The sequence below is a fragment of the Gopherus evgoodei genome, chromosome 13 (assembly GCF_007399415.2).
Source record: "Gopherus evgoodei ecotype Sinaloan lineage chromosome 13, rGopEvg1_v1.p, whole genome shotgun sequence".
Classification (NCBI taxonomy): domain Eukaryota; kingdom Metazoa; phylum Chordata; order Testudines; family Testudinidae; genus Gopherus; species Gopherus evgoodei.
The window spans coordinates 3,782,345-4,356,413 of NC_044334.1; the positions used below are offsets into that span (position 1 = coordinate 3,782,345).

At 44.8% G+C, this 574,069-nt stretch overlaps 16 protein-coding genes and 1 long non-coding RNA gene across 52 annotated transcripts; 9 read left to right on the forward strand and 8 right to left on the reverse strand.

Annotated features, from left to right (window-relative positions):
• Positions 1-1,310: 1,310 nt before the first annotated feature.
• Positions 1,311-23,524, reverse strand: MVK (mevalonate kinase). Its single transcript, XM_030582482.1, has 11 exons — positions 23,426-23,524; positions 22,664-22,755; positions 22,383-22,530; positions 21,360-21,507; positions 20,700-20,855; positions 15,572-15,675; positions 14,024-14,069; positions 12,427-12,517; positions 11,020-11,136; positions 5,186-5,339; positions 1,311-4,004 (listed from the first exon to the last, which is right to left on the reverse strand). Exons 2-11 carry the CDS (start codon positions 22,739-22,741, stop codon positions 3,853-3,855), a joined length of 1,194 nt encoding a protein of 397 aa, XP_030438342.1. The 5' UTR covers positions 22,742-22,755; positions 23,426-23,524; the 3' UTR covers positions 1,311-3,852.
• Positions 23,525-23,610: 86 nt separating this feature from the next.
• MMAB (metabolism of cobalamin associated B) lies at positions 23,611-32,270 on the forward strand. Of its 2 annotated transcripts, XM_030582484.1 has the most exons (9): positions 23,720-23,838; positions 27,109-27,170; positions 27,902-27,995; positions 28,789-28,846; positions 29,563-29,635; positions 29,900-29,997; positions 30,390-30,454; positions 31,297-31,356; positions 31,714-32,270. In XM_030582484.1, the coding sequence occupies exons 1-9, from the start codon at positions 23,735-23,737 to the stop codon at positions 31,799-31,801; spliced, it is 702 nt and encodes a 233-aa protein (XP_030438344.1). In that variant the 5' UTR covers positions 23,720-23,734; the 3' UTR covers positions 31,802-32,270. The 2 variants fall into 2 exon arrangements, with proteins under 2 accessions (XP_030438343.1, XP_030438344.1); XM_030582483.1 differs by lacking the exon at positions 27,902-27,995 and having other exon boundaries at positions 23,611-23,838.
• Positions 32,271-39,130: 6,860 nt separating this feature from the next.
• UBE3B (ubiquitin protein ligase E3B) lies at positions 39,131-73,835 on the reverse strand. 6 transcript variants are annotated; one of them, XM_030582532.1, is made up of 29 exons: positions 73,735-73,835; positions 72,527-72,636; positions 72,335-72,430; positions 71,183-71,352; positions 70,953-71,073; positions 69,789-69,848; positions 69,320-69,424; positions 69,124-69,220; positions 68,795-68,880; positions 66,933-67,015; positions 65,731-65,836; positions 64,108-64,228; positions 62,428-62,605; positions 62,014-62,192; positions 61,040-61,207; positions 59,198-59,369; positions 58,232-58,350; positions 57,466-57,580; positions 56,961-57,060; positions 55,347-55,466; positions 51,182-51,358; positions 50,951-51,061; positions 49,045-49,182; positions 48,166-48,231; positions 45,934-45,992; positions 43,971-44,153; positions 43,404-43,515; positions 42,587-42,679; positions 39,131-41,987 (listed from the first exon to the last, which is right to left on the reverse strand). In XM_030582532.1, the coding sequence occupies exons 3-29, from the start codon at positions 72,371-72,373 to the stop codon at positions 41,796-41,798; spliced, it is 3,270 nt and encodes a 1,089-aa protein (XP_030438392.1). In that variant the 5' UTR covers positions 72,374-72,430; positions 72,527-72,636; positions 73,735-73,835; the 3' UTR covers positions 39,131-41,795. The 6 variants fall into 6 exon arrangements, with proteins under 6 accessions (XP_030438392.1, XP_030438394.1, XP_030438393.1 ...); XM_030582534.1 differs by having other exon boundaries at positions 72,527-72,639; positions 73,735-73,824; XM_030582533.1 differs by lacking the exon at positions 73,735-73,835 and adding an exon at positions 73,009-73,287.
• A 262-nt stretch (positions 73,836-74,097) lies between these two features.
• On the forward strand, positions 74,098-128,074 carry KCTD10 (potassium channel tetramerization domain containing 10). 4 transcript variants are annotated; one of them, XR_004002962.1, is made up of 8 exons: positions 74,098-74,185; positions 77,902-78,115; positions 83,976-84,145; positions 85,325-85,414; positions 87,038-87,090; positions 87,832-88,027; positions 97,782-97,875; positions 128,011-128,074. XR_004002962.1 is itself a non-coding variant. In XM_030582625.1 (7 exons), exons 1-7 carry the CDS (start codon positions 74,183-74,185, stop codon positions 97,791-97,793), a joined length of 738 nt encoding a protein of 245 aa, XP_030438485.1. In that variant the 5' UTR covers positions 74,098-74,182; the 3' UTR covers positions 97,794-98,393. The 4 variants fall into 4 exon arrangements, 3 of the variants coding, with proteins under 3 accessions (XP_030438485.1, XP_030438483.1, XP_030438484.1); XM_030582625.1 differs by lacking the exon at positions 128,011-128,074 and having other exon boundaries at positions 97,782-98,393; XM_030582623.1 differs by lacking the exons at positions 97,782-97,875; positions 128,011-128,074 and adding an exon at positions 88,695-92,885.
• Positions 94,116-152,917, reverse strand: MYO1H (myosin IH). The gene is made up of 32 exons (XM_030582622.1): positions 152,830-152,917; positions 131,585-131,746; positions 129,472-129,587; positions 128,005-128,203; positions 126,861-126,941; positions 126,139-126,318; positions 124,763-124,861; positions 123,346-123,459; positions 121,728-121,799; positions 120,523-120,642; positions 119,183-119,250; positions 118,066-118,171; positions 116,809-116,889; positions 114,963-115,054; positions 113,286-113,380; positions 110,870-110,916; positions 110,550-110,630; positions 109,763-109,868; positions 106,871-106,988; positions 106,288-106,401; positions 106,094-106,170; positions 104,641-104,709; positions 103,768-103,852; positions 102,892-103,051; positions 101,456-101,539; positions 100,799-100,892; positions 100,079-100,134; positions 99,058-99,193; positions 97,762-97,829; positions 97,312-97,409; positions 96,053-96,152; positions 94,116-95,009 (listed from the first exon to the last, which is right to left on the reverse strand). Exons 1-32 carry the CDS (start codon positions 152,839-152,841, stop codon positions 94,986-94,988), a joined length of 3,114 nt encoding a protein of 1,037 aa, XP_030438482.1. The 5' UTR covers positions 152,842-152,917; the 3' UTR covers positions 94,116-94,985.
• Positions 152,918-182,286: 29,369 nt separating this feature from the next.
• On the forward strand, positions 182,287-205,726 carry FOXN4 (forkhead box N4). 3 transcript variants are annotated; one of them, XM_030583475.1, is made up of 10 exons: positions 182,287-183,239; positions 184,095-184,183; positions 196,196-196,356; positions 197,151-197,266; positions 197,365-197,478; positions 198,980-199,107; positions 199,610-199,706; positions 200,629-200,836; positions 202,402-202,782; positions 204,341-205,726. In XM_030583475.1, exons 2-10 carry the CDS (start codon positions 184,098-184,100, stop codon positions 204,418-204,420), a joined length of 1,371 nt encoding a protein of 456 aa, XP_030439335.1. In that variant the 5' UTR covers positions 182,287-183,239; positions 184,095-184,097; the 3' UTR covers positions 204,421-205,726. The 3 variants fall into 3 exon arrangements, with proteins under 3 accessions (XP_030439335.1, XP_030439334.1, XP_030439337.1); XM_030583474.1 differs by having other exon boundaries at positions 203,594-204,424; XM_030583477.1 differs by lacking the exons at positions 182,287-183,239; positions 184,095-184,183 and adding an exon at positions 185,040-185,085 and having other exon boundaries at positions 203,594-204,424.
• Positions 205,727-207,941: 2,215 nt separating this feature from the next.
• On the reverse strand, positions 207,942-289,021 carry ACACB (acetyl-CoA carboxylase beta). 4 transcript variants are annotated; one of them, XM_030582804.1, is made up of 56 exons: positions 288,649-289,021; positions 282,019-282,215; positions 275,213-275,862; positions 263,840-263,890; positions 263,423-263,555; positions 261,590-261,728; positions 260,989-261,098; positions 260,066-260,147; positions 259,586-259,684; positions 258,328-258,434; positions 256,231-256,341; positions 255,503-255,712; positions 254,011-254,181; positions 253,268-253,429; positions 252,796-252,959; positions 251,807-251,957; positions 251,596-251,699; positions 250,070-250,151; positions 249,172-249,317; positions 248,881-249,031; positions 248,510-248,644; positions 247,811-247,957; positions 246,863-247,051; positions 244,726-244,826; positions 244,219-244,307; positions 244,000-244,124; positions 242,876-242,989; positions 242,649-242,762; positions 242,042-242,131; positions 241,748-241,866; positions 240,989-241,012; positions 231,233-231,370; positions 230,466-230,565; positions 230,278-230,385; positions 229,974-230,030; positions 229,370-229,411; positions 229,041-229,256; positions 227,900-228,055; positions 225,868-226,071; positions 225,012-225,167; positions 224,459-224,581; positions 223,396-223,665; positions 221,569-221,666; positions 221,106-221,226; positions 220,460-220,570; positions 219,581-219,724; positions 219,089-219,209; positions 218,791-218,887; positions 218,299-218,395; positions 217,892-218,027; positions 217,115-217,292; positions 214,970-215,082; positions 214,095-214,249; positions 213,293-213,463; positions 209,955-210,091; positions 207,942-209,679 (listed from the first exon to the last, which is right to left on the reverse strand). In XM_030582804.1, the coding sequence occupies exons 3-56, from the start codon at positions 275,851-275,853 to the stop codon at positions 209,475-209,477; spliced, it is 7,515 nt and encodes a 2,504-aa protein (XP_030438664.1). In that variant the 5' UTR covers positions 275,854-275,862; positions 282,019-282,215; positions 288,649-289,021; the 3' UTR covers positions 207,942-209,474. The 4 variants fall into 4 exon arrangements, with proteins under 4 accessions (XP_030438664.1, XP_030438666.1, XP_030438667.1 ...); XM_030582806.1 differs by lacking the exon at positions 240,989-241,012; XM_030582807.1 differs by lacking the exons at positions 240,989-241,012; positions 263,840-263,890.
• A 2,557-nt stretch (positions 289,022-291,578) lies between these two features.
• Positions 291,579-298,707, reverse strand: UNG (uracil DNA glycosylase). Of its 3 annotated transcripts, XM_030583225.1 has the most exons (7): positions 298,618-298,707; positions 297,690-297,902; positions 297,469-297,564; positions 296,895-296,992; positions 295,720-295,808; positions 294,075-294,253; positions 291,579-293,538 (listed from the first exon to the last, which is right to left on the reverse strand). In XM_030583225.1, the coding sequence occupies exons 1-7, from the start codon at positions 298,705-298,707 to the stop codon at positions 293,398-293,400; spliced, it is 906 nt and encodes a 301-aa protein (XP_030439085.1). In that variant the 3' UTR covers positions 291,579-293,397. The 3 variants fall into 3 exon arrangements, with proteins under 3 accessions (XP_030439085.1, XP_030439084.1, XP_030439086.1); XM_030583224.1 differs by lacking the exon at positions 298,618-298,707 and having other exon boundaries at positions 297,690-298,022; XM_030583226.1 differs by lacking the exons at positions 297,469-297,564; positions 298,618-298,707 and having other exon boundaries at positions 297,690-298,022.
• Positions 298,708-300,871: 2,164 nt separating this feature from the next.
• ALKBH2 (alkB homolog 2, alpha-ketoglutarate dependent dioxygenase) lies at positions 300,872-305,104 on the forward strand. The gene is made up of 3 exons (XM_030583471.1): positions 300,872-302,098; positions 302,886-303,084; positions 303,899-305,104. Exons 1-3 carry the CDS (start codon positions 301,828-301,830, stop codon positions 304,206-304,208), a joined length of 780 nt encoding a protein of 259 aa, XP_030439331.1. The 5' UTR covers positions 300,872-301,827; the 3' UTR covers positions 304,209-305,104.
• Positions 305,105-308,003: 2,899 nt separating this feature from the next.
• USP30 (ubiquitin specific peptidase 30) lies at positions 308,004-326,484 on the reverse strand. 2 transcript variants are annotated; one of them, XM_030582665.1, is made up of 13 exons: positions 326,388-326,484; positions 325,351-325,460; positions 323,942-324,124; positions 322,817-322,920; positions 320,512-320,610; positions 319,687-319,729; positions 319,282-319,376; positions 318,211-318,270; positions 316,368-316,454; positions 315,687-315,767; positions 314,329-314,548; positions 313,119-313,227; positions 308,004-311,319 (listed from the first exon to the last, which is right to left on the reverse strand). In XM_030582665.1, exons 1-13 carry the CDS (start codon positions 326,447-326,449, stop codon positions 311,025-311,027), a joined length of 1,548 nt encoding a protein of 515 aa, XP_030438525.1. In that variant the 5' UTR covers positions 326,450-326,484; the 3' UTR covers positions 308,004-311,024. The 2 variants fall into 2 exon arrangements, with proteins under 2 accessions (XP_030438525.1, XP_030438524.1); XM_030582664.1 differs by lacking the exon at positions 326,388-326,484 and adding an exon at positions 326,041-326,233.
• Positions 326,485-335,072: 8,588 nt separating this feature from the next.
• On the forward strand, positions 335,073-367,337 carry SVOP (SV2 related protein). The gene is made up of 16 exons (XM_030582663.1): positions 335,073-335,268; positions 342,286-342,446; positions 345,078-345,163; positions 346,341-346,439; positions 348,364-348,435; positions 349,020-349,144; positions 352,070-352,133; positions 353,829-353,954; positions 355,071-355,199; positions 356,012-356,085; positions 356,400-356,476; positions 357,598-357,705; positions 358,436-358,547; positions 360,008-360,089; positions 360,329-360,418; positions 364,870-367,337. Exons 1-16 carry the CDS (start codon positions 335,234-335,236, stop codon positions 365,074-365,076), a joined length of 1,647 nt encoding a protein of 548 aa, XP_030438523.1. The 5' UTR covers positions 335,073-335,233; the 3' UTR covers positions 365,077-367,337.
• A 3,070-nt stretch (positions 367,338-370,407) lies between these two features.
• DAO (D-amino acid oxidase) lies at positions 370,408-392,206 on the reverse strand. 9 transcript variants are annotated; one of them, XM_030582670.1, is made up of 13 exons: positions 391,902-392,206; positions 389,065-389,227; positions 388,135-388,313; positions 383,399-383,608; positions 381,891-382,005; positions 381,398-381,474; positions 380,644-380,709; positions 377,524-377,578; positions 376,835-376,939; positions 376,122-376,204; positions 374,223-374,340; positions 372,964-373,062; positions 370,408-370,888 (listed from the first exon to the last, which is right to left on the reverse strand). In XM_030582670.1, the coding sequence occupies exons 4-13, from the start codon at positions 383,590-383,592 to the stop codon at positions 370,757-370,759; spliced, it is 1,044 nt and encodes a 347-aa protein (XP_030438530.1). In that variant the 5' UTR covers positions 383,593-383,608; positions 388,135-388,313; positions 389,065-389,227; positions 391,902-392,206; the 3' UTR covers positions 370,408-370,756. The 9 variants fall into 9 exon arrangements, 8 of the variants coding, with proteins under 8 accessions (XP_030438530.1, XP_030438531.1, XP_030438528.1 ...); XM_030582671.1 differs by lacking the exon at positions 388,135-388,313; XM_030582668.1 differs by lacking the exons at positions 388,135-388,313; positions 389,065-389,227.
• A 1,458-nt stretch (positions 392,207-393,664) lies between these two features.
• SSH1 (slingshot protein phosphatase 1) lies at positions 393,665-453,338 on the forward strand. 6 transcript variants are annotated; one of them, XM_030582737.1, is made up of 15 exons: positions 393,665-393,746; positions 400,014-400,054; positions 424,812-424,915; positions 428,787-428,854; positions 429,539-429,660; positions 432,178-432,246; positions 432,811-432,876; positions 434,236-434,430; positions 434,695-434,788; positions 435,776-435,904; positions 440,575-440,621; positions 441,972-442,118; positions 444,004-444,204; positions 445,169-445,790; positions 446,329-453,338. In XM_030582737.1, the coding sequence occupies exons 1-15, from the start codon at positions 393,681-393,683 to the stop codon at positions 447,604-447,606; spliced, it is 3,249 nt and encodes a 1,082-aa protein (XP_030438597.1). In that variant the 5' UTR covers positions 393,665-393,680; the 3' UTR covers positions 447,607-453,338. The 6 variants fall into 6 exon arrangements, with proteins under 6 accessions (XP_030438597.1, XP_030438598.1, XP_030438600.1 ...); XM_030582738.1 differs by having other exon boundaries at positions 428,790-428,854; XM_030582740.1 differs by lacking the exons at positions 393,665-393,746; positions 400,014-400,054 and adding an exon at positions 421,371-421,497.
• Positions 453,339-464,725: 11,387 nt separating this feature from the next.
• On the forward strand, positions 464,726-541,178 carry CORO1C (coronin 1C). 6 transcript variants are annotated; one of them, XM_030583334.1, is made up of 12 exons: positions 472,518-472,610; positions 482,021-482,162; positions 494,995-495,194; positions 513,923-514,045; positions 525,600-525,729; positions 532,813-532,994; positions 533,580-533,699; positions 534,457-534,561; positions 535,466-535,611; positions 536,835-536,892; positions 536,974-537,219; positions 538,181-541,178. In XM_030583334.1, the coding sequence occupies exons 3-12, from the start codon at positions 495,000-495,002 to the stop codon at positions 538,298-538,300; spliced, it is 1,425 nt and encodes a 474-aa protein (XP_030439194.1). In that variant the 5' UTR covers positions 472,518-472,610; positions 482,021-482,162; positions 494,995-494,999; the 3' UTR covers positions 538,301-541,178. The 6 variants fall into 6 exon arrangements, with proteins under 6 accessions (XP_030439188.1, XP_030439189.1, XP_030439194.1 ...); XM_030583333.1 differs by lacking the exon at positions 482,021-482,162 and adding an exon at positions 491,491-491,543; XM_030583330.1 differs by lacking the exons at positions 472,518-472,610; positions 482,021-482,162 and adding exons at positions 481,800-481,805; positions 484,922-484,926.
• On the forward strand, positions 497,019-500,168 carry LOC115661131. Its single transcript, XR_004003019.1, has 3 exons — positions 497,019-497,065; positions 497,995-498,217; positions 498,729-500,168. It is a non-coding gene; the product is annotated as an uncharacterized LOC115661131 (long non-coding RNA).
• LOC115661130 (zinc finger BED domain-containing protein 2-like) lies at positions 525,738-532,803 on the reverse strand. Its single transcript, XM_030583336.1, has one exon. It carries the CDS (start codon positions 529,308-529,310, stop codon positions 528,678-528,680), a length of 633 nt encoding a protein of 210 aa, XP_030439196.1. The 5' UTR covers positions 529,311-532,803; the 3' UTR covers positions 525,738-528,677.
• Positions 541,179-550,119: 8,941 nt separating the features above from the next.
• Positions 550,120-558,800, forward strand: SELPLG (selectin P ligand). Its single transcript, XM_030583263.1, is given in 4 exon segments — positions 550,120-550,406; positions 557,044-557,751; positions 557,784-557,899; positions 557,901-558,800. Coding segments are annotated over 4 exon segments (1,128 nt in total). The 5' UTR covers positions 550,120-550,363; the 3' UTR covers positions 558,162-558,800.
• The last annotated feature ends 15,269 nt before the right edge of the window (positions 558,801-574,069 follow it).

Genomic DNA, 574,069 nt, shown 5'->3' on the forward strand with positions numbered 1-574,069 from the left:
TTGTGAAGGCTGGGGCACAGCAGCCATTGTCAGAATTGATAATGCTGTAGTAAGCAATCAGCCCCTAGCCTTTGTGGTACTATAAATAACTCTAGAAATTCTTCCATCATTCCTGGGACCATTTTCCTTTCCCTAAAGAGAAGGGACCAAAGAACCGGATACTGGATCAAAGTCAGTCCATTTAGAAGACAGTTCCCTATCTGGCCACCTCAGGTGATGGTTTCCATCGCTACCTCACACAAACAGGCAGCAGCTGCTCTCAGGGAGGAGAATGTGGCTCCTGGGTGAGGTATTTGCCCTTGCAAATGCTAATACTGTAGCACAAACCTGCACTCTGCTAATATACAAGCACAGTTCAAGTCACTTACCCCTCATGTCTGTAGCCAATCAGGTCCTTTGTCACTTGAACATCTTAATCTCACCAACCAACAATCACATGCAACACAAGCCCAGTTAAAGACAGGCTGAAAACTGACTGAAATGCCAAAGGTCAGATGGATTCCTCCCAAGCAGGAGGGCTCTGTTTGGTCCAGAACCAAGTCCACAGCTCGAGTTGTTGTGCTAGGGTAACAAAGAGCTAGAGGATGAAATGGAGGTGTCACACTCACTGCTCACATTTATTTAGTGAGGGAAAGGAGAGGGGAACTGAATGGTTGAGAAGAATAGTAACAGGAATTAGAGGCTTCCCATCTAGGCTGCTGCTTTGAATATCTAGCCCGGGTTACCAGTGATTGAAGGTTACCATCTGATGGCTTTTTGGTGGCTAATATGGAGTCATGAGTTTCATGGTCTCAGCTAAGATAATTGCATCAAAAAGACAGACCCCTCAACTGGCATTCAGGGAAAGTAAAGATGGGCTCATGCCACGAGGCGAGCCTCTCCAGGCGTAGTGTGGACCGCTAGCGCTGTGACTGCTCAGTGGCTGGAGAGATGACCATCGGCTCCAGCACTAAAGTCACATAAAAGAAAAGAAAAATCGGAACACACACATGGGAGCTGGGTGAGGGCAGAGGGAAGACTCACAGAAGAGTAAGAATTAGTAGGAGGAAGCAGACAGCTGCCCTCTGCCTCTCAAGCCCTGGATTAGCTGCCAAAGGCCCGTGATATGCCAGCGAGACAAGTTTTAACGCAGAGACAGTTATGGGGGTGTGCACCGGCGCAAGGAGATGGTGGAAAAGAACTGAATTCAAGGTTTTTGGTTGTTTTTTTTTTTTAAAAACACTTAAAAAGAAAAATTGTATGATCAAATCATTTCTGCCTAGATTCAAGATGGCTCTATACCTCCATGAGCACACAAAAGGCAACAGAGGTACACTTGGAAAGATTAGATTTTATTGGTAAAAGTCAATAAATGTCAGGTTAAATAAATGTCAGTTTCACTGTATACACAAATTGACAAAAAATTTCTATTGATAATTACCAAAATTTACAGATGGCAAAGAAAGAAAGGTGCTACTTGAGAACTTATGAGTTTAATTTAAAGGATATTTACTTTGTATATTTTGACACATGATGTTGAGAATTTGTTTTAACAGTTACACAGCTTTAACTTTTTGAATCTCACCGTCTATTATAACCAATTACCTGACCCCCTGCATAAATTTCCTACAAACTGTGAAAATAAAATAAAATAAAGATAAGTCTAAAAAATGCTTAACCCCTGCCCCACCCCAAAAAAACACCCATCAATGTTAGGTGTCAAAATTATCAAAAAGTGAAAAATGTAATTCTGCCAAGCCTAACAATAGGACAGGTCACATACCCTGGTTCTAGGAGAACAGAGATTTTCTTGGGGTGGAGATACATTGTTTGATTACATATTAGGACATTCAGCAATGCTGTTACACACAAAAAGATGTCCCAGAAGTCTAAGGGATTGTCTACATGTGTCTGATGAAGTGGGTATTCACCCACGAAAGCTTATGCTCCAATACATGTTAGTCTATAAGATGCCACAGGACTCTGTTGCTTTTTACAGATCCAGACCAATACGGCTACCCCTCTGATACTGTCTACATAGGGACGTTTATTAGTCTCTATCTCTATAATTATGCCACTGTAGTTATACCATTATGGATCCCCATGTGGAGGTGTATCTGGAATATTTTGCTAGTACGTTTTCCCATGTAGACGGGCCCTAAAACAAGTTAGTGGGTCCATCCAGCTCATACTGCATTGAAGAAACAGTCTGTCTTGTGAAACAGCATCTGTAACCCTTGAAAAAAGCAAGAAAACCCACAATAGAAGATGCTAAAGGCAGCACCGTTTGCACTGCAGATCAATTTGTGAAGTTCCACCCCTCCCTCCACCCAGGCATTGGCAGCTCTTTAACCCACTATGCTAAAACAGTTGTTACTTGTCCTACCCACACAGCTGGGCTGCTGGGAATGCTTAGCCAGGGCACTAAGGGAAAGGAGCTTTTTCAAGGGTGCCAATTCTCAGTGCTGAATTACAATTGTGATTAGTATCCACAGGGCCCTTATCTAGCCAGGGCTCAATACAGAAGCAGTGGGAGGAGGGAAAGCATGGTACTAATTCTAGTATGCAGGCTGCAATCTACATTTAACACATTCAGCTGTCAATTTGTTGATTAAGACACGATTTACATGAGAGGTGTCTGGTTTGGAAGTTGAGGGGTGAAGGACAACAGCCCATTCCAAAACTGGAGGCTAACAAAACAAGTAATGGAAGAGATACTGACTCTGCACTGGAGAAGCAGCTCGCCTGACTAGAGGGAGCATCAGTTAAGAAACTGCAAAAATATTTTGGAAATTGATTTACTTTATGGGTCAAGCTCCTCTGGCAACCCACTCTGCTGAGCGGCATTAAGGAACGATGACTAGTAACAGATATCATCCATTGACATAACCTTTGCCTGGGAATGTAGAAGGAATGTGTCCTTAACATTCACATTTGTGACCAAAGATTAGACTGTTAAAAAACAAAAACTCAGGGATTCTAACAAATCTACTATGAACAGAAATACTAACATGAAATTAAAATAAAGGAAGAGTGCCTTTGGCTTTAAACATCTTCCTGCAGATTTTGTGGCGTTACTAGCATTAGAACCAAACCATGAGACTACAAACAGCAAGCCTGCTCAGACGCAACAGCCTAGACAGAGAAGGGATATGCTAAAGGAAACTAAGAAATGGGGCAAAATGTATTAGAATTTTGTTTCCTTCCGCTTTAATTATCTGAGATTCAATTAGTGATACAGGTAAGTGTCGTTTATTTATTTATATTTTAATCTCAGCAGTGCCTCTAACACCATTAGTAGAAATACAGGAGCAGTCTCATGCTTTGCATTCTGTGGTGCCTTTCACCAGAAACTCTCATGGTACTCTCTGCACATGGTACTCTCTGCACACGAACTACTCCAGCCTCACATTGGTCTCGAGAGGCAGGTGAAGGTGAAGTGAAGAAGATGCCTCCCTTCGATGCATAGTGGGGTAAAACATAATTAATTACTCAGGCCAGAATTTGGCCAGGACAGCAGGGTTAACACACCCCTCCCTCCTGTGTCCACTGTTAACACTGTAGTGTTTACTAAAGACAGCTTCAAGGTTGAGAAACAGAGCCATACTCACAGCTGGGTAGGTGAGAGCAATAATTCCACTGTCTTCAGTGGAGCTGCCCTGTTAGATACGCCAGGTCTGAATTCGGTTCAGTCTCTCAGTTCATGACGACACTTTCACAGCCACGGAAAAGGGGGCAAAATATTTCAGACTGGCAAAGTAAGCTGAACTCTGAAGTGTGTTTGGCACCATGGGTGGCCACTCCTGTGAAGAATTAAGAAGCTCTGAACTTCCAGGGGCAGAAAGGTAGGGTACAGTCAGAGTCCATGTCATCTTAAACCGAATTAAAGATACGCAGAACTTCTGCTTTCAAAGAAGACAGCGAATGAAGACATATTCCAGGCGCCCCAATACTGGTCTCCCAACATTCAAATCCACAGGCATTGAGATCTTGTCTGGCTGCTTCCACCATCAATGGGTCTATGTCTGCCAAGAAGGAGGTTACACCAGCCAGTTAAGTTCAGCATGGTCACTGCTGGGAGATGGAAGTGCTTTGCTGCATGTTTAATATGGGCTAAATGGTATCACCATGAAAAGGAAATGAACGTGCTAAGTTTGGGGTGAGGGCATAAAGGGGTACATTTTATCTGTTCCTTCTTACATTAATGAGCAGCCAATTTACCATTAGGTTTGACTTAAGTTTTCATTGGCAGGAGACATTAATGGACTCTTTAGAACCCAGTAGCTTCTAGCATGCCAAGCATCTCAGGGTCCCACTACAATGGAGTGGTATTCTAGAGGTGCAGAGACGTGTCATTTTCAGTTTATACATACATCCTTTTTGCTCTTTAAATAGGACATTCCTATGTAAAATTAATAAGCAAACCAGTGCAAGAGTATCCACCTACATATTCTACCACAGTGTTTTTCAACCTTCTTTCATTTGCAGACCCCAAAATATATTGAAAGAAGATGTAGATCCCTTTGGGAGTCTTGGTGTCTGTGGATCCGCGGACCATAGATTGAAAACCATTATTCTACCATGTTCATGACCATGATGGATTTTACACAGTTATTACTATACATCACACAGATCTTTCTGCTCTAAGAAATGAACCCCACCAAGTCTTACAAATACAGGGTCTATGTAACAGTTGAGCAGTTCTCGTACCAGCCTGTAGAGGGCAGAAGTACACACATGGTTCATGGACAATCACCCGTATATTGCACCGCTAGCCTATCCCTCACCCAACGCACACAGGCAAAAGAGCCCAACAAACCTATTTCCCACACATTTAACATGCGGTGACATGTTTTTAGGCTATGGCACCCAAGTATTAATACGGGCACTTCAGCAGCACAGACACTGCACAGTGATAGTAAAGGCCCCGCTCTGTCAGCCATCTAAGCGGAGCTCCCACCAGCCTCAGTAAAGTGAAAATGACTCAACCAGTTGCAGAAGCTCAGCTGGAGAAATGTAAAACAGTTCTATGAACAGCAAAGAACAAAATTAGGTTTTAATTTTTTTTTAATCGGTTTTAACAATTTAGGTGCTGACGAGGCTTTTTTTTTTTTTTTTTAATTACAACAGTGCCCCTTTATGTCTCTATGGCAACATACAAGGAAGACAGAGTTAACTGATTAGTAGTAAATTAAGGATTTCTGACCTGGTCTTAGCAAAGTGATTGCACAGCCACCTCCTCCAGCACCAGTCAGCTTACTGTGCAGCCCGTGTGTGGCGGTCACTCGGCACACATTGTCCAGTGAGGAATGGCCAGCTCCAATCACATTTAAGTGATGCTGGTTTACATCAAAGAGCTCCTTAAAACAAAGCAAAGACAACAAGACCACATGGATCGCAGGTCCGGCCTGGGGTGGGGGGCATGGCACCCAGGGTGGAAGTGACAAATTCGTCATTTCCGGTATCAGCCACACCGGGGGGCAGGTAGGGGAGGCGGTGCCTCCCCAAACAGCCAGGCATGGCCCCGCCCACACTTCACCCACCCTTCCAGGGCCCTGCTTCAGCAGCACCGCTGGTCTCCAGGGTGCTGGGGCCATGCGACCCGCCTTCCTGGGGTGGAGGAGGCTGCAGTTGCGGTGCCATGCACTCTCCCTCCCGGCACACTCTCCCTTGGATGGAAGGGGTGGGGCTGGGGGTGCCCCCCAAAGGGCAGTCGCCCTGATTCGCCGGCCTCCCAAGGACAGCTCTGGATCTCAATCCACCAGAACAGGTCTCTTCTCCAGTGATAGAGGGTGCTATTCCAAGGCGCCGTCAAGCAGAGCTGTACTGTGGCTCAGCTACCCATTAGGATGTCACCGACAGGCTGCCACATCTTACTGCAACAGGAAGCTGGGCAGCATAATGCTGCTCAGGAACAGGCAAATGCTGAACAACGAGAGCGAGCCCACTAGCAACCTCAGGCTTCTACTCTAGCCCGCGACTACTGCACAGACACAGATATCAGTTCATTTTATAATGTCTTAAAAAAAAAAAGAGAGGGGGGAGAGAGAGAGAGAGAGACAGAGAGAGAGGTCACAGGAAGCAGAGGGCCAAGAGAGCTGCCATTCACTGCAGGCACTGAACTCCAGCCCTCGGTAGTCTTGGCCTGCTTCCTCTCTCTCCTGCTACGCATGCACCGAACAGGACACCATAGAAATCCTTCCCTAGCTGTGGAATAGGAATCGTGCTAGGATTGCTCCCATTCCTGGCCAATTCTGCAATCCATCCAGCTCCAGTGATAGAAAGTGGAACCGCCAAGGCAGTGATAATCAACATTCAAATCTCCCTTGTGTGTATCACACAGCACTTCTCTCCCCACTGCAAGGCAGAGATTCCGGACACAGACCCAGGGGCCTTCCTTCATCATGAGTTAGGTGCTCTAGGTATTTGTTGGCCAACCCAAGTCAGGATCTTAAACGTTTCCTGCAGTCCTCCATTCTGGGACCATCTATGGCTATGGAAGTACAAAGCAAGCCTTTTTCCAAAGCGGAGATGATTTCTACAGCATTCACAAGCCCAGCTAATGCAAGCAGCCAGAACCCTGAGGCTCCTCTCTCATGCAGGTCTGCAGCAGGCCAGGATATTGCAATCGCTGCAAGACTACTCACGACCAAATCCTGCTGTTACTACAGTTAGTTGCTTGTGGCAAGGAGGCATGAATGGCCCAGGAGATCGATAACAGGATACAGACCCTTTCACCTCTGGTGAGCAGTTCAAATACAGCCCCTGGCAATCTGGATCCAGAGTCATCACAATCAAATAACTGTTCAGCGTCCTTTAATACACGAGTTGGACAGATTAAGTCCAGTCCCAGCATGCAGGTATCCAATACCACAAAACCAAGCATGAATGGCAGCTTCAGAGAGGCCAAGGACTGAATGGGCCATGGTGACTGAACGATTGCATTTCCCCTGGAGAAGAGCAGTCCCACAGATTAGCTAAGCACACTGGCTGGAGAGCGTTGATGGGGGAAGCCTGCACTGCCCACAATGTGCTTGCCTTGTAGACACAGAACATTACAGAACAGGGCTGAGCTGGCAGCTAGCACAGACCTAAACATGCACACAGAAATTTAAAGAATAAAGTGAGAGGGTTTTTTGTTTAAGAAAATGGAAGCTCAGAATTAAAGGAGTTAATTGGAAAAGAGCAGCTGGCTGAAATGCTGCCGTATGCAAGGCACAGATCATTACCAGCAGAGCACTGAAAAAACAGGGTAATGAGACACGAGTGGATGAGAGAAGAAATTTCTTAAAGCAGCACCAGAAGCCCACACACAGGACATTAATTAAGTGCACATGAATGGGCTCAATTATAATTAACAGGTCAGGTCAACAGGCAGCAACTGAGCAGCCTGAGCCAGATCAACATTCCCAGCCCCAATTAAGCTCAACCCACCATCACCTCCCATTGCTGATTCTCGCCAGTCACACTAGCCATTCTGGCTCTGAGCTGGATCCATCTGCCACTTGAGACCACCACAAATGGAATGATTTGTATTACATCTGTATGCAGATGCCCCACCAAGATCAGGCCCCACTGTACTAGATGCTGTATGAAACACACATATAGGAAGAGACGGACCTTGCCGGAAGACCTACAGTCTGAACAGACAGACAAATGCGGGGGGGAAGAAGGAGGATTGATCATCATTCCCACATTACAGATGGGGAACGAAGGAACAGAGAGGTTCAGTGACCTGTCCATGGTCACACGATGGGTCTGTGGCAGAGTCAGGAACTAAACCCACAATTCCCTTAACCACATGATTCTCCTTCCTCTCAAACACATCAGAACAGATAGTGTTGGAAGTAAGAGTTTGCTAGCCACAAAATCCTGAGGCCTTAAGGTTTTACACAGAACAGGGCCATGATACAGTGACAGAACGTAGCAGAGGGAGTAGCTGGCAGCCACTGGCAATGTTAAATAGGCAGCCAATTGAATACCCAGCAGGCCAAGCACACTATATTATTTCAGATATTTGCTCTTTTCCATACCCAGGGCCATGATGAGCTCTGCAGTGCCACCACCTGACTTCTGAGGAGCACATGCTGTAGGCAGTGGTGTGCCTTTGGATGATGCTTTGACTGCACAGAGCTACAGGACAGCATGGAAGGTGTCAATCACCATGGCTACCTATCCAGTCCCCATGGGTCTCCTGTAAACACCATGCGGGTATTGCATGATACAAAAAATACCACCCCCACCCCCCCTACACACACACCAATTTGCAACATACTTTAGATAAATGAGGGAAGATGGATTTAGCCAGCAGTGTTTAGCATGTACACATTGCAGGCTCCGTACACTGGACTGGACAGACCTCCATCCAGGGGCCTCTTTATATGCCTGAGTGCAGGGCACAATGCGGTCTGTGATGATCCAAGACACCCGTCATATTCCAATCCAAGATCTGCCAGGAGTCAGATGACAGCTTCTGACACAGTAGAGTAGTTCAATGGCTCAGGTACAAGGACTTCCAGAACTGCACATTTCAGCCACAGCAGCGGTCAAAAATATAGGTATGTATGTATGCAGCATATAAACAACCATGCCTCTGTGGGCTCTTCAGACACAAGACAAACAGAAACCAACCTACTGCAGCATTCCTCCTCCTTGTAATTTAAACAGGACCTCTCCAGCATCTTTCATCTGGGAATCTCAAAGCACTCTTCACGCTAAACCTCACAACCCTTCTTTCATGAAGGACTGAGATGAAGTGAATTGTCTCAGGTCACACTGCAACTCAGTGAAAAGCCCAGGAACAGAAGAGTTCAGACTCAGTCTCCTTATCTAACCATTAGGTAGCACTCCACTACATTACACAGAATACAGCTTTCACAGAAATCATTCTACCATCTTGGTGCAGTGGTAAAAGCAAAATCCTAATTTTGCTACAGGCGCTTGGGAATTGGACTGAGATCTACCAAACTCATCTCACACAGGATACCCTAGACACAGGGGTTGACTGCACACAGCCCTCCCAGAAGATCTTTTTCCTAAGGAATGTACTCTACGAGACTATACAGTGCTGTAAGCAGCTCTGAATGGAGAGTGGCAATGTAGCACAGGAGAGCCTTGGCATGAAAATACGAGGGAGAAAATTCCAACCACTATGCTCTGAATAAGCACTGTGCAAACCCTGCCATTTTGACTGCAGAACAGTGTGGCATAACTTTGCATCAAGATAGGTATATCTCCTAAAACTGGAAGGGACCTTGAAAGGTCATCAAGTCCAGCCCCCTCCCTTCACTAGCAGGACCAAGTACTGATTTTTGCCCCAGATCCCTAAGTGGCCCCTTCAAGGATTGAACTCACAACCCTGGGTTTAGCAGGCCAATGCTCAAACCACTGAGCTATCCCTCCCCCCTTGGACCTCACAGCGTTTATAGCCACTGACAATGGAAGTCTCAAAGCATCCCTGCAGGAGAGGGTGTCTTAGCCCCATTTTATAGATAGAGAACTGATGTTGAGACAGAAAGCTTAAGTGACCTGCTCAAGTTCAAACAGGATTCATGTGGCAGAGAACCCAGGAGTCCTGAATGCCAGTCCTGTGCTTTAGCACAAAGCTTCCACTCGTTCTCCATGGCCCTCAGCGCTCTTTCTGGCCCAGACTTTGAGCTTATCACAACTGTCACTGCCTTTGTTGTTCCTCAGTCATCTGCCAGGCTCACTTTCTGACACCATCTCTATCTGGCCTTGCGATATCCCATATCCTTCTCTCTATCTTCCCCAGACACTCATCTCCACTTGTTCACAACTGTTCCATCCACGGCAGCAAGAGACACAGATTGCTTCTTGTTCCGCCGGAGCCTCCAGCCTTCACAACTGGATACAGCAAGAGACAACACAAACAAGGGGGAGGGAAACAAAAGCTGCCCTTTCAAACCTCTCCTGGTGAAAACGGATTGTGAACTCACCTTGGGTAGAGCATCTGCATTCCCGCCAGTGAAGGCGACTCCATATTGTAACCAAGGGGGAAAGAATGGTTACTTGTGGATGTGTTTGCGCGCGCGGGGAGGGGGGGGGGGGCCGAGAGAGCAAGAAGGACAGGACACCTTGCTATCTATCAACACCTCGAGCAATGGAAGAAGCAGCAGCCAGCTGTTCTTAAAGCAGGTCACTGCATTTATGGCCTTGTTGCTTGAATTCTGTCCTATCAACACCTCTGTTTCTGAGCACCCTAAGCGTTCAGCATTTAGCACATGCGACTGCCCCTCCCTCACTCCCACACCAGATGTGGGTTCATCCACCTGGTCATAATGAAACATGTCCCAACAGATGCAGTTGGTGAATTAAGTTTTACCAACACTAACTAATAATTACTTTATTATAATCAGGACATTGAGGACAGTGCCCCATACATTTGCGCGTGCGGGGGGGGGGGGGGGGGAGGGAAAGAGAGAAAAGTGTCTTTAATTTGAAAGAATCATTTCCACAACAGCCTCCCCGTGCTTTGAATGGAGCCAAAATGAACACAGATCTTATTCACTTCATGCATCAATGTCAAAATTGTTCTGGGCACAACAATTGCTATCTGCTCTCCTGAGCCTGGAGACAGGACAAGCACAAAGCGGGGGCTGGTTTCTAACTAGTCTATCACAAACAGCAGCTGCTGAGTTTTGTGCTTCTGTATTGGCTTTGTCAGTAATGAGAATGGTGGTTTTATGAAGAGCTACTTTCAATTCAAAGGGCTACTGGCCATCAAATCACAAACCATTCTAAGGGAGGGGACATTCTGATCCTTCAACTAAGGGAAATGAAATTTATGGCTCTGAAAGAATAATAAAAGCAAATAAGTGTTATATGCAGGAGGTAGCAACAGTACCTTAACTACTTCAGACATAGGGAGTGCATTAATGATAGCAGATACAAGTTGTGGTTCACTCTGAACTGAACATTGCCTGCTATCGAAATCTCTCCCAACTCTAATGACCTTTAAATGACGTTTTGATGTGCGACTATAACAGTGTCTAAAAATACAGGCGAGAGAGCGTCCCTTACCTCTAGCACAGGGTAATACTCCTGTGATGGACTCTCAGCCATTGCTTCTAGAACACTTTCACACTCATGAGAAATTGCATCTATCGAGGCAAGCACTGGGTTCATTATAGCAGGAAACTGTGACAAGAAGAAAATGGGAGACATGAAGACAGCTCTGTGGTGTTCGGTGGCTTCACTGCGATTGTGCTGCAGTTGGGCCAAGCCCTCTGAGGCTGGACAATTCATGTGCAATAAAGGACGTAAAGCAGAAGCTGGTCACATTTGGGGTGTCAGAGGAAATGGAGAGAAACAGGGTTAGGTTTGGCATTTCAGGGTTGCAAACTCTTGTAATTTTGTTGAGAGACTGATGATGTTTAGCATTTTTCTTAAAGTCCCAAGCTCCTGGAGTTAGAGATTTTTTTTAAATGAAAACAGATTCTCACCAAAAAGAAGTTTCTAGCCCTCTGGTTGCAGAGACAAGCCTGGAAACAAAACTCTAAGGTTCCAAAATTCAGAAAGCAAAATTACAAAAGAAAAAAATAGATTTTTTTTAAAAATCTCATGATGTTTAACGAGACTCTCTTGATTCTTTGGCGCCGAGCATGGTATTTGAATGCCTGGGATTCACCATGCTGCTTGTCACTGCAACAACAGGAAGAGTCACGGCCAGATCCTTATTCTAGTTAAAAAAGGGAAGTCCTGACACAGAGTTTGGAGTAATACTTGCTCACCATGGGGAATGATGAGAAATAAATCCTTTATAGCAGAACTGCATAATAGCTGAGAGTCCACTGAGCATAGAAAGCCAGATATAGGGACAATTCCTGGAGGAGTCCTGTTGAGAGGACTTGGCTGGAGTGACATAGAAACTCCACAGTTAGTGTCCGATCCAACGCATCACCTTAGTGCGGATATTTTGACCTACTCCTTCTCTTGGGGGGAAACCTTTCTCCTCCCGAGTTACATTCCCTCCCCCTGCTCATGCAGCAGCAATGCCAGAAGGAACATAGTAATACCACTAAACAGCTTCCAAGAAATCCATGTGAATGCAGCAATGCACACCTGCTACCCCCCTGGAAGGGATCCTGGGATTACTCCTAAGTGCAGGTCAATTCTCCCCACCCTCAACAATCAATGTACTGCCTTGCTACCACTGGTTTAGCACAGTGGTTCTCAAACTTTTGTACTGGTGACCCCTTTCAAATAGCAAGCCTCTGAGTGTGACCCCCCCTTGTCAATTAAAAACACTTTTATACATAAATTTAACACCATTATAAATACTGGATGCAAAGCGTGGTTTGGGGTGGAGGCTGACAGCTCGCGACCCCTAGGTAATAACCTCACAACCCCCAGTTTGAGAACCCTTGGGTTAGCCCAATTAATAGATGTGCTTCCATGTCACTGTCATCTACCAAAAAGATGCTAGACCTTAAGAATCTTGTCTTTGACGCTTGCCACAAGGATCTTGGTGCTCCGAGAGACTTTTGTGTTGGTCAATAAGATCCTGAGAGTCGGCACTCTGAAAACAAAACAAAGATTCTGAAATTCATTCTCCTCTTGATAACTGGGCAAGATCCAAGGTTTATTCCACATCCATCAAAAAATTTACTCCCCTTTTCATGCCATGGTCCAACAACCTTAATGCACGTAACAACTGCATCTACAGGCAGGGCCCCCATGTATTCTGCTATTCCACAGCCACAAACTTTGTTACATAATTAGGCTCTAGAATCTCCACTTTTTAAAAAATGAAGTGCCTACCTCTTGTGATCATGAAAATAAACTTGAAAATGTGAAGCTAGCATAAACTGATGCAGTGGCATCTTCCTGTGTTTGCCACAGACTGAAACAACAGCTCTGAGAGCTGTGAACAGCCATTTTGATTTGTCTGCTCTGAAGCCTAATGGTGTCTGTTTTGTTGTCAACATGGTTAACTATTTCACTGCTGATCATTTTAGCAGAATGAAAGTTAATTTGCTTCTCGCCATTTGTCCCTTTCCCCCCCAAAAATACAAAGGCTACTGTACAGATTTAAAATATTTTTTAAAATGTACAATCAGTAAAACCCTCCATTTTTAAAATGGATCTGAAGCTGATGCCAGGTTTTCACCACAGTGCTCTAGATTCCTGTTTACATCCATCTCACTTACAGACTGCTCTACCTAGTCCAGAATGAAGGCGAGCAGAGAATCAAGGAGCCATAACACGAGAACTTCCCCTCTCTACTGCATCAAGAACATCTCAGTCACAGGAGACAGTCTGGCTGTTGGACTATCACCCCTTTGGAACAGGCTGGTTATTTTAAGACCATAATCTAACAACATACTAAAGCATGAGAAGTCTTGTTAACTTCAGTAAGGGTGCGTTCAAATGCTTTGCTGGGTTGGGGCTCAGTGCTCTCAGCTACACATACATTGATACAACTGTGCTGGTTCTACAAATATGACAAACCTGCCTACTGAGATCCATGTTTTCCAGCTAAAATCTCTTTCCTTTGAAACACCATTTGTGAGACCAGCCAGCCGGAGACATTAACTGCTAACAGAGCAATTTCATGCACTGTGAAAGATTTTAATGGCATTGGATTATAGCTCATTGGTTGGAGATATAGAGAGCATTCAGAACCAGGGTTTCTCCTCTCTTTTCAGGGCTTTGCAGCTTGGTTTTTGTATGGTGCTAAAATTCAATAAGCAAGAAATTGTGGTTCTGTTTTATTTTTTTAAATGTCATTTGCTGCCAGGAGCTGACCTGATCCTGCTGCCTATAAGGCCATGAAATTAATATTGATCTTTTGCCTTGTAATCTAACTTCAGACAATGACCAAATATTTCATTAGCTTCATTCTTTCCCAACCCAAGACAACAAAACTGGTTTTCAAGATATTACAGCTATCTGAGAGGTCCACCAGAGGGTTCTGGCTGCAAGATTCCTACTCACACCATTCAGCATTATTTTGTTACTCTCATACCTTCAGATCATGAACTTGACAGATATGTTCTGTGTGTGTATATAATTTTAATATTACCTCTTTAATGATGTGAATTTTCCTGATTGAAATCGGAGCACTCCACCTAAAGTGAAATACATACATAGTCAAAGTACGCAACACATCTGAAAATAATGTGTTTAATAATGTATATAGGGTCTTTCATCTGTAGAAACTAAACTACAGCATGAGAAGTTAATTGTAAGAAGCATAGGCAAAACAATGGGCCAGATCCTCAGACGGTGTGAACAGGCAGAACTCCATTAACTTCAGTGGGAGATCTGGCCCAAATATGAGTAACTTGGTGCCTTCACCCTTTGCTTTCCTGTACTGGAGGGCCACAGAAAATAAAGAGATTTTCAAATGGAGAGAGAGAGGTTAGAATCAAGTCTTCATTGGTCTAAAACAACAAAGTAAGAATCAAATGAAGACTTCTGGGGTAGATGTAAACACATCAAACACCAGATTTAGCGCAGAGTGTGAATATTTGTGAAGAATAACTGTTAGTAACCCAACAGAACCCCATCAGTCAGCAAGCTTGCTACTTCAGTCTCCACTTCCCAATGTTTTGATAGAGTAGCTGTGATAAAGTCTTATTAAAAAGATTAATTAAAAAAAACACTCCCACACAGAGCATCACAGCACACTTGCACATAATTAAGACTAAGGTACAGGCGACCAAGTACGTACATTTTCCAAAGCATTATCCTGCAGCGAGATTTTTTTTTTTTAATTTATGTTTATTTGCTTCATAATTTGTAAATTCCACTTATTTCCATGAGGGCTCCTCTTCCAAGGCATTAATGTGAATGAGGGAGATTCATATAGTGAGTCAGACGTTAATGAATTAAGCCTCTCAACACCCCGGGAGGCATTACTTCCATTTTACAGATAGGGAAACTGAGTCACACAAAAAATGATGTCAAGGTCAAAGCCAGAATCAGAACTTGGGGAGTTTCTGGTTCATTCCTCCCTCCATCTCCAATCAGTCCAACAGACCATTCTCTCTTCCTCTTGAGGAGGCAAAAGTATTACTAATATTGCTACTGTATGAGGGGTTTATTCTGGAGTAACATTACCTTCATTCTTTGCCATCAATAACCAGTGAGTCTCTACTACAGCAGGCTGGCAACAACACAGAGGAAAACTACAGAACAGGATTTGGTACCAAGATAGTGTAGGGAAGAGGCTTTATTCGTGCTCTTCCATTTCTATTCCAGTGTCTGCCACAAGGACAGAGATTGCGATTACACAGTCAGTCAGTCTGCAGGGTGGATTTTGGACACATTTTTATATATTCAAAACTCCCTGCATAAAGGGCTGTGAGCTATTTGAGATGCACACTGAAAGACCACTTAGTTTCACTGCAGTATGCAAGGCTCCTTGGATTCTTTGCTGAATTGCTATTTAGGAATTGCATCCAGAGCAAATCCCACCCAATCTCCCTGCACCAGCTATGCAGCAGTGCACAAACGGGACTGGAAGAGCCATCATTCCCAAAGCCTGAGTACTGGTCTCTTCTACTCAGAGTGAAAGCACCAGTATTCAGAGCCAAAGAGGAATGGATTGAGACTGAAAAATACATACCCCAAGTCGCTACAGAGTTATCCACACCAGAAGGCTTGCCATGGATGACCTGCTCTCCCCGAAAGGCCCATCTGTTAATTAAATCCATCTCCTCCTCAGGCCACCTGAAAGGCAAAAAAATAGTTTAAAATGACTACAATCGGGCAACATGCCACAGGAACCAAGGAGTCCACTAGCCATAAAGAGCAGCAGGAATCACGTGAGCAGACTAAAGTGCAGCATATTACTTCAAGGGGACACCTTGTGGGGCAGAGTAAATGAATCCTAGTCCCATATTAACTAACAGGATGAATTAGTGCTCAGCCCAGTAAAAGCAGCACTGCTGTCCCAGGCACCTGTCACCTTCGTATCTAAGCCACACACTTATGTGCATCTGCTTCTAACAATCACAAGATGGAATCAGTATGAACACAGCAACCTCTACCGAGTGTTGGCACCATGAAGGCTGCATGTGAGGAAATATTCTGGAAGGTTCCATGCAGGGCAGTGTGTGTCACAGCTGGGTCTGGCTAAATCTCCATCTGAAAGAGTCTAGTACTGCAAGCAAAGGGCTAGATGCCTGGAACACCTGGATCTGACAGACTCCTTCAGTGGTCAGAAGCCAAGAGTCTAATGTGTCTCCATCAGTAAGAATCGGAATAATACTTCCCTTCCTCACTGATATTGTAATTAGATGTCTGATATGCTTCACTGGCAGTAGGCATACACCTCGGTGCCACTTCTCTTCTTCGCTCTTCCTCCGAGGGGGAGAACCCAGCTGAGAGAGAAGAGCCATCAATGGTTATGAAAATCATCCTATCCGAGGAACAATCACAGCCCCCTAGCAGTTAAGACTTGGGAAATGAGAAGTAAGAAGCACTATACCTTGTGCTTTCCTGTCTGCCTGCTGCATCCACCTGTTGTGTCATCTTAAACTTAAAATTATAAACTCCACTTGGCAGAGACCATCTCATAGTTATCGGTTTGTACAGTGCCAGGAACAATGGGGCGATGGCCTAAACACACTACTGTAATCCATACAGTGTTACTATTTGTACATGGTGAGAGACACAGGCTGGAGAGGAGAGGAAAATGGCAGTCGTGCACTGGCGAAGACTAGAGTTAACTAGAATGTGCAGAGAAAAAGGCCTGCCCTTCAGCAAGGGAGTATTAAAAGCAGGTCAGTATTACAGCAAACTACAATTTCTTTTGAGCAGTGTTGGTTGTATGATCCATATCCCAAAATGCTTCACAGGATTAAATAGGAGTGAAAAAAATCAAGAGACTTTAGGCATAAGAGGGATAATGAGATGTTTGCCAATGAGATCTCAAGAGGTGGGAAGACACAGGAACACACTACCAGGAGCAGGTGGGATCCCAGTATTGGTCCCTTGCTTCAGTATGGTTCATCAACTATTCTCGTTGTTACACTAAAGACTGTATGATGCCTACAAAAAATTGATGTTCATGCTTCTGCCCTATCATGTAATTCCTATTTCAGGCCTTGTACGTTAAAAACCTGTCAAATTCATACTCACTGCACCAAAAGCTAACTTTGAACTGTGCAGACTACAATTGATGCTGAGACATCTGATATTAATCTCAGTGTCAATGTGCGCTAGCCTGTTGGAGCAGTCGTTTTGAGTGCACAGGGCGGGTTTGTGGAATTTGCAGAGCATGCAGTACATGTGGCACTATGTATGGATTGTGTATGTGTGCTAAGTATTTATACAGCAGAGTGGGGTGAGGAGGGCTGGAGGGCTCATAATGAGACACAGAACCTCCACCTATAGATTGCTAGTACTGATCCAGATCAGTTGTGTCAGATCAGCGTTTGGTGTATATGAAATGAGTTGATGGATCCTGACAGACAGGGCCCTACATCACACAAGCAATTGTCACAGTTGTCAGCATTGTTGACAGTTACTAGAAAAGAGGCCAAGAACTCAGAAAGGTGGGAGGGGGACTGACATACCTTCTCTCCCATAGCATTATGGTAGAGGTACAGTAATGGAGCTAGAGGGAGAAGGTTTTTGTGAATGGCCATTCTCTACTATTTACTGCAGTAGTGTCTACTGCTCTGTGGCTAAACTGATACCCTTGGTCCCAGTACTCTGACCCAACACCAAATTCTCTTAATACTTTTAATTTAAAAACACAATTCTCAAGGCACATGCAATTTAAACCTTTTTCTGCTCAACCACCACTTTATAAAGAGCCATGTTACTAGCATACTGTGTCTCATTAATAAACACACCCTGTATTGGCTCCCATTGTGTTCCAAATACGAGAGACCAACGCACTTTGGAACGTTAGATATTAAGGCCTAAAAATCAAACATCTATAATGGAAATATTAAAATAAATTCCAACTACTGTGGCATCAAGTGTTGTACCATAATGTAAATGGATGCAGCTCTCCAAAAGAACATGTGTCTGCCCTTCATGCAGAGATCTTCATCTCACTGGGAGGTGTCTGAGCCTGAAAAGTTGAATTTCACACACAGCTCCTTAGTTCACTTGCAACTGTTAATATTTGCCCTTACATTACGCATCTGTGAACAGACTGTGCTGTTTGGCAGTGGTGATTAGAATCACAGACCTTTACAAGGGGAGAGAGAGAAAGAAGAGTAGAAATTATATTTCTGTGGAAGGTGAAACCAAGATGTGCTAAAGCACAAACTACCCTAGTCCTGACTCATCACGGCTCCATCACAGGGCATTCTTTGGGAGTGATGTTTTCCTCTCCTTCTCCAGAATACTGCACTTCAAGGATACTTTTCATTTGTCACTGTAGCTGACAAGGACACTGCCAAACATCTGGTCTCAAAACACTTCTGGCTGGTGTCCCTTAACTGCTAGGGGGCTGTGACTATTCCTCAAAACAAGATTATTTTCTTAACCATTGATGGCTCTTCTGTCTAATTCTAAACTGGATTCCCCCCCCTCTGATGAAGAGGGAAGAAGAAAAGTGTTACCAAGGTGTATGACTACTGGCATGAAGCATAATTTACTGGGCAATACAACGACAGGCCCTGCTGGCAAATGCCTCTTGTTACTCATACAACTTGTAAAGAATAAACTGATCCTGATTTCTTTGGGAAGTTGTAAGGTTCACTATTGCTCCTCCAGCACCATATGTACACTGAACTCTATGGAAAAATAACCACCTTATCCCTCTGTCTGCAACTCAGGGGATGGGCACGGGCACACACCTGTGCCCATGTAGTGGCTTCAGTGGAGGCTTGTGCACTGGCAATTGCAGGATTGAGTCCTAAGTAGACACAAGGACAGATGGTGGGACCCTACAGGAGGACTGATGGGTTGGGAAGGCAAGGACTATGGAAGGGAGATCATGCAGTTGCTGAAGTTAACTGCTACACGGTTTTATTCTTTACCTGCTCAATCAGGTTCAGGGGAAGATCCAAGTTTACAGACCTCACAGCAGAAGTGTGTTTTGATGAGAGGATGGAAGATGGTGAATAGGGCCATAAAGGGGCTTCCATACAAATAGGACCATATATAGAAGTGTGTGTTAAGTTTATATGAGTTCACATATCTTACTATATTTTTTCCTTGCAATGTTAAGTGAAGACCCTATGAAAGATGACACAGATTCATAGACTCTAGGATTGGAAGGGACCTCGAGAGGTCATCAAGTCCGGTCCCCTGCCCTCATGGCAGGACCAAATACTGTCTAGACCATCCCTGATAGACATTTATCTAACCTACTCAAATATCTCCAGAGATGGAGATTCCACAACCTCCCTAGGCAATTTATTCCAGTGTTTAACCACCCTGACAGTTAGGAACTTTTTCCTAATGTCCAACCTAAACCTCCTTTGCTGCAGTTTAAGCCTACTGCTTCTTGTTCTATCCTTAGAGGCTAAGGTGAACAAGTTTTCTCCCTCCTCTTGATGACACCCTTTTAGATACCTGAAAACTGCTATCATGTCCCCTCTCAGTCTTCTCTTTTCCAAACTAAAAAAACCCAATTCGTTCAGCCTTCCTTCATAGGTCATGTTCTCTAGACCTTTAATCATTCTTGCTGCTCTTCTCTGGACCCTCTCCAATTTCTCCACATCTTTCTTGAAATGCGGTGCCCAGAACTGGACACAATACTTTATATGTGGCCTGACCAGCACAGAGTAAAGCGGAAGAATGACTTCTCGTGTCCTGCTCACAATACACCTGTTAATGCATCCCAAAATCACGTTTGCTTTTTTTTTGCAACCACATCACACTGTTGACTCATATTTAGCTTGCAGTTCACTATAACCCCTAGATCCCTTTCTACCATACTCCTTCCTAGACAGTCTCTTCCCATTCTATATGTGTGAAACTGATTGTTCCTTCCTAAGTGGAGCACTTTGCATTTGTCTTTATTAAACTTCATCCTGTTTACCTCAGACCATTTCTCCAATTTGTCCAGATCATTTTGAATTATGACCCTACCCTCCAAAGCAGTTGCAATCCCTCCCAGTTTGGTATCATCTGCAAACTTCATAAGCATACTTTCTATGCCAATATCTAAATCGTTGATGAAGATATTGAACAGAGCCAGTCCCAAAAGAGACCCCTGTGGAACCACACTTGTTATACCTTTCCGGCAGGATTAGGAACCATTAATAACTATTCTTTGAGTACGGTTATCCAGCCAGTTACGCACCCACCTTATAATAGCCTCTTACAGAAGCTTCACTTACAGTTTGAATGCCAAAAAGTAAGTGAAAATTACACTGCATCCAAATTACAAATTACAATAAAGAGGTGCAGATATTTATGCACGTCCAATATAGTTTGGAAGATGCATTTTTGCTAGCATACTATGTTGAATGAACAGATAGAAGTTTGCTGAACAATATACTAGGGGACTGAGAGATCACATTGCTCGGCTCTGTGTACCAGAATAATCTTGTAAATCATTGCTTTGGACACTAAAGCAGAACGTTTTTAACAAGTAATGTCTTGGAATCACATTTTGTATCCTGACACAATGTCACTAACTTCAAGCCATCCGCTCAGAGAGACAGGAATATGAAGTTAAGAAACAAGTAACATTCATTTGCTTCTCACTGGAGGTTTAGGGAACATTATGCTGCCCCAATTCCACACACCCAAGACACACAGCCTTTTCGCAGATGCTTTACCTGACTACAGACTTCTCCGCCTCCACTGGGCAGCCAATGGCTCCACATGCAGTCAACAGGGCAGCTGCCAAACAAACACAATAGGCAGCACTTGAGCCTAGCCCAGTTCCTGTGGGCAGCTCAGACCACGCCACTATCTCCACGCTTGGTATCTGTCTGAAACACATTAAAATGCATTGCATAACATGCCAGTATCATTCTGGAGATCAAAGCCAACAGATGCAAACGAAAATTGCTGTGCTGGTGGTGTGATCACAAGTATGACAGACATGGGCCTTCTGAACTTTCAGTTAGCACAGCTGAGCAGCTTTGCAAATCCATTGTGCTGATTACATTGCTATAGCTCTTTTTAGTAGTTTGTAGCATTGTCAACTGCTGTGTTAGCCACATTTAGAATATTAGCACTATTTCTCAGTTATGACTAATCATGTTTTGGGTATATCCTTGCTGATTTCCACCCATTCAGCACAATTTTGCTATTTCACCTCAGAGTTACTAACAAGATAAGAGCCTAAAAACACAAAGGAAAGTTTCCCCCCTTTAGTTTCTTATTTTACTTTTAGAGATCTAATTTCTTGTTAAATTTCTGTTCTGTAATTTCACAGGAACCATGCACACCTAGCATACTGCATTCATTTCTGAGGAGGACTATGTTCTTACCCATATTTAGCTGAAATAGACAGGTACAGATAGAGAAATGCAAGGGTACCAAGGCTCTCAGTGGCTGAAAGTTCAGTAGTGATTCCTGCAAACTCTTTCAGTGCATCCATTTGTTCTGGGCTGGGGGATTTAGATTCATCCAAGCCATCTACGAAACCAATCAGTGGTGGAATTATACATTTACAAAGAAAGCTTAAAAACCATTGTTTCAAATTAGAATGATATTTACAAAAATGGCATGTCCAGTAACATTAAATAGAATAAAACCGCCGCTATGCTTCAGTGCACAAACTGATTACTGGTGGGGGAGAAAGGGGAGAGTCAAGAAGAAACCACCAGCTATACTGAAGAACTGCATCTTTCATGACGCCCACAGCAACATCATAAATGAAACATCAGGGAAGGGTTCTATCTCTGACTCATCTGGAGCCAAGAACATTAATTTGTGCTAGGTGTGGTACAAGACATACAAGTCTTACAGTATAGGTGGGTGTGGAGGCAGGTGATTACAGATTTATACAACAAGTGACTGGTACTAGATGCTTTGGAAGACAGGACACTGAACTAGAGGGACCTTTGGGGTTTGCTGATAAAGCACCTACATGCTAACACTAGAGAGATTTTATTCTGTCCCCTTTTAAAGGGTGCATGCTAAAATCATAGTAGTTAGAGGGAGCAAGCTACTACTGACTCAGATCTCTTGTGGCTCACCCAGCATGTCTGCTGCCTGCGGACCAGGAGGATCAGTTAAAGCACGGGCTCTGGCAGTGTAAATGCACATAGTAAATCCAGCTGACTGATTTGGGGGGAGAGAGAAGCCTAACCAGATAAATCCACTGTAGCTTCTAGCCACCAGTTGACCAACAACACCCATCAACACACGAGATAGTTGCCAAGCAAAAGCAAAGTGTAATAATTGTTTGGGGTGAGATAATGTCACATATCTGAGGGGAGGATGAAGCCAGGCATTTCAGGATTTTAAAATATATTGGCATGCACTTCCACTGTTCTAACAGCACTTGCCTGAAAATAGTGTTAGCAGTGTTCGGAGCCGGAAGGTTTCCCAGGTTGCACTGGTTCCAATATTAGGCAAGCATATTAAGACCTTTCCATTATTACTGGGTTTAATTTGAAGGAACGTTCTCAGGTTCAGAGCCACGGCCAAAGCTGCCTGTACACACAAAAAGTCAGACATGAGTGAGGTGGCAGAGCAACTGTGCAGAACAACGAGCAAAAGGTTCACGGTCGCCCCTAAACGAAGCATCTGCCGTTGTGCAACTGACCACGGCAGCCCAGTACGTTACCTTGCCGTACACGACAGCATGCTCCCCATGGAGAATGGCCTTGCCTGGGGCCGACAGCGTCAGGGGCTCGGCCAACATCTCCACGGCGTCGCCTGCAGAGCGGAGAAAGGGAACAGGACTTGAAGCCACAGCAGGGCTCATACGGGGGGGAGGGGGGGGCGGCTCGTACTGCCCGGGGTCCTGATCCCCATTGGTACCAGGGAGCCAGCAACCCCCCCCGCCCCGCCCCCCAGCAGGGCTCGTACTGGGGGGGGGGGCTCGTACTGCCCGGGGCTCCTGATCCCCATTGGTACCAGGGAGCCAGCAACCCCCCCCGTCCCGCCCCCCAGCAGGGCTCAGCCTAACCTGCCCGGCCCCCCCCGCCCCCCGGCAGGGCTCGTACTGGGGGGAGGGGGGCGGCTCGTACTGCCCGGGGTCCTGATCCCCATTGGTACCAGGGAGCCAGCAACCCCCCCCGCCCCCCCCCCCAGCCGGGCTCGTACGGGGGGGGGGGGGGGCGGCTCGTACTGCCCGGGGTCCTGATCCCCATTGGTACCAGGGAGCCAGCAACCCCCCCCCGCCCCGCCCCCCAGCAGGCTCAGCCTAACCTGCCCGGCCCCCTCCCCCCACAGCAGGGCTCGTACTGGGGGGGGGGGGCGGCTCGTACTGCCCGGGGCTCCTGATCCCCATTGGTACCAGGGAGCCAGCAACCCCCCCCAGCAGGGCTCAGCCTAACCTGCCCGGTCCCCTCCCCCCACCTCGGGGGCGGGGCCCCCAACCCACCAGGGACCGAGGTCCCGGCCGCACCAGCCCCGCACTCCTGCCCCACACCCAACGCTAGTAACCACCACGCAGGCGGTATTGCAGCCCCAGGAGCTCCCCGATAGGTCCCTCGGCGCCCAATGGGGAACCAGCACGTCTCACGTGACACGACCGACCCAATCACTAGGCCTCCTTGGGGAGCGGGGAGATCTGTCGGACCAATGGGGAGCCAGCCGGGCCGAGTGGTGCGCGAGTCGGGTGACAGCGCCTGGCGCGGCCACGGGGGCCGAGAGGGGTCAGAGGTCAGGGCCCGGAGGCCGTGGCAGCCCCATGTCGGCGGGGCTGGGCCGGGGCTGCCGCCGGCTGGCGCTGTGCTGGCCGCTCCGGGCCGGGCTGCGGACCCGGGCACACAGTCAGCAGGGAGAGCCGGGCAGGTGAGCGGGGGCTGCGCCGAGCTCCTCCCCACTCCAGACCCTGGGCCCCCCGGGGCTGCGCCGAGCTCCTCGCCCCTCCCCGAGCCTGGGACCCCCCTGAGGCTGCGCCGAGCTCCTCGCCCCCCACTCCAGACCCTGGGCCCCCCAGGGCTGCGCTGAGCTCCTCGCCCCTCCCCGAGCCTGGGCCCCCCCGGGGCTGCGCCGAGCTCCTCGCCCCTCCCCGAGCCTGGGCCCCCCCGGGGCTGCGCCGAGCTCCTCCCCACTCCAGACCCTGGGCCCCCCCGGGGCTGCGCCGAGCTCCTCGCCCCCCCCCCGAGCCTGGGCCCCCCCGGGGCTGCGCCGAGCTCCTCGCCCCCCCCCCGAGCCTGGGCCCCCCCGGGGCTGCGCCGAGCTCGCTCCCCACTCCAGACCCTGGGCCCCCCCGGGGCTGCGCCGAGCTCCTCCCCACTCCAGACCCTGGGCCCCCCCGGGGCTGCGCCGAGCTCCTCGCCCCCCCCCCGAGCCTGGGCCGCCCCCTGGGGCTGCGCCGAGCTCCTCCCCCCCCCGAGCCTGGGCCCCCCCCGGGGCTGCGCCGCGCTCCTCGCCCCCCCCCCCGAGCCTGGGCCGCCCCCTGAGGCTGCGCCGAGCTCCTCGGGCCCCCCCCCCGAGCCTGGCCCCCCCGGGGCTGCGCCGAGCTCCTCGCCCCCCCCCCGAGCCTGGGCCGCCCCCTGAGGCTGCGCTGAGCTCCTCGGGCCCCCCCCCGAGCCTGGGCCCCCCCGGGGCTGCGCCGAGCTCCTCGCCCCCCCCCCCGAGCCTGGGCCCCCCCTTGGGGCTGCGCCGAGCTCCTCCCCCCCCCGAGCCTGGGCCCCCCCTTGGGGCTGCGCCGAGCTCCTCCCCCCCCCCGAGCCTGGGCCCCCCCCTTGGGGCTGCGCCGAGCTCCTCCCCCCCCCCGAGCCTGGGCCCCCCCTTGGGGCTGCGCCGTGCTCCTCCCCCCCCCCCGAGCCTGGGCCCCCCCTTGGGGCTGCGCCGAGCTCCTCCCCCCCCCCGAGCCTGGGCCCCCCCTTGGGGCTGCGCCGAGCTCCTCCCCCCCCCCGAGCCTGGGCCCCCCCTTGGGGCTGCGCCGAGCTCCTCCCCCCCCCGAGCCTGGGCCCCCCCTTGGGGCTGCGCCGAGCTCCTCCCCCCCCCGAGCCTGGGACCCCCCCTTGGGGCTGCGCCGAGCTCCTCCCCCCCCCCCCCGAGCCTGGGCCGCCCCCTGAGGCTGCGCGGAGCTCCTCGCCCCCCCCCAGCCTGGGCTGTCCCCTGAGGCTGCGCTGAGCTTCCCCCCCCGAGCCTGGACCCCCCCTTGGGCCTGCGCTGAGCTTCCCCCCCCGAGCCTGGACCCCCCCTTGGGCCTGCGCTGAGCTCCCCCCCCCCGAGCCTGGGCCCCCCCAGGGCTGCGCCGAGCTCCTCGCCGCCCCCCCCCGAGCCTGGGCCGCCCCCTGAGGCTGTGCTGAGCTCCTCCCCCCCCCCGAGCCTGGGCCCCCCCTAGGGCTGCGCCGAGCTCCTCCCCCCCCGAGCCTGGGCCGCCCCCTGAGGCTGTGCTGAGCTCATCCCCCCCCCCGAGCCTGGGCCCCCCCAGGGCTGCGCCAAGCTCCCCCTGAGCCTGGGCCCCCCCGGGGCTGCACCGAGCTCCTCCCCACTCCAGACCCTGGGCCCCCCCGGGGCTGCGCCGAGCTCCTCGCCCCCCCCCCCCCGAGCCTGGGCCGCCCCCTGGGGCTGCGCCGAGCTCCTCCCCCCCCCGAGCCTGGGCCCCCCCGGGGCTGCGCCGAGCTCCTCGCCCCCCCCCGAGCCTGGGCCGCCCCCTGAGGCTGCGCTGAGCTCCTCGGGCCCCCCCCCGAGCCTGGCCCCCCCGGGGCTGCGCCGAGCTCCTCGCCCCCCCCCGAGCCTGGGCCCCCCCTTGGGGCTGCGCCGAGCTCCTCCCCCCCCCGAGCCTGGGCCCCCCCTTGGGGCTGCGCCGAGCTCCTCCCCCCCCCGAGCCTGGGCCCCCCCTTGGGGCTGCGCCGAGCTCCTCCCCCCCCCGAGCCTGGGCCCCCCCTTGGGGCTGCGCCGAGCTCCTCCCCCCCCCCCGAGCCTGGGCTCCCCCTTGGGGCTTGCGCCGAGCTCCTCCCCCCCCCCCCGAGCCTGGGCCCCCCCTTGGGGCTGCGCCGAGCTCCTCCCCCCCCCCCGAGCCTGGGCCCCCCCTTGGGGCTGCGCCGAGCTCCTCCCCCCCCCGAGCCTGGGACCCCCCTTGGGGCTGCGCCGAGCTCCTCCCCCCCCCCCCCCCCGAGCCTGGGCCGCCCCCTGCGGCTGCGCGGAGCTCCTCGCCCCCCCCCAGCCTGGGCTGTCCCCTGAGGCTGCGCTGAGCTTCCCCCCCCGAGCCTGGACCCCCCCTTGGGCCTGCGCTGAGCTTCCCCCCCCGAGCCTGGACCCCCCCTTGGGCCTGCGCTGAGCTCCCCCCCCCCCGAGCCTGGGCCCCCCCAGGGCTGCGCCGAGCTCCTCGCCGCCCCCCCCCCGAGCCTGGGCCGCCCCCTGAGGCTGTGCTGAGCTCCTCCCCCCCCCCGAGCCTGGGCCCCCCCTAGGGCTGCGCCGAGCTCCTCCCCCCCCGAGCCTGGGCCGCCCCCTGAGGCTGTGCTGAGCTCATCCCCCCCCCGAGCCTGGGCCCCCCCAGGGCTGCGCCAAGCTCCCCCTGAGCCTGGGCCCCCCCGGGGCTGCACCGAGCTCTCCCCCCACTCCAGACCCTGGGCTCCCCCTGGGGCTGCGCCGAGCTCCCTGCTCCCTCCACGCCGCCTCCTGGGACGGTGCCGAGCGCCCCCCGAGCTGCCCCCCGGGGTGGCGCCGAGCTCCCTTGGTCCCCCAAGCCGGGGCCGCCCCCTGAGGCTGTGCTGAGTTCCCCCCCCCCGCCAAGCCTGGACTGCTTCCCCCCAATCCAGATATAAGGTCGCTCCCATGTCTGACAAAATATTTCATCTGAAAGGAAAATGCGACACTTCTTAGGATACTCCCCGGCCCGTGACAGCATGAACCGAGCTGTCCCCATGAGCCAGCCAAAGCAAAATTCGCCCTTTGGCCCCAGTTGACTTCCTGTGGTCTTTGCTAAGAGGAAAGGGGGCGATGGAGGAAGTAATCAGGGCACTGCTTGGAGAGTCTGGTGTTAACAGCAGTGACCAGGGGTGTCCGGTTGTCTTTATAAATCAGGGACACATCAGCTTGCCAACAACTGCATGTTAAAGTGTCATTTCTGCTGAACTCATAACACTTTCATTTTGTGTCTAGCCTGGAAATCAAACCCAAGACAACCCACGTTCCAAAGATTTACACAAAAACAGGAGACAAAGGTAGTGTCTGGGCTGCACTTAAAACCTAGAGGCTACAATATCCTTAGAGCTGGGTAAAAACATAAACAAAGGCCCTTACATAGCATTTTATATTCCCAAAACATAGTTCTGAATTAATTTTAATGTACTAGCCAATTTAATTCATGTCAGGTTCTAATGAATGCTTGTCTAATACAGCAGATGAGCCAAGGGCTGCTCTGACATGCTATTTATTTAAAATTGTTAGGTGACTTCCTAGCAATCACCAAGAGGAAAGCTGCTTGGACTGAAATTAAATGGTTGTTTTCCTGTTCCATGTGCCCTCTTAGTGCCTAACACTATTTGTGTTTAAGAAATCTCAACTCTACAGCTTCAGTGAATCTTTGTCCTGTCCTGTGCACGCTGGGCTGTTCCTACTTGCAAGGGGAGGAGGGGAGGTTACTGTGTCTGTCTTCAAGTAACATAGAGGCCCATGGGTTAGTTGGAGAAAGTTGCTTTGTTGGTCTGTGACACCATCACCAGAGGAAGAAACTGATGTTGGGTGGGAGTCCATCACTGGTTGTGTCACAGAAGCAATCAGCTGACACCTGTTCAGTGGTGGAGGCCCTTGAGATTTAGGGTTTTATAAATCTAAGGCTGCTGCTACCCAGGTGTCAAACTAGCATAGATTGCAGTGAGTTTTCATAGTTTAAAATTTTCAGCTTTGTCTGTTTCAATCCTTTTCCTCTTGTTGCTATTGATTGTTTTTAAAGGGTTTTCCAGCACATACACTGGGGAGAGGCGATCTAAAGATGATCAGGTCTTTGAAGCTTTGGGAACAACAGATGAATTGAGTTCTGCTGTTGGGTAACAAAACTGTGAATTCTATCATCTTTGATTTTTGTTTACTGTGGTATTGCTAAAGTTCCCCCTTATATGAAGAGACAGTGCCAAAAAGCCTGTCATCTTTACTTACCTTGATAAGATGATACCTGACAGTCATGAACACTGCAGACATAGAGTAAGGCCTACAAGCCCATCCATTGATGAAAAGATGCAGCAGAGCTTGAGAAGTGTGTTCTGATGGGAGTATGCACGCTGTTTATTCTTGGTGTTTTTTGGGGTGGTGGTTTTCCTTTTAAAGAAAGGGCAAAGGTGGAAATATTGTCAGCCTGTGGGGAAAGTTGTAAATACATCCTGAGCCACATTCAGTGGAGAGCTACTTTGGCAACTGAACTAGCCAGGAGCATTTAATGTCCATTTAATTGTTTTGTAAGAAAAAAGTGTGCCCAACCATAGTATTCAGTCTGATCTCTCTCTTTGAAGAAGAGAATTTGTTTCTTGATCAATAAAAACTTGCTCGTGCATCAGCTGTGTCCGTACTCTGCAGTTCTTGAGTACAGGAAGAAACGTACTGCATTTGTACCTCTGATTTATATGGACACAATTCAGAAAGCAGTAGATGGTCGTGCAGATATGCTTTTGAATTGGTGTTTTCTTTGTAGGTGTTGGGAGTCCTACTTTGTTCCATGTTGCAAGGCAATGCTCCTTGTGAACCTGTGCATGTAATGCTAAGTGTACAATGAGCCATAAATAGAAGATATGTACCAAACAAGTTTCCTGTGTCCTAGAGCTAACTTTCTGCTTCATCTTCATCTAGGGTTGCTAGTGAATTAAGCCAGGAAAGTGGCCACACGTTTGTCCAACAACTTCACAAAGTGAGTAGTAACTACATGCTCTGTCTAACAAGACCATTACATCTGTATTATTAGAATGCTGAGTTCTTAAACTCTTGTTTTAAAATTTTATAAGCCACCTAGGAGATTTAGGCGTGTAGGTCCCATTGCAGTCAGTGGGAATTCTGCATAAATCTTTTAGGCAGACTTGAAAAAATCTCTTGGTTGCCTGAAGAAACAAGATGCTTCTTTCTATCTATAGTGAAAGGGAAAGTGAGTAAGTGTGTGCGCATGCACGCTTGTGATGGTCCATATTCATTATTGTGCATAATCTTAGGCACAGATTAAGCCTTGTTGTTATGCATTCTCAGATTGAAACCAAGAGAACATAAATACTAAGCCAAGCTGCCTGATGGAAAAAAGGACTGTGTATCACAGTAGAAAACAGCTCACACTGAGGGTACATTTACTAATTAGCTTCACAGAAGTGGTCAATGTCACCTGATTACTCTCAAAATAGGGTGGCCAGCTGTCCTGATTTTAAAGGGACAGTCCTGATTTTTGGGATCTTTTTCTTATATAGGCTCCTATTACCCTCCCAACCCCGTCCCAACTTTTCACACTTGCTGTCTGGTCATCCTATCTGAGAATCCCTACCACACTGCCTCTAGAATGTCTTATTGGAGTGTCAAATGTCATCTCTGCACGTGTAATTTCATTGTCTGTGCTTTGACTGTAATGCATACTTTCCTCCCTAGATCCAGTGTATGCTACAAGATGTTGGCTCCAACATTGCAACTCCTCTCTCCTCAGCCAGGGAGGCTCACTTAAGTAATCCTCAAATCATTTTACTTAAGATAACAGCTCTGTATTTTTAAAAAATGCCCTCACTGTAGGTCAGGTTGTTTATTTAGCGATACCACTTGTGCACTTCTGTTAGCGTTTGCTGTAGAAGATGGTAGCTGTGAGAGACAAGTGTACATTTTTTACACTTCTCTAAGGAGTTCTTAGTATGACAAATGTAAAATGCAAGATCCATCGGGTGGATTGATTTATTTTTGTATTATTTTAGTTGTTTCCTCTTTCCCTCTGTAGAACGAACATCCTTTAGTGAAAAGCCAGTGCTGGAGCTGGAGCAGTGGATTGATAAATACTCAGACCAACTTCCACCTCTCACTGCTTTCATTTTGCCTGTAGGTATCAGCTCATTCTTTTTACTGAACTGAAACTCTTTGCTAGGTATTTGACTGAAGACTTAATCAGAAACCCACTCTCAGTTAATTGATATTAGGCATTGGGTAGTTCTTGAGGTCAGTCCACCACATGCTGTTCTCTTCTAGTGTTTGTGCAAATACAGGAAGGCTGTAGGGGTGGAAGAGATTGAGCTAACCCTCCTCTGTCTCCATCTGCAACTGTATTTAAACATCCAGCAGAAATGTCCCATTCAGATGGATATTATAGCTTCTGTAAGTGTCTAATAGGCCTTTATTTTGTGTAAAATGTCATACATTTAAGTTCTATTCAGCTGGGTGGCTGTATGCGGCTTCTGGTACAAGATACTTAAATGTTTTTAATCTTGTTTCAGTCTGGAGGTAAAAGTAGTGCTGCTCTTCATTTCTCCAGAGCAGTCTGCCGAAGAGCAGAGAGGCGGTAAGTATAAGAATAAGGCTGAGGGAAAAGACCATCTGAGCCCAGGTAGTTTGTGGCAGCTTCCGAGCCATTTAAAACAGTATCGGATGCAATTGATCTTAAGGCAAATGCTGTTAGAATAGCAGCAAAACTTGGGCTATTTGTTTAATTAAAGAGCTCTCCTGTAGCTTTGTTGATGCAATCACAGCAAAAAAAGCTGACTTCAGCCTTCGGAATCAGCTGTACTGGATCCTGTGGGAACAACAGGCAGGGTCGTGCCAAGGAGTAAAAGTGCATCCTCGTAGTTGCTTAGCCTTAGAATTTGTTTTGTTCAGTTATAAAAGTTTGTATATGCTAGTTTACAACATTATCTCAGCAGCAAAAAAACAAGTAGCTTATGGCCTCTTGTTCAAAAGCAATTAGTGTAAAACATGCATATCAACATAAGAGTTGTACCAAGCCAGAAGAGTGAGTCCAGTACTGTAGGGGATAATGAGCTTAGCAGTGTAGTCACTGGTAATAATTATTCTTATAAGCTGCTGCCATCAATACTGATGCTTTTTCACATAACAGGTTCTCTCTCTCTCCTACATTCCACACAGAAGCAGAATCTGTGCTTAAGCACTGTTTTTCATTGATTGGTTAAAGCATGTAACAATCCCTGGATTTTATGGTCAGTTAATTTTTAGACTATAATTCCAGTACAGAAGGGATTGAACTGGAAATGAATGCTGAGGCTGTACTGTGACCACTCTCAAGGTTTTGAGCATCTGCAAACCTCAAAGACACATCTATTATTACGCTGTGTATTCAGAGTAATAGATTAAACATAACATGAAATTGTTTTTCATTCTCCTTTTTAGTGTTGTTCCTTTAGTACAAGCAGGAGAGGCAGATGCAAACGTGGCCAAATACTTGAACAGGTAAAACAGATTCTGTCATTCTTAGTTGCCATAAAGGCTTCAGAGACTGTACACTGTGGTTTCCTTTAGTATTCCAGGGGAGAACAACAGGGGTACCCCTAGAGAAGCTCTCACTTCAGGATAAGATTTTAGCTTGTCTACATTTTAACTGCGCTCCTGCAGGAACAATCATTTGATTCTCTTCTTGAATGCCATTTTCGGGAGCATTTCTGTTTTCTCTCTCTCCTGTTGCTTTGTTTTACTTGCAGCTCCCAGAGCTGTAATTCAGTACACAGTTTTTTATAGATATGTAGCACTCAATACAAGCATACCTGATGACAAATGTACATTTAACTACTTTCTCTCCTTGCTTTCCAGACTTAGTGATTTTCTCTTCGTTTTGGCACGTTATGCTGCAATGAAGGAAGGGAAGGAAGAGAAAATATATACAAAAAGTGAACCATAAATTGGAGATGAGACTGTACTTTCTAGATCATGAAAAGCTAAATCCGGCCAAGTTTTTCCTTCTGCAGGCAAGGTGGAGAGGAGAGAATGAGCATGAATTGAAAGTGTGAATTGCCACCAATTCCCCACAATAAAATCATTCAGGAACTTGTTTATAACACTGTAGAAATCATGCAGCCCTTCTGTAAAACTAACCACCTCTGAGCTAGCGTCCAGATCAAAGTGTCAGATTCTGAATTGTTTTCGAAACTGCTTCACATTGTGTTTGACTCAGGCTGGGGTGTGAGCTAGGAGGCTTCAAAAGCTTCAGAAAAACAATACCATCTTTACAAATACAGTTTAATGCTCAGAGCAGTGGCAGCTGTGATTGAAAGATCTCTGATGAAAGGAAGAAAGCATTTAGCTGCTGCACAGATTCAGGAGCCCAGTCCAAAAGCTCTGAAAAATAAATGTGATTTACTTACGCCAAAGGGCTTTAAACTGTCTCATTTTACTACTAAATCCTGCCTGCTTTTCCCTTTTAAGTTACCTTCAATCCATCAGTACTGGCTGAAGCTGGAGGAAGCACTTTGTAGATTTACAGGAAAATGCTAAGAACTGTTTGGGTACTCTTTGTCTGACCTAATACAGCTGTGACAAAGCACTTGCTGCTGTGACAAAGCACTTGCTTCTGACAACTCCAGTACATCCACAATCATGAATGGGTTTAGGCAAGGAAAAGGGCTTAAACAGAAATAAGGGCCAAGTCCTGCAGTTCAAATGTAGGCAAGACTAGCTTTGTAGTCAGTCCGAGTCTTACCTTACCAGAGATGGCAGGATGCCATCTAACAACAGACAGCTTATTCCCAACTAAGGCCCCACTCCCGCCAACATATACGTGTGCATAGTTCACGCACTACCATGAGCAGCCCCACTGATTCCAGTAGTAAAGTTAAGCACATGCTAAGTATATTCAGGGTAGAGGCCTAGAAGCTTTGGCAGTGTGAATTAAAGGGCACACGACGCTTACGCATCAAGGCAGAAGTTCCCTGGAAAAGGAGCCTGCTCGGGGTGTTTAAATAGATGTATTTTACCTCTCATCTGAAAGACACCCTAGTCTGCTGTGGCATTTTTAACTGACCATTCCTTTACCTGGAAACATTCTCAAAGACTGTCACATCATTTCCCTTTTACCTGTGTGTGTGAGATGTTTAAAAATGAAATGAGAAAAGGAATCACCTAAGCCCCTGATAAAAAAGCCTGAAGCATCTTCAGGTGAACTATAGAAGCCAGCTAACTGAACTGCCACGTTCTCAGAATAGCTGTGTCAGAAATCTTTTCCAGCTAGGATGGTGCCTTGAAGACTAGGAAAACAGCCTGTTAACTGAACACAGCACAATACAGCTAATTAATGGGTAAACACCTTGATAAACATGTTTTATGAAACTGGGTGTCCAGGGTTTTACATGCAGTTCCAACCCTCCTACTGCACGGATGTGATTTGGAAGAGCATTTCTTGAAGGGTACAAACATTCAAGGTTGATACTAAGTTACAAACGACTTCAAAAATCTTCATCTGTAAAGAAAACATCTACTCTCTGTAGGATGATTGTGCTATACAAAAGCTCAAGGAATTGAATAGTTATTATTGCCCCAGCTCTGTGGGAGTGGATTTATCCTTAAGTCAGGCCACTTTTACAGTTCAGTATTTAATTGGAAACAACCTTAAACTGTAAAAAAAAAAAAAAAAAGTCATGCATGTGTGTTAACTTTTTAATCAGAGCAGGGTCAAGATGAAGAATACCCATCAACCAATGTAGTGCTGGGTCATTATTCAACTTTTTCTTCTTTAACTGATATTTCATAGCTATTGTTAATGCACGTTTTTCACAGAGTAATTTTCTAAACCTTAGCCTGCAGCACATCCTGGTGACAAACACTCGTCCCTTAGACCGTACGTTCAGCTGCAATGTCACATCAGGCGTTTTCTCAATGCCTACTTCAGGCAGGCCATTGAGTTTTAGGATAGCTCTGGCTCAGTGATCACTGGGGAACCTTTAAGAATTCAAATTTAATTGAATAAAATTCTTTGAATAATAATTTCTTCATGAATGCTACATAAATCAACTCCAGGATGGATCTATGGCATTTCCCCCAGCTGGGGAAAGAGTCTATCTCTAGACCAAAGCTAGCATTTTGATTGCAGAGAGAAATGACTATAGCTTTTACAATTTAACAAGAGGTGCAGATTACATGTATTAGTGCCAAGTCAAAGAACTTCTCTGTTTTCACCTCTTAACATATTCCACATAAACTGTTTTTATACAGGTGGAGCAGAGGGAGCCTGCTGTCTGCGCCAAGCCCTGTTTAAATATAAGTGCCCCTGATTAGCCTATACCTGAATTTAGTGTATGCACAAGTCAGACTCCTTGGGGAAGGACTGGCTGAGAGCCACGCTAGCTTCCAAAGCTTTGTTTAGGGGACAGCAGCTGGGTGAAGGCCACAGTCAGTCCCTTGTAGCATACCTGGCAAGGTGTATTATTCCCCCAACCCCCAAAGGTATTTGGGTGATTAAGGGCTCTGGTCAGTGCCCCATGGTTGAAGTAGGTAGTTACAATTGCTGGAAGCCACTGCTATTTATCTAAAAGATCCAACAGTCCGAGGACCTGATCCAGTGCCCACTGAAAGCAGTGGAAGGATTGATGGGCTTTTGATCAAGCCCTCTGAATGGCTTTATCCATGCATGATGCGCCCCCTGCCTGCCTCCCTCCCCCCCACACACACACTACAGGGCTGGACCCACTCAGCCATGCATGTTATCAGTAGATGTGAGCCAAGAGCATCAACTCCCAGCAGGGTGAGTTGATAGGAGGGTCTTTGCACTTATCTCAAGCAGGGACAACCTCCAGCTTAGGTGAGTTGGCATCTGCTAAGCAGTCATGGAGGAGCTGACACTAAAAGAATGGAGGCTAAACAAGGGCCAGTTTTGTGCGGAATGGATTTAGCACATTGAAAAGGAAATGGAAGGGTTTCAAAGCCACTACCCCGTGACTTAGGTTAAGATTATTTTCAAAGCCCTCTGTCCCCACCCAGTCCATACCCAGATGAGAGGCAGGCTCATTTCCTACACCTCATTAGTGTGATAGGAGTAAGGCAGAGGAGAGCAGATGCTTGGCCCACACTGTGTCTGCAGAGCCCAGAAACACTTTTGCCTAGCAGGGTTTCTTTATTTATGATTACCTTGGAACTGTCAGCGTAGACAGGTGTTGCTAAGAATCGTTTTTCTTGTTTGTCAAATTTATGGCTTCTTTGCACGGCCATACTGACAAAACTGGAAGGCCTGCCCCCAAAATCTCTTGCTCCATGACTGGATCAGATGCTTGTACATCTGTTAACACTGTAGGAGCTGTAAATTTAAATAAGTTTAACTATAACTCAACTGCTTCTATTACCTCCACAAGGTGTAAGCAGCAAAGCTGACTGCTGCTCTTGCAGAAATAACACGAAACATTCATTTTGCCAAGTCATATGTAAGTTTATCCAAGTCACTGTTCTCTCTGAGACGTGCAGAGCAGGAAGAGAAGTGTGCTACCACAGATCTGAGCCTCACCTGCATCCAAAACAACCCTCAAGTCTCACCGTAACAGGGTGTGCTCTGGACAAGCAAAGTGAGTTACTTATCTGGAATCATCCTTTGCTGCTGGGATCCTGTGTACGTCCCTGTTCCTGGGGCATAAGTCTTGTGGTGCCTGGTACCAAGAGTGCTCCAAAGACAGGGTAGTCTTGCCATTGGGAGCAACACCCCACTCAGCCAAATGAAAGTAAAACTAAATGCACCTTCATCCCAACATGCTTCCAAAGAAGGAACACACCCACACTACCAGCAGCAACCTGGTGAGAAGAGATCCACCTACATGCATAGCACCTCACACGGCCTGGCTTAGCATAGGCTCCCAGAGCAGCAGCTAGAATTGCAAGACTAGCACTGAGGCCAGTGAGCAAGGGCTCAGGCCACCCACCTACGCAATGTTTTATTGTCCAGGCAAAGAAAAGCCACAACCTAGCATGGAAGGACACACAACCCTGCGTGGAGTCTTTGCTCCTCTACCCTGGGAGTCGGAAGCCATGAAATCCCTAGACAGAGCAATAGCAGTTGGGGATTTTAGCTTAGGCATGTCACAGCTGTTGTAAAGGTTCTCTGCTGGACGGAATAATTGTCATGATGACCAGAAGGAAGAGCTAACATCCTTTGTTGTTTGGCTTCTCCTGCACTAGCACAGTCAACCAGGAAGGAAACAAGTGTTCTGACCTCTCTTCCTGGACCTCATTTGAGGTGATTGCTCGGACCAAAGCGTTCATGCAAAACTAGCTCAAAGTGTCTGTCCATAACAGGCATCTGGCAGCTGCTGCAGGCAATAGCTGAATATGTGCAGACATTCAATGGTTGCTGAGCTAATCTAAGTACAAAGAGGCTCACAGCTTTATAAATCCCCTGCAGTAAAAACTTGACCTTAGAAATAAGATTTTTTACAGCCAATTTGAGGTGCCACTTACCCAAGCAGGGCCATATATCATTATGAACCAAGCACCTTATAAATCTGACTAATTAATTACTCCGTACAAGCTGCTAATGTAATTCAAAAGTCATAATTACATTCCTGGACCAAGTGAGCAAAGCTAAAATTAAGTTGCAGGGGATTACATGGCTAGGCTTCAACTCTTCAATGCAGCAAGCAGCTGGCCACGAAGAGCAATGGGGAAGCCGACAGACACATGACGGGGCCACATAGGATGGAATAACCAAGCTCTAGGCTGGACACTACAGAGTCACCTTAACTTTAAATGCCTCCTAACCAACTTCATATTTTGAGTGCACATTCGGTTGTCATTCAGTGCCACAGGCTGAGCACTATAGGCAGCAAGGAAAATACATTGCAGGTGAAATGCAGCAGAGTAATAAGTCTATCCCATGAGACCCACCAATATACAGAAAAGTTAGACTAAGCAAAATAGCCTGGTGACTACTGACCTATGGGCTAAGCAGGAGCATCAGACCAGTCCACAGGAGGTTCAGGACAGAAGAGACAAACAGTGTATGGGGAAGGAAAAGCTGCATCACCCTGGATCCATTTTCACTCCCCACTGCACAGGTGCTAATCTGGATAGCTCTTTGCAATCTACCTTCCCTCCCTGCCCCCTGGCAGGAACGCCCTAATGAGGCAACTGGAACAACAGCTGGTTGAAAATATTCCAACTGAACAGTATGCTGATTCCATAAAATGGAAATATTTCATGGCAATATATAGCTTGTCCCTTTTGTCAACAAAATACCATTGAGACATTTCCTTTAGACTAGGTCCAAGCACTGTGTTTTGATTTGAGAAGGCAGATAATATACAGATAAAAGTCAAAACATTAGAACACAGCACTCCGAGGTCCTTTCGATATTTCCAAAACTCAACTTCTGTTGAAATTTAGTTTTGTGGGAATTTTCGAAGTTCTGATTTTTTGTCCCCTGTGTGCGACGAAATTACATTACAAAGTGTTGGAATTTCACAGCCTGGAAATTGTGCTTTTTGACCCACGCTAGCTGGAATACAGTCATGGCAGCAACTCACGCACCTAGGGCTATCAGCTCAGGGAGCAGCTCACTAGGCCAAGCCTCGGGTATCTGCCTCCCCGGCAAAGCTCAGCTCTGAGAGCACATTCCTGAACCAACAATTGGTGCCCCAATGTCGAGCAGCATGGAGCCTGTCAAGGAGTGGGGCAAGCAACAGGAAGGGAAGAGAGGAAGGATGGTTGTACACAGCGGCTGTGGAATTGGAGTCAGGGCACTGGGGTCAGTTCAGCTCCTGGCACTGCCAGAGACTCACTGTGTAACCATAGGCAAGTCATTTCACCGCCACGCCTCAGTTTCCCTGTTACATGGGGATCGATTGTGAAGTGCCCAGCTTTTGGAGTGACGAGGGCCAGAGCAGAGTCAAAGGTAAGTGAGTTGAATAAGGGACACTATCAACACGCGGTATTGTGGCCGACGAGATATGAAACGCTGCATGGGTTGGTGCTGGTGCTCGCAGGCCTGCAGATCTCCTGCCTGCGTGGCAATGACAGGCAAGCAATAGTTTTGCTCAAGGCATGGCTGTTTCTTGCCAGCTCTCTGCCTTTGAAGCTACTGGAGCATCTGCTGTGCGCGTCTTTTTTGCAATTTCTTACTGTGCCATATGCCATAATGTCAAAACAATACCATTTGCACACACACTCAGGCCTCTTTCCAATTTCTGCCCTGCCTCGCTCCCCAAACGGAGCAAGTGTTCCCGGGCGCCAGGTTAGCTCAGGGCTTAGGACTGACTGCAGCGCAGTTAGCAATAGCCAAGGGGGTTGTATGGCAGTGAAGAGCAAAGGAAAAGGAGCCTTAGAACAGCTCTTGAAGACTCTTGGTAAGGCCCATAAATGAAAAGCTATGTAGCTTTCATACGCTGCCACCTAGTGGGCCAAAAATTATACATCAAACTACCAGTATACCTCTACCCTGATATAACACAAATTCGGACAGAACGCGGTAAAGCAGCACTCCGGGTGGGGTGGGGGCTGGGAGGGGGTGTGTGCTGCACGCTCCAGCGGATCAAATCAAGTTTGATATAACACAGTAAGATATTTTTGGCTCCCGAGAGCAGCGTTATATCAGAGTACAGGTGTATATTTAAATATATGGTATGAAACGCGCAGCAGCTGTTCTCTCTCTTGGACCAAGGCTGTTCAGAGCCAGGCAAGAGGAATGAGGCAGTGTAAACTAGGGTGACCAGACAAGTGTGAAAAATCGGGACGGGACGGGGGGGTAATAGGGGCCTATATAAGAAAAAGCCTCCAAAATCAGGACTGTCCCTATAAAATCAGGACATCTGGTCACCCTAGCGTAAAAGCAATTGGTACCTTTCAATCATTCCCTGTTGTCCACTGCATCGTGAAGCCTCTTGAAGGCTGTAGGCAACTGCCCATGACACTAGTCTGTTGGGGGAACAATTATATACTTTGAAGCCCTTTGAACACACTCTGGTTCCATTCGTTTCTAACGGCACATGATCTGAATGGGTCACCTGCCCCAGCAACCACAGACTTCCTGTGTGACCATGGGCATTCACCTGCCTCTGACCCAGTCTTAACAATGGAATCAGTGCCTTGATTCTGCTTTCTCCCTCTTGCCCCCACAACCTCCACCAGCATCAGATCTCATGGCAAGTGTGCTCACGACTATAAAACGTCTGCCTTTGCCCCAGGCAGAGAAGGATATTTGCTGGAGCACTGCTCTGACACAAGAGAGGTCCGTCCCCAAAGAAAGAAAAGTCCCCAATGGTCCTATTCAACACATCAGGTTTATTTAATATCTTTCTGCATTTTTGACATGAGATGTGCCAGGATCTCAGGACCATTAAGTCTTATCTATAGAAAAAATAAACTCATTAATCTCCTATAGCAAAAAACTTTCTCCTCCCCACACAGAACATACATGCAAACTACAGACATCCAGGGCAGGACCTGTCACATATTCATAGCCTTCTACTCAATACAAATGTAACAGAGCCTCTCAAAGTCATACAAAAATCAGTTACTTATGAGAAATGCTGTTATCCATATAGCCAACAGGGTGTGTGTAGTTTATTACACAATCACAATTGATACAATAGCTACAAATTATAGTTTTAGTGTCTTGTATAGTGCAATATTTCCAAACTTTTCAAGGAAACTTAAAGGGGAGCAGAGATTTGTTGTTTAACAAACAATTTCAGGCCTGTGATCTAACAGGACATTGCGTTTATCTAAGAAAAACAATACTGTGTCATATCTTAAGCTACAATAATCTGTTACAGGTCAGTGTCATGGCCTTTCAGTCTATACGATGGTTAACAAGTGATCACTTTCACAAAATCAAAAACGGTGTTTACTGCTCTCTATAAATTCTCCATATTCACTCAACTTAGCAGATGCTTCTTCTTTCATTAATAGATCAGTTCATTCCTACAGAATAGAGTTCACACAGAAAAAGTCCCTAACACAGGAGCATTTGAGATGCATTTTCCAGCAATAGTTCTCAAGTAGAGAAGGCTTATTCCCTTGAAATTCACTGTCGATTAAAATGAAAGAAGAGAAAACATGACGGGCATTCGGATGCTCTTGTTTGAGGAGTTCCAGCTGGGAGCATTTTCTGGTCTGCTTTCTATTTCCTGTCTCTCACCAAGGATTCAGAGGGCCTGCCCAACACCCTGGGGACCATTCCGGTGCTGAGACTTGTGCTATGCAAAACATGCCTGGGTTGGATCCCCTGCCATTCATACCTATTGAAAAGATCCTGAAGATGAGGTAGCCTTGCATTGTAGCATCTGCTGCTGGGCAACTTGCACAGCGATGCTTTTGTTGGATCCGCCTAGGTATTGCAGAGAGTAGGATTTGTTAAAACCACAAACACACCCACCCCTCATATGCTAAGAGGAAGAAAGGAAGGCGAGGGGAAAGCTGTCAACCTCGGCACGAGATCCTTTTAGCTGGGCTGCAATAGGCAGAGTGAAGAGTTAAATACAATAATTATGTTCCTGAACATTAGAGCATACTGTGCTTTCCAGAAATCCACACAGCACAAGGGAACACCTGAGAGAAAGCAGCGTCCTTTCTCCATGAAACATGGAGAACTGCTAGGCTGAGACAGGATCCGCTCTGGCTGTAAAATGTCAGAGGTGCAAAGCAGCAGGCCTAACGAGGTTTGACAGGACAGTCTCTATATTTCATCATTAAAAAAGAAGTGGAAATGGCCAGCAGGTGGGAATCTCACATATACACACAAACACACTCCCTCCCTACTGAAAAAGACTCTTCATAACCACCAGCTAAAAAGCTGAATGCAGCAGGTGAGCAGAAGCTAATAAAATAAGGCCAAAAATATTACAAATAAATAGTTTGGCAAGCAAACATCACTGGGCTTTGGAGAGGCCAAGTCGGGGTTGCAAATGGGCTAAAGCAGACACCTCCATAAGGGAGAGAGAAGGTAAACTGAACTATGAAATTTACATCTCTGAGCAAGAGGTGAACTTCCCAGCGGAGGCGTTTTAAAATAGGTTATTGGCAGCTTGATGCATTCCAAGCATTAAAGATGACTAGGGAAGATGCATTTAATGACACTGACAGAGTCGAACGCTATACAAGTGCCACTGTGCTTCCTGGTCACTTGTAAGATGAAAATAAAATAAAGTTAAACCTTGCTCTGATTTGCTTAAAAGCAGAAAGTGTTCCCTCTCCTCCAACACACAGAACTGGCAAGGAGCCAGCAGCACTGCGACTGCCTCTGCATTCCAGCCTCTGCGTCGGTTCTTTGAGCTCCTACTCTACAGCATTTTGAAACGGTCTTGGAGAGCGGAAGGTTGATTTTTCTGCCATTAGGGCTGTTGCTCCTACACACGGGCAAGCTGTTTGTTTTCACAGGAGATGAGCACGCCGGCCTTGCCTGTGCATGGGACCTCAGGACGTCATCACTGCAAAGCTTTGCCAGAGCGAAGGGACTAAAGGAAGGCGCACAGTCAATGCAGCTGACTGCCGGCTAGCCTCCTAGTACTTCAGCAACGCTTCCACCGTCGCCTTACTTCGAATGGCGCCACCCAAAGGAACAGCTGGGCCATCTCCTAGGAAAGGAAAAAACCCTCCTGCACGACAGCAGCTAACTTGGACTCCACATCACGGCCCAGGCCCACTGGCTGCTGGGTCCAGACTGGGGTTTTCAGTGCTACTTTAATGCTCTCTCCGGGTTTGATTTTAAATAATAGTTTACATGACGACAAGCGTATTGGATCCGACCCAGCACTGCCCTAGTGCTGCAGGACTGCTTAGACAGATCCCGCAGCTGCCTAGCCCAGGAGCTCTCCCTGTGAACCTCTAATACCATTTGCATATATTTGTCTTGGAGCTGACCAAGCCGCTTCACACGAAGGGCCGTGTCCCGCGTCAGCTGGGGCCGACCCCAGGGGCCAAAGCAGCTACGAGAGCTCAAAGCCTGTGTTCATGCTGATGGCGTAACGCAGCTTCTCGCGCAAGACGCTCTTCTTGCTGTAGTTGGGAAGCTTGAGCAGGTTAAAACAGGTAGAAGAGGTGGGGAGCCGGCCGCCTGGCTCTTTCTTGCGTATGGTGAAGAAGCCCCTTAGCACGCTGCCCAGCGTGTCGCCAGTGTCCTGGGAACAGAGGGGGAGGCAGGTTACCCCGCACTGCTCCAGCACCTCTGGCAGAGCACTCTGCAGCCAGGCACAGCATTAAGGAGGGAGGCATTATCCTGACACCAAGGCAGGGAGACTAATACACAGTAAGCCTGTGGAGGAAGCAGGGGAATCGGAACCCAGTAGTCCTGTCTCTCAAGGCCCCATCTAGCACTAAGGGGTAACTTCTCCTTGGTGAAACTCAGCCGTGATTGACCCTGCAGACAACACAAAACCCAACAGCAGCAAAGACTCAGGAGGGGAGCACCAAAGTCAAGTGACCCAGAGCGGCTGCAGACCACAAGGGGAGGTACTAACCTGCAGGCAGGCCACAGGGGCATGGGCATGAAAGGGTGTGGGGGGAGCTGAGTGCACCACATTAAAGGGCGTATGTTTTCATCTTGTCTCCTGAACGCTGTCTGACGGACACTTTCTATGCGCTGGTGCTTTCTAGTTGCTGCAGGGAAGGGGTGGAAGCAGGGCAGGGATGGGAGGAGCTCTGTAAAAGGCCTCGGGCGGGGGGATCTCCAATGCATAAAGGTTGGAGAAGCGTTGTTCAGATTATTCTGGCCACGTACCTGATCGTCTGAGACTTCTACACAGCGGATGGAGAAAGGAGGCTTGAGGTAGGCAAAGCCCAGAAGCGGAGGCCGGGAGCAGCTGGTAACAAACTAAAACAGACATGGTTAAAGAGTGGCTATTGTTGATCATTAGAGCAACACGGCTTGGAAACTAAAACCAGGCGTGTCTTCTCAAGGAACTGTTCGCTCATTGCCCTGCACCATTCGACTGACTGTTCTAATGATAAATCACATTTAAGCTACTCTGGGAGTTGATGTCTGCAGCATCCAACCCCCACTGCAGGTTACTGTGGCTCCTCATCAGTCGTTCTTCCCCTGAGACAAGTGGCGATACCTAAGCAGGGATATTCCCCGCGATACAAAATCATTTAAAGGATCCCTCCTTCCACTGTGGAGGGAAGAGGGGAGTGTCAGAACTCCAGGGCTCAGGCCTTTCATTGTTCTCTCTGCCACTCAAGCCACGTCAACACTTACTGGTAGATGGCCTGCAACCAATGCAGCGGATGTCGATATAGCAGGCCTAATGAAGATCTGCTCTATCGACAGCAGAGCGCTCTCCAGCTGACTCTGGTACTCCACCCGTACGAGAAGAGTACGGGAAGTCGACGGGAGAGCATCTCTATTCCCGTAACTGGAGTAGCGTAACTTAAGTCAACTTACCGCGGTTGTGTAGACAAGGCCCCAGGAGAAGGGGTTTATGAGCACAAAGAGCAGTTTTGCTTGTCTAGACGATAATGGAAAGATGACCAGCGCCCCCACTACAAGGCGACAGGTTGGGTGCACTCTACCAGGAGGGGAGCTAGGAGACACTTACCTTTAGAAACATCGCTCTCTCCTCGGGGCTGAAGTCATTGGCTAGGATGTCCCAGAGCCAGATAATGACCCTGTGACTCCCATGGAAGCCACCATAGTACACAGTGTGTTTCCTGAGGAAGGAGAGAATGCAATATGCTTACGTTTCACTGCACCAAACAAATCACAGCTTCCTGATTAATGAATGGCTGCATCTCACTCTAGACAGAGCTTAAATCCACAGCTTAATCACAAAGGGAGCTTGAATTGCTAGCGTTCCCTGAAGCCTACATCCATTTACTGCAAACTGCTTCAAAAGCATTGGAGAGGGAAGAATGAAAGTCTCTCTAATCCTACGGTCCTGCACTGGCTCCTGGGAAAGACTCTTTCCTTGCTCTATTTGCTAATACTTTCTCCAGTCGTCTTTGAAATGACATCCAGTTTGTCCCTCGCCTTTTAATTTGAAGAAGTTAATAAAAGGCTGGAATGGAGCTAATTTCCATGCACCAAACCTCAGAATAACATTGCTCTCTAACAGCATAACTGGCCTGTTGGATAGCAGAACCAGATGACTGAATCGCTCACTTACTTTAAGTCCTCTAGGTCAATTTCAGCATTGTCACCAGATATGAGCCGCTGTAACTCAGGTGCAGAAAACATCCGAATCCATTCGGGCTTAATTATCGACCTGAAGCCGCTAATGAGCGCAGCCGTCTGACTTTTTATCTGCGTGTGCATCCGAAAATGAGCCATGAGATGGATGTAGCTGATTCTGTCCAAGATAAGGAGGAAGGAAATCAGAGGCACCAAGCAGCTGAGAACACCCAGCACACGAGCACTGGCCTGGCACTCTTCTAGTTTACAATGCACTGCTTAAAAGGAACGCGGGACCTGATCCAGGGCTCACTGAAGTCGATGGAAAGACTCATGACCATTGACTTCAATGGGTGGTCGGTCAGGTTCCTGGAGCACATTTCACTCCTGTGGGTGAGCAGGCATGCAAAGACGGAGACTTCTTCCAACTCAGCTTCTGTGCAGAACTCTCCACAATTTTTTCAGCCAAATTACTGACACCCAAAATCATTTAATCCGTGTGTCTGGGCAAACCCTGCACAAGCAGCGTATTTGTAAGGTCTTACAGCAGCTGTTTTCTCCATCCTGTCGGGGTCTGACAGCCCCTCTCAACACTGACACAGGGCTTTCAATAATGCTGAGCACTTACAATATGCACATTGTCAAAGCACTGGCCATATATTATCTAGCTGCTGTTGAACAGCTCCTTAGAACGACTGGGTTTATTTTTCATAAAAACAATTTTCCTCCAAGCATTGTAGATGCCACAAGAGACTCATAAGACAAATACAGCCTGCTTTGGAGAGCCCTCATCTGGAGTCCAAGGGATTCAGACTTTGCAATATCTTGAAACAGAAGTTTTCCGAGATGCAGTAGTTAGTGAAAGGGGGGAGGGCGGTCTATCAGAACCCACCAGAACCACAATCTCTGCAGATATCCATACAGCCAGCTATTTTACTTCCATTCCCTCCCCTGCCCACATTAGACACCAACCCTCCTAACCTGGCTACCTTTCTAACCCAAGCTAACTCAAAGCCCATGACAAGAACAGTTCTGGATTGCCTCCATTATTCCTTTATTTATTTATTTATTTTTTTTCCCCAGTTTTCTTTCCCCAGCTGTGTCTGTGTGTTTGTTCAAAATTATGTGTGTAGTGAGCACAGTGACACACAGGACTTTCGACTTTCTTCCTGACCAGCCTTCTGACAAGCAAAAAGATATTCCTTTCAGCTGGGAACTTGCTGATCTGATCTCGGAGGAAGATAAAGATTGGGAACACTCAGTTGTAAAGTGCAGCTGAGGCAGATGAGTCTTCAGGTTAAACATAGCCCTGACTTGCTGTTAAAGAGCATGCTGCAGATTAAGATTTTAGACACACATCTGCATAATAGAGATTTAATTGGTGAAGGGGGATGGGGATTGAGGAACAAAAGAGGTGGCAGGGCTTGGTTTTTAGTTTCACAGCTGACGTTTATGATAACTATCTAAAGCTGGTTATCTGTGAAAATAGCTCCAGGGTCTGGTCTCTGATTTCCTGTGTCTAAGCACCACTGTCTACTGCATTTGAATTCATCACTGTGTTTTCTGAAGAACAGCGTTTTATACAACTGCCACACGCTATCATTCTGAGAGAATCTGCCTGCTCCAACGTCTTTGAGCATCTGTGCCCTCTGTGTTCAAGACCGTGTGCCTGAATTGCTTTGAATCCATCTGTCTGTATCTTAAATCCCTACAAATATCACAGACTGTGTGCCTTTGACTAAAGAAGTGCTGTTTCAAAAAGTAAATTGTCAATTCTTATTTTGCAAATCGAATTGAATACAATTTCTGCCGATGAAGTGTAACCAGTAAATTCTATTAAGATATTTATGGGCTCTTTCTACTCCAAATCCATCTCAATCTATTCCAGATGCAAGCCCAAGAAACCAGAATGAAGTATTTTACAGTGATGACCTTACAAATCTAATTGCCATACTTACTTATTTTCATTGGTAACAGGAATGGTCTTCCCTCCAGGAATAAGTTCATGGCAAACAAGCTGAGGGAAGAAATCATTATATTGCTAATTACTGCCTGAAAACTTCACTGGATGGAGAAGCCTTTCAGAAGGTGGGACTTACCATAAAATAATTACTTACTTTTACAATAAAACATTAGGATTTAAATGTTAAACAATAATCCCATTTCTACTCCCAATCAGCGTTTCATTTCAACACGAGCACAGCAACTGAACAGTAGGGAATTTGCCAATAGAGCCAGCTTGTCACCTTTCCTCCATTACCATCTACCATGAGCATTCCACACAAAACACATTCAAAGAACCATAAGGTGAAAAGTGAAGCCATCAAAAGCCAGGAAATGGGCCAGCTTAATTCTGTCTCCTTCCAGTGCAGTCCAGTCTGTAATCATGATCACAAATTCTTCTGCAGGTCCCTCCTCTCATTCAGGCCCTGATCCAAAGCCCAGGGAAGTTAACAAGAAGACTCCTATTGAGTTTGATGGGCTTTGGATTGGGCCCTCAAGGCACAGGATGGAGAGGGTTCCATGAACAATGCTGCCAGTCGGCATTTTTTACCTTCCATAGTCACTGCATGGTCCAATGCCTGGTTTACCACACACCGGGCAGAGGACAAAAGAGGGACATTCCTCTCTCTTTAGGCCCATCACCGTAGAACCTGGGAGCTTCACATACCCTAAAGAATTTATCTTGGCCACACCCCTGGGAGGTAGGGAAGTACTATTCCTATAGCACAGATGGGGAATGCAGGCAGAGAGTGAATAAGGGACTTGCCCAAGGTCACACCGGGAGCGTGGCAAAAGGAAAGAACCAGATCCTCCTGGCTCCCAGCCCAGGGCTTTAACTTCAAGAACATCGTCCCTCTTCCAGCAGACATCAGTCTCATTCACAACACATCACACAATGGCAGAGAACGAGGCAAAGATGCTCAGGACCCCAGATGGATTCCTGAAACACACTGCCTTGTTCTCTGTCCAACGTGCAAAATGAATGAGGCCTGGGTCCTCCTTCCGCATGCACCCATCTACCTTCTCTCACACCAAAGGAGCAAGACTGCTTTGCAGTCCTGCTTCCTCCCATTCCCCTTCACTAATCTTAGGCCAAGGTAAAGTATTGTCAATGAATGTTACTAAGCTAAACACGGCGGGCAGCATCACTGCAGCACTGGCAGTCCAGTAGGAAGCCGCATTACATAATCCAGTGCACAGGTTCAAAGTCATTAAAAAAAACCGAAAACTTGTAATAACTGATCTAACCAGTTTTCAACAAACCACCAAAAGGCAGTGCAACCTAGTGACCACCATATCCCTGCCAAATTTCAACTTTCCACCAAAAACTTGCTAAATAAAAAAGTATACAAAGGAAAAAGTCTCTCTTTTTCCACTCGCTGTTTCTTCAAATGGGGGGAATCCTTCTGGATCACACTTTCCAAATAATTCACTTTCAGAACAGGAACAAGCCTGCCATATTTCAGCCACAAAAGTACCAGGCTAACAAATTTAGAAGCAACTGAAAGTGACTCCTTTGGAGTATCTGCATCACAGATCTGAAACGGCCTGTAAGAATCCAAAGGAGAAGTATAACAGAATAAAGTGCACCTCATGTCATCAAGCTGCTATGCAAACAAAACTTGGAAAAAGTGGTTGCTTCTAAACAACCACAAACACCTCTTGGGAAAACACTGAGACTATTCCATGTAGAGTGCATTCTGCCAGCAGGTCAGCTTGCACATGGGTTTCCTTCCTCTGTCCTGCACAAGACACTATCAGTAAAATAAGAACATAATTTTTCAGGAGCCAGTTTAACCCACAGTGAGGAATGCCTGAATTCATAATTCTCTATTTGGGGCACCAGAGGATTTCCCACAGTAATGGACAGTGATGTGTTTGGAGCACCAGAACTGGTTCCAATTGAAACCTCTCTCTGAAAACATCAGACAGGCAGGATGAACACACCAGGTGAGCTGGAGTCACTCACTCAGGACAGCTGCTAGAAATTTACAACCAAAGGCTTGGAATCTCCTATCCCAGTCACCAAGAAAACAGGCTGCCTGGGCACAGAAGCCTGCTTGTAACTCTGAGCAGGTCTGAGGAAATTAATAGAAAGAAAGAAAGAAAGCAAGAAAGCAAGAGAGAGAAACAGAAAGAAGGCTAAATATGAAGGGGAAACTAGCACAAAGATGTGTATGGCCTACCTGACCCATCACATCTTCGTCATAGGAGAGCGTTAAGCCCAAGTCGCTGATATCTCCATCGTAGCGCTAATGGAATGACAGAGGAGATGAACGGGGGTCAATGCACAACGACTGAGAACAACAGCTTAGCACTTACAGACCGCCCACCCTGGAAGGGATCCTCGCAAATGCTCTACACTGAGGCAGAGAGGATATGTGACTGTCTCAAGGTAACAGAGGCCGTCAGCGTATGAGCTGGGACTAGAAGGCAGAAATTCCTGGCTCCCAGTCCTGTGTTTAGATCACTAGAGCACCTTCCCCTCCCTGCTTTACATGGAGCAAGAAATCCCACACCCTCCACTGCCACCTACTTTTAGACTCAACATTCACTCCTACAAGCGCAAGTATTTTCATAGCTAACATGAGCATTGGCTCACAGGAAGGGGGCATTTATTAGACGCAGCAAGCCTAATATTTCTAACAGCAGCCAGACAGAGAAATACCTCTCCTGAACACAAGAGGAACCAAGTATTTTAGTGTCTGTGGACATTATTAATACGCAGCTCCTATATAGTGCTGCTCATTCACAGATCTCAATATGCTTTACAAAGGAAGTCACTCATCATCCCCCGTTTACTGATGGGGAAACTGAGGCACAGAGCAGGGCTGTGACTTGCCCACGGTCACCCAGCAGGCTGTGGCAGAACTGGGAACAGAATGCAGCTCTCCCAAGTCCCAGTCCAGGGCTCTACCCATTAGGACACACTACTTCATTTAAAAGGGCTTTTGGAATTAACCTGGCAGGCAAAAAGTTTACATCCACCCCGCTGGCATCACCATTTAGACCTCTGAGCAGTACATTACAGTCAAGTGGGGATATGGGGAACATATTGCTCAAACCTTAATCGAGGTGAGGTTTTTGTAGAACTCGGAGTCGAGAGAGGGAAGTTCATCCACAGAGCTGTAAAAGCTACTGTGACGGTGCCCAAGCAGCTGACTCAAGAAGAAGGACGCAAAGGGAACATCCACAACTATTCCCTGCAATTAACAGGAGAGAGAACATGTGAGCACCCCACTTGCACTAGCTATGTGCATCGTCTCTAGTCGCCAGTCCTACAGGACAAACAGCAAGCTTCTGGCTTGTACACAGACACAAAGTACAGCTTGGCCACCCAAACAGCTCACGTCCTCTTAAGAGACTCATCACTTTGCAGCCCCTTCCCTAAGGGGTATCTCTGGGATTTGGAAGCATCATCTCATGGGGGGAAGGTCATGTTCTGCCTCTCTATAAGCTCCTGGCATGGGAAGTTCTCAAAACACTTTACAAATATTAACGAACCTTCAACAACAGCCCCTCGTGATAAGCAGCAGATACTGCCCTACTTTCAAGATCAGGAAGTGAGTGGGGAAGCAACATGCTGATAGTGACCCAGTGAGACTCTGGTGTAGAAGGGAAGAGAACCCAGGAATCCTGACTGCCACTGCCTTGCTCTGAACACTGGCCTGGATACACTACTCCAAGTATGGATACAGATTCAGAGAAGCTCTGCTCACACCAAAGCTGCTTCTGAAGCAGGTTGTGGGGACCTCTCTATGAGTAGAGTGGCTACAGACTACCAGCCCCATGGGATGTACCTATTCCTATTCCTCCCCAAACCAATGAGCTCCTGGAGAAGGTGAATCCATCCCGTTCAAAGAGATGGCACTGTGAGTATGGAGATAACGGATGTGCTGGCATTAATGCAGCGGCTTGAGCCGCTGCCACCTCACCATGCACAGAGATGAAGAGCGTCAGAGCAGTGGGTGTGCAGGGGGGCAAAGACCAGGACATAGCCAAGTGCTCTTCTAGAGCTGCAGATATTAGAAGTGGCTTGCACCAGTCTAACCCTTCCCTCAGTGCCCAACAATCACCTCTCATCTAGTCCCACGTCATTTAGGTGCTTCCACCACTTCGTTTGGGAGATGATTCATTCTCCTTATATTTAGCTCAAGTTGTCCCTTTAATTCCACCTCTTGGTTTTCACTTTGACTTTCAAACACACTCGCTTTTGGAAGTTAGAAAACAAAATTTGTTTCCCTCATGGCTCCATCCTTTTCCAGCTGGCAAACACCATGGTCTGGCCTGTCTTTGGAAAGCAGTGCCACATTACTACTCCTCGACAGTAGATCCACGAGCAGCAGCAACTGTGGCAGCAAAGGGAGCCCACGTACTCTGACTCTAGCCATTTCTTTTATGCTTTGTAGCTACAGAGTGAATTTTTCAGTTGGATATTTAGGCATATTTCACCTACTCACCCCCTTGCCATCGCAGGGGCCTCGGGCACTGGTGGCACCTGTCTCCCCTGATCTCTGCCTGGGGCATACAACAGTTCAGAGTCCCTTGAAGACTAAAATGCCTTGGTTTAACTAAAGTCATTGGCTCAATCTAGGGGCACGTGGGTGAAATCCAATGACCTGAGACATATGGGAGGTCGGATCTCCTGGTCTCCTCTGGCTCTAAACTGCACGAAGCAAGGCCACCAAAGCTGGCATTTTCAAAGGAGACCAAGGGAGCTGAATGTCAGTAGGATTTGGGCACCTAATTCCCTTTGAGAGTCCCAGCCCAACAGGTCTATTGCAAGACAGCATTACTCTTACAGGTCATTCCTCTAGGCCATTCTGCCCTCCTCACCCTGCCAGGGCACACCAACAGAATGCAATGCCCTCCTACAGTTTGCCTGCACATCCCCAGGGCTGTGACAAGGTGTGTGGGAGCAACGCTACCCCAAAGTGGGAGACATCCACGTGCTGGCCTCCTTCGGCTTACCTCATACACAGCCTTCCCGAGCATTTTTCCCACAAACTCAAAGAGCTGGAGATAGTTCTCGTGGATGTAGGATGTCGGGGATGGATACAGCCTCTCGTCGCCGCTGGTTGTCTACACAAACAAAATGATGAGACAAGACATCAGTATTGTGAACAACCAGAGCCAGTTTTCACTCGTCATTTCAGATTGGGGAGTGGTCAGAGCCTATTTTCTACAATTCAGCATCAGTACCTTAAAGAGGTTGAGTGCAGGGTCAAACACCTTCTTTATGATCTCCTCCAAGAACTCTTTGAAAACACCATCTTGATCAATACCAGCCTCATCGACACCCAGGTCATTCACAAACTTCACTCGGATAACTCCCTTCATGAGGTTCTGGGTCAGCGGCCTTAGTTGTTCGTATCCATCCTGCCCAGGTGAGAATTGCCACACATTAGCCATGCAGAAGGACACACATGTCTTCACAAACATGCAACACTGACAGGTGGTTGCACTGGGACATAAATGGTACACCGGCACATTACATGGGAGTTTACATTCACGAAGACAGTGACAAACTCTTGTGTTAATGCCACAGATTTGGGGTCAGAGCAGCAACGTGCTAAGTTTCCTGAACATACTGTTTCATACAAAGACTGGATGTCACCACATCCAGGATTCCTGGAAAGAAATCTGCCTTCCCTTTGAAGCAGCATTTCAGGCCTGGTCTACACTACGACTTTAAGTCGAATTTAGCAGCGTTACCTCAATTTAACCCTGGATCCGTCCACACGACGAAGCCCTCTTTTTCAGCTTAAAGGGTTCTTTAAAATCAATTTCTTTACTCGACCTCTGACGAGGGGATTAGTGCTCAAATCGGCCTTGCCAGGTCAAATTTGGGGTAGTGGGACGCAATTCGACGGGATTGGCCTCCAAGAGCTATCCCAGAGTGCTCCATTGTGACTGCTCTGGACAGCGCTCTCAACTCAGATGCACTGGCCAGGTAGACAGGAAAAAGCCTGCAAACTTTTGAATTTCATTTCCTCTTTGGCCAGCGTGGAGAGCTGATCAGTACAGGCGACCATGCAGAGCTCATCAGCACGATGTGCACATTGCTTGGCCCGTACTTTGTGAGAAGTCTATGACCATGTCTATGTCCTCATCACTCTTGTCACTGCGCTGCCATCGCCTCCTCACCTGGTTTTGCGCAAAAGAATTGTCTGCCGTTGCTCTGCCGGAGGGAGGGGCAACTGACGACATGGCTTACAGGGAATTAAAAACAACAGAAGGGGTGGCTTTGCATCAAGGAGAAACAGACAACTGTCACACAAAATGTCCCCCTCAATGACTGAACTAAAAACTCTGGGTTTAGCAAGCCATTGATTTCACAAAACAAATCAGGTCAATTTCTTGTTTTGATCCACTCCATCTATCTTCTACATTTTAGGCTGGCAGCTGACGGTGCAGTATGACTGCTAGCCATCGTCATCTCCGGGGTGCTCGCCAGAAGACGGTGTAGTACGATTGCTAGCCACCATCATCTCCTGGCTGCTCGCCAGAACGTCGTGCAGTATGATTGCTGGCCACCGTCTTCTCCTGGGTGTTTAGCAGAAGATGGGAATGACCTGGCTGAGTCACTCCCATGTCTGCCCAGGCGCCCCTAACCGACCTTGACCGAGGTCAGCTAAAAGAGCACCCAGGAATATGACGACGATGGCTATCAATTGTAATGCACCGTCTGCTGCCAAAAGGCAATGAGCAGCTGCTGTGTAGCAATTCAGGCCCACATCTGCCAGCACACAGGAGATGTACGGTGACGCTGAGCTCAGCGGGCTCCATGCTTGCCATGGTATGGCGTCTGCTCAGATAACCCAGGAAAAAAGGCACGAAATGATTGTCTGCCGTTGCTTTCACAGAGGAAAGGAGGGAGAGGTGGGCATGACGACATGTACCCAGAACCACCCACGACACTGCTTTTCCCCCATCAGGCTTTGAGATCTCAGCCCAGAATTCCAATGGGCAGTGGAGACTGTGGGATAGCTACCCACAGTGCAATGCTCCGGAAGTCAATGCTAGCCTCAGTACTGTGGACGCAGTCTGCCAACTTAAGGCACTTAGAGCATTTTGTGAGGACACACACAAATCAACTGTATAAAAACGACTTCTGAAAAACCAATTTCTATAAATTCAACCTAATTTCGTAGTGTAGCCATACCCTCAGAGATGGGACAACTCATTGTGTGGAAAGGGAAACCACCACAGCTAGTGTATTATGGTGTATATATACAATTACAGCTGTACACACCACACACTACAGTTACCTATAGAGGCAACAAGAGGGTAAAGGGACAAAGGAATAAAGCAGGAGACAAGAGAACTGACATGATTATTCAGCAGCTATGCTAAAACTCTTGTTTGACAAATGCGGAGAGTTTTTTTTAGTGTAGCACAGCATCAATTACACATTATCTTATTGTCCATGTGCTCACTAACAGACAAATAAGAGACTTGTGCCTTAGAGAAGACAGCAAATCCTACAATTAGTGAGATTCTAGCACAAATGTGAATTCAAGGGAGCATGAAGTAAAGAACCAAAGCAACTGAGTGGGACCAACTGGTCTTGTATGCACCCCCTAGACCCCTCCCTCCGGGCCTCTGCTCCAGCACATGAGAACATGGCACATTTGAACAGACCCTGACTCAGGAGAGATAAAAGTGGGGACACAGCTAAGTCAGTAATAAATATGTGAGAAAATTGGTAAAAAAAAATAAAATAAATAAATCTGTTGGATGAGGCGATCCCGAGCGGAGTGCTCCGTCTGTTGCTGCAGGTGAAGGCAAGAGATACCACCCACCCCAGAATCTAGCAGGTTTCTGCTGACCCCCATGCTCCAAAGGGGGTATATGCTGCTGCCTGACAATGCAGGCATGTTTTCTCTCTGACAGCGATCAGAGTTTGACATCGAGCTGCAAACCCGTCACTATTCCCTGGATCACTCAGCAAGCAGCAGCGCGTGTATAGAACACAGATGGATGTCAAGTCTCAGGGTCTGATCAAGGCAGAAAAGAGAAACTTTCACAGTTTGTTACAGTTTACTGGAAAAACGGGCAGCACTGCCAGAGTCTCCACTAGGGAAGGAAGAGTTTTTGGTGCCTAAAAGAGCTTTCTACATATGATGCATCCATGACAGCAAAAAGAATGAGCCCTGATCTATTTAAAATGGAGATGAGCATAAACAATGCTGATTCCACCTTTCAATCCTTTCAGCTTCTGTGAGTTGTACAAAGCATGTGTCTGGGACGCAGTACAGCCTTGGCCTGAGCTCACCATTTCACCCATGGTTGGATATTCTGAGGCACTTATTAGTTAACCTTCAACCCGGTAAGGAACAGGATCCCCCACGCCAGATTCCATCCTATCAAACACTAAGGTGACCAGATGAGAGGGAGAAAATATCGGGACACGTGGCCGGGGGGGAGGGAGAAGTGCTGCCGGCAGAGTGAAATATCATTGGGGGGGGCAAGTGTTGCCTGCGGAGCGAAATATCAGGACAAATTGCGTCCCAACCAAAGATCGGCTGGAACGCAGGACAAACACCTAAATATCGAGATGGTCCTGATTTTATCGGGAAGTCTGGTCACCCTATCAAACACACACAGCGCCAGCCAGCCCAGAGCCTAGCCTCGTCAGCACCTAGATGAAGAGCAGCAGGCTAAGCAAACCCATGCAAGTCTGAGGTACTGCTGAGAGGACAAAGGAAGCACTTTGAAGAACTTGTCTCCTCCCCTCAGCATCTGTTCTCAGATTGCTACGTTAGCCCGCGCGGCATTGGGACTCCCCACTACTACTGGATGCCTGAACACCCAGGGTGGCAAAATATGTCCACTCCCATTGGCAACTGGCCAGAAAGTGGTGCTCTACCAGGCCCAGACCCAGGCAAGGTGATCCACGCATTCAGGAATCTCCCCACGCAGTTACTGCAGCTCTTCATACCTAGAATGATCTCCACGCTCACGCCCTTCCCCAACCGTTACAGTAAGAGGCTCATGAGCGCACAAAACAGAAATTCCCAGGAGCACGGACTAGGCAGTGGAACTCACACCCACAAGAATGATCAGGAACCTGACTATGTTCAGAACTGGATACCAACTCATTCCTTGGCCTTAGCTGTTCCTTCAGAAACAAGCAGACACAATACAAACACACACTCAAAATGCTCCTGCAGGCAGGCAAAGAACAGAAAACAGACACTGTTGCTATTTCTACTGTTAAACATGTCCAGATGCTATGGCAAGGCCCCATAGAGGTACCTAGATCAAGACCCGGGCAAGCACTGAACCACACATTCACAGTACAGTCACCAACAAAACCAGGTTTCTGGCTGGTAGATTTGCTTCTGAGGGCCAAGCCACTCACCTCCAGCATGCGTGAGCGGCGGATAGTTATGTGTGTGACGTGAGGTGATGCAGAGCTTGTTTCAACCAGCCCAAGCTTCTCCTTCTCCTTTGTCACCATGTTTCGGAAAAGAAGAACCCTCTAAAAATAAATAAATAAATCCAAGAGAGACCAACAGCATCAGGGTAATAAATCTCCGCACTGCACCTCGTGAAAGGTACACATGCTGCTCACCCACCTGGATAGATATTCAGTACTAGACAGAGACAAATGGAGCAGATAAATACTGTTGCTTTCACAACATCTGCAGTGTAAAGGGGGGAAAATTAGCTAAAGAAAATTATACCCAGGCCTAAATCCTACTTGCCCTACTCATGTGAGCCGACCCACTGAAGTCAGAAACACCTACCCATATATGGCGAGTGGGATCTAGCCCATGCTATCTTTTTTGACATTACACCCCACATAATTAAGCGACAACCTTCTGAGTTTTACTCAGGAAGGTTCCCACTTAGTGTCCATAATGGCTGTGCAGAGAAAAGCCCTCCCTTGAATGCCAGATCCAGCGTGATGCAGTCTACAAAGGGATAGCTTGGTAGGCCTGCATATACCCTGCCCATTGGGCTGACTCCTGCAGCCAAATGGGGCATTGCTGCCAGCTTGAATCAGCAGGGATGAAGGACTTTCCTTCACAAACAAGACCCTCTCTAATGGTAAAGAAGAGATGTTTAACACAATGGAGCTACAGTGGATGCTGGTTATTAGCGATCCTGATATTGACAAATTTTGGTTATTAACAACATTTTGCTGAGAACTGATCCCATTCCACTGACTTTAACGTTAATGGGATTTGGATATTAGCAACTGTCATTCCTCTTACTGACACCTTTTTTCTTGCCGTGAAGCCTCGAGGGCCCCCAGCTCCCGCAGTCGCGGTGAAAAGCCCCAGCTGCAGGCATGTTTGCAGAGCTGCAACTAGAGAAAGCAGCACCTGGATATGCAGAGCTTGGCCCCTGAGCTGCATCTGGGGCTTTGCTGGGGGCTCACACAGCACCTCTCCCTGTGGTCTCCGGGCTGCACCCTACCCTGGCACATCTCAGAGCCCCCAATCCCATGGAGAGCCCCGTCCATGGACAGGCTTGTGTGCGTGCAGCCAGGGAAGGAAGCACTGGGATATGCCAAGCCTGGGCTCCCGGAGCCAGGGCAGGGAGCAGCATAGAGAGCGCAGGGAGAAATACCATACAGCCCTGTGGTCCCCCCAGCACCTTCACTCCCCAGGCAAAGCCTCAGCATCCAGACTGCAGCCCTGCCCTCCCTTCCCACTCTGCAGCATAGGGACTCCTGCATTATCTCCTGTTGGGCAGCCAGTCCCTGGCCATGGGCTGCCCCACACTGCTGTCTCAGGCATGGGCCTTTCACCTATGGCCAACTTTTGGTTACTAGCAAGTTTTTGCTGATAAATGAGAGATTGCTAATAAGCTGCATCCCCTGTATTTTTAAATGGGCTTTTGGGGCATGAATTCAGCACTGGAAAACCTTGGAGACAAGTCCCTTTCATTCACCCACAGGATGGGCAGTAGCAACCACTCTCCTGCCATACAGCACTCAAAGCCTTCCTGCCCAGGTCTCACTCACGTTCTTATGGGGAATGACATGCGGGATGTACTGCAAGAGCAGCTGAGCTCGCTTCTTGTCTTTGTCCAGCTCTTGGAAGAGCACACTGGGTTTGAGGTCCCTGAAAAAGCAAGACACGTATTCGGAGCTCCCTGAGAAACACACAGAGAAAACAGGGCTTCGCAAAATCAGTGGGGATAACATTTTTAAAAGCACCTAAGAGATTTAGGAGCTTAAATCTCTTCTGAAAATAGGACGCAGGTGCTTTTGAAATTTGTACCCTATACAAGTGATACTGAGAATAATCGGTCTACAGAAAAGAGGAAAGCGCCATCACCAGGGACTTTAAATTAAACAAAGTAAACGGAGCATAGGAAACAACCCTGGCAGGGGGCTGCCAGAGTGGAACAATAAGGAAGTTCCACGTCTAACAAAGTGACAGTGTCCAAAATGGTCAAGACAAGAGCCGCTGTGCTGAGAAAGCCATACAATCGTACACGACCCAGCACAAGGATCCAGCACTCACTTCCGCAACCAGTGGTCCTCAGGAGCAAAGCGTCGGCGGCAGTCTCTTTCATACAAGATCATCAGCCAGCCATGAACAGAATGGAACAACTCCAGCGTCTCTCCTTTGGCATTCTCTACAAGACAAACATGAAAGCAGCGTTCAGGGCCTCCTATATACTAGTGGCCAACACGAAGCAGAGAGCCGCTCCTTTCCCCAGCACAAACAAAGGGGGCTAAGCGTTCTCCACTTCCACTGGCTTTAGGGGAATTAAAGGGTCTCAGCCTCTCTCACAAGAAGTGCCCAACATCTGCCAGGATCCAGGCTTGAATCCCTCGGCCCTGTTACTAGCTACTGCAATCAGCACCAGCAAAAGGTAAACACATTTAGATCAACAGGATCCAGGTATGGGTATCCAACACTCTTCTTCTGATTCGGTAGATTAACCTCAAAATTGGAGTATATTCTTCTCTGAAACCTCGCAGAGCTGAAGTAGCAGGTTTTTTAAGATATGCAGGTTTTGAAAATGATGCCCCATAAATTCATACTTAATAAAACACTGACTGTCTCTTTTTTATATGGTGTCCCGACATGGCACAGGTATCTGAACACTGAAATGGGGGATAGTTTCATTTCAAACAAACAGCCTAAGAATTTGTAACACTTTCTGTGCACAGCATTCAAGTCATACTAGCGAATTGGCTGAAGCCTCTGGATGAATCGATTCACCACTACTTTTTTAAATAAATTATCATGGTCCCCTCAATCAAGCTGCTGATGCGCTTACCCACAATTCCATCCCAGATCATCTTAAACACAAAGGAATTCAGGAAAGAGGAGATGGTAACTAGCTCTTCCAGTTTGAATGAGATCTGTTCTTCATAGACTTCAATTTCGTCGAGAATTCTGGAGGAGGAAAACAAATGTTGGTTTATTTCCCTTTTGAGAGGGCTTGCAGAGCGTGCATTTTGCCTGGCACATTTAGTGGGAGTTCTCATTTCCTGTGATGACTAAAGCAGGAGCTAAACCCCTAAACCAACAGTATGTATTTACTGATTCTGATCAATATCTGAGTTTAACATAAGACAGCACAAAAAGTCTGAGAAATAAGCTACACTCAATACAGTATCACATTTAGAACATAAGAATGGCCACACTGGGTAAGAACAAAGGTCCATCCAGACCAGTATCCCATTTACTGACAGTGATCAATGCCAGGTGTCCCAGAGGGAGTGAACCTCTCCCTGCCATTCATCTCCAGGCTCTGACAATTTAGAGGGCTTTTTACTCGTAGATTGCAAAGCACTTGAACAAGGTGAGTAAGTAGAATTATCTTCATTTTACAGACGGGAAGACTTTCTACATAGGCAAGGAGGTGGCACAGGGAGTGGGCAGTGGAGTTGGGAATAGTCCCAGGTAGACAGGCTCCCGGTGGAGTGTCCTGCCAGCCAGACAATGCCCCTTCTTATAGCATGATATGTTTCTTTGAAGAATTTGCCCTGTGTTAAGACACAGCTGTTGCACACAAGCATTGAGAAAAAGCATTTCTAGAGCAGCCATTGCTGTAGTACCTAGTTAGCTCTCCTGCCACACGTCCATCCCTTACACAACACACACCTTGCAAGTTTTGCTCTTGCATTTTAGTTATTTATATGTAATTACAGCAGCATTTTGGCTCTCCACCCTGGCACTCAAAGAACATTCGATCTGTATATTCAAATTCTGTAGAAAGAGCCATCTGCTAGTAACCTACGTGATAAGGTGTCGAGAACAGTCACAAAACAGCATCAGCATAGCCAGCAGTCTCTTGGATTCCTCTGTGTCATTGTTCAGGCATTCCAAGAAGAGTTTTAATCCACCCTGGGGTCCCAGTTCACAGATAAATGCCCACAATTTGGGCAACAGGTCATCAAGATAAGTGAGGCCTACAGGAGGGAAAACAAAAGAAAGCAAGCCTTAATGCAGCTCCTTTCCCTGTATGCAGGGGAAGATGAATATGACCTGTTGCAGATAAGTTTATTTTGCAAAACTATCTGCTGGTGAAGAGGAAAGTCACATAGTGGTCATGGGTGCAATTCATGTGAACAAGTATCTACAATCACAATGAGACCAGAAGGAAGCCTCTTAACTAGCTAATACTACTTTGCACACCTACAGCACTGCACAAGCATCAGTTAATGAAGCCTCTTGTGATGCAGTCATTATGATCCTCATTGTACAGACCAGGAAGCAAGGCACAAAGGGCAAGGTCACGCAAGTTGCTCAAGGTTGCACAGAGTCAACGGCAAGCCAGGAACAGAACCCAGGAGCCTGGACTCCCAGCTTCCTATTCTAGCCACTAGACCAGTGATGGCTTACCTCCTCCTCCGTCCTTTCTTGTATGAGAAATAATTTGTTCTTAATACAACCTAAGTTCTCTGTAAAGTACGTGGCTGGGTGGCAGCCCAGCAGGCTATCAAGTGCCACGCAGTTCAGGTGTCCCTCCTCTCACTGCTGTGTGCTGCCCTTGCCCTCTGCCTTAGAGCTGCTCCCAGGAGCCTCCTGCTTACTGTGCAGAGTGTGTGTGCACGCTCTGACATCAAGATGTCCCCTCCCTCTATCCCATACCCCATCTCCACAGAGCAGGGGAGAAGACACATAACAGGTCTTAGGACGGAGGGAGCTTGCTTGCAGCTGCTGCTGTGTCTGAACTTGCTGATCTACTTAAAAGGGCAGCGTACTGAAAGGGACAACGCATGTCTCCCTCTGTCTCACACACACACACACACACACAGTCTTTCACAATTGCCTCCCAACACATACTTGTATTGTTGTTACTTCTTGATACTTTTTTCAAAGAGTGTTATTTTAGTTTTTTGACTGGTCTATGCATTTCATAATTTTTATTTCTCTCTTGCACTTAAATTTAATTCTTTGAGTAGTGAGTTCTAAAATGCCTAACCTGTCCTGCCTGGAATAGTATCAGAGGGGTAGCCGTGTTAGTCTGGATCTGTAAAAGCAGCAAAGAGTCCTGTGGCACCTTATAGACTAACAGGCATTTTGGAGCATGAGCTTTCGTGGGTGAATACCCACTTCGTCGGATGCCTGGAATAATTATCCCTATGGTAACTTTTAAAAAATATACATTATAACTAGGTTTTTGGTATCTGCTGGTGGTGCACATCCGCACATTACCTCGATATGATGCCCATAACAAAATTCATTCCACACATAGATGGAAAAAATGAGAGGGAACACGGAATAGAACGGAAGCATTCAATGGGATCACCACATAAAGACTGGTATTACTGGGTATTCTTCAAAGACACTGGGCTGGATTCAGTCAATAAGAAGTGAGCAGGTTTCAATGGAGCAGAATTTAGCTCTGTAGAATACAAATGGAAGCAACATTTGCTAAAGCAGCAATGAATGTTATTGATCAGACGTATGATCCAGGATAGAACAAGCTTTGCATCCAGCTGGTCAGTAAACAGCCCTGTGTAGTACAACTACCAGCAGAGTCAAAGGAATCAGTGAGAGGCACAAGTTTAGATCTTTAGAAGATTCCTCCCCAATTTTAAAAGGTGTTTTGAAGAAAAGACAAAAACCCACTGACCTGTGAGTATCTGCAGCCGGATCTGCGTCAGAGTCGTCAGCGTGGTTTGATATAGCACACAGATGCTGCAAACCTTCTGCACCTCTGCTGAATCCACCCGCTTGCCTCCAACTGGCTTGAGGATGTTGCGAACAGAGGCGGATTTCTGGAAGGCTCGCTTGAAAAGATCTAGTGGGAGATAAAGGGAGACACATGCAGATGGGTCTTGGAGACTGAGACATTAATCACCAGGTGAAGTCTTATCCTGGGTCACTGTGCAGCCCCATAACAATGGGGGTTTTAGTAAGGACAGTAACTGATTGAGTGGGTCATGCCACAGAACTGCAGATTTCAGTGAATTCCTCATGGCAGAATGCTTCATAGGAACATTCTCCATTCCATAAACACCAAGACGTTCTCTGACGACACAGAGATCACTCACAAGTCAGTCTCTAGTTTCAAACATTATCCAAATGTAATAGGAATCACTAGTTGTGCTACAATATCTAGCACATATCTACAGTGGACTAAGTCAGCACGGTTATAGGGGGCTAGAGCAAGAGACTAGGACGTAGAAATTCCAGAGCTATAATCCAGGTTCTGCCAATGATTCCTTGTGAGACTATGGGAAAGTCACGTAACCTTGCTGTGCTACAGTTTCCACCTGTGAAGCTGGGATACTATTCAACCACTGTAAGGTACAGAGACCCCCAGTAACAGACAGTGTGGTAAGGATTACATCGTGCTTTTCATCTTCAAACCACCTGAGAAACAATTCAAACCCTGCTTGGAAACAGGCAAGTGTCCCCAAGATATGTGACTTGCCAACGTCACAGAGTAATCAGAACAGGAATCAGACCCCAGGAAGAACTTGCCTCTAGCTAGGTAATAGCAGGTGCTGCAAAAAACTACTCAAAGCCTTTGACTAAAGGGAAGAAAGTCAAACTTCTGCCAGTAAGAGAGAGAAGACACAGAGCCCATGCCCTGGTCCTTACTGAACTGACTTTTCATAGGAAGGCTGTTCTGTGGGGAAGCAGTTTGCCCCGATGGATAAGTCGGATCCTGATTCTCCATCAGCTTCTTGCTGAGAACATCACTGAAGAGGATGCGAATTAGGTGGACTCCCCAGAGATGCTGCAACTGCTTTGTGAGCAGAGGCATGGACTCATTTAACCTAGAAGAAAAGTCAGGGGCGAGGGAGAGAAAGAGATAAACAGGTTGTAACAATGGCTTTATTGCATCTAACAAGTTGCATATGAATGCAGTGTTAAGGGTGCCCAATTAAAATACAACTCAGGCATTATGGTGGCCACACTGTCCATCCTAACAGTGACAGAAGTACTGCATGTATAACCTGGCCAAGTTATAAATCTCGAGAGTTACTTGTCTCAGAGATCATGCTCACTTACCCATAATCCACCGTCTGGGAGAACCAGCCAAGGACAGGGTGCCAGTGCGTGAGGTTGGATTTCTTTTGCGACACATACTTCTGGCAGTAAGAGAGCATGTGGATGAGCACACTCACAAAGTGAGCAGTCTCGTCCTCTAGCACTTTGTCAGTCAAGGAGCCCAGATAAATGAGGTTACCTGAAAAAGAACCAGCAGCAGCCCTCTGAAGAGGAGTGACATTTGTATGAGAATTACTATGACACCTTTACTGGAGACAGAAGGGGGCTGCGATCAGTCTCTCTCCACCACCTCTCCACTCTTCACCAATGCAGGGACGTACCCCACCCATCTGCTCCCCAGTGCCCCAGCCAGTCACTTCAGAATCCCTCCTCGTTTATTTGTTAACGCTACACTGACTCAGCGCCTTCAGCTGGAAAGGGTCATTGTAAAAACCATCAGTGTGGGCTGCAGCCTGCTCCCACTGAATTCCCCATTGACTTTGATGTTAACTCTGGAGAATCACTGAGGTCCTATGTCTTAAAACGAATTGGGGGACTGAATGGGTTAGAAAAACCAGGCCAAATTCAGGTCTGGCATAAGCAGGTTCAAGTAACAGTGAGAGTAATTAACCATTGGAACAATTTTCCAAGGTTGTGATGGAGTCTCCATAACTGACCCTTTTTAAATCAAGACTGGATGGATTTCTAGAAGTTCTGCTCTAGGAATCCTTTTGGGGGAGCTCTATGGCTGTACATAAGAGATCCAGCTAGATAACCACAATGGACCCTTCTGGCCTTGGAATTCATAACAATTTTCAAAGTCAATGATGCTCAGGGAATACAGTGTTTTCACTGACGCTGCCCTCACTCAGACTGGGTTTGGATTAAGCCTCAAGAACAATTCCTTATAGAGATTCAGATCCAATTCAGTTGTCCAGTGACCAAAATTTGTCTCTTGTTCTCTGATGGTTGTTCACCGACTCTTTTCACAGCAGTCCCTGGTTTCAGCCCAGTTTCCAGCACACACTTCCCACACCAAGGTGATGCTCTGTGCTAGCACAGGATCTCCTCCCATAGCCATCTCATTTGCTTCCCACCAACACTTCACGCGCAGCATTATATGAAATAGAGAGCTCCTAACAGTAGCCAGGAGACCGGTAATGAATTACAACAGCTCCTCTGACTATTTCCACAGAGCTGATGTGAACTCAGCAAGTTTCAGCAGCTTATCAACGTAGGCAGGTAATTTCGCGTTTGCTGTATCAGTGTCTAACTAGAAAGCAAGCTGAGGTTATGATTTCCTGTTAGATCAAAACAACACATCTGTAGGAAGGGGTCTCTTTTTGAACCGCCCTCCTCTGTTTCCTAGATCTCTTAGCATGACCCTCTACATTCACTTAGTCCTGCCTCAGCGCAGGGGACTGAACTGGTTGACCTCTTGATGTCCCTCCCAGCCCTACATTTCTATACCTTACATTAAACCTGAAGTTAAGTGTCCTTCCAAACACACATGACGCAAGCTATTTTAGAAACCACCCAAATGGTTGTTTCAGAAAAGCTTAGACTTTAAAATCCAGAGTCCTTAACCCCAAGAGAGGAATTCAGATTTCACTTCCACGGAGCCCTCTCCTCAAAACAAAGGAGGACTCTTAAATTTCTCCTCTGATGTGGAACATGCTCAGACTCCGGACACATGCTTACCCAGTAAACAAAGAGTATGGCTTCCTTCTAAACACACGCAGACATCTCGGCACTGAGCCTCACGACTTAAAAATAAGATGAATTTGCGGAAAAGGTCATGGGATTCTAGCACTGAGAGACGCTGAAAAACAGAATTGTTTTTAAATGATTGTGAAGTTGCAAATTAAACTAACAGAGCATCACACAAAAGCCGCCAGACCTGACACCACATCAGCGATTCAGGGTGTCTGTTCATTCCTGGGAGCAATCACTGCGTTCAGGGGCTGCGCAGGCTTCATGCCAAAGAATTACTCTAAAGAAGAGATCTCACAAGAAGATCACAGGCATGTGGGGGGCCTGCCACAAGGGAGATCTGCAGGTGAACTGGGCATATTCTAACCAGTCACAAGGATAACCTTCACCTGTCCTGAATCTATGGCAGTTAAAAACGCCTGCATTCCCTGGAATTCACCGGCAAACAGCCCATGCTGTGCAAGGGAGCAGACAAACCCATGGTATTAGTGGGCAGTATATCACGGCTCAGTGAAGATCCTGCTCTATGTGATAGATGATTTTGCATCTCTTTGTTCATCCGCTCTCCTGTCAGAAATCACCATGGGGATGGAAGGACAAGGACACAAAAAATAAAATGTCCAGCCTAAAAACAAAGAGAAGCAGAGCAGCCTCAGATCACACACACAGCTGAATACGTTAAGTAATAATTTACACCCAAAACTGTGCCACTTGCAGTTTCTCTAAACCATAGAGATGTCCCGAGTTGAGCGGATAAATCTCCATAACAATGTCCTATTCATCTGCATGCCCAGCTGAGTGGGGAGGAGGCTCTGCATTTATCAGCTGTTGCCACAGTATCTTACCTGGTAAGAAATGTGCACAGCACTCTAAATACCAATACAAAGCAAACCACTCTAGCGGCTACTAAAACAAAGACTCAAACCAGTTTTGAAAAACCAGCACAAATAACATTCTGGCTTGCTGTTATTTAATATTTCTATGATGGGAGGACCTAGAAGTACCATGAGGTGTGGTGGCTAAGTGGCTAAGGTGCACAACTACAATCAGGAAGGTCGTGGGGTCAAGTCTTGTTCGATCTCACACCAAAAGGCCAGCTCCAGTTTACCCAGCTGCAGAATGGGTATCTGATCCATCCGTTTAGGGCTGTCAAGGTGGTTGGATGTGATGCTGGCCATGTCACACCCTTGTGCACCACAGGCTATGAAACTGATGTGCCTTAAGAACATCAGCCCAATTAGCCATTGGCATGGTGGGAAGATTGACAAGAGGCTCCAAAAGAAATCATGGCTTGGGTGTGCTATGCACTCTGTAAGAGTTTCTGTCCCGAAGAGTACATGGTATACACACAAAAAGATATTTTACAAATGGGGAAACTGAGGCATGAAACAATTAAGTCAGCTTCCACAGCATTAGAAACCCATGCTATGAAGGATGGGGGAGGAACACGTGTTTCCATTAGAAAAGGATTACATTTTACTGTCAACTTTTAAGAGGCTGATCCAACTTTTTACTTGCCATTATTTGTAACTGTAGAGTCGCTGATGACTAATTACAGCATATTTGATATGCCAAAGGGCTCAGGATTCTGTGATGGAGTAGCCCACGTACCTCAGGTGTTAGTGTAGCAAGGTGAGTCACAATAGCAGGCACTGACATGATATGGATCAGGAATGATCTCAAGAGATTGTCAGAAAACTGAGCAGCAATCACAGGGCTGAAGAGAGAGAAAAAAAATACGTCAAATCTCACACTTTGTGTTTCCTAAGAAATGCAGCCTTTCTATCGGAGAGTTTCAGAACTGGCTGCTGCTTCTGTTCTCATTACAGAGGTCAGTTTAAAAAGAATCAGCCCCCTATGCCTTCTGCTATCATGGCGATTTAACAACATCCATCATGACCCCAGGGAATCAAAGAAAGCCAGAGGCAGGAGGCAACATGGAGTCTTATTCCATAATACACAGCACCTCCCATGTCTCTAAAGAGCTCCATAAACGCTAACTAGATTAAACCTCACAACACTCCTGTGAAGTAGATAAATAAGTAGTTCCCATTTACCCAGGCAAAGCTTAAGTGACTGATTCAAAACCAGTTTGAGTCTGGGGCAGGGTGAGAAATCACTCTACTCTTGCTGGAATGATCATCAGAAAATCAGATCTGAGCCTGTCCCATGATCCCAAAAGTGACACTTACGGAAGGAAACCAGTTAAGAGTTCGCTCATGAAAGTCTTTAGGGATGCTACTTGGGCACTGTGGTCTGACACCAAGTGAATTTCCTGTGAAGAGATCTGGGCTTTGCAGATCTGAGTTTGGATTGTGCCTGGACTTTATTTTGAAACATAGGGGGGTGTTTCTAGCTAGTCCCTCTTTGGAGACACAATTTACACATGCAAATTGAACTGCGAGCACAGATCTGATCATCTGCACCTCTACCTGACATGCATCCATAACTATGTCCTTAAAGGCACACTGGCAGTTCATTGTGAGATGCGAATCACACTTGCAGAAAGAAGGCCCGTTCCTTCAGACTATTTACCCAACACACAGACATACAGCATTCCAAGGTTAACCACACAACTGATCTTCACAGCTGATTTATAAACACTTGATTTTAGGGGTACAGAGTAGAAAAAAAATCAAGCTCTCCACCTAAATTAGCATCATGCACTAATACTAATACACGCACTAATACAAACTCACAGACAGATACAAAGAGAGAAACACAATGAGAAACTGGCAGGGCAAGAGGTCTTCAGACAGACACTGAAAGCAGCTTTGGCTACATATCACCTCAAGCGGCTTTTGCTGCCTTACCGCAATGCAAGAGAAAAGACTGCAGTTAAAGTGCCTTTGGACAGGGATGGTCTGGATCTTGCCAAGCCATTTGTTAACAAAATCTGAAAAGAAAATGGCAACTCTTGTTAGAGAAAGAATCCAGCTGTGTTCTTGAAGGACACAGTCACTTTCAAGAGATATAAAAAGAAATTAGAGAGAGTGTTGCTTTAATGTGGTTGTTACAAGCCACTGGCCTGGATCACAGCGTTTCTGTTCCATGTACTGGCAGCACAGAGAAACTGCATTCAAAGAGGTATACTGTGATCACACTTGCTATTTTTATAAGACTTTTCTTCAGAGGGTCTCAAAGCCCTTTATAATCCATAAACAAGCCTTGCAACAACCCTGTGAAAGATGGACACCCCCATTTTACAGATGGAAAAAAGTGAGGCAGGAACGGTGAAGAAACCTGCCTAAAATCACACACAAATTCAATGGCAGGGCTGGGAACAGAATTCAAGACTCCTGACTCCTAGTTATATATTTTAACCAACTGCACTGCACTGCTGCCTTCCATCTCCTAATGAGATGATGAAATGGTAGTTAGATTAAATATTGCTCATGGAAAGGAGAGGAGGGTGAGTTTTTTGGGTTTACCAACTGTGATGCTCTGTACCTTGGCGGAACACCCAGAACCCCCATGTTCATCCTTGTAAAATGACTGTGTGGCATCCAATGCAAAGTTTGTCGTGTCAGCCGTCTTCAGAAGGCTCATGATGCATTGAGCATTGTTGTTACAGTAAGGCTATAGGTTATAATTTCATGTATGTAGCTATGAGGCTGAAAATGTATCCTCACAGCTTAAAATAAGGCCAGGCAAAAACTCTCCAAGAGCAGAGAGGCAGTTCACACCTAATCAGGGCAGGTATGGGACAAACCCAGCCCAGTCTCACAGGAACAAAGGACGCTGGCCTAGGCAGCAACAAAAGATTCTGTTAGACTCTCGGGGGAGTTACCCCCCTTCCTTTGGTCAGTTTGGAACGGCGATGAGGTAATGCTCACCTGACTCTGAGGGCGGGGGAAGGCAAAGCCAAGAGGGAAGAAAGGACATGATAAAAGGGAGAGACATTTGCCATGCTCTTCCTCTCTCTTCCACCTCCATCTACAGATACACACCAAGCAACCTAAGCGCTGATCAAAGAGGAGAGCCTGGCTGAAGAGCAACCAGGCAGCCTGTGGTGAGAAGCATCTAAGTTTGTAAGGGCACTGAAAGTGTTAAGATCAGCTTAGAATGCATCTTCTTCTATTTCGTTTGACCAAATCTGACTTGTTATGTTTTGATTTATAATCACTTAAAATCTCTCTTAATAGTTAATAAATCTGTTTGTTTATTCTGCCTGAAGCAGTGTGTTTGGTTTGAAGCATGTCAGAGGCTCCCCTGCGATAACAAGCCTGGTACATATCAATTTCTTTCTTAAATTGACTAATACAAGCATGCAGCATCCAGCGGGCATAACTGGACACTACAAGACGGAGGTTCCTAGGGCTGTGTCTGGGACCAGAGATATTGGCTAGTGTAATTTGGTTGCAAGAAGCTGGGAGCAGCTTACATGCCAGAGGCTGTTCATGAACAGCCCAGGAGTGGGGGTTCTCACAGCAGAGCAGGGTAAGGCTGGCTCCCAGAGTCAAGTATTGGAGTGACCTAGCAGATCACCGGTCCAAATAACACCAGATGGGAACGTCACACCGACCATAAGCAAAGTATTCTCAGAGAGAATCGCTGCCAATACATATCCAACCCAAACATGAAACAACATGTCCAGAGAATCTTAGACCTTAGTTAAGGCAGAAAACACTGCAGGGTTTGCAAAGCATATCAACTATTATAATCACGAACAAACCTGCAGCACAGAATAAAATCCCTTCTGATTGAGATGTCCCATGATATTTGCACAGATGTGGTTCATGGCAGGTCGCAGGGTTTCTCCTGAGGACAAAATAATGACATTTCTGAGAATTATTTGTGTGTCAAATAATCTATATGAACTGTAGTCAGACACTGTAAATTATGACAAACTTCTGTTGTCATAATCATACAGCTTGGCAGTGCATACAAGAGAAGAAAAATATTCTCTTTCTGCAGCCCAAGCCGGAAGACTTTAAAACAAAGAGAGAGAAGAAAGGTCTGGATGGGTGGCTACAACAGGGTTTTGGAAAGAGCCACACAGACCTTTTCCCCGAAGTATTTTCCACGTGGAAGTGTCTGTGAAGGTAACAAGCATCGTGAGGTGCAAATTGACCAGTTTAGAGTCTTGTAGGATGTCAGGCTGGAATAACAAGAACATCAACATTAATAAACCAAGGCTACAACACTAAAGTGTGAAACCACAAGACACACAGAGCTAAAACCAAGGAAAGATTTTTACCTTAAGCTGTTTGAGAAACTCACAGCAAAACCACAAGATGTCCTTGATCTGTTTGATCCACAAGAGTGTAAGATCCTTAGAAAGTGCTAATGACACATACCACACCTACAGGCAAAGAACAGAAGAAATTTGTGGTACCTTTTTCTGCTCTGTTGCTTATCCAGCAAACAAGCCAAGAGGTGGTGTAATAAAACTGCTTCCACAGGCCACGCAGATCCCAGCACTGGACCAGAATTGCCCCACCCGTGTAATAACTAGGTGAATTGTAAAACGTACCATGCAGGAAATGCCCTTTGATCTTATGAGCCCATGTAGCTTTCCTGTGTTTTTCTATAGGGTTTATCAACATATAAAACAATCCACCATGGAATGTAAGTGACACCTGAGTGTGTCTCATTCTTGATATTTCAGATTAGTGAACTTTTAAAAAAATAAACCTAAATCCCCCTAACAAAGTTGACCTGCTGACCTTGGGCTCATTCTCAACATCCATACTACTCAGGATACAGCGACACAACCTTTCAAAGCTCTGTAAAGAAAGAGAGAGACATGTTACTGCACTTCCCCACAAGTACAGTCAGTTACTTGGGAAAAACTGTTAAAAATGGCAGATTACAGGAAGCAAAGGCCTTCCCCACTGAGACCAGCATCTTGTCTCTGGCAGTGGCTAATACCGGTGTCCTAAGAGGAAAGAAAAACCCATTGATATATATAATTGCTCCCTTTTACATTACAGATTGAGTTTGACAACATTTGCCTTGCTTGCAAGTTACACAGTGAAACTTCAAACCACTCTAGGCTCTATGACATCACTCCCAAGATTCTCAGGAAGCAGAATGGAAAAGAATCCAGATTACTCCTTGGCCTGAGAAAGAATCAGTTTACTCCTGGGGTGACACTTCAGTGAGGTAATTAGTTACAGTAACACAGAGGCCAACCAACACTGTGGCACCAAGGGTTGATGGGGGAGGAGAGAGAACATGGCCAGAGTTCGGGGAACTGTATGTCACACTAAGTATACATTTAAAATCAGATAAATGTAGAACAACAACAACATTTGATGCACTTGTATTTCTCCTACAGAACAGAAATTGCTTGGGAAAGAGGCAACTGGGAACAACATGCAGCCAAACAGATTTAATACAACTTAATATGGCCACTCATCCTTAGAGTGCTTTCTCCCTGACCAGTCTTCACAACTCCCCTGGGAGGCAAGTATTAATATTATCTCAATTTTACAGATGGAAAAACGGAGGCTGGGCTATTAGGGCTTTGTCTTCACTGCAAAGTTAACTCGGGTTCTTATTTGAGTGTTGCCCCTAACCAGAGACCTAGGAACACACAAAACCCTCTGGCTTGAGTGTGGTGGTGCTTTACACCGGAGCTTAGCTGGCCCATTGGGTGTCACAGCCAGGATTAGAACTCAGGAGTTCTCGGCTCTCAGTCCTGCTGCCTCCCCACTGTCCTCACCATGGCATTACAAGACAAAAGGAGCCGCAGGACACTCTCTGAACCCTCTATGTTGTAACAACCCATTTGACAAGCCAAGTAACAACTCATACATATCAAACATATAGAATACATTATACATTTTTAATCTGAGGGGGGAAATGTGTCAGAGCAGCAGCATTACCTCTTTGTCCTCTTTAATTGTGAAAACAAACAGCAGTTTCCTGGAAATTTTGAAGATGGAAAGTGCACTTCTTTTACTGGAAGCAGATTCATTTATTTCAAAGAAATCCTCCACTTCTCTCCTGGGAAGGAGGAGGAATCAAATGTTGAGCATTTTAAAAAGCCAGTAGTCTACAGAAAGAGCTCAGTTCACAACAAGCAACAAAGCCCCGGGGGTGGAATTTCACACACCTGATCTCCCTCTGCAGCCAGCATCGACAAAGAAACCTCCTGATAAGGGCTTGGATCTGAATGGCAGCTCTCTCTCTCTCTTTCAGCTCTCTCCGCTCCTCACGGGCCTGACGCGCTTTATCGAGGAACTGAGCTTTGGATGACTGTGCTGTACCGAACATTTTTGTAACCTTCCACAAAGATGAGATTGGGGAAGGGAAAGGAAGGAGTTACGTGGATGTTAGAATACATGCAGCAAGTGTGTTTAGGGAGCTGGGAGTGATATGGACACAACCTATAGCCCCAGGGCAGGTGTGCATGGAAGGACAATTCCCTGCATCGCTCCAAGAGACCTGCTTTGGTTGGTTTGGACAGGCTGTGTCCACCTTCAGACAGAGGAAATGAGATGTCCACAGAACACACAGCATGAGATGGGGAGCCAAAGTACAACATACACAAGGGCGCCAAAAGCACAATGTGTCAGCAGCACAGTTAAGCAGAAAATAAGAACAGGTCTGGTACCAGAACCCCCATCAGCCAGCACATTTGCCTCTTCTACTTTCAAACCTCCACCTCATCCCCATCAGCTCGTCATGTTCTCACATCAACTTTAATTAGTGTCTATAGAAAATTCTGAAGGGCAGGGGAACAAGGGTGGATAACAACAGAACTGTCTGAAATAAAGGAGGTGATGAAGGGCCCAGTTTATCCAAGTGGAATCACCCCAGTTTAGACCATGAAACAGCTGTCAAGCATGTTGGGAAACTCCCAATGTCCCCTTTGGTAAATAGGGACTATACAGCATCTGTCTTTGTAGGAAACTTCTGACCTGTCCCTCTAGTGAGGGAAGGCTGGAGGCTAGTCCTTCCAGAAAGCCACTTCTGGTGGGGATGAGGTCACTATGCTCCCAGCCATGGAAGAAAGAGGCTGAAACTGGTCTTGAACTCAGCTTCCTCAATGTGATAGCACGCTGCTCTGCCCCTAAGTCATCTAGACTGGCCCACTCTATTGCACCTCTAACAGGTGAATTGTTTGGTAAATATTTAGAGACAGTTTCAATATTTATGAAGCAACAATCACAGCCCCAGAGCCTTCAAAGCTCAGATGAATACATTTCTACAGTGTGAATATTAAAGGCAAATAATTTTTATAAAAACTTCACACAAAACTCACCTGAGGATTTGCTTCTGCAGATGAAATACTGATACTCATCCATATACAAACATGATCCACATCTGCTCTGACTTCAGATAGAGTCTCCCTTTGTTTCTGTAGAGATAAACCAATCAATTCTAGATCTGGGGGTGGGATGGGGATCGTCTATTAATTTCATTTGTTGTTCTATATGTCTTTGGCTGTACTCACCTACCCAAATCACCCAGCAGCCACACAGAGACAAATGTTGGACAAACCTCAAAACACAGAAAGGTGCATCAGGGTTTTGGTCCACCTGCTGCAAGTGATATGCCTCAAACCTGCTTCGAGAAAGTAAAAAAAAAAAAAAAAAAGGTTTATATATCTCATGTAAAACTCTTCTACCAGAATTTCCTCATCATTACATTTCATAGCAAAGCTTGACAAATACCATAACAAGAACAAAACACCAGGATTAAGATTATTATGAATATTAACTAATTTCTTTCACTAAATCTCCCTGTATACATCTAATCCACCTATCACCATATCTGGCTACCCAGCGACCTCAGTTTAACAATCCTTTTAACAGAGTTTCCAGCTAAGAGAATACGTCACACAGAATCAAGCACCCCTCCTCCCAAACACCAGCTTTTGACCCCTCATGTTCTGCTCACCCCTTAGCATCAAGTACCCCCAGATTCTCTACTCACATATGCTCCAACACACAAGGTACCTCCCTGCCTCCAAACATAGCTTCCACCCAAATGTTACAACTCTACCCCCAGGTCACCTCTTTCGCCCAGCACCAGGTCACCCTGCTCACCGGATCCCCCAGCACCAGATCACCCAACAGAACTGCCCAGACCAGGTCAACCCTCCCTCCTCCGCCATCCCCCAGCACACTCCTTTCCCTCCCAGGATCCTGCAGAACATACCAGTCCCAGAACACCACTTTCCCCAACACCCCCCGGGATCCCCCAACACACCACTCCCAGAAACCCCCAGCACATCGCCTTCCCCCCCCCCCGCCCCCGGGATCCCCCAGAGCACCGCCTTCCCCACCGGGATCCCCCAGCGCACCCCCCGTGCCCCCGGGGTCCCCCAGCGCACCCCTTCCCCCCCACCCCCGGGGTCCCCAGCACACACTGCCTCTCCCTTCCCCCCACCCCGGGATCCCCCAGCGCACCACCTCTCCCCCCGCCCCCGGGATCCCCCAGCACACCCCTTCCCCACCGGGATCCCCCAGCTCACCACCTGCCCCCCACCCCGGGACCCCCCAGCGCACCACCTGCCCCCCACCCCGGGACCCCCCAGAGCACCGCCTCCCCCCGGCCCCCGGCATCCCGCGGGACTCCCCCCCGCACTGTCCGACAGCCGCTGCACCCTAGGCCAGGGCCCCCCAGACCCCTCCCCAGCCCGGCGAGCAGCCGCCTCACATGCCCGCCCCCAGCGCAGCCGGGGCCGCCTCCGCGAACGCCGGGGGGGGGGGGAGCAGCACCACCCCCGCCGAGTCCCAGGCCGGGACAGCAGCCGAGCGCCGTGTGTGCGCCGCGCTTAGCCCCCCGCCCGGGAACGCAGGCCCGGCTCAGCCAGGGGCCCCGCTAGCCGCTCCCGGGGGCGCCGGGAGTCCGCCAGCCGTTTGCACACGGGCACGCCGCCTCCCGAGCCCCAGCAGGCAGGCCGAGGGGGACGGGCGGGCCCGCGGGCCCGGCGCTTTGCGAGCACTGAGGGGACATCGGACGGGTTTGGGTGGAACGCTCTGCGGGGCGGAAGTGAGGTGATCCTGGGACGGAAAATAGGCCGCAGTGAGGGGCGGAAGTTCCCCCGCCCCGGGTGCTTCCGGTTTCTCCGCGGAGCTGCCTCGGGGACTCGCTTGGGCTTTTCATGGTGAGCGCCGGGGCCGGGTCTCCGCGCGGGGTCGGACACTAGTCGGCGCAGTCCCTGCCCCCGGGGGGCCGGGCTGCGGTGGGGGGGGGCGCGAGGCCCGGGGGGGCGCGTGGGCCGGGCTGCGGTGGGGGGGGGCGAGGCCCAGGGGGGCGGGGGACGGGCTGCGGTGGGGGGGGCGCGAGGCCCGGGGGGACGGGCTGCGGGGGCACGAGGCCCGGGGGGACGGGCTGCGGGGGGGGGCGCGAGGCCCAGGGGGGCGGGGGACGCGAGGCCCGGGGGGGGCGGGGGACGGGCTGCGGGGGGGGGGGCGAGGCCCGGGGGGACGGGCTGCGGTGGGGGGGGGCGCGAGGCCCGGGGGGACGGGCTGCGGGGGCGCGAGGCCCGGGGGGACGGGCTGCGGTGGGGGGGGCGCGAGAGGCCCGGGGGGACGGGCTGCGGTGGGGGGGGCGCGAGAGGCCCGGGGGGACGGGCTGCGGTGAGGGGGGGGCGCGAGGGACGGGGGACGGGCTGCGGTGGGGGGGGCGCCAGGCCCGGGGGGACGGGCTGTGGTGGGGGGGACAGGGACGGGGGGCGGGCTGCGGTGGGGGGTCGGGGATGGGGGACGGGCTGCGGGGGGGAGGACGAGGCCCAGGGGGAGGTCGGGGGTGGGGGGCAAGGACTAGGGAAATTGGAGAGGGTCCAGAGAAGAGCAGCAAGAATGATTAAAGGTCTAGAGAACATGACCGATGAAGGAAGGCTGAAGGAATTGGGTTTGTTTAGTTTGGAAAAGAGAAGACTGAGAGGGGACATGATAGCAGTTTTCAGGTATCTAAAAGGGTGTCATCAGGAGGAGGGAGAAAACTTGTTCACCTTAGCCTCCAATGATAGAACAAGAAGCAATGGGCTTAAACTCCAGCAAGGGAGATTTAGGTTGGACATTAGGAAAAAGTTCCTAACTGTCAGGGTAGTTAAACACTGGAATAGATTGCCTAGGGAAGTTGTGGAATCTCCATCTCTGGAGATATTTGAGTAGGTTAGATAAATGTCTATTAGGGATGGTCTAGACAGTATTTGGTCCTGCCATGAGGGCAGGGGACTGGACTCGATTACCTCTCGAGATCCCTTCCAGTGCTGGAGTCTATGGCCATGTCTACATCTAAAATTTTGCAGCGCTGGTTGTTACAGCTGTATTAGTACAGCTGTATAGGGCCAGCGCTGCAGAGTGGCCACACTTACAGCAACCAGCGCTGCAAGTGGTGTTAGATGTGGCCACACTGCAGCGCTGTTGGGCGGCTTCAAGGGGGGTTCCGGGACGAGAGAGCAAACCGGGAAAGGAAACCAGCTTCGCCGCGGTTTGCTCTCTCGGTCCCGGAGCCACCCAGCAAACCGCAGGGAAGGAGACCTGCTTGCTCGGGGTTCCGGGACCGAGAGAGCAAACCGGGAACGCCGCGGTTTGCTCTCTCGGTCCCGGAGCCACCCAGCAAACCGCAGGGAAGGAGACCTGCTTGCTCGGGGTTCCGGGACCGAGAGAGCAAACCGGGAACGCCGCGGTTTGCTCTCTCGGTCCCGGAGCCAGCCAGCAAACCGCAGGGAAGGAGACCTGCTTGCTCGGGGTTCCGGGACCGAGAGAGCAAACCGGGAAAGGAAACCAGCTTCGCCGCGGTTTGCTCTCTCGGTCCCGGAACCCCGAGCAAGCAGGTCTCCTTCCCTGCGGTTTGCTGGGTGGCTCCGGGACCGAGAGAGCAAACCGCGGCGTTCCCGGTTTGCTCTCTCGGTCCCGGAACCCCGAGCAAGCAGGTCTCCTTCCCTGCGGTTTGCTGGGTGGCTCCGGGAATGCGAGAGCAAACCGCGGCGAAGCTGGTCTCCTTTCCCGGTTTGCTCTCTCGGTCCCGGAACCCCGAGCAAGCAGGTCTCCTTCCCTGCGGTTTGCTGGGTGGCTCCGGGACCGAGAGAGCAAACCGGGAAAGGAAACCAGCTTGATTACCAGAGGCTTCCTCCTTCCACGGAGGTCAAGAAAGGCGCTGGTAAGTGTCTACATTGGATTACCAGCGCTGGATCACCAGCGCTGGATCCTCTACACCCGAGACAAAACGGGAGTACGGCCAGCGCTGCAAACAGGGAGTTGCAGCGCTGGTGGTGCCCTGCAGATGTGTACACCTTCAAAGTTGCAGCGCTGTAACTCCCTCACCAGCGCTGCAACTTTCTGATGTAGACAAGCCCTATGAGTCTGTAAGGGGGGGAGGTCACCTCTGCAAGCTGGGGCGGAGGTGGGCAGTGCAGTACAGGGACTGGGTCTATTGTTACTGTCACTCTAGCTGGGGGGGCGGGGTGTGTCTCTGCCGGCCCCGCCTCTCTCCTCTGCTAACAGTAGCAAGGACACACCTTGCTATGCATAATGGTCCCCTAGTGCCCTGCTGAGCTGCCGGATAGCCTCTGTCCAGGTTCAATGGAACAGTGTGTGGAAAATCTCAAGGCAAGAATAGTAAGAGATTACACTCTGTCCTAACTGCATTGAAAGCACTGTGAGTGTAGGGAGATGGGAAGGCTGCAGTCACAAAGGCACACACACTCTCCATTTCAGGAGCACTAAATTCACTTACTAAAGATTTTTTTCTTTCTGAAACCACAGCTAGTGAGATTTGTAATAGTTTTATGGATCATCCAGTCTGACTCCCTATATGGCTGTGAATGTACTCAAATGCCAGATGATGCCAGAACTAAGCCACTTCTCAGAAGAACTTAAATCGTGTGAGTTTTGAGGTGGAGAGATGAATGCACTTTTTCATCCTTCTACTCAGTTTAGCCACAGTAGATAACTTACGGTTGTAAAATGCTGCCCAGAGTTCACAAAACTCTGCACTGGTTTAGTGTATTTACATTCTTTAGTTGGCTTGTCTAACCCTCAGGAGATTGTATGCAGGGTTTCTTTGTGACTTTAAGTAAAATATTTAAAGGTAGCAAAGAGGAGGAGTTGAGACTGAAATAACACCCACTATGGAAAGTGGAACCCATGTATAGTGAATTCAGATCAGCTGAAATTGTTTATAGTGAAATAGCATGAAAGTCCAGAATCTTCCATGCACAAGATTGTCTGTGGTGCTATGAATTGAGAGGAGCTGTTTAGTGTGAAAAAAATGTTGGCTTTAAATGCTTCCATTGGGTACAAAGCCATTGTAAACTTGAAGTTAGTTCAGAAAGGGGAAGTAACCTGCTGAGTTTAAAAAAAAAAAAAAAAAGTTAAGCATTGGACAGTCAGAGTGAATGCTAATAGGCAATGCTCTGGATTTCAGTTTAGCTTAACTTTGCTCTGTTTGCCATAGCTGCAGGAAACTGGTCAACATGGCATTAAACTACTTACAGGGCAGGTCTCTAGTAAAAAGTCCTGAAACCGTTCCTTAGAGTTTTTCATATTTTATTACAGAGACAGGCCTAGGAGAAGCAGTTTTCATTCAATGGGAGGGTGTAGGGCAGGGGAGTGGGAGCCAAACCTCCTGGCTTTATTTCCAGCTCTGCCCCTCTCATGTTGTGAGTTTGGGCAAAACATTTCACCTAGGTTCCACCAGCTGCAAAATGGAGATAAGCCTGACAGGCTATCGGGAGGCACTGTGAGTTTCCCCGCTGGGGCGATAGAACAGCAGGGGATTAGTATTACCTACATAAAATGTTACAAGGGAGCAGTCCATTGTGTGGTACGCAGTGCAGAAGCAGGCCTAATTGGCAACCTCCTTTGTTTTCAGGAAGAGATGTCAGGAGAAAGCGTGGTGAGCTCAGCAGTGCCGGCAGCTGCGACTCGCACCACCTCCTTCAAAGGGACCAGCCCGAGCTCCAAGTATGTCAAACTGAATATTGGTGGAGCCCTCTACTACACCACAATGCAGACCCTGACCAAGCAGGACACCATGCTTAAGGCCATGTTCAGCGGCCGCATGGAGGTTCTCACCGACAGTGAAGGTAAAGAGACACTGTTCACATCACTTAGAGACTCATGGCAGGGAAAAAATAACCCTTCAGTCAAGATTGATCAACATATTAGAAAACTGACCGTTGTAGTGAACAAGCTTATCCTAGCCCCAGGCTTCTCTAAGGCATTTGTTGTTGTTTTGTTACTATAGCTAGCAAACTATACAGCTGAGAGAAGCCATGAAACTGGAAATATTTGAATCTTATGTCTCTGAAGTCATGACCCTCCTCTCGTTAGATTACGGTAAAGTCAAAGGCTCCGGTCAGACCTAGTTGAATAAACTTTGCTTCCTTCTGAAACACTGAGATGAAAAGTACTCTGTTAGAGGAACTGAGTGGCATAGCTAACACAAGGCTTAGGAGTCAGAACCTGCTTTTTGACCTTGAGGCTGAAAGGTTAATTGACTTGTTTGATTTCTCGGTCTGTAATATAGAACTAAAACTTACCTTATGAGGGTTTTGAGCCTTAGTGTATTAAGTGCCTTGGGGATCCTTGGATGAAAGGGGCTGTAACTTCATTTTTCATGTGAGGTTACATATTGTTAAATTCTAGAAAACAAACCAGTTATGAAATGTAAAGAAGCCGCCTGTACTGAGGTTACTGACACCTATTTATGAATTTCTTGCATCTGAATAATTGTGATGTTAGTCATTTACTAGGACATATATGAGACAAGCAAAAAGCTACAAACCTGTAAAAGCAGCTAGCAAATGGATCTCTTTAGTCAAGTCCATCTGCAAAGGGATAATTCAGAATGTAATGGGAGAAAACTTGATCTTTTTACATGTACTAATCGTGTGAAGATGCAAGAGAAGTTTCATCATCTGAGGGCTGTTCAAAACTTTTAGCCCAGTTAAATATCAACATTCCCACCGTGTGGGAGTACCACTGACTTTAATTCCAGGCACAGCTTTCTATTTGTGTTTTGGCATTTTGCCCATTATCTGACAGCTGCCATATTTGCAGATTTATACACACATTGTCTTTAACAATAGTTCATTAGTAGACTGATCTTAGAGGTTAAAAACTCTCTTTTCTGTTGATTAGCTTGTTAGCGTATTGAATGTTTGAACTTGTCTTGAGGATGGGTTATATACTGCTCCTCAACTGGAGCAACTGAACTTAGTTTTCAGTGCCATAATTCATCTATTATGTGTCTAGCGCTGGGGAGAAATAAGTTATGGTTTAAATAAGGCCCTCCTGACAGTTTTCTTGTGAGCAGGAAGTGGATTCGCAGCCAGCCTGTTAGAAATACAGCACAATTCAATATTTCAGTATTACCATTTTAGCTAGAATCCCGTCTCTAAACAATTGGCGAAATAGTCGAGTTTGGTTCAGTTTTTGTAGTGGCTTTTGCAAGTATCCAAGTACTATACAGAATTCTAAATTCTTAAAGGATCAGTCTCCTCATCACAAAAAAGTCAGGGATCTCTGCAGCTGGACATTAACAGCTATGTAACAGCGCACAACTACTCTACCTAACAGTTTAGGGTAGGAAGCAGAGAGAGTCTCTCTTGTATGGAAAATGCAGGGGGAATTATAGGTAGGTAAGCAAGAATATAATTATCCAAGTTGGCCATGATTACTTTTGAAAAAGTCTCATGGGATCATTACTAACCATAGGCTGTTACATTTAATCTAACACTCTGTACATCCAGCGTCACAGCGCATAATGCCAGGGGAACATTGGTTCAGTGCTGATCGAGAGGGAAACGTGCCAGCTACTCAGTCATCATTTACTTCCCGTTTAATGACAGCACTAGAATGCAACCTACTGAACATAATTCATCACCCTAGTTCTTTTGCAGAGGTTTCAGAATTTCAGCCGTGGCACTGAATCAGAAGAATGCTTATAGTGTTAGACAAACATTAATCCTCCCACTATCCTTAGGAGTAGGGAGAGCCCCTTAACTTCTCTGTGTTTCCTCATCTGTAACATGGATAAATAACTCACCTAAGGCCACACAGCAAGTGAGTTAGAACTGTGATTAAAACTATGCCTTTGCACTGTTCACTCACTACTAAACAAACGCTGCCCAATGCATGGTCTCAGAGCTTCACCCAGAATGCTCTGGGTCGATACAGTACAAGTGCTATTACAATGTGTCCTTAAAATAGGAAATCCACTTTTCTATGTGTGGACAGATTCTGTGCCCTTCCAGGAGGGAAAAGTTGAAGGTACTACTGCCAAGGGTATAAGGCCATCTGGATCTGACCCCGTTAAACACCATGTTTGCTTTGCTGTGACTGTCACAGTTCGTAGGTAGGAATGCTTCACTTGCCCGTTTGTGCTGGTGTTTCAGGGGGATTTTAGCACTTCTTGCACGTTGAAATGAGAGCTACTGCAGCAGGAGGATAATGTTTTATCTTCCACTGCCTGGTTTTACTTGGAAGTATTAATGGAAACCAGGACAATAGCATCATGGTGTTTAAAGGAAACTACCCTTATCTCAAAGCCTTCAAATACTGTGTTCTTCAGTCACACCCAAAATCTGGCACAAAATAGGAAGTGTTTTTCAGGAAAAGCAACTAGATTCTTTGAGAAAATCACAGAGTAAAGTTTTTAAACTTGTGGAGCATTTCACACTGAGAATCCTGTTCTAAGTAAATGATCATATGGCTTGTGTCACCATAGTATGACACCCCCTCCCCCAATTGACAATAGAAATAATATACATCTTCTCATCCTGGAGGAGAAATAGCTACAATGTAGATTCTTTTCAGTGTACAGATTTAATCTGAAAGCTAAAGCAACCTGTATATTTCAAAATCTACATCTTACTGGAGTAGTAGGATAGAGGTTGGGGAAAGACACTAGTCTCCCACAAAGGCCCCCGGAATTCTCTGTGCAACATGAATTCCTAGTCTCCCCAGCTGTTCTAAAATGTGTTTTTAGATTTTAACGAGAGACCAGATTTCATTAGTCTGCTTTAAACAAGAGCTGCATGAAGACCCCCAAGTAATCTAATGCCAAGATATGATGTTATTTGTTAAGACTTGGCTAGAAGGAGCTGCTTGCTTTAGTATTGGTGTTTGGGAGCCATCACTTCAATTCTTTGTGTAACAAAAGTTCAACTCCCATGTTTCCCATTGTGTCTATTTATGGTTCTTGAGGATATTTATTCCTGCCTGATTAGTGGATCCCAAAACATTTTGTAAAACAACAATTATTAAAATAAAGCTTTATAAGACTGCAGACTACAGATGAAACGTGCTTTCTTAGCTCTGCAGCAGCCAGGCTGCGGGGGTGGCAGTGGGGCTCACTTTCCTGGTAAATCTCTCCTTTTTGCAGCACATTTCGGCTGACTAGTAAGAACAAAAGCACCTATAAGTCACAGTGATGGAGTTGTTAAATGTGGTGTTTAGCAATCCAGCACTATTTTGCACTTTAAAGCATTTTCTCATCCTTGCTACAGCTGCCTGGGCCATTAGGAAGGTAGCATTCCTACAGGTTTACAGCTAGGGAAACCAAAGCTGAAGTTAACTTTTCCAAGTCCAGAGAGGGTGTCACAGCTGGGATGAGAACCGAGGAGTTATTGACTGCCAGTCCTGTGCCCAGAATGCATCTGTTCTCCCTATACCATCCCCCCTATGCAATTCCAATAAATCAAGTCACTGGCTCCATTTGGTCTGTGATAGCTCTCGGGTTTTGGGAGGATGGCGTTTGCTGTGCCCTCTCCCCCTTACAGCGGAGTGGCCAGTGGTCCTCATTTCTGCCATGGCCCCTGTATATGTTGTACTATGCCCAGTAATTTGGGACAATCGTAGTTTGATTCCTTTGTCAGTTTGCAACAAGCATCTGTAAATCAGGTCTGTGTAATCACCCTAACTTCCTAGTACATTCCTCCCACGCCCTCTGAAGCTGCAGTCCTAACCATGCAGCACCCCCGTGTAAGGGGGGAAACTGAGAAAAGTGCAGAGTAGAATGCTAGTGAATCTCTTGCTAATTAGGCCATCAGGAGGAAAGGCCTACATTCAACTCAGGGGCTGGAGAATTAACCAAGTAATCAGAGTTTTAGTAGTAATTTCATTAATTCAAGCCATGTGGTACATGCTTTACCGTACTTTTCCCTTATTTGTCTAAAATATGAGTCCTTCCCCACAAGCGTTTCCTGTGAACATTCTTGAGTCAAAGCCCATAAAAATGGCCGCCTGTTTATGGAAACTGGAGCTGGACATTGCATAATGCCTTTCTGGGCCCTTTGGTCTGCGTCAGGAGATGGACTGCTGCTGCATGGGGATGAAATATGAACAATTTATTCAGATTACGGGTGCCGTATAGTCTATTCTAAATTCTGCTGAAGCTCTGTGTCCCTTTCTCTCTGGTATCCCTGTCCAGGACTGGTGAGTAATGGGCCTTTTAGCAGGTGGTGTCGTAAAGGAAAGGCTACGACGTGTAGAACGATCTCACTCGTACTGCTCACATACTTGCATTACATCTTCAAAGCACTTTAAAAACATTCATCTACTAATCAATTTGCTGTTCCCATTTAGTGCCAGTTGGGAATAAGGAAGATGAAATGGGACTTGCAAAGATTCTGCTGAACTCCCTAGTATCTGTGTCTTACTCACCTCTTAGCTTCCTTCTCATCCTTCTTGCATGAATGCTGCTTGGGGGCAGCAGGATTATTTTCAATGCAAATCTGCCATTGTTTTTAAAAGATAAAGCATCTGGAGTGGCGAGCACTCCCAAGCCCCCCTTCCGTACCAGTGTGTGGGATGCGGAGGGGAATGCATTTCATCAGGGTCCTGCAGGGGATGGGAGAAAATAAATGTTCTTTAAAACAACAGCAGTCTTTCCTGCATGCTGGGGAGGAGTGGTCTGTCCCAGAACAACCATTAAATACCAGTGTGATGGGGATTTTGCTTAGGTTCACCATTCTCTTGTTTGTGCACAGTAAGGGGTCTGAGGCATGAGAGAGCCAATTGTAACAGGTAGGACTCCTGGGTTCTGGCCCTGGCTCTGCCCTTGACTGGCTGTAGGTCCCTCAGGGTAAAACACCCAGGGCTGGCCTGGGTCAGCTGACTTAGGCCGGGACTGTGGGGCTATAAAATTGCTTCCTTAGATGTTTGGGCTAAGGGACCCTCCCCGCAGGATCTCAGAGCCTGGGCCCCAGCCGAAACCCAAACATCTCCACTGCAATGTTACAGCCTCACAATCTGAGCCCCATCAGGCTGAGCTGCTGCCCTGGGCCAGCCGCCAGTGGCTTAGTGCAGTGTAGACATACTGCTAGACTCCAGTTAGCTACCTGGCAATCCTTGGTTTTGCCCTATTTGGCTGTCTCTTAGCTGTAGTTATAGAAAATCTGCCCTGGTGGGGGTGGGTGTTTGAGGGCAGCAGGGGCAGTCAAGGGTTGAAGTATGCTAGCACGTCCAACAGAGCAGACAGGATTCCAGGAAAAGAAGTTGCAGGGGCGTAAGGGGGGTGGGAGAAAAACTCAGCTTAATTTGATCGTGGGAATTTTGTTTTGCTACCACTTCAGCTAACTGATGGTCAGTGGCTTGGGAGTTGAAAGATACAGCGAGCTTCCTCCCTTCGCCTCCCACCACACGCGCTTGAAGAAATGTTGGAGATACAGACGCACAGAGAATTCCCTGTAGAAGTACAGCCTGCTGCTGTTCCAGCTGCCAACTCAAGCAGAGAGATGGGGTATTCTGGAGCCTCTCAGCAGGATGTGCTTGGTGCACCAGCATGAGGCAATGTTCTGGGGAGAGGCTCCTCTGCACAGAGTTGCAGCGTGTTGCACCATGTTCTGGCCAGCTGGAGTTGGAAAGAGGGAGGGTGGTGGACTCTTTGCCTAAGTCTTTCCCTTCCCACTGTTCAGCTGTACCCTGCTTTATCCCTCCCAGGCTGGATTCTGATCGACCGCTGTGGCAAACACTTTGGGACAATATTAAATTACCTGCGTGATGGGGCCGTGCCTCTTCCCGAGAGCCGGAGAGAGATTGAAGAACTGCTGGCTGAGGCAAAGTATTACCTGGTTCAGGGTCTGGTGGATGAGTGCCAGGCAGCTCTACAGGTAGGTGTGCAGTCTTTAGCATGGAGCTAGTGAGACGCCTGGTCACCAGCTTGTTCCATCAGCCAGCCTTTCCTTACGCCCTCCGAATATTTCCTCTGATTAATCCCACTTCCTGCCTGTCCGCAGGAAGCAGTGAAAAATGAGTCCCTGCTCCTTTGTTTGATGTGGATTGTTAAGGCTGTAAGGCCTTAGGAAAGATCAAGTATTTTTCTGGACAAATAATTCTTTTCTCTGTGTCTAGTGAACTTTAAACATGGCATCATGGGGTTCCAGGTGTATGTACTTGTCAGAGATCAGATCCGATTAGCGTACAAATAAAGATAGTTAAAACTGCCAGCACCACGAACACCCTGGGATCCCACTGTCAAGCTGGACTCTTTCCTGCTTGCTCATCACCAGTATAAGATTCTACAGGCCTGTTCTGTGACCCTAACACCCTCGTGGAGTGCTGATGGCAGAGAGATGTAGTCAAAGGCATAAGGTGCTTTGCTCCCCCAGGAGCAGCAGCAGCTGGGGAGGACCCCAGCAGCCATTGCATGGTTGCTTAGGGTCTTCTGCACTCATCTCTTCCTGCCCAAAGTCTTTGGCAGGGGTGGAGTAGGCCTGTCAAAGCAGTGGGTCTTGGAGTTAACAACCTGTTGAGATGCATTAGAGAGTTAACTCTTCTGAGCCATTGTTTGTTTCAGGCTCTCTGCAGACTCAGGCAGGCGGCATTACATCAGTTATGCTCAGGTCACATTTTTCCATAAATGAGTTAGGAACCTTTTTAAATGAAAAAGTTGGGCATCTAGAGTCACATGACCCCAGAAGGCAGGGCCTTAGGCACAGGCCTATGGTGCATTAATGCGGTCCTGGGGATGGAGCCCAGGCTCCCCAGAGCACCTCAGCAACTGTTCATGTACCTCTTCCCCTCACGGGGGAGCAAGATGGGGAAGTATGTAATGCCCCTGTTCCCAGCATGCCTGCACAAAGGAACATGGCTATCTCGTCGGGTCAGCTCACTGCTCCATCAAGTCCTCTTGGCTCAGACAATGGTGAGTCACCACTACATCTGCATCACTGTAGCTAATCCCAGGCTTCAGTATGAGAGAAAGCTTGATGGTCCCCTGCATTTTGTTCAAAGGCCCTACCCGTAGATTTCCATTCACCTGCTGCATGTGACAGACTGTCTTGTTTCAGCAGAACAAAGATGCATACGAGCCATTCTGCAAAGTGCCAGTCATCACTTCTTCTAAGGAAGAGCAGAAACTTATAGCAACATCCAATAAGGTAAGGAGGAGCAGGCTGATCTTGGTCCCTGGGGGAAGTTTGCACACACCCCGGTTACAGCTAGGCAGAGCTCACCAGCCAGAGTGACAGAGATCTTGGAGTCATTGTGGATAGTTCTCTGAAGACGACCATGCAGTGTGCAGAGTCAGTCAAAAAGCAAACAGGATGTTAGGAATCATTAAAAAAGGGATCAAAAATAAGACTGAGAATATCTTATTGCCCTTCTATAAATCCATGGTATGCCCACAGCTTGAATACTGTGTACAGATATGGTCTCCTCATCTCAAAAAAGATACTGGCATTAGAAAAGGTTCAGAGAAGGGCAACTAAAATGATTAGGGGGTTGGAACGGGTCCCATATGAGGAGAGATTAAAGAGGCTAGGACTTTTCAGCTTGGAAAAGAGGAGACTAAGGGGGGATATGGTAGAGGTATATAAAATCATGAGTGGTGTGGAGAAAGTGAATACGGAAAAGTTACTTATTTGTTCCCATAATATAAGGGCTAGGGCCCACCAAATGAAATTAATGGGCAGCAGGTTTAAAACAAATAAAAGGAAGAAGTTCTTCACACAGTGCACTGTCAACTTGTGGAACTCCTTGCCTGAGGAGGTTGTGAAGGGTAGGACTATAACAGGGTTTAAAGGAGAACTAGATAAATTCATGGGGGTTAAGTCCATTAATGGCTATTAGCCAGGCTGGGTAAGGAATGGTGTCCCTAGCCTCTGTTTGTCAGAGGGTGGAGATGGATGGCAGGAGAGAGATCACTTGATCATTACCTGTTAGGTTCACTCCCTCTGGGGCACCTGGCATTGGCCACTGTCAGTAGACAGGGTACTGGGCTGGATGGAACTTTGTTGTGACCCAGTGTGGCAGTTCTTATGTCAGCTGACTCTCTGAAATGTGACCCCCTAGTTTGCAGAATTGTGCATGCTTAGGAACCTATATGTTAACTTGTGAGTCTGAAAACTGGTACTTGGTCTCTGCAGCCTCGTTATTCCATCTGAATTAGAAGTTAAACAGCTTTTCAGCTAGGTCTTTAAAGGGGTCTATATTTTTTTAAAAAATGCATCTTACAGTGTGGGCCTTCCCTGCCTTATGTATTCAGATAAAGTCAGTAGGGAGGACAGGTTGACTTAGGGCATCAGTAGTGGGCTACAGAGCCTTTAACCTGTCTTACCAGCCTGGTAGTCACTGATATTTGCCTGCCATGAAATGTTAGTGGCTCCTGTTCCCATTAGACACGTATGCACTCTCCTTCCTGCTATTCCTCACCACCTCCCCTCACCCCACCCCCCCCCCCAAAAAAAACCAACCCACCACAGCAGGCATTAATTGGGGGTCTCAGCAGAGGCATAAAGGACTGATCTGGTCACCGCAGCCCAGGGACATCGGGGTTAAGGCACGCTGTGGGGGAAGCTTGTGCTGTACCTGTCCGGGGGACACAGGACTGCCACGGTAGCACCAGGCAGCAGCCTCAGCGGCACTTGCACAAATGGTGGGTGTACGCACAGTACTATCACTTTATATGACCCCTTCTCTGCTACCAGGGCGTGCCTGGAACTAAGGTTGCAGCTGTACTACAGCCAGTAAATTGTGCTTCCTGTATGTTTGTTTTCTTCCAGCCAGCAGTAAAGTTGCTGTATAACAGAAGTAATAACAAATATTCCTACACCAGGTAAAACAACTTTCATTATCAGTTATTAAATGTACCGTTTCAACTGGAAATTAAGTCTGAAAGCAGATTCCAGGAGAAGGGGCTTTTCCCTTTACTGAGTGTTTTGTTGCCATATGCAGTAAGCGCTTTTCCTGCACAGTCTGGGGAGTCCCTGCTAACAGAGGTTAGCTTCCAGGGGAGAAGTTTCCATTTCTAAGTGCACACTTGCAGCAGTAAAGAGCTTTCTGTTTAATACCTGGCTGTGACCTGCAGGGGTTCCATGGCAAAATGATGCCCTGTCTTCTGCATGGCCTGCAGCGGTCTTACCTACAGCGCTGGCAGTTGGCCAGGAGACAGAGGGCTGTGCCTATGTGGCTCGGCTCTCATCCTCATATGTAATGGTATCTAACTCATCACAACACTGGCCCAATCCAGCTAATGCTAAAGTTTAGTAGATGGATAGGTTGGTTGAGGGATGGATCCTGAAGCGGTTACTCCCACCACTGATGCTGTATTACACTCTGCACCTTCTTCGCGGAAGGCCAGTCACCCTTCAGCTGCAGGCTCTCTCCCCTAATGTGGTGAGTGATTCTAAGTGAGATGAAGCAGCCCCAGAGCTCAAGTCTAAACACAACCTTGATGGTTGGTACAGTAAATAAAGGGAGGCAGGACATCTAGACCTCCAGCTGCCTGAATCTCCTTAGTTGTTATTTCCTCTGCATGGCATTAACTCTGTTTGACTGATGCCCTGTTCTCTTGCAGTAATTCTGATGACAACATGCTGAAGAACATCGAGCTGTTTGATAAGCTGTCACTGCGGTTTAATGGGAGAGTCCTCTTTATTAAGGATGTGATAGGAGATGAGATTTGCTGCTGGTCTTTCTATGGACAGGGGCGTAAGATTGCTGAGGTCTGCTGCACCTCCATTGTCTATGCTACTGAGAAGAAACAGACAAAGGTAGGGATAAAACTCATTCATGCAACCTAGTAGCTGCTGTAAGAGTAATGTCCTGACTTCTGTTTTGAAGCCTCCCTTTAATAGCTCTCCCCTCCCTAGAGCATCCACTATACCTTCTAAAGAGGAGAGGGCAGAGAACAAATCAAACTAATAAATTCTGTGGGACAGGGATAATCTTTTGCTTGTGCATAGCACAATAGGGTACTAACTTCCAGATGCTATCACAATACAAATAAATGCAAGCTCTGATCTTTAAACCCACTCATGCACTCACCCAGCTTCACTTATTTAACATATAAAGATACTTCATGAAAACCAGTAGTATTCTTTCACATACAATCTTACCTTGTGCAGAAAAATCTGCCTTTGCATCTGCCTTTTTGTGGTAATGCTCATGTCTGAGAACACTGGATGTTGGACATCTGAGGCTGAAAGCCAGTAGGTGGAGCACAGAAACATAGATCATAAAGAGTTCCTCTTAATAACTTGTAACTTTTTTGCAAGATTTCACACTTCCTGCAGAGTACCACCATCCAAGAATAATGGAGAGGATTTCTTAACTACCAAAGGGTACATAAAAACTGGAGGGCTAGGCTGATATTTAAGCCAGCCTGGAATGAGTAAGGTTGATTTTGCTTCTCCTAAACTAGCTGTTTTGGGCACTCAGGTGGAGTTCCCAGAAGCCCGCATTTATGAAGAGACACTGAACATTTTGCTTTACGAGGCTCAGGATGGACGAGGACCTGACAACGCGCTTCTGGAGGCTACAGGAGGGGCAGCGGGCCGCTCTCATCACCTGGATGAGGATGAGGAGCGGGAGCGCATTGAACGTGTGCGAAGGATTCATATTAAGCGTCCAGATGACAGGGCACATCTTCATCAGTGAGGAGTGACAGCTGCAGACGGCACAGCCCTCTTGGGAAAGCTGTGGCCTGGCCTGCTCCATTATTTACAGTTGATGAGCAGTCAACTTATTTATGTTCAGTGAAGTCTATAAAATTTCATTTTATACCAGACTAGATTTGGGGTATTTAACGTGAAGTAGAGCTACTGGAGGAATAAAGAAGGTATCAAGGGTCAGATCAGTGCATTTGGTGTAATGTCTCTGAATTTTCAGCACTCCTTTTGCTGCTGTTTTGTGGTTAGAGAGGAGGAGTGTTCTCTTCCTTCTGCCTTTTAGTATTTATTCTGCACTTTCTTTAGGATTTTCAAAGAGCTGTCCACCTTCCCTACAGACCCACGTTTACTCCATCCCATTTGAACCTCCTGTACATGAGAAATGCTATTCTGTGCCACAGTGACGCTACAGAAACTAACCCCATCTGCTTCAGCACTTTCTCCACTCTCCTCCCCACTGGACCTTTAAGGGGGAAGGCACCTTAGATAGAAGTGCTTTAGCCTTGCTTTCAGAAGATAAGGTTCTGTGGACGCTGGCTTCCCTCCAGAATAGAGTTGCTTTGCGTGGTTTTAAATAGCAGTGATACTGTTTCAGAACCAGACCTGCTCTGGGGCTAGGTCTTGCTGGTTGGCAGAGACTGTTTTTTGTTGTTGAGTCTGAGTAGCTGCCAGCACTAAATTTCAAAATTCAGGCAGTATGTTAAAGTGAGCTGGTTATGGCATCCCCTGCTTGAGCTTTGTGGTAATGGTTCAATGAAAGTGGTATGCTAGGGCCTAGTGGAGAACCCTCAGCCTTTTTATGGTGGAGTTCAAGGGTGGGAGATATTTATGCTTTATGTAAATGGCGGGATAGGAATTAGACTTGCATAACACTTTACCTAAGGTATCCAGGATTTCTACTGTAGTCAGTCACCATTTAACATTTACTCTTAAACGCAAAATGTAACTTGAAGGTCATGCTAGATGACTTTTTCCACTTTCTCCTGAATCAATAGGGATGTTTTTCTTTACAGCTGCCCTAGATAACTCCCTCATGGGCTACTACTAACACCATGTAATCCTAGTCTAAATATGGAGCTAATTACACATTTGCTCATAGTTGGAGTTCCATAAGGGATATCAGGAGCTTTACCTCTAGTGCTGTTATACTGGTGCCTACTGGGGAGAAATGGGTGGCCATCCCTTCAAGTGTTAATATCTCCAGCTATTCTTCACTGTCTCTATCACAGCATATTCTAGGCCATCTGGAAGAAAATGGCCACAATAATCTCTAGAATACTATATAGACCTTTACATTTTCTAAGATTGCTCTTCTCTTGCAAATGTGTTTTTTCTACCTCCTAGTCTCTTGTTGCATAGTAGAGGGTCAAGTAGAAGTGATGGTGGAAGTTCATATATTATTCAGAGGGAGTGGATGTTGTTAAAAATAGCCAGAGTCAGTTCATTCTAAGTTTTGGAAGGAATATAAAGCCTCATGCTTCAGGGATTTTGAATGAGACCTTCACACAGGGCAGATTGTCCCTCATCTTCTGTTGTTGTTTCTTGCAGCTTCTGCTGATGCAGAATGGTATTGGCCTCTCTTGGAGTTTGGATGATGGACTAGCTAGACCACCTGTCTTGTGATTCCTGTTTTCCAGTAATGTGGCTAGCGGGAAGTCTGACAAAAGTAATGGTTATACCGTAAAATTAGTATAGATCTGATATCACTTAGCATTTGTCAGAGGAATATTAGTTTTAAAGGCATTACTATCTTGGTTAGTGTCACTAGCTGTTGCCCTCCAAAGTAATGGTTGGTAGGAATGGTATAAAGCCATACATACACCTGCTTGTAGGGATTACTGGACAATCAATATTTTGACTTGTTTATTCAAGGGTACATCATGCCTAGGAAAGTGAGTGTGGAGACTGCTTTTCAGAGGCAACTGTCTATCAGCCAAAGATGACTTTCATGGTACAGCTCTGTTTCTAGTGCCTGTCTTCTAGACCCTCAAACGTTAACTTTCTAGTAGTAAAGTTATGTAAAGAGGTCACTGTGGTAAAGCTAGTTTCAAACCAAACAGTCAGTGTAGCATCTTGAACTGTGTATAACTGACGGATGTGGGCTTAAAGTGCAATCATATCAGTGTTTTGTATGTAGATACTGTAATACTCACCCCCATGTGTCTAAGATTAGAGAAGCCCTGCTAGAGTCCAGTATTTAAGCTCGCCTATTCATTTTAATCTCAAGTCTGTACTGACAAAGGAAATGGTTTGTCTGCCACAGCTACATGTTCTTTGATTTCTAAAACTCTTGTTGCACTGAAGGAAGCTGTTTTGTCCCTCCCCTTCCCTGTCATTGTTCAGTTGGGGGGATTATTATCTACAAGCAGAGCTGGGGGCTGTGGGTGGTGGTGAAGGAAAAAGCCTCTGCTCTAGTGAACTGCACACTTCTGTATTTCCAATACTCTGTACTTTGAGATTTTACATGTTTAAGAATTTAGCTCTTGTTTACTAAAGCACAACCCACCACTGTTACAGGGCTGACTGGTCAGTTGTGTAGACAACTGAGTGACATGAAATCTTCATTTTCTGTCAAGAGGTCCAATCTCCCCTGCTGTCTTTGCTAGTGCTGTTGTACCAAGCCAGCTGTGTTTGCAGCATACAGATAGCCTTATACATTCCTGAATGAGAAGGAAGCTAACAGCATTTCTATTTCTACTGTGATGAGCGCCGAGAAGAAGGAAAATATACAAGATGGTCTGTTACATTTTGAGCTTAGTATAAATACAGTGGCTTAGATTTCTACCCCGGGTGGTACAATTTAACAAACAAAGCTTTCTAAAAACACCACCTTTCCCCTCCCTTTTTAATCAGACTAAAAGGTGGCATTTTCCCCTCCTAAATAGCTTTAAGTTATATTAATACAGCTCAAGCAAAGGAGAAGGGTTTTTTAAAAGCTATGTTAGTCAGAAGCAAGGATTGAGTTACTGTGGCAGCAGTTCAGTACATTCTTGGTTTAGCTCACTAATTGCCTTAGTTATGCAATACAAATGTACTATTGTCTTTTCTGTTAGAAAATAATGTGCTGTGTGTGATCTGATCTGACTGTAGTTATGGATGGGACCACAACCTCAGAGGGCCTCCCTCATGCCGCAGCACGGAACAATGCATCCTCTATAGCACAAAGCTTATTAAATAGAGTAGAAGTTTCAACAAAGCCTTAATTATGCTGCAGAATATTAAAACCACCAGCCAGGGCCTGAAGACCAGCAGAAAGGTGGCCTTTAGATTGTATTGGAAGACTTGAATACAACCCTTTAGTTGTTAGCACATAGCTTTCATCTTCTGCAAGCCTCACTGTGCTTTAAAATAGATCTCCTGACAACACAGCTGGCTTGGGATAGTTTCACTAACTTACAGGCTTTCAATACCATCTTAAGAGTACACTTTTCAAGAGTGAGCTGTTCTTTGAGCAGCCTCATTAAGGTCAAGGGATCATATAGAAAGCCTTTGCCTCTACAGCTTTCCTGAGATGAAGAGAGATGCAGTTTTTATGTAACTAAGGTCACCCCCAGTTGGTAACAAGCAGTATCTCAACCAGCAGCTGCAAGAGAGCAAGGCAAAGTGCATAACTGTTTCAGGCTCATGCTTATGCCATGGTTTCCAGCATGTAATACTGGCAATACAGAGTGCAGCTGAACCAGTTATATATGGAAATGGCTTGTCCTTTAAGGTAAAACAGCAAAGCTCAAAGCTGCACCTTGTTTTTAATCTTAAGGCTGGTTCACGGAGTGTTCTCAGTGGCCTGGGTTACGCTGAACATAGGGCACTTGTAAGCTCGTCTGCTTTGTACAATCACCAACTTTGTCTAGCTATGCACAAAAAGCTTAAGCTGGATTCCTATGTATGGTTGTGTATGCAGTATGTACTAGAGTTTGGCTTGATTATATGCAAAATAAATTAGAAATGTTTCATATTTACATCCCTATTGATTGTTGTTTCTCTTTAAAACTGTCCCTCATCTTATCTGGCTGGCTCCGATGGCAAGTGCTTGTTTTAGGGGAAGCTAAATCATGTTATAGTCTCCCCCTAGATTGATTGTAGTTGAATAGCTGGTTAATCCAGACTCTTCCCTCTTCATCAGTACAGCAGCAGGATTTAGAGGCAGCAAGTCAAGGATATGCAGTCTGTGGCTTCAGCCCATCCCAAGCAGATCTTGGTATTTTCTCTGCTTTGATGGAGCAAGAGGAGGAGTACTTGCCTCATACTTCTCAGCATAGAGAGCACTGAGCTAGCAAGAACCATCTTTAATACATCTGCAGAGCCTGAGGAAGAGGGAAAGGAGAAATACCCACTGACCCCCGCATAGCTGCTGCCACCACCACACCTCTGAGCTAGAAGAGTGGCCAATCAGGAGCTGCATTCATTCCCTATAGAACAGTGTTCAACTTGTTTTCATTTGTGGACCCCTAAATTTTTTTCAAATTGAGGCATAGACCCCTTTGGAAATCTTAGTCTGCTGTGTCCCTTGCCTCCCACCCCCCCAGGAATCTGCAGATGATCGGCTGAAAACCACTGCTCTACCAGATTCACTTTCCAAGCAGCTAGAGAAAGTAGTTTTGTCTCAGTGAGAGGAGACAGTTGAAGACTCTGCAAGTCAAGGGATTGTGCTTTGTTCAGAAACAGATTAGAATTAGAAAAGGTTCAGAAAAGGGCAACAAAATTGATTAGGGGCATGGAACAGCTTCTGTATGAGGAGAGAATAAGAAGACTGGGACTTTTCAGCTTAGAAAAGAGATGACTAAAGGGGGGGATCTGATAGAGGTCTATAAAATCACCACTGGTGTGGAGAAAGTAAACCAAGTGTTATTTACTCTCTCATAACAAGAGCTACGGCTCACAAAATTAAGAGGCAGCAGGTTTAACACAAACAAAAAGGAAGTCTTTTCCACACACCACAGTCAACCTGTGGAATTCCTTGCCCGAGGAGGTTGTGAAGACCAAGACTATAACAGCGTTAACCAAAAGAACTAGATAAGTTCATGGAGGATAGATCCATCAATTGCTATTAGCCAGGATGGGCAGGGATAGTGTCCCTAGCCTCTGTTTGCCAGAAGTTGAGAATGGGCAACAGGATGGATCACTGATTCCCTGTTCTGTTCATTCCCTCTGGAGCACCTGGCATTGGCCACTGTGGAAAGACAGGACACTGGGCTAGATGGACCTTTGGCCATTCTTACATTCTGTTGTTTCAGCTCAATTAAATTTAAAGTCAAAGAATGTTGTTCGCCCCCATCTTTTATTTTCATTTCATTACTATTCAGGGCCTTGTACTCATACAGGGCGCTGTGTATAGCCATTAATATACCAGACATGAAGAATGACTCGAATTCTGTCTACTATAGACACTAACTGGCCAGAAAGAAAGCTGGGTGAATGTGCTTTCCAGCTAAGCAACCTCATCTAGTACTATGTTGAGTCAAGTAAAGAGAATGTGTTGCTAGCCTTATTCTTGCTGTGTTCAGAGCACACACTCGTTCTGTCCACTTAGTCTCTGGTGCATCAGGGTGAAGTCAAACTGCTGCCCCATGGGGGCAGAGCTGGTTCCAGACCATACTGCCACATTTGCCAGTCTGCAGTTTGTGCATTACTCCTGGTTAGTGCCATGAATTGCTCATTGATCCCTACTCAACCGCTTTTCTTTTTCCTCAAAGTCTTTCCTGGATGATTAAGATCTTAAACTTGACTTACCTAGTAAGTTAAGACAAAGCTATTTTGCATGTTAGAGAATTTCATCGTTTGGGTTAACCAGATTTGACATTTAGTATTAGTAACTAGAATCTACATCAATTGAAATGTTACAGCAACATAACAGAATCTAGAGTTAGCTACAGTTGAATATTAAACTTTAGTTTAAAAAAACCCTGAAGTGCTGAAATGATGCAGGTGAACTCTAATCACAATAGTCTTATGGCAGCAGAAAGCTTTCAGCTGGAAGATGTCACTGCTGATCTCATCCAGTGGGTTCCTTCCTGGTATGAACAAAGAAAGCGATGAGCAAAAGAGGAATTCCTGTTCACCATTAGGACTTTGTTCTAGTTGACACCTGTGATAAAAGGAAGGCGTTATTAGCTCTTTTATTCCAGTGCAGACATTCCAGCCTTGGTGAGAACGGTGTGGAAGAACTCTTCCAGTGCAGCCACTTCAGACTATCAGAAGTGATGTGGCACTTCAGTGCCACGAAGCACATTATGCTGCATGCACCTCTGGGGATCAGCAAGGCAAGCAAAGTGATGCACCCAGGTGCTTGAGTTATGGCTGAAAACCCACTGGCACCCAGAGACAGTTACTTCTCATGAAGAAAAGACAGACATATCTACTGCCATCTTTCAGCTTTAAATTAAGTTGAAGTGTTGTTTCACAGACAATGATGCCAGCATGTTAAGCAGCGTCTAAGAGAGACTCCTGCCTTTCCCTATCTGGGGTTAATTTGCTACCTGGTGCCCATGAGACATTTGGGCTGGTGGAGGAAAAGTTCCCTTCACTCTGGCTTGTCAGTCTTCCTGCTCTTCTCTACCCAAATGCTAGCAAGAGGGTGGAAGAAACTCCCTAGTGTGAGGCAGGATTTATCCACCAGTCTCTAGAGACTTGACAGTGCCTTAAAGACATGGTTATGCCAATGGAACCATGAGTGTCTTGCTTTCTCAGGGAAAGTTTGCTTATTTCTTCCTAACCAAAGTCACAAACTCTGCCTGGGACCTAAAAGTCCAGCTCACACATTGCCACCATAGAGGAAGATTCTGCAGTCGAGTCTGATGAACAATTCTGTTGCTGCAGAAGCCAGAAGAAAATCTAGCTCTCCCTCCATTGCCAGGCTGGCTCTGCAGGGCTAACCGGAGGAAACAAGAGTAAGAATGTGTAACTAAGGTGAATAGGCAGGGCTCAGAATACACAGAGTGGAGATCTATTGAGTAAGATGAAGCATAGTCGTTTATCCGACCCCAACACTGTAATGCACAGACAACGAGAGGAAGCGATTGGTCCCGTTTTCCAAATGAACAGAGCCGTCTCTGCTCACTTACATCATCCATGTGAAAAGCATTAGTGTCAGATGTAACTTAGAATTCTAGTTCTTAAATCAGGTCTTACCACTGTTAGGTGTCCATTTTTGGCTTTATAGATCTGAGGCGCCTGCCCAGTTGTGAAAGCTATCATCCCTGCTTTCCCAGAACTGATGTGAAACTGGAGGCTGCAAGTACACAAATGTATATTACTTGTTACGTGCTTTCCTTGTAATAGCTTTACTCTAAGATCCTTTTTGGTTCTGTTCCCCAGGCAGATCTCATTAAGTTAAAGTTCAAAACCCCTCAGACAGATAAATTCTCTGAACAATTGCACATGTGCAACCAAGCCAGACAGCAGTTTGATTACTAGAACACCCTAACTAATGAAAGAAAAAAAAATAAGCATGCTAAATTAGGGAGCCTGGCTGGACTGAACAAACCTAAATGCTGTATTACAGTAACCGAACCAGAAGGCAGATAAAGAGCAGGAAAATCTTTTGTAGTCCATTGGTTTCAGTCTAGGATCGATACACATCACCTCCCTGTCTCGTGAAAGCCCACAAGGCCTAAATACATACTGAGCTGGTAGCATTAGTCAGATGTTATCTGGAAGAAACTGCCTTTGCTCAGTGTTGAGCGTCTCCAGAACCTGCTCCTGTCTAGTTGAGAGCAGCATTTTTCTGGAGTGATCTGGCTGGCATACTGTCTAGCCATTGGGTCAGCACAGCTCAGTTTAAAGAAAACCCAACCATTAAGCTGCTGGCAGTTTAAGGCTCCTCCATGATCTTGTCTTTGCAGTATGTCTGATCAAAATGAACAGGGTATCACCCAGATGACTACACAACAGTCAAACAACTCAGACTTGTTCCCATGGCAGGAAGCAATTTGAAAAATATTGCATTTTAAAACTTATGAAATTAAAAAACTCTTATAAGTAAAACTGACACAGCTGATTATCCAGCTACACAGACATGCTGGAACCCATATTTGCTATGGAGACATCTCATTCACACTAGCACTAATACGCTATAGTCCACTTGTAAATAGTGCTGCATCTCTTCAGCCTGCTTCACCTACATTAACTAAGCCTGCCAAGAAGTCACTACCACAGCTACTGCTGGGGAAATGTTCTGTGAAACAATTACCTGAAAAACTAGCTCCAAGCTCCGGATTACTCTCCTAATGAGCTTAAGGGCCAAATCCTGCCCTTTGACAATGTAAGCACATTGCATTGTCAGGAAGGTGTGGGCTGCTAGGTCAAAAGATTTTTGGCTGACTAAATAGAGTTCAGTGCCACATAATCCCTTCATAAGATGTAGCATGAATGGCAGCATAGGTGCTTACCTTCCCTGGACAACTTGGACAGCGTTCTGCTTATTGGCCAGCATGCAGAGCTTTGTGACGGTCTCGAAGATGTGCTCACACTGAAGGATCACGTCTCCCTGAAAGCAGAAATGGGGACAAAATAATTCAATATTCTTAGGCAGAAGGGCAAAGAGCTTTTCATCTCAGACCAGCAGTGAAGCTAGACAACATTTTGTAAAGGTAGGGAAATACTTTCACAATGGCCTAGCAGTGGCATCAGAGAAATGCCTGACACTTTCTAACGATAGGTAAATTAACAGTTTATGGTATTCCCCCTCCCTCCCCCCCCGCTCAAACCAGTGATCCTGTATAAGGAGGTTTGTGAAATGCTGCCCCCCCCAGTGCATTTGGTATTTATAGCAAGTTGGTTGTTTCATGTGAAGACGTTCCACATTTGCCTGGCTCACTAGGAGCTTTCTGATAATTTACCTTCTGTTTGTTGCCCTCAGGAACGTGGATGACCAAGAGCCCATCATTCAGATTGCTGGTAGAAACACCTTAAAAAAGAACCCAAGAAAAACACAATCCTCATCCTGGGTGAAGGTTGGTAGTTTTGTTTACAATATCAGGGCCCCAGGCTGTGGCTTGTGTGTAGAAAAGGATAGTACACTGAATTTGTACCTTTTCAAGTATGAGGAAAACCTTCTCTCCCACTTACCAGATCCCAGAAACCTTTGCTCCAACAGCAGCTGAGAAATAAGCATCAATGCCAATTCCTGGACATTATTCTTAACATTGCTTCCTATTTGTTTTTCCTATTTTAATTCCTAACATCCTGAAACAGCTAATTTTGAAAATATTCTGTATTATCTAGCCAAAATCAAGGATTTTTTTTTTGTGTAACCCCATCCCCTCCAACAAATTCCACGATCTTGCCAGGATGGGGTATTAAAAAAAGCACACACTTTGAATGTGCAGCCATGCCTTTCCAAATTATGCCAGTTTCATGGACATGTGCATAAGCAGCACTTTAGTGATATCTGGAAACTTATTTCCTCTGAAGAATCTAGTACGCTAATCCCTTTTGCCTCATGTACTGTTTGCTTTAATTACAGATATAGTTCCCTAACCTCGAATAAAAGTTTGCATGCAGCACATATACGGATACAGACTGCTACGCTACTACAGAGTTCAGTGGTTTTATAACTAGAAAGGATTTGTGCAATTAGTGGAGCCACCTGACATTTGTTCCTCAGATGAGGTCCAGTTTTGAGGTCATTTAATAAGATTCCTCTCCGAGAGATGCTTGTTAGTTACAGTAATGGAGAATCAAAGGTGTTCTCTCAAACAAGAGTACAGATATAGTTACTACCCCCACAAGTAATTCAGCCCAGAACTGAATGAACCCTTTAGACAATAGTAAGACTTAAAGGAAAAATCCCTGTAGAGTACGGTTGTTTAGAAAAGTGTCTAGTTTCTGATACTCAGGCACATGGTCACAGGAGGTCATGCTGCATTAGCTGATGAATTGTCGTCATCCTTCAGCGAGTCAGCAGGAAACAAGTGAAGCAATAACCCTCTGTGCTTGAGAGCTTCTTTTTACAAACCACCAAGAAGTGTAAAGGATTTAATCACTAAGTTAAATAGCAGGTGAGGGAGTTGGAAACCTAGAGGGGAGGAGGAATTAGCAAGGGGGTAAGACCTCTCTCTTCACATTCTGTCCCTTTGCCAAGACCTTGATGACCTCTGCAAGAGAAGAAGAACTAGCACTGACTTACATGTTACCTTTCAGAGTTGCGTAGTCTATTTTCTGTTTGATCTTGGCCATTTCCACCACATAAGCTGCTGACTGGGTCAGAACAAGTTGCCGTTCTCGTGCTTTAAACCCATTCCTGTTGTATTTTACAACTCGCGTCCCATACTGAAACGACATGTGAATGTTAGCAGCTCCCAGCGAGGTTAGGCTCTAATTGGAGACAACTCAGGAAGTAGGCAACATTAGCCTGAAATTCTGGGAACTATAGCATAAGACAAGATTTAGGGTGTTATTGCCTTCTCCTGCTTAGAATACTCTGGAAATAGATAGTACTGGTTTCATTAAGCTATGAAATTGGGAGTGGGAGGTTTTGCTGTGAGTGGGGGCAGATCATGAGATTTGGGAAACAGTTTATTCTGTACCTTTTGTATGGCCCTCCAGCTTTATGGGATAACATAATGGGCACTATATGCATCTGCAGTTTAACTATCAGTTATGTGCTGGCAGAGGCATAACAATAATGGGGCATTAAGTTGTTGGGCTTCCATCATTCAGCCATCCTAGAAAAGGAAAGCAGCACTGAATTCCCTGTCAACCACTCCATCTACAGGATTCTCAAAACAGAATCAATTGAGCCTGAAGATGCTGTTAATGTGTTAGGTCAATAAACCCCATAAGAACTCCCCACACACGATCAGATCAATAAACCATTCCTCGCCCATGAAGGCTTAAAAAGAACCTCTATACTGTAAATAATTTTGTGTTTCTTCAGCTTCCTAGGTACACACTTACTCAAAAGCAGCGCAAGGATAGTCTTTAAAGTTAAACTCACATAACCCAGAGATGGGACTGGCCAGTGTGAAAATATTTGGCTACACTGGTTATTTGATTGCATGTACCATCCTTTAGAATTGGCTGTGACACTGTTTTGAAGTCACAAGGTTAACGTTGACACGTTTACAAGTCTTGGCAGTGACCTAGTTGAGAGAGAGTGGGATGACAGTGAGATGTTGCTGATAAGATGTTCAATCACAGATGTCTCCTCCTTACCTTGACCTTCTCACCACGAATTAGTTGCAGTACTTTGGGGTTTACGTCTTTCTCACCTAAGAAGCAAACCAGAAACACATACCACACGGTATGTAAGTGTATGCAGTGCCACCATGTCCATCAGAATTGATCCAGCCTCTGCATTCACTGTTTTAATCTCAATAAGCTTCATCCACTTTCTAACTCTGAACGTGCCATGATTTTATGGCCTCACTTAGAGGGACTCCTGAAACTGTTGCTGCGAATATTTGTCCCAAAATGTTAAGATTCATTTACTGAGTAAGGACATTTTATACTGACCTGTCTCTTGCCTCATTGATCTCATAGGGGTACATCCTCAGCTTGGATGTGACTAGCTCCCATTGATACTTCTCCAGTCCAGCTCTCCTTTCTTTAGAGAGAGCTAGGTGAAACTCCTTCTCAGAAAGCATCCCATTAATAATCAAAACCTTCATCTCCCAACGCAACTGAAACACACTAAAATCTGTGTGTATTTGAAAGGTCTCCTCTAACAGATTGTCTTTAGGTGTCAGTTCATAATAAGCCACAGGGCACTGGAATCCAGAGCTCAGTCAGCAGAAAACACTTCCTACAGGACTTAACTGGATAGTCCTCACTCAGGCAAAACTTCCACAGACCTCAGGATCTGTTCCCCAGTATATTAAATGGGACTACACTGAGTAAGGTGCACAGGAGTGAAGTTGTTTGTTGTATACTCACTTAGCCTGGTGTCTGCAAAGGGCTGGCTTATGCTCTGCGGGTAGCCATCCTTCTTCCCTCTGAAAATGGCACTCGCTACTACTTTTTGCTGCAACTATTAAAAAGAAAAAAAACAAACAAACAATCTTTTTATATTCCCAGGAGAGTTTCCCCACTAGCCAGATTAGAGCCTGAGTGAAGAGTGTCACTCTTCGAGCAGGGTTCCTGCGATTTGTGCATTAGCTGTAAAGCTGCATTTCTCCCACCATGTTTAGTTTATTCCTGTGCTGCTACTGCAAGGATTTAGTAAACAACCAGCCTGACAGGTGTTTTTTTTTGTTTTGTTTTTATATATAAACACTGTTCATCTGAAAAGCGATGGGAAACAGTCCCATTCATATTACACAGGTCTCCGCTCAGGCAATGGGGAAGAATAGTACTGTGTATTTAAAATACTCCACAACAGAAGGTCAGGGCCATCACCCTCAAAGAAAAGCATGACTATTTGTTTTCCTATGGTAAAGGGGAGAAGGAATCATTGGTTGGGCTAGCATAAAATGTAAAGTTAATTACCTTTTATAGCTTTTGCTTTGTACCACTCACTAAAGAAAAGGACACTTATCTGATGGAATGTCTTACCACATCCCTTCATGAACACACACAGACTCCATATATTACCTGGGCCTTCTTCTCAGCTGTAATCCCTTGACAATATTGTCGCACTAGGTTCCTCATGCAGATTTTCTTCAGCATCTCAGAGGTCTGGAGAAAATAATAGAATGTATTTCCAATGTAAACATGCACCAGGTGTCCAGATGTAACTGGTGTGGAACTGAACTGGCAGCATGGACTGAATTTGTGAAATTTAGTCTCAGCTTGGACACCAATTCCATGTCTGACTTTGGTACAAGTCAACCTGTCCCTCGGGTTCCCTCCCTCTTCCCCACCCAGTAAAATGGTTTACTCTAGGGAGAGAGGGTTCCTGTTTGTGCAGTGCTTTGGAAATGCTGTACGTTAGGTGAATGCAGAGTAGTATTTCTGAAGCTGAAGTGATCCAAGATGTTTATCGAGGAAATGGGAGTTTCATATAAGAACAGATGCTGTTTCTATACAAATGACAGTTCAGAATCTCAGACACATGGTTCAAGAATCTGATGTGTTCTGACAAGCCTGTACCAAGGATTAGAAGGCCAATAAAAATGTGAACAACTGTTTTAAATTTAGTGTTCTCTTGGAGATGATCTCAACTTTTCATCCAATTCTTACACCAAGAAAGGCCATACCTCTCATACTGCCAAGCCCCAGCTGTGAGATATAATGTGTGACGGAGATCCAAGAGGACACAAATTATTCATGCTCCAAGTTTAAAATGCTGTGGGGTTCGTTCTTCTACTACAACATGGGGTTGCCAACAGCCCCTTATTACAAGGGGGGGATGTCCCTTATTTTTTCCCCCTCTCTCTACAACAAGCAGGGGCAGCTCTAGCTTTTTTGCCACCCCATGCACAGCAGTCAGGCAGCCTTCAGCAGCTTGCCTATGGGAAGTCCGCCGGTCGCGCAGCTTCGGCGTACCCACCGCCAAATTGCCACGGGACTAGGGACCTCCCACAGGCAAACCGCTGAACGCAGCCTGACTGCCGCCCTCACAAGGATCCGCAGGGCAACCCCCGTGGCTTGGCACCCCAGGCACATGCTTGGCGCGCTGGTGCCTGGAGCCGCTGCTGACAACAAGATCAGAGTTGCTGAGTGCTGCAAAAAAGAAACACCCCTGGCAAATGTAGTGTGTAATGCTTAGTATTAATAATATCAGGAGGAGGTAGATGCAGGTCCTAAGAAGAGTCCCTTATTTTTGTAATACATCGTTGGCAACCCTAAGTAACTGATCTAAGTGTAATGAGCGTGCATTTCTGATGTTAACTTTCAACAATAAAATTAGTGGGGAGAGGGGCAACATTGGAAGCGAAGTGAGCAGCTTCTCTCGGGACACCTGAGTGCAGTTCGCTGCAGGCTGAGCGCGGAGCTGGAGGGAGTCACTTCACTGTGTGAGAAGGAAAGTTTATACAAACAAGCAGTGCCTTGAAACTGTATCACTATATCATAAACCTCGTCCTCACCTCTTCCAAGATAGCAGGAGGCTTGAGCCAGTTCCTGTCCAAGACGTTATTGGGAACGTGGTCTCGGAGCTTCCTGAGATAGGTGTACTGCACAAAGTTTATAAACTCATTGTTTTCTGGACAAAGAGGATTTTTTCGATTTATGAAGCCTTTTATAAACCTACAGGAAAGATCCTAATAAGAACTCTTGCTTACAAATGGAATTCAGAAAGTAATGGGAGCAGAAGGCAAGTAAGGTTAGAAAATTCATACCAACAACTGCTTAGTACAATTCAGAGAAAGCACTGCAACCAATCTCCTTAACAGAGAACCTCAGATTTACAATATGCTAAACACTAAAAGGCTAGTCCACTCAACACCAAAACTCCATTTTATGGAAGCCATTAATTTCTAATGCACCAATAAATTGTGCTTGCAAGTTTGAGAGAAGATCAGATCTATGACCTTCTACTCTTAGATTCCAAAGCACTATTTTAAGAAGTCAGGCAAGAGAGTCAGTTTTAAAGACATGGAGAGTGGGTAACTTCTAGAGATTTGGTTTGAGGATCACCCATGAAGTCTGGACACTCATTCAAAAACACAAGAATCTACTTGGCCTTGGAAAGTGGACCATAAAGTTCATGAGAAGGGGCTTGAGATTTCTGGTCAAGCCAGAAATAACCATTTGAAGATGGTCGAGGTCAGAGCAACATTTGCAAAGGGATAACAAATGGCAGATGAAAAACAGGCATGAAGTAGGTATTTGCCATAGGGACCTACAGGCTGGACAAGGGTAGACTTATACTTGCTAGGTACCACTCTGGGATCACCCCACCTGTGCCCCAGTACCCATTCTCTCCCCCCACACACCTTTCACCTTCCTATGGTGGAACCTACCTTCTGATGGTCTCAACAGCCCACATTCTTCTCTTGGCCTCTTTGCGTGCCAGCGCCCCTCTCCAGCAGGCCTCAAGCTTAATAGCTGCAAGAGTCAGCCACACTGATAGGTTACACTTAGAAATATTTATAGTCCCTTTGCTGTCAAATCTTGCTAATCCCCTGCTGATTGGGAAGTCAGGAAGAGTTTCCTTAGTAAAGGGCATGAATGCTTCAGACCTCTTCATACATCTCCCTGGATCCAGCACTGTGTGTTACAGTGGCTCTGTTGATGGGAATGTGGGGATATTGGGGTCCTAAACTTTAGAGCAACACCAGGCCCAATGTCCTCAATGACAATAAGGCCAGCATGGTGCTTGATGTATGTAGTTAAACTAATGTTTGGACCTGCTCTTAATGTTAGTGTCCTTTGGAGAGTACAGCTGTCCTTGTAACACACTTCGATAGAAACAGGACAAGCCAGCGAGCTAGTTGGAACAGAGCTGCTTGGTTTGATTAGCAAACCAAGCAAAAAACTTCTCTCCTGGAGCATTCAGACATTCCCAGTGCTGTAGCATCCAGGTATGTTCCATGCACAGAGCAGAGGGTACTATGCTTACGCAGCATTGATCCCCTCTAGGGTACTGGGATGGGATGCACACATGCGCAGTAGGAAACAGGGTCACACAAGCTAGTGGAGTAATGAAGAAACTGGCTGACTATCTTGAATGCTGCTGTCAGCCACGGTTATTTGGCAGCTAAAGACAAGTCACACATCCCTAGATAGGGTGAGTATAGTGCAGCTGCAGTTGCTTGCAGGGAAGTGGTATCCTGAACCTCCAGACGTACAAACTCATGTTGGAAAACTCAGTACTAAGGAATGATCAAACTTACCTGCTTCCTTCTGTTTCTTGTATTCTCTCTTCCCTAAGCAGCCTTTGTATCTGGCCTGTATTCTCGTAACTGAAAATAAAACACATTTCTTGGTACTATGGAGTCGCAGCAGTTTGAGATGGCCTTCCAATTTCACAAGGAAAAGGCATCCAATTCAATCAGCCTTAAAATATCCTGTGACAGGGTCAGCTCTAGGAAGGAATGGGTGGGGAGTTTACGTGAGAACAATTAAAGCATGCAGGTTCTGCATGGGGCACAATGTCATTGGCAAAAAGAGAAACGCAAGAATAGGCATATCAGAAGAAGTGGGGTCCACCTACTCCATTAACATATCTCCAACAGCAGCTAGTACCAGATGTCTCACAGGCAGGTGCAAGAAACCCTGTAGCTGGCAATTAAGAGATTACCTACCTAGAAGGGAAGTTGTTTCTTGCCCTCAGGCAGATAGTGCTTGGCACAGAAGGATGTCTCCCCCAGCATCCCCATGGGGTGCAACTCCTGCAGGAGAGGGGGTGAAGCATCCACAGGTGCTCTGAGTGAATTCCACAGGGCTGACGTAACAGAACACGTGTATGGTGAATTTTGTTCTGACCCTGCAGCCTGCTTATTTCTATTCCTCTTCAGCAATCTCTTCAACCCCTACAGGGCCCTGCAGACTACAATTCTCACCTCACATCTTGGACTATAGCTTCAGGTAACAGATACACCAATAACTGGCTATTCCTAACTACGCAGGCTTGGTCTGCTCTTTGTTCGGTCCATCTCCGAATGGTTTGTTATATGGCACTGCATTTCTACGCCATTGCCGTGCGTGGTAAGCTTCCTTTACATGACTGGTTGTTGTAGGTGTTAGTGTGTGCTCGTGACCAATTGCATTTCAGTGCCAGCAAAGCAATTCCCATTATGCATTTAAGATCTTTGTAGATGAAGATTCCATGTACAGGACATTAGACTGGGGTCTTTTTATACGCATATTAGAGCACTGCACTAATCATGACAAATCTTCATTTTGTGGCACTCTCCAGAAGCTGGAAGCAGTAAGCCATGTTTAAGCAGCAGAGGTTTCCCAGCACATGCATTTTAGTATCTACATTTACACAGCTAGTTATCCCAGCTGTTATTCTCAGCTGTGGAGCTGCATCCACAGAAACTAAAGAGGTGCCCAAGTAGCTATTTGTGTGTGCAGACTCAGTGTGCAGTCATGGTACCTGCACACACAAATACCAAAGACCTCAAGCCTCCCTAGAATCAGTCAGACCTGAAATCCTTACCCCGTTCCTGTAACTTCCATCTCCTGAAAGCCCGATAATTGCCTCCAGTGATGTGTTTCTGGCATCTATTATTTTTCTCACAAACAAATGAAGAATGCTCATAAAGGACAGACTTTCTTTTAATTATTCAGACGAAAAAGGTTATTAGGCTCTGCATGATAAAAAGGCAATTGGAACTGTACCTAGCAGGTGTTTGCTGAATTCAAATGCATCTTCTGTGGCAAACAGAGTCCTTGGGAAACGAATGAATATTTTCGTTCTAAGAAAGAACACAGCCTATTAGTAAAGATCCTCCATTGCAACAGTTTTAAAAGGAGCAGTATCCTGACCTGGTTATCTGGTGTAACACACTGTGGCAAGAGAAAAGAGCATTTACCTTCCTAGTTTGTATTCTTCAGGTCTGTACCCAATGTGCTTTATGAGCCTCTCCACACCATCAGCTGCTGTTCCGTGCCAATGAGGCCAAGTAGCCGGGCACAGGGACTTGTATCTAGAAAGATCAGTGATGGGGCACATCAACGAGACTGGACTTAGTTTGAAAGAAAGAGCAAAGAGGCCAACAAGTAGATTAAAGTGGGTGCAGATGATTACAGCAGACGAAGATAAGATATGTTCAACACAACAGCAGTGCCTAAGACAGCTTCTTTCTTTCACTGATTCCGCCTTAAATTCTGTAAATCCAAGACATTGACCTAAAGTTTTTAGGCTTAGTCACATAAATCCATACTGAGGGTCCCCAGAACAGTAGCCTAATTCCGAGGTGCTGAGCACAGCAGCATCTGAAAGCCCTTACACACACAAAATGACCAGCAATCTGCTGACACTTGGGCATCCCTGCACACAGGAGCCCTGAGCTTTGATGTAACATTGGACTCCAAGGCAGAGGGATCCTTTTGTATCTTAAGAAACCTGACCTCACATTGTTAGGAGTAGCAACCTTTCGAGGGAACTCTGTTTACCTCTGCAAGAAGAGTTCATACTTTCGCCGGTATGCAAAGCCAGCTCGCCTCACCTGCAAGTGCTCCATCAACCCCAAGTACTTCACCTGGTGTCTTATCAGGACGTCATCGAACTTTCCTGTAGTGAATGGATTACAGAGTGAACAGGAATCACTTGTAAGTTCTCTCAGTGGCATCACTCACTCACTATTCCATATACCAGGATAGGCAGCACCTCAGCAGGGCATACCACGGTAGGCAGGTGAAGTGTGATCACAGCCTGGTAAGCTCCACTGAATGTCTGCTGAACAAGTCAGTCTGTGTTTTACAGCCCTCATTACTATTTACTCTGAGCAGCTCGCAATCTTCACTGTAGTTCTGCTCACAACCCCCGTGTGAGAGGCTGTGACTCGCCCACTTCGCAAATTGTGAGCTGAAGCAGAGGAGCCAAGGGTAAAATTTTCATCGGTGCTTAAGTCACACTTTCAAAGGTGATTTTGAGTAACATTTTTAAATGCACCTAAGTGAGCTGTCCAAGATCACAGAGGAAGTCTGTGGAGAATGAAGGAAATGAACCCTACCACTGGCTACCACCATAACCACTGAACAATCCTCTCCCTGATCCTTGCACGCTGGCACCAGCCTGGCCCTCCTCAGCAGCAAGCCTTTGTTCTGGGCCCCACTACCATTGCTACTCACCTTTCATTCAGCTGTGTGCACTTGGCAGCCTATACTCCATGGTAGGCTAGTGACACACTTCTCAGGGTATCCAGGACTGGGAATCATCTTGTTACCCCCCACCCCACCTCCAGCAATAAGGAGACTTGCTTGGGCTTACCTGGGTGTCAGCTCCCTGATACTACCACCCAAACCATCTCCTCAGGCCCCCTTAAACTCTGCAGATTAATAGGTGCACCCCACTCCTTGAGCCCCTTTGAAGCATTCCCCAGTAATATTCAGCTCCTTGTCCACTGACCACTCACAGATCTACCAGGTTTGCTATCCCCAAGGGAACAGTGCACAGACCAACCCATAGGATCAAATTCAGGATCAGCTCCTGGTAGAATACCACAGCACTGAGTTATATTAATAGTGAAAACAGCTGTAAATTTGTCAACACCAAATTAAGATTTAAGAGACAATGAATAAGGAGAACAGAAACAGCAAGGTGACGTACAAAACAAAATCAGTTGATGCTCTAGAAAGCATGTTAAGACAGGAGGTTGGTCTCCGAGGAAGCCTATCTATCTCAGACGTCCCTTACAGTGCCTCCAGCCACAGTAGGTAGGGATCCTGTTTTCATGAATGGAAATCGCGCTGCCTGATTACTTCCTCAGGTGCAGAAGAACCTACTCCTTATATTCCCCAGAGTTCACTGTCTGCCCCCAGAGACAGGGTAACCCGCTGTAGTTCATTCTCCAGTGCGCGCCTTTCTGGCTGACTCAGCATGTAAGTAGGGCTTCCATTATGTTGCCTTACAACGCTTTACATTTTGACAGATGCCCATCTTACCTTCTGCCTTCTTTGATTGGAACTGACCTTAAAATGTATTTTTGGTACATATACACAAAAACTTAAATATTGTTTGTACACACATTTCAGATTGATATTAATAACCAGCATGACCCTGGCTTTCATTTAAGCCCTCACAGGACATTCTTTATGCATAAAGACCATGAAAGCAGTGTGCTAGGTGTAAGGAGTTTGCCAGGAACTGCTGTTACAGAGAAGTTGACCCTTTGGCAGCTGGCACCAATGGGCCTCTGTGTCAACTAGTCATTAGACCAGGGCTTGAAACAAGGACACACAGGTGAACATAGAGGTGATGGATGGGCCCTGGCTGGTACAGGCAAGATCTTACTGTGGTAAACTGGTACAGCTGCCCGAAGAGTTTGGGAAGCCCCAGATGTGCGATTACTTCAAGTGAAGGTGTTTCAGCAGGGGAGTGCTGGCTTTTTGAAACATTACGTGGGTAATGAACGGTCTTCCCCTCACACAACTTCAAGAATTTGCTTTCTCTTGCCATGTAAGAGTTTCACACTGTAGCTCTTTGCACTTTGATAGTGCTTTTCCAAAGTACCTAAATGTTAATTAAGCCTCACTATACTAGTGTGAGATAAGCATGTCCATTTTGTAGGTCAGGAAGCAGGCACACAAAGTGACTTAGCTCAAACCTTCATCATGGAGAGTGGGACCAAGAAAAGAAGCAGAAATCATGACTCCCATTTCCCCCATCACCACACCACCTCCCCTCCAAAAGCTAGAACCTGACTCCAGATCTCCCGCTCTAACCAGTGGTGCCTCTCTCCTGCTCGCTTCTGGTTAGAAATTAGGCAGATTGATAAATGTACCATATCAAGGCATTAAGCAGACCAGGAAGTAGCTATGGCCTGAAAACCTTGAGGAGAATGGGTCTATTCTGAGAGGTGCAGTATATGGGTGATGGGGTTTTCTGCTAGTAAGAAGCAGAAAATGTTCTCCTGCATTCCCTGTCACCAAGAAAGAGGATTCTTGCAGTATGCTGGGGGTACTTTAGCCATGTTTGAAGATTAGCCTACCAATTGCCGGCTGCATAGGGGTGACTGCTCAGCAGCCCGCGTGGCAAGCCTTGATGAATTATAAGGGCTGTCTAGCAGAAGAAAAAAGCACAGACTAAGTAGCAGCTGTATGCGATATAGGAAGTATGCGTAGCTGGGTAGTGTATAAGCAGCACTAAAGTTCAGCAGCCAGAACCAGGGGGACCCACTTTCATTGAAGTTTGGCCTTTCATTGTGAAGTGTTCCAGGTCTGCTCCATTACTGCGTCTGGCAGCACCCAGGTGTTGGACTCTGTGGGTTTTTTAAGGAGTTACACCATAGCTGAGGGTCTGCCTCTTCACCCCACCAATACCACGATAACAAGGACATCCCTTACCAGGTTCTTTGCCCTCGTTGGGTTTAATACACCGGATGTAAGACGGCTCCTTGGACATCAGGATTTCTATTAGGCTAGCCAGGCTGTTTTTGAACTGGGTTGCAACCTGTACAGACAATGAAGCTCTCTGTTAATGATATAGCGAAGATAGCGCAGTTACTGAAGTCAACAGTAGAGCCCTACCCCAGTCCTTGAGTTGTAGATTGAATTAAAACACGATTTCCAAAACCCTTCAGTGAGGTGGGAACACACTTGAATACACTTCTACCCTGATATAACACAAATTTGGCTATAACGCGGTAAAGCAGCGCTCCGGGGGGGGGGGAATGCTTCAGTGGATCAAAGCAACTTCGATATAACATGGTTTCTCCTATAACGCGATAAGATTGTTTGGCTCCCAAGGACAGCGTTATATTGGGGTAGAGGTGTATGAGAATTCTGGAGCTTTTTCCTTAAATCAACCACCCTCGGAATCTGCCAAACAGAGAGATGTGTCAGGCAAACCTCAGGAACTGAACAATCTTTATTTACCATGGAAAGCACCCAGCAGAGTTTCGGGTGCTGAATAAACCACTGAAGAGATGCATCACACTCCTTACTGAGATCTAAGCAGCAATATTGCATTTTTTTCCCTCCCCTTCAAGACTGCCTCAGTATTGCTCTATTGAGGAATTCCACTGAAGTCAAGAATTAGCTCAGGAAGAGGGATTAGGCCTCCGGAAGCCAAGCTATTTCGGAAGTTAGTTTGCTCTTCCTTATAGGTTTGTATGTAAGGGATGAAACTCACAGTCTCAGGCCGTCTCCTGTTGTCTAGCTCAGATGGAAGAAAACATTCTTTAATTATGCCATTTTTAGACTTGCACAGTACCTGAAACAGAGGAGTGCAAGGGTAAAGTAAATGGGCACACTACTCCCACAGGCTGCTGCTGAAGAAGCGAACAAATGAGGCTGCATAGACAAGAGCTTTCCAGAACACCGCATGACCTGTAATGGCCATTGAAATGCTTGAAACTGTGTAAAAGCAACTCAGATACTTAACCAAACTAAAAATCAAATCACAAAAAATCCTTCTGAAAAGCCAATTCCGGTGATTCAATAGCATCTTACCTCTTTTAGGTTTCTGTACAGGAGATCGTTATTCTTCTCTAGGAATCCTGAAAAGAAAGTTTTAAGAAACAAATGTTTTGAAGAGAATTAGGAGGTTCTTGATGAATTTGCTGCTTTTGCCCCTCACACATTACATCTTGAGAGCTGGTCAGAACATTTTCAGCAAAATTTCATTTCAAAGTCAAAGATGGAGGCATGCTCTATAGCCTGCTGGTTGGGGTACCTACCTGTGATGTAGAAGACCCAAAATTCAAGTCCCAGCTCTGCCTGATCCAGAGTGATCTGGGATGAAAAACTCTGCTCTGAATCAATCAGAGCAAGGCCTTAGACCTACATGTCCCACCTCCTAGACCACTGCCCTACCCAGCAGGTTGTAGAGTGCAAATCTCTCACCCACCACACCCCCAAGCTCATTTTAGTGGACATTTTAGCACATGTTGGTTCAAACAGTTTTGTTTTAGTGAAGAACGAAAAAATGTTGACACTTGAGAAGTTGCCACAAAATAGAACTGTCATCCTCCAGACGCTCTAAATCCAAATGGCCACTACCCAAATCAGCCATGAGCAGGGAAGTCTCCATCTTGCAAGGAGAGTTCTTCTATTAGGCATTACCAAGGCAGACCAGCCAAGCTAAGTGGCTATTTGACCAGATATAATCTTTGCCTGCAACTGTTACGCAGCTCTGTGCCAAATGTAAATCTGAAATAAAATATTAATTCTTTGAGTTGATCCTTCTACGTGAAAGTCTCACTGCAACCAGGAGCAGAAAAAGACCACCACCTTTAAGAACTGGTCTTTAGAACAGACATTTGATCCATAGATTGCAACACTCACGGCACATAGAAACCAACATATGGAAGTGCCACTGCAACCATCAGTGATGCTAGATTCTACACGAGGAACAAGCATTGTGCTCAGGTTAAAACCAATCCAGAGTGCACACAGAGGCCAGTGAAAGCTATTTGTATTGTTTAGACGATGCAATTCTCTGAAGCAGCTTAGTGACTGAAGCTCTAGAACGATAATTGCGCTGTACTCAGACCTTGCAGCTGAACCAGAAGATAGGACAGATTCTCAGCTGTTATGACTGGGGTAGCTTCATTGATTTCAAGAGCTGTGTGTCATTTACATCAGCTAAGAATCTGGCCCAGAGTATTCACCCAACAATTTCCTATTAGCAACTAGCAATCAAGGCGCTGATCTTATGAATACCTATGCAGACAGCTTTGTTAGCATGAGTAGTCCTATTGGCTTATGTGTGAGGGAAGTTACTCATGTGTGAAAGTGAAATTACTCACACAGTTTGACCCCAAGTGTTCAATTTAGCCTCTCCCTGGATATGCTTTCATGTCAGCAAAGCCATCCTTGGGGTGGGGCGAATCAGGGTGACTGTTCTGGGCCCTGCGCTTTGGGGGGCCCCCACGCTTTGACATCACAGGGTCAGATGCAATACTTCGCATGCACCCATCACAGCATGCGTCTGTTGCTCGGGAGGGTTCAGGGATCCCGGGAGCTGATCGGGGCTGGGGGATCTTGGTGGTGATCTGTGGGAGGATCCTGGCAGCAATTCTCAGGTTTGCCCTGCTGTACTGGAGGCAGCGGCGATTATCCCTGCGCAGGTCCCATGCAGGCATTCCATGGGCCAGGACCTCCCAGCCTCATCTAGCAGGGGTCAGTGCTGCCCTCCTCGAGTCCCCAGACCAGCCTGCTAGCAGCAGGGTCACAGGAAGGCCCTGGGAGCCTGTGAGAGGCCCCTTCGCGGCTGGTTATTTCTGTGCGCGGCAAGTCCAGCTTGCCAGGCCCTGGCCCATGAGCTCCCCATGGTGGATGCAGAGCGGCTCAGAGACTGGCCCCCAGCTAGAGGGTCCATGCACAGATCAGTTCTGGGGTGGGACTGCCTCACGGTGAGTTTTAATTATGTGAACTTCATTATAGTTATACACAAGAACGACAATATAACAACTACCTTTTAATTATACAGCTGGGTGCTATCAATATTTAACCTGCAGCTGCCCTTGAAGTTCACTGTAACCAGATTTCACCTGTATAAAAAAAAATGTTAAGGGGGTGCCCATACAGGCTGATTTGTCCCCAGCCCCGCATGTCAGTTTCAACCACATCTATATAGATTTTCCCATATTTCTGAAAAGTGAGTTGCATGAATTAAAGCTTCAAACAACTGAATTTTTCCATCAAAAATTTAGACTTGGGGATTTGAGATAGTCCAAATAAGACCAAAAAAGGAAAGGCAGAGTGCCCGTTAAGGGCAAGTATATTTCAGAATCATTTTCTAATCAGGTGCTTGAGGTGGAAGATTTGCCACCACCCACTTAAGTGCTGCAAGTTAAAGCACATGTCACAGGGAGAACAGTTAGAATGTTCTTCAAGAATGCAGGCTTGTCTAGTCCACACTCACCTATTACACAGTAAGTGACCTCCCCTGCATAGTGAAGGAGACGGAAATCCACCCAGTCAATTGATTTTCGTGTCTTTTGATCTGCAAGCTTGCGGCTACAGAAAGAAAAGCAAGAAGCCAAATAGTTTCTTCAGCTCATGAGAATGGTGGAATCAACCATACTAAGAAAGTATGTTGCAAAAACAGAAACTGACATCAAGTTAGGCTCTTATTAGCATGAATCTGATTGCAGGGTTGCGGCCTATATAGACATTTCACAAATTGGTCAGAAGCCATCTAACAATGAAGAGCCTATTTAAAGAGAAATGGTTCACGTACTGTCACGGTAGTTCCCATAATCTTATGTGGCCTGCTATATGCTCGTTAGAAAAGGCCATTCATTCAGGATACACTTTACACCTTGCAGAAGACATTTAAATGTTCAGGTATTTTTATTAGCTTTGTCTATGTGGCCGGGATAAGAATGGCAGCTGGCTTCTGCCTTATTTCAGTTTGAAAAGACACCCCAAAATTTTACACTAAACAGGCAAAAAAAAACAACACACAGTTAATGGTGTTTCATGAATAGCAGATACCTAATGCAAAGAGGACACCCCTGAAACTTTGAAACAGTGAATGTTTAGTATTTCTGGGAACTACTATAATAAATATTTAATAATGGCAAGATTCCATTTGTGACTGAAGTGTATTCACACTGATGTTGCCCTCCAACATGCATTGCCTTTTTTAAAAATGGAGTAGTTCTAGCAATTCTCTCTGAAGATCTTAGTCTCAAAGAGAGTAGGATATTAAGGAACAGATAAGTAGCAGGCAGATTAGTTACTGACTCTCCACAAGGAATTGTCCTGAGTGTCACACAGCCAGAAGTAACATTTCAGAACCTTGATTCTGTGAACTGCTGGCTACTCACTGGTTTTTAGTTAGCCTTCTCTTATGGACACACCTAGTCCGGACCCTGTCTTCACCTGCATTTGTACAGCACTTACCACAACAGAGCCCTAGCACTAGGCACTGGAGCAAAAGAAATATTTACTAAAGTGATGCTTGTTGGGAAGAATCTAGCAAGGGCACACACATCTCATGGAGATGGGCTCTTTGGAGAAGTTTGTATCTGGATCCAAATCCAAGCTCTGCAAGCTGGACTCATCTCCAGGGCTCAGTTCTGCCTAGTGCTAAGTACCTTCAGCTCTCACTGACTTTGATGCAAGTTGAAGCTATTTGTCATCTCACAGGATTGGTCCCTGATTTGGATATAAAATACACAAAGAAGGATGGATAAACTGGGCTTAAATATTGGCAAGCTACTGATACAGGGAAGACAGGAATTCCCTCCTCTCACATACCGCAGATTATATTCAAACAATCAGAGGGGTAGCTGTGTTTGCTGCTTTTACAGATCCAGACTAAAAGTTCAGTGGCACCTTATAGACTAACAAACGTATTGGAACATGAGGGCATTCACCCACAAAAACTCATGCTCCAATACGTTTGTTAGTCTATAAGGTGCCACTGAACTCTTTGCCGCTATTCTAATAATGTCATTTATCATAGTGGTAGGTTGTGGGCAGCCTGCTAGACTGGAACTTTTCTTTGGTATAAAACAAGACCTCAGAACAGAACACTGGAAACCCTCGGGAAAGTTTCGTCTACAGTAGGTTACAGAGCATAAGTACATACGTCAAGAAGTGGGCATGATCTCCTACTTTCTCTTCCAACTTTTCCAGGAAGCTTAAATCAGTTGCTTCACCAGGCCGTAAACATTCTTCATCCTTAAAGAAGAAACATTGCAGCATCTTAATCTGACCTTACTCCCTCCTGATGGCAGATCTGAACATGATTTACTGACCCAGGATTTGCCAAAATCATTTTCTGTAATCTGTATAAAGTGTATAAATCCCCTCAGAGATCCCCACATTGTTTAGAGAGGGTGGTCATTTGTACATTTGGGATTTGTGGTTATCTACTGATTTTAGGGTTTTCTAATAGCATCCATCACTGTAGTTATCCTAGTGCTGATGTATAGAGAAGCTGGCCTAGTTTTCAGAAGGTTTATAAACCCACAATCCCATTACATGCCAACGAAAGCGGCAGATTCTCAGCATATAATATCAAAGTATAGAGAAAATTTGCAATAAAATGCCTTGTTTCAGCAAGATAAGTCTAGGGAGGTGGGGTGTATTAAAAATGTATTTATCTCTATCATGATTTAATTAAACGTACCATATTAATGCACATTTAACTTTGAATGCCACTAACTGTGAATGCCACATCTGGGCAGTGGTTACACCTACCCTCATTCAAATAAGAGTGCAGCTGTTAAAGAAATGCCAAGTAGCTTTTTTCAGAACACAAACTGTCATCTAATGACTGTTTAACTTAGTACAGTCTGGTTACAAGATAACAGGTCATGGTAATTACTTGTAACTTAACTACAGCCATTACCATGAGAAACTAGAATTAAGGTTTTCAGTTTATAAACTATTCAGTTTCATACAAAACATTTATATGCTTCCTTGTAAAATTCATAACTCAGTTTTACAAGACTATTGTTATGCAGAGAATTTTACATTTTCTGCAAGCGTGTGCCTCTCTCCTTGTCTGTCTCACAGTCAGTTTCACATGAAGGTGGCAGGGTGGAAGAAATGGATATCATTAGGCACTGAGACCCAGGAATACATAAAGGCTAGATATTCTTGGTCAACATTAATTACAACTTCTAAGAGTCCAAAAGCCTCCAAACCTACTGGATTCTTATATTTTCTACCTGAGAACCACCCCCCACCCACACAATTATGATATGTATAGAAGAGTTCTGCTTGCACATGTTCTTAATTAAAATGGGAATACTAGCATTAAGCTTCAAGAATCATGATACTCCTGCCCTTCATTACAGTACATTAATCACTCAGCTTCTGTATCTATGTGATAAACTCTCCACTCCTCTGTCTACAAGTCAGCAAGCCATGGGGGTCAAAGCACAATGCATCACTGTTGAATTACATGCATCTTTACAGAAAGAATCTCTATAAATCATACCTTTCTTGGTTTTTGTATTACCAAGTTTAAAGCAACTTGATTTTCTCATAGGGCCCCCACCCCATTTATCCCAAAGAGGAGAGGAAGGCTGCTCTGAACTCTAGGAGTTCTCTGCAAACAGTGCCCTTAGTGATGTTGACAGGCTAGAAAGCTTCATTCGAGCAGCCCCTGCATCCAATGCAGGATGGTGGCGGCTGTAACTTGGGGTTTCTGAGAACAGAGATAAGTAAACGGGGAGGAACAAGGAGAAAAATCTCAGAGCACAGCTCAGAAAAAAGTATAAGTTGCTCAAACTTTACTTTGGTGTTCTGTGGTGTTTTCAGACTCTAACCTAGTATTCTATCCAACCTTTTTAATAGCAAAGGCCTGACGACAGAACTTGGGCATCCATATATTTACATCCTGGGTCCTGTAGAGTTCTTAACGTATTGAGAAAGCAATAATAATATGGGATCACTGCACAATTAGGCATAAATTTGGTTCTTACCAGTATGGAGATTATTCCTTTGTGTTTCTCTTCAACTAAGTCACAGATTATCTTGTTGTTGAAATATGGAATTGGCTCCCACTGGGATTAGAAAGGGAAAAGTGATTTTAAAGAATTAGGAGAATTTTACCTACTCCAACCTGAAATAATTCCAAGTTAGGATTTAAGGTTTTGTTGAAGAGGTGCTTGCCCCAGCCACTCCTCAATATCTTCCCTGTTTAAGCAGCATGGGCAGAATTATCTTAATCTCTACATTACTACACTGCAACCCTTCAGTCTCTTCTGTTGAAACACACTCAGCTGCATCTTTTGTTGTTAGTATGTCTTTATCCAATGCACCGTTAACCTGTGGAACTTGTTGCCAGGGGATGTTGTGAAGGCCAAAAGTATAACTGGGCTCAAAAAAAGTAGTTTATAGAGGATAGGTCCTTCAATGGCTATTAGCCAACATGGTCAGGGATGCAACCCATGCCCCACATGTCCCTAAACCTCTGACTTCTAGAAGCTGGAACTGGATAACAGGGAACAGATCACTTGATAATTGTTCTGTTCATTCCCTCTGAAGCATCTGGTGCTTGACACTGTTGGAATACAGTACACCAGACTAGATGGACCAATGGTCTGACCCTGCATGGCCATTCTTACGTTACAAGGATCTTCATTTCTACAAAGGCATTTCATTGCAGAGTCTGTTTCTGGCCAAGAGTCCTAGTTCTGCCACATTCTTCTTCAAAGCATACAAATTAACTCAGCCAAAATGATTGAACGCGCTAGAAAGGGTACAACTAGGAGTAATGGGATCAAAGTAAGGAAAGGGAAAAGTGAGGCCAAGTATAGCAAGAGCTTCCAGTGAATTCTATTACATAGCACAGGGGTTCTCAAATGGAAGGCGGGGGTTAAACAGGCATTCAGGGGTCATGACTATCCTACACATCCCATGTTACCAAATGGGAGGAGGGTCTGTGGGAAAGGGCCCCCAGGACAGAAGAGGTTGGAGGCTGCGCTCTCTGTAGCTCTCAAAGGGAAGCATTCTTTAAAACATGTGACAATATGAAAACATACCTTCAATGATAATCCTGCACTAACTGAAGGGAACGGAATGGGTGGGACCACTATGCCTTTTCCATCTCAAATGTCAATGGTATTTCAACTATAATGGCAAGTTTTAAACAGCACTATTAATGCCGTGGTGAGTAAGGGTAAGTTTGCTGTGCCGTGATGTTCAAGAGAACAAGACAGGGAAAAGCAGTGAGTTACCTCTATGCCTTCCATCTCATATTCCTCCTGCTCTGCCTTCAGAGTCATTTCGATTAGCAGCTGCTGGAGCTTTTCATTGCAGTAATTAATGCAGAACTGTTCAAAACTTTTGAAAAATAAAATAAGCAGGAATAAGGATGTGCATTAAAGGAAAGCTTTCTAGCTGCCTTCTTGGTTTGTAGGGAAAGAAGTGTAAAAAGAGAATTCCTATTATAACCCTTCTCCCCATTACAGAAGATGAGCCCATGAAATAACTGAGGCAGCTATAGTTTTGTTTTCCCATTAGGACTATATTTTAATAGAAAAAGCCCATATCCCATTTCAAAAGTGGCTACTTACCAGTGTAGATGTTTAATAAGAACTGGAGGATCAGTCTGGATAAAATACACCACTCCTCCCTCTCCACTCACCGCCCCTAAAACTTCTGCTTTAAGCTCAAACCAAATTAGAGAGCTTTGATAAAGTTCAGCTAACTCTGCCCTCTACCTTCCCCAAACATACGCACACTGTCATCTGAGCTGCAATTCCAGAGGGAAGTACCAACATTCTTCCCAGAAGGGCTGTTTTTGAGAGACTCCCAGCCCATTTTTGCTGACACAGCAAGCTCAGGGCAGCAGACTAATGGTTGAATGTTTCTGAACTCAACTGCCACATTGTCACCCATCACTAACTTCCTTCCCAACAGCCTTATAATTGAACATATGACGACAGAATAAGCATTACAGGGCAATGAGTTTTGTTTGGCTAGAAGAAGGTAGTTGTTGCATCCTTCTGTCTCTCTAGAGGCTTTGAAAGCTGCCCCACACAAGAAGATGGCCCACTCCAATATTACATGCACAAGTTCTTCCATATGATTCTGGACTTTTAACACACTCATCCAACTAGAGCAAAGAAATGAGTCAAGACCTTCACTGTGCTTCACTTAGCCAGTTACGCCTACATACTGCAACACGTGTCACAGATTAGGTACAGCTCAGAGCTGATGAAGGTTGCTGGGACTCGACTTCCTTGCCTTTCTGGGGTAAGCCAAAGCCTGAGCCCTAATGGCCATGCATTGCTTTGGAAGCAGACCCACATTAGTGCACGCATAGTTTGAGCCAGCTTCAGTGGCACTTACCTGTTTGTATCAAACACTTCAAACCCATAGATGTCAAGCAGCCCAATCACCGTTTTCCTCGTGAGGTCCTGCCAAAGATACCATTAAATGCTCCATGAGGAAAAGATGATTTCTGTAACTGGTGCAATTGCTCTGCATCATTCATGTGGTTCCCTTCACCTCATCTCTCATTTGGTCCCACTCTGCCACTGACCAGGGAGATTCATTACAGGAACAGTGTCATTACCACATGCGTCCCTCTAGCAGGCAATTCTGCAGCTGAACTGACCAGATATTTTGGTGAGCAAGCCAAGACAGATCTAAATATTCTTCGTGGAGGTTGGGCATAGAGGTAGGAGAGAACATGGAATAAATCCCCTTTATCTTCCAATGGCGTCACCCTCTTATAGACAGTGGCAGGATGGCCATCACATATATTTGTTCCAGACAACCATTGCCTTCTATATTCGGGTAGGATATGGGATTCCATGCTGGGGATTCCTGGTTGTTCCTCACTCTGTGAACATTTGTAGTCACTCCAACTCAAAGCCTAATGTTAACTCTCAGACCTGGGTTTCTTAAGCTGATAGTACAACATGCATCCTGGTGCACAGCTACTGTAGATGCAGAGAGGAATCCAAAGGTTAAATCATTAATGGGGGAATCTAGCCAACCCACATTTTCCACCATTCAAAATTACGTATCTGGGATAATAAAAACGGCTCCATGCATGGCTGCTTGGTGGCTTACCAAACCAAAAGCAAAGACCTCCTTCAACTAGTCTTGAAGGACACTTCTCTCTCTTAAGCAAAGATATCAAGGCTACTTTCCATACAAGTTTTGTCACCATTTGGAAAACATTTTTCTTGACTCTAGAAAGCTTAGTTTTATGCTAAACTCCCCTTGTTTTTGCGCCAGCATTACAGACCAGCAAATAGCATGTTAGTTTGCTGCCACATATTCTGTGGGACAAGCACATATCATAGTTTGGATAGATCCTACAAAAGCAGTGATTTTTTTTCTTATCAGCTATAAAGTGATCATGTATAGATTTGTATTTATTTCCAGTCAGGATGGACCATTTTAAAGTAGGTCATGCATTGGCCAAAGTACATGACAATGTTTTGGGTTTTTTTGGTTTTGTTTTGTTTTTTTTAAAATCGAATACTAAAAACACCCCAGCAACCAAGCAGAACATGAATCTCCAGCTCACTGTGGTTTGAATCCCTGAACTCAACTACCAGACTTGAAATATCTGGTGGAAAACACCACATTACTGTCTCATTCTGGAAGCACTGTCCATTCACTGAATGAGACAGTACTCATCTGTAGAGCACAGTGTTAGCTAGAAGGGAACCAACCTTGTTGGCTAAAGATCCATTAATTTTGTTGACTAGCCAAGTAAAAGTCCGTCCATAAATCGCCTTAGCTGCTGCATCCCGAGCACAGAATGCCAAGTCTATGTTCAGGGGACTTAGGACCTAAAAAAAAGCAGGTAAAAGATAACTCAAAGTCGGTAATTTCTAACTCATTTCATGCTCATGGATTAGAGAGCAGGCTACCATCTGACAGTCTCCATTTCACACTGAAGCATGAGCAAGAATTCTGCCTTCAGATCAAAACTGAAGCCAACCATAGCTCCAGGTACCGTTCCATAGGTCGCACCTCCGGCTGGTGTGACTACTGCTCTAGTGCCCCAGCTATGAGACCGTTTGTTGGGTCCTAGTGCCCAACTTCTACACATCTCCCACCCAGCTGCACACATCCTAACCTGTAGCAGAGTTTAGACTGGTCCAGTCTCACAATGATGAGATGGATTTGAAGACAAAGAGGTTTTGAAATAAAATGAGATATTCCATATATCATCTTTTTGGTCAGAAGGTGCAAGACAATAGCTACAAATTTCCTAGCATTAACATTCAGGCTACAGGAGAGGATGAATAGTGGATGAATAAAAATAAGGATTGAGCCCCATTTTACCCTCTAATTTGGGGGCAAACATTCGTCTATATATGAGCTAAATGATGTACACCAGATATAAGGGGGAAATGGGCATACACTATCAGGATTGATTAGGAGGCTGCATTTTGGGACTCTGCCAAATTTCAAGGGAACACTCTGGTGTCTTTCAAACACAAAATGTTATAAGTGGACATTTTATACAAATACTCCCATCTGCATATGAAGCCAAATTTTTCAAGAAGCACTTTACAGACTACACAAATGAAGATAATTTGGCTTAGACATGTGACTGTGTGTAAACCTTCCTCTTTCCTGACTTTTTTCAATCACTTATGTCATGTCACTCAGCAGGAAGGCAGCCTCACACCAACACTTCTCAACTTAATATCTCAAATTTACAAAGGAAGGTAACTATTCTTATCACAATTATTTTACAGATAGGAAAAGAGAGACATTCAGTAAACTTGGTGAAGTTTCCTTAGAGAATCTGAGAGTGTGTGAAGAACAAAACAGGGTATCCTGGCTCCTTAGCCCAGGGTTTTACCACTAGTCTATTAGAAGTCAACACAGTCTATGAGGAATCTGACACTGGCTTAATTTATACCTCTTCTGATCTGGCTTCTATCTTTCTGTGTGTAAGAGCTTCCTGTAGAATGGATAAGTGGACGCCCAATAACTGCCAAAAAGAGAGAGCCACAGTTAGAGTACAAAGGGTAATTTCATGCATACAGTCAATTTGGAGCAAAATGTCAAGGCTGCTGCCTTTTACTGTTAATTACTCTTGAAAACCCAAAACGTAACAGGCCAATCAACATTTGCATTTCTCTGCACCCACAGATAAGTAGTGGAATCCATCATATTAAGATTTAAAGAAAAGGAATGAGACACCTTTGCTATCTCAGTTATCTCTGGTCATATTGAGATTTTAAACTACAGCATTTTTCTTACTTGCACTGGTTTAACGTGATTGCCATGATTAGAGTCCATCAAGAATTTTCTCCCCCAGTGTATTAGCAGACTCCACAGGCGCCTTGTAGGGGTTTGCTCCTTTGTGGAGTATTGAGCTGCTGCTTCTCTATTAGGGTGTAGCCCACACAACCCGTTTCTGGTTGTTAGGGGGAGGCAGTATGGGCAGATTAAGTTGCTCTGATCTCCTTTATGATATTAAAACAATGTTAAGCAGTTGATTTCTACTGACAACAGGAAATTTCAAATGGATGCTGCTGCCACTCCAGTCTGAATATGCAGCTTGTCCCTTTTGTGCATGGGACTGAAGGAGCCACATAAGCTAAAACATTACGTGCCAGCATAGCGACAACTGTGCACATCTGTCAGCAGCCACCCTGCAAGCAATGCAAAGTCACTTACATAGGTCTGGGAAGTGACAGTGTGTGTCTTTATGCCAACTAGGGACAAAAACACTATTAAAAACCAATGAGACAGAGGATATTCTGGTAATGCCTTAGTACACCACACCCATAATGAAAAGCATGGATCAGTTACACAAGAAGTGTAATGTAATATAAATACCCTTGATGGCTAAAGTTGAATCAAAATGCTAAGGAGCCTGTTGCATATTATACATTACAGATTTCAACTTTTCCATCTTTATGCTGATGGCAAGAGTTAAAATATTTAAACTTCAGGATTCTGCATCTGGCAGCTCAGTACAGAGTTCATAGGGGTGCTATAAAGAGGACAGTGGAGAATAATTGATCAAGTCCACTGAATGCAGGACAAGAAGTAATGGGCTTAATCTGCAGCAAGGGAAATTTAGGTTAGATATTAGGAAAAACTTTCTAACTCTAAGGGTAGTTAAGCTCTGTAATAGGCTCCTGAGGGAGGTTGTGGAGTCTATCACTGGAGGTTTTTAAAAACAGGTTGGACAAACCTCTAGAAGGGATGGGCTAGATTTCTTGGTCCTGCCTCAGTGCAGGGAGCTTGACTAGTTGACTTCTCAAAGTCCCTTCCACTCCTACATTTCTAGGATCCCCTGATTAGCACAGGGACTGTTCAAGCCGGACTTGACACACACAGCCCAGGTGAGCCCCTCAGAGCAGAGGCTGTCCTTCTAGAGAATCTGGACGCTTCCTAGTACAGTACATGCTACCATCCACAAATAAAAAACATAGCAAGGAAGGGAAGCAAGCCCTCAAACCTAGTGTCTTGGGCCCCTGCCTCCAAATATGTATGGAAGCTTCCTGTCTCCCCATAGATGGTACCTTTGAGATCCATTTGATCTGGCTGCCGTTGGTGATGATGGCATGACCGTTACTATCTTCTTCATACTGAATATTTCCCAGGTGCAGGACACTGGCAATGACCCCAAAGAGATGCTGAGGCCAAAGTGACAAAGACTGTTAAAAGCCAAGTTCATATGGTTACATGGTCATTACTCGTAAGCAGAATATGCTCTTGTTTGGCTCCATGGCAGTGCAATCTGTTGATCTGAAAATCAGCTAATTCTCTAGACCTGGTACAGGAGGACACTCCAACCTGGCCACCTCCTTCCAGTCTGACTCCCTAGGATATGCACATCAGCTGACACTTCAAAATTAAGCCAGCCGCTCAACCTAAGAAGTAGATGGATGGTGGGAATCACCAAAGTCCATGGGAGAGGCAAAGACGAGGTCACCAGGCATGATTACAACAGGACCTGTATCTCAGGCCATCTTGGTGCTGGGACTATCACTTTTATAGACCCTTCTTCCCTTACTCCTGAGAAGTTCACAACACACAGGTAGCAGAAAAAGAGCACTTATGATGCACATAGGATGCAGTGAAGCCAAAAGCAATTCTTGCACTTGCCAAATGCAGTTATAGAGCCATTTCAGAGAGGCACAGATGATACTCCAATGAACTCTGGACCCAACTTACTTAAGTGATATAAAAAAAAATCAGTTAGAAACTGCAGAGAGGGAGAATGTTTTAATTTGTACCACGCATCTGAAAAAGAATTGGTCATTTGACAAAGCCACAACCATATCCCCACAAACTCCTAATTCTGTGTCCTGTATTATGCAGGAGATCAAATTAATTCCCTTCCTGGTCTTTTTTTTTTTTTTAGTTAAATCTATCAAACAAATGTTTAATGATATGAAGAGTAATAACAGCCCCTGGTTTTTATAGGGTTTTATAGGTGACATGAAGTTCTGATATCAATCTCTACCTCCATACACATGACATTTTTCACTAGAGTGGTAGCAATATAGACTTCCTTTAGCAACACGCTTCTGACACCAGAAAAACACAGGGTGGGGACGGGATCTGAAAGTTTGCCACTGGCCCAGTAATACGGTTTGTAAAGCATTTTCCCCCTGGTGGGTACAGGCATTGGTTATTGCATCCCATTTTTCTATCCATTATGGACTATCAGAAGCCAGTAAGATATTCAGACAATTCCTGCTCTCAGGTTATCTTGTCCACGTCTTAGTCAGTGCAAGATTGTTCCCCACAACACGTACTTCAGCACTGTATCCAGTCCAGTTTTAGGTGTCACAAGGGAAGAGACTTCCACCACTTCCTTAGAAAGAGCTACAGCCCTTATTTGGAAATGTCCCCAGATATCCAGCCTGAACCAGGACAGAATCAGCAGTTACCCCCTTTCATAAATGGGCATCCCTTCTCATGCCTCTATACCTCAATATCTGTTTCAGTGAAGTCAATGACCGAGAAGGCTTTGCGGACTGTTTTCCAGTCACTCTTGTCATTAATGGAAGACACTTTGGCACATCGACCCTATTGAGGAGAAGAAAGATCATGAAAACTTTGCATCCATCACTACAGTTTTATTGATCAGGTGATCTGTGTACCATTAGCCAATCACACCTTGGCTTGGCATTTTTGATTCCCAGTTCTCTCAGCTCTTTATCACCTTGTTCGTAGATATACACACAGAAGGTTATTCCAGTTTTGCCCATTTTGCCCATGGCTCTACTGGTCAGTCCTTTCTGTAACCATTACTTAAGAGCATGGTGTGTGTTGAGTCTGGGTACTAGGTACTTAGCACATTTATGGTGACGTTTGGGCTCTAGCCATCTATTATGTTTATAGCAACGTAGCCTTTGTTACTCAGTGTGTCTATACCAGGAGAAGGGCAAGTTGTCTGCACATTATACTCCATCAAAAACTGAAGGAAATAGGAGGTCATAAAACAGCAGTTTGCGAACATGATTCTGCAATTTATAAACAAGCATAGGGAACACTTTTCTTCATATTATAAATAGCAGCTGCTTAAGTCCTCAGACTTACTTATTTTACACCAAATTAATAAAGAAAGCCTTAAAAAGAGAGACCTTTACACCAAGTGTAACTTGCAAATAGTAGTTTAGGCCATGCTTTCCAATGAACCAAAGGGGTGTTTTTATACAACACCAGCCAGCTCTTCCGCCTAGTGACATCTGCCATTAAGTCACAATGCTGCCTCTAGGATAGCGCACTCATTTGCCTGGCAACAGTTTGGAACAAAATTTCAGTTTGCTTCATTGTGAAATCCCTCTCTAAATGAATGGAGGAGAGGCAAGGATAGGTTGGATTCATAACTAGAGGGTAGAAACTAATTCAGGACCAAGTTTTAGTCTGGTACTCTCATGCAGCTTTTAGTGATTTCACAGCCTAAGGGCAGAATTTGGGCAACCCATAGTGTTGTCTCATTCTAATGTGCTTTATCCATTAGTTAGAAATCCATCCAAAAGTTACAAATAAAGGAAGTTGAGGCACTAATATTGCTGCAGCTCTAGACCCATGGCAAATCAGTGTCAAAAGGTGAAACAAGGGTAGAAAACCATACACGGACAGCTGTTCTACAGTATTAACCACTTAGAAAATCATTAGCTATAGTCATGGCTTCTACCATAATGAAGTACATGAACGGTGAAGAAAACCCATCGAGTCATAGGTGATCATAATACAGGACCTTTACAGAACAAGGTAACAGGTACTGCAGATCTATGCTGCCAAATGCAGCCTCTAGAACCCCACAGGTAGTTCCATGCCAGGGGCCTAGTTATCACAACCTGTATAAGATACATGTACTTCTGCGGGTTGCGCTCCAGTCCTAGCCAGCGAAGCAGGTCATCTTCCCCACCCTCCAGCAACTGGTAGAAGATATGGAAATTCCGTTCCCCATTGTTTTGATGAACGACTCGGGATTTCTCAATCAGGTAACTGAGGATATGCCCTCCCACTGGAGCTCCCTGGGGGGGAGAGGAGAGAGGGAGGGGAACAAAGCAAAAAAAAAACAAAAAACAGCCAAGTGAGCTTAGACTGCTAAGCTTTCAATACTCAACAGTCCAAGTGACAGGAAGCCAGTAGAAGTCTTGTGACTGCTGTATTCTTATTAACATACACATCCTGTGACAAGTAGCGATGACACCAGAAGCCTATCTGCTCTTCTTACACTTCATTAGTTTCTCTATTAAAATATCCCTCAGAAGTAGACACACACTGTCTGAGGAGTAACTGTCCTTTCAACTAGCTCCTGCTCTGTAGTGAAATATTACCTTTTCCACTGAGCAGTTGGCTGTGTTGCCAATAATGCTGGAAACTTCCAAGATACAAGACTTCAGACCCTCAGTCAAAAAAAGCAAGAGCTGTAAAAATGAGGTCAGAAGGTAGCCTGGATGGTAAATAATTTTGCAGAGCAGTATAAGGTTTACTGACTAAATATTCCATGCTGGTGCCAGACAGGTAAATAGTTATGTTTGTTTCGAGAATGGTCCAAGACATTTGTTGTTACCTTAAAATCAAATTGGATATCCATGTATTTTCCAAATCTACTTGAGTTGTCATTACGCAGAGTTTTTGCGTTTCCAAAAGCCTGCAGAGAAACAAACAAAACAAAGTCACTCCTCTTGCTGCTGAGACCTCTGCATCTAGAATTGGGGTCATGAGGAACTGAGGGAGAACCATCAGCATGTACAGCTTTAGATAACCTAGGCACTTTCCCCTCTCTTTTCACGCTTGGTCAGTCAATGGGCAGCTAAATCCCATGAAACTCTGAAAAATTAGGTTTGTATTTACCTGAGACTGGACATACTTGCCTACCTCTTTCCCCACCCACTGCTGACACAGAGCATTCCATAAGAGTAGAATCTATGTGCCCAGACTCACAATTAGTTACATTCAGTTCTCAGATTCTCTTCAGTTGGTTCTTCATGTAGGGTTAAGTATCAATGGCTCACATTTACTTACTGCCATTGTTTAGTCATGAAGACTTAGACAAGCTTTCCCTAAAATTTCTGATAATATGAGCACGTGTCATCTAAAGTTCACTGAATGTGTGCACCCACCACACGAATCTATATCCAGTTCTCAGCTCATCTCATTTTCAGGAGAGCTCTGAAAACCTGCCCTGAATAGTAGTATCCAGAGTTACCTTCCTGCACATTAGGCAACTAGAGGGATAGGTGACAGATGCTCTGAGAGGCTTGTTCATTCATTGATATGGGTCAGCATTTATTAAATAGTCTCAAAATATTTTCTCTTTTCTTTATGGAGCACTACTGACAAAAATCTCTTCTTTGCACAGCATTTATATTGAGTGGGAGACTAGATGTTTTTATTATAGATGAAGAAATGTAGTTTTCAGCCTACAAACGGACAAAATTTAAATCCCTGGACAACAAACTGGCCTACATCAATTCCTTCACATTTTCCAAGTCAGAAAGGATGTGCTTGCAAAGGGGCTGAAATTACTTTCATTGTAATGCAATCAGAGATCAAGTATCCCCACAAACTGGAGGCCATTCTTCTGATGAGATCTCCTCTTCCTTCCATACATTCAAAACATTTCAGTCTTATAAACAGAGAAAACTTGCAGCCAGCCAATCTCCTCTTCATAGTACACCTTTAGAGGTCTTTTTTTTTAATTTTTCTTTTACCTCCAGAACTGGATTGGAGAGCAGCAAGCGATCACGGACTATTTGCAGCTGTTCCGTAGTTGGGCAGGTCACGGCAAAGTACTGCAAGATCTTCTTGGAGGCTTCTGTTTTCCCAGCACCACTCTCCCCAGAGATGAGGATGAAGTGGTTATTGTATTCAGCACACATTACCCGGTAAGCATTGTCAGCTATGGCATATCTGAATAAGAGCCACAAAAAAAAATCAGCTTTAAAGAATTACTCAGTATGAAACAGCCATACAAAATGACAGAAAGCTCTGTCAGGTTTCTTAACACTGGAGACAGCTAAAATTTACAGACCTTGAATTGGACAGGCAAGCAATGTTCCCAGCAGAAAATTTGCAGATTCACAACTTGGAAGTAGAAACATTAATTCAAATGGAGGTGTAGGCACATGATGGAGGAAAAGAGCTTTATCAACAGAACCCATGTGGACTGTGCACACTGCTGTGGACACAGGTTAGCACACTGCAAGTCCGTGACCCAAAGGCAGAGACTGATCCACCTCAAATTTTCATTTTTTTTTAAAGCAGCCTGCTGGTGAGCCCCAACTTCTGCCCGTGAAGATATTTTTAAAAGTTAACAATTAGTGCAGCCACTTTCCCTTCCCACTTCCCCTCCACCCCATACTTGGGAAGAAAATGCAAAAGTCAACGTCCAGCTTTGAAATTTGACCTCAACTCACTTCCTGCTCCCAGAACCAGCTGGAAGCAGAATTATGAGCACTGAGAATAGGTGGAGCTCAGGGAGCCAGGAGGAAGGGCAGAGACTGTGAAAAGGAACATTTCAGAAACTGATGAAAGGATATACTCAGTACTGGAATTATGCCAGGGCACATCATGGCTGAGCCCTGATGGTCTGACATCCTATCATCAGGTAAGTGAGGAAGGCATGTGCTGAGCTCTGACTTGCTAGTAAAATTCCTTAATTCTAGCCCTGTCTGACACAGATTCTTCCCTGTGGTTTTTGACAAACTGGCTCTTCAATTTTGCCCTCTGTAAAATGGAGTTAAATACTTACATGCCCTCACAGGGAAGTTGTGAAGAGTGATTAACATTCACAAAACATTTGTATTTTCAAAGCTGTGTCAATACTAAAGTTGAAATTACCCTCCGTCCAAGTTCTGACATCCAAATGCCAACTCTGCAGAGACATATACTAGACTAGATAATGCTTAGTCCTGCCATGAAGCAGGGGACTAGACTAGATGACCTCTCAAGGTCCCTTCCAGTCCTATGATATTGTCTAACTGAAGTTATTTGATAAATAACCCCACAAGTTAGCAAGTTACCTGCTAAGATTGCTATTATGAAAAGTCCCCCCCCAATTATGTTTGAAAGTGTTTGTAATATAAAAAAAACACAACAGAAACAGTGCTAGACCTGACCTTATGAAAGTCAAAAAGTGCTTACGTGAACTGAAAGCAGTGGAATTTAGTGCTACTTACATATGTGGTGGCAGTTCAAAAAAGTTGACACCTTGATAAATCTCCATCTGTTTAACTGAGTAGAAATCCAACTCTTTGTAGGGATTCACAGATACTAGAAGTGTACCAATATATGTCTACAGGGAAGAACAGAATAAACAAACAGAATGACTTCTCCTGAAGGGCAACCTCAAGCGTACCATGTGAAAACTGACAAAATAAAAAATGTGGAACTTTTCTGTAACAAAGATTTTAAAGACTTCAATATTTCTGTGCTCCATTTCTAACTCCCCATACACTTAAACCCTTATTTAAAGGTTGGCTGGTAACGTCGTTACATTGGTTTAGTCCAGGGGTAGGCAACCTATGGCATGTGTGCCAAAGGCGGCATACGAGCTGATTTTCAGTGGCACTCACACTGCCTGGGTCCTGGCCACCAGTCCGGGGGGCTCTGCATTTTAATTTTAAATGAAGCTTCTTAAACATTTTAAAAACCTTATTTACTTTACATACAACAATAGTTTAGTTATATATTATAGACTTACAAAAAGAGACCTTCTAAAAACATTAAAATGTATTACTGGCATTGAAATTAGAGTGAATAAATGAAGACTCGGCACACCACTTCTGAAAGGTTGCTGACCCCTTGTTTAGTCCTTTAATTCTCTTAATAACTGAGACTTTTGATATCTCTGTCCCTTGATGCTTCTGGGATTTGGTTCATATTTACATCCCAGTTAACATAGGAACATATTTGCCTACAACTAACATTGTTTTGTTAAATCATTGAAAGTCTCCTGTGGCACCTTATAGACTAACAGACATTTTGGAGCATGAGCTTTCGTGGGTGAATACCCACTTCTTCAGATGCATCTGAAGAAGTGGGTATTCACCCACGAAAGCTCATGCTCCAAAACGTCTGTTAGTCTATAAGGTGCCACAGGATTCTTTGCTGTTTTTACAGATCCAGACTAACACGGCTACCCCTCTGATACTTGACATTGAAAGTCTGTTATTCTCCAGATGTGATGCTGATGCTTCATAGGAAAGCTAAACACATAAGCCACCTGGTGGTTACTTAAAACCGTGCATGTCTGCAGTGTAGTAGCTGTGTTGGTCCCAGGATATGAAAGAATCAAGGTGGATGAGGTAATATCTTTTGTGGACCAACTTCTGTTGGTGGAACGTATAAGCTTGCAGGCTACACAGTGCTCTTCTTTCTACTCTGCTTCCTTCCCCAGACCTAAAGAAGAGCTCTGTGTAGCTCAAAAGCTTGTACCTTTCCCCAACCAAAGTTGGTCCAACTCTTTCATAAGACTGTATATGGAAAGAAATAATTCCTTCCTGAGCCCTGCAGATAAACAAGTCTCAGGTTTCAAGGTGCAAGTCTAACTGCCTTAATTTGAGAATATTTCAGGGTGCCAAAGTTACACAACACTTTAGAACCCACGAAACTGACACTCCACCAAGTCCTTTCATTTCCGCCCCGCCCCCCCCCTCCACACTTGCCTCAGAATATTGAGTTTCATCTAACAGAAGAGAGATTTGGAATATTCTCTACCATTTAAGATCTGCACAGCAAAAACATTGCATTGTGGGTGCTCAGCACCTTTGAAAGAACAAGGCCATTAAGAACTAGCAAATTTTGATCCTGAGGTTCAGAGCACTCTTTGTGCTGGCTTGGCTTTTCATGTTCCTTTGTTATTTATTACAACCACTCATATACCCTGAACATAAGCCATACCATCCAAAGAAGATATGTACTTGTTTTTTTTTATCTAAAGGGCAAACAGGGCAGTCAGCTTGCCAGATACCGCAAACATCTTTCAACTCCTCCTTGTATATCAGACATAAGCATTAGAAAGCCATATTCTTGGGGAGATAATTCACTCTGTACCAGCAAGTCAACACTGCAGTGACGAGAGAAATTAAGTCCACCTGGAACTCTGATCATCCCAATACAATGGTTCCACAGAGATGCCCCGTTTTCCCTTATTCTTAGATCTGACTTGTAAGCAGGTTGTAGTCTGAGACATGACACCTTCCCAAAATTACATGTTAGTTCACACTATCTTCTAGACACAAGTACCTGCATTGCCATGAAAGATGAAGTCATAAAAGCATGCATATTTACATAGATGAGGTTCTCTCTGTATCGCTTGCGAAGGTTGTCCAAGAAAGCAGCCTCACTGGTGTGGGAATCCAAAAGAACGAAGTCCTGTACCCCAACTCTGTCCCGGGCAACCAGAGCCCCTTCCATGTTCAGCTGGCTGTGGTTATCACCCACCTCTTCTTTCTGCAATGCAAGGAAAGGAGCTCAGTTATACGTGTGTGATCCTTTCCTTTTTCTGAAGGGGGGAGCTTTCACACTGGAACAAACATAAAAAAACCCACCTCTATTGAAAGCTCTGGACCCTTTTGTTATTTCAGCAATTAATGGCTTAATAACGACTTCCTTCCTTCCCAGCCTAATAGCCTGCTTGGTGCTGTGGTGGTATCAGAATCCTGTGTTTTGACATCCCACTCTGTAGTCATGGTCCAGTGGCTAAGGCATTAGAGATCTGAGTTCAAGTCTCCTGATGTGACCTTGGGCAAATCTCCCACTACATGTGCTGCAGTTCTCCATCTGCACAATGGAGATAACAGCACTGTCCTGTCTCAGCATTATTGTGAAGAGAAATTCAATAAAGACTGTGAGGTGCTCAGGTAGGATAGTGTAATGGGAGTCGTAAGTACCCAAGACAGATACAGATGGCAGCAATGCTGCCAATTCAGCATTAAAATTTGCTAACCGATCCTACAGTGAAGCAGAAGGAAGCAGCCTTAATTTCAGCACAAACCCAGCTTTGGTAAGTAGCAAGAGAAGAATGATGACAATCATGTAAAAGGTAAAGGATGCATACTGATATCTGATCTGACAGACAGTCCCCAGGTATGACAGACAGTCCCCAGGTATGAAATATTCTCCTAGGTTGTTTGTACCTAAATAGGCTGCAGTAAGGCAAGCTGCCCTACAGAATGAGAGCTCAGTTGGAACAATCATCAAAATATAATAGTAGGAAGATCCTCAAACTGGAATTTAGAAAAGTGCAGTGTGGTTTTTTTTTTAAACCAGTGGGAAATTCAAAACTGACGTGGGCTTATCGGCCCAGCGACAATTAGCTTCCCATTACAGTGAACTCAGAGCCTACTCAAGATTTGAGTTAGAATGAAGATGTGAGCTTCAGTAGTGGATTAATTTTTCCGGACAACAAAGATCAGATAGGAAGGGAAAAAAAACCTCCGTTTTCCACATAGGATTCTCTAGAACTTAACACAATTGCCTAGAAGCTAGACAAACCTGGTTCCTAAACCCAGATGAGCCACTAAAGGTTAATTTAACAAGCCACTATCACTGTGCCTGAGTCAGCTTAACTGTTTCCAGTTGAGTTGGTTTTGTTTAGATACAAGGAGGTCAGGTGAGCTGCTCAAGCTACTTTAAAATATAAAAAAGGAGGCTCTTCCTAGAAACAGGTGCTGCATCTGACCTAATTTTTATTTCCTTGGAAAAACTAAACTTGCATCTGCTGCATTGAGTAAGTTGATGACATTTTTTAAATCTCGTACAAGCAAATGAGGAACAACCTTTTTAAATCTGGACAGCAGATGTCTCCACACACCAAGGAAAGCGTTCTGGACATAATGATGCAAAGATTATTAGATACAACTGAGTTGTCTTGCTGGAGACACTGCACTTTTGGAATGATATGGAGATGATAATGCTGTCTTGGCTAGCACTCTCCTCTCAAAACAGATGAAGAACGTGCCAGGGCTATTGCTGTGCCAAAGGCCTCTCCATTTCTCTGCACTATTCATTTTTGACTTATTACCTTGGAAAATAGTTTTAGAATAAAAGGTATTTCCCATGACTGGGATACAGATATTCTGTTCTGATTTACAGATTGCATTAGGTTTCTTACCCTTCAGTTTTTAATGATGTGTCCAGTGAACACTAGCAAGTCGACAAGTAGGATTCTTTATAATTTCTATAGCACTTACATTTCAAATAGTCCTGAACAAACATTACACATTTCCAAGAACTCATTTCTCACTCTGTGCATGATTTATTTTCTTTATATTGGGCCAAAATATTTTCAAAAATAAAAGATAAGATGAGATCAAAATGTTTTAAGCAGTTCTGGAACTCGGTGAATTAGACTAGAGAAATAAGTTTGGCTGAAGATCATTAAACTTATGTAAAGGTTTATTAGATATGGGAATTGTAATGCAAGTCTCATGTTTGGTATTATTGTGTTGGCCTTTATGACAGGGGTTCTTGATATTTTTCTACTCTGTCTCAAAAAAATGATGCACAAAAGATTTGGAACTGGCATTGAAAGGATGTTGGGAGAGGCTATTTATATAGCTGTTGTGATGCTATTTTAGTTTTTACCAGAAACTGTGCAGGAAAAGTCAGAATAAAATGCTATTTCTGCTTTTGTTTCCAGTTTCTACTGATTTTTGGCAAACCTTGATTCTGAACTTATGCTATCCAGACCTTCTCCAAAGCTCAAGTGGAAGAAAGCAAGTCTTGCTGTCAGAAGTGCAGTTACCATGAAAGAAGAATTTCACCAAAGGCATATCAAAGCACTGAACTCAAGTTCACAATCTGTTATCTGACCGGGATAAGGAGATTTAGCTGAGCTCAGGGAATAGCCATCTTTCACAAGACATGCAGTATATTAGCCCTGTCTACAAACACATTAAGTGCATTTACTTGTTTCATAAAAATCAACTCTCCCCCTCATTTCAGAGATAATCTTGCCACACGTTTCAGATATGCAAAGAGGTTTTGACCAGTTATACCTATAAAAAGTACAATGAGATTTTTTTTTAATGAGTAGGGGCGTCTGGACCAATATTTTAACTCGAGTAATTACATTATATAATTCTCTTTATCTTAAAGTCATTTTAATTTTAAGTGGAAGAAAGAAATGCTACATCCTCTGAATTGTGTCATACTATTGCTGGGCCCTTGTTAAGCAACTTGTGTTCCACCCCAGATGTAGAAGTGGTGGCTGTATTTTAAGGCATGTGTGAAGAACGTGATCCTTGTGCATGAAACCTACCCTTACTCAAACATTGTATCAGGAGGATCACCTTCAAAATTTTCATGTTTTAACACAATAGATATCTCCAGGAAAATACCCAACTCTCTACAGTAGATAGAAGACCAGGGTGTACAGGAAGAGAGAAAAATTACCATGAATTCCAGCATGCTTTTAATACACTGTGAATATTGAATTTGACTCTTTACAAAACTCAAAGAAGTATTAGTGCCTGAAACCCTCTCTCAGCTTTTGATCTGCATGTCATCACGACTTTCATTCCACACTTCTGCTTCAGTAAACTGATTCACAAGTTTTATACTTTTAGTGCTGACATTTTCTAAGCTGCTAGTGACAGGAACAGTTAGGACACATTTCTACTTTCTCTCAAGGGGTTATGAATTCACAAAAATTAGTTCATTCTAATCTCTTTCAATACCATATTAAGAATGACCATTCTGACTAGAACAAAGCAGCAACTTGATTCAGTCTGTTTGGAACATCTACAAAAACACAGGAGAGCATTCATACCCAGTTTTGTATCACTTGGTTATAGATGTCACAGTAACATTCAAATTCAGTAAAAGCTTGTTCTGCAGGAATTTTCTTATCTGGCAAGATATGAACTACAAGCTTCAGTATGCCAGAAATAAAATAAACAAAAACAAGACAAATATGTATCTATGATCTAGTCACAAGAACTGTCCTCTTGATGTTCCCCTTCCTTTCAAATGCTATTCAACATTATCTGGGAATACAGTTGCCATGGAGTCACTGGGAGTGCTCTGGAACTACTCCGTATGAAGCCAGTCAGGACTCTGGGGTAGCATGCCTCCTCTCTCTGAGCATACTGTCACCAAGGCAAGCAGCTTACACAGTTTCAACTTTCCTGGATCTGACCTGGGAGCATTCAGCATCCCCTTCCGCACCACGTGCTTCCCACAGCAAGTCTGCCCATGCAGGGTTCCCAGGGAAGCCAGAGGAATCTGCACCCCAACTCTGCAGCCAGTAGTGACTCTCAACCAGCGTAAAACAGAAAGTTTATTAGTTGACAGGAACACAGCATAGAACAGAGCTTGTTAGCACAGAAATCAGTGACTTTCAGCCAAGTCCATCTTGGGGGAATCCTGGGCTAGATGCCCAGTCAGATTGCCCAGCTTCAAGAAACCCAACCTCAGACATTCCTCGTTGCTCCTCCTCCTGGTCTTTGTCTTGCCTCCCAGGCAAAGTGTCACCTGGTCGCATCCCCCTCCTGGGTCTCAGGTTATGAAGGGCACCGGCCATAGCCTACGTGAAGGCAGCTGGAGCAACCTCACCTGCCTCCGAAGGTCTCAGCTAAAGTCCCACACCCTTATTCCCACCGCCTAGACATTGATGCAGCACACAGAGAAACTGAGGTTATACATAGTATTCATGAAAAACAGTAAAACTCACATAGGCTCACATACAACATAAGGGAAAATCCCCATTTTGTCACAACAGAATAATAATAAGTGACATCTTTCCACCATGAAACAAAGACTAGTGTCTTTTTGGAAATACCATCCTACATTGTTTAACTGTATGAGTCAGCCTCTAAAGAGGTGATTAATATTTACATTCTTAAATAAAACATTTTATATTCATGCCACAGAACATATGGGATAAAGATTTACCTGGTAGGTCTTGTTTTTCCCACCCAGCTACTTTCCTCACCAATCAACAAAGGAATGCTTTCTAATTTTAATCATCTGGACTTTCTTAAAATCTTGCTGCAATTTCAATTCTGATTGGAACATGGTTCCACCAACAGGAATTCACAAATACAGCCGTGAAGGAGAACAACTTTTGTAAGACGTGACCAAATTATGCAAGAGTTTCAGAGTTAACAGAGTCGCTGTTAGTAGCACAGGTCATGAACTGATCAGAATTTACTTGTTCCAGGATGATGACAATGAGAGGAAATGAATGCATCAGATCAAAAACATTCAGATTGTAGGATCTCATGAAAAAAAGATTTTGATGGGGGAGAGGGTGAGTGAACCTGAAGTTTAGGGTTTGCATCTAGCCACAAAGCTTAAACCCAAACTCTTCAGGTTGTATTTCCAGCTGAGAAAGACTCTGCAAGCCCATCCGTGGAACACTGAATGGAGGAATGGCCTAGTCCCTCTAGCCACGGGCTAGAAAAAGTCTCTTAAGAGACAGGCTTTAGGGGACAATCCTAATTGATCAGAGCAGTTTCTCTGCCAGGGCGAGAAGGTAAATGGAAACCAGTGAGCAGGCTACAGTGTGGAAGTTACAGATGCCTAGTCCTGGATTTCTCCAATCAGAAGCATTCAGCACCTTCTCAATACGCACTTTAATACTGACCTTAACTGGAAGACAATGGCATTGCATTACTCTTTTCCCTACACACATTCAGCCATGGCTGTTCTGGGATAGGCTGCACTGGTATCTCCCAATAAGTAACAAACCACAATATTTTCCACTGAACTATTCCTAAATATCCTAATTCAGCTGTCACTAATTTTGAATTATCTTCAACTCACTTGAGTTGTTCAGGTCTGGGATGCTAGAGATCTGTCTGGGGCTCCGCATGTATCTCATGTGTCACTGATATCTGAGCACCAGTCTTTCAAGTCTCATACATGTGACTATATGTATTACATTGCGATAATTCTTTTTTGGATCCTCCTCTCTCAGCAAGGTACAGCCTGTTCTCTTCCCAGAGCCCCACATCCCTTTCATCTTACTGTTTATTGTATGTGTGCCAACTCCCACCCCTAGCTTCCCTTTCACTGACCTCTTCTTGTTACCTGCATAAGACTTTCTATTTAAGCCCTTCCATTTCTGCTACTTACGATAAGGAATTCTCTTGTCTAACATTTCTGCCAGGGTAAAATGATTCTTTAACGGGGGGTTAAGATGCAAATCATATTTTCGGAGTTTTGCTGCTTGATAAACATTGCATGTGTTCAGCTAACTAAAGAAGTGTCTTACAAGTCTGCTACTGACACCACTCTGCCAAACCAAACAGAACCGAAAAAACAGATACTGACGTCCTTAACCCATGGCTGACCTAAGGAAGTTCAGAACCCAAACCATATCACAATACAAGCCATTTCCCCTTATTTTTTGCCCCTGAACTGCTGGTGACATTAATTTTTCATGCTATTTTTGTCAGGCAGCTACTGTACTGTAACCAGGTTAAGAGAGTTTATCACTTAATGAGATAATGTTTAAACTAACAAACAGCCTGTCTGCACTTCCAAGAGGAATTCTGATAGTATTCTAGAACATCCGCTCAGTATGGAGTGCGAAGAGCCAGTCTTCGCTCCAAGCCCAGGAACACAAACACGACTAATCTTCAAATCACAGTAGCTGCCTAGCTCATCAAGTTGTCTTAACTTATTTTGTTTACCAGTTAACATATTGGCAATTGACTCTCTGTTCCCCTTTGGGTCCTGCACTAATTTCTGGGCTAGCCTGTGCTCAGATTTATGCAGCACTGGCTCACCACTGTGTTTGGCTCAAATGATGGCAAACTCATTTCTTAATGTTAGTTAAGGTGGGATTTTTCCAAATCCAATGCTAATTATTCAGATGAAGTCCCACCCTCCCCTAGTAAATGAGGGATACTCACTGATCTGTCATCCTGAACTCTCTCCTCACAGCCTAGCTATAAGAATGAAGGATTCTTCCGATTTACTGAAATGTGAGCTCTCTCGGGGAATCTATTCTTACTCATTTAACGGGCTAGTTTAGCCACAAAGCAATTTGTTTTATCCCCCACTGGAATTTATTTTTCAACATTTGAAGATAATGAGAAGCAAAGACAGTTCCAAAAAGAACCAAACTCTGGAGAGGCTTAGATTCTTCATCCACCTCCAAGAAGAATGGTTTGATTTTGGTATAAAACGGAAAAGTCCACAAGAAGTTTTGCTAAAACATTTCCTTTTTTGTTAAAAGTTTGTGTATTTTTAATTTCCCAATCACTCCAAAGCTAAGTGCTGTGCTTTTTATGGCTGTTTTTTCTCTGTGGCAGTACAGTGTAGAGGGATGGTCACATCTATTTTAGGGGAACACTGTTATCTCTGTTATTTTGAAAGCACTGGAAAGTGTGCTGGACATCATTCAGAACCTATGTGAAGATAAGTTCTCTGCCCTAAACAGTGGGCTACAAGAAAACCCCACACTCACACCAAATATCACTAACTTTAACAGGATGCCTTACGGCACTGGAGCCCAGGTGCTATATATGACAGAGTGAGAGTAACAACAAGGATGGTGTGGTTGAAGGAGAACAAGGGTTACTATAAGATCAGCTGGTTACTCACTTCAAGTCTGTATTCAGACCAGTATTAAGATTTATTGTTAATATATGCAGGAATTAACCTTGTTGATAAATGTACAGCCATCACAAAAGACTGTTCTACAGAGTCACAAATAATTTTAATGCCCATGAAAGTGAGGACCTGAGAGCACAGGCTTGAGGCAGGAATAGCAGCACCAAACAACATGCTAGTTCCCATTACACAATGCTCCTAACTCACCTCTGTCTTGCTTTATTTGCTTCAGTTTGAGGTTGCTAACAGACCACTTTACCTTGTGGTCTCTTAGAATGTGTGAACTACTTACGCTAAACAATTTGTTCCACTTCCTATTTAGCTGTGACACAGTATCTTTCCCAGACCTGAAGAAGAGCTGTGTGTAGCTTGAAAGCTGCTCTTTCACTAACAGAAGTTGGGCCAATAAAAGGTATTACCGCACCCACCTTGTCTCTAATCTTGGGACCAACATGGCTACTATTTGACTGACTGTTCAGTTAATTTGTAACACTGATCACCCAGCTGATTTCACTACAACATCACAGTCTACATGGATAGCAGAGTCAGATTTCTTAGATTACAGATCAATCCTATGAGACTTGATTTTAGGGAGTTTGATCTATGCAGTACAGCTCATACTTCCTGACATTCCTTGGTGAAGTTTTATCTGATGTCCCCTCCCCTACCAAGTTTACCAAGATATAGTAGGCTAAAGCCACTGCAGGGGTCCCATTGACAGGCTGTACAAGTTTCTGGCTTGCCAACCAGACCAGATTTAGTAAAGCTTGTCACAATGCCACCTGTGCTGCTGTTGCTAATTATGTCCCTTGAGAACAAGCTATTACAATACCTTCTGAGTAAAAGCCAAATGTCAATGGTAGGTGCTAGAGGTGGGAAAAATATTCTCCGTAGTACCAAAACAAGCCAGGGAAAGAGGAAGAAGAGCACCTTCACAATAGGGCTGCCACCATAACAGGAGTGGATAAAATGTACTTTGCTGCAGGCAGGACTGAGTAGGCAAAAACAAAAAAACCACTCAGGTAATTTGTGGGAAAACACTAAACCTCTTGTCAGTTTGTCAAATAGAATTTCAACAATGTAAAGCAAGGTTGTTTGTTTTTTTTAAATAAAAGGTTTTAATACTTAAATTTAAGCAAGGGATAGAAAAATTTGAAACAGGAGTTCAATTTCCCCCCCTCTCCCTTAACACAAGGTTAAAGCAAAATTTGTTTTATTCTTTCAGTGGTAAGAATTGTGTCTGAATTCCTTTTATATAAAATATATTAACTGACCAGGTTTGTTCCAGCAGCAGGGTGGAATCTGTCTCTCGAGGGATTTGTGGGATCTAAGGTTTTTGTTTCTTGCCGCTTTATCCCACTCTCACTCACAATGTGGGAGTGGGTATTGCGGGGCAGGATAAAATAAGTAGTCCCATGCAGGGCTATACTTCACAAGCAACACAGCCCTAAGCACACATACCCTGAATTTTTCTACCTTCTCCACTCAAAGATTTTTGGTGGCTAAAAACTAGCTGTGTGTCTCAGCAAAAGGCTCTTCTACTTTTGCCTGCTTAAAATAAAATTCACTCACTGACAAACACTTTGACAGAGAGAAGCAAAGTCTCCTGATCTTATAGAAATAGTGGGATTCCCTAGGTCAATAAGAAGTCTTAATATCTGAGTAACAAGCTTTACACTGAGCTAGAATGTCCTATTTCAGGTTTGACACAAAAATTTGGCAGAGCCCAATTACTGATGGTTTTGCACATCTCCATGACTGGCTGCCATCCTGAAAAACTGGTCATAATACCAAACATTTAAGACCCCTTTACAGCTCTTTTCACCATTCTACCCTTGAGATGTAAACAAATAGAAAGGCTAGTGGCACCATGATTTAGTACAGTTAGCCTTCTGGGGCTTCTGGTTTAAATCAGAAGTGAAAATAAGGTCAAGCTTCTTCGTTATGCTCAGGACAGATGATCTCACAGCTCCTCTCATTAGCAGTGCTGCTTCCCGACACCTTAAGGGCTTGGCTACATGGGAGAGCTGCAGCGCTGGTGGTAGGTTTACAGCGCTGCAACTTACCGTCCACACTTGCAAGGCACATACAGCACTGCATCTCCCTGGCTGCAGCGCTGGCTGTACTCTTGCTCTGCCTGGGATATAACCATTGCAGCGCTGGTGATGCAGCGCTGCTCCGCCAGTGTGGCCACCAAAAGTGCTGTAATTGGCCTCCAGATGTATTCGGAGTATCCCAGAATGCCTGTTCAGCCACTCCCAACAGCACTGCAAATCTGGCCACACTGCAGCGCTGGTAGCTGTCAGTGTGGCCACACTGCAGCGCTTTCCCTACACAGCTGTACGAAGACAGCTGTAACTCCCAGCGCTGTGCAGCTGGGAGCGTAGCCATACCCTGAGTCTGCTTAGTCCTGCACATGAGAAGTAGGCATCTTCATTGCAACAGGTGGTGTTGCCATAGATAGCGCTCCTGCGCCATTGAGCTCAGTGGGCGTTTCCCCATTGATTTTAATGAGAACAGCCTCAGATCACTCTTGTGTTCGAGATGCACCAGGAAGGTTTCCCAGATTATATACCTGCCTCCTTCGCTTAAGCCTCAGGAAAGAGGCTGACTAGGGAGGCAGTGACAGAGCTTAACCAGGGAGTGGAACACTTTATTATTAAAGGTGACAGGAAGAAAATAAGTCTTGCGAGCACACTAGCTAGTCTCCCTGGCTGGCGGGGCCTGCAGACTCACTACAGACTGAATAGGCTTTGGCAAGTGTACTCTTTCCTTCACCCCCCTAGCAGTTGCCTCAAGGTCAGGGCTGAGGCACACTGAAGGGTTAGCCTAGAGAAGCTCACAGTGCAACTGCCTGTGTAGTCCCCGTTCTGGAGATAAATGGGGCCCTGTCCCCTTCCCTCTCCCCAGGGCTGTAAATCTATCCTCTTCTATGAGCATATCCATTCTCCTGTGCTTGAAGGGAGCTCTTAGAGCCACAGGTTAAAACTCGAATGCTGAACTGATGGCAAGTTTGGAGGGGGTGGGGAGTTCTCCTCTGGTAGAGACACACCCTGTCTGGATACTCTGGACACATCCTTGTGGCTCAAAACATAGCTGCAGGCTACTTTCCTTTTTAAACAGGTGGAGGGGATCACACTGCACCAAACCGCAGAATTATAACAATGTTCCTCCTTAAAGACTAAGCCCTAAGCTCTTAAATGAGGTCTTCACTATATTGCAAGTGACACACAATGAATAAACGTGCTATAATATTACCCACACCCTCACCCTTCCTCTGCCAGCACATGCATCTCTGGTTCACAAGATTTATCAGAAGCTAAGGCCTGGTCCACACTACACTGTTAAACCGATTTTAACAGCGTTAAATCGATTTAATGCTGCACCTGTCCACACTACACTGCTCTTTATATCGATTTAAAAGGCTCTTTAAATCGATTTCTGTACTCCAACAAAACGAGAGGAGTAATGCTAAAATCGATATTACTATATCAATTTAGGATTAGTGTGGACGCAAATCGACGTTATTGGCCTCATTATTTTACAGTAGCTACCCACAGTGCACCGCTCCAGAAATCGACGCTAGACTCGGACCACAGACGCACACCACCGAACTAATGTGCCTAGTGTGGACGCGCACAATCAACTTTATAATATCTGTTTTATAAAATCGGTTTAAGCTAATTCGAATTTATCCTGTAGTGTAGACGAACCCTAAGAAACAGACAGAACTTGGAAGCCCTTTGTTAAATATTGGCAGCACTCTACTGGTCAATAAAAAAACTGCAACAAAAGAGCCCCAAAATCTTGAGATCCCTCTCTCCACAATAAGCACTGAAGGCCTTGTACCCTCCTTCTCAAGACAGTTTCTATGACAAAATTCTTCTAATGATTTAGAAACCCTTATATACCCACAGCATTATCAGAAGTGTTAAAGACTTCTAAAATTTACCCAGCAAATCAAAAACCTCAACTCTTGCGTCTGTTTGAGACAAGTTAGAATCTTCACTAGAAATTATGACTACACAGAAAATCCTGGGAAAGGGAAATAATTATTGATGCTTTATGTAGCTTTCCTAATGAACTTCTGATTGTAACATGAACAATGTAGACTTTACAAATACAAGCAAAAACTGTGCATTTTCAACTTCAGTGAGACTGTGACCCCTACAAGATATCCCCATAACATTTCACATTTAAAACTACATTTCAGTTTTCTTCTACAACTGCTGAGCAGTTCAACAACACTGCAAGAAGCTTACATCTTAGCCCTGGAACAAGCAACTAGAATATCTGAACTACAGTACACAGTTTTCAAGGAACAGAATTCATAAATACAATTATATTGTGGAAAACATGTACACATTGTAAACTAATTTCTTTTCAAAAGAATACAGAATAAGAAGGTTTTCAGGTTAATCAGCAGCCCAGAGAAATGCCAACAATTCTTAAGGCCTGTTGTCTGTATCTAGGGAATAGTCTACTATAGACTTGTTAAAGGGTGACTGTCTGTCCTTCTGAATAGAAGAGAGGTCAAGGTGAACTACTTCACTTTCAAAAATCAAAAGAAAGAAAAAAAGTGAGAAAATCTCCAGAGTTCAAACATTGCTTTAAAACCCAAACTTTAAATACTAAATGGCCTTCATGGCTGCCATTTTGAAAAACATTCGTTTGTCAAAGGACCCTTTTGATTTCTATTCGAAATGTAAGAGCTCACAGATAATCCATTGAGAATCAAACCCACACAAAAGGCTTTTTGAAACAATCGTGGTGCTTGTGAAGGACAACATTTTTGTGCGCAAAATAAAACATTTTAATGCCCTACAATCCATTACACATATATTCTTACATTTCCTTTCAGTAATTATTCATTAGAAAACATTTAACGTCACTGCAGATTTCACACTGGGCAGTCTGCACACAAAGGAGGAGAGTTGGCCCATTTATAAGGGACTGAGGCCTTCTTTTCTAATCTGAGAAACTCCAAGGAGGTGGGGCCTACCAGACACAACAGGCAAGCTAAATTGTGCAGTTAACGGTCAAAGCCCCCCTGCCTACTTTGACACTCATTTAAAGATGACAGGGAACAATAGAGATTTGTTCTTAGCAACTCTTTCTTGTTATGCGGTCTACATCAGCTAAGCTGGGCGGTTCAATACATGAAACCAGTACAGATAGTCTGTTCCACCTGCCATCTCTCACCCTCACTCAGTTCCGTCTTTCTTCGGCCCCCTTTTCCTTTCCCCACTTTAACACAATGAGACAGGTAAAGAATATCTTTAGAGAGTCCCATTCAACATGTCAGCTTTAATAAAACAATTGCCTGTCAGGTTTATATGAGGAGCTCAAATTTTGGGTTAATGCCAGTAATCCCGCTCCTCAGACACAGGTTAGTAACTCAGCCCTGTCCTCTATCCCGGTATAATGAAAAAGCATCTCAGGAATGCTGTCAAATAGCTAAATGACTTCAGATTGCAATACTGTTACTATGCAAAAATACACTAACATTATTAATAAAAGTTACAAGTAACTGTTTTACACTAAAATTACATGAATTTACCGACTCCAACAATCATTTTACTGCTCCAATGCAAGTTATCCATCTAGACACTGCTGCAGCCCGATGCCCACCTGCTAACTCCTCCACAGGGAGGAAACAGGCTAGCAAACTGAAAGGAGGTTATGCCTCACTTGGGAACTTATAACATGGTACATAGTTCATAAGATTTAAAACTTGAACATGAAGAATTAAAGAGTCCTACTCTTCATAAATCATTGCTTTCTAATGCAGCTACTATCACTTTCTTCAACAGTAACATGCTCAGGTTTACTACCGCTAGACCAAAGACAGCTGCTGAATCTTCATTATTTGCAGAACATCATGTCTTGCTAGAAACTGTAACTGCTGATCAGCTCCATAAAATCATCGCTAGATAATAAGCTGATATTTTCAACTGGAAAGAAGAAATTCAGGGTTGCAACTTCTGGAAGACAAGAACTGTAGATTTATGCCAGGGGTTCTCAAACTGGGGGTTGACCCCTCAGGGGGTCGCAAGGTTAATAGGTGGGGGTCATGAGCCATCAGCCTGCACCCCCAAACCCTGCATATCCACCAGCATTTATAATAGAGTTAAATATAAAAAATGTGTTTTTAATTTATGGGGGGGATGCACTCAGAGGCTTGCTGTGTGAAAGGGGTCACTAATGCAAAAGTCTGAGAACCACCGATTTATGCAACCCCACGGCTAGAAACAGAACAGTCCTTGAACTATAATACATGTTATCATTAAGCACTGGTAAGTTAATGGAATGGGGTTTCCCCCACCTCTGGGTAACAAAATTTATAGTATGACTAGTATCCTCTCCCCTTTGGCTAAAATGCAGGGCCAGACATCAATTTAGCTCTGATGACGAGAGATAAATACGCAGGGTAGTAGGGCCATTTACTTGAAAAGAATAAACAATTATTCTACAATCAATTTCCAAAACCAAACTACAGGATATTTAGTTAGATCTTATTTACCATAGCCTCCAATCTTCGCATACACCAGATCTTCCTCTCAGGTTATAGTACTATATTAATTTTTATTACAATAATCCAACCAAGATTATGCTCCATTGTGCTTGGTCATGTATGTAAACTTAAGAGGCAGTCCCTGTCCTGAAAAGTTTACAAAACTAAACAAACGAGAAGGTAGGAGAAAGGAGATAAAATTCCCATTTTATAGAGGACAACATAGAGATTAAGTAACTCGCCCAAGGTCACATGGAGTCTGGGGTAGACACAGGAACTGAACTCAGATTTCCCAAGTCCCATTCCTCTGCCAGAATGATAAGACCTATGTATTATACAAAAAAAGACAAATGCACTTTTAAATGATGGAATCTCCATTTGGAGAATTCCTCCTTTTTATATATACAAGTTCAACTCTAAAAAAATGGAACAAGCAAATGCTCTTTGACATTCTTTTCACCTGCTAAGAAACTAGAGGAGAAAGGCATGTAATTTGAACTGGTAAACAGAAGAGGTAATCTGGTGAGAAATTTTTATTTTTGCAGATTAAACAGTAAGTGAAAAAATAAAAAGTAACACCAAGGTAATATTCTTTAAGTACATCTTGAAGAGACAGCGGGGGAAGAGAAGACGTATGAAGCATGACAAGAGTCTAAAGAATTATCACTAGACCAAATTTAAATTTACTGAAACCGGTGACGACAGCTGTTATAGCATCCAAGTTTCATGCAATGGATGCAAGCACAACACCATATTGCCTGGAGTGTTACAAATATGATGGAATACTTACTGGAGAATTAACTGACATTAATGGTGGTACTATTATGCTCATGTTTTACTGTATTTACTAGAGTAAAACATTAGTTTAACTAGATAAAGATTTGCGTAGCTGCTGGATCAGGCAAAGTATCTTCTGTGGGAATTCTCCCGGTGGAGCTGCATTCTCTATCACCAGCAAGTGTCATTGTGGATAATACCACACAGCATGTAACAACACTGGTAACCATAGATGTAGAGAGTGAATCACAGTCTCAAGTTACCCTGAAGTTTGGTCAACCTCTTGGTAAAAATTAGCAAATGTACTTCAGTTTTATTACAGATGGGGAAATCACATCTAATCAGTCTCATAGATATGCACAAGGTGGCTGTTTTGGGCAGTCTCCTTGCCAGTTCATTACACCATAATTAAAACTTCTGATATTTGAGTAACATGATCTTCCATGTATCACAGGGGTAGCCATGTTAGTCTGGATCTGTAAAAGCAGCAAAGAATCCTGTGGCACCTTACAGACTAACAGACATTTTGGAGCATGAGCTTTCGTGGGTGAATACCCACTTCATCAGATGCATGCATCTGTATTACCCACGAAAGCTCATGCTCCAAAACGTCTGTTAGTCTATAAGATGCCACAGGATTCTTTGCTGCTTTTACATGATCTTCCATGCATGTTGTATTGCTAGTCTATAGGCACTTATACACCTGGCCTCTGATAGTGAGGCACAGGGAATGCTCTGCTAGGGGCAGAGGTGAATCCCAGACAAAATGTCTGTGCTTATCTGACAACAGTTTCAGCAAATCCAACATCTCATTTATCTCATCTGCCCAAGGCTTCTAGAATGAAATGTCTTTTGTCTTCAAAAAGGTAAGTGAACCAGCCCACCCTGCCCCACCCAGTTTCCCACCTCCAGCAATGGCCATCTTTGATGCTTCAGAGAAAGACAATCAAAAACTAAACAAAAACAAACAAAAAGCACCTCAAATCTTGAATACATTGATGTGAAAAAAAACAACCCTTCTTGGGCCCTACAGGTGAACAGCTGAAGCCCTGAAGCCTGAAATTTTAGGAACATAGGACACAAACCAGCCCTGCAGATAGCTTAAGACACTGACATTATACCCAAAGAGCGAACTATATGTGTTAACAAAACTGCCTTAACCAGCAGATAAAGAATGGATTGAAGCTTCATAGCATAATGTGAAAGAGTACCGATCCCCAGCCCTTTTATTGCCCTTTTGATGTTTAGTGTTGGGCAAACCCTGATCTTTCAGCAAAAAGAGAACTGGCCACTGTTCCCACCAGGCACTGTCACCTCCAGTTGAGACACACATGGTGGAGGCCACTCAGCTAGAGAAAGAATGGGAGGTGCCTTGTAACAGACTTTCTGTCACCACTGTGGGTAGGGAGTGGTGGATGAAGGAAGAGGGCTCTAGGGGAGAGCATTCTAATTTTCTGAAAGAAAAAAAAAGAAGTGTTTATTGTTCCCCTCATGTGTCAGGACCCTATAGTGGGGGGAGAGGCAGGCTTTTCCTCCCTCTCAAGTTTTTTCTTCTAAACAGATATGGCTTTTTATACATCAGAAATATGTATTTCCCTAAATGCTTTATTTTAAAAATCTGTTCTTCTCCACTGGCCAGCAAATCTCTCTCCCTTCTTGTCCTTCTAGGCTCCTCAAACTAATTTACTGCTTTCTTTCACATCTCCCATCCTTGGGAGTTTTACAGCCCATCAATCCAAGCACTGAGGAGCTGGTTGGGCTCTTAATTTCGCAGTGCTAAAAGAACTGTTATAATAAAGCATATTTGCATAAAGACCTACAAGATTAGCAGCTTACCATCTCCTCCTCCATGTTGTTACTGAGCAGAACAACTAACCCCACCCCCACCTAGACAAGAAGGTGCCCTTTATGAGCACTTTATATGTTGATGTTGTACCACCTCATGGAGGTGGTGGTGACTCAGCTGTTTGATGGTTAGAAGGATACTTAATTGCCAGAGATCATATGACACAGGGAAATCCAGGTAACAATTAGGAGAAAGCAGGTGCACATAACACATCACTTAAGGACATGGTTAAAAAAATAAGGTGGCTGTAAGTGCATGGATGTTATTTGGTGGCAGTAATGAGCTATTATTAAAGGCACTTTAGGCTTTGTAATTATGTAGTAAGTAGGGTACTGTAATATAGTAGTTATAACTGTCCCCTCCTTGGGAAAAGAGGACTCTGGTTTAATAGCTTATCTACTAAATGGCTTCTGGAGTAGTGAAGAAAATATACCGCTGTCTCTAAGGGGTAATTTTGTTTGTGTTCTAAGGTAGGGAAGGGGAAGATACAGGAAAGAATATTTGGCTGTAATATCTTCATAGAAATACAGTAACTAGTCAGCTTTATTATTATCAATAAGTTCTTAAAAAGTCATTAGCTATTGTAATATTCTATCTTTTAAAACTACCACCTAAACTACATGGGTGACTGCATCAGGAAATTAGATTTTGAAATGTAACTGTAGGCTGACAAATCTTAAAACCAGTAGATGAGCGGACCCTTATAAATTTACTGTCATGCCTTTTAGGCTGCTATAAAACTTTTAGAGTTCTAAGGCTATTTGAGTTAGATGATGTCACTATCAAAATGGCTGTTTCTAAGGGACTTGAAAACAAAATGCAATTCAAATGAAGTAACTTTATATTGAGTTACCACATGATAGGAGGTTATACATTACTTAGCTTTGATAATTATTTGGAGATGAAGGATGGTCTGGGAGTTAAGGCACTGGCCAACGGCAGGGAGATGTGGGTTCAAGTCCCTGCACCAGCACAGGCTTCCTGTCTGACTTTGGGCTAGGCACTTAACCTCTCTATGCCTCAGTTTCCATCTGTAGATGAGGCCTACGCTGGAGGAGGTTGACAGCCTAAAACAAGAAACCAACAGAAGTCAGCCCTATCCAACCCTGGTATGGGAAACAGGTGGAGGAGGTGATGATAATTACCCTTAGCTCTGAATGTTCCCCTGTGAAGCTAGACCTGACTGCAGTTTGTCTGACTGGCAACTGATGTAGTGGGGAAGTCCTGACTGTGTAAACAGGGTAAGTGGCTTTTTCCAAGGAAAAGGGAAGGCTGTTTAGTCCTTATGAGTCTGTAATTCTTTCTTGCAATGACCCTTCTTGTTGCTGAGGGTTATTACTGAATCCAAATCTTCCTGGAGTTAGAGAAGTTTCTTTCCTAATTCATTATCTCCCCAAAATGAAAGTGGAGAGAGAGGGAGAGCGTGTGAGCACACGCAACAGAACCTGTTCTATCCTGTACACATAGGAAGCTTTCTCACAGACATTGCAGCTACAGTATTCTACCTGAAGGTGCTGTTCTGTTCAAGTGTATTGTCTTATACAGTGTTCAGATGTCTCATATTAAGCTGAGACAATGACAACATTTACTGGTACAATTAAATACACTGAGAATGTTTGCTGCAACCTCCTTTAAAAGGGTAACTAACCAGCTAGGCACTCTGAGTAAGAAGAGAAATAAAGACAAAGCTAGGCCTAAGCCACTGTTAAGTGTGCACAGCTCATTGCAGGCATAACATTTTCTTTCTTTTGCCTTTCATTAATGTTCTTGTAAAATCTCCCATTTTCATGGCTGGTGGCCACCTTTCCCCTCCCAGGATTAGAGTCCTGCTAACACCACCTACTTCTCAGCTGGCCCTGCCCTGAACTGTGACTTGCTATTTGCTGAGCCAGGCCCCCGGAGGGCAATGCACTTGGCCCATGAAATAGAGACAGTAGGGTGAAGCTCGATTTATTTTTGAACCAAGTTTACAAAGTTCTTCCACTCCTTTAGACTTCTCTGCAAATCCCAAAGTTGGTGCTTAACAAATAGAAGAAACTGTTCCTGCATCTAGGAGATTACAATCTAGTTCAGATATTAACAAGACATTTCAGAAACAACTGGTAGGTGGCATACCATCGTGAGCTGGAAGCACTGCAACAATCTTCACAATATTACATCTACCCATTCTGTGATTCACAGGGTGACTTTGCTTGGAGAACTACTACTTGGTGTCAGCATGATTACTGTGCTAGTTGGACAGCATCGTTACAGCTGACCATCAAAGGGGAAAAATTAGGTGTTTGATGGGGGATTCTGCTCTGGGTTTTTTTACCTTAAAAATTCAGGTCTTGTTTACTCTGTTTTTTCTGGAAGGATGAATGGAGAACTAGTTGTTTGCCATCACTGATATAAGGCACACCTGGTTAACTGACAAGGAGAAGTGATTTTTATTGTTTGTTTTTGTTTGACTCTGCTTTAACTCAAATTCCTAACAAACATTTGGAAAGCTGGAAGAAAAGGTCCAATAACAAAGTTACAACACCGCCAGCCTTCAATAACCAAATCCCTGCATCCTTTAAAGAGATTGCCAATAAAACAGGGAGAGACAAGAGTTGAAATACCTGATATTTCTAACATAAAAGCAAAAAACAATTTTTTTTTCCAGGGAGGAATGCTTTTCTGGCCTTCTAGATACATCACGAAGAGGAAGAAGGGGAAAAAAAGACCACAAACAATTCTCCATCATTAAAGCCTGACTTAGCAAGGTACTTAAGCATGTCCTATGAACTACCAATGTGCTTAAAGTTAAGCATGTGTGTAAGTATCTCACAGAATCGAAGTGTAAAATGGGGTCAGTTCCTGGCTAACCCAGCATAGGCTGTCCAACACAGAAACTGGATGATAATTGCTTTGAAAATGGTCTGAATATTTGAAATATAGCAATACAGCATGTTCTACACATTGGTGGGTTAAAGTAAGCTCTGTCTCAGAATCACAGCTTTGGAAATAACATGCACACTAGAATAAAAATTTAAAAAATAGTGTTGCTGGTGCACAGTGATCCAGCAAACCCCAATAGAATCATCAGAGTCAAATACTCAAATCTTCTCAAAATAAGTTTAACTATCAACACTCCAACTGACTAGAAAATGCAAACCTTAGTCACTCTCTCAGATCAAGTGTGATACAAAAGTTGAAGATCACATTATTTCTTTTAATGTCATCCCCTCGTGCAGAGGAATTGAAAGGGGAAAAAAGGAATATAGTTAATTTAAAAATTAAATACAACTCAGCTAAAAAAAAATCATATTTTGACTTGAGTATGGTGACCGTCTTCTAGGGCTCCCTCCATCTGATTCAGAACACTGCAGCTAAAGTAATCTTTCATGCTCTTCCCTTGGCCACTTCTTATTCTGGAATCAATTTGCTTGCTTACTTCTTGGCTTCCACATCAAGTTCTTTTGTCTTGTCTTCACTGTGCCAACTGCACAGCTCCAGTCCTGCTTACACTTGTACTATCCCTGTGCCACTCTCCCCAGTGCTTACCTTCTTCTCCTGAGGAGCTTCCCTACACTGGAAAGTACCTCTCTCTTCTTATGTGCCAAACTGATTCCCTCTCTATTTAAATCACTTCTTGAAATACCTCTTCTGCAAAGCTTTTTAACCCTGAGCCCACATTGGACATCTAATTCATGTCATGAATGATCTTCATGATGTGTGTTGTGAGTGCAAACTGTATTGCCTCTAATATACATTATAATTTTCTTTGTAGGTGGAAAGGGGAGATGGGGGGAAATTTTTTTTCCACATCTGAAAGGGCCAAGCACACTGATTTTCAATAAATAATAGGCTAGGTAAAGAAACTTCTTTTGCTGCAGAAGTGCTTAATGAATAGGAAGGCAATAGCTCTGCCTCAAGGAGATTACAGCCTAGTCCGGACATTAACAAGACAGTTCTGGAATAAGTAATAGGTAGTGTGACAGGATAAAATGCAGATGCTGTAGTAATTTCGCATTGATCAGACATTAAAAAGCTTCATGAAAGAAGTTAGTTTTGTGGTAGGATTTGAAGGAAGTTGTGTGGGGCCAGAGGTAAACTATCACAGTCATTGATGCTTGTCCAAATAGGCCAATTTTCAGAGCTTTCCAAACTCTTTCAAATCAGTTCAATTCAATTCTAGTTGATATCCTGAAATCAGTTTGCATTAGTGAAATGGTGTGGCTAATATTGCCTCGCACAGATTTTTAATTCCATTGCCTGCTATTAAATTATACCAAGTAAAAAAATTCCTTTGTAAGCTTTTTTGCTGTCTATGGAAAGCGAAAATCATCAGCAAAAACCTGCCAACATGCATCTTGATTACAAGAAGCTGTTACAACCCTCTGTATTTTAATCTGCCGTTGGAAAAGGTAGCTGGCTTGACACTAGAGTTGTATCTGCTGTCTCCATTGTTAATCCTTTATTTGCATAACAGTGAAATTGTTGGCTCAGCTGTAGCATCTTAAAAAGTTTCTTTATCTAAATCCACTTGAAATTAAATTAAATTTCTGAGTATGCAAATATCAAATATAAAAATAGCGCTTACTGATTAGGAGTGTGGTCCAAAAGAATCTTAACTATTGACTATGCACCATGACCTTTTTGAAACAAGTCTACAATCAATAGCTACTTATGACTGCATTACATCATGTGCTTTCTAAGAATATTCATTCAAAATCACTACACCATAATCTAATCTATTCTAATACAACCTCCAACATTTGCTGAAGCACTTAATGTCATCTAGAGCTGCATCTTCATGTACTAACTAATATATCCATGACTACATCCACTAATAATTAACATTACCTGAATGTCCATCCTGTATGCTGTTAATGCCAGTTGTTAACAATTATTCCAGCTAAACCATTCAAAACTTGCTTTGAACTTGCTTTATGGTCCCGTGTAGCACAACACTGTGCAGCTAGGTCTGACAGGCTACTTCCTCACCTGAGTGGAGCATTGTTAATAATTTACAGTGTGAGTCAGTGACTGTGTCCTATGGATACTTGTATACCCATATTGGCTGCAGCTCAAAGATAAGAACTAGAAACCGTATCTTCTTTGAGATTATATTGCAGCCACTGCTGATCTTCGATTAGTCAGGTACATTACATGCTAATCACTAATTACTGAAATAAGTAAAAGAGCATAAGTGTCTCATATTAAAATTCCCACTGGAGCCAGCTGAACCTAGAATAGTCCAGCATACCAAGCACAATGCTAGGATGTTCAACTGACTTTTCAGAACCCTGAACTTTAGAAGATGAAGGAACTGAGTCAAGCTGGGAGCTCTAAGGTTAATAATGTATATTCCGTGGGTTACGGTATCTCTTTTCACAGGCTTGGTCTAGGCGCTGCTTAAAAATTAAATATGCAGAAACCCTGCAAAGGAAAAACTGATGCTAAGATGGCATGTTAATCTTTAATGTGCTTCCAATTAAAATAGTAAATTTTACCAATTTCTTGGACTCATTACAACCCCTGCAAGCTAGCCACCTGACTACCCAAAATGCCTGCTGAGTACAGCAGGCTGCACAGTCTGGGATTCAGATACAAAATGCCAAAATACAACACAATTATCAAACATCAAAAACATGGTTTTATCAACTCATACCTTCACGTATTCTGTTCTCCTTCTTTCTTCTACAGGGTTCTTACCTGTAGTGACCAGACCTAAGGAGAAGCCATCATACCTCTGCAGACATCCTCATGGAACATCCTGATGTTTAGTCCATATCAGCCTATGTTAAAACAGAAGAAAAACTACTAGCTAATTCCATAAATTGCTTATGTCAAATAAAAGAGAACTCTTATTGGATGTTTACAATTTTACACAGCAGTTCATTCGCTTGTCTTGTTTTATACGAAGATACATATGCAGAGATGAAGCGTATGTATGTGTGTGTATACACACACACACACACACACACACACACACACACACAGAGAATTACCAGCTATTTGCCCCAGCTGTAATTTCTGCATACCTCCAGTATAACTTTGCAGTGCCATGCCTGCTACATGATGGGTTGGGACAGAGAGGCTCATAGGTAATAAAGTGATGGTAGCCAATGTAAAAACCTAGGTAGATAGAAAACATGTATCTTGATATTATCATTACATGTTTCTATAGCTCCCATGACCGCCCTTATCACCGCAAAAAGCCCACAATTAATGCAAAACAAAGTTTTATTTTAGATTTTCAGATCTCAAATTCAACCCTGAAGGGGAAGGCGGGAGAGAGGACAAAAATAAATATAATAGATAGATGTAAAGTGTGTGAACACTAGTTATTAGGCTCCCTGAAGAAATTACTGAGTGACATTCTCTGGCCTAGATTATGCAGGAGTCAGACTAGATGATCATAATGGTGCTTTCTGGCTTTAAAATCTATTAATCTAATTTTAAGTGTTTAATCCAAAGTATTAGCCATACGGGGCACTATAGATGTATCTTTACATATCTTTTATTATTTGCCCATGTGCAAGTTATTAGTTCTGTTCACCCACAGATGAAGACAGGGGGAGTTTGTAGTTCCGAGATATAGTAAACCCTTCCAAAAGAAACTTCACTTGCTATGGAGGAAACTGGAAGGCATGGGAGTCAGGTCTCTGTAAGCAGGAAACTTACATCAAATTAATGCTAACCAGAAAAAGCCATGCGCCCTGAGTATCATTCCCCAATCCATCAAAACAAAAGAAGAGTTGGCTAAATGCTTTAATTACTGTATGGCGGCGGAGGGGTAAAGGGGGAATGATACTTTTTAGTGGTCTACTTAAAAATCACCCAAAACACTCAGAGGATAGAGTCCAGTAAGTATTCATCTCCATCACCCACCTATTTTGTTCAGTAGGGTCATTGTATCATCTGAAAATAAATAAACCTCAAACCAAAGTCAGTACCTTTGCACAGATAGCACATGGATTCCAAAGCTCTCTGATTATCTGCTTTGTGTTGCTCAATCACACAGGCACCCAAGCACTTAGGGTGAAATCCCAGCTCCACTGAAATCAATGGGAGTTTTGCCTGTGACTTCAGTGGTGCCCAGAGTTCACCCTTAGAGTCCTCTTCATTTCAGGAAAAAACTACAGAACTAACTGCAGACAGTTCCCCTGAGGCACTGAGGATTCCATATTTGTGTGCTGTCAAATTCTCGGGGCGGCATTCAGCCCCATCTCTGATTTTTCGCCATGCAATTTGAGAGTCAACTAAAATGATCATTTTAAGGAGTTCAGAGTCAGTATCTCAAGCTATTCCATTTGTAACAGATCCTTGAGATGATCACACATGATGCAGCTCTCTAAAACCTCCCATTCAAGAATCTCAAAGGGCTTTACAAATATGAAAGCCTGCCTACAGCTGGGAGGTTGGTATTATCAATAGAAGGAAACTGAGGTAAAGGAACCCTGGGCAAGTTACAGAGGAAATCTGCAGAAGAGGCTGGAACAGAACCCAGATCTCCTAACTCTATGAGACTTTAAACGAAAGCCATCCTTTTGGCTCAGTAAATTGCTCTAGACTAGAATTATTAGGCTCTGACGACGTTCCCCTGAACCACTAGAAGGATTGTACCTCTTTCATATGGTTAGAATTTTGAAGTCTCTGATATGTCTGATACAAAACTGACCATTTCAAAGTAAGGAAGGCTGAAGAATGACCCCCTGAACTGAGAAGGAGGAGAAGAAATAGAGGTGGAATCAAGGAGTAGTAGAAAGTAATATTCTATGCTGACAAATATAAAGTAAACCTTCATTATGACCTTAGATACCATGATGAGGAGTACATTCGAAATATCTAATAGCTCACTGGAGAGCAGATAGCATAAAGAGGAGAAACATGGTCTTGTATTTTGAGCACAGGATTGGGAATCATCACTATAACTTACTTCTGTTCCTAGCTCTACTCCAGATTCCTTATGACTTCCCCTTTCTGTGCCTCAGTTTCCACATCTGTAAAATGGAGATAACGCTGACATATCTCACTGGGGTATTGCAAGGCTTTGTTTGTGAATATTCATAAAACAATTTACAATTCTTGAACAGAAACATGACTATTCAGAGACTGTTGTATCAACTTTATGTGGCAGGCATATGGACAAGCTGCTCACTGTTTTTATTATATGTTTCTGGTTCTGAATAAGTAATACTTTGCTAATCAGAGCTGGCTAACACTGTCACTGCCTCTAGAAGAACAGGATTGCAGGTTCTGAACTAAAGTCAGACCCGCTGAAGTAATCATAGTGAATTGCAGGAGTTGGTAGCCTAGTACCCTGTCTGGAGGGAGTGGATTGTGAACCCTGCCTTGAGAAAGGTGACAGCTAGGGGCCCAAGACTTAAGTTTGGTGATCTCAGTTTAGGCCAGAAAGAGGTCAGAGGTGCAATTTACCTTGGGAACTGAGACAAAAAATGCAAAGAAGTATTAAAGAGTTGTATTTTCCTTTTCAGTAACATAAATAAAAAGGGACTTCTCACTTTATTCAGGAGACGTATAAAGTATCCTATCATTTTAACTGGCTGGGCTTTTTTTTTCATGCACAACATTTTCTTGGTGACTGGCCTAATTAGTCAAGTAATATTTTACAATCTGGAACCAGCTTCATGCTATAGTACCTTTGTGTGGAGAGACAGCCTTCAGTGATTATCTATTTCAGGAGGTCAGATTCCTGTGACATGATGAATGACTTTTAAGTAACATAATATCTGGTTTCCTACTCCTTCACACACTCATCTCATTGCCCGTTGTCTTCAGTGACCAACTCTGAAGGGATTATTTGCAGTTGAAACAGAAAGAGGAATTCTTTATCGCATGCCTGGGCTTCTCTTGTTCAAATTTAATTGAATTCTTGCTTGTGTTAAAATGATTATCAATTATTCAACCATGCATTCATTCATTCTAAATATTACAAGCCAAAGGTAGGGCTCCCCTCTTCCGTTAAGGATTTATCCCCATAAATATTTTCTCTTTGCATTTCAACCCTGATTTCTTGCTCTAACAGCAAGTTAGGGCATGAATCATACAGTATGAGTAGGTACTCGATAAGTTGAGTCACTAAATATATTTTAAAAGGAGAGCAGGCTCCAGTCATGTTATGGCATGTTGCGCTACTATAGAAGGTTGCTGGGGACCAGGATTTTAATCTGTTTTGATCCTAAACCTGATTCATCATTCCCTGATGCGGGAGGAACCTTGAGAAAGTGTTTGTCTTTTCTTCTTTTCTTTTAAACTTTCTGTTTTAAAATATGGTGGGCTGGACAGCAGCCTTTTTTATTCTCCATCCAGGGCACCAAGAAGGTTTAATGTACTACTACTTGGAATATCCTATTAATGCCCAGAAATTCACCATTCTCCTCTCTAGAGAAATTCAGTATATTTAAATAATGTTACAATTGTGACATAAACCAATGGAACCAACAAATGAAGGCTAACATTCTGTCTTCAGCTGACAAAAAGTACCATTGTTTGAATTAGTGATGGGATTGTGGGGTAACCTTAATTTAGAAATCCTTGCAGGATTCTGTACTATCGTAATTATACATACACCATTTCCCCTCTTGTTGGCATATCCACTTGCAGGTTAAATATCTCTTACAATACGAAATACTAAAAGTGCTAAGACCACATGTCCTACTCATGAGAGCTGACCAGCTTTGTTAAATACATATGAAAAATATTTGTAATACATGGCATGAAACATGACACACTGGGAACAAAATTTTCATTTGCTTTACGATCTTGATTCTTTTACTTCCTTCTGAAAGCTATCTACTCCCTCTTCCTTCCTATATAAGATGAAAGCCCACATGGTACTTGCTGTTGGAGTAATTATTTTCTGGATAGTTTAAGTGAGACACACATGGCTTTCTCACTAAAATAGCAGGACAATATTTAAAAAGCATAAAAAAATACCTTTCCAATAGGTCAATGTCCTTTGGCATCTATAAAAGGTTCAAAATAACTTGACAAAGTAAACCAAAAAAAGGCAAAAACAGACCTCTCGCCAGCCAGATCCCAGACACACTATAAACTTCCTACCATACAGCTGTGCATGTGCAGCCTCACTGACATAAAACCCTGGCTGTGTTCTCTCTCTTGAGGACACTGGGGTTGCCTAGATGTAAACTAGGATTGAATTTGGCTGCATGTGCCACAGTAAATAGGTCTTTGCAATACACTTTACCAAAGCAGTTACCAAAAAGAGCAAAATTACTCTGAACAAAAAATGCCTGTTAGCTATAAAATTCAGGTTAGGAGATGATGAGATAAGAAATTAATATGGATCTACTTTTTGCAAAGCAAAAGCTGGAGGATTCCATTGGCTCAGAGAATTGGTAACTCGATACAGCTTTGCATCTCTAGGTCAACATTAGAATCCAGCTGTTTTTGTAGGATTTTTAAAAAATAAGTCAGTCATCTGCCAGAAACTGTGAATGAGCAACAGGGAATGGATCACTGGATGATTACCAGTTCTGTTCATTCCCTCTGAAGCACCTGGCATTGGCCACTGTTGGAAGACAGGATACTGGGGTAGATGGACCTTTGGTCTGACCCAGTTTGGTCATTCTTATGTATTTGTCCAATGGTTTCTGAACAAGAGTTCACTTTTCAGCTGGCAGTCCTCACAGAAGGGCCAATAACTGAATGAGGTTGAACTCTCATCCCGCCCTAACGTAAATTTGAGCACACAGGCAGGGAGCAATGTGGGGGAAGTTTGCTTTGCCACTGCCTTGCCTGTAGGTGTTCTGTGTTTAGTTCTGACGGCTGTCAATGCAACACCTTTCCCCAGCATTAATGTCTCTTACTAAAAAGTGATAGTAGTGACCCAAGAACAATAGAACAGCATTGTACAACAGCCTTCCCATTCTGCCTCAGTTACATTTATGTTTTCTCACTGTCCGAGTGTCTTGATTAGTTAAATCAAAATCCTGGATGTGCTTCATTTGTAAACCCGACGCTTACCACTGTCAGTTGAAGAGGATGCCTCAAAAATTCGGAAATGTGAGAGAATCTGATCCTGATAAGATAAGGCAAAGCTGAAATCCTATCCTTCACTAAAGGCCCTAGAGCGGTATTACAGACCATTCTGAAAGTAATACTATGATTACACAAGATCAAATATTTCAAGAGGTCAAAACACTTCATTTATCATGGTAACTGGAACTAAGGAAAGAACACATGATCTATTCATCATATCTAGGGCCAGAACAGTAAATTTGACAGCATTGCACAGGGGAAGTGTCATCAATATACATTACTATTTGATGTTGCTCTGTACTGGCACTTACTGAGTACTTTAACCTTTAGAAGTCCACTGAAAGGTGCTTTTTAAAAATCTAGATATTAGAAATGGGATTGTGATAACCACATAGAGGTTACACTGTAAAAAGTCATGATGGAGGCATGTAATGGGTCCACTTCCTGTTTTTTTAAAGTCTTTCATTCATATTCACAAGTGGTAAAGCAGAGATTGTGGTTGAATGATGGTGCAGTGAATTCAACATGGGAATGGAGAAATGCCCCCAATGTCCCCAATCTGGCATGCTGCCCTGGGATATTCTAGGAGTCTAGATTCATGTGTTCTGTTTCCAGCTCAGCAGATGATTCACTATCTGATCTTCGGCAATTCATTGAATCTCTCTGTCCCTCTGTTTTACTATGTAAAATGAAATTAATTCTACCCTTCAGTTGCCTCCCCTATTGCCAGTGTTTAGAGCAGCTCTGAGAGCTTTGACGCAAGACAAGTCTTGAGCAATGAATCTCCACAAGGGACCTTTAGCAGCAAAAGGCATGAAACTTCCGCAAAATAATTCCAACAACAGATCCTTTAGAAAAGCACCCAGTCTTGATTTAAAAATTGCCTGTGATGGAGAATCCACCGCAACCCTTGTAAACTGTTCCAATGGTTAATTACCCTCACTGTTAAACATTTGTGCCTTATTTCCATCCTGAATTTGTCTAGCTTCAGTTTCCAGCCATTGGATCATGTTATACCTTTCTCTGCTAGATGGAAGAGCCCATTATTAAATATTGTTCCCCATGTAGGTACATATACACTGTAATCAATCAACCCGTAACCTTCCTGTTATTAAGCTAAATAGATTCAGCTCTTTGAGACTATCACTATAAGGAAGGCTAATTAATCCTTTCATCATTCTTGTGGCTCTTCTCTGAACCCTCTCCAATTTAGCAACATCCTTCTTGAATTGCGGACACCAGAACTGAACACAGTGTTCCAGCAGTGGTCACACCTGGGCCAAATACAGAGGTAAAATAATCGCTCTATTCCTTATCAAGATTTCCCTGTTTATGTTTCCAAGGATGGCATCAGCCCTTTTGGCCATTGCATCGCATTGGAAGCTCATATTCAGCTGAATATCCATTATCAGAGTAACTGCTTTCCAGGACTGAGTCCCCCAACCTGTAAGTATGGCCTATATTCTATGTTCCCAGCTGTGTACATTAATATTTAGCTGTATTCAAACACATATTGTTTGCTTGCATCCAGTTTACCTAGCAATCTAGATCAAAATGTCATGCAGAGTAATACCAAGTCAAATGCCTTACAGAAGCCTAAGTATATTATGTCAACACTATGACCTTTATCAACCAAATTTGTAATATCATCATAAAAAGATATCAAAATAGTGTGACAGGAGCTATTTTCCATATGACCATGTCGACTGGCATTAATTTATATCACCCTCCTTTCATTCTTTATTACTGAGTTCCATATCAGCTACTTCATTATCTTACTTTGGACTGATGAGGCTCAAAGGCCTTGTAATTACCCATTTGCCCTTTTAAAATATTGGTTCAACATTAGCTTTCTTCCAGTCTTCTGGAACTTCCCCAGTGTTCCAAGACTTATTGAAAATCAACATTAACGGTCCAGCCAGCCCTTCAGCCAGCTCTTTTAAAACTGTTGGATGCAAGTTATCTGGCCTGCTGATTTAAAAATGTCCAATCTTAGGGTATGTCTACACTACCCGCCGGATCAGCAGGCGGTGATCGATCCAACAGGGGTCGATTTATTGCTTCTAGACGTGATACATCCATCTCCGAGGGCTTTCCCGTCGACTCCTGTACTCCACCACCGCAAGAGGCGCAGGCGGAGTCGACGGGGGAGTGACTCACCATGGTAAGTCGATCTAAGTACATCGACTTCAGCTACGTTATTCATGTAGCTGAAGTTGCGTAACTTAGATCGATTCACCACCACTGTAGACCAGTCCTTAGAAACTGTTGTTTAATATCCTCCAGAGAGCCTAGTGGAATGAAAGAAGTGCTACCATCATATGAGAATATTATACCTTCTGTTTTTTCCCCCAAATACAGAACAGAAATATAAATTGAACAGTTCTGCCTTTTCTGAATTATTATTGGTAATTCTACCATTTCTATTTAGTAATGGGCTAATACTATTGTCAGGATTTTCTTTTTCTAATATACTTTAAAAACTTCTTATTGTCCATACTTTTCTCCTTGTATCCTTTGGCTTCCCTCATCATTTTTCTTAAATTTCTAACTTCTGATTTATATTCATTACTATCAACTCTTCCTTTCTTCTATTTGTTAGAGAGAGAGAAACAGAGAGAGCTTCCTTCACTGCCATGCTAAACCAGATCAGTTTTTTAACCAGTATGGCCTTCTTCCCTGATGTTGGATTGTGGCTTTTGGGGCATTTACCAAAACGTTCTTAAACAATTCCCAATTATCATTCACATGTTTCTGACTAAATTCTTCCTCCCAGGTAATTTGGCTCACAAATGTTTTCAGCCTTGTGAAATTTGCCCTTTTAAAGCACCATATATATATATGTGTTTATTCAGTATGCACATTATAAATGTGATCAAGTCATGATCACTTGTACCTAAGATACCATTAATTTTTAGTTCTGTGATCAGTTCCTCTTTATCTATCAAGACAAGGTCTAATACAGAATTCCCACATGTTAGTGACAACATTTTTTGAGCTAGGAAACTGTCATCTACATTATTTAGAAATTTCGAGAATACTTTAGTACTAGGAGTGTTAGGCCTCCAGCACAAGTAACTCACATTTCAATGTATCACTTAAACCCTGTAGATTTTCTTTAGTGGCTAGCTAGCTATATACAAAGTAAATCTGTGCTCTGTGAGCAGTGTAAATATTGAACAACTGAAACACTGAAAACCTGATTTCAGAGAGAACTATTAGATTCATCTGCAGTCTGCTGTTTTGAATAAAAATAAATCTATGAATTTCTATAACATGTGACGGTAACAACTTCCTTACGTACAAGAAACTCTATTAGTTACAATGCTTTTTTGCCACTGCAATAAAAATACATTAGTTGGAATACATTAAACTATCATCCCTCCTTTCTTATCTCTACAGGATTGGCCTTAAAAACAGAATAAAAATTAAATTAAAAAACCCAATTAAAATGCCAAATGGATTCTTACAATTTAAAATGATAGTCATTCACAACAAGAGGAGTGAAGGTATAGCAGTTCTTTAGAGGCCTTAATCTGCGATGTCACCTTTGTTCCCAAAAAGCACTGCAGGGAAAAAAGGCTAGAGATTATATCCAGTATAATACACAACAAAGGACTCATTCAGACATTAATCTATGCTGTGAGTCTAACATACTTAAGAAGAAACATATTAGAGGCAGCTAAGAGAGGGCATGATGGAGATTTGGTCTGTAATGGATGCCTATACACAGGCTAAAGAAACCAGTTAGAAAGATATATGGAGTTTATAAATATTATGTACCCCTGTTCTTTTTCTTCAACACTTTAACCTATAGTTTTGATGACAAATCCTTTGTATAATGAAAGTGTCACTTAAACATAACAGATAGAAGCAGCTACAACTTGTGATATAAATATTTGACACAATATAAGTCGTGTGATATTTTAAGAGGGCTACAATTTCTTTTCTCCTGAGCCAAACGCAAAAACACTGCTTTAGGTTTTAATATTCCTGGGCTCACACTTAGTTTTGAGAAATGTCTTGTTTAATTCAGTTTGTCACATCCCAAAACAAAAGATACAATGTTTAACTTCTTTTTTCCCTCCTTCAAAACATTTGATTTGGGGACAAAAGCAGGTAGAAGTAACAAGACTTCTACCCAATAATAAGAAAAACTGCCAGAAAACCAATTTTTTTCTTTGAGTTGTATGTTGTGTTGAGTCTTCTTATTCTCTTTAAGTAAAAAGGCCTGACTGTGTAAAGTTTACTCGCATGATTATATCTTCTGCAAGTTGTCTCATTGACCTCACTAGGATTACCTGCATGAGTAAAGTACACTAAGATGAGTAAAGACTTCAGAATGAGCATCACAATATGTCCAGTGTTCATCAGCTGCATGCTGCAAATAAAAGGCATGGAGCCTGCATTTGCAACCCCCTTGCATGACTAAGGACTACTAGAGTGAGTACGGGTTGCAGGACTGGGCTTATCGGGCTGCACTGGTATGCATTTCTCAACAGCACCTGCATGAGACGATGGCTTGATTCCTTCTCTGTACCTTGGCATGATTACAAGCAAACCAGTACTTGTTAATCACAGACCCTCTGGCTTCCTCATGGAAAGTATTAAGGATTCACTAAGTAACAAGGTCACTTTTGGAGATCAGGAGCAGGGTTATTGCCCTTCTGGTAAGTCTGGCAACATTCTCTATCGAGAGACACCATTTTCATTTTAAAACTCGGTATATGAATAGGAGTTTTGGGAAGTTCTTTATTCTCATCTTGCCCCATAGCCCTACTCATTTCCAGGAGTTTCTTATACTTGTATGTCTGGAAATAGAAAATCTATTGAATAAAAGTCTAAACCTGCCAATATGAGGAGTTAATGAATCTATCTTCATATAACTGGCAGGGCTGTAGCTGTAAGAGTAGACAGTGTTCTGCATCACTCACTTGGAGAGTAAAGGAAAGTGAGACAAGAGAGTTGGTGCTTGGACTAAGGAGCCAGATGATGATTGAGGCCCCTTCTTTTCGCCCAGCTAAGTACTGTTTTTGTTCAAATAAAAAAACTTCTGTTTGTTTCCTTCTATATACTGAGGTCAATTCAAAGATCAAATTACTCTGCAAATATATTAGCAAAGACATGTCTACAATGCTTATTGTCAAGGAAAAACAACATGTGGAGATGAATTTTCATATTTTTTGAGGATTACTGTGCAAGAACTGCACTCCACCTCAGTAAACTCCCTCTCTACACAAGATTAAAAAGAAGAAAATAAGGGAAACTGACTAGCAAAATGTTCTATTTGATTATATTGGCAACAATCACAGTCATATGAAAAAGTTAACTACCTACAATGTGTATGTTTGAAACTCTTCTATTATTTTTAAAACACTCATAGTATATGACTGCTTGTTCCCAGGGACTGACAGAGGCACAATTACGTGAGGATGGTCAGAATTGCACTCTTCCATGACAAGACCTTTCTATTCCCTGGGGATGATTCTGCTGAAGATGGTTCCTCTGTTGTGAACAGCCTGAAGTACATTATCTCTCTGGGAAAAGAAAGTGACTAGAATCATCATCCTGTCCCTCAGCATTCTCCTCACCCCTCACTTCATTGAAGATTTCCAACTTCTGCAACACGAAGGGCCAAAAGATTTCAGATATATGTTCTGATGGGCAGCTGAAGACTTCAGATGCTCACTTCTGCCCATCATCACTCTGGGACACCATAGATCTTTTTTCCACTGGCACTAACAATGCTAAATCTCAGAGGTACGATGTCTACTCGAATCGGGTATACTCCAAAACCCTGTATCCCTGCCCATAGTTACTGTCTTTGTTTTATAGACTAGCATTCCTTGTCATCTGGAAAAAATCATCAGAATTGCTCCAATAAACTTGGGTGGTTCCATAACTTATAATACACAGTACATAAACATAGTATTTGATAAACAAGATCCCACTATTGACAATTAGTCTGATATTGTGCCTCCAGCAGTGGCTAGTACCTGATACTTCAGAGAAGGTAAGCTCCACCCCATTTACACTGCATCTGGCCAATTTGTGCAGTATTCCATACGGGAGAGAAACAATGGCTTCCTGACTCTTGTGGTGATAATATTATGCCCTGGAGCATGAGGTTTGTTTATCCATATATTAACTTCTACAAATGATATTTTATTGATCACAAAATTATCCAGTCCTCTTTCAAATCAAGATGCAGTATTTGACACTTAATACAGTTTCAGACAGAAAGCAATTGTTTGATATAATGAAGATTTTTTTTCTAAAACATCTTGTTTAGTTATAAGAATATGATGCATATTGGTGGAGAGATGGACAAACCATTAAGGAAATCTTTCCTTCAATAGCATAATTTGCTTTCAGAAATGTTTGGAAATGTTTCAGCACTTTATGTGTGTTTATCTTTAAATCAATTCCATCTATATTTTAACACATCCATCCTCCCAGGTTCGTACATTCATTAGTACACACAAATTACTTAGGACTTTATATAAGCAAGGCATGTATGAAATTATTCCCTTATAATGAGATGGCAAATTCCTGAGTTTCAAACCTCAACAGGTACCTGTATTTAATTAATAGGTGCAACAGATGTTCACAAGTCTCAAATTACAAATAGACATATTTCATTTAGATACAGTCAGGTTTCATACAGCTCACAGCAATAAAGCCAACTGGACACAAAAACTGATGTTTTATAAAACTTAAAATACAACTTTACTCTGACTCTGTCATACCAATGTATATGAGCTATCTGCATTAAACTGTGTCTAATTTAACTCTAAAACTTTAGGGACCAATTAAAAATAATGAGGCCTGTCTCCAACTGTCAGGCACAATTAGAGATAATGAGGACTGATAGCTCCTGGAATAGATTCATTTTTGTCTGATAGATGAATTGGGGCAGGGGTCCTGGCAGGGGTCACTGGAATAGACCTGGCAACAAAACATGGGTCATTCAAGCTTAAGGAGTCTTTAGGAACCTAGTTATTAAATAAGGAAGTAAATCAAATCCAAAAGCACATGAATAACCCTAACAGATTCTCTTTCTATTACATATTATTATATTATCATTCATCTATCTATTCAGCCTGCACCTTAAACCAACCAAATATTTCATCCGTAAAAGATGAAACGTATTTACTATGATGACTGAAAACCTTAGAGGAAAAATAAGGGTGCCCAACTTCATCCCAGTACTTGCTTTGAAGAGTTTAGGAAGATCAGGAATTTTCTTATCTAATGTTTAATAGATATAATTTTGATAAGATGATTTACATTGGATTTCACACAAAGAAGTATTAAAAGCCTTGAAGGGTAATTTGGATACATGAAAGAAATCTGGCTGTTTTGGGTAGCAGTAAAAGATGGTTACTACACTATTTTCTTTTGAGTCAAAAAATAGGGAAGATTTACTTGTCATTACTTGCTCAGCATTTTCTAAATATGCTATTGGAAGAGCTGACAAATGGAGAAACTTGACTGAGACAACTCAAGCTATGGGATAGGATGGTTAGTGACTACTCTAAACTTTTAGGTATTAGACAGTAGCTGTCATTTTAAATGAGTAATTAATCCTTAATTGAGCAGGAGATGTAGAGTATTGCTGCCTGTTTATTAGGCTAGAATGACAGTCACTGTCTATTCACACCACTTTTACCCTGGCTGGAATTTTTAACCTCTCAGAGACAAAGTAACATGATCCATTGTCAAGGACGATGACTCTGAAGTTTGTGTTGGGCAATCCTGACACATTGTTTCTGCTTTGTTTCTCTGCGAAAACATTTTTTTAATCTAATGATATCTTTCTCAATGTCTAATGATGCCCCTGATATATGCTCCTGATTGCATTCCATCCTGCGTTCCCCTCTCCCTCGTGTATATTAACCTACAAAGTCATGCTTTGCCTTTTAAATCTATTCTGTGTCTTCTGACAGAAAATAGAGTAGTCAACGAGCATCTGTGCTTACCCATGATTGGACTTTTTTCTCTTTGGGCTGAAAAAAATGGATAGTGAGCAAACTTCTCTTTAGGATTTGTAATCTTACCCAGTGTTCTACCCATCCACCTCTCTGTAAACCCCACAAAAGGAATTCCTTATGTCCATGTTTGAAAAGTACAAACACATTATTGCTAAAATGACAACATAGTGGTTATTAGCACTACAACAGGCTTTTGCCAACCCGCTGCAATGACATCTGGGAGATACCAGTTTTGTTCCTGACCCTGAACTCTTATCATCGGGGAGGAATGTGCTGTGGAGGAAGCATACTCAGGCCATGGGTAAAAAAAAATTGATGTTACTCAAATAACCATCCACCCACCCAATTGCCTCTATGGATCAGGGGGTTCACAGATGGGAATAAACAGAGACTGCAAGCTCTTTGGAGTAGGGACCATGTCCTTCTATGTGTTTATGTAGCATCTAGTACAATGGGGCACTGATCCTGATTCGAACCTCTGGCAACTATCACAATAGAAATAAACACATACACAATAATGAAATGGAAAGTTCCCTTTAACTGGTAGCCCACATGACTGAGGTGGCATGGCAAGCCAAGGGGGAAATGGAAGGCATTTAGGGACCTGAAAAGACTGGTGAGGATTCTATTACACCCAAATTAACATGCTCGCCTGTATTCAAAAAACTCACACCTATTAGAGTGCAACTAATGCCAGCTGTATACATCTGTGGGAAGGTGAGGATTTGTGTGTATGTACAATTCCACAGAGATCCCTCAGTCTGTAATTTTCTAATTTTTTCATAACCAGGACTTTATATTTTTATTAAATCTGTGACTAATCTTGAAATGTTAACAACTGCGCACATTAGTTTGAATAATCAACACGTTTCACTAGACTTATCTCCACTTGCACATCACTGCTATGGTTAACACCAACGGGCAGTATTCTATAAATTATTTACACTGATCTTTTTTTATTTCATCCCTTGAGTGTCAGAGGTAACATGATGCTTCAAAAGAACAAATTTAAGTGTCATGGAATGGTTTAACAAATAATGAAACTCAGGTCATTTTGTCAGATTCTTAAAAGGAATTTGCACTTGAAGTACTAAGATTTGGAGCACGTGGTTTAGCTGAATAGAGATGAACACTATGCACGGAGTTACAAATGTTCATATTAAAAAGGTACTTTTTAATTACCATATAAGCAACATCTCTGAGCTCAACTATAGCTAAGCATCCATCAGCATTTCAAAAATAGAGCCTGTTTTTCTAGGATGTTATAATTTTGCTATCCACAACTGGGCCAGATTGAAATTAAGTATATAGCAGCTTTGCCTCTGAGGAAATTTATTTTTTCTCCTTTGTGGGAACAGCAGAACATATTATTTTGCATCGCTATGGCTTCTCCCCTTAGAGGATCTCAAGTGCTTTACAAAAACTAATGAATTAAGCTTTAAAGCAACATTGAGAGACAGATCCCTATTTTACAGATGAGAAAACCTAGGCAGAGATGATCATATCATACTATTAAGTATTTGAGCAGAACACCCCATTAGTTTCAGTGGCGACTTCTGCTTAAAAATTGATTACACCATGTGGCTAAGAGAGACTGAGTGTTAAATTTTCAACTGTGCCACTAATTTTAGCTGTTTCCATTTTTGGATGCCCAGCTTGGGACAGCTAGAGCCTGATTTTCAGAGGCGCTGAGAACATGCCACTACCAGTGGCTTCTGCAAACTAAATCCAAGGGTATGTCAGGTTGGACATTCATTATTAAGGCACACAAAATTAGTTGACACTTTGGACAACTAGGTCCCCTGGGACTTGTGGAAGGTCACACAGAGAGGTCAACGGTAAAGCTAGAAATAGAACCATATCGCCTAACTATTAATGCTGTGTTTAACTGCAAGACTAATTCTTCCTCATACTATATTAAATTATTCACAGTCACTAAATTCATATATATGTATTAGTTTCTTCTTTTCTCTCTGCTTTTTACTGAACAACTCATTTCTTCTTCCCTAAATTGTCCCACCTAGTACTTAGATGACACTTCTAACTGGACAAGTAGCAGTGACTTCCGTCAGAACTCATGACAGTGCAGTTACAAGGAATGGGCAACAGGGGATGTTGCAAGATCAGTGCAGCCAGCACAGTCAACTGTGAAGACCGACTGCTGTAGCCATCTAGCCCATGGCCTTGAACCTGAATTTAGCCCAAATTGCCTAAACTCCCATCTCCCACACAGAAGAACACATAGTTCTTGCTCAGTATCTTTGATGGTCTTGTTCCCGCTACTTCCCCAGTAAAGCCCTATTTCATACACATTCTTAAAAAAAATGAAGTTATAATCCCTGGTGTCAATCCCTTATACACAGGGAAAACTATGAGGAAAATCATTGGGACCAGGTTTATTTTTTCATAGTATCTTTGGAAATAAAAATCATGGATCCTCACACCTCATCTTAGAAAATATTCTGTAAGTCTTGTGGCATTTACGGTAAATGGCTGGATTTTCATATGGTACTTTATATTCTCAGTTATTCATTTTGGGATAGTTTTCTGATCAGAATCTATAACTGACAAATGTGCATCCAAAACTCAAAATATTCAGCAATGTTGAGAATAAAGATGAAACCATCATAAATATATGCTGAAATAACTTTAAACTCCATTTTCACGCCCTCAAAACTTTCTTAGAAACTTTATTCATGACTGAAATTTTTGCTGCATGAAAAATAAACTCTCCAGTTTCAAGACTTCCCTAGCAGCGGATATCCTTATGTGTACTTTTAAAAAAGCAAGGAATCCTCTTCTAAGCTGAAATATATGTTATTAGTGGTTCTCATACTGTATACTTGACTTTAAGATTATCCTAGTGAATTAAACTAAATTATTCATTGTGAGCATTCCTAGAGTAGGGCACTTCCAGTAAAAACATGGTATTACACCTACTCTAAGTCTCTCTTGAAATGATCTTTAAGATAACATTTCAAATACAGATCTGATGCTATGACTGTATAAGGATGTGCAAGAACAATTTGTGCATTAGGAAGAAACCCCCCAAATTTGTCAATGCACATTCACACCAAAAGTTACACAGCAATCTATGAAGCAACAGCTGAAAAGGAAGTTTGTTTGCCTGAAGTAGAATCTTGCTGTTACGACTGTCTTTACATACAGGAACATGCATATTTGTAGTACAAGAGGCTTTGTTCACTTACTATAAATTTAACATTTTATGTTTAAGACTTGTCAACAATTCTAGTAACAAGTAACTATAGTCAGAGCTTCTAACTGAGCAGTAAAAACTTTGCTGCAAGAAGAAATTTGGTATAACGTCTCAGCCCTCAAGTGATTTTTCTTTTAACACATGTTTAAAATGTTAGATATGACCATTTCTCCTTCTGTAGCTGTATAACTTAAAAATGGCTTCAGTTTATAAAATTCAATGTGAGAAGTGATTAAGCACAATGTTTTGGACAGGAATATTAAAATAATATTTATCCATTTAAAACCAGCTATTAAAACTGTCAATGCCATGTTAACATTATTTTAAAGCTTATTAATATGCATACTAAATAGTACACTATACAATATACCAAAGCAGCTTAGACCAAGTCATTCCAATCTATTGTTAATAAAATATCAATAAAAGGTATAGATATGTATTCAAAGTGAGGGAGTATCAGCTCTGTAACAACAGTTCCAACAAATGCCTAACCAAATATTTCTGTTTAATTGGCATTAACCTCCAGATTTGCAAAGGGTTGTACTGGATTTAATGGGCTGTTCCGACTGAAATCATCTAGAGTCGTGCAGCTAACACCCTGGTCAACACTTTGAAAATTAAGTGGTAAGGGTCTGACAAAATGACAAAAGCCAGGAAAATTAAATGCAATGCTGACACTCCATCTTCTCACACCATTGAACCATTTAATGCCTCACATCATCGTTTGGCATGGTGCCAAAAAGATACACGTCTTAAGTTGGAATTACCTGACATTTCTAAGTTTATACAGTAGTTAGATCCTTAACTGAAGAATAAGTGATTTTTTAAATAAATAAGTAGAAAGGCATTGAAGTAATCTATATATATAGTCAGCACCCAATCAGCACTGCTGGTGATATGTCAAACATCCATTCACCAAGTTCAGCCTTTTAAAATCTTACCCCCATAATATTCTGGTGCAGAGTAAAAGAGAAACCTACTTGTCATTCATTCAGCTGGGACAATATCCACTTCTTACTAAGTTGCTACACTCCTGTTTACATACCACTCAATACAAAGCCAAAACCAAAGGCCAACTGTTGGTTTTCTGTTTTCATTTATCCCAGGGGTAGGCAACCTATGGCACGCGTGCATGCGAGCTGATTTTCAGTGGCACTCACACTGCCCGGGTCCTGGCCACCGGTCTGAGGGGGCTCTGCATTTTAATTTAATTTTAAATGAAGCTTCTTAAACATTTTAAAAACCTTATTTACTTTACATACAACAATAGTTTAGTTACATATTATAGTCTTATAGAAAGAGACCTAAAAATGTTAAAATGTACGAATGGCACGCCAAACCTAAAATCACAGTGAATAAATGAAGACACAGCACCCCACTTCTGAAAGGTTGCCGACTCCTGATTTACACTTTTCTAATCCTTTGGAAAACATGACATCACTTATGGCCTGACCCTGCCTTCCTTTTCCAAAGCTCCTCCTACTATCTTCAATGGCAGGACTTGGCCCTCAGTGTCCTTTCAATTCCACTGTAAAATCTGGTCACTTGTGTAACCTCTGTAGCTGGACAGTATATTCTTTCCTCAAGGCCACAGAATGGATAAACCTGATTTTTACCAGCAGGTGCATCTTCTGAATCAATTTCTACTGCTCCCACAGAATGCCTTTAATTTGGAATTAAATGTTAAATGTGGCTGTCACTTAAATCTCGGGACTGTGGCCACTAGAATAATCAAACATTTTCAACCTTTTATTTTACACTGGCATTTGAAGAGTTTTGAAAATACAAAGAAGCTTAGCAGGCAGCCTGTGAATTCCCCTTACCCCCTCTAAAAAAAAAAGTTATGGGAGGGAAGGAACCAGGCACATCATATATCTTGAAGCTATGGGAGTTTTTCTTTTTCCTGTTGACTGGTTCCAGTTGTGAAAAGCTATGTTGGTGCACACCAGACCAGCAGGCCAGCACCCATCATTCAGTTGGTCACCTGGGTACTGTAGCAGAAACAGTCAAACAATTGGTTTATTCTCTCGTGATAGTAACCCAGGAAACAAATCTATGATGACACTGTTACATGCATTTGTGAACTTGGTAACCTTGTAGGTCACTGGACAAATCTCTAAACAGAACTGTTGACAGTTCTTTGCAGGGTTCCCCACAGGAAACAGAAGGTTAATTGACTATTCCCTCAAACCATGAAATGCTTTTGAAAATGTTTGTTTTAAGTCTTGTAGCCTAAACTCTGATGAAACAGCATGTCTGTACTACAGTGTCTTCTAATTACTGAAACTAAGGATTTTGGTCAGGGAATGTGAAGAAATGGTTTATTTATATTTCCTCATCTTGTAAACCTGATGCAAAAGTCACCTAAATGTGGCAATGTTTAGCACACAAATGTTGAGGTAGCAGAGAACCTGCCAGAGTAAGCTATCCATGAGTAACAGCAACTACATCTCAATAGTGCTAATTTGATTAAAGCTGGTTGAAGAGAAGGGATTTTAGTCTTAAATCCTTAGGCAAACACACACATGCTCAACTTTACTCATGTGAGCAGTCCCATTGATTTAACAGAAACACGGGAACTGCCTCAGCAACAATTTTAATATGACTACTCACATGAGTAAATTTAACCTCTGTGCAAGTATTTTCAGAATTAGGGCCAGAGATTCCAGAAAACATCCCTCGTTAGCTTTCATTTTCTTTAACTGTTCTTCTCGAGCATGTGGCAGGAAAAACAGATTTGCTTTTATAAAATCCGATACACATTTGGAGGCAGTTTTATACTTACTTCATTTTCACTGTAGCTGGAAAAAGAAATGAAAACCAAATGTTATATCCCAGATTGTGATATTTTTGCCCACTGTCCTTTAAAAATGTATTGGATTGCTTAATAGGTGATTATGGACTGATGGATTCTTGCTTTTGTCAGATCTTATTAACTGCTCTCTAAAAACTGTTCCAGCTGAATGTAGTATACTAAAGCATACTTTATGCTAAAAATAGTTTTTGATGCTGCTTCTCCTAAATCATCATATTGTATTTGGGTTTCACAAATCTACTGTATTTCAGCCTAGCAAGCCAAGGTTTCAGATTTTTTTAAAGTAATTTTGTTTGGCTGAGATACTGTGTGTCATTTTATAGGAAGAAAGTACTGCTATACCAGAAACTGCGCAAAAAATGTTATGTTTGTTATTAATGAGCTAATAATTTTCCTCCAAAAAAGTATCATCCATTCACAATATTTCTAGCTGTGGGTGATGAACCTAATGCTAAACAAATACTCAGGATAACAGTTTAAATTAGCCAGGCACTAGAGGGGCTTGAGCTAAACTCTGGACCAAACAGTCTTAAGCTTTGCAAGGTTTGGATCTGAAGCTAAACTTTGCCATTTGGCCCTAAGAATAGCCCTTGTCTTGGACACTGGATTTCTGACTAATGAAGAGCAGTTTTAGTGAGACTTTAAAGTGAGAAATGACAAATCATAATCTTGTATCAATTTGCGTCTGTATCAATATGATTCAGTTAGTAGCTTAATTTCAATCAATCCACTCTGACAAGTCTAGACATTACAGCAACCTTCTCCACAAAAGCTGCAGCTCTCCTTGAAGCTATAGTCAGTGCCCTCCAGCTGGCCATCGTTGTGTAAAGCAACTAACTTACTACTTCAGAGGCTAATCACCTGATCCAGCTCCCACTGAAGCAAAAAGAAACAACCAAAAACTGTAAGTGAGCATCTTCTAGGCCAATCTAGAATCAAAGATCCCAAACGCTGACCCTAATGTGCTATGTTTCCACTAGATCTCCAAGCATGTGTTGATTTGAAACTCAAATGTGGAATGAAACTCCAAAATGGAGAACAAAAGAAAAATATTAGTGCAAGAAGCAATACTTTTGACACCAACATAAAATTTCAGCTGTACACCAAGCAGTAACTAGCGACATGACAACTCACACTCTGAAGGTCACTTGCTACTTTTAAAAACATTTCTTTGAAAAACAGGTATGAGCCTACCAGTGTTAACTCCTAATATAGACAAAAATCATATATGTCCACCACGATTTGCTCCAATATAACTGCACAAGAGGACACTTAACTGTACCAGTGTAAATCATGTCTATGGTAGAGACCTGTACTGGTAAAATAACATCAGTGGTTGAAATCCCAATATAGACAAGGCCCCAGTGTTCCAGCCACTGGAAGGCTGTGGATCAGATTTCTGCACCTATTGCATCCACAGGAAATACAGCAGAATGCAGAAACTTGTTTTAACTTGTTCTGTGGGTTCCTTCTATAAGGAGATCAAAGAGAGAGGCACTTAAGTCTTAGCAATTTTATTGACATTTGCAAAGCACTATGCTTGGCTCAACAGAGTTTAACATCTCACCATACATAAGCCTTATCCAAAAGGTAGGCTAAAATGATTCTAAGAAGCAAAACAGGAGCAGAGAAACTGGGTAGAAGGGCCTGTCACTGTCTGAATCCATCCCAGATTAGTTATGACTTAAGTCATGGCTATTCAATGTTCTATGTGACATAAGTTGGTGATCTTGTCACCAAAATCAGCATTATAATTACCATCCTTCTTGACAGTCTCAGTCCACAAGCTAAGGACTGAATAAGTATGGTGATCTAACTCATCGCTCACCACCTGAAGCCAAATTAAGGCTCTGGCAAGGAGCAACATAGATTGAAGCTTGCCTCCATGTTACACCTGTTCTGTGGATAAGTAAAGACTTTAGTCTCCAATACTGTCAGTATAGCATCTTTCACTAACACTAGACTCACTTAAGAAAAGGGGAGGATGGGAGAAAAAAGAAGGGGTAGAGAGGATTCAGACAGTGCTTACTTTGTGCCAGGGCTTGCCAGGGCTGAGCCCCAGCACCTCTAGGCTTGGCAGTTCATAGCCCCGGCATCTCTGGGCTTGCTGCATCAGTTATGAATGTAAAAAAATTGCTTGAGCCCCAGCACTTCTTTCATTACAAATTAAGCCTGGTTTCAGAGAAGTCTGTCCTTAGGAATGACTCCAGAGTCACTGTAAAGGAACAAACAGGAGAAGGACTGCACAGGTACAGGCTGGACAAAGACAATCAACACAGATTCACAAAGAAGAGGTCATGCCTAACAAATCTAATTATCTTTGTCAAGGAAGTGACAATGGGGGCTGATGGGATGAAGTGGCAGACGTAGTCTATCTATACATCTTGAAGCATTTTTATACTGTAATATAGAAAAATAACTCTTGAATAAGGGTATCAAGGAAAGTGCTGATATCAAAGCTTTCAAACTGGAAAGAATTAGCTCACTAAGGAAAGGCTGGGAGTAGTGGTCAATGACTATATCAGGACACAAAAGGATTAGGCCCCAACTTGTTCACACTGAACATACCAGACAATCCTATAAAGAACCTCCTCAGTAGCAGAACTGTCATTTGACTTGGTATATGTGATCACGTTGCCTCAAAAAATATATATTTGAACATCAAATAAGAGGAAGTTCCTGGAGGCACTTCTGGTTGTTAACAAGAGACAGCTGACCATTTGGACTGTCAATAAATGGAAATCACCACCTACAAGTATCTTGCGTGAAGGCAATGCTATAGCAAACAACAGCACTGAGGCCAACATGAACTCTAAACGAAGGGATCCAGCTGAGTTTATGACAAAAGTTACACATTTGGCCTAAGCTGTAAACTGGTAGACAGAGGGGAATAATTCTTAATGGTCAGGAAAAGGTGGAAAATTTTCTTCTTTGTTATAAATGTTCTTGTTTTACTTTTGTTCTGCATGAAGGGGGAAAAACCCTCTATTGTGTGGGCATGAACCCTGTTAAGAGCATGCATTATAGTCATTTATGTCATACTCACAATCAGTCTGTGGAGACTGGTTTAAAACTATCATGAACCTGTGTCTGGAAAAGCCCACTAATAAGCTGTAGGAAGATATAAGTCACAACCATGCATTTTTCCCTGTAACTTGGACTGGATGGAGGGAAACTGTACCCTACCTAACAGCAACACCATAACCAGGAATGTCAATTGTGTAATTATGTAAGCAGTCACAACTGCAGAATTGCACTGAAAGTCACAAATGTTAGCAAAATAAAATTAAAGCACAAATGCTCATGTTTAAGTAGCACTAAAGATTTAACTGAAATTCACAAATGTTAGCAAATTCAAGTTCAAACTGACATGCTATTTCTTAGCACACCCTTTCATGCCTAGATGTTACAGGGGGTGTCTCTAAGCATGGATGATATTACCTTCCATATGTGCTGCAATTCCTACAGACAATGAGTAAAGGAAGTAATTTCAGCTTCAGCCCTGAATCTTCTTGCTTCTATGGCCTCACATTAGGGCCAGAATATTTTAAAAATTTTTTAGGTTTATCATATGTTAATGTGGAAAAGGATTTAATGTTAGAAATGAAAATTCTACTGGCTTATATTTCTTTAATAATGATATCACTGAAGGACAAATGAAAATCTACAGCTATACTTCTTGAAGCGCTTTGCTGCTTTTAAGACATTTTGGGATTACATTTTGCTAAGAAGTCCTGACGCCAGCAATTATATTGGACATCAGAAGTGCAGCAACATGGGCCAGCAAATCATGTTTATCCTTTCACAGTGTCTGTTGTATAATATTCTATATAAAAATAATTATATTACACAATAACACTGCACAGAGATAAAGTATGCTGTGCATCAAAGAACAAACCTTCTATCAAGGACATTCTAATTTATGCAAAAAACTCACAATGTACGATGCCGCAACATTAGGCTTAAGTGGAGAACTGATGGACAGAGGGTTAGACTTTACACTGAATCTCCTACCTTTTGTGGGGTTGTCAGCCCTTCAAGCACTTATTATTATGTTTTTGTACAGTGGTAGTTCTTAGAGGCCCTAGGCCCATTGTGCTAACTATTGTACAAACATAAACAATGAGATGGTTCCAGCCCCAATGAGCTTACACATCAGCCTATGGCTTTATAGTGTTTATGGTAAACACATCTATAACACTTCTAAGAACTTTGAGATACTGTAATTAAGAACAATGAGACGCAGACACCTGTAACTCAACATTTCTCTACTTTTGTCAGACCTTTAGAAGTATTTTATAATATTTTTTTCTAAATGTACAGACATATCATAGCCAGCAATACAAAACCTAGCCTATACTGAAATTACATACTTTTTGGATTTTTCTCTGCAAAGAGAACTTTATAAAACTCACTGAAGGAAATAAAGAGAAAAATCTAAATCTTCTGCTGTTTGAACTAAGAGAATCTATCAAATTGTACAAGAAGTGCACTTGCACTAATACCGTAGGAATAAAGGTATTTCACTTTTCTCCCATTCTTAAAATTGAAAAAAAGCAAATATGTTAGTGACAGAAGAGTATCTATGAGTGTACAGTAATGTAAATAAATGTTACAGAGCTTGCATAAGACTCCTGAAACTTGTATAGTTAGCATTGCTCATGGTCAAAAAGAGAAGTTTCTTTTCAAAAAGCTGTAAGTGGAGGCTGTGATGCTCTCCTTTTCTATTACTAGCCTTATCCTGGTGACCCCTTACATCAGTATAATGGATCCATTCCTTGTGTCATCAGTATGAAATTTGAAATCAGTGACTAGGTCAGATGGCATTTTTCAAAGTTATGACAATACTAGGCGAGAGAGAAACTATCATTAGTCTATGCAGAGCATGACAACTTTCTCCCTTCTGAATAGAGAACATCAGGTATTAGTTTAAGTACTAAAGACACTGGCAGTTAGAAGCTGCCAAACCCATATGCGCATAATTCCAACAATTAAAAATACAGTTTTTGCTTACACAGATGCAATGTGGGAAAAACAAATTTTAAAAATAATACGCATAAAGAGACTTTTGCAAATGCGGGGCATATTAATTAGGTTTTTCTTTGTACTACGCATTAAACAAATCTTTTAAAGGTAAAGCATTTTTAAAAGTAGCTTATTCTGAACAAGTCAGGCACTAGGACCTCCACTGTATTTTTCTTATCTTAGTTGTGAGGCAGGTCTTTTTGTCCGTTAGATCCATGGGTGTAATCAGTGATTGTGTCCATTGTAAAACTCAGATTCACCATCTGTACACTCCCAAGTGGCTAGACTAGTGCTAAAACTCCATCTCTGATGGGCTTAATCTGCAATTTCACACTAAATGATTTTTAAGTGTAATTTGTTACAATGATACAGTATTATTGAATCAAAGACAGTGTTTTGGCACTATAATAAGAGAGTTTGTAAGTTTGCTGTATTTAAATTAACTCGTATATAGTTCAAATTTACATTCATTTCATTTTAGACATTAATATGAAAGAAATATAAATGAACAGGTTTTGGGAACAGAGGTTTTTGGCAACTAAATAGCTGCATTTTATTTCTGAGGGGAAAAGTATACACACAGATTTGGAAGCTATGCACTGATCCGGTTAGCAGAGGATATAGACCAGATTCCTTCATATCTTACTTAAAATTAGGAATTTTCAAAATGAATTTGCAGTTTAAATTGGAAATAGATTATTTAAGTTTTGGGATGGGGGAATGAATTGTAAAAGGCACCTTGCAAACGAAGGAGGAGCCAGGGAATACAGTCTCTCACATAAAACAAAGTGACTTGAAGTGTGCAGGGAAATTATTCCTTTTCAAGAAGCTCTCTTATTAAATAAAAGGCATTACTCTTAGAGCGCATCATTATTTCCTCCACATGTTTTAAGATACTCTGCCAATGAAAAAGGAGCAATATAGTCAGGAATCATGCCTAACCAGGAGCTCAAAGGTCAGGACATTTTAATGTACTCTGACAGAAAAGATCAAGAGTAAACTTGAAGCAGTTTTTCAGTCACGGTGGGCTGAGGATAGCAACTCTGTATTCCAGACCAAACAGCTTTCACATAGGGGAATGCTTATATTTTATTACCTGGCTGGATGGAGCACAGAGGTCATCACAGTTTAGGTAAATTTCTACATTACCAGCTCACATCTTACTATTTCTGTGTTTTCCTCAGTTGTCTCTTGCTTTTCTGGAATTATCTCCTAAAGTTAATCAGAAAGAAATTAAAATGGAATGGATGCATTTTGGGGGAACATCTGCTGATAGCAATGTGAATTCAGTTAGTACAGCAAAGTTAGTACAGCATCCAAAACAAACTACCTCAACTAAATTAACTGAGCTTCTGCATGCTTTTTCTGTGTCAGAAAAATGTAAGACTAGGAAAAACTCCTATTTCAGAGCAAAGGAACTGGAGACCAAGTGCATTTATAAAGTAACTCTGTCTTTTGGTTCAACATTGCTTTATTTCATGATTAATCTGCAGCAAAGTACTTACTCCAAAAGACGTAGGAGGTTTAACTACCGTTAAATTATTTTTAAAGGTTATATGCAGGTTTGGCCATGTGTGTCTAATTAAGTTAGCCCAAATCTGAATGGAAGAATAGAAAGGGATAAGCAGAATTGGCCAATAAACTCTTTTTGCCAGTGTTCACCACAAAAATAACTTCAGTTCTGCCAAATGGACTGGCCTCATTCCTTAAATAGACGGGACTGTAAAAGCCAATTTCAACCACTTAATACAGAATAATAAGGAAAAATAAGCTTCCATCCAGCTTCTTTAACCCATTTCTGGAATTCTCTTATTTTAAGCCTTGTAGGGAGGCCCAATTGCTTCATGTAAAAATGCAGTTCACAGTTGCATTTCTTGTTCACATTGTTTTCATTGTTGCTCTTACTTCTGTCCCACAATCCAGTGTCTCCAACATAACATTAACTGGGTGAGAAGACTCTTTTAAAACTAAAAAACTGGCCACAGGCAAACTCCCAGAATCTACCTATCAACTTGCAGTTCACCTGAACTCAGATTTCTACAGAACTAAACCCCAGCACAGAAGGGTCAAAGGATCTCTGATGAAAAGCCAGCTAAGGAGGTAACATCAAAAAGAGTGACAATAAAACAGATACTGGGGACTTGTAAGGATACTTGTTTATTTAGAACAAAACTACCTTTTTAAAATATAATATTAGTTTAACAGTATGTTTAGCTTGTTATTGGCTGTGTCCCCCACTCTGACCCTCTGTCCAGGGGTTGTGTCCCCCACTCTGACCCTCTCTCAGGGGGGCTGTGTCCCCCATTTTGACACTCTCTGAGGGGGGCTGTGTCCCTAACTCTGACCCTCTCTCAAGGGGACTGTGTCTCCCACTTTGACACTCTCTCAGGGGGGGCTGCGTCTCCCACTTTGACACTCTCTCAGGGGGAGCTGCCTCCCTAACTCTGACACTAAGGGGTGTGTGTCCCCTACTCTGACACTATCTGAGGGGGGCTGTGTCCCTAACTCTGACCCTCTCTCAAGGGGGCTGTGTCCCCCACTTTGACACTTTCTCAAGCGGGGCTCCGTCCCTAATTCTGACCCTCTCTCAAGGGGGCTGTGTCCCCCACTTTGACACTCTCTCGGGGGGGGGGTTGCGTCCCTAACTCTGACCCTCTCTCAAGGGGGCTGTGTCCCCCACTTTGACACTCTCTCGGGGGGGCTGCGTCCCTAACTCTGACCCTCTCTCAAGGGGGCTGTGTCCCCCACTTTGACACTCTCTCAAGGGGGGCTCCGTCCCTAATTCTGACCCTCTCTCAAGGGGGCTGTGTCCCCCACTTTGACACTCTCTCGGGGGGCTGCGTCCCTAACTCTGACCCTCTCTCAAGGGGGCTGTGTCCCCCACTTTGACACTCTCTCAATGGGGGGGCTCTGTCCCTAATTCTGACCCTCTCTCAAGGGGGCTGTGTCCCCCACTCTGACACTCTCTCAGGGGGGGCTGCGTCCCTAACTCTGACCCTCTCTCAAGGGGGCTGTGTCCCCCACTTTTTGACACTCTCTCGGGGGGGCTCCGTCCCTAACTCTGACCCTCTCTCGGGGGTCTGTGTCCCCCACTCTGACCCTCTCTCGGGGGGGACCTGGCTCAGTCCCGGGGGTGGCAGCCCCTTCCGCCTCTCCCCGTTATGCTAGCCCCTGAGGGGGGCAGTGCCCTCCTCCCTCCTCACCCCTCCCGGGGCGGCGCTTCCCGCTCCGTGCCTGGGGCGCTGGGCCGGTTCGGGGGGGTTCGCAGGGCCGCCCCGCTCCCGGGCCCCTTCCCGCGCAGCGCGGGGCGGAGGCCGGCCTGAGGCGCGGGCCGAGCGGCGGGGAAGGAGCGCGCCGGCCCGGGGAAGGGAGGCGGAACCAACCGCTCCCTCCACCCCCATCACTCCGCCGCGGCGCTGCAGGGACCGGGCCGATCCGGGCAGCTGCGGCTCGGCCTCCCCCTGCCCGGGAGGAGCTGGAGGGTCCGGCCGCGGCGTCCCCCGGAGGAGCTGGGGGGGGGGGGCGTTCTCCGAGGGACGGGAGCCTGCGGCTGGGGGGCGCGGGGGAGGGGGCGAACTCCTAGTGCAATTGTCCCCTAGTCCCAGAGCGGGGGGGGGAAGGAGAAAGGGGCTTGGTGCAAATCCTGCACTAGTGCACTCGTCCTTCAGCTCGGTGTGTGCGTGAGCAAACTCCTGCACTAGTGCACTCGTCCTTCAGCTCGGTGTGTGCGTGAGCAAACTCCTGCACTAGTGCACTCGTCCTTCAGCTCGGTGTGTGCGTGTGCAAACTCCTGCACTAGTGCACTCGTCCTTCAGCTCGGTGTGTGCGTGAGCAAACTCCTGCACTAGTGCACTCGTCCTTCAGCTCGGTGTGTGTGTGTGCGCGCGCAAACTCCTGCACTAGTGCACTCGTCCTTCAGCTCGGTGTGTGCGTGTGCAAACTCCTGCACTAGTGCACTCGTCCTTCAGCTCGGTGTGTGCGTGAGCAAACTCCTGCACTAGTGCACTCGTCCTTCAGCTCGGTGTGTGCGTGAGCAAACTCCTGCACTAGTGCACTCGTCCTTCAGCTCGGTGTGTGCGTGTGCAAACTCCTGCACTAGTGCACTCGTCCTTCAGCTCGGTGTGTGCGTGAGCAAACTCCTGCACTAGTGCACTCGTCCTTCAGCTCGGTGTGTGCGTGAGCAAACTCCTGCACTAGTGCACTCGTCCTTCAGCTCGGTGTATGCGTGAGCAAACTCCTGCACTAGTGCACTTGTCCTTCAGCTCGATGTGTGTGTGCAAGCAAACTGCATTAGTGCAGTTGTTCCCCAGCTCGGTGTGTGTGTGTGTGTAAACTGCACTAGTGCAGTTGTCCCTCCAGCTCAGGAGCTACAGCCAGGGCCAGGTCCTAGGACTGGGTGGTGAAAGCTCTTAGTGCAGTTTGTTGACCCCAATCCCTTCCAAAGCAGTGGCACGGCTGGCAGAGCAGTATTCAGCGGCTGCTCTTACCCCTAGTTCTCTCCCCACCGCACCTTCCTCCCCTAGTAAAGAATCCGAGGCTGCAGTTGGTGGTGGATGGGTGTGTATCTTGGTGCAGCTGCTTCTGGAGTGGCGCACGCCAGTACTGTTCCCCGTTCACCCCCCCAAAGGGGTGCTGAAGTGGCGCGCTCTTGCATTTGCCCCTTCTCTCGCCCACCACCCCACTCAAAAGCAAGAGACCTTTTGTTTTAAAAAACAATTTAATGTTGGCTGTGTCTAAACCCGAGATGCCTTCTTAGCACCCTCCCCCTCTTTTTTTTCCAACTAGGGATGCTAATTTTAATGCCCTATTACAGATTTTGCAGCAGGTTTTTTAATTTTTATGTTCTCCCTTCCCTCCCAACTGAGTCGCCGGGTGCATCCGAAGGAAGTTCAAATGCTATAAAAGATTAGAGAGCACAACTGCTGGCCACGAACAACTGGAGGAGCTGCCAATCCGGGGGTGGGAATGGGATGGGGACTCAGTGCTCCTGGGTTGAGAAATGCTGCAGTCCCCTTGACCCTGCCCTGTGACTGACCCTGCAAAGCAACTCACTCGCCCTGTGCGCATGCTCCGGGTTGGACAGCTCCTGAGAGGGAAATTTAAAAACGGTTTGGAGACAGAAACTGCAGCCAAATTACAAAGAGAGAGATCCCTTTAGACCAGAGAAGTGCAGCAGCCGCAGCTCTCACTCCAGGTACCATCCTGCAAGCTTTGCTTTGCATACAGTTGTGCAATTAGCACATTTCATTTTCCTCTAAGCACATAGGATGTAATCTACAAGTTTCTATTGAGAAATATGTGCAGATAATGTTTAGATGTTGTTTAGTTCATGGAGGTTGCAAGCTTTTTCTGAAAACTTGGGTCAGTCTTATTTGCACATGTAGCTTTTATTTTTTTCCTCACTCAGCCTTAGCTGTACTTTTAGAACAAAAGTGTTGCAAACAGTTACTTTTGGGGGCAAGTTATATGACTGAACCTTTCCTTCTCTTTCTGGTAAAATGATCTCATTCATTGCCACAGCTGCTTGTATTATGGAGTGTTTTTAAATGACTCTGCAGTCACCCAGATTTTTTTTAAATTTGTGTCTTCACATCAATTCTTTAGCAGATTTTTTTCTGGTAATAACATAGATGTACTTAAAATATTAGCCACTGTCATTTTTAAATGTCATTTAGTTTTCCTAAATTTTAAATTGTCAGGTCATATGATTTTGTTTAGTATATAAAAACTGACACACAACTGTTTTTCTAATTTGGTTGGTATTCAGTTCACACAACTGAGATGCCTATAATGGAGTCATTTGACCCTCCCATTTATTACATCAGTTATATATTCTGCATTACATTCTCCATTGCCTTTCTAAAATATTTAGACATTTTATAGCCTAAGTAAAACATTGCTCTTAAAAGTGATAGGAAATGTGCCAACAATAATTATGTCTTACATTCCAGGTTTTTTCATTTGGATTTTTAAAAATTTCCTCCATACTGCTGAAATGCTGGATAGCTACTTCATACCTATGTGATATTTTTTGTTGTCTTCCCCACAGGAGATGATAGAAAGTGACATTACATCCATGATGCCAGGAATCATTAGAAATTCAGGGCAAAATCATCACCCCTTGCCACAGGAATACAGGTGAGGAATTATCCATTTATAAAGAGGTGTTGCATCCTCATGGCCCATTAGATGACTTTAACAGTTATGTATGTTTCTAAATAAATTCAAATATTCCAGAAATCCTATTTAATGAAGAAGCTAATTACATTTAGCGTTTGTCTTTAAAATAACTTTTCTCTTTGCTGACTGCTTGTAGCATACCATGTGTTCAGAAACACCCTGGCTTAAAATGTTTTGATAGTAAATAATAGTCAAATATGTTCAAAGCCTGGTGTGAACTTCTGGTATAGTCTGTGCTCTACGAGATTTGCCAGACTATGATACTCTTGTAAAATAGTAATGATTTAAAAGCCCCCTTTCTTGTAGCATTTTGAATTGATAGGAAGCAGTCAGGAAAAACATGAGTCATGTTCAACTAGCACTTGGGAAGGTCCTAGTTAAAATAAATATTTGCTTTTGTTCCCAAATGCATTCAGATGCCAAACTACTTACAATAGGAACAGGAACAAACTTGGGTTTGCTGACAACCTTTAGCAAGTAGGCATTTATTTACCTTTACCAACACTTTCCCCTTTAGAATTTAAAAAAAATCTTTTTTCTTAGAAGTCACAGGAGGGTTATGCATGAATTTCAATGCTTCCGGTTAAGTTCAGCTTCATCTTGTCACATGAGGTGATGTTTTATGAAATACATTATAGCATGTGAATCAGTGCAGCAAAGTGAAGAGAGCTTTCTGTTGGTTTGTTCTGAAATGCTGAGTGGGTGACTCTCACAGCCAGTGGGTGTTTTCAACATTTCCTTGGGTAAAAGTGGGCAGCCGTGTGTGTTCTCTCTCTATTCAAAATGCAAACACTGCCCTGCAGCTTCTTTCAAGCGCAACCAGCGATTTGTTATACTGGGTGAAGCCACTATGGAGAAAGGTTTGTGAAACCCTGTTTTGTTGTTTATTAAAGCACTGTTGGCTCTAGGCATTTGGTTGGTTATGTAAATATTGGTAAAGAAATGTTTCAGTTGTTCAGGAAGGGTGTGGGTGACCTGTGGATGCTCAACTGTAAATCAGTATTAGCTCCCTGAAGCATATAGCACCATAACAAAGACCTTTCATGTAGGGAGGATTCTTTAATTCATAGTAACAAAACAAAAAAAACACCCAAAAAACGTTTTGATGCAGGATATAGTTTATTTTACTTTTAGGACACGCTGGCAGAGTATCTTAGTTTACTTGGTAATCGAGCAGGTTTTAAAACTGCTTTTAGTTATTTATTATATATTCTTAGTTCTAACAGCTACTACATCACTAAAGTTGTTTTTAACTCGTTTGTGATTTTTTTTTAAAAGTCTTTTCTGAGTTATGTGACCTCATTTACAAGTAGAAACTTCTGATAAAAATGCATCAGATCTGAACTACACTGCAAATGTGGAACAGTATTTGTCCTGCTTCATGAGAAAACACTTTGGATTATGTAAAAGAAAATCTTTTAGACTGAATGATTTTAAGAAAAGAATAGACCTGTCAAATTCTATCAGCTCTGTTTACTCTCCTGCTGTCACCACAGTCCAAGACTGGAACCCACAGTTCTGAGTTCTCCATGGGGGAGCAGCAGGGCTCCGTAGAGTAGGAAATGGCCTCCAATTAGTGAGTGGGAGGCTGGGACTATGCTGAGAAGACCCTTCTGTCTCACTTAGAATCTTTCAATTGGACAGTTGCACTTTGAGGAGACCAGGCTTTCCAGGAAGGGAACAGTCAGAGGGAGAGAGACAGGAATGAAAGGCAGTAACTACAAAGAATTGTAGATGTGCTTTATAGAGAATGTGCGCCCATGTGGTTTAAAGGTCAGATTTGAAACTTTACAAGGTTTTCCTTGTTTTAAAAAAATCACTTTGGCAGACTTTGAGACCTTCTGGACCAAAGCATATTTAAATGAGAGAGAGTGGATGGAGTGGCAATATGGACTGCATTACTCAGCCAAATCCAGACAAGGACAGACTTGAATGATGGTTTCAGCTACATATTTTTGCACAGATTCAACAGTGCAACATAAAACACCATCCTTGCTAAGTGCCATCGCCTACACCCTCAACTCCTCCCTCCTGAGGGATGTAGGTACCTGCCTACTTTGCATAAAAGGATGCATTTCCAACTGCTCCATAGAAAACATTGTTGTCTCTAACCCTTAAAGGTAGCAGGGACATACACTTCCATTGACTGCAGCCAATATTTTAGGATATGCTAAAGCTGTAGAGAAGCTTGCTGGGACTGGCATACCCGGAACATGTTGCTCTTACTAATATTTTATTTTTCAAAACTGAAACAGGTGACAAGTTTATAATGCAATGGAGTATCTGTGGGTGATCCAGTACTGAGCTAAGTAAATTATAGGTTCTGAATCAAAGCCTATTAAAGCAATAGGAAGACTCCCCTTGATGTCAGTGGGCTGTAGAGCAGGCCCTTGAGGAGTAAAGTGATTCAGCTTACGAGCGCTGTGGTCTCTAAGAATATTCTTTTTCGTAGAATTTTACAACATGGAGCTTGTACTAGATCTTCCAGGATCTACCATTTATAGCTGTGTACATGAAAAGTAGCAGATGCTGTGGGCCCTGACAGCATAGGATAGAATCAGACTTGTACCTCTCCAGGCAAGAGTTTAGCTACATAAGTCCCCTTGTAGTTGGCAGTCATTGCGTAACTGGAATATCACATAACCTTTGACCCTTTTGGGGGGGGCATCCCCTACGATTGCAACAACATAAATGGAGGTTGAGGGCATAACTACCACGTCAGCAGGTAATGAGGCCCATTTCACTCAGCTCATTTGGCATTAGTCAAAGTGCGTAATGTACACCACTGAGGCTAACAAAGTAAAACAGAATGGCAACTTTGGAACTATAAGGGGCCATTAGGCCAAATGTTCATACAGTGAAACAACTTTACACAACAGAAATTTTAAAAGTTCTTAAATAAGTATTGATCCCAAACACAGGAGTGGTTACTTATTTGCTAAACAATGCTCTATTTCCAAATCAGCATGTAGGCAAAACTATGCATTTTCCCCAAAAATCAATTGATTGGAGAGTCAGTAGACCCACTTGTGGGGAGGTATGGGGAATATGGTGATCAAATAACATAAGGGACATGTCTCAAAATACATACTGAATTATTCTAACTTTTATAACGGCTTAAATCTAAATGGATTTGACCATAGAACCAAGTGCTCCCAGAGGTCTCCAGTGTCTTATACAATGGGTGTGATTCTGCACTGCAGTCTGTCTGCGTTTACAGAGTATCAGGCAAAACTCCCACTGTTGGCTGTGGAAGTTTCCTCAGAAATGACTGTGGAGCTAGTCCAAATATTGTAATCCAGGTTTTAACACCTCCTACTGAAGGTCTCGGTTGATTTTAACTGCCATTTCAAAAAGCCATACATATTTTCACAGAGAAAGTACATATTTGTTAAGGGTGGGACATTAACAAAAGTCAAAAAATTCACTGTTAAGAAATATGCAACATTCTTGCTCATATTTGACTCCTTTTGTTTTTAAAATATAGCAGCAGCATACTGGGTTTGGCTAATCACTAAACTACTCTTGTTACAGGGTGGTAACAGTGACATTACTAAAATGCTGTGTTTGGACCATATGCCTCTAGAATTAGAAGGGAATGCAAGAGTAATTCATCTGGCCTAACCAGCATTTATGCAAATACAAATTTAAAAGAGTCAAAGCAACATACTTGGGTACTGGTATAGCAAGGAATACTGTTAAAAGAGTCACTAACTAAAATGAAATGTCACTTTTCTAGCTTAAGGAATCACCTTACAAATAGTCCATAGATCTAGTTAGGTAAATAAACTACTGTCTGTAGCTTATCACTTTGTGTAAAGGTTGTAGACTTTCAGTGTAATATAGTATAACAGCATCCACACTTTCCCCTATTTCGGATTTATTTGAGCAGCCTTGTACAAGATTTTTGAAGGACTTGCAATGCAGGTATAAAGTCACTATTCATATTAGGTTAGAAATAAGGGTTTAAATAGGTAGCTCTTAGCCAAAAGGTGTTTAAGTAGTCACAAAGCACTGACTATAGGAGTAAAAAATATCTACTTTACTTGCGTCATATACTGGGTGAAGCACATCCTCAATAAATAAATAAATAAATCTTTACTGTTACAGGCATATAAATGCACAAAATCATCACAGGAGCATTAACCCATTAGATATCCTGGCTAAATTCCAACGGATGTAATTATTATTTCCAACATAAACTCCCCCCACAGATACCTCAGTTCCTATCCTAAATGGTTATGTAGTCTGGCTTTGTTCTGATAGGCCCTGATTCAGCAAGAGATTTAGGCATGTTTGTAGTCCCATTGAAAGCAATGAGATGGAGAGTTATGCCCATGCTTAAATAACTTGCTGAGTTGGAGCCATAAACAGCTGTTATGTTCCATTCCAGAGATAGCTGCACTTCAGTAGTGGAGAAAGGGCCTTGTCTACTGCTCGTATATCAGTTTGTTTGTCAAATATTTTGTGACAGAAGGTGCTTATAAGGAACGACTACTGTCTGTCTGTCTGGAAGTCAGGCTACAACATGAGCAAACCAAGTCTGGAATTTGGATCTGTGAGGAGCAATCTACGATTTAAATATTTTCAATATTCATCACTGGGGACAGTCAGGATCTGGGAGTTTGCACTAAAATAAAACATTCTGCCGAAAAAGGTTACAAATACATAATTAATACAATACTAGTTGTTCCTGAAGAGAATTGCAGTGTCCATTCCCTTGACACTGTGATGTGGCTGAGGGATTTTATCACATTAGTTGCTTAAAAAAAAAAAAAAAGAGGGGGGGGGGAGACTGGCTTCCTAAAAATGGGTCAAACGCAGGGTGCTGAGAATTGATTTTAGTGGATTAAATCATGCAGTTCCTGAAATTTACTAATCAATGTAAATTAAAAAGCAGTGGCTCTTGTTCCTCAGATTATTTTGCATTTACAAAATTCTTACTTCTAGCTCTGCCAGTCTATAGGCTCCATCCTGCAAAGTTCCAAGACCCCTCAGTGTTCAATGAAATTAGTATAGAGGGCCCTGAACCTCTCACAGGGGGAGCTTGGCACCTAGTTCAAGACCCAGGGCAGAAAATGAATTTGGTTTAGTGTTCAATTATCACAAGAAGTTTCAAATACTCGTGGCACAGCACACTTCTCTTTTTATCTATAAAGCTCTCCCATGTCCCCAGTGAGGTAGAATGCTTGGATCCCCAAGGCAGTGAGTGATACTGCTGACTTAGGCCTGGTCTATGCTAAAAAGTTAGGTCAACCCAGCTACGTCGCTCAGGGGTGTGAAAAATCCACAGCCCGGAGCAGCATAGTTAAGCCAGCCTAACCTCTTGTGTAGAGAGCACTAGGTCAATGGAAGAGTTCTTCTGTCAACCAAACTACTGCCTCATGGGGAGGTGGATTACTTAGGCCGACAGGAAAACCCCACCCATCAGAATAGGTAGTGTCTAAGCTGAAGAACTGCAGGTGCAGCGTTACAGGTGTACACAGACCCACGGTCATTTACACCTGTGCAAGGGGAATTTAGCATGGTAGCATTCTACACTCAGTTGGCACTGGAGTACAAGATGCAGGGCAAAGGGAAGTCAGTCCAGTGTTGGTAATCAAGAGATAAAACAAGGGACATCCAATGAAAACGAGCAAAATAGCTGTAGTTCACAGCCAGCAGCTATTAACAGTTTGCACAGCACCATCTATATAGGGCCAGATTCTGCCACCCTTCTTTACGCCAAGTAGAAGCCACGTTTTCTTCCGTGGAAGAACTTGCAGAGTAAGGCGCTACGCAACATGAGTCAGTTTGGCAGAATAGCATCTATAGCAAGGAAAGATTGTTGCATGTAGCACAGCAGGGAGTCAGCAGCTACGGATTCACATCCCAGCTCTGCGATTGACTTCCTGTGAGACTTGGGCAATCATGCAGCTCATTTATGGCTCAGTTCTCCCCGCCTCTCCCCCACTCCTCTCTGATATTGATCTACTTCCATGGGGCACTGTGAAACTTAATTGAAAGGTAGAAACCATTTTGATAGCCGTTAAGGTACATCTACCAGAGGCTAAGCATCTTTGCTCAAGGTCTTTGAAGAGTTTTGTCTTTTTATCTTAACTACTGTAAGAAAAAGGAAAAGTGAAACAGCAACACTGTGCACAGTGATCAGGTTTTTGGTTTTTCTCCCAAAGCCCTGTTTCATTTAATGCCGTGCAGGGGGAGTCAATTATTTTTGTCAAGGTCCAGACTCTAGAGAAGAATAATAAAACAAAAACAACAACAAGTAAATAAAAAGATTTCAGAGTCTCTTCAAAAGCATCTGGTGGTTGGATTTGGCCCACAGTCTGCCCATTGACTACCCCTGATGGCAGGGTTCCTAAATTGTGGTTGATGGAGCACTTGGTGGTGGTCCAGGGAGAGCTGTCTGGTCTCTCAGACTAGCCGAGCTTATTTCCTGGAGACCCAGAAATGAGAAGAGGTGCTGGGAACAAGAAGGAGCAAGCCCGCCTCGTTGCCTGGACGTAGGGGGCACTGAATCCTATGTAAGAGACATAGGGGAAGCTGGATTTGTCGTCAGAGACTCAAGTCAGCCATCAGCAGGAGAGGAACTTCCAAAGGAACAGTGGGGAGAGAAAGAGATGCTTGTGCTGCATGGGAGACAGGAATCAAGTCGCAAGGAAGCATTTGCAAGGGTAAAGGAGGAAAAGGGGAAAGAACAGAACAGATAAAATGAGGAGCAGACAGTGTAACTAATTAACTCATGTTTTAAATGACGGAACGTTTCCTGCATTGAAGACAGCTAAAAATATGTAAGCAATTGGTGCAATTGCCTAAGGGATGTTTGCAATCACAAACGAGAAGGGAAGTTCTCTTTGTGACCACAGTGAGGGGAGGTTTCCATGAGAGCCTCTATGACACCACCTCCTACAGTGAGAAGATGTTTGAGAACAGCTGCCTAAGAATTTACCACTTTCCTAGCCCATCCCTAACCTTCAGATCTGAGCTTAATGACCCCAGCCTGAGCATTTTGCTTACAAGCCAGGCTGCCTTTATACAGCCTTAGGGCAGTACAGACAAAAAAGAACACCTGTAAGTTCTCCAGGACAGAGCTCAGTGTGCTCCCTTGGCAACAGCTGCCATCTTGAACTGAAACTGCTTTCCAAAAATGGAGGGCTTCCCAGCAAGCAAGCTGGCAGACTCCTTAGACATTTTTCAGTAAGTATGAGTTGGGTATACTCCATCGGTATTTAAATTCATCTGAGCCACATGTACCTGGGCTGTACAAACACACAGGAAGATGTGGGCGTTTACTATTAATTTAAGACAAAAAGGGGAAGAAGGATACAGTGGAGATACACAAAACAGATAGTTTTGTATGTGTGTTATAGCTATATAGGTTGTAGGCTAGGGTGGGGGGCGGGGCAGCGCACGGGATTACACAGGTGGAAGAAGGTTGAACTCCATAAGAAGATAAATTGCCAGCTAGCCACTACGATGCATGGTTTAACTAAAGCAGATGGTTTGATTTGCATTTTTTTCCCCTGAGTCAAAGACACACCCAGAACCCATCTACCGTTAGATGAGCTGAATTTATATTGCATAGTATATTTGTACATTTAAAAACCCCAGGGATAGGACAGCTCTCCCTATGTAAATCTTTTAAAAAGGTCTGAGCTCTCATTGCCGGGATCCGGTTACCGTGAAATGTGAAGTACTGAAGTGACTTTGAGTCACTACTGCTGAAATTTACATTTGTTTTGAAGACAACTCAAAGAATAATCACTTTGTGCCACATGTATTTTTGGTAACCTGCTTAGATTCTACTATTTTACTGAACTATTAACGTTCGTTAGAATATTTGTCAGTCTGTTTAAAAAAATAGTTGCAAGAGAGTATGTCAAAGTTGTTTAATTGAACAAAACAGAGGTCTGTTTTGATTTCATGGGAAGTATAAAGTCAAATTCAAACTAGAAGCCTATGCCAGGATGGAGGGGGGTAAAATAAGCTCCCTCACAAGAACAACATTTAGTTTTACAAATGGATCTAGGCGCTCTATTTCACTGTACCCTTGTATCTGCTTTAAAATGGGGCAGAGTGACTGATAGATGATCTTTAAAAGTAAATCAAATCTTTAAAATATGGCCTATATGCCCCCCCTGTCTCTGTCAGCGGAGGTACAGGCCTATGCCCAATCCACAGAATCACAGACCAGCGTGCAGTGTAATAAGGATGCTATATAAAAGGAAAGATGTTCTTCATGTTATAGTAGGAAGTAGGAGAACCTCGAGCTTCCTACTGTTCAGTCAGCACCCTATTCAGGCTGTTTGCAATTAAGGTTTCTGACAACATCTAGCCACACAAAGTGGATTACTAATCATTTAGGCTTCTAGAAAGAGCTGGATGGATCCACTTAACGTTAACATAAAGCAAAGGAATTCATCAGTTTTCCAAAGAGATAAACGTAGAGAGGTTATTGTGCAAATATGGCTTCTGTGGTCCTCCTCTTCGGAGCTGTTTAGCCCATGCTGTGGAGTGGAGAGAGGGCATGTGGCAGATTCATTTCCTGACAGGAGGCGTGTGCAGTGGGTTTTAACCCTCACCGCCCATCTGACCCCATTATTTGTTAAAGGAGCTGACTTGTCTGGAAGGACTGGCAGGAACCAGGGTGCCAGATGGCATGTGTGTATGTTGTGTGTTGGCTGTCATTCAGCCAGATTAATGTGAAGTTTGTAAAAAGGAGGAGGGAAAAAACAATTAAGCAAGAATGCCCAAAACAATGGAGGCCACGTGCCACTGGGCAACAGTCGTTTGCAACACAATTGGTTATCGGCTTACAATGAACGGGTCCAACTGTTGCAAACGACATGAGCCTGCCCAGTTTTCAAATCATTTAATGCTCTTGTTTACTTACAACCCAGCCAATCTCTAAGTAGGGAGAGTGGTCACCTGATGTTCTTTTTATGCATTTAAGTCCCAGGCCTCACAAAATAACTGAACAGTGGTAACCATGGCAATGCTAATTATTGCACTATAACTACAGTAGGAGAAAGAAACCAGGGTAGGCTCGGAGGAGGATTTGAAGACGTTTTTGGCCAGAATTTGAGCTTTGGCTTCTGCTTATTTTGTGTTTTAAAATTTTTGTGCAAACAAATAAAGTTCTGCTCTAGAGATCTACTGGGTAGTAGAGTTTTGGGAACTTTTGAACTGCTGAAAATCTTGACTAGAAAAAGCTAAAATCTTAATAGCCTTTTGGGCTGAAACACACTGCTGTTCTGGCATGTTATGTTAAGCTGATTTAGACTCATGTAAAACATACAAGATGCTTCAGCAGAAATCCGATTTATTTACTGCCTCTATCACCATTTGACAATGGCTGCACATTAGTGCTAAGCAACTGGCTTTTTAAAAGGTCACTTGTTTACTGTATAATGTTTTCAGTTAGGGGGTTTTAAAAAGAGAATCTACAATCTCAGGCTAACCTGTGTTCTTCTAAAATAGAAACATGTTTCCAGTGGTTGAATCTGTGCAGTCCTTACTCAGGGCTATGTAGAGATATCCTCCTTACTTACGTGAAGTAGTGCCTGACTCCTTGAGGAGTCCCTCTGACTTCCTCAGCACTATTCAACATGAGTAACAATCTCACAATCTGGACATCGGTTTGTAATCATTTTAACTCACTGCCTTCAGTGGCAGCTTTGAATTGAGTAAGAACTTTTGCGGTTTGGCCCTCCATGTTAGTGTGTTCGTTTTTGCTTTTTATGCCATGCATTCCTTTATCAGCAGTAATACAAAGTTGATCGTGCCTTTCTAAGAGCACAGCATGTGCAAGCGGGGTAAAATGTACAGAAATTAGATTTCTAAATGGAACTTTTCACCAAGAGAAGTCTGGCCTGGTTTTTCACTGGCTTTATCAGTTAAGATACTCTGCATTTATGGTCAGACTCTTACAATCTGAAGATTTAGTACATCAAAGGCTGTTTTAAAAAAATTAAGCTGATCTCACCAAGGACTGAATGGAGGAGATCTGCAGTTCATCCCACAATCTACAGATTTTGCTTTATAGTGAAGATTGTGTTATGAGGGCTTCAGAAACCAGCATATGTTCCGTTTAAGGAAGGGCTAGATCTGAATTTTTGTTATAACCCGAACAGGATTTAATTCTGAATACAATATTTCTTGCCCTGTGACAACATAGCACACCAAGCTGAGAGCCGGCCTTCTGGTCTTCCTGGATATGGCTGGTTTTAATCTAACCTACTCTAATGTAGTTTTGTTCGTTGCAGTTACTGTACTGTTGAGGATATAAAGCCTTTGCTCCACAAATCAGCAGGGGCTGGGGGTGCTATTGCAGAAGTATGTTCAGCTCTCGGAGCAGGAGCACTTTACCCCAGCCTCGCATGGGCTGGAAGCGCTATGGAAAGAGTATGGATGTAGGACAGGCGGTTGGGGGCAAATGGAGATGCATTTTGCATCTCCGTCAAACAGCTCCCCTGCACTGATTTTCTGACAGAGACTGGGACTGACTGCAGGAGGGGCCAAGGTAGGTGAGGTAACATCTTTTATTGGACCCATTTCCGTTGGCGGAAGGTGCAAGCTTTTGTACTGCACGTCCGCTGCAGTCAGGACTTTGCAGCCGAAGGGAAGGTCCCCACGGTACTGAGCCTTTGAAGGTGGGATTCACATCACGCCCCAGCTCCCAACACCAACTAAACCTCTCTCCTTTGGAAACGTCGACATCAACATGATACAACAGCTGGAAGAAGTTCCTTCAGACTGTTAAAGGGCCCACTAAGTAAAGGCGGTTGAGAGTGCAGGTGCTGAAATTCCTCATTAGTCTTAGCTGGATTTCAGACTTAATGGAATACTGTCAGGTTAAAAATCCTATTTTAAACCATGAAGTGTCCTTAGGTTACTGCAATCACTGTGTGCGCGCACGCATTGGGGCGGGGGGGGGGGGGGAGGAATCATCAATTTCAGTTTTGTTTCTAGGCAGTTTCCTTTCCTGGTTTTCATACACTGGCACAGTGCTGCATTGTTTGGTTTGCAGATGCTGCAGAGGAATGTGGATTTGGAATTAAAATAAAGTTCATGGAAACAGTTCCATAAAAAAAAACTTGTTTTTACAAAATCTTATTCTCAGCCAAAGTTGCCCTCGCAGGGTCCACCTGGAAACGGACAGAGACACTTGAAAGATCTCATGCTAGCTGATTTTTTTTTTTAAGTTTCTCAGAATGGTTAGAACATTATTAATCTACTGCTCCCCCTCCCCCCGCACAGTTTTAAAGTAATTTTTGAGATAAATACTGAAAAGGAGTGATTGTTTTGTCCTTACTTACCAATTCTAAAAAGCCTTAAGCACATACTTTCAGCACAGGAATAGTCCCACTGAAATCAATTTTCCATTACCAATATTCTGTGTGAGTTATTTTAAATTAAAGTATTTTTTTTAGTACGCCAAACTGGACTTTTTTTTAAAGCAACAAGTGCTCCTAGACTGATAACGTTTACAGCACGGGCTGAATGTTGACAGCCACTTTAACCTCTGAAAAGCAGCATTTCAGATGGAAATACCAGCAGCACTTGGAGTACAGCGCTGCTGCTCCGACCGCAGTGCTAATGCCCTTCTCTCCCTCTCATGCAAAAATATACTTTTCATAATGTTCAGCTGACCACTCTATTGTTCTACAGGGAGACCTTGACAGAACAGTCTCCTAAATTGATCCTGGTTCAAAATAGAAACACTTCAAAGCCTGCTAAATAAAATGTTACCTCTTACAAAGGGACATTTGGAGGCATTATGAATGGGAGACGGGGCTTGAACCAAAAATTCACATCTTGAGCTTTGGATCCACATCCCAACTTTGTAACTCAGACCCACATCTACTGTTAACTTGCATTAGGCTGGGCCCCCAAGACATCCTCCTTACCCACAGACAATCTAGCAGAATCTTTGTGCTCTTTGCTAACATCTCACCTTGTTCCTTGCAGACTCTTGGCTTCCGCCCCCTCCCAGTTGAGTGAAGACCTTCCAAGCGACTTGCAGTCCTTGTCATGGCTGACCTCTGTTGATGTTCCTCGCTTACAACAGATGGCTAGTGGAAGAATGGACTTCAGCATCAGCTCTCAGGAGTCAATGCTGCAGCAGACAGGTAACTTGCCCTGCTGTTAAAATGACAAATAATAATAATAAAGAGACAAAATGCTCTGCAACTAGCTTTCTTGTTTGTAACTTTTCACAGTTTAAGTACAGTAGATTTCACTCTCTGCCAGAAGCACTACATCCTATTGCCTTCTGTGACAAGAGATACCCCCTATATATATATACATTTTTTTACTAAGATGCAGTGTGTACTAGGGGTTAGAACAAAGATTGAAGAATTTGGACTTGACTTTATGCCTAGCTCAGTCTCATTGTGTGACCTTGGTGCAAGGACTTCGTTTTCAGTTCTCAGTATCTCTGGAAATGGTCATTTATCTCTGTGCCTTTGTTTCAACATCACTAAAGAGAAAATATTTACTGGTCCTGCAGCTGTGCACTTCATATAGCCTCTCAGTTAATGGTCACCAAACTTCTCCTTAGTCTCAACATTACATCAGCAAACATGCCTATTTGTGTTCACTTTATGGAGCAATTTATGCCATTAGATTATAAAACCGTTTGGGGCAAAGATTTTAATTCAGTATAATTTACCCTTTGTAAAATGCCACTTACATTAATGACGCTACAAAATCATTAGAGAGCTGTCGCCTAACACCCCAGCAGCAGCTGCTCTCAGTGGCGGCCGATGTCACTCTTGCAGTTTGCAGTGTGTTTTGAGTTCAGTCTTATTTCCATGGAGCCTAATCAGAGTTGAAATAAGGCTTTAAAAATAAATAGCAACTAAGTTTTCAGAGATGTAGTTTTGTGTGGGTGCATTCATCATATGTGCTTTTTCATGAATAGGTCCTGTGTCAGGTAATATGCATGCAACAGGTGCTCCCGGAGCAATGATTCAGGTGCAGGCCAGTCTGCCACAGGGAATTCTGGGACTGAATACTATTACATCGCATGGAGCAAACGTAAGAGCTGACCTGAGGGGGTTAATGGTCATTGCAATATTTCCCAAGGAAAGATGTCTGACTATAGGGCCGACACTTTTGTCTTTTCATCCCAATAGATGAGCCAGTACACAGTCGGAGGGCAGCCATCTCCTAGTTTACAGTCACAGCACCCGCTTTACCCCGTGCCTCATTCACAGCGAGTGTTTGCCATCGCACAGAATGCGCAACAGGTACTATTATTTGCTGTGCGGCCTGCGTCTCAGAGTAGCTGTACAGACCAGATTTGCAGTCTCTTACACAGACCTACAGATATTCTGCACCAAAGTAAACAGCTGAGCTAAAATCGCCTTGAATCCCCCTAACCTAATCTCTGTGCATGTGCCTTTTAGAGTCAAATTCTAAAATGCCAATTCTAGGAACCCTTCACAAGGAAAACACCACTGCCTCCCCTACCACTGGTGACATGCCATAGAACCTCAGCATTGGGAGTGTTCGCTTTCCAGAACCAGTAATCAGCTGCTTATTCCAACTAGGTTATCACTACACAGTCCCCCCCAAATTGGAAGAAAACTTATTCTATTTGTGTGTCATTTTATAGGGGGAGGGATAGCTCAGTGGTTTGAGCATTGGCCTGCTAAACCCAGGGTTATGAGCTCAATCCTTGAGGGGGCCATTTAGGGATCTGCGGCAAAAATCAGTACTTGGTCCTGCTAGTGAAGGCAGGGGGCTGGACTCAATGACCTTTTGGGGTCCCTTCCAGTTCTAGGAGATAGGTATATCTCCATATATTATTATTACCAACCCTCAGTCAGCTTCCTGACAACTCTGCTCACTGAAACAGCAATGCCCAGGGTCTGGAAGAGTACCCCACCAGTCCACAGCTGCAGCTTTTGGGGAGGGCCATCACGCCCTTTCCCCTCGTGTCTCTCCGAGAGGCCCAGGACAGAGTGGAAACAGAGAGACCTGCTCTCATTCCATCCCTCTCCTCAGTTCAGATCTGCTTGGCAGCCAGGAGCAGACTGCACCAGCACAACTCATCCAGTTCTACTGTGGATATTTAAAAAAAACAAAAACAAAAAACCCAAAACAAAACAACCCACCTTAGTCAGTCTCCAGAGCTTCAGGACAGTATTTTACCAATGCTAGATTACTCAAAAATGTGATGCACCTGAGGTGGCAGGGACAGCCTGGGATGGAGCTGTGACAATGTCACAAATTACAAACAAATTATTTGATAATAGCATTCAGATGAGCAAGAGCCTTGTGTGCTACTGTATAGTGAACCGGAACTGGGAAGCTTTCAGTATGTTCATTTTAATGATGTCCTGTAATTTGGTGTCTGAATCAATTAGAGTCTAAACGGCATAGAAAGTGTCTCCCTTGCAAAAGAGGAAGAGGGTTTGCACGGGGCGGGGGATTTCATTATGAGAAAGGATGGAACTAGTTTCAAACTCTGTGTCCTTTAGTCCGCACTTGGCTTCACCAACTGTGAGATTGGTTAGAATCTCCCATCTCTTCAAAGCACAGGAGCTTGTTTGAGGAAGTCTTTCCTTTGTACCTGTACTGTTTGGAATGTGATCTTTTTGGGCAGCTTTTGTTTCTCATCAGTACAAAGCCAGAAATAACACACACGAGAGAGAGAGAGAGAGAGAGAGAGAGAGTGTGTGTGTGTGTGTGTGAGTGTGTAATGCTGATTCTTTTGACAGTTTTCCCTCTTTCTTCTGAATACAGTGTAACTCAGCAGCAATATACAATGCATCCTATGGACCCCATCCTCAATATTCTCAACCTCGCCTTGCCCCTCACACTGCTCAGGAAGTCCATCCAAAACATTATCCCAAGCCAATCTACTCCTACAGGTGAGTGGAGAACAAGCTGGGCTATTGCTCCCAGCCTGCATTTGGCTTGGTTATAAATGTATCATACTTGGCACAGCAAAAGCTCCATTTCCTTTCCCAGCACAAACACGATTTACTTTTCCCATGGTCTTGACAGAAGCCTTCTCTGGAGAGGCAAATCCACATCACTCCTCCAACAGCACTCTGCTGTTCTGTCCAGGTTGCTAGTGTAGTTAATAACAGTGGAAAGACCTTGACAAGTTAATCCCCTTCCAGCAGAACAGAGGTGGAGTAACAGTGCCAAAGAGCTTGGTTCTCAAGATTTCATTATCTCTTTTGGACCCTTAAACACGGAAGCTGGGTAATGTTAGTGTAGAGCTGATGAGACCCCGAGTGCAGTGGGAAGTGACTGTTCACACGGGCAAAGGTGGGTGTCAGGTTGCTAGGTAAAGAGGAGGAGATTATGGGCCAACACGCACAGTCTGAAGCGGGAGCCGGCTTTTATCTTCTCTCTTTCTTCCAGCTGCTTGATTGCAATGGCATTAAAGAACAGTAAAACAGGTAGCCTCCCAGTGAGTGAGATCTATGGCTTCATGAAGGAGCACTTCCCCTACTTTAAGGTAAGGAATCAATAAGCTTTTACGACGGAAGGGAACAAAACAGGCCTAGCCACTTGCCATTGCATTCGATCCGTAGCATCTCAACACACTGTGTACCAAAAACAACCACCCCAGACACCCACGCGTCTCCCCTGCTTTACCCTGGCTGCATTTTAATTCCAGAGTCACACTATGTCTAGGGGAGCTGGCTATTTATGCATAAGCCTCTGGGCATAAACAGAGAAAACAGCCTGCCCACAATAGGTGGCACCATGACCTCATCCTCCTTCCATCCCCTCCTTGGGCTGTCCCCAAAAGGAAGAACACCCTGGTCGCCAAGAGAAGGTGGCCTCAAGAAACACCATCCCTAGTAGCCTTGAAGCCTCCCTCGGATCTTCCTAGGTTTTTACATGGGGTCTATTGCTGTGACATCTAAGGGCTGGTATCTCCTGCCTACCCTCAAACAAACTCTGTCCAGTTCCACAAACTCTGCCCTGGGCAGACCCATGCATGTAGCAAGTTCCACAGCCAATTGTCTTCCCCTGAAAATATCCTGCTGCCTCCAGGCCTCCACAGATCAAGTATAGGGTCTGTCAACAGCACAGCCTCAGCTGAGTGCACCTGACATAAGGGTAGAGGGCCTAGGGAGAGGGGCTGTCTCAGAGGTAAGTTGGACCCAAAACTGCTTTATTTACATTGACACCAAGGCCTTGAACTGTGCTTGGAAGCTAGTGCAGCCCAGAGCCTTGTGACATACAAAAACGTGCAGCATAAGGAGGCCGGGTGTGATATGCTGAAAGCTACTTGTGTTGCTAAGCGGGTGGGCAAGCTGCTGTGATCTGCGGGGCCTGAGAGAGTCCCCCATGGAGAATTCACAGTCCATCCACCTGACGGCTCTCCTCACCGCAGTAGCTTATTTGAATAACAAACTTCTGCCCTCCAGACAGCGCCCGATGGTTGGAAGAACTCTGTGCGCCATAACCTCTCCCTGAACAAGTGCTTTGAGAAAGTGGAGAATAAAATGAGTGGCACCTCACGCAAAGGCTGTCTGTGGGCCCTCAACCCTGCCAAGATTGACAAGATGGAAGAAGAGATGCAGAAATGGAAGAGGAAGGACTTGGCCGCTATTCACAGGAGCATGGCCAATCCAGGTAGACTGTGTAGAAGAGTCACAGTAAACGGTTTGACCAGTCGCACATAAATTGTTATAGTTATCCAGAGCAGGGCTTGGGAAAGGAGGGAAAACGTTTCAGAGGACAGAGTCACTCTCTGGGGCTTGTTGCTCTTCTGGCACACTCCAGGAGTGTTTATTATTGGCCTAAAACCAAACAGGTTTCTCAGGATTCTAGCATAAAAACACAGGCCTGGGTTTGCTGGACTAGTGCCTTCTATGTGAAATAGTCAGTGCTGGCATTGGAACTGAGTCACGGGAGCACAGGAGAGGCAGAGAATTTTTGTTAATGTATTTTTTGATTCAGGACTTTATCCTAAAGTTTGCCTGCTTGGTGTGCTTCCTAAATTCCCCTGCCTCTGACCCTTCCAACCCTGATCCAACCCCGCCCCCCCCAGGCACTGACTCATGTTCCCAGCTGCTGCCTCTCCCTGCCCTTCGCTATCTGATCATCACTCCTCTCGCCTCTCCTCGGAGCGTCGTCTAGTGATTAATGCTTGGCAATGAAAGCCAGAACTCCTGTCTTTTATATCCTGCTTTGCCTCTAACATGGTGAGATTTGGGGCAAACGAGACTTCAGCTCCCTTGGCTCTCGGACTACTCATCTGTAAAATGGGTGTGCTCCCTTCCACCTAGCAGAATGGGTGGGAGGCGGAATTCATGCTGTACAAGGCTTTGAGATCATCTGGTGGAAGATGTTAAATTATCAACAACATTTTCTATTCTAAGCCCTGACTCCCATTTTCACAAGATACTCCAGTCACTTTTATCTTGAGACAGTAACCATTCATCTTAATAGGGCATGCCAGCTCTTTCAGACTCACATCAGACCCAAGATAATTATCTTCTGTCCCAGTCTTTAGACATTCTAAACAAGTTCCGCTGCCTCTGATGGTCAGTGCTATAGAGCATTGCATTTTAAACACCACATTTCATGCCTATTATTTTGCAGAATTATTGAGGTTTTTATTCATGCTCCAAGATTTCCCCATTTTTATAACAAGCAGCGTATCTGTTAAGCTCTTAGTAGCACGGCAGTGGCTGAAACCAAACCTGAGCTTTCCTGGGAAATCTGGAACGTGTGATCAGAATGACATAACGTTTTATTTTTGACTGAAGAGTTTAAAAACAAAGTAGTATTGAAGCTATCATGTGGCTGTCCTTAAAACATACTTAAGATGTAAAGACAAGTTCAGCAAATCCTCAGTCCGATTAAAATTCCCTGATTTCTATCAACAAGGAGCTCACTGTAGGTCTGCCCCATGTGGTTTGAAGAGTGTTAGCATGACTGTCCTGGTAAATATGCCAGGGTTTTCTTGGCCTGATCATAAGACATCAACGAGAAGACCTGTGTATGGAAGGGAGGGAGGAGTAGAGGTGGCAAGAGGTACCTGTCCAGCTCTAGAACTGTACTTTTGCAGCATCTTTCTGTTTACTGCTGAAAAGCAAAGCATGCATTGCAAACCCTCAGCTGCCTCAGGGACCTACTAGCCCTGCTCACATCATGGTAGACATGTGTGCTCAGTTGCTTGTTTTCCCATACAGAGGAATTAGACAAACTAATCACCGACAGACCTGAGAACTGCAGGCGGTCTAGTAAATTGGCAGAATCCGAAGTGTCCACACTGACCCACATGACCGCAGCCCAAGGCCGAATCTCCATCTCCAAGCTGCAGCCCCAGCCCATGACGCTCTCTCTGCAGTCCATACCACTGCATCACCAGATCCAGACCCAGGCTCGCATAGCCCCGGACTCACCGGCACCTGCCCAGACGCCTCCTCTACATACTCTGCCTGACATGAGCCAGAGTCCGCTTCCTCATCACCCAATGAGCTGCGCACCCGCAGACTTCCTGAATGTGACGGCAGATATGAACAGCGAAGTGGATGCTCTTGATCCAAGCATCATGGATTTCGCACTACAAGGTAAGGGGAAGCTGGATGGGAGCACTGTGTATTAGAGAGAGAGTGTGTCCTAGTTATGGAGACACTGTACATATAAAACACATCCTGAGTCCAGTAGGACATACTGGGCTCACCTCCACTGAAATATTGCAAGACTGGGCTGAAATAGAAGATCAGAAAGGAATACTGTGGTTTATGTACATTGAATTTCCCTACATGCTTCAGTATAATTTAGCCCAGTGGTGCAGTGTCCAGTGAAGATCAGGTGTCTATGTGGGAGGGGCAGGGGTGGAGGGGGGTTGGCTTAATGGTTCAAGAAAAGGACCATGGTCATGGCCAGTCCGAGAACCTGCCTAGAACAGGATCTCCCAAGTTCTAATCTTAGCTCGGACAATGACTCCCCTTGTGGCTGGGGGCAAGTCGCAGCCTCTGTGCCAGTTTCCCTACCTGTAAAAAGGAGCACTTCAGCTCCCAGGGTTGTTGTGAAGATTAACTGCATCATCCTGTCCATGCAGCACCGCAGGAGAGAAGAGGGCTATATAAATAAACTCATTACAGGTGAAGAATACGTTTTAAGCAAGTTGGGAGGGGCAGGAAAGTTAGCGGTGGACTGACCAGCTGAACCCTTATTATTCCTGCTATCCTGAAGGCCTTTGTACCACAAAACCAAAAACCTTGTCGCTCACAAGCATCATCCTATGACTGAGTAGAAATTAAAACCTTTCAGCTAAGATAATTAAACAAACAGTTACTCTTAAGACCATTGTATACCCTGAACCCAGCCCATGGCAGGTCAAAACTGTAACAGAACTGAATTTATCATCTTTTAAAGGAAATATATGGGAAGAAATGAAAGACGACAGCTTCAATCTAGATACCTTAGGTGCCTTCAGCAACTCCCCTCTCCAGCTCTCAGACTGTGACCTGGGCACCGCTGGCCTCACCCCCGTCTCGAGTGGTAGTGATTATTCCTTCTCAGACTTACAGGTCACAGGCCTCTACACCACTTATGCCACATTGGATAATGTAGCCTCATCACAGTACATGAATGGTCAAGGCAACAAGCCCATTGCTCTGCTTTAAGATTCACACATGTGAGGACCTAAGTAACTTGTTACAGGCCTATTCCCTTTGAGGCCTTAGGATAGGATCTGAAAGCTGGAAAGCAGCTCCTTCCGCAGACCCCTGCATCATGCAAGGTATTTACCAGAACTCTCAGTGTGATGCCGAAATGTATCAAGCCAGTACTAGCATGGGGTTTGTGAACACACCTCCCTCGTCATCTTCACTGAGATCAAAAAGGATTTTGGCTGTTGTGATACAAGAACAGGGAGCTGACAAAATGGAGCGTGGAATGCATCAGTTAGGAAAAACTTTACTAGAACAATTCACGCACTAGTCATATTATGTTTAAATGTAATCCAATCCTCAGAACTAATGTCACGTGCAGGAGTGGCACGCAGATTCTGTTTGACCACAACATACACGAGAGCCAATGCACCAGCTCACTGCTCCAGTAGGCCGAGTCAGAGATTCCAAGAACCACCTGACCTTATGTATTTGTTTCTTTTTTTCAAAGAGCCAAATAACCGCAGCCATCAAACAAACGGAGATCACATGCCTTTTCTGGAAACTCTTGCAATGCCAACACCTTTCTGATGTGACTGTCTTTAAATGTATTCTTGGAGGAGGGAGTGGGGTGGGAAGGAGGCTTCAAGCAGAAATTTTTTAAATCAAACCCACAATTTTTTTTACCTAGGGCTTAATAAAACAGGAGGGTGGGTGGCTGACCACATGAAGGAGGTAGTAGGGCTGAATTATTAAACTGATCACTGGAGTGGAATTTTAGGAAGGACATTTATCTTAGGCTTGAACAAAAAAATTAGATTTGTTACAATAGTTCCTGTGTATTGTGCTTCTGTTGAGTCTTGTGCTAGGCAGTATTACTATTTGTAAATTTATTTATATTTATTGTTATGAAGAGAAAAGAAATTATGTAAACTGAGCACTGTTCAGTTTTTTTTAAATGCAGTAACTATTTGCATGAACTAAATTATTCATAATCACAAACGCAACACCTTATTTTAAATCACTTTTGTAGTACTTTGGTTTCATTTTGAAAGCTGAATTTAAACAAGCACTTTTGATACTGTGAAACTTATTTAAAAAAAAAGTCAGACCAAATTTTTTTTTTTTTTTTTTTTACTGTACAGTACCAATTCATAATTGTATTTTTTCCTAATTAACCTAAGCAAAATTGATTCTTACCATGCATTTTTTTGGTAAAATTTTGAAAACTAATATGTATTTGGTAACATTTTAAAATTGGATTTGAAGAAAGTTCAAACTACGAGTGATGTAAAGTAAGTTGTAAGAATTACACTTACATGTAGTGTTTAGGTTTTTGTACCTCTGTGACATTTAAGTAATATTTATTATTATTTTTTGTTTTGCTTATCACTGTGCCTCGATAACAATTGTACACTTCCTTATAATTGTACCAACATTGTACCGACTTAGATTCGGACAAAACTCTTCCCTACACTAAATTATGACTAAGAATGTTTTGAAGCAGAAAAGGCCCCACTAATTTTTCAGTACACAGATTTAAACAAGAAAAAAAAATAAAACAGCCAGCCTTTGTTAAATTCTATATACTGATACTCTGGGAAGATGTAGAATGCAGGATCTTATCCCACTGCAATGTCCAGTGGTACTTTCTTGTTGAAAATCAACATTGTGAAAATGAGATGTGATAATGTCTTATGCGTATATATCTTTTCAAATATGCACATAAGTAATAACCTCTTCTAAAATGGCATGATGCTCCATGTCATAATTTATTGTTTAATCAAGTCCCATTTAGAAACAAAATAATGTGGACATTGATCATTTGATGTGAGTGGTATCATTTAAGATGTTTTAAATTTTTTAATAAATATTTCTTAGTGCTAACCCTGGGTTATTCGAGATGGACTGTGTTAAAATTAGTCAGGTGTACATAAAGTCACGTTCAAAGGGTACTTTGCAGCTAAGCGTTAAAAAGCATCTGAATATTACCTGATGGAGAATGGTTTTATCTGATTTAATAATGCAGTAAGCTCAGAAAATGTTGATCTTTGAAGTTTGCTGCAAACGACTAGAAACTTCTCTTGAAGATGACACTGTACATTATCTAGAAAGAGCCACTACTATAGGAACAACAGTCGTGTCCCTCATTTCTACTATCCACACAAATTAAAACAGTTTACTTCTATACAGCGCCTTTCACCAAACATCACACATAATACTATGCCTCGAAACCTACCGTGACATCCCTTGGAATCACTCCCATGTTACAGCTCGGAAGACAGGGGCAGAGAGAGCTTAGTGGCTTGTTCTAGGTCATTCAGCAAGCCAAGCTATTTGTGCAGAACCAGGAATAGAATCCAGGAGTCCTGGCTCCTAGTTGCTTGCTCTCTTCAGACGGTAGGGTTACAAAACAGGCTAAGCAGTTGAACCTATTTCAGGAAAATTCTAAATAGAAATAGATATAAATCTGTTGCTTTTTCCTCCTCTTCCCCCTGCCCCCCACTTCAAGCCTCCCTTGAGAATAACACTTTTAAAAGGTGCATCATGTACTTTCCTGCACAACCCACTTGCTGTGGAGAATCTTTGCATCTAAACTCACCTGCAGCCACTGATGTTCGTGTAGTTCCACTTCTCACAAAAGAAGTCCCGCAATCCATGGTGTATGAAAACAGATCTTAAAAAGATGAGCCATTGAAATAAGGTGACATTGGAAGGGGCTGAACATTACCACCTCTGGACCATTCTTTGAGGGCCTGTGTGAAAGTCACTGCCTCATCCCCCTCCTCAAGTGTCACTGGCTGCCCAACATTTTAGCAAAATTGCTCCTGAGACCATGATGGAACTGGGTTCACATTCCTGAAAGGCCATTCAGGCTCCAACCTCAGCTACCTCTTCACCTCCCTGTGCCTCAGCCAATCCACCTGGAAGAGACAGGTGACATCAGAACTTCTCTGCAAATCAGATGCTATATTTAACAGGTGCCCCAGGGTTAGTAAGTGACAAGGAAGGTTTTGGACTGGGACAAGGGGTGGGGGAAAACAGGGTTTATGTTACAGAGCATCACACAGACCACTGTTGCCATGTTACTTACCCAAGGTCTGGTCACCATGTAGTCCCTTCTCCAGATGGTTCATCAGAGGACACTAGCTGAATGTCACACTGGTGTTTTCTGCAGCTGTTTTAACAGCAGCAAGTTTTTTATCCAGGAAAGGGCTTCCCTACAACTTCCCTACAAGTCTTTCAAACGTACTACTACTATTTTCAAAAATCCCAGACATACTGTATTTCATACAAATAGTATTCAGTTTTCATTAAGAGACAGAGGGTTGATGAGGGTAACTAGCCAAGCCACCACAATAAAGTATCAAGTGTGCACAGTAACATGTGCTATTGGCTTTCACTGGTTTTAAATAGGCTTTGACATTGCATTGGTGGTGATGGAACAGAGTTCATCCCTAAATTTGGTGCAGTAGAGGGCATTCCATCATGCACGGGCTTTGCAAATATTCATGTTTTAAGAGATTTTATTTTGTAAGATTACTGGAAACTATAGCTAGTTTAATACCAGAAGTCTTCATTCTCATAGGTTACATATAGAGTAATCTAAAAAAATCATTTACCCTTTGGTCTATCCCTACCCAAGCTATCCCAGAATGCTCTTTTTAAAAAAATTGCTCAATTAGTGCACAAGTGTTGCAGTACAGGCCCCAGGCCATGCATCAAATGATGTTCCTGCAAAATACCCAATCCACCCAGGTAGGAAAGGGTGGAAAAGAGAAAAAACCCAGCTACATGACTGAGACAGATTGGCTGTAGCATCCTTGTTTCCCGACCCCACTCTAACACAACCGGGTTAGAAAGAACCCCAGGCGGGCATTTCCACACTGTAACAGCAGCCCCTGGAAACTATAAAAGTAACCAACTAGGCACTGCTCACTCGTGGCAGAGCAGGGGTTTGTGTATGAACACATTGCTCCAGGAAAGCGAGCTCCATGCCACTTGCTGGCAGATGTTTCTGCTCTGTGCATTTAATGCAATGAGATGATACAGATCATGGAAACTCTGCGTTTAGTACAAAGGCAAAGAAACAGAAGTCAGAGAATCCTCCCTGAAAACTGTCATCATTTTATTTGGAGCAGTTGGGCTGGATTTCCCAATTCTCCTTCCATACAGTGAGTTTTGTTAACACATCCTCCTCTCTCTGACAAAACTCGTGCAGGTGTAACATCTTTTAAATCAGGGAGCTTGTAAAGTCTCTGCTCTCTGCTGCCCTCTTCTCAATAAAATACAGAATACATTCTTTTTGGAAAAACCTCACCACTGGCATTGCAGATAGTAAGTTGTTTCATCACATTCCCTAGCCCACTGTGTATACAGCTGTCCTGTGCGTCTTTGGTTTTGTCATTATTTGGTTTCAAATCAACTGACGGATCTGTAACATTGCCAAATAATGGCTTTAACACTGTTTTAAACCAGATAACCAATTTTATTCCCGTAAGGCCATATCTAAGAGCCGTAAGGCCGTATCTTATTCTTATGATTAAAGATTGCAGTGAGACATGGTACATGTATTGTCATGAGGTTATGCAACCCAGGATAGTCAAAAGATATACATGACATGAGGATTTATTTTTAAAATGGCAAAGGGTGGATCACCACTATTCTGTAGTTACATTAGGCAAATGGATTTGTTAAATGCTACCACAATAGAACAAGGCACAGTAAGATCTAAATCATGGCTTTTACTAAACAACAGTTTGAAGTGTGCGATACGTTACCCTGATTCACGCGGTCAGGTTAATCACTGACAAAGTCAGGTCCACATTTCCCTCCCCACTCCAAATAGAGCGTGGGTGGGTGGGAAAGCAGGTGCAGACACTGAAATAATTCCAAGGAATTCCAATATGAAATGGAAGGGGACACCAACTAAAGAAGAGATGGAAAATTCATCTGCCCCTTTTCATTCCCTTGTTAGAACTGGGGCTGTTTAACAAATCCTGCACTGACAACTGTGTTAACAGCTGCAAACTTGGTGTCCTGACCACAAAGAAAAAAAGACAAGTTGAAATGTATGGCTCTGTCAAAACCTTCCCTCGAATCCCTGACCATGTTCCAAGAATTATTTTATAATTACCTCCACTAAACACTGCCGTAGCAGGGGAATAAAGAGGCTCTCCAATGGTTTTCTAGTGGTTAGTGTGAATGTTTTTCCAACACACAGTTTTCTCTTGTTCATTAAAAATAACAACATTTTCTTATTATGCTGGCAGATGGTCGGCAACAATAAACATTAGTACAAAAATATTTCTCTTTCTGGCTATTATACAGAGTTTGATTTCTACTCCCAGCTCCATTCATTCTAATGAAATGGAAGTCACAAAAATGACCCTGGGGCCCATCCCTACCAGCGTTGTGCTGCTGACAAGGTCAATTTGGGTTGAATTTAAATCCCACAAAAATGTCACTGTAATGGATTTGGTTTTTTAAATTGTCCCCACAAGTCCAGGATGAACACGGTGTTCACAGAAAGACTATTTTCATGGCTGAAAATGCAGCAATGGCATCATTTACTGAGAGACATCAGTAGAGTCTAAAGCTTCAACACTAGGCTCGAATACATTCAGGCAAGAAGACATCTGGTCTCAAAGGAGTGGTTTCTCTCTGTGTGCTTCCTTGTCTACAGCGATTGTTCCTGGCACCCCCACCTGCGGCCTCTCTGTCAAGAAGGGAGGAGGATTATCCATGGTAGATAAGAGACGAGTGATCTGGGCCCTCTGTGCACAGGTGATATGCTGAGTCAAGTGAATCATGCAGTCCAGGGCCACCTCTGGGTTTGCTTGAATCAAGCTACAGTGGACACAAGAAAGGAAGGAGGAGGGTGGCATCATTTAATTACTGGCAGAGAGCCAGGCATTGTACATGGACACACAGAAAGACAGCTTCTGCTCTAAATATCTTTTAATCTAAGCAACAACCATCCAGTGCCTCCTACACACTATACTCAAACTGTGATAAAATCATCTATTGTGGCCATTTATACCCAGGAGACATGTACTACTCAGTTTTAACGAAGCAACACCCAACTTCCTCCAGAAAGAGGCCAGAGCACCCCATTTACTCACCTCCGGATATGTCTGAGAGCGTAGTCCCGTTTCAGATATTTTATGTTTTCTCGAATGGCTGATCGGGAACCCTCCTCTTCTTGCAAGTGTTTCTCCAGCCATTCCACCACCGCCTGGTTCTTGTCCCAGAGATAGCCCTAGAGAAAACAACAAGAGCATCTTTGCATACTCCTGAGAGAGAGGTGAGTCCTACAAAGTCATCCAATCCATCTTCTTTCCAGTGCAGGGTTACTCCTGATTGTACTGTCAAACCCAGTTTTAGACTATCCCAGGACAGACAGCCTTCCTTGGGACACTATTCCTCATACCAACAGAGCTTACCCTCACATATCTTTTAAGGCCCGTGCAGGTCCTGAAAGCTGAAGCAGTTATCCAAACAATGCAATGCCTTCATTTGCATAATTCTGCTCCCTTTCCCAAAGATTTCCTTCTCACTTCCTGTCACGGAGTCCCCTGGCGATGCTCTGGAACTGCTCCCCACCAAGCCAGTCAGGACTTTGGGGAGCCTCCTCTCTCTTGGAGCAGACTTGTTCAGGGCAAGAAGCTCACACGTCTTCACCTCCCGGGTCTCTCCTTGGAGCATTCAGCATCCTCTGCCCCTCCGTGCGCTTCCCACAGCGAGCCCGCCCCAGCGGGTTCCTGGGGAAGCCACAGGGTCCTGCGCCCCTGTGACGTTATTGATATAAACTGGGACCATATAGAACATGGGTTGCAACCAAGGTCCTAGAGTGGCACCAGATCTTATGTAAAGGGGGTCATATAAGGTGTCTAAGACCAAGTTATGAGTTACTGTTATGATTATGCTGTCTGTATGTCTGTAATCATTTTGTAGTTGAAGTTATAAGTATTGGCTCTGTACTGTCTATATTTCAAACTTGTGCTGTGTTACTGGGAAAGATCCCAGACAAGTGGGTGTTAGCTCTGCTTAGCCTGCTTGATGGCCCATTAAGGACCATCAGCTACACAATTGACCCATTGAGAGGAGGCAGATATGCCTTGTGACTCAGCAGGATGTGCAGAAACTGGCCCATGTGACTGCAAACTCCATTTTGCTGTAATTTTCCACAGTAAGAACAAAGAAGTGTTCTTACACCTGGAAGTGCCTATATAAGGCTGATGCCTCATCTCCATCTTGTCTTCAATCCTGCTTCCTACCTCTGAAGGGACTTTGCTACAAGCTGAAGGTCTACACAAGGAACTGATGACCCATCCCAGCGGGGATGTTCTCCAGAGACTTGATTTGAACCTGCAGTTTACTCCATCACTGCTACAAGCCTGAACTAAGAACTTTGCCATTACTGTATGTAATTGATTCCATTTAACCAATTCTAGCTCTCATCTCTATCTTTTTCCTTTTATGAATAAACCTTTAGATTTTAGATTCTAAAGGACTGGCAACAGCGTGATTTGTGGGCAAGATCTGATGTGTATATTGACCTGGGTCTGGGGCTTGGTCCTTTGGGATCGAGAGAACCTTTTTCTTTTACTGGGGTGTCGGTTTTCATAACCATTCATCCCAGGACGGGTGGCACTGGTGGTGATACTGGGAGACTGGAGTGTCTAAGGAAATTGCTTGTGTGACTTGTGGTTAGCCAGTGGGGTGAAACCGAAGTCCTTTTTGTCTAGCTGGTTTGGTTTGCCTTAGAGGTGGAAAAACCCCAGCCCTGGGCTGTGACTGCCCTGTTTGAGCAATTGGTCCTGAATTGGCACTCTCAGTTGGGTCCCGCCAGAACCGCAATGTCACAGCCCCCACTTTGCAGTTAGACGTTGACTCTCAGCCAGCAAAACAGAGGTTTATTTGATGACAGGAACAGGGTCTAAAACAGAGCTTGTAGGTACAGTGAACTGGACCCCTCGGCCAGGTCCATTCTGGGTGGCAGTGAGCCAGACCCCCACGTCTGCACTTCATTCGTCATCCCCAGCCAGCTCTAGACTAACAACCCCCTCCAGCCCCTCCTCTCTGCTCAGCCACTTTCCCGGGTCAGGAGGTCACCTGACCTCTTTGTCTCCAACACCTTCAGTTGGCACCTTTGCAGGGGAGGGGCCCAGGCCATCAGTTGCTAGGAGACAGAGTGTCGGGCATTTAGGTGCACTGGGCCTTTGCTCTGCAGCAATCACACACCCTTATCCCACCACCTAGATATTAAGAACATTCCCAGTTTGTCACACTTCCCCTCTCCCTGCCTCTTCCCCCAGCATTACTGTTCTGTCAGGTTTCTTCCTCCCACTTCATATCCCCACCCAGACATCTGGGCTAGTTCCCAATATATTGGTTTGCAGTTTTTCAGTTGATTCTTGGTTTCTTACTGATTTATTTTCCCACTTTTCCTATTCTCTTCAATGGTTCTCTAACCCCCTCACCTGCCATCCTTACTGGTATTTGAAACTCCTTTCTGCTCAGTGTATTTCATGCTCCACATTCCCTCTTCCTGATCATTAAGAAAGATGTTAAGTAAATAAAACCTGAGCTAAACACAGATCCCAGAAGTACATCACTAGACCCCTCCCTCAACTCCACAGATTACTCTTTACTTTGGGTCAGGCACCCAGTTGTCAGTCTGCACGACAGTGTTCACAGCTAAGGCCAAGCAAATTCAATTGGCGGAGTAAAACTTCATGAGGTTGTAATCAACTGCTTTACTCAAAACCATATATATCCTTGAATCTTACATTGAATGTATCTCACATTCCCTTTACCTACTAATTCCATCATTTCATCACGCACTTCAGTTTGTTTAGTGAAACTTATTCTGAAACTCATGTAGTTTACTGCTTAGAGTTGTGTCTTTCCCTAGATGGTTAGTGGTTCTATTTCTCTTAGTATTGGTTCTATTATTTTACGAGGGACTGAAATCAGACTTACAGGGCAGTAACAGCCACGATTGTCAATTAACTTAAAGTTCATAGGTCATGACTTGAGAATTTTTATTTAAAAAGAGAAATAAAAAAAAAATACAACAAAGCAGCTTGAAAGCCCCAGCATGCAATCTCTTCTTTCTCCACTGATAGACACTGCTTCAAGATAAAGAGATCAACCATGTGACTTCTTTTTTGCATCATTTTGTTTAAGTTTGATAATCACTTGTATCCAGTGTAGGTCACCTGATCTGAAGAGACTCTGCTTGGATTTTAGTGACCACTCACCATGGCAGGAATGTTACGCTCAAGCTATGGAACAGTAACTCTGATAACGTTTCAGCCAAACTCAGAAAGTCAACTGAGCGTGTGCATGTGTGGGGAAGCACGGCAGGCTGTCGTTGGACAGTACTGGAGACACTGAGAAAACAGACTGCAAATCAGTAACACAAGAACCTGAAATAGCCAAGATGAAGAGATACCTTCACAGCTCCTTCTGTCTCCATGAACCAGCGGCGCAGCATGGACTGGATGTGAATGTTGCTGAGCTCACTGTCCGCATTCAGAATCTCTGTTTTCACCACCTCCTCCAAAAGGAGGCGCCGCAGACGCCAGTATAAGAAGGTACGGGCATTCTTCCACTCAAGTATATCCTGGGGTGATGGAGGGAAGAGCGTTCAAAATTCAGGCTTGTACAGGAAATGCTTTGGGGATGGTGGAGATGAGGAAATAGCTGAAGTTCAGGATACTGGTACATTCCATTTGTCTGGATAAAATATTTGGGAGGGGCAGCATGTATCCTTGCAATCTGCGTCTCCAGAGAGATTCCCCATTGTGACTTCCCCCTGCTTATAGACATGCTACCCTTCTGAAGAGTAGCGTCGGAATCAGAGGTAAAACCTCTGCTGTTCAAACCCTGCAGGGACAGCAAGACTTTCTCCAGCAACAGAATGCAACTCTGACCAGAATTCCTTTCCACACAGCACTGCGCTCTAACGGAGCCCAATCCTGGAGCCAAGGTGGGTGCTGGGGCCTCAGAGAGAAATACCAAGTCAGAAGCATTGGTGCTGTCATGTCACGCAGTAGCAATCTACTCCCTTGCTCTTGCCCATCCCATGACAGGACAGGGTCTCACCCACATCAGGCCTGGCACTGCCCTCTACAGTAATGAGATTTTTTCTTTAAAATGCCTTGATCATGTTTTCTAAGGGCGAATCATCGGGGCTGTTAAATTTCCCCAATATCAGCATAATAAAAGCTGAAAGCAAAGTGCTATCGCTTAACTGCAATAACGCCCTTCTCGTGCATTCTTCCTGGCGTGTCGTGAAGGTCAGCAAACTGCACTGCCACCTGGTGGAAGATGGGTAACAGGAGCTCTTCCCGAGCTTTCAGCTGCTTCTTCAGCTCTCTGTGATCCTCTTCTAGGAGTTCTGGGGTACCTGTTATTCCAGGAAACAAAGCATTTGTCAGTCTGGATTTGAGTTCAGTTACCTGCAAGCCAGGCTGGAAGAGAGCAGCAACTTTTAAACTAGGAACAACCAAGAAAGGGTTAAAAATTCTCCCCAAAAACACAAAACAAAAACAACCCGAAAACCCATGGCCCTAACTACTGTACTAATGACCTTAAACGGGAGCTTGTAGTTTATACACTGACACAAAATGTGCATGGCATGCTATAGAAAAATAAGGCACTGTCTCTGTCCAAGGAGTTTCAAAGATCAAGCTATGCCTAAACAGACTGAGTGTGCTTGTGTCTTACATACAGCATCTTTATAGTTTCCTAAAGTCTTAGAAACAAAAAGTAACTTAGAAGAAATAACATTTGTAGAGCTACTCTGAAATTTGTAGAGCTGATGATTGTTCTCTGAGGGCGCGTGTGAATGGTGTGAAGAACAGATAGACAAGGCACTATGGACATCACAATCCCTTAAAGAGATTATTATTAATTTATATTCAAATAGTACAGAGTGGCCCCAATCAGGTCAGGCACTGTTCAGGATTCACTGTTAAAAGAAACCTCCATGGGCACCTAAACAGGATTTCCCAGATGGCCACTGCAGCACCATTATTTACCCAGCTCCAGAGTTCGTGCCTCATGCTTTAAGCTAGCAACGTAAACTGGAACAAAAAGGAAAGGGGGAAACAAATTCTCTTCTTACCCAGCTGTTCAACGAGTCTGGCACAGACTGAATCAATTCTTCTCATAGTCTTTATCAAATCCTTCCTCCTGAATTTAATTTCCACTGTTCCTTCGGCTTCTAAAATGCCTCCCCTAGAAAGGACGGAGGTTTTGTGATGCCAAGTTTGATACAGTGGAGAAGTCTGTATGGGGAAAATACATTCTGGGAAGCCTTTCCAGTTTTATATTATTTTCAGCAGAAATTTTGTTCTTATTGTTACAGAGGGTGTTTAAATTTGAGGATTAAGAGCAGGGACACAGAAAATCTGCAAGGGTTTCCCTTCCCAAATCTGAGATTTCTGCAGCTTTCTCTTTCTAGCATTTTCTACTATTTGCCTCTCCGTTCAATAGTTATCACCAAGTATTCACGAAGATAAAAGGAAGGCCATTAAAAATAAAGATAAGAAGTTTATTTAGCCCAGCAATATATACTGTTGGAGGATCAGTTATGTAGAATATCCAGCAAATTGTGCTGTTAGAGCCTAACAATTTTTAGCTGTTGGCTCATCAGTTTGGCAGGTTAACAAATCCCAAGTGTTAATGAGACTGCTGCAAATGAGTCTATGAATTCATGAAGGGATCACATAACGGGTTGCATTTCTTCTGCAACGTGCCTCACATTTTTGGGGTGTTCTTTATGTATTATTTCTAACAATACAGGTTCTCTCCTAGTACTTGAAAGATCTCAGTAGATCACCAGTTACAGAGTTGTAGTTATATAACTTTAAACAGGACACTTGTTAGGTATTGTTCAGACTTTTCGCAATAATTGCATTCACAATGACTGCCCTGCTTGAAAGTCAGGCTGAAATGTGGGTGAGGTGATATCTTCTATTCGACCAACTTCTGTTGGTGAGACAGACAAGCTTTTGAGCCACACTAAGCTCTTCTTCAGTTGGTTCAGTTGGTCCAACAAACACCTTGTCTCTCTGATATCCTGGGACCAGCATGGCTACAGCTACACTGCATAAAGCAGAAATGAGTCTTTTCCCAAGTGTAGTTTAGATTTCTCTTCCACCCCTGTGGGCTGTTGGGAAGGATTTATCAGTGAAAAGAACACCATTCAAAGGCCCCTAGGCACATGGCATGGAGAACACATGCACTTTACGAGCACAGGAAAAGGAAGGGCCACATTTTCATAGACTCACAGATTCCAAGGCCAGAAGGGATCATTGCAATCATCTAGTCTGACCTCCTGCGTAGCACGGGCCAGAAACCTGCCCCCAAATAATTCCTAAAGCAGAGCTTTTAGAAAAACATCCAGTGATGATTTTAAAATAGTCAGGACTGGAGAATCCACCATGACCCTTGGTAAAATTGTACCAATGGTTAATTACCCTGTTAAAAATGTACCCCTTATTTCCAGCCTGATTTTGTCTAACTTCAACTTCCAGTCATTGGATCATGTTATAACTCTCTCTGCTAGATGGAAGAGCCCATTATTAAATAGCTGTTCCCCACGTAGATATTTATAGACTGTGATCATGTCACTCCTTAACCTTCTCTTTGTTAAGCTGAATAGAGTGGGCTCCTATCACTATAAGGCATGTTTTCTAATCCTTTAATTATAGTTGGTCTTAGAACCCTCTCAAGTTTATCATCAACATCCTTCTTGAAGTGTGGACTCCAGAACTGGACTCAGGATTCCAGCCATGATCACACTAGTGCCAAATACAGAGGTCAAATAACCTCTCTGCTCCTTCTCAAGATTCCCATTTACGCATCCCATGATCACATTAGCCCCTTTGGCCACAGCATTGCACTAGAAGCTCAAGTTCATTTGATTATCTATCACAATTTTTTCAGTCACTGATTTCAAGAATCGAGTGCCCCACCCTGTAAGTAGGAGCTACATTCTTTGTTCCTAGATGTGTACATCCACACTTAGCTCAGCTGTATTAAAATACATGTTGTTTGCATGATTCCTGTTTACTAAGCAATCTAGATCACTCTGACTGTTTTGGGCTCATCATCCTTATCCAACCCTTAAAAAAATATGGAAATGCTGACTAGAAACTTAAGCCAAAGGCTATGGAAAAATGCCTAGAACAGTAGAGAGTTACAAGGAAAGTACCAGAACAGAAGACTCCAAAAAAACAAACACCCTGAGAAAGATATTACCTACCTGCTCTCCTTGTCTGCATAAAGCTCCATGTACACAGGGTTGATTGTTGGATCAATTACTACCCAGGACCCTCCTCTTAGCTCGGCATGTGGGGGGATGTAGACAAGAACAGGCTGTTTAAACTGCCTGAGGCTATCGACAATGTACGCACCGAACTTCAGCACCTGATCATACATATCTGAAAGCCAAGACCTTTATGTTATCAATCACTTCTGGTAACACCTCCTGCTTTGCGGAGCTACAGAGACAAACTGTGGGTTGGGTGACACATGCCAGGGAGAAGCACCAGGTTTAATACTTCACTCCCTATCCCTTCTCTGGACCCCTGCACTTACCTCTACTCTAAAGTGCCCGCCTCTTCCAGATGCCACCCTGCAGCCATCCCAGCTGAGGATGCCCAGCAGTTTGACTCTATGAAACCTGCTAGTTTTCTTACTTAAACAAAGCACTTCCCTCCCCAACAAAGACTGAGCAGGCTGCCTCCACAGTAAAAAATAAATCAAACAAAAGATACACTCCAACCTGCAACGTGACTCTAATGCAGCCCTCCCAGCCCCCAGCCGTCAGCCCCTGCAGCAGCCGCCGTGCAGGAGAGCTACGCAAGAGGCGAATCTCAGAACAGCACCACACAGTCAGCATGCTCCCGGGGGAAACAGCACTCCTAGAAATAGCAGCAATAAAGGGGACATGCTGAGCTTGCTCAGGATCCCCATACTCCAAGGGGGGGTCACAACCTGGCTCTTCTCCCTGACTCCTGTTCAGCAAAGAGCAAATCACCTTTCATGCCACCGGAGAATCCCCTCCAGTTTGCAAAGATCAAGAGAGGGAGCCGCTCTCGGTCGAAGTCCCTTATAGCCTGGGCAGTTTTAAAAGCTGAATCTGGGAACCACACCTGCCCAGCCTGCTGGACTATCTGAAAGAGAGCGAGCAGGAGTGTTCAGTTCAGATTAGATTCCTCTTGGCAAATGAGGCTGGTAGATCGACAAAGTACGGTCGTCAGGTGGTTTAAAACCAATGAAGGGACTTAGGGTAGTTGATTCCACCAGCCTGAAAGATGAGGAAGAATAGAGAAGCCAGAAATCCAAACAGAAGGGTCATCCATAGCAGGATTTTCTTCTAGCTTTATGATACAAAGCATTGCCACTGTATATATGTTCACACTCCCTAATAGTTTTCCAACATACCTTTGCTTCAGAATCCAGGTTTGCAGGGTCAGCTGGTATTGCCATCTCCACAGTCCGGGTCTCCACCGCTACCACACCGATGGGGATCCCTCCCAATCTGCAGAGAACCAGGGACCAGTTTGGTTTCTAAAGCAGAGATGAATTTTCACTTCTATCAAGCGGAAAAGTTCAACTGGTCTCAAAGCAAGTCCAGGGGGCTTGCTTTCCCCACTGCTCAACAGAGCAACATAGGGGGGACACCACAGAACCTGTTCCAGGAAGGCTCATCCCCCAGGAGGGGACGACACAACCCCAAGTTAATTAAAGCACCACTTGGCTGAACGTCAGCTACCTTTTATACAGACAGTTTAGTGCCTGCTCCTGCCTGATTTACCACTTAGACAGGAGCACAGACTTCAGTGGGAATCGGGATTCTGCATGTCCAGGCAGGAAATGGCTCTTAGTGTACACTGTTAACAGCTGGTTTAGGGAAGAGCCATGCTTTGTTGTTACCTTGCTCTGCCAACTACAACTGTCTGTGCCCAAGGCTGCATGATCTCCATGAAAGTGCCATGATCAAAGAAGCCACTCTGCCAGGTTCCCTTAACAACTGTGCAATGAAACAGAGCACGTAACTGTAAGGCTATTTTGCTGACCAGTTCACAATAAACTCCTAGCGCACATTATATCAAACAGCAGTAAAATTCTGCTGACACAAGACTGGGAGCATTTTACAGCAACAAATACACATAGGATGGAGAGACAAAATGGAGTTTCTGCAGAAGGTCTAGGTTAGAACACCCTTACTTACTTGGATGTGGTCTTCCTGCCAGCATCCATCTGGGATCGTAGGGGCCTTTGGAAGGGACAAAATCAATTTCTCGTTCAATGGGGTCACTTGTAGCAGTAACAGGCACTGGACTACGATTGTCCTATAAGAAGAAAAATCTCTAACCCAGTTTTACCAAATAGCACTACAAAAAATCCGTTGGACAATGTTTGTTCCCACTCTACCCTTAACCCTACTGAAATGCTACTTAGGCTGTTACAGAAATAGCATTAATCCAGACTAATTCCCTTACCTATAATTATTCTTCTTTACGGACAATATTTCACATTACTTTCTACGATGCTTCTAGCGCATTACATGGTGGCAGAAACACCTTCAAAACAGCAACTACAGAAGTAATTTCCGTACATCGAATGGATTATAAAAAGCTGTTGGGGTGTTTGTTTTAAACAAGGCATTGCATTAAATAAAATGTCACAGCCAACACACTGCTGTCCTGTTGGAGCTACTCACCTTTGGCATATACGAAAGCCACTGTAAGATGGTGTAGATGCCCTCAAAGTCATCTGGGACAGTCACATGGGAAACGCCATTATTATGCATGATCTGCACGCCTCCAAGCTGGTTGTTGGATGTGTAGACCTCACGCCCCAGGACCTAGTTAAAGTTATAAACAGAAAAGATTACCACCCCTAGAGTAAAGTAGCTGTAGACCTTATGCACACACAAACTTGTGCCTGTTTAGTTAAAACCAGTACAAACCTGTGTGTAGACACGGTTATTTTAAGTGGCATATTTTAGTTTAGTTTAAACCAATTCTTGACTGACTTAAGCTAAACTTTGGTTTTGTAAAGTAGGAGTGTCCACCCTCCCTTTTGCATTGGTCTAACTAAATGTGTTTTTTTTAAAAAAAACAAACAAACACACACACATCTCTTCTTAAATTAAGCCAGAGTAACTCTGCATTTAGACAAGTACATACACCTGCTGCACTGAACTAGCTGACTGAGCAAGGCACTCTGAATGACAGCTCTGCCAATGACTTGCTCTGTGACCTTAACAAATCTCTCAACCTTTCTGTCTCAGGAAACACAGGGGAGTGGTGTATGGATTAATGTTTGTAGAGACCTTCAAACCTGTGAATCACTTGTAATTCCCTTACTAGTCTCTTGTACACATATTCCATGAATAACTCATCTGGTTTAAACACCTATCACATCTAGAGTACTGTGGAGTTTTTCTGTGTGAAATACTTAGTATCCATTATGGAATTTTGCAGGTGGGAGACAGGGAATGTCTCTGGTTGCTACAAAGAAGAGTGATAAATCAGTACAGGAAAGGACACTTTTCAGGGGAAAATAAAATGGTGGGAGGAATTAAACTCCTCGTTACCTTATTTAAAGCACTAGCCCCAGTGAGGATGATGTGGGAATTCTCCACCTGTATCACTCGCTGCCCTAGCCTCACCAGGTAAGCGCCAATTCCAATGGCACGACATGTCACCTAAGAGGTTCAGACAAGGAAGACAAAAATTACTGAGGAAAAAGGGCTACATAATCATGAGGAAGAATCAACAGAACTCTACATTCTTTTGTACCAACCTGGAAGATAGGTAACGAAACGGCTGCTGCTAGTCTGTTTCATCTAAATGATACACCATTACCACAATTAAAGTGACCTAATGAAGACTGAACTCTGGCATTGTATACAATAACCTTGTTGTTTCACTCTGGCTTCAGGTTGCCAGCTGAAAGTGGCTAGTTCTGCTCAATCTTCTGTTGAATGTAGTACACCACTGGTGTTTTAGACCAGAAAATAAATTCTGAGCATTTCACAGCTTTAGCATACTTCATCTGAACACCAATAGCTAAGCTGGTTCCTGGGGATTTCATAAATATTTGGCTCCACTTCACTTGATCAATCCTGAGCAGTCTCATTCTGGGTGGCTTTAGAAGTAAATGCCACAGATGCCTCATGTGCTGTATAAGAGGGAAGGAGAATGGCTAATAAAATCAGCTAATGATTCCAAAAGCCATACCATGCTAATGGTCACAATTTCATCATACGCAATGGAGGACTCCCCAGCAATGGTACCAGATGCTCTCAAGTTCTCCACACCGAACCCTTCGTCTTTACCGATGATATCAGTTAGGACATACCTGTGGGGAAGTGCGAAGAGACAATACAGAGCCAGAGAAGACAACAGAACGGGCTCATTTTCACAAGGTGCAAGGAAAGGCCTGGGACTCAGGCACAGGAGACACCATGTGACCTAGGGCGAGGCCTTTTGCCTCTCTAGGCTGCAGTTTCTTCATCTGCGAAAGGGGACGATACTTTCACTGTCTCACAGGAGTGCGATGGGGATAAATCTAAATATCTGACAAGTACAAGACACTGGGTACATGCTCAGGAGAGCTGGCTCCATCAGAGGTCAGTGGGGAACTTACACCTCCAGCTTGCAGTGCAGACGTACGCAGGGACTTGAATAAAAACCCACTCACCTGGACTCTCCTCCTTCCTCTACATGCTCACAGTGCACAGAGTTCACCGAGTTGATCCTTGTGTAATCCTGTGGCGTCAGGTACAGGTATTTGAACCCCTTCCAATAAAGTGGGAAAGAATTAGCTGAAGAAGCTGCCTGCATGGCCATTAAATACACTATTTCCAACAGGCGCATGCTACTTGCAAAAGGTAAAGTCTGTTACAGTACAAGCATAAGCAGCTTGTAGTGCAGTTTTCACTGATTGATAGTTTAAAAATCTAATAGCTTATGTGATGGGGCAAGGCCAGATGGCTACAGTAAAGTAGTAAGGAACAGGTATGTTAGCCCCAGGCTAACCAAATCCCTAGTACCATGGTAACCAAATGGCAGTTGCTCCAGGTTAATCAAGACACCTGGGGCCAACTGAGATCTTTCTAGAAGGCAGTGGAGATAGCTACATTGATTGGGCCACCTGAAGCCAATCAAGGGCTGGCTAGGACTAGTTAAAAGTCTCCCAGTCACTCAGTGAATTTGGGGGTGTGAGGAGCTGGGAGCAAGAGGCACAAGGAGCTGAGAGAGAGAGCTGCTGAAGGATTGAGGAGTACAAGCATTATCAGACACCAGGAGGAAGGTCCTGTGGTGAGGATAAAGAAGGTGTTCGGAGGAGGCCATGGCAAAATAGTCCAGGGAGTTATAGCTGTCACGCAGCTGTTACAGGAGGCACTATAGACAGCTGCGATCCACAGGGCCCTGGGCTGGAACCCGGAGTAGAGGGCAGGCCCGGGTTCCCCCCAAACCTCCCAACTCCTGATCAGACACAGGAGGAGTTGACCCAGACTGTGGGTTCCACCAGAGGGAAAGATCACTGAGGAGAGCAAATCTGCCAATAAGCGCAGGACCCACCAAGGTAGAGGAGGAACTTTGTCACAACTTTATAAAATAAAGCTGTATATGTATTTTGCTAATATAAGTTTACAAAGAGCACAGTAAATGTATTCATTTTATAATGCGTACACACACACACACACACACACACCCCTGATGTACCATCACATTACACGTAACACACTGATACATCACCAAACGGCAATAAAATGTATGCAAACGCCCACAAGTGGCTATGAGAATAAAACAGAAACCCTTAAATTCATTGGGTAGAATTTTCAAAGCATAGAAATTACTTAGGGTCCTTAAGTCCTAATGTCCCAATTGCTTACGGTGAGTTAAGCACCTTAATGTAGGGACCTAGCTCACTTTTGGAAAACGAAACTTGGGCAAAATTTTTAAAAAATCTCAAAATGACTGAAGGAGCCTATTGTTATTTTAACCGTAGGGTTATTTGTTAGCCTGGACTGTGAAACAAAAAGAATAAATCTAGCTTTAGACCCATGCACAGCACAAAGAACCCTGCACCACATGCACAGAACTGACCATCGGCCACCCACAGACCAGTCTGACTCAACTGAGCCTCTACAATCAGTCCAATTCTCAGGCTTCCCCCTCTCCTGCGACCTGCTTTGAAAGGGGCATTTTAGTGTCACCTTCTGGTTTCCTGATCCAGTTAGTGGGTTCACCAGACACTGCAGAGAGGGGTGGGGGGCGATCCCACAGCCCAAAGGTGGCAGGCAGCAGACAGGATGAGGATGGAGGGTACGTGGAGGTGGGGGGACCTGCTCGTGAGCGGAGCTCTGCAATCAGACTTGTGTATTAACCCCGTATGTTATCAAATCCCATTTAATCTCAGGGCTGCGGATGCATCTTTCAATGCTTCCGATTCCCAAACTGGGCCTTTCGCAGAGAAGGCTCTCTCCCCCCTTCCCAACTGTAATGAGACACATGCACCTACCTTGTATGGATCCATGGGATCGACCCAGGCTACCTGGAACATGTGCTTTATCTCATCTGCAAACCCTATCCGTGCCCCGCTGTTCGCTGCAATGTAGATCCGTGGGATGCCTTCCGAGCGGGCCAGCTGCGAAGCTCGCAGGAAGAGCAGATCCTCCTCAGGCCCGAAGGAGCCAATCTTGCAGGTGATGTCGTTGCTGATAACAATCATGTCTCGGCCTTTGGGATACTCAGGGGTTTTCAGCTTCATTTTGAAGGCAACCATCCCAACCTGCTCAAAGAGAGAGTCACGTGAACAAGTTTCTCGAGAGGAAGTAAATACTAGTTGTAGGCTATGCTCTGTCACAGATTAATCAATGGCTCTGTATAAACACACAGCTTCTACTCCCAACAGCATTCTCCAAACTTTAAAATGTAATTCAGGTTGATCTGTTCAATTTGCAGAAGTTCAGGCTTCTGATAAAGTGGCTACAACACCTGGGAAACAGAATCGGTCACAACTCAGATATGATTCCCTAACCATTTATGCGATTCAATTCGTTCCTCCAAGATGCACCACATAAACTCTGCAGAGCATCTTGCAAGGCAGGAGGAAGGGCTCTACTTGAAAGTGATGCTGCCAAACTAAAGCCAATGAAATAGGCAAGGCTTGAAAAATTGTCCCAACACCTAAGGACTCAGCCATGCTGAGAGGCACCTGTGTCACCACACACCTGTGAGATAAATGAACCAACTGTTGTGCACCATTTATTGGAATTATATTTACTTGTAGCAGGTCAAACAGCTCTCTACATAATGCATTCAACAGAAGTGCAACTTACATCTCTTCCTTTCATTATTCTGTAACTAATCTCTCTCTCTGGCTTCACTCCATTCTCTCTCTTTTTTCCTTCCTATAACAGATCACGATGAGTCTTTTTCTGTGTTGTCTCTGGCGTTTGTTTCCTCCTCTCTCTTCTTCCCCTCGCCCCCCGATACCTCTTCCCTTCTGTTTTCTGTCTCCCACTCCCATACCATACCTCCCCAGCTCTACACAGTCTCCCACCTACTCATTTTGTTCATACCTCATTTCCTCCAGGTATCCTGTTCATCTCCACCAGCTGCCCCTCAGAATCCAACACTAACTCAGTGTAGGTTAGAACATCTTTGGGGTACATTTCTGTAGAGCCCCACAATTTAAAGAGAGCCTGCAAAAGAACCAGTTAAGAGAATTAAACACATACACCAGATGAGAGAGAAAGCATGTGCTGAAGCAGTTCAAAGGCTACTGCTGCACCACAAATGAACATCCATCTAATGACATTCTAGTTATTTAAATAAAGAGGGGACAAGAACAACTGACAACATGGATCAGCTTTGTTTCTTGTTGTACAGGACATTCTGGAGCAGCTCCTTCGCTGGCATTCCCCCACTGAAGTCAGCGGAGCTGTGTCAGTTGTACATCAACTGAGGATTTTCTTAGAAAACACTTTACATAAATGAACCTGTTTTTATGCTAGTTTGGCGTAGAGAGGGTTCACCCCTCGGCCTCTCCCCCCCCCCAACAGGAAAAGCTGGAAATGAAACTAGGAAAGGACAGGACAGGACTATTTCCAATGGCTACTTAGCAGGCCTTACCTGCTTGAACATTTCAGGGAAGTCGTACACATAGGTAGTGCCTAGCGACTGTGCCTGGAAGCGCTTGGACTGGAGCAGATCTTTGGTAACATATGGTGTGTTAATCAGCATTCCATGCTGCAGCCCTTGCTTATCCCCATAAGAGTGAAACATAATCTAAAGGGAAGGTCAGAGAGTCAGTTCCCCACCCACGCAGGTGAATTGTTCTTTACAAAGTTAATGCACAATCCCTCAGATGTGAGGTGTGGAGAGTGGTTTAGAAATGTTAGATCAGCTAGTATATGACAATGCCCTACATGGTCAGCAATAACTGGATTCAATATAAAACAACAATGGGTGGGGACACCACAGATGATATTGTAATGAATAGTAGTGTCTGCATGCACCACTGCCCTCTGTTGCTCAGAACCAGAACAGTGCAACTATGTGTCACAAGCCCTATACTCCTCAGAGCTGGCAGCAATTCTCCTCTAGCTTAAGTGGTGCTTTTGGAGCAGGAGGGTCAGAGTTCTGTTCCTGATGTCACTTGAAGGTTCCAAGTAGCTACAGTGTGCAGCTGAATGATAACTGTGGCCCCAGACTTGTTACAATATTTTCAGGAATTGTAACACCTTGAGTGGCAGCTCTCAGGAAGCCCTGACAGGAAGTACTGACTCCAGCCCTAACAGGTGCAGAAGTCCCTCCTGATGCTACCATAACTGAGTAATTGTACTTGCTCAACTATGGTAACAAGATCTGGTGAAAGGAAAGCCTGGGGGGAAGAGAGTCTGAGCAGAGGGGAAATGCAGAGTGCATTTAAAAAAAAAAAAAAAAAAAAAAAAGGCTGAAAGTATTAGCTCCAGTGTAAATCACGCACATTCCCAGTCCTGGGATCATTCACTTCTTTATAGAGACTAATATCCAGGTAGTAGCCGGACTCATTGGTCAGGAAGAGACGGATAGGAATGGCTTTTCCAACAGGAGTCAAACGAATATTGATCTTCACTTCAGCTTGCAGGACCCGGAGTTTCCACAACCTGCTGCCGTAGCGCATCACCATGGAGCGGACAGCCTCCTCGATCTAGGGAAACAAACGCCAGACACCTGGGCATGATTGACCATCTGGCAGGGGAATCTCAAAATGGTTTCATTCAGACAGGCCAATTAGTCTCATGACTACGTAACACCACACTTCAGGCCGTTACATGCCACAAGTCTAAGCACAAAAGCATCTTTCCCCTGTCCTGCTCCTTTTAAGCTTTCACACGCAGACATTTTAAATGTGTACCAATGAGAAACTGCTAGACATCCCCCTTCCCTGGCCCTGTACCACCACCTCCCTGCTCTCATCTCTGGCATCACTGCAACACCCTCCCAGTCTCCTCCAGCTGAGCGCAACTTGGTGCTGCCAAAAAAACCCAAAACTGGTTGCACGGAACAAGTTGTGGAATCTCAGTCACTGGAGGTTAAGAGCAGGTTAGACAAACACCACTCAGGGATGGTCTAGATCAGGCCTGCACAACTCGTAAAGCGGTGAGGGCAATATTACTCCAAAGAAAACAGCTGAGGGCTGACCCCCACCAGCGCCACCAAGCCCTCCCGAAACACAATTCCCCCTCCAGCGCCACCCAGCCCCCCTTAAAATACTCACCCCCCTACCCCAGCACTGCCCGCCCTGCGGAAACAAACTCTCCTTCCTCAGTGCTGCCCCACCGAAACAGCGGTATTGAACCTTGGTAATGTGTTATAGCGGGCCCCTAAGTAGTATAATTAAGGTAAAAGAAAAATGTCTTTTTGCTAGAAGTAGAATAAGATCTTCCCCCTACTTTGTCATCAATTGTCCTGTTGCATGAATGAGGTGTGATTAAGGAAGGTGTGGAAGGCAGCACCTCCAGACAGCAGCAACCCTTGGAGAGTGGATGGGAGCTAGACCAGATCAGTAGAACAGGTCAGCTACTGACTCCTCGCTCACCTCCTCAGCCCACCCCCACCCCCTCCCGGCTCACCTCCTCAGCCCCCGCCACTGCCCGCCCGCCCACTAGCCTCTTCAGCACCCACCTTCTCCGCCACCGGCTCACCTGCCCTCCCACTCGCCTCCTCAGCCCCCCACACCCCCCAGCTCACCTCCTCACCCCCTGCTACTGCCCACCTGCCTCTTCAGCCCCCTCCCTCACCCGCCATTTGCCTACTCACCCCCCACGGGCCGCATAGTGAGCCCATGCGGGCCGCATGTTGTGCTGGCCTGGCCTAGATAACAGGTAGCCCTGCCTCAGTGCAGGGGACTGGACTAGATGACCTATCAAGGTCCCTTCCAGTCTTACACTTCTATTCAATCTCCTCCCTCCCTGCTTCTCAGTCCCTGACAGCCCAGAAAGCAAGGGTCCAGTGCACCCCTCACATTGATCCCCTGGTATTGGCAGGCAGCCAGTCAGTACCACTCACCAACCATTTTACAGGAGAATTCCTGCAGGTCTAAGTTTAACAGACTAATTCATTCCTATGTTAGTGGTCTCAGCATCTCCCCAGCACACAGCACCTCCATCAGGAGCACACAGAACAGGAGGCAAAGCACTACAGCGAATGGAGTGGAATGAGGGAGAGGGTGGAGGGAGAATGGAACAGCAACAGGATGATCACTACTTGGGGGAAGAAACATCTCCCATCCCTCCCAATTGCTGCTCCTATAGCCAAATCTACCTCTGTGAAACCTCTGCGTACAGGAAAAAACACGGCTGTTCCATTTTTCGTGCTCATCAGAAAAAGAAAAAGGTTTTGATTATCTGTATTACCATAATGCCTTGCAGCCCTAGTCTCAGACCAAGATCCTAGGATGCAGGTGCTGCACAGGTACAGACCAAAGAGGTGACCGCTGCCCCAGAAAGCTTGTTCTCCACTTTGACAAAACTCACCTTGGACGGATCCATGATGACAGTGGGCACAAAGTTGAGGAAGATATGGTTACAGTCAGTGCGGACACTGGTGTTGCTGAAGGCCACTTCCAACTCATCCATTGCTTCCAGGAGTAACCGTTCACCCTCGTTCTGCAGGTATTCAAAAGAGGCCTCCTGGAACAGGGCACAAGGCAGCAGGTGAGCTGGGAATGAATAGCGAGCGGCAATACCACCACAGGTAAGACAGAAGCTTGTCCCTGCTCGAATCAGGCTGGCGAACAAAGTGAAGCCTTAGCCTCCATCTGTAATACAGAAGCGTAGCCCATGGCTCTGACAGGGTCAGAGCAGGGCATTGGCACCTGCAGTCTCCATGTGCAATGCTTCTATATTAAAAAGGAGCAGAGCTGCAATACACTCCTTCACAGACACAACTGGGTGTGTAATCCTGAGCTCCTGGCAGGCCAGCCTTCAAACCTGCAAAGTTTGGGCACCTCCCCAAAAAAAAATGCCCCACACCCTGGCTATCCTAGATTGCAGTCCTTAAAGCCAGAGCAAAATAACAGCAAGGAAAATCATAGCTTTTCCCGCTAGGTGTTTCTGAACATTATCCATTAATGCGTCAGTAACTTGATGGAGGAAAGGTGATCTCTGAGAGAAAGTGACCTGGAGGTGAGGCACTATTTCAAACCTGTCCCCAACTGGTTGTGGCCAGAAGGATGGTCTTGGGGCTAAGACACTAGATTGGGGCCAGGGATATTGGGGTTCAATCCCCAACTCAGCCACAGATGCCCTGTATCAGCATGGGCAACTCATTTCAATCTCTGTGCCTTAGGCTCCCCAGAGGACAGCATGTGGCTGTGAGGATAAATTCATCAATGTCTGCAAGACACTATGGAGATGGGGGACAGAAAGTGTCACGGATGGTCTGTAGTTTCTATCACATCTAGCCAACGTGCGTCTGCATTTCAGAACATCCTCACAGCTGGTTCCTGTCTTGGCAGCCACAGCAGACTGGCTAAAAAGGAGTAGCATATGCCTATTCAGAGAGAGAGTTAGGAATACACAACAGTCTTCCAGAGAGCTGTACAGGTCTGGACAAAGCGACAAAAACACGGTGTTAATTTTGAGTCACAGCATAAGGAACACTAAGTCCTTTTACCTTAGTGATGAGATCAGAGTGTCTTATAATGGCTCGTATGAAAAACCTGTAGTCAGTAACTTCATTGCCCTCTTCCACTTTGGCAGCTCCTAGATAGAGGTGCATCCTGTGGTTGGCACAGGGGACAGCAGTCAGGTCAAAGTTACGCATCCGATTCAGTTCCAGTTGGAAGGCCAGGGCTGGTTCCAAGTGCCGATAAATCCGGTCTTCTGCAAACTGAGTGCGCACCAGAGAAGAGAGCAAACCTCTGTTTGACTTTGGAATAATTTCACTATTTCTAGAGCTGACTTAAGAGACGTCAGACAGCAGAATCGGACAATGAGCGTTACCTCATCTCTTGCTCTAAATGTAAAAAACTTTGGAAATTCGCTCTACAAAAAGGGAAAAAAACAAAGCACATTAACAAAATTAACTCAGCAATGGCAATAAATACAGACAGGAGACTCAAGCTATTCTCACCTGTACTAGCAAAAAGGGCATTTAAACACAAGACAGTGAAGTCACCCCCAAAAAGAGGAAGAGCAACTTGTAACATCTTTTGTTTTGAAACCGTCCCACCCCATCAAAAAATTCACATTTTACATTAAGAGTACCCTCCTACAAAGAGCAACACAATAGATATGCCAATCTATTGTTACAGAGGCTAACAGGTTGCTTATGCCCAAAAAAATCTGTTAGTCTCTAAAGTGCCTCGTTGTTTTTGCTGATACAGACTAACATGGCTACCACTCTGAAACCTGTCAGGTTGCTTAGAACCATCCATAACACCTTCTACTGACGTTCTTCTTTTATCCCTCTAACACATACCACTCATGTCTGTAACAGGCTTGTAACATCTAGCCATCATTTACTAGTCTTAAAAAACTACATCGAGTGTACATTTGAGAGCATGACCAACATGATACTGCAACTCAAAGTCCTCTCTCCGCTCACCTTCTGCACAATTAAAAACGTGATTCTCCGGAGGCCACAGTCAACGAGGATGTTTTTCTGTATGAAAAGCAGGAGACAAGCGTCACATCACCAGAAAAGCCTTCATGTGCCCAAGGATATTTTAAAACATCACCCCCAGGAAAACAGACAACTCTGACAGACATTACCACTAACTCCGCAAATAGGAGCATTATACATTGCCTGCCAGGAGGGCTGAAGTGACAGCTGTAGTACATCAGGTGAGCATACTGTACAGGAGCTGCACCCCAAGTTTATAAGCAGAATACTGTATGAGGGACAAGACCTTCGACTGAGCAAAGGTTCTGAAGACTGGCACCAGCTCCTCATCCTCAAGGTGGCCGGCCCATCGGATGGCTGTGTTCAGGATGTGGATGGGCTCCTCTTGGATGGTCTGAAAACAAGACGGTGATGTCAGCCCCATAAGTATGCACGCTGTGTCTCCAGAAGGAGATGACCAGACATCAGCCTCACCTTATTGTCCCCTTCTTCGTAGAGTGTGGATTGCGCCTCGCTGAACAGGGGACTCTCTGAGGGTGGGTCGGCAAAGCAGGAGATCACTTCATCAAAATTCCTGGCAGAATCCAAACAAGATGTGGTGGATAAGTCAGTGATTGCAGCAAGCTAGAGAAGCCCTTGCACACAACCCACCTAATACAAAAGCTGACAGCCTTGAACTATGGAGAGTGTTCCCTGAGGACAAGCATTCAGCAGGGAATTGGGTACATCAGCAGCAAAGGAAAAAAAACTTGCCTGGGACTCCATTCCACAGACTCCCTCTGTGACCTTGAGAGTCACTTGTTAACCTATCCTCCTCCAAAGTTCACAAGGGTGTGGTAAGCGTAACCCATTAATGGCTGTGAGGCACTCAGATACTATGGTGGTAAGGGCCGTGAGGACCTACACACAGAGAGGCAAGCACTCCAGAAGAGTTACAAGTTACATTCTCTTTAACAAATGTTTCCATACATTAAAAAAGCAACAGTTTACCTACGTGAATCATCTCCCTCTGCTTTGAGTGTCACGCTGGAAACATCTTTTCCAACCACCTAATGCTGAGCTTAGGCAAGATCCTTTGTACTCAGCATTTCTTAACGGTCAGACTGAAGACCGTGCACAGAACTAAACACTTGCCTGGTTTGCTTTGATATAACAGTGGTAGTACCAGGTTAGCATAACGGAGATGGTGTTTGGCTAACACTACGTGTGCTATTTATTCCCCCCTAGTCTTCCCTCCATACCTTGTGAAATCTTCAAATCTGTCAAAAGCAACCATGGCTCCCATTCTCTGACACAGAGGAGAAAAGCCGCTGTCCATGAACAGCTCAGTGCTATGCCTGGCTAAGTCAGGGTTCGATACGCTGATCGGGATAGACATTCTGTACAAAGAACAAGAGAGCAGTTAGATAGGACATGGATTCAGGTAATACTCAAGCTGTTTCCTCGCATCACATATCTAGAATTCATGCTCATTAAAAAAAAAAAAAAAAAAAAAAAAAAAAAAAAAAAAAAGAGAATTACCTGTATAAATCTCCCTCCCCCTCCCCTCACCGGAGCTGAGGTGTCTGTAAAGAATCCTATCCATACTGCCTCCTTAGCCACCAGTGTCTTGTTACTGTTTCCTTTTCTTTATCCAGATCAGACCTAGTGACAACTATTCAGAGAATACAAATTCTTTTAAAAACCTTTAACAATCACATCAAGCTCACTGCAAAAGCACTCGGTTTGACAGGCCCCGGGGTTTCTGGGGAAAGCTGAGTGTAGGTGGTTTTAGGTGCAGTGGGATGGGCTTTGCTGATATGTTTTTCCATTTTATTAAACTGCTGGGCAATGTTTTCATTGGCTGTGATTTTAATTGCCATGTGGTGCCTAGAGCTCTCTTCTCTATTACATTCTTTTAAAAATGGAAAGAACGATCTACCCAGCTTACATATGTCTGAAAAGGGGCCTGTCATGGAGATCCACATGCCAATAACAATAGCAAACACACACACACACACACACAAGAAAATAGCCTTTCTGCACAAGTCACGTGGCCCAGGAGCTGGATGCAAGGCACCGAACAGAAACACTGGCAGCATCAACTCAGCCTTACAAACCCATTCTCCTGGGTAGTCCCACTAGAGAGCCCCAAAGCTTCCTCTTCCTTTTCACTGACAGCTCAGTGACCCCAGTTCCTCCACTGGAGACACTCAGCAGTGCAAGGAACAGGTGGGGATTTTAACTCTGCGTGGGCTCACTGGCTATCTGCAGCATGCTCTCCCCAATCCGTGCTAGCCATTTGTTTCTTGGAGTAAAAAGAAAAAACAAAAACAAAAACAAAAAAAACAACACACCGCCTGACATAACCTTATTCCCAGATTTGGACCTTAGCGTCCAAAATATGGGGGTTAGCATGAAAGCCTCCAAGCTTAGTTACCAGCTTGGACCTGGTACTTGCTGCCACCACCCAAAAAATTAGAGTGTTTTGGGGCACTCTGGTCCCCCTGAAAAACCTTCCCTGGGGACCACAAGACCAAAATCCCTTGAGTCTCACAACAAAGGGAAATAATCCTGATTCCCTTCCCCCCTCCAGGTGCTCCTGGAGAGATACACAGACACAAGCTCTGTGAAACTACGCAGAGTGAGTCCCCCTCTCCGTTCCCAATCCTGGAACAAAAGCACTTTCCTCTTCACCCAGAGGAAATGCAAAATCAGGCTAGCAATCCAACACACAGCTTTCCCCTGATTTCTTCCTCCCACCAATTCCCTGGTGAGTACAGACTTAATTTCCCTGAAGTAAAGAAAAACTCCAACAGGTCTTAAAAGAAAACTTTATATAAAAAAGAAAGAAAAAATACAAATGTTCTCTCTGTATTAAGATGATACAACACAGGGTCAATTGCTTAAAGAATATTGAATAAACAGCCTTATTCAAAAAGAATACAAATCAAAGCATTTCCAGCACTTATATTCATGCAAATACCAAAGAAAAGAAACCATAGAACTTACTATCTGATCTCTTTGTCCTTACTCTTAGAAACAGAAGACTAGAAAGTAGAAAGTACTTCTCCAAAGCTCAGAGAAGCAGGCAGGCAGACAAAAGACTCAGAGACACACTTCCCTCCACCCAAAGTTGAAAAAATCCGGTTTCCTGATTGGTTTTCTGGTCAGGTGTTTCAGGTGAAAGAGACATTAACCCTTAGCTATCTGTTTATGACACGCCCCCCAAATTGCAGACAGTGGGGAAGCTCACTGGCGGCAATTTCCTTCTAGAACTTGAAAATAAACAGATTAATACAACACATGCACCTTTACATATACTACTAAGTATATAACTAACAGATTTTTACATTTTAAGAACACTTTTTAACTACTGGATTCTGGGAAACTCTCACGGGAGAGTGCATCAGCAACTTTGTTAGAAGCTTCTGTGATGTGTTGAATTTTAAAATCAAAATCTTGGAGAGCTAAACTCCAACGAAGAAGTTTCTTGTTGTTCCCCTTGGCAGTATGAAGCCACTTTAGTGCAGCATGGTCAGTTTGTAGTTGGAACCGCCGTCCCCAAACATATGGGCGTAGCTTTTCCAGGGCGTACACAATGGCATAGCATTCCTTTTCACTGACTGACCAGTGACTTTCCCTCTCAGACAGTTTCTTGCTGAGAAACACGACAGGATGGAAGTTGTGATCTGTTGCTTCCTGCATGAGCACTGCTCCTATACCACGCTCAGATGCATCTGTGGTTACTAGGAATGGCTTGTTAAAGTCCGGGGCCCTGAGCACAGGGTCAGACATGAGCATCGCCTTAAGCTGGGTAAAGGCCTCTTGACACTTATTAGTCCACTTAACGGCATTTGGCTGGGTCTTTTTGGTTAGGTCGGTTAATGGGGCAGCGATTTGGCTGTAGTGTGGTACAAATCGCCTGTAGTATCCGGCCAAGCCTAAGAAGGATTGGACTTGCTTTTTGGACCGTGGGACAGGCCACTTTTGGATAGCATCCACTTTGGCCTGTAGGGGGTTTATGGTTCCTCGACCCACCTGGTGCCCCAGGTAAGTCACTCTGTTTTGGCCTATTTGACACTTTTTGGCCTTAACAGTTAGTCCTGCCTGCCTGATGCGCTCAAAGACCTTTTCCAGGTGTAGTAGGTGTTTGGGCCAGGAGTCTGAAAAAATGGCCACATCATCGAGGTAGGCAACTGCGAATTCTCCCAGTCCAGCTAGTAGACCATCTACCAGCCTCTGGAAGGTGGCGGGTGCATTTCGAAGGCCGAAAGGAAGGACATTGAATTCATACACCCCCGCATGGGTGACGAATGCTGACCTCTCCTTGGCAGGTTCATCTAGCGGTACTTGCCAGTACCCCTTGGTTAAGTCTATTGTAGAGATGAACTGGGCACGTCCCAACTTTTCCAATAGCTCATCAATGCGTGGCATTGGATAGTTGTCCGGACGAGTTACCGCATTTAGCTTACGGTAGTCCACGCAAAAGCGTATTTCCCCATCTGGTTTGGGTACCAGAACCACTGGAGATGCCCATGCACTGGTAGATGAGCGGATTATACCCATCTGTAGCATGTTCTGGATCTCCCGTTCTATAGCAGCTTGGGCATGAGGAGACACCCGGTAGGGTGGGGTTCTGATTGGGTGAGCATTACCTGTATCAATGGAGTGGTATGCCCGTTCAGCCCGTCCTGGGGTGGCTGAGAACAATGGGGCGAAGCTAGTGCACAGCTCCTTGATTTGTTGCCGCTGCAGACGTTCCAGGGTGGTTGAGAGGTTCACCTCTTCCACGCCACCGTCTTTTTTCCCGTCGTAGTAGACACCGTCAGGCCACTCAGCATTATCTCCCTGGACTGTAAACTGACAAACCTGTAAGTCTCTGGAATAGAAAGGCTTGAGAGAATTAACATGGTACACTTTAGGCTTTAGTGAGGAATTGGGAAATGCTATGAGGTAGTTTACAGCTCCCAGGCGCTCTTGGACCGTGAATGGCCCTTCCCATGATGCTTCCATCTTATGGGCCTGTTGCGCCTTCAAGACCATAACCTGGTCTCCTACCTTGAAGGAACGTTCTCTGGCATGTCTGTCATACCAGGCCTTTTGCTCTTCTTGAGCATCCTTTAGGTTCTCTCTAGCAAGGGCTAAAGAGTGTCGGAGGGTGCTTTGTAGGTTGCTTACAAAGTCCAGAATGTTAGTTCCTGGAGAAGGCGTAAACCCCTCCCATTGCTGCTTCACCAACTGTAATGGCCCCTTAACCTCGTGACCATACACAAGTTCAAATGGTGAAAACCCTAAACTGGGATGTGGTACAGCCCTGTAGGCAAACAGCAACTGCTGCAACACTAGGTCCCAATTATTGGAGAATTCGTTGATGAATTTTCTTATCATGGCCCCCAAAGTTCCATTGAACCTTTCCACCAGGCCATTGGTTTGATGGTGGTACGGGGTGGCAGCCAAGTGATTCACCCCATGAGTTTCCCACAGTTTTTCCATGGTCCCTGCCAGGAAATTAGACCCTGAATCTGTAAGGATGTCAGAGGGCCAACCTACCCTGGCAAAGATGTCTGTTAGGGCCAGGCACACAGTGTTAGCCCTGGTGTTGCCTAGAGCTACTGCTTCTGGCCATCGGGTAGCAAAGTCCACTAAAGTCAGTACGTACTGCTTTCCTCTGGGCGTCTTTTTTGGGAAAGGGCCCAGAATATCCACAGCTACTCGCTGAAATGGGACCTCAATTATGGGGAGTGGCTGGAGAGGGGCCTTGACCTGGTCTTGAGGCTTACCCACTCTTTGGCATACCTCACAAGACCGGACATACTTGGCAACATCCTTGCCCATCCCCTCCCAGTGGAAGGACTTCCCCAACCGGTCCTTGGTTCTGTTCACCCCAGCATGGCCACTGGGATGATCATGGGCTAAGCTTAAGAGCTTCTCCCGGTACTTAGTTGGAACCACCAACTGTTTTTGCGGCTGCCATTCTTCCCGGTGTCCACCAGAAAGAATTTCCTTGTATAAAAGTCCTTGGTCTATAACAAACCGGGATCGATTAGACGAGCTGAGAGGCGGTGGGGTGCTCCGTGCCGCCGCCCACGCTTCCTGAAGGCTGTCATCTGCTTCCTGCTCAGCCTGGAACTGTTCCCTTGAGGCTGGGGTCACCAGTTCTTCCTCAGACTGTGGACTTGGGCTTGGTCCCTCTGGAAGCGATGTAGGTGATGGGGTTGGTTCCATTGCTGGTGAACCGCTCTCCGCTGGTGCACCTGAGGGTATTTCAGGCTCTGGCTGAGCCTTTTGGGTATGGCTGTCGTGTGCTTCTGCCAGTTCTGGCTCGCTGGCGCCCTCTGGCGTTGAGTTTGAAGATGTGGTTGCACTTGCTGGTGCTGGTTGCTGTTCCAGTTCCGGGCCTGGGACTGGAGATGCTGTGGCTGTTTCAGTGGTAGGCATGGAATCCGGGTCCACTACCTCTGTCTGGGTCTCTGGTAACACAGACGGGGCCTCTGTGGACGGCTCAGGAACAGGAATGGGTCTGGAAGCTTGCCTGGTTTGGCTACGGGTAACCATTCCCACTCTCTTGGCCCGCCTCACCTGGTTGGCCAAGTCTTCCCCCAGTAGCATGGGGATAGGATAATTGTCATAGACTGCAAAAGTCCACATTCCTGACCAGCCTTTGTACTGGACAGGCAGTTGAGCTGTAGGCAAGTCTACAGCTTGTGACATGAAGGGGTAAATTGTAACTTTGGCCTTTGGGTTGATGAATTTGGGGTCAACGAAGGATTGGTGGATAGCTGACACTTGTGCCCCCGTGTCTCTCCACGCAGTAACCTTCTTTCCGCCCACTCTCAAATTTTCCCTTCGCTCCAAGGGTATTTGAGAGGCATCCGGGCCTGGGGATCTTTGGTGTGATGGTGGTGTAATGAATTGCACTCGCATGGTGTTCTTGGGACAGTTGGCCTTGATATGTCCCAGTTCATTACACTTAAAGCATCTTCCATCTGATGGGTCACTGGGCCGAGGTGAGTTACTGGAGACTGGTGAGGTTGAAGAGTAGGGTATCTGTGGCTTTACTTGGGTGGTATGGAGGGTCTTTGGCTGTCCTCGGTTGTAGGGTTTATGGTCTGGGTGCCCCCTGGGGTAATCGTTCCCCTTGACAGTAGCTTTTTTGCTTTCTGCCAGTTCCATCCATTTGGCTCCAATCTCCCCCGCCTCAGCGATAGTTTTGGGATTTCTATCTTGTATGTACCGTGTGATGTCTTCAGGAACACCATCCAAGAACTGCTCCATTTGTATGAGGAGGTTCACTTCTTCCAAGGTTTGAATGTTGTTTCCTGTTAACCAGGCCTCATAGTTTTTTGCAATGTAGTAGGCGTGTTTGGGAAATGACACCTCTGGTTTCCATTTTTGGGTTCTGAAGCGCCGACGGGCATGATCTGGGGTTATCCCCATCCTGTATCTGGCCTTGGTTTGAAAAAGTTTATAGTCATTCATTTGCGGCTTGGGCATTTCAGCTGCCACCTCTGCTAAAGGTCCACTGAGGTGTGGCCTTAATTCTACCATGTACTGGTCTTCGGGGATGCTGTACCCAAGACAGGCTCTTTCAAAATTTTCCAAGAAGGCCTCGGTGTCATCACCTGCCTTGTAGGTGGGAAATTTCCTGTGCTGTGGAGCAATAATTGGCGCCGGGTTGTTAGGGTTGGCTGGCACATGCAGCCCAGCTTTTGCCATCTCCAGTTCATGTTTTCTCTGTTTTTCCTTCTCTTCATTTTCTTTTTGTTGTTTTTCCATTTCTCGGCGGTGGGCCACCTCTTCTTCTTCTTGCTTCCTTCGGTGGGCCACCTCTTCTTCTTCTAGTTTTCTTTTGTGTGCTGCCTCTTGGGCTGCCTGTTCTCTTTGGAAGGCTGCCAGTTTGAGGCTTTCTTCCTTTTCTTTCATCTCCATCTGTCGCCTGTGTTCAGCGTCTTTGATTTGTTCTTCGGCGTCAATCTTTGCCTTAGAAGTCATGGTTCCTGTTTTCTTGTGTTGGGGTGCCCTCCGGTGTTTATTTTCTGAACTGCAGGCTCTCTGTTGCCTCCTGAAGTCTGCCTAGCAACAGTGCTTTTTTCCTTTTCTCTCTAGCTAATGTTCAATGAAGGGAAACCAGAAAAACCACTTTATTTGCATGCATATAGAGTGCTGGTATGACTCTCAATGGGAGTGCTATTGTGTGACAATAGACTGTCAATAGTCTGCTAATGGCTTCTTGCTTACTATGCAAGCCACAAACTGCTAGAGAGAGCAGAGAAAAAAAAAATTCTCTCTGGTTCCCTTTTAAAACCAAACTGTTTCTCTCTGCTACAAAACCCTTAGCAGAGAAAAGAAAAATATAATATTCCTACTGGCTTCTGGATTCTGTCTATCTCCCGCCACTGCCACCATGACATAACCTTATTCCCAGATTTGGACCTTAGCGTCCAAAATATGGGGGTTAGCATGAAAGCCTCCAAGCTTAGTTACCAGCTTGGACCTGGTACTTGCTGCCACCACCCAAAAAATTAGAGTGTTTTGGGGCACTCTGGTCCCCCTGAAAAACCTTCCCTGGGGACCACAAGACCCAAATCCCTTGAGTCTCACAACAAAGGGAAATAATCCTGATTCCCTTCCCCCCTCCAGGTGCTCCTGGAGAGATACACAGACACAAGCTCTGTGAAACTACGCAGAGTGAGTCCCCCTCTCCGTTCCCAATCCTGGAACAAAAGCACTTTCCTCTTCACCCAGAGGAAATGCAAAATCAGGCTAGCAATCCAACACACAGCTTTCCCCTGATTTCTTCCTCCCACCAATTCCCTGGTGAGTACAGACTTAATTTCCCTGAAGTAAAGAAAAACTCCAACAGGTCTTAAAAGAAAACTTTATATAAAAAAGAAAGAAAAAATACAAATGTTCTCTCTGTATTAAGATGATACAACACAGGGTCAATTGCTTAAAAGAATATTGAATAAACAGCCTTATTCAAAAAGAATACAAATCAAAGCATTTCCAGCACTTATATTCATGCAAATACCAAAGAAAAGAAACCATAGAACTTACTATCTGATCTCTTTGTCCTTACTCTTAGAAACAGAAGACTAGAAAGTAGAAAGTACTTCTCCAAAGCTCAGAGAAGCAGGCAGGCAGACAAAAGACTCAGAGACACACTTCCCTCCACCCAAAGTTGAAAAAATCCGGTTTCCTGATTGGTTTTCTGGTCAGGTGTTTCAGGTGAAAGAGACATTAACCCTTAGCTATCTATTTATGACACCGCCTGTTCAGATCTCTTATGTTTCCTGGTTAGTGGATTCCCAGGAATTGCTAGTGCTTCGACTTGCAATGCTGGCTCAAGAGAACTGTAAGAATTTCCCTTCGTTTCCAGGCCCTCCATCAAGTCATGTTTAAAACACGCCAGTGACAGCCTGACAATCCCACTACTACCTTGCAGGCATGTGTTACTGATGTCTCCATCACACAGCACCAGTGACAGCATTCTATAAAGAGATCTGCTACAATTTTAATATATCCCATACCCTCAAAGTTCTTGGGTCACTGATACCATCTTGCATCACAGCTGGTTAAATTTGGGGTAGAATTTCACTGAAACCCAAGAATGCTGGCGAGCAAGACAAGTCCCCTTTCTTGGCAGCGTTTGGACACTACACTCCCGCCCCCACACCCCAATCCATATTCTTCCACGCCAGCCAGGGAGCGTAAGATTGGCTCAGTCTTCCCTGCAGAGCACCAGTGACCAAGTTCTGCACAGAGGGAGTCTAGTATTCCCGCCTCTGCCTGGGGCAGTTTTGCAATGAGATTGTTTCTGTCTTTCAGCAGAATCTTCTCCCATCTCACATTAGTTCAACATGCCAGAGGTGAATAATTTATTATTAACCTCATTTGTATTAACAGAGCTCTACCTGCGCCAAAAAAAAAAAGGGAGCAAATAATCACAGGGCTGTGATTTCTCTAGAACAGGGGTTCTCAAACTGGGGGCTGGGACCCCTCAGGGGTTCATGAGGTTATTACATGGGGGGCGGAATTGCAAGCTGTTAATCTCCATCCCAAACTCTGCTTTGTTTGCAGCACTTATAATGGTATTAAATATACAAAAAAAAAAAAGTGTTTTTAATTTATGGAGGAGGGAGGTGTCGCACTTGGAGGCTTGCTATGTGAAAGGGGTCACCAGTACAAAAGTTTGAGAACCACTGACCTAGAACCAACCTGGGTTTGCACAAGGACATAGGCTCCAAACTAAGCAACAGGGTTTAATAATTCACATTAGAAACAGACCGGCAGATCTGAGAGATCTCCCCTGACATAAGCCTCTTTTTGGACTGTTACCAGTACAGAACTACATCCTTTGGGCTCTGAGAAGAGAGCAGCCTACATTTGCTGCTGGTACTATTTACGTTAATCCAATCAGCTTTACTTTGCATGGTCATGGGCCAAGCTGAAGACTGGGACTCAGGACTCCTGGGTTCTGTTCATTACTATAGTTCTATCACCGAACTGCTGTGTGACCCTTGGCGAGTCCTTTCACTTCTGCGTTCATCTACAGAATGGGGAAAGACACAGGCTCAGCTCCCAGTCATGTGACGAGGAGGAACACCCACAGAGCACTTTGGAGATGTAAAGCCTCAAGTCTTTATTTTACTCTCCTGCCAGGCACACCTGGCTGCCTCTAACAGCTCTCCCCTCACATTCTAAAAGGAGCGTGCATGGAGGTGACTACCATGCCGCTTAGTAGCTTAGGTTTGTTCTGATTTCGGCTTACAGAGCAGCATCCACTCAGCTTGAGGGACAAGACTGAGTGCAAACTTCTGCTCATCTCCCAGCACCACCAGGAATGCCTGATTCAGAAAGAACCCATTCTGCCCTGCTGGCCAGAGAGCAAAATGCCACCATAGCAGTCAGTAAGTCATGAGGGAAAGAGAGAGAAATGGGCACATCAGGTAGAGTATTAATGCAGCAGGCATTAATCACTTCTCATGCTTCAAAGAGAAAATTCTGCACTCTACCTGCTCAAAGTGGGGCTGTTGCCTCTGAAATCAGAGTATCGAACAACTCGGTGAGCTACAGCATGAAACACCAGCTCTTCGATTCACACAGCAAACCCAACAATGTGCACCAGATGGAAAAGGGGATTTATCCACTGAGAGCCCACCTAGGAAGGCTTAATAATTTCCCTTTGAGGGTCTCCATCATTGAGTTAATGAGAAATTAATTAAACAGCTTTACAAAAGCAGGTGGGGGAGGAGGATGCTCCAACCTCCTCATGTATCCATCGTTAAAGTTATCAAGCCATAGAAGTATAGGCCTCAACTCCATGGGTGCTCTGGGGCTAGAGCACCCATGGGGAAAAAATGGTGGGTGCTGAGCACCCACTGGCAGCCCATTAGCTCCTCCTCAACCCCCAATGCCTTCAGCCCGCTGGCAGGCCCCACCGATCAGCACCTCGCCCTCCCTCCTGCCCACTGCAATCAGCTGTTTCTTTCGCAGTGTGCAGGATGCTCGGGGGGGGGGGGGAGAGGAGCAAGGACATGGTGCACTCAAGGGAGAGGGTGCAACTGAGTGGGAAGGGGTGAAGCGGGGGCAGGAAGAGGCATGGCATGGGTGGGGCCTTGGGGGAAGGGGTGGAGCGGGGACAGGGCCTGGGTCAGAACTGAGGGTCAAGCCCTCCCCCCAGCACTTCAAAACGTCAGTGCCTGTGCATGGAAGTCAAGTTCATCAATAACCACATAGAACTGGGCAACAGACTAAGTGCAGGTCATTCCTACCTATTTGGATGCGATGATGGCAACATAAACTGAAACTCTACCACACACGTGCCATCTGAGAGCTGACGATGCTGCAAGCTGTTTAGTTCATAGGCGATATATCCTCTCCTCACGTACACCTGAGCAAAGACGCAGGAGAAGAATTTACTTTGAAATCAGAGTGCTTTCCCATGGCCAACCACTGAAGCAACTATGATGGGCAACACAACCTCTCTCATTGGCACTAAAAGCAGCTCTAAGACCTGCATTTTTTCCTAAATAAATGGCAGCCAAAGTCTTCAATTCACTCTTTACCTCCAGAGCTGCCATGCGCACCAGCTGGTTGGAGTGGTAGAAGAAGGTAGGGAGCACATCAAAGATGGTGGTTTCCGAGAGGATCAGTTTCTGTCATGAGGAAAACATAATTCAGCGCAAGACAAGGTTTGAACAACCTAGTGCTGGCATGAAAGATGAAGAGATGGAAGTTAGACAGCTACAGTTGCTTCCAATCTTGAAGCTCCCTCAGTAGCTTTTGCTAGATTCATTAGCCTGCAGTTCAAATGAGGGTTTTGAATGATTTAAGGTGTAATCTAGAGTACCCGTCATCTCAGTTCTCAATTCCTAGCATATGGACATGTTTCCCTACTAGGGGAACAGAATCCTCCATTCACTTCCGACCCCTTCTGAGGAGAGTGGCAGAAAGAGAGTGAACCTGTGCTATAGGCCTTCGTCTGGAAGAGATCAGAAAGCAGCATTTCACATGGTCTGATATATACTAGCATCAATAGCTTAAGCTGCAAGACATTCATGCCTTTTTAAGGCCTTTTGAAATAAATGGCTTACAAATCAAACTGCTTCACTAAGAACTAACTAAAAGGTAAAATCCCATGCTTTAGAATTAATTGTAAGAAGTAGTCACAACCTTTAGGTCTTCAGGGCAGAACTGGTGGCCGTACATGTCGATAGCAGACAAGAATATGGACTCCACCTGATTATGTCTCAGTTCATAAGAAGGGAGGTGAGAGGCAATCAAAACCTACACATAAAAAGAATCTAAATAAATGGCTATGATTTGGAGGCAGAAGGGGAAGGTTGAGGGAAAAACCACCACCATTTAACAACATTGTGTAAACCACGAAACATACTAACCTGTCTGGCTCGCAAAGCCACTTTGGAGTGCTCCGTTTTACTGAGCTGTGTTAGCTCAGTGAGAATGGCCATCAGCTCCTCTGTCACGGTGGAGTCTCGACCACACAGCTGGTCCTATTAAATATCCTTCCAGTGTTAGTGACTAACGCTGACTGAACAGAAACCTCCATCTACATTCCTTACTTTGCCTACAAACGTCTGTACACTGAACCAAAAAGAAGTGCATTTCTTTTCTAACACACACATTGAGCCAATTTTTTGTTTTGGCCTTGGAATCTATATAAAGAAGGGACCACTGTGATCATCTAGTCTGATCTCCTTTATGGCACAGGCCAGAAAACCTCCCCTTTTCTTAAAAGTCAGTACAGAAAAGGGAATATCATTTAATGATGGCTCCACTAGTGAAGAAGCCACCACCAACAATTTTGGGGGGTGCAGTCAAAGATGTTAAGAATAGATGTTGTAAAGTTTGAAAACAACTAAGTTTTAAACAGGTAACACCAAAATACTTCTTCAACATGTCTGCAGAAGTTTTAATTTTACAATAAAATACAAGAGAGGCAATCTGATGTAATAGGCTGCGCTTCTGAGCTCCACTCGAAACCTGCCTCCCCGTTTGCAAAGCAGATCTAATAAGGAGGCTTAATTAAAGATATTAAAGCACTCTGTAGATGCTCTACATCAGATGCTCTGTACAGGTAAAGTATTATTAAGTGCTGTAAGAATATTTGAGACCTGATACACACACACACACCCCACATGAACATGCTGAATCAATCCATTGCATTTGCTTTATTTTATTGGCTGCAGTATCTCAAATCAACCCTCTTATTACAGGGAAGCTTCTCACACTGGTAATTTTTCCAGAGTACTCTGCTGCAGTTTGACCTTCACTCTTATAACACTGCAATGGATCCCTTCTAGAAAACTGCTACCAGCAAGCCACTCATCAAAACGCAAAACTACAGACTGCTTCATTCCCTCCCGCCCTTATTTCTCAATTTCCTTGTATTCAGAATTTGCCTTCCAGGTCAGCGGTGACACTGTACAGTGCATCTCAACAGCCGTTTCTGATCCGACTTCACACCCACCCTAGTCTCACAGAGGTTGCCATCTCTACTTACGATTAACATGATCACCAGCAGATTCTTCTTTGCCACCTGGGCATGAGAGAAGATGCACTCGAGCACCGGGTTCATGTCTAGTTTGTACTGCTCCCTCAGGTTGATCACACATTTGTCATAGTGGGCTGGGGAGACAGCAAGCATCCCCTGGTTAGATTAGTTCCCCCAGCCTGCAGAACAGCCTTGGGCCCTCGGCAAACACACCACACTTCCTCTGACCTTGTTGGAACTGGGTTTCCACTTGCAAATATCTTCTCAGCAAGTCTAACACGACAGATTTCATGTAGCCCCGAATGCCGCTGCGGTACCTGGGAACAGAGAAGAGGACCAAGTGTGCCACATCCCAGAGCTAACGCGCCATCGCATTGGTCACACTGCTTTTGCTGGGAATTGAACATGGACTAGGAAACAGTCAGGGTATATCCTCCTCTCCTGAGGCAGGCAAACAGCTCAAGACAATAGAACTCGGTGCACGAGCCAGGAAGTGGTGCTCACTCAATGCTCCGCTTGCTCAGGACAGAGAGGGGTGCAGCATCACTGCCAGCCTTCCCACAGGGCTCTTTCTGCAATCACCTACACCAACATTGGCACCGCTTGCCCTGCTGCTCTGACCCTTTTCCACCTCCCTTGGAGCCAGGGCCGGCACTAGTTTCTATGGAGTGTTTCACAGCACATCTGGAAACCTCCCACACCATAGAGCATGCCACAGCACAGGAAGGCATTCACCTCTGGACTAGCTGCACAATGCTCTGCGTGTTCATGAAGAAGACTTCCCGGTCTGCCTTCCTCTGCAAACTGGCCGCATAGCTGTCCAGTATGCTAGCGATCTGCACAGAGCAGAAGAAACACAGGCATGAAGGAGCTAAAAAGGTAGCTTGGGCACAAAAGCTTGGGCACAAAGGGGATGTAACTCACACATACGCAGGAATGGTTAAGATACCATTTCTCTTGCCCTACACACATTCCTCTTTTTAAGAGACTATATTAATTAGCAGGAACTCTAGTGGGATTTTCAAAGAAGCCCATGTGTCTAACTGTTATGCTCCTTTGAAACCCTCAGACTGTGAGCAGCAGTAAGTTATTTCTATTTTCCCAAAGATCAGGGGCAGGTTCTGCAATGCTTCACTCAAGCGAGTTGTCCCAACTCATGTGAGCAGTTCAATTAGTTTCAGCTAGACTATTCACAGTAAGGATTTGCACAACTGATCTGGTGTCTTTATGGTTGCCATTCTTTGGCACTACAAAGCTGTAGAGATGTCTCCATAAATTGGAAACATTAATTCCAACCCTGCAAAGAGAAAAGACAGCAAGTATTATAAGGGGAAGAAAAAACATCTCTGTATGGTAAGCGCAGTACAGCCAGCCAGCCAACCTGCCTGCCACAAGACATTCCATGTGTGCGTATGTCCCAGGAGGAATAATTCATAAACCCACCACAATCCTCTCTCTCTTTTCTTTCAAATTAAACATCATAGGCACTGTTATGAACAACAAAATGTAGCTGTAGCTGTGTCAGCCCCAGGATATTAGAGACATGGTGAGTGAAGTAAACCTTTTATTGGACCAACTTTTGTTGGTGAGAGAGAGAAGCTTTTGAGCCACACAGCTTGTCTCTCTCACCATCAGACATTGGTCCAATAAAAGATATTACTTCACCCACGGTGTCTCATAAACAATGAAAGACAAGATCATTACACACTCATTGGAAAGCCTTAGAGCAGGGAAATGGTGCCTGGGTTGACAGAAATCTATTTACAGAAAACACATGAAGGTCAAGCACACTGACCTATTCCAGCTGCATTTTACATGGAACATTCAGAGTAACAGCTGGGAGAAGAGGAGACACTTAATTTTTCAGATTTCAAATAGGAAAAAGATAGCTTAAAGAGGTTAGCACAAATTTAGAGGGGGAAAAAAATTGCTCCAAGGCTGAGAACTTGTGTAAAAGATTCCAAATTAAACTATATCTGTTACAAATGTTTGCTGATCAAAAAACCTGTTTTTCCACACACAACAGAAATATTGAACAAATTTTTTTAATGAATTTATTGTATATGACATTTTCCCCTTTAATATTTTTGATGAAACCCCATCTTTTAGCAGAAAAACTTTCCAGTTGAAAAATTCTGACCAGTTTAGCATGAAAGGAAAAAAAAAAAAGAAGACTGTGATAGTCACTGTAGCAGGGTGATGACCCACTCCAGCCCTGACAGGGTTGGAACCAGCCCTGGGAGAGGGCTGGCAGGCTGGGAGAACAGCCCAGGCTGAGTGGGGAAACAGCCGCAGCTGTGGTGTTCAGCGAGAGAAGGGCCTGGCTGCTGGAAGCTGAGAGAGAGTACCCGAGGGAAGCTGGGCTGCAGAACAGGGCAAAGGAGCTGTAGGGCTCCGCCTGGTAAAACCCTCAGGCTGCAGCCGAGTGTAAGATCAGACAGGTACTGCGGCTACAGAGGGGTAGCCACGGGTAGGCCGAAGCAGCTGGTCCAAACCCCTTTACCTGTGATGAGTGGCTGATACACTGTAGTCTGCCCCAGGGAATGGGAGCTAAAGTGATGACTGGCAGTAGCCAAGACTGAAGCAAAGTAGGGATAGTGGGTGGGGGTTCCTTGGGGAGGGGAGACCCAGAACTGTGGGGGTACTGCCAAGGGACAGCACCCAGTTAAAAGGACACCAAGGTCCAGGGAGGGACATGGGGGCGAGAGGACAGGCGGATCACTGGCCTGCAGAGGGCACTGCGGAGCTGGAACAAGCTAAATTCCTGGAAGTCACCAGCAGGAGGTGCCGCAGGGGTGAGTCCACACCTTTACAGTCACCAAGATATTAAAAAGAGGTTGGAACACAAGACCATCCCTCTTGTATGGCTTACCTGCTGACTGGGAAACTGACACAGCACTGAGGTGATGTTACTAGCGTATTGTGCCATCACTTTTCGAATGGATTTCTCCACTGACAGCGGGATTCTGCCAGACACGTTTGTCATGATCTCCTGCAGCTCCAGAAGAGGCAGGGAGGGGTCCCGGAGGGTCTTCATCAGCTCACATACCCATTCTTTCATCTAAGCAAAATAAAGATTATTGCTATGAAGATGTTACAGAAAAACATCAGAGGTCGATGTGTCAGGAAAGACAAGTGAACGGATCTTGCCATCCCAATGAAAACTATGCTTGCAGCCCTGTAACCAACAGGGTAGGTGGGCTAACACAATGGAATTAAGGATGGTTTCTCAACTGTGGCACTGGGCTGGGAGTAGCATCAAACCAGGTACAGAATCCCGGTCAAAGTCACTCGAGGACTGATTTTCAGAGGTGCTGAGCACCTGCAGCTGTCCCTGACCTCAGTACAAGTGGTGACAGCTCAGCATTTCTCATAAATCATGCCCTTAGAATTCTTGTGTATAAAATGGGAATGACGCCTTCCTACCTATCTACACAACAGGTGATCTTGAGCCTTAACTTAAGGCTTGTAAAGGACTTTGAGATTGCTGGATGAATGGAAGGCACAAAAGATGTACTACAGCCAATGCTTAACATTAAGGGGCTTAGCAAAGTATTATAAAATTTCCCCCAAGCTTGCCACCTAGAGAAATAACGGTAAGTGCTCTTTGTTATCACATGGATAGTGGGAGACCATTCCAAGAAGAATACAAGTTAAACTAGATTTGAGAGTAGATCCAGGTCTTTGTCCATGTATGAAAAAGAAATTGAAGGGACAGATGGTTATACATGAAGAAAAAAGTTTGTTGGCATAAATGTGTCAGTTAAAATACCGTCTGGGTATAAGAAGCAGATGCCATTAGAGAGAGAACGGCACTTACTTTTGCACTGAAATATGGCTCTGGCAAGCAGTAGCCATTCATGACATTGATCAGATTCTCCAGGACACTGTGAAAGACCTGGTGCAGCTTCAGGCCACCGATTGGCAACATCTGCTGGGTGGGGAGGCCACCTGTATACAACTGGGCCTGAGGTCGAATACAAGAGAAAGAAAGCATTTGGAATATAAAACAGGAGTGGAGAAGAGAAAAGTAAGGCAGACCTCATTCAAATTAAACTACCATCTAGAAAAATACACGTGTACAACCTCAGCAGACAAGGAAACTGCTCAGTATCCATAATTATTTTAATTAAAATGCAAAGGAGGGTGTCACCAGAATGAATCAAGTGGTAAGTTGCCAAATAAGAGGCATTAGAAAAATGTATGTCAGAATTCCTTATTCTGGTAATTTTCAATCAAGTCTTAATAATCAAAATTCGTTTTCTGCACAAATCCCAAAAGGCATATATGCTTAAGATACAGACTAGCTAGGGCCAACAGAATATTTATATAAAGGCCACACTTTCAAATACCAAAATTCTACATCATTGCTAAGTATCTGGTGTGTTAAAACCCAAGTGAACAAACATATTAAGATCCTGGGGCATAAGAGACAGACAGTTACAAGTCACGGATGACCTGATTAGTCATGTAAGTAAATAGAAAAATAACCTGGTCCTGTCCCAGCAGCAATACTCACTGGATGCACTTTGCTAGGATCATCTAACTCGAGTCTAGCTATGACACAGCCTGCCTCCAGCAATGCTCCTGGCCGTTTTATATAACGTATATGGCCAGATTCCTTCACCTCCAGGGTCAAAATAATTTTCATCACCTGTATGAGGATTGGTGGAATAGAGTGTAATAAATGAGTATCATCCATGCAACATAAAGAGCCTAGGACAGTCATTTTTTTCCTAGTGTCACAATAGAGACAGGACTTCATTTTTTTTTAATTTTTTTTTTTTTACTGTAGGAGTGCAAATACATAATCTGCATCTCTTTATCAAGCACACAGATTGGAAGCCATTTCCCCACTCAGTGACACAATCTGCACTAACCTACAGTTACCTCTATCTCTGCAAAACTGTGCCCTATGAAGATGTGGCCTCCATCTTCCACAGTGTACTTCAGCAGTTTCCCAGCAGAGGGTGATCTCAGCATGGTTGGGTCTTTTTCCTTTTCAAAGTAACACGTTTTGTTACCAACGGTGATTCGATAGCTTAAGTAGAGGGGAAATCCTGTTACTGCTCAACCTATTTTCTGCCTGCTGCAGAAGCAGCTGCAATTGCTGCTGTGTCTAGTTGCGAGATTGGGAAGAAAGCTGCAGCAGAGGGATAATGGGTCAGCTCTCTAACTTACCAGTCAACTTCTTCTTTCATGTATGTCGTGTAACTGTTACCATCATAGGAAAGCAGCACCCCGCCATCATTCAACCTGTGCACGTCTATCTCGATGTGAGTGTTATTCATTATAATGACATAAGTTGTCAGAGACTGACGGGCAACCTGTTGAAAAATACCAAAGAAATAGGCTTTAAAACGTGAACATTACAACCTTTACTGAGATCAAGCCTTAGGCTTGCATTGCCAGGCTCCTGTGCATCAGTCCTTTAAGATGACACCAGAAGCCGAGCTCTCATTGTGTAGTGGGTGGGAGCAGGATTTAATGTGGAATACGGACTCTGCTTCTCCATGCCCCCTCTATCACTTAGACCAGTGTCTCTCAAGCTTTTTGATACTAGGGATCAGCTTGCTGCCTTCCTAAAACTGTGTCAGGGAGATCTCAGGGACCGGTCGCTGAGAATCCACAGACCGATCGCTGAGAAACATTGATTTAGATCACAGAAATTGAGGTTAGTGTTTGAATTGCTAGCCTGGTTCTACAGCTCAACCACTGTCAGTAATTTCAGCTGATCCTCCACTTTCTCATGATAAGAAAGTGATTTAACTAACTAAAGCTGCTACCTAGCTGGGTTTATGAACAGGAAAAGCCAGCACTTTAGACGCATTAACTCCAGCAACAGTCAATCTGGAAGCAGAAAAATTCTCCATACTGTAAAACCATAATAGTAAACCTCATGAGACTTTCAAAAAAACGGATAATGAAGATATTTTTTAATTATCTTTTTGCTGAAAGTATCCATCCAGAAGTGCTTGTCTGTACTGATGAGACATGGAGAATCAGCCTAGCCGTGTGTAGTAATGCCTGCACGAGCCAAAGTCCCCACAAGCTTGGAAAAACACAAGACACCGTTTACCTTGAGAGCGTACTTCACACCTTCATAAATAAGCTCCACTTCTACAATGTTCAGCAGGGAAGCTGCTGGCAGAACTTGGCCCCTAAGGGAAAAGGATAAAAAGTCAGACACCAAGAGAACTCAGCCACGGTATATAGCCCATCAGCACTAGTCCCAAGAGCAGGTTTAGACCGCAGTGGGCTGCAGAAGAGAGCTTTTAAAGGGGACTTGCAGGGGAGGGAAATAGTTGGTTTTGCATCCCCTTTCTGAAGTTTATAAAACATTTAAAAGGTGGTGAGGGAGGAGCTGTGCTGTTTCACATGAGAAATTAAGCTCGTCTGCTCTACAAGATTCTACAATGATTGCAGAGCTAACAACATGACACCATCACAAGAGTGAAGTGAGTGAAAGTTCAGCAACTGAGAGGGGAGGTGACTTAGCTAGCCTGAATAAAACTTTGGTTTCTGTCATCATCTACTTAGCTCTAATGGCTAATAAACCCTTGGGAGACAGAATGTCTTAAATAAAGACTCAGCACTCCCATCTTTCAACTACGGTGTAAAAGTTCACAATACACATCTCTGAAAAACCACAAGTAGTCCAACAGGAAATCTTGTGAAGAGTGAACTTGACATTCCTAAAAGGTAAAAAAACCCCAGCAACTTAAAAAAAAAAAAAAAAAAAACAAAAAACACTTTATTCATAGACCTTAAAGACCAGAAGGGACCATTATGTTACTCTAACCTGACTTCTCACATCTCAGAAGCAAAAAGCAAAAACCTTGCATCTTCTTTTTTAATATCTCATCTCCTTTGCTGGCCCCATTAAGGCTCTGGAAGTCAAACAATAAAGTTTCCTTTCCTCCACTTAGCTGCCTTAAAGAATATAGGAACACCGTCTTCACATCCCACTCTGAAAATCAGCAATGTAATCATGAGTCAACATTCTGTGCCTGGTCTTAACTCCCTTAGTGGCTGGTCATGCCTTACTCCGCTAAGGTGTGAACCTGCATTAGACAAAATCATGCACAAGTAGCCTGAATGTGAGAGACAAAGGGTCGGCTTATGTGCCAAAAAACCTTGGAGAGATAGAGATCTCACACACACCACACACACACACACCCCTCAATTATTACAATAGTATGTACAGTTTTCTACCAAAGACTGGGACCCTAATCCACTAGGTGCTGTACAAACACATAGGGACTCTTTCAGACTCTCTTACTTTCTCAAAGAGCTTGCAGTCTAAACAGACAAAGGATGTGAGGAGAAACTGAGGAACAGACAGGGAAAGTGATTTGCCGACAGTCACTCAGCAGGCCAGTGACAGAGCTGGGGACAGAACCATGTCTCCTGAGCCCCAGCCCAGCATCCTGTCCACTGCCTCTCAAACACAGCACCTTATGTCACACGCTCCATATACCCCTGCTCTCGCTGAGGAGTGTAACAAAACTCCCATTCGTTTCAGCGGGACCAGTATTTGGTCATAAGAAGGGTTCAACAGCCACGCTTCATTGTGTTTATCCCGTTAGTCACATAGCACTTTACCTTTCAAGAGAATGCAGGAAGTCAGTCATACAAGTCCTAAACAAGGCATCTGCTACATTCAGAGCACAGCAAACCACGCCCAGCATGGTGTCTGGCTTCTCGGCCTAGCAGGGGAAAGAATGACACTTCCAGCACATTGTGGACAGCAGATCCACGTGAGAATGAAGACAATTAGCCAGAGGGAAGAGAGTCAGAGCTCAGCTTCTCCCACCTGCACTTTCTCAGCAATCAGGTGGTCCAGCCACCCAGTATCTATCTCATTGTTCTGAAAGCTCTCAGTCTCCAGCAGCTTAATCAAGTACTCGACAGTTGTTCTGAAATCCCCACGGATCGACAGCTCTTTCAGCGCCACAACCATATTCCTTTTAAAGAAAAGTTCTTCTGTTAATATTGAGTTTAAAATGCATGATAAATATTCAGTGCTAAGCATATCCATCTATTGGGGCATACAAGATAACTATTTCTTTTCCCACCTTAGCAATTATCTTTACCCGCTTCCTTTTCTATCACAAAGTACTAAAGACCCAAAATTTGATTTATCCAATACACAAGTGCAGAGCAGACGTTAAACTTCTCTTTACAAAATATACAAAACACATACGCCACATTTTGATCGGATTTTTACTGACGTGCAAGAAGGCTCTTATACAGCAGCCAAGGTATACAGCAAGCTACACAGAATTTAGTGGTTGAGAATGCTGCATATGGTGATAGGCAACCTCATAAAAACATAGATAGATGTGTTTCCATAACTCTGGAGAGAGACAGCCTGCAGTTAAAAGCTGTCTCCGAGTGCATGTTATTAAAAGTCTGCCCCTTCTGCACGTTCAGCTGTTAGAGATTTTTATTTGGGGGGGGAGGGCCTGCTGGGAAATAATTTACTTTGAAAGCTAACAGAGTAGCTCTGTGAGGTCCCAATGTAGCAAAGCACATGACCAGTACCAGTCAGAGCAATACATAAAGCTAAGCATTAACTGCTTTGCTGAAGCAGGGCTAAATCGCTTCACTTCAGTTTAGTTTGAACAGTCTCCATAATCCCCCTGCAGGGCCCTTTGTCACAAGTCCACAACTAAACTGCTCAGAAAAGCCGAAGCGGCTTATTGCCTCTTAGCATTAAAACCAAATATTTTTAAATCTAAACCCATCAACATTCAGTGGCACTTGACTCTTTTGAGGAATGCTTATGCTGATCCTACTGACGAGATAGCCTCCTCGCGATTCTCTCCCCAGGAGAAACAGTGCCCAAACTGCGAATCAGCAAATTCGTGCAAACCACCAGCAGCTGCCACACTGAAATAACCCCAGACATTCTTGCTGCTACGGAAATTCAGCTCCTGCACTGTCCCTGAGCTTGGCTTGAACTCCTAGATTCAATGTAAAAAAAAAAACAACACAAACACAAAGAAGAAAATAAGAAGTTTACATTTGAAACAAAACAGGTGCAAGTCAGGAAAGAGGAATCTCATTGCAAACAACAGCTATTATACAAGTGCACCTGTGGAGTCCATTAACCCCACAAATCTCATCTGAGAATGTGTTTAACATTTTATCAGTGGAGGACTGCTCAGAGTTCAGATCTTGCTAAAAACAAGGTAGTACCCTGCCCTCAGCAACATCTAAATCTGATTGAGACCAGAGCAGGTGCTTTCTAAACAGGGTTCCATTTACTCACCTCATCAGGGTTTTCACTGGTGATTCTAGCAGCAATGACATGGCCTCTGGGCACTGGGATATTCGCAGGGCTCTCAAAGCAGATGGGTGTATCAGCCCATGGCGACTCTCCGTACAGCACTCGGATGTCTTTTATTCTGTGCAAGGGGACACCCATTGCAATCTGCACAAGTGCCCAGTAGAAAAAGGAGACGGGGCTTAAAGTCTTCTAAATTAGCTCTGAAATGAGGCTTCAGCATGACAATTAGAGCCAATCAGTGGGACTGGCTGGCTCAGGTAAACAGGAAAGGAACAAGGAGCCTTTCACCCTCTAGGTCCCCAGTTCAAATCCAACCCCTTCTGGAGGAATCTAAGGAAGCAGCTATCTGATGGCTGGTCAGAGCCCCGTGTGAAATGACCTCAAGAGCAGTCATCCCAACTGGTCACTTTGTGGGCATATTTTTGAGGTGCTCAGGACTGATGGGCATGGAGACCAAATGTCCCTGTCACTCCTAGAGATGGCTCCTCTGGGTTGGGTGCGAGACATCACACAGGGCCTTGGTCTGCTGCTGCCCATGTTCTACCTGTTGATGGAGAGAGCAATTCCTTCTCCCAGGCTGCCAATCTGGTACCTTTCACAAGCTCCAAACTCACACACAATATGTGGCTCAAACCAATGAGCTCCTTAGAGTCATCCACGTGCTGCAACAACTTTAAGAAAAGCAACAGTGGGAAAAAATGGTATGTTGGCAAAATTTCACATACCTGTAGCTGAGCCGCAGGTAAGTTCACATCAGCAATCATCTCTGTGCAAGGATGTTCTACTTGCAGACGGGGATTTAACTCCAGAAAGTGGAAGCCCCCATCTTCACTATAGAGGTATTCGACTGTCCCTGCACTCACATAGCCCACCATCTTTGCAAGGCGTACTGCGCACTGAAAACACAACACAAACAGATCTGGCTTTTGTGACACTAGCTCCTGCTAGTTCACAACTGCAGAGCACTTTGCCTGGTGTTCACAGTCTATTATATGCATGTTTCTGACATGCCCCTCGTGCAATATTTCCAGGACACTACATCAAATTGGGGAAAGACAAATGCCGCAGCAATACAAATACAGTCTACAGCAACTGGAGGTGGATAGTGACAGCTAGAAAAAATCTCAAGCAGAGAATTAAAATCATAGACCAAAAATGCTAGTTAAATTAAACAAACCTCCCCACCTTAACAGTCACTTATTCAACTGAAATGTTGGTAAGCCTGGGGGTTGTTTGTTTTTCTGTGTATACGCAGCGCCCAGCACAATGGAGACCTGGTCCTTGACTGGGGATGTTGGTGGCTACTATAATGCCAATAGTCAAACAAGAAGCGTACTGCAGGAAGGTGATGACACGGACAAGATCACATTAGTCACACAAGAGGTCCCAGAGGCTTGTGAAGTAAGGAATACTCACATGATTAAGGGCTAGATCCTTAGGTCAGAGCTTCCTCTAGAAAGGGAAGGTGGTCATGGCTCCCAGGCTGAGAACCCCCAGTTCAAGATTGTGGAAGGGTCACAAGAATTAAGCTTGCTGGACACTCCTGAGCAGGGCCAAAACCAGGGTGGGGCGAGCAGGACAGCCACCCAGGTGCAAAGCCATGGGGGCTGAAAAGTGGGGTGGAAATAGGTGACACGTCAAGTCCCGCACTGCAGGGCTTGTGGAGGAAGCACCACCTTCAGCCCCTAACTCACCTCAACGGGCCACCCAGCCTGTCTGGGTTGGGGGCACAACCAAAAAAACTAGGGTGGGGGAGGGGGAAGTGTAATGCTGTGTGTATCCCATCTCCCCACCCAAATGTCACCTCTGGAGGGGCTAGGGGGAGGTGGTGAGATGATGAAAAAAGGCAGGGGATGCAACTATGTTTGCTCACCCCAGGTGCTAAAATGCCTAGTTTTGGCTCTGCTCATCAGGCAACATCCTGGGTTTGTGCTTTTAAGCATTTGGCTGAAAAGAAAGGGCTGTACATAAGCATCTGAACAATTCATCGTGGTGGTGTTCCACTTATAGCTGGAGTGAGAGTTCTCTGTGGCTGGCATTGTCTCCTTTGTTATCTGTCTGTGCAGCACCTAGCACAACTGGGCCTTGCTCAGGGTTCCTAGGCATTATCGTAATATATGTAATAAAACTAGTAGTGAAAAGGTTCCTCTTCTCTAACATCCTCTCTCTCTCTGTAACAGCTGCCTCAGCCAAGCCCACAGGAAAGACCCAGAATACCTGCTCCATAAAGTCAAACACGGAGGGAGCTGCTACCGTCACTGGTGCCTCTTCAATTATTTTCTGATGCCTGCGCTGTAGGGAGCAGTCGCGGCCAAACAACGAAACCGCGTTCCCGTACTGATCAGCAAGGACCTGCACCTCCAAGTGCCGGGCGTGCTGGGCTAATTTCATCACAAAGATGGGGGACCCTGGAGCCTCGCTCTGTACCTGGGAGGGGAGGAGAAGAGTGTGAGAAATGCATTCATGTGGTGGATCCAGGCTTGTATATTCCTTGACATTGATGACATGCATAAACCCATCCTCCATGGGGGAAAGTCATTGCTGGGCAGAGGGCTGGCACCGTACAAAATATCATTCATGTTCCCAACTCCTTCATGTACTGAGCTTTCTACATTTTTTAAAAATATAAGATTGTGTTTGAACTGACGATAACTGTGCCCCCCAAAATATGCCTATAAAATCAGTCAGGGAAACAGTGGGAAATGAGCACTCTTCTATTAAATATTCTTTTAAAAGGGAAAAAAATAAAAATTCAGGGTTTATGGGGAGGGGAAGACCCTCCTCAGAGCTTCTGGAGGGGGGGAAACGGGGGGAGTTAAAAAGGCAGGTATATGTTCAGATGGGGGTGGAGGGAGGCATCCTCCTTGGTGCCTCTTACTTCTCTGAGGAGGCAAATTAAAAAAAGGTGGGATTTGGAGGTACAAACTCTCCTCAGAGTCTCTCACTTGTCTGAAGCAGCCAGTGAATTCCTCAGCAGTCTCTGCTCTCCGGATTCCTTTGCCACCGCCGCCTTCCGAAGCTTTTATCATCACAGGATAGCCAATCCTCTCGGCTGCCTGAAGGAGGGAAAGAGCCAGGAATTTGAAGGGAAAGGTTTAGATGTTTCTGGGCCAAATGCAGCCCTGGAGTAAATAGGTGCGGCACCCATCAAAGCCCACAGAGTTGAGTCCCCTCGCCCTGGGGTTCAATTTGTCCAGAGCAAACACAATAGACATAGATGCACTCATTGAATTCCTCTCAATTTAACAGAGAGGGAGCTGGTGGCAGATCAGCTGCTTGGAGGGGTCATCAGCTCTCAAAGAGCTCCCATTAGCTCTGATCCAAATCAGTCCCCATCTGCTGAACTTCAGGACACCTCTATTTTGCACACCCTGCTGCAGGAGGTGAGGTGTGGTGAGAGTTTGGATCTGCCCTGGGGAGGAGAGCATTGTGCCGGGTAGGGGTCTCGGCTCTGCTGGCTATCAGGCATGTGACTGTCACTGCTGAAATTTGTTTTTGTTTCTGTGACATGTGCTGGGAGCTAATAGCGCTGGTCAGGTCCCTTTCTATTACTATTAGGAATCCAATTAAGAAAAAGATTCATAGATTCCCAGGGCAAAAGGGACCACTGTGATCATCTAATTTGACACCCTGTATGACAATAGTCCCCAACATGGTGCCCGTGGGACCATGGTGCCCACCAGGGCATTTATGTGTGCCTGCCTAGTGCCCAGCAGGGGAGAAAAGCCACAGCACCGTGACTGCTGGGGACAAAGAACTCCGCAGCTGCAGGTGTCAGGCGTCAGTGTTGTCTGTCCTCCTGGCTTCTCTCCGGTTTCTCTCTGCACTGCCCAGAACTGACACCAAAAAAACCCAAAAACAAAACAAAAAAACCCACTCTGACTCTGCAGAATGGACGGAATGCTGCCCCATAGCATGTGCTGCCCCAGTCATGTGCTTGCTCCACTGGTGCCTAGAGCCGGCCCTGTATGTGAGTAATTGTTGGCGCCCGCCACACTCTTCTAAAAACATGAATGTGCTATTGGCCACAAAACGGTTGGGGACCACGGCTGTATGACACAGACTACAGGACCTCCCCACAGTCATTCCTGGGGCAGAGCTTTTAGAAAAACATCAAGTCTGGATTTAAAAATTCTCAGTGAAGTAGAATCCACCATGACTCTTAGTAAATTGTTCCAACGGTTAATTACTCTCATCGTTAAAGTTTTATACTTATTTCCAGTTTGAATTTGCCTAGCTTTAACTTCCAGCCATTGGATCATGTTATATCTTTCTCTGCTAGACTGAAGAGCCCATTATTAAATGTATGTTTGACATGTAGTTACTTATAGACTGTGATCAAGTCACCCCTTAATCCACTCTTTATTAAGCTAAATAGACTAAGCTCCTTGAGTCTATCACTAATCCTTTAATGATTCTTGTGGCTCTTCTCTGAATCCTCTCTAATATATAAACATCCTTTTGGAGCGTGGACACCAGAACCAGACATGGTATTCCAGCAGCGGTCAGACCAGTAACAATTATAGAGGTCAAATAACCTCTCGACTCTTACTCCAGATTCCCCTTTAATACATCCCAGGAACACATTAGCCCTTTTGGCCAGTGTCACATTGGGAGCTCATGTTCAGCTGATTATCTACCTCCACCCCCTCAGTCTTTTTCAGAGTCACTGCTTCCCAGGATAGAGTCCCCTCATCCTCCAGGTACAGCCTACATTCTTTGTTTCCAGATGCATATCTGCAGCCATATTAAAATGCACATTATTTGCTTGCTCCCAGTTTACCAAGCAATCTGGATCACTCTGAATCAGCAACCTGCCATCTTCATTATTTAACACTCCCCCCAACTTCTGGGTCTTCTGCAAGCTTTAGCACAGATGAATTTGTTTTCTTCCAGATCATTGATAAAAATGTTAAATAGCGCAAGGCCAAGGACTGATCCCTGCGGGATGCCACTGGAAACACACCCACTGAATAAAGATGATTCCCCATTTACAATTTCAAGTAAAATGAGTTGAGCCGCTGTTGGGCCAAGATCTTTACCTCCAGGCTTTCATCCACATCCTTTACACAGCCTCGTGCATAAGTCTCTAGGGAGACGCTGATTGTTCTCCGCTGCTCACAATCCTCCGTCCATTCTGCCATGAGACCTACAGAACGAAACACTGACCTCAGAAGGCCTTAATGCAACAGAGGATCACATGGTTACAGAGGACCTCGCTAATTCATTCTCTTGCCTCGGAGAAACACAGAAAATGGCTGGATTTGGCAAGTTACTGAAGCTTCCTCACTAACAGCCCAGCCATAGGAACTACTACAGCCATATTTTCACTATGAATCATAGGGGAAAGCAAGCAGGGGTGCACAGTTTGTCTGAAGTAGCAGCCAGGCCTGATTTAGCAGAGACGAGCTGTATTCCCCAAAGCCCGGTTACACAGGAGAGCAGCTCTGAGCCAGAGAACAAACATGCAGAGATCTCAGCATTGCTATTACCAAGGTGTTTGGGGTTTGTTTGTTTGTTTAAAATCATTCTGGCTCTTTTTTAAAAACTCTACACAAATTGGGGCCTGGCAGCCCTCCAGCAGTGAGGCAGCCAGGCATCTCACCGTGGCAGAGACCCGATTAGTATCGCAAGTCCAATAAACATTGAGCTGTCAAAAGCCACAGAGCTGTGGCTCAGCTGACACATGGACAGCAACATCTACAAATTCTCTCTGCCACCCACTTCCCTGTACTGGGAGAGTGATCAGGAACCAGGCTCAGGCACCCATCCCGAGAGAGCCGAAGCAGAAACAGAGGGGCATGACAGACAGAAGAGGGAAGGAAGAAAACAGTGAAGGTAAATACAATAAAATGAGAATGGCTACGGCAGAAGGAGGAGGTGGTTATGAATGGGAGAATTTGGACCAACAAAAAAAACAACAACACTGGATGAAAAACTACTTAGGAGGGTAAAAGCAACAGAAGAGGCCCAAGGAAGAAGAGATGCATTAAGACAGAGCAGGAGAACTGAAGATGAGGAAGAGAAAAAGGAAAGCAGTAAGGATTCACAAAACTCCTGTTTATATAGCAACCAGAGTCAGCAATTTAATGGTGGATTGGCTGTTCCTGGCAGGCAGAAAAGGGAGCACTTAAATGTGCCCGGGCAGAGGAGGGGTGACATCCCACCCAAGATCTGGCCCCTCTGGCTATGAGAAGCCCCACTTTTTCTCTTCTGTAATAAGTTTTACAGAAAGCACCCAAATAAATCTGACACAAGCCAAGTTAAGACAAAGCATTTCTCGTCAGAAGGCATTCTTACCACTTCCGCTCCATGGCAATGTGGGGATCTGGACAGTCTGGGCTACAATGGTGGAAGCCACTTTATCTCCCAAAGCCCACATGGCTTCGCTGGGAGGACCTTAAAGCCAGCAGGAAACAAAAACAGGCGGAGGTCAGTGCCTCAAACTCACAGAATCAGTGGGTCCCTTTTCAAATGGAGGCAAAGAACTCCATATCCCACCTACCCTCCACCTGCATCAAACACAACTGAGTAAAAGCATACATTAAGAGGAATGTTACTGGGAAATCTCCACGAACCCTGGCTTGAGAGCTCCTACATTAGAAGGCTGGCATGTAGGGCCAATACACACAGACACCACACTCAGAAATAGTGGTGCCCACCAGAAGCCAAGGACACTAACACATTCGCTAACTCAGTGTACAGGACCCCCTTGGACAGTGATGGGTTTTGCTGGTTTAAGCAGAGGGCTGAACTGAGGAAAATAAGCAAGACCCCTACCTAGGAAAGCCACCCCATGTTTCTGCAACAGCTCTGGAAGCCTAGGGTTTTCAGAAGCATGGCCCCAGCCAGCCCACACGGCCTGTGATGAAAGAAAGGCAGTGAGTATGAGGAGATAGATGGGAGAACGTTTGTGTGAACAGCTTTCACTCACAGCATCCTGCACTGCTCTCTAATAGAGACAGGCGCAGATCAACAGCATGGATCCCAACACCCTCAAACTTCAAAGCCCTAACTACAGCTTCGGCCTCTCTCTACACTCCACTTGCTCCTCTCCAACAGTAACACAGGCTATCAGTTACAGTCTTTAAAGGCATAAGTAGTCAGGGAGCCATTTACCTGAGGGTTCACCCCTCCCACTCTGTCATGTCATGGCGGCAACGATCGATGGATGCTCTTGTTCTCAGTTTCTCAAAAGATGGAGCCATGGTACTCTAAACAGAGGGGCCACCTAGCCCAGTGGCACCTTCCCCCTCATGCCACAGTGGCACCTCTGAGCACACAGACTAAGGTATGGGTCTGCTCTGGGCTTTCAAGGTCATTTGTGTAACAGAAAGAGCGGGGATGGTTCCAGAGCCATTTCTGTTTGTAACTTAGCCAGGAGACCCCCCTCTGCTGCCATAATGCAGGTCACTGCAAATAATTACCCCACAATCAGGAGCCAGAGCCTCAGCTCTGCAGACACATTCCATTCTCTCTGGTTGCTCACTGAAGCCAATGGGAATCTTTCCCTCAATTTGCACAGCACTGGCAGGCCCTAAGATCTACGGCTGTCCCCCCCACCCCCAAGAATTACCTGCCTAATGCCAGGACCCATTTCCAGACCTCAAACGTGCCGCGGAGGATTCCTAAGCTTCAGGTTCATAACTTTTGTGTGACCATCCCTAGTCCATGAAGACCAACCCCCTGTGCGGTGCTTGTACCTGCACTGGAATCCTCTTGGAAATATCCACAATCAGCTCTACGTTGGCATAGTTGTTGTTGTTGGCTCCCCCAGGGACAGGCACATAGTGATCAGCCATTTTGATGTACTCTGGAAGAGAAAGCCCATTCATGGTAGTGTACAGAGTGCTGGTCAGGGTGGGAACATGCACAGCAAACTGACTGCATCTGAGCTGACAACTTCAGCTCCTATTATGGCCACTCCCCCAGGGAACTGCAGCCATGATAAGTTTGCACACATCACTGTATATTGCAAAGCAACCACAGTTCTAGAACCCAAGGGAGATTGGAGGGCAGGGGGAAGAAGCTAAATCTATCAGTGGGTCTGATCCTATAGTCCATGCAAGGAGAAACTCTCACTGAAAACACTGGGAAATGTCCTGGCTTGTGATTGCAGGCGCTTGTGCAGAACGGCCTCTGACTAAAACCAATCAAGACATAACTTCCCAGGTGAGTGCTGAGGAGAGAACAAAGGTGCCAGCGCTGCTGCCTCTATCAGGGGATATTTGCAATAGGTACCGTAAGGAAAGAGGGGACACAAATGTTAGATATTGGTTAGATTTTTATGGATCTAGGACTTACCTGCATTTGCTTTAAGATCTTCAGGTGTAACCATGACAACAAATCGAATTGCTCGCTCATTTCTGAACATTTCATAGGCCCACCTGCGGATGGAGCGCATGCACTTCACAGCAGCAATGCCATTATTTGCTATCAGAACCTGGAAGCAAGAGGCAGAAAGGAACACAAAGGTCTGAGGCAGGCATTTGGATCTGACTGGGCTCAAACCAGCAGAAGGCAGAGAGACCCTTCATTTCCCCTGAAAACGGAGACAAGGGCACACAGCACCTTGCAGAATCCGGCCCTAATGCTCAAGATATGGCAACTGTAAAAAGGCTGGTACCTTATGCAAAAATTCTGCCAAGACACCAAAACTGCAGACTTTAGATCACTGGAAAGGAGTTACGTAGTAACATGTACGTTGGTTATTACACACACATAGTAGTGTTATTAATGTGAGAATTCCATGGCTGTAGAGAGAGCAGAATACCAGAATACAGGGACAGACACATTATAACAGCCCAGACAGGTCACAATAGCTCCTTTCCAAGGGCTGAATTTTTGCAGGAAGTCTCCAGATGAAGGAAGCATTAGGCTAGTTACTATTTCTACACATGTGAGAGCAAGCTGAAATACGAGGTCAAATTCTGCTCTCGGTTACTCCACTGAAGTAGTCATTCCAGATTTATTCCTGGCACAATAGAGATCAGAATCTGGCCCGATGTCTGCAATACAATTCATAAACACCCTGAAATGTAGAGGGACTCTCAGCCACTCCCTGACAATTAATTGCAATGTCTGTTCTCATCAAAGTAAACCAGTTCAGGAGAGGGCTGCCTGAGAATGCTAAGGTTGAGACTAGATCAGTGTTTATAACAAACACTGTTTCTCAGAGCTGTGACTTGGTTGCCAGTCTTCACGATGTCAAGTCTTAGCCAAAAAGCTTTACTTTTGGGATGGTGGGAAATAATTTTGACTTAGAACAACAACTTGGCTGATTCCAGCATAACACAAGGCACTGCCCATCCCTGGGCATGGGAACAGGGCCGGCTTTAGGCCTATTCCACCAATTCCCCTGAATCGGGCTCCATGCCTAAGAGGGCCTCACGCCCAGTGAGAATCCCTTCCCTGGCTAGAGGCGCTCCGGGTCTTCGGCAGCATTTCGACGGCGGGTACTTCGCTCGCTCCGGGTCTTTGGCGGCGGGTCCTTCAGTGCCACCGAAGACCTGGAGTGAGTGAAGGACCAGCTGCCGAAGACTCAGAGAGCCGCTCGGTAAGTACAAGTCCCACGTTTTTGGGGTTTTTTTTTTTAAATCATCCCTGACAGGGTCCCACTGAAATTGTTTGAACTGGGCCCTGCACTTCCTAAAGCCGGCCCTGCGTGGGAAGGAATAAGATACCTCACAAAGCTCTGCAGAAGCCTTTTCTCCAAGCACTGAGAGCACAGCACTGACTGGCTTCAACAGACAGCACCCTTTAGAAAAGGTGTTGGATGCAACATAGGAAGTCAAGAGTTGGAGTTTACAATGAAAAGAAAAAGTAAAGAACCTTCAGGCAATCAGCAAGGACAAGGGAGAAGTGGGTTTGCACACAGGAAGGAAAGAAATAAGCAAAAAACTGCATATAGGAGACACATCTAAGAAGTTCCAAAAAGAGTTTTGTATTTGTGGGGTCCATTTTGATGCTTAATGGTGCTTCGACATAACCGACCCATGTTAATATCCTAGGAACCTCCATGCTAGGAGCCTACAGAATATAAGAACTATTCAGGAAACCAGCATCCCAACTGCAAAGACAGCTAGGAAGCCAGACGTCCCCATGAGCACACGCTGGGCTGGGCTAAAGGCAAGGTACCTTTTCAATAATGCGGTTCCCCCCAAACCGAGTCACGAACTCAGCAGGTGAGGCGACGGTGAAATCCCTCTGGAGTTCCAGTTTCTTCTGCTCTCGGCCTCTCTTGACCAGGTGCAGCCCTGACATGCTAGGCCTGAATCAGGTACAAAAAAAATTGCATTAAAAAAAAAAAAATCATCATCAAAGCAAGGCTGCTGTCTAGATATGCCAACAGTTCAGAAGGACAGAGTCAGATTGATGTCAAGCTTAGGACTCTGAGAAGGAATGAATTTGGCAAGCCATGCAACAGCCTAAAACTTAAGATGAAAAACAAACCAACCATCGCAGTAATACCAAGGGTCTCAAAGCAATGAACAGCCATCAGTTAACCCATACACCCCCGACAAGGTAAATGCAGGATATAAAGGATGGCTTTACCAATATGCAGACTCTTCTGAGACAGGACACAGAAGCTGTTTAAACGGTACCCTGCACAAAGGGCGAAGCAGAACACTATTCAGTTGAGAGACATGGGAGCAGTAAATTTAGGTACGCGAAATGTAATTTTTCAGGGCTGAATCCCCTACTCTTACACAAAATGACAGGATATCTTTCATGATGCCAAGTGCCCAAGACCTTGGCTATGTGTCACTAATTTCAAAACCAATGATAAAAGGCAATTGTGATACTAGGAAAGATGTTCTGTTTCTACACAGATACCATAAGAGAGGCTGAGAGCCATCCTGGCATTTGCATTTCAGACCACAGACTCACACACAGCCAAAATCACTGGGGAATTTCAAGACTGTTGACGGACAAGATTGAATGCGTGTGTGTCACTACCATCAGAATAATGATAGTGCCATGACAAATACTAATCTGCTTCCTGCCTGACAAAGATTCACAGATCACACATCGCTGACAACATGCCAATAAGCAGGAGAAACAGGAAGAACCCAGTGGTGACAAAATGTAGAGTCCACTCAACAAATCGACAGAAAGAGCGAAGTCCCTTGCCAAACTTCATAGGTTTATTAAACACACACACATAGAGCTACGGAGGGTGCTGAGGCAATCTTTTATCAGTTAACTGAACTCCATGGGGGAAAGAGAGTCATTTTCTCGTATGAAAGCGTTCCGTTTCCACTGCCAGGTTTGGCATGAAGTTCAGTTAGCATAGTTGCATAGCAAGACCTTTCCAGATCCCATCACGTGTCCCCCCCACCCCATCCAAGATATGCATTAGCGTTTGAGGCTTCTGTAGCTTCAAGACAGATTCAGCACTTGGCTTAACAGGTCAAGTCTTCAGAGGCAAATCTTGCCCCCTGCCCCACACACTCCATACCTCTACCTTGGCAGGAACAGAAGGCAGTGGAACCAGTACAGTTATCCTGCACAGGCAGGAGGAGGGAAGGCAATTTATAGGGAACTCACGCAGAGGCATGGGAACACACCTCTGTTGGCATTTCCCTCCCCCAACAGGTGTGGGGGAGGGGTTGAGAGGTGAGCTGGAGAGATGTATGGCTAGCAGTTTCCTTTTTCACAGATCAGTCAACTTCACTCCCCGTCCCGCTCTCTGCGCCTCCATGATACTCCCCCTGCAGACAGGTTCCCAATCTCTCAGGCTACGCACAGCATCTGGGATTTGGCTCTTCCCAAGCAGGGGCCTGATCTTTGACTCCTGTTCCTTAGGCAGAAGAACAGTCAAAGTTCCACAGGTTTGAAAAAACACAGACCTCTCAAGTAAGCACAACCTAAGCTTTCATTAAAAAAAAAAAAAAAAAAAAGGACAAGTTAGGCCTGTATTAGAGGCCAACAACTGGCTCTCCAAAGAGGGAAAGGAAAAGCTAGCGGCTTAAACTGCTTCATTTTTTGTGATCAATACTATGCATGTTACAATTGTTCAATGAGCTGGGAAAACTTCAAAACTAGAATCCACCCAGACCCTCTGCTGGCCAGGCCTGGTACAGACCACAACACACCCACATCCAGCAGTCGGGGTTGAGATTCACTCTCATACAGTTGCATCTTGTAACTGAAGTGGGCCACCACTGGTCACTGAATAAATCTGGAGCTACCTTGGACGAGAGTGGTGAAGCACATGGGCCAGGGGAGCACTATTGCAAACAGGACATACTCAACTCACTGTGTGCCTTATGTGACAGAATTCCAGCCACACTGAAATACTTCCCAGCTACAGCATGGCTGCTGGAGGAGCTTCTCTTGTCTACAAATGTTGTTTCCACTCTGTTTTGCTATGAGTTTGGAGTTTAAATTTTTGCTTTGGTTTAGATACTGTGCTGCTCTGCGTGGAGGGGAGGCGTGATGTTAGCATTGGTACTACAGTACCAGTACAGGTCATAATGGAGAACAGAGCCCTGTTGTGTAAGATACTGGCCCTACACCAAAGAGTTTATACTCTAAACAGATAAAGGGTGAGAGGAAACAGGGGGTCCAGGTTACACAGCAGGTCAGTAGGAGAGTCAGGAATAGAAAGGAGGGCTCCCAGGGGCCAATGCCCTGTCTGCTTGACCAGTTTCTTGGGGGGGGAGGGAGGGGAAACTTATGCAAACGAGCCTGACACATAGTTAAGACAGGAACATGCAAAGCATGTCATCCTGAGAAGAGCTGCTTCTTCATTGCACCTAGAGCTGGTCAAAATTATTCTCTGTAAACAGTTCAATCAGCAAGTTTTAACATAAACACTTTCAGTTAAATTTTTCACAATTTTCTTCTGTGATTCAACCAGATCTAAATATTCTGAACCTTTGTCCAGTATTCCGGCGATTACCAAGCAGAGAAAATGCACATACAGCCTCAGATATTAGAAATAAGAGAAAAATTAAAATTACAGCAAAGCTTTCACACTAGGAGACTCAGACACATTAAATCTCAGCCTTAACATCTGGAAAGCTATACGTGAACAACTAAAACAGCAAGTCATTGGTGAACGTGCGTACGGTACACATGCCTTGACTTCATTGTTCTGAATACTATTTAGAGAAAACTGAGTAAGAGAGAAAGTGATAGAGAATCATTATACCATTTTAAAATCTCATTATAGCTGCGATACGAGAAGACCATTTATCAAACTTGGGCATCTAAATTAAGGCACCCAATTGTGTGCTCTGTTCTGCACATAGGGACCTATGAGTTGGTCTACACTGTGAATCCCACGTTCTGTGGGGACCCCGTTATAATGCAATAATATCATGACAACTGAAACAGGTTCAGTTATGCGGCACAGATGGGATCCAGTTCTCAACTATGAAAATTAACTGGAATGGGTTACATCATTAATTATTTCCTGCACAAGATGCATTAATTGCAACATTTCTCTGTTGCTGCTACTGAGAAATCCTGACATTTCCATGTGCCCTTTAAAAAATGGGAACATTCCTCCTGCGTTAAAAAGGAAATTAAAGCTGGATTGATACTTGAATATCAGAACCATTGATCAAAAGTTACAGAAACTTTCAACCAATGAAAATAAACTGATGGTCGGGGTGAATCTGTTCCACAGCTTTAGATGGGACTGTCAACTTTCCTAGCAGGTTCCTAACTGCCTCTTATTTTTAAACAGCACTGGAAGAGGACCAACTGATAGCATACAGCCAACAATTCTTTGGTCACAAGTATAAACACCACTTTGGACTGTGCATAAAAATTAGACAATATTAGGGGGAGTATGAAGCCATCACAGAAAACATTCCTAGGTTTTCCCATTAGCAAAACACACAACAATCCGTACATTAAATGTGGTCACTCTTTTGCTAGCAGATCTAGCTAGAATCTCAGTTTGTTTTTCAAAAAAATTATTTTTTGTCTGACAGCATCTCTTACCAACAGAAATAATAAAAAAAAGTTAAATGCCAAAAATATTCTGCAATGCAGAAAAAAACAAAACAAAACACAGATATAACTCACTGCCACACTCAGAAAACTAAAAAGAAGTTGCCTAAGAAAAGCTGCTGCCTTAATCTTCCTAAATACGTGGATTGCTCAATAAATTCAAAATCACTGGACAAACAAACATTCGTTAACTTTCACATTTCAATGAGAAAATAAAAACAGCCAATGCAGTGTGCAGGCGGCACTGTTTAGGGAACAATGCTGGCTACCACTAACTTTCAAGGAGTGCATCTCTGCACACATCTCAACAAGTACAAGGATTCAAACCTGGAGCTATACTCAGAACTAGGAAACTGGTAAAGAAAAACCCTAGAAGCACATCAGAAACGAGCAGCAGCTGCCTGTTTTGCTAAGCAGAGAAACATTGCAGCTGTTAAGAAAGTTACATTCTGCCTTGAAGTCCTGATCCCCTTTTCAAGGTACCCAAGGCAGAACATTTCTTTTGCCCTGGTGCCAACCTTCTCAAACACTGGAAGCACTGAAGCTGGACTCATCCTCTCCCTCCATTCTGGAATTCAATGCGTGATTAGGGTCCCATTGCAGAGTCCACTCCAGGTACTTTCTCTTCCCCCTCCACTTCTCGGTCTCTCTTCCCTGCCTCCATTTCTTCCCCTTCCCCTGGCAGCTAGAGGAGTAGTAACAGCGAACTCTTCAGCAGCACCCTGTGGCACAGATTAGAAACTACACTTAAATGACCTTGAGCCGGCTCCACTCACTTCTCTCTTAAAGCAACAGCAGCTTAGAGCATTTTCTCTTTACCAGATACCTACAGGGGCCAGAGTTTTGTTTTGCAAAATCAAAGTAGGGATGGGGTAGGAGTAGTGGGGAGGAACCCAACTCTACCCTTACTACACAGCGTACGTGCAAAGGCAGAGACATCACCTTGACCTGGAGCCTGAACATTTGCATTTCCTGACTGCGTTGGAGTGCAGGTGTTTTCAATGTGATCCATCAGCAAAGTTAGCCATGGTCTCTGCCCTGAAGAGCTTACAGACCAAGACAATGGACAACATGCAAAGAGGAGAAAGAGAATCAAGTCCATATGATTTTATGGACATAGTCATTTGCTACCTTTTAGTGAATGTTATAATTACATAGACAAATTAAGACCTCTGCCCAGCTTAGCCACGAAATGTTGGTTAAGTTCTTCCAGAAGTGGGTTAGAATAGGGATTTGAAAGATCGGATTTTATTTTTGTTCATGCTGCAATCTATTCCCATCAGCCTTATCACGGCGCTATGTATAACGGATACCTGAGCAGGGGGCCAGCTCATGTCAATGACAACTTACATGCAGGGTGAGAACAAATGCAATGAGCAGAACGGGGCCTGAACTGTCACTCTGGGTCCAACTCTCAAACACACACCTCGCAGGAGTCCATGTCTGACTCTAGATCCCACTTCACAGCAAGCCTAGCCCTAGAAACTGAGGCCTGGTCTACACTATGCATTTATACCGATTTTAGCAGCGTTAAACCGATTTAACACTGCACTCGTCCACACGAGGCGCTTTATATCGATATAAAGGGCTCTTTAAACCGATCTCTGTACTCCTCCCCGATGAGAGGAGTAGCGCTGAAATCAGTATTATCATATCGGATTCGGGTTAGTGTGACCGCAAATCAAGGGTATTGGCCTCCGGGCAGTATCCCACAGTGCACCACTGTGACTGCTCTGGAAAGCAATCTGAACTCGGATGCACTGGCCAGGTAGACAGGAAAAGCCTCACGAACTTTTGAATTGCATTTCTTGTTTGCCCAGCGTGGAGCTCTGATCAGCACAGGTGGCGATGCAGTCCCAAATCCAAAAAGAGCTCCAGCATGGACCGTATGGGAGATACTGGATCTGATCGCTGTATGGAGAGACAAAATCTGCTCTATCAGAGCTCCGTTACAGAAGACGAAATGCCAAAGCATTTGAAAAAAATCTCCAGGCTATGATACAGAGTCCACAGCACAGTGCTGTGTGACAAGCGTAACGGAAAGCCAAAGAATCAAATGGACGCTCATGGAGGGAGGAAGGGGGTACTGAGAACTCCAGCTATCCACAGTCCCCGCAGTCTCCGAAAAGCATTTGCATTCTTGGCTGAGCTCCCAATGCTTGTAGAGTCAAACACATTGTCTGGGGTGGTTCAGGGCATCTCGTCAATTTGCTCCTCCTCCCCTCCCCGTGAAAGAAAAGGGAAAAAAAAATCATTTCTTGACTTTTTTCAACGTCACAGTATGCCTACTGCATGCTGCTGGTAGACACGGTGCTGGAGCAATGAACAGCAGCATCCTCTCCCCTCCCTTCCCCGGTGGCAGACGGTACAGTGCAGTAGGACTAGTAGCAGTCCTCATCATCAGCCCGTGAGTGCTCCTGACTATCCTCAGGTGAGGTCGGCCGGGGGCGCCTGGGTAAAAATAGGAATGACTCCTGGTTATTCCCAGCAGATAGTACAGAACGGCTGGTAACCGTCCTCGTCATAGCAACTGGGGGCTGAACTCCAATCAGACCCCCCCTTTCATGTCTAAAGAAAAGATTCTGTACTGCCTGGACTATCATAGCAGCTGGAGGCTGCCTCCCCCTCATTTTCTCTCACTAAAAACTCAGTGTTTCTTATTCCTGCATTCTTTATTACTTCATCACACAAATGGGGGGGACCCTGCAATGGTAGCCCAGAAGGGTTGGGGGAGGAGGGACACAACAGGTGGGGTTGTTGCAGGGACACCCCCTAGAATGGCATGTAGCTCATCATTTCTGTGGGATCTGACACGGAGTGGCTGTGCTCTCTGGTACACTGGTTCTCTAGTACACTTGCCCCATATTCTAGGCAGAACTGACTATTTTTAGATACAACATAAAGGAGGGAATGACCCAGGGGGTCATTCCCATTTTTGTCTTTGCGCCCCCAGCCGACCTCAGTGAAGGTCAGCCAGGAGCACCCATGACAGCAGCAGACGGTACAGATGACTGATAACCGTCATCTCATCACCAATTTACAATGGCGCAGCAAACAGTACAGAACAACTGGTAACTGTCTCTGCTACCTTGCAAAGGCAAATGAATGCTGCTGTGTAGTGCTGCAGTACCGCCTCTGTCAGCGGCATCCAGTACACATACGGTGACAGTGACAAAAGGCAAAACGGGCTCCCTGGTTGCCATGCTATGGCGTCTGCCAGTGCAATCCAGGGAAAAAGGGCGCGAAATGATTGTCTGCCGTTGCTTTCACGGAGGAAGGAATGAGTGACGACATTTACCCAGAATCACGCGCGACATTGTTTTTGCACCATCATGCATTGGGATCTCAACCCAGAATTCTAATAGGTGGGGGCGACTGCGGGAACTATGGGATAGCTACCCACAATGCAACGCTCCAGAAATCAATGCTAGCCTTGGTACATGGACGCACACCACTGAATTATTGTGCTTTGTGTGGCCGTGTGCATTCGACTTTATACAATCTGTTTTACAAAACTGGTTTATGTAAAATCGGAATAATCCTGTAGTGTAGACATATCCTGAGAAGCACTGACACAGCAAAGTGCCTTATCTGAAGGGCAAGTTCCCCTTCCTGGTAAATGAACACAGATAGGTCTATCTGATTCATTGTTTTATGGCTGGTCTGCTCCCAGCTATGCTGAAATGCTGGATGCTCAGCACTGGGAGGGGGTTAAATAAATGATCCGTTCACCAGATGACAGGGGAAGTTATTCCTACCCATGTCCCTGTTCTCAGGCTGTGGAAGAGGAACAAGCGCTACTGCAAGCAGCCATGAGCACCTTGCACCCATCCTGCATGCCCTGGGGCCTGGATCCTGCACCCACTGAAGTTAATGGTGCAGCATCAGGGCTGATAAAGGATATCGAAGAGACAGTCCTGCTGGCTTCCAAAGACCTCCCTGGCAAGGGTCCTGGGGAGGATCAGCACTCTGGTAATGACCACTGCATGTGACTTCCCTCTTTACACCTAAGGTGGGTGAGGAAGGAGTCTTTTGCTCTAGCAGCCACAAGGGCATGGATCCCACTCACTCCTTCCCCTGCTCCCCAACCCCTCTGACTCTCCACATAGCTTAATCAATCTCACATTTTAGCAGTAGGCAACCCAAAGTGTTAAGACCAAGCACGTAATCTGCGCTTTACTGCAATAACAGCAGCACCATCTAGTTTGTAAGCTGTTTTAATGGTCTCACATCTCATCCATTTGCTAAGCACCTCAAGTGCCTCAGCAAGAGACTCTTTAGAAACACAAGTTATTAATTAATATGTAACAGATCAGGGTCAATTCTGCAGCTCTTGCTCTTGACTGCTTTGTCCAAGGGAGGGTGTGGATTTGATTTCATTAAACACTAGAACTTTTTCTCTCTGGATCTCAGGATAATTTACTAACACCATTTCACTCATCCTCATAACCCTGCCTACAAGTTGGATCACCATCATCAGAAACAGAGATACAGGAAGATGAAGTGAACCTGCCTAAGGTCATTACAGGCAGCTGGTGACAGAGCTGGAAACAGATCCTAGGAATCCCAGCTCCCTGGCCCAGCCACCAGGCCTCACACACCTTCTCCCACCTTTGTAAATGTAAACATTTTCATTCTGCTTTATGATTCTTTCACTATCTTTCCTTTGTCAGCAAAGGAAGGCTAGTGATTGTTTCCCCAAGCAGTGGTAGCAGCAGGTAAAATTCTACCTGGCCATCTCCACGGATAAGAGTGAGGAACACAGCCTGTCACCGAAGATTACACACAAAAGTAATTGGTTTGGGATCCCAGACCCTCACCATGACACACAAGTGAAACAACAGCCTAATCTGAATGACTCCTTTCCTAGCAGTGACTTCTTTTTCTAAGCACGTGATCCAGCAAGGCGCTGCAGTTCTTGGAGTCAACAAGAATACAGGGTGCTCAGCACCTCAGAGGATCAGGTCCAAATTTCACCAGTCAAACACTGTGATAGTTAAGGCACATGCTCCCACTTTTGGGTCACAAGCAGTTCACAAACACTCACATCTGCATATTGTTATCATTTAGAGTTTTAAAAGCTCTCTTACCTCTAAAGGACATCAAGTGAAACAATTCAGCAGCTAAAGAGCAAACCCAACCCCACGCAACCGCTATAATCTGCTGATCCAAATGCAAGGAAAACAGCCCTTTGACTCAAGGCTAGCTCAGCCCCAGGTCACCTTATTGCTATTCCTTAAAGGGATACACTTCATTTACTAACAGCCAGTAGCCATTTCAACACATTCAGAACCCACATGTTTACAAAGTGAAAAAGCAGAGAAATGGTGCTGGCAGGTGGCCTTCATTTTACTCAGTAGTGTCTGAGTAACGTCCCTCTCCTCAGCCCAAAACAGAGACAGTCAAATACTGTTGGAAATTTCTGAATTAAGAATTACTTTTGGTGTAGTCCAAAGACAGGGAATAACACAGTTAAGTTGCACATACAAGGCTGTATTTCTACCTAAGTTTAGAAGGGCAAAAAAGAGTTGAAATTAATCCTGCCCAAATCTCCCAAAGTGATGCTGCTAAGAGAGTGTAAAGGTTTCCCACCCCCAACAGTGCATTGCAAATTTATCTAGAATAATTACAGAAAACAGTTCCTTCAAATTCCATAATGCTCACTTGGGATTAGACTTTCAGACAACATAGGCACAAAGCATATTAACACAACTGTATGCCAAACAACAACAAGTCAGGCAACTGCAGGGGCAATTGGCTAACTAGGCACATTTGTGCATGAGTAACCCACACACCTTCTGGGTATGGTGTTCTGTCCCATCTAGTGGCATTGAGACCACATAGAGAGAGTTAAACGAGTCTGCTCTACAACCTTAGCTATGAGCCATTGGGCTTCTAGCTCATGCAGTAGACGCTCATCCACTCAGCTCCCGAGGGCCCAGGTTTGATCCTACCCACTGACAAGCGGCATCTGTTAGCATTACATATGCAAGCACATGCACTTGCAATGGTGTCTGAAAATCATACCCATAGGTCACCCAAATAAAATTGCAGTTACTGAACAAAACAAAAAAAATACACCATACAGACATAAACTCTAAGGTAAGAGTAACATACATGGTGATGAGCCCCTATATTAAATATGGTCTTATCCTCCCAACAGTGAGAAAGATTCTACCCTTAGTTACCTTCATGCAAAGACATTAGTGAGGGTAACTGAGGGCAGATTTTTGGCCCATGTGGTGACTATTGGCAGTGACAAGATAGCAACATTTGTACAGACCAACAGATTGCGTGCTTGGAGAAGAAAAGAACAAAAAAAAACAACCCCACAACAAGCATACAAGAGGAAAAACAAAATGAAAGATAAAGCAGGGGAGAAAAAGTGGTCTGATTTTAACTTGAGTTACTATGTTTAAAGGGGTACATCCAATGGACAAAAAAAATAAATAAATAAAGGCACATTTCCATCTGATATTAATTGTAACTGTTTAAAAATATCTGTTATAACAACCTTGGAAAGAGATTAGGAGAAGAAAAAAATTTTTTTGCAATGTTTCCTTTGTACTTTTGACAGCACTTTGTGTATAGTCACTTTCTCTCTCTCCTTTGCACAGTCAGCAAGCACGCACACACAATTGTAAAACTACAAAGGTTAGCAGGGCAACTCAGGGTCAAGCTGATTTATCAAATCACATCCCTCATCACAGTCCAGGGGTTAAAATACACCTTATATTATTTCTCTCATTTTAAGTTCCTTAATTCAGCTGAAATCTTTTCCTCATGTCATGTAAGAGCAAGAACTAGGAGGACCTCTCTAGTTGCTGCATCCAAGCTTCAACTCTCTAATCTCTCCTCAGACAAAAAAGTCACGCATTGGCAAGAGCAGGCTGATACTGGTGAAGTCTAGCTGCTTGGCTGTGGCACTGTCGGAGCATGAACAAGGCGCTTTCAGAACTGTGCTGGCACCTCTGCTCCCATGACGTGTACGCAACATATGCGGAGAGGAGAAAACTCTCTGCACAGACACTGAACACAGTTCTTGGGGATACACCACCTCAAACAGCTGCACTGAGTTTATTATTTTATATCCATTTTGGAACCAAATCAACAACATACTGTGTATGGTGGCATTTAGGTCAAAGTAGAGACAGGTCTGAGAAGCAGGATCACAGCTAGGGGCTCTTTAGATCAAGGATCCTGATCCAGGCCCATTTCTAATTCAAACAGAGGTACTAAATTCTCCTTCAAGCTCACCTGAAAGCCCCCTCAAAACCCAAGCTCTGTGTACACCTAAAGGTTTATCATGAAGGCAGTAAATTTGGGCAGAGTACACTCTGCAGTTCTACATTCCATTATTAATCCCCCACCTGCCCAGTCCACTTAGCAATAGATTTAATGCACCAGCAAGGTGGACAATGCAATGCTGTAATATACATAAATAGCCTCTTGAAGTCAGCATAACCTTGCTAATCTGCTTTAGTGACCAGGACAACTATTGGGAATCACTGACAATTGCAAATTATTGAGTGAGGCCCCAATTCAGCAAAGCATAGCATACGAGCTGCTGTGAAGTGAGGCTCAGGTTTAGATGTAGAAAGAGTTCGCAACAGCGCTGGCTCTTCTTTGAAACCCTGGCTAAGATGTGGGCAGAGACTGCCTGGTGTTTGGGGGCAAAATTCTAAAATGCACAGACCAGCAAAGTGGGGATTACCAAAGTTCCACTCAAACTCCAGCACCCCAATCATGTTAACGGAAAATAAAGTTTCCATTGAAAAAACAGAATTTCATTAGAAGAAAAAGAGCAATTTTCAGTAAACCGGGAGTGGGGTGGGATTGGGGTGTGGGGGGGTAATTTTTAATTTTATACACTGACTCCTACTTCCCACATTCCCCCTCACTTCTTTATAAATAGCTTTGAGCAAAAAGAAGCTGGAAACAAATCTCAGGGCTCTTTACCTCATGGTTGTGGAAGAAGATCCAGACTCTGACAGTGATGTTAGCGAAAAGGACTCAAAAGAGGAGGAGGAACCAACACTCATCATGCTACTTCTGCTAGTGACTTTAAAGGATCCAGGTATCAGCTCATCATCAGACGAGTTATCTTCAAAAGAGCCCAGGACAAATTTTGCCATTGCTTGCCTTTTGAGTTGTACCTGAGTGTGTTCTATAAACTGCTCCTGCTTTTCCCTGGAAATGGACTTCTTTAGCTTCATCTGCTGCTTTGATGAAGGAGGCAGAACCTGACATAAAGGCTCTGCTAAACTGTTTGCTGAAACATCTTGTGCTGACTCTGAGGAAGAAGGGATATTTGGAAGTTTGTGCTGCCAAAGCATACTTGCTGCTTGCTGAAGGGCATCCACGGACACATGTCCAGAGGTCGGTGAAGTCTGAGCAGGCCCTGTGGACTGAGGTGGTGTTACAGCCCTCTCCTGCAGTAGGCATGTTGATCCTTTCGAAGGTTTCTCTTTGTTTTCAGAGGCCGCTGGTGGCTCAGGACTAGGTCTCTCGGTCTGCTGGTTAACGGGCGGAGAATTTGCCATTTCGGTCCAAATAAACCATAGCAAAATCAGACAGGACAACAGGGCCAGCAGTACCATTCAGAAACCCTAAAAGACGAAGAGATGCATATGTATAAAGTCACAATCTAGTTCAGCTAATGCTAACAGGCAGCAAGTGGACTGGGACTGACTCATTCTAACAGAGAAAGATTGGCTGGATTCCAAATGCTACCACAGGATCAAACAACACTGTAAAACTTCTGTGGTCACAGCAGATGTCAAAGTGACCAATATGTATCCTCCCAGAGCACTAGGAACTGTATTACAGCAGTAAGGCTAGGAATCAGATCCCCCTTGCTCCAAAACCACGATTCTCTATTAGCTGTTTGTTAGATTAACAGAATGAAAGGCAGCCGCCAACAGCCTGACCTTGCAGACCTCCCTCCTTCCCCCCCACCACTCCCGTTATATTTCTAAGACCCAAAGAACATTCAATAGTGAAAGCAGTCAGCTATTTTATCTTTTACCCAACAAAATCCTTCAGACAAATCTCTTTGCTTTGTCCTTCATTCAGCACTGCAATGTACCTACAGGCAATAGCTAAACTGAAGACACTGTTACAGCACAAGCTATTTTTACTTCCTAAAAACAGAACCTTGGCAAGAGCTGACTGGTACTATGCACTGGAGCTTCCCCTAGATACGCCTAATAGGCTAATACAAGTCAACACCCTGGCTTTTTCCCCACAGAAACGTGACCGTCTAATAAGTTTACGTGACTTATGGAAGTAGCAGATGTGCATTCACTTTGACATTAAATCCTAACCCGACAGCCCCAGTTTTGGGCTATTATGAAAGACCATCTACAAGGACTTTGGTGTAGCCACATTTAGAAAGGGACACCGTCATCTTGGATGGGAAAAATATAAAAAACACATTTCTCCCTGAAAACTGGGCACCCTCTAGTCACTAGTAGCACCCAAGATCACTGGAACTGAAAGGCGTTAGCAGAAAAATTATTTCCCTCTAGGTTTTTTTAAGCTTGTTCATTCTGTGTACTTGACAGAACATTGTGCAAAGTCAATTTTCCCAGTTTCCTCTTAGCTAAAAAGATCCTTACAAATATCAGTGGAAGAGATTGTAACTTAAAAGAAAAATCCAGGTTATATAAAGAGTATGCGCCTACCAGAAGTGGATTTTTTTTAAAAAGTCAATTTACAAAAATGGCAAGGACCCAGCATCCTTGTAAGTGCACCACTACTTCAGTCAATTTCCATCTCATTTGTAAAGTCCTCTGCCTGACTGCTCTACCCAGGCACAGAATGCAAGCATCAGGCTCCCATGGGATTTTGGTCTCCAAAGAGAGAAACACCCAGGGCCAGCTCTAGGTACCAGCAAACCAAGCACGTGCTTGGGACGGCACAATTTAGCAGTTGCGCTCCTGAAAGTTTTGTTTTTTTTTTGCTTGGGGTGGCAAAAACCTAGTGCCAGCCCTGGAAACACCCACCAAGATACAAAACGGTATCATAAGTCTAGCCCATCTGCATGCAGACACAGACAACTGTGTGCACAAGACAAGACACACAGACAAGCAAGTTTCATGCCAACAGCATTTATTTATTACAACAATTCCCCCTGCTACAAATATCACATACCAAGGATTCAGGCTGGGATGGAAGGGAAGCGGGTAAACTGAATATCCACTTTTCTGAAAAGTAGTTACAGTAGAACCTCAGAGTTAACTAACTGACCAGTCAACCACACACCTCATTAGGAACCAGAAGTATGCAACCAGGCAGCAGAGACTCCTCCCGCCCCCCCAGCCAAAACAATAAATAAATAAAATAAAAAAAATGGAGGGGGGGATTAAAAAGATTTGACAAGATAAGGAATCTGTTTCTGTGCTTGTTTCATTTAAATTAAGATGGTTAAATGCAGCATTTTTCTTCTGCATAGTAAAGTTTCAAAGCTATATTAAATCAATGTTCAGTTGTAAATTTTTGAAAGAACAACCATAATGTTTTGTTCAGAATTAGAAACATTTAAGAGTTACTAACAATTTCCATTTCCAAGGTGTTTGTAACTCTGAGGTTCTCCTGTAATTCAAGTAATTGAAAGACTGGGGGGGGGGGGGAGTGGTGGGAAGGAGAGCTCCCCCTCTCTTTTAAAAAGTTTTTCCCTTTCCTCCCCATTCCCCCCTCCCTTTTCCTTGTTTACAATGTTTGTGCTGTGTTTCTGCCTGTTCACCCTGAGTAGGATGATCCCCATAGCTCAGGAGTGGCTGGGAAAGAACTTCACAATTTAAGGGGTTTAGGGAAAGGTCCCAGCAGGTCCATGTGCAGAATTTATTAGTTATCTTTTGCAAAACCCTTGTGACCTGGCATGAATAATTTGCTTTACATCTACACATCCTACCTCAAGGGCCCCCCACGAGGCAGCCTTGACTCCCAGCCTGTGATTCTCTATCATAAGCCACGCAGAGGCTCCACAGGCCCTTGGGGTGACTGGAAAGGATGTAATGTGTTCTGTTTTATGCAAATGATTCAGCCATCCAGCTTGTGGCACATTACAAAGGTGCCCTCGGTATTCTGACAACGTCAGAGGAAAGGGGAAGAAGCCTGCCTTTCTTCCATGCTTTGCCTACCTAGACTGCAAACTCCTTGGGGCAGACTGTCTCGTACAGCTCGGCAAGCCTGTAATGCAAACAAACAAGGCCGCCGTCACGGGACAATGGTCTCCCGCTGCTGTCTAATGTCAAAGACTTTATTACGCTGAGTGTTGGGGCAAAGCTGATGTGGTTTATTTTTAAAACAGGACACACTGATCCTGTAAAAATATTCTGTGACAGCGAATGACTGGTGCCTGGTCCACCGTGCTGTCTGACAAGTTAGCACACTAGGAAGGAACACGGTGTCTCATGGACATTACAGGGATGGGCTCAGAGCTCTTTAGTCCAGCAGGATGATTTATAGTAATTACCTATTAACAAGATCTGACCTGCAGGTTAGCATTGTTATTACTGTTACTATCTGTACTGTGGTAGTACCTGGATGCCCCAGGTGACATCAGAGCCCATTGTGCTGAGCCAGTCTGTACAAAAACACGGAGAGAGACAGTCCCTGACCCAAAAATTCACAAACCAAAAAAAAACAAGACATACAAAGGGTGGGAAAGAAACCAGGGGCCCAGAGAGATGAAGTGACTTGCCCAGGGTCATACAACAAGTCAGTGGCAGCTATGGGAAAGGCAGGCCAGGCCAGGCCAGGCCCTGATCCACTGGACCTTGCTGTTGCACTCATCCTTGCATTTTTGCATTCACAGATGAGAAGGCAACAGACAAGTGTTAACCCTGGAAACAGACCTCACCACACAAAGGCACTAAAATCTGTATGTTAAAGTGCTTATTGTCAGGTTATTCTGCTATGGAGTTTCTGGTAACATCCTCTAAAGCATTTGGTGTTGCCCCTGGAGGAGACCAGACTCCCGACTAGATGAACTACTGCTCTGATCTGGGAAGGCTACTCCTAGGTTCCTATCAACACAGTAGGTTTTCTGTAAAGGGTAATCCAATTAAAATGGTAAAATTCAGACACAAAACAAGGGTCCTGCCAATCTCTGAAGGTTGCTGCCCCGGATCGGGATCATTTTCACATATGATGCACGCAGATGACAGAATAAGGAATCTCTGGATTTGCACCTCAAGACTAAGAAGTACATTTCCTCATCCACATTAGGTAGGAAAAAGACCATACCCCACAAAATACACTAGACCCAGTTAGCTGATTGTACAGTCTCCCATGGTCTCTCCTGGTCTCCTCCTAAACCTGCCTGGCTTGGTTTCCTGCCTGTGCTGAACTGATACCCATCTCTTCCCATGCAAACACACTCCTCTCTGTCTGCTGACACTAAATCCAAAAGAATTAAACATAAGAACAAGACACATGGCACACAAATGGCACAAACAAAACCTCATGCCGTTATTTTATGTAAGCTTCATCCTTCATGTCTCCGCTTTTCCCATGCCCAATAAAGGACTCAATCCCATCAGGTGCTAAGCACCCTCAAACCCGATTGACGTCATTAAGGGAGGCAGGAGTTCAGCACCTCCCACGATGGAGCCGTCTTGAGGCGGGGTATCATCGCCAAAGCACCAGGCCCACCACAGGTGCTGCTGAAAAAGCAGCAATTCCCACCTTGTTTTACTTTTCAAAACTGAGCAGAAACAAGCAGGAGTGAGGTCTGGGAGAAACGCAGGCCCTGGTCCTGTCAACACATGGGCACGTGCTCAACTCTACTCCGAGAGCTCTGAAGTGTAGGATTCCTCAGGGTACCATCCTGCCAGCCCTCCCATTCAACGTGCGTATGGGACGGGTAGGAGGCCTGGGGTGCAGTGTTGTCAGTAGGCTAATGACTCCCAGCTGTCTGTCTTGACCCCATCTGCAGGGGCACTGGAACAATTTAGATAGCGAAAGCCACTGAACAAAACTGTATCCCAACATGTGATGGGAGCCACGCATTCAGTTATTATTACGTTAAGCCACAGTGCTGCGGCATCCCCAGCACCCCTGCTTGTCTGACTTGGATGATGCAGTCAGCACCTCAGCAAGCAACTACTTGAGACTGGGGCATGGATAAGGGCAAGCTGGCTGAAGCTCAGCTCAGACAAGAGGGAGTTGATGGTGGCGGCAGGCTAGGGGAAACAGCCAGAGGAGATGGCAGAGGTAATCTCAGTCCTTTGGACTGAGGGAGCGGGTCCATCATGAGTTATTGGGGTTCACAACTTTGGAGTGATTTGAGACCCCCACCTGCTGTTTGATGGCCATATCACAGCAGGAATCCAATCAGCTTTTTATCACCTGCATTTGGCTAGGAGGTTGTGACCTTTCTGTTTGGATACTGACCTTGCCACTGCCCATATGCCTTGATACCTCAGGATTAGACTACTGCAATGCACTCTACACAGGGCTGCGCAACATCAGAATGATTTGGACATGAAGTCAGTACAGAATACAAGGTGTCTCACTGGGAGCATGTGACTCCCCGTGCTCCGGGATCAGCACTAGCTGCCCAGCCATCTCCAGATGGAGTTTAGGGTGTTGATTATGACCCACAGAGCCCTAAATGGCATGGACAAACCTACTTGAGCGACCACCCCTCTCTCCAGGCCAGGCTGCCATAGCTATGGTCTGCGGTGTTGCTGGAGCCATGTTGGTCCCAAGATACTAGAGAGACAAGGTGGGCAAGGTAATATGTTTTATTAGACCAGCTTCTGTTGGTGAGAGAGACAAGCTTTCAAGCTACACAGAACTCTTCTTCAGGGCTAGGAAAGGTACTCAGAGTGTCAAAGCTAAATACAAGGTGGAACAAATTTTTCTGTGTAAATAGTTAACATGTTATAAGGGACCACTCACAGCTGTGGTTAGCAGGAGCACTTGAGCTGGATTTCTCTCATTCTAAAAGAGAAGGAGAAGTAGGTTGCCAGCTCCAGGAGTCTGGATCTTCTCCCCTTCTTGGTCCAATGTAGCCCAAATTTGGTGAGCGTCTGTGCATGCTGGCTAAAGCCACCTGCTTGGTTGGTTTTTGGAGAGGGCAGAGGGCGTGCTGCTCCCCACAACAATGAAGGGGTAGAAAGGCGTTTCTATACATGATTGGCTAGCTAAGTTCTTGCTGAAATCATTATTTTAATAGTGCTGGGATATTACTGGATTATTGATGATGTCTTACAGCACTTAGAGCCTTGGGTTCTTTTTATCTAAAGCTAAATAAATACCATGAGTAGTCTCATTCTTACAGTAGTAACAGTAAGCATGTGCACCAGCGTTTGCAGGATCTGGGCCATAAGAAGCAGAAAACAAATGCACCCATTGTAATGGCTAGAAGAGTATTACAATTAACAGCTGAAAAACATACAAATGCAACATTTAGGGTGTCACTTTAAAAGCAAGCAGTTTTTATATTCAGACCTGGGCTTTCAAAACTCTAAATATCATTTAAAACATTCAATATTTGATCTTTAAACAGCTTTTGTAGTTCAGAATAACATAATCCATTTAAATGAGGTTGTAATTTATACTGCTTAGTTTAGATCGAAGTAAGCAACATCCAGCCCCATTATCAGTTCTTCTTCATGGCCATAGGATTCCAAGCAGACAGATACAATCCCCACAGGCAAACCATTGCATTACCTCCCTGCACAGATCTGCTTCTATTAGCCATATTAATTTTTAATTAGCAATATTAGTTCCATTACAATTAAGCCACTTACCATCCTATCTGGTCTCTGGATCTTCACACATGCCCTTTGTTTCATGACCTCCACACTCTGCTTTCAGCATTACACAGTTCTTGAAGACTAAATATTTATTGTACCTTGTCAGGCTAGTGGACTAGAGGCTGAGCATCGGAGAATGTACTTGGCAGTGGTGACTGCGATGAATGTAAATTTTAGATTATAACCAATTCCTGTTGTACAAAAGAAGCTTATTAGCATTTAACCAGTTGAAGAGAGTTAATAATCCTCTGGTAAGCATGACAGACAATGCAACAATATATATACTTAGGCACTTGCTATGCTTCCTAACACAAGTTTACCTTAATGGATTCCCAATTTTCCATGGTTTGTTTGAAACTCAGAGCCATGCTAGATATCTAAGTATCTCCAGAACTAGAATGATCTGAAAATATGCAACAGAAAACCCAAACTGCTTTTGTAATCCATGGCCTACACTGAACAGCTCGTCTAACCAAAGCCATATGCACAGAGAGGATTATTTTGATAACCTTTCCATGGCTGCTGGTATTTCCAATCATCAGAGGCCTTAAGGGGTTAAAGACATCAAATGTTATCTGCATTCTTTGCATGGTTTCACATTTCATGGAGTTTCCCCTACATTAAATTTCTCATCTTACTTATGATATTGATATTAAATAAAATCCCCTCAGTCGTTCTGCTTGGAAAACTTTTACCGAAGCCAAGTTTAAAAAAAAAAAAAAAGCCAACAATGACTCCACATCAAGCATGTGGACAGCAGCTATAAATTATTCTGTTGCATACCAAAATGGGATTAGATTTAGTGGGACAAAGGTCACCCAGTGATGCAAAATGAACAACTGTTTAATGCTGAGTTTGTTCCGCACAAACATTTTTTCTGTCAGCCTGCTATAAAATTATATAAACAAATATGGGAAGATTGATTCATTGTGGAAAGTTTTAATTAAAAACACACAATTGTCCTGAAAATAAGCAAAACAGGCACTGTGCATAAAATCATTTGTAGCTATTCTATGGCAGAGTACAGCAGAATTAAAAGTTGAAAATATCTAATTCTTTTAATGATTAACATTTAATTAAAATTATAAGATCAATACCTATGTTTTGGTCTTACTTTTGTGCGTGTATATATAGGCCTATTTGCTATTGCTCCAGGGGAAGTCAGATCATGTCATGAACTGATTTCAATTTGGATTCTGCATCTAGACACTTACAGTTATTGGTAGGTGCAGCATATTAAAAGAACAACATACATGTAGAAGGGCCACTTCCAATAAACAAAAGGAGTCTCTTTTGCACAGCTATTAACCCAAGATTTTTCTGCCTTCATTTACTCAGAGGCCTGACACTGTCCAAGCCAAGAGCTCCCATCCAATTTTTTTTTGTTTTATAGGTTAATTTATTTCACATTAAAAATTTATTTTATCAAAGTCCATAGTTCTGGGGCACAAATTAGTTGGTTACTAATTTTGTTTAGAAGCCTTGCACATACATATGCTACAATTTATAAAGCTGAAGTAGATTTCCTATTCTTGGTGCCAGCCCCTTATTTGTGGTTCCCAGTTCCTTACCCAAAGGCCAAAGTCATTTAAAAATACATCAATGTAGGATTAATTTTTTAGAAAATGTCACCAAATTAATGACTGAATGTGATAAAAATGTTAATTACAGATTACTTAATTATTTATTAAATAATCAAATGAGGAGATGGGTTTTGATTGGCTGTTTTGGAGAAAATAAGTTTTGGATCTCCCCAAGTGACACATCCTTGTGACTGACAGACTGTTCTGAAGGTGCCAGGACATGTCACTCACCAACCCAAAGCTTCACTCCTGTGCAACGTCACACCCCCATCGCAATTCCATATTGGGCACAGAGTTTGAATAATGCGCTGGGTTTTGACAGACCGGAGGTGATTAAACACGTCTCAGGTCACCCAAAGCTACACTCCCCCTCGACCACCAGACTGTTCTGAAGGAGTTGGGACATGTTAACTCTCCCTACTCGAACCTTCATTCTTGAGCAATATGCTGCCACGTGCCACACTCCCATCCCAATCCGGCAAGGGAGGAGGGTTTTGACTGACCTACTGACTGTGACAAAAGGAGTCTCCGGTCACCCCAAGTGACATGTCTCCACAACCGTTAGGTAAGTCTTTCCCCAAACCAAAGCTGTGTTTCTGTGCAATCGTCTGCCAAATGACACATCCCCACCACTCTTCCATTCTGAATAAGGAACCAGAGTTTGACAGTGGGACCATTCTGACCTAGCTGAGGCATGGAACTCCCTGACTTGAAACATTTTCTTTGTGAAAAACTGTGGCCCACGTCACGAGTCCTTCTCCCCCTCCAGATGCACAGACACAGGCATGGGGCAAAGGGAGCAGTGAACAGGAGAGGTTCTGAGGATGAAGCTGTGCATCCCATGCTTGCAGGGAGAGGGACTTAGCAAGTGTTGGATTGTTCTATCTGTTTGTTCTCCACAGAACGTTGTGTGGCTGGCTGTGCACCCCTGAACTGGCCAGCGGAGTCAGGTTTGTTTGTGTCTCAATGAAAGCCTTGTTACTGGGATCCTTCAAACAGAACCAGTGTTTGAAGTCTAAGTGATTATTCCCTCCCTGTTTCCAAGGAAGGGAGCTGAGCACTGAGACTTGTATACAAGTTAATTGCCTGTTGCAGGTATGGCTCTGTACCAAAGATAGCAGATATGAATGATGAAGGAACAACTGCTGCTACCTGCCTTGGACATAGCATGTTCTCCTTTCTGCTGGAGGACATAATAGATTTCTAGCATATAAAATGCAAGCTGGGGACCTTCCTGGAGGAGAAGACATGTGGTCTGGAAGCATGAGTTGCAACCTTGTGCAGCAACCGATAAAACAAAGACTTGGACAACCAGATTTGGAAATCATGGTCACAGACACCACAAAGGAAGGAATCATCAATAAGGGAATTAGTGAGACTATAAACCAAAGAAGTGGACAGGTGATTTGAGACCAAGAGGGGAAAGAGAGCCAGGAGACATTCAACTCAACTAGAAGTATTACAGAATCATAAAAACGTCAGGATGGAAGGGACTACTGCATCCACTTCTGGTGTTCACATTTTAGAAAAGGATGTTGAAAAAATGGAGGGGGCACAGAAGAGTCACAGAAATGGTTCGAGGGCTGGAGGAAATGCCTTAAAATGATAGATTTACAGAGGTCAATCTGTGTAGCTTATCAAAAAGAAGATTTGATTAAAGTGTGTAAGTATCTCTATGTGGACAAAGAGCGGGCACTAAAGGGCTTTTCATCTACCACAGAAAGAACAAGAACCAACAGCTGAAAGCTTGAAGCCAGACAAAGTCAAGTTAGAAATTAGGCACAAATCTTTAACAGTGAAGGTGATTAACCACTGAAACAGACTACCAAGGGAAGTGATGGATTCTTCCTCTCTTGATGTCTCCAAATCAAGAGTGAATGCCATTCTAGAAGAATGAGGAGGAGTCCGGTGGCACCTTAAAGACAAACAGATTTATTTGGGCTTAAACTTTTGTGGGTAAAAAAATCTCACTTCTTCACTTCTTTCACAGGGCTTTTTTCCCCCATGAAAGTTAGTCTTTAAGGTGCCACCGAACTCCTCATTTTTGTGTGGATATCAACTAACAAGGATACCCCTCTGATACTTGGCATTCTAGAAAATATATTTTAGTCAAACATAAGCTGTTTTGAGCTCAGCTACAAGGATAACTGGATGAAATTTGATGGTGACATACAGGAAGTCAGACCAGATGGTCCCCTCTGGCCTGAAAATCTCTCAGTCTATGGAACCCTGTTACTGGCCCTTTTGCACACACAACTTTGTCAAAGTTTCCCTCTCCATGTGGAAATTTCGTGCAGTAGCTGGTTGTATACAGACCATAAAAACCTTCTTATGGAGAGGCAGACAGCCCCACATTATGCAGTAATTCTACGTAGAAATTTATGAAGAAACTTCCCTTCTGTGCAAAATAGGGCCTTAGCATGCAAATCCTTCGGAATGCTTAAATATAGGTGTCACCAGTGATCAGAACCAACAACTGATTTTTTATTATAATAAATGACAACTTCTTTGCTTATTTTATAATTTCATAGTCAAAGTAAACAAGTGCAATGGATTGCATTAACTGAGTACACGTCATTTCATTAATGGTGAGCCCTGCATCTCTCATTACACTCACAGTTCAGTCTGATCAGCGCAAGATTCAAAAATGTGCCCTTCAGCTGTCAGAGATTCTGTGCATGACAGCAAGTAAGCTGGGGAAAAAAAAAACAACCAAGACATGTTTTGGTGGAATCCTCTTAAAGCAGCAACCTGCCTCTTTTCAAATACCACTCACTGACTATTCAGACAAAAATGAAATGCCCCCAGCCTCCGAAAAATCCTTCATTTGCCTTCTCTGTAGTGCTTTTTCATGCAACTTGAATATAATTAATATTTAAAATAATGTTTCAGATATTGCTTAGTTCAACAGAAGTCATCAAAATTATTTGCATAAAAACAATAGAGTTTATTAAAGCAAAAGTGTTGCCATTATAGGTACAAAGTTGTGGAGATAACATACAAAATGCTTCCTGGTGTTGTATGTTTCCATATGCTTAATCAAATTGAGTGCTAGTATTTCTATGATGGAATTAAAAAGGAAAGGTGGTGATATTCTTGCCACTGAAAGAATTCTCCAAATTCTGTTGAAGTGCACTAAGACACATTGGTGTTGTACAAATCTCAGAGCATTACTAAAGACACTAGCGGGTTCAGTAACCGTACTATATAAGAAGGTAGTATTCATTTAAGTAGTTTGGGAGCACTCTAGTGGTACTCACAACTTTCTGTGTTTTAGAAGCCATCAGAAACCACTCAGAGCAGCAGAGTGCATTCAACTAGGCCTTTTGCATAGAGTTAATAAATATAATTATTTGGCAGTCAATGGTGCCCAAGCAGTGTCCCCTTATTATTTTTGTTACATAATGAGCACAAGACACAACACTGACCATAAGCCATGTGTTTATATCAGTCACACAATTAAACATGGTTCCATCAGTTTAGCCAGTTTTCCTGTCCTTAACTCATGTAACAACAAGCTAAAAGTTCCCATAAACTTCATTTGTAACTATCATACAATTTCTGTGAAAACATTACAGCTGGATTTGCAGCAAATTTGCCAAATATTGTTTTTGTTGTTTTTTTACATGCATATTGCATACTGAATGCTCATTGTTAGTTAAGACACAAAATAAAAATTGGGGTAATACCTTTGTCAGACCAGAAATAAAAGTTTTCTGCTGTAAGTGGCATACCCCCAGCTCTTCATAACAAAATAACAGTCGCAGGGAGTGTTACTTGGGGTAACCTGAAATTTTTTGTCACGTACAATCTGTCAAAACCCAATTCCTTATTTAAGTCCCGTGTACAAAATGAAAGTGGGGTGGGCACATCATAGCTCACTCCACACTGCTCAAGAACAAAGCTTTGGGTCAGCAAGTGAATGTCCCAGCTCCTTCACAACAATCTGACAGACATGGCGACACGTCATTTGGGGTGACCCGAGACACATTTCAGCACATACAATCAGTCAAAACCCAGCTCCTTATTCAAGTCTTGTGTAAAATAGAGAAGAGAGGTGGAGGCATGCTGCTCAAAAACAAAGCTTCAGGTCAACAAGTGCCATGTCCTAGTTCCTTCAGAAGAGTCTGTCAGTCACAAGGACACATTACTTCAGGTGACTCAAAACTTAGTTTGTCATTTACAGCCAGTCAAAAGCCAGCTCCTTACTGGATTTTTAATCAATAAATAATTAAGTAACTAGGAACTGAATTATCAGATTCAATCTTACTAATTTGATGAAATTGCTAAAAAATTTAATCTTACACTGATGTATTTGTAATAATTTAGGCCTTTGAACAAGGAGCTGGTACCATGGATAAGGAGCCAACTTCAGCTTCTTGAGCAATTTTTCACTGTGCTTTTGGAATTCTAAACTCTCCCTCTAGTGGTTAATTTACTATGATACCTGACAGCTGTTGCTTTCGTTTGAGACAGAAATATGGTGCTATCTGGAAAGAAAAGTTTACAACATGCGGCAGGGAGGTCTAATCTTGGGAGCTGAACTTCCATTAAAGTTTCTCTGTTATCTCAGGATGCGATAAAGAGAAACAAATCCTCACAACTTAATTGCTTTTTAAAGCAAAGAAAATAAACCATAGCTAATCAAAGGCTTTTAACAAGGTACAAAAGATAAAATCTTGCTTTACATCGCAGAGGAGAAAGAGTTTGAAGGTATCATCGTAATCCTAGTTTAACCCACATTATGAAAACCACATGTGGCTGAAGAGGGGCCCAGGATTAGAAGAGTAGGAAAGTGATGCAAACTAGACCGGAGATATATTTTCAGAGCTGGAGGGGGAATACAAGCCGCTGCTCCCAGGACTCTCACCACTCAGTTCACCGACCCTTCTACAAATTATATATATTTATTTCACACACACACACACCCCCAGCTTGGTATTTCAATGGGAAAGTTAAACAATAAACCCTCTTCCATAACCCCTGAGCAAGGAGTGACAGATCACAGTGCAAGTACCCGGCAAGAAAACCCTCAAATCACCTTGCTGGAAGCCCCATGGCCAGAGGTGAGCGGTCCCTGCTGCTTTGCTTTCCCCTCACAAAATCAGTGGCTCGCCGCCCTCTTGCTGCTCTGCACACGTAGGGGTTAACTGCGGACAGGCCGGCTCACAGCCCGCTGGTTAAAGCGGTGTGTGTGTGTATTAGTCCAGCCTTGTCCCACAGACCCCTGCTGAAGGGAGCGGCCAGGCCCCTGCTTTCCTAGCAGCCAGCGGGGCGGCGCATTCCCCCCTGCGCTGCGGTCCGGGGGGGCTTTAAAAAGAAAACTGAAACCCAAACAGCCCCGGCAGCGGCCACAGACCGACCCGGCTCTCCCCGGGGCTCGCCCCCCGCGGGCCACAGGCCGGTCTCAGTGCCGGAGTCGTGGGGGTGCGGGAGCCACTGCGCCCAGCCAGTGATGGACACCAGGTCAGGCCCCGCCCCCCGGCGGAGCCGCTCTGAGGAGCGGGGAGCTTGGCGGAGCCCCCTCCAGGGAGGCCTTGCGCCCGGCTCCAGCCGGCCTGCGGGGGAGGACACGCTGCCCCCGCCCCGCGCGGCTCCAGAACACACCTCACAAGCGGCCGGCTGCCATGGCAACCGAGCCCGGGGTCGGCGCGCGCGAAGGACCCCCCCCCCGGGCCCGGGGTCCTCCCCCTGACGTGGCGCGAGCCCTGGCGCCGTCGTCCTCCTCATTGGGGCCCACGCGGGGGGCAGCGCCGTGGTGGGGGCCCAGGCGGCGGATCTTGCCCGGGGGGGGCGACCCGGCCCCGCCTTGGCCTTGCCGCGGGAGCGGTTCTGTTTGTAAAGCGGCCTGGTGCGGAGTTCCAGCCTGGAAACGCTCGGGGCTGGGATTGTGCATACGGCCCCTTCCCACACCGGGGAGATGTGCCGCCTGCTCCCCGCGGCTCCCCCGCTGGGCCAGGACAGCGCAAGGGAATTCAGACAAAACTGCTGCCAGAGTGTAGAAATAAGGCGACACCCGTGGATCAGTCTTTTTGCATTTAGTTTCGAGCCCAAATTACTCGGATACCGCCGCCTCCCCCTCCAGCTTTCATCCTAGGGTCTCAACGCCCTCTATAAAAGGAAATACAAACCTACAGCATTGCAAGGCAAAGTCTATTTTTGACACAATATCCCAGTTGCAGAGTAACTAACTATATGCCGCCTTCAAGCCCTCCCTCCACCCAGCATGCACCTACTGGAAATTCCATCCAAAATCAAGTATAAAAAATACTGGAAATATTTCCACTGGAATTTTATAAATGCCCATAAAAGTTCCCTCCACCAGAATTAAGAGCAGGAGCCAAGTCATGTAATTTAATATTCTCTGTTGGAGCAGTAGGGAATGTTGCCTATGGACTGCTGAATAAGGGACTAAAACAATGGCCTAATTACAGAAGTTACACCAGGAGTTGTCAACCTTTCAGAAGTGCTGTGCTGAGTCTTCATTTATTCACTCTGATTTAGGGTTCCACGTGCCAGTAATACATTTTAACATTTTTAGAAGGTCTCTTTCTATAAGTCTATAATATATAACTAAACAATTGTTGTAAAGTAAATAAGGTTTTTAAGACGCTTCATTTAAAATTAAATTAAAATGCAGAGCCCCCGGACCGGTGGCCAGGGCCCGGGCAGTATGAGTGCCACTGAAAATCAGCTCACATGCCGCCTTCGGTACTCGTGCCATAGGTTGCCTACCCCTGAGTTATACTACGGAGGCCTAGTTTGGTGGAAGGTGGAAAACTTGCACATGTAAAATGTTCTGCAAAAGGAAACAAGTGATAATTGTCTGTGCTTCAGTAGCTATGGGTAATGGGTATATTTCATACAGGTGGTTTTTTTATAGTATGCCAGCTGAGAAAACTCTCAGCCAGTGATATGCTCTATTTGACTCTTACAAGAGAAGGAAGATTTGGATGAGGTGACCCACTACATTTTATCTTCATTTGAATTGCAGACTTTAGAAGTACCAAATATTGAGGGGAAAAAAATAGGTCTGTCAAAACAAAGCAGGATGGAGAATTGGGAGTAAGAGTTCAAGTTCAAAGATTACTGTTTAATATGAATATTTTTGGAAAACAGTCTACAGTACACTTATAAGAGAAAACATTTATGATAAGAGGAACTTAACATGGTGTGAGGGTTTATGCCCCTGGTTGCAGGGCAGCACAGCCTAGTGGCCAGTCTCCCTCCCACTCCACGGGGCCCCAGCCCACAGCCCTAACAGCAACATAGGACCTTGCCACTGGCTCCTACCAAAACATGCTGAGGCTTACCAGGGCAAGGTACTGTAAGGTCTGTAATCTCCCACCCCCGCAGGGTGACAAAATGGGATGAAGAAAATATCAGGACATGGTGGGAGTAGGAGGAGTCCCACTGGCACAGCAAAAACAAAAAACAAAACAAAACAAACAAACAACCACACAGCAGAGTCCCGCCAGCATAGCAAACAAAAACAAACGGAGTCACGCTGGCAGAGAGAAAAAACAAAACAAAACAAAAAACTAGAGTCCTGACCAAACATCGATCAGGACGCAGGACAAACACCTAAAAATAGTGACAGTCCCGATCTTATCAGGACATCTGGTCACCCTACACCCCCAGGTCACTTCCTACCAGCTTAAGAGTTGGGGTCTCCCACCAGTCCCTAGGTTCTCCATGGGTCTCTGGGTCCATCGCCTCTTCTGGCTCCTCCCATAGTAGGGCTTCGTGCTGGCCAGGAGCTTCCCAGTTAGGTCCTTCACCTGTGGCTGCCAGCCCAGACTGAGCTGAGTTCCCTCCTTTTATACTCTCAGAGAACTTGGAGCATGCCCAGTACGGCCGGGGCAGGACTTCCACTGTCAGAGCTACTGGTCTGATGCTGCTGGGACTAGTGTGGGGCAGGGCTGCTCCATCACACATGGGGAGCTAAGTAAATGATTCCAGCACAATAGCATAAAGAAAGTAGAATTTTTATTTAAAAACCAACAAAATGGTTAAACAATATATATAGAAAACTTATAGAACCTTTTCTTTTGTACTAGTGTTACCTACTGGGACAAAGATTCAGAAATGGCTTCTCCATTCATAGATACTAGTGTAAAATGTACTAGTATAGTACAAAATAAGGATGCAATTTCACAGAATAGATAAACTAAACTTTTTCTCTAACCAGTGAAAGTTAATAGAAAAGTATCAATTATTTTAGAGCTAGATCTGAATGCCTAGAATTTCATCAAGGCCCCACCCTGCTCCCCCTGACAACAGGGAGAGTTCTGTCACCAACTTTGTGGGAGCAGCATGAGGTCTTCAATTTCTATTGGAGCCAGCCATCACAGTGGCAAACAGTGAGCAAAATGTTCATGGAAGAAAGGATCTGTCACTTCCATACTGCAGTTTGCAACATACTGAAAATAAAAATAAAAAAAGAAATGGCAATAATCCACTGTGAACTAGTTGACCCAACTCCTGTATATCTTATTCAGGAGAAACTTCTATTGTTTTCAATGGGAGTTTTAACTAAGCAAATACTGCTGGATCAGTATGGCATGAGAAATAGGTTTGCACAATGTAACCAGATGCTAAATGGTGACTATAAACAAGATTGTTGCCCCGTGACACGCTACAAACAGATTTAACTCTTCAGGGGATGTAACTTTAGAGATGCTAGGCACCTCCAACTTCAGACCAGCTCTGAGTGAAAGTAAAACTGTAATTACTGGTGGGAGAAAGATACACATTGGAGGAGAGGAGGTTCAAAAAAGTGAAATGAAGACAATTATGTTCATTCATAACTATGAAATGCACAGAACCAATTCTGTATCTGAGGCGTCCTGATTTTACTGTACATTCAAACATGCTGAAGAGTGACATGAAAGGTTCTAATACCATCCTGAAGGATCACCTTGAAGTTCAGCTGTCATCAGCAGGTACATATGCAGGTGACACAAGACACATACTAAATAACATGAGAACACTTCTTCTGAAAGTCAGGCTGTTGTGGTAGTTAGAAGGAGCTGTTATGCCTAATGGAATTTTGATAGTATTAAACTCACAATAAAGTACTTTGCATATAAAAAAAGAGACATCACAACTATTGGTCATAACTTCCCCCAATTGTCTGGGATATTAGCCCTGAAATCTTCAGGGAGTTCAAAGGTGTGTTCAGTAACACCACATAGCTAGTCCAGCTGCCTGATAGAAAACAATCTTTAAAGCACAAATACATCAACATCTGGAAAATGAAACTGAGTTAAACAGATCTTTGGCAGAACAAACAGTAACTAGCTTTTTTGCTGTAAGAGTATAAAGGTGCTTCCATTTTACCAAAACATAAAATCTATTTACACATGGGAAAATACAAGGGGGGAAATAGCAAATAAGATGTGTTTCATGAACCGTAAAAGGATGCTCACAAGAACTGAATTTTATATGAGTTTAGCTCAATATGAGAATTCCCTAGATAGTCCCATCAGAGCAAAGAACATACATGGTTTTTGGTTTGAGAACAGGCTCAACAGATTTTTGCTTAAATTTTTTTGACAACCTAGAAGTTTCATTATTCTTTATATCAAACTCTGGTTTTCCCCTTAAACATATACAGTATGTAAAAAAGATACTTAAAAGGTAGCACTTCTGCAAAGTAGGCCATTTTGTTTTTCAGCTAGACCAAGTCTAAAGAATAATTCTCATGCTAGCCCAAATTTTTCAGGAATGGGATGATCCTTGATATAAGGGCTACTTCACATTACATTCCCAAATCGATGTTTGTAGCTCAGAGTGCTCTCCAGTCAATGGGCTTCTTGCCAGACTTCTTCAGCAGTTCATTGGTTTTAGAGAAATGCTGACAACCGAAGAACCCTCTGTGCACAGAGAGAGGCGAGGGATGGACGGTCTGTAGAATATGGTGACGTTTCTATAAGAAGTTGGAGATAACAAAAGAATGAGAAACTTGGCAGGTTTTCAGATCCTAGATGGAAGTTGCTCATCTGTGCTATTATCAAATGCAGAAATGAAACTGCAAGTATCTCTTCATTGTTCGAGTTAAAAACAAGAGCACACAGGTTTGCCATGAAGCCCAGGCTTTCTGCACTCAATAAATGGCTGCAATTCTAACAAACAGCAACAACAGAGAGGTTAAGTTGTTCTGGGAAGTTTCCTGCAGGAGATAAACTACACATCTTAATGTTGAGCCTCTTCACACAACAGTATCTTAATTTCTTCCATACTGATTGTTCTTGTTCCCAGAGGATAAGCACGAAGTGGTGACAGAAGACAGCCTGCCTTGAGACCCTTAACTGTCTACTAGCTTTTTTAATTGAATAGTAGGCAGCAGCAACCAGTTTTTCCACTTATGACCAAAAGCCCCCTCTGGATGGCATCCTACCAAAACATCCCAAGTGAAGTAAGAAGCAATGAGACTTCTAGAAAGATGGAAGAATTAAACCATACCCTGTCAATAGAGCTGCCTTTCTTCTGTGCATAAGCTCCCCACAACATGAAGACAAGTCCATCCAAATTATTGTTTAGCCAGGACACCACTGCATCAGTGAATTGTTCCCAGCCTTTTTCCTTGTGGGAATTAGGTTGGTGTGCTCGAACCGTGAGGACGGCATTGAGCAAAAGTACTCCTAATCACAAACAAGACATGTACATATCAGTGCGGACAGAGAAAACATGAATTAGTTTGCAAAGTAGTAAGCTCTCTTCCAGTCTTTTGCTGGATCTCCAATGGTAAAAAAAATCATTTAATCTTTTGTTCATGGGAAAACTCTCCATGAGAGATACCAGTACAGAGTTTTCAAACAATCCATTTGTAGAAGCAGGGAGAAAATAAGTAATTAAGAAATCCATCTAAAAAATAGACCTATTTAGGGGATAAATTATAGAGGCTAAATATAGTTTCTGCAAATGAATAGGCTTTAATGGAGTTTTCCTTTAAAGTTACAGCATGCCTGCATAAACAGATTTACCACTATGATGCTGAGTCAGTATCATTAACACTAGAATCACAGGACTAGAAGGGACCTCGAGAGGTCATCTAACCCAGTCCTCTGCACTAAGGCAGGACTAAGTATTATCGAGACCATCCCTGACAGGTGTTTGTCTAACCTGCCCGTAAAAAACTCCAATGACAGAGATTCCACAACCTCCCTAGGCAACTACACGGAAGTTAGAGATGAACTCTGAGACCTTCATGAGATTTTCAGTAATGATATCACATAATCATTTATTACAATTAAGCTATATACTCGTTGGGGAGTGGTCATCAGTTTTACACAGCTACCACAAGGGTTTTCCGACCTGCAGCCAAGCATATTTTCTCAGGCATTAAAAGGCAAAATAACAAATAAATAAATAAATAAAATAAAAAGGATGCTATCTGACTCACCATCAAAAAGCTATCCCCCAGGCGAGTAGAATTTTGCAAGAGTTATTACAAAGAATACACCTCAAGAAAAATTGTAAACTCTTCTTTGTTAAAAAGGCCAGCACATTGCACATGTGCTTTGTCGGGAGAACTTGAAGACAATTATGCAGATATAAGGTCAAGGCTGAAGTGCTTAAGCTGTGCATAAGCACAGGCTCACTTTTTACATGGTTCGACTCAGTATTATTTAACCGCTTTATGAACATTAGAAGGCTGGGGTTTTTAAATGGTTCCTTTTAATAAATCTCAGCCAAGTAGTTTGGAAAATACCAATAGCTAGATTAACATTGCTCCTACAACCCACTCACTGGGGGGGGGGGGGGAGATCCCCACCTAGGCCACATCTACACTGAAAAGCTTACAGTGGCACAGCTGTACTGATAGAGCTGTGTTGCTGTAAGAGCTCTCATATAGCTGCATTGTGCCGACAGAAGAGAGCTCTCCCTTCGAAATAATAAACCAGCTCAAAAAGCAACGGTAGCTATGTCAGCAGGAGAGCATCTCCCACTGACATAACGCTATGCACACGAACGCTTATGCCGACAATACTTACGCCACTCTGAGGAGTGTTTTTTTACATCTCTGAGTGACAAAGGCTTTGCCAACATAAGTGCTAGCACAGACAGTCTAAATGAAGAACCCAGGAAGGATGAACGGATTGATTACCTTGCTTGGCCCACCCAGTTAGATCTCCATGACCGGGATGGGTGAAATCTTCTATGTCTGCAGACAGCTCTTTGTAAATATTTTCTAAACTGCAAACAATAATAATGGAAGAGATTTTTAGAATATTTCTGTGAAATTATCAAACAGACAAGTTAATGACTTTGTACAACTGGAACTTTTACCAAGAACTAAAAATCTGATCTCGTATTCTAGACGCGTCATCCAACTCCCATTTAGGAAAATTATAGTAATCTGATTTATCCGATGTATATGACAGGTCCTTTTCTTCACCACTCCCTTTAATTAATACCAAGTCCCTGAAACTGCTACCTTTTATGCAAATGCTTACTGAAGGCAATGGGACCACACATCTCCTTGAAGTTAAACATCTACTTAAGGATTTGCAGGATGGATGTCTGAGTGAATAGGGCCACAGAATGGTGTCTGTATGCAATACAGGAAAACAAGCAAGTTTAATCTAATCCAATCCAATTTAGAAAATAAAGATCTTTGTGAAACCAAGACAAGAATGGCTCTTCTGTGCCATCAGGCTGCAGGTCATTCCTGTATAAGGCCCTGATACTACAATTGGATCTGCAGGGAAACCCAATTTTGTAGGTTTGGACACTAAATACTTGGAATACATCACCACCTTGGAGAAGCAAGAAGTCTATGTTGAATTCACCAATTTATTTTTGTAGTAATTCTTTCCCAGAAGTCTCTGGGTGTGCTGGTGTGTGCCTGTAATCCCAGCTACTTGGGCGGCTGAGACTGTTGGATTGCTCAGTGGTCCTGGGTTGCAGTGCACTATGCCAGTTGAGTGTCCAGTGCCACTGACAGTTTGGTCAGCAGGTGGTTGAAGGACTGGTTAGAACAACACGAATGACATGTTGTGTTCGGCGCTTTCTCTGTGAGGACTGATGGACCACTGATTGAGATGATCTTTCCCAGATCTTTCCCATCTTAAAATTCAATGAGTTATTCTTCTGACACCTTTCTGCTCCCCAACAAGTAGAAATACTCTGTCATGTGTTATAAAATTATTTTTTCAGCAAATCACAAAACAATTACATCAAAGGCAGTCAGAAAGGCAAACTCACAAACAGCTGTACGCCTATATACAACCTACCCAATAAACAGTGGCAGACTTTTAAACAGATAAAGCATAACCATACCTAGGTGGAGGTGGAACAGGTCTCTGGACACTAAAGCAGAGTCCATGAGCTTGACCAGGTCCATGATAAGGATCTTGTCCCAAGATGACAACCTTTACCTGAACACAGACACGAATTAGTGCTGATAACCCAGCAATATGTCTTAACATCTCAAAATATCTAGAATTTTATGTATTGCTACAAAGCAAAAATTTCTAGATCAGAGCCAAGTTGCATCTGAAAGAAGGCAGTGCAGAAATGGGGAGGGCCAGGGAAAAGAAGCCAAGAAGACTGCTGAAGTTTTTAAGAGCATTATGTTGCAGTCATGGACGGAAATAACCAATGCAGAAATCCTTATTTTCGGTATCTGGATGAGAAAACAGGGGCAAAGCATATAAACACTACAGGAGACAAAGCAGGCTACACATCCTAGAGCACTGGGTTTCTAGGCAGAAAACCAGGAGAGTCGAACATATGCATGGCACCCTGGAGCCTGACTGCAAATACAGCATTCATCGTGTTATCAAAAACATCAGAGAGCAGCAGATCCCACTCTCCCCCCCGGCACTACAGGGGTGGCCCCAGGCGCACTTACATCTGTGATGTCGCACATCTGCGTCCAGGTGAAGACTTGCTGCGCGGGTGGGTAGATGGTGTGACGTTTTCGCTCGTCTGCTACAAATGCCATCAGCTAGAGGAAGCAGGGTGGCGCGCGGTCAGTACAGGCGAGGGAGAGGGGCAGCCACCGAGCAGCTACAGAGGAGCTGCTGCGGCAGGACGCTCCTCCCCCGGGCAAAGCCTCCTGCGCTCACTCACCTGGGAGAAGTAGGGCTTAGTGAACTCCCCCGCCAGCTGCCGCCTCCAGCCCTCTCCGAACCCCGCGGGGACGCTCCGCGAAGCGAGTCTCTGCAGAGCCGCCTCCTTGTTCCTGCGGATCCGCTCCTGCTGCTCGGGGCTCAGCGGAGGGGAGCGGGGCGAGGCCTTCCCCGATTCATCTCCCACCAGCTTCAGCTTCTTGGCGAAGCTGGCCTGGAGGTCGCGACAGAAGAGACGGCTGCTAGGGGGGCGCGGCACGCAGCGGCCCGGCCCCGCGCGGAGAAACAAGGTGCAGGCGAGCCCCATGGCGGAGGCGGCCGGGATCGCGCAGCTAGCTCCCAGCCCCCCCAGGGGCACCGCGGGCGAGCCGCTGCGGCCGGAGCGCCCGGGCCCACGTGGCAGTGGAGGCCGCTTGGGGCCCCCGCCCCCCAGCCTGGGCGGGACTGTGGCAGATGCTCTCTACGCCGCGCAAACACGTGACTACTTCGCGGGAAAACAGCGCGTGTTTCCCCCAGGGGAGCGCCCTTCCTATTGGACGTTCAGCCACGGACAGCAGCTGGACACGCTAGCCTCGCCCTCGTTCCTCATTGGCCACTGCCAGGGCCACCGCTCCCCTTATTGGCCCCTCGCTATGAAGATCGGCCGACTGAGCTCTCCGCGGTATCAACCCGCCCAGTCATGCTCCTCCGATTGGACAGTGAGAATGGAAAACCGCTCCCTATTGGCGAGAGACTACGAAGTCCCGCCAAGTTGTCTGGCCCCACCTCTCTCCCAGCTCTGCCCTCCTATTGGACCGTGAGTCAAGGAGCGCTCTCCTATTGGTCAATCCCTCAAATCGGCGCCGGGTTGATCGGCGGGTCTTTTAAATAAGCTCTGCCGGGGGCCAGCATGTCCGCGTCGCCCCAGATCCCGCCCGGCCCCGCGGTACCTCAGCATCCCCGCCCTGCTCCGGGGAGCGCTCCCGCTTCCTCGGCGGCGCCGCGCGGAAGAACGAGTGCAGCGTCTTCTGGCCGATCATGCCGGCGGCGGGTGGGCTGCGCGGGTCCGGCCGGCTGGGGAGGGGCGGCCCCGTCCACACACGGGACCCGGCGGCGGTCCGGGGACAGGCGGCCCCTTCCCCACACGGGAGCCGGCGGAGGTACTGGCCGGCGGCCGCCTGGGTGAAAGACTGACCGAAATTGGCGCCAAGTGAGTGCGCATGCGTAAGAAGGGGGGGGTCCTTGGCGGTAGCACGTGCTTGAGAGGGTCCCTAGGGACAGTCAGCGCGTGCGCAATGGGGCAGGCTCCTCCCCCGCCCCTCAGAGTTCACGCACGTGGGTAAGAGACTGAGGTTTCATTCTCAGTTCCCCTGTGGATCTACCGTTCCTCCACCCCGCTCAGTGACCCACCCACCTCTGGGTCTGTCCTGTCCTGCCCTCCCCCTGTGTCCCACCTTTCCCCCCACACTCCACTGTGTGGCACCCCCGTGCCACCCTGTCTCCCTTCCCACCCCCATGGGTTCACTCCAGTTTCATTCTAAGCCGATTTCCAGCGAGGGGCGGGTGATGTGTGGCATGCAGGCAGATGGGGTGGAAGCAGCACTCCTGGGGGGGCAGTTACAGGGCCTCTGGGAGAGGCGGGCTGCACAGCCAGTAGAGCGCCCAGCCCCATGAGACCCTGATCCTGACAGCCCTTTGGGTGTTGGTGTAATAGAAACGGTTGATAACTAATAAAAGTCTTTCCTTGGATGTGCTGGGCCTGAATAGAGCAGGGGGATGATAGCAGGAAGGAACACGAGCCTCAACTCCAAATGTACTGCCCAAGTAGTGGCACGGCTAGTTCTGCCCTTAGAAAGCTTTGGCACGGCTAGTTCTGCCCTTAGAAAGCTTTGGCTGTGCGTGTGCGGTTTGGCATCCCAAGAAAGCAGAGTGAACATGCACACTTCCCCCCTCTATTCTTGCATTCAGCCTTTGTCCATTCCCAGCCTGCCCTGATCTTGTTTTCAAACTCTTAAATTGGCACTTTAAGGTTGTCCACCACATCTCTGTAGCTTGAGTGCAGAGCAACACAGCCCTTGTTCTGATCCATCAAAACCCACCTATTTGGCAATCAAAATAAAATAACTTGCATAACAGGTTCCTCAGAACTCTTTACAAATGCTAAGTAACTCGTCCTATCAAACCTGTCGGAGGAAGCTGAAAACATCATCAGGGAAGACAGAAAACAAGCAAAGAATTAAATGGAGATAACAAGAGGAAGCAGGTTTATAGTGGAAGTAGCAGTGATGAGGCTCAGCTGAGATGCTCCCTAAAGAATTACAAAACTTTGTGATTCTTTAGCACCTGTGAGGTGCTATTATCCCTAACTTACAAATAGAGAAATAAGCATGGAGAGGTTAAAGTGGCAGAACCAGGTGTGTGACCCCAAAGTCATGCCACTCACTCTAGTGCTTTAATAGCAAAGCCACTCGGGGGGGGGGGGGGGAGGGGGAATAAGAGCACTTGGATGGTAATAAATTGTAGAGCATGTGGGTGCCATGTGCTTGCAACTGGAAAAGGAACTTGAATACTTATTTAGGTGTGATTGCCTGGACAAACTGACTTATGTGCATTACAATTAAAGTTACTTGTTATTTGTTTATATAATTGCACCAAGTTTTAGTAGCCTGAACACATTAGGACTTCATTGTGCTAATCATTATACAGACCGTGTCCCTGCCCCACCAGCCCTGAGTTTACACTCTAAATAGAGGAAAGTGACTTACTCAAGACCACCCAGCAAGTCAGTGGCAGAGCTAAGAATAGCCCCTACATCTTCTGAGTCCCAGCCTATGTCCTTATGCAGTAACCATACTGCCTCTTAAGTTGTGCCCAAGACACTAGGGGCCCAGAACACCATGGCCTTGTCAGTACAACTGTGAATAGCACTTGCACCCCAGTTTCACTCCATGCATGCCCCTCTTACCCTCCTCTACCCTGTCCCCCTTCCCTTTGCATTTTGCCAATTCCCTCCTAAATACATCTACACCAAAAATAAGTATATATATTTTTTAAAATATGGTACTAACATGGCATTTGCCACCATCCCATCATTTACTCTGCTGGTGTGTTCTACCCCTTTTCCCACCCTGGATCTATCTAGTCTGTTTAGATTGTAAGGTGTTTGTCATAGGGACTGTCTACTATTCTGTGTTTGTTCAGCACCTGCCTGTGGGGCCTCATTCTTGATTGGCCCTCAGGCACAACAGTAATAAAAATGATTAAAAAGATAACTGATGTGGGATAAATCCCTCATTTGTTCATTTTGTTGGCAAAGGAGTGAACATACACATGTGACATGGATCCTGGAATGCATGCATGAAATCCAGGCTTAAATTTGCTAGGCCAGAACATTAGGAGCTATTCTGTAATGAGTGTTTACTAAGCTATGCACGTTAGGATAAAAGTGCCCTGAATGCCTGGTTGCTTGCCTTATATGAAGGCCTCAAAGCCATACAAAATAAATAACATTGTTTGCTACAGTCACCCGTTAAACAGAACTTATGATGCCTATAAATGTGGTGGATTCCGTAATCAGGCTGATAGTGATTTCAGGCTGATAGTGGTTTCTAGTATTTATAGATGCTTCTAAGAAGATCCAGTAGATGGTGCCAGGGGACCTTGCTGCAAGCCTTACAGAGCAAAACAATCTGCTTGGGTGGGAGAGCTGAGCAAGGGTGGAACATTTGGCTCTGTCTCAGACAGGAAGTGGTGGGAGGGAAGTAGCTATTGCTGCTGGAAACGAGGCCTGCCGGAGCTGTTCCTGTGGCCTACATGCCTTTAGTGAGCTGACAGCCAGGCCAGCTTCAGTGGAGTCCTAAGTTATCTGTCTGGCCCTAGGAGCATTGCCCAGATTCTGAGGATGACCCTGGAATGACTGAGTGCGTTGGAGCCGGTACTCCATTCCACAGAGGTGCAGCGATCCCCCATCTGTTAGGAGTCATATTAAGGTAGTTTTAAGTCTCTGTTACTTGAGAGCAAGGATTTTACAGGTGTGTTTCAACGAAGCATTTAAAATTTCCCAGGCCACTGTAGTTCCATGCAGCCCAGAATCTAACAAGAGTGAAATCCCATCAGGCCTTTTAGTTGCAGGCTAATGACTTTCTTAGGGGCAGCTAGGAATGGATAAGTTCTTGGTCAAAAGGCCTTCCCCAGGCAAGAACAAACAAGAACCCTTAGAGATGAAGGGAGGAGAGCTGGATTGGATGAGAGATGGGGGAGAGAAGAAAAGGCCCCGATCACAAATGCCAGGTGCAGATGAATCCTTTGTGCATTCTCCATGGAAGCAAATCCGGGCTGAGGGTCTGAACTGCGATTACAAGATCCTGTTCAGCAAAACTGAGGCTGACAAGATTTTCCAGGAGCTGGAAAAGGAAGTGGAATATTTTGAAGGTAAACAGATGAACGGACCTAATGTCTCTCTGTCTCTAATTGCCATGATGCATTCTGCCTTATGACTTCATTGCAGGATTGGATAGGTGGGAGGAAGTTTTTAAGCATAAGGCGCAATCCTACATACAGTCTTCACACTCCGAATCTTACTTCTAAGTGGATTCCCATTGGCTTTAATGGGATTAAAGGTCCCAATGGGTAGATGTGTTTGCATGATCAGGCCCATAGCAGGTAAGTGGCAAACGCAGGCTTTGATCCTTCAGATATGCTTATGTTTAACATTAAGCACATGAATTCAGTGGGCTCACTCACATTCTTGTTTATGCATGATCAAGGCCACAGCATGAAACATGCAAAACACATGAAAGGTGAAAGGATTCAAGTTTTTAGTTGTTATTTTACAATTATCCCCTTCCATTCTATAACAGAGAGTGGCATGGGAGAAGCTCAGAGCACTGTGCTATTTCCATCCCTCAGGAGGAGTCTCATACATGTTGATCTCTAGTGATAGTCAGCTTCCTGTCATTATTTTTGGACAGCAACACTTTTAAAAATTGACAGGTGTTTAAGCGAAGATGTGCAGCACCATTTAGTGATATTGTCATTCTAAGTCACCCTCAGAGCAGCTACACAGCAGGGAATATGTTGTACTCTTTTCTGCAGAGGGAATGATTGATAATTGCACTTGATCTAATGCTAAACTTTAAAAAAAAAAAAAATACTGCTACTTAGCTGTCTAAAAGGAGGGCGAATCGGTCTTGACTTTCCCAAACTCTTATTCTAACAGGTGATCTTACCAAAGTGCAAGTGTTTGGCAAATGGCATAACATCCCAAGGAAGCAGGTGACATATGGTGATCCTGAGTTGACATACACTTACTCAGGTGTTACTTTTGCTCCTAAGCTATGGATTCCAGTTCTCAACCATATCAGAGAGCGCATCACCCTGGCCACTGGACACACTTTTAATTTTGTTCTTATTAACAGGTAACATTTGATTTCTGATGGCAGTAAGCATCTCTGTTCAAACAACAGTTTGATTGTAGGACATTTTAGTAATCAGGTATCATTAAGCAGTTATTTGCCACTTCATTTTAGCCTTGAAAAGGAATTTGTGGATACGCAACTTCCAATGTAGCATTGACTAGCTAATAGAGTACTGGAAAGCATTCCAAAAGCTAAACTCCTTTAGTGCCTCTCATTGTAGTATCTACATGGAAATACTTCTGTTACTGCTGAATGATTAAACACCCAGGACCCAATCCTATGTTCCTTGCACCCCTGTTGAGACAAGGAGTAGGCTCAGTTGAGTGGCATCCCAGTCACTGCAAACCAAGCACAGAATTGGTGTTTGAACTGGGTCATTTCTGAGGGGGTGAGGCAGAGAAGTTAGGGAGGAATCTCTCTCCAAGATATGCGTTTGTCTGGAACACACTATGTGGCACATTTTCAATGTGTTCTGCAGAAGTATAACGCAGTCATGGGAAACTTTCCTCCATTCAAGCCCTGCACAGAATCCAGATTTGTCTGTGAGGCTAGGGCGGTTACATTTCAAGCGAGCCCCTCAGTCTTTCCCATCCAGAGAACCAACTCGCAAGTGTGTGTGTCAGTTTTGTGTGGTAGAAAAGCATCCTTGAGGGTGAGAATGCTAGACTCATTTGTGACTAAATTAAGACTTGAACTCTGGTTTCCAGTAATAGTCTGTGTATGTGTATAAAAAATAAATATGCTGCAGTAAAGCAGTGTGTGGCATATGCTTGTACAGTTGATGGAAGAACTAATTTAATCCTCCCCCTCACAGATATAAAGATGGCTGTGATCACATAGGCGAACATCAAGATGATGAGAGAGAATTGGTTCCACGGAGTCCCATTGCGTCAGTGTCCTTCGGAGCCTGCAGGGACTTTTTCTTCAGGCATGGTGCTTCCCGAGGGAAAAACGCCTCATGCCACATTGAGCCAGTCAGGCTGCAGCTAGCCCATGGCAGTTTACTAATGATGAACTACCCCACCAATGTGTACTGGTATCACAGCTTGCCCACCCGCAAAAGAGTGCTAGCCCCAAGAATCAACCTGACGTTTCGGAAAGTGATGGCTTTACCAAAACAATGAAGTTATTTAACAACCTAACATCTAGCTTTAACAGCCCCTTTTACTTCTGAAAATGAGAACTTTCTTTCCATGTCATAAGTCAATTTCTCTTTCAGACACGGCCTTTTCCTTTGCATATATAGCAGGAGATAGGAACCTAGCTGTGGTGCAAGCTGTGTCACGAGTGTATTTAAATTAGGAAAGCAAACGGGGAATAACATGCAGTTGTTTAGATACAAATACGGTAACCATTTGATCTTGGATGTCAAGATTATTTTCCTACAGCCAAGCACTACTGCAGCCTGATGGTATATTTTTCTACTGCTATTCTCCTTGGTTCAGAAGGGAGGTTTATTGTTAAATCCATGGTAGTCGTATCAGTGAGTATGCCTTGTTTTTTGTTTTGAAGTCTCAAGTATGTACAGCTGTCTACTAAATACTAACGTACCATAGAATGTAATAATTCAGTAAGTCTGAAATGTTCTCTACAAATGAGTCATATATATTTTTTAAATAAAACAAGAGTCTTCTACAACAAGGGAATGCTGATTGTTTAAATGACAAACTTCTCCTTCATCATTTACAATGTGATTGTAAGTGGTGTAGGTTTGGAAACAGGACTGCACAGTTCTGGAGCTTCTGAAGGTATATACCAACAAAGCAGTAAGAACTGATACTTATCTTACAGTATAAGTCTTTCGCAACCTACGCGCATTTATCATGCACGATTTCAGCTTTACGCTGGTCCTGGGATACCAGCTGTGGCTGGGAATCCCAGGGCCTTTAAATCACCCAGGGGGTTCCCAGCTGCAGAGGTGGCTGGTAGCCCCTGGGGCAAACTAAAGGGCCTGAGACTCCAGCCACCGTGGAGCTCCGGGCCCTTTAAGTGCCATCCCCGGCCCGGCTGCCAAGGCTATGGGTGGGATTTAAAGGGCTCCTCTGGGCTCCCCACTGTGGTGGGAAGCCTGGTGGAGCCCTTTAAATCCTGCCCGCAGCTCCAGCGAGTGGGCTGGGGCCGGCATTTAAAGGGCTCCTCTGGGCTCCCCACCGCGGTGGGAATCCCGGTGGAGCCCTTTAAATGCCGCCCTGGCCTGGCTGCCGGCGGGATCTAAAGGGCTTGGGGATGTAATTTTGAGTATACGCGGTTTTCACTTTATGCACTAACCGCGGAACGGAACCCCCGCGTAAGATAAGACTTGCCTGTAACTATGGTTCTTGGAGATGTATTGTCCAGATGGATTCTACTTTTGTTGCGTATGTGTCCGATATTGAATTCTTTTGGCCAGCAGTGTCCACTGGGATTGCGCCTCACCCACCCACCACTTGAGGGCATAAGGGGCGAAGCAGGCCTTCCTCAGTTCCTTCACCATACAGAATCCAGGCAGTATAGGGCTAATCATCATGAAGCCCTGCATGCCAGTGGCAGTAGTCATTGAATATGCTGCCATTTTAGATGGGTCTAGAGCTGCCTGATGAGATGTTTGGCCTATTAACTACCCCAGACAGTAGGGGACTATGCTGTGGAAGCTTCTCTATGAATTGAGGCACTTTGAGCGCAGTGCCTGATAACTGGAAATTTGCATCTGGAGACTAGCTGAGGAGCTAGAGCTTCCTGCTGAATAAGTCAAGCTTCGTAGGATTCTTTTCCCTACATTGTGTCTTTGGATGCCCCTGTTGCTTAGATCTTTCATCTATTGCCGCCGCCATCATTAGTGATCTGTGGGTGGTGGTGCTGTAAACATATTCTAATCTCAAAGAGTACCTGGTAGCACTTGTCAGCTCTTTTGGAAATAGATGCCACACTGATGCTAGGATCTGTCACAACTCCTTAGCTGGTTCTAACAAGTAATGTACATGACAAACCTACCAGGCACGGAGGAGTGCAGGAGGCCTAGTAATGTGTGACTTTTCTTGGACCACCTCCACTAGACTCTCTGAAGTATCTACCATGCATCTTGGAAGGCCTTGAATTTAGCTGGCTGGCTAGGAGGAGGAGTAGCAGTGACTGCCTCATCTGGTGAGGAGGAAGAAATTTCTGTTGCGAACAATTGATCTTTCATATCCTGTTGCTATTCTTCCTCACTGCTCTGTTCTTGTTGTAGGCTGTGGGTTTGCACCAGCTAACCCTGTTGAGTAGATATCTCTTGTCTTGAAGGGGAGGGAGATTAACTCTAGAGGGAGTAGTAGAAGGTGATCCTAGGTTACATATGCTAGAGAGCCCAAAATGGCCAAGATTGCATGCTGTTATGATACAGGGCTGGACACCACGTGGGTGGAAACCATAATGAATGTTCTCTATGAGATTCCAGGGGCCTGTGCTTATTAGGGTGATCCAAGACTTTCTATCAGACCATTGATGCTCAAAAGTGTGAAATTGAGGTGCAGGGGGAGACTATCTTCCTTACTATGTGAAGGAGAGAAAGAAAATGAATATTCTTCCTCATGCAGGGGAGCTACTGTTAGGTGTCATAGGATCCTCCTGCAACCCAGAATTAACAGGTGAACTTAAGTACCGGGGCACATTAGAAGTCGGTACCAAGACAGAAGCACCTCTATTGGCCGATGAGGATAGTAGGGATGAGTCTCACTGCATGGTTACCATAAGATCACTTGGTACTGAGAATGTCTTCAGAGCCAAGTAAATCTGTGCTGGAAACATCTGCACCATGGAGTCTGGTGTCAGAATCATGCGCACCCAGGAGTTGGTAGCTGGGAAAGTGCAGACCAGCATTTCAGGTGCCATCTCTAGTACCTGATGATCAGCTAGTGCCGAGGTGTCAGAAGGACCCAATCTGGGCTGTGAACTGCCTTTGGCTGAAGGCAGGAGCTGATTCAAACCATGGTGGGTTTTGTCTCTCTCACTGCATACGGGCGTGGGTAGCCCTTGCCTGTGCTTGTCCCTGGAGCAATGCTTCTTCCTACTCGTTTCAGACAATGGCTTGTTTGCTCTGCCATACCCCCTAGCAGAGGGGTACTGACTCTTGGACAAAGAATGTGCCTGGGAGCTCAATAGGGCACTTCTCAAAAGAGACAGAGGAGGCTTAACAGGATTTTTAAGCCCAGGATCTGAAGAGGCCCTCATTGAGCATTCTAAAAGGAAGAACTAGGAGGCTTCCCTGGCTTTGTTATACTCTTGGAAAAAGAGGAGCAGATTGAACCTTTATCAGAGATATATACCTGAGACAGAAGTCTTCAAGAGTGTCAACCACTCAGCTGTACAGCAGCTTCGCAAGAGGGACAAATTTTAAATCCTGAGGATTTAGTCTCAGCCACAGTGGTAGCTCCTAAGCATACATATAGATGTACTGCCAAAAAGTGTAACAAAAACAACTATTAACACTAACTAAAGAATTATACTAACCTAACAACCATTGCTCAGTGTGCAGAGTACATGGATGCTACGGGGGTCTGTCCCACTGCTATGGGCAGTAAGGAACTGGTTGGGCCCTATATGCCCTCATGTTGTAGCTGCAGGCATGTCCCCAAGAGACAATGCTGGCCAAAAGAATCCAAACTCATGCTTAGGGGGTCTACACACACACACAAACACTTCAAGAACTGGTTGCCTTTACATGTGTGCTGGTGTATCCCTCACATTGATATTTTACTGGGTGTACAGAGGATTTGTTACACTAACTAAAAACTCGTCCTTTGAGTACTACAGCCTTGTCAGTGTCTTGTGTTCAACCAGGGAACAGAGCAAACTAGGAGCTCACAATGGCCGGTATTGCAGGCCATTGCATTAGAAAAGGAAAGACATCACTGCTGCCGCTTACTTGTCTTTTGTTTCAATCCATCACCACATGCATCCAGATACCTTTTCTAACAAGTTGGTTCTTTTATTGCTACTGTACAGGACAGGTACAAAAATTCCCATAAGGAAATAGGCAATTCAAAGACAGCAGTGCTGGAAACGAAGTGCAGTGGTTTGGACTCTAACATCAGACCGTTTTATTAACGTGTGCATTAAAACAAGAATAATTCAATGAAAAAGCTGTTATCTTAGTTCTGCCAGAGTAAGCAGAGGTCAGTTTTCTATATGGTTAATGTTTCATAACATTCCTTTATTCCATTCATGTGCACCTTTTCAACAACTCTAGCCTTTGAGAAATTAAAATGCTCTTATTGGCTGGCAGAGACTAGCTCCCCAATCCTACAAGCTGAGCCATTTGGCTGTACCCCTCCGCCTGAATAGACATATTGCTTTCAAAAGGTATTCTGCACATGAGGTTCAGCTGGCCAGACTGTGTCCAGGGTCTGGTTGTGAGGGGTGCCAACCATCTGCAAGTCTCCTAAGCCAATGTAAGTTGTGGGTGCTCAACACTTCTCAGCATCACGACCAAGATACTGACACTTCTCCACAACCAGTGCTAAGAAACGAACTCCTGCTCCCTTCCTGCAATGAAGATAGGAAGAGATTCTGCCCCCTACTCATTCCTATTGCCCTTTGCTGAAGATTCCAAATGAAACTTCCAGTTCAGTGGCAGTATGGCAAAGAAGTAGCTTAGTGATGTGTGACAGTGTGCAGCCCTTCCCTCACACCAACCTGGCACAGAGAAATGGCACTAGTAACAAGCAGGTTTATACAAAAGGAAATTTTCAGAAAACATTACACACGCACACACACACACACACACACACACAACTTGCAGCAGAGTGTGGCTTCACACAATCATAGAGAGGCTGATGAGTCCTAAAGCCTACAGTCCTCCTAGTGGGTACTATCTGACACACCACACATTACTGCATAATAAAGTGGCTTGTTCAAATACTATCAATGAGCAGATGCTCCCACAAAATCAAAGGAGTTAAAATTTCAAACCAGACCCTGTTGAGCCTCACTATGGCAGCACATACACTAATGTCAGATGGAAATGTTATGAAGGTCAGAGGTATGACTGGCAGGATTTCTGCAGACAGATGCTTTGCATGCGTTTCGTGCCCCTGTTGACAACCAGCACTGCTTTGCAAAGCCCATATTGCTCACTTCTATCCATCTACAATAGAGAAGCTTCAGCCTCAGCTATTCTTTTTTTACTTTTGTGGGTCACATGCTGAGTTTAGATCTTATTTCAATGGTCACTAAGTTCATTGGTATTACATAATTTTTTAATCAGTAATAAAATTAGTAAGATAAAAAAAGTGCTTCTAACACAGAAGCCAAGGGTTCTTTGGACCGGATAGGTCAATGGATTTATACAGACTTCTCCGTGTTATGAGCATTATTCTGAGTAGGGATCATGATCCACACTCTGGAATGACTACAGCTAAGTGTTATATACATTCATAGCCTATGATCTTGTGGCTGTTTTTTTCATCTCCTATTAAAAAGCTCTGAATGCATATGAACAACATTGGGCAGTTGAATGATATGGATCCAAAATGTACAAAGTTACAATTAAAAAAAACTTTTTGGAAAAGAAGCTACTTTAGAGAGGCAGTAGATATTGTCTGAAAAGTCAGTCACTGTTTTACATTGAAAAGACCTAGTCTGACGTTCAGACTTCCTCCCTCACACACACACTTATCCCGAAGTACATAAATAGAAAAGAACTCCCACGTCTGTCCATTTTATCCCCATTAATTTAAAAACAGCCAAAAGGATTTCTTGCCTCTTTCCCCATCTCTTTTTTTTTACACACCGAAGAGCACAGAGCAGCAATATACGATTAATATCAAACTCTTTAAAAATAGCAATATCTAATGCAGTGACACCAACCTGCTCAGGCTACTGTACTATTTTACTGGACTAAGTGCCAACCACTGCCCATGCAATTGTGTGTATTCTAACCCACCATGACACATGTTGCGTCAAGTCCCAAGCTCACAATCACAACCGGTTCAAACTCCATTGCAGATCAGAAGGCATTCCTTAGAAGGGATGATAGGGAATGGCAGTGTTCATCGTTAAGGTAGGAAAGGTGAGTTTAGAATACCAATCAGTCACCTTTAAGATCAGCACTGAGAGGCACAGTCTACCTGATGCTCCAAAGCAACAGCATCGAATTGTTTTACAGAGACAGACGACATTACCATAGTGATTGCTAGCAGATACTGCTCTCTCTTAACATCTTTTACAGTATGATGAGATGACGCAACAAATCAGTGTCTCAGTTCTAATTGATCAACTATTTGAGTATTTCCCTGAAACGGAAAACTGCCGTTTGTATTGACGTAAGTACTTCTATGATGTACAAAAAGGAAATAGGGAAAAAAGATACAAATAGGAAAGGGCTTTTTTGGATCAAGCATGTTGGGTAGAGACAACTTATTTTAGCTGCTTAGCTGGGGTTATGACGAGAAATGTGATTCAGTTAATAGTTCTTCATATCACTTTGATATAGATGTTTACCAGAATGTAATCCACAGATTGTAGGTGTAGACAATGGTAATGTAACCATTTAAATCATCTCAAGGCACTTCATTTTTTTAAACCATTGCCTTTGATAACAGTAATTTCTCATCAATCACTTCTAGGGCTTCCCTGCTAAGAAATACCTTAAGGTGACACTAAGCAGCTCCATCTGAAAACATGCATACAGGTCAGAATAAAAAGATGTGGCCTTGGGAAGTCCCTGTTTGAAATTCCCTGTTTCAAAACTGTGATGCAGAGAGAATATTATCTGAACAGCAAACATGCTTCTCTAATGTAGACACACTCTGGAGGGCCCAACACTAGCAGACCAACTTTGGGCAGCATCGTTTTGGTATGAAACACTAGCTCCCTGCAGTAGCCAGGCACCATTGCCAGGAAGGAGTGGAATATCAAAGGGCATGTAGTGGGCTATTTGCATAACAGTCAGGAGGTGCAATGTACATCTCACAAGATCAGTTTTCTCAAGATGTATCCTTCTCCAAAGGTCCAAGTAATTCTTCAGCCCTGAAATCCTGAGTTTGGTGCTGCATTCTTGAGTGAACACGCTCATAAAAGAGCAGGTAAGCACTAGATGAAAGCACTTCTTGCAAACTAGCTTTGCGCACAGTGTCATCTGAAATCCACAACCACTGGTTACTGACCGAGAGCGTGGTCTTGGGAGAAGGCGGAGAGCGGCGATATGTCACAAAGTGTCCAGAATGCATGTCCCCATGATGAACTACAACAGCCATCAGACGGTATAGGTACACTGGGGAACTGAAGGGCAAATGAGAGAAAGGAAGGGGTCAGCAGCACTTGTGTATCAAACATGTACCTGGAAAATCCCGTCACTTTATTTTCAGTAGCAAGTTCATTTTAAAGCATGTTTTTCATTCCATGGACCCCTTTCATAAGAGATGCACTCTCACAGCAGCACATTTGCTCATAACTCCCCAGACCTTCACTGTGATTGTCAAAATGCTTCACTCTTCTCCAATCAGCAGGACAGAATTGGTGCTCTAAGTATTAATGAAAACAGTTTCTGGAATGTATTCTAGAGAGGGCCACTGCATACTGTGCAGCACACTGGCTCTGAATCTTGCAGTGAGGCCCCCCACTTGTTTCCTTTAGTATGTGAATGCTAAGTTCTATAGCAGTGTCAGTAGTAAAAGTTATCCCAGGACATGTGATTTTAACAGAGAAAACCCTACAATTACACGACACCATCCCTATAGAATAATGGAAGCCCTCTCAAGCACTTGCTCCATGCACCTGTTTTTCTAAGCTGTGAATCTCACCAAGCATGTGGGCTATAAAACAGCCATTGCTGCCCCTCCTGGAACAGGACACATGGGGCGAGCAAAGGCAGGGAATCTCTCAAGTCAGTATATACCCCAGGGAAAAGATATATGATTACAGATAAGACAGACATTATAGGAACTATATATCAGCCACATGGAAAAAGTGAATATTCTCAAACTCGGAGTGCTCTGGGAAAAATAGTTAACAGGACAAGTACTGGGCCTGATCATCACAAGAGTGAAGTGTCCACTGCTCCAACAGAAGTCGCAGGGAGCAGCAAGGACACATCTCCTCTGAAAAAAACAGGCTCCTTAAATACAAGATTTTTTTTTAAAAATCTACAAGAAATGACAAACACTCATTTGTTCTCAAAAGTCAAGAGAAAAGAAAAGGGAGATACCAGTGAAGAGGCAGCAGTTACAAGATAAGGGGGAGGGATAGTTCAGTGGTTTGAGCACTGGCCTGCTAAACTCAGGGTTGGGAGTTCAATCCTTGAGCAGGGCCAGCGCTACCATTTAGGCAGCCTAGGCAATCACCTAGGACGCCAGAATAATTGGTGGGCATCATTTAGCCGGAGGGGGTGGCAGGCAGCTCCAGTGGAGCTGCCGCAGTGGTGCCTGCGGCGGAGGATCTGCTGGTCCGCGGCTCCGGTGGAGCTGCCGCTGTTGTGCCTGCGGATGGTTGGCTCCTCGCGCGGCTCTGGTGGACCGCCCGCAGGCACTACTGCGGCAGCTCCACTGGAGCCGCAGGACCGACCAGCGTGCGGAGCGGCAAAATTGCTGTGCGCCTAGGGCGCTCAAACCCCTAGCGCCAGTCCTGTCCTTGAGGGGGCCATTTAGGGATCTGGGGCAAAAATCTGTCTGGGGACTGGTCCTGCTTTGAGCAGGGGGTTAGACTAGATGACCTCCTGAGGTCCCTTCCAACCCTGATATTCTATGATGGCTCTGCAGTAAGAAGCTTGCTGCACTCCTGATTTTTTTCCTGCAGCAGCCATCAGAGCAAAAACAACCAGAGAAAGGAGATTTTGAAATCTTCACTTATAATTCACACAACTCCTTTTACTAGCTGTGGACACAGGGAGCAGAAGTGCCAAATCACCCCAACAGAAAGGAATAGAAATCCTTTCCTAACGAGGAGGACATTTGCAATAGCTGGGATAATGGTAAATTCTGTGGCTACCGAATCACAATAAAGATGGAATAAAGGAAACTATAATTTACATCAGTTTTAAGCACAGGTAGAAATTATGAAATAACTTCAACAGTCTGATTTACCTGCAATCTGAAACCACTGCAAGTGGGAAAGTTATCGGGGATGTTAATAACGAAGGAGAGCAGGCGCCATTCATAAAGAATGATTTAGTGCTACATGTCTGCTCCAGATCTGCAAGAGAAATTATACATTCAGCGATTTTACTGATCTGCAAGTTAACTATTAATATTACAAATAATAGCCCTGTGCTCTCTATGGCACCTTTCATTAGAGAATCTGAAAGCACTTTACCAACATTAATTAATTAAACCTCACAATCCCCTAGTGAGGAAGGGGAACATTATATCCTAGGACACTGTTAACAGCTCACAGTAGAATGTGGCTGCAAGAGCCCTGCTCAATTTGGGTTATTTGAAGTAGTAGTTAGCTTTCGATTCAAGTAATTATTTGAAGACTTGGGACCAGCAGCAACAAGGGAATTAAGCTCTAATGATGTGATACAATATAGCCATATAGACTGGAAACAGTTTGCTCAAGAATGTGAACATTTTGTTTATTTCTTTAAGCAAAAAGTTGTGGTGTTCTCAAGCAAGGGCACAGTCTGCATGCCTAACGCCTCCTCAATGGCCGTTCCTGCCAACAAAAGTCTTCTTTAGAGTTGAATTCTGACTTTAATGGGCACCCTGCACACTGAAGGCTGACTGGATCCAGGGCCATTTTTCTTAATGCACAATTTTTGACACATGATCCTATAAACTCTTTCCTATGTGAACAGGCCTCCTGAATGCTATGGGATTCCTTGCATGAAGAAGGGTTTGTCGGATCCGGCCCTTTTCGTTAAACGCTGTATAATTTACACCTCGAACTGCCCTGCAGTTTCAATGTTAGTTTTGACACAGGATCTGATTGTGACCACATTACATTAGAGCTCCAGGGTCTGCACTCCCTCTGCAATACAGCCATAGTTGGAGCTCCCGCGGTTTAAAAGAGCTGGTCTACTAGCAAGATATTCTCTGTGAGGGCCTATCGACTTTGGAACTCATTCATCCTTTGGGGCTAAAGCAGCCCAGTTCTCCACAGTCTCCTATGCTCCTAGCATTTTGGAATGGAAGTGAACAGTAAATTTGTAAGAACTGTATTTTAAATAGATGTCAAGGGGCCAAAGCCTGCTGGGAAAGGAGATCTTTCTAGGTTTTAGTATAAATCAAAATAAATATATTTTTTCTTATACACTGACAAACTACCTGTATTTTTTATTTTCAGATCAAATACCTGAGGCTTTTACTGCTGACCCATCCTTTGTTTCAGACAACATCCGTGGATTGCCTTTCTGGTTTAGATCATGCTGGCTTGATTTATGGACAGGGAGGTGGTATTTGTAGATGTCCATGATCAGGAACTCATTGAACTGCACATGTTCATGATGTTTCAGAGGCATGCCTTGGTCTGACCAGCTCAGCCTTTGCAGATGGATACACAGACACTGAGGGAGCTTCAAGCACATTCCACAGAAATACAAAGTCAATAGACATATTAAAAATAGGAAGAAACGAATGCTTGATTTAAAAGTATATTCTTGGAACTAGGATTGAAGTCCAAGAGAGTGAATGGAGAAGTGGATAATTAAACTAGTTTCTCATCTGCTACTATAACCCCATTAGAAGTAATACCCATAATACAAAGTATAAAGCTGACAGTCAGAAGAAAGGTTCCTAATAACACTACCATAATTTATTGGGTAGATGGACAAAATTAACAGGGTTTGCCACAAGTGGGAAAAGTCAGTAAAAACACATGCATTTTTCTAAAAGACTCATCTGAAATCTTTTTAAACTTGTCCAGCGCAGACCAAAGATTCTGATCAATATAATCCCTTGGGGACAAAGGATCCAGGTCCCTTGCAGTTAGTACTAACCAGAGCTAAGTTTTCAAGTGCAATGTTTTTGTGGCTGTCAGAGTGAAACCACCAAGCGCCATGGAAACCAGAGTCAAACAGTTACATTGTTTTACACCCAAAATGCAGCATAGGGTTTTACTGTCTCTTTCAATTAAGTTATTAGTATGACTGTCGTGCCTAGGAGCTCCAGTCATAGACCCAGACCCAACTGTGCTGTGTGCTACACAAACATAGAACAACCTAAGTTGTTTCAGACGTTTATTACCATATTCACCCACCCAATCATCTCCATTCAGAATGGGGGTTATTTATTTATTTTAAGAACATGCAATTGCTTAGGGATGGCAACGTGTTTAACAAAATATATATAGGAATTACTTAAGTCACCACTGAAACACCGAATCACATATTTTTATTGCTAAAACTCAAGGGACATATAAGCCACAACTCAACAATACATACGTTTACGCACACTGTAAAATTAAGTTGAGATTATTCATGTGTTTAACATTAAGCATGGGCTTAAGTGCTTTGCTGAGTCAAGGTGTTATGGCATACAAAACTGTCAAATGAGCTCACATTTAAGTACAAAACAGAGTATGAATGGTCTCCAAGCTCAGTGCCAAGAAGAGGGTATCAAAATAACAGACTGAAGAGATAAGTCACTGGATTGTTTTAGAAGACACTACTGTAGAGGCTTTACAAATAAATTTGCCAGATCAATTTGTCTTACCTTCCCTAGCTTTAATTGTTTAACAAATGTTGTTCTCTGGTTTTCTGTGGTTTGCCCATTCAGTGTTCCTTCTGCCTGAATCTGAAAACAAAGGAAACATAATTATAGCCATTTAATTATCCATAATATTATATTACATAAACCGATATTGGGGGTGTGCATATGCCAAAAAATAGTTTATTATCTAGGGCTATGCACGTTTAAATAATTTGTTTAGATTTAACCATTTCCCAGCTGTTTGTAACCTCAGAAGTGCATGAGAATTAAGCAGTGAAACTAAATAGAAACATTTACAGAAAGTGCCTGTGAAGACAAAAGTTCTGGCTTCAAGTCTAACCTTTAGCCATTCTCAGTCTGATTTTAGTCACGTTACTCTTATTCCCTGTGCTACAGTCAAGTTGCAATTAGTTGTAAAACAATGTTTAAAGATCAGGAAAAAAACCCCACCAGGGTATTATAAAATTTAATACCTGGCAATCACTGAGTATTCCAGGATCTGTAAAGTGCATTACAAACTAGGATTCCTAATCCCCTGTGAGGTAGTATCCTCACTTCAGAGGTGAGGAAACCGAGGATTCAGCAAGTCAGCAGCAGTGCATGGAGTAGAACCTAGGAGTCCTGACTCTGAGACACCTGATCTAGAAACTGACCTGGAAGAGTATATAAATTAAAATTACGTACTTTAGTGCAATTGTCACATACAACATCCTTTACTGATTCAGAAGAGATGAAATGGTGGAGGCAATGGTCCAGTGTCATAGGACGACCCTGAGTGTGAGAAAAAACAACTTTGCACTGATTTTATGATACACACAATTCAACTCTGTTAAAGGATTTTTAGTCATCTATTTAATAGGAATTAATATATTCTGAGCTAAATCCTGGCTCCTCTGCAAAGCTAGAGTAGAAGGGCTTTGAGCAGAGAACATACACTAGGTTGGTGGGGGAACAGACGCCTCCTCCTTCCACCCAGTTTATCCTTGGGAGCTGTTATAGTCTATGTGTAGGAGTAGTAGCCATAAGATCATAAGACTGGAAGGGACCGCAAGAGGTGATTTAGTCCAGTCCCCTGCACTAAGGCAGGGCTAAGTATTATCTAGACCATCCCTGACAGGTTTGTCTAACCCAGGGGTTCTCAAACTCGGGGTCGTGAACCCTCAGGGGGTCGCAAGGTTATTATATGGGGGGGTTGCAAGCTGTCAGGATCCACCCCCAAACTCCAGCATTTATAATAGTGTTAAATATAAAACAAGGTTTTTAAATTTATAATAGGGGTCACACTCATAGGTTTGCTGTGTGAAAGGGGTCACCAATACAAAAGTTTGAGAACCACTGCTCTAACTTGTTCTTTAAAACCTCCAGTGACAGAGATACCATTACCTCCCTCGTTAATTTGTTTCATGACATTTCCTGTTTCATCTTCTTAGTGGGGTTTTGAACCAATGGATCCCTGCCCTCTTACAATGCTTTCCTCCACAATTACAGTGCCCCATGAAACACTTTCCGCAGCCCTACCCCTTGCCCTGCAGGAATGTGGCCTTCTAGCTCTATTTTACATCTCATGCATTAGTTGCTTTCTTGCTATTTTTAGCCATCTTTTTGATGGCAAAATCTATACTGCTGGTGAGCTGGGGTCATCTTCAACTTGGTATAAAAATAGGAAACTAGCACAGGAAAAGTGTCAAAAGCTTGGTTCTGTTCTCTCCTAGGCATTGGCACAAAACTCCTATGAATGCCAATGGTTGTTCCATGAACACACCAAGGAGATAGCAGACCCCTTGTCTGGAGACACAAACTTATAGCACACAGTATATGAGGGGCCTAAACTTTGCAATACTAAGGACTGCACAAATTTTGCATACAGGTGGACTATTTGTAATCTAATAATAACTTTGCACACAACCATAATATTTGTTCGGACTTGTATCTCCTTTAGAGCAATGTTTCTCGATAACTGCTACGTGGACCAGCACTGGACCCTGAGATCTACCTGACACAGTTTAGGAAGGCAGCAAGTTGGTCCCTTGTATCAAAAAGGTTGAGAAACACGGCTTTAGAGATTAACAGAAATGGCTTCTTTATTGAAATCACCAGCTCTAAAAGCCTGCAATTTGGCACCTTTGTCCTCACTGTAATCATAGGGAGAAAGCAAGCAGAAGCACATACTAGGACTTTGAAGTAAACACACAGCCCTCAGGTTGCACTTTGGTATCTCCAGATATGTAGACAGGGCCAAATGTATTACTGGTGTAGGCAGACAACTCCACTGATATCAATGAAGTTACACTTGGTTAGCTAAGCTAGAATTTGCCCCACTATGTTCAGAGTAAGATACTGAATCAGGAAAATCTACTAAAACAACAACAAAAATAATAAAATGTAATAACATTAATTCTAAATTACTGATTTACAGTTTCACCCCATCATTTTAAATTCAGGCATAGGACTAGAGTCTAGAATAAAGCTTTGACTATAAGGCAGCATGTAGTACAGAATGGATCATGCTTCAGCAGAAAGCACATACCCACATGGCTGCTGGAATACTCAGCGAAAGACTGTCAAATGTATCACACCTCACAGGACTCTGAAAGAAAACATTTCACATGTCCACAGGGTTATAGTCCACCTTCAACCTAATGAAAACAGGCCTGAGCACTCGCTACTCCTATGGTCCTATGTGGGAGTTAAGGGTACTAACACCTCACAGGACTGGACTCTAACTAGATATAAACTGATCTGGATTTGTAGTTCTAAATACAGCAAAATTAGTTACAAACAATTCGAGGATCTGGTAAAAATATCTCCTGGTTAGTTCAGTGGAGGGCAGGTTCATTTTCTTCTGCAAAGAGTGAGTTTTAGAAATTGTTTTGTAAATATTTGAGTAGAATTTTTCCATGGCAGCAGAAGATATTCTGTAAGCATTAGGAACTGTTTCCTCTGTCCAGCACAGAAGTCAACACTCTCAGCCCAATCCCACTATTTACTGCATAAGAATTAACAGGAACATTGGCTGTTTGAAGACTGAATGACCAAGTCTTAAAATGCATGAGCTTTCGTGGGTGAATACCCACTTCATCGGATGCATGACGAAGTGGGTATTCACCCACAAAAGCTCATGCTCCAAAACATCTGTTAATCTATAAGGTGCCACAGGATTCTTTGCTGCTTTTACAGATCCAGACTAACACGGCTACCCCTCTGATACAAGCCTTAAAATGCTATCTATGCTACCGGATTTCTGTTATAACACAAATGTGTCTGCAAGTGAAAGTCAAATATTAAAAACAATATTTAAGTTACAATCACCACACTTATAAAACAAAGCATGGTCACAATTTTGTATTTTTCATTATTATTATTATTATTACATATTTGTACAGCACCAATGCTCTCCTAGGCACTTTACAGACAAATGAAAACAAAGTTCTCGCCCTGGTGCGCTTACAATATAAGGCCCCAATCCTGCAAATTTTCAGGATTGCACAAAATAAAACAAGATGGTACTTGTTATTAAAAAATCCTCTAGAATGTGCTTTGATTAAGCTTTCCTTTTTTATTTGTTTATAATTAATCTCAAACATACAAATTCTTGTACCTGGCGTTTGCAGTGTTTGCAAAGCATGTTACTGGTCAGCCTTCCATGAAAAGGATGTTGAGACTTCCAGTGACTCGACATGGGGTGAAGTGACCCTAAAATACAAAGTTGTAACTGTCTTAATATTTAGTACTTCCACGTTCATCATGATCATTATAATACCTGGATTTTTTAATTTCTTTGGGGTTGTTTTTTTTATAGCTCTTAAAACCCAGGTTTTTTAAAAACACTTCCCTTTCTGTTTACAAATCTTTAATTAACATTGTCTTTGGAGACATTTAAAGATAAATTCCAGGTCACTAGAAACAGATCAAATAATAGTAATATTACTTCAGTAAGTAAAACAACTACTGTTGCCATGTCTATAAGTAAATATACACATTTTTTCAAGGGAGAAAATGTTACCTGTTGTCCTGCAGCTTATTTGCTTTTGGGTTATTTCTGGCTGCTACAGAGGAAGGAAAAAGATTGTATTAAATCTCACCTTACAAAATACAAAATCTTAAATATGCTCTCATTTTAGTCTAAAAATTGTACCTTTAAAAATTAATATTTAGGGACAACCACTGAAACTGAAAAGCAATGAATTTAAAAAGGATAAAAGAAGTGTTTTTTATATAACACATCATGAACGCTGGAATTTCTAGCAACAAGATACTGAGAGCTTACAACAATTGATAAAAGCTTAATAGACAGAACATCCAGTTATGTTAGATAGAATAAAAATGTGTAGGAGATTTAAACCTTCATGTTTCAGGGAATAAGTCAACTGCTAATTGTGGAAGGTTAGGAGTTTGTTCCATAATTGTCCATTATATAGTTTCTTGTATCTCCCTCTGAAGCACCTGGTGTATTGACAACTGTTAGAGACAGGATACCTGATTAGATGGACCAATGGTCTGGGCCATTATGGCAATTCCGACAGTCCATCCATACAGTATACTCAGATTCTCAAATGGATGGTGCTGTGGGCTCAATCCCATGTGATGCTGACTGCCCTCAACTCCCACTGATGTTTATGGGCATTGAGGATGCTCAGCTCCTTGCATGACTGGGTCAATATAAATGCAAAGTACTAAAATATTATATTCTTTGAAAAGTTTTTTTCAATTTGCTAGTTTTATTAATTCATTTTTATCCAAAGATGGAAGAACAGCATTGCATATTTAGTATCTAAACAGGCTCTATCACTTTAAAGGAAAGGGAAATAACATTTTTATACAGTTTTACCTCTAATGAATGCACGTCAAACAAATGTGTGATCCGGGGCTGACGCTCTCGCTCATCTTCCAACGAAGATGTAAGGACATGGAATAGTTCATGAGCATCCTATTAAAGGGTGATATGCAACTTAGAGGGAATCAAACAAGACAGCATCAACAAACATACCAAGAGTGTGTGTGCACATAGGAATCTGTCATGGCAAAATGAGGCGTTAATTTTTCCTTTAAGAAGAAATTATTACACTTTTAGGACCCAGTTAATTTAATAATAACCACTTAGCCTGAGATTTGATTGCTCTCTCTAAATACATTTGGGAGCAAACACAAGAGAGGAAGAAGAGATATTTAAGCAAAAGGACAATGTTGGCACAAGAACAAATGAGTATAAACTGGCCATGAATACATTCACGCAGGAAATGAGAAGGTTTTCTAACCATTAGAGGAGTTTCAGAGTGGCAGCTGTGTTAGTCTGTATCAGCAAAAAGAACGAGGAGTACTTGTGGCACCTTAGAGACTAAGAAATTTATTTCGGCATAAGCTTTTGTGGGCATCCAATGAAGTGGGTTTTAGTCCCCGAAAGCTTATGCCCAAATAAATTTGTTAGTCTCTAAGCTGCCATTAGAGGAGTGAGATTCTGGAACAGCCTCTCAATACGAATAGTGGGAGCAAACAATCTTACTCATTTTAAGATGAAGCTTGATACATTTATAAACAGGATTATAAGGTGGGGTTCCCTCCAATAGCAGGGGACTGGACTTGAGGATCCCCGAGGTCCCTTCCAGTCCTATACTCCTATGCTTGTGCTACAATTTTGCCAACAATCTTTTCTGCAAAGCTAAGCCCACAAAAAATGTACATTTGTTATAAATGTTTTTGTGACATATAGCACTGAAAGAATACTGGAGTATACACACACAAAATACTCACAATAATGACCCCAAAGCCTGCTTTCCACGGAGGTCAATGGTGAAAATGACTGACTTCAATGAGAGCAGAACTGAACCTTAGGTAATTTGTTTTGGATATGAAGTATAAAATATACAACCTTATTTATAGAAGAGACAAATGAACCAATTTACTGACCTCAGACTCCACACACTTAGGAGCAGAAAACATTTTTCAAATACAATAGATTCTGCTTATTCTCCTCGACTGCCATGAAAAAGTTGCCCTTATCCAGCAGTTGCTAACAAGAAGGCAGGTTTGTGAGGCTGCAGCGAGGAAAGGAGGTGCTGGGATGTGCCTTCCCTGGCTGCACCCCTGCAAACCAGCAGGATGATGGAGTTTCTACTGGGAGCTGGGGTCTCATGGGACTGCACCATATCCCTCCCTGTGCTCTGTGGGGGTCAGAGCTCAACATGTGCCAGCACTTCCTTCCCTAGGTGCAGCCCCCTAGCAGGGTACAGCCTGGAGAGTTCATGGAGAAGTGCCATGAAGCTCTGGCATGTGGGCTACAGTCCCCCTCCCCACTACTGCCCTGTCCACAGCCTCTTACCTCCTGTGCCATGTCTGTACGGCAGCAGGTTTGTGGGCCAGCAACCCCCGAAGGAAGCACTGAGATGGGCTGAGCACGAGCCGCAGGCAGGTTTGTAGGGTTGCGGCCAGGGTAGGTACCCCCTAGCACTTCCTTCCCTGGCTGCATCCTCGCAAAACTGCCAACACCTGGGGCCTTTCTTCCAAGAATGAAAGAAATGGTGTTACTAAGCAGCATGCCGTTGCCAATATCCGCATCCCATTAACATTAAAGTCAACGCGGTGTGATTGGTTCCTGGCAAAACGCTGCTATTAACTGAAATTGTCAATACTTATGTTGCTATTAAGCAGAATCTACTGTACTGGGTTTGTCTGCACAGTTTGCAGACATTTGCACTGTGTACAAGATCTAGAAGCCCCATCAGTTATGTGTAACTAAATGTGTGAGCCTTAAGAAAACACAGGGAACTTCCTTAGAAACAGAAGCCATGGCATTTTATCATGGCCCTATTGAAGTCAATGGCAAAACTTGCATTGACTTTAATGGGGCTAGGATTTTACCCCCTGGGATCTTGTCACTACTGGCAGCCTCATACCAAACGCTGACAGCTGAAAGGAATTAAGAGTCTGAATCAGGTGTCTCTAAAACAAACTGAAGATGTAATGTATTAATCACATTGCTGCTTTCTTTTAGTTACTAAAGATAACTTTTCACCATGCTGAAGAGGATTCAGATTTGATACTCAGATCTATAAATACTTTATATTACATAAGGATCCAAGCATCACAGTATCTAAGCTCAAACATATGCTATAATCTAATTTGAATTTTGCAATCACCTGCTCTTCAAATGATGAGATCTGCCACCTGTACAGTCTTAACACTTCTAACAAACAGCTTGCATCCAGGACATCATCTTCTGTGACCTCTTGGCAGGATAAAGCTGGAGGTATGAAATTTAAAATGGAGACACTAGGATTGGTTAGATCACAAAACCTGGATATAGTGGGTCTAATTTATTTTCACTTACAAAAGCAGAACGACTTGTTAACACGTGCTCAAGTACAAGGAGCTGGCCCAGCCAGTGTGGGCGCAGAGACGTTCTAACCCACTGATCCACAGCTGCGGAGTTATTTCTTAGTTATGTCTGAGAGGAACGATTTGCAGAATGCTATTTTCCCCTTCCTCAACAACTGTACATGTTTGTACATCCTTGTTCTCCAGTTATATTTATTTTAAAATGTCGCCCTCTGATCTCTCCTTCAGCTTCCATAACAACAATGCAGGTGAGGGCAAGGAAAGGGGCAAGAACCTGGCACCTCATTCAACTTTACAACAACTCTAAATGGAAAAATCCTTTTTCAAGGAAAGAGGAGCGTAGAGGGGACTTGGAAAATGAATGTAACCTAAATATGACTTATTGTGGAGCTAATCCTTCATTCAGCACTAGAGATTTGAGAGATTCCTTGGTGGGACTTAGGAAGGGCACTAACAACCTGAAGTTGCTGCATTGACTCAATAGTAATGAAAACCTGGGCAAATAAAAAAGACCTGAGCTTTCAGTGGAGTTAATGGATCCAAGATACAGTCATTTCTTTGTACATAGAGAACACCATCAAGTCAGCTAATTAAGTTTACCTATTAAATCTCCCAATCTTCATTAACACAATAAGAAATTTAGTTTTCTGCTCTTTTTAGCTAACATCACATATGCTTTCTCATGCATTTATTTGAGAAATTTCCACATTAAATTATAGTAAATGAAATTACTTTCTGATTGAATTCTGAGTGTGACAACAGTTGTGAGACATCTTTGTGATATTAAAAATAAAAGATTTCTTAACTTTCTCACTTATACTAAGCACCATGCAAATTAATTTCTTAAAAACAGTAACATATTAGGTTTTATTAATTATTTTCTTGTTAATGCAACTTAACCCCTTAAAAGTTTAACAACATGATACCTTTCAGAAGGCACAGCAAAGTAAGGGACAAATATTGGTGCTCCGATGATTCATTCTGGTCTGTCTTGTATTGGGCTGTAAAGTCCTCCAGCCACTTGATGAAAGATGGACAAGCAGATAAGCCTTGCAGCAAAGAGTTCATGAAACAGGTGTTTCCTAAGTTGAGAAGGCCAGGCACAAGCCCTAGAAATATGCATTAACAATTTACATTTGAGTGTATAGGACAGTTTGGGGGTTTTTTTGTACTGAAAGTGATATGATGCATGTGATTTGGATTTCGAGCTTCTATCTTTTATTTGGTGTTTACAACAGTTATTAAGACACTCAAACATGCAATAGTGTTATGGTCTCTAAGAATCACGCCACTGTAAAAAAAAAAAAAATTAATCTTCTGAAAAATGTTCTTGACTGAATTTCAGAAAGCTATACTTTAACACTATCAAGTATGGATTACTGTAGGATTATCTGCACATTATCATATAAACTGGAATTAACAACTGTAATGTATTTAATTTTCAATTTGTGACTTGTAATACTATCTGCAAGGTCGAAGGCCCTGATTCTGGGGTCCTGTCTCAAGACTGTGACTCCTAGGTACAACAATAATACATATAATAAATAGTAATAAATAAAATAATAATAATCCTCACATTTACATATCTGCTTAATTTTTACACATCCAAATAGCTTGTATGAGTCTGTTCAGATGTGTGAAGTTAAACACATTAAAAAGTGTTTCCAGGATGGAGGCCTAAAGTATGTGCATTTGCACACCTGGTATCAATTTAGTGAGTTCTCCTTCCCTATGAGATTAGTATTGTATTAGGGATGCCTCTCGAGTTTTCAAAGATTTGTGTAATATATTTCTTTACTCTAGCTATTTTTAGTATGAATATTTACTTTCCAAAGCAGAAGACATTCACTTATCCCATGCTTATGTTCAATCAGAAGGTGTTTATTTTGTGTATTTGTTTAAGTTTTATTGAATTTCTTTAGGTAATACAAACATATTACAAAACACATACAAAGCATGCCTAATATGTATCATCATACTTTTAAAAATTTTAAACTAACATAACCAGTACATATAAAGATCAAATCTACATAGGAAATAAAAATCTTTTATTGATACAGACTAATTCAGATAGGCGGCAACACAATTCACAAACAAAAATTTATATTTTGCTATATAACAAAAGGTTTTACAAGATCTAATGATTAAAAGAAAAGTGAAAACATTTCTAACATCCAAAGTCTTAGCTGAAAATAAATTCAAACCCATAATAAAATGGAAAATTTACTATTCTCTCATCCTTTCTATAGAAGATTATGAGAATTTATTCATCATTAGCACACATTTTTCTGTTACTGGATATGGATAATTTTGGTCAATTTAGAACTTTCCCCACCTTTCCTGCGTTTCTTTCTTTCGGTGATGGGACCCCAGAGAACATATACGCCTGCTGCCAGAGCAGCAGCAATTCCACCAACAACACCCCAGTTCTTCATTACTTTATGCCTAAAAAAGTAAGGGGAAAAGTCTGCTTGTTGTCTTTCTACTGGAAAACAAGTAACAACATTAACACATCATATAGGAATTATAGACAAGGACACTGTAATACACAGAGCACTGATATTTTTGACCAGCACAATCCTATTTTTGTGTGTTTTTACCCCCAATCATGTCTTTGGTAATTGTTACACCATCTATACATCTCTCATGTAAACAAAGGATCCAAAGTTTGCAAATCACAGGACTAGCCTTCAGCACAAACTGCTAACATATGGTCCGTCCGAGTCGGGGTGCTGAGCTCAGTCCAGTCGCTCTGGGGCTGGCAGTATTAGAGACACAAGTGCCCGCTGTTCCCGGGGGAGGGAGGATCTCGCCATATACATGGTAACGTACAAGAAATAAACCCTGGAGCACGGCTAAATTCAACCCGTCATATGGCAAGTCAGTAAATTAAAGTTCAGAATAATGCCAGGCAATCGGATTCCATGTGTAAACGCAGCTCCCCCCCAGCTCTGAGGCACATTATTTTCTGGCTGTGTAACCGCGGAAAGGTAACCCGGGGCAAAGAGCCTTAAGGAATCCCTACCCCAATTCCTAGGCGAACTGAAGGTGTAATGACCCCTTGGAGCCGGGAAAGGAGCGGGGCTGATCTTGACGTCCCAATGGTCCCCTCAGCAGAGGTAAAACAGCCACGTACGTCAGGGCCAAGAGGACGCGGCAGGTCGCCTTGTGTTCCGGCCTCCTGGCCTGTGATGCGGCCTCGGCCCTGGCCCTACCCAAGCCCCACACTGCCCTGTGACCGCCCGCCCGCCGGGCCCCCTCTCCCCTTTGCGGCCGCCCCGCCCCTACTCTCTTCCTACCCAACCCACGTTTCCTTCCCGCCCCGCCCCTCGGAGGCGGCTGCTGTAGCCCCCCGCCCCCGCCGTTCCTGACCTGACCGCGCCTCCAGCCCGCAGGAGCCGTCTGACCGCCCTGTCCGTCTCCCCGGCCAGCATCCCCCGGCCCTTCCTGCTGCCGCGGGGCGGAACCAAAGACACCGTGAAGCGCGGGGTCCAGGGAGCGAGAGATGGAGCGGACCGGAAGCGGCGGGTCGGACCTGGTTAGCGCGTGGGCCCCCTAGCGACGGGCCCCTGGGGGGTGTTTGGTTGCTACGGCCTGGAGACGGGCCACAGGATTCCTCCCCTCCCCCGCCCCAGCAGCGCTCAGCGGAGCCGGGTCTATGTGGCCGGGCAGCTCAGTAGCGGAGTCAGCTGCCCTCAGCGTATTGTCCCTGAGCGGTGGGAGGTTTGCACCCGGTGCGAGAATCCCAGCTGGCACTGAAGGAAGAGCCAAGTTTCTAGCTGGGTGAGAAGAGCTGCAAAGCACAACCGCTGACCGCTCCAGCCCGGGAGGCCAGCAACGAGCCCGTAGTTACTGGGGTTATAATGGACATTTACCATTTTAAAGCTGGTCTCACCATTTCAGGGCGCCCGAGTCATGCTCTTTGGGGTCACTTCTAACAACACTGCAGCAGCAGCAGCTCAAAACATCATCGCAGCATCGCAAAATGTCGCCAGAAACTGGCTCTGTGGTGCCACAAAGTATCACCAGGAAATGTCACTGTGGTGCCTCAAAACGTTGCCCCGAAATACCTCTGTGGCAGTGTAAATGTCTGTGCATTGCCACCTGCTCTGTGGCCACCTTTCCTCTCATACAGCAGCAAGACCATGGTGGCCCTGGCATGATTCTGTTTGTGTTCCCCAAGCTGATGGGTGGATTTCACTCTGAATAAATTTCAGAGCCAACTGACTTAATTTACAAGTTAAAAGGTGAGTTTTCTAGCTACCATTGCTGGGAAGCTACTCAACTGGAATCTGAAGACAAGCTGGGTTCTGTCTATCTCATGCATCATTGCTAGTAGTAAAGATGTTGCCGCTGGAAATTAGCTGTCCATGTTTAATGGCCTCCAGAATAGAGGCTCCAGCTCATTGTCCTGTAATGTGATTGGTTCCGAAGAGCTAATGAGGAAAAGTTAAAAGTCAGATCCGCTAACCTTCCTCCTATGAGTAGTTCCACTGATTTTAAGATTGAGTGCCGTTAACTTGAACAGAGTTACTCGTGTGAGCAAAGTGAACATGATTTGACTTTTGGTTTTATCGATAATGTTAGTGGATTTGACAAAGTATTGGCCAATTTAATGAGTAAATTTTTTTAAACTAAATCTTGAAAAAACGAGTTACTGAAACATTAACAGAATACTTCTGAACAGTTAAAAATCACAGAAGGGCTTTCGCTGTTCACAGACTTCAGTGTTTGTCTTGCAAGTCAGGGATGTCACAAATGTCTGGAGCAGGGCAGGAGTAACTTTCCTTAGGCTGCTTTTAGGGGTACATGATGTTTATCATCCACTCTAGCAAAGGTAAAATAGAACTCTGGGCTCAATGAGTCAGCCAGAGAGATTCATAGATTCTAGGAGTGGAAGGGACCTCGAGAGGTCATCAAGTCCATTCCTCTGCCCTCATGGCAGGACCAAATACTGTCTAGACCATCCCTGATAGACATTTATCTAACCTACTCTTAAATATCTCCAGAGATGGAGATTCCACAACCTCCCTAGGCAATTTATTCCAGTGTTTAACCACCTGACAGGAACTTTTTCCTAATGTCCAACCTAAACCTCCCTTGCTGGAGTTTAAGCCCATTGCTTCTTGTTCTATCCTTAGAGGCTAAGATGAACAAGTTTTCTCCCTCCTCCTGATGACACCCTTTTAGATACCTGAAAACTGCTATCATGTCCCCTCTCAATCTTCTCTTTTCCAAACTAAACAAACCCAATTCTTTCAGCCTTCCTTCATAGGTCATGTTCTCTAGACCTTTAATCATTCTTGTTGCTCTTCTCTGGACCCTCTCCAATTTCTCCACATCTTTCTTGAAATGCGGTGCCCAGAACTGGACACAATACTTTATCTGTGGCCTGGCCAGTGCAGAGTAGAGTGAAGAATGACTTCTCGTGTCTTGCTCACAACACACCTGTTAATGCATCCCAGAATCACATTTGCTTTTTTTGCAACAGCATCACACTGTTGACTCATATTTACCTTGTGGTCCACTATAATCCCTAGATCCCTTTCTGCCGTACTCCTTCCTAGACAGTCTCTTCCCATTCTGTGTGTGTGAAACTGATTGTTCCTTCCTAAGTGGAGCACTTTGCATTTGTCTTTGTTAAACTTCATCCTGTTTACCTCAGACCATTTCTCCAATTTGTCCAGATCATTTTGAATTATGACCGTATCCTCCAAAGCAGTTGCAATCCCTCCCAGTTTGGTATCATCTGCAAACTTAATAAGCGTACTTTCTATGCCAATATCTGGAGAAACTGATACAGAACACTTTTTTTTCAATAAATATTTATTGATGATTTTGAAATCTTCACATGTATTCAGTTTAGGGTTGCCAGTATTGGTTGGATGTATTCCTGGAGGTTTCATCTCATGATATTAATTAAAGATTAATCTTTAATTACTGGAGACTCCAGGACAATCCTGGAGGTTTGGCAACCCTAATTCAGTTAGGCCCAACTCCTTTCTGCTGTGCAAAGCCAGAATAAACAAGCATACCTGGCACAGTGGCTGTAGGAGAGAAGATAGGGGAAGAATCCTCCCAAGCTGTGGAAAGGCAGTGGATCTGTTCAGGAAATGCTACTGTAGTCTTGAGGCTATTCCTGTCCAATTTATCTCCCCAGGGACTTATACTGTGCTTATCAGCACAGTGTTCCAAGTGCCACTGTAGTATCTCCCGCTCCCCAGCTTTGCCAAGGACAACAACTGGTAGCCTATCATTCCACCTCCAAGCCCGTAAGTATGGGGATGCTGGAGAGGGTAAAAAACTAGAAATTCCTGCCCCCCTTGCAACTGCACCCTACTGGTTTTATTGAGTCTAAGTCCCTGTTGCATCTTTGGAAGAAGGGCTAGGATCAGGCCCATAATAATTTGGGATCTCACTCAGTTTTGTATTAATTTATTTTTAAAATATTTGGTTTACCGTTAGAATCATTCAGTGAAGATGATTCACTTCACTGTTATGAAAGAAGGTAGCTGGATGGCTACCTGTGACTTTTGAGAGCACCTCAAGATGGCAGCTGCCACTCATTATTAGGGGCCTTGGCAGTTAACAGTCCTTTTCGTTGTCAACTAATTACTAAATTGATTCTAAGGGCTTTTGTTAGCCAAATGTCTGGCATATTAGGTGTCTTTCTGGTGAGCCCCTATTTGCCTGAGATCATTCAGTGCGTGGCAGAATGACAGAGTAGCAGCTGTTAGAGAGAAAGAGAGCAGCTGGAAGGGTAGGGGGACTAGACAGCAGGGGTTTGATAGAACCAGGGGAGCATTAGAGAGAAGATGGAAATAAATTTAAAAAAAGAAACAAACCTAGGCCTGGCAGCTGTAGGACACATACTGAATGTATCATTCTCATAAATGTCTAATTCCTATTAAATGCTTAGTGCAGGAGGAGAGGAACAGTGTAGGGAACCTTATATTGCTATTTTAGACCTTTAATTTATTGCATAAATTGTCTTATCAAAAGGCACCTGGATTAGTAAAGAAGTAGTGTAGTCACTGTATTGTTAAAAAGAAAAGTTCTCTGCTACAGAATAACCTTTTTCAAATAGGACATTTACAATGCCATTTGCTACCAAGATCTTGGAAGAAGCTGTAGCTCCATACAGGAGATCTACATTACTCACTTCACCTCTCTACAAAGGAAAAAGGACTGTAAGCTGTCTAAACTCCTACCTGCCACATGGGGCCACAACCATGGTACCCCTAACCCACCCAGCAATATCGCAATCTATCCAACTACACACTCAGCCCAGAAGAAAAGTCTGTCCTATCTCGGGGACTCTCTTTCTGCCCTGTCACCCCCACCAACATGATACAGTTCTGCGGCTATCTAAAAGCCTACTTTCACTGTCTTCGACTCAAAGAATACTTTCAGGACAACACTGAACAGCGCACTGAGACCCAGGTACCCTCCCACCAACAGCACAAGAAGAACAACTCCACATGGACTCCTCCTGAGGGTCGAAATGACAGTCTGGACCTATACATTGAATGCTTCCGCTGACATGCACAGGCAGAAATTGTGGAAAAACGACATCGCTTGCCTCATAACCTAAGTCGTGCAGAACGCAATGCCATCCACAGCCTCAGAAACCACCCTGACACTATAATCAAAGAGGCTGATAAAGGAGGTGCTGTTGTCATCATGAACAGGTCTGACTACCAAAAGGAGGCCGCCAGACAACTCTCCAATACCAAATTCTACAGGCCACTTCCCTCAGATCCCACTGAGGAATACACTAAGAAACTGCACCATCTACTCGGGACACTCCCTACACTAACACCGGAACAAATCAACATACCCTTAGAGCCCCGACCAGGGTTATTCTATCTACTACACAAGATCCACAAACCTGGAAATCCTGGACGCCCCATCATCTCAGTCATTGGCACTCTCACTGAAGGACTGTCTGGATATGTGGACTCTCTACTCAGACCCTATGCCACCAGCACTCCCAGCTATCTCCGTGACACTACTGATTTCCTGAGGAAACTACAATGCATTGGTGACCTTCCAGAAAACACCATCCTAGCCACCATGGATGTAGAGGCTCTCTACACAAACATCCCACACACAGATGGAATACAAGCTATCAGGAATAGTATCCCTGATGATGCCACAGCACAACTAGCTGCTGAACTCTGTGCCTTTATCCTCACACACAACTATTTCAAATTTCATGACAATATATATCTCCAGATCAGTGGCACCACTATGGGCACCCGCATGGCCCCACAATATGCCAATATTTTTATGGCCGACCTGGAACAACATTTCCTCAGCTCTCGTCCACTCACGCCCCGTTCTCTACGTACGCTACATTGATGACATCTTCATCATCTGGACCCATGGGAAGGAGACTCTGGAAAAATTCCACCACGATTTCAACAGCTTCCACCACACCATCAACCTCAGCCTGGACCAATCTACATGGGAGGTCCACTTCCTAGACACCATGGTGCAAATAAGTGATGATCACATTAACACCACCCTATACTGAAAACCTACCAACTGCTGTGCCTACCTTCATGCCTCCAGCTTCCATCCCGGGCACATCACACAATCCATTGTCTACAGCCAAGCACTGAGGTACAACCGCATCTGCTCTAACCCTTCAGACAGAAACCAACACCTACAAAATCTCCACCAAGCATTCTCAAAACTACAATACCCGCACGAGGAAATAAGGAAACAGATCAACGGAGCCAGACGTGTACCCAGAAGCCTCCTACTGCAAGACAAACCCAAGAAAGAAACCAGCAGGACTCCACTGGCCATTACATACAGTCCCTAGCTAAAACCCCTCCAACGCATCATTAGGGACCTACAACCCGTCCTGGACAATGATCCCACAGGCCTTGGGTGGCAGGCCAGTCCTCGCCCACAGACAACCTGCCAACCTGAAACATATTCTCACCAGTAATTGCACACTGCACCATAGTAACTCTAGCTCAGGAACCAATCCATGCAACAAACCTCAATGCCAACTCTGGCCACATATCTACACCAGTGACACCATCACAGGGCCTAATCAGATCAGCCACACCATCACCGGTTCATTCATCTGCACGTCCACCAATGTAATATACGCCATCATATGCCAGCAATGCCCCTCTGCTGTGTACATCGGCCAAACTGGATAGTCTCTATGGAAAAGGATAAATGGACACAAATCAGATATTAGGAATGGCAATATACAAAAATCTGTAGGAGAACACTTCAGCCTCCCTCGCCACACTATAGCAGACCTTAAGCCATCGTGCAGCAAAAAAACTTCAGGACCAGACTTCAAAGAGAAACTGCTGAGCTTCAGTTCATCTGCAAATTTGACACCGTCAGCTCAAGATTAAACAAAGACTGTGAATGGCTTGCCAACTACAAAACCAGTTTCTCCTCCCTTGGTTTTCACACCTCAACTGCTAGAACAGGGCCTCATCCTCCCTGATTGAACTAACCTCGTTATCTCTAGCTTGCTTGCATATATATACCTGCCCCTGGAAATTTCCACTAAATGCATCTGACGAAGTGGGTATTCACCCACGATAACTTGTGCTCCAAAACGTCTGTTAGTCTATAAGGTACCACAGGAGTCTTTGCTGCTTTTATAGCTCCGTACAGTTGCTGTGATCTCATCTTGTCAGAGACAATTTTATGGATAAATTTCACTCTGGGATTAGGTCAGTCTGCCCTGCTGAGCCCATTCTGGTTAAGGGCTGTAATGACTGCTTTCCCTTGGCAGTTTCAGTTCAATAACTCCCCTCAATGTAGTGGATTTATCTGCAGCATTTTACTCTGTGGAGCATAGCAGCCTTCTTGGATCATTTAATGAATTGAACTGTTTGCCTTAACCTGGATTTTCTGAAGAGAAGACACAAATCTTCTTGAAATTTATGATTAAATTTTGTTGAGTGGTCAAGGTCAATCCTATCGGCTGAAGACTCTTTAACTCTGTATGTTCTGTCTTGAACTATTATCTTTTATCAAAATAAATGTATTGCCTTGAAAAAACATTGAGAATCTTTCTATTCCAGGGTTATGGACCTCTTTCATATCTCTGTGCTTAACCCAGTAACATTGTGCCACCCTTATTCAATCTGAGTAGTAGTTTGCTCAATGAGTAAGGGGACAAAATCTACCTCTGAATGTTTTCAGTATTCAAGTGACATGACAGGGATGTGTGGAAGGTGCTGGCTCCTGGGCTTGCTTTACCTCATGCTGGGGGTGGCATCAGACCTTGGAGTTGCTCAGAATTATGGAGATGGTCTTAAAGTCATCGTCACACCTTTTCCACCTAGGCTCTGACTCCTGTGCTGCATCTTGTCAGAAATGCAGGTTAGAATCTAGCCCATTGTTTCCCATGGAGGAGAGGGGAAGTCCCAAATTGTTTCAGTGCACAGTGTGCAAATTTGCCAATTCTGGTTATAGTGAAACCTCTGAAGTTATTTTGTAGGAAGAAGTGACTTCACAATAACAGAGTCCTTCTGTGAATTAGGGAGCAACTGTGTCATCCCTAAAGAAGATGGCAAATGTATCACACGGCATGTTCTGCTATATAACTCCTGCCAGCCCTTCTGTACCAGCAATGCACATGTTAAAGTATATGCATGATTGAAGGGACTGGCTGGCCAAAAAGCAGCAGTGCTAGGGAGCAGCTGCTTCCCATAGGATTCTCCCACCACAGCCACATACAACCTAAGTACCACATTGCTGCACAGGTTAGTGCTGTTCCTTGCTGTACTGTATAAACTCCCTGTCCATGGCTTTCACCACACTTGAAAGATGAAGTGCTAAACAGGCATGGAAGGGGAGTCAGGAGCAAAATGGCCACTGAGTCAGCCATCTAAGGGGTGGGAGGCTGGTCAGTACACAGAAGGCAGGCATTCAACCTGGATGTTCCTACATATGCAGGGTTGGGACTGGGATTCTCCATAGATCCTCAGAGTCAACATTGTTCAGTGATCATGCCTTTGCTTCTTCTGCCTACACAAACCCTGTCAAGGGGAGAAAGCAATACTATTTCTTCACTGTCCTCCTAGCACTTTTTTCCTGTAATTTTCTCTGTTGGGTCTTTCTGTGGAAAGGAATAATTGATATATACAGTCACACACAGCTAAATTACCCTTTCCATCTATAGGAAAATCCTGTAGAAGGAGAATATCAACAGGAAAAAGTGTGCTAGGTTGATGGTGCGTTGTCTCAGATAATGAAGTTACATATTTTGCACAAGTTCACTCAAGTACAGGTGCACACGTGTAAACACTGTAAGATCTCTACAATTGATCATCTTTACTAGGCAATCTCTTGCCTTAAGAGACTGCTCCAACATATCTCCAAACTAAGGGCTTGAGCCTGCAAGCTTCATTCATGTGAACAGCATGCAGTGAGTTCACACACATAAATGTTTGCAGGCTCAAGGCCTTAGGGTGGAATTTTCAAAAGTGCCTAAGTGAGTTTGGCACCTAACTCCCATTGATTTTCAATGTGGGTCAAGCATCCAACTCCCAGGGGCACACAAAATAGGTTTTACTCTAATCTATCTGTCTTCATAATTATGTGTGTAGGTGTTGTCTGTCATTTATCTAAATTAATTTCATTTTCTGAGAAACCCCCATTAAAGCAAGCAGCTCTACAGCTCAGCCAGTAAATAGGTAGTCATTTTAAGGACCCTCTGCTGCCGCTTTTGTGAGTAGATTCACCCCAGATAACTTTGAAACCTCCTTCTATTTGTGAGTCCTCATTGGAATGATAACTGCATTTTCCTATAGTGTTTAATATTCCCTGAGACGACATCTTCCTAATAAGCAGATGTTTTTGTGTTAAATATTGACCACAGTGACTGCAACTGTATAGGAGAAGAATCCGATAAAATACTAGAGCAAAAATACAGCAGCCACCCTGCTAAAATAATAGTAAGGAACCTGCCAGTTTCTGTGGCCAGAGCAACCTCCTATCCTGGATCTCCATCAGCAGCTTTTTCTCTCTCTTCCCCAGGTCTTCTCTTCCCCCTCCCTTCCTCCATTCCCTCTTGGCTGCCGCTTTCTTTCGGTGGCTGCTGGTGCAGCTACTGCTGCTGTAGCGGAGGGAGCTGTCCAGCAGCCGGCGCTCCTGAAATCCCAGCATCTCTCCATTAACCACAATGTAAGAGCAATGAGAACAGCTCTACCAAACCCAGCCTGGCAATGGAGGATGATTTATTCCAGCTAAGACAGCTGCCGTAAGTAGCAGGGGGAGACAGAGACACACCGGGATTTTTTTTTAACAAACTGCAGGGTGCGGATCCTAGTGATTTTTTTTAATTGAAACTATTCCTGGGAAATGGCTCAGGCCACAGGAAGCAGGCCATTTTCCTAGTCTGTCTGCCCAGGTTCAGCATCCTTGACTCCCTGGAGCTGCCGTAGGAAGCTGTTTGCTTTATTAACTCACCCTATTTTTATTTTTACTTGAACTTCGGGTGGGTGGGTGTGCATGTGGGAGGTGGTTGTATAATCTCGGAGGGTGCAAAGCATTCCAGTGAGAGGAAACATTAGCAATGCATTTGCAATGTGGATTGCATCTGTAAATAACATCGTGCCAAGGTAGGCATCTTTCCTAGCCTTCTACTTCATGCAGCCAACTATTTGCAGATCACAACATTTCTTCAAAGAGTATGTTTGCAGCGAGGGCCACTGGTGTTTGTAAACTGTGTGGTTTGAAGAAGCAGACATTGCTGCACAAGGAATGTTTGTGCATGACAAACTCCTTGCTGTTTGTACCTAAATGCTAGATCTGTGAAAAGAGCTGGTAACCCAATTGCAGGCTTTGTCATTTTGAAATGCTTTCCCTTCTTCTGAATGTGAGAGGTGTCCTTTAATAATTACATTTTCTCCCTGCTTTCTTGTGTTACTGCTTAAAACACATCCATATTTATAAAACATTAACTCAGGAAGGCAGAGAATAAAAGATTGAACTGAATTAAAAATATTATTGAGATGAAGTAAATTAAATAATTGAATTAAATATTTAATCAGTTAGGCATATACAATGACATGAACTTCAGGCTGTGTTGAAAACCATTTGTTATAGTGCATTTTGCTTTTCATTACAGAAAAAAGATGCATGTTTTCATTAGGCCATCTTTTTTCTATTCTGTTATTTTAATGGACTTAATAATTATCTACAGTGCCTTACAGTGTAGGAATAATTGGATTTATTCAGTATTGTGGGGTCTTGCACAAAAATGCGGCTCTATAAGGTGCTTCAGTAGTGAAGAATTTTCGAGGTATGCATCAGTAAACTCATCATTGTGTTTTTCTTCTGTTTCAATTAGTTTCACAGGTTCTTTGTTCAAAAGCTGTGTTTTATTCCTTACAATGAGGTTTGGGGCCAGGTTCTTTAGTCTTTATTCAGGCAAAACTCCCATTGAAGTCAATGGGATTTGTAGATCATTTACAATATGTTTGTACAGCATCTAGCACCATGATGCCCCAAACTGGTCACTTTTTAGGTACTACCTCAATATACTTGTTAAATAATAATAAATAATTATTAATATGTGCGGTTCAAGATCAGGCCCTTTATTAAGAGACAGGTATTTGTTAGCATATATTTTTGTATGCAACCTTAAATAATACACTGTAAAATAGTGATATATGTTGTATGAACAATTTTCATTTATAACCCCAAAGAGAAATTGGATATGACAGGCCAGATCCAAAGCCCACTGAAATCAATAGAAGTATGTCCATCGACTTCAGGGGATTGCGGTCATGCCCTGGGAGTGCTGAAATTCAAGCATGTGGATTTACTATACAGATAATGGTCCTGCTAAAAATAGCAAAAATACAACAGAAAACAAGTCAATTCAGTTCCCGCATAATTAAGTCTGATGCTCATAAAGCTTTTGTACATAAAATATGAATGAACGTTCATATTAATTGCCTTTTGATAATAAAAATCTTACTGAAGTACAACTTTCAGTGTGTGTTTGCGAGCATACATGCTTTGTAGATCATATGATGACTACATATGCATTCTGTTGACAAGCTGACATTGTTATATTGACAATTCTGAAGAGAATGTAAGGAAGTTGTAAATTATTTCATTCATCTTTTAGGGCCAGCAAAGGGAAATTCAAAGCAATTCTGGTTTTACTGAGGTCAAAATCTATTTGGGAGAATTTAGAATTAAATTTGCAAATGGAGTTGCGCATAAACCTGAACTGAGAACCTTTTTTATTTCTACTGACTCGTATACATATCCCACATCAATAATAGAGCATGGGCTAACTCCTAGTTCCACTAAAGTCAATGGGGGTTTTGCCATTAACTTCAACAGGACCAGGATTTGGTCTTATATAATTATATTTCAAATTTATAAATGCATGTATTTTAAAACAAAAATGGATGAACATCAGTTCTTCCTTTGCTTACCTGCTAAGACCTGAATCACTGAGACCAGATGCTCTGTTTCTCCTGTTGCAGCTGTTAGCATTACTAAAGAAGTGTAAAGAATGCAAGGAATTAATGCAAGGGATGCATTATCTATGCAGTGGATCAAATCCTGGGATACCCTGAGTACCCAAAGAAGACCCCAAAATGTCTTTAAATGTTTTACAAGTCAGTTGACCAAGGGAGCAATAGCAGTGATATTCCCACACAGGTGGATGCTGGACCTTTCCACCACCCATATGCAGCAAAGATTTCAGTGATGAATGACTACAGGTGTACTGGGAGAAATAATGCATGTGCCAGAATGGGTCAGCAATATGGTATGGTCTATGTACTGCATGATTCCATTAAACAATAGCCCTGTGCTATAGGGAAACAGCTGGCCATGTTCACTACTCCTCTCCATGGCCTGTATTAGTGGCTGTGGCCCAGTTGCACAGACAGTCTGGTGGGATGGGGTTGAGGCTCAGCCCCTGACATTTTTTTCATGGATCAAAGTCCTTTTAGATGAGCTTTGCTGCTTCGCCAGCACCTTGCCCTATTTTAGGTATACTGGTGTCATCAGCTCTTGCAGCAGAAATACAGAACTCAGGTCTTGCCAAGTATAAAGTCTTTCATTTCACCTTTTAAAACTGTCATATGTGCATGTCTGACTGCAGCAGCTGCAGCATGCAAGGATACTTGGTAGATATTTGATGTTGTTGTTCCTTAAAGATAAGGAAAATGAAATTAAATGAGATAAAGACCATCACAGCTAATCTTTTTTCTAGGCTGAAAATATTAAGTTACTGAAGACCAGAAGAGACACAATCAAGGCTAAGATAATTTCTCAAAAAAACAAAAAAAAAACCTCCCCCAAAAGACAAAAAACCCACATTGCACTGAAATACAAGAGAGTGTGAGTGGCTAAGCTGTATAGGTTACACAGGTGTTACAAAGGGTGGGGATAGAGTGAAAAGGGGTTTGAGGACTCTGTGACAGTTGTGCATTTTGAATAGAACTATTACAAAATATTTAGCCTTTACCTGTATCCTGATTGTTTGGCACACACATGAAGGAGAAAAGATAGAAGATGGATAGCCCTTGGCTCTAAGCCATAGAGAGGCCTGGGATACAATTGTGACTACAGAGAGTGCCATTATGAAAACGAATATGGAAATGCTTATGAGCAGTGTTCTGACATATATTGCAAATCCCAGTGTGATGGACTTTTACATAGGTAGACACCACAGTTTTAACTTTCTATTCTCAGTTATTTTTGGCGCCACCTTGTATATAGGAGGAAAGGTAGGATAACCTTCCACTTCCATGGTCACATACAGTGTGCATCCAAAGAGTAGGAGAGAGAATTTTGATTCCTTAATAAGTATTTGGTTGTCCAGCAGGCCAATGAAAGAAAAAAATCCACGAATCTGAGACCAGGGCCATAAAACAATATATATTTGCTAACTGCTCCCTCTCATCAGGGACCATATCTCTTGAAAATACTTGAGCTTGATTCTGCAAGTTCTTTAACAGTGCACAGCAGAATGTGCAAGGTTTTTGAACTAAGTGCTGTCTGCTCCTTCAGCCTTTCTCCTACTGCTAGGCAGGAGTAATTTGGTAGTTGGGCAGCAGCACTCTCATTAACGCAGGATTGGGTTTCCCTCTGCTCCCTACTCATCACTTGATACCTTGTGCTTATTCTGCAGTTGTGCTGTGCAGGGCCAAACACTTAATGACTAGGGTTGGAAAGTGATTATTGCACACTAGATAATAACCTTGTACACTGAAATCAGAAATAAGTGCTGTGGCATTATGTTTTCTTTAAAAAGACCCAACTAAAATCTATTCCCCAGGATAAGTCCAAAATAATTTCCAGGAGTGCAAAAAAAGTCTTTCTGATTTCCAGTGGCTTTTGCCTACATGATTATGTAAATAAGGAACTTTACTAAACATTTCCTTCCGTTTTTTGTAAACAGTGTGTAAATCACAAGTCTATAAATCCAGAGATAGCACATTTATTCTTCATTTGTTTTACTACAGTTACATGTATCTCCATTTTGTTGTGTGTTATGAATATTTATAGTCCTGAGCAAGTCTGCTTTCTGAAAGCAGCTTTATCCCAATGGGATTTATTTCTAAAATAATTGTACATGAATAAAAATGCCAAAATCTTGACTGCTTTTCTTTGGGGAAAACCTGAAGAGGCTAAAGTTCAAAATGGCAATCAATTATAATAGTTTCTCACTGCTATATTTCTCAGTTGTGAATTTATCTTTTCTGGGGCAGTCTATAAGAATCATCTAAAATTATGGATCAATTTTTTCTATGCATACAATAACAGCAAAAGAAGCTGCCATATATTTACAATGTCAAACTTTCTAGAAATAAAGTATTTGATTGTATGCAAAAAAAGTAAAATACTGCTTGATATCTGTTAACATGCAGAGACTTTCACTGGTTCTTTGCTCTGCTGACTAGTCTCACAAATGGGGTTACTTTTTAGGGAGCGAGGATGAAAGGAAGCAGAGGGCCAACTGCATGAAAAACTTTCTGGATCTGTTTCTTTGCTGGTTGTTGGTGTGATCAAAATGCCCGTAACCTTTATGGCAGTGTTGTAGCAGCCTGTACAAGCAGTCTTAATCCCTAGAACTCTCTTAAGTGCTGGGTTGCAATCTTGTTCTGCTGCTGCATCAAGTAGAAGAGGCGACTAGGGTCTCTTCCCCCCACAAGTAATACCTGCACAACACAGGGAAGATTTTGTCCCATCAACTCAGCGCAGGGCCAAATACTCAAGTCCTTACTTGGGTTTTACTCATTCCTTACTCAGGCAAGTCCCTGGAAGTATGCCAAAATAAGGAGTGAATATAGACAGAGTGAAAACCGAGTAAGGACATCTGAATTTGGTAAGTAATGTTTGATGTTTTCATTGATTATAACCATACTATCCACATAAGTTAAGATTAACAAAATGACTGGCCAACAACAGTGTGCCCTGAATCCTCTGAGGTGCTGAGATCTCGTACACTTCAATGGGAGTTGAAGATTCCCCACACCTTGAAGAAGGTAACCAGTCACAAGATTGGACCTCCATTCCATATACGTGGTCTAACTTAATAAAATCACAAGTGTATTAAAGTAGTTTGCTCCCTGTCACAATATCAGAAGATGGATCTACAGAGTAACCAAATGAATAAGTGTTTTGCTTTACATATAGTTGTTCACGTTTACAGCAGAGAATTGATAGTTATTTTCTGCTAGGGATTTTCTTTCTGGCTACCTGTCTGTCTACATGTGTACAGGCACATGGATTAAATAAAGTTGTGTCAACTAGTTTCACATGCGTTGTCCTTGTTGTAGAAATGGACTGCATTTAATTTTCTGTATTGTTTTCAGAAGATTGATTTGTGTCCCAGGGGACAAGAAGAAATCTTGAAATTTGGCAGGTAGCTAAACATTACATAATGAAGCAGGATTCATAAAATAATTCAATATTAGAAAACAACTGGCTAATCTGCACTAAATTGTCTACTTGCTTTTTTCTAGATCATCACTGTGATAGATCTGTGACTACAAATCTGATTGCTTTTACATGCTACTATTTTAAACTGAGCTTGTGTCTTTAGCATTATGAAATTGGTTAAATATTTTTATTCAAATAATTTGAATTAAAGTAGTTGTGTTATTTGTGTGTTTCTGGAATCTCAATATAGTAGGGTGAAGTGATGAATTATAATTTTAAAAAAATGAACCGAGGGATGCTAAATGGCTAGCGAGATTGGTAATGTGACAGCCTTTTATATTTGGTCACTACCTCACGTTCATCCCAAGTCAGTTGTGAAAGTGAACGGATACTGTTACTCTCTGATGGCTGTAAGGTACCCTGTATGTGATTCTCATTTCACTTCCCAGTAGTCCAGTGTCTGTATTTGCCACCATAATCAGTTCTCGGTGGGTCCTGCCTTGCTGGCAATCTCAGCAACAAGACTGAGGATTGAATGAGTCCTGAAAATTGAACTTCCTTCTCCCTTTCAGAAGGTGGTCCTTCCAGTTCAGAGTTGAGATACATTTGTAGGAGACTGTGGGGAAACTTTCCCTTGTGCGACGCATGTTACACCTGTTCTGTGAACAGACGACTTCAACCTCCAGTGCTGTCAAACTGGCACTTTTTTGCCTGTTCTAAGTTCATACACTCGTTTTTGTTTTGTCGAAAAGTGACTTTATTCAGTGTTAACTGTATATGCAGCAGCCCTGTGCCTTGAGTCAACTGGCAGTAAGAAAACTGTTACTGTGCTGTCTGTAAACTTGTAAATGGTTAATACAAACATTAAATTCAAGGCATCACTCATAGTCTTTAAAGCCGTGAATGATATGCCACCTGGATATCTGATAGTTCACCTCTTGTTTTAAGATCGGCTGGGAAACATCCACTTTCAGAACCTAAATATGAATGCTTAACATTTCAATGGCCAACTATGTGATTTCAATTAGGTGCTTAGATATCCAAATGCTCATCCATTGTATTTGCCAAAGGTAGGGCGACAACAGGAGGGTAGTTTTAAAATTAAAGTCTTCTGTGTCTAGTGGCTGGGCTCACACCTCAAAGCATGATACAAGACACATTTGTTTTGCTTAGTATTTGATTAATTGGTTTTGGTTTGTGTTTTAATCTCAAAGGGTCCTGCTACCACAGCAACAGGCACTATAGAAGTTAGTAAAATAATAGTTAATAATAAAACATAACTAAATGAAGCTTCAGCAAATCATATTACTATCAGGGAAAAGACCCGCAGGAGCATTTACTCTCATTTCTATATTCTCAGGGTGGTCAAGTTTCGCCGCACAGGGGAAAGTTCCAGGTCAGACGAAGATGCCATTTCAGGAGAGCATGAAATTCAGATTGAAGGTGTTCAGACAGAGCTAGAGGCTATAGAGCTAGAGGATGGAGCTGCAGTGCCAAAGGAATTTGCCAATCCAACTGATGGTAAGCAGGACTCTTGTTCTCCTCTTAGAAAAGAGATGTGGCTTCTACATTTCATTCAGACTGCAGCCAAGCCTGAGCCTTCTGTGTTTAGAGAAGTAGAAAACTTGCAGGTCAAAGTGATAAATAACAATATGGATTAATTATGATACAGCTGATAGGTCACCAATTAACTAAACTGTCTTCTGAGGGGGTTGGATTGTTTGCTTGTTTTGATGTTATCAGAACTGGAGCCAAAGCAAATCTCAGATCAAAACAAACTTGAATTTAGAGGATGGTCAAAGTATGAACCCAGAGCTGGATCCAAATTTTCCAAATCCTTTCTGTCTTCACAGCTTGCCAAACCAAAACTTTGGATCCAAACATTCCAAAATTGTGGACTGTTCAAGATCTGGATCTGAATTTGGGATTTTAAACCCATATCTAGATATTGTAGGTTATATGGCAATACAACTCACATACTGATAAGCTCAGATGAGTCGAAAGGTCAAATAAAAGCATATTTAGGATCTATTGCTTGATCCTGATCAGTGGGTTTGGACTGAGCCCTCACAGTGTTGTTTCAGGAGGATGGAGGATAGTTAACTTGGTATATTAATTTTGTAGTATATGTTCAATTACGTAATGGCTTAAAGCTGATGGCATCTGGCAGTTGTTTGGTAGCCTGCATGACATGGGTTGATGCATATAGTTGAGTACTTAGTGGAATTGCTCCTTAGCCTCTTTGTTCGGGGCATTTCAGCACTGAATATTAAATGTGCACATTTTTCTTTAGGTATTTGATTATTACCTTTGGATAACACAATATAAATGTGACTAATTTAGTTCAAAATGTTCTGTTGACCTAGTAGTAACAATCACAGTGTAGCTGGATATTTTTTGCTTATCCACTTCTGTTCAGTATTTTTCCTTGCCCTTTCCCCCACACATCTCTCTCCATATCCATAATGGGAAGAACATATCGCCAGTCAGGAATACCATGGCCTCCATGGCCTCAGGAGGGGAAAGACTGAAGAATTACCTGTTTGCTACCAAAAAAGCACTTTTACTGCCGTTGTAGCCCTCCATCCTCCTTGGAACTGGGTCTTGGGTCACCACATCTTTCCTCTGTTTGAGAGGGCTGGATAACTTCCCTTTATAACTGATCACTGCTGCTCCGAGTCCTAAATCATCTTGCAGGGCTCACTAGAGCAGTAACACATAGCCTGAGAATGAAACCTCTGCAGTGTTGCTGACTCCCACTGGCCTGGAGGGAGAAACTGAGCTGAGCATTCCACTTTTTATCTGCTGGGACAATTACCAGCCAAGGGGGCTTATTTCCTTAAGAGGTTAACGTAATTTGAATGCAATATACCCCTTGGCATGAGCTGTAGACTGATTGCATAGTATGGAGTGTGTGTCTTTTCCCTTTTCTGTTTCTTCTCATTCAGTTATGGTGGGATGGAATTATAATGTGATATGCCCTCCCTCTTTAGAGTACTTTATTTGGGGTTATCTGGCTCCCTGTGCATTTTCTCTGTTGCACAGTTGTGCTTTGCTATTTATTTATTTTACTCGAACATTCCCAAAATAATATTCAAACCTGGGTGAATCTCTCCAAAGAGCTCAGCATACTGGGGAAGGTCTGGGACATGCATTAATATAGAGAGAATTTCTGCTAGTGATCAGCTCTAAAGGGAAGCTCAAAAACATTGAAGAGACATACAACATACTGCTATACCTTGTCTCTCAAACACATGGATGTGAAACCTCATACTGACTTTCTGAAAAATCTCAGCACTGGCTTGTTTGGGACCTAACTTCCCCGCAGTGTATTACAAGACTAGCTGAAGTTTTACTTTTTCTTTAATGAGGGCATTTTAATGGAGAAGTTGACTTTATATTTACTGATAGTTGGTATTGGTAAAACTTTGAGACTTAAACTGATTTCAACCACTACAAAAATAAAAATGCATTTATATTGACATCTTTTTATTCTAAATTTTAGACAGATGTGGTTTGTAATGTCCAAGATAATAAACTGAAGATGTTTGATAGTCTTCAGATGAGACATAAAACTGTGGTCCAATACATGACCATTTGCAAGATTCAAAACCCTAGGGACATTTTTAGAAACAGTATCAGTGATTTTCCACGTCCTGGCCAAATTCTCAACTCAAACCATTACATTCTGCCTTCCTAGATTCCCTCTGTAATTTTAATTGGATAAAATATCCTCTTAGATAGTGTTGCTATGTGCTGTTAAATAACTAATGTGCTTCACTCCAAAGAGTGCTGCATTTCAGTGGTGGGTGAAATGTCCCCCTTAAACTTAGCGTCAGATCTTCAGCTGGTACAAATCAGTGGCGCTCCTCCAAAGTCAATGGGACTACACTGATTTATATAGAAGTGCTGTATAAATGTAAGACATTATATTAATATTTAGAATTATTGTATTTGGGAAAATCCTTGAAGAAAATGGAAGTTGGCCTGAGTAAGAATTGAATAAAAACTAAATAAAGCTCTAAGGATTTAGCCTGTATTAAATTACTATTATTAAGTAGATGTATTATTAGAAAGCTCTATCTTAGAGTATGGCTCTTATTGGAGGGAAAGGAATGCAGTGCTGAACCAGAATTGTTGATTCTTTTCTAGATACTTTTATGGTGGAAGATGCGGTGGAAGCCATTGGGTTTGGGAAATTCCAGTGGAAGCTCTCTGTTCTTACTGGATTAGCATGGGTAAGTAATTGTTGCCAAGGGCAATGGCATATCAGCCCCTCAAGGAATCCATGTAATACACTAATATCTACAGGCTGTATTCATGTTTGGGACAAACAAACAAAAATGTAATGAACAAAGACTAGAAATGTTAACAACTGAAATGTTAACAACTACCAGAATCAGACCTAGCATGTGATGAGAAAGCTGGTTAGGCTTTTTATGTATATCTTATAAGACAGGGCTGGAAGGAACCATTTGGATCCTATACTCCAAAACTTTGTTTCAGGTAGGAAGGGTCCCAAATTACACCTGCAGTAAATTGATCTCACTTTTCTTTAAAGGCAAGCTAGACGTTTACTATATTTATCACATTAGGCAAAGTGTTCTATATTCTCTGTAAATTCATCATCAACATGGTTTTCCTGATAGCTGAATATATTCCTGTTGCACATCAGCCCAGTGCTTCTAGGTGTTGGTATCCAGGCTAATGATTCTGTTTTCTATTCTTTGTCAAATTTTTACTTATAAAGAGCTATAATGCCCCTCTCCTCTAATATTTTTAGGCTAAACATGTCTAGATCATTCATTTTCTAGTTATTGTCTATATATAGGATTACAGTCTGCCCTGATTTATTACCCAGTGGCTAAATTAGGTAAATTTTGACCCATAGATGTTTTCTCAAAGTATTTGAGGTGATGTATATGAGGGTATAAGTTACATGGTAATAAGTCGGTCTAACTCAGTCTGCTTTTAAGGGAGTCTAAAGCTAACACAACTCTTGCTAAGTAACCAGAAAAAGGAGTTTAAACAATTTAGACTCCCTGAGACTCACACCACCTTATGCACCACTTCTGAATTTGGCTCTTTGAATCCTACCTACTAAAAATTCTGATATCTTGTAGGCTTAACTACTTTAACATAGCAGACCATCCCAAGTCTATGGGGGCAAAGAGAAATAAATTTTGTAGTGCTCATATCCCAATGCAAAGTTAATGCTCAGAAAATATATTGCTTATTTCACTGCACTGTGCAAATCTTCAATACAATATCTGTCTTTCAAACTGTACTGCCATGTTTTACCTCCGCAGCAGGAATGGCTTCAGCAGGGAGGGTTTAACTTAAAAGAGGAATATAATCAGCTGTGATAATGATAATATTCAGGCAGTCATTATTGTTTCTTTATTGCCCTTCTAGATGGCAGATGCAATGGAAATGATGATTCTAAGTATCCTAGCTCCTCAGCTTCATTGTGAGTGGCGATTACCAAGCTGGCAAGTTGCATTGCTTACATCGGTAGGAAAAATAGCTGACAGCTCCTGTATTCTGTAAGGTTTTTCTACTCATTGCTGTTGAGACATTATAGTTTATATCACAATGATAAAATCTGTTCATGGCCTTTGCAGAGTGGAGGAGACTAGACTAGTATAGATCTCTCTGACTTTGGCTCACTGGTGTTGTAGGAGTCTTTCTTTAAGAGACAGAATTTGAAAATATGAAACTCAGCCAGAACTGCAGATTTTGCCTTGTGTGGGTTTCCCATTAAATGTAATTTCCAGCCAAACTTATAAATTGACCCAGGCTCACCCCAAAAAACGCAGGCAACCCCCCCCCACACGCACACACACACCTTGGCTCACAGAAAAGATTTGTAAATTTTGGTAATCTTTTCAGAGAACCTTCTTTCTGACCCTGTTGGGAAAACCTAAGTTCCTTTGTACATGGAAGGAGTAGGAGCCCTGGGGTAGAGTGGGATTTTTCTGTTTGAACTGGGCTTTCTAATAATCCCTGAAAGTAGGAGACCTCAGAGAGTGGTGCAACAGTGCTGGAAATGCAGATGGGCTTTAGAGATGAGAAAACCAGAGTATAGAACATGGATGGGTGTGATACCTTCTGCTTACAATTGTTGCTTCTTTGTGTCCTACAGCTTAATTCTCAAATTCCCATAACATTTTTCTCTCCCGTGGCCTTTTATGGCATTTTTGAACTATACTGATATTGCACAAATTTATAAATATGCTAAATACATTTAAACCAAATAGCCAGTGTAAACATCATGCCTTTCACCAAACTGAACTCAAACCAGACCATCTACAGGAGGACTTTAGCCAGTGTTTCAGCATAGCACAGTTTTGATCTCAGTATGTAAAAGGTCTAAAGGATGGAGTATCATAAAATGTGACATGAAAGCTGGTAAATGTGTAACTTTTAGAAGTAGACCCTTTCTTGCACCACATGTTGCTTGAGGTTGCAGTTCTTTCTTAGATAAAACTCCCATTGACTTCAATGGGATTTTTGGCCATGTAAAGACTGCAAGATCTCATCCGTGGGTGAAACCTGGCAGTTTTTTTCATTAACTTCAATGGGACAGGATTTTTTTTTCCTGTAGTATCACTATCATTAAAGGTACAGTTTTTCTTTAACATTATTATCTTTTTTATTGACTTCTCTGAAGTTGTAAAATCTAATTATGTCTCCATTCAAGGACGGTTACATAACCTGTAAGACCAAACCTCACACAAATTGCTGGTGAAACTGTCAGAGGCTAGAGAGGAGCTGTGTGAGACATACCTAGTATCACCAGGCATCTGGAGGAGCTCAAAGCTGCAAGGTGTTGAGCACTCTAGCCTGATCCTGTAAAAAGCTTAAGCCAATGTTTACTTTCAAACATGAGTAGCCCCACTGAAGTCAATAGGACTGCTCGTGCACATATGTTTTGATGCTTTACAGGATCTGAGCCAGAATGCTTAGCATCTTGCAGAATCGAGCCTCAGATGAGTAGGATACCAGCATGCACATTGTAATGTCGGTCGCAGATTATCAGGGCCTAAATGATCTTTCATTTATTAGCAACTTTCACTAACTAGTCACTGTCTCATAATTGATTATCACTCCATTTATCAAAAATATATGTGTTGGGTTTTCAAAAATACTCAGCATCAGTCTAACTGGTCCCATTTGAAATCAGTAGTAAAACTTCCATTGTCATCAGTGGGCGTGGAGTTAGTCCATGGTTGAGTAGTTTTGAAAACCCTACTTTGTATATGTAAATCTCCTTTAAAAGAAACTGGACCCACAGCACCTTAACATAATACAGTAGTGATAATGAATGTTTGAATTTTCTGGTTTGATGGTAAAGTTGTGCAGCTTTCTCTTCTGAGCTCTTCTCTGAAAATTTATACATGCTGTTAACAGGAAGACTATTTCTGATTTTCCGCAGGTGGTGTTTGTGGGAATGATGTGCAGCTCTACGCTCTGGGGAAACATTTCAGACCAATATGGCAGAAAAACTGTAAGCCTCCAACTTTTACTGGAATAGGTTCCATTATAACACTGTTACAGTGCACTCCACTTCAGTGCATAACATTGCTGAATTGCATAATCCACATACTTGCACAAGAATTAAGCAGTCCCAGGCTAGCCCAGTTTCTGCTCCCAGTGAAGGCAACAGGGTTGTAACAGTAAATAAGAGGTGAGAAAACTAAAGAGTAAAGTAAATAGCTGTCTGATTGTGTTATAAAATGAAGCATGTTTTCTTTAAAGAGCGTCTTTATGAAATTCTGGGCTCAGGTTTAGCAATGCATTAAAGCACATGGTAATTGTCCATGTTGCACACACAGTATACTTATTTGCTTGTGCAGACTACAGGGATTTTTGCCTAATAAGGGCCACAGGCACACAACATTTGCACATACAGTTCTGAAGTCTCCTTTAACTATTTTGAGCCTAGCTTTATGAAACCCTTGGCTCCCAGCTTCACAAAACTGTTCTTCTAGAGTACTTTCTATGCTTCCTGATTTAGGAGATCTGGGCATTAGTCTATAATTTTTCTAATTTGTGTTATAGCATCATCCTTTTTCTGTCGTTTAAATGCAGGGGCTAAAGATCAGTGTGTTCTGGACCCTGTACTATGGGATCCTCAGTGGTTTTGCGCCAGTATACAGTTGGATCCTTGTGCTCAGGGGACTGGTGGGCTTTGGGATTGGAGGGGTACCTCAGTCGTAAGTAAATATTCACATTTCGAAATATTCCCTTTTCCATTTTTCTTAACACTTAAATCAGTGCTCCTGTGGAATTGTGTATGTCACTCTGTGTAGGGGCCTTCTGAACCTAAGTTCCTCTAAAGATGTTAGCACAGATGTATTAAACTCTAGGAGGGCTTTTGAAATGCCCAGTATTTCTGATCAGAGGCATTACATACTTATAAATTCTATTGGATTTTCTTGTCCTAAACTAAGGCAATAATTAGCCATTGATGTTCAATCTATGGATCTGGAGCATGAGACTTTAAAGCAGTCAGTGAGTTAGATCAGCCGCTTATTTTGGTGCTTTTACACAGAGCAAGTGGAGTGATAATCACTGGAGTTCTGCCTCCTACAAGCAGACAGAGCAGAGCAGATAGGATCCTTCTCTGTCCCTTCAAGTGTCCAGGAAGTGGGGTGAAGATAAAAGGCACTAGTATCCTACTCTTGCAGCAACAGGGAAGAGAGAACAGATAGTGTGAAACGCTCAAAGAGATGTAAAATAACCTCATAGCAATGGCTTGACATTGCATTTTCATGTTTATATGATAAAATTGAGTCAATAAGTGATGATGCTGAATTGTGACAATACCAGATCATGACATAAATACTACTAATTAGAGGTAGGGCCAACCTGGAGCTCCTTGAACTTTGTGAAACTCTGGATTCCTATCCAAATCTGTGCCTAAACTTTGAGCCTCAGGCCCATCTGTGTAATGAATCCAAACTGGAATTCCAAATCCAAACAGCGTCCAACTTGGAACAGTTTGAATAGCTTCATGGATGAGGCCCATCTCTGGTCAGAACAGAGTATCAGAACATAACTCCATGACTTTGAGGCTCTCCTCACTTAGGAAGGGGCTCTCCAGATTTTCGGGGGGAATACCCCTGCTGACTGCTGCTGTAGGCTTTTAGTTGTAAATGGAAGGGAATGAGTGTAGCTGTTTACTCTCCTCTTCCCATTTACTGTATTCTCATTCATAATTTATGTGTTGCACCACCAGAGGTGCCAGAGGAGCCTGACTTAGATTGATGGCTCATGGATTTGTTTATGAGATCAGTCAATATCCTGCGATGGCTGCAGCTTTTCTAGTGCCATTCCCACAAATCCAGATAAAGGAACCACTACTCTGAAAGGCTTCTTTAATACTATTAGTATATTTCCATTGCTAATTAGCCTCCCTCCAGTAAGACTGCTAATAAGAGCAGAATGTGTGTAAACTAGGAAAGTTATTAATCTGCCACGTTTATTAAGTGTGAACCAGTTTCTGCCACACAGCTCCCAATATGCATTACTAGAATGGGGCCGAAGAGCAAAAGAAGCAAAGCGTGAGAGTTAATGCTTTGCACTGCAAACATTTATTAAAAGATAAGTCTAAATTAATGCAATTTTACAGAAGAAGAAAGTAAGGCACATGACTTGCCCAGGGTCACAGAGTGAGCCAGTTACAGAGGTCCGAATAGAACCTAGATCTCCTGAGCCCCTGTCCCTAGCTCTAATTCTGAGTGGTCTGTCTGGCAAAAGGAGAAATGTACTTGAGGTGGCAGAAAGAGATGGGGTTTTTGATAGTCTTGGGCAAGCTACAATATTGCATATGAGAGGCAGAATTTCTGTAGAGTGATTTAGTCTGTAGAGTCACGTGATTGTATTATTGCATTCTGTAATGCATTTTGTGACAGAGTTTTTATGAAAGATGCTGTTTAAAATAATGCTTTGTACAATTATAAATTAACATATTACATGTAGGAGCACATTTATCTGCATATGCAGGAGCTGTATATAGGAATCAGTGGCCTCCCAGGGAATCTTACTATGAGATACTATGTGACACTGAGTAGGACATAATTATTAGCATTCACAGCATCTCATAGATACAAAAGTAAGAGATGCAGAGCATTTCCCTGAAAAGAACAACCCACACACAACTGTAATCACTGTACTCTATTACATTATATGGGGAATACTCCGCATTTCATTACACACTACTCTATTTCCTCCTGTTTTTTAATCACTGATTTAATATTTGATATTTGCAGCATTATCCACTGATTAACTGAGCTCTGCGAAGTCACTGAGGGCTCAGACCTGCACCTCTGAAATCAGTAGGAGTTTTGCCATTGACTTCAAAGGTAGCAGAATTGGACCCTAAAGGTGTTTCAGAAGCAGAAACAGGGCCTGGCAACTCAGTGGAAAGTAAATATGGTAGGAGCAGAGAAATACAAGTCCTAACAGACTGTTTGAAACAGACAGACAAACCTTTGGCTTCTGTCCCTTGCATTAATCCTCAGGAAACACTCAGACAACTGTGCAATTCAAGTGTATTGCCCTTTGGCACAATGGGGTACAAAGGCATTGCAGAGAAACAAGTCAATTTTTAAAAATTCCTGCTTAGTAAAAGAATGCAAATGATTTTATACGAGCAATAACAATCACAGCCTCGGGGTTTTCATCTCCTGGAGGACTGAAACCTAGCAGAGATGAGTGATCAGCAGTGAAATTCTCCTAGCCAATTGTTAAGCCCTGGGGAAATACTCTGTCCAGCAACTGTAGGAGTTATTCATTGAATCTCACTGTGTGAATGCCTGTCAGACCAGAGCTCTGAGGAAATATACATCAAGGTCTGTTAGATCTAGCAGGTTTGTGTCCGAGGTTGCAAAGCCACAGAGAGGATCAAATTCTCTCCTCCATTACACTGTTGCAATCCATATTAAAGTAAATGAGATTGTTCTGGTGTAAATGAGAGAAGACTCTGATCCAGTGTCTGTAGTACTGCTGGCTGTGTGGGCTGGGAAGGGTTTTTATATTGTCACTGTGGTTTGGAAGTTTTGATAGGAAACAAATCAAATGCCTGAATATAGCTCAGTGTGCTAACATGACATTTTTCTCAATGTTTGTCTTTACAGAGTAACCTTATATGCTGAATTCCTTCCAATGAAAGCTCGAGCAAAATGCATTTTATTAATAGAGGTAAGCGGTGTAGCCAACTGTACTTGGTCCTTAGACTTAGAGGGCCAAATTCTGCTTTCAGTTGTGTCCATTTAATCCCACTGACCTTAGAAAATTCAAAACCAGCTACAACAAATAGATGGCTGAATTCAGCTCTCTATACCAGTATCAGAGAGAGCTGACTGTAGCCCAGAAAGTGTTAAAATGGAAAAAAAGCATGACTGCTTCATTGATGATTGAAGGCAGCCAGGTGTTACTGTTGAGAAAGCTATTACTTGATCTTCACTCAGTGGCTTTGAAAGGGCTGTACCTGTGAAATCTTGTCCTCCCTGAATTAAAATAGCCTTTAAACAAAATGAATCTTCCAATATAATTGCTGCTAGAATTAGCTTTCACTGCCTGACCTTCACTAAGTAGAGTTCAGTAACTAAGCAACTCTCTTTCATGGTGCTAGTAGTCTTTTACCCTTTTCTTGCTCTAGCTAGTTCTGAGCATTCTGGAACCATGTAATCACCCGGTGGAATCAGAAATTCCTAAGCATTGACTAGTTAGTTAACAGAAAAAGGAAATTAGACCTTGAGGGAACAAAAAAATCAAAGGGAAGAAAATATCAGATGGACCTCGGTGCGTTTCACAACAGAGTGTCCCAGCTCTGGCCTTACTAATAAGAGTCTCAATTCCTTCCTTTATCTGCAAGCAAAGCTCCTGTTGGTTTTGATAGTTTTACCTATGTAAGGAGAACAGGACTGTAGCTCTCAGAGCAGTTTATAAGAATTATATTCAGAAATTATTATTATCCTAAGCTACTTTATTATATCCAGGTATCTACTGAAGGGGATCTACAATCATCTTAATCATTCACACCATAAGGAGTTTGCAGCTGTTTTGAGGAAATTGTAGGCAATGTGAAATATACGTGGCCAAAATCTACTGTCAAGTGACATCACTGAGGCAGCACCTGTAAATTGGAGCAGAATTTGGCCCATCAACCACAAATTAAATCTGACTCATTGTTTACTGGTCTGCAGTTCTTCTGTAACAAATGTATACGGCACATTGATCTTGCTGAAGGTGAAATTTAACTGTTTGAAACCACCAACATGAGTAGCAGAAAATGTCATCATATGAAACCTTTTTTTTTCTCCTTACCCAAAGTTTTTAGTAACCTGAGTTTTAGAATGGAATATGGACTTATGAAATGCTTGGAACATAGGGAGAGTTATGGATGAAGTCTGAAGACAAAATGTATATAAATACAGAAAAGCCCTCCCATATATGAAATATGAGGCTATTTTAGATAAGAAGCTGCCTCTAATACCAGTTTATTCATCTACATTTAATCATGGCTTTCCAGAGAACATTGATAATAAGTTTTAAGAGCGCTGCTCATGGAGCATGAGAAAAAATTTCATTCACAAATGGCTGGATTTCTCTTGGCTTACACCTATGCACATTTTACATGTCTCATCCCTGATTCACCACAAGTCTCTACAGTACAGAGTTTACAACAACAAATGCTGTATCTTGGCAGGGGGTTAGACAGGATGACCCTTGCAATCCCTTCTAACCCTATGATTCCATGATGGTAGAACTTCAGGTTGAAGAGTGCATGAATGGAGATGGTCCTTCTCCTTTTTAGTTTCTGTGCTGTTATCAGCCATGCATCTCAGAATGATTTTATCCTTCTTTGTGACCTTTTCCTTTTCACTTTTGCAGGTCTTTTGGGCCATTGGGACTGTATTTGAAGTCCTCCTTGCAGTGTTTGTGATGCCCACTCTTGGCTGGCGTTGGCTGCTCATTCTTTCTGCTGTTCCACTCTTGCTGTTCGCCATCTTATGTTTTGTAGGTATTCTTCGCAGGATAAATGTTTGTGCAGCAAATCTTACATGTCACTATTTCACCCTGATTGAGTGGAATCATGACAGCAATGAGTTTCCTGATGGTGCTCTGTTAATAAAACTGAAATGATGATGTAAATGATACTGCTTCAAATGATGCTGTTTCAACAGCTAGTAACAGTAGGTTTCCCAGTGAGAGTTGTTCTGATGATGTAATGCTTGTAATCTGATGCCCTACCGTAGAATGTTGGTAGTTTGGAGTACTGTGAAACCAGTCAGGACTGGGATTCTCTCTCAAATTTACTCAGACAGTTTCAGTCAAATTCAGTGGGATCAACCTCTCACTCTTATTAAAATCAGTTATTTTCTGATTCATCTTGAGACTCTTAAATAATTTTACTGCAAATCACAGCTTCCATCTAATCTGTGGTTAATTAAAAACTCTCAGAGCTCATGGCAACCTCAGCATAATATGCTAACTGTATATTACAGGTCAGATTCTTAAACAGATTCACATATTTGTGACACATGAATTTGTGTACCCTGTTCAATTAAAGTATATGTGATAGCAACCCATTCCCTTACAAGCTATATATACGTTCCTGTCTGAGTAATAATTTGACTATTTGGCTGCTGTTATTTTTTAGCCATTGTCTCTTTTTTTCAGGAATCTCTCCAGATAATTACACAAGTGTTTAAAATCTTATGTATTGAAAAAAAAAACCTTAAAAATGGACATTTTTTAATATCGTCAGAATCTTGCTAACTAATTGACTATTTTGCCATATCTGCTGTGAATGTAATACCAAAACATTCCAAAGATATAGTCAAATCTTTCAAGAATAAAAAGCAAGTAATGGAAGGAGACCTCTTGTGGGATAGGTTTAGGGATGAATGCCTGATGAAAAGATGAAAGTGATATCTGGAATTTCTTAAAGTCTGTTGGAAAAATTGACACTTCATAGGCAGAAAGACATCTGTAATTCATCAAGGGCTGTTTGTGCAAGCCTTCTCATCTAATTGCAGTTAATGAGACTACTCACATCTGCCCCAGTCAGTTTATTATCCTGTCGTTGACAATATTGTGTCTGATTTGCTCTGTTCTGCTTTGCTTTCATAGTGGCTGCCAGAAAGTGCAAGATATGATGTATTATCTGGAAACCAAGAAAAGGCTATTGCCACTTTGAAGCGGATAGCAGCAGAAAATGGAGCTCCAATGCCTCTGGGAAAATTAATAATTTCCAGACAGGTGAGTACAGGAAACAGACATATTAACAATACTGAATATAATAGAAACTGTGCTACTTTCACAAGTAATCAGTGTTAAGTTTAATTTTGGCATCTCAACCAGTAATAAACACTAATGAGTAGTGATCACATGTGCTAAATTAATGGAGAATTACACTAAGGGCCTCATTCTGATTTATACTAAAAATGGTGGCAGTGTAAAGGGGCTGTAAAATGGGCATAAATTACATTTACACTCACTTTTAGGCTTCTTTATACTGAGACTCAGACCAGGAGAATACTGAAGGGCCCAAATCAGAACCCCAGATCTGAACACCTCAGAACTATATGTGGAATTTTGGATCCAAAGTTGAATCTGATTTTTGTAGCTAGCCCCCATCTCTATGTTGGACAACCCCAAATCCCAGAGCACCCCCAAACTCTGGGGAAGTTCTGCACAGGCTGGCTTGCCTCTGTCCTTCAGAAATTCTTGGGCCAGCCAAAATTCTCCTGCTGAGAAGTGCAGAAATGCTGGGGTGGTATGAGCCAGCTCTGATGACTTACACCAGCTGAGAATTCCCTCTGACAGGGGAATTCTTAACTTGGCAGCTACAACCAGATTGTGGCTCCTTTACACTGCTCATGTGCATGAAGGGGCCTGAACAGGGACTGAATATCTGGCCCTAAGCTGTGTAATATATATCAGATGGCCTGACATAAGAGTGGAAGCATGTGATTCTATGCAATCAAGTTTCCTCTGACTCTTTATGGCCTGAAATCAATTTTAAACAGAAACCAAATCAAATAGCTGTATTTTTGTGTGTTTCAAAACAGGAGGATCGGGGGAAAATGAGGGACCTTTTCACACCCCAGTTTAGATGGACAACATTGTTGCTTTGGTTTATATGGTAAGAGGAGATATAAACTGTTCAATGCCAGCATGCTTATATATGTTTTTCAGTGGATCCATTTACAATATCACTACAATGGAGCAAATCCCACTCCCCTCAACCTGCATTACACTATAATTTCTTAAACCACCAAATAACATTCACTCAAGATCCAGTGGCCTATTCATTTTCTGGATGGAAGTAGGAACCATACTTAAAGAAAGTATTTAATGGAAGTCCTCACTTCCGTTCAATTCCATTTTGATTCACATTGCTTATTATATTATATGTCTGACCATCTCAGACTTCCTCTCTCATTTCCTTCCTTGCAGGTTTTCCAATGCCTTTTCTTATTATGGGTTAGTTTTATTAACTACAGAGCTCTTTCAAGCAGGGGATGTCTGCAGCAGTGAGTATTAGCCCTTCTCTTCTTTCTAAATATGCCCTGTAGAGGAGAGAAAAAAGGTGGGATTCCTTTTATTGGACCAGCTTCTGCTGAAGACTTCGAAAGGGTCACAATTTCTAGCGCACACTTTAGGAAACCTTGTTAAGAGTTTGTTAATTCTGAACATAAGAAGTCAGCTACTGTACCTTGCTTGCTGCTTGAGGCATAGGGGTTCTGTGGTGGCCACAGGAAGGATTCTCTAAATCCAAGTTGTGAAATAGCAGTGGAGACTGCAAAGGAGGCTTATTAGAGGCAAGTATCTGTTCTTCTTGAATAAAGTGTGATTCCATAAATGTGACTTTCCAAATTTGCCACTCCCAGGCCTAATTAGGTCTGAAATAGAAAATTGCCAGCTGCCATAGGGTTTCTGTGTGCTTGAAATGTAAAGAACTACTGCGGGAAAAAATATTGCATAGAAATTCAGCACCTTTTCTCTTGCAGTTTGTTGTGTTGTTGTCAGTATTTTAACTGTATAAAGATCTTTAAAACCCCTTGAAAATTAGATTCCTCTAGGGAGAGTGTTATTGTATTCTGAACACACTAAATTATGGAACACACCATGGCGGTTGGAAATTATACAAAGGGGATGGGTATTGCTGTGAGAAGGTATCAGTTCAGGGCTTGCCTAGCAATAGAATGAGAAATCCAACTTTGGATACTAAAAAAATGTGGGTAGTTATTGGGAGACAGTGTGGTCTAGTGGTTAAAACGCAGGTCTGTGGTGTAGATAAGGTATTATTATCCCCATTTTACAAGTGGGACTATTGAGACACAGAAGGCACCATCACTAGCCTGAGATCACAGAAGCCTATTCTGATTTTAAAAATAGTGTAAATCATCAGCCTTCAGGTCAGGGTTGCATCCTACTAGAAGCAAGACTTCTTAGGAATTGTTTGGCTTTGGCTAGGTGTTCTGGGTACAATGCATTCAGGTAAAGTGCACCTGCTGTGCTGCTGAATTCCAGCCACATCCGCTCCACTGGTTTCAGCAGCAAGAATCACAAAAGCACAGCAGGTGTATGGGAGAATCAGCAGAGAGGAGATTACTTAAAATATCACAAACGCTTCTTCTTTCTCTTCCCACAGTTTCCAGTAGAAGGAAAGCAGTTAAAGCAAAATGCAGCCTGGCCTGTGAGTATCTCACAGAGGAAGACTACACAGATCTGCTCTGGACCACTTTATCAGAGTTCCCAGGTAAGTGACCGTATAAGTGCCAGTACATCACTGCATGGAGGCTTACTGCAGAAGCAGCCTCTGGGAAGTGTCTTGAGAAGCCACGGTGGCCAATCTGGTTATGGCTCCAGTTCAAACCGCAGGCCATGTATTCTGAGGAAGAGTAACAATTCAGTAGGATTTTATCATCCAATGAATTTCTGTTGAAGCAGCAGAGCCATATAAATGTTCATCCAGGCATTGGCTTTCCAGAATTAATGTAAAGGATCCTGGGTATGGTTACTCAGTGTTGGACCTTCACAGCCTTGTACACCATCAGAGCCATGACTTTTAAAGTAACAATTATTTAAATAAGTAGTGTGACAATAGAGCAAGAAAGATAGGTGACATATGGTAGCAATATGAATATTGTTCCATTAGACTTAAGACTACATCCCTAGGTACTAAATGGCTTGAGATGGCATATCACAAGGCAGTGATTCAGGATATTATCACTGCTCTGGATTAAAATCTCAGTGACAAATCCAGCTCTGGTGTGAGTTCAGCTCCACTGCCTGTGTTGTACATGTTTTGTCCATAGGGAAACCCCTTCCCTTGGATTGCCAATCTGGCTCCTTTCAATTGCACAGATTCACACAAAAAGGAAATAAATTACAAAGCCAAATAACATTGTGTGGTAATTGCTGGATGCTCCAGCTCGATTTGAATTCATTCAACAGATGTGGGCCAATCAATTTCTTTTCCCATACAGGTGTTCTGGTGACCCTCTGGATTATTGATCGGATAGGCCGTAAAAAAACCATGGCGCTTTCCTTTTTTGTCTTCTCGTTTTGTAGTCTTCTGTTATTTCTCTGCGTTGGAAGGTATGCAGCACAAAGTGAAAACTAAACCCTGATCCATTTACTCTTCCATATGGGACAATAGGTTGAAAGTGATGGTTTTAAGAGCCAAGAATTGACCAAGTTAATTTGTGAAAAGATTTCAAAAGGAAAGTTTGGCTTTTCTCTGCAGAGTGTGTAGAAGAAAAATAAGAGAAGCGGGAGTGGAGAAAGCCTGTCTTCTCCAAAGTCCTGTGTTCAGAATACACCAAAGGGGATAATAGTTGACATCAAAGTAGGATATAGCTCTCGGAAAAAAGTTCTAAATCAAATCTACTACCAGTACATGTAGTGATGCTGGTACCTCTAGTTTTGCAATTAGTTTTCTAGTTATCCACTTGCCAAATGAATGATGAACCTCTGGGCTGGCTCCACTGCTGTGTACCTGCCTCCCATTCAGGTACTCGCGCCAATTCGCAGCAGAGCTTGGCCTTTAATTGTGAGACTGGAGTTCAGAGCAATCTAAGCTGTGTTATGGATTAGAATGTGCAATTACAGGGCAGGCGATGGGCACTGACTAGTGAAGTTGAGGTCTTGGCCTGGAAAATTGGTACATTTGACCTAAGAATCTGGAAATTACTTCACTGATGGAAGGAACCTGTATTTTTGCATTGTAGCCATTTAGGGCCCAATTTTCTAAAGAACTCAGGGCTAAATTTTGACTGCTCAGAACCCATAACTGAGGCCAGATTTTCCAAAGTGCACAGCACCCAGCATCTTCCATTGTGACACTTATGGCCAGATTTTCACAGGAGCTGAGTGCCACCATTGACTCAGTGTGCTGAGCTCTTTGGAAAATCTGCTTCTGATTGTAAGTGTTAAGCCTTTTGGAATACTTTGGCCTTCCCGTCACTTGTGGACAGTGCTTTCTCTATTCTGGGGGGGAGGGGGGAAGGGGCACGGCACAGAAATGGCATCTTAGTCATTGCTGGACTGTCTTGTGTAGAGAGAGCTCCTAGAACATTTTCAGGTACTGTAAAAATAATAATAATAGATGCTAACAATATGAATAAATAACCAAGTGTGTCCAATTTCACACCTTTACACAGGAAGCCCACAGCCTGCTTCTGATCTCATTTACTCCAATTGTGCTCCAGTTGAGTTATCCCAATGTCAGACTAGTGTAAGGTCAATTATTTAGTGCATATTTTCCTCATCCAAATATCTTTAGGCTGGGACTAGTACATGTAATTTACTTCACTGGTCACTGGCTGTTAATAATGCTTCGTCGAAATGCAGATGCTTAGAAAAGCCCAGGTGTCTGTAGTGATCACAGATTTTTTTGAACTGTCCCTGTATTAAAGGTCCAGAAAAATGGAGGAGGGTCAATAAAAACAAAATGGATCTAGCTAATAACATTTAGCATCTTTTTTTAATTGCTACTTGTCTCTAAATTCAAATAAAAACTGTACTGAACCCAACCCCTGCTCTCCTTATTCTCACAGAAATGTTCTTACTGTGCTGCTCTTCATCGCAAGGGCTTTCATTTCAGGAGGATTTCAGGCTGCTTATGTTTACACTCCTGAGGTGAGTAAGATCATTTTTGTAACAGGAAGGTTTAATGGGAATGAGGCCCTGGTGAGACAGCTGAATTCCATGATCTTCTCATAATAGGCCTTATACAGGCTACAATTTATTGAGCCATTATGTTGTCTGAGTGTTATAGATCTGACAGAACTTACATTTAGTATCACTCTTTGATAAAGAGATGTGAGGTAGGAAGAGAGCTGTATCCTAGGGTTAACTTGTTGATGCTTTGTCTACAGGTTTACCCAACAGCCACTCGTGCTCTGGGCCTAGGAACATGCAGTGGAATGGCCAGAGTGGGAGCCTTAATAACTCCATTTATTGCACAGGTAAAACTCCCTCTCTTCCAAACATTTTAGTAGCACTAGAATGCGATGGAGAAAACGGCCTTTCTGTATTAAGGGCCAGTTGATGGCAGTCCTCACCCAAGTATGTTGGAGTAGAGGAAGTATGTTGGTGCCTGTCAGAGGGTGAGCTAGTCCTTTAACGGAGACTGGACTCTGCCTCTCCTGTGACTGATTTACCTTTCAATCCAGGGGTCATGTGAGTAGGAATCAGGCCTGCTGGGGGACAGAAGGACAGTCTGAGGTCAGTTGTAGGAGAGTCTTAAAGGGTAAAGGGGCTGTGTGAGTGGTTCCGTGCAGGTGACTTGGGGAGTGCAAACCTGCAGGGAGCAGGAGCCAGCTAGGAAAGGTGTGGAGAACAAGCCTCAGCAGAGACAGGTCTAAGAACCCTGCACCAAGGGCCGTGCCCTCACAGAAGGCTGCGTGGAAGACTTGTGGTGCTTTGAACTTTATGTTAATGAATCAGACTGCTAAAGGGGAGGGTTATTGTGAAAATATCCACAGGGAGAGGTCTGACTAACTGGGGAGGAAGGGAAACTGAGGCAGTGGGGGCATCTGAAGCCAAACTAGGTTAGCCCCTAATGTAGTGCCCTTTTCCCACCATTGCTCCCACAAAGTAGAGACCATACATGACAGTGTAGGGTGCCATTAACACTGCTCATCGTGATTAGTAACTCAGGAGGACATAGACTACAAGGGTAGGGCCTGGCCATTGCCCCATTATCTCTACACATTGGGAATTGTCTGGAGACCTGTGCTTCATCTGTGCTAGATGTGTGCTCTCCCCACTGCATGCCAGGACCACTGCACCTTCTTGAGTCTCCACAGGCATAATGCACTCAAAACCTCACACTTGGGTGACCTACCTTTTCCCATGCTATCCCAAGGGATGCAGATTCTCAGAGTGTGTCTACACTACGGGATTATTCTGATTTTACATAAACCGGTTTTGTAAAACAGATTGTATAAAGTCGAGTGCATGCGGTCACACTAAGCATATTAATTCGGTGGTGTGCGTCCATGTACCGAGGCTAGCGTCGATTTCCTGAGTGTTGCACTATGAGTAGCTATCCCATAGTTCCCGCAGTCTCCCCCGCCTATTGGAATTCTGGGTTGAGATCTCAATGCAAAAACAGTGTCGCAGGTGATTCTGGATAAATGTCGTCACTCAATCCTTCCTCCGTGAAAGCAATGGCAGACAATCATTTCGCGCCCTTTTTCCCTGGATTGCCCTGGCAGACGCCATAGCATGGCAACCAGGAAGCCCGTTTTGCCTTTTGTCACTGTCACCGTATGTGTACTGGATGCTGCTGACAGACGCGGTACTGCAGTGCTACACAGCAGCATTCATTTGCCTTTGCAAGGTAGCAGAGACAGTTACCATCCCTATTGCACTGTCTGCCATGCCATTGTAAATTGCCGATGAGATGATGGTTATCAGTCATTCTGTACCGTCTGCTGCTGTCATGGGTGCTCCTGGCTGGCCTCGCCGAGGTCGGCCGGGGGCGCATGGACAAAAATGGGAATGACTCCCCGGGTCATTCCCTCCTTTATGTTTTGTCTAAAAATAGAGTCAGTCCTGCCTAGAATATGGGGCAAGTCTACTAGAAGACCAAAGAGCACAGCCGCTCCATGTCAGGGCCCCAGAGATCCCGCAGAAATGATGAGCTACATGCCATTCTAGGGGGTGCCCCTGCAACAACCCCACCCGTTGCTTCCCTCCTCCCCCAACCCTCCTGGGCTACCGTGGCAGTGCCCCCCCATTTGTGTGATGAAGTAATAAAGAATGCAGGAATAAGAAACACTGAGTTTTTAGTGAGATAAAATGAGGGGGAGGAAGCCTCCCGCTGCTATGATAGTCCAGGCAGTACAGAATCTTTTCTTTAGACATGAAAGGGGATGGGGGCTGATGGAGCTCAGCCCCCAGTTGCTATGATGAAGACGGTTACCAGCCGTTCTGTAACATCTGCCGGGAATGACCGGGAGTCATTCCCATTTTTACCCAGGTGCCCCTGGCCGACCTCACCGAGGCCAGCCAGGAGCACTCACGGGCTGATGAAGACGATGGATAGCAGTCATATTGTACCATCTGCCACCGGGAAGTGGATGCTGGTGTTCAGCGCTGCAGCACCCCGTCTACCAGCCGCATGCAGTAGACATAGGGTGACATTGAAAAAAGGCGAGAAACCTTTTTTTCCCCTTTTCTTTCGGGGGGGGGGAAGGGTGTAAATTGACGACATATATCCTGAAGCACCTGGGAAAATGTTTTTGACCCTTCAGGCACTGGGAGCTCAGCCAAGAATGCAAATGCTTTTCGGAGACTGCGGGGACTGTGGGATAGCTGGAGTCCTCAGTACCCCTTCCCTCCCTCCATGAGTGTCCATTTGATTCTTTGGCTTTCTGTTACGCTTGTCACACAGCACTGTGCTGTGGACTCTGTCTATCATAGCCTGGAGATTTTTTCAAATGCTTTATCATTTCGTCTTCTGTAACGGAGCTCTGATAGAACAGATTTTGTCTCTCCATACAGCGATCAGATCCAGTATCTCCCATACGGTCCATGCTGGAGCTCTTTTTGGATTTGGGACTGCATTGCCACCCGTGCTGATCAGAGCTCCATGCTGGGCAAACAGGAAATGCAATTTAAAAGTTCGCGGGGCTTTTCCTGTCTACCTGGCCATTGCATCCGAGTTCAGATTGCTTTCCAGAGCGGTCACAATATGGTGCACTGTGGGATACCGCCTGGAGGCCAATACCCTAATCCGACATGGCAATACCGGTTTCAATGCTCCTCCTCTCGTCAGGGAGGAATACAGAAATCAGTTTAAAGAGCCCTTTATATTGATATAAAGGGCCTTGTTGTGTGGACGGGTGCAGGGTTAAATCGATTTTACGCTGCTAAATTCGGTTTAAACGCATAATGTAGACCAGGCCTCAGAGTGTCACTGAGCCTGAAGTGCATCTGTAGTAGTAGTCACCATACCACTGAAAGGGGATTGTTGCATTGGGTGTGTGCAGGGCAACCAAGGTGGTAACAGGCCTCAACTTTTTTCTGATCTTTGAAACTTAAGAGAGAAGATCCATTTCTCATAAGAACACAGGAACAGCCATGCTGGGTCAGACCAGCGGCCCATCTAGCCCAGTATCCTGTCTTCTGACAGTGACCATTGCCAGATGCTTCAGAGGGAATGAACAGAACAGAGCAATTTCGAGTTATCCATCCCGTCATCCAGTCTCAGTGTCTGTTAGTTGGAAGTTTAGGGACACTGAGGGCATGGGGTTGCATCCTGGACTTTCTAATAGCCATTGATGGACCATGAACTTATTTAATTCTTTTTTTAACCCAATTATACTTTTGGCCCTCACAGTATACCCTGGCAATGAGTTCCACAGCTCCACGGTGCACTGTGAAGAAGTACTTCCTTTTATTGTTTTAAACCTGCAGCCTATTGATTTCATTAGGAGACCCCTTGTTCTTATGTTATGGGAAGGGGTAAACAGCATTTCCCTATTCACTTTCTTCACATTATTCATGATTTTATAGACCTCTCTTATTTCCCCCTTAGTTGTCTCTTTTCTAAGTTGAACTGGAATATCGGAGACTTTATGGATTTTAATATTATATCATTTTAAAGAGGCATTTTTCACACTAGCCAGAGGATCAGGATTAGTGGATAAAATCTAAAGAATAAGAAAATCAGAATAAGCAGGGAGCTCAGGCAAAATTTCTTCATTCAAAGGGCAATAACAAAAACAAATGGAATAAGCAGCCACAGAGGGTGATTGAAGTAGAGACTATTGATGAGTTCCAGACACTGAAATATATTTCTGTTAGCAATGGATCTGAGCCACGAAGTTCAGAGCTGAACCTTCCCAAAGCAGGAATTGTTCAGTGATGGGGTTTTCATTCCAGCCCATCAGGACTTGCTGGAGAAGGAAGAGACTGAAGGACCCATTCAAAAGGGAGGGAGACAGTAAAAGTGAGAGAACTGACAAATGCATCAGTACATGAAGTCTGAGAAGCTATTTTCTATTTCTCATTTTATTTGCATGATTGCAAATCACTTTCATGAGACTCCTTAGAGAGAGGATAGCCTAGTGGTCCGACTACAGGACTGGAAGCCAGGAAGTCCTAGTTCTGACACTGGCCTTGGGCAAGTCACTTAATTTCTCTGCCATGGTTTCACTATCTATGAAATAAGGCTAACATTAGCCTACCTCAGTTGGGTGATATGAATCTTAATCCAAAGTATTTTGTGTGTATTTAAGGGATAAGTATTATCTAAAAAGAAAGAAAAGTATGTAATATAGTGGCTTTTAAAAAGTGATGTTTTCCCTAAAGGAGTTAACATTTCTACTCCAGTCTCAAATTTTTTGTTTTCTTTTGCAGTGGATTCAGTTCATCCTTTCTTATCTTTTCACTTACTTTCCCCTAGGTGATGCTGGAATCTTCAGTCTATTTAACTCTGGTGGTTTACAGTGGATGCTGCCTGTTGGCAGCCGTGGCTTCCTGTTTTTTGCCCATTGAAACAAAAGGGCGTGGTCTGCAGGAGTCCAGCCACAGAGAATGGGGACAAGAGATGGTTGGGAGAGTATCCCACAACATGGGATTCACCAGGTCAAATTCTGGATCACAGGAATGATAGGACATGAGCCCCCCTGGCCCCTTGCAAGGAAGGATGAAACAAGCAAGAATTGTATTTTTAAAAGCCAAGCGTATAAAGCCGACCGTGCTGTCACTGCCAATGTCATGTGTCAAAATGCAGGAACTTTTGATTTGGACCTAAGCAAATCATGTCTTTACTACTCTTTGCTCACACTCATAAAAATTTACTTGTGTAACAAGAGACATTTGATCAGGATGTCATCTGAAGTTCAGAGAGAAGGGCTTTTTTAATAGTCTGTTGTGCTTGCATGGTCAGATACTGAGCTTAAAATGTTCTGTGTCAAGCAAATAGCTAACTGAATGCAATTCAGTATCAGCTGTAAAATTAAAAAAAAAACAGTACTTTTGATGCCTAAAAGCAAAAGATTAATATTTACTGTGTACCTGGCATAACACACGGTGGGTTCCATACACTACAGAATAGGGTTTTAAAATTAGATGCCTGCCTTGCACTTTTTAGTCATCAACAACATGTTGTAACAGCAAACCAACCAATGCTTTCCAGTTCCCTTGCCTATAAGTTCTGTTCCTTGGAAATTACCAGGCACTGAGAAGGTTGTTTGGAACGTATTTTGAGTGTTTGCTTTCCTCAAGGCAGAGTAGTTTGAGTTTGTGAAGAGTGCTGTTGGATGCAGAGATGGGACGCTATATGAGAAATGTAAATTCTAGCAGTTTGGAACAGAATTTAACTTTTCTAACATTGCCAGAAGCATTGAGCCCTCTGTCTGTTGCATTGGTGAAGACTGCTTCAGCTATCCTGTCTCTGTGTGTGTGGAGATGCACGCTGTGGTTTACTGCATGGGTCCAGATATGTTTCTGTTCAATTTGCATAAGTATGGTCCCATAGTGATTTAGCCAATGCCTGTGACACACGTCTTAATTTGAACAGCTGCTTGTAGCACTTTCGATGGAACTGCCTTCATGTGTCTCGGAACAGGAGCAGGTTCTCTATCAGCTGGGCAGAACTCTAGGGTAGCTGCCAGTTGTACATGGAATGTAATGGCAAGTTATGAAGGAATGTAATTGGCATCACATCTTAAATGAGAAGTCGTCCTGGGAAGAGCTATACCAGTGTCATCAGCAGATGATTGACTCTCCCTCAGCAATTTTGATGTAGTTGATGAAGTTCTTTCACCACAGGGACTGGTATAGTTCAGTTGAGGACAACTCAGTTCATATGTGCTATCTATACAGCCTTTTGGTTTGTAAGGAATCTGTCTGTGAATGGGGATTCAGATTTCAAAACTTGACGGATGTAAAGCAAAGAAATGTGTAACAAAATCAGACAGTTATCATCCATGGGTCTTGGTATTTTTCCAGAAATCCAGCCTATGAAATACACTGTCAGATGTAACTGAAGGTACTTAATTCTAGTCACTAGGCCATGGGAAGCAATACACTTTCAATAATATGTGTAGTCGGTCATTTCACAGAAATATAGTGTTGTGCATGCTATGGATTTGCACAAGACCATATTTTAACTACATGGTGGACCAAGCCGTTCCCTATAAAGTCCTTTCTCGGGGGCTGGAATAGTTCACTGAATCTGCCAATGGTGCAAAATAAGAGAACACAATCTACATTCAACGTTCATTTACAGAAATGCAGAGCTATTGCACAGTATAACACTCCAAGATATACTAGTTTGTTTAACTTATACCATTATATGAAATTATATATGGGAAATTCCTTAAAGGAATTTGAAGATCTCCAAACTACCAGGAATGGCCAAAACAATTGGTGGCATTCTGCATGGAGATATCTTATGGTGCAGGTATAAGACTGACAAGGGACCCAAAGTCTATATAGTCACCTAGCATTAAAAGATGATGGTTACAGTTAAGCACTCCAGAAATAGCTGGCTGGTCTGAACAGGTGAGTGCTACATTTCATTTAAAATGTAATTCAGTTCAGAGATATCCAGCTTTACATGTGTTTGATGGCATAGGAGAATGTTGTCCATTTCTAGTACTAACACTTTACATGGTATGAGTATCTCTGTCTGTCTATTAGCTCTGTATTCAGTGTTGACTCTCCAATATGCTAAAAGTTCCAATCAGTCTAAAGCAGGGGTTCTCAAACTTCCTTGCACCATGACCCCTTTCCGACAACAAAAATTACTACAAGACCCCAGGAGTCGGGACCGATGCCTGAGCCTGCCCAAGCCCCACCGCTCCGGGCAGGGAGGCCAAGCTGAAGCCCAGGGGTTACATCGCCAGGCAGGGGGCCTGTAACTTGAGTCCTGCCACCAAGGGCTGAAGCCCTTGGGCTTCGGCTTTGGCCCTGGGCAGTGGGGCTCAGGCTTTGGCCCCAGGCCGCAGCAAGTCTAAGTCAGCCTTGGCCACCCCATTAAAATGGGGTCACAACCCACTTTGTGGTCCCGAACCCCAGTTTGAGAACCGCTGAAAGTGAACAGAAAGTACTCTTAACTAGCAGACAATGGGAATGGTTCCTTCTCATGTCCTCACCATTCAGATTCTAACTGGATATCCCTCCCTCATGTATTATGCAACTGGAGTGGCTCAGTGCTGCCCTCAGACTCATGTGGCACACCTGCTTGTTTACCTGGGGCTCTCACGGTAATGTACACAAGATACACACCATGTTTCTGAGGGGAGAAACAAGCCCTGAATGGTTTTAGATTGTATATTGTAACATTCAGATAGTCAGAGTGCAACTCACATTAGCTTTTGGATTCATGAGCACAGCTGTATAAGGTGGTCCCTGAACCTTGCAATGAAAACACTATATAGGGCCTGAGCCTGGTCTGTAATTTGGTACCTGTAACCAGCTGCAAGCATAAATGATAGAATTTAGATCCCTGCCTGATGGGAAGCATGGTTAGACCCAACTTCTATCATTTGTGCTTGCAGTTAGTTGCACGGGCAGTTAGTTGGATGCCCAGAATTGGAGGCTCTTTTGAAAACTTCATTCATTGTAAGTATGTGTTAGAGGAGAGAACAGATGCATGAAACCTACAGTCTCACAGGACTGCTGTGTTAACAGGCTAGCTAATGAGCCTTTTAGTTGCTATTGTGCTCCTCCTCTACTTAAAAATCTACTTCTGCCTTTCAAATGATCATATGCACACACGGCTTTGATTTTTGAGTCAGCATTCAACAGTTTGAAGATGTGACATTGCAATGGCCTTCAAAACTTGCATTCAGAGAGTTTTATGTGAAGTGTGTGTGTGTGTATTTATATACACACACTTCCAATCAAATATTTCATTTTAATAGATATTTTTAGGCTATGCAAAGGCTTTTAATCCTGTTGAGAAGCTGGTACCTGCTTAACCTATGACATTTACAATATTACAAAAAGCCATTTAGAGGCATTTTTGCTTTTTGTTTTATATAAGTGCTGCATTGAAAAATGTACCTTGTTATAGAAATACCAGGATTGGCCCTGCTGAGGTAATTATAATTCATAGGCCTTCAGGCAAGAACAGCGGTCCCTACCTGAGACCTGATGGAAAGCCCATTAAAGTCAATAGGAGTATTTCCACTGACTCCCATGTGCTTTGAATCAGACTCCAAGGGGACAGGATCGGGCTCTTAAGAGTTGATTCTGTGTCACTGAAGTCAACAGGAGTTTTGCTACTGACTTGAGTGGGAGCAGGATCTTGCCCTTAAGCAGCTGAAGTGAATGAGTGTCCCTGAATGATGTTAATAATGGAGAAGGACGTGCCAGCATGTCCATTGAGCAAAGCTGAAGAACATTTGGTTTAATGCACTATAGCCTATAAATAGTCACATCATATTTTGTTAATATGGCAACATTATTAATGTATATAATTAAGCTTCCAAAGATTCTGTTTTAAACACTGTTGTGTATTTTTCACTGGAGAAGAATTAATATGGCTAGTTCATTTTAAAAAGCAAAATGAGATCATTTTGAATTAAATTTAGGAGCAAACAGAAGTGTGGGGCTCACAGATATGTTAACTGTCCAATTAACGTGTAGAGCTGTTGTGGGGAACGTAATTCTCCAGGCATGCTTTGATGAGTGATTTAGTATTCCTAAATGCTTGCTGAAAGAACATTGAATGTTATCTTGTGTGTGAATGTACAGTTTTTAAGCTGGATACATTTTAATGTTTAAAAAACTTTGTGTATATTGAGCTTGTTGTACAATATTCTTTTGTTCCTACATTAATAATGCAACATTGGATAGTTTGATTCCACACTTGATATTTTATGTTGAATAAATTAATAGTTTTTATAGTAATGATGCTTTTGCTGCCCTAGATGTGTACTCCATTATGGGACCTTGATAACTGCAGCTGTTATGAAGGGTCAGTAGTTTCACAGGATATTTGTGTTCTGATTTTTAGATATCCTAGACATCTGAAACTCCCACTGATTTCAGTTATATCTGTGGGTTCTAAAAATTAGACCCTTAATTGGGTATTTGCTTCACACTTGAAGGGATACTGTCAAGTGAAAAATTACACATTTTCTTAACTCCTTTATAAATAACCCACACCTTATTAAAACTGAAAGGACTTGATTTACTTTTCATTATTTAAGATCTTTGTTTACTTTTTGAAATGCACGTAACTTGCGTAATAATAAACTGTCTGTCTGTCTAGTAACTTTCTAGCAAGTTCCACTGTCATGTCCTCAGTGCCACATACACTGCAAAGGAATGTTTGTGTGTTAAAACTTCCCATTCAGATTGTAGTTGATGGAAATGTACTGGCTTTAGATTTTGCAAATGATTATTTTTATAAAATTTCAGGCCATATTTGACCTGACATTGTCCCTTTAACTCCAAAATGATTTATTCTCCTTCTGATGTCCGGTAATTCACAGATGGAATTTCCTTCATGTCTGGGTCAAAATGACCAATGGGCTTCAAGCACTCTGTAACCTGAGGTTGTACATTCTTAATGTGCAGCTACAGTAGAAGCCACAATCCATCCAGAAGGAGACATCTATCTCTTGGGGTAGGAGTAAGCAATAGCTACAGAATGGGACTGGGTTGTGACAGTAGTGTCTGGGAGTGGGCAGGAGGTTAAGCTTTTGGAGGTTTCTCTGAACTTATTGGACTCTCAGGCCATTTCTGAGGCTCTCTCATCACTTCTTCCAGCGTGATATGACCCTCCTTTGTTTCCAGGGGACATATTTATTGACATTTGACCTACTTCTGGCTTTGCTTCATGACAGGGTGTAATTGTTGTGGAGAACTGAGAGGCAAACAGTGCTGATTGGCAGCCCTGGAGATTGGGATCTTTCCTCTACAGAGCAGGTACAAGGTGGACCATGGCAGTGCAGCGTCTGGGTGCTTCGCTACAGGGACCATCTACAATAACACAGGTTTTATTTATGTTTCCATGGTGTAGTTTATATGAACAGAGCAAGGATGAGCCAGCTGCCTGGCAAACAGTAGCAACAGGGAGTTAATTGGTAACAATCCGAAAACTGTACCCTAGAGACCAGTCTTGGAGCTACTGAGGGCATCAAACAGAGGACATGCATCACTGAGTTATTTATTTTTGCCTTTGCCCTGCGACTTCCTGGTGCTATTGTTGGTCATGTGACTGCTGCACACAACCAACAGTTTCTTCCCATCCGTCCTCTACTGTTGCTGTGGGCCTATCGCAGATTTGCCATGGAAAAAATGTGAATGATCATTAGACTATTTCTGTTAAATCAAAGATGGGACTGTGGTGGTCGGGCCAGCTTCTTTTCTTCTAGAACCCTTCCGAAGATCCTGGCGGCTTCCATGGCACATCCCCAGTGGATGGTGAGTCCGAAACCACCGTGGCCATAGTTGTGTATCACCTAAACGAGACAGAAATGTGGATGTGGAAAAGCCACGGCAACTAAATGCTGGGGTTCAAATGCCACAATGTAACCCTGCAAAATAGTAAACTGTTCAAGAGGATTCCAATCAGCAGTTACAGTTCTGAGCCCAGGAGAGCTTCCAAGCTGGAGGACGACAGCGCACAACAGAGTCTGGACACTAGGTAAAAACACATCTCAGTTAGTTGTTTTTCGCTTTCTCCTGTCATCGCCTGAAAGTGATTAAGCCCTCAATAATGCAAGCTAGCCCTATAGCCTAGCACAGGGATGCCTTTGTGCAGGTGAGAGCTGTGGCAACTTGCCAGGAGCTTGGGGGTTGTACCCGATTTACATAAAATGGAGCAGCTTGCAGCTGCCCTTGTCTTTAATCTGGAGAGACATCCTGTACAGGCCAGAACCCAGCCTCACCCCAGGGCTTGCATCTACCACAGAGCCCTCAAGTCAGATTCACCTTCCTGACCACAACTGCTCTTTAAATCTGGAAGCTTTGGGATGCATAGTGAATTCACTCATTGCAAGTTCCCTCCCTCCCCATGTACTGGGCCAGCATCTGGCTTTGGGCAGGGAAACAACTGATCTTTGAGTGGTTCACAACATGTAGCTCTGTTTTCAGTTTTATTCAGAAATTTTCTGGTTGAAATCATGATAGCCTGGGCCACAGATGATCAGAGCCTGATCCAAAGCCTACTGAAGACAAGAAAGTCCTGTTGAGGGCTCTGGATCAGGTCCTTAACAGCTACCTTCAGTGCAGCTCTTCACCATTTAGAATCACAGCAGCAGCCATAGCGCTTACAATCGTGTTCCTGCAAGTACAAACTGTGATACCCAACTTCTTATTTGTGCCTACCAAGGTAAATTACTTTATTTCAGCAGGAGAATGACTCAGGGTCAGGATCAATAACCAAACGTCTGTCTTCTACCAAGATGCTGTAGAGAGGATGTGATGATAAAAGAACAGAGTGATCTATAAATTCATTTTAATACGGCACTGCTTTGCACCATGCTAAGGGTCTCAATTAATATGCTGGTTTCTTTCCAAGAATCCTAACTTGGAATAATCTCCAGCTAAACTGAATATATCTGAATCAAATTTAATTACATTTCACAGTCGCCGTCTCTATTAGAGCTTTAATCTCTTCTGCAGAGCTTTGCACACATGCACACCCAATCAAATCACAGAGTCCCAATACAGGCCTGCCAAGGAAAATTAAAATGAAATCACTGAGGAGTGATTGGGCATAAACAAAATGAGGCTGCACAGAGGGCCCTGAGAACGGATGGCACATATAAACTTGGATTCCTAGAGCTTCTTTATCACAAGATGCAGATAAGCAGGTACATTTCAAGGGATGTTATCCTGGTGAACTTTTAACACAGCCAAATTTTAGAAACTAGAGTGCCCAACATTAGACACCTAATTCCACATTTAGGCACTTAAAGTGGTGTGATTTCAGAGGTGCTAAGTAAATACAGCTCTCATTCATTTATTTTTACAATTCTGTGCCAGATTTCAAGTTACTAAACTGGGTCCCTGTCCACTCAGCCACTAGATGTGGTTTAAATTGGGAATCATTGGAATAAACCTGAGGGTGGCTGATAATTCTTACAACTGATGTTTCATGGTGTTTAAGTTGGTAACATGGATAATGATCTTTGAGACCCTGAGAAGGCTGGTTTAGGGTCAGATTTTTATGACAGGAGACATAAGGCTCACTTGCAAAAATGCCACAGGCTTTGAGTTCCAATTCTGTAAAAACAGTCCCTTAGTATACACAGCCATTTTCAGCATTAAGGGAGTAGATTCAACACAAAAATATGAACGACCCTGCATATTTTAAGCGGAGCTGACCTCTATAGTCTGCATGAAAACAAAGCAATGTGAGTGGAATGTTGATACTTCATTACCATCATCAGAATGAAAGCTGGTAAATTAGGTTTGCACTAACTGGTTATTCTATGGTAGAGGAGCCACGTGATTGATTTGACAAAACGTATTGCTTCAAGTGCCATTACTCAGGACTCCAGCGGATTTCTACATACAGAATGCTGTGTACCTCTGATTTTAAAGGTCCATGACGAATTGCCTCTCTCTCCAACCGAACTGTGTAGCGCACAGGGCGCAAGCCACTCCATTCATCCGCAATCTTTGCCTTCTGGAGACAATAACATGTCACTGGTTTTAGCAGTTAAATGTCACTAACACAACTGCATTAAACAACCAATTGGGATGAGAAATTTTGTGGACTCTTGTCCACTGGGAACAGAACTAAATCTTACCCGCTAACTCAGTTCACATAGTCCAGCCAAAGGCCATCAGACAGGAATAACGTTTGGTCAGGACCAGCCTAGGCTACGTGAGAGCCAGTTTCAAAAAGAGGCAAAAGGCTCTGGGTCCTGTTACCAATTGTGTGAGCCAGTCAGTGCCTTGAGCTGTTTTTCATACTGTCCCAAGGTAATTTGGCAGCATTACTATGGGTCGATGCAAACTGCCACATCTAAACTTCAGACTTTCCTTAATGCAGCACCGCAAAGGGGCATGGGGGAGTGTAACACAGCTATCATCATGTAATATCAGAGATGGGCCTTGCACATCAGTTTAAGTCTGTGAAGTGCTTCGGAGCTCTGTGATGAAAGGGGCCTATGTGGGGGTACATTACCCCTTTAAGGGCCAGACAGGAGCCTTAAAGACTTTGGGTTTTGACCATATGTTTGGTTCCTCTGACTCAAGGCTCTGTGGAAAGGGCCTTATGAACAGAGTTAAGCTACTCCCCAGAGCTGATGCTTAAGGGAAAGGGAGAAAGCCTGCATGCCTCCTAGAGCACCAAGAAAACCAAGATCTCCACCTGCTGGGTTGGTTTGGAAGCCTTCTTAAAGGGGACATGTTTTTTTCTGTTAGCTTGGTTTTGGCCTCCTGCTTCTCAGATCCTGTACAATCCCGTATACAAGTATAAAATTATGATATGCCCTCATGCAATATCAGAAACTGACCCAGGGTCACCACAGTATGATGATACTGTACAGAGGAGTTTGAAAGTAAGATGGCCGTTACTTTATAAGGGGAGATCACCTGAACAAATCTATTCAGTCCATCCAGTTTGCTGAAGCTGGATCTCTGATAACTTGCATTACTGAAAAAACAATTATCCTGAGAGGTTCATCTTCAGAACACTTTCCCAGGGGATTCTGCTCAGCTACGGGGGGAAGTTCTCCTTGGCCCATTGTCTAATACTTACATCACCCCTGTATGTCACAACACATAAATCAGCGTTCTCTGGCCACAGCTGTTCTATCAGCATTGGATGATATAATGTACCTGGAGACTGGGGAGCAGCTTGCAGCAATTTTCCCAAATTGTTTTGTGATCCTGGGGGCTGTTCTCTTCGTTCCAGTTTCCCAGCTGAAATATCCCTCCCAAGGTCACTAGCTTGCTCCTGGAACAAGGGCAGAGGGAAAGGGTTTACAGCAAGGGCTCAGCAGTGCTCTGGTATCACAGACAAGGATGCCCTCCATATTACTAGCAATTGCCCCTCTCAGTTTCTACAACTGGTGCAAGGGACACCAGACTGTCCACACCAGGACCAGATACTGAGGACTGTTTAACTCAAATGTTGGTTAGTCAGACCTGGTTCTCCTCCAGACTCCCTTCCCTACCAGCTGTGCTGTCCCTTTGCCAGTGTGACAGCACTTAGTCCCAATTTTTTCATGACTGTGTAAACTGTGTCCCCTCCCTGGAACCCGCACCTGCCAGTCAGAGCTCCACAGTCTGCAGTTATTCTTAGTTTTTAAACCTATGCTGTTTCCCTTGGAAGTCTGCCTTGTCCCCCAGTTATGGCTGAGAGCTGAAATAAACCCACTAGAAGGCATTACATCTGCAGCTGGCGATAAGACACTACTTGGACCACTTTATTTGGGAGCTACAATTGTTCAAAGTTCATATTTATGTATAGGTTTTATGGATAATCTTGAAATATTAGAGCACAAGAAAGTGCCCAGAAACATAGCATTCAGGTTACAGCTAAGAAAATGCTCCTCTCCCAAAGCTGGGCCAGGTCTCTGTTCGCCAGCAGAAGTGGAGACCATGCAGCAAGCATGTGTTTGTTTATCCTGAGGCTTAGTTCTCTCTGTGTATGTAGCTTCCAAATTCATTAAATTAGCTCCAAATCACATGAACACTCCGCTTCGGGAGCCATGTAAGAAGTGCAAGTTACATGCAGGAAACTAAGATTTTAGGTGTGTAATGCAGCCAAGGCCTGCCAGTCACTGAATTCAGCACCTTGGCTGAGTAGCGACTGCAGGATCAGGTGAAGATTTCAGAACTTCACACTAATGTGGCGATGATGACACAAGCAGGGTTTGTCCCAAGGGCTCATTTCTGGTCCTGCTGGTAGTTAACAGGGAAGCCAGTTACGTAGGCTAAGCAAATGGCTGCCAGTGGTGGAAACCCTTGGGGATAAAACAAATGGCCAAAGCTGCAATTTACACCTTGCAAAGTCAACTGGTGTGGAATGAATGACATTTCTCCCATTGCAGCTGGAATGCAAAATTCTAGAGAAGACACTTTATTAACCAGTTAAAGGCCCAGACCTGCTCCCATCAAAGTCAGTGGGAATGCTGCCCATCCTGCCATTGATGTTAATGGGTATGTGAAGCGCTGTACAGAAAACGAGGACCCAGAGCACAAGTGCTGAATGGAGTGTGGAAAACGAACAGGCTCCACACAAATGTGCCTGGCTTCAATGGAAGCTGGGGGTGCTCAGCACCTCTCAGGATCTGGCAGAGTTCTGGATGGCAGGGTTTTCCTGTTGGCGAACAGCAATGAAGGTGCAATAAATGCTTCTGGGTGTCCCCAGCTCCTACCAGCCGAGGAAGCTCCAGAGCCAAATTTGAACCTTGCTAAACTGAGGGAAGTAAACTGTGAAATTGTGCAAGCAGCCCTCTGAGTCAGTGCGGACACTGGGAATTGTCTTGCTTTTTCCATGCATGCCCACTGCTCTCCACCCACACACCTAATAAAAGGAACATCAGGTAGGGTACAAATCCAAGCCCTGGTTTAATATTCAAAGTGTTCTTCTCAGAGGCTTGCTCTTGCAGGATTTCTGCATTATAGATGTCAGTGGGGAGCCATTTTAGAGTCTTTGTTCTATAAGTAACGTTGATAGAAACATTTCTGATACCTGATAGATCCCAGGACAGTCTGTTAACTGTTACTTACCCGGGTACAATGTATGGTGAGTTATAGATTCCAGATTCAAGATCATGAGTCATGATGAAATGCTTCACCCAAGGGGCCAGGACCTAAGAGATGAAGAAAACAGAGCAATATAGATCCACAGATATCAGAATTGAACATCTAGGGATTTCTTTGCTCAAGTGGAAAATTGAACTGGCCGAAGAAAGTCAAGCCCTGGGCCAGACACACAAAGGAAGAAATGTCCACTCATCAGTAAACACCAGGAACAGGGAATCCTGCCATGCAATTTCTTTTGTTACATTATATTATGTTTACACCATATCATCAGCATTTCTTATAATGCAGTGTCAAGACAGGGGCGGATGGATGGTAGGTAGGTGGGAAGATAAGTACAAGGGCTTCCCACCTCATATTACTGGTTTTTTTTTCAGAATAATAATAATAATAACCCTTCAATACTTTGGCCAAGGATTTCACAACATGTTACATATATGAACAACTGAGCCTCAAACCCATCACCCATATGTTACAGTTGGGGAAAGAGAGGTTTAGGGACCAGCCCCCTGTGGATTCATGAGTCCACAGCAGAACCAGGTCTCTTAATCCTGTGCTTCAGCCACCAGACTACACACATTCATACATCCCATGAGCTGGGCCTAGTGAGTCCAATCATCCAGCAAAGGAAACAAAATCTGACACCTGCCCCTCCCTCGCCCCCCCAGAGCCATCCTCACCTTTATGATTTGTCCTCGGCCTGGCATTAACCCTGGGTCTGGTTGCAGTTCCCCTGCACGGACCCCAGTACAGTTTATTATAACCTCCACACCCTTGGCAGCCATCTAACAAGGGAGAAATGCACAGCCATGAGCAGGACATGCAATCCGGGGAGGCAGAAGAACTGTGGTAGACACACTTGGGGAGCACCCACCATTGGTTCTGCAGTTCTCTTCCAGGTGTCAAAGCCAAGCCGAGCACCTGAACTGCCAACCTCAGTCAGTAATGAATGTGCTAGTCGATAAAGAACAGAGGGACAAATCCGGCACTCAGATCCTCAGGCACAGCTCCCACTGAAATCCCACATGTGCACCTCAGGTCAGGATCTGCCACCGCCTCCCCTGAAGGGGATGCCTATGCTTGCTGCCTGAATTCCTGTCTGCAGGTAAAGGGATAATGAGATCCCAGCACAGCCGGAGCACTCGGCTCATCTGATAGTCTCCCGAGTACTGTGCCAGCCCCTCCTTGCAATGGACATAGCACAGTCCAACGATTGTGTAGGGCGCAGGGTCTGCCTGAAAGAGGCTCCCACCCAGGGATAGTTAAGGCTGCTTCTCTGCCCTGACTGCTGCATTCTAGTGAAATGTCTTTCTAAATGTTCAGCCAGCCCTTCCCTGGCAGATTTTCTCCAATTAAATTCCCCACCAACCTCATGGAAGGATTCAATCTTCTTATGAAAAAACTTGACTCTTCTCTGCTTTAACCTGTAAGAACAAAGTTCATGTGTTAATGACAACTAACAGCAACTGAACAATTCAAACCAGCCACCAGGGAAGGGTTGTTACTCTTCATGTACCACCATATACCCAAGTCTTTCTCAATGGCTCTTAAATGGTCTCCAATCATTACCTCATTTCTTTATATGCACTGGGGACACCACTAATTGACAATCATACTAATCATGTTAAACCATACAGCATATTCCAGACTTTCACATATATTGTAAACGGCTAATCAATTACACATTTTAAAACAAACAAAATCCTTTTCTGTAGTGGAAAGCCAGAGGGGCTGCAATGACACCCAATTTGCCATCTTGCCTTACTAACTTACTCCATTTTATTTCTTTTCATATACAAAATACAAAGTTAAATCCTAGTGAGGAAAATAGAAAGGAGCATAAACTCTGACAAATGAAGTGTAAAAATATAATTAGGAAGGCCAAAAAAAAAGAATTTGAAGAACAGCTAGCCAAAGACTCAAAAAGTAACAGCAAAAAGAGTTTTAAGTACATCGGAAGCAGTAAGCCTGCTAAATAACCAGTGGGGCCACTGGGCAATCGAGATGCTGAAGGATGATAAGGCCATTGTGGAGAAACTAACCGAATGCTTTGCATCGGTCTTCACAGTTGAGGATGTGAGGGAGATTCCCAAACCTGAGCCATTCTTTTTAGGTGATGAATCTGAGGAACTGTCCCAGATTGAGGTGTCATTCAAGGAGATTTTGGAACAAATTCATAAACTAAACAATAATAGTCACCAGGACCAGATGGTATTCACCCAAGAGTTCTGAAGGAACTCAAATGTGAAATTGCAGGACTACTAACTGTCGTCGTTAACCTATCATTTAAATCAGCTTCTGTACCAAATAACTGGAGGATGGCTAATGTGACCCCAATTTTTACAAAGGGCTCCAGAGGTGACCCCAGCAATTACAGGCTGGGAAAGCCTGACTTCACTACCGGGCAAACTATAGTAACGAACAAAATTGTCAGACACATAGATGAACATAATTTGTTGGGGAATAGTCAACATGGTTTTTGTGGACAAAGGGATCCAGTGGATACAGTGTATTTAGATTGTCAGAAAGCCTTTGACAAAGACCCTCACCAAAGGCTCTTAAGCAAAGTAAGCTGTCATGGGATAAGAGGGAAAGTTCTCTCATGGATCGGTAACTGGTTACAAGATAGGGAACAAAGGGTAGGAGTAAATGGTCAGTTTTCAGAATGGAGAGAGGTAAATAGTAGTGTCCCCCAGGACCCTGTACTGGGCCCAGTCCTATTTAACATATTCATAAATGATTTGGAAAAAGGGATAATCAGTGAGGTGGCAAAATTTGCAGATGATACAAAACTACTCAAGATAGTTAAGTCCCAGGCAGATTGCGAAGAGCTACAAAGGGATCTCACAGCACTGGATGACTAGGCAACAAAATGGCAGATGAAATTCAATGTTGATAAATGCAAAGTAATTCACATTGGGAAACATAATCCCAACTATACATATAAAATGATGGGGTCTAAATTAGCTGTTACCACTCAAGAAAGAGACCTTGGAATCGTGAACAGTTCTCTGGAAACATCCACTCAATGCAGTGGCAGTGAAAAAAGTGAACGGAATGCTGAGAATCATTAAGAAAGGGATAGATAATAAGACAGAAAATATCAGATTGCCTCTGTATAAATCCATGGTACGACCACATCTTGAATACTGCATGCAGATGTGATCATCCCATCTCAAAAAAGATATACTGGAATTGGAAAAGGTTCCAAAAAGGGGAACAAAAATAATTAGAGGTATGGAACAACTGCCATATGAAGAGAGATTAATAAGACGAACTTTTCAGCTTGGAAAAGAGATGACTAAAGGGGGATATGATAGAGGTCTATAAAATCATGACTGATGTAGAGAAAGTAAATAAGGAAGTGTTATTTACTCCTTCTCATAACACAAGAACTAGGGGCCACCAAATGAAATTCATAGGCAGTAGGTTTAAAACAAACAAAAGGAAGTATTTTTTCACACAACGCACCATCAACCCGTGGAACTCCTTGCTAGAGAATGTTGTGAAGACCAAGACTATAACAGGGTTCAAAAAAGAACTAGATAAGTTCATGGAGGATAGATCCATCAATGGCTATTAGCCAGGATGGGCAGGGATGGTGTCCCTAGCCTCTGTTTGCCAGAAGCTGGGAATGGATGACAGGATGGATCAATTGATGGTTATATGTTCTGTTCATTCCCCTCTAGGGCACCTGGCATTGGCCACTTCCGGAAGACAGAATACTGGGCTAGATGGGCCTTTGGTCTCACCCAGTATGGCTGCTCTTATGTTCTTATGACCTTTAAGAAAGCTCCATTAAAAGAACATTGTGAAAGTTGCAAAGTTGAGCACTTCAAAGCTAGGAAATGCCAGAATTAAGGTTGCCTGTGCAACCTTGATTCAGCCCCTTAGAAGCTGCATTATGATATAGTCTTTAATTACGTGATCACATGCTATTTTCTCATTCTTTTTAAGGAACAACCTGGAGAAAAGAAAAAGAAATTGATCATTTGGACTCCATGGATCCCTAACACGTATGGATTTTTAAAACATAGGCAAAGCAACATGTTTTCCCCTAATTTCATGCTTGGAAATGGCTGAACTGTTTTTGCAAAAACTTTCCCCAAATATTCAGCCTGAGGCAGACACCCAGCATAGAAAATATCAGCCCAAACAGTTAAAGTCTGGCAAAGTTATGAACAACTGAAAACAAGCCCTTATAATGAAAAGTGTCAGCCAACATTAACCATAGGCAGTAATACCATCTAAAATACATCCACCAACTTGGTGTTAAAGGAGAATCCTGAATAATTTTTAGTGTTTTCCCCCTTTTGTCTGAATGAAAATGGAATTTTAAAATTATTTATAAGTAGGCTGATGGGTGAACTGAGTAAAAAAAAGCTGCTTTTTATTCACCCTTAAATCTATAGATTACTACACAAGTCTAAAAATGGGCGCACAACCCAACTGTAGCAGAACAGAAGAAAGATAATAGGCTGGCACTCACCTCTTGGTAAGCCAAGGCAAATAGCTCTTGCCCTCTAAGATTAGTGCTGTGTTAAACCAACCATAGCTGAAACAGAGGAAGAGAAAAATTGATGTGCAGTATAATTTGATCTAGTCTTAATGGCACAGAATTGCTTTCATGTCTACTCTTTTTAGGGCATCTGCTGAAATATTTTTAGCAGAGGAAGGAGCTGAAAAACTCCGTGTGTCCCTCTCTTCTATCTTATCTGAGCTGATTCCAACTTCTTATTTATGGAAAAGAGCTGTGTCCGGTGACAACTCTATAATAAGGCAATAATGCTTAGCACTTACTTAGCAACATCCACTGAACCTGTTCATAGAATCATAGACTATCAGGGTTGGAAGAGACCTCAGGAGGTCATCCGGTCCAACCCCTGCTCAAAGCAGGACCAGCCCCAACTAAATCATCCCAGCCAGGGCTTTGTCACATTAATCCACATGACATCCCTGGGAGATAGGGAGTATGACTGTCCTCAGGGTGGGAAGTGATGCATGGAAAAATTAAGTCACATAGTAGGACAGTAGCAAAGGCAGGAATGGAACCCAGGAGTCCTGAGTCTTGGTCATCTGCTTTTTGCTCTAGATCATGCTGCTTCTCACTGTCTTTATGTCTCATATACTACACCTATTGTATGATGCAGTGCATGGGACTTCTGGAGGTATAGGTACACTTATCCATGAATAATACTATGCATGTCACTAGTTCCTCTAAGGTAATATGCATTGTATAATACCTGTAACCAGGGAAGAGTTCAAGCTCTTTTGCTGTCAGATTCCTAAATCCCAGGACAATGTCCTTCCAAGGTGGGTCCTGCAGAGGGGAAAATGTTCCAGGCTCGTTAACATTATTTAATCACTATAACACATTCCCAGAGTCCATGTAGCTGAACATGGGAAGGATGACATGGGACACCAGCGCATGGGTCTCTTTGCTACACCAGCTCAGTCCACCAGCTCAGTCCAGAGGACTGGAGGGCCAGACCCTCTGCTGGTGGAAATTGTCATTGCTCCACTGAAGTCAACAGAGCTACTCCGGTTTACACCAGATGATGGCTAGCCCAGCATTTATGTTTACATATCACTGGAGAACCAGCAAGTGCACAGTGCAGACAAATGAACTGTCAGCTGATCTGGAAAAGCTTTATACATCGGTAAATAAAAAACACAAGTTTTCCCAGCAAGACTTGACCCATTGACCCTTGGTCCCTTTCACCCGTATCTGCTTACCGGAACTGGCTGTGTAAAGAGATTGTAGCCAGAAATTGGGAAGAGTCCCATTTCTTCTGCTTCCGGTGAGTTCAGGTGTCCACACAGGTAATCAAATGTCTCTTTGTTCCAGAGCCTAAAATATAATATCACATGGATTTATCTTTCAGAAAGCATCCTAATAACATCCCAGCTTCAGTGCTTGTACTGGCACACCCTTCCTCCCAGGTCCCTTCAACTGATGGCAGTCTACTCACCTGAGTAAGGCTTTGCAGGGCTAGACCCTGCTATTTATCATGACGCCTTTAATATGGATTTACAGTTCCAGAGTCGTCATTAAATCATAGCAGAGGGAGAGAGAAATGAAGAGGCCCAGTCAGGCTGATGGGAGGGGGGAAGAGATGAACTCCTCTGGGATTGTAAATGAGCGAGGAGGCAGGTGGTGGGAGCTGCAGAGAGGCAAGCTCCTGCCCTAAGGTTGGTGAGGTTAGGTAAGGGGCAGGGAAGAGGCTGGTGCTAGCCAAATGCAGGGAGACAGGCAGGAGGCAGGCAAGGTCCCTGGAGGTGAGAGGCACAAGTCCACAAAAGGCTTTATTAGAACAACTGGCAACCTGACCCCAGCTCCTGGTGGAGTTTAGGACTAGGGGAGAGGGGATGCCTCCCGTATATGGGACAGCAGCATCCTGCATGGGCTGGAGTCTGGAGAGCTGGGGCGAGGGGAGGCTATTGGCACTCCAGACAAAGGAAGTTCTGCTCCACTAACTGCTGTGGGATTGTCTGTCTGTCTGCAATGTGCCCCCGGTCTGGAGCACTCACATTCATGAGGCAGAGCGCTAGCAGGAGGTGGGATTTCTATGTTCAGCTCCTCCAAGCAAATTTCTTGCAGGGCGCTGCCATCAGTGCAATGGCAATGACGAGGCACATGGCCTTGTCTACACTAGGGATCTGCACTGATGCAGCTAAGCTGGGGGCTGAAACTCCAGCGCACCAAGCCCTTAGAAACTTTCCGGAGACTGGTTTCACACTTAGCTTGCCAGGCCCTCCCAATCAGTAAAGAGCTGGCAGAATATAGAGGAGCTAGGTTTCCTCCCAACAGCTGAGCAGTATTGTAACAAGCGTGTCCCACATTGTGTGGGGGCATATCAGATTCTCAACAGCACCGTGCCAAGAGAGAGCACCTGCAGAAGGCAGAGCTGATGGTCTTGATTACACAGCAGTGGTTTTGTCAGGGCCGCTCAACAGCCATCAGGCTGAATAGCAGGGAGATGAAATGAATGACCCTCCAGGCAGACTGGACCCAACTGATTAAGAGAACTGGAAGCGACCCAGAACATATTTGCCTTTAAAAGCATTTCAGCCTGAGCAGACAATGGTTTGCAGATGATGAGGGGAATTGATTTGGGATGTAATAATCATTTAATTGCCGTCACGGGGGCACCTGAACACTGGTCAGTATCACCCACTTCCTTGTGTGCCGGGCACTGACAACAACATTACAACAGCACGAGAGCCAAAGCCGCCTCTCTTACGTTTCTTGAGCGTTTCTCTTATTGTCCACGTAGGGCTGCCAGAGCCCTGCTGCTCCATCGCTGGTGGTGAGTGGCGTATACCGGTCAGCATAGACCTCAATTTCCAGGGGCTGGACGACCGAGTGATGCTGATCGTAGATGCACAAGGCTGTGGACAGTCCGATCACCCCCGCCCCAATCACCGCTACGCGCATGGCAGTCAGGTCCCTCCTGCGGGGGCAAGACAAATTAAACCAACCCCCCAAGACCGTGCCCAGGAAGAAAATAAAGTCAGAGTGCCAGGGGAGCCGCTTGAATGGGCCTGGTGCATCCCAGAGAAGGTTTGCACCTACAGGGATGCTGAGCGGGCTGGGCCGTCCTGAAAGGCCTCTGAAGATAATGGGACAGAGCCAGTCTGCAAGGGCAGCAGGCTCAGCAGCAAAGGCACTAAACCACATCTCAGTGTTTATATTTAACGCCGTTTCTCCAAGGGTAAAAGCAGCTGCTGACTCACCTCTCCGGCCCAAGGGAGGAGGAATGCACTACAGACTTGTAAGGGAGCCTTGTGGAAGCTTTCCCCACTTAGCCTGCAGGTCTTGTGTAGAGTGGATCACATCCCCACCCGTGGCTAGGTTGCTACACCGGGCTGATCAGCCCTAGCACATTATTCCCTGAGACACTGCCCGGGGTCAATACTCTTTGCTTCTCTTTTAAAAGCTGTTTGCGACCGCCCTGGCCACTGCAATTCTGAAGCAGAATGGGCATTTGGCGAGCTCCTTTGCATCTCAATACCCAGGATGCTCTCTCTTCCAGTTCCCATAGCATTGCTGGCTCGGACCTCTGGCAGTAGGCAAAGACTTGGGCACACAGGCTCTCTTTCTTCAGAGGGAAAGAACCGAGGGCTGGTGCTTTCTGGGCCAGTGTGTCACACTCACCACGTCCCACTTGAAGGCTTCAGCCTGCTTTACAAACCAAGCAAATCCTCCAGCCACTCAAGCTAGCATCTAACAAGAGAGCTCTCTGTGCTCCGGAATGGCTCAACCCAACTCCCAGCCTATGTTTTCTAAACTCTGCTCCCACATGCCAGCGCTCTTGGCACCTCGATGCTGGGCTCGAATCCTTGTCCTTGCACAGCAGATTCTTTTGTAGAAAGACAACCAAAAAAACCCTGGAAACGTTCGACATTTACCCAGCAAAACCAATGCCAGAAACAACAAATGGAAGAAAGGTTTTATTGTACGGGCTTTGCAAACTTCCCCACTCAGCTCTGCTAATGTACCTGCAGTCTGACCAGCATATCCCAGCCTTGGGGAAGCCCCCACAGCTGCACTTATACCCTGCAGCTCAGAACTACAGCCTCAGAAAGGCAGGATCAAAGCAATCACTCCTAAAATTTGTGCCTCTTCCCCTGTATAAGCCTTAAGCCTCATCCTGCCCTTAAAATGCTGCATCGATGACAGCTCAGGAATCAAACGGTTAAAGTGCACGTCTGCCCATTCACTATTGACTGGCACAATGTTTCTCTGCTTCTCATGGCCAATATGCAGCTGCAGCGCTTCCCATGGGCTTACCAGAGGAGCTGTTGCTGCTAAACGCATCCTGGCCAACAAACCCTCTCCGGGGTCCTGTCTGGCCAGCTCCATTAGCAGCTGCTGCTCCCCAGCCTGGTACTAGTGGGCATTCCAGCACAGGTGTGTGAGCAGGGGAGTGCTCAGGTGTGCTTGTGTGGATCTTTGCCTGCACATACAACTGAGAGCTCCGCTTCACCCTTTTGAAGATCGGCCTCGTATTTTTACAATCAATGTTAATTTACTCTGTTACTAACCCACGTTCCTAGAACCCCCTTAGCATACATGGTGAATTAAACCCTTGGATAGAGTCCTGCTCCTTCCATTTCTCTGACTAACCATCTGATCAGATAACAGAAACTAGAGTCAGAAAAGGCCTATGTGCCCCTTTCAGCCCTGTCCCCAGGGGGAGGAAAGACTGCCCCGACAGTGCAGTTGAACAGATCGCTTTCTCACCAGTTCTCCAGCTGGTCAATAAATCACTGAGACAAACACATTCCCCAGACTAACCTGCAGAGTGACAGGTCCCCAAGAAGGTTCCTCGAGCTGCAGGGAGCTCCACACAGAGCCTTCTGCACACAAACTGTTTATCGCTAAGCGCGAAACTTACGGTCTGAAGGTCATTCACCAGGGACAGAAAGAGAAGCATCAGCAACTCGCTCTTCCTAACAACTAGGCAGTAGGTCAAAGTCTCCCAGCCAAGGTGACAGTGGGCGGGGAGATGGCATTTCACGGTCCTGGCAGACTCGCCCTGCCCAGAGAACATGACTTGGATCTTCCCCAGCCCAGGGCAGAGCTCCACCCCCATTACTGCCACTGAGCTGCCCTGCCTGAAATTAGGGAAGGAAATGGAGTGACAGGGCCTCCCGGGACTCCTGAAAGGGTGGTCACTGCCACTGGTCACCATGGAAATTGTTCGTTCCTCTGACCCCAGAGAGAGGGAGTGGGGTCTAGTGGGTAGAAGCAGAGGAATGGGAGTCAGGACTCCTGCGTTCTCTTCTGGTTCAGCCACAGGCTTCCTGCAGTACCCTGGGTGCGTCATTTACCTTCCATGCCTCAGTTTCCCCTTCTGTAAATGGGAATAACTCTTCCCTGCCTCACGGGGGCCAAGTTTACAAAGCGTTCTGGGTGCTGCAGGGAATGCCCTGTACCAGCATCCCAAGCATTAGTAGCTGAAGGTGCTCTCACACCGCTGAGGTCTTTGTGCCTGGCTGTCCCCTGGCAATAGGCTGGGAGCCCTGCAGATGGTTCACTGTAACTCCATCCCTCCTATTCGTAGCTGTGGCTGGAGCTGGAATAACTCTCCCATGCAGCAGTGCAGCTGCTGCTGGGAGGGCTGGGAAGCAGCCAGGATCAGGCGCTGAGGGAGGAGAGCAAAATGAGGTGACGACTTTACCTCAGAGAAGCTGCTCGGATTTACTTAGGCATGGACCTCCACTGTGTGGAACAGACCCCTCCTCCTAACACATCAGCTTCCCATGAAAGAGACAGGACCCCTCAGCTTCTAGGGCAGTGGTTCTCCACCTCTTTACCATTGTGGGCTGCAATGTGGCTCTCTATGTGTTATGTGGGCCGCATCCACGCTGTATGGCCCTGATGATGTCACATGGGCTGCAGCTGTGTACTGACTGGGCTGCAAGCAGCCCGTGGCCTGAGAACGACTATTCTAGAGTTTGTGCAGCCTGGAAAGCTACATACATCTGCATATTCCAATTCATCCCATTTAACCTCTGGACACCTACAGATACAGTAAAATCTGCCCTAAGCAACCACACAAAGCAACAAAACAAGACAACTGTCTAGTAAGAGTGAGTCCTTACCTAACAGTCAAGGAAAATTGTCCTGGAAATTTTGGGGAAATTTCCAAGTGGCTTCTAACAGGAAGTTGCCTGTAGGAAAGGGATCAGTCCTTAGGGCTGGTGACACATATTTATGACATTGTATATTTCTGTGGGGTTATCCTATCCAAAAGGTCATCTGAACAGCCACCAGTAGTAATGTGAGCTGGAGTGGCGTGTTCCCTCCAAACATGGGCAAAGAGCAGAAGCATATCGTGTTTACAGAAGGCCATGCTACAAACGAATCCCCTGTGTAACCGGTTCCTACCAGTCCTGGTGTGAACTCTGGATTACAGCAGACGGGACAATCTTACCTTAGAGTTGCTGTACCGCTCTCCAGGTTTCCCATTTTACATGTAATACTTTAAAGAAGGGAGGTTCTGTTGCAGTGAGGCTCATTCCCCAGTGTAATGATACCCAAAAAGACATCCACATCTCTTTCTGGTGAGAAAGGATCACCAGCTCTCCAAGCAGATTCGAAATGGTGAGGAAAAGTGCCTCTTTGACTTCTAGAGCATGTTTCATCTAAGGAGCTCCGCGCTTTAAAAATGTCAGTTAATTAGCTAACCCCTGTGAGATAGCTTAGCACTAGCATCCACATTTTATAAATGGGGAAACCCCGAGGTACAGAGATTTGCACCTGAGGCCAGGCAGTGCATCAGTGGCAGATTGGGAATAGACCCCAGGAGCTCTGACTCCCAGCCCACTGGGATTGTAAGCGACAGACACACTCTTTCTCAATCCTCCTCTAGCTGGAGAAACCTATAATTTCATCCTCTGCCTCAAAGCCAGGTTTCTTTGAGATTGTGTCTCTATGTAGATACCCATAATGTAGAAGAATGAGGGCAGCACTGGAAGCATACAGTGCACGGGAAGGATTGTTACAGACAGAATTTTTGGTGAGTATTCCAGGAGTTGTCAGCAGCTTTTTTAAAAACAAGTACAGAGGAAGCAGAAATGTGGACTGTTCTCCTAAGTTCTGAAACAACATATGTATATGGACTTCTAGGCCCAGGATTTCACTCTGAGCAAGTGGAGGAATTTTTTTTTCTCTGCACAAGGGGCTGATCATTTATTTATTGGTTAATGTATAAAGAAGTCATCTCGCAAAAGTATCTGGGATGCTGTTCACAAGCTAAAATGAGATGGGCTTGGGACCCGGAAGAATCCACCTCCAAACAATGTGAACAGAGGAAAGGATCCAAGAAAGGACAAAGGTGATTAAAAGAAAAGGTGCACGGGGGTCAGAGGCAGCTAGCAGGAACAGAAAGGCCTTGCACTTGGTGAGGAAGGAGGCATGCAGCCATGTGTATATGCTCAGTCAGAGGGAATGACAGAGAGAGAGTCAAACCTCCAAGCTTCTGTGTCCTGATCCCCCTGCAGCCATTGATGCTGTTGATGCTCAGGTGCTTTTGCTCCTCATGGGCCCTGGCACAGTACTGATGGGGCCAGTCATGATGGACAAATGTCTACCAAGAGCCTCCATGTGGAGTGACGCGTGGTCCTGCTGTCTGCCCTTCTCTCCAGCATCTATATGAGACAGCTAGTGGGTACTCCGAGATCAAGAGCATGCTGACAACACAGCTCTATGCACCTCCTCTGTGAGTGCAGCCCCCACCATCACCCAGGAGCACCAGTTGGTGTATGGATGGATTACAAACATTTGGTACAGGTTTGATCCAGGTAAGATAGAACTGATGATGGAAAGAGGGAAACATGGGAAGGACCTGAGGACACTCTCCAGCCCACAGTCATCCAGGCAGGGCAGAGCCTTGAGGCCATGCTTAGGGTCCTCACTGCTCCTGGACGCACAGCCTGCACCAGTGGTGAGGGGTATTTTCCACCAGCTGCAGCTGGCCCGAAGGCAGGGAAGCACCTAGCTGCTGCCTTTGCTCATTACTCAGCCCTTGGATACCACAGGGACAGGTATCTGAGATATGACATCAGACAGACTGATCAGGGCCCTGCACCAAGAAGGCCTGATTCGTATGAACCCTTAAGCTTCAGATGCCTTGGCGAGATATAGGGGGAGAGGCAGTAGCTCAAGGGCCTAAATTATTAAGGGCTTTCAATACAATCAGTAAAGCCTATTATACTAATTACCCTATTACTTGTCTGCCTCTTGCTTTTGGCACTGCTGACCCCTCACACTTTCTCCTGTCTGGCAATTATACTTTTCCCTTGCATGGTGCCATGCCTTTGATGCTGTCAAAATGCATTACAGACATGATCTAACTCAAACAGCAGCAGCACCCTTGGGGGTGAGGGTCAAAATTATTACCTCAATTTCACAGATGGGGAGGCAGAGGCTCAGGGAGATGGAATGATCTGCCCCAGGTCACACAGTGAGTCAACAGCAGAGCTCGGGAAAGAGACACCCACTCCAAACTGCTAGAATGCACCGTCCTCTTGCCAGGTTGGGTCTTCAGCCAGGAAGGACTGCGCTGTGTAAAAGAAACCAGCATATGACAGTACTTTGCTAAAGGCAGCTCCTGCTGCTGCCACTTCTGCTCTGAGCACATGGGAAGCTTCTTCTTGACCGGATTATGCAGCTGTTTAAATATTTTGTGCAACATTTTTGTAGCAATTCTCTGTTGGACCAGTTCCCTCTGACTTCCCACCTAGCGATCCAGAGGCAGCTGTGACTCAGGTCTCATTAGGGAAAGACTAATAGTGACACATGTGACAGGGAATAATTTTCATGCCTGTCTAATATGGTTAGATGCTCTAAAATACCTTTTGTACACTTGGTATGTATGGATTGCAGGGTGTACAATTTGCACACTGAGTCCATTTCCTACAGGGCAGGGCAGTTCAAGCTCTGCCTGTTTCATTTTCAAAAGCATCTGTGATTATTACTACAGATCTGTATAACTATGACTATTCACAGCAAACTGGTTATTCAGTAACTTTAGAACCTCTTTCTGTTGGCAAATTAGCTGTAGGCAGACTGATTTCTTACAAATTCATCCATTAATAATATAAATGCTAACAACAAATAAAAACACCTAGCTCTTGTACAGTGCTTTTCATCCATAGCGCTCAAAGCGCTCTACAAAGAGGTCTGTATCATTATCCCCATTTTACATATAGGGAAACTGAGGCACAAAGAGTGGATGTGACTTTACCCAAGGTCACTCAGCACAGCAGAGACAGAGTTGGGAACTAAACACAGATCTCCCAAGCCCCAGACCATCCATTAGGACACACTGCTTCCCCATTAGTCAACATTGTTTAGTGAGTGGTTGATCTGGACGTACTTCAGCCTATGGGCTCCATTTGCCAGGATTGTTATAATTCACTATCCATGCTACGTGTCTGGTCGCCTGAATCACATGGTATGGTTTGTGCTTCATTATTGGATGACTCCATAAAATGTTTCAAGATGGTGATCAGGTGTTTCAGCAAAGGCACGTTCCCATGAGCATCTGTGATGCTTTCTCATTTCACAAACAAGCTGCTCATGCAGACATTCACAGGAAGTGAGTAAAAGGAGCCGTGAATATTGTTCAGATACATTCACAGGGCTTACTTGGGTGAATGCTTTTGGGTGCTTTGGCACAGTATTTACCCAGCTCTAGCTAGGATCAGGAAGGTTTTCTTCCTGGTCCTGGGCCCTCATTTGGAATTAATGGCTCAAATTCAATCCTGGTTTAACAAAATCCCCTAAATCATAGGGAGTTGCATCTGATCCTGTATCTATGGGCTCAGTCCTGCAGTTCTTACTCAGGCCAAGCTCCTACTGAGGTCAGTGTGTGGGAGAATTGCCTGAATAAGTCCTGTGTGTAGACCTCAAGTTGTGCCACACCACATTTGCCCTGTCCTTTCCTGACAAAGATGGAGCCCTAGCCTCACCCTTTATGCTTATTCTAGAAATTGATTCACTCTTAAAAATAAATAAAAAGTATATTGGTCCCCAAGGCCTGTAGAACTGACCCAGACCTAGTGCAGGACAGAAACTGTAACGAATTACTGCCAGGAACAGAGTGAGAGTCTGGAACTACAGCCAATGTAAAGGCAGAAGAACAAAGGAAGCATCTCTGACGTTTACAGTATGCAGCATGGATTGTCAGGGGTGGTGAGGGCTACTCTCCAGAGAGCATAGCTAATATCCTTCCATCTAGACAGCAGTTTGGTCCAGCTTAGTGGATTCTTAGGGCGAGGGCTTTTTTGCCAGTCCCTTTATTCCAGAAGGAAGGTCTCCCTGCAGGATGCTCTCTGGAGGCCTGGGGCATACACAGAGAGAAGCCCCTTTGCCTTGTCTTTGCTGAGAGTCAAGGGGAGCCAGCCCTCCTTTATTCAGTGCTTCCACACAGTTACGGTGGAGTATCAATGTTCAAACACTATTAGAGAGGACACATCAGTGACATTCCTGTCTCCAAGACAGACAGATGTAATATGCTCCCAGAGGGACTGCAATACACTCTTTGGTCTAGTCTGATTTTAATAAATGTCCCTGCCATAATTACTCCAGATGACAGCAGTGAGTATTCACATTAGCAACAATGTAGAAGGAGAGATCTAATTAGCTACGCTCCCCTATTCCCCAAGTATCATTATTCTCCTCACTGACCATCTTTATAAGACGAGACAGATGATGCCCATAAAATTGTAATTGACTCTTGTCTCCTTAAAATTCCTTGGCTCTTTCATTTGTGAACTAACAAGCCTTCAGTGCCTTTATTCCATACAAACGGAATCACAAATATTCTCCTCCTCCCTTTCTGCCCCATTTGCTTCTACAATAATCCACAAGAGTGTACCCCTCATTTGCACGTGTGCAATGTCACTGAAGTTGGTCAATAGAACGGGTAAGATTTGCTCCATTACTTGGGAGATTCTAATAATTCCGCAAAAAGAACAGGAGTACTTGTGGCACCTTAGAGACTAACAAATTTCTTTGAGCATAAGCTTTCGTGGGCTAAAACCCACTTCTTGTTTTCACAGTCATAGTTACCAAGCTCCTACTGGGGCTTTTTGATGTCCCTGACAAGGAGCAGAGATGTAAAATGACCCACATTTCATTCATTGAAGAAATCCATTGTAATTTATTTAGCAAGCAACACCATTAAAGACATCAGAATTGTACTTGTCATTGAAAAGGACTCTACGCAGTACCTGTTTTCTAGCACAGCCTCCAAGGGACAGACAGAAGCTTGTCAAGTGCCAGTCAGCTGAGCCAGCTCCTCCCTCACCAGGTGTCACACAGGTCAACAGAACATGAGAAAACGCTTTTGATTTGCACTGAGAACAGTGCACCTGATGCTCCCCTCCTGTTTGCCAGTCCCTCTCAGTGGGGATTAATGTCAGTGCAGTCCAGGCAGTCACCCCAGTGACCAAACCAGACCCAACTCTGCTGCCAACAGGCCCCCTCCCGTGCAGAGATCCCCTCAGCTGTGCCAAGCTTCCCTTGCAGCTTCCCCCTCTCATGCATGCACCCCTGCCAGAATGCACTGCTAACCTGCTGCTGCCCCTCCATCCCTGGCCTGCACCCCACCTCCCCTGCTGCCCCCTCCCCACCCGTGGCCTGCACCCCACCTCCCCTGCTGCCCCCTCCACACCCACGGCCTGCACCCCACCTCCCCTGCTGCCCCCTCCCCACCCGCGGCCTGCACCCCACCTCCCCTGCTGCCCCCTCCCCACCCGCGGCCTGCACCCCACCTCCCCTGCTGCCCCCTCCCCACCCGCGGCCTGCACCCCACCTCCCCTGCTGCCCCCTCCCCACGGCCTGCACCCGACCTCTCCTGCTGCCCCCTCCCCACCCGCGGCCTGCACCCCACCTCTCCTGCTGCCCCCTCCACACCCGCGGCCTGCACCCCACCTCTCCTGCTGCCCCCTCCCCACCCGCGGCCTGCACCCCACCTCCCCTGCTGCCCCCTCCACACCCACGGCCTGCACCCCACCTCTCCTGCTGCCCCCTCCCCACCCGCGGCCTGCACCCCACCTCCCCTGCTGCCCCCTCCACACCCACGGCCTGCACCCCACCTACCCTGCTACCCCCTCCCCACCCGCGGCCTGCACCCCACCTCCCCTGCTGCCCCCTCCACACCCACGGCCTGCACCCCACCTACCCTGCTACCCCCTCCACACCCGTGGCCTGCACCCCACCTCCCCTGCTGCCCCCTCCACACCCACGGCCTGCACCCCACCTCCCCTGCTGCCCCCTCCACAACCGCAGCCTGCACCCCACCTCCCCTGCTGCCCCCTCCACACCCACGGCCTGCACCCCACCTCCCCTGCTGCCCCCTCCCCACCCGCGGCCTGCACCCCACCTCCCCTGCTGCCCCCTCCCCACCCGCGGCCTGCACCCCACCTACCCTGCTGCCCCCTCCCCACCCACGGCCTGCACCCCACCTCCCCTGCTGCCCCCTCCCCACCCGCGGCCTGCACCCCACCTCTCCTGCTGCCCCCTCCCCACCCGCGGCCTGCACCCCACCTCTCCTGCTGCCCCCTCCCCACCCGCGGCCTGCACCCCACCTTCCCTGCTGTCCCCTCCCCACCCTGCACCCCACCTCCCCTGCTGCCCCCTCCCCACCCGCGGCCTGCACCCCACCTCCCCTGCTGCCCCCTCCCCACCCTGCGCCCCACTCCCCAGCCCTGTGCTGCCCCTCCCTGCTTCCAGCCCCCCCGCTGCCCGTTACCCACACCCCAGCCCCTACTCCGCCCTCAGCCCGCGCCCCCTCCCCACGCTGCCTCCAGCCCCCCGCCCTCAGCCTGCCCCCCACTCTCCCGTCCCCTCCCCGCGGGCCGCTCTCCCGCTCGCCCCTCCCCGGGCCGGAGGCTGCGCAGCAGCGGCTGAGGGAGGGAGGGAGGCGGCCGGAGGCCGGGAGCCGCCGTCGCTGTAGCCGGGCCCCGCGCCCCGCCCCGGCCCGGAGCCGGCAGCCCCGCGGCCCAGCCATGGCCCTGGTCACCCTGCAGCGCTCGCCGACCCCCAGCGCCGCCTCCTCGGCCAGCGCCAGCGAGGTGAGCCGGGCGGGCGGGCGGGGAGGCCTCGGGCCGGGCCCAGGGGGAGGCCGCGCCAGGCCCCGGGCGGCGGGCAAAGGGGGGCGGACCCGCCCTGCCCCCACACCCCGCAGTACCCCATGTCCCCCCGCCCCCCCACCCCGCCATGCCCCCAATCTGCCCCCTGCCCCCACACCCCGCAGTACCCCCATGTCCCCCCGCCCCCCACACCCCGCCATGCCCCCCTGCTGTACACCCCGCCATGCCCCCAATCTGCCCCCCACAACCCACCACACCCCCCATGCCCCCCACACCCCGCCCTGCCCCCAATCTGCCCCCTGCCCCCCACACCCCGCCATGCCCCCAATCTGCCCCCTGCCCCCACACCCCGCAGTACCCCATGTCCCCCCGCCCCCCACACCCCGCCATGCCCCCAATCTGCCCCCTGCCCCCACACCCCGCAGTACCCCCATGTCCCCCCGCCCCCCACACCCCGCCATGCCCCCCTGCTGTACACCCCGCCATGCCCCCAATCTGCCCCCCACAACCCACCACACCCCCATGCCCCCCACACCCCGCCCTGCCCCCAATCTGCCCCCTGCCCCCCACACCCCGCCATGCCCCCAATCTGCCCCCTGCCCCACACCCCGAAGTACACCATGTCCCCCCGCCCCCACACCCCGCCATGCCCCCAATCTGCCCCCTGCCCCCACACCCCGCAGTACCCCCCATGTCCCCCCGCCCCCCACAACCCGCCCTGCCCCCACACCCCGCAGTACCCCATGTCCCCCCGCCCCCCACACCCCGCCATGCCCCCAATCTGCCCCCTGCCCCCACACCCCGCAGTACCCCCCATGTCCCCCCGCCCCCCACAACCCGCCCTGCCCCCACACCCCGCAGTACCCCATGTCCCCCCGCCCCCCACACCCCGCCATGCCCCCCTGCTGTACACCCCGCCATGCCCCCAATCTGCCCCCCACAACCCACCACACCCCCCATGCCCCCCACACCCCGCCCTGCCCCCATGTCCCCCCGCCCCCCACACCCCGCCATGCCCCCAATCTGCCCCCTGCCCCCACACCCCGCCATGCCCCCTTGCTGTACACCCCACTATGCCCCCAATCTGCCCCCCACAACCCACCACACCCCCCTGCCCCCACACCCCCGCAATACCCCCATGTCCCCCTGCCCCCACACCCCGCCATGCCCCCTTGCTGTACACCCCGCTATGCCCCCAATCTGCCCCTGCCCCCCACACCCCCCCACCCCGCCCTGCCCCCACACCCCCACAATACCCCCATGTCCCCCTGCCCCCACACCCCGCCATGCCCCCCCGCTGTACACCCCGCTATGCCCCCAATCTGCCCCCCACAACCCACCACACCCCGCCATGTCCCCCACCCCCGCTATACCCCCATGTCCCGCTGCCCCCACATCCCGCCAGACCCCCATGTCCCACTGCCCCCACAATACCCCCATGTCTCCCTGCCCTCCACGCCCTGCAATACCCCCTGCTGTATCCCCAATCTGTCCCCCACACCCCGCCATACCCCCTGTACACCCCGCCCCCTGGCCCCCACAATACGCCCCATGTCCCCCTGCCACCCACACCCTGCAATACCCCCCGCTGTACACCCCGCTATACCCCCAATCTGCGCCCCCTGCCCCCCCACCATACCCTCATGTCCCCCCACACCCCCAATCTGCCCTCCCACCACACCCTGCCATACCCCTATACACCCCGCCCCCCCCACACCCTGCCATTCCCCTCCACTGTACACCCTGCCATACCCTCAATCTGCCCCCTGCCCCTCACACCCCGCCAGACCCCCCATGTCCCCCTGCCCCCCCCACTCCCAATCTGCCCCCCTGTCCCCCACACCCCGCCATGCCCCTGTGTCCCACCACCCCCACACCCCGCCATACCCCCTGTACACCCCGCCACCCACACCCCGCCATACCACCCGTTCCTCCGACCCCCACACCCTGCCAAACCCTCAACCTGCCCCCCACCCCCCATCCTGCCATACCCATGTCCACCCACACCCCACCATACTCCTAATCTGCCCCCCTGCCCCCATACCCCCTGTACACCCCGCCATACCCCCAATCTGCCCCCTTCCTCCCACACCCCGCCATACCCCCTGTACACCCTCTGCCCCCCACACCCCGCCATACCCCCTCGCTGTACTCCCCACCATACCCCCAATCTGCCCCCTTCCCCCCACACCCGCCATACCCCTCATGTCCCCCCGCCCCTCACACCACGCAATACCCCCCGCCGTACACCCTGCCATACCCCCAATCTGCCCCCCATCCCCCACCATACCCCCATGTCCCCCTGCCACCCATGCCCCGTCATACCCCCTGTACAACCCCTACCCCCCAAAATACCCCTCATGTCCCTCTGCCCCCCACGCCCTGCAATACCCCCTGCTGTATCCCCAATCTGCCCCCCACACCCTGCCATACCCCCTGTACACCCCGCCCCCTGACCCCCGCAATACACCCCATGTCCCCCTGCCACCCACACCCTGCAATACCCCCTGCTGTACACCCCGCTATACCCCCAATCTGCGCCCCCTGCCCCCCAAACCTAGCAATACCCCTGCCATGTCCCCTGCCCCCCACCCCCTGCTATACCCCCACCGTGCCCCCTGCCCCCACAACACCCCGCTATAACCCCACTGTGCCCCTGGCCCCCACACCCCACTATACCCCCTGCTCACCACCCCATTCATCTTGCTATATAGCCTTGCCTCTACAGAGCCCATACTCTGCTATATCCCTCTGGCCCATACACCTGCTGTACAACTCTGCCCCACTCTGTCTCCTGCCTCTATATGGCCCACACCTGCTGTACCCTCTCTGCCCCATTCACTTCACTATACCTCCTTCCTCTGCACCAAGCCCCACACCTTATTATACTCCTCTGCCTTATTCCCACCCCCATATGCCCCCATTTATCTTATCTCCTCTTCTCCTGCCCTATACACTCCTGTATCCTTCCCCTGCCTTATAAACCCCAAAGACAGGCCCTGTGTCCGCCTACCCTAACTCCTCGCTCTCCTGTGTCCTTCCCTACACCCCCATGCCCTCCCTTTATGCAGCATCCCACTTGCTTGGGCCTCACTCCCATATACTTCCCCCTGTGTCCCTTCTCCTATCAGGTTAACAGTCCTATGTCTCACCTGTCAAATCCCTGTCACTATGGGAGGTGGTGGGGAGTGGCTGGTAAAAATCTCACTGACTGTCCCCAGCTCAGGGATGCTCTTTGTTTACTTTGTTCATTCCGAACTGTGAACCTTGGACTCAGCCTTTAATTCCCTGGTGGCGCTGCCCTAGCTCCAGGTTGTGGGTTTGGGTTTGGGTTTATCAAGCCACAGAGACACGGTTTGTTTTCTAGCTGTGTTCACTGAAAAGTGCTGAATGCAGTGTTGTAGCTGTGTGGGTCCAAGGATGTTAGAGAGCCGAGGTGGGTGAGGTAATACCTTTTATTGGACCAACTTCTGCTGGTGAGAGAAACAGCCTTTCAAGCTGCACAGAGCTCTCCTTCCTGTCAGAAGAAGACCTGAAGAAGAGCTCTGTGTAAGCTCCAAAACGTCTTTCTCACCAACAGAAGATGGTGCAATAAAAGATATTACCTCGCCCGTCATGTTTCACTGAAAATGTTATAAAATCATGAAGATTCATAAACGTTTGTAAAATCTTTACTTTTTTTTAAAAAAAGATATAAAACCTAAATTTTGTACCTAAACGATTGATTGCCCTGTGAACCCCTGAAATAGAGAGCCTGATTCTCATCTCATTTACGCAGTTGTAAATCAGGAGTAATCCCATTGAAGTCAGTGGGGTTACACGGGTTTTAATCTAGTGTATGTGAGAACGAATCAGGCTTTTGGTGGGTCTGTCTTGTCTTTGGCATCTTTCTGTATTGTCTATTCAGTATCATATCATGTAGGGGTATAAAGCCTTTTTTCAAGGAAGTAGGGGTCTCCTTCCATGGCACACAGTATTGGCTCACCTCTGCCATTTGATGCAATAGAGTGTATTCCAAAGGGAGGGCAATTCCTTTTCAAAAGCATCTCGATGAGCCAGGAACAAAGATGCTTTAAGTGGCACCCAGAGAAAGGCTGAGGTAGGATATCTCCCTCTGCTCTCCATCCTAATGGTCCTTTCTGATCTAAAATTCCATGAAGCTATGAATCACCCCTGGAAATTTAAACAGTGGTTTATATACTGTATAAGAGCTCTTACAGCCTGCTTCTTCATAACACAGAAACCAGTATGGATTTATAAAATGGAGGCTAATGTTGTCTTCAGGGAAGTTGTCATAGTGTCAATATGGCATGTCAGAAACCCTTATGAATTTTTTTTCTGAGAAGAAAATGAATTTGCACAGTCGCTAATTTTGTACAAATTCAAATAGCTCCCTTGAACTATCAGATCTCCAGCAACTTTGCTGCTGTAAGCAAAGCCCCAATCCTGCATTGCAAGCTGTACAGGCTCAGCTGTCTGCTTGGGCAGGTCGCAGTGCAGAATCAGGGCCTGAAGATCAATCTGTCCTTCCGTGATGCAGACTTCAGGATGCTATCACCTGAAGAGCCATGGCTTGACATCACTCAGAATGCCTGGGACATACTGGGGGATGAGTGGATGGTTGAAAAGGCATTGCCAGTGATGGGTCCAATGCAAGACAATTATATTTTTATATAACCCAGCAAATAAACAGTCGAGTTGCCAGCCTTGTCAGTTCGGATAAATGTTCTGTCCAAAGAGCTAAAGCCAGTTAAGAAGGTTTCTGTCCTCTGTAATGGCAAGCCCTTAATTCTTCTGTTGTGCCTATTTTTGTTTGTTTTTAAAAAACGTCAACTTGAAATCTAGTCCGTTCGAAAAAATGAGTGTCAAGTAGCTTCAAGTGTGACTCTCCCTGGTGATATTTGTGATTTCACACATATTTTTACAATCACAATTTTTAAAAAATGTTTGTATGTTCCCCCATTGCTGTGTAACAGACACAGACAAGTGGGGGAGCTCACCAAGTCCCCAACTCTGCAACTGAATCTAAGCAGGTGGACTCTGTGTCCAGTGATTTCAGTGGAATTTTTGAAATCACTGGGACTCCACATGGCTCCAGGGGTTTTTCTGCAGGAGTCTGACTTCAGGATAAGGACCCAATGCTAAGTGGTGGTAAAGGCACAAAATAAACAAACTATAAAAATAGAGGAAATATATTTTTCTTCAAAGCTCCATCAGTCACAGTAATCTTGCATTGCTTTTTAATATCTCCTTTCCACTGAATAGCTATAGGTCTGATATACAGATTATGCAGAGCTGTAATAGAGCTAGTGTATCATCATTTCAATGTCCAATAACAAATTAAGGCCCATAACTACTAGCTATAAGCAGCACATTCTTTGGCATCATTAACTCTGACCTTCTGAAGTCTGAACATTTAAAAAACCCTCTAACCTTCAAAATGTTGTTAAAACCCTTTTTTTAAAGTTGAGGTCCATAAAAATCATTTAAGAGCATTGTACATTGAACAGCAGAAGGGCGCTCCAACTGGTTGTGGCCTTTGGCACTACTGCGATAAAAATGTTAGTAAAAACCAATAGGACACTTATGCTTTTTTAAGTTTAAAGGCCAAATTAACTTCTTCTGATTTGTGTAAAAGCCACATTTGTGCTGAGGCTCACCAGCTGTGTTAGGTTTTACTCTTGCTTCTAATGGCCAGGCTACCTTATCTTGGTTGGTGAAAATACTTGCAAAAAATTTAGAAAAACAAATCCGTGGCTGTTTTGGAACATGATATTTATCAGTAGGCTGCACGCTTTGAACTGGGGATAGGCTCAGCTCTTCCTGGCCTAAACGCATAGGCACCTGCCAGAGATCAGCAGCATAAGGTTTATGAAACAAAGTTGGACAGTTTTGATTACATCAACCGTATTGACACTCTGCCCCATTCACTGGAGGCTTTACTTACATCCCGCTCTTTGCTAACATTCTGACTTCAATGGGAGGGCTGTGTGCACATCCCTTGTGATGTCTGTGCACTCCATCCACAAGCTGATCTGCCCTCCAGCTGGCAGGACTGGTACTTAATGGTTTTAAACTCCCTGTGACATCCTGCACCGGGTGAAATGGTGGGTGGGGATATTTTATGTGGCTGGATAGCACTATGTTTCTGTAAACATTGAAAAAAAATCATTGTTTTAAAAAGCGTGAGGAATTTTTGATGATAAGCTGGAAACAGCCAGTGCATAACACCTTCTTTTCCCTCCTTAGCTGGAGGTTGGCAGTGATGAAGATCGCAAATTAAACCTGAGGTGAGCAGAACCATTTAATTCATGCTGTTCTAAACATTGTTTCCAGCACTGTTGAACTTCTGCCATGTGATTTCCTAGGTCCTGATCCCACAATGAGCTTTGGGCAGGCAGATTCTTGCTACTGTGTAGACCCGAGGGCCTGTAGTGAGCTGAGGCCTGATCACTGAGCTCTCTCATTTATTTTATTTTTGATCTTGGCATTTAACAATTAAAAACTAAAATGAGGTTTAATTTTCTTGTCAGGAAAAAAGTGGAAAATTGTTTATAAAATTCATCCACAATGCTTATTAATTATCTTAATGTGTCTTGTCTCTAATGGTTTGGGCGTCTTCTATGCCCTTTTTGGAGGGGGGTGGAGAAATGGTGGAAATGGAGCCATCCTCTGTTCGCTTTTGACTGTTTAACGGCCAAGGATTGAATTCATTTCATGTTGGAAATAAGAAGTAGCTGTTATCAAGTGAGGAGGGGAAGAGGAAAGGAACAAAAGATAGAAGCGAAGAGAGGGCTGAGGTAAGTAACCTAGAGGAGATGGGAGAGGGCTTTCATGTGCAGAATCAGTTGATGCCCCACAATCTCCAAATGTAGCTGTCTGAAGGGAAAGGCTTAGAAACTCTGCAGTATCTTAGCAGGCTTGTTCTTTTAATTTTCTCTTCTCCTTGGCCCAGTTTTAATGTCCATTTAGGCAGTTGGTTGGTTTTGTTTTCTGTTTGCCATTTGTCATTGCTTTTTTTATAACTTCAGGCACACTGAGTTCATGGGATATTGCATGGTGTATCTCTGTTACACACTATTGGAAGTTTGATTTCCCTTTACAACCCGATACACCAGTGGATTCCAGCAGCTGCATAGCTATGTTTTGGGGCTGGGATAGAACCTGTTTTAATTTGGAACCTGTATAATTTTCTGATTTTGGCAGTGGGTGGGGTTTTGAGGAATGGACTCTTTTCATTCTGCATAAAGTGAAGTTAGAAAGCCAAGTCTTCTCTATAAACAGGTGAGGTAAGCGGCAAGCAGCTGCTTTATAGCCTTTGTTGTTTGGCTCAAAAATGATTTGACTTGAGTTACAAATCTCTCTAACAAGACTGACTATACATCAGAGGCACTGTGCATTTGATTTTGCTAAGCAGGACTCTCTGGTTTGTAAGGTCTGATTACAATTTTTAATTTTTATTTCTCAATCCTCATTCTGTAGTGGTAGTGGTGTCTAGAAGTTCAAGGAGAATTCAGGACTCCTGGTTCTACTCCCAGCTCTGCCACTTATTCACTATGTCAGTGGTTCGCAATCAGGGTTGTGGGAGCAGGTTTCAGGGTTCTGCCAAAATAGACCAGAGAGCAGGGCCAGCATTAGGCTCGCTGGGGCCCAGGGCAGAAAGCCCAAGCCCTGCGGCCCGGGGCTGAAAGCCGAAGCCTGAGCAACTTAGCTTCGTGGGGTCCCCGGTGGCATGGGGCCTGGGCAATTGCCCTGCTTCCTACCCACTAACGCCGGCCCTGGCGTTTAATCTACTGCATCTGCTGAAAACCAGTTGTTGTGGCACAGGTGGACATGGAGTTTTTATAGCATGCTGTGGGGGCCTCAGAAAGAAAAAGGTTGAGAGCCCCTGCACCGTGTGACTTGGGGCCATATTTAGCACCCACTGAAGTCAATGGAAAGATTGTCATTGATTTACCACGGCCCTGGACCTATGCCTTGATCTTGCTATGCTTTTGTTTACCCTGTTGTAAAACAAATAATAGGTAACCTACCAGGAGGGTCATGGGAACTAATTCATGTCTATAAAATGTCCCTTTGCTGAAAGCTGCTGCAGAAGTGCGGATTATTGTTGTTGTTCTTTATAAAGAGGCAAAGTGATCATGCAACCATAGGTGCATAAGTAAGTGGTCCGCGTAGACACAGGGCAGCAGAGTTCTAATGAAGGTGTGTCAAACGACTGGTTTCAGCCTGCTTGGTATATTATCTGGTCGTCATGACAGATGGCGATTCTGCAGAATGCAAAATTTCATTTGCAAAAAAGTATCAAGTATCTAACCAATATGGTCACAAAGAACCTTCTGAATGTAGCCTGATGTAATGCTGCCTCAGGGTATGTCAGTGCTGGATCTGGAAGTTTTAATTATGTGTTCAACTGATCACCTGCATTACTTAAAAATATAGCCATAAAGCCGCTTCATTAAGTTTCAGAGCTAACGTCACACTGAACTGAATGAGATGGTGCACCCTTCTCAGAGCCATTTCAGGTTTAGGATTGGTGGAGTTAGAAGGCGTAAATTCCAGCTCAAGGACTCACACCCATGCTAGCTCTGATCAAGCGATTGCACCAAAATAGAAATGTAGCTGTGGTGGGCAAGCGGCGGGAGAGGCTAACCGTTCTGAGTACATACCTAGGGTACTGGACAGGATCGTACTGGGGTCGGCTAGCTCTTCCGACCGCTCGCACCACCGTGGCTACACTTCCGTTTTTAGTATGTAAGCCTGATTAGAGCTAGTGTGGGTATGTCTCCTTGAACTGGAATTCACACCTTCCAGCTCCAGTGTAACCAAACTCTAAGGCAGCCTGAAGCAGCTCTGAGAAGTGTGCATGGTCTCATTCAACTCAGGGCCTCTGGATATATAGGCACAAGTCAGGCATTTGGACTCGCCAGCGGCCAAAGAAACAAAAGGGGAGATTAATACCAGTCTTAAAAGGGGTTTGTGTAATTTTTTTTCAGTGAGTGATGCTGCGAACAGCAGTAACTTTACGAACTAAGGTCTGGTTCCTCGACCTCTCAGAGCATAATGGGGCTACTTGTATGTATATTTGCAGGACTGAGGCGTAATAATTAGTTGCTACCCTTGATCTTTATCCAACCCTCTTGCTGTGATGAGTGGGAGCTGTGATGAGGATTGAGGGGAGTTTGTGGCACCATGGCCTATGAAATCAAATTTTAAAATGGATTGTAACCCTCTGCACAGAAATTTGTCTTCATAAAGTGCCTTCTGTAGAGGGATTTACTGAGACTCTACTTTGTGCCCATAGGGTGGCAGAGTTGTTCAGCTTCATTGTTCTTTTGTTGCAAAAGCAGTCAAAAGCCCAGGTTGCGTTCGCTGCAGGAAATGCAGGCATTGATTGGTGTGGCAGTGAGATACTTTTATCTTAACTTTGAGATCCTGGACTGAGAGAGACTGACATGACAGCAGTGTTCTGTCACATGTGGTGGGCATAGGGTTTGGTAGTGCTTGACTTAAAAGACCTCATAGGATCCTAGAAGTCAGAAAAAGGAAGAGCTGTTGGAACATAAAGTCCATTTGTCTGCCAGTGTGGGTGAATTTCCCTGACACAGGATTTATCAGATATTACACATTTATGGCTTTTTCAGAAACTTTTCATAAACTTGCTGCAGAAAGTCCCAGAATTTTCATTTGTGGTAGGACAGTTGACTCAGTGTGATCATACCATCAGGCTCTTTCTATAATTGCTGAAGATTCTGACAGCCCCTGTCACAAAGGGCTAGCTGCTGTACCTCTGACTCCTCTTTGGAATGACACGACAGCCCCATGTATGCAGTGTTGTTGTAGCTGTCTTAGGCCCAGGATATTAGAGAGACAAGGTGGGTGAGGTCATATATTTTATTGAACCAACTTCTGTCATAGCTAAATACAAGATGGAACAGATTGTTTAGCATAGATAGTTAGCATATATTGTAAGGGACCATTCAAGGTGGAGTGGCGGACAAAAAATGGGGAGGTTAGTGGGTTACAGATGGCTGTAATAAAAAATAAATCCAGTGTGTGTGTTCAGTCCATGATTTTTAGTGCCTAACAGAGTAATGAATTTAAGTTCCCGGCTCATCTTTTGAAAGTGTTGTGCAGGTTTCCTTTGAGGATGAGGACTGAGAGATCAGCTGTAGAGTGATCGCTTTGTGAAAAGTGTTCGCTCACTCACAGGTGATAGGTTGTTTTTGTCTTTTATCATTTTCCTGTGTGCATTCATTTCAGAGTGTACTGATTATCTGGTTTCAGCCACGTAGTTGTTATTGGGGCAGTGAGTGCACTGGATGAGGTACGCCACATGTTGTAATAAGCATGTGTAGGACCCATGGATCTTGGAAGATGTCTGGGGTTGAGGATTTGATCACTGTAGCAATGGAGATATGCTAGGATACTCATGTTTTCCTGGGTATATTCCTGTAAGCCATTTTTTGCCATCAGATATGTAAAGACAAGCCCCAGTGCAGACAGAGGGAGTTGCCAACCCTTGTATGCATTTGATTCAATGCCTATGATATCTTGGTAAGGTCTCAAATTGCTGTGTGTAATTCTGTTTTTAGGGTTGCCATGGTTGCTGAATCTTGTTTCTTGTATCTGTCCTGGTCACAGGGCATTTGTGATTTGATTTTTTTCAGAGATGCTATACACCCACAGGATCCTGAAAAGACTTGTGTTCTCACCTTTAACCACAAGTGAGTTCATTAAGTTAATGGGACTACTGAGATGCTTAGAGTTTTTGCATAAGATTTTTCAGGAACAGGTCAGTTGACTTCAGTGGCCAAGTAATGGGTGCTCAACATCTCTGAAAGTCAGGTGGCTTTAGAGCCAGATTCTGCTCTGTTACACTGAGGCATCCTCAGTAAAGGCAAGGAGGACATGGTTAGTTTTTTCTTGGTACAACTCATCTAACTTCAAAACTAGAATTTACACTGTTGTGACATGACAACTGGGAGTGTTTGTCACTTGGAGAGTCATAAAGCGAATCCTGTAATGTAGATAATTAATCTAATTACACTTCACCTGTTCCTTTTTATCATCCATGATGATAGATTTTCTTGTCCTAAGTCAAGGAGAATGTTTCACACCTAGCCAGTCCCATTATGAATGTTGGCTATTGCTCAAATACACTCGGACAATACATCCAGATAATCACTGTCTTAATTTCAAATATACAGTAAGTTTGTTTATCCAGTCATTCCATAATGCTCACAATTACAGGGTTTTCAATCACATTCTGAATGTGGTTGAAGAGAGACAATGCGTGGGTGCCTTCAGACGCTGATTGCCTGCACAGAGGATGACGTTAGAGCCATGATGCGTTGAGGTCTAGGGGATACCTATCCAGACCTCTGATCTGGTCTGAAGGTCTCTCTTGAAAGAATTGGTTTTGTCTGACAACATTAAAGACAGCTCTAGGAGGTAGCTCCACTCTGCATTGAGCGAGCTAGAGTCATTGTGGGGCACCTCAGCCTTGGAGGGGCCAGAAGGACACCCCACTACCCGCTAGCACAGTAACATGGTCATGCTCATGTGGGGTAGACTGCCACAGTTTAACTCACCCCATGCTCAGTGTGCAGCAAAACAAAGGCTGAGAGGGGACCTTGTTGCGCTCTATTAATACATCAGGTGGTAAACACCAGGGAAGGGGATGGTCTATTTAAGCTGAAGGACTGTGGTGTTACAGGAGCAAATGGATATAAACTGGCCATGAATGAATTTAGGCTGGACATGAGCAGAAAGTTCAGAGGAGGGAGGTTTTGGATCAGCCTCCCAGTAGGAGGAGTTGGGTGCAAACAACCTAAGTAGTTTTCAAAGGGCGCTTGATAAGGTCTTGGATGGCATTGTGTCCCTGCTGTAGTAGGGACTGGACTTTATGACCCAGGAGGTCCCTTCCAGTCCTAAGTCCCTGCGTTCCTGCACCGTCTAGTCTCAAAGCAGTCTCTGCATTGTGTCTTGGCTTCTTCGCAGACTGAGGGATAGGAGCCATGTCTGAAATGGTTATGTGATGCTTCTGCAGCCCCACAACTCCTTTTAAGAGCCACATGGCTGTTTGAGACTCCACCGAGCCTGATGGCTACATACAGGAATTGTGTTGGGGTGGCACTGAGCATGGGAAGTAAAGGTAAACCAAAGACAGGTCTCCCAGTGGGCAACTCTGAAACAGACCTGTAAATGGGCTTGGATCCTCTGCCCTCCTCCTGTTCCAGTTATCCTGAGCACACCTGGGCACCTCCCATGTCTGTACCAAACAGTAAACCGGACATGGTGCTTTTATGGAGTGTCCTTGGGAGAAGGGGTAAAGCTGCATGGGTCTCTGTTCTCTTTGTCGGCTGTGTTGGTGATGGAGCTCTGAGGCTAGCTGCTTTACTTTGGTAGAGGCAGAAGATTAGAAAGCTAAAGCAATAAAAATGCAAATTAAATTTGTCCACAGCATGGCAGAGGATTCTGACTGGAAGAATGTGCCTTTGGGGGAAGATAGCTCCGAAGCTGTAAACACTGAGAAACTGGTGCTTCTGGGAGCGAGGAGCAGGGGCAGGCAGGGAAATATCCTGCTGTTTTTTAAAAAAGAACATTATATTAAACATTTATGACCCAATCCTGCATTTCTGAGCCTGCAGGACTGGGTTCTTAGAGCTTTTTGAAATAACAGTTAAGGGGCAGATTCTGCAAATGGGGTTTGATGTGTAAATAAAGGTTTGCAGGATTGGGCCCTTATCTGCCCATGGAGCCTTTGAAGAACTCCTGTAGACCTGTATTGTGTCTGCAGTTCAAACCGCTGTTCAGGATGACTTTAGTTGAGTGTGCAATAGAGTGTCTTTACCAGTGAAATGCTGCACATTGCTGACAGTGTGGTCCAGTTGACAGAGAACAGGACAGGGACTAGAAAGACCTGAGTTCTTCCCTCCCCTCTCCCAGCTCTCCTACTGACTCACTCTGTGACCCCTATCTGAGCCTCATTTACACATCTGTAAAATGGGAGATAATACTTTCTCATCTTTGTAAAACACTCTGAGATGCAAAGTGATGTGTATGTGTTAAGAATTGTTGCTTTCATTCATTACCTGTCAGCTGTCTCATTTATAGGACTTTTTATCACCTCTGAAGCTAGCATTAGTTGATCTGTCTTTCAAAATGTAATGAGGAAGTAGCATTGCTTCCCCTGTTTTTGCCTGTCAGTGATTTAAATGGCTGAGCACTCACTATCCCAGTGAGTTACCTGGTCAGAAATGAACATGCTCTGCTTTAAGAGACCATATTGGTTAATAACTAGCTGAACACTTGCTTTTGTTGTTGTTTAATAAAAGAAAGTTATTTTCTGATTGTGGTTTGGAAACCACTGAAGGCAATGGAGTTACACCGGGATGAATTTGGCTCCTTCTGTACTTTGGCTTTGTGTGTCTGATGGAATCTTTTGATTTACAGAAGTCACCAAACTACTCTGTAATCAACAGCAGAAAAAATTACTGCAAGTAAGTTCCTTCCAAGCGTATTCTCCCAGCTTGCATAGGTATAAACTCTCATGCATAAACAGGGAGGTGATTAAATTAAAATCATATTTACAAAATTCTTCCCCATGATACCAATAGTACCTTAAGTAATTGAAACTCAAAGAACTTTAAAAATCCAATTTACTGTTCTCCATTCTGCTATTTGTTTACATTTTGCACTTCACTTAACTCTGGTAGTGAAAAAAACCTGCTTAGTTTCAGCTTGTTGTCCCCTGCTAGTCTTGTGCTGTGTTTAGATCCCAGCACAACACAGGGGTGTTTATATACAAACTTGACTTCTGTACATACAGGTGTATCTTTCAATATTTTTATAACCCCCCCGCCCACCCTCATACCTTTTTACCTGTAATTGTTTTGTTCAAACTGCCTGACAAACGTCCCTTTAAGTGTATAAGGAATTGTGTGCATGCAGTGAGGGAGGGGAGAATAGACGAGTTGTATTTTAACAACAGACCTGACTGACTCTGGGTCTTTGGGCTGGGGAGGATGTTGGGGCTCAGGAAGTCAGGGTGCCTGTCTTGCGCGTTTATTTGGGAAGACAGTAGCCTCTCTGTGTTCTTGTCCACTATTTATTGCCTTAAAGTGAGTCGGTGGGAGCTCCAGAGGCAGAAGTTGAAGAGTGTATTAAATGTTCAAAACAGGATGCTGAATCATATCCTGACAAGGCTGCAGCCGCCTGCCTAGCGTGCATCGTACAATGGGGAAATGAGTTCTCAGGCCCCTGACCATTTGTAACTGTCTGCCCTGTAGGTGTGGCCTTGGAAACTGGCAAAGTTATAATTAGGGCTTTACATTCCACACTGTCTGCTGCAGGAACATTTGAAAAATGTGGAGTAGGAAAAAGCCCCGGCTTAAACAACAGCAGGGAAGGTGGCGTCTCCATCGGTCGCCTGCTCGCAGCTGAGCAACGCTGTGTGGTTATATAGATGCGGGCAGAGTCTCAGCAGGAGGCTCCAGGCTGCCACCCCATTGCCAGTCCAGAGACCTGGTATTCAGACATCAGGTGTGACGTGTGTAGGGAAGGTGATGCATGGCTTCAGACTCCTCCTACAAGCTCACTTCTTTCATGAAGCCCATCCCTGCAATAAAAAATATGGTCACCATTTTTAAAAAAAAGCTCTGAACTAGAACCTTTTTCTAGGCTTGGTCGGCACATTTGTCTAACAAATAGTGTTTTAAAAAACAGTTGTAGAAAACCTAATCCAGACAGGGAGTCTTCATGGATTTTGTTTAATTTAAATGAAAAGGGCGTTGTTGGTTTTTTTTCTTTAGACAAGGTTTCAAAATCCCTCTGCTGCCTCTGAAACAGCAAAACAACAGCACCATGCTAGTGCATGGGATCAGAAAGTGAAACAGACCAGTCAGGCCCTGCCTTTAACAGGAATGAAATGCTAAAAGGAAGCAAACTGCATCCATTTAGTTATTCACCCTTAAATACAAAAAAAGACACCTCTCTGCTACGCTCGCTTCCCCCCCCCCCAGTTCATTAGAATCACAATCCACACAGAAATCCATTACTGTGCTCCCATTCAACAAAAGTAAATCTGTGTAAACTACCTATAATTTGGAGCATAAAGTACGCCCTGACCCGCAAACCCTATGGCTTCCCCCAGAGACTCAGCAAATAGTGTTTGCAGCAAGCCCAGGAGGTGAACATATTTGGGCAGTGCGTATTGACCGGCTGGTTCCAAAGGCAAAGAGACTTCATAGACAATGCCCTGCCTGTAGCTGATTCTCTCCTGTAGGGTTTGATCCTGAAGATACTGTATGTACTGTTCAGTAGAATGCGGAGTGCTCGAGCCCCTTGCGGGATTAAGACCACAGTGAGGGGCACCAGTCCAAGTGAGTATGCTGGTAAGTGCTGTGGTACACAGGGAGCGACTGAGTGGGAATGGATAAAGTTAGAGTGTTTTAATGATAGATAGTGCAGAACTCAGGTGGTGGTGGTAGGAAAGAACTTTCCTTTTGAGTAGCTGATATCGTAAGCCTGGTTGTACCCCTTTAGGAGAGCTGTTGGGCAGCTTGAGACGCTCCAGCAGTGTTGGTTTGTAGGGTTGTGAGCATCCACACACAGTCAAAAGAAGAACACCCTGTTACGGTTGCTGTTTACTGTCCGTTTTACCGTTGACAGAACTGCTACAATCATAGCAGCTCATTTTTGCTTTTTTCCTGTAGAAATCCACGTTGTAAAGATCACTAGCAAAGACACCTGCTGTGGGATGAGGGTCTGTGTGAGTGACAGAAAATAGCCACTAGGGTAGGGGTTCTCAAACCGGGGGTCGTGACTCCTCAGGGGGTCATGAGGTTATTACGTGGGGGGTCACAAGCTGTCAGCCTCCACCCCAAACCCCACTTTGCCTCCTGCATTCATAATGGTGTTAAATATATTAAAAAGTGTTTTTAATTTATAAGGGGGGGTCGCACTCAGAGGCTTGCTAAGTGAAAGTGGTCACCAGTGCAAAAGTTTGAGAACCACTGCACTAGGGAATGTGCTGGCCTGGGATGATGTAGATGAGAGGCTTTTTGGCTTTTGCTCAGTTACTCTGCATGGTTTTGCTGGGTTTATTTTGTACACATCACTGATGTGTCAAATACGCCCTGGTCTCTGCTGCCTTTTTTGGAATCGTTCTAAAACCCATCAGCTCTGCATTTTCTGGGCAGATGCACTGCTGGTGTTGCTGGGGTTTTCAATCACTCTGCACTGTTGCCTGTCTGTGTGGTGGCTGACCACTGCTCATTCCATTTGTGGGCTTGTTTCTTAATCCTGGAAACTATTGTTCACTTTCCTGTGCTTGGCCACCCAGCCTCCCCTTCCCAGTGGTTATGGGGGTGTGACGTTGGGAGCCACCGGCAAAGGGCAGGTGAGCTGGGATGACGAATAAAATAGTTTAAAGGTTTAAAATAATGAGTTTTGGAACGGAATGGAGGCAGATTGGTCAGTAGGCTGGCAGCTTGGCTGAGAGAGGAGCAGACAGGAGCAGCATTCCTGAGATTCACTCTGAGGTACTAACATGCAGCACTATCTGCTAGGCCAAGCGTTCCAAACTGTTCTCTAGCAGGGAGCAGTGTAACAGAGTTTTTCTCATGAACACCTCCCCTGCCATTCCCGGTTGTGTGGTCTTACCTCCCCTCACATAACCCCGCAGCATCTCTATGACAATTGCCTACATGGCAAAACACTAGGAAAGCACTGAATGTTTTTTTCAGTTCTTTTAATGCAGTCTGGAGCTGGAAATGAGGAGGAAAGCCAGCACCATGTGACTAGTTGGCTCGCTATAGACCACCAGTGCATTGGGGAGCAAAGTCTGCTCTAGGCTACAAAGCTGCCCCACTGCATCTTTGCTGTGTTTTGTTTAACCTCTTCCAATAGATGTGCTGCCACGTTGTATCCAGGATCTCTTCAGATCAGTCTGGACTGTGATACCGTGCAAGGGACAGCACTGGGGGCGTGTTTTGCCCCTACGTACCTAGCAATAAGCAAGTGGGTAGCAGTTAAGACAGCTGCACGAAGCAAAACCGTACAGGTCTATTCTGAATTGTTGGATGGTTAGGAAAGGATGATCTTGTGGCTGAAACATTGGACACAGGACTCTGAAGTCCCCTTTCCCCATTCTGTGTTCACACCCATGCTAGAATGCTGGTGTTTGTGGTCATAGGATGAAATGTCATCTTAAGGGTTAATGTATCAAAAAGTATAAGTGTTTATTATTGTTTAATGGCACTAATACAAGCAGAGACGCTTTTAGAACATCTGACACTGGACTCTGAGGCAGCTGGTGTCACAAATGACGTCATTTTTCAGCGGGAAGCTCAGAAATGGTCATTGCAATTAAAAACATTTGTTCCAAGTCTTTTGCATACTTGCCTGATGCTGTGATGGGCCTCTTGCCTTTTTGAACTGTGTTATTAATGGGATGGGCACCATGCACAGTTTTTCTTTTCTTGTAAAACAGTCTGTACTTTTGTTTGGCTTTTCACCCTCCAAATTACTGGGGATTCTTAGCATTTGCTCTTCTCTAGCCATTTGTAGTCGCTCTGCTAGCTTATTTTTGTGTCTATCTTGGGATCCCAAAGATTTTTCCACCTTCCCTTCCTTGCATTCAGATACAATTCTAGCTTGAGGGGCCTACCAAAGCTGCTCCTTCATTGCCTGGGGGAGCAACCCAGGCTGCCCCTGCCTGCTAGGATCTGATTGTGCCAGCTTTGCTGTGCTTGCCGCTCCTCTGGGAGTAAAAGGGACAGAGCTGGAGCACAGAGCCCTGGCTCACTGGTGGGGCTGGGAGCTGGATTTTTGGAGTCACTTCTCTAATCCCTCTGAGCTTGCTGGCATTGCACCTGGCCAGCAATGCTTCTCCCTGTGAATGATTCAGGGTGAGGTTCTCCTGTAAAGCAGGAGGAGAGTGATGTCTGCATTGAGGCTGACAGGGAGGCTAGTCAGGTCTGCCTGAAGGATGGTTATTGTTTTTTCCTTACATAGCGCTATCGATGTACATTCTATACAGTGCAGATAGGGGCAGAGACCCTGCCCCAGAGAGCTTACAGCCTGTGAGTTAAGACAAGAACAGTGGGAAGGGATGACAAACCCAGGGAGAGGTCTGGAGGAAGGCTGAGAGTGAGGCCAGTAAGACTATGCCACTACCTGTTGGCCTCCTGGAAGAAATGTGTTTTGAGGGGTGGAAGCCTGGCAGAGGGCAGCATAAAAGCAAGTATGGGAGGAGGACAAAAGGGGGGTGCAGTTTGTTGAGGTGCTGGGAATGTGGAGGAAGTGGAAGGAGGGGAGTTGGAGGAGAGGAAGGTGATCAGGAACAGTCAACATGGATTCACCAAGGGCAAGTCATGCCTGACCAATCTGATTGCCTTCTATGATGAGATAACTGGCTCTGTGGATATGAGGAAAGTGGTGGATGTGATATATCTTGACTTTAGCAAAGCTTTTGATGCGGTCTCCCACAGTATTCTTGCCCGCAAGTTAAAAAGTATGGATTGGATGAAGGGACTATAAGGTGCATAGAAAGCTGGCTAGATTTTCGGGCTCAATGGATAGTGATCCGCGGCTCGATGTCTAATTGGCAGCTGGTATCAAGTGGAGTGCCCCAAGGGTCGGTCCTGGGGCCGGTTTTGTTCAACATTTTTATTAATGATCTGGATGATGGGATTAATTGCACTTCAGCCAGTTCGCAGATGACACTAAGCTGGGGAGAGGTAGATATGATGGACGGTAGGGATGAGACCTAGACAAATTGAAGGATTGGGCCAAAAGAAATCTGATGAGGTTCAACAAGGACAAGTGCAGAGTTCTGCATTTAGGAAGGAAGAATCCCATGCACTGCTACAGGCTGGAGACCGACTGGGTAAGCAGCAGTTCTGCATAAAAGGACCTGGGGGTTACAGTGGATGAGAAGCGGGATATGAGTCAGCAGTGTGCCCTTGTTGTCAAGAAGGCCAATGGCATATTGGGCTATATTAGTAGGAGCTTTGCCAGCAGATCGAGGGAAATGAGTATTCCCCTCTCTTCGGCACTGGTGAGGCCACATCTGGAGTACTGCGTCCAGTTTTGGTCCCCCCACTACAGAAGGGATGTGGACAAATTAGAGAGAGTCCAGTGGAGGGCAATGAAAATGATTAGGGGGCTGCGGCACATGGCTTATGAGGAGAGGCTGAGGGAACTGGGTTATTTAGTCTGCAGAAGAGAAGAGTGAGGGGGGATTTGATAGCAGCCTTCAATTACCTGAAGGGGGGTTCTAAAGAGGATGGAGGTAGACCGTTTTCAGTGGTGGCAGATGACAGACCAAGAAGCACTGGTCTCAAGTTGCAGTGGGGGAGGTCTAGATTGGATATTGGAAAATGCTATTTCGTAGGAGGGTGGTGAAGCACTGGAATGGGTTACCTAGGGAGGTGGTGGAATCTCCATCCTTAGAGATTTTTAAGGCCCGGCTTGACAAAGCCCTGGCTGTGATGATTCAGTTGGTGTTGGTCCTGCTTTGAGTGGGGGATTGGACTAGATACCTCCTGAGGTCTCTTCTAACCCTAATATTCTATGATTCTAAGTTGTGGAGGGTCTTGGAGGCAAGAGTGATGAGCCTGAATATGGCACAGAAGGCAATGGGAGGCCAGCAAGGGGATACCCCACAGGGCCGAATGTGCTTGGTGGAGCAGTGCCAGATGTATGGCCTTAGACAAGCCAAGGTGTTGCATACTATTATAGGGAACTGGTGTCTCCTGGGTTCAGTTCCCTTCTCTGTAATTGACTCACTGAATGATCCTGGCCAATTTACTAAATTGCCAGTGCGCCTTGCTTGACTTCTCTGTGGAATGGCTGTGACTCCATCTCCAGGCAGGATTATGGGGCCTAATTAACATGGGTGAATCCTGTTGCCATCTGCAGGTGAAGGGTGCCACGTAGCTGCAAGGTATTGTGAGCATCTTAATGCACTGAGTCACGATGAGCTGTGCCAAGACTCACTTGTTTACTAAGGAGTGGAGGGAGGTTGCCTCAAAGAAGAGGGTGATGAAGAACTTCCAGAGAGCTCCGGGTCAGCACACATGAAAGAGCATCCTCCAGCTATAGAGTCCAGAGGAGAGTTGGGAGGGTAACACTGGAGACAGGCGAGACAGAAGGAGCAGCTAGGGGAGTGTGTTGCCAGGGAGGTCTAGGGAAGCCAATCTAGGCAGAATTTGGTGGTGGTGGTTTGTGGGTGTGGGGAGGAACCAGGAGGATGTTCTTGAAATAATACACTGCTCAGCTAGTTCATAAGCTTCTTGCCGGCCATTTTAAAAACACAGTAAAATTTTCAAAAGTGCCTAAGTCCAATTTTCAGAAGAGATTGAGGGGCCATAGGGTGTGTTTACAGTGGAGCTAGACACCCTGACTCGGCCATAGGGTATGTCTACACTGCAGTTAGACACTGCAGTTGACTTGGGCTCACGGGGCTGTTTAATTGTGGTCCAACCTTGCAGGGTCCTAGAGCCTGCGCTCTTGCCTGAGTCTGAGGGTATGTCTACATCTACAATTTTGCAGCGCTGGTTGTTACAGCTGTATAGGGCCAGCGCTGCAGAGTGGCCACACTTACAGCAACCAGCGCTGCAAGTGGTGTTAGATGTGGCCACACTGCAGCGCTGTTGGGCGGCTTCAAGGGGGGTTCGGGGAACGCGAGAGCAAACCGCAGGGAAGCAGGTCTCCTTCCCCAGGTTGCTCCAGTGTTCCCCGAACCCCCCTGCAAGCAGATCTCCTTCCCCGCGGTGTGCTCTCGCGTTCCCCGAACCCCCATGCAAGCAGGTCTCCTTCCCCGCGGTGTGCTCTCGCGTTCCCCGAACCCCCTCCCCGCAAGCAGGTCTCCTTCCCCGCGGTTTGCTCTCGCGTTCCCCGAACCCCTGTGGAAGCAGGTCTCCTTCCCCGCGGTTTGCTATCGCGTTCCCCGAACCCCCCTGCAAACCGGTGGGGAAGGAGACCTGCTTGCACGGGGGTTCGGGGAACGCAAGAGCAAACCGCGGCGAAGGAGACCTGCTTGCACGGGGGTTCGGGGAACGCGAGAGCACACCGTGGGGAAGGAGATCTGCTTGCACGGGGGTTCGGGGAACGCGAGAGCAAACCGCGGGGAAGGAGACCTGCTTCCCCCCGGTTTTCTCTCGCGTTCCCCGAACCCCCCTGCAAACCGTGGGGAAGGAGACCCGCTTGGCGGGGGGATTCGGAGAACACCGGAGCAAACCGCGGGGAAGGAGACCTGCTTGATTACCAGAGAGGTATCCTCAGGTATGCTGGGATACCTGCTTATTCCCCGGAGGTCAAGAAAAGCGCTGGTAAGTGTCTACACTTGATTACCAGCGCTGGATCACCAGCGCTGGATCCTCTACACCCGAGACAAAACGGGAGTACGGCCAGCGCTGCAAACAGGGAGTTGCAGCGCTGGTGATGCTCTGCAGATGTGTACACCTCCTAAGTTGCAGCGCTGTAACCCCTCACCAGCGCTGCAACTTTGTGATGTAGACAAGCTCTGAATGTCTACAGTACAGTTAAATAGCCCCTTAGCCCCAGCCCGTGAGCCCGAGTCAGCTGGCATGGGCCAGCCGCGGGTGTCTAAATGAAGTGCAGACGTACCCGAAGTCTCAGTGTAAGTCAGGCTCCTAAGTGCCCAAGTCATTTTGGAAAATGAGATGTATGTGCTTTTGAAAATGTAACCTCTATTCCTTTGTGTCCGTAATGGACGGATAGATTGACTGCATGAGACACACTAATTTGCTCCAAATGGGGGCGCTTTAGCGCTGTGGTAAACGTGTTTCCTTGCTCTTTCCCCTCCAGTGGCTCTGGTGTCTGCGGTTGAATTTGGGGTGAATATGTGAAGCATGATGTAGCAATCTCGAGGTACACTGGACTGACTTGAGACATGTCACTGTAGGTCCATTTATGCTGGGGAATAAGCTTTGGTGGGTTTAATGATTGGTTTCATTTTTCTTTTTCCTCTTTGTGCTGAAAGAGAGTTTGTATCTGGCGTTGTGAATGGCCTACAGTGTCTGAAATGCTTCTTAGCATTCTTGTGCTGTGAATGCAGCCTACGCCTTTCAGCCAAACAATACAGGCTCAGAAACTCCTTTTGTTGCTGGAGTGTTAAAAACATTTAGAGTGAAGATTGCCAGATTTCTTGCTCACTGGTCTCCTTTTTGACTTGAAATGCACCAAAGGGCTGGAAGTTTCTTGCATTATCTGGTGTGAGTTGCTGATGGGGGTGCTGGGGAGCCTTGCTGTTCCCTGCACACACTGGATCCTGGGGTACAGGATTGTCCATGCTTGGAAAGAGAACCTTGGCTATTGTGGCCAGGTTGGCGCATGTAGGAGTGTATTTCCAGTAAAGTGAGGGGGTTCTGTCTGAGGCAGGGCTTCCTTTGGTTTGGAGCACCACTCATACCTTAGACCCCTTCATTGTAGCAACCTGTCTTCAGCTTAGGCAGTGTGGATAGGACTTGCTTTAGCAATCTCTAGTTCAGCGAAAGAGATGGGAAGAGCTTTACCGTCTCAGGAGCAGGTAATGAAATGCACAAAGACAACATATTTTCAAAATATCCCCGAATTTCAAGTGCCTGGGTTTCTGGGTGCCCAATTTGAGACATGTAGGTTCTGGGGGGTTTTAGAGGTGCTGAGCACCAGCAGCTCCCACTGCCTGCAGAGGGAGTGTGGGTGCTCAGTGGCTCTGAAAATCAGGCCTTAGATGTGTCAAGTTGGGTATCCAAGTTATGGTCCACTCTTCAAAGTGTAGGTCTGGGTATTCTGAATGTCCTCTAGAGGGAGCTCAATCAAGAGTGCTTCTGTGTTCAGGAAATAGCCCTTTGTAGTGCACTGTTCACAGCAGGAGGTCAGGTGTGCCTGTATTTGGAAAGTGAAAACAAACCATGGTGGATTTTTAGCACATCTTGCAGTGTCCGTATTTCTAAGGTAGAATCTCACTTGTGAAGGAGAAAACACAGATTGAAATCGGTCCCTTGAGCATTCCCTTTACCAGATCTTTTGCATGGCAGTGCAGATCATCAGGTACTGGGTCAGTCCATAACACATTGTGTTTAAGCAGGAAATGGGAACTACAGTGCTATCAACTAGCTTTATAAAGGAGACTCCATTTTATTTTATTTGCTAGGGCATGCCAGGCTTTTTATACGACTGAGATGATGGTATGTGTTACGCAGAGCGAATAAATATTTTAAATGTATGATGCACTTTGTTAAAGTAGGAAAAGTGGAGAGTAAGCTGCTGTTGCTTTAAAGGGTTCTAATGTCTATTTCAACAGATTTTACAGGAACATAAACGAGTAGCTATAAAGTTAATTTTCCACCAGCTCTATTGTGTCACATAAAACCCCTTCCAAAGGCCCCTATCTTGGTCAGGAAGCGTTAGCTGATGTATCTCATATCAAGCTAAAGCAAGCAGTCAGTGCACTTCAATTGTCCTCTTGGCTGAAGAAGTAGGAACTGTATTGTTACATGTTTATCTTCCTGATGCTTGCTTCCCTGAATCACCCCTTATATTTTGTGTGTATTTCAATATTTCAAGAAGGCTGCAAGTTTGCTCCTTAACTGGCTTCGCTATTGGGCCACTTCAGTCAGAGACTAACTTGTGATATGGTTCAGCCATTTGGAAACAGCCCCGTGAATGTGCTGTGAAGGGGGCCTAGGTGGTATCTCACATTTCTGGGAGTGCAACTGGGGAAACTAAGCAAAGGGCTACATTACATTTTGCTGCAGAATTGCCTTGAGATATTTTGACTTTTCTGAGCCAGTGACTGGACTGAACAGAAAAGGAAAGATAGCTGGAGCCTCCTTTGCCAAAGGCAAAATTACAAAGCAAGTGTTTTTAACTGCGGAGACTGGAAACCGATTTCCCTTGAACTAATCAGCTTGGGAATGGTGACTAGAAGAGCATGTGAAGATAGGGAGCTGATATTCTGTGGGGTGTTCTCAAGTGTAACAGGGTGGGAGGTGGGATTGGAAGAAATGTGTATTTGTTTCATCTAAAGATGATGGGGCGAATTCTGCCCTGGCGCACAGGGGCACAATTCCCATGCCGGGAACAGGAGCTGCACTGCTGAATGCCAAGGTTGGGTTTGGCCAGATATTGTCAAATACACCATGTAAAGTCCTCCTATTGTTGGAAACCTTTGAATGAGGAGGCAGACATCCTCTGTGGTGTTCGGCAGCTCTAGCTCAAGATGGTCGCTGCTAGATAAGATAGGGTGCAAGCTCGCTGATACACAGGTAACTAGGAGGGGGGAAACAATGGGGGCCGGAGTTGTTGGAGAACATGGAGAAAGTGCTCATTATTTTCCCTGCTGGTTAGGAGCAGCCTAGTGATTGCAGCATCAGTGGTTGCTGAAAATGGTTTTGACTGTGTGGAGGACACATGCCTGTTCAAATGGATAGGGAATTGTCTGTTCAGTGGATCAGGGCTGTGTGCCTCCCTGCTGGACTGTGGGCTAGCACGAAAGGATTGATGTCCTTCACCCCATCCCACACGTGCACACATACACATGTTAAAATTGATGAGGAGGCAGTTAAGAATCTTGATTTTTGACAAAGAGATAGTGCATTGGAAATAAGGCATGGCTTGGTGCCTATGGAAGGCCTGGTTACAGAGTTTGTGTGGAGCAAAAGGTTATCCAAGCTATACAAGTACATGCCAGAGGCTACAGAGGAGCCATTGCCCATGATTAAAAGTTTTACTGAAATGGAAAAAGACCATCCAGGGAATTTCGCTGGGCTCAAATTTGGGAGGAGGCCCCGAAACTGTTAGGGACATCCAGAATACAGGCTCCTTCACGGAAGCTGACGCTCTAAATAAGAGAGCCAATTATCCATCATTTAGACCTTGAGGGAGGTTCAGTGAGCGCAGTTCCTTCAGTGATGCTGCAGCCAGGACACAGAACAATGGGAGAGAATTGCTGACCGGGTGAGCAAGGAGCTGGAAAGTTAGTTGTGTGTGATTTCTCCCCTGCAGTTTCCTATCCAGTGGAACAAAGATCCTCTCTCGCCATTTCCTGTGGCCAGAGCATGCAGTCCCTGCGGGGAGGATGATGGTAATGCTTAGCCAGAAGGTGTGGAAGTCTGCCGCAGTAGTTCAGAAATTGGGAAAATAAAGTTTGAGACTCAGAATACTAGAAATTCTTCTAGAGACCAGTTGGACCACAATTCTGAGTAAGTGAATCTGAACTCCAGCTGCCCTCAGTGTACTCATTAGATGTGATCAGCCGCAAATACAGCAATAATCAGTTCATCATGCCCCAGCAGGCTCTCTGATGCTAATATGCTTTATTGCAGTGAGACTTCAAAACAAAGTCCCTGACCATTATGTTCATTAAAGATCTCATGGTGCTTTTAGCAAGAGTCAGAGTATCCTGGGCAAACGTAAACTCTGGGGATTACGTTCTGCCTCTTAAATTCCTCCTGCAGTTTCATGTAGATACGTTTTTCTACCTCTTGTCCTAAACTGTTAAGGAGCTGCTGCTTTCTACCCTGGAGGTGCCTATCCTTCCTGAATGAAATGATCTCTCTACTTAGTGTGGACATTTACTCCGAGATGAAGGGAGTTGAAGATACGGTGTTGTGCTATATCCTGTAATGCACAGCCATTACCAGTATGCGAGCTTTCCCATTAAAAAACAGAACTAAAATACCTTAAGCCTGCAGGTGTTGTGCCCACTGTGCACCACTGCCTGAGGCATGATGTCAAAATGAGCATGTCAGGGAACGTTATGCAATTGGGCTATGCTTCCAGCTGTGAGCGCACATTCAGTAACATGCATTTTGTCACGAGGTCAAAGACGAGGTATTTTAAAAAGACTTAAACTGCTTTTTTCATATTTGGGGCCATAGGAGACAGGTTTTGAAATGATCAGAAAGCACCACACATTGTCTCTTTAAACAACTGAAATGTAATTGCGGTGTGTCTGCAGCCATGTCCTTGTGAGTAACTTTTCAAACAACAGGAAATATTTTTCTTTAAAATGTGACTGATAGTGTGGATCAGTGGTTAGAGCCGAGGACTGTAAGTCGGGAGAAACTGGGGCAAAAGCACTGTGTTGCTTTGTTTCTGTAGTTTAAGCAGCTGGTCCTCTGTGTTTCAGTTTCCCCACCCGCAACGTGGGGATGATCCTATTTTACCCAGTTTGTAAAATGCTTTGAGATATATGGATAAAGGCCCTGTACAAGGAGGGCAAAGTAGCATCGATTCAGAGGAACTACAGGACTTGGACGCGCAAGTCCTCACACTTGTAAACAATGAGACACATACGGCTCCCCCTCTGGTGTAGATCTGGAATAGCTCTACTGACTTGAACTCACTGGAATTACTCTGGATTTGCCCTGTTGTGACTTTAGAGCAGGATACGGGCCACCATGTCACAAGATTCTTTGCCGTGAGGGCTGGAGAACCCCCACTTTCCTGACGGAGAAGGTTACCAATTATAATACATGACATGGCAGCATCTTCACGGTGGGGCTCTCAGTGCATTTTACAGACGCTAGTGAATGTCGCCTCACACCTCTGTGAGCAGGGTCATATTCTTATAGCCCAATAACAGACCGGGAAGCTGGGGCACAGAGAGATGAGTGAATTTCCTGAGGTTAAATGCTGGAGGCCAGTGACAGAGCTGGGTATAGAACCCAAATTTCCTGACACCCTCAAAACCCTCCCTGCCCCTCAAATGTCACTTGGACTCTAAGCATTGCATTCAGTCCAGATAGGGTGACCAGACAGCAAGTGTGAAAAATCGGGACAGGGGGTGGGGGGGGTGATAGGAGCCTATATAAGAAAAAGACCCAAACATTGGGACTGTCCCTATAAAATCAGGACATCTGGTCACCCTAAGTCCAGAGTCTGAAGTTACTCCTCTTGGAAAGGGACAGAACTGGTGAGAATTTGGGGGAGGGGGGCAGGTGGTTGTTTTCTGTCTGGTGTGTTTCCTAGTTCAGGGGGGCAGGCAGGGCAAAAAATGTACAGAAGCATTTTCTTCCTTTGGTTAACTCAGTGGTACTTGCTAGATGTAAGCATGTGATTATGGTTCATGCCTATAGAAAAACCTGGACAATTAGTCAAGGATTTGTAAGACGCCTTCTTCAGTGACTTTGATTGTGACCAGCTGCAAACAAACAACAATACTAAACTGTCTGAAAGGCTTCATTTTACTAGTATCTCAGTTACTCATGCTTCACCCTGTAAAGAATGAAGCAAACCTTGGTAGCCATACTGTAAGCAAGGAAAGACTTAGATTGATGCTTTTTTTATAGCTACATTGCTGTATTGGTATGCAGTGTATGGTTATTAAAAACAAATAGTCATCAGTCAATGTGACACTTTTTATCTAGTGATGTCCAAATGAATTTGGCGTTTATTTGGAGCCCAGCTGTTTTGCTTTGCATTTTCTGATATGTGCTGTGTTGCTTCCAGAGTGTGCAAGGGGAAAAAAAAGTCTGTAGGAGGGAAGTGATTAAACAAGCTTCAGCTGTTTTTTCCCCTTTGAATGGCCCTCTTTCATCAGGATATGTTAGGACAAGTGCTTTTTCAAGCCAGGATATCAGTGGAAGACACAGTGTTCTCTAAAAGTCATCCAGTTCCTGGGTAGCATCAACGGACAAGAGATTTCTCTGCTTCTCACAGAATATGCAGTCTATTTTTCTTTCTTTTTTTTTTAAGGGCTTAGCAGCAAAAGGATGTGAGTTTAACAGTTGGTTATGAATCTTTTTGGTTTTACTGACTTCTGCCTGTCTCTTGGGCCAGCACAGTGCTTCTGCTGTTCAAAGAAATCCAGTCCAAATTAGTATGTACATGCCATTTGTTTTTATTCTACCAAATGTCGCTTGCTAGAGCATTGCCAGGGGTGCTCAGGCTCAGCAGGTTAGGGTTTGTTGTGTGGTGGTAGGGGATATTGTTTTTTGTTTTTTTGGGTTTTTTTAAGATATATTTTACTGAAACGCCTAAAAAATCCTGTGTCTTGCAGAGATAATGGTAACTGAGGTCTGGAAATGAGTTTTGTTGCTTTTATCAAAATAATATAATTTAGAAATGTGCTCCTCTTTAAGAACCAATATGGAATGAGTTGGAATATTCTTTTTCTTTCTTTCTTTTGTTTTCATTTGTTAGCTGTATTCCGGAACAGTTGCATGAAATGTTAGAAAGTACAGAAAAATCTCTTTTGCAGGAAGCCCATGTTCTTAGAGTGTGTCTTTGGGAGAGCGTTGGGCAGCATTCGCATGTTAATAAAACTCCGAAAATAAGAGCTTTCACAAAGGGGAGCTTTGACATGCTGATGTATTGGGTCACTGGATATTTGAAATCCACTGCAGAAAAGGATGATGTGGGGACATGAGAGCAGTTAGTGGTAGGGAAATATGTACTGTCTGCTTTTCAGAGAGCTGGCTTTTGTGAGGTTGGGGCCACTGTCTGAGAAATGTGCATGATATATATATATTTTTATTTCTTGCGTTCAATGAGTTGTTTGACTTCTCCACCTTCATTTTCATGTAGATGAGTACATGGCCACAAAAAGCATCTCAAACAGATTGCCCTTTTACTGTGACTTCATACTGGTTCCGATATGCGGGATGATCTCACAAACTTTAGATAATACTTAGATTCGTAGACTCTAGGACTGGAAGGGACCTCGAGAGGTCATCGAGTCCAGTCCCCTGCCCTCATGGCAGGACCAAATACTGTCTAGACCATCCCTGATAGACATTTATCTAACCTACTCTTAAATATCTCCAGAGATGGAGATTCCACAACCTCCCTAGGCAATTTATTCCAGTGTTTAACCACCCTGACAGTTAGGAACTTTTTCCTAATGTCCAACCTAAATGCAACATTCTCATTTCCCTGCAACTGGAAATTCTCCTCTTTATTGTAAGAGATGGATTGACTGCCATCACTACAGCAGAGGGAAATATCAGACAAAGATGACCCACCCAGAGCTATGGTTACTAATGTGGGGAAAGAATCCTGTCTTCATCAGTTTATCTTTGTCTCAAATAGAGATTTCACAGTCATTGTTTGATACAGGGTAGATTATACTGTATGTGTACATTTCCCATTTTCCAAAGGGGAATGTAAAGGAATTTGATTCAGAGACTATTTCCAAAGTTTCTCAAGATAGGACCACTGCTAAGTATTTAGCTTGTAGGTTATTTTAACTGTTCTTTCCTCTTATGTATAACTGGAGGAAAATGAGTTACAGTCAGAAGGTGGTACATTACTCAGCAGATCTGCTCCCAGAACATATTCAGAGTCAGAGCTGTTCATGTTAGTGATGCTGTTCTTATATAACTCTCTACTCTTTTTACTGCTTTACTCTCCCATTAGTGCAGCAGAACCAATGCAGGCATGGGAGAGAGAGCTGGATTCTTCTGTGGTGCACACATGGTGAATGGAATTAACTAAATTCCAATTGCAGAATCTCTTCCTGGTGGTGTACAAGTCAGAAAGATCACAACTTGAGTTTCAGATCCCAGGCACAATTTGTATTACTAGCAGTTAGGAAAAACTTTGTTTTACTAGTAAACTGAACGAGTTTATGTGATATGGAGTCTCTGTGAGAGAGTAAATGTAGAAATGCTGTTTTCAGCCACTTTTCAGAGTATAACCATGCAGTAAGGATCTCACTTACTGTTCTGAGAAACAATCTTGGAAACCTTAAGTGACAGAATTTTCACTAACTTTCAAACCAATCAAAAATGAAGATTTCAACCCGATTGAACTGGTCTGGGCAGCCCCCATGCACCTGGAAAGAAGGGGTGGAGACATGGCTGTGTTTCCAGAGAGGGAAGAAGTGGAATGCCATAATTCCATGTCTTTCACTTGGAAGTCCTTGCTTAGAATGTAGCAGTAGAGCGTGAGCTCCTCACCAGGGACAAAGACCCAAAATGAGGCCAAGGGAAAAAAATAGAGCAGATAGTGCAGGGAGCTTTGACCTGAGTGGGGTTGATTTCTGTAGTAAATCATCTCCTCCAGTCACAGTCTCAGAATACAGTGTTTTAGCTTAGCAGATAATTGACAATAATAAAGAAAGATGAGAACCTCAGGTTCTATGATATGAGATGGAGGCAAATTTGGGTCTAAAATGAAGGGCCTGCCTTGTAAAGATCATTGCTTGGTGTCTTGATCTTTAGAAGAAATGCAATGTAAGCAGTAACTGCAGTAACCAAAAAATAGCTTAGTAGATACTGATTTTCAGTGTTGTGGGAAATGCTAACTTTAGAAATGGACACTGACACAAATGGCAAATGCTCCCCAGTACATCCTGATAACGTGTAATTAGACTTGAGCTGACTCATACTGTAACTGCTGATTTTGTTAGTTATGTTCTCAGATCCATGTTCCTCTCAATCTTGGGGAAATACATGGGCACATTTGCACATATTGTTGAGGCCTGGCCTGCTGTCAGTGGAAGCTTTACATGCACAAGGATTGCAGGTTCAGGCTTATGGGAAGGAAAAAAGCCATTCTTTACTGTTGCATGGATTGTGAGGTTTCCAAGCAGTTTTGTTTGACTTGTACAGTTTTCATTTAGAAAGGATTTCGTTTTTAGCCCTCTTGTAACTTAAAAAAGTTGTGTGTAATTTCAGTTTCTTGATTTTTTTTTTCATTCCTAAAAAATGTGTGCCGTGGGAATAATGACTGGTTCAGCACTTTACATAGTACCACACCATCTTAGTGGTAGAGTTCTTACAATTGCTGTTTTTAATTTGTAGAGTTTCATAATCAAATGATGTTGTATAATTACATGGAAATTTACTTCCAGCTCTGTAAGACCTCATGCAGATAACTCCAAGCATTGTAATCCTGTTGAAAAATGACATACCCTCCAGATGTAACTCCCAAGTTTTTAAGCAGTGCAGTTGCTGGGTAGTGATGTCAGACGTTATACCCTTTAATGTCTGAAGCTTGGGACTTTCCATCTAAATGTATCCTGACCCTGAGAGTGTTTTGCTGATGTTTTCCTTGGGTTGATTTCCTGTGTCTTTTGTTTTCCAGCTTAAGTGAGAGCTTTTTCATGGTGAAAGGAGCAGCGCTTTTCTTACAACAGGGAAACAGTCCACAAGGCCAGCGGAGTCTGCAGCATCCTCACAAGAATGCAGGTTATTGATTAAATCACTTATCGAAATGCTTTCTTGCATTTGCTTGTGTTGTGCACAGTGACAGACTAATAGTGCAAGCGAGGAAGTGGGGAACTCCCCCTCGGCATTAGCGTGTGGGCCATTGTGTAAAGCGTTGAGTAAAACTAGATTTCCACCCCACTTCTGATGGAAGAAGTTGAATTGGAACATATGAGTGCCATGTCCCCATTTAAATATCTGTAATTCTCTTGTAATTGTCACTCACTGAACTAGAAAACGGTCCTCTATGAACATCATAATATTCAGCACAGTGTCCTTTAGTTTACGGCCTTTGAGGAAAATCTGCTGAGCCGTATGAGGTTCTTTTGAAATGTCATCCTTTGTTTTCTGCCTTCTCTTGAGAAGAAATGTCTATTCTTGCCGCTTTACTAATTTGACTAAACCTGCTTTGTATTCCCCTGTATAGCAAAAAGATGAACCCATTACACTGGGCTGTTCCCTTTTCTTGATCAAGTGTTTTTATCATCTGTTTTGTGGGCACTGAAGCCCTGGTTCAGTAAGGTACTTTTCAGCTGACCAGGACAAGGGTGCTGTAGCCTAGTGGCCGGAGCGGGCAGCAGGCCTAGTGATTGGAGTCAGAGCCGTAGTCAGTCACCAGAGTCAGGATCAAAACCAGCGATCAGGAACTGGATACCAGAGCCAGGGGGTCGAGTCAGAGTCCGTAGTCAGGAGCCAGAGCCAGGGGTTAAAACCAGAGATCAGGAACTGGAGCAAGCAGGGTATCAGGCAAGGAGGGGCCCAAGGCAGGGACAGGACAGAGGCAAGGCTGGGTGCAAGGCAGGAGCAGCAGGAGCAGGAGCAGGCACAGCGGTGAGCATGAGCGTTGAGAAGCCAGGGAGCTGCTGCTGTTGCTGGCTTAAAAGCCAGCCTGCTGGCCTTGGCAGTCATTCAGATTGCGTGGCTATCAGGCAGCTGCTGCAGGCCAGCTGTGTTGATGAGGCTGCCTGAAGACTAGCTCTGCTGCAGGCCCTGATTCCCGATAGGTCCGTCAGCACGGGCCTAACTTTAAGTGCACGAGTAATCCTTTTGAAGTCGAATATAGTGCTTAAAATTAGACACAAGCCTTTCTGAATCAGGGCGGAAATCATGTTGAATTTATTACTGAATTTTTGTATACCAGGCAATATATTTTATCCCATCCAAACACCCTAAGCAAAATAAATACATAGTTATGATGTCTAAAGAAGTAATTTTTAGTTAAATCAATTAATTTTGTTGTCCCTACCTTGAAAAAATAGCTCATCAGTAATGGTTTGTATATTTTTATGCTATGTTATAATCTTGACTTTTAATAAGAAATATAACCGGAGTGCTAGAGGGAATGCATGATAGATGTATAATAAAAAGCAACAACAACAAAACAACCCGACTCCCTTCTGCAGATTTGTCCACTCCATTTTTTGTCACTGGGCTGTTGAAAAAAGCCAGTTTTAACAATTACCCTTTGAAATAAAAATAATAGACTCTGTTGTTGTAAATGGAAAATGGAAAAAAGCTAATGGCAAAATTATCTCACCCAGTGAAAATGGGTCATGGGCAAGGGTTACCAGAACTGCATTTTACTCTCTCTTTACTGTCTTTGATGTGTAACCAATCTGAGCCATGCGCAGGGACCAGCTCACATTAGGGTTTGAGTAGGCAGAATGAAGGCTTTTGCACAGCGCATACAGTCCCCAAATGAACCATAGGCGTAACACAGTCCTGAATGGAACTGTGAAGCCTTATTTGCAGATCAGCATGCTGCCTTTCGCATGTGAATCCTTAGGATTCAACCTAAAAGGAGCATAGCATTTACCAGCGGCTCAGACTAGCCATTCCAGTGGCCAATGCCTGATGTTTCAGGGGATGGCAGCCCCTTTACCCTGTTAATTCAGCTGGCCAGTTTTGGAGGGAAGGGGAAGAATGACTTCTGGCCACATTTCCATCATAGGAAAATGCAAGGATACTGCTTAGTGAGGTTCACATCACAAAAGACAGGTGACTAGCCCGCTTCAAGCTGCTTTAGTGAGAAGCAGCCTGTAGTGCTTTCAGCTAAGGAATACTTGTTGAAATCGAGAAATAGACCAGGAATAGTTACCAAAAATCTCCACACCTCCAGGGTTCTTTTGAAGCCCTGACTTAATATTTTGGTTATTGTAGCCTTACATAAACTTGAATAAACCCCATTTTCCTGTGATGTCCAGCTTAATCAAGACAAACACTAGCACAGTCTTAAGAACACAGTTCAGGCCCCACTCTTGCAAAGATCTCCAAGTGAGCACAGAGGTGAGGAGCAGTTTGTGGGATCGGGGCCTAGGATGTACATGACCCAAAGCCCTTGCCTCTTAGTTCCATATAGTTCATTTCTTGGCTTTAGGCAGGAAATTCTAATTTAGATGCTACATCTAAACATAGTTCATAAACATACATAACATTTTAAGGACGTCTATAGATTCTAGTTGTTTCCAGTGTGCTAAAAGGAAGAGAAGAGACAGTAGAGAATTTAAAGTACATTAAAACTGGTAAGTATACATAGGGTTAAAGAGACTGAGCCCCACTTGCCCTATATTTTTATGCCTTCTGTCTTTGACAGCTTTGGAATAAGTGGTTAGCTTAAAAAAAATCGCCATCAGGGCACGCTGTGTGAAGGAGCATGTGGGGAAGGCACAGTGTGGTACTGTATGTCTGCTTAGTAAACACTCCAGAATAACAAAGAGCATGTTTGAATGCCAAGCCTGGCTTTTGGTTTCTCAGACTGTCAGCAATTTCATATTTCCAGCAAGTATCCTATGGGAGGAACTATACCTTGTATAGAAAGATATGCTTGCGCTATCACATTATTAGAGAGGGTCTTGTTTTATTTTTACATGTATGACTTCATCCTATAACCCATTTTTATCAAACAGGAATGTGTCTGCTTCTGTGGATTCCAAGTACACCTCTACCTCGATATAACGGTGTCCTTGGGAGCCAAAAAATCTTACCGCATTATAGGTGAAACCGTGTTATATTGAACTTGCTTTGATCCACCGGCGTGCACAGCCCCGCCCTCCCAGAGCACTGCTTTACCGCATTATATCCAAATTCGTGTTATATTGGGTGGCGTTATAGCAAGGTAGCGGTGTATGCTATTGCACGAATGGTACTAACTGGGGATGGGTAAAATGTTACTGTGACCTCTGCCAGGTCCAGTCCTACAGCCTTCACACATGCAACACTCTTATTGTGTTCAAAAGGAAGATGGCCTGAGTTAGGCCCACAGTCTCAGACCCATTGTCTTGTATGAAATTCACAAATGTATTTATTGATTATAGCCTTAATCTTTAGTTTCCTCATTCTCCGCTCCCTCCTAATCCTTTGCCCACAAATCTTACTGTTCAGTGCAGGATGTGGTAGCTATGAGACAAATCTTATTGGTTACAATTTGAACCAGTGGCAGAGGCATTCCTTATGTATCTAATGCCTGCCAAATGCCAAAATGTCCAGGTCTCATGACAGACCAGTTAGTCTTGTGTCCAGGGAACTCAAATCTGTCGTTATCATTTTATTTGTCGTTATCATTTGCATCTGAGGAAGTGGGTATTCACCCACGAAAGCTCATGCTCCAAAACGTCTGTTAGTCTATAAGGTGCCACAGGATTCTTTGCTGCTTTTACAGATCCAGACTAACATGGCTACCCTCTGATACTTGTTATCATTTTAAGAATTCTCTGAGAGTATGAGGCTTGAATGGCTTCCCAAATAGTCTCTACTTACAGGAATTTAAGTTTCTCTGTACATCAGGACATGCACATCTTAGTGCACTAAGAAGGGACCATGGCAACATCTGTTGATTATTTCCCAATCATCTCAGCAGGTGACTTGCCTCAGCACCTTCAAGTGATGATCAACCTTCTGCGCTGTGAGGACAGAATCAAATTGGTAAGAGGGTCTGCAGTTTCTGCCTTTCTTTCAGCTGGAGGAATCTGAAATAGTTTTGTTAAACAGAACCATGTAAAAAAATCACTGGTATTTCTAACAGGGCCATGCTTCCCTCTTAAAGAAGAGTTTTATTAAAACTCTGCCTGTTTGAGTAATGCAGACAGCTACACATCTGTAGAGGATATGAAATGTCACATCAGAAGGGACAGGCCTCCTGAATTACTGCAGGCAGGGTCACTGCGACATTGCAGTGTAAGAATCATAACAGGAAAAGATGGAAGAGCCCTCTTAGTACCTTCCTATACCCCAGTGCAGTGCAAGATTGGTACTTTTATCAACTTCCCTACTTAACCTACATTTTTAAAAAATCCCAGTTCATTTTCCCCTCAGACTTCATCTTGTAACAAATTTGAGAATGGAGACCGGTAATCTAGGCAAAGAAACTGCACTCCCACTGTGCCCCTTTCCTCCCCTACTATAGGCTTTTGGTTAAACTAGCGCTAAATGTGTGCAAGGAGAGGATGGACTGTGTCTTCCTATGTGTTTCTGTAGCAGCTAACGCCATGGAGCCCTGTGCTGACTGGGGCTTTTGGGCCCAACTGCAATACAAATAATGAACTCTAACAGTCATGGCCATAATGGTCATTGACAGCAGGTTTGCAGAGCTGTGTTGCCCTGTTTTAGGCTGTGCGCTTGGAAAGCACGTGGACAGATCGAGTCAGATACATGGTGGTCGTGTATAGCAGTGGGCGGCAAGACACAGAAGAAAACATTTTACTGGGAGTGGACTTTTCCAGCAAAGAAAGGTATGTCAGGGAGACTTCTCATGTGCCACAGTGTTGCTTGAACAGGACACACTCTCTGCCGTACTGTAAAGTCACCTGATTCCGATAAAGGTGAAGGACCTGATGTTGCAGAGGCTTTCAGGCCTTTGGCTGCACTGCAGCACTGCAAACAGCTCAGGGCAAAGTACTGTATGCACAGTCCTTTTATAGCACTGTGGCATCTGACTGATCTGTAGCCAGTTAAGGTAGCTAGATATCTAATTGTCCCCAACCGTGTCTGCAGCTACTTAGAGCTGCAAAACCGGAGGCCACTTTTTCAAATCTGACTCAAAATGTGGTTAATGTCCTGGAGCTGGACAGTGATGGATCTGCATGAATTTCTAAATAGCATAAAGGTCCTGCAAAGAGGAAACAAACCCAAACGGGTGAGAGATTAGGGATTTATGTCCAGCTTTTCCCAAATAAGAGTTCTCTGTTCTGTCTGGGATACAGACCCATCTCCTGAAAAGAGTGATTAATACTTCCAAAGCCCCATAACATATTAAGTAACCCTCAGAATCTTTGTGTTCTCCCTATTTTATAGATGAAGAAACAGAGGCAGAGAAGTCATTACTTGCCCAAAGACACAGGCAGAGTGTGTGGTAGAGAGTCAGGACTTCTAGGCTCCTAGTTCTGTATTCAGACCACTAGCCCTCTGTCATGTTACACTTGACTATGCCTAAGGAGTACCCCAAAAGTAGATTTTTTTAAAACCTTTTCTCTTGTCCTCTAATAAATCAGAGTGGATTTTTCTGTACTATAAGTGAAGAGGATAGATGTGTGTTAGGAGGGAGTATATACACTAATATAATCTACAGTAAGAACATGTTTTCATTGACAGTAAGCCCACTGGCCGTGCCTGGTTATGAAATTCTTTCTTACTTGCTTTGGTGCTACACTTCCCATTGTTGTAAGTGCTGTCAGAGGGGTCGAGTTGCTCTTAACCCAGCACTACAGAATGGAACGTTAGTCTGCGTTAGAGAAAGTCCAGGAATGTTTTCTACATCTTGTCCAAAACTAAGATGGACTGGTTTTGAAATAATTTCTACTGGTGGTTACTAGTGCAAAGTGAGGGGGTATCCTGGGAAATAGCCCTGGTCGATATCCCAGAGCAGCCCTGACTTCTGGGCAGAGCATTCTCTTCGTTTACCGTGATCCCTGCGAGAGTCAGGGAGCTGACGGAGCAGCACATGTAGAAAAGATCATCAAAGAAAGGCTCAGGTGGCAGGGACATGTACATCGTATGGGAGATGGGACCCGGGAGCCATGCTCAGCAAGCACTGAATTGGGTCCCCAAGGGAGGGAAGAGAAAGCGAGGAAGGCCAAAGAAGAACTGGCAGAAGACAGTGACAGGAGGGTATTGAATGTGTTGGCATCACCTGGGAAGAAGTACCACAGCTAATGAGTGACCATCATCAGTGGAGGAACTGGTGTGCCCCATGTGTCAATGGCACAGGAGGGACTAAGCACCTTATGTCTTTGTGGATTAGATTAAAGAAAACCTTTCAGTACAAACCAGTGTCAGTCAGTAATGGCAGTTTTACTTAAGCAGCCCTGGAGCCTGTGTTGAGGCTGGAAAGAGAGTCCTTGACTATCACCATTCTGAGTTACTTGCATGGGCCGTTTGTACTGATACACCTGTTTTCTTGGAAGGCTCTGAAGTGCGCACTGCCCACATGTGCATTGAAATTAGCCGGTTGGCTGCTTTGGTCTGTTGTATCAATGGTTACGATTTAAAAAAAAAAAATCAGTCTGAATTCTTTACAAACTGGCTGCTGCATGCACGCTCATTTCCTTTAAAAGTTTAATATCTTGGCAGCTTAATTATTTACCAGTTGAAAGCGTCTGGTCCACATCATGGTCTAGTTTTCTTGACAAATTTCTTCTCTCATACTGAAGTATTTTTTTGGATTAGATAAACTCATAAGACTCCCTTAACCCCTTCTTCCAGTCAAAGTGATTCAATGAAAATCCCACAAACTGCCCATTAAGGGTCCTTCGTGCCTGATTTTCTATCTAGCACTGGTGGACGGAGATCTGTGCGTCCAGACAACTGGACACACAGCTGCCTGATGGGCTGGAGTGCCTGCTGTGTATGTGCCACTCATTTAGGGAATTATCCCTCTTTGGGGCTTTTAATGGGGAAGATGAAGTAAAGGTCAACAGTGGCCTATGATAGGATACGATCCTGGCGGGAGAGGGAAAGAGATGGAATTTGTAACTTGCTTCTAAAAGGTTGCTACTCCATCACTGGAAAACAGCACGCTGCTGTCAGAGCAGACCAGAAGATTTTCATACATGGCTGTACAGTGTGTGTTTAGACACTATGTATAAGCATAGACGTTGCAGTGAGAGGAAGGTGAGGTTTTTAAATAAAGATACATAGGATTCAGAATCTACTGGGAATTAACAGTAGAAAGTAACCTTATTGTGTCCTGCATTTGAACTCTTTATAACAATAGCATTGAATGCTGTCACTTCTTTCCTTTTCCATGGTAGTAAAAGCTGCACTATCGGGATGGTCCTGCGCCTGTGGAGTGATACCAAGATACATCTTGATGGAGATGGGTACGAAACAAAAACATTTTAATGTCTAGAAGGACGAATTTGAGTGTCAGAGAGAGCAAGATCCTAATAGCTCAGAGGATATTAGAGTTGATTTATTTTGCCCAGTTAGAGGGCTGTTTTAAGAGTGTCCTCATTTTTAAAGTTAAGGACAATTCAAATTTTTAGGTTCTTTCACCTCAGTCCATTTAATTGATCATTTATTTTTACTTATTGCTACCTTTGTGCTATCTGATAAAATGTGTTAGATCTTATTAGTGATTTCTCAAAGTAAACAAATACGCAGTTTTTAATGACCAGTAATTGCAGTGCTCTTGGATAAACTTCCCTTCACATTCTTGTTTGCAAGGCCATTAAGAGCTGTGTTAGATAATCAGGTTGCATAAATTCCCATTTCTGATTTTAGTGAACTGTCAGTGCCAGCCCACACGTACTGCAATGGCTGTGACTTGTTTTGCTTTGCATCATGGGCATTACTGCCTTAGCAGAAAAACAGGGGTGGTTTGCTCAGTGGAGGATCTCATGCAAAAGGGGGCATTGTATGACTTTTTCTTCTCTCTCTGTTAGTGGATTTAGTGTGAGCACTGCAGGGAAGATGCATATCTTCAAACCAGTTTCTGTGCAAGCTATGTGGTATGTATATTGCTGATTTAGTTTTACTAAAAAAAAAGATGATCATTTATATTAGCTTTCTTTTTTTAAAACAAACAACCCTGCAGTTAGCATTTTACATAGCTGTTATTTAGTACCTTAAGAAAGAAATTCCATTGCTAGAAAGCTGGTTGTCTCGGCAGGTAAGTATGCTGAAAGGAATAATGAGCATGCTGTGCCATTTTCCTGATGGTAAATTACATGCTTCTGTTCAGAGCAGCTATACACTCTCTAGTATACGCACTGAAGGGAATTACACGAATAAGATTATTAAATATGAGAACCGAGTTGAACATGGAATTGATCAGGCTGCAAACCCCATACTAGCTCTCTCTGTATTTTTGTAACTAGCTGAAGAGGGCATCTCAGGATCTCTTGCCAACCTCATGGAATTTCCAGTGCTCTTTGTTGCTGCGCTGTTGCCCTGGAGTTCCTGCTGTCTGATAACTTTCCATGAAGCCCAGGGTTTCACTTCGCAGCTTTGATTATGTTGGCTGATCTTTTATAATCACACTTGCCCACATACACACATCCCAAACCAGCAAAATGGGGATATTTGAATATCATGAAATCCCTGACTGCTATGACCACAGATTGCCTTTAATGGTGGTGATTTTTAAGGGACTTGTTCTGATATATAACAAATTGTATAGATTTTAGCATGGACATTATGTTTATGAAATCTGAGCTCTTGTAACATTTAATAGGGAAATGATTTGGATGTGGAAGAAGATGTAATTTTAGGGATTATTTGGTACACAAACAAACAAACCCCTTGTTACTGCCATTTTAAAACTCTGCCCCTCCAGTTAGCAGCTTCAGATGTGGTCAATGTGTTCAGTGTAATAACATCTACAGAACTGAAGGATTATTTTAAAGTTAAATGCTATAATTTGCAAAAACAAATTACCCAATCTGGGCTCTGTTCTTAGTGTGTGCCAGGGGCTAGGAATGCTGTTAAATGTACCTTTCGACTCTTTGGTAGAGCTGGTTTGAAGTGTCCACGTGCTTACCGTTTTTGTCTGAGTTTTTAAGTTAGCTAATGATTAAGTCCCAGCGGGACAGAAGTGGTGCATAGGCCTTTTGCTGGTCTCTTGCATGGGGTGAATTTTGTCCTGTGTTGAGTGGTTACCAGATCTTGAGAGGCCATCCAAACCATACTGTTTAGTGTTTGTGACACCTCTATCTGAAATTGGAAAAAGCAAACCTGCTGCTATCAAAAAACAAAACCCAGACCATAACAAACTAAGTTGAAAATAAGTCTCAGGGCCCTGGGCTTCTGTGTGCTCTTACTCTCCATGATGCTCAGATTTTTCCCTTCTTTGCTTTTGAAACATGCAGGTCAGCCCTGCAGATCCTCCACAAAGCTTGTGAGGTCGCACGGAGGTACAATTACTTCCCAGGTGGAATGGCTCTGGTCTGGGCCACATACTATGAAAGCTGCATCAGTTCGGACCAGAGTTGCATCAATGAGTGGAACACGATGCAGGACCTGGAGTCGACACGCCCCGATTCCCCAGCGTTGTTTGTTGACAAGTCAGTTCTGAGTTTTATTTTGAATGTCTTCGTTCACTTTAGAAATCCCACATTTTCCCTTTCATTTCTCCAGTAGTTTGATCTCCTTTCAGTTCATACATAATTTTGTAAAGTTTTCCTCTGTCATCAGTGTCAGTTGAATTAACTTGAATCCTTCCCATCCCTTCTCCATGTAACAGTATCATTATACCGAGAGAACATCGCTGAGGCCTTCTGCCCCAGTGAAATGCCTGTCTGGATAGTTTTTTTAATTTTCCTTTGCAGGCCAACTGAGGGGGAAAAAACAGAGCGGTTCATTAAAGCCAAACTCCGAAGTATCATGATGAGCAAAGACCTGGAAAATGTGACCTCCAAGGAAGTAAGCAAAACCTACCATTTGCTGGCCTGTGACCACTCGGTTCCTGTCAATGTCCAGAGTATGGGAGGTAGCACTGGGTAAGGGTTAGAGAAGACGGGGAGTCAGGACCTTCAGGATATATATTTCCACCTGTGCTTACAAGATTTACTCCATGTCCTTGGATAAGTCTTCTGTTCTCTGCCCCTCAGTTTTCCCATCTGTGAAATAGGACATCATCAACCTCACAGTGGGCTTTTAGAGTCCCTACAACAAGTGATTGAAATACTCTCATGGGAGGTCCTGTAAGAGCCCAAAGTATAAGGAAACGTGGAAACTGACCCACAATGTACCCTGAGTGTGGACTTGCCTGGAGCTTTGTGCAGTGGTAAAAGCCACACAAATTGGTTGCCAGCATTTCTTCTTCGGCTGCCCTGAAAATGCCCAGATTCTTCTGTTTTAGTAGAGTTACTCACATGCAATGTTGTAATGTAGAAAGCTGTGGTAGGTTTGGCTTTTCAAGGGAGGGGATAAAGAAGAAAATCTGTACACCTTACAAATGTTTCCTACCCAGCACCTTAAAAGTGAGAGACTTTAAAAGATCTAATTCCCTTTCCACAATGATGCTGCTGTTTTTCACTTCTTGTTTCTAGTGAGTTTTGCTTTGGTTTCTTCAGTGCTAGCACAGTGCTGGGTGTTCAGCACTTCAGGGGAATGCTTCAGAGTGAAAAATACCATAACAGGTTTTGTGTTCATATTGGACTTTGCATGAAGCTTTATTTACAAAGCCTGAATTTAGGGCCTCACATGACCTTTTCCTGAGGTTGTTTGTCTCTGAAAGCATTTATGTACTTCTCTGTGGACCATAGTCTCTCTTGCTCTCTAATGGATGGATGTATAATTTATTGGCACTCTCCTTTTAAAAGTGGACAGTCATTTTGCACAGCCCACCATCTAGGTGGTATGCTGTCATTTACTAAGTGGCATACTTTGTCATTTTCTGCCCCACAGATACGAAATGAGCTGGAGAAGCAGATGAACTGCAACTTGAAAGAATTCAAGGAATTTATAGACAATGAAATGCTGCTTATCCTGGGGCAGATGGACAAACCATCTCTGATTTTTGATCACCTGTATCTGGTAAGCCACGGACTCAGAAGCTATGCTGGGCATGAGGAGGGGGCATCAGTCAAACATGAGCGGCCACCAGGCTCGAGGAAAGCTGCACTGCATGTAAAGCCTGCAATGGGGAGAAAGGCCAGCGGGTGTGTAGCCTAATGTTGAACCTTTTACACAAGGAGACTGTAGGTCTCCTTTCCTTCCTCTCTCCATGTCGCTTCCAAAGGCCCATATCCCAGCAGCCCGTTCTGCTAGCTGAGCCGTCATTCTGAACACACAGGGCTGCACTGATGGGCTGGCAAGAGGGGTAGGGGGCCTTCCTGAGCCTTTCTCTCCCTGTGAGTGAATGTGCTCCATCAGTGGTCCTCTCCTGGCCAGCTCAGCTCAGGAGCAGAACACATGGGCGGCATGACGTGGGGGAGGGTCCTGTAAGTGGTGGCATGCTGTGGGGGGGGCGGCGTTTGTTTCACCTGGCCTTTGAAGAGAAGTAAAGGTGCTGAGGAGTGGTCTGACGTATGGGCTGGTAGTGTTTGATTAGGACCTGCTTCTAGGCAGGAGGGTGACTTGGCTGAATGGCAGTTTGCTTTTGTAATTGTAGATAATTGGCAGGGGCTAGAGTCTTAGTATGGGAGCTTTTATTCTAATGGAAATAAATAAATAAGAGGTTGCCAGGGGTTGATACAGTATGCGGGAAGACAGCCTTCCCCCACATCCTGAGAACTGCTCTGAGGAAGTGCTTCGTCTTTCCCTTTTCCCCATTTATTCCTGCTGCTGTGACTTTCCCCGTGTGCACAGAGCTGCCGAGAATGGGTTCGGGCCCTGCTGAAGAAATTTTTTCGGGCCCCCCAGCAAGGGTGGACCAGGCCGGGGAAGCCGGGCCCGGGGCCCCCTTCCGGACCATCGGGCCCTGGTAATTTGTACCAGCTTCCCTTCCCGCTCTTGTCGGCCCTGCGTGTGCACAATAACCTGTTGCCCTGCTTTGGAAGCTAAGTAGATTTAGTAAAATGGTGTCCTGGCCCTGATGTTAGTGCTCTGTTTGTTGGGTGCATCATGCACAGGAAAGGCTGCCCATTATGGATTTATTTAATATTTCTACGAATAGGAGTCGTTTTTCTTAAGATGAGGTAAGGACCTAGATCAGGACACTGTCCAAGTGTACCAGTTATGTGCCCTCTATTTTTGCCTTGCTCAGTCAAAGGTAATGATACACTGAGAAAGTCAAAGTGCCTCCCACCTGGCTGGCTTTATATAAATCATCAGTTTGAAAGGTGATTTGCTCTTTCAGCCTATGAACAGGCTCAGAGCGGGGATGAGTCTCTTGTAATCTCTTGCCACTAGATGGTACTCCAAGCAAAACTGGAAGTTGCCATCCAGAACCAAGATTTAACTGAGACGGGAGCAGTTCTGCACTTTGCAGCAATCTCATCTTTTCCATGATAGACTCTGAGGAAATAGGCCTCTGAGAGTGAATCATGTTTTAAAATCCTCTTAGTTCTCCATGCAGTGTGTTGTGCATGTACCTCTAGAGCACTGTCTCCCATGACTTCTAGGGGCCATCTCACACTCAAATAGCCTGAGACTCGGTGTTACTAATATAACAACCTAAGTTCCCTCTGAGCCACACGGCCGCGCAGCTGCCTATTAAGCCCCACGCAGGGACTCAGGGCTGTGGCGGGAAGCGTCTCTTCCCGCCGGCCAAATCACGGACCTGCAGCGGTGGGGAGAGGTGCCCCTTCCCGCTGGCCCCAGCTGCTGCAGCGAGAGAGAGCTGGGGGAGTCCTTTCTCCCCACCGCAGCCCCACGGCAGACTGCACCGCACCCCAGAGCCCACATCCCAACCATCTGCCCCAGCTCTGAGCCCCATCCCACACTTGGAACCCCTCGACCCCACCCCCACCACAGGAATTTTGTTGCGTCACATATCACCTCTATATTGGTGCACATAACCAAATTCATTCCGCACATGGACCTAAAAAATTAGAGGGAACACTGATAATGACCACTTTATTTTGCAGAATCTCTGAATGGTTTTCCTATGCAATTTATATTTGTTATTGAAAACAGGGAATGTTCATTTATGGTGGGTTTTGTGATGTGCTAGGAACCACCCTGAGACTGTCTAACTCACTTCATGCAAGCAAGCAAGCAGATCCAGTGCTGCTCACCACCAGCTCAGATTGGATCTGAACAGGCAATCTGGAGATGCATCCTCTGTGTCCCATATCCCACTTCTTTTCCTTTTGGACCCCTTCCTAGGATCATTTTTTGTGAGCTTTTCTGATTGAAATCCTGCTTAATATTACTTTGTAATCTGGGAACGTTCCCACTGTGTTCCTAACACACTGCACATATGTTGTCCAAAAGTGCCATCTCTTTGTGGTTTTCTTTAAGTAATAGGGCTAACCCTTCCTCAGGTTAGAGGAGGGATGGTTTTGTGGCTAAGGCACAGCTTTGGGACTCAGGAGATCTGGATTCTTTCCCTGGATCTGTGAAAGCTCCACTCTGTGACCTTGGGCAAGTTACTTAATCTCTTTGTGCTTCAGTTTTAGGGATCTGTAGAATATTGGTAATATTCTCTGTTTCTCGCCCTTTGTATGTCTTGCCTGTTTAGGCCTGTTCAGCCAACAATGTGATGCAGTTGCAAAAAAGGCTAATATCGTTCTGAGATATAGTAACAGGAGCGTCTTATGTAAGACCTGGGATGTCATTGTCCCACTCTGTTGGCACTGGTGAGGCCTCAGCTGGAGCATTGTCTAATTCGGGGTGCTGCATTCCAGGAAAGATGTGGACAGACTGGAGAGAGTCCAGAGAAGAGCAACAAAAATGATCAAAGGTTTAGAAACCGTGACCTGTGAGGAAAGGTTAAACAAACTGGGCCTGGTTAGTTTTGAGAAAAGACAACTGGCGGTGATGGGGGCCTGAGAACAGTCTTCAAATATGTGAAGGGCTGTTATAAAGACAAGTGTGATCAGTTGTTCTCCAGGCTAGTAGTAATGGACTTAATATGCAGCAAGGGAGATTTAGGTTAGATATTAGGGGAAAAAAATTCTGCCTATACTGGTAGTTAAGGTCTGGAACCGGCTTCCAAGGGAGGTTGTAGAATCTCCACCACTGGAGGTTGCTAAAATCAGGTTGGACAGTGCCGCCTGAAATTACCTGAGTGCAAAGTTCACTGGTCACAGTTGACAGGTTCTTTCCCTTAGTGATTACGTAAATTATTTAACAGGTGGGATTGATGAATCACAGGAATATGAACATAAAAGTTTTATTTATCATCCAGATAAACCAAAGCATTAATGCTACTGAACAAGAAACAGATACATATTATAAGAAAGTCCATAGTGCTGTCATACTCTCAAACTCTTGGGACCCAGGGTAAATACCGCTAGAAGAAGATACTCAGTGGAGTACACTGTAAGTGGGAGGTGACGGTCCAGTTTACACCAGCCTCTCATCCCAAAGTGCCCACCAAGGGTCGGCACACACCTTGTTTATACTCATCTCCTCTCTTACAGCCACCTAGGTCCAAGACCAGATCTGAAGGTATTCCAGCCCCTTCCCATATGACATCTTCCAGGAAATGTTGTTTGGCTGTTAGCCAATGGCTATTAGCCAGGATGGACTGGAATGGTGTCCCTAGCCTCTGTTTGCCAGAAGCTGGAAATGAGCACTGGGGGATGGATCACTTGATGATTCCCTGTTCTGTTCATTCCCTCTGGACCAGGCCACTGTGGGAAGACAGGATACTGGGCTAAATCCTTGGTCTGACCCAGTAGGGCCATTCTTACGTTCTTATGATATCCCAGCTATCCATAATTAATCCAAGGCTGGCCTAAGCTATCTGCATCAGCCCCATTCCCAGTATTTTCAGTAAGTCAGTGTGGTTAGTTCCCTGGACACAAGCACCCCCCAAATCTTCCCAAAGCTACAATTTTAACTTGTTTTTGCTTCTTTGCTGTTACCTTTGTTTGTCTCAACATTCATATTGCTCATTATACTCTATGTTCCTCCATGTGCCTTTCAGCAATGTTGATTTTTACTCTTTCCTGTTAAAAGCACGTGTTAATATATATTAGCCTAAAAGCTTCCTGTCATAAACCAGGTCAAGAGCCATAGGTTAACAACAAACACCTATCAGGGACGCTCTAAGTTTAATTGGTCCTGCCTCAGCACAGGGGGCTGGACTGGATGACTTCTTGAGGTCCCTTCTAGGTCTCATTTCTATGATTCTGTGATTGTAAGCTGTTCAGGGCAGGGAGTTTTCTGTGTGTATGTACAGTGTTTACTGCAGTGGTGCTTCCATTTTGTTTGGGGCCTATATGTGCTCTGTAATATAAATAATAAACCTCAGGCCAAGCTTCCTAGGGTTTCTACCAGCAGATTGACCCCTCTATCTCTCCCCTTACCTCCCTCTTGCTTCAGAGAGACTCTCAACCTTTTATACTCTTGGGTTGTAGCTAATAGGACCAGTCTGGCCTGGTTGCTAGGCTGAGTCAGCAGAATAACTCTGCATTGTTATGCAGGGCCCTAGAACCTCATGCTCTATTGTACTCTTTTCAGAAACCCTTGCCTATGTTTTAGTTTAGCGCTCCTGAGAAAATATTGTCCAGATAGCAAAGAGCACAGTGACTGTACAGTGCCCAGCAGAACAAAGGCTTACTCTGTGTATGTGTATGTGACTTGTATCCTAGGGGTCTGAGTGGAATGCCTCCAATCTGGAAGAGCTTCAAGGCTCGGGGTGAGTACTGGCCCTTTCCACTACTTAATGTTGGCTTTCGCACGTTAGACTCTTAAATCCTCAAATCACTTGTTTTCAACTGCATGTTCGGGTGTCTTGTGAAATGAAATATTATACTTTCAGGCCATACTTCAGTGGATAGGCACAGGACCAGAATTCTGTTCTCAGTAGTGACCTTGGACCAGATAGTTCCTCTCTTTCTATCTCAGTTTTCCCACCTGTACAATGGAGATATTTGTCCTCATTTGTAAAGTGCTTTGAGATCTAGGGAAGACCAATCCTATGTAGGAGTCTAGTTTATACTGAGCAGGCTTATTGTTGTCTGAGGTGTGAATTCCCAAATACTTCAGAAGATTATCCATTACAGTATTTGGGGTAAAGCTCTTATCCAAATGGTGCAAAACTGCCTGAAGATGAGAAGAGCTGTGTGAATTGTTCTCCATTCCACTAGTGCAGACAGGTGGCTGCAGTCTTGTCTCTCAGTGAACTCTCATCACTACATCACTTCTTGGCTTTAAGTGTTTTAGGCCAATGGGAATTTTGTGTATAAATACTTGCTGCTTGCCCAGGACACATGTTGGCTCTATAATGAGGCTCTGAAAAGTTATTACTCAACAGCAGGAATAAAGATGTTTAAACTGTAGTCCTCGGGAACACTTTTGAATAAGTAAAACAACCAGCACATTAATCCTTTGATCTGTAGTGATGGTATTCTTGAAATGACATTTTTAAAAGTCAAAGCTGGACAAATCCTTGAATAAATATCATGTGCTATTGATTTGTGTGAATTATATGAAATAATAACTTAATATGGGCATTCATTCTCTCCTAGTATACGCCTATTTATTATTAAAATCCTGCTGTTATATCCTGCAGAAGTAGAGTAAAATGATGCAACTTTCATTTCATATTTCTGGTTGGAAAAAGGAAGAAAGTATGATCTTGTTGCGAAAGCACAAGGCTGAGATTCAGGACTCCCAGGTTCTGTTCCTAGTATTGACATTGATTCATTGTGAGACTTGGATCAAGTTTCGGCTCCTCTCTCTCCCTCAGCTTCCTCATTAGTAGAGTGGGCAAGTCACTCTCCCGTGTTCTCCATCTTTACATGGGACAATGGTAGTAGAGAGAGATGAGTTAGGGAGCTCGATTCAGCCAGTCCTTCACATGTAGAACGCCAGCTGATTTAATCGGAAGTGGAGAGCTTAGAGGTTTGGGGCTGCTGATTGTCCCATGCAGCAAGAGCACCCATGTTACACTGGGTTGTGTGTGGTTTATCATGTGAATTCCAGGTCCCTTTCCAGGGCTGTGATGATTAAACTCTCCACCTTTGTTTCCCATTGCATCCTGCAGCGTCTACTACATTTTAAATGTCACCAGGGAGATAGATAATTTTTTTCCTGGTCTATTTGCGTATCATAATATCCGGGTGTACGACGAGGAGACGACAGACCTCCTGGCTCACTGGAACGAAGCATATCATTTCATAAATAAAGCCAAGTAAGTGGATGGAGATGAGCGAATCAGTGCTTGGGAGCATCCAAGGTCAGGATAAGAACCCGTCATCAGAATCTGTGGAGTGAGGTCAAGTCCTTGCATGACACTGAGGCACTTTCTCCAGCAGGGGGCGAGGGAGCTCCCTCACCAGTACTGTGGCTATTGTAAGGATAGTGTTGTGCCCTCTGCATGCTGCTGAATAGCATTTCAGCGGAGGATATGGAACCATTCACAGAAGCTTATTTTGAAACCTGCCTTCCTCTGAATGTCCTGTTAGTCACAGAGCTGTGGTTCCCACTTCAGGGCAGGGGCAATGAGAAGTGTACTCAGTAGGAAAGTAACCATCCCCGCTGTCTATTACTGGAAACTCACTGCTTTTGGACAAGTCCTGAGAAGTGTCCGTGCATCTGTTCTGACTTTGACTCTATCCCCAGCATCCAATTCTCCTGGACTCCTTCATACCCTCAGCTCGCTGTCCTAGGTTTGGCACAATAACTCATTCAGTGTCTTTACTGCCATGGCAGTTAAGTAGCTCTACCAGGCCAATTAAGTAGCTGTCCCTTTGCTGCTTAATTGCTGAGCCCTTTGTGAGGCTATGAAGAGGTTTCTGGGACCCCTGCTCTCGCAAAGGCCTTTGAAAAGGGAGTTCAGTTGGGCCCCTGGAATTCCCAAATACCCCGTCTGTTCCCGTCAGTGGTTAAACATTAACCCCTTCGCAACCAGTCACAATTGTTCTGAAATTTTATTTTCAGCGCCTTGTTCAGCTTGCTTTTTTGCTTCCCTTTTTTTTAAATGAAATGTTTGTTTGTTTCTAGTAATGATGCTACATTCTGTTTGTGTTTGCACCTAACACCCTAAAAGATGTCAGGAGCCCCTAAGGGTCCTTCTGATGAAGTAAAACACTTTGAAATCCTTGAATTTTGTCTGTGATAGAATAAGCAGACCAGTGACTCCCAGCAACAATAAGTGACATGAACCACTCACATTCTGCTGGGGTTTCAGCATGTGCTTTGTAACTTGATGGGCTTTTCTTCATTCAGATCTGCATGGGGTAGCTGGACAGTGACACCTGGTTAATTTGGCCTCTTTTATTAGTCGGCCAAATCCTGCCCTAAGTCAGTACCAAATCATTAGGATTGCAGAGGTGTAACTAGCAGTTGAATTTGACTTTGTCCATCAGCCACAAAGTCAGGATTAATAATGGCCTCAAAAATAAAAGGGCTGCATCTGAAGCTGTGGCGGTCCCATCCCTGACAGATTGTGGCACAGTTCTGCCAGGTGACATACTGGGCGTTGAAGTTCCCAAATACATAGCAGGAGATGCTTATTGCCATGTGTGATCCTTCGTTCAGTTGCCTTGCCTCCACCTTTGAAGATGGAGGCCTGGCATAAGGGCCTCCAACCCTGTTACTTGCTCTTCAGATTGCACCAACCTCTCCGAGGAAGCCTCTTTATTTGTGAGACTTCTTACTCTGTGATTTTCATCCAGTCACTCCACCCGCCAGGGCACAAGTGATAGAGAAGCCCTCATGCAGTGAACAGTGCAGAGGGGTCTGGTAGGGAACCCACCATGCCTGCTGGGTCCACATCTCCAAAGACAGGGACATGCAGACAAAGGGAGCTGTGGGTTGTATCTGAAATAGCAGTGTGGTTGGGGTGAAAGGAGAGTGGTTAGGGGGTGTCACAGTTCTCCAAATCCTAACTTTCCTAGAGAGTTTATTTTCTTGGACCATTTAGCCCAAACCAATTAACTCCCTCTGAGCTGTGATGTTGGCTGGGTCTGGAGAACAAACGACCATCCATGCACCATATAAAACTGTGATAGTAAAACTTAATAAACAAAAGGATTTGAGATACAGTTTTTCTTATTTTTTGCCTTCCTCTCTAGGAAAAATCACTCTAAGTGTCTGGTACACTGCAAAATGGGTGTTAGCCGGTCTGCCTCTACGGTTATAGCTTATGCAATGAAGGAATTTGGCTGGTCCTTGGAAAAAGCCTATAATTATGTGAAGCAAAAACGCAGCATTGCAAGACCAAATGCAGGCTTCATGAAACAGCTGCTGGAATATGAAGGAATTTTAGATGCAAGGTAAGGTGATGGGTGGAATGAGAAGGTGACTTGCAAGGAATGTCTCACAAAGCAGGATTAGCAATTTGCAGTTGTATGTACACACATGTAAGGCCTATGCTGGGCAAAGGAAAAATAAGTTAAAAATTATCAGAGAGTTGCTTGGAAAAGGGGAACATGATTTTGTGAAAAATGGGAAGAGAATGCAGTTTTTGTCAATGTTTCAGTAGCTGTTTCAGGCGCGGGTTGGAGCTAGGGCAGATACAGGAAGCAAGTCTGGCACAGCTGCTGGCACAGAATGCATCAAGCTGCCACTGTGCTGCTGTTGCTGCAAGGCTTAAATGGGGCTCTGTTGGCTCTTCTGTCCAATCAGGGAGCTCAATCAGCAGGCTCATTGCGTGGCTGGGCTCCCATGCCTGGAGCCGGCTGAGTTCCTGTCCCTTCATAGACGTACATAGGACAAAGTCCTGAAGTTAGGGAAGTCTGCCTGAGCGAGGACAGCCGGATTCAGCTGAGCGTCTTTTTAAAGTTATATTTGCATGACTCTGATACATGTTTTATGTGTGCTTGGTCCGGATGCTTTCAGCTGGGGGTTTTGTTTCTGTTTCCTCATTATGTGTGTATCACCTTCATTCCACAGCAGCCATCACAGCTAACTACAGAGCTGGTCGATGCCTTTTAAATCACAGTTACCTGATCCTTGAGGACTTTGGTTGCTGTTGTTCTTCTTCCCTTGAATCTTATGTAATGACCCAGCCATTTGTTCCCTGTATTTAGACCAGAGCCTGGCTGCTTCGTACACCCTGCTCCTCTGCCCTGCATTGCCACTGTCCTCTGTAGTGGGTGATCTGCTGGGATTGCATGTTTCCTCCAAAGGTTTCTGAGGGGCGTGGCTTGTATGGGGTGGGGCACGGTGATGTTTTTACATACAACAGCTGCTGAGTGTTTTATTGTAGTAATTTGTGCCTTTTGTTTTTCTCCCTAGCAAACAGCGTCATAACAAGCTGTGGAAGCAGCAAGCAGAGAGCAACCTACGCCAGAATGCAGATGATTCTACGGGGCCCAGTGACTTCCTGCTCGATAGCTTAGACATCGATCTGGAAAACCGTCTATCTGACCTGGACGCGCCTTCACAGTCCACGTACTTGGACAACAGAGCCAATATGGAGGCCAGGGGGTTTCACTACTGCTTCCGGCGCCTGTCCGACTCGTTGCTGGAGAACAAGCTGCCTGGTGACAGGGAAATATTTTTCCAGGTGGAGGATCTGGAGCGAGACGTGCTTTTGGAGCAGGCCAATTTGCTGGTGGATCAGCCTCCCCCAGTCCCTCCTGAGGCTGCGGCAGATACAATGAAGGCCAAGGAGAAAGCAGAACCACTGGCAGAGCTGAGAAGTTTCTGCGAGAAGGAAGTGAAGAAGCTGGAGTCCAGCATGCCAAAGGGGAGGAGTGTGCCCAGTCAGGCGGATCAGGGAAAGGAAGGCATCAGGGGGGAAAGTCCTGTGGAGAGGTGGAAGCGGCGCCTATCTTTGCACAAGGAGGAGAACTTACTGAACAGAGAGAACTTGAATAACAACAACAGCAAGAGGAGCTGCCCAGAGGAGTTCGAGGTGCGTATGGGCTTAAACGTAGATGATTAGTAACACCCAACACCATGTGCATGAGACAACTCTCCGCATCGTAAGATTATGATGTAATTTGGTTTGGAAGTGAAGGCTCCTGTAATGGTGCCTGTCTCCATGCTGAGCCTTTTCCTTGTAGAAGTGCTTCTGAACATCGCTTTGCTTGCAGAAATTGTGGAGCCAGCCACCAAAGAGAGCATGCAGCTGTGTGAACATGCTATAAACCTCTCAGGGAAGCCGCCTTTCATGACCATCACTTGAAATGGTTGGTTTCCTCCAACTCCAGACACTGTCAGCTAGGAATCCTCATGGCTTGACTCCCACAGCAGAGTCCTGACTTCAGCAGTAATGGAGAGAGGCTTCCTTTAGGCCTTGGAGTTCTTATAGATAAAATGTTTCCTATTGTTCTGTGTCTTCCCTTTCAATCTGCAAATCTGTCTTGTTTTAAACTAATCTGACTCTGCTGTTCTGCATCCACACTGAATTGTTTATCTGATTTCTTATTGCCTATTCTTTCCTTTTATAGCGCGATGCCATATTTGGAATCCTCAGTAAAGTCAAGCCTCCCTACCAGTCATGCACTGACTGCATGTATTCCTCAGCCAGTGCATCTGCTGAAGCCTCTGGGGAGCAGTATGAGACGCTGAATCCAGCTGCCGCGTGCTGCAGTTCTACAATCTGTACTCAGCCTTCACTCCTCTCCCATGTGACTTCTAACTCGTCGGACCAAATGCCTAGCAAGTCGCAGGCTGAGGAAATAATCAGGGCTAAAAATGATGTTTTGCCTCCATTGCTGCAGGGAACTAGTGTTTTGGAAGGTGGCACCTGCAAATCTGTGGTGGATCAGCATTGCAATATTTCTGAAAAGCCAAAAGATGCACCAAAAATACCTGTCAAAGCACTGCTTGCCAGGAGAAATTCCCACTGTGAGAAGAGCCCTCTGAATACAGAAGTGATGAAGGAAGAGTCTCCATCCAGAAAAGATGTCAAACCCACGAAGGACCTGAAGTACTTGCTGTTTAGCAAAGATTTGGAAAAGCCAACCACAAACAGTTATTTGATGCAGCATCAAGAATCTCTTATTCAGCTTCAAAAAGCTGGCTTAGTTAGGAAACATACCAAAGAACTGGAGCGTCTGAAGAGTGTGCCATCAGAATCCTCATCGCTGGTAAGAGAGAGCTCCATGAGCAGAATTGATGCTAGTATACCAGAGGAAAACCAAGATTTGGCTTTGCACCAAAGCCCAGTATCTCTTCTGGGTCCAGCACCTTTAATATCTGAAGACACAGAGAATGATGTGGAGAAGTTAGAGGCCAAAAACCCCTTACAGGGACTGTCTCAGAAAACCTCCACGCCTGTCCTATGCAGGCTGGAACACATGAGCAGTTACACAAAGGACTTTCTGAAGACCATATGTTATACACCGTCATCTTCCAGGAGTTCCAACTTGACGCGCAGTTCTAGTAGCGACAGCATACACAGCGTGCATGGGAAACCTGGTCTGGTGAAACAACGAACTCAGGAAATCGAAACCAGGCTACGACTTGCTGGTTTAACTGTTTCTTCCCCTCTGAAGAGATCCAATTCTCTTGCCAAGCTAGGGTGTCTTAACTTGTCCTCTGAGGACTTATCAAGTGACATAGATGTGTCAACGCTAATGAACTCAAAAGAGGCCAAATCGAGTGAGTCTTCCATGCTTTGCGAGTCACAATCCTCTCTGAGGAGCGTGGACGTAAGCTCCAAACTGCTAGCAAATTCAGCCACAGGAAACTGGAAGAGCACACTTTGGAAGGGCAAAAGCTGACACGTTCTGGTGTACGTTTTCTTTTTTTTTAATCAGCATTTATTGCCTGAACCCAGTAGTTCATCTGATACAACATCTTTACCCCCTTCCTTGTGCAGTAAGTGGAGAGAAAGAGGGACATAACTGAACAGGGTGAATGGCACAATGGAAAAAAAACATTGCATGGCTTGGAAGAGGACATGGTGTGTGAACTGCCTACTGTTCCTATAGGACAATATTCCCAGTACTGTTTGCTAAGTATAATAATGTTAAAATACATATAATGTAAAAAAATGTTGAAAATATTATTTCAAAGTCTCAACAAAAGTCATGGCATTTTTTAATTTTTTTATTTTGCAAAACAAACATAGCACAAGTCTCTAGTTTAAACATCCACTTGTGGAAAAACCTGTAGATGGCAACATAAACTCTACCTCTGTACTTGATGATTTCTGTGTTGGTTTTTTTTAAGGCTTATTCCAGGATATTTAAAGTTTTTTGAAAAGCATTCCTACACATCAACTGTAAAGACCCAAAAGAGTGTTGAGGTGTAGGCTTTACTGTACTGAGTAACTCTAACTATGAAGTCAAGTGAAAGAGTGTAGAGCTGTTTTTTTATTGACTACATGATCTGCTAACCCGATAGTTCCTCTTTACTGTATAACCAGGGTTAGCTGTCATAGTGTCTTGTGTTAATAACAAAATGACATCTAGGCTGTGTGTTTTGAAGGCTTCTGTAAACGTGAAGAAATGTCTTTACTTCAGGTATTGTTGCTCTTGTTGTGGTTTGATAGTTATCCCAGTAATAATGACAAGCCAATAGTGGTGACCATGAACCACTGTGAAATGCGTGTGATGCTGGAGTCAGTGGTTTAGCACTTGTGTTTTGGAAGCCCTGCTTGATCAGATTGTTGATAGCGTGCATTGGAGATGAGAAGACGACTGACCCATCTGCTATAGAGGGCAGATGGTTGGCTTTATTGTCATTCTCTGCATTTGAAACCTGGGGAGATAAGTTAGTTTATTTTTGGTAGAATATTTCTCGCATCCTGGAGTTTGCAGCAGAAATGCAAAGCAGCAGCAGGTTATCTCAGGAAGGTGTATGGTTGTCACTGAGCTCTGAAGCGGTTTACAAGTCCCCACACTGAGTAACATCCAAAGGGTTTATTATTTCAGCAGTGTGGGAGGATGAGTATTCCTGCTTGTTTGTTTATAGTACATATTATCTGGGATGCACAGGTTAATTTCAGTGATGATCTCCTCCTGATTGACAATAGAAGGGAGAATTCTGCTCTCAGATGAACATGTGGTGCTCCTCTGGGCGTCACTATCTTACACACCCATCCAAGGGCAGAGTGTGAGGCCAGTGCAAGGAGGAGGCAGTAGTTTTACTGGCCTAGCCTAAATGGAATATTGGACTATCTCAGAAAGGAAGGAAAAGTGGAGAGCTAGATTAGTTTCCATAGTGTTAAACAACCATTAAGTCTTCAACATGGTGCTGCTAGCTAGATTCTGATACGGTGAAGCATGTAGGGCTCAGTCCTATAGCCTCTGAAGTCAGCGGCTTCAGCTGTGCAGGATTACCTCTTAGAGCAGAGCCACTGGCTGTTATCGTTCTTTTTTTCATCAGCTGCTTGGTACTAGTTTCTGTCGGAGGTTTATGGCCAATTCAGAAACACTCTGTTTCCGCTTAGTTCTCATTCAGGCAAGTGAGAGTCTGTTGCGTAAAATCTTGGGCACAGACCTCAGGATTCAGCCCTTGGTGATAAAACAGAATTCAAGTAAAAATGGGGTTGATCAAAATGAGTGAATGAGATGATAAGAAATCTGCTTGAGCCACTTCCTGAGACAGGCCAGTTGGACACACAGATAACCCAGTTTAGCTCTAAAATGCTTTCCCTCAACAAAGGGGCAGTGACATGGCATTGACAGCCTCATGGGAACCAGCCCTATATTCATTTGTGGGTCATTGTCTTCACACCCAGTGATTATTTAGTACAGAAAAATTTCAGATAAATATTGTAGTACCATTGCCCTCCCGCCCCTGCCAGTTGCATCATGCGTCAAAGGAGGCCCTTCGCCTCTGGGGTGAGTAACACATTGTGGTAGAATGCTTTTGCCAGCCTGCTAGAAGAAGCACATTTAAAAAAACCTCCAAAACTCTGGGAGATATCTTTTTGCCAAATTAAGGATATAATTTTCAAAAGTGCCTCAGTCACTGAGGAGTCTGAGTTCCATTGCATATCCGTTGGATTTAGACTTAAGTGACTTAAGTGCTTTTGAAAATGGAACTTAGGCTCCTACATTTTCAGAAATGCCTGAATTCCATGTGTTAGACTAACTTTGGTGTCATGGTGAAATTTAAAGCTTAGTGACAACAAACAAAGGATTTGTTGCAGTCCATGGTTTTAACAACCAGGTCCATGTGAGTCTGAGCTGTTTTTTAAATATCTGCGTTTGCAGAGCCATTGCTGGATAAAGCCTTTCAGATGGGGATGGAAAGTGAAGACTGCAACTTTGAACATCAGATCCTACAACCTGCTATTTAAAATATTTGACTACCCATTTGGGAAGTGTCCCTTGGTTTCCACCATTTAGAATACCTGAGATTCCTTTTTTTTTTTTTAAATAACTCCCCCAATTTTGTACTAAAAGCAGGAGAAATGTGGACTGGGAAGCAGTAGATAAATATTTTTCCTTAGATAGAGGGATCACAAACGTGTATACATCTTGAGCATATGGCAGATTTGCCATTTCATGTGTGAAAGAAGCAAATGCTTCTCAAGCAAGGCAAACAACGGCAATATCTCCGAGGACATGAAACATTTTGTAATCCATGTTTTCTAGTGTCGGGAAATCGATGTCATTGCTAGAGTTGGACCTTCCCTTAGCTGCAGTGTTTGTATTATTGTCTGGCTATAAACCTTCAGAAGTGGATTTAGCATGAACACTTCTTTTGATGCTGTGATTGTCGTTGGTTCTTGGTGTGGTTCTTTTCACTGAACCCACCCTTTGGTGCGTCTTGGAAATCAGTACTGACTAGATCACTTCAATACACTGTGAATTCACTGACACATGCCCCCCCTTTCCTCCCCAGTTGTGACATTTCAGTTTAGCTGTATCTGGGGTGTGGTGGTATATCTGAAATATTAATGTTGTTATGATATGCCTAATGTCAAAGCATCATGGGGCATTTCCAGGTCCATATCTACTGTAGTGTATTCCAAATATTTTTATTACTTGTCTTTTAGCTGTTCTTACTTAGGTTTTATTTGTAAAAGATGGATTGGGGAGGAGGGGTGGTAGTGAGCATGGGTAAAGCTATTGCAGTGCATGTCTGATTACTGCATGGCTGCATAGGGTTTCTTCAGAGCCTATTAGTCCATGCTGAAATTACCAGCGAAGGTATTTCTGAAAGCTGTTAATCTGTTCACCAGCTCCATCCAAACCACAACATTGTGCTCACGGCTTGAGTGCAGCACAACAGCTAGTATAAAGTCAAAGTGAGCATAGCCAGTTGCACAGTTGTTCGGATTCTCCCTGTCTGCAAATCTGTGCACCTGTTCACACTGACAGGGAGAGCCCCTTTCCCATCTGACACAGTTGGACAAAGACTGCCCTTATTTTCACCCGGGCTATTCCATTGAAGCTGGAGCTGCAAGGCAGAATTTGACCTAGTTATTTTATTTAATTTCTATTTTCCCATGGATTTTTGATAGCCCTCTTTATCCAAACAACCCTAAAGGATCCCTAATAGTGTCACTGTAGGAGAAAGCAGATAGTTAACCCCTTGTGGCTAGGACTGCACAGTGTTATTAAGCAAAATCTTGTGCTTCTCCTGTGGAGAGATGGTCACTTAGGTCCAAATTTTGCATGCAAAAAGGAGTGAGAATGGTAATATTTGTAATTCTCCCAGTTGTGTTTGCAGATCACGCATGTGTGCACACAACACATGGGCTCAGTTAGACGAGGATTGTTAAAAGTGCTGATCTCTGGTCTAACTGCTCCCACTGAAGTCAATGGGAGTCTTAACTGTTGATTTCAATGGGCATAGAGGCAGGCCAATGATGAGTACTTCTCAAAATCCCATGTAATTGCCTGTTTCCAAGAATGGAAGGAGTGACACCCACAGATGTGGCCATTTAATTTTGTTTCTGCAGGTTGTTTTGCACTTGTGAGTGGGCTGCGGCCTTTTGAAGATGCCTTAACACCTGTTGTTCCCATCCCCACTGCCAGTGAGCTGTAATTCCATCTGTTTGCTTTGGGTGGGGACATGCACTCCTCGTAGCACTAACTGCCAGGAGGGAACCAACCCCAGGCGGTAAGACACTGCAGTATATTAATACACATTGCCTTTGTTCACAAGGTCATTGCCACATACGCCCAATTTGACATTTGTTGGCCAATCCATAGTACCTTGTACTAAGATGGAAGCTTAACAGGTGCTTAGACTTGAAAAACTTCCGAAAATTTCCAAGGTGTTTTAACAATACAAGTGAACAAACCTATTTCCTTCCTGTTTTCTTCTTTTATGACCTGCCAAACTCTGCTACATACAAACTACTGCTTTGGTAGTTTAGTATTCAGTTGACGACAATGCCCATATCGTGATTGGGGAAAATAATCACACAGACTCCGTTATTCTGTGGAACATAACTGTGTCATCATACGCACAATGTAGCTTATCAAACTTGAAGATCCATTGGCTGCTTAGTGCAACACAATACTGTCGATACATGTAGTTTATTTTTTATTTTTTTTAAGTCAATGTATGCGTAGAGGCTCTAGCATGCCAGTTCAAAGTTTTTGTAGCCAAAAGATGCAGTGCTTGCAGGGTTGTTACCCTCGATGCATGAAAAGATAGCTGTTTACTTTCTCTCCTATGTATTGTAATTGTTCTTTTACAATTGAGTGCCTTAATAATAGTTTACAAATACTGTGTATTTATGCTGAGCTGGTAAACGCTGTTGTTTTGCTGTTTTGTCTTGGTGCTTTGATGTTTCAGTGTAAGACCATTACTATTTGCATGTATGATTCCTGTATAACTCTCATCGTCCCTGATGTCAGAACTGCTAACCAGTTTTCCTTTGCTGTGTGTATGGGTAAAATGATGGGCTTTGTAAATGGATCCCGCATAAATTCCAGCTTCCGTTGCCCTGACCCCATCACATATGATTTATCTCTGCATTGCTGCATACAGTGCAGGCAAAGGAGGGCTTGACAAGACATTCCAAAGATGGAAGGCCATCGTTACGCTTGGAAGAGTTACAGGCATGATCTAAGCCAAGGAACACTCCAACATCAAATCTGAAATGCACAAACTGGCACCTTATTTCCAGCGTATGCTTTTTTTGTTCCATGTTTTAGAAATAGCACCGTTTCGGTCATCATTTCTCAATGTGTTCTTTAACTAAATAATATCCCCCTTCACTTTGCAGGCGTTGGTCTGCTCTTCTTGCCTCAGAGTTGACCCAAGGCCCATGGATAGTTATCACCCTTGTTAGATAAACTGCGGACATGAATAACCAGTAGCTGTTTCAGTGCATTGCTGTACTCTTTATGATAACAGTGTTCTTTTTATTTTATTGTACTTCTTAATTCTGGTTTTTATATTTAAATATGCAGTATCTTTTGTACTGTACATTTGCAGTAGGGGATGCATAATGCACTTTTTTTTTTTTACTTTTGTTGGTAAAAGTGTACTGTATATTACATGTGCTTCTTGTGAGGAAAATAAACACTTTTTTCTTTACAAGTGAGGTTTGCACCATCTCTTGAGTAACGTCCATACATAGTCAGCTTGTGGTCAGCATTTCAAAGCAGATGATTGGCCAGTGCGAGCCTCCGAAACGTGTACGGTATATTACAGGTGAATCAATGTCAATAAACAGCTGTCGCTGAGAAGGCGGTACTACCTATGCGGCTGACTTACAGGGCCAGACTCGGTGATGATGAATGTGGGAATGTATGTCACATATCACGAGCCAGATTCTTAGATAAATGGCCACCATTGCATTGCCAGGCCACCAAAGCCAGTGGAGTGGTCTTGGCATAGCTGAGATCAGAATCCGACCCCAGGAGTAAGTGGGCATGAACAGTCAGGGAGGGTAACTAGCACCAATCTCTCTGGTATTCGGTGGGGGTGCAAATGCATGTAATGTTTTGTGTCAAGTGATAGGAATGGTGTGGGAAGCAGGAAAGAGAAAAAGGAGCCAGCAGGTGGGGGTGAGATCAAGCAGCCTCTCTCTCTCCCCCCACGAGTTTTATCTCCTCCGTGCTTCCTTTTTGTTACATGCTCTCTTTCTCCCCTCACTGCACAAGCCAGGCTTGTGTTTTACAATCACTGAAATCAGACTGGAGCATGCTTACAACCTGTGCCACCTTCAGCTGTTGTGCCTCTTACAGTACCACTGCTGAGTTTAGCCAAGGGAGAACTGTGCCTATTGACATACAGTCTGAATTTGGCCTTAGTAAGATTTCGTTACACCAGTGACTTCCTGAATCACCTGGCCCAGTGAGTGCAGAGCCCAGGGGGAGATACAAAAATGGGTACTGGGTTAGAGGGGCAGCAGATCCCAGAGGTCCAAAAGAAATTGGTCCTTGAGATGACCTAGCAATGCTGAGGTAACTGGTTTATGGTGCAGCTTCTCCAAGCTCATGGTGCAGTTTTGCCAATATTCTTCACTGTGAAGAGGTTTTAGCATCAGCATTTGACTCTCATCTCCCAGTGGCTTTGCTGTCTTTTAGCTTGGAGAATGTTTATCCCTTTGTTTGCTGGGTTTATTTAATCCCATTTATTTAATTTTTGGAAATAAAGTCTGAACGTGGGCTGCAAGTCTCTTTTAGTTTCTTTTTGCAGGGAAGGGGTTATTTGAAATAAAAATAGAAATCTGTTTAATGGAAGAGGAACAGGAATTAAATATACAATGGCAATAGATTTTTTTGAGACTGGAGTCTGGATTTAAGGAAACTCTTTCTGACTCTGAGCATCTCAAAGCATCTTACCCAGTAATGAGTTGAATGCCAATAGCATGGTGTCTGTGCAGGCAAATGCAGCAGCTGTTACATGCTAAGTAATATTTTGTCCACAGCACGGGAGCATTTTTTTATTTGAGAGGATACATAGCATTATCTGACAGTGCAGTGGGCTCTTTAACTCCTAGCTGACGTAGTGAGTCGAAACCTGGGTTTTAATGTCTCCTTCAAAGAACAAATAACTAGCATTAAAGCAGATTAATTGTAAGTTACAAGATGTAACTGGGAAAATGAAGCCTTTTTCGTGATGAGTCAACTCTGCTCCAGACCAAAGTTCCATAGGACGTAGGATCAGCCCTTCCAACGTATTCACCAAATTTTGCCTTTAAAGGCAAACAGTGAGCATCTGTCTCTTGTGCCTTTAAGGAGTCTTGTTACTGCCTGGAATTGTTCTTGCTCTCTAAGCTGCTTCGGGGAAGAAAATGTCAGTGTTTACCTTGGCAGAGTAACAAAGCACAGGCTGAGGATGTTCTTCAGCTTTGGCATACTTGCTAATTGTCTGGGAGAAAGTCATTAACCCCAAGAAGTATTGTTTTAAAATTACATTTTAAAAATTGATTCAGCTCCGGTTTAGCAGGAGATTGGCATCTGTCATTTAGCCATTGGTCAGGAGGAGCATGGGCAGTGCCAACACAGGCCTGAACCCCACGCTGCACTGTCAGTTGGTTTCACTGACCTCCAGGAGAGCTTCAAAGAGGAGCTTGTCTCCATAACCCATGGGGTCCTTTCAACAGAGGCTGCCCACGCAAGCCCCAGTTAGTGCTAAGATGCTGTGAGGACGCTGGGAAATAACTGACACTTCCACATGTATTTTAATCTCTTGCCAACATTAATTTGCCAACTCCTCAAAATACTAAGTGAAAAGTGTAGGCCGGGAAGTCATTGAAATGAGTCAGGCATCCAACACCTTTAAGCCTCTCTGGAGCTTGGTGTCATGCGAGTGATGGTTTGGTTCAAATATTAACACACACAGCTATTCTCTGCAGAGAGATTAGGAACAGGAGGGGATGCAGGAAATATGTCAAACCTGTTCGCACTTTATGGGTTTATAAAGTATCATCCTGGAACCACAGCTCTTCGTACAGCCACATGGATTTGGCTTCTTTGTTTAGCCAAATGGCACACTTTTGAACTATGCTAGTGACCTGTGGGAGAAAGATGAGCCCATTGGAGAGGAATTCACCACCTGGGGGAGCAGTGCCTGTATGGATAGGTAGCATAGCTAAGCCCTGGAATCTGTAGAAAGAACTGTGGCCAGTTCTTGGGAGCCTGGAGGAGAGACAGAGAGAGTTTACAAGTTGTATGTGAGTGAGTAAGAGAGCAAGCGCTATGGATTTTTATTACACTTCTAGGGGGTGAGACTGTGTCCCCCTCTGCCCCCCCTTCTCTCTTTCACCACCTGCCTGACAGAATGGTCAGTCCTTGTAGGTTTCATGCTGATTACAACCCTAGTACCACATTCCGTTCTCACTAACACCGGCATCAATCTAGAGTGGCTCCATTGACTTTGGTGGCATTACTTCAGATTTACACAGATGTAAATGAAAAGGGAATTTGGCCTTGGATGATTTGACACCAGTCCCAGGCCCCTACAGCCTAGTATAGTTTCAGTTTAAATGGAGGAGGAAGAAAGTCCATTTTTGATGATAACTGGGCAGTGAAGAAAACAATGCCTCAAAAGCTGAGCCCTTCCCATGGATGTTTTGACAAGAGGTGGGAGCTCTCTGTCAATTAAACAGGACTAAAGACATCTCTCCACTAAGTGAATGAGCCCCAGCACTGGTGTCATTATGAGCTAAATTCTGTTCTCAGCCAGCAAATGAAGATGGCTCCAAAGTGGGCCACTGAACTTACCCAAAACATTGCTGAGGGGTTGTGCAAAGGTGGGCATCGAGGCAATGTGTACTCCACAAATAACTCTGAGATCCATTGTGGTCTGATACAGGCTGTATTTAAACAGGGATAGGACACATTTTAGGATGCTGTTAAGACTAATGGCCCATAAAACTGGGCTACCTTGTGAGAATTATACCATGGTGGATCCTTATCTTCAGTTGCCCTTTGTATAACTTTTTTCTACCAGTCAATTGTTCCTAGTTAAGTAGTGACATAAGATCAAGGAATGCACTGAACACATCTTTTCTTGGACCTGCATTAGCTCTGCTGCCACATATGTGACCGGCTGGTTGTTGGTTACCCATAGCCATTCTATGTATATGCAGGTAGTGAGGACATTAATTCAGTCTCTTGCTGCCTCATCATTAGTCAGTATTATGAAAAGGGAGGAAAATATCCTGTGTTGGAGAAGGCCATCTGGCATGCTTGGAGAGCAGCCATTGGGGTAAATTCCCATTCTGGTCTGAATGGTCAAATGTCTTAGAGCTGATGGGAAATGACTGTCTAGGCCAGACTGAGGATCTTTCATTAATTTTTTATTCTGAACTGTTGACATCCACGCCCACCCTTGTGAAACTTGTGTTTCTTTTATGGCTGGTTCCTTTTCCTCTTTGTTGCTTTTGAAACTCTTTGCACAGGCCCCCATGGTTGCTGCCTGGTATTTGTCTGAATTGTGCTCACTCCAGATTGTTGGGGAACCATAAGGAAAAGATGAAGGCAGTGTGATTGCTGTAGAGTTAAAACAGCAGAAATTGGCTGCTTTCATATTTAGCAACGGGGGGAAATGTACCACCCAGGAAAACATCTTGATTTTTGATTCTCTAATGATCCACACCTTGTATTTATTTTAGATGTTTGAATTCAATTAGATAATTTTTCTATCTTTGTGGGTGGTTGAATGGCTCAGGACTACTAACAATACATGAAAACTGTCCTGTCTAGGTCACGGATTTGATCCTGGCCCAGGTCAATGAGGGCTGAAAGTCATTGCCACATGACAGCTGCTCAGCAGCTTATGTGAAAGGAATTGGTGGTCTCAGGTCAGTTCCTAGTGGCCATGTCTGCATCACAAGAACTACTGTTACAATCTGCACAGTACAGTGGTGTGGTGGTGAGACTGCTTTGTTGGTCCACACTGCAGCGGAGCAGAGCGGGCGACCTAGCTGTGTTAGCATTTGCTGCTGATTTGATGGACTAAACGAAATTGCAGTACAAACAGAATTAGAGCTACAGCCCTACCAGGAGGACCTGAGTGGAAATCTCTGCAGCCATGAAAACAGGGCCTTCAGAGGTGAACTGTTTTCTCATAACCATTCAGCCCACAGAAAGAGAGAGCCATGGAATAGCTAGATGAAAAACGAGTGTTTAATGCCGAGCAGGGAACCCCTTGTAATGAAAATCTGAGAAGGCAATTGTCACAGGCTGGCTGGCCCTTTAAGGAGAGTAGGGCTTAGCTGGGCCTGGGATGAGCAGCTACCACCCTGCCCCCTAAACTGATCCTGATGGCCCAGGGATCAGGTGGCTCAGTTTCCATAAAGGGCTGGGGAGGGGAGCTGCAGGAGGGTGGTTTGTCTCCTGGGGCTGGCCGTGAATAGAGAGAGTGGCACGGGGGAAGGAGGCTGCTAGGGCAGACCTGGGAAAAGTCCACCCCCCACTCCCCAGGCAGATGGCTTGGTGGCAGACTGGGGGAAGGGGTCCAGGGAGGAAGCCCTCAGGCTCAGCAGCTCAGATCAGAGCTGGGCCTCCAGGGAGAAAGTCCTTCCACGAGTGAGCAAGGCTGAAGGGTGGCCTGGGAGGGGCAGCAGACCCTGTTGTTTTTGTTGTCTTGGGATTAGAGACCACAACCTGACAAAGCCTCCTGAAAGAAGGGGTAGGCCTGTTGGAGGGACTAGGAGGGAAAGGCAGAGCCCTGCAAGGGGGTGGAGGGAGGGTGTGCTACACGGGCGTCAAACCCTGCCTGAGTGCTGGGAAGGGGAGAGCAGCAGAAGGCTGATCCCAAGGAAGAGAGAGAGCTCAGTATAACACAATCTCCCTGCTGCACTGCTCTGCACTCCCAAAACTGCCCTGTGCTGACTGGCTGTGTACTCCATCCTGCCTCCAGTCTCTTCGCCATGCCTGCTCCTCTTCTCCCCTGCCGTGCCTCCCTTCAGCCCCTTCCCTTCAGCGTCCCTCTCCCTTGCCGCTAGCTGATCCCCTCCTAACCAAACCCTCCCCCGCCCAAGAAAATGGTGGCACTAACATGACATTTGCCACCATTCCATAATTCTCTCTGCTGGTGTGTTCTACCCCATCCCCCACCCAGGGTCTGCTGGGTCTGTTTAGACTGCAGGCTCCCAGGATGGGATGTCAGCTACTCTCTGTTTGTGCAGCGCCTGGCACCATGGCTGGCTCTGGGTTAGCCCTTAGCCACTACCATACTACATGTGATTGATAATAAAGGAAGCAGAATTCTTTGAACTGAAGTCCTGAGAATGAGGTTATCGGTAAATAAGGTTTTTACAGCCCTGCCACAGTTCCTGACCTTCCTGATATTTTTACATTTCTCTTTAGATCAGAATAAAATATTTCATCCAGTGGAAGTACAATCCTCCATCCTAATCCCTCTGTCTATTCCGGGAGCCTGGCTTGTACCATAGCTCTTTGTGTGGCAGCTGTGAAATCAGCTTCTGGCCCTCGCAGAGCAGTGCATGTGTGAGTCTATCTAATGAGACCCACATCTGTCTGTAAACTGTCCTCCTACTGTAAGCAGGAATCCTCCAATGACACCGTAGATGTCCAGTTTTAGGGATGAAGACAGAAACTGTACACTGTGTGCTCGGTGGGGAGTTCTTGGCTTTTTGTCAAGGCCTTTTATGATTTGCCCAAACATACTCACATGCTGACGCTCATAGGAAAACTAATGCTCCAGGGAACATGCACTTGTGTTCAGTTTTTACACACAAGGGCCTGACTCCCACTGAATTCACTTTGAGTTGGGTGTGTTGGGTCTTCTGAAAATCAGCCCTGCAATTCTGAAAAACAACAGCTTCCCCTGTATATGTGCTTCTGGGTCCCCAGCCCTGACCTCCATCTCACAGCAAAACCATGTGGAAGCAGGTGTCTGTACATGAAGGAGCTCTGAGTTCTTGGTTATTTACGGATTAACCCAAACATTCTCATTATATTAATCCTGGAAAAAAACTTCCCTTGCTCCTCTTTGGTCTCCAAAGATGTGCTGCTGAATGCCTTGATTCAGAAGCTGCTTGAAGGTTTGCCTCTTTAGGCTTTTGCACATAAAAATAATTTCTAAGCAGCCATTGTGAGACAGGACTAGAAACCTGATGAAAGTCCTTGCTACTACTACTGGTAAGTTAATATTTTTTTCTTGTTATGATTGAAAGTTATATCCTGTTACGATGTTGCCATGGCAAAACCAGACAACATCTGGAGCAACACAAATTCCGTCTGTTTTTGATGACTGGCATGGAATTTATTTCTAGGCGTGTTCCCAAATTGTGCTGCTTGAACATAAAACACCTAAGGAGTCCAATACCCAGTGTGTGACTGGGGGTCAATATGTAAAGTGACCTGAATGGAACATTCCCTTAACTTCCCTCTCACTGAGATACCTGGAAGAATGTGAAACAACATTAGGACAGAACAACATAAATTGAAGTCTCCTCTGCTTACCGAGTGTCCCTGGTAGTCCATTAGTCTTCATCAACCAAATGCTATCATCGAAATTAGAGATGGGAAATCTCTGATTGGGTCAAGTAGCCCATTCCCCACCACCCTGATCCCAGGCACCGCAGGATTGTTTGTTCATTGTGGTATGTTTTCTAGGAATCTGTTCAGTTTGTTTTAAATGATTCAGCTGATTGGGGCTTTCCATCACTTCCCTCAGGAGGCTTTTGCACAGTGGGAATGGATCTGAAGAGTTAGCCTATATTTTCCTTGCTTATTTCAATCCCATTACTCTGAGTTATAAGCCTTTTTATGTCATCCTGGATATGTTGACATCTGTAGCTATGAAAGCAAAGCTAGTAACTGTTTTAATAAACTTGAATGTGGTGAACACACTGGTATATTAGGACCAGGCAAGGGCAGGGAAATGGCTAGTCCAAGGCCAGAAAGGACCACTGGCCTCATCTTGTCAGACCTCCTGTATAGCGCAGGCCAGAGAATTGCCCCATAATAATTCCTAGAGCAGAAGTGTCAGCGATGAGGAATCCACCACCACCATTGGTAAATTGTTCCAACACATAATTACTCTCACTGGTAAAAATTTACACCTTCTTTCCAGTCTGAATTTGTCTAGCTTCAACTTCCAGCCATCGAACCACGTTAGACCTTCCTCTCCTCAGCTGAGGTGCCTAGAAGACCTGTGGTGATGTCTGGGGCCGTTTGGCATGATTTTGTTACCATTCTAAGGAGGGCACTGCACATAAGGGGAAACAAGCTGGTGGTGTTGATTTAGCTCTCACGGGGTGTTAAGATTTGTCTTGGCTTTCATTGCCCCTGCTCCTGGAAGCAGTAAATGGAACAAGTAAATAAACGCTCTGGGATGTGACTAGTTCTGCTGGGTGAGCAATGGGAGGGGAGAGGTAGTAAAAATGTAGCCACATTCCCAGTCCTTGTGCTCCCTGAGCCAAACTGGGCATAGATCGGTGGGGGCAAGATTCCACACCGTCCCCGCGGAGAACAGACTGCAGCTGACATCAGGGGAAGGGGAGTGCATGCTACACCCTTGGAGCGTGTGTGGCGGAGGCCATGGCAGATTGCTGGGGTGGTGCCAGCTTGGACGTCCTCTATCCATGAATGAGTAAAGCATGATAGCAGCAGGGCAAGCTTCCCTCGCATGCTGACCCTTGCCAACATGCCTTACTCCTGATCTGTAAAGATCACAGCTGGCAAGAGGCAGGTTCAGTTCCCATGGGCTGTTCCATTCTTGGCCCATCTGCTGAGTATCCCTCATGCTATGTGGTGTTACTCAAATTCATTTGATTTCACTGGGCTTGTAGATTTTCCATTTTTGCCACGAGTCAGGTTATTGTATTTTTGTAAGGTATTTATGGTGCCAAACACCACAGTATCTGAGCACCTCACAACTTTTACTGTATTTGTCCTCAAACACCCCCACTTAGATAAGGACTTGCTTTTATCCTCTTTTTATAGATGGAGAAACTGAGGCATGGATAGATTAAGTGATCTGCCCAAAGTCACACAGGAAGTTTGTGGCAGAGTAGGGAATTGAACCTGGATCTCTGAAGTCCTAAGCTAGTGCCCTAACCACTTCCTCAATGCACAGCAGTTTTGTAGAAGTTGTCAGGGAGAAGCTGGAGGCTCTGGCAGCTGCATAGAGGGACACTTGGAGCTTTTGGAACCTGTAGAAAAATGGGAGGGTGCTATGGGATTGTGGGATAAAGATGAGGCAGAATATACAGTAGTGAAATAGCTAACTATATCAACATGGCAATGACCAGAATTAAGTTTCTGGGTTAACAACCCATTGCAATGAACAGGGCAGCCTCCTCCTCTTTGCCGATTACTAGTTTCAAGCTGTCTGCAGACTCATGAAGACGACTCTGTATCGATTTACACTCCGGTCACATTTCGACAGCTTCCTTGGCAGCCATAAGGGCTAGACATGTAAATATTCTTCTAAATGGCAGCTTAGATTTGGCATCAGAGTTCTGAGGCAAGGGGTGGGTTTCTGCAGCAAATTGCAAGGTCATGAAATCCCAGAATACACTGGGCCCTGTTTATGGTGATCAGCCAGCTGATCTTGTTCTTTATGGAGCCTTTTATGAGCCTGTCACTTGCAGTCTCTGACTGCCCAATGTGTGTTGCTGATTACGCTGCGGGCAGAATGGGGATGGAAGAGCCCTCGGTCAGCATGTGTATACAGATCTCAAATTGCTAACACCTCTGCTTATTGCTCCAGCTTTTGGAAGCTAGTTGGGTAAGCAAGTGGTCTGACAGCCGATGAGTAGCCTGGCCAATCTGTGCCAGCCTCAGCCCTCGCCTGTCGTGTAGCAATGCCCGTAAAAGTATTTCACTGCTGCCCTGTGCGCTACAGTGAATTTTCCAACCATGTGGAGGCAAAGTCACTGCAATAACAATGTCCTTTTATGCATAGATGTAATGGGCAGCCACTGGCTCACATCACAGGAGCCATTGTCAGAGTCTGCCAGGTGCTTCATAAAGAATTCTTTGAAATAAAACATTTGATGTGAAAGGTCCTCGATAGGGGATGCTTGATGTTATGTCATAATGTCACTTCGCTTGTGACACATTGATCATAAGGCTTTAGGGCAATGGGGTTTGTCTTGCAGGGAGTTGCTTTGCAAATTCAGCTGGAAATGTTTGTTTTGTGTAAACTTCCCATCATCCCTAGGAAGCTGCAGACAACACTAGTCCTCCTTCCCTGAGTTTAAAGCATCAAGCTGTATTCACCTTATTGTGCAGATCTGAAATCAGTTCTAGGAGTAATAAAACAACTGTGTAGATCTAGCCAATACATGGATATGTTATCTCCTGTTTATGGTAGGAAGAGATATAAAACCCCACTTCTCAAGCAGCATCTGTTATTCTACTGGGAGCTCTATGACCTTAGTACTTTTGAGAAATTGGGGACAGGAAAAGGACAGGGCTTGCAAATGTTTTAGGGATGGAGCATGCATGGCTAGGTGGAAAACAGTCAGCACCATAGGCATGGCCCTTCGGATGGAGGTAAGTGTCATGACAAAGGCAAATGCATATGAATCTGATGTCCTTACGTTGACAGGAAGCAACCTGGCCTTAAGGCTTGTCACCCCATCACCTACTTTCTCCAAATAGTGCTTCAAAAGTGAAGTTGGGGTGGGAATGGGGGAGAGGGAGGATATTCAAACCAACTGAGAGACCCGTTTAAATCCTCTGCTCAAGAGAGGGCTGGCAGCAGCTCCTGCACCTGAAGGGATGGTGACACAGTGTTGTTCAAAGTGTGTAGATGGAAAACACTGCTGCAGACTCTTTTGCAGCACTCAGCGTGTGACCCCAAAGTAGGGCAGTTGTTTGTTTTGGGCAGCCTTGCTGTGAATGTAGAATTCCCAGTGTCATGCTGTGTTTTGTCTCGCTGTGTGCTGATGCTGTTCCCCACAGTGGGGCTAGCTGGCGCAAGGGGCTGATGATGATGATGTGGATAATGGAGCCTTTCACTTCTAGGTCATTGGGTCAGATCTGGCTTGGGATGGCGGTGACGGGAAGTTATTACTTTTGATGGCTGTCAGGCGGCTTGTGTAAAGGGGGTGGGACATCTCTGTTTCAGGTCCTAGCGGACAAGTGGCCACCTTGCAGAAGTCACTGGCACTAACTGGCCCTCTCATTGGCAGTTTCAGCTCAGAGGCCAAAGATTAAAAGGGACATGAAGAACTAGCTGTGCTCCTGCTTCTAGAACTGATCCCTGCAGGTGAAGAGGAAGGCTGGTGGCAGGTGCCCATGTGGGGGAAGCTTTCCCTGACCTGTGCCTGATCTGGGGATAAGCTCAGGATTGCAGCCTCCAGACCTGTCAATCTGGCACCTTTTGCCAGCAATCAAATCATTTTTAAAAAGTCCCCTGAACTTCCACTGTTAAATAAACATATCTTGGGGCCCTATTTCCAGACTGCTCGTGCTTTGCATTTGGCCGACTTTCAGAGGTACCTCTACCCTGCTCTTTGGCTTAGTCTCCAGCAGTAAATAGGCACAGACAAGGAGGACAGAACATATAAGTCTCAGCCTTGCCCAGCCATAGACTGAATATACCACGTCGGCAAGTAACCGTTGAGGATATGGAGAGAGTTCTGTATGCATAATGCACAGTTGCTCACACAGCTACGGGACTGATGTATTTCTAGTGCTTTTTTTAATATTCCCACTTGCGATTCTGAGTGAGATACAAATAGAGAAGCCCAACACTTAGCACACCCTAAAAGGCAAAGAGCTGGGAAGAGCCTATGGGAGGGAAGTAGGTCATTGGTGGCATGCCATGTTCACCATTAGTGAAAATCTCAGGCATTTGGGACTGTATATAAATGGTTAGGACTCTTTAAAAATCTCTCCTTCCCCTCCCTTCTGCCTCATTCTCAAGAGAGTTTACAGGCACTTGTTTGGCAGAACTGTAGTCTGGAGAGAGGAACTTTCTGCATGAAGGTTTGTTTAGCAATGCCCAAAACTTTAGTAAGGGTTTTTTTGATAAGTTGTGTGTTTTTTAGTCTATTAATGGAATCTTATTTCTGAGGATGGTGTTGGGCTTCTCTGTTTATCTCTGGAATACTTTGATGACACAGTAATTCACTTAACAATAACATATTCCTGCAGATAATTCCAGCCAATCTGTCTCTGCCCTAAATACTTTGTGTATACAGTATCTTTCCCAAGTACGCTGTGATCCAGACCAAGGTCCCTGCATCAGCTTCCAAGGAAGAAGCATTTGGGTAGAAGGGGTTTGTGACAGAGGCTCATGTTAAAGCACTAGAAAATGAACCAGGGGCGTGGACATATATTGCCAAGATCTCTCTAAAAGCCACAGAACAGTTGACAGAAGATGATCCAGCACAGATGAACAACAACAAATTATGTGACTGTAAATAACCATGAAAGCAGCTGTGGGGATTGCAGCAAGATCAGCCACCAAAGGGAAACCATAGGGAATCGCCAGAAATTACTATCACAGTTGGGGAAAAGAGGGAGATTAACTGGAGGAGAACACCGATATATAGCAAATCATGCATGTCAAGTGTTATGCACCAACAAATTAGAAGCCAGTGGACTTTGGATGTAGTTGTGCCTGCTCAGGTAGGATAAGTCTGGCGAATGTCAAGTGTAATATCAATCCTGACCCCCTCCATCATCAGGAGACGACATCCTGCCCTGCCACAGAGAACAGACTCAATCGTCTCAATATGTGTTTTCCACCTCTGGCATCTGTGATTCTGAATAATGCTGATTCCCATAACCTAGTAACGGAGGTTTCCAAGCTGCGTCCAGTCTCACTGAGGAGTGAAATAAAGAGAAGGTGGTGGTGAAAACTCTGGGGAGACCCAAAGTGGGGAGAGAGCTCAGTCTGTCCGTTTCAAAGCATTTGGATAAGTGATTAAAAGCACTGAGCTGCTAGTGATGGAAGCCTCTACCTGGCACCGCTCTGGATATTTACTTGATGACAAAGGTAAGATGAGAAGGAGAGACTCTCCTCCCTCCAGCAAAACCTCCAAGATGAAGTGCGAAGATTATGTTTTGTTGAGTAAGAAGCAAGTTGGCTATGAGGGCCTGGGACTCCAAACGGAGAGAGATGAGCTCAAGGGCACTGATTATGATGTGCATGTTTCCACCAAGAAGTTACAAATAAGCAGAGGAGTGTGTGAGAGAGGGACCCAGGGACTGATGGCAGAGCAGTCATTCTCTAAAAAGCGAACCGTGACCAAAGCAGGTGGGAAAGGTATGGAAGGTGAAGTCTCTTCAGAGGTGTTTGAAATGCAGTTTGGACAGCGGTGTTTGGGAGATGAGGCTGAAAGCAGGAAGGCAAACACTGTTTATAGGCTGGAGAAAGCTGAAATCAATATCTCCAGCCAAGAGGGAACAATTAACCCATTTTTCCACATGGAACCTGAAGGGAGAAAGGAAATGACAGAGTACAAGTTGCCTCTGATCCGGAGAAATGCCAGCCACCAGGAAAGTTATCAAGGGACAGAGCAGGCTGCAGCTGGAAGTGTAAATATGATCAACACTTTTCAAGGAACACTGAAGAAGCAGATAAGCCGGTCGGACTCAGAGAGTAGCATAGAGAGCAGACAAGTTAACAAGCTGACACTGAACTCTCCTTCAGAGGAAAATAAACCCAGCGTCCAGAGCAGGTCAGATAGCAGGGAGCAAAAAGCCATGGTGATGGATTGTACATTGCAAAGCAAAGAGACCAGAACAGTGCAATCTGCTTCACATACCCTCTGGGAAAGCAACAATCTAGGTGGAAACTTTAGGCAGACAGTTAATTTTTCCTCTCTGACTGAAAGCGCTGCAGACCACTGCCCCAATGGTCAAACTGGTGAAAAGGATCCAGCAGGAAAGCTTGATAAAGATAAGCAGGTAGTGAAGAGCCTTGAGATAATGGTCTCAGCAATTTCAGATTGTGCTCTGGTTGCTGGAGATTCGAGAGAGAATGACAGCCAGGTCCTTCACCCTGAGAGTGGAGAAGACCTCAGAGGTGAGGCAGATTCAGTGGTATCTGATTCAAACAGCCAGCAAAACTCCTCAAAAGCCCCGTCAACCAGGTTACAAACTGGTCTGGCACTGAGTTTCAGTGAGACTGTAACAATGTCAGAGGTGCTACAGAAACCACATGATAGGGCTACTTCTAGCAAAAACCAGCCAGAAGCTACATTTCCAGATAGTGCAACTAAAGTCATTGGAGAAAGGATCCCAGGAGGGGGCCCAGCTCAGCAGGAGCCAAAGAGGGAGGAAAATCAAGAGGATGAAAAAGTGCTTAAAGTTGCAGATGTGAAGAAAACTTTCGAAAGGCAGAAGTCTGCAGAAGGCAAAGTATCAGCACCTCCGCACAGTACAGCCAGAAAAGGTGAGCCGTGGCAACTCTGCGGGGGGGGCAGGATTTCAGAATACTTCTCTGTGTTTATAGCTTTGAATTGCAGTGCTCAGTTTAAAATAAACCACAGGTGGTGGTGGTTCCAGGCTAAGATGAGTCTGATGAAATGTGTTGGTGACCCCCTTCAGGAAATAGCTACCTGATTAATATTGAGCAACACATAGCAAACTGGGATCTAGCAAACCCCTATAGTAAGGTAGAATGAAAATCCGAAATTGTTTCAATGCAGAGTTTAGTAAAACTGCCACTTACAGTTAAGTTGTTTTGTGAAAAGGGGGGTTTGCTATACAAAGGTTTCACTGAATAATAATATCTAGCTCTTATAGAGTGCTCTTCATCAACTACATGCTCTTTGCTGCTGTTCTTTCATTCACTTCCCCATGTTGACACTTGCTACTGTCTCTCTGAACCAATATTTTGATTAATTTTCTCCTGTTGATATAAGATGCAGTTTTTTTCCTTAGGTTCTTTTACTCTTGTGGTGTGACTTGGCTGTATTGCTCTCTTGAGGAGTAAGACTATACTAGCCTGAAGCTGTGGGCAAGCTTACATTGTTAAAATGAAACCAGTAAAAGTGTAAAAACAGACCTTGGTTAGACAGACATCAAACTAAAAGTAAAGATGTATGTTTGTAGGTGTGTTGAAGACCTATGCTGCATAGTTCATATAACCAGACTACTGATGATCTGGTGGGTTATTGTACATTTTCCTATGGGAAAAGTCACATTTTAAGACATTGGAAATCTATGTTAACCTTGAATATTTTTCAATTAATAAATGTTTAATTTAAAAATAGGTCTGGATCTCCCCCCACCCCGCCTTGCACGTTATATTGTCACTTAAAGGGTGGAAACCTTAATCAGAATGGGAACTCGAGGTACAAAGCAGGGGAGAGCAAGCTCATACTCTTGGGAAATAATGGTTTAGTGTTTATAGCCACATCATGCCAGGTTCCAGGGAAAATATCAAACAAATAGGTGCAAAATGAAATGTGTATTAACTGCAAATTATCAACAACTTGAAAGACTTGGGTTAAGTACACCAAGCATCCCTGATACTGATCCCTCTCAGGGCACTTGGGTTTAAAGCCCCAATCCACCACTCCATGGGAGTTTTATCTGACTAAGGAGTATGGAGCATCTGGCTTTTAAATTCATTCTGAAATAATGTTTACATCAGCATTTTGGGGAACAGAAACTGCTGGTAGATGCAGTAAGTTGTCTTACAGGAACACTAGTTTTAGCTATGGATATGGAATAGTGGCCCTCCATTGTGCCATGTTCATAATCTAACTGTTCCAGAACCAAAAATAAACACATAGAGGAATTAATATTTAAAAGAAGTGCACCCACCTGACCCAGGCAGACCCTGGCTGATGGCAAGGATTTTGGCTGCATTCGTCTCCTTTTTCTGACTTTCTTGCAGCTTTTGTAATGGGACCTTTAACAGAAGTGAGTGAAAAGAGAGGAGATGACAAAAGAATTCAAAATAGGTTGAATAATCAGGATGTAGATTTCAAATGTGACAAATATAACAAGAAATGCTACAGGAATAATACTGTTAAATCCACACATTACTGTTCATTTCCAAAAGCCTGTATTTACAATGCAGAGCCTGGCTTAATTCTTTTTACTATTTAACACAAGAGGAAATATTGGTCCCAAGTTATTCATTTCATAATAGAATTCTGCTTTTTCTCCTCTCTCTCTTTTTTTTTGTTTTGGTTCTTCTTTCTGGCCTGCCTCTCTATAGTTAATCATCTGTTATGTCTGAGACAGGCAACAAAGAAAACCCCATCTGTTGCAATTAATTGCAGCTTTTTTATTTAGTGTCCTAACATTTTAATTAGGAATTAGGACTGAAACATTATAAAAAGGAAAAATAAATCTTGAACAAACCACTACAATGGAGGTGAAACAAAAATATACTGAATATATCTATATATCTCTCTCTATATATCTGTAGATAAATATTGTGAGTAATATATTACACAATTGTGTATGTACATAACATAAAGCCTTTTTATATAATGTACTTGTAAGTGATTTGGAACAATAGTCTTTCATTAATAACTACCCTGAACACAATTACTAGTACTCTGTTTATTGGTACTTTGCACTCTACAGTACTTTCCATCCAAGCATTTCCCCTTACAAGCAATGCATTAATTATATCACTCCATTCACTGCAACAGACTGTCATAACACCCTTGTAAAGCAGGTCAATATTATTATCCCCACTTTACACCTGGAAAACTAAGTCACAGAGAGGTGAAGGGACATGCCCACGGCCATGCAGCAAGGCAGTAGCAGAGCTGGGAATAAAACCCAGCACTCATGACTTGCAGTCCTGTGCTTTAATCCACACATTCATCCTCCTTCCCTGTCCTGAGGGACACATGCTACTGTGCACACTCCTGAATTCCCTTTTTTAATCAGATCAGACTCATATTGTGCTAGTTATTATTATCGTCATTGCATAATTCTATAGCTCCCCTTTCTGGTCAAGAACTGAATGAATCATGAGGCCAAACAAAAGAGGTTTCTCTCTGTCTCTCACTGAACAAATGCTCAGCTAGGTCTGGGGAAGAGATCACCACAGGACAGTGTTTCATTGAGATGCATAGCTGTTCTACTACATTCAAGAGCTGTTGTATACTGTTTTATCTTGGCTGCTCCTGAACATAAGACAAGAACCGAAATGCTCCATCAAAATAAGGCTGTTTAATCACTTTAATGAAGCTATCTTCACCATTTGATATAACATATCTACTGTATACTAAAGACCACAGCATATGAAGAGAGATCTAATGCTGCTACACAGAGTGAGAATTATCTTGTTTCCTAAATTACAACCATTTCAGGTTTCCCTGTATTAAAGACAAAAATTGTTACTTAGGTAGTGCTAAATTGCTTTGTTAGTGTTTCTTATTTTTGATGATTAAGGGATTTTTGTGGATGAGAGTATAGGGGAAATGTGCTAGGCTGGATTTCAGAAGCAAGATCTTGCTCCCAAACTGTTAAGACACTGAAGGCAGCTCACAGCAGGGATGCACCCAATTTTAAACCTATTTTTTCAGTGGAGTAGCTACTGTATTAGCAATGTGGTGGTGTTTACAATGAAGGAGACCTTTCCACTTACTGAAGCTGTGGTTAAACTTTTGTCAGGTTTTATATATTTGTTTGTTTTGATTTGGAGCTACTGTGTCCCCTAGGGTTTCTGCCAACTGTGACCTAGCCAAGCCAGCAGAAGCTGTGATGAATTCGTCTCTGCTGAGACTCTCTTTGCATGTCTTACATCTTTATCTGTCATGCGCCATGTATATCGTTTACAAATAAAACTCCTGGGGTCTGTAAGATGTGGCACAAAATGGACCACTTTATTTTACAGTGTTCTTATCCCAGTGCATCAGTGAATTGGGGGACATTTTTCAAACTTGAGTGATGTTAATGAGAACTGGGTAGTCAGCCCTTCTGAAAATCAAATCACTTATTTAAGTGTCTAATTGTAAGCAGCCAAATTCGGTCAATATTTTCCAATGATATAAAGAGCACAAATTGGTCTTTTTTTTGGAAGCATTCTGAGCAATGTGAGCAATATAAACACCATAATTTGTCTACGCATAGTGTGCCTTGCAGTAACAGAAAAATAAAACCTTGGAAGTTACATTATGTTGTTGTTTGTCTGCACTGAAGTCAGTAGTGTTGATCTAGTAAATCACTATTCTAGGTTATTTCACTGAACAACAGAGATAAAAGTTCTGTACCTAAGTGATGCCAACATTCAAAAAATGTAATTTATTTTAAGGCCAGGCAGAGGAAATCTTTGGGTTTTAAGACAGCTGGCTTCCTTGTTTCTCACTGCAAAGTGTTATTCAATAGTCATTTGGGATCTGTGAGCATCTCTCAGATCAGTTTATTTTTACTCGATTTGATAGAAAGCTACTTTCACAGCCACCATATGAAGAATTTAACATGCCTGCAACGTTGTATAGGGCAAAACCAAGTAGAATTACTAATGGAGTTAAATTTTCTTTTAATGTAGAATAAGTCCATTATTTTCATCTTTCACTTTGCTGGGTGTGTGTGCTGGATTTCATGCACTGGTCTGTCAGGTTTGGATAGTTACAAGCATGGGTTCAGTTATGGGGGTTATTGCATGCAAACATGGCAGCAGCCAGGGAGTGGCATGGGTACACAGTGATGCCCCTAAAAGTCAGAAGATGCCAGCAGGACTGGGGCCCACGTTTCCCTTTAATGGTGATCCCACGTTGGTTTGTAGTCATTGCTCTTATAGGCACATATCCATTGCTTCTTTGTGCGCGCATCCATTGCCATGGGGTGTGTATGACCATCTGTCCCAGGTGCGCGTCCGTTGCTCCTCTGGGGTGCACATCCATTGCCATGGGGTGCGCGTCCATCGCCTTTAGGTGTGTGTCCGTTGCTCTTCTGGGGTGCACATCCATCGCCCTGGGGTGTGTGTCCATTGCTCCTCTGGGGTGCACATCCATTGCCATGGGGTGCGCATCCATCGCCCTGGGGTGTGCGCGTCCGTTGCTCCTCTGGGGTGCGCGTCCATTGCCCTTGGGTGCACGTCCGTTGCTCCGCTGGGGTGCATTGCCCATGGGGTGCCTGTCCATCGCCCTGGGGTGTGCATCTGTTGCTCCGCTGGGGTGCACATCCATTGCCATGGAGTGCCCGTCCATCTCCCTTGGGTGCGCTCCGTTGCTCCTCTGGGGTGCACATCCATCACCCTGGGGTGCATATCCATTGCCATGGGGTGCGCGTCCGTTGCCCTTGGGTGCACATCCATCACCCTGGGGTGCATATCCATTGCCATGGGGTGCGCGTCCATCGCTCCTCTGGGGTGCGCGTCCATCGCTCCTCTGGGGTGCGCGTCCATTGCCATGGGCTTTGTGTCCGTTGCTGTGGTGCACCTGCCAGTTCCTGTGTCTGTCGCTGTAGTGACGGGCCCGGCCGGCAGGCGGGCGGGCAGGGCCCAGCGCGCGGCGGGTGGCGGTTGGGCACCGCGAGGCGGGGCGGGTACAGGCTGTGGCGGGGCAGCGGGGGCGGAGTCTGTGAGTGGGCGGCCTGTCAGCAGAGCGGCCCCTGCTGGCGGAGCAGAGGGCACCGGCCGGGTCGGAAGGTGGCGGCTGCCGGGTCCCTGAGGCGATGGACGGCCTGGGAGGGGGAGGGGTTGCTGCCTGGCTCCGCCCCGTGGGCGCGCCAGCCTGGTGGGGGTGGGGCAGCAGCATTCCCCGCGCCCGCAATGTGGCCGCCCCGCGCTGCGATTGGCTGTTCGGGCTGCCGCTCTGTTTCCGTTCGGGCCTGAGAGGCGGGGCTCGTGTGTGCGGAAAGGGGCGTGTCCGGACTCGGGGGCGTGGCCTGTGTCGGCGCTGGCGCCCGCCCCCCACGCCGTGGTCAGTCGGAATCGGGCGGCGGCAGTAGGCGGCTCCGCTGGGCTGAGGAGCGGGCGTAGCGCGGCGGACGGGCACTGGGCGGTGAGTGGGGCGCGGGGCGGGGCGCGTTGCTGCGTGGGGAGGGGGGAGCAGGGTGGGGTGGGCGCTGCGTGTAGCTGGGTGGGGAGCAGGGTGGGGTGGGCGCTGCGTGGAGCAGGGTGGGGTGGGCGCTGCGTGTAGCTGCGTGGGGAAGAGGGAGCAGGGTGGGGTGGGGTGGGCGCTGCGTGTAGTGGGGTGAGGAGGAGGGAGCAGGGTGGGGTGGGCGCTGCGTGTAGCTGCGTGGGGAGGAGGGAGCAGGGTGGGGTGGGCGCTGCGTGTAGCTGCGTGGGGAGGAGGGAGCAGGGTGGGGTGGGCGCTGCATGGAGCAGGGTGGGGTGGGCGCTGCGTGTAGTGGGGTGAGGAGGAGGGAGCAGGGTGGGGTGGGCGCTGCGTGTAGCTGCGTGGGGAGGAGGGAGCAGGGTGGGGTGGGCGCTGCATGGAGCAGGGTGGGGTGGGCGCTGCGTGGAGCTGCGTGGGGAAGAGGGAGCAGGGTGGGGTGGGCGCTGCGTGTAGTGGGGTGAGGAGGAGGGAGCAGGGTGTGGGTGGGGTGGGCGCTGCGTGGAGCTGCGTGGGGAGGGGGGAGCAGGGTGGGGTGGGCGCTGCGTGTAGTGGGGTGAGGAGGAGGGAGCAGGGTGGGGTGGGCGCTGCGTGTAGCTGCGTGGGGAGGAGGGAGCAGGGTGGGGTGGGCGCTGCGTGTAGTGGGGTGAGGAGGAGGGAGCAGGGTGTGGGTGGGGTGGGCGCTGCGTGGAGCTGCGTGGGGAGGGGGGAGCAGGGTGGGGTGGGCGCTGCGTGTAGTGGGGTGAGGAGGAGGGAGCAGGGTGGGGTGGGCGCTGCGTGTAGCTGCGTGGGGAGGAGGGAGCAGGGTGGGGTGGGCGCTGCATGGAGCAGGGTGGGGTGGGCGCTGCGTGTAGTGGGGTGAGGAGGAGGGAGCAGGGTGTGGGTGCTGACTGGGGCACAGAGATCTGGGGGCGGGAGCTGGCTAGGGAAGAGGGAGCTGGATGCAGGGTGCCGGGGGGGGAAGAAGGAGCCGGGTGCCGGGTGTGGGAGCTGGCTGGTGAAGAGAGATCTGGGGGCGGGAGCTGGGTGCTGGGTGGGGAAGAGGGAGGTGGGTGAGAAGGTGGAGGCTTGGGGGAACTGGGGCTGGTGGGGTGATCGCTGGCTGCAGGGGCCGGGGAAGCTGGATGGGTTTGTTGGGGTGGGCTAGGAGCCAGAGGCACGTAAGGGTTTGGTGTTTAAACAGGTTGCAAATGTGGGCGGGCTGGGGCTGGAGCTGTCTGTGTGTCTTTGGGTTGGGGGCTTTAGGAGCGTTCACTCTACTATAATGGGTGAGGGAGGAGACCGATACTGTATGTGCTGAGGCAAAGCATGTCTTCCGCCGGGTTTAGCTTGTATGTATTATAAGGACAAAGCTGGGAATGGCTAATAGCAGGGACAAACAAGAGGATGTAGGTTCTCTGCTGACCAAGGGAAACAAAGGGAGGTTTTTGGAGACTGAGCTCTGATAAATGAGATGCTTAATATTTGCTGCTGAAATTGAATGAGATCTTTCTGTGTGCATCCTCACTGCAGGCCAGGCTGGTCTAGCTGTGAACATTGAAGATCTTTCCATATTTTAAAGGTGGGATGCTGTCACAGCTAATGGCCCTGCGGAGATTCTGAATAGGGGAGATTTCTGAAAAGTATCAGTGAGCTTTTAAACATCTCGTTGAACACACTGCATCTCTCTTAGGGAGAAGGATTCTGCTATAAAATATTACTTAAAATTAATTCACAATGAAGGCTTCGTATAGATAAGTGAGACTTGGCAGGTTGATTTCTGACCTTCCTCTTGGAGGACAGAAGGAGAATGAGTGGCTCTTTAAGAAAGAAAGGGCTATGTGGTGCAAATTCATAAACTCCTAGAGTCCAAGGCCAGAAGGGACCATTGTGATCTAGTTGGAGTTGTATAAGGCAGGCTGTAGAACTAGCCCCAAATTCCTAGGCATATCTTTTAGAAAAAACATCCAATCTTGATTTAAAAAATTGGACACACAACCTTGGCCCCTCTTGGTAGAAAGTCCAGCCTTTTTCCCCCTGTACATCTTTCACACATGAGTTTTGCATTGCAGTTTGCTCATGATGATGCATTCTGAGCCATACATACCTCAGGCTTAAGGGATGACATATATTAGTATGTTAGAAGAAATCTGATTCTTTTGTTCTTCAGATTGTTGACTATGTACAAGCAGAGGTATTAGTCAACTCCACATAACGTGTATGTCACCCTGTGGAAGGCTCTTTTGTTGCTGCTGTGTAATGTCATAGAGGGGGAGAGATGATCAAGTGTTAAGACATTTTCCTTAAGTTTATGTTGTATTGTGTTGGTGTAGTAGATGTCATGCCATATTGATGCCTATTCTAAATCCTCTTGAAAGCTAAGGAAAGCGCAAAACTATGTGAAGAGTGTCCCTGGGTGTTGTTCCCTTACCAAAAGGTACTTTCTGTGAATGCAGCCAAGTGAAAGATTGGAATTAAAGGGGTGTCAATTGTTGGTCCCAATTTCTGCTTTATTAAAAAAAAGCTTCTACAAAATTAAAGATCATTAGAAATATTTCCAATAAATCAAAATACAATAGCTACCATTTTTAAACAAATAAACATTCCATTGTAGTGTTTCAACTGCAGACAATGCAGTATTGTGACAGTGCATGAGAACCTCATAACGAAATTGACTAGAAGCTGGCTGGAAACAAAAGTAAAAATGATTGGTGCACTTATTGTTCAAAACAGTTGATCTACATTAGTGGTTGGATTTTTTGGTATTATTAATCTAAAGTCTCAATCCTGGAAATGCATACACAAGTAGAGCTGTTGGAACTATGCATGCAGGTTTGCATAATCAGGCCTAAGATATTAGCAACACATAAGATAACTTGTTTTTTTGAAAACTATTAACTGATGCAGCCCATTTACTAATGCCAGTCCTTGCTTAGCCTTTGGATGGGTTATAGATAAACTATTTGAAGTTAACCTCTATTTACATAAACATGTAGAGAAGAGCATGATAGTAGAAGCCATGTGTGCACATTGGAGGTTGGGGAAAGCTGTGTGAATTGACACAGTGCAATGCCATAGGATTTAAATATGCCAATATGTAATAGGGATGTGTGGCTAGAGAAAATGGCAAATACCTTAGGGGATGTATGAAAGTGAATTTTAACAGCAAGCTTTGAAATGCTTTCATGCACTGAAGAGAAAATCAGATTGCTATACGCTCGCTGACACATCTTGTTACAGCTAATATTCATGTTTGCTAAAGGTTGTGTGCACACTACAGAGGTAAAAGATCAAGTACTGTTGTGACAAAGCCAAAGCACGTTTATTTTTTGTGTATTTGCAATAGCTACAGTAAGACCCAGCAACCCGTAATAAGCATACGGGAGTATGTGCCTTGTGCTTGTTTTCGATATCACTCTTCGTAATGGTAAATTTTTAATGGTCATTTGTAGCCTTGCACACAGATTGCTTTAATCAGCATTTGTGTCTCTTTTTTATGTACTGTGTTGGGATTACTTTGTCTTCTAGTGAGCTGCCTTTTCAAACATCATTGGGTTTTTCAAGTTAAATCTTCATGCTTATTGCATCTGTCACTTCTGGGATTCACTCCAAGCACGAGGCAGAGATTCAGTGTAATAGCAATGAAATGGAATGCTCCAAAGAATAAAATATCTGCTTTCCTTAGTGATATAGCACAGTGAAGTTGAAGGATATATACGCTTAACAATCAGTTAGCTTAAAGATTTTAATGACGACTTCATAAAATGTCCCATTTAAGCACAACATTGCATTTTAGTTGCAAGAGCATGTAAGTGACTGTTTTCAATTTCACTGTTGCCTTGGTAGAATAAAATGAGATTGGGTGCCGGCTTCCTATTTTGAGGACATGAGCAAAACACTTCCTGGCCTGAGTTTTCTGCTTGGTGAAGTCATCAGTGCACCACTCCCAGAGTTAAGAATGTCGTTTCATGCAAACTCACAGGCACATTCTTCTTATTTTTAAATATATATTTTTGTATTTGTTTAGGCTTAACATTTTTTTATGAATATTTCAGTGCCTCCTTAAGGATGTAGTGGAACAGTAAGTCACTGAGGGGTTGAAGTGCCCTAGTTTAAAATCTTTAAGTGTATATGAACAAAATTATAAAGTACTGTGTTTCTCCTGAACTCCCCCCTCCCTCCCGCCCTACACGCGCACGCACACACACACACGCACAAAACTTGAACCCATTTGCCTTGTGGCGACTGACTACTGAGTCAGGTTGGTTAGAAACTGCTTGTTTAAAATCCACAACCACATCAACTGTTTCAAGAATCAGAATGTCAGCTGCTCCAGGCTGGCGAAATGTGAACTGATGTTTCTTTGTAGTGCTATAATTGAGAAAGGGCAAGTGATGCTGAAGTTATTAGGATTAGCTCTTGATAGCAGAACTAAGATAATATAGACTTAGGTTAACTGAAAGTGACTCAGGCTGGCTGCTTTTTGAAAGTTGGTTATTCTAGATGCATTTAGTATGCCATTAGGTAGTTCCTGTCTATTCTCTGACCAATCTGAATCCTCTTTAGGATGAGTTTAATTCATGCCATGCTCATATTGACAAACTTAAATAAAACAATTTAATTTTTTAAAAAAGTTTTAAATTTTAGTCCTTGACTTTTGATTGGCTTTAAAAAGTGACAGCGATGCTCATGAAAGGTGTCTGCCTCACAGGTACAGCAGTGACAGGTCCAAGATGCCTCATCATTGTCTCAGAACTCTGTTCTAGAGAGCGCACTTGGGCAGCTATATCTTTAGTCTTGGAGATCCCTAAAAGGGGGCTATTCTGGTTTATGAGAAGTTCATAACGATCCAGTAGGAAATCTACTGAGACCATCCAACTCTTTTCATATTGGCCACTGAACAGATGGCAGATAGTAGTCTCTCCTGGTCACTACTGCTATGATCAGGATTAGCCAGTGACCCAGATGTGAGAAGCTCTGTAAAGCTCTGTTTATTTTTTAAAGCATCAGCAGTTATGTTAGTATGGGCTGGTCTACACTACAGGGGAAAATCGATCTCAGATACGCAACTTCAGCTACGTGAATAACGTAGCTGAAGTCGAAGTATCTAAGATCGAATTACTCACCGTCCTCACGGCGCGGGATCGATGTCCGCGGCTCCCCCTGTCGATTCCGCAACTCCGTTTGGGTTGGTGGAGTTATGGAATCGATATAAGCGCGTTCGGGGATTGATATATCGTGTCTAGATGAGACGCGATATATCGATCCCCGAGCAATCGATTGCTACCCGCCAATATGGTGGGTAGTGAAGACGTAGCTAGGTGTGGTTTGTTACTTACAAAATGTACATATACTGTATGTAAGTAATGAAGCAATGTGAAGTGACTAGAAACTATGCAGGATCTCTGCATGCAATAGTGATGTACAATGGTGTTTGCTCAATCTTTGACATAGATGTCCTTTATCCAAAATGTTAATTAGTCATTGAAGTTAAAGGGTGAACAATGTAAACAATGACTAAAAAACCCTTCTTGACTTCTAGGGTGTCACTAGTCCTAAGTCTTCCAAGATAGACAAGGCCTGAATTTCTAATATTAAAAATAAAGTAGAAAAAAACTTTAAAAATGAGCTGTGAATCCCTCCCTCCGCCCCCCATTTTGGCTGATGTTAATGCATCCAAAAAAATAAGTCAGGAGACAGCATAAGCTTGAATTAAATAAGGTAAAGTTAAATCTGCAGTTTAAAGGAAGGGCCAACAAGGAACGGAATGAGAATTTCTGTAACTTTTCAAGGCATCATATCCCAAGGTTGAGTTGCCTGAGTTTATTTTGGGGTGGTGGGGTGTCTGGAAGGAAGGAAGAATCTTTTAATTGCACTTTTTTGGACTGTTTTAATTCTGCAGTTGGAATAATTGGTCTGCAGTTCAAGAACTACAAATTCTGTTTCTCATCCAGATTATAATATCTTTTTAAAACTATGCACACTATCTTTGCAATGGATTGATGTAATGGTTCTGTAGGAGGCATTCTGGTGTGTGGTGAAAGGCTACATCTGGTCTGAACATAGCTGGGAGTCCCTGTGATGGTGCATAGTATCCTGTGTTTGGAAGAATCAGAATGATTTTTGTCAGTGAGCTGGATCTCTTAATCCATTATAATTAGTTTTTCCTTCTTTTCTCCTTCTGTCATCCGCTTTAAAAAAAAGCAATGGGAATGAAATTAAAATGGTTGTGAGTCAAACTGATTAAAAACAAGGGCGTCTAATGTGATTGCTAACTCCGTCCTCAACACAGCGTTTGCCTGGAATTTTCTGGCTTTTGTTGGTTCACATCTGATTCTAAAGTTTAACCTTGTCTTTAAGAATGGATTTGTGATTCCAGTTACCTTTCAATTTTACCTGAGTTATAATCACTATGATCTCACTGTTTCCTTGTACTTCCCTGTCTATTTGTATCCATCTGTTCTCTCATTTCTTAGATTGTAAGCTCTCTGGGACAGGGACCATCTTTTTGTTCTGTTTGTTGAGCATCCTGAACAATGGCATCCTGGTCCATGACTGGGGCTCATTAGCTCTCCGGTATAATATGTGGTTTCTATACACATCCTGTGGGTCTAATGCCAGTTTGGAATTGATGTGACTTCCTCCAAATGATGCCATGGCTATGACCTAGCATTTTGTGGATGTTCAGTAGTCTGTCTTAAAGAAAACCATTTCCCCCATTCTCCCCCTCCCCCGCAACCACTGCTTTCAAAGGCTCTTGCTCAAGATTCTTTTGAAAGCTCTTTACATCCTTCTTCACCTAAGCAACACACACAGTCCCTGGGACAAGTTGTCTGTAGAAATGAGACTTCAAGTCATTCTTGATCAAAATATTTAAAATTATAGACCCCCCCCCGCACATCCTGTCCTCTGTACTGTTGCCATAGTTACTGTATTCTTGAGTCTTTGGAAACCCATTATGTCTCATGTGAATGTAGAAAGGTGATACCCCGCAATGCTGCATTTTGAAAGATTTCTTTACCATACAAAACTAGCAAAACATTGACATCCAAAAATATTCCGAACTTGGAAATTGGACATGGGGCAGACACAACCCAGTGCTGATAAATCACACAGTTGTCATGGGTGTAATTAATATCAGTAGAAGTTAGCAGGAGGTGTAATTGGTTCAAAACAGTGTGATCTGTCTCCCTAGAGAGACAAGACAGGCTGCAAGAATATACAGATGATGACTTAGGGCAAGTCTACACCAGTGGTTTTTCAAACTTTTTTTTTTGGTGACCCAGTTGAAGAAAATTGTTGATGCCAGTGATGCAACGGAGCTGGGGATGAAGCGTGTGGGAGGGGGCTCAGGGCTGGGGCAGAGGGTTGGGATGTGGGAGGGAGGTCAGGGCGCTGAGCTGGGGATGCAGGCTCTGGGTGGGGCCGGGGATGAGGGGTTTGGCATGCAGGAGAGAGCTCTGGGTTGAGGGGGCACAAGGCTGGGCCGCAGGCTTACCTCCGGCGGCTCCCGGTCAGCGGTGCAGCCAGGGTGCAGAAGCAGGCTTCCTGCCTGTCCTGGCATGTGGACCGCGCTGCTCCCTGGAAGCAGCCAGCAGCAAGTCTGGCTCCTAGGTGAAGGCGCGCAAGCAGCTCTGCATGGTTCTCGCCCGCAGGCATCGTGCCCCCCGCCCAGCTTCCATTGGGCAGGAACTGGCCACTGGGAGTGCAGAGCCAGTGCTTGGGGTGGGGGCAGCGCGTGGAGCCTTGTGGCCCCCCTGCCGAGGAGCCAGACCTGCTGATGGCTGCTTCCGGGGCGCAGCACGGTGTCAGAACAGGTAGGGACTACTAGTTTTTACTGGCCGGCTGCCAGGGTCCCTGGGTGCTGAGCAAGGCGTCCCAGTACCTTGCATTCTGCGACCTAGTACTGGGTCGCAACGCGAAGTTTGAAAACCAGTGGTCTACACTACAGTGCTACATTGGCGCAGCTGCAGCATATCTGGTGAAGACACTATGCTGATGGGAGAGCGTCTCATGCTGACATAGCACCAGTGTGGTCAGCGCGTGTTCACTGTAACATGCGTCACTCGGAGGATGTCTTTTTCACACCCCTGAGGGATGTAAGTTATATCAACTTAAGAATAGTCTAGACCAGCTCTTAATGTAGAAGATTGTCATCAACAATCAATCAGTCCTGGAGCCCATAGTGTAATAACTGATATTTTCTTTAGGAACTGTTCAGAATTTTTCTTTGTTTTAAATACAAACAAAACCGGTGTGTTTCAGTTCATCCTAGACACTGTAACTACTTGACTGGTGCAATCTGTACAGAATGCACTTATGTTTACAATTGTACTTTGCATTTATGTAACACTTTTCATCAAATTATCCCCAGTTAATCTTACAATTAGATCTTGGAGTATCCCAGTGAAATAAATATTCTCAGTTTACATATTGGGAAACTGAGGCCTAGAGCATTTAAGTGACTTGCTTAGGGTCATTCAGTGACAGGGTGGGGACTAGAACATCGGAGTCCTGGCTGCTGCTCTAAATTATAGGCTACATGCCCTAATCTGCGGGTTATTTTCTCTGTACCATCCCAGTCCCCATGGTATCTGAGTGCCTCTTTACTATACTGTATTAGGAGCAACTAACTTCGTATTTAGGAAATTAAAACACGAGAAATGGTCGCTTATCTTCCCATGATATGTAACAATGCGATTATATAAGCTGTCTCCCCAAGAGGATTGGCTTATCTGGGTGGAGAGAATTGCTATGTAAGCTAGATGCCATAATGGTTTATGGTTAAAGTATTTACAGTTTGAGACATGCTGTATTTGCTTTGCAAGTTAGGGAGAAACTGGAGCCAGTTCATGCTAGCTTTAGTTGTAAGAGATAGATAAGAAAAGTTCTACTGCCTTTGCAAAGCGTGAACCATAAGCGCTAAGCTTTCCTACCCTGAAGTGTATGGTGCTTTCCAGGGGCCATCTTTGTGCCAAATGTTTCTCCAGAAAGATACAGTAACAATCTGTTGTAATGTTTTGTGTTGTATCTTAAAATGCTCTGCTCAAAAAGGGGTGCACAGCTTCATTTGGCCTCCTATTTCCTAGACATCGGCTGCATGTGTGTGCATACCTCTGTACTGTACACCTTGCCCTGTGGCATTGCTTTGGGACAGGCACTGTCTCTTTGTTCTGTGTTTATACAGTTCTTAGCACCGTGGGGTCCTGGTCCATGACTAGGAGTCCAACGTGCTATGGCAGAGCAAAAATAAATAGCAAATGCTGAAAACCTGTACTGGTCTCTGATGGTCTGGCCCAACAACCCTCATGGTACTGTAGAGAACTGTCTCAAGGGTTCAGCGTTTAAGGTGCAGGCTCAATGATGTATCTGTCTAGATAAGTGGTCTCCAGTTGAAAGCATGCCTTGAAGATTATCAAATCCAGGCTGTGAGCCACCAAGGAGAGAAGCAGTTTCCAAAGCTGAGGGTCCCTCTTTGAGAACACCTTGCTGCCCAAGATCCGTCTGTGCCTACTGCAGATAAGAGCACAATTCGCTGTGCTTGCTGACTGAGACTTGCATTCTGCAGTTGGGATGGTGGCAGTCTACCGGGGACCATCCAGTATGCCTGTGTTGGATTGCCATTAATAAGGCTTGTGGGCGCAGGAAAATCCCTCTGTCTCCTGCACCTCAGATATACTTGCCTCTTGTTTGTAATGCACCATCCAGGCTGCTGTGCAAGTTAGCATTGCTTTGTGTATTATCTTGTTGTGTCACCATGTAAGTATGTTGTTAAAGGCTGAGGTAACTAACTGGCTTACGGATGCACAAAATGTTGCTTTCCTGCTCTCTGAATGAGGTGACAAATGTGCTTGCTCTTTCACAAAAGCTTTGGTACCTGCCTGCTTAGGTAGCTGAACTCTTAAGGTATGTTTACACAGGAAAGAAAAACTCACAGATTGCCCACTGTGCCAGCTGACGTGGGCTCATGCTGCAGGGCTGTCTCATTGCTGTGTAGACTTCCAGGCTTGGTCGGGAGCCTGGGCTTGGGACCTGCAGGGTGGGAGGGTCTCAGATCTTGGGCTCCAGCCTGAGCAGAGAAGTCTACACAGCAGTAAGACCGCTCTGCAGCCTGAGTCGGCTGGCATGTGCCAGCTGTGGGGTTTCCTTTGCTGTGTAGACATGCCCTTAGCTAAAGTGAACCATATCTGTTGTGTGTATGGATGGGTTCTGTACTTCAGTCATTCAGGATAATGACTTTGACCTGAAATGGGAAAAGGTTTGAAGATACAGAACATCTGTAAGACAAAGGAAGCATGTGTTAACTTGAAAGCCTTTGTTAAAATAGATGCTGGAGGAGCTGTAATTGGTACCACAGGATAAGGATTTAAAATCAAGTTAATGCATTGAAATATCTGGATGTTAGTTTTATTCTCTCTCTCTCTCTCTCTCTCTCTCTCTCTCCCCCCCCACCTCCCGCCTTCTGGAAACTGCATGTTTTGGTACCAGGACAGAATGGCAGTTTTACTCTTTGGCTTATTGGCTGCTTGGCCAGAGGACCTGGCAGGATCTCAAGTGAATCTGGAGAAATGTGTGCCAATCCCAGATGGGACAGCTGAGAATTCATTTTGCAGCTTATTTGTACATATTCAAGTTTGAAAACATTCGTTCACTTATGCAATACTTGCACTGTCAGACTCGAGCAGTTCTTTAGGTCATCTACTGTCTTTCATATTGAAATTACTATCTTGTATCTGGCAATTAGTGTTTGTTTTTGCTGCCTTCAAAATATACTGAACAATTGCAAGTGATGGTGCTTCTTCTATAGATGGCCTTTGCAGTCATGATGTTGGGGAATCTGATTAGTTTAGTTCCCTAAACAAGGCTCTAATGTACCGAGCATTTGGATTAAGAAATTACTGAGAATGCAGTAGTTCAAGACTGTTACATTTCTTAGAGTGGAAAAATGTCTTATTGTTGTTTTACCCTGTTCACTGTTACAGCAGGGGTTAATTTGGCCCAATGTAACTCCGGTCTGGCCAAATGGCACACGTTGGGTACATTGGCTTATGTTGGACACTTTTGGACAGCAAACAAACTGACAATGCTGCATAGCTGTAGGACTAGCCCAGCAAGTTGAGGCTAGTAGCAGAGACATCTCAGTGGATGTCAGAGGCAGCGTGCTGGAAGGGGAGCACTCTATTCTTGTGCCCCTGGCTACCCACTTCTCCCTACCTCCCCTACAGGTGGGTTAGATAATATTTATTCTTCCTCTCCTATTTTATTTCTCTACCTGTAGTGCTGGGTGCTTTACTTGTTCTGCCTGATACATCTCTCTATCAGGCAGAGCCAATGGAGTGCTTGCTATCAGGCAGGGCTGTCTGGGGAAGTGTCTTTACTTGGTGAGTCTGACTCAGTGTTGGCTTGTACGTTTGCATGCTCTGGCTGCGCTAGGTTGCTTAGGTTTCAGAGTGGTAGCCGTGTTAGTCTGTATCAGCAAAAAGAACGGGAAGTACTTCTGGCAGTTTAGAGACTAACAAATTTATTTGACAATAAGTCCCACTTATATTTGTAGTGGAAGTTCTCAGATATTAAAATTTTAGTGCATCAAGAGAATTGACACCTGTAACACCTTCACAATCAGGCAGGTTCTTTTTTTAGAAATCTGTAGTGTTGCAGTTTTTTCTTGTAGATGTTAAGGCATGTTGCAATTTGGGGAGATAGAGCACTTTATCAAGCCCTCAGCTGCTTTCTCCCTCTCATGCATTTTCCTGTCAGTTCTCAGTTGGTAGCTGGAATGATTTAGTTGATGTATAACTCAAGAAGCATTTTCAACAATACCTTGAAGTCAATAGGGTTTATATTCTTCTCTCTATGTGGCTATTATTCTTGTTAAGCTTAATCAAACTACTCACATCTGTTTCTTCACTAAGTGTTTGTAGAGTGAGAAATCCTATGCTTATATAAATACCTCAAGAGAATAACTAGGCTCGTGTCTGAGCACCTGAGTGTATCTGTCATAAATTGGCTTCGGACTCAATTTACCATGGGAATGGCAGCTAGATTGGATTCTGATCAGCTGCTTCAGTTTCGGATGTGGTGGCTAGTGCATCTTTTGATTGATAAGCAGTTCAGTCCTTTTTATAAAATGATAATCAAATTGATGTGGCATCATTGATGTTTCCTGGGGGGAGCTACAGGAGAAAGGATTTTAATCTTCTTTCCCTATCATGACTCCCAGTAATGTTGCAAACGAAGTGCTCAGGCCTTAGCTAATCGGCCAGAAGTAGTTGGAAAAGGTGGGGTTTGAGACTCCAAATGACATCCAAAGCCAGTGCCCTGGTAGGAAACCACCTTCCATCATTTGAGCCATTGGGCAGGAGTTTTTTCAACCCTAGTAAGTGAATGTTGTGGAGAGACCAGAGCCCACATTTGGCAGTATGTGCCTGTCAATTTGCTTCCCAGGTAAAAAAAATTCTCTGACATGCTCATTAAAACTAAATCTGGAAGAGACCCATATGTGTAACCTTCAAAAGAGTGAGAAAAGCCAGCGAGTCGAGTAGTAGAATCGAGCAGATTGATACTGCCTTGTTAACTTTGTTACCCTGATAAGAAAACTAGGTCAGCTGCATAGAGGAAGGCATTTTATTATCTACATACCTCTCTTGACTGGATTCCTGCGCTTGATTCTTCTAGTAGGATTGCTGAGTGGTAGTTTTGCAGAGAGGATTGAGCACTCTGGCTGCCTAGTGTTTTACTCACCACAGATGATGGGCTCAGTTCTAGTCCTGAGCTCTGTTGCTGCAGAGGTGATGCATTCAGTCCCTCAGAGTGTAGGTAGCACCTTCCTCTACTTTTGAGCAATGCCTCTCGCAGAAGCACAGAAGACCATTGGCTAGGTTGAGAAGGATATTGGTCTGTTTCTGGTAGGTGGACAAAGATATGGATGTGAGGAGGGATTCCCCTTAAGGTTTCTTTCCTACACCATTTAAAGAAACAGAAACAAGCCTGTAGTAGAGGTAACAAGTCTCCCGCGTTGGAACAGATGGGAAATCTGGGTAAGGCCTTTTGTGTTCTTTTGTGAGTATTGGACATTTGCTGGAGGACTCTTTTTTTTTTCTTTCAAGTAGGTTTTTTTTGTTCAGAGTCATTAATCTGGAGGTCCTGAAGAGGTGGTTGAAGACAGTACCCCATGGAGGGATATAGTTTCCTTATCCTGTTAGGCTTTGTCTAAATGAGCAAGCTTTATAGCCATAGTTCATCAGTGGTGAAGCTCCACTGGCGGAAGCAGAAGTGGAAGCGGTAGCATAAACCGGGCTTGGGTGCTTTTACATTTGTCTAACCCAATATTTGTGAGCATAGATGCAGTGTAACTGAATGTCTCTATTAGATTTCATTGTGTGTGCAAGTGTTTGGGGTTTCATGAGTTGTTTTGCCCTCATTGCCTGGATCTTTGTTGTGGGGTTTATTGCATTATTTATAATGCATCTCACTCCCCTCTTCATTTATCTTCTATTTATTCTATTTTTCATCATTAGCAGTCTTTTTATTCATTTCTTTGTCAAACTGAAAATTTTAACATTTCTGAATTTGTAACACTTCCTAGTCGGGATAAAATCAAATGTCCTGCTAGTTTATGTGGCTTAGGTTCTCCTCACATAACCGAATCTTGCTGGTGGTCGTGGTGGTTTTTGGGACAGCTGGAAATTTCACAGAGTTTATAGTCTGTCTTTTTGTCTTTAAAATGAACTGAAGTCAGGGGTGGGATCATCTTGTTCAGCCTAGACTTTTCTTTACCAGGCAGATTATTTTTCAGTACACAAATAAGATACATCCTAGGTCTGTGATGTGTGACAATGTGAAGCCTGGGTTAAATTTTCCGAATGCCTGAAAATAAAGGTTTTTTTCACTGCTGCAGTTGGTATGAATAGTCCCAAGCCTTAATACAAAGTGATGAGATGCAACGGAAGAATGGCCTTGTGTTTACAAACCCAAGACCTGGGACTCAGGGTATTGGCTTTTAGTCATGCCTCTGCTATTGGCATTCATCCTGTGTGATCCTGGACAGTCACTTAACCTATCTGAGCCTCCATTGCCTCATCTGTAAAAAGAAACTAATAGGGTGAAGTTAGCCATAAGTCATTAATGTTGTAAGACACTTTGTACTACTTCAGTCCTGTCCGTCAGAGGATCTCAGAGCATAAATCTTGGTACAGTGCTATATATAGCACTTGGTACAGTGCTATATTGCATGATATACAGATGTTAAAAAATGATAGCCTAGGAGTTCTTATATCAAAACATGCCAGTAGTCTATATTCTCAGTCTCTAATAGTGGTCGTTTTGCCAATCCTTAGCATTCAAAAATCATGAGTTAAGCCCCAAGAACTTGTGTAATTAAAAAAAACATTTTTGGCTCTTCTTATTGGCTTCAGAGTTTGTTTTCAAGCTTTCCTCCACAACTCCCGTGGGCTAAAAGCATTCTGCTTTTTAAAATGAAATCTGAGATTCTCACGTATTCCCATGACCACAGGAGCTGTAGCTTTAGGGAATCATAAGGCTTGATAAAATTGAGACTTGGCACCGCTGCTTGAGTGGTCTTTGTGAGATGTTGCCGTGGAAAGTGGTGAATCCATCAGCCCCTTTATCATAAACTTAATTATGCACGATGACACCATGTGAGTAAATGTCTTCTGACCTAGATGGTGATCAGCTCAGGCCTGGAAGAATGAGGATTGCAATCTCTTGTAACTTCTAGCATTCCTAGTCTAACTGCAGATGCAGTTAACTTTTTCTAGAGTAAGCTGCTTGCTTTAATATCTTGTGGCAGTGAGCTCCCTGTGTTTATTATGCTGGGTTCATTCAGTAACAAGGGATTTCATTCTCTCCAGTGTCCCCTCTTTTCGTTAGGGTTCCATCAGCTATGCCAACCTCATGACTGCTTGTCAACTATAGAGCTGCTTGTCTACCCCTCACGTGAACATTTGTGCACTTTCTCCCATGCTGCCTGTTAGATGCCCTCCCAGAACTGAACTTGTGAGGCTGTTACCATCTCCAAATGCCTTCTCAAAGCCCTCTGCTGCTGAAATATCCCCAAGAAATCATCCAGGACTACATGATCAGGCAGATAGGTGGTTGGGGCAGGTGACTGGGGAGCAGTTGTAGAAAATCAATAATTCTTTGTAATTCAAAATATAAAAAGTGGGATGTGTGTGCACATATATGTAAACATGCACACACACTAGGTATTGCACGCGTATGTGCACGCAATGTTAAAAGCATTTTGGAGGTTGCAAAGTCAAGCATTCAAGTTAGGAAATACTACAATTAAGGTTGCTTGTGCAACCTTTTAATTTTTTTTTAAAGGTGAATAGAAAAAGCAAATTCCACCAAAACCTACCAGATTTGATTGCCTCAGCACCTCCACTGTTCATATGTTGCTCGTTGCTAGATTGGGTCAAAGACCGTGTCTAGCTCTCTGTGCAGTTTCCAGCACAACAGAGTTCCAGTCCTGAATTAAGCCTTTGTGGGAGGCTACCATAAAATGTTACTTTCCTTATCTTGCTGGGAATCTTGCCTGGAAGGAAAAACACCCTCCTTTCACATCAAAGGTACCAGCTTTTTATAAGGCGATTCTGCAAAGAAGCTCTTCCCGTAAGGTTGGCATGTAAATTGTTTTTACTGAAAATGGCCTCTGGCTGAATTAATGTTTTATATCAGCCATTCCTTTTGAGTGTCTGGCCCTCCCAAAGGATCACATCCACGTGGGTTGAACAGGATTTTGCCTTTCGCAGGGGGTTTTCCTGTAAGCTCTTCCCTAGCAGGATGTGTTTCCTCTCTCATAAGCAGGCTGAAAACCCTCCAAGCCACAAACTGTATCTGTTGGACTTTTTAGAAGATAAGTCCTTTATTAAACAGGAAGATAGGCAAATCCAGGGTAACTTTTGTGACTCTTCATGATGGAAGATCAGGAGGAAATTGAATGGTACTATGCAGACATGTGCAGTGTCAACTCTTAGAATCTTAGAAATGTAGGTCTGAGGCTGCTAGGGATCTTGAAAGATCCCTTAGTTCAGCCCTGCCATGCTGAGGCAGGACCAAGTATTTCTAGACCATCCCTGGCAGGTGTTCCTCTAATCTGTTCTTGAACATTCAGGTGATTTCTAAGGTCTGCTTTGAACACTGTTGCAAGGGGCCAGATTCTATGCCTAGTACTCTGGGCCTGTACAATGGCTTCTGCCATCAATCAGGTTTGGATGGATGTAACCAAAGGTAGAGTTTGGCCACAAGTCTCTTAGCATTAGAAAGCTGAAGGGTGTTTATCCAGATGCGCCCCATACAGCATGAGTTGTAAACACTCTGCATTATAAAGCGTTGCATGGGAGCACCGTGTATAGCTAGAGGTCTGTTAGCACTTCCATTGGTACCCTCTTGGAAGGGTATATAAAGCTTCTGTTTTAATTTTGCTGTGGGTTGTAACTCTAGCAATATTAAAACCCTTCCCAGCAGGCGTCTTTAGCCCTCCTAATTTGTACTCTGCTGAGACAAATATCCCATACTTTGCAGACATACCCTGATATCCTCTCCCCACTACTCAGTAAAGATTTGAAATGAACAGTGCTGTAATGAGTCGTCTCTGACATTCTTGCTCTTAGGAGACGCTACAGTATCCTTACAGAAATAGCATTGGTAGGTAAAACCGCAATTAGCGAAGCGAGTGAACAAAGGACATTTCATGATGTGTACCCTGCCTAAGTCACCCAGGCTTCCCGGTCATTAGCCTGAATTAGCCTGGTCCTACTATATTTTGCCTATTTGATAACGGGCTGAATCCATCTTTTAAAATGGCGTATGGCTTCAGGTGCACATCAGGGTTTATCTAATAATTGCAGAGGTGAAAATGCTATCCTCTTTGCTAGACAGTAACTTTTTTCCCTAGGGGTTGCCTTCTGTTCCTGCAGTCTGCCTCCTTTGACTCTGAACTAACCCTGCAAAGAGAACCAGCAGGCTTCAGCTGTCATTTTTTTAGATAGTGGGGGAGGGGATGCTTTGCAGCACTTGACTATTGGGAAATTAATTAGGATACTAAACCTCTTCAGGCTGGAACTGCAGGGAAAGAAATCTCTTCACTGGGTTTCGAGGGCCAAGCTAACCCTACTTATATTTTTTACCTGGTCACTTTCCTTGGTGCATTGAAGGATCCATAGTCGCTGCTCTTTATAACTGCTCTCCTCCCTTCCCCCAGAGAAGAACCAGATCAAAATGACTGTGATCCAAAGCTGAGAATCACTCCCTATGCTATGGAAATGAGGGCTCGGTGAGCCTGGTCTCATCCTAGAGAGAGGTTTCCTTTGAGAACAGGGCATTTGGGGTTGCGGGAAAGGGTGGCAAAGGTGTGCTTCTTGAGCAAAAAGATCTTAAATGAGTAAGGAGTGTGCTTTTATGCATTGCTTAAAATGAGGCTAATTCCTAAAACCCTTCCTCAAATGACTAAAATGAGGGAAATTCACCCTGGGGACGGGAGAAAATGGAATTTTTCAGCAGCTGGTTGGGGAGGAATAGTAGAATTAAAGGTACCAGATTTGTGAGCTGGAGAGCTTGGCTTTTTTTGGTGGGGTCTCATTGTGGACCAGGTGAAATTTTTGTACCGATTGTACACAGGAAACCTTACATTTTAATATCATGTCCCTGTTCCCAGTATTAAAGACGAAAAATTGCAAAATTCCAGTATATGCTGTGCTGAGATTGAGCAATTGGGGGTTACTTGCAGGAACACAGATTTAAGTATTGGCTTTACCTTTTCTAAAACATAAGATTTTTAATGTGTTGACCCACCATGGACTGGGAAGAATGCTAAACAATGAACAGTGATGCAAAGTCTTCCTGAAAACTTATACAAAGCCCGCCCTGCTCTCCCGTCTTACCTGGATGACTAATGTTTTACTTGCTCGTCAGAAAAATTTACACACCTCAGGTAAATGAGCAAGTAGAACTTTACTGCAGAGCATTGTACCTGTGAGATGTGTTATCAGGTGAGAAGTAGTTGAGTTGGGCGTGCACACTTCCGGTTGTGTCTCGTTATTGCAACAGACAGTGTTTTTTCAGAGTAACCCTCTATTTTCTCCCCATCAACGAGTTTGGGTAATTCCTAAGTGCAATACTTGTGTTTCCTGGCAAGATGTGAAGTGACTGTCTGCAGAGAGAAGGAAGGTTCATCAAAATTAGAACTGACGGTTATAAAAATCGGGGAAGCACAGCTGTACACTGCGGTTTTGCTGACCCAAGCATTTCAAAATCATGAGATTGGCTTAAAAATAAATCAGGGGAGTTTTATAGTTACCTTCTGGTTTCTGAGTCCCTAGACTTCATGTTTTAAGGCTTTTCTGTGCAATCATGAGGGTTAGAAAGACTGGGGGCAAGAGTAATTGGAAAGCTGAAATCCTCATGTAATCACAGGACTCCAGGAGCTGAGGCTTAAACATACACAGTGAGAGACTTGCAATAAAATTGTGAGAATTAGCAATATGTAGATCCTATCTTTCATATAAATTGTATACCAGAATGTTTTGCAGCAAGTCATTGTCAGTTTAAGTGTTGGATAATAGCAAAGGGAAGAAAGAAATGAAGATACAGTGCTCGTGTTTGGAGAAGAAGCCTTTGGGGGCAGGAATATTCTTGTTGAACATTTTACCTATTGTGAGTTGTTGTCCATTTTTATGGTGCAACATAAACAAGCCAGGGTAAAAGCATGTGTCTTAATTGTGTATCTCTCCAAGTCGCTGGGATTGTACAAATAACTGCTGATCTGGTTGACCACATGGCCTCCTAAAGGTAACTTTTTGTACTGAAACTCCCTTTGTTTGTACAGCTCGTAGCACAGTGGAGTTCTGGGCCATGACTAAGGTTCTACCACAGTACCAGGTAAGGGTCTTTTTAGAAGTGCTGTTGATCAGGTCTGAAAGATTTAATCATGTGAATTACTCGTTGGGTGAGATACTGGAATTTTTTACTTGAAGCATCTTAACCGAGACCCAGACAACTTGTACGGTCCTTGGCCCTTCTTGGGGGCATTCATTCCAGCCGCTGTAAGTGCTTATGATGCTTGTTGTTTTCTCCCCACTTCGTCTGGCACAGACAGGCTAAGTGATTTGCTTGAGATCACTTGGTGAGTCAGTGGCAAAACTGGGACTGGAACCAGGGTCTCCTGACTCAGTCACCTGCTCTGTACACTCCTTCCTGTGTGGGGTCATTACAATTCCCATGCCACTTCTCAGGCAGTAGGCTTGCCTTCCTGTTGTCTTGGCAGAATCCCACTTTGAACTATTACATACAGGTCTATTTAGAATATCCCCCCTGCCAGTTCAGCTTGGGACAGCTTGCTCTTCCCTTTCTCTCTGAAAAAACTGCAACATTGTTGTCAGAGTAGCTGTGGTATTAGACATCTGTGGGATGAATATCAGTGATAGGTGATGGAATATCTGCCTAGTTTGTATATTAGTTTGTTTTTAATGTGCTCTGGACTCCTGCTGGATGAAAACTATTCAATATGCTAGGCTTCCACTGTTCTATTGAAGCTGCTGCACAGATCATAACATTATCTGTCATGGTGCTGCAATGGCTTATGTATGTAAAAAGTTATTCATGTTTGTGGGTTACTTGGGTGTTTCATTCTGATTGTGCAACTTCTGTGTCAGAGGTGTGGAGCTAGGGATAAGGCCCTTTTTTTTAGATTTTTTTTTCGCTACGCATACTTCATATTTTAACAAATGTTTGGATATTCATTAATTTTCAGTTATTTATTTGTAAATATTGAGGAGGCATAATCCCATCTAATACCAATCCTTTTTCTGTAGTGCTGCTTTTCTCTAGATCTCAAATTCACCAGTTGTCCACCAAATTTTATTTTTAAAATGACAGCTGCTTTTCTTTTAAGCTACAGGCGTTTGTAATAAAGTGCTAACTGTGGCACTTCTGTAGTTTTAAAAACCATCTAATTTATTCTGGGAAATTTTAATGAACCCTGATGAAAACAGCCTTACCCCCTCTTGTACACTCAGAGGTGAGACCGTGCGTGCTGTAAACAATCATTTAGGTTTCCTGGCTGAATTGGAGAGACTTGAAAATAGGTGACTCTATCCATGATCTGTGGTTTGGGTTATGTTATCTCATGGAGAAGAGACTCTAGGAAGCTGAGCTGTAAAAATGCCTGGGAAAGGCTAACTATTTGGCAGTTTCGTTATGGTCTTGATAGACTACTATATGCTGAATAGCTGCTTGATGCTAGTACAACAAAAATAATGCAATGAGAAATACTAAAAAAAAAAAAATGTCTGGACTGGACAACTGAAGAGACTTGGAATAATATATAGAGCCTTTTGCCTCTAGGTCACTGGTTTGAACTCAGTTAAGGTCATCAGTGGCTGAAAGTCATTACCATCTGACAGCTGTTTGGCCTGTGTGAAAACAGTTGGTGGGCTCTGTCCTATTCCTAGATAGACAGAGATCCACATTGCAGAAATTGCTACAGTACTTGGGACATGTATTATTGGTCTCTGAAAGGAAACCCAGGAATGCCTGGGCCTGGAGGCTGAGCTCCTGCCTCATTCCGGCAATGTGTGGCACGTTAGTAGAAGCTTCTGCTCACTGCTTTGGCTTTGCTGCATGGGGGGTGTCTCTGAACTAGTGGCTTCCTTCTCCAGTGCTGTCAGTCCAGCAGATTTAACTAGTGCTGCCATTCCTCTTTAAATTTATGGTCTGCATAATCTGTAGATTTTTAGATTTGAGGCAAGTCTGCTGTACAGATGTCCTGCTCCAGAGTCCTGGTGCTCACTGTTTGACGTTGTCACCACAGGCATGGGGATTTTGCAGGAAAGAGACAAATTCCAGAAAGTTTCTCATATTTATGTGGAAACTTGAGGTACTTCACTGAGTAATTGAGTGTTTCTATTAAGAGTGATATAAATGTTTTTAACTGTGCGACAACTCAGCCAATTCTGGTGAGAGCTTTACTCCAGATGTACAAATCATTCACTTTTTAGCTCCCAGACTTTTTACAAATAAGCTATTCTTAAGCCTATCTTACAGTGTACTTGTGTGCAGAGTTCTGGAAGTTAAAATGGGATGTGTGTTGAGTAACCTTTCATAATTTTTGCTCGCCAGGCGGACTGTGCACACACAAGCACATCCACTGTGGTGTGCAAAAGCATTTCAGTTTACCACTTCACTGCAGAAATAATCAGAACCAATATTTCCTTAACAAGTAGCTTTGAACTGGAGTAGCATTTTCCCAGTCCTGGTGTGTAACCATGGACCTATGGAGAGGCAAACTTAGAGCAGGACTCTGATTTCTGTTGCTCAGAGGTTGGGCATTGCAGAAGTCGTTTTCAATCTCTAAAGGCAAGAAAGTATGTGGAGGTTCCTCACTTACCTGTGAACTGATAAATTCTGGAGGAAAAAATCTCCTACAATGAGAGGACTCCTTTGATGTTTTCCGGTAAGTTTCAGAAGGGATCAATCTGGAAGTTGGAGATGCCAATGGAAAATATGCTGCCCCTCACTCCCCTTGAGATCCAGTGTTCCTATGAAGTGTTACCCCCATGCAGTCTACGCAGAGGCAGGGGGCTGGAATTTTCTATGCCAGTGAACTTCCCTCTATTCTAACTCAAGACAGTCAGTTTCTTAGGCAGAGGAGGAGCAAAGCAAACAAGCTAACAAAGTCAATTCTAGTCATTAGCTTGCTTTCCTTCTTCCTGCTTAGGAAATAAACTTATTTTCAGTAAGATTTTTGAGTTAGCTATCTTACTTGTGAACCGACTTCCATTTCTGAGAGTTTGTTTTATCATTTATATTTCCTAGAAAGTAAATAAATTAATCAAAAACAAAATACATTTCTCATCCCATGACCCTAAACAATTTTTAAATATGTAGAAACTCACCTGAAAAACCCATTGAGTTGGGTGCTCCTTTACTGGAATAAAAGGAATATAATCACAATAGGGAAAATGCCATTCTTTATGGAAAATTAGTCTTACCATTTTTGTTGTAAAATACAATATTGGTTAAACTCCAATTCTGTTATGCTTGGTACAAGTCAGTGTAATTCTGACATCTTATTAAAAAAATAGAACGTTCCTTTCAAAACCAGTTGTTACTAGCACTGTTAGAACTGTAGAGTGGCCAGGATCTGAAACTGGGCATCTGTATGAGTAGGAGTAATGACTGAAAGCTGCTGCATCTCCTGCAATACCGGGTACTTGACTGACTCTTTGAGTTCGCTAGCATACATAGGCAGGTGGGTTCTAGAAAAACAGACCAGACAACGTGCACTTAACTGGCCAAGTTTTTCTGAAGCTCCTGTTCTCTTTCTCCGCAGACACAATGAGACGAGTGGTACGACAGAGCAAATTTCGGCATGTGTTTGGGCAAGCAGTGAAAAATGACCAGTGTTATGACGACATCCGGGTTTCCCGTGTTACCTGGGATAGTTCCTTTTGTGTAGTAAACCCCAAATTTGTTGCAATAATCATAGAAGCTAGTGGTGGTGGAGCGTTCCTGGTGCTGCCCTTGCACAAGGTAGGTGCTTTTGAAAGTTTCTCGTTATTGCCTCCATAGAGTGAAGCTGTTATCTCAACATTATTTATGGGAAGTCTTACTTCAGAGCTGTTTTTTGGAATGACAGATGCCAGTTTCTGATGCCATTAGCTGGAGTCTTGCATGCCTCAGTAATCATTCTAATGCTTCCTTTTAAATGAAACGCAGTAAATAAAAGTGGTTTGCTTAACTAATTTGGACCAGCTCTATATGAAAAAAGTGCATGATTAGAATGATGTGCTACCACAAGGAAATTGTTTGCTATAGTGATGGTCCATCCTTTTACCGCCAGGATTTTAGCTTTCTAAGATACCCAGGTATCTCATACGTCTCAGTGTGGTATTGCATTAATTACTTTCTGCGTTTGACTAGCAACAGTTAGGTAGCAAAATAAAGAATGAAAAAAGAGGTGGTCTGATTCTTAAAGACCATGGAGGTCTTTGAGCATATGTGTGGCATGGCCACAGCTGGCCTGGGTGAGGCCAGTCAGGCTGTGGGGCTAAAAACTGCTGTGTAGACAATCACACTTGGGATGGAGCCCAAGCTCTGGGACCTTTCACACTTGTAGGGTTCCACAGCCCAGGTTCCAGCCCAAGTCTGAACGTCTACACAACACTTGTTCAGTCCAGAGCCTGAGCACTGTGAGCCCAAATGAGTTGAGCCAGGCCAGTCACTATTTCTGTTTTTAAATCCATGTATAGATGTACCCTAAGAATCAGATGATCTCCTCCTGTTCAATCTGCTGTTTGGCTCTTTAGGATAGTCTTTCATTCTAGGCTCTACCTGTTCAGTGCTGGTATAAATACCAGAATAACCCAAGTGAGATAACTGCTCCTGCCACATCTCCGACCAGTCTCTGAGCTCACATGAATGATTCCCTGAGCAGACTGCTACTGCACTTCAGCCAGAGCCCTGTTACCGTCCGCAGCTAGAGTATGATAGCGGGGAGACATGCCACAAATCTGACAGATATTTTAAGATTCTGTACAAGCAAAAGGCAGCTATAACTGATAAATAACCTTACAGGGAAGTTGTATTAGATGGCCACCTCCTGGTATTTCTGTAACCTTATAAATATATGCACTCACGTTACAAATTCTATTGTCCCAAAGGCGAATACAAAATGCAGGATAACTGCTCAGATGGAAGGGCATAGGGAGAGACTGTTGGAAGAGATCAGTGCTGGAAGGCTTCATGACAGTCTTTGTAACTATGGCATAAAAACGTATAAAGCAGTAGGATGATGTCTCATAGATATAGCAAATGAAAATAAGGATATGTCTGTATGTAAAGCACTGCAGTGGCGCAGCTGTGCCTCTGCAGTGCATCTGTTGAAGACCTCTATGCCGACAGGGGAGAGCTCTCCTGTTGGCATAAAAAGCAAATTCGCGGGCAGCCGAATTAGCTTTCCTGCCAACATAGCACTGTGCACACGAGCACTTCTTTATGTAACTTGTGCATGGGTTTTTTACATGTTTCTGACTTCATGTAACTAAGTGGGATGGAATATTCACATCCGTGAGCGACATACATTTTGTCAACATAGCCTTAGTCCTTACACAGAATCACCCCAAGGTATCTCTGCAGTGGGTCACAAAATACCTTTTTGTTTTCTGTGCTGGAAAGAAATATTCAAAGCTCCCCTTTTGATAGATTGACTTTTAGCACAGTCAGTTGGTAAGTTGTTCATAATTTCAGTTACAAATCCTTTAAATGAGCTTATCAGGTTGATTAATTCATGTGCCATCTGTTTTAAAAAAAAACAAACCCTAAAACCCTGAATACATCACCATTGACTCTTGTTTCAGAGCACTAGTTCCTCTTCAAAAGAGGACTGTCATTTTGGAAGAGAGGTAAGATTATGACATAGCAAGAGAATACATTGGTCCAAGATGATTGGGGGGAAACAGAAAAAAGAATAGCCCAGTCTGCATATGTGTGTATGTGGGATCTCTTCCCCAAAACTGTAGCTCTGGCTTCATAGAAACATTAGTTAGGAGCATAGGCATGGCCTTATCAGCTCATACCAGTGGTCCATCTAGTCACGTATCCTATCTGACACTTAACTGAACCTGATGTATTCCTCTGCTTGATTGGGGAATGACATACCGGGCGAGAAGTATCTTCCTAACCCAAGCAGTGTCCCCCTCCCTCCTGGAGCTGGGGCTGTGGGTAGAGCTGCAGCTGGGTGGTGGGATGGGGACATGGACAGGAGTAAGTGGGCTGAGGCTGGGGGCCCGGGCGCAGGGCAGAGCTGGGTGGTGCTCCCTCCCTGCCCCCGATAGGAACTGGCCTGGGCCCACCCACGCCCCCCCCCATGTTTCTCCATGCCCCCCTAGGGGGGCGTGACCCACAGTTTGAGGACGTCTGCACTAGGCTCAGTTATATTTTGAGGCAACGTGTTCCATAAGTTAATTGTGTTACATATTTCCTTACTCCTCAATTTCTTTCAATTTCATGGAATGTTCCCTTATTCTTGTTTTAGGAGTGCTGTTTTTTACATGTTTGTAGCTCATTATTTTATATTCCTTTCATCATGACTGCTCTTGCACTTCTCCTGTCTCAGCTAAACACTTCCAGTGTCTTCAGTCTCTTCTTATCAAAGTCTGTTCTGGCTTCTAATCTTTTTATTGTCCATCTCTGGATCACTCCTACTTCAGCAATATGTTTTGAGATAGGGTGACCAAAATTAAGCACAGTGTTCATGTGGAGTGTGTATCATGCCATTGATTTACATATTCACATCATAATATTTTCACTTTCTCTTCCATTCCTTAAACAGCAGAACATTTTATTATCTGATTGCCACTGTCAGAGGTTTTCGCTGAGCTGTCCGCAAATGACTTCTGCTAACATCCTTGCCATCGTGTTCACTTTCAAAAGGGCTGATGTAAATTTTTTGTGTTTTGATGATTTCCATAAAACTAAACTCTGTGCAATCCGGAGAGACCAAGGACGTGCCAGAGCCAGTAGAGAGAGAACTTCCTTCTCAGCTTAATTGCAACGTAACTATCAAATTCTTTACTTAGTGTGTGGGTCTCTGCAAAATACTTTTAATGTGGCTTGATCTATTATTCAGGGTTAGACCAAACCATATTATAAAAGGAAAGTAAACGGAGTTTATTTTCTCAAATTTGTGTTTTCCTTTACATTTTCTAAGTTTTCAAAAAAATATATATATATTTTTTTTTTGTGGTAAGTTTTTGTTTCTATTCAAGTGGCTATCCAGTCTTGCATGGACATTTGACATAATATACAGTGCAAAGGCTAAAGAATGTTAAATGTTGAGATGAGATGGCTGACTTATCAATTAATAAACATTATCAAGGACCTTATTTATCAAGGCATCTGTCATGCCCTAGAATATCCCTCCTTTTAAAAGGAAGTGAAATATTAATTTCTTCTCTCCAGCATCTCTGCTTGTTGCTGTCAGTTGATAAGCAAAGCTTGGGTAAAATAACAAATCTTTGATTTCTGGCTTCTGCCATGGAGCATTATTTTTCTCTGACTCTGCAGAAGCCTGACTGATTCAGGAGCAAACAGGTTTGAGCCCTAGCACCCGTGGAACATCTGACTAGCTTGGAGCAAACATGCCTCCCCCACCTTCTCATGTATGGAAGGCCTACATTGCTGATGCCAAGCTGACTCATCTAGGCCATGCTGGGAGAGCATAGTTATGCCAACACAATGTGGAAAGCACCCGGAGGCTCAGATCCAGCATATTTGCAGCATGCTACATTCAAAAGGGTGCACGGACCCTTCTGCTTACACCAGCCTCTCTAAACCCTGGAGCGTGATGGCTGCAGCCAGTATGGTGGTCTTTCTACCTGGCTTCGACGCGTCCTTGCCCAGTCTGGGGTTGAGAATGAGTCTGTACTGCCGAAATCGAGATGTTCAAACTCCCAGTTCAGTTCTGATACCCTGAGTTAGTTTGTCACCATGATAGAAGGTTTTCTGGGGTAGATGGTATGTCTGTTTGCTTCGTTACCAGCATCAGAACTATTAATTGAAGATCTCCACCAGCACAGCTAAACCAAATGCCTGTCCTGCACCAGCACAGCTAAACCAGCTGCCTGCCCTGCAGCTCGTTAGAATCGTGTCACTAGTTTGGCAACTTCTTCACAGATTTTCCAGCAGTTCTTTGCATGTGAAAGAGATGTGCAAAGCTATATGTGGAATATGTACAGATTAATTACCTAAATACACTACACTCAAATTTTTGGTTAAAGCACTTTGGTAAACAAATCTAAAATTGTTTGAGTTTAAAACCTTATCATTGATGTTCTGCAAGCAGAGTATCCTATAAAATGCTTGAATTGCAGCAGTTTTGTGTGTATGGAGTACATTTTAATGCATTCAGGGCCAAAACCAGATCCCAGCACCTAGCCAGACCGCGAGTGGGAGTATGAAGAAGGGTCAGCAGTTGAAGTAGCCTACATGGGATGGTGACATGCCCTTCAATGGAGGGGAGTGGGAGGATCAGTGAACCAGATCCTCTAGGCCATCCACATGCTGCCATATGAGGAGCTCCCTGAGCAAGTATACATCCCCATCCTTGCATGACTCCCCCACACTCTCATCCCCTGTCTACGATCCTCTGTGACAGCCAGGATGGATTCCCCACCTGCTTCTGTAGAACTTCAGAAGTTGTTTTTGGCCCCTTCTATGGGAGCTTCCTGTGGAGCCCTAATGCTATTGGTGGCCAGTCCACACCCAGCACTTGAATCATCTTCATACAGCACACATCTCTAAAGAAGTCTTAGGAGCTTTCCCACGAAACCCGTTTCATGGTTCCTCTTGGGTTCGAAGTGAAAGCGTCACACTAGGGATGCACAGGCAGAGATTCGAGCTGCCTCCTGCCCTTCCTTGTGTGGCTGTGGAGGCTACGTCATATTCTCCCACTGCTATTAAGGTTCAGGCTGGTCAGGCAATACCAATTGCATCTCTTGTGCCATAGGTGGGAGATAGTTCAGGAGGATGCATCTGTTTTTAGCAGCATGGGGGGATGACTTAATACCTCTAGCCTTCCTGAAACCACCTATTCAAATCCCAGCAGGGTCAGCCCTTCATCCTTCCAAGGAGGAACAACTGAGTACCGCACACAGACTTTAAAAGCTGTGGCCCTCTGTATGAAGGTACCGTGGAACTTGACAGAAGAGGAGTTGCCCCAAAATTCCTTCTCCCGCAGAAGTTGTGGAGCAGGCTTTGCGTGCTGTCCTCTGCTCCCGAGGCAGCTTCCTTTCAGTGGGTCTGCGTGCGTGTGGCTAGCGAAGCACTTCGGGATGAAAGGCAGGCGCTGCAGTGAAATAAAACGCTACTGTTAGTGAAGCGTGTTCAGTGCCCACTTGCCCTTTGATTCTGGCTCGTGGGTCTTGTAAATCTGTCTGCTCCGGGGTGGCACCTGGAAATGTGAAATGGATGGTGGTGGGGGTGAGCTGAGGGGATGGAGGAGGCACCAGGTGCTGAATAATTAGGACCCGGACTGGCATAGTCCCAGCGCTTTATAGTCTCATTACCATATGAAGTGCAAGCAAATGGCTTTTATATTTGCTCCCAAGGAATCTTTGACGTATTTTCAAATTAAAATGGTCACAATGAGCCCAAAGTCCGGGCACAGAGCCCCATACAATGTCCCCCGGGGGCGATTTTTGATTATACTGAATGATTTTGACACTGCCCTGGCAGATGCATGGCTCTTCCCTCCCCCCACCCCACCCCAGCGATGAGCTGAGCGGCTTATTCTTCTTTGTGCTTCTCCTTGGCCCTGCCTCTGCTGCCGCATTTCACTGATATGTCTAACAGCAGCAGGCACTGCAGGGCTCCTGACAGTGGTTTTTACCATATATGGTCATTACAGCTCTTTGGGCTGTCAGACATCCCGAATAATTTCCACCCTTTGCTTTGATTGGCCACTTTGGGCTGGGACTGGAGGATGGTGGGATAGGGGCCGTACTGTACAAGGCGAAGCCTCTCTGAGACAAGTGTACGGGCTAGATAACGCTTAGATTCCTGGATCTGATCATGTGCCAAAGGGGTTACTGACAGCCTGGTTTTGTTTTTTGTGAGTTTCTGCTGTTCGTAGGCAAGTCTTCACGTGTGAAGAGCTCTTGGCAGCGCCTCTTGAAATGTAATACGGACAGGGATTGGAAAAAATGAGTGGAAATCAATATTGTTAAAACATTCCTGCTGGAACCTTGGCTCTCCCTACCCTTGTGAGGAAGGGAGGGATGTGGCTGATGCCTGGAATTGGAGCAAGCTCTGCTTGGAATTACAGTGTGCACTGCATCACTTAGCCGTCTGATTACACTGAGCTGGTTTCAAAACCCCACGTTTGTTCGTCAGATGCCTTTCTGGGGTGAATGGTGGTGCTGGCACGAGTGGGAGCTGGCCCGATGGTGTAACCCCTCTGTGGCGTCTGCCCTGCCTGGGTTTCTTTGCCAGCACAGTTCAGAGTGACAGTCTAGCCGATGCGAAGAGATTTTAAACCTCACTTTCCATGTTTATGTAGAACAGCTGGCTGGATGTGAAGTGGCTAGTGCTTTAGTCTCGGAGCCACGCAGCCCTGTGCTTGCAGCCAGTTTTGGGGGGGAAGGGGGCGATTGTCATGGGGCCCCCTCTGGCAGCTACTGGGTGAGTGGGTGGAGATGCATGGAGGCCGGAGGCCTACAGATTGTCTCCATTCATGCTGTCTTACCAGCAAAACCAATCCCAATGCTGGTTTAGCAGTGGGACTTGTGCAGCAGATTCTTTGCTTTCTGGCTTGTTGTTGAAATGCTTTGTCTGAGTTTCTTTTAATTTTTTGTGCATGCGTATGAAGAGAATTCACCCTTTCCAGTGCTAGAGAGAGAGAGAGAGAGAGAGACAGCCTGTTTTAGACCATGGTTTAGTCTTTCAAAAAAGAAGCATCAAATGGAATTAACCACATACAGCTACATGCTTATAATTCTGAGACTCCGACTTTATACTGGACGGTGCCAGGAAATTATGGAACCAAACACCTTCGTTTCCCACTGCATTGCATAGATGCTGTGTTGCCAATGCACAGCAGTGAGATGTGGTGCTGTAGGTTTTACCCACCATGCAGATTGCAGGAACTTCCTTACTTTTAAGAGTTAGTCCTTCATTTCCTTTGCCTTTCTTCCCAACACATCACTTGGGGTGTGTAGGAGAGGACACCTCAGATAAATGTCACTAAAGATCCCTATGAGTTGGTCTCTAATTTTTAATCTTTCTTCCACGAGATCTAGCCAGATGGCGTCGTCCAGAAATCTCTATCCAAAGTCCTTGTATGGCCCAAGCACCATGGGTTCGGATTTTTTGAGTTAATCCACATTTTAGCCTTAATCTGCTGTAAGGGGTCGCTATTGAGCTTCATCAAGCCTTGTGCTGAACGGAGCATGCTGCAGCCACAGTAACTTCAGCTCCTGCTTGCTCCTAGGCTGCTTCTCCAGCGTAGCAAGGCAGGACAGTTTGTCCCCGTTCGTGGAATTCGGAACAAGTAAGGCAGGAAAGTGGGGAAGAAACACTCCTGTTCATACCCGATTGAGATCTTTGATGTGAATGGAGCTGAGGTGTGCTGGGGTTTTGTCTAGTTAACTTGCTGTTCCGTTTGCTGGGTGTTCGTGAGGAATGCTTTCACAGCTCATTGCATAAGACCACAGAGTCATTGCTGTACCAAAGACCCTAACTCATTAAGGGAACATCTATACTGCAAAAAAACCAACCCCCAAACCAAAAAACACATGCAACCCTGCAGTAGAGAGTCTCAGACCCCAGATCCATGACTCAGGCTGCAGGGCTAAAAATAGCAGTGTAGATGTTCCTGCCTGCACTCTGAAACCTGGCTTGGGGGATGGGTCTCAGAGCCTGAGCTCCAGCCCGAATGGGAATATCTACACTGCTATTTTGAGCCCTGCGAGCCCAAGTCAGTTGACCCCAGGCTCTGAGCCTTACTCTTGTGGGTTTTTTGGCAGTCTTTCTTAGGTACCGCCATCTGTAGTGGATATTTTAAGCAGTTGTATGATGATCAGCTGCTGTGGATGAAACATTGAACTTTGAACACAGGACTTGGTCTCGTCTCTTAACCACATTAGGGCAGAGGCCATGCTTCCTCCTGTTCTGTACAGTGCAATGTACTTATTTAGCTTTGTACAGAGGATTGGAGCTGAGCAGCACAGAGATCCACCTGCATCTATGATTGAAGGAGCTGGGCTGTGTGGGCTACGCCTACCTAATCTTGACACATGATTTCTGCTCTAGAAAAAGGGGGAAGCTCCTAGTTTCCTGATAGACAGGGGGACGTGACTTGAAAATATCTGGGTTTAACACATCCGTGTACTGTAAGGTTAAGTCCACACATCCCCAGAGTAATTTGATACATTTTTTTCTCTCTCTTTACAAAATCTTTGCAGCTTGCCTTTTTAAAAAAAAGCTGTGGCAAAAGGTTCCTCTTCTTTACTTAAAGTGATCTTTCCTAAGGTGGCTGCCTACGGCTGAAATCATGTAGAGTAAGGTCTTTGAGAGAAGGGGGATGATGCCTGTTACTTGTGCATGTGACTGAGGACTTACTCAGTCCCATTTGGCTAAACCTTTTGTTAGATTTGTCCTTTGTGTGTTTGGCTTCTTATTACTGTGTTTCTAAACTGGCAGCATTTCCACTGAAACCCTGAACCTACTATTACAAATAATATGTGCAAGGTGCTTGCACACCCCAAAAATGCTGATATTCTGTCAGTGACATGTTACTGTGTCTCATGGTTTAGCCATGGTGTGTATGTGAGAGTGAGTGTGAGAATGAATCAAGTATTTCTGCTCTGGCCGAGATTCAGTGAACCCTTCCAGTCATTTAGATGGAGTGGTGATGGAAGGACATGAATTAAAATGGGCTGTGACTGACTTAAATTATACTGCCATTGAGGTGCTGTCAGCATTTAATATTATCCATGAAAATGCCTCAGTTTTTTAGGTTAAAATTTGGCATGCGAGATTGAAGCCTGGGAGGAGGGTTCTTCCCTAATTTTTGATAAACCTCTGTCTAGCTATGTGCCTTTGTGTTTTAATGGGAAGAGACTAGAATTAAAGGTGTTTTTTTTTTCATCCATTTATTGGAGAAACTCAGGCGACTTTAAAATATCTACAAGATTGTCTCACTTGCGTTCAGGTTGAAAGCAGGTACCAATGCTAGGTTATTTCAGAGTCTTAAAGCCTGAGGAACAAATGGAAATACACTGAAGGAGCTGCTCCGGACAGTTTGTGGGCATGGCTCACTGGCACTGCTGAGAGTCAGTACATGGATACTTGCCCAACCTGGAATTATCACCTGCAGATGAAATTCCTCGGTCTCTGCCGTGCCCTCTCATATGTATTTATAGCAGTGCTGGGAAAGTTGACAGTGAAATCTTGAAAATCCTGGTTCAGCACGTCAGCCATTTAAAATTTCTGGTATAAGCATCAGAGGGGTAGCCATGTTAGTCTGGATCTGTAAAAGCAGCAAAGAATCCTGCTGGTATAAGCAAACTGCAAATCCAGATGCAAAACTAGTTTTACAGAACTGGTTAGAATTTTTGATACATTTTTTGTGATCTGTCCAAATGTATCCTGTTCTTTCATAGAATTATAGAATATCAGGGTTGGAAGGGACCTCAGGAGGTCATCTAGTCCAACCCCCTGCTCAAAGCAATCCTCAGACAGATTATTGACCCAGATCCCTAAATGGCCCCCTCAAGGATTGAACGCACAGTGCTGGGTTTAGCAGGCCAATGCTCAAACCACCAAGCTTTCCCTCCCCATAGCTCTCGCCTTCCTTGTCTGCTTTTTTAACAGCCCTATATTGGTCCAACCTGGCCTAGTAGACAAGTAGGGTTGGATATGGCTTCCACTGGAGCAAGTGAACACCACTTAATAGTCACCTGGACAGGGTTGCTCGAATGGCTTTCTCCTATAGTGCTTCCAGCCAAGTTAAGAGCTCAGGCGGATTCCCGCACATGGCAATACCACGTTACCCAAAGCCCAGTGGTCTCCGACTCCGAGAATGTTTTTTCGCCCAAACTCTAGATGATAAATTCAGTGATCACCTCAAAGTATTTTCGAGGTCTCACTGTAGCAGCAGAATGGGCTCTAGATCCCAACTTTCCTGACCCCTGCTGTCGTCACAGGACATCACTTCCTCTTGTGTGAGTTTGTTTCTAAACTCTATTGAAACCCTTTTGGTGGGATTGGGGAGGGTGCAAATTTAAACAGCTGAGAGGTTTAATTCTGGAAAGTTGTGCAGGGTGTTTTTCCAGAATGCAGGAGTAGCAATCAGATAGCTGAACTGGAACAGCCATGCTGAACACCGTTCATTGCAATGGGAGTTAGCCGTTTTGTTTAAAAAGTCAGTGTGTGTGAGAGCAGCTGATTGCTGCAGCTAATTTTGTGGAGGATTCTGGGGATTAGCATACATTTTCCAGTGCAAAGCGTCCCTCGGAACTGTTTTAGTTGTAGAGTCCATTGTAACCAGCTCTTATCTCTTTCTCTCCTTTTCTGGTCAGCTATAAGCACATGGCACAAACAATGAAGTCATCCCACTGCTGCATTTCTAGTCTCCCTGCGGGCATGAAATAAACCTCGTTACTGCTGCATACTATGCTAGGCTGGTGACACTCCTGAAACTCCACTAAGTACCTTGAGCAATAATACCAAATCTGCTGGGGCACAAGAATAACGTGGATTTAAAGCTCTGCATCTCATTCAGATTGATCAGAGTGGATTTGTTTTGCGAGAAATATTCCTGTCCGTTGCTGCAGCCCTTCTTCCCTTCCTCTTTGTCTGTATATCAACTTAGATTTACACACTTTAGAGCACATACCTAGATCTCTAAAGTACCATGCACACTTATGGAGCTGTAGAAATAACTAATGATCAGCTGAGCTGGAGCAGCGCATTGTATATGGATTTCTGGAAGATGTAAGGAAAATCCAACTGCAATATTTAGCTATGAATGCTTTAAAGGTTTCACTAGCTTGGTTGTCACTGTGACACACAGCGCAGTGGGCCTTTCGGGAGTAACAGTCCTCATTATGAGGATTAGCCATGGATGCCTTTGTTGGTTGGCTGGATGACTAGTAGCTATTTGTCACGGTCAGGAATGAGCAAGACACTTTCATTACATCCTGCCATATTTTTTTTATTCTAACAGCCTCTTATGTGACCATGTGGCATGGCTAGGGATGGGTGTTCTGTGGCCACAGCAGTTCACATTAAGTTTCAGCGATAAGCTCTAGGTTTGTGAGACTGTTTCTTGTAGGGGCAGTAGAAATAAAGTCCTGTCCCAGTCTGAGCAGTGAATCTCTGAAGTAAAAAAGTTAGTGGTCAATTAGCATTTCAAACCCAGCCCTTGTGATCTGATTTCCTTCTCCAAACCCCTTCCTCAGCCTGCAGACAGTGGAATCACTTTCACTTGTGCAATCTGATGCTGCTTCCCTGTTTTCAGCTGTGATCTTACAAGTATAACACCAAATCAGAGGAAGCAGCTGTTCTCTGCACATATTTTTACTGTAATCCATGAACTGTTTCCTCTGACCAACTGCCCTTTAATGGCAGAGAATCAGTTGTAAAAGACATTCAAATGATTTAATAACCTTGTCATTTTTAGCAACTATTTTTCCTTGCTGCTTATCCATTTCTTCTGGAATAAATCACAGACGTTTCTTGCCCATCTCTTTCAGGAACTTTGTTTTGGGAGGTATGAAACAGCTAGATGACTTTATTTGGTAACGTTAACCTACTGTCTGCTAAAGGACTTGACTATTGAACATGCATCTCTTAGCCTAAACCATCTAGCCTGCTAAAATCTTAATCTTTTAATTCGTCTTTCTGGATTGGCTTGATTATGTACTAAATTTAAAACCACATCCATTGAACTATCATAAATTGTTACCGTGATGTATTGCTCATCCTAAATGGTAATGGATTATGAAAAGGATTTAATTTCTCGTAGTTGTACTGAGTTAATATTAAGCTGTGTATCAACACTTGAGACTTACTGTAAATCCTTAACTAATTAAAAGATTATATTTACAAAAACCTGCTAGGATTATGGCAGGTTGAAAACCCACGAGTTTGGCATAGAAGATGCAAACTTTGTACAGTAACTCCTCACTTAACATTGTAGTTATGTTCCTGAAAAATATGACTTTGAGCTAAACAATGTTAAGTGAAGCCAATTTCCCCATAGGAATAAATGTAAGTGTGTGTGTGTGTGTGTGTGTGTATTAGGTTCTAGGGAAATGTTTTTCACCAGACAAAAGTCTGTGTGTGTGTGTGTGTGTGTGTGTGTGTGTGTGTGTGTGTGTGAGAGAGAGAGAGTTTTAATTTAATACTGTACACAGTAGTGATTATTGTAAAACTTGGTTGAGATGATGGTGAAGTCAGAGGGTGGGATATTTCCCAGGGAATGCCTTACTGCTAAATGATGAACAAGCACTCAGCTGAGCACTCAAGGGTTAGCATGTTCTTAAGGTAGTCTCACACTCTACAAGGCAGCCAGACACACACACCCTGTGTGTGTGTGAGAGAGAGAGATGCGCATTGCCCCTTTAAGTACGCTGAACCCACTCTAAGTACATTGCCTTTTTAAGTAGATCAGCAAGTTGAGACAGCTGCTTCTGCTAGCAAGCTCCCTCTGTCCTGAGCCCTGTCATGTCTCTCCCCTCCCCAATGGAGAATGGAGTAAGCAGAGGCGAGGGGGACACCCTGATATTAGTCCCCCTCTTCCTTCTTTCCCCCTTCTTCCCCCCGCACAGCAGACAAGAGGCTCCCGGGAGCAGCTCTAAGGCAGAGGGCAGGAGCAGCACTTGGCACTGCAAGGAGGGACAGCTGAACTGCTGGCAATTGATAGCCTGCTGGGAGGCTGCTGCACAGGGAACTGACGGGAGTGGGGGGCTGCCAGTCCACCCTAGTTCCCAGCCCCCACCAGCTAGCTGCAATGGGCTGCTCTTTCTGCAAGCAGTGGACAAAGCAGGTGGCTGCCAAACAATGTTATAAGGAAGCATTGCACAACTTTAAACGAGCGTGTTCTCTAATTGATCAGCAACTTAACAACGAAACAGCGTTAACCGGGATGACTTTAAGTGAGGAGTTACTGTACTACGCTTAACTATAGTGGTGGTCTTGCATTTATTTAAAGTCATTTAAAAAACTTTGAATGTGGCATCCCTAAACTGTAATGGCATTTCTAGTATCAAAGTCCAAAATGACTGTCCCTGGTTTCTTCGTCTTGGGTCTTTCATTTTTGTGAATGTTTCACAATATAGTGTCCTGTATTTAATTCACCTGTTTGTAATGCTTTTCTATAGTGCTTTACGTTTGCAAAGCTTGTACAAATATTCACCCTTACACCACAAAGGAAGTGTCCTGTTGTCTAGCTGGGGAGACTAGGAACAATAATTGACGTTTTCCAAGCCCATCCAGCAGCAGAGCTGGGATTAGAACTAGGGAGCTCCTGACTTCCAGGCTGCACTTTACTCCACTAGATGCAATATACTGCTGTCTCCCCCTTTTATTTTTGGAACACTCCAGAAGAGCAGTTCAGCAGAAAGGGATTTCTTAAAGTGGTGACTCCCACATCACTAAACTGGACCAAAACCCCAAACTCTTTCAATGCACCTTTCCACCCAAGTGATCCCAGAGTGCTTTAGACTCATACAAAGCTAGGTTTCTCCTACTGCTGGAATGGGGCCCCCAAGGGAAGAGGCAGCCAAGAGCATTTTGCACCAGCAATCTTAAACTAGTTTAGAGAGGCAGCGAAGGCTCAATATCCAGTTGAAAGTAGAGGGAAAGTACTACCTCCTAACAAGATTAACCTTGGTGGCCTGGACTTGTTCTAAAGTCCCTATCCTGGAGAATAGTGCCCAGTGGTCCCAAAGGTCAAACAGTGAAGCTCTCATCTGAAAGGTGCCTCATTGCCACCCACCCTGAACCATGCTCGGGCACTGGCTCACCAATGAAAGTGTTGCCGATACTAATATGGCAGTTCCTGAGGTTTTTTAGAAGGCTTCTGTCAAGCAGTAACAGTGTTTATTCCTGCTTAGCTTTTGTGACCTGCCAGCCTCTGTCCAGTGTGTCATAGCTATAAAAGAGATGTTGCGGATCTAGCTCTGAAGGATTTTGGCCTTTTGACAGCACTGCTGATTCCATTCTTGAGGGTAATCCTTTCAAATCTAAAATAGTTTTTAAAATGTCACACTAAAGAGAACATATCTGTAAGCATTGGTGAGCACTGCTCTTCCTCTTTGACTAGGGTTTTAGGAGAATCTCCAGGTTTCCTAGGTGCTGTTTTTAAGATAGGCTGTTCTTGTTCCTGACCACAATTCAGTAGCTCCTCCACTGGTGATCAGACCTCTTCTTTCATCTTAACCGGACTGTTGGACACCAGGGCAGTATTTCAGTCAGTCAACCATTGTGTCCATTTACGTTGTCTTGCTTAGTTATTTTTATTTGTGCTTTTGGGAGAGCATTCTGTGTGGGCCAGAGTCAGTGACTGTATTATCAGCAGAGTCTTCTCCTTAAATGTAAAAATCGGTGATCTGTGGCCATTTGTACTGCTGAGTTGAGTTTCCTTTTGTGTCTGCTAGAACATCTAATGTATCTGTGTAGTGTGGAGCCTGCGGCCCTGTGTTATATACATGGGTGGCCTGGTACGCAGTCACTTGCTTGTGCTGTGGGAATGCTGGTCACCTGCATTTTTGCACATAAAAACACTGCACATCAGTTGCAATGTAGCTCTCTCAGCATCTGCCTCCACACTTGTTGTTAATACGTAATCATTTCTCCTCTCCAGTTTGTGGCTAACAACCCTTATTTGTTACTTCCTAGTCTCCTCTTTTTCCATCTTTATTCTCCTGCTTGAAGTGATAAGTGTTTCTGCTGTAGTAGTAATCACTCTGACAGCTTCCATAAAGGGAAGGGGTATACGGATTATAAATCGCAGAGACATTACTGTTCACCTGTAACAAAGTAACATTTCTGCAGACTTTTGACTGACCTCTTCACTGTATAACTCAGTTATTTTCTCCTCTCAGTTCAAACACTTAAAGTGCAGCTCTACTCTGGAAAGGGACTAAAAATATCCCTTTCTTACTGTCTCGATCCTTGGGTTGCTTGGGGTGCCTCTGGCTGGCAAAGTCAATGGGTCCCACAGTACACATGAACAGTGGTCTGTCTTATCAATACTAAACTATACCAGAGAGCATGCATTTTAAGGGGATGGGGGCTGCTGGCTCCCACTCCCCACATCCTTTCAGAGGAGCCCCCGATTCACTACCCCCAGGGAGGGCTGGAGTACCAAATGCAAAACATCAAGGGGTAGCTGTGTTAGTCTGTATCCACAAAAACAACAAGGAGTCCGGTGGCACCTTAAAGACTAACAGATTTATTTGGGCATAAGCTTTTGTGAGTGTAAAACCCCACTTCTTCAGGCGCATCTGAAGAAGTGGGTTTTTTACCCACGAAAGCTTAGACCCAAATCAAAGTGCAAAAGCTTGCAGTGGGGCTTGCTGGGGCTAATCTCTGTGGCTGGTAAACTGGAGTTGGGTGCCTCCTTGTAGGGGCATTGGTGAGTGCCCTTCTTGAAGACAGTTTCCCTGAAGCTCTTCAGGGCTTCCTCTTGGGAGCTGTATAGCTACTGTCTATGCTCTTCCAGAGCCAACTGACTTGAATTGAATGTCCTGCTTTTAAACCCCTATTGCGCCCCTTGCATGATTGACAGGGCTGGAAGGGTAGAGTCAGCCTGGCTCACAGTAGCTCTTTAATCACTTCGTCAGCATGTGGGGCGTCACACTTACCAAGAACAGCTACTCCCCTGTATTCTGGGTTATATCGAGTCACTTAAGTGATGAGAATGAGTTTTGCTACAATTTATTTGTTACATTCTATTAGCTGCAGCATGGTTAAGATGGATTTTTTTTTTTTTCCTCCTTGTGCATTCTGAACAGAATTGTTTGCAGGATTCCAGTTACGGAACCAGTCAGTTTCATCTCTTAATCCTTATTGAAGACCATGGGTTTGCACAAGTGTTGCTGAGATGATAATCTGAAGACTGCGGAGTTTGGCTGGGATCAGTGGCCTATTTGGGCTTCCAGTTCTGTTGTGGCTATGAGTAGCCAAAAAAAGAGAGAATCCATTTTGATTCTCAGAGCTCAGGTTGTTTGTTTGCTAGGCTGGGAATAAAAAAACCCCTGTATTTGTAAATGGAGCACATTTAATTCACAAGTCATTGATAGACGATAAATATGGAGACCCACCATGTCATTTTTAATGTACTCTGAAACGACAACAGCTTATTGAGCTAATGGTACTACAAGATCGTACCAAAAATGAGCTGCGTTTTAGATAATGAGAAGCAGGCGGTACAGCCATTTAGTAGGATACGCTTGTAACACACTCCCGTTTGCTTGCAGACTTGGTGTTCAGGCTTTTTCTTGATCATAGAGCCAGGAGAAGTTTTATGGTTTGTTTCATTTGTTCAAATGGATATTTTTTTCCCAATAAGAATCTTGATGATGTTTGTTAAAACCCCAAATCTAGACTAGCAAATGCTCACTTTTCTCAGTCTGTAACTAATCATTGTAACGCTCTTTTGCTAAGAAAATTAATTATAAGCCTTACCTTGGAATGGCCATTTATTCATTTACATGTTGCAGACAGTACCTCACATGACCATCTATTCCTTTTGATTTAGCTCTTTAGTTGGATTTCATTTGTGGCGTATCTTTTAAAACATGTTCAGTTTTGAAATATTAGACTGATTTTTTTTAAAAGTTGATTTATTTTAAAATGTGTTGACTTCATACATCAGCTCATTGTTTTAACCTGTTTATGCGTTTTACCTTGTTGCATGCAAAAAGCCATAAGTAGATTCTAGCTCTTAATAATTTTAGAGTTTCTGGTTTATTGGAGAGTCTACAACGTTTTAATTTTAAAAGGTGTCAGAATCAGCTGAGGCATTGAGACAGGACACCATTGTTTGTTGAGCCATTGTTTTGTTAACTTTTTTAGGAAATGCTTGTGCCTTGTTTTTATAACTACCTTGACTTGTTCTCCCTTAGGATCTACATCTTTTTATTCATGACAAATACATCTTAATGTCAGTAGTCCCCGAAAGCTAATGTCCAGCCTTTTTATAAATCCTTATATGGAGAGAACTTTGAATTGAATAATCAGCTCCATGGGAATTAGTAACAGTCATGTGAAGGCAGCTCACACGCCAGGGTCAGGAAACCACCAAACAGTAGAATTGAAACTCCAAAGTGCAGCTTTTTATATGTAAAGAAACTAGAATCTGGTCAGGCTCTTCCCTGACTCCCTTCTTATAGGTTGTAATCTTGCAAGAAGAAAGGACATGGTCAGCTTGAAATCTGGTCCGTTTTAAAGAGTGAGTTGAAGACAGTTTCAGGTACCACACCTGTCCACAGCCTCCTTCCAATCTTTACAGTTTTTAGTCACATTTCCATATCTTAAAAAATACTGATTTACTTTTGTTTTTGGGTGAAAGACCCAAAAGAACAGATGAAACGGTGCGAATGACTTAATATAAAATGTTCCTTTTTTAATTTTCACTTACAGCAAGCTGAAGTGTTTTGCGCCAATAGTAAGTAATCAGATTATCAGACAATAGAGCGATGTCAAAGCTGCCAGGGTCCTTTTGTTGTAGTACCAGTGAACAATTTGAATAATTGAAAGAACCATAAATTATTAAAATTCTGTCTTCTCAAATTCAGATGAACACCAGGCAGTAGCTAATTTTCTTGTAAGATTTATCCTCGCAGTTGGCAAGTGCTCTAGAGATTTGCTAACCTCTTGATAGAAATGTGAATAATTTTTGTTTCAAATAAATGTGGAAATTGTTTTTATAGTGAATCTTATCACTGTCTTGGTCCCAGTCCAGTTCCTAGTGCAGAGGGAGCCACATCATAAATAGCATTAACTGATGGTCTTATCAGTCAGCAGTTTGGGCAAGGATTGAATGGGCTATGCAGACAGAACTCTCACCATAGATAAACTCCTTCCAGTAGAAGGCAAAGGTGTCTCCTGGTGGGTAGGTTGGTGTATCTATGGGAAGTTTGCATCACTGACTTTTCTTTTCTGGGAATAGAGGGGTACACTCTGCACAGCTGTCACGTGTTTTCCACAAAAACTAAAGTCATGAAAGGTGACAACAGTTGAGCTGTGGTGAAGTTCCAGTGTCCAGAACACTCCTTTGATATCGCTCTTATCTCGGGTATCTGTAACTGTTGCCGGTCTCAACACACACATTTAGGGTGGCAAAATAAGATCCTTTATACTCTCCTTGCTATATGGGGGACACAGCCACTCCATAATCCCGCACAGTCAGGAGAATTTGAGGGTCTAACTTCCTTTGCCAGAAGTATCTCCCAGTAACACCCGTTGGAGCTGGGCTGGCAAAGCAGTCATGCCGCTGAGAGAAGAAAGCTTCCATGTTTGTTGCAGGTCTATGTATGTACATGTCTCAACGTCAGAAATTGTCAGGATATTGATGTGTCTGGAGCAGTGCTGCATGAGAGTCATAGACACACACAGTCAAGGCTTATGAAATGGTTGTGTTTGGAGAAGATAGAGGAGTAGAGTGTGGGAAACGTTCCTTTACCCTGTGAAATGCCATGTGTGTTGCCTGGTTTGGTCTGCACATTACAGATCTCTCTTTCTCCTTTTAGACGGGTAGAATTGACAAGTCGTACCCAACAGTATGTGGTCACACAGGACCGGTGCTTGACATAGACTGGAGTCCCCATAATGATCAAATCATTGCCAGTGGTTCTGAGGACTGCACTGTCATGGTAAGTTAATGAAAAGTATATTTAAAAGCCTGAGACCTGGTTTCTATTTAGAACATTTCACTTCTGTTTGATCTTCAAATAAAATTTGTTTGGGAAAAGTATTAGGTGAGCTTTTATGGTACTGATGCTTCATTGACTTCAGAAATAATTCCACTAGAGAGGCTATTTATTCCACCTTAAGAGTTGACTATGCAGGTGACACTCTGCTTCCAAAGACAAATAAGTGTCTCCTGTAACAGCACTCCGCTCTCAGCACCTGCTGAAAGCCTCATCCTGCAATCTGCTAAAGGCCTCCTCTCCCATTTACTTCAGTGATAGTAGTGGTCCTGTACTTGCAGGATCTGGCCCTGGCTAAGCAATGACACTCATGCAATGGTCCCCAACCTTTTTGTCTGGCGGGCACCAGACGAAGGACTGTGGCGGTGGTGGAGCATCTTCCGAAATGCTGCTGAATTTCTGCGGCGTTTCAGCAGCAACGCCTTTCGATGACGTCGCTTGGCGGCGGCAAATGGTGTCATCGAGAGGCATCGCCGCTGAATTTCTGTGCTGTTTCAGTGGTGACACCTCTCGATGACATCACTTGTTGCCGGCAAGTGGTGTCATCGAGAGGCGTTGCTGCCGAAACGCCGCAGAAATTCGGTGGTATTTCGGCGGATGCTCCACCGCTGGCCAGGACCCGGGCGCATTTAGATGCCATGGCACCCGCGGGCACCGTGTTGGGGACCCCTGCACAAGTGTATCTGAAGGAGCCAGTTAAACAAATTGGAATGAATAGGAGGGTGTTTAACAGCCCCATCAGTATTGCATGACAGGATGGATAAAGTCACCAAGGAGCTTAGCCCCCCTTTGGGGATATCAATGTTCTATTGTAGTTAAGTGAGACACTGAAGATTATAAATCGAAGTAGGAGACAGGATGCAGCAGGTCAGATAACTTAATACCATGATCAGCGTTCATAACAATACTGTATGTTTTTTATATATATGATGGTCACCCAATTATTAGCTGGGAAGAAACCTGTAAATCTAAACCCTATGTGAAAACAGAGTTAGATTACAGGATTTTGAACTTCCACAGTTGTCCATTTGACATTTCATTGCATTGTTCAAGAAAATCAAAGCCCAAAAATCCTAGAGGAACCTTCTCTTCTGAGTATCTAGGTATGGGGTCAGCCTTGGCATGATTGGCTTGGCCTTTCTCCATCCTTTAACTGTTCCAAAAACAAAACCTATCAGTAAATGCAGTTCTTTCATGGTCTCGCAGATGGGCCTTTTAGGGGTGAGGAGGAGGAAGAAAGAAGTGATCATGATGGAGCCAGTCATTGACATGTATCGTTTTATAGTGCTTTGAAGAAGGCAGATATGGCTCTGACCCCCAGAGCTCCCAGCTGGAGAGGCGTGGAATTGAAGAAGAGTAAGGAAGGTGGGAATGGGGCAAAGGAGGACAAACCCAGTTGCTCTTAGGACTGTTGGCAGCCCTTGATTTAAGGGTGAACACATTACTTTTCTCCACATTGACCGGATGTTTAGATATGTCAGAACTTTAACAGGGCTCTCTACACTGAGCATGGGTTCCTTTTTAATGTGGGTCAGAGCGCATTGAGCAATAGATTACCTTGATCAGTGATAGGCATTGACTCCATAACAAATAAAAGAAAATCCTTACAAGATTAAATTACTAGAAAAAATTTCTTTTATCAAGAACTTATTTGGCCATATGTAGAAACTCTTTAGTCTGAAGACTACATTGAAACATTTTCATGTTACAGTCGTATTAATAATTTCCTGTGCTTTGCTTTGTTTAGTGTTCAGATGTTTGGGGTGGGGGGTGAGATTCCTCCTACACGGTCTTATCTCAGGACAACACTGCCCGTCATCTGTGTCTTAGAAACTGAAGCATTTTAAAAAAAAAAAAAAAAAAAAAAGGTATTCACACACCAAAAAAACACCAAGCTTGTGATTTGTAAAGTTCACGACTGATCTAGAATTGTTTGAAATGGTGTCAGAATGTTCTGTAAGAAACCACAATTCAGAAAGCATATGAAATGGGACGAATGCTGTCTGAAATATAAACATCAGCAGAACTGGCAAACCTTAAATCCAGAACTACTTTGTAGCAGGAAAAATAAGCCCCTAGTCCAAGTTGCAATGAGAAGCATGTTGGAACATCCAGAGTTATTGACTAGTGGAAAGATCAGCAAAGTGCAATTATAGCTTGTCTAAGTGACAGCTAATGTAGGGACAGACTGTCTACAAATACCCAGGTAGGATGGAGGAATGGTGAACCGTGGCCACTGGGGGCTGCTGCGACTGCAGATGGTCAATGTAAACAAACTGGTTTTGCAGCCCACCAGCGGATTACCATGACAGGCCGCAGGTTGCCCACCACTGATCTCCTGGATCTCTTTCCATCTCTAATTGCTATTATATCTTGGCACTGGTGATTTAGCATTTTGGTTTCCCCACTTCTCTTTGGTATAGGTTTCAAATTCCTGCTTCCTAAACTCTCTGATTGGTTTGAAGAAACACCAGTGTATCTATTTTAAAATAAGAAATGTAAGTTGTCAAATTAGTTCTGAACTCTTCATTAATGACTAAAATGAAGCAAGAGAAACATGCTGGTGCCCTGATTGAGAAAACCACACAAGCTTGTGCAGTTCACTTTTGGAAAATTCCATTTTTAACTACTTACTGTGAATTTCTGTACACAGTTCAGGAATCTGTACTACCTTCAGTCCACAACAATTCTCCCACTGACATCAATGGGATGTTTGCAGGGAGATGCAGGATAGAACATGGCCTGTAATCACCTAATAATGAAAATCACCTAATAATGAAAAAAGTCACATTGTCTTTTGGTGGAAAAAAAATTCTTACCTATAGGAGTCCTGCCATTTCTGCCTTATGTTTCTCTTTTCCATCCTCCTTTCATTTTTTCTGTCTCCCCTTCATTTCTGCCTCTGCATTTCCTTTCTTCCAACAGTTCCCAACCATGGGTTTCACTCGCACTCTGATATCTGTTCCATCTGATTAACTATTTCATTGCTGATCATTTTATGACATGTAAGGTGTCAGTAGGCTTTAGTTGGCGTCCTGTTAAGATAAAGGGGGTAAGGGAGTTCGTGCCTTCCAGAAATGTTGTTTCAGGCTCTCCATGGACTCAGGAAAACACCACTGCATCAGAGACACTTGTGTTCCATTGCGATGGATATCTTCACCTGAGGGCTAGAAACTTTTTTTTATTGAAATGAAAGCTCAGATTCTGCAGACTGAAGATGCAATAAGAACATAAGAGTCGCCATACTGGGTCAGACCATGGTCCATCTTGTCCAGTATCTTGTCTTCAGGAGGAGTTTACAGAACAGAGCAGTAATGGAGTGATCCACCCACTCCTGGCTTCTGGTAGTCAGAGATATGGGGTTGCATCCCTAGGTATCTTGACTAATAGTCATTGATGGACCTATCCTCCTTGAACTTACACAGTTCTTTTTTGAACCCAATTACGCTTTGGGCATCACAACATGCTATGGCAATGAGTTCCACAGGTCAGTTGTATGTTCTTTTAAAAAAGTACTTCCTCTTGTGTGTATTAACCCTGCTACCTCTGTGGGTGATCCCTGGCTTTTGTATTGTGGGGAAAAGGTAAATAACACTTCTCTCATAACTTGTTCCTATACCATTCATGATATTGGAGACCCTCTATCAGATTCCCCATTAGTCACCTCTTTCCATACCCTTGATCATCTTCATGGCGTTTCTCTGAACTGTTTCCAGTTCCGCTATATTCTTTCTGTGAAAGTCTCAGGGGGATTAGAGAAGCTGTTAAAACAAACAAAAAAACCTTAATAATGAGGGATTTCAGCTATCCCCATATTGGCTGGGTATGTGTCACCTCAGGAAGGGATGCAGAGAGAAAATTTCTTGACACCTTAAAAGACTGCTTCTTGAAACAGCTAGTCCTGAAGCCCCCAGGAGGAGAGGCAATTCTTGATTTAGTTCTAAGTGGAGCACAGGATCAGGTCCAAGAACTGAATATAGCTGGACTGCTTGGTAATAGTGATCATAATATTCTTAAATTTTAACATCCGTGTGGTTGGGAAAACACCACAGCAGCCCAACATTGTAACATTTAATTTCAGAAAGGGGACCTACACAAAAATGAGGTTAGTGAAACAGAAATTAAAAGGCACAGCACCAAAAATTAAGTCCCTGCAAGCCGCATGGAAACTTTTTAAAGACACCATAATAGAGGCTCAACTTAGATGTACATCCCAAATTAAAAAACCATAGTAAGAGAACCAAAAAAGCCTCCACGGCTAAACAAAGTAAAAGAAGCAGTAAGAGGGGGGGAAAAGGCATTCTTTAAAAAGTGGAAGTTAAATCCTAGTGAGGAAAATAAAAAGGAGCATAAACTCTGGCAAATGAAGTGTAAAAATATAAGTAGGAAGGCTAAAAAAGAATTTGAAGAACAGCGAGCCAAAGACTCAAAGTAATAGCAAAAAAACTGTTAAGTACATCAGAAGCAGGAAGCCTGCTAAACATCCAGTGGTGCCACTGGGCGATCAAAGTGCTAAAGGAGCACTCAAGGATGATAAGGCCATTGCGGAGAAACTAAATGAATTTTTTCCATCTATCCTCTCAGTTGAGGATGTAAAGGAGATGTCCAAACCTGAGCCATTTGCTTTAGGCAACAAATCTGAGGAACTGTCCCAGATTGAGGGGTCATTAGAGGAGGTCTTGGAACAAATTGATAAACTAAACAGTAATAAGTACAGGTCTGCCATATCTTACGCTGGGGTTACGTTTCACAGTTAGCGCGTAAAGCGAAAATCACGTATAGTCAAAATTTACGTTGAGTGTAATGGGGGACGGAATCGCCCACACTACAGGTACGGTATTAAAATAATTTTTCTCCTTTCCCCCCCCCCCGACCGCGCAGAGCTGAAATCGTGCATGTTAAATGCGCGTAATATGCGACAGATCTGTATTCACCCAAGAGTTCTGAAGGAACTCAGATGTGAAATTGCAGGACTGCTAACTGTAGTCTGTAACCTATCGTTTAAATCAGCTTCTGTACCAAATGACTTGAGGAGAATACCTAATATGACCTCAATTTTAAAAAGGGTTCCACTGGTGACCCTAGCAGTTACAGGTTGTTACGCCTGACTTCAGTACTGGGAGAACTGGTTGAAACTATAGTAAAGAACAAAATTATCAGACACATACATGAATTTTTTGGGGATAGTCAACATGGTTTTTGTAAAGGGAAATTGTGCCTCACCAATCTACTAGAATTCTTTGAGGGGTGAACAAGCTTGTGGACAAAGGGGATCCAGTGGATATAGTATTTAGATTTTCAGAAAGCCTTTGACAAGGACCCTCACCAAAGGCTCTTAGGCAGAGTAAGCTGTCATGGGATAAGAGGGAAGGTTCTCTCCTGAACTGATAACTGGTTAAAAGATAGGGATCAAAGGGTAGGAGTAAATGATCCGTTTTCAGAATGGAGAGAGGTAAATAGTAGTGTCCCCCAGTGGCCTGTGCTGGGACCAGTCCTATTCAATGTGCTCATAAATGATCCGGAAAAAGGGGTAAATAGTGAGGTGGCAAAATTTGCAGATGATACAAAACTACTCAAGATAGTTAAGTCCCAGGCAGACTGCGAAGAGCAACAAAAAGATTTCTCAAAATTGGGTGAATGAGCAACAAAATGGCAGATGAAATTCAACGTTGAAGAAAGCAAAGGTAATGCACATTGGGAAACATCATCCCAACTATACATATAAAATGATGGGGTCTAAATTAGCTGTTACCACTCAGAGATCTTGGAGTCACTGTGGATAGTTCTCTGAAAACATCCACTCAGTGTGCATTTTTCTACCAAAAATTAGTATGAAAATGATCAAGCTTTAGGCCAGCTCATCCCTGCAAAACCTTTATTAACATGGATGCACTAGCCTGTGTAAACACACACCATTAGTGTCTTTGCTTTGGGTGCAAAGAAATGAGAACAGGAAAAATTCACATGCCTGTCTCTAATCTATAGAAATAGGTCCTTAATATATTGGAAGAACATTCTTCTTTGTGGCCCCATGACACAAAAACAAATCGTGCCGAACCAACCTAATTTCCTTCTTTATCTGATAGATACTGGCCTAGTGGATAGGGGGAAGCAGTAGACGTGATATATCTTAATTTTAATAAGAGTTTTGAGACAGTCCCACATGACATTCTCATTAGTAAACTAGGAAATGTGGTCTAGATGAAATTATTATAAGGTGGCTGCACAACTTGTTGAAAGACCACACTCAAGGAGTAGTTCATCTAGATCAATTGTTTGCTGTCAGACTGGGAGGGCTTATCTAGTGGGGTCCTGCAGGGATCAGTCCTAGGTCTGGGTCTAGTCAATATTTTCATTAATAACTTGGCTAATGTGGGGAATATGCTTATAAAATGTGTGGATGACACCATGCTGGGAGGGGTTGCAAGTGCTTTGGAGGACAGGATTAAAATTCAAAATGACCTTGACAAATTGGAGAATTGATTTGAAATCAAGAGGCTGAAATTCACTAACTAGAGATGCAAAGTATTTCACTTAAGAAAGAAAGAAAAACAAAGGCCCAACTACAAAATGGGGAATAACTACCTCAGTGGTGGTACTGCTGAAAAGGATCTGGGGTGATAGTGGATCACAAATTGAATGGGTCAACAGTGTGATGCAGTTGTGAAAAAAGGCTAATATTCTGAGGTGTATTAACACGAGTGTTGTTTGTAGAACACAGGAGGTAATTGTCCCACTCTGCTCGGCCCTGGTGAGGCCTCGGCAGGAGTTCTGTGTCCAATTCTGGGTGCCACACTCTAGGAAAGATGTGGACAAATTGGATAAAAGGTTTAGAAAACTGGACCTGTGAGGAAAGGATAAAAAAATTGGACATGTTTAGACTTGAGAAAAGAATGCAGAGCGGGGGACCTGATAATGCTCTTCAGATATGTTAACTGCTATTTAGAAGATAGTGATCAGTTGTTCTCCATGTCCAGTGAAAGCAGGACAAAGAAGTAATGGGCTTAATCTGCAGCCAAGAAGGTTTACATTCAGGCAAGTTAAGCTTTGGAACAGGCTTCCAAGGGAGGCTGTAGAATCCTCATCACTGGAGGTTTTTAAGAACAGGTTGGACAAACCCCTGTCAGGGATGATCTGGGTTTACTTGATGACTTCTCGAGGTCCCTTCCAGACCTTCATTTAGAAGATTCTGTGTTGGAAAAAGAGCATCAGTGGCAAAGACCAGCCTAAGTCCCTCCTCTGATCACTGATATTTATTAGGGTGTGGTGCTAAAAGACTCCCTGCAAGTCAGCCATGTGGCAAATGAAGCCCATCTAGCTCATACTGGCATGTGAATAATCACACAGAATGACATATCTCCTTTTTAATACTGAGACTATAAACTCTAAAGAGCAGGGCCCATCCTTTATTCTCTGTTTGTACAGTGCTGATTATAATGAACCTCAATCTAACTGAGATCTGAGGAAATGCTATCCTGCAATGTGGATCTACTGTTTTTCTAGTAAGTTACCTTCATTTTCTGCTCTCTGACAGAAGAATGAGATGAGCAGTTCCATCCTTTCCTCTCTGAATTGCTTTCAGAGAGACTTCCTTTAAAGTGCTGTGCTATGCATATATGTTGGATGTTTCCTTTGAAGAATGATTCTCTTGTGCCAGCAAATGAGGAACTACTTAAATATTCATGCTTAGGAACCTTGTGAATGACTGTAATGTACTGCAGGTTTTGTATTCAGCTGGAAAATGTTTATTATGGAAGGACTTATAGAAGATATCAAATGGCTTTTCTCAGATGGGAGGAATTAATTCTGGCATAAGCGAGCAGCCTTTTAAATAAGATGAACTGGTAGTTTGTTTTCATGCACTGGCCCATAGAAGTTGATTTGGTAAATAATTTTATTAAATTATTGACCATTGGGTGTGTTTAAAAATTAAACTAGAGCTCTTGCTGTAACTGGAGGCACCAGGTAGCTTAGCTGGAAGCACCACGCTAGAAATAATGCCAAAGACTCACAAGTATAGTTCTGTTAGTATTTTTGTGGCCTTTAATTACCATAGTATCCAAGCACCTCAAACAATGAATTAATCCCTCAGATCCTGTGGTGATGGGCATAGTACAAGAATCTAAATATGACAGTAAACCCCCCCTCCCCCAATGAAGTAGGGAAATAGTTTCCTCATGTCACAGATGGGGAAATTGAGGCACAGAAAGACAGTGATCTCCCCAAGGTGATGCAATCATTAGCAGAGCTGGGGATTAGAACCCAGAGCTCCTGATTCGCTCCTTTTACTTCAGCCACCGTATATAACAATTTTTTCAGTCTATCACCTCTGAAATGTTTGTGGTTATAAATCTGTCACTTCTAGAAACTGCGTTTCTGTTCACTAATTTAGGGGACATGGGAAAATAGTCAGCTATTGATACTCCTTTAAGAGTATAAAGGAAAGCTACCACTGAAAAATGGTGGAACTATGCTTATTCTCGTGTGCTTTTAGTGCAAGAAACCTCTCTCCTGCTGTTCTTCTGAAGAGCAAACTTCCTGGTGCTGCTTCACTTCCTGTACTGAAAGCTGATGCAGGAATGCCAGTTTAGGAAATGCAACTGGTAGAAGAGACAACTGATGTCAAAGCAATGACTCTCACAACATTTTCAGCTCTCCTTTGTGTGCCTCATTCTGGGCGATTGTCCCATGTCTCAATGTGTCTCATGTCTGCACCTTTAGCAGGCTAGATCCTGTGAGCAAACTGGAAGCTACTTAACTTGCCCCACATCTGATTTCATCCCACACAGAGGAGACGCCCCACCCTGCACTGGAATGAGTTGGCCAGTTCACTCTGGAGCATAGTCTGACCTTTTGCTTTCCCGGTGTTTTGCAATACCAAGCAGGATTATTAGATCAGTAGATTTTGCAATTTGCAAAAGATTACAGTGCTCGACAACTGCTGTGAAATGCGTGTGGCCTCTTGCCCCCGCCTCTCCCCAGTAGTTCTCCCAGTTTCAGCATTTGTTTTCTGTAGCTTTTTAATTTGTTTCACTGGTATTTTCTGTGGGTAACCCCTGTTTACACCTGATACTTGAGCTCTCCAGACCAGTAGCAAATGATTTTCTAAAATTCACCAAGGAATTTTTCCCCAGAACAATTTAAACCAAACTAGAGGTGTGGTGGGGTTTCTAATGCTCTTGTTGCTACTGGAACTTCAGGCAAGGACTTGGTGATGGGTGCAATTGGGCCAAATAATCCTCCATCTGTGCAGTCTCCCTCACGCAACCAATGGATTTGTTGCATGCAAATTAGCTGCAGAGAAGGGTTAGTGAGCGGCTGAGTGAATTCTGATATCACAGTGGTCTGGGACTCTTGGAACGGAAGATAGATGCCTTACTGTGGCTGTACATGTGTGGGTGTAATTTGTAAAGTAAAAATGGCCAAGAATTTAAAAATTGGATGGTAACAGACTGTGAAATCCTGTGGTTGAACCTGATAATATTCTGAACACAAAGAGCTCTCTGCCATGCTTGTAGCTGTTTCCATTGTGTCACACTGAACACAACAGACATTTTAGGCTTTAGAGTGACAGTGACATTCTGAGAATCTTGTTATATAGCTAACATGATCCTCTAACACAGTGGTCTAGCTGCGGTTCTTGTTGAAATCAGTGGCAAAACTCCTGTTGACTTCAAAATGAATAGAATGGGAGCCAGTCTTTGCAGAGTGAACGGGTATGTATGCAGAGTTTTGTAACCTGGTTAAACACGGTGGTTACTAACAAAAGCCATGTTTAAATACCATGGTTGCTGCTAGCAGAGTTTCAGTGGTGGAATGAACCAGATAAAGGAGAAAACAAGATTTAAACACTCTGAGTAATTCAAGTTACTATCAAGGCTTGAATGTTTAACCTGGCAAACAGTTATACCTAGCTAGCAGTGACTGATGGCAAAGCAAGGATGTCCAGTGATCTTTACAGAGCAGAGACATCATTCAGGAAGCTGCATCAGTGACCAGTGAAAATCAATTTGGGGTTATTTTGAGGTAACCTGATTTGCTTTGAGCATCTGTGTGTCTCGAAGTTGTGGGTGTTGGTTGGTTTTGTTTGTTTTGGTTACAGTGTCCATGCTCTGTTGAGTGGAGAAATTGGGATTAGTGCTAAAATCCATGCTGGCCCCGCTGTGTGTATCTACCACCCCCGTTTTATTTCCAAAATCCATTTGAATCACATCTCATTCTGGCTGATTGGGCTTGACTTTGACAGCTTGCTTGAGTATTGTGGGCAGAATCTGACAATCCTTAGTCAATCCTTCCAAAAAAGCAAACAATAGAAGGTTGAAGCAATTTGTGGTTATGCTGCCATCTGTTGGTGGGCAGTTATAGTTTGTTTTGTTATATGTAGGTCAGATTTGGTTGAGAAATGAAAAACACCGATGAATCGCAGAAACCACCTTTATTAAATGCCCTGTCCTGCCTCCTCGCTTAAAATTCCAAAGAGACATGATTCTTAGTGTTTGGGATTTCATGATCTCTGGTGTTTCCTCCTTCAGACTGAGTTCTCCAGCTGCCTGGAGACATCTTGCTACACCTCTAGCACACAAATGTGGTGCTGCAGATTGGAAGTGGAGTGAATTGGCAGTTCTTCGTGTAGAACAGGGGTAGGCAACCTATACGTGAGCTGATTTTCAGTGGCACTCAAGCTGTCCAGGTCCTGGCGACCGGTCGGGGAGGCTCTTCATTTTAATTTAATTTTAAATGAAGCTGCTTAAACATTTTTTAAAATCTTATTTACTTTACATACAACAATATTTTAGTTATGTGTTATAAACTTGTAGAAAGAGACCTTCCAAAAACGTTAAAATGTATGACTGGCCCGCGAAACCTTTAAATAAGAGTGAATAAATGAAGACTCGGCTCACCACTTCTGAAAGGTTGCCGACTCCTGGTGTCTGGACCTGCACCTCTCTACTCTCCACCAGCACCTAACTGCACTCCCCATATAACCAATGACAGAAATCAGACCTTGAATTTTAACAAAGAAGCCACTGTGAGCATTCTTAATCCAAGTACAGCCACTTCCTTAAAACTAGGGAACCCCAACCCTAAGATGGCTGCCTGTTCTTCCCAACAAGAAAAAATGCAGTTAGGAAATGGATCCGTTTATTCAGATGCAGTTTGAGATGCAAGAGAATTTATTTGAATCACTTTATTTAGGAGTGTGTCTTAAATGAGGTGTCTCCTTGGACGAGGAAATGGGAAAGATGTGGATTAAAAATATCACTGGCCAAATTGTGTGCCCTTGAGACACTGATCTACAGAGGTATGTTCCAAGCAGCCCAGTCATGGCAGAGACTTATTTGGGACCATAAATGAGTCCCTCGCTTTCTTGCCTTCCAGCCCAGATCAAGAGGAGTGAATTTGGACTTCTGTTAATGGTACAGCACATACGGAATGACTGGTGTGTCCTTTAAAGTTGATGGCCCTTCAGTAATCATTTTTACCTACCCCTTTGCAGGTATGGCAGATCCCAGAGAACGGACTCACTCTCTCCTTGACGGAGCCTGTGGTAGTTTTAGAAGGCCATTCAAAAAGAGTTGGCATCGTTGCTTGGCATCCAACTGCACGCAATGTGCTGCTCAGTGCAGGTATGATGTGTAAGCATTGCGGGGGGGAATGAATTACTCTTGCCTACGTTTCATTCGTACACCTGGTAATTCGGGGGGGAATTGCTGACCCTTGCCTGAGTTCCTTTGGTCTGTAGGGCTGGGTCAATTAGGATACTGTCCTTGTTTTAACAGATTACCAGTCACGGACCCCATCATCCTAGATGCAGTATAAACAGAACAATACTGCTTTTTTTTTCTGCTAATGCAGAAAAAAACATTTTCTCCCATTCTGTGCTGAGTGCTTGCCCTCTCTGATTTGCAGACATGAGACCTAGGAAATTGTCTGCAGGAAACAGTTGCATTTAAACCATTCCAGACTTTATTGATAAGCAAGTATAACCACCATTTCAGGTTCAGCTATTCAACAATTCACCTTCTTCCCCACCGCCCCCTCACTTGCTTTTAACAAAAGTGTAAATGTTTCTCTTTTCCAGGTCAGTTTCTCATATATTAACAGAAAATAACAAATGGGGGTGGTGTTCTCTCACTGATAATCCAAGGTATCAAAGCAGAGGTGTCAAATACATATTGCAGGCCTCCTCCCTCCGTCCAGTTCCATCTTTGGTCCTGTCCACGTTAGCAGAAGTTTACAACAGTGTTGGCAACAATTTTCAAATACTGTTAGTCTTATCATGATTTTCACGGTCTGTGCAGTGTATAACTATGTGAATAACCTATGATGGAAACCTGGTAGGGTACTGGGTCTGCAATTTAGGTGTCTGCTAGCAGGGATACCCAGGAAAGCAAGTACCTCTGCATACTGGTGAGAACAGTATTGAAAACTAGCTGTAGCTAGCTACAGTGTGATCATGTAAGGTTCTGGCAGGACCCTGCTTCAGATGTGTAGCTGCTAGGGTTTTGTTCTCATGTGGACAGCACCTAAGGCAGGGGTGATCAATTATTTTTTGGTCAAGGTATAGTCAAGGTCCAGACCCCCACCCAGGTCCCTCCCTGGAGAGTAGAGTGACCTTCTTTCCCTAAACTGAAAACTGGATGCAGGGGCTGGTCTGAGCCACCTGGTGTTGCTGCTTCTCTCCTCCCCCAGCAACGTTCCTTTGTGTCCCCAGTTGAGCCAAGTTGCAGAGATGGGGGCAGGTGGAAGAGGAATGGATCTGGGCTGGGATCTGGGCAGCAAAACAAGGTGTGAATGTTTGTGAATACTTCTGAGCTCGGAGTCAGGAGGTGAAGCTATTGGACTATGATCCAGCTAGCAGTGAAAGGCCCTAGCGGAGGCTGGAATAACGGGGGGGTAGAAAGGAGGCTCTAGATAGTGGGAGGGACCAAGGAGACTCCAGAGAGCAGGCCTGGGGAGGCCAGGATATGGCAGTAGTGGGTGACTGAAGGCGACAGAATGGGAAGGGAAAGAGGCTGATTGGGGTGTGTGTGGGGGGGAAGGCTGGAGAGGGCTCTGGGGACTGGCCCTGAAACACGGGGTCGGGAGGAGACAAAGCCAGGGTGGGAGGCTCTGGGGAGCACCTGGGGTGTGGGTGTGTGTGCGTGCGCTGTGCTTGGTGCCCCGGCACAAATGGGTGCTGCAGGATCCTGTCAGGCACTTACCAGCTGGGTTGCCAGGTAGGGCCCGAGGCCCACAAACTGCAACTCCATGGCCCAGCCAACCTCACTGTCTCCAGGAAATGCAGAGAAGAATTTGAATTAGGGCCCAGACAGTGCTGCCCTCTGGGCTGCAGAATGAGCACATTCCACTCCCATCGCTTCCTGATTGGAGGCGCATGGCATAGTGGAGACATATTAGACTGTGTGGGGGGGGGGGGGCGGGGGGGTGCAGACATCCCCTCCTAAATGTTGCCACTCACCCCCCTGCCCCATCCCTGCACTGCTGCTGGTGGGGCTGAGGCTGCACAAGCAACCGCCCAGGGGAACACTGTGGTCACCAGCTCTGTGCTTGGGGACCCTGTGCAGGGGAGTGGATGCGGCTCCAGTTTCAGCCTGCGCAGTCTGCCGAAAAGCATCTGGTCGGGATTTGGCCTACGGTCCACTTATTGACTACCCCGGCCAAAGGCCTTATCTGCACGAGAACTGCACTGATTTAGTGAAATCTGTGCAGCCCCCTTGGGAAGATGCTTATTTTGGCTTAAGGATGCCATATCAATTTGGCTGAATTGATATAACTTTCCCATGTAGACAAAGCCAAAGTCCCTGTATGAGACTAGCCAAACAGTCTTGCATGTCCATCTGAATGGTACCTGCATGTGTTTGGAGAGTCTTTTCACAAACTTTCATTTTCAGTACTTACTGTCCCCTCTATTTGCACAGTCCATCCAATGGGATTCTTTTAACTTCTGTTACAATTACATTCTGTGATAAGCATGCTTAAGAAAACAAGATGAAGAAATATTTTTGTGGTCCCAAGTCAATATCAGTAAAAGTGGTGTGAGGACTTTATTGCATCGCTGGAAACTGTGTGAAACTTGGCTAGGTTGGTTTTGAGCCTAGTAATGAAAACTAGCAGAGTTTCACTGGAATCTTTCCTGGGTCGTCAGATCCTCTGTGCCCTATGCATAGGCAGGTGTCTTCTGAGACTTCGGTTTGGTTTCAAACTGGTCTCCTAACCAGAGGTTTGACTGACCACATCGTAGGCCTGCTAGGGCCATGACTGGCGGAGTCCACTCGCAGCATTGCTTGTGCGGGGCTTTTGTTGAGACTGCGTGTGCCTGGTGGAGCTCCGTATTCCTCAGTGTCAGAAACCAGGAGCCATATAATTGTTTGGCCCAGCTTTGAACATGCAAGATCTGTGCCTTTTGTTTCAGAAGGAGGCTGTCCGAGGCTGAAGGGAATCAGGGAGATTGGTGGTTCTGTTTCGCAGCTCAGAGGCCTGGAACATAGTCAAGACAGTTCACTCCAGGTCTTAAAATGTTGCCTCAGTCACCTGCCTGGGTGGTGTTCTTAGTCTCACAACCCAAGTATTCCTACACAAAATGCATGGGGAGAGCAGCAGCTGAGGCCAGGGCACTTTCCCTCTCGCATGTGCCTTTCAGCCGCACCTGAACCTCCTCAGCCTTCATCCTCAGCATCCTCTCTGTCAGAGATTTCTCCTCCTCTTCCACGGCCCTCTCGCGCCGCTCCACGGCCCTCTCGCGCCGCTCCACGGCCTTCTCCCTCTTCTCCACTTCCCTCTCCCGCTGGCTGGCACGCAGAGCCAGCGCCCCCATCTGCTCCATGAGGTGAGCCCATTCCCCCTCTGCGACTGGCTGGTGCTGTACCACAGGCAAGTGCGCCACTGGGCATTGGTTGACCTGCCTGTGTCCACTCTTCTCCAGCGCCTCTCTATGCATGCTCCTCAGGTGTTTCCACAGAGCGGTGGTCCCAACGTTCAGCCCTGGACCACGGCTGACCTGTCGGCCACAGAGCCTGCAGGCAGCATATTGGCTGGGGTGGTGACCAGTCCGGGGTGGGGCAAGGTGGAAGTACTCCCACACCTCAGAAAATCTCACTCCCCTGCCATGGTGTGTGCGGGCGGGCACTGCACCTCTCCGCGCTCCTGCGTTACCAACCTCTTCCTCCTCTATCCTCACAACCACCTCCTCCTCTTCCTGCTTCATCCCCTCTCGAAGTTCAGCAGACAGAGAAGTGCAAAGTGCGACCAATGCTCTAAAACCCCTGCACCCCAAGTGTGAAACCTCTTAACCCTCAGAATGCCTCAAAGAAACACATCCATCAAATTCATCCAGTTGACTCTGGGACCTTCTCTTCTCTCCTTATTCCTCCACTAGAGAGAGGGGGTGATTCAGTCTTTCTCTTATGTGACCCTTGTCTCCTTAGTAGCAGAGTCCCTGTTCAGTGCCATCCACTTGTCCCCTCTCCAATTAAACCCTTCTTGCCCACAGGTGATGCAGCAAAGCTGAGCAAAAGTCACTTAGTTGTGTCTCGAGTTTTGGATTTGAAGAAGGTCCAAAACTGTGTGAGCTGAAGTTGCTGCAATTACCAAACCTATGCTGGCCGGAATGGCCGTCTGTTTAAAGCTTTTTTTCCTCCTCTAGAAGTTCTCAGCACTTACCTAGTGCTTTTCCTCAGTGCCCTTCACAAACGTGAGCTAGTTCTCATGACGGCCCTGTGAGGTAGGTCACATGTCCATACTTAGCCAGTGTGCAAGGCCTCTGAGTGCTTTGGTGACACAGCTGGGGCTACAGGTTAGAAATTGCTGGCTCCCAGTCCTGTGCTTGCCAGGCCACACGCTTCGCACATTGGTTACTTGCACCCGTGTCGTATTGCGGAACCCAGGCTCTCTGTGCACTGGCTCCTGGCAAGGCGCAGTCTGCAGCGGTGCAGTCACAAAGTGGGCAGGGTGATTCCTCTTTCCTTTTAATAACAGCAACCAGAGCCCACGTGTAATAGTTCATGATACAGCCATGGCCGTGTCTGTCTCCCCCCAGCTGGGGGCCCCTCCCTAGTGCATTGGGTTGCTGTAATCCGGAGCACCAGAAGGTCTCAGTCAGCAACCGGTGCTCTGAGTCAGTCAGTCCGTAACTTTCCCTGGTAGCCAGTACTGGCCGTGGGTCTCTCCCATTATCTTCTCAGGGTGCATTTCTCTGCCTTACCAAGCCTGGGCTGAGCCAGGCCGCTTCGCTTCCCTTCCTGCTGCTCCAGCTTCTCATCAGCTGATACACAAACTCCAGGCAGGCTGTGCAGTCATGAAGGCACAGATTCCCCCTGTGCACTGCTGCCGAGCCTGCCCTCTCTGCAGGCTAGGGGAGGAGGAGGTGGAGCTGGGGAGTTCCTCTCCTGGCACGCTCTTTGCCTTGGCAAAACTTGGCTGTCTGCAAGTGGGGCGTGGGGAGCCTTGGTGCTCAGTTCCCTGAGGATTCGCTGGCCCCAGGCTGGCTTCAGCTACTGTTTTCCCTCTCCTCTGCTGCTTCCTACCCTAGTTACTTCTTAGTGTATGATCTGATCAGGAAGTGCTGGCCGACTCCTTTGTCAATCATTCTCTGCACTAAAGAAATTTTAAAGAGACAGGATCCCAGGAGGTCTGGGGCATTGCTGGAAGCAGCTACGAATCCCAGGAACCGGATTCTTAATTCACTGGATGGCTGCGCTAGGCCCAGTGTTCCGCCTTTCAGTCTGGCATGCAGAGCAGTGTAACCGGCACCTCCAGCTCTTCCAGCTGCACTGGAGACCAGCTAGCAGGGAGGATATTAGTGTGACCATGTCTTTGGTGATGAAACAAATCTGGAACATCTTTTGGGTGGCTCCAGAATATGAGGGCGGGAGCTGGGTGGATTTTCATAGCTGGGCAGGGGATGTATATCTTGAAGGCGGGAACAGGGAGTGTGTGGCTGTTTGGTCCAGGGTTGTATGTCTTGCTTGGGTTTGGGGGTGGGAATGCATATCAGTGAGGAAAAGGATGGTTTAAGAAAGTGCCTATCTTAACGTCTCCCCCTGCTGAGCTTTGCCCGGGTGCCATATTAGGGGTGGTCAGGACATTCTGGGCTTGATTTACTGCCCATGTACCGATTCTTTGTGCACTGCCACACTGGGATTTCGGGGGCACAATCGGGTTATCCTGGGATCCATAGTGCATGAACAGGGGGTGGCTCGCTGGGCTTGGAAAGGGCTCCGCTGTTCTAGCAGTGCAGTGTTTATAGTAGAGGAGGGGTACTGGGGTAAGAGGCAGAATGCCGGGCCAGGAGGAGGTGGGGAAAGCAGGATGAGCACAGGGCAGACGGGCTGGTATGACACAGATTCATTTAGAATCAGGAGGGAATCTAGGTTTCAGAACACTACATCCACCACCACCAAACCTGGGATCTGACCACTGGATGGCTGGTGGGAGGTTTATGAAGTGCTTTGAAGATGACAAGTGCTGTGCTTTTGCTGAGTATTAGTGCCTGTGTGGAATGGCGCTGCTTTGTGAAAGTCTCCACTCTTGCTAGCCCCTTACTGCTAACCTGGGCCATATGGAAACTGGGAATGGGGTGGGGTCAAGATCGAAAGCTGTCAGGCTGATGAGCGACCAGTAGAGGCGGGGGAGGGATCTTGTAGAGCCTTTGGGGCTGTTCTCTTTATCAAAGTGTCCTGACTGAAGGTCTGGCACAGGAAGGGAAGAACAGAGCACAATAATCTAAGTGGCAGCTAAAATACCAAGAAGTGGCTTTTCACTTCCTGTGTCTAAGAAGAAGAAAGTTTCCTTTCCTGGTTGCTAGAGGCAGCCTTGACCCTGCTGGAACCATGCAACAAGCCAGCTGAGCTAAGTATAAATCTGACCACAGCAGAAAGCAAACCCTGCCGGCCTTTCACCCACTTGGCCTGTATAGTTGTCGCTGCTGCAAACAGAAGTGTCCTCCAGCCTGACACCAACTTCTCAATAACCACCTTCTGCCACCAGGTTACCCCAGTGGTCTTCAAATTCTGCTAATTAATTTGTATCAAATGTTCATCCCCAGTCAACTAATCTACAGAAAGGGTTCTGTGTGAATTCTCCTGAAGCTGCTTACACCTGTGAGTCCTTCCTATTTCATTCTTGCATTGCAAGCTCTTGGAACAGGTTGTACAATGCTCCGTATCAGGCACCTGCCTGGAGGCACTAAGACATTGTACCTTCTGTTCTTGCCCTCTGCAGAACATCCTTAATGCCACCGACCTTGAGAAATGTTCTTCATCCCAAACAAAACTTACAAGCATCTTTAAACATGCCCAGGTGGTGAGCCTTGGAGGGTACGGGCAACTCTATCCTGCTTTACAGCTTTCTGACTTAAATACCCCCTTAAAATGGAAGCAGACCTTCTGCATGTTCTACCCATGGTGTGGCTGTACAGATTGAGACTGATGGTGCACCTGCAAACCATATGAAGTATGGGGGAGGTCTCTTTACTCTGGAGAATCTGCTTTTGTTGCTAGCACAGTGGGGTCTTGGTCTGTTACCAGGGCTCCTTGTCCTGCAGTAACACAATTAATGATGGAAGCGAAACATAGATTAAGTGTTTTCCTCTTCCTGAGAATAGAACTGGCTTCCCTTAGAACTATCCTCTGTTTTAAACCCCTCTGAAAACTGTCCTGTGTGCTCTGGTTGTGAGTTGGCTGTAAAGTCTGATTACTATTCTCCTTTAGGCTGTGATAATATAGTCGTCATCTGGAATGTGGGAACAGGCGAAGCCCTTGTAAACCTGGATGACATGCATCTGGACATGATTTACAATGTGAGCTGGAATCGCAACGGCAGCCTGATCTGTACAGCTTCTAAAGACAAAAAAGTCCGAGTCATTGACCCTAGGAAACAAGAAATTGTTGCTGTGAGTATGTTAAAAGCAGTGGAGTGTCAGTGCAGGAGATGCTTAGCAAAAGCATGTAGACAAACTCAAATGTTTGTGTTTTGTTTAATGTTGAGAGATTTGCAAAGCTGGTGAAATGTTACAGGAAGGGTAGCAGTGCTGAGGCACTCCTTCTAATTTTATAGCATTTGTGCTTGAATTATCAACATTTTGGGCCCGATTTTTAAATCTGCACAAGGGTAATTTATTGCGTAATTTTCAGGCAAAATTGTGTACCTATAGTTGCAGTGGGAGAGTTAGTGGCATAGCTGTCTATTTGCATGTGCTGTAGCTTGCCGAAATATCAGTTCGTTTTAATTTTGTTTTTAGAATGTGTAATTCTGCATGATAGGCGGCACTGAAAGAAACCAACTGAACAGACGCTACTTCTTTTGTATATTAGTAATTATTTTTTCACCTGGAGCTTTGGGCAAGGACTGTATACCATCTGGTCAGCTTCTTGGGGCAGTGGTTCTATGCAACTCAACAAATAGAATTTGGGTTAATTCATCATGAATCAGGATTTCTCTTGAGTGCTGAATGTTTTTCTCTGCAAATCCATTTCAGGAGAAAGAGAGGGCCCATGAGGGAGCGCGGCCCATGAGAGCCATCTTCCTCTCTGATGGCAACGTCTTTACCACTGGCTTCAGCCGCATGAGTGAACGGCAGCTCGCCCTGTGGAATCCTGTATGTGCCATCCAGCTTGTCCTTAGTTATAATGCTGTCATAAGTTACTGGCCAAGACAGCCTGCTAGTTACTGCAACGGTTACATTTTATTAGTGAGATTATATTCCCCTTCTCCTTAGCTCTCTAATCCTGCCGCTACATGTCACAGCAGAGGACAGCGCCAACCTGTTTAGGCCCCAAATTTGTATCTGTAAAGGAAATTGACTCTTGTATAATCTCCTTGGAGGAAGTCTTCTGTGTCTTCCCAAGAACAGTGAAGGCATAACAGCAGCTAAATATTCAAAGCGGCATTTATTATTGAACAGATCAGAAAATATATGCAAAGCAGTGGTGTCCTAGAACAAGCCAGCCAAGCCAAACGTAAATCTGACCAAAGCAAAAAGCAGATCCTGCAGACCTTCCGAGAGGGCCACTTCCATCCGAAATCTTTCATGTGCCAATACAGTGTGGTACCAGCTGTGACATGGTCTGTTTCTTAAATTGTGCAATAGACTTAGTACCATGATTGTGTCTCTAATCTCTTCTTTAACTTGGCATGTGTTTGGGGGGACCTGTTAAAAACAGCTTTTGATAGCAGGTCCTCAGAAAACCAGTGTTCTCTCAAACAATGACTGTGCATGCTACAATTTAAGGTCCTTCAGAGAAGTGAAATTGCTGTTGGTCATTCCCCAAACAGTAGGAATCACAAAAGATTTAGCTAATGAATTTACTGGGGATTTCTGTTCTCTAATGATCTGATACAAATCTCATTTGCAGAAAAATATGGATGAGCCAATAGCCCTGCACGAAATGGACACCAGCAATGGGGTGCTGCTTCCATTCTATGACCCGGACACCAATATCATTTACTTGTGTGGCAAGGTATGGAGCAGCTTCCAAGAGGAGCGAAGTGGTTGTGCAGCAGTTTGCTTGTGAGAGCCTGTTGAGATAATGAACCTTGATTACACTGGACATCTGTTTTGTGATAGCCATGCTAATGGGTCTGTCTGAATGACGGGGAAGGATAGCTCAGTGGTTTGAGCATTGGCCTGCTAAACCCAGGGTTGTGAGCTCAATCACTGAGGGGGCCATTTAGGGAACTGGGGTAAAAATCTATCAAGGGATTGGTCCTGCTTTGAGCAGGGAGCAGGACTAGATGACTTCCTGAGGTCCCTTCCAGCCCTGATATTCTATGAATGCAGCAGTAGACTGATAGTGACTAAGCAGGCTGAGATGAGGCCATTAGCTGCCTGATGATCAGTGAAAATTTCAGCTGGAGAAAATTAACTATAAAATGTACATTACTCATGGGGCAATTGTTTCTGATGCTTCTCTCCTTTTATGTGATGCTTTTTGAAGGTCAGATTGTTACGAGATATTCCTTTTGCCTCCCATGTAATGGAAATGCCACTGGTCCCTGAATTTAACCTCTCCATTGTTGCCTCACCTACCCAGTACATTGTGGCTGCCCGCGTCTCCAGCATTGCCTCATTCATGTCCGCTTTGGACAGACGTTCCAGTGCAGCACAGTGTTCATAGTATTGCCATTGTGTTTGACAGCTTCATAGAAGCTGGAGATGGCTTGTGCACTAGCATGACGCATTCCTTCTCTCTTCAGGGAGGAGGCTTGACAGCAGACTTCGCTTTTTGTGTAAAGGACATGGGGCCTCGTTAGGAAGGGAGCCCCTCCACTTCCTAAGCACAGTATCCCAGGGCCAAGAGGGGATCCTAGGGCCATGGAATAGTCACCGCCCCTTTCATTCTCCTTCTTCTTTGTTCCCTGCAGGGTGACAGCAGCATTCGCTACTTTGAGATCACAGATGAATCCCCATATGTCCACTACCTCAACACCTTCAGCAGCAAAGAACCGCAGAGGGGGATGGGGTTCATGCCAAAGAGGGGCCTGGATGTGAACAAGTGTGAAATCGCCAGGTAATGGAGTCCTGAGCGGCTGGCACGTGGATGTGAGCGACACAGCTAATCGGGCTAGCCCATTTATATTCCGGCTTTTGGTGCACATCCTGGGCCTCGCCAGCCAGGTTCATGTAGTACAAAGCATAACAACCTCACACAAGCAAGAGATGTATTTGGTACAAGAACTGAAGGAGATGGGAGCACTTAATAGCTCAATTCGATGTGTGATCTGAGACAGTGACACAAATAACGACTGATTTAGAGACCTCTCACTCACTCTCGTGTTCTGTCAGGTTTTCTGTAGTACCCTTCGCTCTCTGTGACAAGTGCTGATATTCTGCTAGGGATAATATGGTCTGAACTGAAAGTGGGTCAGTGTTTGGGTTGAGACTAACAGACTGATGGACAGTATCTAACATAGCAAGCTGCTGGAATCAGCTTTGCTAAAACCAAGTGTGTTCCATCGAGGTAGTTATGCTCTATACTGGGTCAGACATAAGCCTGGTTTACTACAGGGTTAATATTAAAGGGATATCTCTTTGATAGTCTAGCATTAATCTCCTTCCAGGCTGTGCAGTGCTGCTTCATAAACTTAGATTAGAAACAATTTCGGACTCTTGGAGAACAGTACAGCAGCACTGGCTTAACCAAAGATTGCTGACATGGCTGAAAACTGCCAGCGAAAGCCATGCCAAGTAAACATCCCACGGTAAGGAAGAGGCACCTACCATAACTGTTTAATTGGTGGTTGTCTTCTAGCTCAAAATGCAAGTAGGGGTGGAAGACTGGTGTGGAGATAGGCCGCGTATAATGCAGCAGCCTGGTGGCCAGAGATGCAGTGCGTGTAGCCTATATTTGTATAGCGCTTATCACCATAGTCTCAGCAGCGATCTGTGACATAGTGAGAGCATCGTCAGGCCAAACTGAAGAGACTGCCTAAAGAATCTTGTTTCCATGCGCTGTTCTCTTTGCCCGTCAGTCCACCCAGTCATTAAAGGTATAGAAGCACTGGAGCACAAAGCTGGCTAGTTTTCACCAGCCTTTAGAAAACCCCCTTCAACTGCTAGGTGTAATGGGGGGGGGGTATTACCCAGCTGAAACCTCTTAATCATTTTCTCTTTACTGTCTCTTCCCCCGCCTCTTGATCACTAGTATCCATTTGGGTGAACAGGAATCAAGCCCAGCTTTCATGTGCCGACTGGCATTTGCTCTCACTAAGTTGTGCTTTTTCTTTTTGAAAGATTCTTCAAACTTCACGAGCGGAAGTGCGAGCCCATTATCATGACTGTCCCCCGAAAGGTGAGGTGCTGCCTGCAGTGGAAGTTACATAGCGCCTTCCAGCCCAAAGCATGTTACTAATTAATTCCTTTTGACTTCTAGTCTGACCTTTTCCAAGATGATCTGTATCCCGATACGGCTGGTCCTGAAGCAGCTCTGGAAGCTGAAGAGTGGTTTGAGGGGAAGAATGCTGATCCCATTCTCATTTCTTTGAAACATGGGTACATTCCAGGCAAAAACAGGGACCTCAAGGTGGTCAAAAAGAACATATTGGACAACAAGCCTGCAGCAAACAAGAAAAGTGATCTCATTAACACCCCAAAGAAAGCAGCAGACACATCAAATATTGTGAGTAACATCTCACAGGCCAGCAGGGAGTGGCGCTGAAGTCTCAGGCAGGGGGGCTCTACCCTCTGAATCAGTAAAAAACCAAATGCCCTCATTACACTGGGCCCATCCCTGTAGTAACAGCCTAGCTAGCTACCATGGACTTAGGGCCCAGGGGCTGCATGGGTATGTGGCTTTCCAGACAAGAGGTAAGTTTAAGATCACTTGTAGCTGTTGAAGTGCCCTGTGAACCCTTTGCACAAATATGTGTTAGGCCTGGTGATCTGGCCACACAAACATGTGGGGGATTTACATTCCCTCAGCCCAGTTCCCCCACAGAGCTGCACTGGGAGGAATAGTTTTGTGCTGCTAGGCAGTGGCAGAGTTTGAAATGGCTTGTGACACTGAAAGTCCTTCTCCCACACTGGGAACTCGTTCCCACAGGAATCTGACTTATCGTTTGTAATTCAAAGAAAGCAGCTGGTTAACAGATCCTAATTCATGAGCCCATCATTTGTCTAAGACCAAACACAACAAATCAGATGAGTGGACTGCTGAGAAGGAGGGTGTGAAATGCCCTGTGGGCTGACTTCACTGGCTGACAGGTGCTCTACGAGGGTTGGTTATAAGAGCAGATTCAGTGCATTAGGCCATTGAACAGGTGGCTATTAATAAAGGGGAATATAAACTCCATTAAAAAGCAAACCCTGGCCCAGTGCACCCTTTAAATTTGCACTAACTCCATTAGAAACACTGCTGGTGGCTGTGCCATTAGCATGTTACCCTGTGTCAGAAGCTTCATGTTGGCACTCAAGAGCACATGATTTCCAGCCATCTCAGCTGGTTTATTTGTAAGAATCTCCCTTTGAAATCCCTTTGTGCTGGAACATGTTTGCTTTGGAAACCTCCAACTTCAATATGCAGAATTGCTCCTCTGGCCAAGTTTGAATGAATTCTGGTTTTGTTTTTTGTTCGTTTCCAGCAAAATGAAGCCAAATTGGATGAGATTTTGAAAGAGCTTAAATCTATAAAAGACACAATCTCCAATCAAGATGAGCGCATTTCCAAGTTAGAACAGCAGATGGCGAAGATGACAGTTTGAGAGCGAAGGGAGCAGAACTTTAAGCTGGAGCAGGGCTGGGGATGCACTGCCATTCAAGAAGACATTCCATTTCAGAAGTTGTCAAGCAGCAGCGTGCAGCATTCCAATAAGAACTTTATTATTCTCCTAAATTAACTTCAGCGAAAGCTGATGATTAAAAGCCAAGCTTTTTAGTGAAAGATTTTTCTGATGTTTTAATGTGTTACGTGACTTGGTCAAAATTAAGTCAAAAGAATAAGTGCTACTTTTACAATTTGTTTCCAGATGTTATGAATTTTTGAAAACAAACTATTCTGACTTTCAGTGTTGTGCCCAATTATCCTTTTATAGAATTAGGGACCAACGCCACATTGTTCTTAACCATTTTTTTAAAGTTGCCAAAAAAAAAAAGTAGCCTTTTATTTTTCCTGTTTGGCACTTTTCAGTATTTGTTTTTTAACTCTAAAGGGACAGCACTGTGTGTGTGTGTGTGTGTGTTTATACTGTGTGAAGAACAAAATGAAGCTGTTTTGTATAAATCTTCATCTTTGAATAATCTGATCAGTTCCATTTGCAGTGTGGACAAGGCCTTTATAGAGCCCCTCCCATAAACCCATGTGAGTTGACCTTACTGCCTTTTTAACAGTGGCCCAAGTCACCATTAGCACCTAGCTAAAAAACTTGGTTGTGAGTGAAGTGACCCATGTCACCCATAACTCATTTCCCTTTCTACATTCGAGAGACTGAATCCTTGTCCTGGAGTCATGCTGTCCTCATTCCAACACCCTGTGCTTGGATTATCCCAACATGGTCAGAATGGGCATTTTGTTTTTTAAAGGCCAAATACTTTTTACACAGCAGACATTCATTCTGTTTATCAGCTAACATAAGGTGTAAGGGTGCGCAGCGAAATAGCTAAGACGAATGCCCAGAATTCTAATTTGCAAGCCAGTGGGACATGAGCACGTAGCCAAGTTTTCCATTTTGTCTATTCCAATCCTGTGCCTAGCTGTAAATGTGTGTGTCTGCATTAAATGCTGCAAGACCAGGCTCCTTTGCTCATAAAGAAGCTATTAAATTTGTGAGCTTAAACTCTTTTTGCCCTCGTTTTTGATGCTGAGAAGTTCCAGCTCCAATATGGCTTTCAGAGCAGCATTAGAAACAGTTGGGTAACTTTACAATGACAGGTCTCCAAAACCAAAAAAAGTTCTCTTTCTCTCTCTCTCTCTCCTGGTAACCCCACCAGCTATAGTCAAATCCCATCCCAGGGAACAAAAGATTTCCTAAAATATAAGTGACCTTTATCTCCAGTCCCATTGCAGTCCTAGCTTTTCTGCATTGGTCTCAGAAACCTTTGAGATTCTCAGGTGAAAGACTCAGTCTAAGTGCATGTTAATCCAAAGCCAACATCCTGACTTGGGTGTGGGGCTCTGGGTGTCCAGTGACTGCCTCAGCCCAGTGAATGTCTGCTTACCGTGAGGCTCTGCGTTATGAGAGGGAGCGGTGTTTGGTGACAAACGCAGCTTCCCAGGTGGGCCCTGATGAGGCTTGCAAAGGATTTACCTGCAGGGGGGAGAGCTTCAGCACCTGTTGGGGGAGAGGGTGCTAGACCTCTGGTAGTCTGCACAGTTTGCTGTGATGCATGTTGAACTTGGGTTGAGCCCCACCCAGGCCAGGACAACTTACCTTGGCACCGGAGGAGAGGCTGATCAACCACAAGTGCAGTTAAAACCTGTCTGTGGGCCAGAGCAGTGAACCAACTGATAAGCCTAAAATACCCTTTTCCGCCTGAGGTTTGATCTTTGAATTGCCTCACTACAGTTTAATATATATGTGCATGCGCATATGCCTGTCAGACACACACGCACACGAGAACTGCTTTCCCAGTTAACTGGGGAAGTGCCAGACGAGAGGCTGCCTTTGCACGGGGCAGGTTTGCATTCCTTCATCTGGGCACAGGAGGGAGCGCTGAATTTCTCTTCCAGTAGTTTAGCTAGAATTTCTCAAGATCTCCATTTTCTTGTACACCTCTACCCTGATATAACGCTGTCCTCGGGAGCCAAAAAATCTTACTGCATTATATTGAATTTGCTTTGATCTGCTGGAGTGCGCAGTCCTGCCCACCCCCCGGAGCACCGCTTTACCGCATTATATCCAAATGCATGTTATATCGGGATAGAGGTGTATTTGCATGTTCAAAACTTACAATGAAGGAATCTCTTGTTCTGGAAGGTGTGAGTGTTTCTGACCTAAGGTGAAATCGTACCATTGGGACAGTTAAGTGAACTTTTAGCAGGTGAAGCGTAAGCACGGATGAGAGAGAACAGAAAACGTGTAGTGTCACAGGATGAAAGCTTCATGAAACCAGCTCTAGGTTATTTAAGACTGTGAGCCAATGTTCTTGGGGTTGTTTGCAGCCTAGACAATTCTGGGTATTTGAATGTTTGGTGTTTTTTGTACTGCAATCAATGGCTGATGGGGTGGATTTTGGCAAACAAAACCCAGTTCTTCCTGGGTAGTGATGTCCTTGTTAATTTTTGTGTGGCGTCAAGTCTGTGTGCTGAGGGTCTTTGTTTTTCTAATCAGAGGGAATGAAGTTTCTGAAATGCCAGATTTAACTGCCCAACCAACACTGTTGTAAGGTAGAGTGATGGTTTAAAGAGAAGGGGGCAGGGGAAAATCCTCCTTGATCTTTTAGTTTATAGCTTGTATTTTATTTAAATGAACTGATGATGCCTAGCCAGGCTCAAACAGAGTCAGTGCCTGAAGCTTTTTTTAGCCGTGATATCCCAGAAGAGAACCAGCGAAGTATTTGAGAGATGCGCTCTTATAGAGCGGCCATAGTATCCTGTCCAAATATTTGCTTCCATTTTCAAAGATAAAATCATTGATTACAACATTCCATTGTCTGTTGTTTTTCTTTGACACCTTGTTCCCCTGGCGTTCTGTGCTGCTTAATTACATTAGAATGAGTGTCAGCGACCTGAGCAGGTAGGTAGCAGCCAGTGTTTAATTTCTTGCTAGGGATTAAGATTTTTGTAGATTAGCATAGGATACAACAGTCTGGACATAAAATAGGGTGAAACTTTCAAAAATGTGCCTGAGTCTTGTCTTCAAAAGTGACATAGGCACTTAATCGAAGTCCTTGTGACTTGCAATGACGCTTAGGCACGTTTGAAAATATTACCTGCAGCCCTTTATCAGAGAATCACGTCCTTTCTTTAGTCTGACATTCTTGGAAACAAGCCCAGAACTCTCAAACTTCTTTTGTATTTTCACTTATGTCAAACATTCCCTTTCTCCAAGTAGGCCGCTAAGGCCTTTCATTTCTCGCCAACTTCCAGCTTTGCAGAACTGACACTTCTTGCTGGAGGGCAAAGCTCTTTTCATCTTTCTGTGGGTAGGTGGCTGAAGAGTGGGTAATGGAGCCTGGAGCTATTCACCTCCAGCTGGCTAATTTGAATCCAAGACACATCAGCAGTGACTGAAAATTGTATCGTCCCACAGCTGTTTAAAGGTTTTTGTGAAATGGCTTGTTTCTCAATCCAGTTCCTAGCAGAAAATAAGTGTGTACACCACACATCCATGATGGCATACAGCCCTTGTAACGGTGGCTCTCCGGAATGCAGAGTACACACAATGGTAGAGCTGCATAGGGATTCTTACACTGCACATCATGTTCTCTAGGGCTGCCACTACCCCAGCACCTTTCAGATACTTTATCAAAGGAAAGTTAAAATAGATGTGGTGCTCCTTGCTGGTAGTTACTCGGGGGATGAGAAGAGACATGAGTCTTCCCCATGGAGTCCATCTTCCTTCAGTTTCTTTGTGCCTGACTTGGCTTAGCACCTGTCTGCCTGCAGACTGCAATGTGATGGCTAGGGCAGACGTGTGCAGAGCCTGGCCACTCCACTGTGTGATTTGCTGGAAGGGCCATCTTTACAATCTGCAGCTGTTGAGAAGCTGCCCGGCCTCGAGGATTTGGGGCAAGAGGCTGTTTAGAAAAAAAAACATGTTCTAACTTCTTAATAGTCCCGTACAAACCTGGACCGGGTGGTGACAAATCAAAGGTGGTAGGTTCTGTAATTCTACAGGTTAAGACTGGGGTGATTGTTTTACAAGCTTTACAAATATATGGATTTGGGTTATCCAGCCACATGGCAGAGTCATATATTGTCAGGAGACCCTCAGCTCCTTTTGCCCTCCCCCAGGCTTTGCAGCTGGGTGACAGAAGCATTCAGCCAGCTGTACTGGGTGAAACCTCAGCCAGTCTCCATGCTCCAGGGTTTACCTGTGCCAGCTTAGACTTCGGTGTCTAGTCTAAGTTTGATCCAAGGCAAAGTTTCTCCATTTGTGCTAGTGGGCCCAGCTTCTCCCCACTCTCGCCAGCCAATTTCACTCCGGCCAAGTTGTTGGTTTCCCCAAAGTTCAGCTGCAAATTTCAACTTTCCCGTGTGGTAGTTTCCTGACTGAGCTGAAAAGCCGGGTTGAGCGAGGGGGTAGAATCCAACCTGACCCTGCACGCTGCTGTCATGTCTTTCTCCGCACCACTCTGCAGAGCTCAACAGGTGCCTGAGAGCATGATTCTTAGTAGGGCTGTTAACTCAGGCGATTAACTCAAAATTAATGAGAATTAAAAACATTAATTGGGATTAATCAGTTTTAATTGCACTGTTATCAACTGAAATTTAAATTTTGCATGTTTTTCTTCATTTTCATATATATTGTATTCTGTTGTAATTGAAATAAAGTATATTTTTATTACAAATATTTGCACTGTAAAAATGATAAATAGTATTTTTCAGTTCACCTCATACAAGTGCTGTGGTGCAATCTTTGTTGTGAAAGTGCAACCTACAAATGTAGATTTTTTTTTTGTTGTATAACTGCACTCAAACAAAACAATGTAAAACTTCAGAGCCTACACGTCCACTCAGTCCTACTTCTTGTTCAGCCAACCGCTAAGACAAACAAGTTAGTTTATATATATGGGGAATAATGCTGCCCTCTTCTTATTTACAGTGTCACCAGAGTGAGAAAAGACGTTCGCATGGGACTTTTTTAGCTGGCATTGCAAGGTATTTACATGCCAGATATGCTAAACATTCGTATGCCCCTTCATGCTTAGGCCACCATTCCAGAGGACATACTTCCATGCTAATGACGCGTGTTTAAAAAATATATATAATAAATTTAATTAAATTTGTGACTAAACTTCTTGGGGGAGAATTGTATGTCTCCTGCTCTGTTTTACCCGCATTCTGCCATGTCTTTCATGTTATAGCAGTCTCAGATGATGACCCAGCACATGTTCATTTTAAGAAGACTTTCACTGCAGATTTGACAAAACACAAGGTACCAATGTGAGATTTCTAAAGGTAGCTACAACACTCAACCCAAAGTTTAAGAACCTGAAGTGCCTTCCAAAGTCAGGGACAAGATGTGGATCATGCTTTCAGAAGTCTTAAAAGAGCAACACTCCGGTGTGGAAACTACAGAACCCGAACCACCAAAAAAGAAAATCAACCTGCTGCTGGTGGCATCTGACTCAGATGATGAAAATTAACATGCGTTGGTCCGTACTGCTTTGGATTGTTATTGAGCAGAACCCATCATGAGCATAGACGCATGTCCCCTGGAATGGTGGTTGAAGCATGAAGGGACATATGAATCTTTAGCGCATCTGGCACGTAAATATCTTGTGATTCCTGTTCTCGCTTTCAGGTGACATTGTAAACAAGAAGCAGGCAGCATTATCTCCTGCAAATGTAACCAAACTTGTTTGTCTGAGTGACTGGCTGAAAAAAAAGTAAGACTGAGTGGACTTGCAGGTTCTAAAATTTCACATTGTTTTGTTTTATTTTTGAATGCAGTTCTATTTTGTACATAATTTTACATTTGTAAGTTCAACTTTCATGATAGAGATTTCACTGCAGTACTTGTATTAGGTGTATTGAAAAATACTATCTTTTTTTCACAGTGCAAATGCTTGTAATCAAATATAAAGTGAGCACTGTGCACTTTGTATTTTGTGTTGTAATTAAAATCAGTATATTTGAAAATGTAGACACCATCAAAAATATTTAAATGTTCTGTATTATTGTTTAACAGTGCGGTTAATCACAAATAATTTTTTTAATCGCTTGACAGCCCTAATTCTTAGACTTACTGTGCCAAAAGATGGAGGAAACTGCTCCCCTTTAACAGGACCAGAATCTATGCCAATGGGCTTGGCTCTTCCCGCCCATTGGTCCTGCCAAGGTGCCATGCCTCAGTTGTTCCCTTCCGAATATTCATCGCCACTGAGCAAAATCCACTTGTGGCAAAAACCTATTTTTGAAGCTTGTATCTCTGGGAAACTGTTTCCATAGTTACCAGAAGCACTCCTGGGATCTGTCTTATGTTTCATGTGTGGGTTTGCATGTCATGGTGGAGCACTTACCAGAAGGGAGCTGCTCAAATTCGGTGGTGATGGGCATGGTACAGGGACTTAGATAGATGGCTGCCATGATGGGAAGATGGACCCTGAACCTCACAGGTGCATCTGGCCTGGTAAATTACATGATCAGTATTACGCATATCGATACAGTTGTAAATATAAAACGTTCCAGGGATGAGAGTGGGTGGAGCCAGCCCACTGGGATTTTCGCCCTGTTTCCTCCCCTTCTTGTCCAGGAGTCTCCTGAGAGAAGAGGCTGGGAGGGAAAGCCATGCTCATTTTGGATGTGAAGGGACCAACAACGTCCCTTTAATTGACGTGAGCTGCACAGTGTTTTTCCATTCACACAATCTCCGATGTCGTACTGCTGGCTGAGCTGGATTGGTGAGGCCTTCCAAAGGTGGAGGAGGCCCCGAGGTCGGCAGAACAGTGAGTGTGAGGAGAAAGGAGAACAGACTCAGCCCTGGCTGGTTTTTGTTGTGCAGAGCTAGGACGTGGTGTGCTGTTTACTACCTGTTTCCCAATTTAAATCTGTTTGAAATTTACCACAGGGAGAAGAGAAACCTGGCGCAGTCAAAGTTCAAGGCTGGAGTTGGAAATTGTGGGGCGAGGTCCCCGTGTTGGCCATGAAAATCTCAAAGGAAAGTCTACAACAGGGAGCCAATTGTGTATATTTCAGGATAGCAGCTGCCATTTAGCAAACACTGGGACTCACTGCTGGCTCTGTTCTCCAAGGACTGTGGAATTTACAGTAAGTTGCAGCAAAGCATTTCACAACTGTGTCTGCGCACTTCCTCCACTTGGAGACCCTGAGCCAGCCTTGTGTTGCAACTGTCAGTGCTGCTGACTCGTAAAGGCCTGTGTCCCTCCCAGGTTGGAGAACGATGCACCATGAACAATATGGAGCCTGGTTAACTCTGGACACTTACTCCTCGTTTGTGCAGAACCCCAAATTCTCTAAAGCAGATGCATGTCCTCTTTCACTGGGGCAGCTGTTCCCCAGGAGCTTGGCCTCTGCACAGCTGTGCCATATCTGGAGGGCTTAAGTTTCACACCAAGTAAATCCTGGGTGGGTAGAAGGAATTCAGAAACTAATGGGAAATCTGTTCACAGCTGTGTCCTGCTGGGGGAAGCTAGGGGTCTGGACTCCCAGGTTCTGTTTCAGGCTGTGCCACAGCCATGGGGCACTTGGTGTCTGTGTGTCAGTGCCAGCCTTTGTAAGATGGGGGTGATGCCTCCATCGCTGAAGCTCTGAGTGAGAATGCCGGCAGAGGGTGTTGAGCTAGTCAGGGGGGAGAGGGTAGAAAGGCCAAGGGTCGTCGTAAGGAAGTTGGTGCATGCAGAGGCCGCTCAGGAAGAACTACTGCCTTGGAAATGTCGGGCTGGAAGTGACCTCGAAGTCATGTCCAGCCCCTCGTGCTGAGGCATGACCATGGAAACCTAGACCAGTCCTGACAGGTGTTTGTCCAGCCTGTTCTTAAACACCTCCATTGACAGCGATTCCACAACCTCCCCTGGATGCCTGTTCCAGAACTTAGCTAGCCTCATAGTACGGAAGTGTTTCCTAATATCTAACCTAAATCTCCCTTGTTGCAGATTAAGTCCATCACTTCTTGTCCTATCGTCAGAGCCCATGACATAATTGAAGGTTGTTCTCGGGTCCCCGCCTCAGTCCACTTTTCTCAAGACTTAAATGTGCCCAGTTTTTTACCTTTCCTCATTGGGCAGGTTTTCTAACCTTTGATCATTTTTGTTGCTGTTCCCTGGACTCTCTTCAGTTTGTCCACATTTTTCCTAAAGTGCGGTGCCCAGAATTGGACACAGTGCTCCAGGTGAGGTGAGGGCAGAGCAGGACAGTTGTGTGTCTTACATACAACACTCCTGTTCATGCACCCCAGAGTGACGTTAGCCTTTTTCACAACTGCATCACGCTGCTGACTCATACTCGCTTTGTGATCTGCTCTAACCCCCAGAGCCTTTTCAGCAGTAGCACCACCTGCCCAGATAGTCCTTATTTTGTAGTTGTGCATTTGATTTTTCCTTCCTAAGTGAAGTACTTTGTACTTGTCTTCATTAAATTTCATCTTATTGATTTCAGACCAATTCTCAGATTTTGTCAAGGTCATTTTGAATTCTGATTCTGCCTTTCAAAGTGCGTGCATCCCTTCCCAGCTTGGTGTCATCTGCACATTTCATGAGCATGTGCTTCATTTCATTAGCCAAGTCATTAATGAAACTACTGAATAGTGCCAGACTCAGACCCTGTGGGACCCCACTGTTGAGTACCTGGTCACCATTAACCTTTATAGAGAAGACTGAAGCAAAATATGCATTAAGTACCTCAGCCTTCTTGATGTCATCAGTTATTAGCTCTCCTTCCCTTGGAAGTAGTAGACCTACCTTCTCCATGGCCTTTCTCTTGCTCCTAATGTATTTAAGGAACCACTTCTAATTGCCTTTTATGTTCCCTGCTAGCTGTAACTCATTTTGTGCCTTAGCCTTTCTGGTTTTGTCCAACATGCAAAGCTTTGATTAAATGTGAAACTTCTTGATTTGACCCAAATGTAATTTTGGGAAGTGACGTATTGGAACTTCTTAAAGTTCCATCAGGAGCTAAATTCTCTCTGCCTGCTTCGTGTATTGCATTGGAAATGTACCCCAAAGATGGATTTGTTTGCAACCAGCTGTGACCTTCCCTCATCTTTTTCTTGCCAACTTGCTGTTTGCTTCTGCTGTTGTGATGTGGTTAAGTAGGTTGTTTAGAACAGTCAAAACCAGAGAGCCTCTCCCACCTAATAAACTGCTGATTATCTCTCCACTGTGTTTGCCTCAGATGTGAGAGAGGCAACACCCAAGCAGATCCGATCTTCCCCCATTATTTAAAATAGCTGCATTAGCCATGCCAGTTTTTTATGGTGCATATCCCCCTGCCTCCCCCTGAAAAACCTCAACAAACTCAAAATACCAATAACACCAATCCAGCTCTCCAGTCTTCCCAAGATGGTAGCTAGGGTGATTAGATAGCAAATGTGAAAAATTGGAGTGGGGGTTAATAGGTGTCTATGTAAGACACAGCCCTGAAAATCAGGACTGTCCCTATAAAGTCGAGACATCTGGTCACCTAAGGGCAATGTGGGGTGCTCAGTACTGGAAGTGAGCTTTGGAAGATCTCCTTTTCTGATGTGTATAGATCTGCCCTTTCCAATGGCAGTGGGGTGGTACATGCCGGACTTGTGATCAGTATGGAAACCATTTTTTTAGATATTATAAAAAGAAATCCCTCCAAACAGGCCCATCTTTCTAAATGCAGTGCTGGCTGCTGCCCTGCTCCCTGGAGGGAATTCCACGCACCCAGCTACTGACATCATTTTTGGTCTCCCTTTTTCAAACCTATTAAGATTCCCAGTTTCCCAGCTTCCTTATTTCCTGCAAGTTCCCGCTGCTGAGGGTGAATGTTACTAATTGTGCAATCTAGGTCCCACCCACCAGGCAAATGCAGCATTTTCCTAGCTGCTCTCCAGGACTGTCCCCTTTCCCCACTTTTCTACTCTGAGTAACGTGGGAAGGGCCCCATTGCGGTAGATGCAGCGCACGCATGGTCCCTGTGTCGAGAAGTACAGTAATAGCCTCAGGTTACAGATGGTGAAGAGGGAAGGAAAGGGACTTGCCAAAGGTCACACACTGTGCTGTGGCAGATCCCCTCCCAGTTCCAGCCTCAACCGCACTCTTGTTGGTCTGATCTCAGCAACAGGCTTTAACTCTAGCTTGTCCCTGGCCTCAGCCTTCCCTCGAGCCCTGGGAAATCCTCGGCTTTGTGCCGCAGTAACCTAGCGGGGCATGCACAGAGGGAGCCTGGTGCTGCATTGTTGTATTGGCTGGTGCTGAAGCACCTTCCAAACATGCCTGGATTTCAGTTCCTCATTCAGCTTGGGGATGGCGCTGCTGGTCCAGCCTCAGATGTGTGAAGTCAGGGCCAAATGAGGAAGGTGGGCGTGGAGTGGGGAAGGGATGGCACCGCCTGTGTCCTTACCAGCTCCTGCTGTTCCAGACAGCTGCTGAGATCCTACTACAACCACGAGGAGACCAAAACAAGTCACTTTCCTCCTCTTGACAAAGGGCAAATTCCCTGCCCCCAGGGGAGGGCTGCAGAGAGACGATGGCTTCACGCGAGAGGAAGGCGTCGACTGACCCCCAGCTCTGAGCATGGACACGTCCGTATTCCAAAGCCCTCTCTCTGCGGCCAGCACACACACATGCGTGGGCTCCAGCTCTAGCCCTTCAAATTATTCTCCAGTCTCACGGAGTCAGTGAGCCCTTGTGCACGCGAGTGCGGGTACAAACTGGAGGGGAGGAGGGGATATAAAGGCTTTGTCTGCATAAGCTGCGCAGTGACTGCATCCACACCTGTAGACCATCCCACAAGAGGGCTGAGGGGCCCTCCCCAGCTCTGCAGCACCGCATGTGCTGTGTGTGTCTGTGTTACACACAATCTCCTTTTGGGAGTGTTACCAACTGGGCTGTGGGTGGTCTTGCCTAGTGGTTAAAGCAGGAGTTCAGCCTCTGGGTGGGCAAAGTCCAGGAACAAGGGTCAGTGCCAAAGGGACAGAAGCTGGAGGGTAACCGCAGTCATAGGTCACAGGTGGAGCCGAGGAGCAGGGACATTGCCAAGTGCATACTGCGCTCAGAGCAGCCAGAGAGGAGCTGCTGGGCTAAGAGCCAGCCAGCTGCCTTGCCTGCCCAGTCGGGTGATGCGGTCAATCAGGCAGCCTGCTACGGGCCAGCTGTTCTTATTGGGAGCCTGGAGACTGACTCTGCTGTGGGCCCTGAGCGGGAGTTTTAAAACACATAATTGGGGTCACTGTTTTCTCCTTCTGCTTTCCCTTTACCGCCATGAATCCAACCAGGCAGGACTCGGAGTCCTTAACAGCAAAGATTTACCTACCGCATTTCAACGGCAACTGCAAAACTGGCCCCCATTCCCCATCCGAAGCTCAGGAAATGCTGCAAGTACCAGTAAATGGCAAGAAACTAAGAGCACCCATAGGCCGGACTGTACGTAGGGTGTAGGGATGGTCTGGTGTCGGCAACATACATACTGTGCAGACTGGGAGGACTGAGATGCTGCCTCCGTCTGCCGTGGGCAAGGAGAGGCCGAGGCGTTGCCCAGTTGGAGCGGCCTCGCAGCTGACTTTGTAACACATTTAGCTCCTTGAATTCTGACTCTCCTGGGCCATTTAATTGGGGCTCAGCTGCAGGGTTTCCATCTTCTCCTGCCTCTGCCATTGCTCTGGGTAAGGTTCATCAGGCTGCTAAGCCCAGCGTGAGTCTGAGATGCCCTCTGACTTGCTGGTTCCCCAGCTAGTGACGTGTCCCTTAAAAGCCAGTCTGAGGGCCTGGTGGCGATTCTCTTTTTCAGCTATGACGCACTCTTTCTGGGAGCAGCGTCGTGTTCTCTCCAAACCACAACTTCTCTTCCGCCTTCGTCTCTTGCTCATACACGGGCAGGGAGACTTCCTGAATTATCGCAGTAGCGCAGAGAACCAGTCGGGCTTGGAAAGGGCCACTTCTTCTTTCAGTGTTTTGCAGAGATGAGGCAATGTTAAGCATTTCCCCCCGGCACACGCTGCACCGGGTCTCTGCGAGTGATGCCTGCGCCCATCCTTTGCTGGCAACCCTCTTCAAGCCAGGGTAAGCAGCTATGGGGGTGGAGAAGGCTGCTCTAGGTGGGTGGGCTTGGAGCTCAGTCAGCCGGGGGCATGTTCAGAGCCCACCGAGTGATCTTCCCTAACAGCTGCAGCGTCTGGGGCCGCTCAGCCAGCAGCTTCTTGAGGGAGATGCGTTCAGCAAGGCACCAGGCAGATCTGTGGCTCCAGTATGACAATTGACTCAGGTTTATTTAAATGCCAAACCTAAGACTTACCCTAGACCTAGACTGATTTCCATGCAATGGGCTTTCATAGCTGTAGAGGAAGGTAAAAACCTCTTTCTGACCGATGCCATTGAGAACTAGCATCTGGGTAGGGCTCAGCTGTGGATCTGTGTGTGCTGTGCTGAGCTGGGTAAGTGCTGTTCTCCCCGCCTGTAGAGATGGGGAAACCGAGGCACATGGAATGCAAAGGCTTACTAGTGTTAAGTATATGGATTAACCTGGAAAAGGTCACAAAGCAAGTTGGGGCAGAGCTGGGGTAGGACCTTGGTCTCTTAGAACCCAGTCGGTCACCTTGACCATTGGAGAGCGCTGCCTTCCTAGACAGGGATCTTGATGCTTAATAGAACGCTACCTGGAAGGCTCTGGAGCCGTTTTCCTTGTACGTTAGCCTCTGTGCAGATGTGACGGGTAATGGATTTCAAAGCAGCGCCCATGTTACCAGGGCTCTGTGGCTCCCTGAGAGCTTCCTGAGTCCAGTTGTGGGGGTGGAGCCATTTTGCTGTGACAAGAGACTGGAAAGGCAGCGTCACAGTCAGAGATTTATTATCTTTTGGCCTGAGATGTAGGTTGCATCCTGGTGATTGAATTCTTGCTGGCTTTGCAATAGCATCTTCGCTTGGCCCTTTGTAAGTGCGCCAGCCTTCCTCCCACAGATCAGCTTGTCCAATCTGAGCCAGTGTAATTCAGCACCGCTCCAGGGACCTAAACCTGCTCAGTGTCCACCTACTTCTGGGTGTCCCAGGGTGCCCTGAGGTGGGCTCGCACTGGAAAAGCTTTGTTAGATCACAAAGAGCTCTGTTGGGAGACCCCTGGAAGGTACATCTCTGTAAGGGGCTGTGGATTTATTTGGCCTAAATTCAGACCCACTGTGAATGTGGAAGTTCTCTGGAAGGCTGCTGTGCAGCATTCCGGTAAGGGAGACTGAACAAGGAACAGAGGGGGGAGGCCACGCCCAGAGAAGTCAATCTCCTAGCTGCATTCACATTGCTTCCCCTGCCCCCCCCCCCCCCCCAAGACAGGAAGAACACGTGAGTCCTTCCCTTTCGAATCCCGGGCCCACGCTTCCCATTAGCTGGGAAGTCAGGGCCTTTCATTTTTAGTGGAATCGCCTCTGCCAAAGAAACCCCCTGGCCTTAAATTATACGGAAATAATTGTTCCTCAGCTTTTCACTGTGTCCCCACCCCCAAAATGAGGGAGGAATTAGTGATTTAATTCACCTGTGCTAATCACAGTTTAAAGCAGCAAGTAGCAAAGCTCGATTTAAGTGATCAATTTTAGTCTGGTTTTGAATTTGTGCTGTAGTAACCTTTTTCTGATTCTCACTGATTGGTGTAATTTGTTACTTTTTGCTAACACTATCTCTATATCACTTAAGCAATTAGGTAGCTTACTGTACACTTATTCAGATACTTAATTTTTACATTTTTGATGGTAAGAAAATGGTGAATGATGCATTTCTTACTTACGAGGTGATTAATTTTTTATTTGTGGCTTGGATCAAGCTGCATTTGTAGAGAAGTTGGAATTAAATAAAAAAGGCACAAAACCAGCATTTTAAAAAGTGTTCTTAAATAAAACTACATTAAATGTGCTTAATACATAAGAAAAAAAGTACATTTCTCAAACATCTTTTGCACTTAAAACAAAATGATTTCTTAAACAAAGGAACTATTATCTGTAGTTAATAAATTGAACTAATTTCTGGTCACCAGTCCCGTCAAGATTTTAGAACTAGTAGATCTTATCCTCTCTTGCTTCATTTTTATTCATAGATTGGAAGCAGAAAACAAGCTTTTCTGCTCTTTCAACTCCCAATCAGTTTCTCAACTTCAAATGAACTGGTCATTGAACTGAGTAAACTGAATTGAACGTAATATTCTCTCTGAATCAGCAGAAGAGATTACTGCTGTCAAAAGCTGCTTTAGCACTTCAGTGAACTCTGGGTTCCAAGTGCTTAGCCAGGGACATCCACCAGTTCAGGAGTTTGACTTTCTTAAAAACTTTTGGCACCAAACGTACTGCTTGATTATTATTTATTTAATTTACATTATTTTAATAGATTATAGTCAATTTAGGCCTTAATACAGGTTTTCATAATTTCAAATTTAATTTACATGGGTTTAGTTTTAAAAAGAAAAAAATATTTAAATAATAAAAGGACATTTAAAATAAGTAAAAAACAAAAAAAAAAAACAAAAAAACTTCTCTGATTATTTTAAAAAGCCTGGATTTTATCCATTGTGTTGCAAACCTTTCACCTCCCCGCATTTGGTTGCCTGTCCTGGTGTGAGAATAACCTCTCTGACAACAGGCCTGTGTCATGCTGAGTAACCCCCAGGAGTTACTCCTGATTGCCCCTGGTGTGAAGGAGAGAGAGATCAGCCTCAAGACCTCTATCCTGTCACAATATGTGGAACCATAGTGCAATGCATCCCATCTTGGTCCTGGACTCTTGTCTGCCCTAGAGAATCTCCAGCAGATGTTCCCAGTGGTAGCTCCCAGCAGCACAAATAGACCAGGCTCTGGTGGGCTCCTTGCTGCTGAGATCTGCTCCTGAGCACCAAATCCACAGTGGAGCACTCAAAACCGGGGTCGTGTTTGTGTCAAGTGGGGATGCCCCTGACCCCAAAAGGGTGGAGTGTCGACCTTTGATTCCAAGGCAGAACTTATGGTTTCCTCCTTCACCCTAGCCTAGCTGCTGTTTACATCTGAAACTTGGCTCTGGGTGTGTTTGCTTTTCTATAAACATTGTCTTTGTGGTTTGCCCCATCTTCCTGCCCATCCTGAAAATGTTTTCTCTCTACCTCTGAGTGGAGCCATTCTAGAGACCCAAACACATACCCAGGGCTCCTTGCTGGGCTACTGTCTTGCTCAGTCCCTCTAGAAATGTACCCCAAATCTTGCAGTCATTTGGAAGGCAGTGGCGCATGGTTTCCCTCTCTGCCCACAGCCTTCCAGGGCGGTAGACAGTGTGTGAACTCTGCAGTTGGGTCTTTGCTTGAATATTGCAAGTCAAATGGCTGCTGAGGATCAGGAGCAAACAAACTGCATCTAAACCATGAGAATGAGATGGGTGTCATCTGCAGGAGGATTTAGGCAGCTGGAGCACAGAGTGCTGGAGGATCAGTAGGTGGGAGAGCTGTTTCTCCATGAGATGACAGTGAACTGCATGGCAGCAGGGGCTGCTGAAAGAGCCATCTTTCTATTGAGGTGACAGTTGAGGTGCTTCAAAAATATGGAGGCATTTTTCATAAGACTACAGTAGTAACCTGCTGTCCAGAACAAATTCCTCCTTGGGTAATTACAGCCTGTTAACCGCAATCCCCCTATAATTTCACTTGAATGTGAGCGTCATTTCCCGCGAAATGCTACAGTGCATCTTTTACAGAATCACTGTGTTCTGCCCCAGAGGAGGCTGCATTTCAGTGGTGACATGAGTTGTTGTTTTTTTTATATATAGACGCAGTTTGAGTGCTTCGGGAGCTACCTGGAATGCCAGTGCTACAGCAAGGCAGGCTGTTTAGTTACCTCTAACCCTTTTAACATTGCTACTCATGAGTTAACAGGACTCCAGAGCTTTTACATGGTTATTTTTTGAGCTGGTTTGAGATTCTACTTCCTTAAAGTGCATTTTCTTACTTGCAAACTTTCACTGGCTCCCCAGCAGAGATGTTATCTGCTCTCTGTCATAGCTACCTTCTCTCTCTGGGAAGGAAATCCTTGTAAGGTAATTAGCCCGTAACTTAAATTAATGACATCTGAAAGGGACATTTAAAACCATTCAGGAGTAGCAGCCATTTGAACTCAAAATAATCCAATTGTTTGGCCTCCAAAGGCAGTGATCTCACTAGCCATGCTAGAGAACCCCCCCGCTCCACCCACTCCTGGTTTTCCATTAACTCTTTCCACAGCACTTGACTTAGGCTTTGTCTGTACAGGGGGGTCTGACCTAGTGACTGCTCCCCAGTTAGTTGCACTGGTACCAGATTGCTCGTAGTTGGGTTCTGAAAGCAATCCTGGAGCAGCGAGAGGAGGGGTGTGTGTGTGGGGAAGATCCCCCTCGATAGAACGGCTGCAATGAAATCTGTACACCCCTCCACATGTAATAAAACTCCTATGGTGCATGGAGCCAGGGGCAGAGGGGGGAGGAAGAGGGATGCTGCAAAACAGGATGCATGCAAACCCAGGCCAGTGCATTGCTTTTACCTGCAGTTTCCATGGGTGGAGCCGATTCCTGTTTTGAAACAGGGTTTGTGGCACTAGAGCTAATTGTAGCAGATAGTGCAGTGGTTTCCTCTGCTAGGGGCTTAGAGCAGTGCAGGTGCACGGGTAGCTGACATGGGAGGAAATCCCTCCATGCCTGAGAGCCGCCATCCACAACACTATAAATTGCATGAATCCGAGAGACTCTTGCGTGGTGTAAGAGCAGAGAGGCGGTGCCATGGATCAGTGCTGTGGGGAAGGGACAACGCATCCGCCCCACAGAGGCAGTGGGGGGGCATGCAATTGAAATCGGGGGGAGTTCTGAAGAAGTTTGCGGGAGATGAGCTCCCCATAGGACCCCAGGGAGTCATTCCACTGTCCTCCGCCAAATCCCCGGGGCACTTGGCAATGGCTGTGCAGAGGGGTGAAGGGAGGCTGATTGGGGCTGCTGCACTGCTCCCTTGGGCGACCCACTCCTCTCCCACGTGGCAGCCAGAAAACTCTGAGGCAAGGCCCATCTCTTCGTAATGCGTAGAACACCTAGTACCATGGAGGTACACCTAGTACCATCCTCGACTGGGCTCTTAGGGCCTATCAAACAGAGAAGCATTGCCTCACCATGTCCAGCTCTGAGCAGCAGCAGAAGTCATGCAAGTGACCCACGACTGGGCCCAGGTAGCTGGTGTACAAGTCCCGCTCAAGGCTCATTGGTTTTCCCTGAGGGTAAAATATCCCAGATTTTTGCAAACCTTCGGGAGGTGGGGGAGGAAGCATTAAGGTTTTCATTTCCCAGCTGCTAATGAGGCAAAACCTCACCAAGGAGGGGGCCCCTCATGGAGTGGCAGATGATACCATCCATTCATTTAAAATGCAAGTGTAACGTGTTTCCATCAGTAGCCAGAGTCTTTGGGGTTTTGGTCAGTACCATTTGCTGCCCATCAGACACTAGGCAGTGTTTTTTTTGGCATGGCTCCCTGATGGAGAAGCCCATTCTCTATAGCAGAGGCACTCCAACTGGGGGGCGCAGAATGTATTCTGGCAGGGCATGAGAAGCCTTGGAGGCGGGGGGGGGGGAGACTGACTGCGCACATTCATGCTCTTGCATCCATGGAGAGCAGCAGCTGCTGGCCGGGCGCCCAGCTCTGAAGGTGTCACCTCCACCAGCAGCAGCACAGAAGTAAGGATGGCAATGCAATACCGTCCCACCCTTACTACTGCTGTTGGTGGCGGCGCTGCCTTCAGAGCTGGGTGCCCAGCTGGCAGGTGCTGCTTCTCTGCTCTGTGGCTGCAGAGTGGTGGCTGCTGGCCAGACGCTCAGGGCGGAGGCATAAACTACCACAGACACAAAGAAAAGGGGGCACAATCCAATAAGTTTGAGAACCTCTGCTCTATAGTGTAGTCAGAGGGAGGGAGGAGCCCTACAGAGGTTGGCACGTGGTTAACAAACCCAGGCTGTCTTCTGCATATACCTGCAAACTGAAGGCCCACGCTTGTTAGGATGCTGAAGGCGGCGGTTTCCAGGTGGCATGCTGGGGTGGCAGTCAGTCAGACGTACCTGTTCACTAACAGCTCTCTGGTAGCTCCAGCTTAAGGAGAGGTCTTGATCCTGCTCTGTCATGTGAAATACAGTCATGAGCAGCAAACACGCCTCCTGTGGGGCTGCCTGGTGCAGTTCTCTGTGCCACCTGGTACCTCTTGAGTGACATGGACGGCTTTCTGGAGCCCATGGGCTGAGACTCCGTTCTCTAGCCAAACACTGTTCGTTTGTCTCCCCTTCCCTAGTGTGTAGGCTCCCTGGGGCAGAGACAGGTGTCTTTCTTTATCTGGACAGCACCTAGCGTAGGGGGGTCTTCATCGAGGGCTGTGGTTCCTAAGTGCCACTGTAATCCTCCTCCTCACAACTTGCACGTGCTGAAAGCAACAAAGGGGTTAGGCTGCGAAGGCGTGAGGTGGGGAGAAGAGGCACCGCCTGCATTCTGCTGTAGTGACACTTTCAACCTGCCGTGTTGCCATTGGACAGACCCAGTTAGCATCGGTGAGACAGAGAATGGAAATGCACAGCGGAATCCTCGCACATGTTGGGACCTCATCTCTACTGGGATGTTTTATCAACTTCTCTGACACCTGCAGTTACCTTCTGAGCCTTTTTTCTTTTTTACCATTAATTTAATCTCTTTGTTTTCTCCTCCTAGATCAAATGGCTCCAATCCGGGCCACTCTGCTGCTGCTGCTATCGAGCCTGCTCCAGGCCTCTGCTTACAAGCTGCCAGCCATCCAGCTCAGTGGCCAAGATGATACAGTTCGAGGGAGCACGGCAGCAGGCGGGCTTCCTGCAGCTGAGGGCTCTCAGCGGGGCCAGTGGGTGTGGGACACAGCAGGGGCTGGGAGCACTGACTTCCCTGTGTTTAACCGTGAGAAGAGGGAAGCTGAGGTGAAGTCATCCAATCATTCCACTGAAGAGACCACCGCCAGCCACCACAACACATTCTCCATGACTCCTTCAGAGCATCCCATGGAAGAACCCAAGTCCTCTCCAGATCCTGAACTGTTAGAAGAAAGTACGTCCCAAGAAAACCAATATGATAATTCTACCGCTACAGCAGAGCCATTGTCTGATGACAGTGCTGACAACATCTCCACAGAAGTGGTCAAAGTTACAGCGGGCAGCCATCTTGATACCCCAGCCAAGGCGGCCCCAACTCAGGGCTGCAGCAATGTCTCCTCAGAAGCGGCAGTCATTGGGACAGAAGAAATCCTCGTGAGCAGCACAGAGAGCATGGAACATGTCTCCTCTGTCGGGCCAATGGGAGTGAAGGAGCTGGGGGAGAGCTCACCTACTTCACCACCTGAATCTCAGACGGAGTCCTCTGATGGAGTCCTGCTTGTGAAGGAGTTGGCCAGTTGGAGGCCTGGGCTCTCTGTGGTGGGAAAGACGCGTTCTCCTCACGTGAGGCCCACAGCGGGTGGCTCTGTCACAGCGAAAGTCCCCTTGCAGGAGCTGCCCATTCACACAAATATCCTGGTGGGGAAATGTTTGCTGGCCATCTTCATCCTAGCTCTTGTGGCTGCCACCTTCATCATCTGCACTGCCGTCCTCGCCACCCTGCTGTGGCGCCAGAAGCGTGTCTGCCGGGTGCGCAGGCACAACAACACTGAGATGGTGTGTATCTCGGCCCTGCTGCCCGACAGCGAGCCGGTGGCCAATGGGGAGAAACCCAGCAAGGTAAAGAGGATGAAGATGCCCACGGACAACAGCTCGGAGAACGAAGGAGACAACCTGACTGTAAGCAGCTTCCTGCCGGACCATTAGACAACTCACCACCTGCCCAGGGGTTCTCCGAGTCTCATTTCCTGGTCCATCCAGCCCCTTCCTGGCACTGGAGTGACCCTATCCATCCCAACATCTTTTGGGTGCAGTGTCCTAGGTGGCCATCTAACTAGGCTTAAGGTTGCCTCAGTCTGTTATGTAAGTACGGGACGTGCTGAATTTAGCCACGACAGGGCCCAGCCCTGAGAGCCACTGAGCAACCTCAACCCCAAAAGACACCTGGCATCCGGCAAGAGAGATCCTTCAGCGAAGAGCATTTGCCAGGCGAGACACTGCTGAGCATATGGAATGGGGGTCCTGGTGACCCTGGTTAGTTCTTCCACCTGGCTTGGGGATTTTGAAACTGCTGTTCTGTCCTCTTGACCTTCACTTGCCTGCTGCTTTTGATGCTATATGCAAGGGGCCAGATCGTTAGCTGGCGTGAATCAGACAGCTCCTGGGAAGCCGATGGAGTTACCCCAGCTGAGGAACTGGCCCAGACAGTGTTACAACTGGGACACTGCTTTAATTTATACTAATGTACAAGGGGCATGTTACTATTTTGCACTTAAATGGGTGAAGGAATCTCAATTTAATGTTCCTTGTTCAAATGAATAACATAAAAATCTCTGTGTACCTGTCTGTGGTTAAGTCTCTTCTGTGAACATCTTCTAGCATGGCCTGGGCCCTTTAAGACAGTGGCTCTCAACCCTTCTGTACAGGGACCCACCTCCCATTCAGCAATCTGGGAAAGTCTGGGTGGTCACACTCCTGGCACCTCTTCAGGGGTCCTGACCCTGGGCTCACATGCCACCACCTGGAGGGGAGTGTCAGGGCAAGCTGCTCAGAGACAGCCCTGGGCGACGTCACCCCTTGGCCCACTCTTCAGAGCCCCTTCCCTTTCCAGTGCTGCATGATGGGCTGTGGGCACCCCAATGCTGAACTCCAGGCAGTCGCTGGCAGTAACCGTAGGTATCAAACACGGGGCATGTACCCCGCACTGGGAGGGAAATGTTGGGTAGTGTTTCTCTGACCCCATTCCTCTCTTGACTGTCCAAGTCATGGGCCTTTAGGTTCCAGTCTTTGTAATGTGTCCCTGCCCCATGGTCTCAAACATCTGACACTAGGTGAACTTTTCTTATAGGAAGGCACAGGCCAGAGGACAGTTACTGTTGGCTGCATCTTCTCTTGTGATGAGCCGTTTGCCCTGGGGGTCGTAGTGTGCTATTCACAATGAAATTGCAGGCTTGTGGCTAAATGCACTGTGATTATTTTTATGCCCCATGTACCGAGTTTGCCGCTGTTGAAATCAATATTCCGGGGGCCTCCTACCTCTGAGCAGTGACTCGCTGAGCCCTATCTGATCAGACACAGGGAAGGAAATGATTCTTTGCACAGGAAAGTCCCAGGAGCTTGTGGTTAGTTAGGGCCCAACTCGGCAAACTGCTGAGCCCCTCCCTGCCTCATCTGTGCTGAGCTGCATGTTGCTCTTTTTTGACCCGCTCGGTAACCATCAGCAGGAGCAGGGCTACGTTAGCTTCAGGAAGCTTGTAAGCCTGCCCGTTACATTTCTGCCTTCATCCCTAGCTCACCAGCCGCTAAGGAGAAAATGGGAGGGAGTGTGGATTCTCCCACAGATCTGCACGTCTGTGCCGAGCGGCGAACTCCATCTGGCCACTCTGCGGCAACTCGCAAACGGTGCGGGTGGGCGGGACTCTTGGGTAGAGCAGGAGGCGGTAGAGTGGAATTGGAGCCCGAGGTCAGAGAGAGAGTCAGAGGCCAGGTGCCAGAGCCAAAGTCACCTGGAGTGAGACAAGGCAGGAGCAGGACTGGAACAAGGCGGGAGCCAGGCTGGGAACTTGGCTGTGGGTGAATGTTTTGGGCAGCCACCACTCTGCTGCTGCTTGGCTTAAGAGCTGGGCTGCTGCCTCTTCCGACCACGCTGGTCCGGCTGCCTGCTGCAGGCCAGTGCCACTCATTCAGTTGCCTGCAGACTGGCTCTGCTGCAGGCCTTGCTTTCAGACAAAAGGATGGGCTCGTGATTAAGATGCTGGACTAGGAGTCAGACAGTCTGGGTTCAATTCCTGGCTGTGTGTCACTGTGAGCAAGGCAAGTCATCTCTCTGCCTCAGTTTCCTCTATCTGTAATACTGAGATAATGGCACTTCCTGTTACAGGAGTGCTTTGTACGTGTCAATAGCTAATAGAGAAGGTGTTGGTAGCTGGAGCTCAAGAATAGGTTGGGGTTTTGCAGGACCAATTCAACTCATGGTGGTTGTGCAACTGCGAATGGCTTTCTCTAGCAGCCCCAGGAGGTGCCCCTCCCTCACCAGGGAGCTTCAGCTGATCCAAATCGGGTTTCTCTACAAGCACCGCACTCACTGAAAACCGGATTCAGCACTCCGTGCTAGTCCGTCCTCTGCCCTGATCTTGGAGCAATGCTTTGCTGCAATCAGTGACAATACAGGGAGACCATGTCACCTGCTGGGGGAGGAGATAATTAAATCTCCATCCTGCGGGCACTGGAACACTTCCCCGCCTGAAATAGGGGAGCTAGCGCCTAGAGCTACAGTGACCTCTAGGGCCCTCCAGCGGGACAGCCTGGTTCCAAGCTCACCCCTCCACACAAGCTTTCCCGCTGGCTGGCCGCCTCTGCAGGGTGCCTTCCTCCCCCCGTTAGTGCTCTTTTGGGCTATCTCCACCCGTGCGGAGGCCCTGCTCTATCCCTGCGCTTTCCCAGGCACGCAGCAGGGTCAAGGTGCGGCCCATCCCTGTCACGGACTCGCAGATCGTGCCCACTCTTGGCCCTGTGCGGTCCGTGGGCAGTGCCCCTTTCAGTGAGACAGCCCTTCTCGGGGGTCCACTCTCTCTCGGGGTCAGGCCCCTCCACCTCCTGGAGCCGCACCTCTCTGAGCCTTAGCACGTCTGTCTCTGCCATGGGCCCCCTCCGGGAGTCCACGCGCTCTGGACCCTCTGGGCCTCTTCACCCCTGAAGGGGCTGATGCCCCCTGTTCTCTAGACCTGAGTGACTCTCAGCCAGCATAAAACAGGAGGGTTTATGGAGAGTTGAACACAGCAGAGGAAACTCTCAGGGCCTCAGGCCTGGCCTCTCACAATAACAGCACTTCCCATCTCCCTGCAGCCAGGTGGGCTCTGCCTGCTCCCCTCGCCAGCCCCGAGCCCCCCTGCTTCCCAGCTGGGCCTCAAGCCCTGTCATTGTCCATTGTCTTCTCTCCAGGTAAACAGGGTCTTAAACAGGAAGGCCTGAGTCCCCTCTCCTCGCAGCTCTCCTCTGGCTGGAACCGGCTGGTCAGGTCACCAGGGTCCTCTCTCCGCAGCCCATTGTCCCCCACTGGCCAGAACCGGCTGTGTCTCCTGGGCTGGGGTCCCGAGTCCCTCTCTGGTCCTCTGTAACAACAAACTCCCTCTCCCCTCACCTCGTTAAACCAGTAACACCCAGGGACATTGAGTCCCACCCCCTGTGCATGCAAACCCTGGAAAAGAAAGAAACCCCCCCCCCCCACTTCGTCACAATCTCCTAGTCCCCCGCTGCTCCTGGGCCTCCATTCCCACTCACCCCTCTTTTCTAGAGCCTCTTCCCCAGGATATGGGCCTGGGTTACCACCTGGCCCATCACAAGCCCTGGGCATAGAGAGCTCCTCTGAGATTATGCCACTGCTGCGTGCCAGCCACTGGGGCGTAACTGATGCAAAGTCCTCTAATAACGATCGTCTCCTAATGGGGTGCATGGCTCAGAGCCAGGCCACAGGTGGCAACCTGCCTGGCACCGAACTGGCCACGCTCCCCGGCTGTGTGTTCTGTATCGGCGCAGCGCCCCTGTGAGGTGGGAGCAGTGATTCTTGGAGGGGGAATTCTGAGAGGCGCAAGCCCAGAGACACCTGAGACAGTTCCTGATGGACTCATGCTGGCTTTTCTCACTCTCTCTCTCAAGGGAAGTTTTGCAACCCTGGCGCCGTGTGCCAGGTTAACTCAACAGGGGCAGGTTTGGGGCCCTGTGTTCGAAAGGAGGGGACACTGAGAGGGGAGAGCCTTGCTGGGACGATAACTGCTCCTCAGGCAGGCGATGCAGGGAGCAGTGAAATTCCAGAGGAGAACAGGGTGGGGGCCCAGTTGCTATGTAAGGTAGGTGTGCCAGATACACCCTCCAGCAGAGACAGACATCAGCAATGGCTTCTGCACGGTACCCAAGTGGTGGTTTGGATCGACACTGACTTTGTCTGAACCAGTTGATACAGCTGTCCAAGACCGTGTGCAGGAAAGTCTCTCTCTTCTGAGCACAATGGCACCCAGGACACTGCCCCTTCCAAGGAACCCGCCTGGGCACCGTCTTCCCACTACGGGCACCGTTACTCAGTGGCTGAATCTGCCAGCATTCTGCTCGCTTGCTTCTGAGCAGCATGTGCTGTGGAAGACAGGGACCACATATCTGCTATGGGAGGGCACAGCTGGCCTTGCAAAGAGAACCCCTCACTAGCACAATCCTTTGGCTTCTAGGGGAAAAAATGGCTGGCTAGTGGGGAGGGACATACGTACAGGTGTTGAGGAGGACGGATGTTGGAAAATGTTTAGCAATAGCTGATTTCTGGCTGCTTGCTTGAGTGGTTAACCACAGCAGCAAGCTGGCTTCCCGAAGGAGATAACTTGTTTCACAGGCTTTGCACCTCCCAGCAAAACTCAGCAAATAAACTGAGTATGTCCGAGCCCCATGTTATCTCAAATGAAGTACAATATGCAATGTGAGGGCCATTATGGTCTTCTTTCTAGTAGGGAGCTTTGAAGCAGGCAAAGCAGTGGGACAGAGGCCACTGAACTTAGGTGAGAGTGATGAACCAGGGGAGAGATCCTGCATGTTCCTGGGTAGGACTTTGGATTATAGCCTAGACTGACCCAAGAGAATCTGTTCTGGCTCTTCTATCACATGGAACCCCTGCTTGCTGGGACAGGACTTTGGGAGTGCTATGGGCTCCCCTGCAAGGCAGTCATGATCAATAAACCCCATGGTTAATGTGTTTCAATAGACAGTCTCAATGTCTTGATTTAAAGAGCTTCTTGGAGAGAACCAGGATGCTCTTGGAACCAGCAGGCATTAAGTACCCCCAAGGTCCAGTAATTCCCTGTCTCCCTCTGAAGTGCAGATCCAGTGGAAAATAGCTCTTCTAGTCGTGGCTGTGCAGCTCTGAGTGCCAGGGTAGCAGAGATTAGCAATGAGGAGATCTCAGAGGGTTTTTACTGAGGTTTGAAAGCCAAGAAGTGGAATTTGAGAACAGGAGCTTCCCAGTGTTGGATCTTGTTCATCTGCCTACTTACCGAAATGAAATGCATGGAGCAATAGTCTCTCCTAGCCACTGTTCATGCCTTGGGTCTGCAACTTTCCACAGGACTCATGCAAAGCTGAGACCTCTGCCTGTGTCCGGGGAGCAAAGTGACTGACCATTTATCTGGATGCCCACGTGGGTAGAGTTTTCCTCCTGCAGACCGAGAGCAGCAGGAAGAAACCGCCTGGTTTATTTGAGGGGTTTGCTCAACTCTGAATAAGATGCTGGTTGGTTTTATGCTAGAACATGGTGTTGTCACTAGAGGGCGCTTAGACTTTGCCCATTTCAGGGCTGCATTGGCGAGGTAGCACCAGCCAACGCAGGGAAGGGGAGCATCTGGGACGGATTCTGGTAGCTTGAAGATGTTTTTAAATTATATTTTTAAAAACTCATGTGCTGAATTTAAAAATACCGATCGTTCAAGTATGCAAAGGGGTTTTCTGCTGTGCTGCCAATGTTAGGGAGAGTCTTTCCGTGTGGGTGGCCTACAGCAAGAATACCAGCCACCCCTCCTACCCTTCCCCTCTCTTCACATGCCTGCCTGCAAGTTTGAGCTTTGCTGCTGCTCCTGGGAAGTGCCCCTTGCAAGGCCTGGGGCATAACTTGTACCTGAGCTTGTGCAGGGCAGCGTGGGAGCGACGAGGTTACACTTGGGCAACAGATGCCCAGTGCCAATGGCCAGCAACTGGGGCACAGCGTAGTCCTGGAGCCAGGGCCGTCCTTAGGCATAGGCAGAATAGGCAGCCGCGTAGGGCCTCATTCTTCCTGGGGGCACCACGCTGCAGGCAGCCCAGACAGTGTAGAAGCAGGGCTGCTGGGTCCTAGAGAGAGCCCAATGCAGCACAGTCTGAGGAATGGGATTGGCTGCTGGGGTCTCTGGGAAGGGGAGGGGGGTGGGAGTTGGGGAAGGAGCTCACCTGTGAGTGTGACTCTTCCCCCCCCCCCGGCTGAGGTCAGGTGAGGCAGGCTCTGTGGCTCTGGAACCAGTATCCTTTGTTGTCTCCCATAACATCCATTCTTCTCCCCCCTGCCCCACGGAGCACCCCCTCCTTTCTCCCTCCTCCCCAGGAGCCCCCCTCTCTCTCTCCTCCCTCCCCTCCATCAGGGCTGGGTTGGGTGAGATGCTGGGGGGCAGAGGAGGCTGGCTGGCTGCCTGCTCAGGAATGAAAGTGAAAGTAACTCACTTCCTCAGCAGGCTGCCAGGATTGGAATGTCACACAGGGCTTGGCTGGGGTTAGCCAGATGTGTGAAAAATCAGGACTTGGGGTGGGGTGAGCAGATATCCCTATTTTATAGGGACAGTCCCAATTTTGGGGTCTTTTTCTTAGATAGGCTCCTTTTACCCCCTCTCCCCCCGCCTCCACTGCCTGTCCTGATTTTTCACACTTGCTGTCTGGTCACTCTAGGTGGGGGTAATTTGTGCCTATATAAGACAAAGCCCCAAATATCAGGACTCGCCCTATAAAGTCAGGACATCTGGATCTGGCCACCCTAGCTGGGGAGCGCCTCTCCCCGGGCTGGCAGCTGCCAGCGATCCATCTCATCTGGGGGGAGCTGCACAGGGCAAGATGAGCTGCTGTGGCTCCATTGGTGACCTGTCTGAGATCAGAGGCTGTGCTAACTTCACCATGGTCCGTAAGGCTGGTGGTGGTGCCCATTGGCGTGTTATTGCACCTGAGGGTTTGCTGCTTCTGTTGCCACTCTGCACCCCAAGATGTGGATTTGGGGGTCTATTGCAGCTGTTGAACCAGCAGGCTGGGGGGTGAGCCAAGCATGAAAGCAGTACTGTGTTGCCATTTAGATTGTCATTTAACAACTTTGTTTGCCAAAAATTCTTGCTAACAATCCTGAATCCAATTTCAATATTTTTTTTTTTTTAAAAATCAGTATCTTAGCCAAAAACAGAAAATTAAGTTGTTGACAATTATTAGTGACAGGTTTGGTTAAAGGCAGGGAGTGGGCCAGTTTTCATCAGAGAAACAAAAAATGTTGACTGACTTTCCTATAGCCTGTTACTCCTGATAAGAGCCCTCCAACAACTGTAATATGCTCATCTTCTTACTAGTGTATAAAGCAGGGGTCGGCAACCTACGGCACACGTGTCAAAGGTGGCAGGTGAGCTGATTTTTGATGGTATGCAGCAGCAGGCTGAGCGGCTCAGCCCATCACTGCTCTGGGGTTCCGGCTGCTGCCCTATTGCCAGCTGGGATACCAGCCATCAGCCCCACTCAGCACCTGCTGCTGGCCTGGGGACCCCCAAGGAACCCCAGGCTGGCAGTGGGCTGTGCAGGCCAGCCGAACCACTCAACCTGCTGTCAGCCTGGGGTTCCATTCACTCAGCCGGCAGCGGGCTGAGTGGGCTGGTGGCGGGCTGAGCAAAGCTGTTGGGGGGTTGAGTGGCTCAGTCTGCTGCCAGTCTGGGGTGCCAGCAGCACTCAGCCTACTGCTACTCCGGGGTTCCAGCTGCCGGCCCCTTGCCAGTCAGGAGCTCAGCCGCCAGCCCCACTCTGCCTCCTGCCAGCCTGGGTGAGCAGAATCCCAGGCTGGTAGCGGGCTGAGGGGGGGTTGGTGGCCGGGATCCTGGCTGGCAGGAGTTGGTGGTCAGAACCCCAGACCAGCAGCGGGCTGAGCAGGGCCTGGGATCCTTGTCTAGGGTTCCAGCCACCAGCCTGCTGCCAGTTTGGGGTTTCATTTACTCAGCTGGCAGTGGCCTGAGCAGGACCGGTGGCCAAGACCTCAGATAATAACAATAGTTTATTTATATAACATAGACATAGAGAGAGATCTTCTTGTGACGAACTGGGAATGTTCTTGATGTTTCCTCTGAATACTGTGTTGGTGCCTCAGTGTCCCCATGGCAGTTCTTAAGTATCTAGGTGGTGGGATAAGGGCATGTGATTGCTGAAGAGCAAAGGGACAGTGCACCTAAATGCCTGGCACTCTGTCTCCTAGCAACTGATGGCCTGGGCCCCTCCTCTGCAAAGGTGCCAGCTGAAGGTGTTGGAGACAAAGGGATCAGGTGACCTCCTGGCCCGGGAAAGGGGCTGAGGAGACAGGAGGGGCTGGGAGGGGTGGTTAGTCTGGAGCTGGCTGGGGTCGAGGAGTGAAGTGCAGACGTGGGGGGTCTGGTTCACTGCCCCCCAGAATGGACCCGGCCGAGGGGTCTGGTTTGCTATATCTACAAGCTCTGTTTTAGACCTGTTCCTGTCATCGAATAAACCTCTGTGTTACTGGCTGGCTGAGAGTCACGTCTGACTGCAAAGTGGGGGTGCAGGACCCGGTGGCTTCCCCAGGACCCCACTGAGGCGGGCTCGCTGTGGGAAGCGCACGGAGGGGCAGAGGATGCTGAATGCTCCAAGGAGAGACCCAGGAGGTGAAGACGTGTGAGCTTCTTGCCCTGAACAAGACTGCTCCAAGGGACAGGAAGCTCCCCAAAGTCCTGACTGGCTTTGTGGGGAGCAGTTCCAGAACATCGCCCGGTGACTCCGTGACACTTCTACAAACATTAAAATGTATTACTGGCACGAGAAACCTTAAATTACAGTGAACTTGGCACATCACTTCTGAAAGGTTGCCGACCCCTGGTATAAAGTGACCATATGTTGTACTAAGATTCTCCTGCTTTTTTTTTTTTCCCTGTGAGTCAGTATAACTTTTGCCAGCCCAGAAGTTGGGCAGCCAATGTTTTACGTTTTCACAATGTTTTCTCCAACTTTCATAAAGTAAATACATAGTTAATATGAGTTTAAAAGGCCAGGGACACTTCTTTGTGAAGAATCTGTACAGCAGATCATTCCCATAGATGATCCAGAAAAGAAATTTGAGGTTGAATTTTTTAATGTTGTGATGGATAAAGCAGTATCTGCTGTTGATGAAAGGTTTAATACCTTGCAAGTACACCATGAACAGTTTGGATTTTTGTATGACATAACTAAATTCAACGAAATAGGAAAACAAGAGCAACTAATGACAAAGTGCAAGAACCTAGAGAGCCTCCTGAAGCACGGTGATAGTTTTGATTTAAATGGACTTGAACTGTACGAAGAATTGAGTACACTGTCATCAATGTTGCCACATGCAAAATCGGTGATGGACATTGTACAGTTTATTCATACCCGCAAACTTGTTGACATATATCCTAATGTGTACATTGCCACTCGTATTCTACTGACAATTCCTGTAACAGTAGCATCAGGAGAACGGAGTTTCTCAAAACTAAAGCTCATTAAAAACTATCTCCGCTCTACCATGAGTCAGGAACGCTTAACTGGTCTTGCTATTCTTGCAATCGAACAAGACATGACTTTGTCTTTGTCATACGATGACATTATTACTGATTTTGCAGCCAAAAAAGCCAGAAAGATTGCTTTTAATTAAAAACAAATCTTTGTTTCAATACCTTTTCATATAAATTTCCAATAAAATTTTGATAAATTAAAAAAAAATATTATTTGCATCATTCTGTCATATCAGAATTTTTTCTATAGTGCTGCTTCTTTAGTGCTAGTCCATCAGCATTACAGTGTGCTTCATTAAGTTAAACTGGTTTTAATAACGTGAATGTGGCAAGTTTTCCAATACTGTAAGCTTATGTTTGTGTTGCTAAGAGCAGATCAGGCACAGGGGCACCAGTTTAATAATCTCGCCTAGGGCACCATAAATCCTAAGGCCAGCCCTGCCTGGAGCAGCCCCAGAGCCGAGATGTGAAGAGTCAGAGCTGGTTAGCTCAGGACTGTTAATAGCAATCATTGTCCCTCCTCAGACAGAGCTGATACCGATGGGCTCTGGGACCAGAACATACCCCATCGCTACACATCCACACACACTCCCTCATGGCTTTTGGTGATAGCTGGAATGAAAATAACATGATGATTAACCTCAGCTGATGCTTTCTGCCCATTCCTGCTCATCCCTAGAATTTTCCTTGTAGAGACCTGGCTTCTCCTGTACACCTGCACAGGTGCCCTACCATCACCACTCATCCCAAGCAACACACCTCCCCTGTGATCTGCAGGCACCACCTACCTAACCAAACCGTAGGTTTCTCTATCCAGAGGGTCTGGCCTTCCCCTGAGCTAAGAAGCCCATGCCTATCTCAGTGAACCGGAAGAACTTACTCAAAGCTAACTCCTGCTAACAGGTCGGGCCAGGAGAAGACTGTGATGTCTGGTTACTGAATCAGGGCCATAGTAAGTAAAGCATCCTTATTCAGCTGGAGTAGTTTGCTGAACAGGGATGGATGTGAGCACATCTTTAATCGCTTTCCTGAATCCTGGGCGATGTCTATTGTATATTCACTCCTATAAAAATAGCTTCTTCTAGCGACTGCTCTCACAGTGCTGTAACTGACTATAAAGAACAGGCCCTGTCCATCCATGACATGATAGTTTTGCATGTATAGTCTTGTTGGATGTCATGGACTGCGTGCAAACAGCTGCATTATTTGTAGCTGTATTTTCTTCACTAACTGCATAATTTTAAAAAGCTTTTAAACTCCCAACCCTTGCCGTCCACCCAGTTCTGTGGAAAGGACTTAGCTGCTCACAATAAGGCACAGATTTGACCCTTTAATCTTTGAGTGTCAAAGCATTTTCCCTCATCCTGCTTTCCCCTCAACAACAGCGCCTACCTCCTTTGTTTTTTCCCAGGATAGCAGCTGCTTATCTGAGATGGCTGCCAGCAAAGGCCTGCTTTGCTTTCTTGTTTAGCTAACTAGTAAATATTTCTCAAACATCATGCAATGCTTTCACTCTTCGTTTTTCGTGAGAAACTAGATGGGGAGACGTGGAGCTCAGCACTACTTTTAAAAAGTAATATTTATCATTTTAAAATAATGACTCTCTCCTGTGGGGCCATAATCCCTACCTCTTGCACGGCTTTTTTCATCCATAGATCTCAGCGATTTACAAAGCAGATCAGTATTCTCTCCATTTTACTGATGAGTGACCTTGGGCAAGTCACTTCCTCTCCCTGGCCCTCAGTTTCCCCAACAGGCCAGTGACAAGGCCAGGAATAGAATCCTGAGTTCCAGACCAATGTTCTATCCACTAGGCCATACTGCCTCCTGTAAGCCACCTACAGGCCTAATCTGAAATTCAATGAAATCAGTGGCAAGACTCTCATGTGCTCTAAGGGCTTTGGATAAGGCCCTGATTGAGAGTTTTTCTACTTTTAAGGCTTGCTCCTGCTTCCGCTGAAGGTAATTAAAAATCTCCCACTGCTTTCAGTGGAAGCAAGATGAGGCATGAGTGCTTGTGCAGTCACTACAGCCAGGCGCTGTGCAAGCTTCTCCCAAGTTGCTCTGCAAGCCTGGCCCAGGATGCTATCACTCCTGGGCATCTCTTGTAGGTAGCCCGAAATCAGTGGGTGGGCAGGAGTTCCCTAGCGTGATACAAGGGGGTTCAACCAGGAGCCTGGGGCTGCAATAATGGAAGGGAGATAGCAAGAGAAATGCCCCGCCAGTGAGATCGGTTTGGCTGTGGAAGAATCTCCTAGGGAAAGTGGTTAAATGAGATTGCAGCGACATCACCCTGACTCTGCTGTAGACGGGATTCCTCCGGGTCTTTGCCTCTGAAATGCCCACTGACCTTGAGACCATCACTCATTTCACTTGTGGCTGCTGCTGGGGGAGGAGGGTCTAGGAGAGGGGTTTGGAGACAATTTCCTTTTCTTTAGCCATTGCAACGTGTGTCCCACCCCAGATGAGGGCAGAACGTGAGGCCTTTCCTGCTATTCCAGAAATGCTGCCTCTTGGGCCTTTTGATTGTTGAGATACTGCAGACAGAGGCCAGGATGTTGGAAGAATTTCCCCAGTAAGTCTAACCAGGAGCGAGAGAGCGCGCTTTGGGTATCTGCCATGCGGATGCCAACTGCATAAGCCACAGAGGGTCTATTTGAAGCGCTTCCTTCGTCAGTTGCCAGCAGAGTTTGTGCTCCTTAGACCCATGCTGGCTGCATTTGGCAGACAGTGCCAAGTTACTGGCTCAGATATGGAGGTTACAGGTTTGAGCGAGGTGAGCAAGCTTGCCTAGATTGATACCTGATACTGTTTCCTTGCACTATGTTATTCAGCCACTTGGTGACTCTGCCTTCTGTACAGAGCTCCAGATGGGGTGCGGACTGTGGTACATGGTGAACAGAGGAGACCAAGCAGGAACTTGAGCTGTGTGGAGCCGGTTTGCATGTTTAGTTGTAGCTGTCTTCTGTAAAAAATGCCTCCTGTTTAAGATGGACGGAGAGGGCCGAGACTACTGCAGTACAAAAGCACAAAACAACTCACAGACGCTCCACCCATGGTAGGAATTCCCCATGAATTGTCCAAACTCCTCCTTGTCTGGTCTCCAGTTCAAATTCAGCATAGCCATTACCACCTCAGAGCTGGATGGGAGCCAGTGACAAGGACAGAGGGATGGGCATGTCTAAAACCACAATGATTAGCACCAACTGTGTCCCCCTTTGGGTGCTCTCGGGGGAGAAACCAAGGAATGAATGGGACATGCAGCCGGACGTCTCCTTTCACCCTCAGCAGCTGGTACCTGCAGATAAGAGATGAGCCCTATTGCCTGGGATGAGTGGGGATGGGCAGCTGATCTACTGGGTGCATTATAGCTATACTATTAATGCATGGAACAATCCAGGGCACGTCTGCAGCACCTTCCATCTGAGGAGCTGAGTGCTCACAGCTCTCCTTGGGGTCTGATCCCTGTCTTGTTTGCAGATGGCTCTGCCAAGGTTGCATTGCAAGTCCCTGGCAGCTCCAGAGGCAGAATCCAGCTCTCTTGATTCCACATTCTAGACAAAACCATCTTTCCCCCACTTCTCAGTATGTAGATAAAACTTCCCGCTCCAGGACTGTCAACCAGGCACTGTTTGCTGAGAGAGGAACTGAACAAGGCAAACTCAGATCTCAGCAGTGGTCCCCACTTATCTAATAGATAATTGATAGACGTGCTGTCCCATAACAAGCCCTTCCATTCTTGGACATGAGCTGTAACCCTGAGATTCCACTCACAGACCTAGACTTAAATTCAGTCATTTAGTGTTTCCCTTTCTAGGGGCTTTATTTTAAATGTTTCCTTTTCAGTGTTAATTAATAGAGGCCACAGTTTGCTCCTGAACTCGAGCCAGATGTTGGGAACATGACACCAAGGCTGTTGACCCCGAAGGTGGCCCAGGTAAGTAGTCTTTTGTCACCAGAACTAAACTCTGAGCTGGGATTTCTTGGTCAAAGTTTGTAATTACACGTGTTATTTCTGGGTCTAAAGTGGCATTGCCACATGGCTGGGAGTGCTGGGTGCGGCCCAGCAAAGAATGCTGAGGGTAGGGGGGTGTGATCCTGGATTTAATGTTTGTAGCTGAAATCGTCCCATGTCTGACAGTGGGAGGGAGATGAATGCCTGTGACACAGAGACAGCACTCAGTCAAAATAGGAAGGAGATTTAGGATTATTGCTGGGCCTGGATACCATGGGCCAAACTTTTAGAGAAGCCCCACACGGCGTGTGCCCTTCCTCTTGGCACTGCATCTGTTCACTCCATCCAAGTAGCTGGGTGTCTGTTTTCCCAGTGCAGCTCGCATGCCTGCAGTCAGTGTTCTGGTGGGGGTGTGAAAAGTTGGCCCTGGCTGTCACTGAGATCTGAGAGGCAAGAAGTGCTAACTGGCTGACTCTAGCTCACCCTCATGCTGATTAACAGAACTGCTAAGTCTTCCCTGTTGTTCAGATGGGGGAAGAGACATACAATGGTCGCCAGCAGCATTCCAGTGGGAGGCAAATCGGAAAAGCAAAGGCTGATACAGGTCTTATTTTTCTTACTAATAAACCAATTAACATCTAGGGTACTTAGTCTGTGTAGAACTCATTGGCTTAGGTCATGTGACCATGTCTCCCTCTAGTGGCGGCATCCGCAAGTACAACGGGCGTGCCTATTACCACTAACTGCAGTTACTCCTCCAGCTCCAGTGGGAGGAGCTTGTGCTGTTCAGAGGCAATGATGGCCAGCGGAGAGGCCACTGGGCTGGGAATTGAGGGACCAAGTTCTAGTCCCATCTCTGCCTTGACTTGCCAGGCAACCTCGAGCAAGTCAACTCTCTGCTCTGCATCTCTGCTTCCCATCTGTAAAACGGGCACTGTGGTGTGGCCTTCTTTGTCTGAAGTGCCTGGAGAGCTGTGAAAAGCTGCTCTGTTGGAGCTAGTGTAAGTTTGGTGCTAAGGATCCCATGATCAAGCTCCATTTACAGCCCTTAGCATGTGGCTGCGAGTTGTTAGACAGAGTTGGGCCAAATTTCTGTTGCAGATGACTCTCCTGCTTCGGCTTCCATGGAAGTCGAGGCGAATTTTGCCTGAATAAGGCATGCAGGGCTGGGCCCAGAACTGTAATAAATTGTGAGATTCCGTTGCTGCAATGGCTTTCAAAGGGATGTGAGTGAGCGCAGGAAGATGGTCTGTGATGGAAACTTTGCTCGTAATAGCCCTGCAAAGAATCTTCCTGTAAATAGAGAAGAGATGCCAGTTTGGTTGTTTATGTGGGCTGAGGATGGATGCTCCTTACCCACCCTGTGGGTGCTAATGGCTTATGCTTGTTACAATGTGACTCGGAGCACAGCTGTGGTCAGCACCATCGCCAGTGTCCTCAGCGCTCAGCAGCCTCAGCTTCAGGGGAACTGGTTTGGGGTCTGTTGTGAAGAGATCGAATACTACAGTCTTTCCTCAGGCAAAACTCCTATTAAAAGCAGTGTGTGTTTCCCCCCACCAACTGCGAGCGAATGAATCTGACCTGTTAGGTGATTGCTAGTGGCACACGCTCAGCAGCGGGTTCAGCACTAGCGCCTGGTGTGAGTGATGCAGTGCACACCTGCTGTTCTGGGTTGCGAGATCATTTCACTGTGAAGGGATTTCCAAGACACTTGTGGATGTTATTAACCAGCCCCATGGCAGGCTGCAAATTAAGTCTTTTAAAATACCATGACCAAGTTCCCTTCTGAGCTCCAATGCCAGTCCTGGCAAAGGGAACTCCATGTGTGCAGAGAGGGGCAAATATTTGCATTAAGGTGAGTTGGGAAATTTTGCCCTGACATGTATTTTGGGCTAAATTTGGGAGCTTAAATCCCACTGTATTTTTTTCGTTGATTTAGTCCGATGTCCATCTTGAACCAGCTGTTGCTATTTCGGCTTAAGCCCAAGTCCCGTTAACTTTAGTGAATAGTTTTAAAGCATGCAAAGAAGTCTTAGATACAGTGTTTTGTTAGAGCATTGGCTGCAACAGAGAGAAAATCTGCCTGCTTTACGAGCTCCATCTCAGAGGCCTAGGGGCTCATAGGAAGCCATAAATACACAAGGGAAAGAGATTCATTAGCAAGCTCATTGGTGTTATTTTTTTTGTTTTTTAGCCCTCTTCATCTAGCAAAACCAGAGAGATTAAAAACCAGGGCAAAACAGCAGTCGGGGAAGTAAAATAACATTGGAGGGTAATTTTTCTCAGCAGGACACAGAGCGGACCCAAAGGCTGTCTCTTTTGGCACATCGCCTCTAGGATAGCTATGAATTCATCTCACAGCGCTGTTCTTCTGAGTGGCGACT

Excerpts from the sequence above, each read along its gene's own strand:
- MVK (XM_030582482.1), bottom strand. The coding sequence starts at position 22,741 with ATGTTGGCCGAGCCCCTGACGCTGTCGGCCCCAGGCAAGGCCATTCTC. Across the intron at positions 22,531-22,663 it reads ATGCTGTCGTGTACGGCAAG|GCAGCTTTGGCCGTGGCTCT; the intron begins GTAACGTACTGG and ends TTGTGTGTACAG. Across the intron at positions 15,676-20,699 it reads GCGGAGAAGTCTGTAGTCAG|GTGGCCTGAGGAGGAGATGG; the intron begins GTAAAGCATCTG and ends TTTGCCTTTCAG.
- MMAB (XM_030582483.1), top strand. The coding sequence starts at position 23,626 with ATGGGGAGCCAGCCGGGCCGAGTGGTGCGCGAGTCGGGTGACAGCGCC. Across the intron at positions 29,636-29,899 it reads AGCCAGGGAGGCTCACTTAA|AACGAACATCCTTTAGTGAA; the intron begins GTAATCCTCAAA and ends TTCCCTCTGTAG. Across the intron at positions 29,998-30,389 it reads TCACTGCTTTCATTTTGCCT|TCTGGAGGTAAAAGTAGTGC; the intron begins GTAGGTATCAGC and ends ATCTTGTTTCAG.
- UBE3B (XM_030582532.1), bottom strand. The coding sequence starts at position 72,373 with ATGAGTATCAGTATTTCATCTGCAGAAGCAAATCCTCAG. Across the intron at positions 67,016-68,794 it reads GATTTTATTCTGTGCTGCAG|ATTTTGTTAACAAATGGCTT; the intron begins GTTTGTTCGTGA and ends TTTTCTTTTCAG. Across the intron at positions 57,061-57,465 it reads GAGGACCACTGGTTGCGGAA|GGACCTCAAACCCAGTGTGC; the intron begins GTGAGTGCTGGA and ends TTGCTTTTTCAG.
- KCTD10 (XM_030582623.1), top strand. Across the intron at positions 78,116-83,975 it reads GGTTCTCACCGACAGTGAAG|GCTGGATTCTGATCGACCGC; the intron begins GTAAAGAGACAC and ends TATCCCTCCCAG. Across the intron at positions 87,091-87,831 it reads AACAAATATTCCTACACCAG|TAATTCTGATGACAACATGC; the intron begins GTAAAACAACTT and ends GTTCTCTTGCAG.
- MYO1H (XM_030582622.1), bottom strand. Across the intron at positions 106,171-106,287 it reads GAAGAATACAAACTAGGAAG|AACGAAAATATTCATTCGTT; the intron begins GTAAATGCTCTT and ends GTTCTTTCTTAG. Across the intron at positions 103,853-104,640 it reads CAAGAAACAGAAGGAAGCAG|CTATTAAGCTTGAGGCCTGC; the intron begins GTAAGTTTGATC and ends TGACTCTTGCAG.
- FOXN4 (XM_030583474.1), top strand. The coding sequence starts at position 184,098 with ATGATAGAAAGTGACATTACATCCATGATGCCAGGAATCATTAGAAAT. Across the intron at positions 197,479-198,979 it reads TCGCACAGAATGCGCAACAG|TGTAACTCAGCAGCAATATA; the intron begins GTACTATTATTT and ends TTCTGAATACAG. Across the intron at positions 202,783-203,593 it reads CATGGATTTCGCACTACAAG|GAAATATATGGGAAGAAATG; the intron begins GTAAGGGGAAGC and ends CATCTTTTAAAG.
- ACACB (XM_030582804.1), bottom strand. The coding sequence starts at position 275,853 with ATGGTACTGCTGGCCCTGTTGTCCTGTCTGATTTTGCTATGGTTTATT. Across the intron at positions 244,125-244,218 it reads GGAAACCCAGTTCCAACAAG|CCCACTATGACAAATGTGTG; the intron begins GTCAGAGGAAGT and ends CTGTCTCCCCAG. Across the intron at positions 218,028-218,298 it reads ACCTGGATTCTGAAGCAAAG|ATAGTCCAGCAGGCTGGGCA; the intron begins GTATGTTGGAAA and ends GCTCTCTTTCAG.
- UNG (XM_030583224.1), bottom strand. The coding sequence starts at position 297,995 with ATGGGGCTCGCCTGCACCTTGTTTCTCCGCGCGGGGCCGGGCCGCTGC. Across the intron at positions 296,993-297,468 it reads AGATGTGCGACATCACAGAT|GTAAAGGTTGTCATCTTGGG; the intron begins GTAAGTGCGCCT and ends GTCTGTGTTCAG. Across the intron at positions 293,539-294,074 it reads AAGGCAGCTCTATTGACAGG|AAACGTCACCATATTCTACA; the intron begins GTATGGTTTAAT and ends AACTTCTTATAG.
- ALKBH2 (XM_030583471.1), top strand. The coding sequence starts at position 301,828 with ATGGATAAGTTCTTGGTCAAAAGGCCTTCCCCAGGCAAGAACAAACAA. Across the intron at positions 302,099-302,885 it reads GGAAGTGGAATATTTTGAAG|GTGATCTTACCAAAGTGCAA; the intron begins GTAAACAGATGA and ends TTATTCTAACAG. Across the intron at positions 303,085-303,898 it reads AATTTTGTTCTTATTAACAG|ATATAAAGATGGCTGTGATC; the intron begins GTAACATTTGAT and ends TCCCCCTCACAG.
- USP30 (XM_030582665.1), bottom strand. The coding sequence starts at position 326,449 with ATGCTGGCCGGGGAGACGGACAGGGCGGTCAGACGGCTCCTGCGGGCT. Across the intron at positions 325,461-326,387 it reads CGGGCTGGAGGCGCGGTCAG|GCATAAAGTAATGAAGAACT; the intron begins GTCAGGAACGGC and ends TTACTTTTTTAG. Across the intron at positions 315,768-316,367 it reads TATGTGACAATTGCACTAAA|ATTCAGGCAGAAGGAACACT; the intron begins GTACGTAATTTT and ends CTTTGTTTTCAG.
- SVOP (XM_030582663.1), top strand. The coding sequence starts at position 335,234 with ATGGAGGATGATTTATTCCAGCTAAGACAGCTGCC. Across the intron at positions 335,269-342,285 it reads TTCCAGCTAAGACAGCTGCC|GGTGGTCAAGTTTCGCCGCA; the intron begins GTAAGTAGCAGG and ends CTATATTCTCAG. Across the intron at positions 353,955-355,070 it reads TGTTCGCCATCTTATGTTTT|TGGCTGCCAGAAAGTGCAAG; the intron begins GTAGGTATTCTT and ends TTGCTTTCATAG.
- DAO (XM_030582666.1), bottom strand. Across the intron at positions 377,579-380,643 it reads TTGCCTTGGCTTACCAAGAG|GTTAAAGCAGAGAAGAGTCA; the intron begins GTGAGTGCCAGC and ends TTGTTCTTACAG. Across the intron at positions 370,889-372,963 it reads ATGGACCTTTAAAATCAGAG|GTGATACACAACTATGGCCA; the intron begins GTACACAGCATT and ends TGTCTCGTTTAG.
- SSH1 (XM_030582737.1), top strand. The coding sequence starts at position 393,681 with ATGGCCCTGGTCACCCTGCAGCGCTCGCCGACCCCCAGCGCCGCCTCC. Across the intron at positions 434,431-434,694 it reads CCAGCGTTGTTTGTTGACAA|GCCAACTGAGGGGGAAAAAA; the intron begins GTCAGTTCTGAG and ends TTTCCTTTGCAG. Across the intron at positions 435,905-440,574 it reads TTTTTGATCACCTGTATCTG|GGGTCTGAGTGGAATGCCTC; the intron begins GTAAGCCACGGA and ends CTTGTATCCTAG.
- CORO1C (XM_030583328.1), top strand. The coding sequence starts at position 465,634 with ATGGAAGCCTCTACCTGGCACCGCTCTGGATATTTACTTGATGACAAA. Across the intron at positions 495,195-513,922 it reads TGGTGCTGCCCTTGCACAAG|ACGGGTAGAATTGACAAGTC; the intron begins GTAGGTGCTTTT and ends TTCTCCTTTTAG. Across the intron at positions 533,700-534,456 it reads AGCTCGCCCTGTGGAATCCT|AAAAATATGGATGAGCCAAT; the intron begins GTATGTGCCATC and ends TCTCATTTGCAG.
- LOC115661130 (XM_030583336.1), bottom strand. The coding sequence starts at position 529,310 with ATGAAGCAGGAAGAGGAGGAGGTGGTTGTGAGGATAGAGGAGGAAGAG.